The 569207-nt window shown below is 40.9% G+C and overlaps 31 protein-coding genes and 1 non-coding gene across 72 annotated transcripts; 18 read left to right on the top strand and 14 right to left on the bottom strand.

Annotated features, from left to right (window-relative positions):
- The first annotated feature begins 2936 nt into the window (after positions 1-2936).
- On the top strand, positions 2937-12028 carry gtf2h1 (general transcription factor IIH, polypeptide 1). The gene is made up of 15 exons (XM_033634300.2): positions 2937-3118; positions 3579-3747; positions 3830-4022; positions 6482-6647; positions 6772-6865; positions 8046-8195; positions 8334-8413; positions 8539-8672; positions 8752-8839; positions 8925-9013; positions 9730-9847; positions 10641-10731; positions 10852-10967; positions 11111-11203; positions 11285-12028. Exons 2-15 carry the CDS (start codon positions 3594-3596, stop codon positions 11369-11371), a joined length of 1653 nt encoding a protein of 550 aa, XP_033490191.1. The 5' UTR covers positions 2937-3118; positions 3579-3593; the 3' UTR covers positions 11372-12028.
- A 174-nt stretch (positions 12029-12202) lies between these two features.
- Positions 12203-25375, top strand: hps5 (HPS5 biogenesis of lysosomal organelles complex 2 subunit 2). 2 transcript variants are annotated; one of them, XM_033634271.2, is made up of 23 exons: positions 12203-12363; positions 14855-14984; positions 15140-15250; positions 15381-15445; positions 15606-15798; positions 15930-16060; positions 16582-16800; positions 16880-16951; positions 17120-17208; positions 17408-17586; positions 18093-18251; positions 18581-18740; positions 19995-20112; positions 20523-20663; positions 20854-20922; positions 21609-22186; positions 22448-22568; positions 22659-22808; positions 22894-23013; positions 23240-23353; positions 23447-23553; positions 24168-24459; positions 24847-25375. In XM_033634271.2, the coding sequence occupies exons 2-23, from the start codon at positions 14877-14879 to the stop codon at positions 24905-24907; spliced, it is 3357 nt and encodes a 1118-aa protein (XP_033490162.1). In that variant the 5' UTR covers positions 12203-12363; positions 14855-14876; the 3' UTR covers positions 24908-25375. The 2 variants fall into 2 exon arrangements, with proteins under 2 accessions (XP_033490162.1, XP_033490161.1); XM_033634270.2 differs by lacking the exon at positions 12203-12363 and adding an exon at positions 12382-12503.
- A 3154-nt stretch (positions 25376-28529) lies between these two features.
- Positions 28530-41771, top strand: epx (eosinophil peroxidase). The gene is made up of 17 exons (XM_033634284.2): positions 28530-28680; positions 28765-28852; positions 30416-30506; positions 30608-30783; positions 31422-31554; positions 31655-31784; positions 31870-32076; positions 32396-32762; positions 32834-32994; positions 33074-33332; positions 33406-33576; positions 35327-35564; positions 35636-35847; positions 36452-36616; positions 37459-37542; positions 37762-37858; positions 39647-41771. The coding sequence occupies exons 1-17, from the start codon at positions 28663-28665 to the stop codon at positions 39702-39704; spliced, it is 2655 nt and encodes an 884-aa protein (XP_033490175.2). The 5' UTR covers positions 28530-28662; the 3' UTR covers positions 39705-41771.
- On the bottom strand, positions 40446-56557 carry rab3il1 (RAB3A interacting protein (rabin3)-like 1). Of its 5 annotated transcripts, XM_033634303.2 has the most exons (13): positions 56434-56557; positions 55762-56092; positions 49367-49550; positions 49139-49234; positions 47666-47743; positions 47172-47408; positions 46874-46993; positions 43773-43901; positions 43569-43681; positions 43312-43335; positions 42319-42418; positions 42158-42224; positions 40446-42028 (listed from the first exon to the last, which is right to left on the bottom strand). In XM_033634303.2, the coding sequence occupies exons 2-13, from the start codon at positions 55977-55979 to the stop codon at positions 41943-41945; spliced, it is 1452 nt and encodes a 483-aa protein (XP_033490194.1). In that variant the 5' UTR covers positions 55980-56092; positions 56434-56557; the 3' UTR covers positions 40446-41942. The 5 variants fall into 5 exon arrangements, with proteins under 5 accessions (XP_033490194.1, XP_033490196.1, XP_033490195.1 ...); XM_033634305.2 differs by lacking the exon at positions 46874-46993; XM_033634304.2 differs by lacking the exon at positions 43312-43335.
- A 478-nt stretch (positions 56558-57035) lies between these two features.
- Positions 57036-61801, top strand: best1 (bestrophin 1). Its single transcript, XM_033635652.2, has 10 exons — positions 57036-57107; positions 57381-57668; positions 58433-58527; positions 58645-58878; positions 59178-59332; positions 59453-59530; positions 59862-60014; positions 60107-60187; positions 60276-60427; positions 60521-61801. Exons 2-10 carry the CDS (start codon positions 57517-57519, stop codon positions 61614-61616), a joined length of 2196 nt encoding a protein of 731 aa, XP_033491543.1. The 5' UTR covers positions 57036-57107; positions 57381-57516; the 3' UTR covers positions 61617-61801.
- Positions 61802-61897: 96 nt separating this feature from the next.
- On the bottom strand, positions 61898-66022 carry fth1b (ferritin, heavy polypeptide 1b). Its single transcript, XM_033635653.2, has 5 exons — positions 65869-66022; positions 64610-64713; positions 64338-64484; positions 64034-64159; positions 61898-63761 (listed from the first exon to the last, which is right to left on the bottom strand). Exons 2-5 carry the CDS (start codon positions 64709-64711, stop codon positions 63603-63605), a joined length of 534 nt encoding a protein of 177 aa, XP_033491544.2. The 5' UTR covers positions 64712-64713; positions 65869-66022; the 3' UTR covers positions 61898-63602.
- A 1754-nt stretch (positions 66023-67776) lies between these two features.
- Positions 67777-79425, bottom strand: incenp (inner centromere protein). 2 transcript variants are annotated; one of them, XM_033633977.2, is made up of 21 exons: positions 79227-79425; positions 78151-78299; positions 77897-78007; positions 77192-77811; positions 77036-77078; positions 76776-76836; positions 76573-76663; positions 76396-76432; positions 75947-76034; positions 75689-75829; positions 74309-74326; positions 72181-72290; positions 71966-72086; positions 71759-71869; positions 71257-71423; positions 70986-71106; positions 70655-70774; positions 70466-70501; positions 69740-69802; positions 69482-69632; positions 67777-68247 (listed from the first exon to the last, which is right to left on the bottom strand). In XM_033633977.2, the coding sequence occupies exons 2-21, from the start codon at positions 78288-78290 to the stop codon at positions 68072-68074; spliced, it is 2526 nt and encodes an 841-aa protein (XP_033489868.2). In that variant the 5' UTR covers positions 78291-78299; positions 79227-79425; the 3' UTR covers positions 67777-68071. The 2 variants fall into 2 exon arrangements, with proteins under 2 accessions (XP_033489868.2, XP_033489869.2); XM_033633978.2 differs by lacking the exon at positions 74309-74326.
- Positions 79426-80023: 598 nt separating this feature from the next.
- pgghg (protein-glucosylgalactosylhydroxylysine glucosidase) lies at positions 80024-87277 on the bottom strand. The gene is made up of 14 exons (XM_033634329.2): positions 87021-87277; positions 86151-86456; positions 85859-86069; positions 84350-84785; positions 84133-84252; positions 83605-83736; positions 83417-83528; positions 83121-83193; positions 82904-83040; positions 82681-82814; positions 82386-82481; positions 82201-82298; positions 81897-82114; positions 80024-80337 (listed from the first exon to the last, which is right to left on the bottom strand). Exons 2-14 carry the CDS (start codon positions 86392-86394, stop codon positions 80261-80263), a joined length of 2088 nt encoding a protein of 695 aa, XP_033490220.2. The 5' UTR covers positions 86395-86456; positions 87021-87277; the 3' UTR covers positions 80024-80260.
- A 6605-nt stretch (positions 87278-93882) lies between these two features.
- On the bottom strand, positions 93883-113913 carry LOC117262461 (protein phosphatase 1 regulatory subunit 12A). 8 transcript variants are annotated; one of them, XM_033635438.2, is made up of 26 exons: positions 113508-113913; positions 108970-109100; positions 108600-108718; positions 105352-105508; positions 105042-105186; positions 104866-104940; positions 104665-104744; positions 101873-102081; positions 101594-101703; positions 101307-101504; positions 101063-101145; positions 100875-100964; positions 100588-100689; positions 100407-100508; positions 100217-100307; positions 100001-100135; positions 99804-99906; positions 99589-99692; positions 99412-99471; positions 99293-99315; positions 99128-99182; positions 98926-99030; positions 97886-97936; positions 97618-97668; positions 97318-97333; positions 95072-95210 (listed from the first exon to the last, which is right to left on the bottom strand). In XM_033635438.2, the coding sequence occupies exons 1-25, from the start codon at positions 113781-113783 to the stop codon at positions 97325-97327; spliced, it is 2664 nt and encodes an 887-aa protein (XP_033491329.2). In that variant the 5' UTR covers positions 113784-113913; the 3' UTR covers positions 95072-95210; positions 97318-97324. The 8 variants fall into 8 exon arrangements, with proteins under 8 accessions (XP_033491326.2, XP_033491325.2, XP_033491324.2 ...); XM_033635435.2 differs by lacking the exon at positions 97318-97333 and having other exon boundaries at positions 93883-95210; positions 101873-102057; XM_033635434.2 differs by lacking the exon at positions 97318-97333 and having other exon boundaries at positions 93883-95210; positions 101307-101501.
- A 2268-nt stretch (positions 113914-116181) lies between these two features.
- On the bottom strand, positions 116182-126503 carry pnpla2 (patatin-like phospholipase domain containing 2). The gene is made up of 9 exons (XM_033635837.2): positions 126176-126503; positions 124591-124823; positions 123736-123801; positions 122414-122623; positions 122241-122301; positions 121663-121878; positions 120746-120878; positions 120405-120527; positions 116182-117535 (listed from the first exon to the last, which is right to left on the bottom strand). The coding sequence occupies exons 1-9, from the start codon at positions 126360-126362 to the stop codon at positions 117217-117219; spliced, it is 1548 nt and encodes a 515-aa protein (XP_033491728.2). The 5' UTR covers positions 126363-126503; the 3' UTR covers positions 116182-117216.
- Positions 126504-131118: 4615 nt separating this feature from the next.
- Positions 131119-145883, top strand: pidd1 (p53-induced death domain protein 1). Its single transcript, XM_033634957.2, has 15 exons — positions 131119-132238; positions 132631-133044; positions 133170-133322; positions 133442-133493; positions 133609-133810; positions 134286-134435; positions 135054-135227; positions 135310-135457; positions 135536-135671; positions 135758-135908; positions 136087-136210; positions 136370-136485; positions 139002-139109; positions 139363-139559; positions 143326-145883. The coding sequence occupies exons 1-15, from the start codon at positions 131581-131583 to the stop codon at positions 143558-143560; spliced, it is 3018 nt and encodes a 1005-aa protein (XP_033490848.1). The 5' UTR covers positions 131119-131580; the 3' UTR covers positions 143561-145883.
- Positions 145571-167538, top strand: slc25a22a (solute carrier family 25 member 22a). 3 transcript variants are annotated; one of them, XM_033634958.2, is made up of 11 exons: positions 145571-146367; positions 157365-157537; positions 157635-157760; positions 159151-159206; positions 159462-159552; positions 160170-160224; positions 160906-160966; positions 161197-161341; positions 161434-161588; positions 161673-161748; positions 163677-167538. In XM_033634958.2, exons 2-11 carry the CDS (start codon positions 157518-157520, stop codon positions 163828-163830), a joined length of 939 nt encoding a protein of 312 aa, XP_033490849.1. In that variant the 5' UTR covers positions 145571-146367; positions 157365-157517; the 3' UTR covers positions 163831-167538. The 3 variants fall into 3 exon arrangements, with proteins under 3 accessions (XP_033490849.1, XP_033490852.1, XP_033490851.1); XM_033634961.2 differs by lacking the exon at positions 145571-146367 and adding an exon at positions 149832-149986; XM_033634960.2 differs by lacking the exon at positions 145571-146367 and adding an exon at positions 150056-150193.
- Positions 167539-170977: 3439 nt separating this feature from the next.
- syt7a (synaptotagmin VIIa) lies at positions 170978-285649 on the top strand. Of its 8 annotated transcripts, XR_004502114.2 has the most exons (14): positions 170978-171215; positions 218737-218840; positions 232969-233048; positions 234443-234577; positions 239240-239407; positions 242951-243355; positions 249479-249622; positions 261035-261137; positions 264796-265063; positions 268010-268179; positions 268563-268677; positions 269317-269516; positions 271322-271545; positions 272315-272417. XR_004502114.2 is itself a non-coding variant. In XM_033635192.2 (13 exons), the coding sequence occupies exons 1-13, from the start codon at positions 171182-171184 to the stop codon at positions 271424-271426; spliced, it is 2031 nt and encodes a 676-aa protein (XP_033491083.1). In that variant the 5' UTR covers positions 170978-171181; the 3' UTR covers positions 271427-272417. The 8 variants fall into 8 exon arrangements, 4 of the variants coding, with proteins under 4 accessions (XP_033491083.1, XP_033491084.1, XP_033491085.1 ...); XR_013491616.1 differs by lacking the exon at positions 234443-234577; XM_033635192.2 differs by having other exon boundaries at positions 271322-272417.
- Positions 285650-292412: 6763 nt separating this feature from the next.
- saxo4 (stabilizer of axonemal microtubules 4) lies at positions 292413-301630 on the top strand. Of its 3 annotated transcripts, none has more exons than XM_033635196.2 (12): positions 292413-294509; positions 294739-294925; positions 295010-295145; positions 298057-298219; positions 298331-298376; positions 300237-300313; positions 300464-300529; positions 300646-300735; positions 300810-300875; positions 300980-301074; positions 301167-301271; positions 301352-301630. In XM_033635196.2, the coding sequence occupies exons 2-12, from the start codon at positions 294814-294816 to the stop codon at positions 301368-301370; spliced, it is 975 nt and encodes a 324-aa protein (XP_033491087.1). In that variant the 5' UTR covers positions 292413-294509; positions 294739-294813; the 3' UTR covers positions 301371-301630. The 3 variants fall into 3 exon arrangements, with proteins under 3 accessions (XP_033491087.1, XP_033491086.1, XP_078023974.1); XM_033635195.2 differs by having other exon boundaries at positions 292419-294509; positions 300213-300313; XM_078167848.1 differs by lacking the exon at positions 292413-294509 and having other exon boundaries at positions 294600-294925; positions 300213-300313.
- Positions 301631-306509: 4879 nt separating this feature from the next.
- On the bottom strand, positions 306510-310487 carry lrrc10b (leucine rich repeat containing 10B). The gene has a single exon (XM_033635951.2). The coding sequence runs from the start codon at positions 309941-309943 to the stop codon at positions 308756-308758; it is 1188 nt and encodes a 395-aa protein (XP_033491842.1). The 5' UTR covers positions 309944-310487; the 3' UTR covers positions 306510-308755.
- Positions 310488-317909: 7422 nt separating this feature from the next.
- fads2 (fatty acid desaturase 2) lies at positions 317910-327941 on the top strand. The gene is made up of 13 exons (XM_033635131.2): positions 317910-318098; positions 318678-318955; positions 321351-321461; positions 321824-322021; positions 322104-322205; positions 322279-322404; positions 324105-324165; positions 324240-324316; positions 324486-324583; positions 324841-324937; positions 325021-325100; positions 327175-327300; positions 327485-327941. Exons 2-13 carry the CDS (start codon positions 318746-318748, stop codon positions 327534-327536), a joined length of 1338 nt encoding a protein of 445 aa, XP_033491022.2. The 5' UTR covers positions 317910-318098; positions 318678-318745; the 3' UTR covers positions 327537-327941.
- A 51-nt stretch (positions 327942-327992) lies between these two features.
- Positions 327993-361205, bottom strand: eps8l2 (EPS8 signaling adaptor L2). 4 transcript variants are annotated; one of them, XM_033635125.2, is made up of 21 exons: positions 361069-361205; positions 354792-354842; positions 354290-354336; positions 345998-346062; positions 341838-341999; positions 341556-341705; positions 339746-339825; positions 339472-339581; positions 339313-339383; positions 339094-339220; positions 337045-337133; positions 336872-336946; positions 335649-335797; positions 335267-335435; positions 335137-335171; positions 334941-335046; positions 334076-334195; positions 332963-333038; positions 332600-332771; positions 332006-332138; positions 327993-328885 (listed from the first exon to the last, which is right to left on the bottom strand). In XM_033635125.2, exons 2-21 carry the CDS (start codon positions 354824-354826, stop codon positions 328808-328810), a joined length of 2049 nt encoding a protein of 682 aa, XP_033491016.1. In that variant the 5' UTR covers positions 354827-354842; positions 361069-361205; the 3' UTR covers positions 327993-328807. The 4 variants fall into 4 exon arrangements, with proteins under 4 accessions (XP_033491016.1, XP_033491015.1, XP_033491021.1 ...); XM_033635124.2 differs by lacking the exons at positions 354792-354842; positions 361069-361205 and having other exon boundaries at positions 354290-354524; XM_033635130.2 differs by lacking the exons at positions 354290-354336; positions 354792-354842; positions 361069-361205 and adding an exon at positions 351881-351998.
- Positions 361206-372129: 10924 nt separating this feature from the next.
- myrf (myelin regulatory factor) lies at positions 372130-402209 on the top strand. Of its 8 annotated transcripts, none has more exons than XM_078167849.1 (27): positions 372130-372781; positions 385119-385209; positions 385344-385649; positions 386196-386257; positions 387524-387746; positions 387863-387963; positions 388102-388216; positions 390453-390666; positions 390744-390820; positions 390919-391029; positions 391127-391232; positions 392462-392662; positions 392930-393038; positions 393222-393331; positions 393411-393571; positions 394097-394169; positions 394258-394340; positions 394461-394529; positions 394637-394720; positions 394938-395005; positions 395607-395681; positions 395766-395996; positions 396174-396267; positions 396751-396813; positions 397292-397397; positions 397486-397560; positions 399279-402209. In XM_078167849.1, exons 1-27 carry the CDS (start codon positions 372736-372738, stop codon positions 399357-399359), a joined length of 3135 nt encoding a protein of 1044 aa, XP_078023975.1. In that variant the 5' UTR covers positions 372130-372735; the 3' UTR covers positions 399360-402209. The 8 variants fall into 8 exon arrangements, with proteins under 8 accessions (XP_078023975.1, XP_078023978.1, XP_078023980.1 ...); XM_078167852.1 differs by having other exon boundaries at positions 387863-387942; XM_078167850.1 differs by having other exon boundaries at positions 372131-372781; positions 391127-391217.
- Positions 402210-402534: 325 nt separating this feature from the next.
- On the top strand, positions 402535-405674 carry tmem258 (transmembrane protein 258). Its single transcript, XM_033634202.2, has 4 exons — positions 402535-402648; positions 402973-403082; positions 404926-405054; positions 405520-405674. The coding sequence occupies exons 1-3, from the start codon at positions 402646-402648 to the stop codon at positions 405050-405052; spliced, it is 240 nt and encodes a 79-aa protein (XP_033490093.1). The 5' UTR covers positions 402535-402645; the 3' UTR covers positions 405053-405054; positions 405520-405674.
- Positions 405675-405980: 306 nt separating this feature from the next.
- Positions 405981-409237, bottom strand: tmem138 (transmembrane protein 138). 2 transcript variants are annotated; one of them, XM_033634201.2, is made up of 6 exons: positions 409102-409237; positions 408792-408904; positions 407975-408527; positions 407001-407172; positions 406766-406841; positions 405981-406673 (listed from the first exon to the last, which is right to left on the bottom strand). In XM_033634201.2, the coding sequence occupies exons 3-6, from the start codon at positions 408100-408102 to the stop codon at positions 406561-406563; spliced, it is 489 nt and encodes a 162-aa protein (XP_033490092.1). In that variant the 5' UTR covers positions 408103-408527; positions 408792-408904; positions 409102-409237; the 3' UTR covers positions 405981-406560. The 2 variants fall into 2 exon arrangements, with proteins under 2 accessions (XP_033490092.1, XP_033490091.1); XM_033634200.2 differs by lacking the exon at positions 408792-408904.
- Positions 409238-411083: 1846 nt separating this feature from the next.
- cracr2b (calcium release activated channel regulator 2B) lies at positions 411084-424197 on the top strand. 2 transcript variants are annotated; one of them, XM_033634402.1, is made up of 18 exons: positions 411084-411137; positions 413828-414087; positions 414166-414277; positions 414399-414546; positions 415780-415926; positions 416030-416120; positions 416212-416307; positions 416391-416578; positions 418252-418323; positions 418417-418471; positions 419385-419464; positions 419557-419680; positions 419902-420028; positions 420128-420209; positions 420882-420996; positions 422251-422358; positions 422464-422540; positions 423949-424197. In XM_033634402.1, exons 2-18 carry the CDS (start codon positions 413830-413832, stop codon positions 424031-424033), a joined length of 1965 nt encoding a protein of 654 aa, XP_033490293.1. In that variant the 5' UTR covers positions 411084-411137; positions 413828-413829; the 3' UTR covers positions 424034-424197. The 2 variants fall into 2 exon arrangements, with proteins under 2 accessions (XP_033490293.1, XP_033490292.1); XM_033634401.1 differs by having other exon boundaries at positions 411085-411141.
- A 139-nt stretch (positions 424198-424336) lies between these two features.
- cd151 (CD151 molecule) lies at positions 424337-430433 on the top strand. 2 transcript variants are annotated; one of them, XM_033635515.2, is made up of 9 exons: positions 424337-424519; positions 425493-425571; positions 427577-427768; positions 428386-428460; positions 428866-428886; positions 429203-429307; positions 429468-429623; positions 429706-429792; positions 429923-430433. In XM_033635515.2, exons 2-9 carry the CDS (start codon positions 425494-425496, stop codon positions 429980-429982), a joined length of 774 nt encoding a protein of 257 aa, XP_033491406.1. In that variant the 5' UTR covers positions 424337-424519; position 425493; the 3' UTR covers positions 429983-430433. The 2 variants fall into 2 exon arrangements, with proteins under 2 accessions (XP_033491406.1, XP_033491407.1); XM_033635516.2 differs by lacking the exon at positions 428866-428886 and having other exon boundaries at positions 424339-424519.
- Positions 430434-430526: 93 nt separating this feature from the next.
- Positions 430527-434997, top strand: gatd1 (glutamine amidotransferase class 1 domain containing 1). The gene is made up of 7 exons (XM_033635517.2): positions 430527-430700; positions 432560-432636; positions 432766-432871; positions 432962-433069; positions 433151-433242; positions 434183-434276; positions 434373-434997. Exons 1-7 carry the CDS (start codon positions 430652-430654, stop codon positions 434486-434488), a joined length of 642 nt encoding a protein of 213 aa, XP_033491408.2. The 5' UTR covers positions 430527-430651; the 3' UTR covers positions 434489-434997.
- On the bottom strand, positions 434522-441732 carry chid1 (chitinase domain containing 1). Its single transcript, XM_033635514.2, has 12 exons — positions 441332-441732; positions 441035-441178; positions 437827-437959; positions 437698-437742; positions 437483-437589; positions 437334-437395; positions 437135-437224; positions 436935-437036; positions 436319-436468; positions 435547-435627; positions 435415-435457; positions 434522-435324 (listed from the first exon to the last, which is right to left on the bottom strand). The coding sequence occupies exons 1-12, from the start codon at positions 441434-441436 to the stop codon at positions 435226-435228; spliced, it is 1161 nt and encodes a 386-aa protein (XP_033491405.1). The 5' UTR covers positions 441437-441732; the 3' UTR covers positions 434522-435225.
- Positions 441733-441832: 100 nt separating this feature from the next.
- ighmbp2 (immunoglobulin mu DNA binding protein 2) lies at positions 441833-452081 on the top strand. The gene is made up of 16 exons (XM_033635888.2): positions 441833-441992; positions 443685-443767; positions 444300-444469; positions 444564-444759; positions 444848-444945; positions 445106-445269; positions 446733-446933; positions 447015-447162; positions 447252-447426; positions 448137-448319; positions 448416-448534; positions 448621-448715; positions 449304-449427; positions 449521-450357; positions 450438-450637; positions 451808-452081. Exons 2-16 carry the CDS (start codon positions 443691-443693, stop codon positions 452006-452008), a joined length of 2988 nt encoding a protein of 995 aa, XP_033491779.1. The 5' UTR covers positions 441833-441992; positions 443685-443690; the 3' UTR covers positions 452009-452081.
- On the bottom strand, positions 452005-459346 carry LOC117262766 (zinc-binding protein A33-like). 2 transcript variants are annotated; one of them, XM_078167855.1, is made up of 6 exons: positions 458919-459346; positions 457779-457874; positions 457451-457657; positions 453082-453104; positions 452881-452999; positions 452005-452799 (listed from the first exon to the last, which is right to left on the bottom strand). In XM_078167855.1, exons 1-6 carry the CDS (start codon positions 459306-459308, stop codon positions 452249-452251), a joined length of 1386 nt encoding a protein of 461 aa, XP_078023981.1. In that variant the 5' UTR covers positions 459309-459346; the 3' UTR covers positions 452005-452248. The 2 variants fall into 2 exon arrangements, with proteins under 2 accessions (XP_078023981.1, XP_033491780.1); XM_033635889.2 differs by having other exon boundaries at positions 457427-457657.
- Positions 459347-459577: 231 nt separating this feature from the next.
- On the bottom strand, positions 459578-467392 carry rapsn (receptor-associated protein of the synapse, 43kD). Its single transcript, XM_033636009.2, has 8 exons — positions 466504-467392; positions 465575-465913; positions 464722-464880; positions 463872-463970; positions 463612-463734; positions 463440-463493; positions 462107-462306; positions 459578-462006 (listed from the first exon to the last, which is right to left on the bottom strand). The coding sequence occupies exons 1-8, from the start codon at positions 466726-466728 to the stop codon at positions 461934-461936; spliced, it is 1272 nt and encodes a 423-aa protein (XP_033491900.1). The 5' UTR covers positions 466729-467392; the 3' UTR covers positions 459578-461933.
- A 580-nt stretch (positions 467393-467972) lies between these two features.
- Positions 467973-472290, bottom strand: kbtbd4 (kelch repeat and BTB (POZ) domain containing 4). Its single transcript, XM_033634449.2, has 5 exons — positions 472229-472290; positions 470025-470499; positions 469812-469953; positions 469514-469620; positions 467973-469401 (listed from the first exon to the last, which is right to left on the bottom strand). Exons 2-5 carry the CDS (start codon positions 470484-470486, stop codon positions 468541-468543), a joined length of 1572 nt encoding a protein of 523 aa, XP_033490340.1. The 5' UTR covers positions 470487-470499; positions 472229-472290; the 3' UTR covers positions 467973-468540.
- Positions 472291-474214: 1924 nt separating this feature from the next.
- On the top strand, positions 474215-475132 carry LOC117262828 (protein FAM180B). Its single transcript, XM_033635981.2, has 3 exons — positions 474215-474373; positions 474551-474624; positions 474723-475132. Exons 1-3 carry the CDS (start codon positions 474301-474303, stop codon positions 475071-475073), a joined length of 498 nt encoding a protein of 165 aa, XP_033491872.1. The 5' UTR covers positions 474215-474300; the 3' UTR covers positions 475074-475132.
- A 63-nt stretch (positions 475133-475195) lies between these two features.
- ddb2 (damage-specific DNA binding protein 2) lies at positions 475196-483383 on the bottom strand. Of its 2 annotated transcripts, none has more exons than XM_033635979.2 (11): positions 483251-483383; positions 483015-483147; positions 482781-482890; positions 481274-481465; positions 479093-479259; positions 478599-478698; positions 478233-478410; positions 477995-478140; positions 476617-476772; positions 476489-476534; positions 475196-476381 (listed from the first exon to the last, which is right to left on the bottom strand). In XM_033635979.2, exons 2-11 carry the CDS (start codon positions 483136-483138, stop codon positions 476134-476136), a joined length of 1467 nt encoding a protein of 488 aa, XP_033491870.2. In that variant the 5' UTR covers positions 483139-483147; positions 483251-483383; the 3' UTR covers positions 475196-476133. The 2 variants fall into 2 exon arrangements, with proteins under 2 accessions (XP_033491870.2, XP_033491871.2); XM_033635980.2 differs by lacking the exon at positions 479093-479259 and adding an exon at positions 479433-479578.
- Positions 483384-485188: 1805 nt separating this feature from the next.
- kif23 (kinesin family member 23) lies at positions 485189-501301 on the top strand. 2 transcript variants are annotated; one of them, XM_033634249.2, is made up of 23 exons: positions 485189-485327; positions 485586-485652; positions 485859-485987; positions 487205-487310; positions 487445-487581; positions 487697-487809; positions 487887-488057; positions 488245-488289; positions 490296-490408; positions 490666-490787; positions 490891-490993; positions 491075-491154; positions 491239-491358; positions 491459-491618; positions 492414-492575; positions 492690-492856; positions 492954-493127; positions 493310-493513; positions 495946-496179; positions 497652-497740; positions 497847-497925; positions 500615-500685; positions 500778-501301. In XM_033634249.2, the coding sequence occupies exons 1-23, from the start codon at positions 485314-485316 to the stop codon at positions 500791-500793; spliced, it is 2676 nt and encodes an 891-aa protein (XP_033490140.1). In that variant the 5' UTR covers positions 485189-485313; the 3' UTR covers positions 500794-501301. The 2 variants fall into 2 exon arrangements, with proteins under 2 accessions (XP_033490140.1, XP_033490141.1); XM_033634250.2 differs by lacking the exon at positions 488245-488289.
- On the top strand, positions 490469-490562 carry LOC117262929 (Z30 small nucleolar RNA). The gene has a single exon (XR_004502153.1). It is a non-coding gene; the product is annotated as a Z30 small nucleolar RNA (small nucleolar RNA).
- Positions 501302-569207: the final 67906 nt, after the last annotated feature.

Here is a 569207-nt window from a genome sequence, read left to right on the forward strand (position 1 = left end):
GCAACCACTTATACTGTAACAGTTTGCATCTTGTATTAATAGTTTGAGTTTGGGCCAGAAGACAAGTCTCCTCCCAATCCTCTACAGAGAGGTCTATCTGAAGATCATTTTTCCATGCACATAAATATGAAAGAGAGTTTTCTTTAGATCCTCCTAACAATATCCCATAATACACTGACATCTGACCTCTGTCATGCAAGTGATTTACCGTGAACTGTTCAATGGTAGACAGTGAGGGTTCTGAGGTGGTTTTAATTTGGGAATATATGAAGCTCCTTAATTGCATGTATTTAAAGTGGTGCTTCCCAGGTATGTCAAATGTATCTCCCAATTGTTTGAATGACATTAGAGTACCTTCATTGTACAGATCTTTTATTTTGCACAATCCTCTCTCCATCCAGTGTTTGAATCCCATGTCGCGCCTTCCTGGACTAAAGTTTTCATTTCCCCAAATAGGTGCGAAACAACAAAGTTTAGGAGTGTAATTTAAAAAGCTGTGGGCTTCATGCCAGACTATAAGAGTGTTTTTAAGGAATGGATTTTGTGTGCACTTTCTAAGTATTTTAGGTTGCGACAAGTAAAGGTACATGCACAGTGGAAGATCTATCGCAGTATTTTCTATTGTTACCCAAGCTGGAACCTCTTTATTAAGTAGTACATGGCTGTTCGGAGTGCTTTTTCCATTTTCTACTTTATTCTTCTATGCCGTTATAGTTCAGAGGCAAATATTGTGCTTTTTACTCTACTACATTTTTTTAATAACTTTAGTTACTGGTTACTTTACAGAATTAGATTAATATTCTGCTCTTTTTACCATCTTTTCTTAAAAAAAAAGCTATAAAATCAACACGTCTTTGTCTTCTCTGGGCAGCACTTTGCATTGAGCACTTTCATTGGCTGTTAAACACGACAGGAAACAGTAATGTCACCGCTTAAATTAGAGAACACTTTACTCTCTGTCGCAGCTACACATATAAATAAAACTGAACGGAAAAGAAATAATATTCTTAGTATTATTATTATTATTATTAGTAGTAGTAGTAGTAGTATGTATTATTATAGATTAAGGTATGATGATTTTATTGATTCCTAGGAGAAATTCACAAACAGATAAAGTATAAACTTTGCCAGCTTCAGTATTAAAGAGATGTACACTTTCAATGCATTAATAATTATAATACAGCCCTATAATGTACATTATTCTGGAATAGGCCATTTTGCATAATGAGAACTTTTACCTTAGCAAAAGTAGCGAAAGTTATTATAAAATATGGTCCATTTTAGAAAAATGTATAAAAACTGTTGTATTGTAATTATTAATGCATTAATGTGTAGGCTACATCACTTTGTTGTTGAAGCTATCAAGTTAAACTATTTTATACTTCTGTCTGCTTGTAAATTTCCCCTGGGGATCAATACAATCTTATTTTATCTGAATATATAATAATGCATCATAATTTTTTGTAATATTTTGGATTATTAATCTGTATCTGCCACGTGGTATAGTTACAAGTAGCTAAAATTATCTAATAAATGTGGAGTAAAAAATACATTATTTGCCTATGAATTTTTTTTCCACTTAAATCTTTGTCAAAACAGGTTTTGTGACTTTGACATGTCCATTATAACAGCATAATAAAATACTGAAATAAAAACTGCTTGGGTAAATTCACATTTTTACAGCCTTAAGGATTAGTGTATCTATTAATTATCATTCCAGTCCAGTGTTGTCTTTTTGTGTCTTGTATAGAGTTCATTTTTCCCATTTTCACCCTAGTTGTGCTTCTTGTAGTCTCAGTATGTGTCAGTTTCTCCATTAAAAATATTTCTTCCACAATTGTTAGGCACTGGTCCTTTGTTGGTGGTGTTTCTTTACCCCAGTTCCTAGTGATAGCTTTCTTGCTTGCTACTAGCAATATTTTGATCAATATTGTTGATCAGCTAATTCAAAAAGATCTAAATTTAGGAACACTTATCCATCAATGAATTTAAGGGTATCATAAACAATGTGGTGACAGAGACATGTGCCTGTTTTACTTGAGAGGCCACTGTGTTTGAACAGGTGTTTTATTGTGGATTTTTTGTATTACATTGTATTTGCTGCATTGCAAATATGTTCTGATTGGCTGCTACTTTGGCCAGGTTTCTTTTAAAAGATATTCAAGCTCAATCTCAGTGGGACCTCCTGGTTAAATAAAGGTTAAATAAAAAATAAATAAATAAAAAATCACCAGCAATAACATTTTCTTCAGACAATTTACAAAGATAAAGCACAAAACAACTGTTAGGAACCTCACATCTTAGTATGTGCTTAAGCTCTTCTTACTCCATTTCCCAAAGTACAGTTATTTTCTCACATTTCCAAAAAACATGAGAGTGGTTTACATCAAAAGATCCAGGTGGAAAGAGTTGTTTTTTTTTGTTTTGTTTTTTACTACTATTATTATATTGATTTATTTCCTTGTTAATTTAATTTAATTTTAATTTTATTTAATTTTATTTATATGTGTATTTATTTATTATCTCATTTTCCTTCTACAGAGTGTTGTCCCCGTCATGTCATTCACTTGTTTTGTGCCTGCATCACCTAATAAAATAAAAAATAAAAATAAAAAATAAAAGATCCGCACTCCCGCCAACATTTCTGGCAACTATGGAGATGCTTACTTTTCAGTTTTGGTGCATTTAAGAAAATTTGCCTCTGAAGTTTAGTTTAGTGTAAATACGAAGAGGCATAAAATGGAAAAATTCAAAACTGTACGTCTGTAAACTGTATTAATTGTATCGCTGGTCATAATAAACATTTTTTAATAGATTTGATAATTAATATGGTTAAACTGTTCAATAAATAGCTGGATCTTGCTATATAAGATATAAGAGTTCAGCGGGCTCTGGCGGAACTGAATCTTTGTCGCGTTATCCAGCCGGAACGTTTTCAGTGCAACACACCGCCTGGCAGTCATGTCGGCGCTGAAGTCAGGACGCTCACTGTTAGAGTAGTCAAAATTCAGTTTAAAATAAGTCGCTCAGTTATTTTTTTATATGCTAGAATACATCAGTTTGAGACTATGTGCTGAAGGAAAGCGAGGTATCCGTTGCAGTATCGATTTATTTTGAGGTAAAGTAAGTTTATTGCCGACTTCTCCCTCAGGCTTTTTCTCTTCTTGATTGTTAACGTTAGCTAACGTAACGCTGGTTAGCTGAGTTAATGTGATAAAACCGTGAACACAGCGGTGGCTAACTCGTGTGTACATCGCCTTACCTAGCAGAGGTTAAACGCCTCGTAGGGAGCATGGCAGTCATTTAGGATGTAGTGAAATCCAGTGAAATAGTTCGTGCTTGTGTCTCATACAAAGTGCTCAAGTCCTGCTGACGTTACTCGCTTCATTCTCGCTAACTTACAGTTAATGGTGCTAACGTTAATTCTGAATGGTCAAGTAGCGACACCGACAAGGGGACTCTGTCATGGCGTTGAATATATTTTTATTAGATAATGCCGTGTTAATAATTTATAATAATTTTAGAATAATACTGCTGTGCAGGACATGATTATTAATGACACTTACGTGCTCTTCCAGTTTTCTATTAGAGTCATGGCATCACTGTCAGAGGAGGTGCTGCTGGTGGTGAAGAAGGTTCGCCAGAGGAAGCAGGATGGCACTCTCTATCTGATGGCGGAACGTATAGCCTGGGGTCCAGAAGGCAAAGACCGCTTCACAGTCAGCCACCTATACGCAGATATTCGCTGTGAGTACTTGCTGCCATCCATTTACTAACTAGTGCTGAGATATGATGTGTTGGTGGTGCTCTCAAGCTGTCTTCTGTACAGGTCAGAAGATCAGTCCAGATGGTAAAGCCAAAATTCAGCTCCAGCTGGTGCTTCACACCGGCGAGAGTACCACATTCCACTTTTCCAACGAGAGCAGTGCGCTCAAAGACAGAGATGCTGCCAAGGAGCTGCTGCAGCAGCTGCTGCCCAAGTTCAAGAAGAAAGCCAACAAGGAACTGGAGGAGAAGAACAGGTGAGACGCAGTTGCAACACAAGATAGTCCTTCAAGTTTTGTAATAGTCTCTGTTTTGGTAATTGTCATCAGGTCACATTAATGAGAAATAAACCAACAGTGAAATTATCCTTCCAATTAGTTTTTTGTGTCTTCAGGTCCTTAAAAAGTCTTAAGTTTTCTTAATATTAGGCCTTAGATTGTCTTAAATTGTCTTAAATTCAGATTCAGTGGGTCTTAAATATTTCCTGTCACATTGACGCAAACATTTCTTGAATCTGACAGACCCAATGACTGTTTACAATCATTAGACAGGCCAAAGAATTGCAATGATAAATAGCACTTATGACAGTGATGAGATTTTGTTTTCTATTTATATGTTAAACACGTTAAAAGGTCTTAAACGTCTTAAAATTTAACTTGGTTACATCTGTAGACACCCTGGTCTTCTACCCTGGAACTCTACGAGAGATCCGCTCTCAGAGTAACAATTTTTTTGTTTAGTTTTTGTTTCATTTTTCTTTGTTTTCTTTATTTTAGCCCCCTCTCTATCTTCTGTCTTTCCTTGCTAATATCTCTTTTTTGGCTTCCTTTTGTTAGTAAGTCCCTAAAGTTAGTATTGTCTCTCTCTTTCTCTCTCTCTCTCTCTCTCTCTCTCTCTCTCACACTCACACACACACACACACACACACACAAAATCTAAGCTAAACATCTATTGTTTCACTTTGTTAGAGTCTTGTTCCCCCACTTGTCTTGTGCTGTTTGTTTTCATGTCAGTCACTTGTCTTGCACTATCACTATTTGTTGATCACTTGTTTTGTCTTACATGTCTCCATGTCACTCACAACCAAAGAGCTCCATTGTGTTTAAAAACACACCAGTCACACTGTTGTGCTGTGTGACATGTGCTTTTATTAGATTTTTTTTGTGGGCTTTTTGCCTACAATTGATAGGACAGTATTAAGTGTGAAAGGGGATGACACGTGTCAAAGGGCTGCAGGATGTAATTGAACCCACGGCTCCTGCAGCAAGGACATTGCCTTTTTACGGTTGCCTCCTTTACCCACTGAGCTACTGGGTGCCCCACATATACTTTATTTTGACTCAATTTTACACACACTGTTCTGGTGTTTGTAAAACTCAAGAGGGCAACAAATCTGTCCGCAACAAACACACATTTAACTTTTGTTTGAGTAATGTAGAATTTCAAAGAAAAAAATACAGTGGCTAGTTGTTTTTTAATGTAAGTAAGTATTTGCGACCAATTTTTAAAGTTTTATATGCTTCCTGTTAGGGGTGTTGTGATATATATACCGATATTTATGATAACCGTGATATTTAAAATGAAGTATTTACATCATGTTAACAATACACAGATGATCATAGCATGTAAATAATCCAGCACCTTCTAAAATCAGCTGTGTTTCTTTCAGTTCATATTTTGTCTTCCTCCTCAAATGCCATGTGGTTGTCTTTTCACTTTCCATTAACTATAATTGTGGAAGTTTATCATGTTCAGTGTCAAGTAAAACTTGAGTATAGGAGTTCACTGTTGACTTTGGGGACAGTATTTGTGACTAAATGATCTCAACTCAAAAATCCATTTACTTGAAACTGTATTTTAGAGGTGATGATTAAACTTTTTAAGGGTTGCAGTCTGTGTTATATCGAGAGGTGTTTCTAATATTTACTCCAGCCTCATTGATTTAAATGTGATCGACAAAATACAGTTGAATCAACACTGAATGTTTTAAGCTTCATTGGTCAGGATTTATTGCAGGACGTTGTGTTAGACTGCATTCGTTTTAGCTAGGTGTACCTAATAAAATGACAGCTGAGTGTGTATTGATATGATATTGATTTAAATACATTGGATTAGCAACTGTCTAGGATTTAGTTTTTTGTGACATCATGGTCATGAGCTCGGGGTAGTGACAGAAATAATGAGATTGCAGATACAAGCGGCCTAAATAAGTTTCCTCCGCAGGGTGGCTGGGCTCAGCCTTAAAGATAGGGTCAGGAGCTCAGATATGAGGAGGGAATTTGGAGTAGAGCAGCTGCTCCTTCACGTCTAAAGGGGTCAGTTAAGGTGGGTAGAGGTGCCAGTTAGAGGTGTTCTGTGCATGTCCTACTGGTAGGAGGCCCTGAGGGCTTCAGAACACACTGGAGGGATTACATATCTCATCTGGCCTGGGAACGCCTTGGGGTCCCACAGGAGGAGCTGGAAAGTGTCGCTGGGGAGAGGGACGCCTGGGGTGCCTTGCTTAGCCTGCTGCCCCCACGACCCGTCCCTGGATAAGCGGATGAAAATGGAAAGTGGATTATGATTTAGTTTATATGAAGTCTTTTCCTGGTCTTAAAGGATGTGTTACAGTAAATCGATACTTAATAGAAAATAAACAGCAAATGTCTTCTTCTTAAAATAACTTATGAGGTTTTTGGTTGATCCATTCTTTCTCTTCTTTTATTTTCTCCTGTAGGATGCTTCAAGAAGATCCAGTGCTTTTCCAGTTGTATAAGGATCTCGTGGTGAGTCAGGTGATCAGTGCAGATGAATTCTGGGCCAACCGGTTAGGGGACATAAACAACGCGGACCCCGCTTTATCCAACAACAAACAGGAAGTCGGTATATCTGGAGCATTTCTGGTGAGTACATTATGTCTTTCATAATAAGACTGAATATTTCAAAACCTAATCTTAAATGTCATAAATGATTCAACCATTGACAACTTGGCACATAGTTAACAGCTGTCATCTTTGTGCACTGCAGGCAGACATTAGACCTCAGACAGATGGCTGCAATGGCTTGAGATATAATCTGACAGCGGACATTATTGAATCCATCTTCAGAACATACCCTGCAGGTAAACGATTACATCTTGACTTTGAAGTTAACTAATCGCTTGCAACAGTAATTATTGATCCGGAAAGGCTGCAACAAGCTCACATTGTCATTTAGCACACTGTCAGCTGTAGAGGAAGAACTGCTTTCTAAAATCAGCTTATATATCTGTAAATGTGAACATTTTAATTTTCATTCATCATTGTTGTTGCCCTAAAGTGATTCTTAAGCCCAGTACAGACCAAAGATTTGCAACAAGACAAAACTGTTTTAGAACGTTGCAGGGAAAAGTTGCAGCTGTGTGAACTGGCCGTCTGAGCTCGACTCAAGCTGGCTGATGGTGTCACCTGCAACTCCGCAAGTCAAATCGCCAGCAACTGATTTTAGGACAGACAGCTTGTCACCTGTTTTTACAGCTAGTCGGCTTGTAGTGAAGTCCACTGGTCAAGTCAAAATGAATGCAGATGGCGTGTTCGCTTGCTGCGACAGGATCTCTCTTTCTGTCCTCACGGTGTGCCGATGTCAGACGCTGGGTTGCTGCTACTGCTGGCTGAATGTCCTTATTCGCCCTCGCGCACACACGTTCTCATTGACTAACTAATTGGCACTGCTTACTTATATTATTGTGGTGCATTTATTATGAATAGAGTCCATCTGATGCTCTTTTTTTTGTTTTTTAGCTGTTTCATCACTACTACAAATGCAACTGTAGCCAGTATCTCACTATCACTATCCTCATTCATATATAAGAAGCTATAAACTATATTCCGCCACAGAATAAGCCTGAAAAGCTGGAAAACAGAGTGGAAGTACAGAGAGTTGTTGCATAGAGATGATACATCATCTCATCTAGTTGCATTGGTGTGAACTGGCAGATTTTTAGAACGTTGCAGAATGGTGCATTGCAAGTAGTTGTATGTTTCAGCTCGTTTCATCACGAATTTTGACCTATTAGTTACACTGATAAGCTAATTTAGACTTAATAAGGCTGTATTACCTTTATTATAAGGCTTAAATATATTTTGCAGCTTCAGGCAGATTTAATTAATTTTTTTGGACCAAAAATGGCTGTCCTGGTAGTAAAGGTTGCTGACCCCTGGTGTGGTGCAATTCCTGTTCACCTCAATAACGGATATTAAATCCTGGACACTGCAACTACATTGGACTAAATATATTTATACTGTCTTACGTTGTACTTGCAGTGAAGCAGAAGTACAGTGAAAACGTGCCTCATAACCTGACGGAGAAGGAGTTCTGGACCCGCTTTTTCCAGTCCCATTATTTTCACAGAGACCGCATCAATACAGGGACACAGGATATCTTCTCAGAGTGTGCCAAGCAGGATGAAAAGGGTAGGAGTTCCAAAAATATTTTCAGGTGCAAATATCTGATATGAATGCAAGGATTTTCTACAGATGTCAGTATATGTATTTCAACATTTGATTCAAGCCTCACATCTGTTTTCATGTTTTTAAATCTGGCTCCTGCAGGGTTAAAGTCTCTGGTGGTTCAAGGAGTGAAGAATCCTTTGGTGGACCTCCTGTCGTTAGAGGATAAAACATTAGACGAGGTGAGATTTTAACGGTTAGTCAATCACAGCCACATCATTCTGTTTTTAAAAAATAATTTACTTGTATAGCTTCCTTTTTCCTCTTCCTCCTGCGACCTCAAGACTTGGTATTTCCTGTGACACAGGGTTACGGAGTTAGCACAACGCTGCCCTCAACTTCCAACTCGAACAGGACGGTGAAGGAGAGCAGCAACTCTGCCATCATAAAGCGGTTCAACCACCACAGTGCCATGGTGCTGGCAGCAGGCTCACGCAAGGGGTAATGAAATGACTTGTGACAAAAACTATCACTCGCTCAGTCTCTTCATTTCTTCGCTAACAGTATCCTATATTTAAAGGGAGACTTCAGCTGACCAAGCAAGTGAGACGAGCAGCACAGATGGAAACTCAAGGGATTCTGACTTCTTCCAACCTCCTGTAAAGAAGGTATGATGGCTCTGCCACCCCAGTTTTCCCAAAATATGGTTCTTACTCTGTTACAGTCACTTTTTCTGTTTGAAAACTTCCTCAGGTTAAATTACAAGAAGCCATAGAATATGAAGATCTGCAAAGGGAAAACAGACCAAAAACAGTTGCGTTAAACCTCAAGAAGTCTGACAGGTACAGTTTGTCCACATTTTATTTTTAGTTTTTTATTCTTTGTTTCATACTGGGTAGCATAGTATTGCTAACTCCAAATGGCAGTGATTCATGAAACACTTTTTGTAGTTTAATATTTTCATCTAACACCTATCAGCATCATACAGGAGCAGGCAGGTGACCTTTTAAAACTGCTTATTTTGTTTGTCAAACTGTCACAAAACTCAGTATTAATTATTCAATTTCTAATATATGAAACAAAGTATGTAGATTTTTCTGCATTTCAGATTCTGTAACAACCAAAAATGTTGTATTCTTACCGCAACCAGACAGACTAAACAGTCGATTGATTAGTCGTGTCAGCCTAAGCAAAGTCTCTGTCACTAAAAGGAATTTGAGTTTTCAGTAGCCAGAAATCGACTGTGCAGAATTAAGGAAGAGGCTCACTTCCTCTAGACTGAGTGCTCATTGTGAGCTGTTTCGAAATAGATTTGGTATCCCATTTTATAGGTCAGATTTATTGCTTTCACTGTGTCAAAGTTCCTGCCCCGAGCCATGACAGCAGAATGTCACTAGTATATAAAGTGAATGTATGAAACCTCAGGTAGATTTGGGTCAGGATGCAGTTTTGCAGCCACGGCTTTATACTTTAAACTGATAAAACATGCATTGTATTCTTGGTTGGATCAGTGGTGACATGTTCTAATACAGTGCTTCTCATTCCCTTTTTTTGTAAGGTATGCTCACGGTCCTGTGCCACTTCAGTCCCAACAGTATACGACAAGCCAGGATATCATCAACTCTGTCAACTACATCCGTCATGAGATGGTCAATTACAAACCCAACCTCACTCAGGTTAGATCCTTCACACTATGGTCCTTTTTACACAGAGATCACGCCAAAGGGCGGCTACAAAGTCCCTTCTTTATATCTCCTTTGCATTCTTACACAGAACCAAACAACGGCAGCGTCATTCTGCTCCATATTGATGGATAGAGATAGATATATACTTCATTAATCCTGAGGGAATTAAGGTACCCGGTAGCTTTTTACACAACACGACATAAACAAAGACAAATATGGATAGAAAAAGAATTAAAAATACACAGCAGTGAAATGATCCCAGGACTAATACCAAGAGCTGTTACTACAGTAGATATGGTGCTTATGATTGTAGTGCAAATTTCAGGTGGTTGACAGTGCGGGTATTGCAATGGAAGGTGATTGAACTAAATGTAAGAGTGGTGCAGAAGTAATGGATGCTTTGTTATGGATGATAGGAATGCAGTTGGAGATAAATATATGTACAGATACCAGTGCACATGCAGATTTTTTTTGTGGTGCTTAAAAGTAATAAGCAATGCTGGAAAATACAAATACAAAGTTTGTCATGTCATAACTGCCTGAGATAAATCTAAATACTGTTTCAAGGTGTCTACAGGTCCCTGAAACGTCTTAAATTGTCTTAAATTCAGATTTGATGGGTCCAGGGCTAAAAACGTCTTTTGAGGTCATGTACTCCTGGTTGTGTTCAAATATTTATAAGTGACAATAAGAAATAATCACGAGTTTAGCTTTCCTGAAAAGTCAGAAATTGTAAGTATGAATGGTGCCTTCAGAGTATTAAACATAGTAGTATTTTTTGCAGGTTTTGTCCAGCACAACAGCTACTTCTGCCATTGCAGCACTTTCTCCAGGTGGTGTCCTCATGCAGGCAGCAACACAGCAAGCCATAAATCGTAAGTGTGTTGCACCATTACTAAATAACATGAATATTACTTATATTACTACCATGAAAGTTGGTGATCATTGGGTGCCTGGTGTGTGTTTTCTTATCAATCTTTGTTTATTTTTTTCAGAGATGGTACCTACTGAGGTTCAAGGAGAGTTGAAGCATCTTTATGCAGCTGCTGGAGAGTTGTTGAGACACTTCTGGTCCTGTTTCCCTGTAAACACACCGTTTTTGGAGGAGAAGGTGACTAATAATAATAACTGTATTAATTGAGGGTCATATTATTGTCACAGAGTAAGTTATTCTTGCCTTTATGCCCATGACTTCAGTCTCCACTTTTAATACTTGTTTAATCATCTTCTCATTATCTAATATTTTTTATGTAGGTGATGAAAATGAAGTCAAACCTCGAGAGATTTCAGATGACTAAGGTTCGTCCTTTCCAGGAGAAGATTCAGCGTCAGTACTTAAGCACTAATGTAAGTCTCTAAGCTATTAATAATAACACAATGTCTCACACCAGATGACACTTGTATTAAATGTCTTTGATGTCCCCACAGCTCACAGGGCATTTGGAGGAGATGTTTCAGACAGCCTACAGCAAGTTCCACATCTGGCAAACCCGTCGCATGATGAGGAAAACCTGAGGTCTGATGCTTTGTCAAAGAGAGGACAAGGAAGACGTTACAGTATATGGACAAATGACCCGAGAAGGTTCTCCAGACTGCTGTGAAGAGACCACAGATCACAGCCTGATGGGACGAGATTCACAGGGGCTTAACGAGCATATAGATGGACGCTGCTATACCCCCAACTGTTCAACAGAGACTAACTGCATCTCAGTCACAAATAACTGTAATTAGTTTCTTTCTCTTTTGTTTGTGTTTTCTCAATGGTTGAGAGATCGGTGCCGGTAATGGTTAAACGGGACTTTTAAAATGGTGTAATATGACCAAATTTGAAATGAAAAATCAGAAAGGCACTCAGGACAACAGGCTGGTGTGTGAAATGAAAGCAGAGGACTGTCAATGTGTGTATCATCGGTGCACAGGGCACAGAAAGAGAGCTTGGACATACGAGGAGCCCTTCTGAGCACTGGGTCGATTTGTGGAACAAAGTTCCCAAAAATCTAAAGCAAAAGTGAATATTAGCAATACTGTAAAGACATGTCACACTCGAGTGCATTAGTGTGTGTGTGTGGCTCAAATCACACTGTCACTGGTTTGTAATGTCTTGCACCTTCTGTCTGCACTGAAGACAAAAATGTCACTGAATTAAAGTGAGCTTTTGTTCATGCCACTGTCTATTGAAACTGCAGGATTTCATTCAGTCCAGGAATTCATTTTGCAAGAGAGGTTGTTCTAATGCTGTGATACTTTATAAACTAAAAGAGAGCTGCTGTTTTTAACTTTTGTAAATGCATAGCGGTGGTGCTTTGGAGAAAATGGGCAGTTTTGTTGTGACACAGCATCCAGGCAGGAAGTGCCCTTATATCAGCTGAGTGAAGCCGTGACAGGTCGGCAGGCTGCAGTCAGAATGGAGTGACACTGATCGCTGATTTTCTCCAAACCCAGTGATGTATCAGCGGTTGGGTGTGGATGTGTAGGCAGTAACGCTGGAGTGACACCCGGACTGTTTGGTGAGTTTTGGTTTCAAGTGACAAAACGACATGTGAATGGCAACATCAGTCTGAGCTAGCTAGCATGCTAACTTGTCACAAATGTAGTGCCACTGAGACGAGTTGACGCCCTGAACAGAGTCTTCATGTTGTTCCCGAAGGTATTAAACCGTCTCACATATTTAACATAGTCATGGCATGTTAATATTTGATTTTTAAGGCTGTCGGCGCTCCGTTTGTGTCGATAGAAACGTTAGCATCAGTGTCAGCAGACGGGTCTCGTGATGCAGGCTGCCGTAATCGGCCGATTGAATCGCCCCTTTTTAGTTGTTTGCTGCCAGCAGCTTAATCAATAATGGGCTAATTCGATTGTTTTTTTATTTTATTAACGTTAACTGTAACCAAAAAGAACCAGCCATTTAACGTTATTTTAGTGACTTAGTAGCAGGAACTGACATAAGCCGTAACGACTGAGCTACTCGACATTTTTACGTTTGTTAGCGGTTAACGGTTACTTTCATTAGAACATCTGTGCTAACATTACACTAGTGTCCAGTTTAGCTAGCGTTAGCATTTACATTTAGCATAGTACGTTTACCCACGTATGTGCTCTTGTAGGATACACGTTTAAGTTACCTGTATTGCCTTTAGGTGTTTCCGTAAGTCCTGAGGGACATATTACACTTTACTCCATTAACTTACATGTAACGTACCTGACAGCTCTAGTGACTTTACTGCTACAAGATTTTAGCTAACAAAAATCACACACACTAAGATTTTAAAATGTGATGCATTGTTTGTAAATTAGTTATAGTTGTCTCCACTTTGACCACAGAGTGTCTTAAAAGTCTTAAATTGTCTTAAATGTTACAACAATTAGGCCTTTAAAGTCTTGAAATAGTCTTAAATTTGAATTTGTGACGTCTTAACTACTACAAACATTTTATCTAAGCTATGTAAAAGTCCACATTTCTAATGTTACCAATCTTTTAAAACTACAATACTGTCATTTTACTTCATACTTGCACTTACCTGGAAAATGTAGATTGTCCAATCTCACTCTAGTACAAGACTACCTATATACGACTTGCCTGCAATGCTTACCTGTGATGTTCAAGTAAGTAAAACATGATTTGTCCAAAAATCTGTCCTAAATTTGGCTAAAACGGGTCTTGAACAGGTCTTAATAAACATTGAATTTAACTGTCATACCTGTAGACACCCTGTGACCAGCTTACACAATAAAATGATGTTTACATTTTCACTTTAAATATAATATGACATTGTGTGACACTCACATAAGTTATTTTTCTGAATACTTTTAATACTTAAAAAGCGAATATTTTTTCCAGGTAGTTAGTGAGGTGGTTGAAGTCTAGGTAGATGGGTAAGAGGAAGTAGAGTGTTTTTTTTTATCTCATTGGTGGGTATGCTGTAAACAACCAGAAAAAGATGTGAGTATACCTGTGTATACTCTCCACAACACCACTGACTTTTTCAATGCAGGACTTCCTCTTCATACAAGTTCAACTGTTTTTTACAATGTATTATTTGTTCAATTCAGCAAGGGATCTGAGTACTTCCTCTATCTGTGACCACAAGGCACAAGGCTGATGTCCAAATAGAAATCAGTGATAATCAGTAACAAGCATACATGCTGTCCTTTAGAGGAAAAAACCTGTTCAAAGCTGGTTACGATAATGTATAAAAAAGTAAACGGTGTTTGGCTAAGGCGCAAGGTTAGCCTTGGTGGCCTCAGTGCCTCTGAGGTTCAACAGGTCAGTTGTTATGTGATTAAGTGCAAATTTGTTTTGTCAGATTGCAACATTTAAGCACGGCCATTTGCGAAGATGGGGCTTTATGAGTGGCTCTGGATTATCTGGAGTAGATTTGGTACATTTATGCCACAGGTCTCTTTAGCAGGTCAACTCAGCTATGCTCAGATCTGTGCACGTCCTCTCCCCCCGATACAATTCTGTTGCAGTTGAGTGCTAACAAATACAGAGACAGAGGTCAGAGTTTACTGTTACTTCTCACCTCCTTTTGAGATACCAGTGTCAACTGCTTTAATGCTTAGGAGCAAATTATGTTCTGTGATTTTGTTTTAAAACATTTTTGTTGCATACACTGTAATGTTTTTTCCAACAGTATCTGACTTTTCTAATGATTTGCAGCTTCAGTCTTGCTTCTGCTTCCTTATAAATTCAGTTGAAACCACAACAAGTAAATAAAAGCCAAACTGCACTGTGTTAAGCAGCTGCATTTTGAGCTGAATGATCCCCTCTGGTCCTGTCTAAACAGTCTTTCTGGCAATATTAACTTTCAGCTCCAGACTAGATATGATTTTTTTTTTTTTTTTTTTTTTTTTTTACCAAGGTGGAGACAGTGTAAATTGGAGTCATGACTGGACAATTTGAGAGGATAAGTCCACTACTGAAAGTCATATGATGCCATGCAGCTGAGGGCCCTGGTATGCAGGAAGCAGAGTGGTGACTGTCTTGTTGTCTTTCAGTTGTAGAGGATCACCAGTGAAGATGCCTCTGGTGCCAGTAGTGCCAGAAAACCACAGTCATGTCCTGGCAGAGTTTGACTGCCTCGATCCACTCCTGTCCGCTCTCCGTTTAGACTCTGGCAGGCTCAAGGTATGCTTCACCATCGCATGTCTGAGTTAGCCTTATAATAAAATCACACATAGATCATTTATAGTAGCTTATATAATGTCCTTGAAATACTACAAACAATCTAACAATGTATTAGCATGAACAGATGAGTAAACTCTGTGTCCTCCGTGTTACAGTGTACATGTTTGGCAGTGTCAAGGAAGTGGCTTGCGTTGGGAACATCAGCAGGAGGGTTGCACCTGATCCAGAAGGAGGGCTGGAAACAAAGGCTCATCCTCACTCACAAGGTAATCTGTGACTGAGTGCCTATTCTGCAGAAATACAGAGTTGACTGTTGTTCTGCTGTTAGCTGATACAGCTGTATATAATAAGGAACACAGTATTTCTACTCCTAACCCATCGTGCACTCTTTTTCAGGAGGGTGCTATCACTCAGGTGGCGTGTTGCCCTCATGATGAAGACTTTATCGCTGTTGCAACAAGGTTAGAGTCTCTCCATGAAGTTTAGAAATGTTCATCTACCCCCAAACAAAATTCACCCCTTGTTATCCGGTGCCACCTTCCCTGTCTTCTCTCCATTTCCACATGCCTCTGTGTTTGGTTGCATTGCCTGTATTGTTCACAGTGTTTGTCTCTGCTGCAGTCAGGGTCTGGTGGTGGTGTGGGAGCTGCAGTTGGAGCGGCGTGGTCGTCCAGAGAGAGTCAGTGTGTCCTGGGAGCACAGAGGTCAGGCCATCACTGCACTCTGCTGGGACACCAGCACGCTCAGAGTTTTTGTCGGGGACACAGGAGGCAAGGTGTCCTTTCTCCGTGCTGGATCATCCAAGCTAGGCAAGGTAGTGACTGCTTATTCACAGTGACCAGTTTTTATTCCTTCAGTAGTAATGTATATGCATGTATATATGCATTTTTAAAAAACATATTCAAGTAACTGATGGTTTATTTGATATTGTTTCTTTGTGTCTAGGGGTCAGCATTCGTTATCTTCCCTGTTCAGACTGTTACCACTGTGGACTCCAGAGTGGTTCAGCTCGGGTACCAAGATGGCCGCCTGCTGGTGTCTTCCCTGTGCCGTTGCTACCTCTGTGACACAGAGAGGTGAGTACCAGCATGGAAAACTCTCTGAGAAACTCTCATAGGGCCCATGTTAATGTCCCATTATTGGTAAATATTGTACTTTAAGGGAAACTTTGCAGATTTTCAACCAGCTTTGTATCATAAAAATTTGGGTAGCATGTGTAAATGAACTGTGTTAAACTTCCCTCCATCTTGCCAGAGCCCAGATCTCCCTGCTTATGTGCCAGTGAAAAGTTTTGCTTTTTTTAATTTGAAAAACTGATCTTTGCATTTGTCAGTACTGAAGTAATTTATGTTTTCTTGTAGAAAGCAAGTAATTTCTCTGGTCATGTAAAATGTTTCTCTGTATCATTTGTCCTCATGACCCTGGCATTTTTATTTATTTTAACTATTCTCTTTAGAATAAAAATGCAGCTGAATGAATAAAATACTAAATAAATTGGGCTCTCTGTAAAAATGTTTTTTATGCTGATCATTTTGATCATACTGCTAAAAATGATCCCTGGACGTCTCTCAGTAGTGGTGTGTTTTTCTACCTTCAGGGAGAAGTTCTGGCGTGTCGGGAATAAGGAGCGCGACGGGGAGTATGGCGCTTGTTTCTTCCCTCAGAACAGGGGATTATTAGTTGGTCAGCCCCCTCTGCTGTACTCTGCCCGGCCGGGGTCTCGAATATGGGAGGCCAGTTTTAATGGCGAGGTTCTGAGCACCCATCAGTTCAAACAGTCACTGGCCTGTCCTCCTCTACCTCTCATCACTTACAGGTACTGATTGTCCCTGCTTTAAAAGTGGACTTCTTAAAAAGGTCAAACTCCCAATATGTCTTCTGTTTGTTACCTGCAGAGAGGAGCCTCATTACAACCCACTGCAGAAGAGCCCACAGTCAATCGCCTTCCCTAAACTGCTGTTTTTTGGGTAATATTAGATATAATGTAAATACTATCTGAGTTGTTAGGCTTGTCAGTCACTATTTTTAATCATATGTGCATTATTGATTAGGAGGCACCAGACAGTATGAGTCAGAAAACATCCCATCATTGTTAGCCTGTCACTTGACTAACTGTACACTTTATTCATGTGTAGAGACCAAAACTTGCTGACCTGGACTGACTCAGCCATTTATATCTTCACACCTCAGAACGGACAAGTGCTTCTGTGGACTGAAGTCAAAGGTGTGTTTGTGTTGCTTCCTCCCTAAAAACCACCACCGATCCTTTGGAGTATAAGCAAACATTTTATTCATAGACACACACAAGCTGAAAGTGTGTTGATACAGGACCAAGGATCATATTATTTAATCGTTTTAACATTGATCATTTAGACCTTTTAACTTACTGTAAATGAACCCAAACCCGTTTTCTGGTTTTGCAGACTTGGCTGATATCGCAGTCTACCGCAACGAGCTCTTCTGTCTCCATGGCAACGGACGTCTGTCCCACCTGTCCCTGTTGTCTGCTGAGCGCTGTGTTGAGCGTTTGCTGCGTAGGGAGTCCTGGCTTCTAGCTGCTGTGGTGTGCTGTATGTTCCAGCACACGGTCACCACCAGCAGGGTAAGATGGCACTGCCATGCTAACTGGCCCAAACCCTGTGTAAAGTGTAACCCAGATTCCAGTCTTGTCTAGGCTGTTTATATGAATTCTGACTTCCTGTACAGCACGGAACACACATGTTAACCTGAGGTGTTTCACCTTGAATGTTGTAAATATAAAAAGAAACAAAAATGTTAAGATGGTAGATATTAGTTCTTCCTAACAGTATTATTCTTAAAATAAGTGGTTCCCAACTGGTGGATTGGTCCAACATTATCTTGTTTTGTAGACACATTTTTGATAAAACGATCAGGCTCACCATACTGAAAAACACATTGTATTTCATTTGACATCTAAAATAAAATTCAGCTCGTGTTTCACCAGTTAAAGGCTTTTAATGTGAAGCTGTAGCAGTAGGAAATGCTCAGTTAGTATTTGAAGTTACTTAATACAGCTTTTTTTCACTTTCAACACTTGTATTGAGCTTTTAATAAATAGCAAAAGCCTCGCTTATCATCCCTGCTCAGGCCAGGAAATCGATTCCCATTGACCGCCTGGAACATCTCAAGTCCCAGCTGAGCTCCAGCACACACCTGGAGCTGAGTGGCCAGCTGGAGGAAGTCATCACTAAACTAGAGCCTCTGGACTCCGCCTCTAGCAGCCGTAGGAGTAGCATCTCCTCACATGTAAGTTCAAGTAACATTTCTTTGTTTAAACAGTTTGCCAGGTCGTGATCAAACATTAGTATCTGTAGGAGTTAATTTTCATTTAGTTTTTATGGGACGTGTTGAATCCTGTTGCTATGGATACCATTTAATTGACGAAGGACAAGTGTCTCTGTGGCACTGAATTGGTTGTTAGGTGAGGATTAGCAGATGTCAACAAGCAAATACATCACGCTTTGATCACTGTCCATTCAGTACATACATTCTATGAGCCTACTGTAACTGAAGCATAAAGCTTCTGTAAATTTGCCACTAATAAATGTACTGATTTCGGATATATCATTATCCAGGAGAGCTTCAATGTCCTGGACTGTGGAATCTATCGTGTGATTAGTCGCAGAGGGAGTCAGTCAGACGAGGAGACGAGCTCCCTCATGAATCAGTCCGCATCAGAGGAGGAGCGCCTCAAAGATTTCAGTTTTGTGCAGGAGGATGATCAGGCAGAGCAAGGTAAGAGACCGTCAGCTGCCAAATGTACAAACACTGCTGTTCTAAAATATACAAAATTATTATTCAAGGGAAGTCTTATTTTAATTTCATTAATAAACAGATAGTTTCAAATAGGTAATATAATTTTTTTTTAATCCGCTCTAGAGCTGCAATGATTATCGTTTAGTTGTGAACTATTGAATTAATTGCCAAGTAATTTGATAATCAATTAATTGGTTTAAGTAATATTTTAAAAAAAGGTCAAAACTCCAGCCTTAAATGCGATTATTTTCTGGTTTCTTTACTCCGCCATGACAATAAACTGAAAATCTTTGGGTCATGGACAAAACAAAAAGTTTGAGAATGCCATCTTGGGAGGGTAGAATTTTCAGGGATATTATATTTTGTACACTAAACAGCTTAGCAATTAATTGAGAGTATATCAACAAATTAATTGACAATGAAAATAATTGTAAAAATAATAATTGCAACCCTAATCTCACACATGAACAAATAAAACAAAAAGTTGTCTGCACTGATGCTAAAATAACCACAGCAAACAAGAAACTTACTCACACACACTTTCTACTGTTTCTGTCTTCACTCCTTTTTTCTCTCTCAGGAACAAACTCTTTTTCTGCCTCTTCTGAGTTCAGCGTGAAGAGAGAGTGAAGTTATTTTCAGTTTTATATCAACCGCTTTAGTAAAATACCTCAATTTAAACAAACAACAACAAAAAAAAAAAAACATGGAGGAAAAATACCAAATTAGATATTTGTAATTTGGAGCATCTCCAGCTGCTGAAAGATTTATCAGTATAAGCCTGACAATGATTTTACTCTTTGACGCTGACTCTTATCTCTGTTGTCATAATAATCATATATGTAGCAGTTTCTGTCTTTAATGTTTGCCACTAAAATTAATGTGTTTGATTTGAAAAATACATACAATCTTTAATCATTCGTGTTGCTGTGTATCACTGGATTTGCTGTGAGATCTGACTGATCTGTCCGAGAGCTGACATGCTTTATGAATACAGTCTTCACTTTGCCTCACTGTTAATATCAAGTTTCTTGTCTGTTCCATTGTATCAACATATATCACCATTTTTGGTTCTGTTTCAATTTGCATTGTGCAGCATTTAATTTTCTCTATAGTGGTGTCCAGCACCTTTGCTCCATCTGCTTGCATCATGTCCTCTGCCTTTCATCATTCCCCTCCAGTACTCCATCCATCTGTGTTTGTCCTGTGGCTCTTGCTCCCATCTTTATTCAGATCCACAGAGCAGTGAGCGTACGGAGGCTGAGCGATCTGAACAAGGCCTGCAGTTCCACCTCCCCCTTTCATTCCGCCCAAAACCCCCTCGCATCGCACTGCAGGCCGTCAAAGACAGGTGAACGTCAGAAATATAGAACAGACATGCCAACAGCTTTAAATATATAAATGTGACACACCTGCCATGTAGGCATGAAGTTATCATGTGAAGCTTTGAGTTATATTCAACATTTTCTTTTTTCTGAGGATTGAAACTCCTGCGGTAACTATAATTATTCAAGTGCAGCTGTGCTTTTTGACAGTTTACTTCCCCTTTCCACTGAAGACCCACATCTCCTTTTTTTAATTCACATTGTTCATCTGTGTAGGTGCATGTGGCAGGTTTCATTCCCAAACATCACACCCCAGTCATTTGAAATTGTCTGCTGTTTGTGGTCCTGTTTGCCTTTCTTGTGGTTAGATTGTAAATATCTAATGTAATCTTACTGGTGAAAGATTGTTTTATTATTTGATTTTTCTTTTTCACAGTGTTTCTAGTTTTGTTAAGAAGACAACAGAGAAGATCAACACCCTCCAGAACTCTGAGCTCTGGCAACGGCCTGAATTCAGAGAGGGCGGACAGGCTGAAATGTCAGCCACAGCTCCATACTCAGAGGAAATGGACAGTGAGTAAGTACAGACCTGTAAAAGCAGACTAAAACCACTTTCTACTGAGAAAAGATGTGTGTTGTACAGAAAGTAGTTCACTTTAATTTTTTCTTTTCATTGTCTTTAAGCAAATTTTCGGCTAATGACTTGTTTTAAATAGACTAATAAAAGTAAATCAGATAAAAACAGTGAATTGCATTCGTTGTCACAGAGTTTATGATGAAATGCCGAGCGCAGAGGCCGACATGCAGGAACTTCGATCAGCGACAGAGCAAGCTATGTAAGTGTCGTTTTGTTAGAATCCTGACTGCAAGTTGTTTTTGGAAATAAACACAGGGTATGAATTTAACAACTATATATTTCCTTATGGAGAAAGTATTAGTAAAAGTATTACTAATTTTCTCTTTTATCCTTTATTATTAATTTTTTACTTTAAATTGTTTTTTATCTTATTAATTTTGTAGTAATTAAATTAATTTGAATAATTAATTAGATTTTCTTGTATCACCATCTGTATTTTATTTCAGTTTGTTATCTTATTTTTTATTTTTATTTTTTTTATATTACATATTTGTATATTTTTATCATTTTTAGATTTAATTTTGTATTTTTATCATTATTAATTTATTTTAATTTTTATTATTTTTTATATTTACATATTTATGTATTTTTTATTTTCATTATTTTCTATATTTGTTGTTTGTTTTGATCAAGTCATGTTTATTAATTTTTATTATTCCTATTACCCTATCTGCACGTATAGTTATTTACCTATGTATATTTATAAACATAGGTTGTTGGGGAAATGGGCATTGAGACTTAGACACTTTACTGCTGATTCATGTATGCCCTAAAAATTTTAATAAACAATACTGCAGGGGAAAAATCCTGGCTGTACATTGTCACAGCCTTTTTGTAGAAACTAAAAACTAACTAAAAGTTATATTTACATTTTCCCAACATCAGCTCCCAGATCCAAGATCCTTTGGTTCTACTGGATCCAGTCTGCCTGGAAGAAACTCTGCTGGAGTGGCTGCCGGTGCTGGAGCAAGTACTGGGACCTGAAGAGCAGGAGTCGACTGCTGCGGACGATTCAAACATTGATGGACCAGGGGAGGAGAGGTGGGATTATCTACAGTCCTGCTCAGAGCAACACGATGAGTCTTCCCTCCCATCAAAAGAACCAGCAAAGAGCATCACAGAGGACAAGAAAGAAGAGTCTCCTGAGCTCGAAGAAAAAGAGGACCAGTGTGACTCCGCTGAGAAAGACTCTGAAGTGTCAAATGGGAGTCCTCTTTATCCTGTTCGAGTGATGTCTCCCAAACCTGTACCGCCGGATCTCCTGGCTAATCTCACCCAGCTGGCAACGCTGTACACAGAATTGAGCTGCTTTAGAAACCAGGAGAATGAACAAGCACTGGGGTGCACAAATTTCCTGCGCTGCTACTTCTTTCTGCTGGACCAAGAGCGTGTGAGGAGAATGTGTCTGCTGTGTCATCAGGAGCGGCCGGAGGTGCAGAGCTCCTTCACTGAGGCCATGCTAGGTCAGAAGCTTCTCCTCAGATCTCTGGTTTAATCTCTTTTTCCTGTATTTTATTTTCAGATTTCAAATTTTACAATTGCACAAAGGAAAAAACAAATAGACAAAAAAAGGTAGGACAAAATGGACAGATTTTCCTCAGTTTGGTTCTGAGGTAGTGACATGTTCAGACAACAAACTGTATTAATTTGTAGCTACAGTTTATTATCCACCTCTGTAATCCAGTCTCTCATGTCAGACCTCACCTTTCTGTTGTTCTCTGTAGGCCTCACTCAGTCCAGTAAGGTGGTGGAGGTTATTCAGAGAGGTGATTTGCTTCGATCACTTCGCAGTCTGAGAGAGCTGCAGCCCTGGAGTGCACCTCCTCTTCTCGCTCATTTACACAGGTCAGCACACGCATTTCTCTCTGATTAGCGCATGCTTATATCACAGTTGTGATGGACCTTGTAAACTAAGTTCACTATGTTATTATCTAGGCTGTATGAGAAGCACGGGGAGGTGGCTGTACGCTCGTTTACGCAGTTCTATCCTACGATCACTCCTGCTGATGTAATGACCATGGCTCAGCAAAGCCACTTCCTGGCATACCTGGATAATCTGGTCCAGTCACGAACTGAAGAGGACAGGTAAATCTAAAGTGTCACTTTTTTGTCAAAAAAGACTTTGAAATCTCCCCATCGATGAATTATACATTCATTTCTGCCTCTCCAGGTTGTCATTTTTGCAGTCCCTTCTTGAACCAGAGTCACTGAGACAGGATTGGTTGGAGCTGGCACTTACCCATGATGCCCCTCAGCACTGTGATACCCTGACCCCTGACGGACGGCCCAGGTCTGGTCGAGCTAGTGTGTGGAAAATGCAAAATAAGATCCTTTTATTATTAATGTTTAACTTTGACTTAAAGGCCCTGTGCCTTTTCACTTGGAACACTATTCCTAAATGGATGTAAACTATGCTACCATCATGGGTCCATTTCACTTCTGGATTCTGTCTAATAATAAAGTGAAAGCAAAGTATATGAATAAATGAAAGTGAATTCATGTGACTTCTGTTGCAGGTGGCGTTCTCATTGTTTTAGTTGGGGTTATGGACGCCTCCTGTCTCTCCTCATTCGTCTTCCTGCAGACCTGTCCTCCAAGCAGAAGATGGCAGAGGCTTGCCGCAGTCACGGGTAATTTTCTTTAACACAGCAGTATTTATTTTCTGTTCGTATTTGTGAGCTTACACTGTCATTTGTAACCTTCTGCATAATGTGTGTGCGCAGGTACTGGACCGGCTACATCTACCTCTGCTGTGAGCTGCAGCGTCGCACAGAAGCGTTCTCCACCATCTGTCAGCTAGACGACATCAGTCTGCTGGAGGAAGCTGATGGTAAAACTGTTCCTTTCACACTTTCAGACAGAAACAGAATTATAATATCTGAGCTTGGCTGAGAGGAGAGTTTGTAACAGTGATGTGTGAGACACATACCATACTGAGAACCATGTTTCGGCTGCATGAAAATCCAGTGTACTTACACATGATATATTGGTAGTGCAGCATGTAACTAACCATTGGAACGTCTGAAAACAGACCGAGTCACAGGCTTTAAACGCCATGTGGGTGTGAACCCTTACAGAGTCGTTGAGGTCACGTGAGCTCTGAGTTTCTGAGTCGTTAAGGTCACATGTGAGTTGAGTATGTAAATCATATTGTACTCATAAACTATATATTATTTATTTCATCCACCTGCAACCCATCAGCTCGTCCCTATGTGTGTAAGCGTGTTGTGGACCTCACTATATTTGCACATCCCGATATTTGAATAATGCGCTCTTTCAATAGCAGGAAAATACTGCACTATTGACTTTAGGCACGCAGAACCTCAAAATAAATCTTTTTTTTTTCTTTGAGTTATGTAGAGAACCAGTTTGGCTTTCAGAATTTCATTAGAAAAAAATCCCCTTCATGTCTAATATCTGTACGGTCTTTCTGTTATTCTCCAGGTGTTGAGCCTCAGTCACTGGAAGAGTGGAAGCTTTTGATCCAGTTATCTCAGCAGTGCAGCAGCGCAGCAGACTCAGAGCCGGTCACAGGTGTGAATGGGAGCAGCTGGTCCAACGGCTCGGCAGACTGCGGTGAAAAGATCAGCCCAGAGAGCCTGACCCTGATGCTGGCTCGGACAGCCGGGCCCGACCGCGCCATGGCCGTCCTGGAGGAGTGTGGAGTGCAGCCGGTCCTTTCGCCGCACTCCAAACTGGTCTGTGAGCTGCTGAGAGTCGCTGAAAAGAGGCAGAGGTGGGTCAGGGTGCAAATTTACAAACTTTAATAAGCACACAAGTGTGGGAGAGAGTTCCTGCGCTGTTACTGTTATGAAAATATGTTTTTAGTTGTAGACAACAATAAAAATCAACCAAACATCTGCAAGGCCTACATGTAGCTCCTCTGTTTATCATCTGATGGCTTGAAACTTTTGGGGAAAGCAGAATAAAATGTTTGAGGTTTCGCCGTAGTTATGAGCATGTGACAGTAATCTTAGTTATATGAAAATTACTTTTTATTAAGTAGACATTAAACTAAACTATGTGAATGGAGTCTGAAATGACAGCTCATTAACTGCTTTTCATCGTCTTAAAAATGAGGTGCTGTTGGTGTTACAGTTGTTTCTTTTGTTTCCTGTTTCAGAGCCATGATCCAGACGATGCTAGAGCGCTGCGATCGGTTCCTGTGGTCTCAGCACGCCTAACTAAAGATCACCCACAGATTGTCTACGCCAAACAACATAACTAACACTGTATGTAAATCTCCCCACTAACTGCTGCTGAAGCTGCAACTTAATTTTGCACTGTAATATTTGTCAGCTGTCCAGGTGCTTATCTTCCCAGTGAAAACAGTGTTATGTTTCTAACTTATTTGTCACATCTTTTTTTAATTATTAAGGTTAAATGTTTTTTGCATGTACAGGTAAACAAGTATCTTTATGAACAAAAATGACCTGTTAATATTTACAGTGAAATGTTCTAACCAGGTGATATCATGTGAATAAAAGCTGTCTGTATTTTATTTTAATTTTTTGTTTGTTTAAGAAAAAGGATTCTGTCAGCAATATCGTGGTTAATGTGTATTTTTCCCTATGTATGCACGTCAATAGCATGAGGAAAAGTTAATATAAATAGTAAAAGACATCTAATCCTTTGCACACCAAAGGCAAAAAGTTTTCAGTCTACTTTTCTTTACTTTAAAGGTGCAGGTCACCCAAAAATCTAAAATATACAGTACAGGCCAAAAGTTTGGACACACCTTCTCATTCAATGCGTTTTCTTTATTTTCATGACTATTTACATTGTAGATTCTCACTGAAGGCATCAACACTATGAATGAACACATGTGGAGTTATGTACTTAACAAAAAAAGGTGAAATAACTGAAAACATGTTTTATATTCTAGTTTCTTCAAAATAGCCACCCTTTGCTCTGATTACTGCTTTGCACACTCTTGGCATTCTCTCCATGAGCTTCAAGAGGTAGTCACCTGAAATGGTTTCCACTTCACAGGTGTGCCTTATCAGGGTTAATTAGTGGAATTTCTTGCTTTATCAATGGGGTTGGGACCATCAGTTGTGTTGTGCAGAAGTCAGGTTAATACACAGCCGACAGCCCTATTGGACAACTGTTAAAATTCATATTATGGCAAGAACCAATCAGCTAACTAAAGAAAAACGAGTGGCCATCATTACTTTAAGAAATGAAGGTCAGTCAGTCCGGAAAATTGCAAAAACTTTAAATGTGTCCCCAAGTGGAGTCGCAAAAACCATCAAGCGCTACAAGGAAACTGGCACACATGAGGACCGACCCAGGAAAGGAAGACCAAGAGTCACCTCTGCTTCTGAGGATAAGTTCATCCGAGTCACCAGCCTCAGAAATGGCAAGTTAACAGCAGCTCAGATCAGAGACCAGATGAATGCCACACAGAGTTCTAGCAGCAGACCCATCTCTAGAACAACTGTTAAGAGGAGACTGCGCCAATCAGGCCTTCATGGTCAAATAGCTGCTAGGAAACCACTGCTAAGGAGAGGCAACAAGCAGAAGAGATTTGTTTGGGCCAAGAAACACAAGGAACGGACATTAGACCAGTGGAAATCTGTGCTTTGGTCTGATGAGTCCAAATTTGAGATCTTTGGTTCCAACCGCCGTGTCTTTGTGAGACGCAGAAAAGGTGAACAGATGGATTCCACATGCCTGGTTCCCACTGTGAAGCATGGAGGAGGAGGTGTGATGGTGTGGGGGTGTTTTGCTGGTGACACTGTTGGGGATTTATTCAAAATTGAAGGCACACTGAACCAGCATGGCTACCACAGCATCCTGCAGCGACATGCCATCCCATCCGGTTTGCGTTTAGTTGGACGATCATTTATTTTTCAACAGGACAATGACCCCAAACACACCTCCAGGCTGTGTAAGGGCTATTTGACCAAGAAGGAGAGTGATGGAGTGCTGCGGCAGATGACCTGGCCTCCACAGTCACCGGACCTGAACCCAATCGAGATGGTTTGGGGTGAGCTGGACCGCAGAGTGAAGGCAAAGGGGCCAACAAGTGCTAAACACCTCTGGGAACTCCTTCAAGACTGTTGGAAAACCATTTCAGGTGACTACCTCTTGAAGCTCATGGAGAGAATGCCAAGAGTGTGCAAAGCAGTAATCAGAGCAAAGGGTGGCTATTTTGAAGAAACTAGAATATAAAACATGTTTTCAGTTATTTCACCTTTTTTTGTTAAGTACATAACTCCACGTGTTCATTCATAGTGTTGATGCCTTCAGTGAGAATCTACAATGTAAATAGTCATGAAAATAAAGAAAACGCATTGAATGAGAAGGTGTGTCCAAACTTTTGGCCTGTACTGTATATCTTTCCTCTTACCTGTAGTCTTATATATCTATATAGATTGTTATGGTGTGAGTTTCTAAGTGTTGGAGATATCAGTCGTAGAGATGTCGGCCTTCTCTCCAGTATAATTGAACTAGATGGTTCTCAGACAAGATTGACAAATAGAACGACAAACAAGAGTAAACATATGTATTTTTGATGTCTGGGCGAACTGTCCCTTTAAATGATAATTTTATCCCACATATTTCTAGTATCCAGCTGTGTATATAGTATTGGTTTATTTGTTTGAAAGAGTAAAATCAGAACAAACCACCTGAAAGAGTCCACAAAGAACCAGGGATCATTATGGATATAGGGGAGAAGCAGGTGAACTGGCCCTTTATCTACCTGCATGTCAAGTATTTGCTTGTATTTTCCTCAGTGGGACATTTTTGGGAACAAAAGATTTCTACAATTCCCATCTTGAATGTCACACAGTAAATGATGGGTAATATGGGTCAGCAGAGATAATATTAATAACATGGTAATGAAATGGGTGTGATGACTCATTTGATGGTATCACACACCTGGAGCATCAAAGGGAAGACGCGGGCAGCCTGGTGCTTCACATTTAAGCTCTGGAGGCTCTTACCGGACACAACCACGCTTTATGAGTCACATCCTCTACAGTGGTTTAAGTGAGACCTTTCTTTCTGATCCTTAATGCATTCTTATATTAATCCTCATCCCTGGTTCTTCAATCATTTCCCAGAATCCTCATCCTACAGCTCGCCCACCTGTCTGTATCACTGGCACAGGAACCATCAGATTGAAGGTTTCGGCATGTGGCAAAGACAGACACACAGAAATGTACTGAATGTGTCATTGCGAAATTCCATTTGGCTGCTTAAAGGGATAGTTTGGATTGTCTGAAGTGTCTTATGGCAAAGTAAAGCAGTGAAAATATTCTAAAAATAGCATTCACTTGACCTGATATTGATTATTTAGGTGACTAAAGTAGGTTTTGCAGCTGCCCTCGTCCACAGCAGTACATTGCTTAGCGTCCATGGTGGTATTCCTGCCTGCTTCTCCAAACTGGGGATGTCAACCATCATCTACTGTATGTAATACACTGACTATGCATGAGTACCTCATATAACCCTACTTCAAAATACCACACTATCCCTTTAGTAATAATTGATTGTGTCTTTTTCTGTTTTAAAAGTTGCTTCATTTGTTCAGTTGACCGTGTCCACTGCTACAAAGATATATTCTCTTGAGGGATGTGAAGATTTAATTTAATTGAAGTGATCCAAATGTGACAGAAGGTTTTCATCATGAGGACAGAAGTAAATTTGATTTGAAACGTTATTAGGTCGAGGCAGTGAGTCCAGTGTTTGATGTTGCGTTCCTGTCACCAGGAGGACAGATAAGGGGATTCTGCACATACCTGTTGGCTCTGCTGCCAGTGTATAAATGGCAACCTTGACACTCAAAGCCGAACACACACACACACGCACAGGTTGGCTCTCAAGATGAGTCACGGTCAGCGTAGTAGTAAGTCACTATGTGCGATATTAGTTTTCTGAAACTGAAGTGACTCCATTCTGCACGGACTGAACAGTTCTAACAATCTAGATGGATGCAGCACTCATGGTGAGCTCTGTTTTTTTACTTTCTTAATTAAAAATAAAGTAGCACATTTCTTGGGATATTCAGTGAGATGTGTTCTGGTTTCAGGTGTCCGTCTCTCTGCTTAGACTGGCTCTTGTGCTGCTCTCCTTCCCTGAGCACGCTTCACTGAACAGAGTATTTGACAACACCTCAGGTAGGATTTCTGGTTGATTATTACTGATGAGACCAGATACCAATGGTGAAAGGAGACCAAGCACATTTACTCATGTACTGTATTCATGTACACATTTGAGGTACTTAACTTGAGTTCTTCCTTTTCATGCCACTTTGGCACTTGGCACTCCGCTCCATTTCAGAGGGAAATATTGAACTTTAAACTCTGCTACATTTGACCGATAGCTTTAGTTCTTTCAAAAACTAAGACTTTAAGACTAAACATATAAAGAGTTTACAGAATATGTTTTCTTGTAAGTTAAACTACCCAACTCTTTATATCACTTAAGCTGAAATGATTAGTTGATTATTGAATCAGTCATTGAATCAAAAAATGAATTGACAGCTATTTACATGGTTAGTCATTTTTAATCAAAAACATTAATGGTTCCATCCAGTGGTGGATCTTCCTGTAGGAAAAAAACACAACTACTTTTTTGATTCAGAAAACCCCCCAAAATGAACAGAAATGAAAAATTATCCAAAAATCTAATGCTAATGGGGGTCTGTATTAGGGTACCACCCCTAGTCCAGTGAATGATCACCACAGTCAGAACATACTAGAGCAGTGGTTCCCAACTAGTGAGTTGCAGGTCCACTCTAGATGGACTCCAAGTGACTCGCAAACATTTCAAGTTTGTTAAAAACACTTTATTTTGAAATACAGTGAATTCCTGGCACAGAGCGTTTATTTTGAAGTGCTGTTTCCTACTGTAGCGTGAGTGACTAACAGACAGCTACTTAATAGAGACATCAAACTGGCTCAAGTAATGATAATGTTATGATGTCATATATAGTAGTATAACAATAACAAGGCATATTTTTCTGCATTGAATACTTGAACTTTTAATATTTTTTAAGTCAGTGTTGTAGTCAAGACAACCTTAACTAAGACTAAGAGTCATGACCAAGACCAGAGTGTATCGCGATCAAGTCAAGACCAGTGTGAATCCCACACTGCATGACAATAAAATGTAGTACATTCAAACTAGGCACTCCTCAAATTGATCTGAAGGATCCACATTTCGGTAAAAAAACAAACAAAAATAAGATTCCTCCTCACTCACCTAGTTTATTGCCATATACTGTATATACACGTGTTATGTATCAGTGTGTATCTTGACAATATAACCAAAAGACATTGCAGAGGTGAATTTTATGTGTATGCTAAAGTCAACTCAGCCATCTTTAACACTCCATTTATTTGCACAGGCACTTTTTACCAGTCTTGATATAAAATCCTGAGTCCTCTTTGTCCGAGACCGCGACAAGGCCGATTAAGAATGTGTCCGATTCCGAAACAAGACTAAGACCATAAAAAAGTGGTTTTGAGACCAAGCTTGATCTGGAGCACGGTCTGCTGATTGTACTTTAACACTTTAACTTAAGTAGTACTTTCAATGCAGGATTTTTAATTGTCACAGAGTATTTTACCATGTAGTATCAGTACTTTTACTTGAGTAAAGGACCAGAATACATCATCCACCACTGCCAGGTACTGAGGAGCTCTAACTGTGTCTGTTGTCCTTTGCTGTTATGTCAGGAACTGTGTATCCAGGATCAGTATTTGTGAAGGAGGCTCTTCAGCGGGCGATTGAGCTGACTGACGCTGCTTACGCCCGCACAAGTGAAAGGTACAAATGAAATATTTCAGACCCACTACAAGGAATTAATCATTTTACCCCTTTACAGCATTGTGTGTTAGCACTAAAAACAAAACTATTAATGTTTCCAGGGTGAAGAAGTCTCTGTCTGAAGGCGCTCTGAGACCCAGTGACCTTCTGGCTCAGTTTAAACAGACTGAAGCCAGAACCAGGACTCAGATCCGGGCTGCAGAACTGTTGGACAACACTGTGGAGCTGATCAGAGAGATGGTCTACACTCACACTATGGTGCAGCCCGACCCTCAGGGTACTGAACAGCAGCCTGACACAACACTCAGAGATGTTAATGCACCTGTATGACAACTAGTACTACAACTAGTACTGATCATACCCACCAGGCACTCCTCACATTGGCTGTCAATATGGTTTTGTCCCAGAATTTATCCTCATAAAATGCACCAAACATGTTCCCAGGTCCACCGAGGAAAACAAGAAGTGATCCTATGTACATCATGGAGTCACTTTTCCCTCAGTATTCAGCCAGAAGAGCCATGCAAAAGTAATCTCTTTAACTAGATGTTAGTTCTTCTAATTTGTTCCTCTGTCACCCCAGTGTATGCTTCCTTGCATTCATGTGGTGTCAGAGTAAGGAGTAAAATTAGTTCCAACCTGGGATAATTCACATGAGCGCTCCCTCAAGTTGGAATGACTCAGAAAGTCAGCAAAAATGTTGGTACATGAGTTGATGTCATATACACAGAAACATGGCAGACAGAAATAAATGTTCTGTTGATGGTAATAGATGTTTTATTAATTCACATAATGCATGTCAAATGATCTGATCAACCACTCTAAACAAGTTAAAGTCAGCTCTTTATACATCTCTAAATAATGAAGTTGTTATTTGTATGACTTGGGTGTTGTGTTTACTGTGTGTTCCCAAAGAGCTGCTGAGTGAAGGAGACATGGAGAATCTGCTGCAGGTGACTGGCTGCTCCGCTGAGCTGCAGAGACCCAGCTGTGACACTGACTGTCTGTCTGAGCGCTACAGATCCATCACAGGAGAGTGCAACAACAGGTTAGTGCTTACAAAAAAAATAAACACATAGTTACAGAGCAGAGCTGTCTGGAATAGATTTCTGATCGCTGTGTGTCTGTTGTGTTCCTGTCTTGTTCAGACAGAATCCCAGATGGGGGGCTGCAAACATCCCGTACTCCCGCTGGCTGCCTGCAGAGTACGAGGATGTGTGGGGGATGCCCAGAGGCTGGGACCCAGAGCACACCTACCATAACGCCTCTCTGCCTCCAGTAAGAGTCCCACAGAAGCGCTCAGTCGTCCTCTGTCCCGTCATCAGCTGTCACTCCAGCACTCCTGACTTTGTTTGTTGTCCAGGTGCGGCTGGTGTCCCAGGAAGTGCTGTTCACTCACAATGACAACATCTCTCTGGACTCCACCCTGTCCCACCTGATGGTGGAGTGGGGTCAGTGGATAGACCACGACGTGGTGCTGACACCTCAGAGCCCCAGTACAGCCGCCTTCAGGACAGGAGCTGACTGTACACGCACCTGCAGCCGGGACACGCCCTGCTTCCCCATACAGGTGCACGTCACTATCAGCTGCTTCTCAGGATACTTGGTTTTTGGCTTGATGATCACACATCTTTAAAGGTTCAGTGTGCAGTTCTAGAGAAAGATAGTTCATGTTTAGTCTCACTTACAATGTTGTAAATTACATAATGAATAACTAATACAACAAGATATCTATACCTGTTTTTTCCCCCTCATCATCGACTATAAACAGTTTAAAAATATAACCTCATACACACACGTCGCCAGTTTGAGCTTTTTTGCATGTAATGCTCCCCTCTCTCCACCATTTCCTCTTCAATGTCATGTCAATGTTTAACCTCTATCTTTAGATCCCTCTGTCAGATCCTCGCAATGGCGTCCAGACTTGTATGCCTTTCTTTCGCTCCGCTCCCAGCTGTGTTGCTGGAGTCCCATCTCATCACCACCGAGAGCAGCTCAACGCCATCACCTCCTTCGTAGATGCCAGCATGGTGTACGGCAGCTCCGCCAGTCTGGCCTCAGCTCTGAGAAACCACTCCTCCCAGCTGGGATCAATGGCCCTCAACTCCCAGCACTCAGACCAGGAGCTGGCCTTTATGCCCTTCCTGCCACGCCTGCAGGCTCACCTTGACCCCTGCGGCCCCCGAAACTCCACCACCTCAGGGGCATCGCACAGATCCATGCGCCAGGACAACACCACATCCTGCTTTCAGGCTGGTGAGTGAGTAAACATAGTGAGCTGTCTGCAGGATTCAGTGGAGCTGTTGTTTATGATTTATGTTTCTCAGGTGATTCCAGAGCGAATGAGCATCTGGGAATGATTGCGCTGCACACGCTCTTTCTGAGAGAGCACAACCGGCTGGTCAAAGAGCTGCACCTGCTCAACTCTCACTGGAGCCCTGATACACTCTATCAGGAGGCCCGCAAGATCATGGGAGCCATTCATCAGGTATATCAAGCCACTTCCATCCGTTCACCCCTATCCTGAGCATCCCTAGCACTCTGACCTGCATCTTTTGTCCTTCCAGATCCTAACATGGGACCACTATCTGCCGCGGGTCCTTGGTGAGACCACCATGTCTCGTCTGATGCCTCCCTATGAGGGTTATGATCCCGAGGTGGATCCCAGCATTGCTAACGTTTTTGCAGCTGCTGCTTTTCGTTTTGCCCACGTTACCGTGCAGCCAGTGGTGACCAGGCTGGGGCCAGGATACACCACGAACGCCCAGCATCCCCCGCTGCCTCTGCATCATTCACTGTTTGCCTCTTGGAGGGTCGTGCAGGAAGGTAAGACTACAGTGCTGTCATACATTCAGCTCAAATTACATGAAATGTAATAATCTTTTTTTTGTCCTGTCAGGAGGCATCGACCCTGTGCTGCGCGGTCTGCTGCTGTCTCCAGCCAAGCTGCAGACTCCAGGTCAGATGATGGTGGAGGAGCTGACAGAGAGGCTGTTCCAGGCTCAGGGTGGGATGCCTCTGGACCTCGGGGCCCTTAATCTGCAGAGGGGTCGCGATCACGGCCTGCCTGGTAACAGCTTTCTTATTGTATCACAAATTGTGTTTTAAACAGACCAATGCATCATCTACCTGTGTGTTAACTCTGAAGTACTGCTGTTCAGATTACCTTTAAATAAGACTAGCACTAAATTGAGGCACTTAACAGAAATTCTTTATTTCAGAGTGTGCTTTTGATGCATTGTCCCACCATGCAGTGCACACAGGATATAAAGGAGCTTCTCACAGCTACAAAATTTTAAAATAAGGTGGGGTAGGTAAGAGAGCAACAGAAAAATGTAGGGAAACATGATAGCCTTTAATCTTTTAAGACTCATTTCACTTTTACTTTGGAAAGTTTTGATTGGCAGTTAGATTTTCTCTAAATGGTGTGGTAAGTATATATTTGGGCTAACTGCAGGCATACTTATAAATTCATTTAGTGCATTCTGTTTACAATTACTGTAAACAGATGCTGAGAATGACTGTACTTGCAATTATTTTTTAATGCTGTTATCTCAAGATTACAAGTCCAATGGCTGATTTCGTGAGATAATGAGATAATTTAAAACAACTTTTGTTTTCTTTTTTTGGTGTCATTTAAGTTTTTCATTGATGTTTTTCTATTTTAATAACATCAACACAAACAGCGCAGACTAAACAAAAACACATCTCTGCAGTATTCATAACATTAATGATTCAAAAGTCAATCAGCACAGCACCAGTCCTGACCTATTCTACACATCAAGCCTGGAAACAAACATATAAACAAAAAGGTCCAGATGACACAGCCAAAGCAAAATCAATCAAACTTTATTTATATAGTACTTTTCATACAAAAAGAATGCAACACAAAGTGCTTCACACAATAAAAACAAAAACAATACTGATTCAGGGACAGGCACACCTAGCCACTCTATTGTTTTGATTATCTCTCTCCAGAAAGGTAGAACTAGAAGACTGGCCAACATTACATGGATGAAGGTGCCTGCTGGCCTTTTACATCTCCAGCATGGATTATTTTCTAGTGAACCCATTTTATGAAGCTGGTCAGGTGTAAAAAAAATATCAAGGAAGTATCTTATAATGTATAAAATTTCCTCAAGCTTCTCTTGTAAACCAACCTGCACAGGAGATTATCCATGACTTTTGTTTTCTGAAGATTGCAGAATTAACTCACTTGAACGCATTATAATTATTCCAAGTCACAGGAAAACAAAAGATGTTTTCCATGATAAATTATTTAAGAAATCGGTCATTTATTTTCTTGAGAGTCAACTTAAATCAACCCATTATTAAGACAAAACAAGCTTTGTTATATTTTAAATAATATCTTAAATCATTAAGTTCTGATCTGTCATGATGGTATTAAAAAATAATTGCGAGCATGAATGCTCTGTTCTGTTTAATTAGTATAAATGAGACATAGTAAGTCAACATGCACAACACCAGGCCGCTGGAACTTGAACATCAAACAAATGCAGCTGTCGTTCAGGGTGTTTGTTACATTGGTGTTTTTAAATGTCTGTTGTGAAAAAAGTGCGTTAATTTACCAGCTCCAGATGTAGGAATGTGTGTTACGTAACTGGCACTCCAGAGGCCCAGGAGTCTGCTAGTAGTTTTTTGAGTAAACATGACTTGTCGGTTGAGACAAAAGTTGATAGCAGTCAACAATAGAAATAGTTTTTAAATATACGTATATGCTGAAGAAGAATGTCTAGTCGTTGCTCCAAAGGTTAACGACCCCGTATTTAACGCTCTCTCCTCACTTCCTGTCCCATCAGGATACGGCTCGTGGAGAAGGTCCTGCAGCCTCTCTGTTCCCAACACTACATCCGAACTGGCTGAAATCCTGAGCAACTTCACTCTGGCTCACAAGTTCCAGCTCTTGTACGGGACGCCACACAACATCGATGTGTGGGTAGGAGCAATCGCTGAGCCCGCCCTGCCTGGAGGCCGAGTCGGACCGCTGCTGTCCTGCCTGCTGGCGAGACAGTTCAGAGCACTGAGAGACGGGGACAGGTGAGACTAAATCCTCTGGTGTTAGATTATGAGACAAGAAGAAGAAATCTAAATGTTTTTCGTCCCTGAAGGTTTTGGTGGGAGAGGGAAGGAGTGTTCACCAGCACCCAGAGGAGAAACCTCCGCACTGTCTCTCTGTCCCGCATCATTTGTGACAACAGCCGCATCACTCATGTCCCCGCTGACCCGTTCACACACACACAGAGGCCAGACGACATGCTGGCCTGTTCGCACCCACTCATCTCTCACCTCGACCTCCGCCCGTGGAAAGAACCAGACACAGGTGAGGAAGTGGAAAAGAAAACAGTCAGTACGTTTACATGCACAGTGAAGTCAAGCTACGGTTATAGCTCAACTAGGCCATTTAATTGGACTACTGTCCTTGTCCCAGTATACAAGCACAGGAGGGTAACTGATTCATTGACTGAAGTATGTCCAACTCTGCTACAACAGGTGGAAGTATGCCCCCTCTCAGCTTGTTAGTATTGGACCTTTTTCCAGTTGACCTATTCCATCACACAGACCAAACAGTCAACACTGGTTTGGATGTGGATTTCGCCTTGTTGTTACCGCCCTCTTCCTGTTTTGCATTTCATGCTTTCAACTTCTGGCTCAAATCCTGGGGTGGACACTGTAAAGCATGCGCCAAGCGCCTCTGCCAGTTTGGGTCCAATTGACTGTATACATGTAGAAGTAATTCGACTCCCAATGTCATTATCTAGCCTGACTTTGAGAAGTTCAATTTAGTACGATTTCAGTCAGACTAACATGTTTACATGCATTTTGAAAGTCCAGTTTTAGACGGACTGACATGATAAATGTCATGTAAACGCACTGAATGTGATATCTCATGTGTTTTGTTTGGACCTGCCCACCCTCTCTTCCAGATCCCAGCTGTGGTGCAATACCCAGGATTCAGTCTGGCTACTCCCTGCTCTGTGACTCTGTGATTCTGTATCAGTGTCACTCTGGCTTCAAGCTGCTGGGATCTTCGTCTGTCAGCTGTGATCCAAACAGCCAGCAGTGGAGCCCCACACCCCCCACATGTCAAGGTACAAAGCCTGAAATAGGGACTGGTGACGTGGCTGGAACAGATAAAAATATATGTCTAAACACCAGTGCATCACAACATTGTTTATGTTTACAAATCACATTCAAAGGGTAAGTCTGGTATTTTTCTTGAGTCCAAGTGACCAAAGAGAATTTTTGAGACAGACCTTTTTGTTTAACCCTTAATTCACGCAGTTAGATGTGAAAATATGTGGCTCTACACACACACACTAAAATTACTGTTTATGTAAATGGAGTCTGGTGAGTTTGGCTACAGCAATTTGGAGGCTGCCGGCTACAGTGCTCTCATTCAATACTGGACCAGTTTCAAAAATTGTTGTTCCCATTCGTCATTTAGACACAAAAACGTGGAAAAATACAGTCCAGGGTGGAAAATATCAAACCTACCCTTTAACAAAATCTTGTAATGATGTTTAGATTCAGATGTGAACCAAAACTCATTAGTTATTTCTAGATCTTTGAAACTGTAATAACCAAAACATGTCATGGAACTGTAAATGTTCAAATTACAATTAGCATATTAATGAATTCTTGTCCACTCTAGCTTGAAACTTGAGATATAAAGTTCATTCTTGACTATGGAAACAGTAGTCATCAAGTGAAGCTTCAGTCTCAACTAGCCTATATTTGTCAACTGTTCCCAAAATGTTACCTTTTTTCAGCTTGTAAATAAGTTTGTTTCGAAAACACCTGTCTATCATGATACTAAGATATCTTTATATCATGACGTCATTTCAGTGAAAAAAGAATAATTGTGAATAACCTGCCATAAGATAAAAAAGCATGTGTCACTGATAGTAGTGTTTTTGCCTGATTGTTGCAGATATCAATGAATGTGAGGAACAAACTTCTCTCTGTCCACAAAACCTGGAGTGTCTCAACATACCAGGTTCCTTTATTTGCTCAGGTTGGTTCAGATCATTTGATGATTCATGGTGTACCATTCTTTCAGGCACATTTTATTTGTATTTAGTGCCAAATGCTTTCACTGTGAGTTTGTGACTTTTGTTTTAAAATTGAGATGAATCTGTTCTTACATTGCTGAGACATTTAATTATGAACAACATAAAATCATCTCTCATTTCTGAATCTGAATGTTCCTTTGTGTTTGTGTGTATTTATCCAGAACCCCACTCGCTGTCCGTCGTCTCCATAGTCACTGCAGTGATAGTAGTGATTGGTGGTGTGGCTGCGCTGCTCATGATCATGTTCTGTTATCGAAGGTAGGTAACTGAAGGTCGAAATCTATTTTATAAACACAATATGGGTCCAGATTTACATATTTTATACAAATACTACAGGACTGTAGGTGGCTCAGATCCAGTCTTAAATAAATTATTTTTTGCATACTGTACTGTGACATTTATTTTTTTTTTGGACATACTATACAATGACTTTTTTGGCATACTTTCCTATGACTTTTTTTTGGCATACTGTCCTGTGACATTTTTTGGCATACTATACTATGACATTTTTTTGGCATACTTTCCTATGACATTTGTTTGACATTCTATACTATGACACTTTTTTGGGCATACTATACTATGACACTTTTTGGCATACTATACTATGACATTTGTTTGACATACTTTCCTATGACTTTTTTTTTGGGCATACTATACTATGACATTTTTTTGGCATACTATACTATGACATTTTTGGGCATACTTTCCTATGACTTTTTTTTGGGGCATACTATACTATGACACTTTTTTGGGCATAATATACTATGACATTTTTTTTTGGCATACTATACTATGACTTTTTTTAGGCATACTTTCCTATGACACTTTTTTGGGCATACTCTCCTATGACATTTTTTTGCATACTATACAATGTCTTTTTTGGCATACTATACTATGACTTTTTTTTGGCATACTATACTGTGATTTTTTTTGGCATACTATACTATGACTTTTTTTGGCGTACTATGACATTTTTTTTGCATACTTTCCTATGACATTTTTTTGGCGTACTATGACATTTTTTGGCATACTATACTATGACATTTTTTTGGCATACTTTCCTATGACTTTTTTTTGGCATACTGTCCTGTGACATTTTTTGGTATACTATACTATGACATTTTTTTTTTGGCATACTATACTATGACTATTTTTGACATACTATACTGTGACTTTTTTAGGCATACTATACTATGACTATTTTTTACATACTATACTGTGATTTTTTTGGCATACTATATTATGACTATTTTTGACATACTATACTGTGACTTTTTTTGGCATACTATACTATGACTATTTTTGACATACTATACTGTGACTTTTTTAGGCATACTATACTATGACTATTTTTGACATACTATACTGTGACTTTTTTAGGCATACTATACTATGACTATTTTTTTACATACTATACTGTGATTTTTTTTGGCATACTATATTATGACTATTTTTTACATACTATACTGTGACTTTTTTTGGCATACTATATTATGACTATTTTTTACATACTATACTGTGACTTTTTTTTGGCTTACTATGTATGACATTTTTTTGACATACTATATATGACATTTTTTTGACATACTATGACATCTTTTGGCATACTACACTACCATTTTACAGCTATAGTCACTAAAATATGTTTCTGAAAACATTTGAGGTGAGAAATAGGCAGTGTAGTAACAGAATTTTAGTTCATATTTGATCAGTGCAGCCTAGTTTGATCGCAGTTCATGAGCAGTGATTGACATGATTGACAGCTGCATTTGAGACTCCTCGGCTCTGATTGGTTGTTGCTGACCGTACCGCAATCTGATTCTATTGAATGTCATTAAAGGCAGTAGAAAGGACAAAGTTATTTTTTTGGAAAAGTTACCAGCTGTAGCTTTAAGGAGCCTGATGTCATTATCTACCACTGCTTAAGTCACATATTAAGTAAATTGAAATAAATGTTCTAGAAATTGTTCATTTGCCCCTGAAACATTATAAAACATAACAGTAGTTTTAAAGTGGCATGTGAATAACTAAATGTCTCTTTTGCAGATATTTTCCCAAGAAAGAAGAGTTGGTCAATGCTGGATGTTGCCAGGCAAAAAGTTAAAAAAAGACTTTGAATGTTCTTGTGTTTCTCGACAGTATGTATAATTATTTTAGGTTGCAAATGTATTTATGTGTGGAATTTTTGCCTATAATAGTAGAATATTTTGTTTTGTTAATTGATAATAGTCATAACACCATTACATTAATAGTATTCCTGTTGTAACAACAGAGTTTGTACCTATAAAACATGACTGGACCTGCTCATATGATCTTGTTTTGTCCTCTGACTACACACTGTGTCACTGACTAGTCTCAGTCATTCACTAGAAGTCAAACTGTTTATTAAAGTAGTAATCTGTATGATGAGGCCATGAACACTGAACAACAAGCTAACAAAAGTCCTTTAAATCCGGAAACTCAAATCTTACTGGAATGTCTGTTCCAAAAACAGATTTTCATACCATAAAACCCCTCTGAGCGGGATATCGTCTCAGTATCCCAGTGCCTGATTCCTGCTCACAAACCTGTTGGGTAACTGTGTCCCAGAGAGGGTAAACAGGCAGCTCCTGGCAACGACCTTAATCTAAAGCCAAATCAGCGTTGTGCCCTGAGAGAAATAGGTCTGTGTGTCATCTGGTTGTGTTAAAATAAATAAAAGTGATGAGTCATTGTCCCCAAACTTCAGTCTAATCTTCACAAAAGAACACAAAAAGACGACATCAAAGTCAAACCGGCTGATCCACTTACCTGCTATCAGGTTGTGTTCAGACAAAGCCTATAAATCACACACAGTACAAAGGTGGTGCAGTGAGGCTACAATGCCTTGTCTTTAATGGAGTGTTTTAATGATCAGTACACTGAGGGTAGGAACCTCAAAGGCCTACAGAAGGCTAGGAAGCAGTTATTGCACTTTCTGACACAATAGTCTTCATTTTTACCTTCAACAGACTGTTCTCTGTAAAAATTGTCCATTCATAATAATAAATCTATATTATGAGGTACAACCAATATACATTGTATAATATGGCTATGTACTGCATTCATGCAAAGTCATTTATGGCTTTAACTGTACGTACATACTCTTCACTGCAGACGTGCAAAACTACAGTTGTGCATATTGTAATCACTTGGGTTAAAGCTTGTTCGTCTTCTGACTATACTGTAAAACTGTCACTATTTTGAGCATGGAAGTGTCATAACTAAGTCATTAACAATATTTCTGATATGAAGTAGAGGTCAGGCTTACATGAAGCTTTTGCAACAGGCTGCAGCTGTTTCATTTGTGTGTTTATACAAGGCATCTAGAACAGGAAGTGCAAGAGTGCATCAACAAAATTAAGGCCATGCTGAGACAAAAAGTCTGTGATGTTTGAACCAAAAACTGAAAGTAACAAAGAATAATTTACCTGCAAACTGACCAGTTGTATATCAATTACTCGCCACGTGTTATCTTGAATTTGTGAAGACAACAAAATTCTTAGTCGGGGACAGCCCTAGCTTCGGAAGTACTGAGCATACAACTGGAGGAATGAGGCTTGGACTATACTGCACAGATTGTGTGAGAGTTTGTTAACAGATGTTTTTATATAGTTTGTTGGTGTTAAACACAGTCCCTGTTTGATTCAATTTATAAAGACTATTCACTTTTTTGGATTCTTCATTCACCACAGTGTCATTTCAGAAAAACAGTTTTCTTCATAAATTTCAAGGTTACACATGGCAAGTGAGCATTATGTCAAAATAATGAATATTGTCACTCTCACAGTAGAACTATAACATTACATAATTTATATAAGTATGTAATACTCGAGGTAAGAGACCAACTAAACTCTCTACACTGCTTTCATGCATTGTGCTCATCTTCAACAGACTAACACCTGAAACGTGACACGTAGAGTCTATTTGTATTAATGTTAGAAGTTGTGTGTTCTCCACCGGGGAGGTTCAGAAACGGAAACAAACACTTCTCCTCACCAGTGGAGAGAATTACTGAAGGCCTGCAGTATAACGGAAAAATATATATGTTACATATCTGTGGGAACAACACTATCTTTAAATCTGTGTTATTTTGACTTCTTTCTAGCTGTGCTGGTTGAATGTTTTGTCTTATTGCATAAAAGTGGAACATTTTCTGCTTCCCTTGTTGATCGACCTCTGCTGCAGCGCTACTGCTGTACGTCCTCTGCTACAAAAACAGATCGAGGATCTGTTTGTTACCACAGTTTAACCCTGACCTTAAATAATCAAGGTGCGGAGATCGTGCCGTCCTGCCGGGTGTTTCAGTGGACTGTCCGGTCCTCTAGCCCTGGTCAGTGAGGTAGAAACCTAACTTGGCCACAGTCATCTCTCTGCGGAGACGCATCACCTCCCAGAACATCTGCTCCGCTGGAAGAAAGACAACAACAAAAGATAAAACATGTCAGCTGCCTGGGAAAAAACTTGGCAAAGCAAGAAGCAGAAGAGGCAAACAGACTCATACTAAGCAAATAATATAATACATAAGACTTAACTTACCATCGTGTCTCACCAGGCCCTGCTGAATGTAGCGGATGTAAGTAAAAAAATTGCAAACAGCTGTAATCTAGAAAGGTGAAATAAGGACAAGGTCACATGAAGCAACACTTCAGGAGTAACAGAAGTGTGTCTAATTAAGGCAGAGATTCAGTCATAGTTACCCGTGCTCGGCTGGAAGGAGAGATGTAATAGTAGCTCCCCTTGTCGCCGAGTTTGATGCGATGTCGGCAGAGGCGAGACATGCCACTTAACGCACATTTTCTACAAATAGAAAGATCAGCTGTCAGACAGTTACAGCTACAAGACGTGGATACACAAGGTCACTGGTTTATCACAGGAAACACAAATAACATCCCATCAGGCGTTACTCACAACGAAATTTAAGACTTAAAGGGTCAGTGTGTAGGATTTAGGGGGATATATTGGCGGAAATGTAATACAGTAAGTTTCCTTGAGTGTATAATCACCTGAAAAGAAGAATCATGTTTTCATTACCAAAGAAATTAGTCGTTTACATCGACATAGGGAGCAGGTCCTTGTCCACAGAGATCACCATGTTGCACTGCCATGTTTCTACAGTAGCCCAAAATGAACAAATCGACACTGGCTCTAGTTAGGGCCATCCAATTTTTTGCGCCGGCCACCGTAGTTAGAATCTCCTCCACAAAGAGGGCACCACAAAAACACTGATTTGTTTCGTAAAACTGCTTTAATGAATGTTTTTACCGGCTTAAATCACCTGGTTTGTTTGTTTTGGAAAGGGAAGAAACCTCTGCAGATAACTTGGCTCCCAGTAAAAACCTCCTCAACGATAAACAATGAAGGAATTCTAACTGGGAGAAGTTTGAGCTGGTTGCAATCTGCAACCCTCACTGATAGATGCCTCTAAGTCCTGCACACTGTTCCTTTATAGAGTGAGATCACATTCCAGGTACAAATACATTTTAGTAAAGAAACGGCACAAAAAAAAAACAGTAGTGCACAATCAGAGAAAGTTAGTCACTGGAAGAGGAAAAGGTTCATTAATATAAATCCAAACACATGCAGAACATCAGATTTGTTTTCAGACGTCTGTATAGGCAGACTTCATTTCATGCCATAGTATTTTGAGTTAGTGAAAAGCTGAACAGGTGATTGTTCCCGAGAGGACTTACGTCTCTATTGCTGCCCTAAAGCCACTGGGAAAAAAAAGATTTTTAAATCAGACAGTGATTAGAAATGTGCCCGCTGATTAAACCCTTCTCAGATACGTGGTGAGACAATGAAAAACCTTCAGCTACACCCACTAATCATCAGGGGGGAATTCAAACCAAAGAAGAGTGGAGTTTCAGTGCTGACTAAGCTATTGTTTAGCAGTGAATGGTGAAAGAGAGGACAGGATGATAGTTAATGTGTAGACGTGATAACTCACTTCGGGCCGCCACACTCAATAGCTGAAGCTTTAACCATCGGTAACGCTGACATGGCCACAGGCTCAATAGTCAAAGAGTTGTTTTCCACTGCACTCTGCACCAGCTGCGACAGCTGTGGACAACAGTAATCAGTAATGTTAAGGTCACTTTAAATATTCAAATACAGAAAACACAGTTGTGTTTATGTGAAGTGAGATTCTGACCTCCGATCTTGTGAAGGAGAGGCAGGGTCCGATGTCTTCTCTGTAGATGCGACTCAGGAAGGCAGAGGAGCGCTCTACACTTGGATTCTCCTTCCACATCAAAAACTCTGCGTACAGAACAGAGTCCATCTGCAAAGAGAAAAATCATCACACACACGACAAACATGATGCATCAACCACAAGCAGCTACAGTCCCCCATCCTAAATAACCCAGTTAAATTACACTGGCTTAAAAATGACAAGATAAAAATCACATTTTCAAAATAGAGACAGAAGAACTGGCTAAAGCTGAGCTCAGACTACACAAGATTTAAAATCCTAACTGAGTTTGAAATCGGGCTGCATCACGAAAATAAGGAGTAACTTCACACATGTGCTTCTCTCTGATCTCAAACATACACACACTACTACAGGATATTATTACGATTATCGTTCAGAGGAAGCATGAATGCACCACCTCACATGATCTCACTGAGAAGCAAATGGAAAAAAAGCAGAGAGTGACGTGATGAGACAACCTGTGTTAATCGTAATCATGCTTTGCAGTAAGAAAAACAAAAGCAGAAGGCTTAACAAGGGCATGAGAAAATAGTTGGGGTGACATGGTCAACACAGGTTGTCTGGACCTCAGCAAGAACTGAAGGAGAGATTTAATTTTTGTCAGTTTATATTATCTGTCAACAGCGCTATGCTAACTAGACTTAGGGCTAGAATATTTTCCAGTGTTTTTTTAGTCTGTCGGCTGCTCTGGACTGACATAATCATAATCTTTATCATCCAGATTTTAAATCCTAAATATCAAACATGTTTGAAATTAACGAGCGGCCCTGATGAGCCTCCAATCAGTTTGAGAGGTTTAAGACTGGATCTGTAAACATCTCACATTCCAAGATTATCTGGGCCAAACATCAGTACTGACCAAGGCCCCAAACGAGATTTCTTACTATCAGGAGGGGTAAATCAGCCAAAAACTCGTGTAGTCTGAGCCTGTTTTAACTAATCCAACAAATATAGTGCAAAAAATACAAAAACGTTTGCTTTTTAGCTTGAGAATGATGAATTTTAACAACCTTCGACAGCTAAAAAGTCTTCTAACAAGAGAGCAAGACATCCCAGCACCTTTTTAAATTCTCATTAAAATCATTGGTACTGATCGATAATCCTTAAAACACCAGCTGAAATGTTAGTCATTTTAAAGGGACATTGTGTAACATTTTCAGTTGTTTATTGGCAAAAATTGATGTCTGCATTCATAAATATGTCATCACTGGTGTACTATTACCTCCACCAATAATCTGACTCGTATTCTCGTAAAAGGAGAATTTCGGATTTGTTTGTACATTGTGCGGGTAAGTCGTCTGTGGGGTTCCATTACGTTTCGCCATCTTGAGAATGCACCCGCCAGCAATGGACATACAGCACCGCCTTCTGCGTTTTCGTTGAGAGCCAGGCCAGCACTGCGTGACTGAGGAGCCGAAGGAGAAGAGCAAGAGGCGCTTCGCTACTACCCTGGCAAATTTTGAAACAAAGTCCCATCATGGGAGATGGAATCCTTGTCACCAAGAAAGCACAAAAGGGAATAGAAAAGGCAGTGTGACCGGCGAATTAAAAAAACGAAGGCCCATATCGGGGTAGCCTTTCCTAGGTAGAGAGAGCTGCTGAGGGAAAATGGTAATGCAATCACAGGCCAGCGCCGCTGTTGGCAGTTAGCCACTGTTAGCCGCTGTTAGCGGCCAGTCGCTAACAGCCTCATCCCTCTCCTCGCATCACTGTGCCGCTGTTAGCTGTTATCCGCTGTTAGCGCTGGCCTGTGATTATATTACCTTTCTCCTTCAGCAGCTCTCTCCACCTGGGAAAGGCAACCCCAGTGCTGACCCTTGTTTTTTTAATCTGCCGGTCACGCTGCCTTTTTGATTCCCTTTTGCACTTTCTTGGCGACGAGGATTCCGTCTCCTGTGATGCTGCATAATACATGATCCTGCATTATGCTCAAAGAATGTGACTTTGTTATGCGGCAGTAGTGCCGCTGGCCACTAACAGCTGTTAGCGGCGCAGTAATGCGAGGAGAGGGATGAGGTGCGTGAGGTTGAGCCACTTGTCAGTTGTCAAAGGACAAGACGTGATTGGTTTGTTTCAATTTACATCCGCCCCAACAGTCCTACGTTGTAGCCAGCATGGTGAGGAGGGGGTTTGTCAACTCGCGTCGCGTGTGTCTGTGTAGGAGCCTGAATGAATACTCCATGTAGTATCGGATGACATGGTTTCATCAGTGTTATCATAGCTTTTTGGTACACAGCGGCTACTGTTGTTGCAATACGTGTTTGAAACAGTGAGGCGCTAGAGTGCGGCATCTGTTTGAATGCAATATATGATTTCAACGTTAGATGGGAGAAATTCCTACACACTGTGGCTTTAAGTAAATATGCAGTATTTCTGATTTTTAAACATTATCGTCCAACATGTCCCTGGCTTCAACGCTCAATGCACATGCTAAAACAAAATCAATGCAAATGAAGAGAGGCAGACAACATGACTTTAAAAGACACAAGTGCAAGAACAAGACTGAGAGTCTACAGACATGCCACCGGCTTTGTGGGGGTGTACTCAGAGGCAGAGAGAGAGAAAGGTGTAAGGTTGTGATGTATTTACTTTTCTACCTGCACTTCCCTGAATCTTCAAAGTGTGGCTTCTTTCCCTGTTGCATCCTCACAACTGCCACTAGAGAGCCACCATCATGTTTTCACAGTCAAATGTTACAACCAACTTTTTCCCTAACTAGTCAGAAGCCAGTAACATTGAAAAGCTTGACACTGGCTTCTCAACCATATGTTCAAAAATTAACATCAAGTCTTAAAGCCACAGTGAAAACAGAAGCAACACATTTAGTTTATATCTTTCTGCCCAACAAGAGACTGATCCTCTCAGACCGACAATACTTTTCACCCAAGAGATACGGTGTATTATTGTCACTTTGTACTCTGGGGCAGAAATAATGCGTTCATTGTCCTGTAAAAGCATAAAAACAATTACAGAAAACAGATCCATCTGCCAGCAGCTAAATCTGGAAGACTTATGAGGCCCGATCGAAGGGATGCCGTTACCTGTCTGCTGTCAGTGCCCAGCCCCTCCCCCCGCTCCTGCCAGTAACGGTCAAAGGTCGCACTGACAGACTGGCCAGGAACCAGGCAGAGTATCAGAGAGAGGAGAGCAGGAACAGCAGGCTGAGAGAGGAAGAAACACCAGAGACAGAGAGGAAGAACAAGTCAAGGAGATGTTAGTACTGAGAGAAAGGACAAAGCAAAGAGAACTTGAGAAACAAGTGACTGAAAACGGGAAGGAAGAAACAGAGAAATGCACAAAGGAGAAGAGAGTAAAATCTACAAACTTCAGTCAGGTTACCTCTCGGTCTTCTTTGGCCGCAGGCTGAATGGAAACTGAAGAGGGTTCTGGTTTTCCAGGTGGGGATGGAAAGCCACCGCTTGCGCTCTTATTGCGAGAATGACCCCCAACATGTTTGTACGCTCCCCTGGTTCCTGAAGTCTGCAGCTGTGGATGCAGCTGGCGGTTTGGTGAAGAAGGTGTAGATGTCAACACCAGAGTCTTGAGCGCCGTCACCTCTGCTTGCAGAACATCAATCTGGGAGCCAGACACAGAAGAAGTAGAGAAAAAAATTGGCAAAGAGACAAAATCTCATGATGGAAGGAAAATCTGACATCAATAAAACCTTAGAATAGCAGCTACCGATTTTAAAGACAAATCAGCTCAGTTCAAAAATAGTTCAGCTGCTGTGAAGGAATTTTAAAGGGACAAAGGGTCATGAGAATCACTCAGCTCATGAAACATCACCTTATGATTTAACTGCAGCACAGAAACAGAGAAACAACATCACACACCTTTCCCTGAGCCTCCTTCAGTTGTTTCTCCGCTGCTGCTTGTTTGACGTTAGCTTCATGCACCATCTTGTGAGCTTCCTGTTGTGATGAAGATTGACACATTAACAAAAGGTCTATTGTCCGTCTAAATATGGTTTTGAGGTGTACGGTAAATCTGTTAAAAGGTTAAAGCAGTAATAAGTGATTTGTGACACTTGGGGCAGCAAAACAAGCTAACACACAACATCAACAATGTCACAACAACATAGAACAAGCCTGTGTTTACTTTAACATCATGTATCTGAGTATGTGCTGGTAAAAGTGTGCTTGTATATGAGTGAATGTCTTTGAGTACATATATATATGTATATGTTGTAATAGATATTTTGTAAGGTGCAAACAAATCAAATAAAACAAACATTAACTAGTTCCAGATTTCCAGAAGTAAGGATGTGGTGCTTTTTCAATATCATTTCATTGTAAATTGACGATATCTGGGTTGTAAAGCCCAGACATACTAAACAGACATCAAGGAACTAGTGGCAACGTAGGCAGACTGTCACATCTCCTCATGTCGCTTGAGTCTAGGCCAGAAAGTTGCACATGAACACACCACAAAGACTAGATCCAACAGCAAAGTAATACATATGTTCTGCACCTGCGTAAGAGGAAATAACTCTTAGCAGCAGTAGTTTGTATTCGTCAGTCAAAAAAGGAAACCAGAAGACCAACAGGACAGATTCAAAATGCTAGTTAGCCACTTAGCACGTTAACAATACAACGTGATGCTGAAAGAACAAATTGCATTTACTGTGGCCAGCGAACAATAAAACAAACAGTTATGAACTACATCTGCGGGGGCTAAAACTATCATCTTTCCTAATATAACAAGTTTGTTATGATCTCACACCCTCTTGACAGGGTGACAGACACTCAGCGACGCCCTGACATTGACCAACAGCCAGCCGTTGGCTTAGTGTGTCAGGGCCCTTTGACCATTAGACAACAGACATCTGAAAAGCCATGATGAATATTTTCACTATTTTCTGATGTTTTACTGATCGATTAAGTGGCAATAAAAACAATAATTGCAACTCTGGCGCCAGAAAACCAAAAATATGAGCTACAGGAGGCCAAAGCTCTCTGTAGAGCTGAGAGGAGCATAAATTCTCTGTGGGTTCATCACTTGAGCAACTCCTTTCACATCACACACAGTCATTTGATCTGATTTGATCCACTGATATCATCGTAAAATGTTTATACGTGCAGATTAAAGCTATTCCAGCTACAGGGGTTTAGTGAACCCTCATCCTAAAGTATGTTGTTTCCCTACAGTGGGAAAGCTGAAATATTACAGTGTCAAACTTGCAGTAAATGTTTTCTCTGCAAAGTAAATTGTGAAATTTAAGATTCATAATGCATCACTTCGCTCATCATCAAGGTCAAAAGTGTCAATGACAGTGCCATCAGCAGAGAGCAAAGATTAGTGCGTACCTCAAACAGACTGGCAGTGAGCTCCTCCAGCTCCTGCTCCAGCTGATTCCTGACCTGTGACAGACGCTCACACTCTTTGTCCTTCAGTTTCAGTTCCTGAAATGTGTAGGAGAAGAGGTCACAATTACATTCAACAAGGAAGGACATTTGCATTGTCAACTCTTTTTTTTCCAGGTCACACAATGCTTTGTGTGTCTGTGTGTGTTAGCATTAAGTAGGTTACAACACCCTCTTTGCAGCATCCAGCTGTTCCCTGAGGATCTCCGAGCCCTTCTCTCGGATTTCTTTCTCTCTGATCTCCAGCGAGGAGCTACGAAGCCGGGAGAGGTCGCCATGGTCTCTGCCTGACGTGGGCCCAGCCTGGCCTCCTCCCTCCACTCTGGACTTTGGCTCTGGATCCAGATCTACCAACCTTCACACAAGCAGAAGTATAAACAGTATTGTTAGTGAGGGAACAACAAGATTTTGTGCCTGCTCCTTAAACTGGGTTGTTATAAAAACACTTTAGGATATAGGGTTGATCAAAGGACAATGATGGATGACCCCACAATCTGCCTGTCCTGTTGACTGCAGACATTTATAAGTTTTTAAGATAACTTCAGCACAAAAACATTAAATTGCAGTTTTTATATTAAATACTGTACATTGTCCCTTACAATAGATTAATTTCAGTTTTGGAAACAGCAAGTAAGGAGCATAAAAACCACTGTCATCATTTTCATGTAGGACTGGGTGATATGGGTAAAATAGATATGATCATCATAAAACATCCAATACTAAAATACACTCCATTGTTTATTTGTTAGCCTATACGTGGCTAAAACTAATAAATCCTACCGACTATGGTTATATTCAGTTTTGCAGAGGCTGCAGTCTTGTATTATACTTTCAAGGGTATCTAATGTTTTTGTCTAGCCCCTTTATAGGTAATGTTTCAATGACAAATCTGATATCTGCAATATCGTAATAGACAATTCATCAACCCAGATAATTGATTCAAAGGATTTGTTGCAGGGCTGTTGAGACTGTATTATAATCAGAATTAAGGTTTATTACCGACTAGTTTTTCCACTTACAAGGATTTAGCCATGGTGTTTGGTAAGGCTTCAACTAGGGTTGCAGCGATTTACTGGTTTCAAGGTATACGGTGATATAAAAGTTGACGGTTGTCATGCTGTGTACATTTGCTTATCTAAGTTACTGAAGAAAAAAAAGCAACTGGATCTCCCCTTTATTTAAGTTATTTTCTAAGACGAGATTTTTAACACATACTTCCATTAACAAAATAGTTTCAAGATTCAATTATAGCAATAAAACATTTGTTAAACCAAAAAGTAACCCTTCTATTTTCATGCCTTTAAGAGTCATTCTGACTGATAATAATATAAATTCTGTAATACTGTGATTGAAACCGGGATATTTTCTGAGATGGTTATCGTACTCGGTTATTCTCATAGTCGATTATTCTGTTGATAACTGATTAGTTGTTTGGTCTATAAAACATCAGGATATAATAAAAAATGTCAATCAGTGTTTCCCAAAACCCAAAACAATATTCTCAAACGTCTTGTTTTGTCCACAACCCAAAAATATTTCGTTTATAGTCGTAGAGGAGCAAAGAAACCAGAAGATATTCACATTTAAGTAGCTGGACTGGAAATTTTTTTACCACTGAAACTAATTGCTAATCAAATTAGTTGGCAATTAATTTAATAGTTGACAATTAACCGATAAATCGTTGCAGCTTTTGTGTTATCAAGAGGACATAAAGAAAAGTCTAACATTTGGTATAGTCATAGCAAAATGAGTTATGTTGCAAGAATGTAAATCTGCCTCCCCTCCTTACGTTACAAAATGGTTAAATGACATCTACATCTTGAAGAAACTCCCTACACTCTGTCTAACTCTCTCATCACGTGTTCTAAAATTTGGGGGCCTTTTATTGAACACATCAAAAGGATGAGGAGTCAAGCTGACTAATCACATAGGACTACTTCCTTGCATTGGACTGCACACTGTGCTTCGATCTACCAGGACACTGCATTTCTGTTGGACTTTCCCTGACCACTCATGGTCTTTACTCCATGGATCCCAGCTCTCTGCCTGAACCTTCATGTGGACACATTACAAACTGGTGCACAATTGTACTGATTTTTCTCTATGTGGCAGTGTGTTTTTGGGGAGTTTTTCCTTATCCGCTGTGAGGGTTCAAAGGACAGAGTGTTGTTGTATGCTGTAAAGCCCTCTGAGGCAAATTTTGATAAATAAAATTAAATTGAACTGAATTTATCTTGTGCTTTTTAATCATCATTATTATTACTATTATTTTTATTTATTTATTTTTTGTTTTTGACGTCATCTTTTTCTGTTTTTCTTTTCCTTCTGTCCTGTATTTATTATGCCCCGGTTTGTGTATTGTTAGTGTTAAATACTACTATAAATTCTACTAAAAAAAAAGAGGACATATAGATAAAGGCAAAGTACCACAAACATTAAGAACATAAATAGGGAAAAAGAAAAATGATTAGAGAAATATGAAAAAGATACTATGACAACACTGTGCAATATAACTTTAAAAATTAGAGAGCTGTACAGTTCTGTGCAGGACATGCAAAATATTGATCTGGGATGTGCAAAAGTTAATTACAAGTTTGCATTACTTTTAGCTAGTTATACCTAATAAACTCATGTCTTATTTACTATATAAAGGATTAGGATGCATAATCTGTTCAACATTTAATTTATATGTTTAAAACATTAGGTTGTACTTAAGAGCAACTCTTTGGTTACATTTCAACATTAAGTTAGTTAAAATGGTTCCCATTTCAGTTTTGTGTCTGACAACATTAAAATAACCTCTAATGATGAATCATTGTCTCACTGAGGTACAGCTTCCTTTGGTCAGTGAAAACACCTGAGTTAACAAACAGACCTCCGAGGGACCACGGACCACAACTTTACACCCTCTACTACAGCATTACAGTCCCAAGTCAATGGAGATTAAATGTTGTGTCATTTTCCCACAGAGTCCATGCTCAAAACTCAAAGCTAACGTAACCCACAAACATTAACCGTACTTTTAGCTAGCTAGCTGTTAGCTAACATCTCCAACTTTTTAATACGGAGAGGTTTCCCCTCAGTATCCGCCCTTACCCTGTCAGTGTCCAGGACAGCAGCAAACCCCCCACCCTGTGTATGTGTCGGTCAGCTTCTCCCCTCCAGTGTCCTCCAGTTGTGGTTAAATCAACATTTACGGGACTATCCGAGCTAACGTTAGCTGGTTTCAGTTAAACTAATCTCAGCCGTTTTAAATCAGCGGAGGAATGCGGACGCTGACGTAGACAGCCCACAACAACAGCAGCAGCAGCAGCAGCCGTCTGACGGTGACAAAACAACGATTTAAAAGTGTAACGCCGACTTTAATATCACTTTTCCAGCCATATCCTTCACTGTTTTTCTTCTCATCCCCGTGTCGTGATTTCCAGGCAAAAAAAACGAGTGTCCCTGCTCCGTTTCTGACTCTTTCTCCTCACCGGTCACATGACAGCGCATCCACTCCCAACGCCCTGACCGACAAACCCGGTGTGGAGCCAGCAGAGCACACCGCCTTACTCAAGCTAACATCATTTACAGTCACACTGACAACTCATATGGTTAGCTGTTTATCTATGTGTGGATCTTTAACAGTTACCTCTAAAGAAAACTTGGGATTTGAAGCTCAAACATTGCTCAGTGAACTTCAAGGTGGAGTGTCATGGCCTGATTTTCCTGCAGGGAGGCCCAGGGCAATAATGGGGTGCTGGACCCCAATGAAGCCTCCATCTCTCCTACTCTCTGTGCAATGTGTACAGTTTTTCTTTACTTTTTTGCTCTATGATAATCTGATTAGACATAGTCATTGTGTGCAATATATATATACACAATACTGAAATAATTAAGGCCTTAAAACGTACAGGGGGACACTCCTGTTACGGGCTCACTCTTTATCCCCTGAAGGGTGGTGGCCTTGTGGGTAACCTGTGAGGGTGTGTGCTCCACTGTGTGTGTGCGTGTGTGTGTGTGTGGAGGGAAGCACCTCTCTCAGGATGTCATGGTGAAGACGCATGCAGCAAATTGTGATGAAAGTCAACAGAATCAAGCGTCTAGATAAGCTCTGGGTTATTGTTAGACTTCATGAGAGGGCCATGTTTGTTGTTTTGTGACAAAGACTGCAATAAAAACATTGTTGGAGAACGGCATTTGAACACCTCGCCATCCATCCTTCTGCAGGGTGGTCCAGACCGCTAGAAGCTAGTTACCAGCTAACAATGAGCCAAGCAAAAATTAATGTTAATTAGCCAGCATGTTCCCAACAATGCGTCGTAGCCTGTAAGCTGTCACTGAGAGAGGTAACATTCTCAAGACAGGGATGTTCATAGTAGGGCTCCACTATTAATCGAACAGTTATTGAAATCGCAACGTGATATGAGTGCATGAGTGCAATATCCAAATCGTAGGACCTGCCATTTTGGGACATGCTTTTTTGGTACAGTCCCCAGCAAAAATCACATCATCATCATTTATATATTTTTTTAGTAAAAATGAAATGCAAAAATTACCTCCTGTATCACAACTCATACCGCAATCGAAATATCTGTCAGAATAATTGCAATTTGATTTTTTTTTTAACATTGTGCAGCCCTACTAGATAGAGTAATAAAGCAGGACCAACCTTTAGTCTCTTATCATGTCAGTTGATAAAAGTTTCAATTGAAGCACAAGCCAAATAACACACATTGAAGCCTAATCTTAGTTTACACTTTTGCACAACTGGTAGCCCAGCCTTGCAGAGTATTAGCCATCACATAAATGTATTTGCTCTTTTTTTGTAACCTTTTCAAGCTAATTCCATGACAATGCATGTCAAAATCAAAAGCTGTAGTCCTATCATGCATGAAATAATCAAAACTAAATAAAGCATGTTGTGTGGATGTGAATTTAACAATAATCAAATATAAGCAAAGATTTATCCATTTACCATGAAATAAGATGTCTAAACACTCTATACTCTTTGTCCACCAAACTATGACAGAATTGTTTTACAGCTGTAAAATGTCCAGCACGATACATATCCTAGTTGAATTCTTTAAAACACAAAATATATGAGACACTAAAAAAATAATTTTAATTTAAAGGAGCAGTATGTAAGAGCAGTGTGACATCTAGCAGTGAGGATCACATACAAATTGCAACCAGCTGAAACTTTTCCTGGTTAGAATTCCTTCAGCGTTCTTTGTTCAGGAGGTTTTTACCAGGAGCTGAATTATCCACAGAGGTCTCTTCCTCTCCAAAACAAACAGACCTGGTGATTTAAACTGGTAAAAACACTGAATAAAGCAGTTTTATGTTTTAAAAAAAACATAGTTTTCTGACACGTTTGTTGCTTAGGGGCTGCTAACTACGGTGGCCGATGTGAAAATGCAAATGGCCTATCTAGTTTGTGCATTCTGGGCTACTGTAGGATTATAGTGATTATACAAAAATGAAAACATGCAAATTATAATATATTCCATTTCTGCCAATATATCCCCCCAAATCCTCCACACTGGACCTTTTGAAATTGGGCTGTACTCTTGTTTCAAGTGTCTTTGTTGTCTATGGGAAAAAGGGACAAGTGTTGGATGTGAGGTAATATCATGTCAACACGGATTACAAAATCTCGAATAGTCCCACCTCTAATCAAAACTGTCTGAGGTATGGCAAGTGTACAGACCTCCCTGACCGTAACACTGTATATGCCATCAGGCAGGAATAACTGTACACCTTCCTCACCGTGCTCTCTGCTTAACACACAAATGCAAATGCAAATTCCCCTCCCATGGTAATCCAGCTGCCCCCGCACTCTACAAATACACCTCAAACACCTAAGGAAGTTTGCAACTTGCTGGTGACTGAGGGGTTTAAGACTGACTGCATAAACTCAACGTCCCTTCAGTTCTCTGACTTCAGCGAGGGACTATTGTTTCATATCATCCTTCATTTCTCTCCCTTCCCTCATTTCCTGTCAGCTCTCTACTGCACCCACTAATAAAGGCAAAAATAAAATCAAAACATGTCCTAATCTGACCCCGCAGTCAGCCCCCAGACTGAGTGTGTGCGCTGTCTGTGAATGTGCTGCATGGATTCTCCTCACTACATTTGTCTGCTGGCTGTGATGCAGAATAAGACTTTACATGCAAAACAAGCCTCAGATTATAGCATGTATTAAAACTAGTGACTAAATATAGACGTCTGTTTGCTAGTTTGCATATGTAATCGTTTGACTTGACCGCCTGACTGCTACTTTAAAGTGATGGTCACACACATCACCTAAAGGGCTCAAACTTCATGATGGGTATAAATTGAGACTGACATTGTGTTTAATCAAAGCCGATATGAGAAGAGTTTTGTTGTTTGATAACTGTGCAACATTAACTGTCTCTTCTGTAGGTGATGGGGACACCAATATGCTAGAGAGTGAAGCATTTGTATCCTTTAAATACTGCCATTGTGACAGCATTTATGGAGTGAAATCATCCAACACTACACTTTGGGAAACGTCCTTAAAATCACCTTTGATCTAGCTCATCTTTTCTGACACTCACCGTCCAACAACACAGCCCTCCTCCTCAGGTTCCCTGCTGCACTTGTGTCTGGCAGCTGGCTGTCCTAGGACATCAGGCTTCCCAAAAAACACAGCAGAGGAATATACTGCTATTCCAGATCTCCCTGCTTTGAGGACTTCATATCCTGGGCTGGCTGATGCTGAAGATGGTGGAGAGGAGGAAATCTGGACGCTGTGAATCCCCTCAAAAGCATCCATGTCTCTCTCTCAGGCAGTGCAGAGACTCAACAGGAACTAGACGTCTGCACTGTTACATTCAGTTTGTTAAATGCTTTTATTTAATGGCCCTGATGCCTGTGGGTGTCACGCACCTACAAGGCAGAAAAGAAAGAGTTACATACTACAATTTAAAATCACATTTGATTAAAAGGAATCAAAGCTTTGCAGTAGCCAGTGGAGAAGCCATGACCTCTACAGTGTTTGAATAACTTACAGACGTCTTCCCTCTCTGAGCACTGCAGAGCCAGAGGAGCTCAGACGCTGTTATTTGCAGGTTGTCATGCTAAAGGAATTTGCTCCTTTGTGAGATATCCAGTGTAAACACAACTTCAACCTCAGTTAAGGATCATGCAAGTATTACACACACATGTGGAGTGCGAGAGACTTAATCCAGGATGACTTGAGGACAGAGAAATACATAGAAAATACTCACCAACGTGTTCAAAACTGATCCCCAGTTGTCAGAGCATCAGAAATCAGTAAAAACAGCTGAAATGGTGCTTTGATAATCTCAAGATTGAACTCTGTCCGCACTTCACCCTGCTGTTGGTCTCCTGGTTAGACAGGAAGGGTTAATCACTAACACCTTCTGGCCAGTTAGAGCCCGGTTGTACACATTTCTTCCAGCAGAGGGAGGAGGACACAGTCTCACCTGATCCATGAATCAATACTGACTGATGCTTCAAACTGAAAATAATCAATTTCCCCTCAAGGTGTTTACTGAGATCAAGAAATATGATAAAAGGTGTGTGTTCAACAGAAGGCAGAGAGAAATACCTGTGTGTTAAACTTTGAAGAAAATGGTTTCACAGAGGCATATTTCCAAAATCTGAACCCAACCAGTCAGTGCTCATGACTTTAACCAACCTATTTGTGGCAGTGTGGGCGCTCTGTAGTCCCCAGATTTGTTCAGATTAACAGGACCCAGCCTCACAATGCAGCTTTGTTGCTGGAACAGATTAACACATCAAGTGACCGGAGGTGTAGGAGTCCCTTGCTCTCCTTTTCTTTCCTGCTTCCCTTTCTCCAACATCATTCCAGCGGACGCTGCCGCCACACATCTCGGGCCACAGTGAGTACGATGGCCAAGCGTTTTCATATTGTGTGGTGAGTAAAAACAACCTCACAGCTGTGTGTTTGAGTGGATAAAGTAGACCTTTTTGGACCCTCGAATATTGTGTTGCCTGTTTTAGCCTTACAAATATCTCTTTAGATGTAGAGGTGTATTTTAGATTTATAATATGAGATAAAATGTTATTTTAAATGACTATTTAGACATGTAGGAAATGGAAAATCTATTCCAGCTGATTTAGTGAGACCAAACAGATGCATTGCAGACTAAGCACTAACCCTGCTGTTTTGTTTTTACGTTGTCATTAGATTTCTGACCACACTGGCCCTATGAGATCCAGGTTGATCGCTGACTTTGAGCTCAGGCGAAGCACAGTGAACACCGCCACACTGGTTTCCTTCATGTCACGCCACAGTCAGCCAGCAAGTTGGCAAGCAAGCAGCGATGACAGTAACGTACTCTCGCAGGGTTGCTGATGCAGGTCTGGGGACCTTCTTTCACCTGCTTCTGCGATGGAAGGGCAGCATCTATAAACTGCTCTACAGAGAGCTCATCATCTTCACTTTTCTCTACTACTTCTTCAGCATTGTTTATAGGTACTCTCTCACAGAAAACAAAGTCAACTCTAATTGTTATCTTTCACGTCCTCATTCTGCAGACAGAATGACTATAGCCTGACAAGTACAGTATTTTTTAAAGCTGATACAGATATTGGTGTTTTTAAAAATCTAATAACAATAAAGGCTATTTTCTGATAGTTATTTTTCCCCCTAAACATTCTGAAGTGGAGACAGACAACTTTTTCCCCACTAGTGTTTCCAAGTGGTATTATTGTTTGCACCATTATCGCAAAGACAATGATTGTTTTCCTTTTTCCTCAGAGCCTAGTAACTACCAACAACACAGGACACACTGCATTTTGTTTTCCACTGTTACTTCAGTTGTTCCACCATGTCATAACAAACAGAAACAGAAAAGTCTTGTTATATAAGAAGATCCATCATTTTCAGATGTGTAAATCAAAGTAGCTATGCATTGACAATTGCTTTTACATTGTGCCTTTCAGTGTTTGTAAATATTACTTTCTTTCTGTCTTCTTGTTTGTATTTCATGTCTTTTTTACATGTTTGAAGTAAATATCTAATCAAGATAATGTCATAACATTAGAATTCATTAATTCAATGTCATAATAACATGAAAAATATGTTATTACATAAAATATTTTTGTGTCACAGTTGGAGCAATAAGCCGCCATGTCTACCAAAACCTGCTTTGGACCAGAAAGAGTCATAGGGCTCACCTGCTCACCTGCCTGTGTTTTAGTTGTAATGTAGGATGTAACAGATGTTTCCTCCACCAGGTTTGTGTTAAACGATGACCAGAAGAGGCTGTTCGAGAAGCTGTCAATATACTGTGACCGCTATGCCGAACTCATCCCTGTGTCCTTTGTGCTGGGTGAGATGAAGCCGATTGTTGTTGTTTTTTTTACTACTTTTAGATTTCATGGCTAATCCAAAACTAACACAGGAGGTTAGGATCTTATTCTTTTTTTGTTTGTTTGCTTTTTGTCAGGTTTTTACGTCACCTTGGTCGTGTCCCGTTGGTGGGGCCAGTTTGAAAATGTCCCCTGGCCAGATCGCTTGGCAGCGTTAGTGGGTGGTCATGTTCGGGGAGCTGACGAGGCTTCCAGGCTGACCCGACGAACTCTGATGCGGTATGCCAACCTCTCTGGTGTGCTCATCTATCGCTCCGTCAGCACAGCCGTCTACAAGAGGTTTCCCACCATGGAGCATGTGGTGCAGGCAGGTACGACGTGGTGATGGAAAGACCCAAACTTAATGTGGTTGGTTGGTTGGTGCTGCCAGTCTTTTCACACACAGCATTAAAGCTGCTGGCTCTGTTTGCACTGTTTGAAAGTCCTGAAGAAACTGTGTGAAGTGGCCCAGCAGGACACAGGTTCAGACTCAGTGTATTTCCATCTGAGGTTTGCACATCACTACTTGGTGATACAACAGCTGAGAACTAAACACATACAAACAAAAATCTTAAATGTTCTTTATCTATTTGTGTCATACCTTCATTTCCATGCTGTTTGTGCCTCTCAGGTTTGATGACGTCAGAGGAGCTGAGGCACTTAGAGGACCTGCGCTCTCCTCACAACAAGTTCTGGGTTCCCTGCATGTGGTTCGTCAGCCTGGCTCTGAGGGCTCGGACTGAAGGTCGCATCAACAACGACGTAGCACTCACAGCCATTCTCACCGTAGGTCTTCATGTGCACCCATCTGCATGCCAAACAGTCTGAACATCTCTGTGGCAATTTTAGCTCTGAAACATTTTCTAAATGGCTTTTTTGCCTGTCCTGCTTTTTGTCCATGTTCAGGAGTTGAATACTTTACGGGCGAAGTGTATGAAGCTGTACGGTTACGACTGGATCAGCCTGCCACTTGTCTACACTCAGGTTGTCATAATACTGTGCTGTACCTTGGTGGTAGAACAGATAGATTGAATAGTTTTCATTGAAGCTGGGGTAAGCAGAAATCTGGGGGAAAAAAGAGAGTTTGCTGGGGCTTCGGTTTCATGCTGGCTAGATTCAGGTTGCTGCAGCGCCCCAGCTTTAAGTGATAAATGATTAGGTGTCAAAAAAAACATTGCTAATTATCATGTATTTTAAAATGACCAAGTCAGTTTGATCAAATTGAAACACACACACACACACACACACACACACACACAAAACTTTGTTCTCTGAGGTAGTTGTGGAACACACCTGACAAATCTCTTTCAACCAGGTGGCGACAGTGGCGGTCTACAGCTTCTTCCTGGCTTGTCTGATTGGTCGTCAGTTTTTGGATCCAGCTCAGGGTTATCCTGGACACGATGTGGACTTCTACCTGCCTGTTTTCACCATGCTGCAGTTTTTCTTCTACGTTGGTTGGCTGAAGGTGAAGAGCAAGTCACACTGATGATGCAAAAGACATGTTATTGATTTGTCAATATCTGAGCTGTATTCTGGTCTTTCCTTTCATGGTCTCAGGTGGCGGAGCAACTCATAAATCCTTTTGGTGAAGATGATGATGACTTTGAAACCAACTGGCTCGTCGATCGCAATTTACAGGTTTGGATTCAAACTCATTGCCACTTCTTTGCCAGCTGCAGACAGAGGCCGTCTTGTTTTACTTGCTGAGGTTTCTGTTGCCTCCCAGGTGTCCTTGTTGTCAGTGGATGAGATGTACGACAGCCTGCCACTGGTTGAGAGGGATATGTACTGGAATGAGTCCGAACCTCAGCCTCCCTACACTGCTGCCAGTGCTGAACACCGCAAACCCTCCTTCATGGGCTCAGCCCTGGATATCAGGTTCGGTATTGTTTTTATTTTCTGGAAGACAGTTTTAAATACAGAGAAATACTCCCCTAACCATCATATGACCATCTGTTTAATCTACACTAGTGTTCCTAAGGAGGAGATGGAGTTTCAGTCCAATCTGGAGCAAATCAAAGAAAACGAGGAAGCTAACTACTCCACCCCGCTGCTCGGAGGGCTGGGCCGTCTCCTCGGTGTCCAGTCCCCTAACTTTCCCCGCTCCTCCCGTGTCCCTCTGCTGCGTCGCCGCCCCGGAGCTCCACTAAGCCGCTTCCCTCTTTACCTGCACCCAGAGGCGCCCTCAACTCCAAGTCAAGGCTGCCAGCATTTGAACCACGAGCGAGATCCTGACTATGCCTTCTCCACCATGCCCATGTATGAGAGACCAGGTTTCTACAGCTGCCCACAAACACCCATCCACTGTGTCCCCCCTGCGGTCCCCCGCCCTCGACCTGCCCGAAGAGCTCAAAATGAATGGGACCGTAGCTGCAGTTCCCTCGCTCACCCAATGCTGGGCTCACAGCTGCTGCCTCCTGACACCCCCAACCACGTCCCTCCACCGCCATCCTCTGCTTTCCCGTGGCTGAGTGAAGGAAGTGACATGCCAAGTACCCCAACCTTTTCCTTCCCGGACCCTCCACCTGAACTCTGCCCAATATCGAAACTCAGACCTGGACACGGCCTTCTGTCCCGCCGCCCTCTACCTCCCCGCCTCACTCTGGAAACCCACCCCCCAGCTGACAGCCAGCCCGGACCCCCAAGTGCTCGGGCGGCAGGAAGCGGAGGAGAAAGGGTGTTCTCGTTCACTTCCCCATCTCGCACAGCAGCAACAGCAAATCCCAGTAATCCCAACAGCAGCTCTAGCAGCATTAATGCAACAAGCACCAACAGCGCTGGCACAACAGGAAGTCTCTGCAATGGTACAAGTCATACTAATTTTAGTAACCATGGGAACTTCAGCGCCAACATGAGGGCAAGCAACGGGGGCACCAACGGCAGTCTGAGCAATAACATGAACGCAGTTTCCACTTCAGCGGCATCACAGCAAGAAACCAATCAGCAAAACTCACCCAATGATTCAGGAATCTCATTGGCTGAGGGGGACCTGCTGGGAGTTCTGGTGGACGGCGGGGTTAACAAGGCGGCAGGAGGGAGGGAGCAGGACTGCGAAAACAAGGTGTGACAGTCTTTATATCACATGTGGCATTCAAAACATTTCACACAAACAGGAAGTGATCTATGTTACATTACAGTCATCTGGAGCCCTACACACAGCTGAGAAGTATTTGTCACAAACACTGAGTTAATCTCCTTTTTCCTGTTGAACTCTTATCGAACAATTAACCTACTTGTGACGGAAAAAGCACCTTATGAGATTTAACCATCAACATGTGGAGGAAAAATAAGGAACACTTCCCAGTTTCTTCAGGAACTCAACAAGAAGCCAAAATGAAGAAACTAGTCTTTTTAGAGTTGTTGCCATCAGTGTACTCTTTAATAAATGTCAAGTGTCATATGTTTGTTTTTTAATAAAAAATGACAACATGAAATTATTTAGCATTGTTTTATTATACAAGGAAGCTGTCTGTGCACATAAAGTTCAATTTACAACAACAAATTTTCTGGATTTCATTATGTAAAGCAACTGCAGAGAATCAGCCTGTCCCCCTAACAAATAGTTCAGGTAACATTTCATGGATTTCACCTGTTTATCCACATCAGTGCATTTAGATAACATCATTTTGAAGGCGTTACAGTCCCCATATGCAGCGAACCCGTAAATATGAGGGATGAAACTCAAAGCTGATGCATTTAAAAGGAAACGCTCAGTAAAATCATGGAAGGTTAAGTGTGTTATTCTAATTTCAAAGCCAGTAGTTGGTTATCAGTATTTGTTTTTGTCATTAAAAGGTGGACTAATCCATTTACTAACGTGTCTACCAATTCATTTGTCACTTGCTTCACTCTTTAAAGTTTTATTTCATTTACAAACTAAGTCAAAGATGCTTCTCTTTCAAGACTAAAAAAGAGGTTCAACGCAGGGAATCAGCAGCAGCCGTCAAGGACAGACACTTTAACTATGGCCAGTGTCGATTTCCAGGTTTGAGGTCTCTTGTCCTTTTAACTATCCTCAGTTACAATCTTTGCAGGAACAATATATTGTACAAAAATGATACAAGGTTATCTGAATGAGGTATCATTAGATTTAAGCCTGGATTAAAAAAAAGTAAAGATACAAATACTAAATCAGGAGACACATGCGGATTATACCTGAAAGAGTAGAAAGTAGAATTCAGTATCATGAGACTCATACGAAAAGCAATTAAGTAAAAATTTTAAAAATAATCATAATATATAAAGATATATGAACTGATTTGATTACTGAGTCATTGTTATTTTATTACAAAACACTTTAAAGGTCCAGTGTGTAGGATTTAGGGGGATATATTGGCAGAAATAAAATCTAATATTCACAACTATATTTCATTAGCATTTAAATAGCTGAAACAAGGAATCACTGTGTTTTCATTACCTTAGAATGAGCCATTTATATCTTCTACGGAGTACGCCATCTTGTTTCTACAGTAGCCCAGAACAAACAAACTGGCTCTAGATAGGGCCATTCAAGTTTTCATGTTGGCCACTGTGGTATTCCTACATGCTTGGCACAAGGGAAAAGTTTCAGCTGGTTGCAATCTGCAGTCTCACTGCTGGATGCCCCTAAATCCTACACACTAGACCTTTATTTGACACTGGCACAGTCAAGCCTCCTTACACTTATTGTTTATAGAGAAGCAAGTATTTTAAAAGATGTATTTCAAAGTTCAGACATTAAATTGTAGTGTTTAAGCCACACTTGTAAACACCAAAAACACTGAAACAGTCAGTGAAACATCAGGAAGTTTGAACACATAACTGGCATAAATTAAAGGTTTTCTCAGTCTTTATTTCTGTAAAGATCCACTGTTATCCGATATGTGATGTGAGGTGAGGTCTGCAGCAGTCCAGTTTTGAGAGCCATTGATGCTTTGTGCAAAATTTGCAGTTGACTGACAACTAACAAACATAAATAAAGCTGTGTTATCTGTATGACATGTTAAGGACAGGGGCAGGTGGGCAGGCGGGCATGCAGCGATGACCAGGATGATCATTAGTGTCACAGTGTTGTTTAACTGCCCTCGTCAGCCATGGTGTGTTTGTCAAAGAGGTACTCAGCCATGTTGTTCTGAGGGGCTCCCATGCTGCGCAAGTTGGATACCCAGTCAGCGAGCTGTTTGATAGATTTGACCTGCTCATCCAGATAATGTGTTTCTATGAAGTCGCACAACTGTGGGAAAAAAAGAGCAGAATGTTTTGTGTTATTAGACTGTCAGAGCCTCTGAATGTTCAAATGCTGTGTGTTCTTTGAAGCTGAATGTGTATAGCATAGCTTTGCTGTGCATGTGGATAGAGTCAGAAATAAATTAAATGCATCATTAAAATAAATTTTAAATTAAATGCCATTAAAGTCAGGAACTCTAGCACTGACTAAAACAGCAGCGAATCATCTACAGCAGCTGTGATGCAGCCAAATACTGTTTACATTCGTCTGCTGCTTACGTGAGGATCATTGTGTTCGGTCGCCATTTTCTGCAGGTCCAGCAGGGATTGGTTTACACTTTTCTCCAGCTGCAAGGAGCACTCCAAAGCCTCCAGGCCGCTTCCCCACTCATCTCTATCAGGTTTCTAAGATGGACATCAATAATGCAACACCGGTGTTAAACTGATTTTACAAAAATGAAAAGCATTTCCTTTGTGAATCTACACAAAAAACTGGTCTTTGTCCCGTCGAACACAAAAAGCAAAAGATGCTGTTAACACACTGTAACATTGTTAATTCAATAGAAGATGTATCAGTACATACCCTGATGTCCTGCAGAAAAATTTTGCCTCCCCTTTTGTTCTGCAGACTCATCAGCTTCTCTGCGTGCTCGCGCTCCTCTTTGGACTGTGCGTGAAAGAACTTCACAAAGTTTGGCAGGAATTTATCGTCCCTATCAAAGTAGTATGCCTAAAAGCAATAAAAAGAAAGAAGAGAATGCCTTTTTATGTCATTGAGCTTAACAGGACACAAACCAATGTCAGAAAAGAGTCACACTGTATTGCTTGTTGTTATTGTTTGAAAGCATTTCTCACCATGGAGAGATAAACATAAGAGGCATAGAGCTCCAGGTTTATCTGTCTGTTAATGGCAGCCTCACAGTCCTGGTGGAAGTTCTGTCGGATTTGCGAAGTCATTTCTGTATAAATTATACCAATGAATAAACAAGTGATCATATTTCCAGGACACTCTTTTGCAGGATTAATGCACACCATTACATTACTGGATGGGCACATTATGAAGTAGAACAAGAACTGTTCTTACGATACTTGACCTAGACAGGCACTTGGACCGAGCTAATGCAAATGCACAGCTGACACTGGCTGATGATACCTTGCCATCATTCCTGTCAATATCACCTGACTCTTTATTCTTCTCACTAAATATCAACTTAAAACAAAAGACATGTACACCAATGAATTAACAAAAACTGTTTTCCACCAGTCAAAGAGATGTTAGCATATATGTAAAGAGACATTATTTCCTAATTTTCCTCAGTTGCATCTATCCATGCAGTGCATTTTGGATTTCATTGCCCAAGTTTTGAGATGTCCTTGAGATTTCTCCCTTGACCCCGATACAATGGAGGTACAGAGAATTTCAAAATAATCTAAGTATTTAGTTTACATACAACAACATCTCTGGGGTGTTCACCACACTGTGAACAGTTTTTAGTGCAAACATACTCTTTTAGAAATAAATTAGCCCGATACAAACTTACTGCCATGTCTGCCATGATGGTGATTTGGGTGCATCGACCCCTTTAAGGATACAACGTTAACTTTAGCTGCATTCATATTGATCCAGATACAACTGACTTTCATTTGACAATAACTGACAAAGGTTGGGAAAATTACATGACGTGTTTTAAGTGCTAAATAAACACTCTTAACCCTCATCTGCGGTTTTCAGCTAGCTAGTTATCAATAAATCCTTAACAAAGCCATGCTAATAATGCTAAAAATATAACGTAACTGGGAACTACTAAGGCGGCTTGTTTTCTTGTTTATAAGAGGAAATTTCAGGTCAAGCTGTGCTGATAAATGACGACAAGTCTTGCTAACATGATTGCTGACACTAACTTAAGAGAAAAGTAGATCTGGTTGACGTTACTAGCAAGCTACCTAGCTAGCCAGCTAACTACAAGTTAACTTGCCCTGGATCCCTGGTTACCGTTGCTAGGCACTGTTAGCTAATAAAACTCCATCAGTTTATTAGCTAACGTTACAACACGACAGATGACAATTTACAAGCTAACCGGGAGGATGTGCATAAGTCTGGTATGTAAACGTACCTGGTTTGTTGGTTGACTTTTCCCCAAAGTAACTGGTTGTGTTGCAAAGATTTAATGTCCGACGAGAGACGACAGACGTTGGCAGACTGGCTAACGTTACCTGCTGCCTCAGTAAATACGCACTGCCGTTATAACGTGAAGAGCGTGTGAGGTGCTCCCTGCATTCAGGTGCTGTCAGAATAATCGGAAAAATTAGATTCCAACTGGGGAAATTCACGTGAACGCCCCATCACGTTGGAACAGCAAAGGAAACTATAAAATTTATATTTTTTCATTCAGAATTTCATGACAATAACTCTGAAAGTCAGCAAAAAATTTGTTACATTAGTTCCAAAGTTGGCGTCATATATGCACAAATATGGTGGACAAAAAAATGTTTGGTTGATAGTAATAAACTTTTTATTGAGAGACTGTTCATCACTTGTGAAGGGGAAGGGGTGGTGCAAAAAGGAGTAGGCATGTCAAATATTTTTTAAGCACTGGGGTAGGACTTATGTTTCTTACTTTGGCTCAGGGGAGGGGCATACAGATTTAAATGGTCGTGTTTTGTACTTATTTTATTGCAGATTTTTGAACAAGCCTCAATTTCTTTAAAATTTACATCATTTATCATAGCCGCAAACTGTGAAACTGCTCACATGTCATTTGTAATATGAGTGTATGTAATATTAAGTTATAATCATTAGTCATTGTCCATATACATTGACCTACATTAGTTTAGCAACATTATTCATTAGCATTTGTCAGATAAAGCAATATTTAAGTAGTTTTTAGAGGATGCACTGGGGCAGTGACAATTCTGGGACAAAATAACTGTAATATAGAGCTTGAAACTGGTATCAACGTTTTGTTTAAACGCTCTGAGCAGTAATAGAATACAACAAATCTAATTTGAAGTGTCAGATTTTTTTCACGTCAGGAGTTAGTTCATGAACACACCATAGTTGGAAAAAAAATTTCCCAACTCGGAAAAGGGGACCATCCGAGGAACAGTGAACGCAGCATAATATTAGCGATTTAAAGGGTCGGGTGGTTACAAAATTAACGATTTTTAATAGCGCCGTACAAAGTACAACAGGTGAAAATGACCTAAAGGCAGTTTGCAGTTTTTCTAAATGTTGAGATACAGCTGACGAAATAATTTTTTACTTTAGAGTCCATTTCGTTCTGATTCTAGAGCTTTAAATCATAGCAGCAGATGACATGTGCTTGGTTGTGCTTGATTTGTAATTTCCATCTTCATGACTTCATGTACATGCAATGCTACTAAATTACCTGATAATGGCTTTCAACAAAAGACCATTTATAGGGCAGTTTCATATACCATAGCAAGAAAAACAAAAATACAAATACATTATAAATTGTCACATTGAATCCAGATGTTCACTTCCAGGGATTCTGCCCGCTAAAAAAAACAAATCCTAGTTTGTTATCAAAAGGACCTTTATCAACACAAGTTAGCTGAAATAAATTACTTCCTGTCTAGTTTAATTTAAAGGCCCAGCACATGCGTACTACACCTATACAGGTGATCTTATTTGGACTGATTAGACCTCTGCTCAGGACTGTGGGTGTGTACAGATGGTATTTGACATCTCTCAGACAAACTTTTCAGCTTTTGGCTCTTAGTGCACAGGACAAATTACACTTGTTTTATTAGTCTCATTACTGCATGGAGTCCAGTGACCTGAGCAAAGGTCCAATCAGCTAAAATACGTAAAAACTGTAGGTGTGCAGGGCCTTTAAAGCCTCAGAAATGTTCAGCTGCATGAGCATATATTTTTCTAAGGTGTCACTTATTATAAAATCCAAGCTGAAACCTGCACAAGTATTTTTTTTCCCAACCATTTTAATACACCTGAATAAATTCATAAGAAACATAAGAATTCTACTATAATTTACAGTCGGTATAGATATCATACAAATGAAAGTTTTTAATGATTGAAAAACTTCCAAACATCCCACTGGGTTATAATACACACCCATTTTCAAGTCCAAGTCCAGCGTGAAGCATCATTTTCACTGTGTATCACTTAAATCCTTGATATTTTACATAGTAGTAAGAATATTCCTAAACTGTTTACCACTAAACCCTTAAACACATAAAAACATCCAGGAAAAAAAACACTTACTTTATTGGAAACACTTTAAAACAAAGATTAAACTTTATACAGCAACGTGAATCTGTATCAGCGTACAGATATTACTTGCTTCCAATTGGAGGAGAGTGCCATACTGCGGAGCTGGTGCGTTTAAAGTAGCGTGGCTTGCTCTTGTAAAAGATGTTTTCCAGTTTTGGTGGTTCAATTGTTCCGAAGAAAGAGTCTAAATCAGGAGGGTTGAAGTACTGCTTCATAATTATCTGCTGCAGATTGTGACCTGTGAGGGGAAACATTTAAGTACAGTTTTATTTAAGAAGACACAACATGAGGCTGAAATCACACTGTGATGCTGAAACCACAAACAGGCCTGGTAAAAAAATAAAAGGCTACAAGGCATCTAACATTTATTACGTATATAGGACAGACTGTATATAAAGATGGACGACATTACGTATATAGGACAGACTGTATATAAAGATGGACGACATTACGTATATAGGACAGACTGTATATAAAGATGGACGACATGACCGCTTCATAAAAGTGAAGCCAAAACATCTTAATTGACTGGTGGCTGGCTGCAGTTTAGGTCATAAAGCCGGCACCCTCCATGTTAGTTTGGTTATAACTAGTTATTTAATGCTATCAAAGGGAATTTGATGTCATTATTGACAGCCGTGTGTGCCAATTGATGTGCTTGTGATTAATGGCGTTGCTTGCCAGTGGTGGGACAGGTGTATGGGAGGCAAAGCGATACTGCACAGACTCTGGCTCCAAATGATGTCACCAGTGCCAGATGGCAGCGGCCACATCCAGGAAATTTTGGCTTCATTTTTTGTACAGAACATAAAGTTCACCTTTATGTAGTCTGTGATATAGGATTGACTCAATTTGGAATATGTCACAATATTACAATTGACTGTTTGCTAAGCCTTCTCAGTTACTGTTGTTACACCCATCAAGCTCTCCGTTCTCTCACAGCCATGAGGCTCAACTGCGAGGATTGGACTTTCAGACAGAAGTAGACAAGAGCAGCTTCTTGTTTCTAGTCAACAACCTTCAACTTTGCCATTAGAAAAAACTCTTGATGGAAGATTTTAAATCAGATAACCATCAACTAGCTGGCCAATTAGCTCCATAACTTAGTTGAAATTTTAATGTCGTGCTAGAGCAGATAAACTATGTCTTTAATACTCTGCTCACACCCTGTTCCTGTTAAAAGGTTCTAGAAATGTTCAAACACACCACCTGCACATTCTTAAAATGTGAATATTGCTCTTGCATTGCTTTTGCTTTGGGAGAAATCAAAGTATGACAGACCTGCCATGCCTGATTATGGTTGCTAACCTATGATTGGACAACAGGTGTGGAGGGTTTAGCAAACATTCAATTTAAGTCTTGTACATTATGAAACATTACTAAATTGATTCATAAACAACAAAACTATGGCAGTTCAGGTATATATGGAGTCTGATCATCATAATTAATGAGATACATTAGATTATGCCTACCTTCTGCCCAGGACGGAATAGGTTTCCTTGGGGCAGACTCATCATCAGTAGAGTCGTCACTGTTTTGGTCCATCCCGTAGTCTTCGGCACTTTTGGACATAATGGGTTTGTTGCCGCCCTTTGGAGTGATGGAGTATGACTGTGGTGATTGCTGCAGAGGAGAATAAAACATATTATGAGGCTTCACTCTGATGACAATTCATGATGCTTTAAGAAAGAAACTAATTCAATATTTGTGTAACAAATTAATTAATTTACCTCAACATCCACAGTCACATTGAGGCCACCACCTTTTCCTACAGGCGTGCTCATCACGGAGCGCTGCAAAGAATAAGAAGAAAAGTGGTAAATATGTTTTACATCACTGCTTACAGGTTCTTAGACCTTTTTAGACCTCTAGATGCAATATGAAGCTGTTTTTCACACTATTGTCATGCTGTTATGCTAACAGTTGGCAGTAAGGCGCCAGGATAGGCTGCAACGTGCCAACAAAAACAGGGACAAAGAAGAGGACAGCAAGCTAGTAAACATGAATGTAAACAATGTTGGAGTGACTGAAACTACTTTTTAAAAATCAGGTTAGAAAATGTTTAATGAGAAAGGAAGTGCACTGAACGTGTTTGTTAGACCTCATGGATGTACACAAAGTGTTTTGGTGCACAACACCGAGTATAAACATAAGTTATGTTTCATAAAGCTGGAGCATGAAACCTATGGCTCCCCTTCTGGCAGTGAGAGTAATTACACAAACAATATTGACAAAACGTTTGCCTGCAGTTGGGCTCGCCACATTTCCTGCTCCCAGCAGCGCTCTCTTCAAGTCTTTTTTGACTTTAATCTTTTCTCTGAACAAGTTTCTTTTTGTCTGCCTTACAAGCAGCACAGATGGGGAACATTGGGAAAAACGTTGAATTCCAAAATGTGTCATATTGATAAATTACAAAAACAAACTGATTTTCAGAGCGGCTATATTTAGATTCTTACCTCAATATCCACAGTAACATTCAGAGCAGCAGCAGCCTTCAGTACAGAGGAGAAAATAAAGAGAAGAACATTTAGCTCCAAAATGTACACTGGGGAAATAATTGATACAAGACTTTCAGTCAACTTGTTCTTCTGTTGAATTGTGCAGGTGTACAAAAACTAAAGTATCATTTCCACCTGCTGGTTTACCTTTGTATCAGCAGCCTTTTTAGCAGCAGCAGCTGCAGCAGCAGCAACAGCAGCTGCAGCAGCAGCGGCTTCTCTCTCTTTTGCAGCTTTCTCCTCAGCAGCCAATCTCTGCTGCTCCTCCTGGTGGGGGAAAAAAAAAAAATCACATGAACAACCAGACAGCTGAGCAGCCAGAATAATAAAACCTGAGCACAGAGTTAACTTTAAAATATGAGTGGACTGCTCATCAACAAGGTTTGTCATGAAGGTAAACATGGACACAGTAAGCACATTTCTTATGGACTACTCAGACGTGTTAAAAGAAATTTGGTTTCAAATTTCACTTCCTTACCAGTTTTCTTCTCTCCTCCAGCGCCCTTCTTTTCTCCTCCAGTTCTCTCCTCTCTTTTTCTCTCGCTGCTCTCTCCAGTTCCCGCTGCAGAGCGAGAGCTTTTTCTTTTTCCACTCGTTCTCTGAAAAACAGACAAAATTTTTTCTTACCGTTTTCCCCAATACAAGTCTCAGTTTAATACACCTTTACCATGTTCAAGAGTTTATTAGACTGCTTAGTTTATAATGATCTATTACGGTACTATTGTTCAGAGTAAAAGACAATAGATAACCTTTCAGCAGCAGCTAGCCGTTCTCTCTCCAGCTCTCTCTCCCTCTCACGCTCCTGCTCTCTCTTCAGCTCCAGCGCTCGGCGAGCTTCAGCCAGCTTACGAGCTCGCTGTTCCTCCTCCTCGACCTTCTTCTTGGCCAGTAACTCCTGCTGCCGCTTCTCTTCCTCCTTAAGTTTAAAAGAAAAACCATACATAACATAAGAAAATCCTGACTGTAATATGCAATGGGAGAGAAAATTAAGTTGAAGAGATGAGAAATGTGTACTCTGGATTCAAAAGAGGGTGAACTCAGCTGTGTTTGTTACAACTTTGAAGCAAAAGTAATCAACAAGGAAATGTGATTTGTCTTATCAGAGTGAAGTGGAGAGTGTTCTGCATACCTGTATTTAAAAGGGGCATTTTGCTCTATGCTACATGTAGTTTGTAATCAGTAGCACAATTCATTGCAGTGAATAGGCACACATCTATAGCAACAGAAATGAAAAAAAGAACATCGTCTCACTGCTTGCTGCTGCTTCTTCTTTTTAGCCTCTTCTTCCAGTTTCCTCTTCTGCTCCAGCTCCTCTTGACGTTTAAGGGCTGTTTTCTTCTTGGCCTTCTCCTCTGCCATACGCTGCACAAACAGGCACAATCACAAAGATTAGACAAAAGGGTTCAATCGGTTTTAATATGAATATACATATTCAGAGTCACCAAATTTGTTGCATACCTTGTCATTTTTCTCATCAATCTGAGCCATTTTTTGCTCAATCTTCTTTTTCTTTTCTTCCTCCCTCTGCTCTTCTTTTACTTTGGCCTCAAATACTCTTCTCAGCCTCTCATCCCGCTTCCTAAAACACAACATTTAAAAGTTAAATAAATAAAAACAAGAGGAATAAAATTCCTAAATTGTCCAGTCAGTGAGTAAAGAGACTGAATGTTAACCTTTTAAGTTCATCCTGTTTCCTTTTCTTCTCCTCCTCCATTTTTCTCATTCTCTCCTCCTCTTGTTCCTGCTTCTTCTTAAGTGCTTCCAGCTTGTGACGCTCTTTTGTCTGTGAAAAGAGAAAACAAGCATTTGTGTTGTCTGAAATCAGCTAATTCCAACACACTGTAATACATGTCAAATATCAAAGGGATCCAAAGTAGCAGGTGGAGTTCATTCATGCGGAAAGATCACCATACCAGTGAAGTCGAAGGATGAAGCAAAAATCCACCCTGACAGACTTTGTGTCATTTCCATTGTTCTAAAGAGTTAGATTAAGGTTTTGCTCACAAGGCCTAATTGCAGATATATTCCTGTGCTGTGATCATTAGTCTCCAAACTACTGTGTGGACAATTTTAACAGACTAAGAGTAGGGACAGATGTTGCTGGAAATTACTGTTAAAAAAACAAAAACAAACTTAGAGAGCCATCTTTAAAGCCTAAACCTTTGAACAAGCTACATCATGTTATCTGGTTACAGTCATCTCAGTGGTATCTAATGTAACTGCAGTTTAACAGACATGAAGCAGAGAAATAGGAAGTCACGCTAAGTGTGGCTGAATGCAATCTGATTACAAGAAAAATGTACTCTGAACTCTGAAAAATGACAATGACTTTAATACTGATCAGTGCGGTCTCCTCACCCAGTGAACAAATGAATCCACTGACACACAGACAGATCGTGACATGGCTTCTGGTTCAGATGGATTTTTCCTTCAATTTCTAACTCTGATGAATTCTGTTTCAAATTCAATCAACAGTGAGGTTATCAAAGCCATTTCAGGTGATTTAAATGATTGTTAGACTAAAAAACTGCCAAGTAAGAATATGAGTGACCCATGGGATAAGATACACCATTAACTAGTGCAGTTTGGGGAATTGTTAAAATATAATAGCCCCTTTCACAAAATATGGACCCTGCAAAAATGCAGGGCTCAATTACTCATTAACATACATGTCTGTAGCATAGAGTCTGACTCAACATTGTATTCAACTTTTGTTGTGAGTGATTTATCCAGGAATGTTGCTGCTTCTGCCCTCACTAAAGCCAAATTTCACAGAAACCTTTTAAGGGCGCTCTGATTGATCGGACACCAATCGTTATCTGCCAATATTCATTGTAATTAGTTTCATCAGTGGTCGCTATTACTGGCCAATCAGGTTAGCAAATATGAGTGAGTGAGTGAGTGAGTGTGTGTGTGTGTGTGTGTGTGTGTGTGTGTGTGTGTGTGTGTGTGAGATTCAACCTGTGTTTTTCATCAGCTCATGATAAGATAAAATCTTATTTGAAATCAGTTTGACTGCTTTAGGCTCGACTACATCAAGGAGAATGTTCAAATAATCTGATGACAACAAAAAAAGCCTAAAATGGTTTCAAAATATATGTCTTTAACCAAGATAAGACTAAAATGCCCAGAATTTTCAGTCAACTTAAACTTGATTTTAAAAAATACAGAATGCCGAGCTGAAAAAATGATCATGTGTTGCCGCGGTATAATTTACTGTTCTAACTTGGTTTGTGCATGTTTAGCTTTCGTTCTAAATCTTTTTTTTTTTTTTTTAAATGAAATGTTATTTATTTTTCCCACAGGACAGCTACATTCGTTTAGCACCAAGCTACTCGTGGTAACCGAGTGTTGGCTGCTATGGTTTAAGTTGTGTCTCTAAAAGAAAAAAGAGTGGAATATGTTGCACATTTTGTCTGCCAGTTGGCAATTCATTATATTTTCTTATTTCTTCATTTTAATACTTACTATACAACGTTACTAAGTACAGATAATGCTACACAATAAATAGAGGGCTTCAAACAAAGCCTGTTATCCGTATGGGCCAATACTCCATTGATTGGTACTTGGCCCCAAAAAATCCTGATCAAAGCACCCTTAAAATCTTTCTAAATCTTGAGCCATCAAACAGTCCGAGCCTTTATTTAAACTCTGATACAGACGAATGCCATTTATGCTTAAATGTAAACGTGTGAAAGGGGCTTATCTAAGGTGTGTGGTAAATGAGGAGCTTGCACAATGGGATGTTAGCCACCATAAAATGCCCACAAACAACATACAGTGCTTCCAGTTTACACTTACCACTATACCATCGCCCAACTGGGGAGGGGAGATAAAAACATCCAGATAAGAGGACCACATCATTTGATAGCTCAACAAAAATGCGAGCTACAGTATGTTCAAAATTTCAAGACACACTCATTGTAATGTCACAATCTCGGTAATCACTGTCTAATTTGTGACACTGAACGTGTACTAACTGAACATGTACTAAAATATACAAAAGATTCTGGTTTTATGGATGCGCCCAACTGACACTGTAATTCAGTTCTCATGAAGACTTATGCCAATATACAATTTATTTTTAATTTACTGTATCACCACGTCTGTTTTAAAGGGACATTGTGTAACATTTTCAGTTGTTTATTGGCAAAAATTGATGTCTGCATTCATAAATATGTCATCACTGGTGTACTATTACCTCCACCAATAATCTGACTTATTCTCGTAAAAGGAGAATTTCGGATTTGCTTATACATTGTGTGGGTAAGCCGTCTGTGGGGTTCCATAATGTTTCGCCATCTTGAGAATACATCCTCCAGCAAGGGACATACAGCACCGCCTTCGGCGTTTTCGTTGAGAGCCAGGCCAGCGCTGTGTGACTGAGGAGCTGAAGGAGAGGAGCAAGAGGCGCTTCGCTACTACCCCGGCAAATCTGAAACAAAGTCCCATTCTTTGAGCATAATGCAGGATCATGCATATGCAGCATCATGGGAGACGGAATCCTCGTCGCCAAGAAAGCACAAATGGGAATAGAAAAGGCAACGTGACCGGTGAATTAAAAAAATGAGGGTCCACATCGGGATAGCCTTTTCCAGGTGGAGAGAGCTGCAGAAGGAGAATGGTAATGCAATCGCCGGTCACGTTGCCTTTTTGACTCCCTTTTGCGCTTTCTTGGCGACGAGGATTCCGTCTCCCGTGATGCTCCATAATACATGATCCTGCATTATGCTCAAAGAGTGGGACTTTGTTATGCTGCAGTAGTGCCGGGGTAGTAGCGGCGCTGGCTACTACCCCGCGTGTGTGCCGCTACTACCCCGCGTGTGTCTGTGTAGGAGCCTGAATGAATACTCCATGAAGTATCGGATGACATGGTTTCATCAACGTTAGCTTTTTGGTACACAGCGACTACCGTTGTTGCAATACGCATTTGAAACAGTGAGGCACTAGAGTGCGCTATCCGTTTGAATGCAACATATGATTTCAACGTTAGACGGGAGAAATTCCTACACACTGTGGCTTTAAGCCAGTGGAGTGTGTCTGATCCAAGTTTGATCCTTTCTTTACCAAACTCTATTGTTAGGTTCACTTCGGCCTGCTAGTGATGCAGTCGGGCTTCACAGTGTGAGCATACCACTGCATGACCATGTTGCTTTGCAAAGACTTCGGTGTTTAACTTACCTTTGGATCAATCTTCAGAGGAGTGGTGTGTTTGATGAAGGATTTGATTACAGCAGTCCGGCCAAGAGAATTAGGAGTCATCATTAGCATCTGATTCTTCTGCACAGTGTGGAGGAAAGTTCTCATGTGGGGTCTCACTGCCTGTGTATTTAAAACAACAGAAGGTTCAAAAGATTACTATTTCGATCCACTCAAACATATATCCAGGTATTTTCAATTTTTTAGCCCTAACACTCAGCAAGATTCTTTTCATCTTACATTTTGACTTTTCTTGGGTGGTGAGTGCCTCTTTGAGGGACTTTCCTCTACAGTATCTGGTGCTTTGCGTTTGGTACTTTGGCGTGACCTGGAGACACAGAAATATGCATTTTAAAACACAATTCGAAATCTATTTAGTAGCCCGAACAAGCTGATATAGAAGCTCTATATGAGATTAAGATACACTACTATGCACGTGCGACTGAACCAGCTACCACGACAAAGAACAGAGAAGCTCAAATTACAACACACACACACACACACACACACACACACACACACACACACACACACACACACAGGCAGCAAGACTTCATTCTCTGTTCATGATGCGGTTCTCCACTTTGTCTTTACATAGCAAATAGCTGTTTGCTGCTATGTCAATGGTCTGAATGCGGTATAGAGCTCCTTTACACATCAAACAGCAAAGTCACACACACAGCACTCACCTGCGGCCTGAGTGAGGAGTCTGTTGCTTCTCGGCAACTGAAACACAAACATGTATTTTGCACATATGAGTTTGGTAAAACACCATTAGATACCAACTCAGGTTTATATCTAACCAGAATTAGCAACAAAAATTAAATTACACAAGAACCAATTTATATAAGGCCAAGTTCCCATACCCGATTTCTTGTTAGGAGTGCTCATAGCATTTGCAGCCACAGATCGAGTAATGCGTCCAACAGACGGCTGTACACGCTGGTTAACCTGGATCTACATTTGTTTGATACAAATAATGTAAAACAAAATCATCAGCTGATCAATGACCAAGGGATACATTCAATATCAGTTTTGACACTTTTAAAAGGTAAAAACATTTTCATACCTCTGGAGTTTCTTCAGCAGCAGCATTCTCCTCAGAGTCTGCACTTACAGCCTCTGACACACTACAGCAGTGAATACATGAATATGGGTAAGAAACACTTCAAAATAAATAAAGAGCACTGACTTCATGTCCACTCACATGTGACTAAGGGTTATTTACCAGTCATTATCAATAGTTTAAATTCTTGATTCAAACACTTGATTTTTTTTCCTACATTAAGGCATCAATATTTTCACCTTGCGAAGAAAAATATTACTTACAGCTCTCTATCCTCTTCCTCTGCAGAGTCCATGCAAGAATCCTCTACCAAAAAAAAAAAAAAAAAAAAGGCAAATACAATATTCAGATTAACACCAAAGAACTATTAATAATTTGCATTTTATGTAACTATGAACCAAATATCTGTTATTTCTCACCATCAACGTTGCTGCTACACGTGGAGTTGCCCGTGTGAGTTGCCTTCCTCTTGAGCATGGAGCGGCGTGAGGCCCGGCGAACAGACTCCTGTGTCATACTGTGACGCAGACCGGCCAGCGAGTGACGTAGTTTGAGGGAGCATCGCACAGAGCTCCGTCGCGAGCTTCGAGTTGTGCCAGCTATTGCAATCTTAGCAGCTGTACGGCCAGGAGAAGGCTGCAGCTGTTTAGCAGACTCAGCAGACAAGCGGTCTGATGCAGAGATGCTGACAATAACCTCAGGCGAGGGGATCTTAGGTGGGGACTGGGCGGTGCTAAAGATATGGTCCGGCTCGTCTTCTGCATTGTTCACCTGGTTGCTTTGGTGCATCTCTTTTTTCTCCTCTACCAGCTGCGGCTTCTTGTTCTGCACCTCCTGGGTTTCACAGCTGTCTTGTGACTTGCTAACATCCTCTGCCTCCTCTGACTTTGTTTGTTTGTTTCTGCGGGTGGTGCGTTTAGGCTGTGTGGTGGTGTTTGCTTCAGAGGAGGAAGCCTCAGGAATGGCCTCTTCTTCAGCAATGAAGTTCAGTGATTTGACAGAGGAGCCACGAAGGTTACTGCGCTTTCCCTTTGAAAATCTGATGAAGAAATGATACAACATGTTTAAAATTACGTCACAGTTAGAATTTTAGATTTTTTTTTACTAAAACAAAAGCAACAAACCTTCGTCTGGCTTGATTTTCTTCCTGATGCCCGACAGATACACGCTTCCTGCGACTATTCTTCTTCTGTGATGGTGTTTTTGGCATTAATTCTGGTTCAGCATTGAAATCTCTGAAATAATAAGAAATAGCTTCACTTGGAAAAACCTTATTGGAGATTCTACAAAAGACCAGGCTTTTGCAGATGGAAACTTGTGAATCAAAATAACAGAAAATTTTATTCAGTGGGTTTTTAAGACATTACTGTACACCTACCTTGAGAACATGCGGTTGGCCTCTTGTTGGATCTCCTCAAGCCAAACCATGTGGACATTATCAATGTCGCTCTTGAATTCTTGGACTTTGCCATCGAACATTTGCATGAGGGATCGTACAGATGTTAGTACAGAGTTCATGTTGATGGCCTGAGGGAAAGATTGCATTGTTAAATCAGGACAAGCTGGAACAGAATTGAGAAAGTAAAAATATATAAACTGAAGCATCACATTAGGTTTTTATGTGTGGTTAAACAGTCTTTATATTTCTTTCAGCATGACTATTTGAACTCACTTGTATAAAACCCTCTAAACAGCAACCTGGAAAAATCTAGCCACCCAAAAAAAGCCATTTACATTTTGTAATGCACCAATAACAAACTCTAAGCCAATACTGAATAAGATGCTGCCTATTAACTTTTTACAATATTCTGACTTTTCAAAGTTGGATTTGATGAAGTCACACTCTTTTTCATAATCACAAATAAAGTGACAAACACCACATATACAAGTAATTTCTGCAAATCTATTATTAATATTCTACATACTTTTGGTTGTCAAGATTCGCTTTGTTTTTTAGTATTGCACTGTCAGATCCATTTTGTCTTTGTAACTGTAATCGGTGCATGCGCAATGTCCTCTATTTTCGCGGACGGACGGTACGAGACTACAGATATTTAATAACAATATGGTCGACAGCAACATAACATTATTAGTTTTCATATTACAGCAGCACTAACACATTTTCTTACAAATACTGAGCACATTAAAATCAGTCAATCTGTCAGACACCCAAGCGGTTTATGCTATGAACAGAATTAGCTAACGTTTCCCAGGTAACATGTTAGCTTAGCTAACACGAAACTACGACCAACGAGCATGCAGCACCAAACAGTCAAATAATGTCATGTGCTAACCTAATACTGAGGTAACAGTTACAGTAAGGTACGTTGTGTTAATTTAACTGAGGTGGTGACAATGCTATTATTCATTACTGCTATGCAATGTTTAAAAGGCTAACGTTACGATGTTAGCCAAGCTAGCTAACATTGTCTTCGTCAAAATAAAAAACGTTACCTTTGCTATCCAAGTCTCTGAAAAAATGAAGACGATACTCGTTGCTCCGCGAATTTAAAAAGAAAAAAAGCTAAATCAATCGCATACTGACGTGAGAATTAAAGTGATAAAATATTCCCACTTGGCTTTACAGATCATGTGTTGACCATGAACAAACTGAATATCCCGGACGGTAACTGCAATCCTCCCACCGGCCCGCTGAAACCGTTTAACTTGTTCAAAACTTTGCCAGCCAATCACGAGGCGAAGCTCAGTGACGTTTGAGTGGGTATGTTCGATTTGTTGTTTCGGATTACCCGCAAGGGCGGCCCCGCCTTTCGGAACAATAGAAAGTAATGGCACGGGGAGGGGGAACCGTCGAAATACGGATTCAAATCGAGCAAACCTAACGGAAGTTTAGGGCGGAGTCGCAGCGTTGCACAGATTTAAATCAACCTATTGATACGTGGCAGGATACTCGCTCCGCCCCGCCCACCGCACTCAAACACATGTCTGACAGTGGCTTTTTATAGCCTGTTGTTTTGGTTATTAAGCCAGAAAACAAGCACAAATGTACTTTTAAAAATCCCAAAGTAAAACCAGGGTGGGCCGCTTTGAGAGGCACACACTGTTTTTAATATAAGTGAAGATAAATGTGATGAGCTCCTTCTGTCCTTTGTCACATCCTCTCCTGCAGACTGCTGCTGCCTCCCTCTGGTAAACAAAGCTCCAAGATATTTGAAATGTGGTGGTGAAGTAAACACTTTATAACTGTACTGTTTATCACAAGAGATGGAAAACAAAAGGGAAACTCCAGCTTTGCAAAAAATGTTAAGACTTTTATTTGAATGTATTTCATTACCATACGATTGGTTACTGGTTTTGTTACATGGCATATTACAGTACTAATACTATAAGAATATCCTACATTTTGTGAGTGATTGCTGAGCAACAGGCTACAGTACAACGTAACACTGGCTTAGGTATAAAATAACTGTGCTACATGTTATTAATTGTGGGTAAATGTAATGATTAGGAGGGTCGTGGTCGCTGCTTCAGAGAGGCCAACAGGAAAACATGGAAGCCACTTTACAAACATATCCAGGCTCTCGGGGAAAGGTTACCGGATTCCCTGAAAATATAGATATATACAAGTGAATTAATAATAATCTGTTACTCTATCAGTGCCTTTATTAAGAAATGTGCGATATGAAAATTCACAGAAAAAAAAAATACATGCACATAAATTCAAACAGGCTTGCAGGGTAATTGTCCAGTAACAGGTAGTTATTAGTCTTGGCATCCTTTAACCAAACTATTGATATCTCCTCTGGGTATCAGTTTGTTTTACAATCCAGCAGCTCCATATCCTCCAGTGTGCAACAACTGTCATCACAGTCCCCAGATTCACTCTCACAAATGGTTTCACTATTAAGTCACTGACAACCCCCAGAGCCTCCAGTTTTCTCTGATTTGTGGGAGTCATAATAGCACATTATACTGTATTAAAAAGGTCTGTCTGTCTTTTACCACTTTGCTGTCTGAATAGCCAGTTTTTATTGAATGGAGGGAGTGTGAGAGCTCTCCATTATTTTCTTCCCGCATAAGACAGATGGTGCCATTTCTGGAGTTGTAAAATATTTCACAAGCTCATTGTAGTACTTATTAATTTTTTATTAGGCTAATCATTTTGATATTAAAGGTTAAGAGTGTGGGATTTAGGGGGATATAGTGGTAGAAATGGAATATAATATAATAAGTATGTTTTCTTTAGTGCATAATTACATGAAAATAAGACCCATTGTACGTTTGTGACCTTAGTATGAGCTGTTTATATCTACATAGGGAGTGGGTCTTCGTCTACAGCCATCGTCACGTTCCACCGCCATGTTTCTACAGTAGCCCAGAACAGACAAACCAAACACTGGTTCTAGATAGGGATGCTCCATGCTCCTCAGGAAAGCAGCTCAGCCTTGCAGACAAATTTTTCCCGGTGGCCACTCGTGGTATTGCAGTGAAAATAATCAACTAAACCCCCAAAAGAATTTTCCCCATAGACCACCACTGTAAAAAAGACATCCGTAAAACTGTTGACGGGACACCTGAAACTGCATTTAAGGTCAATTTTGACTGATACTATTATGAAGTTTTGATCCATGAGGTTTTTATATTGTGGGAACTCATGGGCGGAGCCAGGGGCAAAAACACTACTGCGCATATTTAGTGGACCACATACTGCAGAAGTAAACCTGGAAGCCAAAAACTTTTTTGCTGTATACACCAGATCAGCAATCCCACTGGACTGAATTGGCCCCATCTTGGGGTCCGGTGTCTCGTTATTATACATCAATGAGCCTTTTGCATTTGCGTTGTTGCATCAGCCACCATAGTTAGCAGCCCCTCCTCAACAAGCAGGGTTGGAAAGTCACTGATTTTTTAATGTGAAACTGTTTAATTTAGTGTTTTTACTCATGTAATCCTCACCACTAGATGTAACTAAATCCCCCTAAATATGCCACACTGGACCTTTAAGTATTTTCTGAATGTATTATGTTTAGTGTAATTATAAAAAAAAAAATATTTAATTGTCATTTTTTTCAAGCTTTAGTTAGGGGGGTTAAGTGTGTTCTTTGTTATTTATGTACAAACTTAAACCTAAATGAGCTTCTTTGCTGTCTTTGCTTCTGTTACCTGGTGTGAGAGGGATTTTCGTCCCTGATGCCTTCAGGACAACCTGCAGATCTGAGGTGTTGCCAGCACTGTCTGCCTTTTCCCTGAGTATGATACAAACTTCCTCTTTCCTGAGCAGCCAGTCCATCTGACTGCCCAGGTAGTTCACACCACGGATGCAGAGCTCAGAAATGTTGTTGGGAAGAAGCGGAGAAAAGGCCAGACATTCCTTCTGAACTCTAGAAAAAAACACCACAGTCTATCACCTTTATTTCACTGCCTACATGCTGTGCACATATTGAGATGTTTTTCACCATTAACTAACCTGAAGCCAGTGTAACCAAACAGCACAGCTTGCAGGAATCCTCCCATCCCTGTGAGAAAGTTAACCGCACCAGAGCCATCTGATGATTCACTCCATACCTAAGACGAGAGGTAATCACACATTAAAGGATTTCCAGCAAAGAGGCATTTATTAGGATTGTGTGGCTGTATGAGTCAAAACAACACCTGGAACGGTCCTTGGATGTTTTTGAAGCACTTCTCGAGTAAAATTTGAGCTTTCTCAGCCTCTCCCAGCTCTAGCCAGCCGATCGCAAACATACCCTTTCAATGGAAAGTAAGGCGTTAGTACAGACGCAGACTAATTAATTAAGACGTAACATTCCAAAGAAGGCATGACTTTTACTTGTATCATATTTTTAACTTTGTGGTATTGCTATTTTCACTTCAGTGAAGGATGTGAACACTTCCTCCACCACTGACCGGTTTAATTTAGAGTCACATACAGCATGCTGTGTATTACCCATGTCATGGCCGGGCCATGAGGGTCTGTTACTGGCTCGTACGCTTCAAGGTCATTCCTCCTGACCTCTGGGGTCATTTGCAATCCGAGAGGATAGCTCAACATCACTGTGTCTGCCTGCTTCACTGGATTACCTGTGAGAGGTCAACAAGACATTCTGACATCATGTTACATCACACATGATTTTCTCATGCAGGTCTGAGTCAGAAAAATAATAAATAACCTTTGATGTAGCCGTCATACTCAGGATGGTACTGGGATTCTTGGTCAAAGGGTATTTTGAGGCTATCTGCCACTTCCTTCCATTCCTTTGGCGCAGGATGTTGGAGGCTTTCAGCCAATTCTACAGCGAACTGGAGACTGACAAATGAGAGACTTTTTGCATTCTCTGGGAATCATAAATTAATATGCACTGCAGGGAATTATTCAAATACAAGTACCTGGATTTAGCCACTGTGTTTGTGTACACAGAGTTGTTGACATTGTAATAGTACTCATCAGGTGGCATGACACCTAAATGACATAGATGGGAAATGTTTCATTATATTTGGATAAAAATAAGGTCTTAACATTTCAAAACTTCAATAACACTGAGAGCCAAGTTCTTCATTACAGATGTAGTTTTGTGGTGAAATGAGTGTTTGAGATGTCTTTAGTTTTGCTTTTATGAAAGTATTAGCCTGATAAACATGAATAAATTCAGTATAATAACCATCTTTCTTATAATGGCCTTCACCTAAGATATGATACTTCTGGTCCTCTGGGTTCCAGGATGCTCTGGAGACCCAGTAATCAGCCACACCGTATATCACCTCTCTGCCCCGGCCGTCTGTGAACATGGTCAGATCCTGCAACAAAGAGCCTAGTTAACATCGTTTCACAGGGTGAGACACAGTGGTGCTGAGTGAGGATAAAGGAACGTACCTCGGTGAGGTAGAGGTAGGTTTGGAAGGCCAGGGTGACGTCTCCATTTATGTGAATCTCTTGTTGTCCATAAATGTCCACTCCACACACTTCCCTCCCTGACACAGCGCTCTCCCAGGCAAACTTCAGTCCCTGTGAAGGTAACGTCTGTTCTTCAGAGGATTCAGCTTCGTGGTTATTGGGAAATACTTATTTGGGTAGCTGGGTTTAATCTCTTATGTGATAAGAAATTATCTCAAGCTTCTTTCTGAGTTTGCTCTGGAAATAGTTTTCTAGTAAACAACAAATACAACAACTTCTGACCAACCCATATCAATTTCACGCTTAACAACTTCAGATTAGGCCAAACCCACATTCAATTTCACCCCATCCCATGTCTGACCTAAACCCCGCCCATTCCAAGTACAGATATAGATACAGATAATTTTGTTGGTTAAACAGACACATACACAGATAGAGATAATCATGTACTCACTCATCCCTAGGAGCTATGATTTTGAGACCTGATTATCCCACTGATGATCGTACCTTGAAGCCCTGCTTTTGGGCGTTGTCTTTTGCACCATCTATAGTCCCCACCCTGTACTCCAGCACAGCTCGGGCTAGCTTGGGATAGAAAAGGGCTATGCCAGGGTACATCCAGATGTCCTGTCACAGGAAGGTAGGGTCATTGTGTGATACACTATACAAACCCAAACAAACAGCATGTAAATAACATAGCCGGTCATCAACTTTCACTGTTTACCTGGTCCCAGAAAACATGGCCCCAGTAGTCCTGACCATCCCCACCATTAGACAGCCCGCCTGGACTGACTCCACCAAAAGAGCTGGAGGTGTCATGTATGGAGGGGAAGGCACTAAGGAGGTAAAACATGCAGCCAATCACAGCCTTGCCGAGGTTCTCTAACCCCTGCACCTCCACCTTGCTCTGCAGCCAAAGTTCTTTCCAGGCATTCTCATGAGATGGACGCAGGTTACCACTCGACATCAGATTAAGGCCCTCATCAAAGCTGGCCTCAGCACTTTCCAAACTGTTGGCCGCAATCAGGATGAAGCCCCAGCGAGCCTGGCTCTGCTCTGGAAGCAGTGTCAGAGTGGAGGGTATGGGGGTCCAGATAAGGTGAACTGAGGGACACAAACCTCCTGGAAACTCAGCAGCAGTCACCTGTCCTTGGATGTGACTGAGAAAGAGAGGGATGGAAACTGTGTGAGACATCATATTTGTAATATATAGTAAACTGGATTTACCATAACATGTTTTGTTAGGTTACACTGACCTTGGCCTTTGACCATCAAATTCTAATAATTTCAGTCTTAAATCCAAGTGGACATTTGTGCAAAATCTGGAGGTATTCCCTCAAGATGTTCTTGAGATATCATGTTCACAAGAATGAGACAAATGCAAGGTCACGGTGACCTTTACCTTTGACCACCAAATTGTAATCATTCAAGTCTAAGTGGATGTTTGTCCCAAATTTGATGAAACTCCCTCAAGGTGTTTTTGAGATTTCAGGTTCACAAGAATTAGACAAACGCAAGGTTGCAGTGACCTTGACCTTTTAAAAACCAAATTCTAATCAGCTTATTGTTGAGTTTGAGTCCAAGCAAATGTTTGTGCCCAATTAGAAGAAATTCCCTCAAATCTCTCTTCAGCTAATGCATTCACGAAAATGAGATGGACACAAGATCACAGTGACCTTGACCTTTGACCACCAATTTCTAATCAGTTCATCCTTGACTCAAAGTAAATATATGAACTAAATCTGAAGAAATTCCCTCAAGGCTTTCTTTAGCTATGGCATTCACAAGAATGAGATGGACAATGACCTTGACCTTTGACCACCAATTTCTAATCAGTTTGTCCTTGACTCAAAGCGGATGTTCTGCCAAATTTGAATAATTTCCCCCCAAGGTGTTCTTGAGATATCGCATTCACAAGAATAAGATGAATGCAAGGTCACAATGAGCTTGACCTTTGACCACCAAAATCTAATCAGTTAATCCTTGAGTCCAAATTGACATTTGTGCCAAACTTGAAAAAAAAAACTCTCAAGGTGTTCTTGAGATATTGCATTCACAAGAATGAGACAGAAAGATCACAGTGACCTTTGACATATGACCACAAATTTCCTATCAGTTCATTGTTGAGTTCAAGTGGACCGACAGACAACCCAAACACATAATGCATCCAGCCACAGCAGTCGTCCACGTGGAAGCATAAAAATAAGATTTAACATGTTTCTGTTGACCATACCTTCCTCCTTTGTAATCAGGACCAGCCTCGAAAACAATATCTTTGCTCTCAGGCGTGAATGAACTGTCCAGCCTGACACTGATTGGCTCCTCTGAAGTCACCTGACGCACCAGCATTATCTCCATCACCATCAGGTTGGAGTAGTGTCGGTGTGAGTACAGAGACTGTGACACAGTGACACTGGCTGAGCTCAGAGTGTGGGTAAAGATGCCTGGAGGGAAGATGAGACGATTACCAGTAATAACTCGTCACAACACTGTTTCCTGATGCCAGACGGTCAAACAGACTCTACCTGTGTGAGTGTCCAGACTGTAGGTGTGCTGGCCTGCTTCGTCCATCTCAACTGTCACAGCGTGAGGACAGGGGACATCTGCCCGGTGACAACGTCCACCCTCCCCATTATACACACCACCCATGTGCATGATTCTGTTGTACACCCTCCATCCCAGAAGGCCATTGGCAAGTGGAGGGAGGAAGCGGCGGTCGCTGGGTAGAGTGTCAGTGGAGAAGATGTAGGGGTCTTCATCACAGGACATGATGACGAGGTGGTATGGTTTCCCAAATTCAGTCAGGGTTTGTTGAGAAGAAGATCCCAACTCTTCAACAATAATCAATAATTTTATTTACTACATGTTAGCATGGTTTGAAAACACCTATATTCTGACATCAGTTCTTTATTTGTCCATAAACTCCCTACTTTATCACTGGACAAAACAAAAATACCTCAAGTTGCATGAGACATTAGCTCACTCCTGGAAACTTTTACACACACGCACGCACGCATGCACGCATGCGCGCGAACACACACACACACACACACACACACACACACACACACACACACTTTTCACAGCTTCCTGCCAGTGAAGGCTATTTGTAGATTGTGTACTTTGGCACTTTGGTGTCACAAGATGTGTCATCCATCAAGCATATAGGTGAACACAAAGTTTAAATTCAAGCCACTCAACCAAAAATAGACACAAACTCAGTAATAAATCATGTCTGGAATCATTCAATGGCAAAAATAAATAAATAAACAAACATAAAATCTCAGAGATCAGGCTAAACTACTCTGGAAAAGTTAGTTGTTGAAGTCAGCTGCACAAACATCCAGCATAACTCCTTTCAAAATACTACTACAGAGGCAATGTTTTACTCTCACGTGAACAGGAAGAGGCATCTGTTTCTGCAACAAAGAGGAATGCTTGACGATTAAAGTGCAGATGAAAGTGAAGTGCAAAAGTTTCCCAAACTGCTTGTCCTGAACAGTTAAACCTACAAAAAACAGCTCACAGGACGTAATTCCTTTCACAGTTCATGCCTGCTGGAGCCATATAACTCAAAAGTTGTTGATAAAATGGGACCAAGTTAGTGTCCAGTATCACTACTGTAGGAGGAGGTCATGTAGCCTGCTGCTGCTGCTGCAGAGAAAACCTGGACATGTCTCTCGGTCAGCTGGAAAACATGGCATGGACTTCATGTGGAGGATAAAGTAGAGTAGCTGTGGATCAGTAACTGAACATGCTCATTAGATGTCAGTGAAATGTCATTAAAGTGCATTAATGTATAAGTCTCAGCTTCAAGAAACAGGTCCTCATAGTGTTAATATACTCTTTAGTTGGGACAGTTTGTTACAGGCTTTCTTACAAACAGTCTTGTTACAGGCTGTAATGGCCGCCACCTTATGTGTACATATTCCCAATTAAAACATCAGCACCACTTGGCTGAGACTGTAAAAATACTCGGCAGGTCACAGCAAGAGTGTTTACATTTTCATCCTATCTCTTCCAAGAAGTATCACGTCACTCTCTCCAAAATAAATCATGTCATCTCCGCTCTGCTCACCAGTCGCTCTCAGCTCCCTGTTTGCCTTTTTGCTGTTCACTCTTGTTTTAGTCAAATAAAACTTCAACAATCCACACAGAAATTTAGGACAAGACATTTGCAGTCAGGGCCCACAGCCTCTGGAACAACTTGAGGAAAGAAGGCTGCAGGAATCAGTGTTCTCGTTTAAATCTCTTCTTAAAACACACTTCTATAGAAGAGCTTATTCTGAATTTGATTTAACATTTCAACCATAAACAGCAGTATAATCCCTTTGCAGCCAGTAAAGGCATAAAATGTCCAAGAAACACTTTTTTAAAAATGTGGTAAAAGCTGTGGTAATGCCCTAGTAGGAGATGTGGGACCCTGGGTCCTACATCAGCTCAGGTGAAACTGTCATAAGGCCCCTATCAAGAGTCCCTGCAACACACACACCTCACTGAGTCTCACTGAGCCTCAAAAGCCAAATACTGTATCGGCTGAACACTACCTGGCCCACGTGTCTGTCTGTGACAGTGTGATTACATTTAAGTGTTAAAAGGAGAAATTACAGTTGATAATAACTACAGGGCGATTCTGCTTCCCTAACATGTCTTCTTTAGGACTAGTGGAAAGAAAACATCCAAAATAGACATTCAGGTGTTTATTTTAGTTCAGATTTCTGTTCTGGAAACGTGTGCAAAATATTTAAGATAATATTTAAGATAAGATAAATGCCTCATTTGTGTATTTAATGGAAAATGGTAAATGAACCTGTACTTGTATAGCACCTTTCTAGTCATTTGACCACTCAAAGAGTCACATTCACCCATTCACACACACATTCATACACTGGTGGCTGAGGCTACCATACAAGGTGTCACCTGCTACTCAGTTTTTAACACACTAACACACCAATGGAGCAGCCATCAGGAGCAATTTGGGGTTCAGAATCTTGCTCATGGATACTTCTACATGCAGACTGGAGGTGGACGACCCACTGTACCTCTGAGCCACAGCTGCCCTGTTTTAAACATAAAATTTTAGAAAAACTTGTCATATAAAAAACAGTTGTCTTAATGTAATTAATCAACTGGGGTTTGTTTCATGGTGATATTATCATTACTTGTTGATATTTTTCACCCTATTCACCTGTAGCGTTTTGGGGGTTTTTGTCTAAAAAATATATTCAGTTTTAGAACACGTATCTGTAAAGGCCATTTTCTTTTCTTTTTTTTTCTCATAGTCTGAGCCAGAAATCTCAACATCAGCAGCACTTACATGCGCCAGACTTGTAGGTTTTATTCCTGTCTGTATCCTTAAGGTTCTTACTGAAAAGTTTGTTCATATATCATGTATAGTCTGATTAAGGTTGTAGCAATATACCAGTTTCAAGGTATGTACATATATATATACAGTACAGGCCAAAAGTTTGGACACACCTTCTCATTCAATGCGTTTTCTTTATTTTCATGACTATTTACATTGTAGATTCTCACTGAAGGCATCAACACTATGAATGAACACATGTGGAGTTATGTACTTAACAAAAAAAGGTGAAATAACTGAAAACATGTTTTATATTCTAGTTTCTTCAAAATAGCCACCCTTTGCTCTGATTACTGCTTTGCACACTCTTGGCATTCTCTCCATGAGCTTCAAGAGGTAGTCACCTGAAATGGTTTCCACTTCACAGGTGTGCCTTATCAGGGTTAATTAGAGGAATTTCTTGCTTTATCAATGGGGTTGGGACCATCAGTTGTGTTGTGCAGAAGTCAGGTTAATACACAGCTGACAGCCCTATTGGACAACTGTTAAAATTCATATTATGGCAAGAACCAATCAGCTAACTAAAGAAAAACAAGTGGCCATCATTACTTTAAGAAATGAAGGTCAGTCAGTCCGGAAAATTGCAAAAACTTTAAATGTGTCCCCAAGTGGAGTCGCAAAAACCATCAAGCGCTACAAGGAAACTGGCACACATGAGGACCGACCCAGGAAAGGAAGACCAAGAGTCACCTCTGCTTCTGAGGATAAGTTCATCCGAGTCACCAGCCTCAGAAATGGCAAGTTAACAGCAGCTCAGATCAGAGACCAGATGAATGCCACACAGAGTTCTAGCAGCAGACCCATCTCTAGAACAACTGTTAAGAGGAGACTGCGTGAATCAGGCCTTCATGGTCAAATAGCTGCTAGGAAACCACTGCTAAGGAGAGGCAACAAGCAGAAGAGATTTGTTTGGGCCAAGAAACACAAGGAATGGACATTAGACCAGTGGAAATCTGTGCTTTGGTCTGATGAGTCCAAATTTGAGATCTTTGGTTCCAACCGCCGTGTCTTTGTGAGACGCAGAAAAGGTGAACGGATGGATTCCACATGCCTGGTTCCCATTGTGAAGCATGGAGGAGGAGGTGTGATGGTGTGGGGGTGTTTTGCTGGTGACACTGTTGGGGATGTATTCAAAATTGAAGGCACACTGAACCAGCATGGCTACCACAGCATCCTGTAGTGACATGCCATCCCATCCGGTTTGCGTTTAGTTGGACGATCATTTATTTTTCAACAGGACAATGACCCCAAACACACCTCCAGGCTGTGTAAGGGCTATTTGACCAAGAAGGAGAGTGATGGAATGCTGCGGCAGATGACCTGGCCTCCACAGTCACCGGACCTGAACCCAATCGAGATGGTTTGGGGTGAGCTGGACCGCAGAGTGAAGGCAAAGGGGCCAACAAGTGCTAAACACCTCTGGGAACTCCTTCAAGACTGTTGGAAAACCATTTCAGGTGACTACCTCTTGAAGCTCATGGAGAGAATGCCAAGAGTGTGCAAAGCAGTAATCAGAGCAAAGGGTGGCTATTTTGAAGAAACTAGAATATAAAACATGTTTTCAGTTATTTCACCTTTTTTTGTTAAGTACATAACTCCACATGTGTTCATTCATAGTTTTGATGCCTTCAGTGAGAATCTACAATGTAAATAGTCATGAAAATAAAGAAAACGCATTGAATGAGAAGGTGTGTCCAAACTTTTGGCCTGTACTGTATATATACAAAATGGTTTCAGGTTTCAATCATAGTAATAAAACGTGTTCAACAATAAGCGTTCCATTTTCATTCCTTTAAGGATCATCCTGACTAATAATAACATAAATTTTGTAATACAGTGGTACCGTGAATCAGTGATATTTTCTGAGAAATCTCATACCGTTGCAACCATAAGCCTGATTTATAGAACATTTTATCCATAAAAACATGGCAATTTATGTATGTATTTAGTTTGTATGGCTTTTGACAGTATTTTCCTATTTAGGGAATGATGAAAAGAGATATCCAAAATCCAACTCTAGTATGATGACAAAGTGGAACAAGACTTTTGAAACTGCCTTTATCAAATCTTCAGATTTTTGTGCGAGACATGGATGCAGATTAGTACATATTTAAGTAGACAATGCCTCATCTGCATATTTCAAGATTTAATTTCAGAAAACTTGTAATAATAAAAAAATATTTGTTTGGAAATTTGATGATGATATGTAGTAGTGAAGTTGTACCCTATTAACCTGTGTCTCCTCTTAAAGGGACACTCAGTTTTATTATCATGAACGTAACGATTGAAAAGCTGTATGGTGTCTTTCTGTTGTTCTGGATGAGCTCTCTAAAGTCTGGGGAGATAAACCTGGTTATGTCAGGCTTAAAAATCTTTTTAAAGGTGGCCTGCAACACAAAGTGGGAGTGTGGACTTTAAAAGATGTGGGCACTGGACAGGCAAGGAAGGTGTAATGACAGACTCTATTTAGTAGGGAATTGTAGGATACAGCAACACAACACTAAATTACTGGAGTATTCCTAAAAAAGGGAACCTTATAAGTGTAATATCAACTGATAAAACCAAATTTTGACATTAATCTTTTTTTTTGCAAGACAGGAGCCAAAGATCAGGTAAAAATAGAAAAACCACATTAAAGCTGATACTGCTTCATTTTTTGTTGTGCTATGGAGCACTGGTTCTCATCCAGGGAGACCACCACGGGTCCTTGAGGGAGTCCCAGGGGTCCCCAGACAAACAGGGAATAGTTTATTTTCACTTATTCACTGTAGAAGTGAGCCTGCTGTGAGTTAGCGTCATAAGAGAGACTATTCTTATTATAGGTTTCACTTCCCCCACAGTTATCTCCTTAACTGTAGATGACAACTACAGAATTCTGGTTTTAATCATATCTAACAACCAGAATCTTCTCAGATGGAGGTCCTTGAAGAGAAATGTCATCAAATGGGTCTAATTTGTATCAATTTAGGGGCCTTTGACATGAGAAATGTTGAGTATCCCTGCTACAGAGCACACTGCCAGCACATTTCCAATTAAGGGTAATCCACCGTTGGGTAGCCCTGATCACAGGAGTATTGTTTTACAGAGGTTTGTACAGACATGTAACTCCTCAGCCTGACTGTAGCATTTCATTAGAGGCACCACTTGGTGGAGCTGAGGAGCTGTTTGTGAGGTATCTGGCATCATGCCGGGGGTCAGAGCCACAAACCCTGGGAAAAGCAGTGCTTTGTCCATATAAGGCTGCAATCCATCCGCTTCCCTCTTCCTCCCCAGCTCCCTTCCTCTGTCTTTCTCAGACCTGAGGGATATTTACAGAGAGAGAGCCTCGGCCAGCCTGCCCTTCCTTATTAGGAGCTCAGCTTGTTGTCAGTGCCTCTACCCTGCAGGACAGTGGTCCATCTTTCTGCTCTGATGAGACAGATGGATGACTGGTGTTAACTGCTCTTGAGTGCAAACGGACGGGAGCTCAAAATGACAACAAGGCTCTCCTCACAGCTTTTCACCCAGTTGCTACTGAGCACTCGTGCAGCACATGTAACGACGCTCATTTCAGTCATGATGTACAGTCCACCTGGGAGCAGCAGCAGATTAATATAACAGTCCAAACATACTGTAAATACATCTGTGTTGCGCTGTTTCCTCTGTTATGCTCACTGTGTTGCAGCTGCTCTGGGTTTTTTTTCTCCCCAGTGATGAAGGACATCTGGCTACCAGAAAACAGAGCAACTGTACACAGGGATGATACAAGTGTTGTGTGGATGAGGCAGCAAAAATGCAAACAAACAAACAGGTGACCACAAACTGATGACTCTGTCAGTCACAACATGTTACTTAAGAGGCCAGGAATCCAAAGAGGATTCAGTGTTGTGGTCACAAAGGATCCATGTCAAAGGGTATATTAAAGGTCCACAGTGTGGGACTTAGAGGGATGTATTGACAGAAATGCAATACTATATAATAAGCATGTTTTCTGTAGAGAACCATTGTGTTTTCATTCCCTTAGAAAGAGCTGTTTATATCACAGGGTCCGCCATGTTTCTACAGTAGCCCACAACAGACAAACCAAACACTGGCACTAGATAGGGCCATTCATGTTTTCGCGCCGGCCACCAGTTATCAGCCTCTCTGCGACAAGCCTTGTCAGAAGATTTGTAACATGATGCTGCTTTTTTTTTTTTTTTTAAAGATGATTTTTTATGGGCTTTTTGCCTTTATTGACAGGACAGAGAGTGAAATGGGGAGACAGAGAGAGAGTGGGGACTGACATGCAGCAAAGGGCCGCGAGCCAGATTCAAACCCGCGGCCGCTGCAGCGAGGCGATGCCTCTGTACATGGGGTGCCAGCACTATCCACTACACTACCGATGCCCCAACATGATGCTGCTTTATTCAGTGTTTTACCAGTTTAAATCACCTGGTCCGTTTGTTTCGAAGAGGTAGAGACCTCTGCGGATAATTCGGCTCCTGGTAGAAACCTCCTGAATGTCTAGATCTTAAGTTACCAGAGAAAAAGAGGCGTGCATACATTAGCTGGTGCTGGGCTAGTAGCCTGTCTCTGTCATGCCAAATAGCCTTGAAGAAACACTGAATTGTAGAGTGAAACTACTTTATTTGGCGTTTTTGCTGGCTTAAATCACCTGGTCTGTTTGTTTTGGAGAGGAAGAGACCTCTGCAGATAATTCGGCTCCTGGTAAAAACCTCCCGAACAATGAAAACTCAAAAGAATTCTAACCAGGAGACGTCTCAGCTGGTTGCAATCTGCAATCCTCACTGCTAGATGCCGCTAAATCCCTCCAAATCGTACACACTCCTCCTTTAATATTTTACTTTAATCGCTTCGTTTGTGGATAGAAATTCTCAGTGTGCGTAATAACCAGGCAGTCGCTACAAACCTACAAACACTTTTTTTTATTAGGGTGCAGACATCCATTCAATATATTAGAAAACCAACGTGTGAAGAAAGGCTACATGGAATTTTACTTCAAAGGGGGGTATTATTCAAGACTAATATTTATACACATATAATATACATAACCATGCTCCCTTGTAAGAGAGGAATTGATGAAAAACTATGAAAATAATATCTTTATCGATGGCAATAATTAAACCATCCATAGCATGATAGGCTTCGACAGAATTTTATTTTCTTAATAACTGTGCAATGACCTTTGACCTTCAGCTATGACTTCGCCCTCTACTTACTAAGTGAGAGGGCGCTGCTCAGAAATAAGTTTGTCTGTCTGGAGGACGGGCAAAGCCTCGCTCATCTTTTATTGCTTTGCAGAGAGTAAAGTGCTGTGGTCGACTGACCGGGTCGTTTTTTTTTTTAAGAGCATGGAGTGTGTCTGTGGTCACAAAAATAAAAATGCATGTGGGGAAGTGCATAGGTGGAGAGGTAGGTGGGTTCAAACACTTGCATGTGGAAACAAAACAACCCAACAGAGCTTTGTGGACTTCCCCCCCGTCGTCAGGACGGTGCTGAATGTAAAGACAGGGCCAGAGCTGTTTTTATTTTTCAAAGAACTACACCAAAACCTTCATTTCTTGACAACACATTAGATTTGACTGTGAGCGGGGTAAATTCGTGAATGTGTGACGTGAGTGTGTCCACAAAAAAAAAAAAATTAATAATAATAAATACTAAGTGGGAGCTTTAAGGCCCAAGCTGCCTTGTGCGCTCGTGGAATGTGCATGGAGGAAGTATGTGATGCACGCATAGGAATGTGTGTGCATGTTAGTGTTCCCCTGATGCACAGTCGTAGAAGATGGTTCATGTGTTGCACCAGCCGTGGGCATTCTGGCTGTCGTTGAGTCTCATGTTGCAAGTGTGGTAGCTTCTGACCAAAGCCACAGGCCTTCGTGCCATGGGTCTTCCTGTGACAAACGGGCAGTAAGGCACACAAAAGCCTCTCCAGCTGTTCACGGAGAGGCATCACAATCCAACTCAAGCTGTGGTGTTCATGTACGTAGGACATTCTGCTGCTTCTCTCCCCCTCTCTCTCTCGCTCTCTTTGGCACTGGGAGGAATGTGTGGACGCAGGGAGGGAGGGAGAGAGGGAGGGATGGATGGATGGATGGATGGATGGTTGGATGGAAGGAGGAGGGGGTTCCCTGCTCTTCGTGTCTCTCTCTGTCTATTTGGAGAGTTTGCTGATGACACGGATCAGTGCTCCATTTTCATCTTTAAGACGCTGGTTGTCTGTTCTCAAGTCGACCAGAACCTGGTGGTAGAAATTTATTTCACATTAAAACAATATATTAATGGCTTAATGATTTTATTGCTCGCTTTTATGTATGTACTGGATTATAAGATACTGGACTTTAAAGGTATACTATGCAGGATTTTCCTTAATTACATTTTATAGTTTCACACAGAAGTAATCCCTCTCAATCCTCACTTATGACCCACTCTCAGTGTGGCAGTGTGAGAATCTGCCCTCTGCCTGTATTTTCCTATTTTCTTCTTGTTTTCTGTGTTTGGGATGTTTGTGGGCGTGTACCACCACAGCGCTCAGGTGAGGTCAGGACTTTATATAAAGGCAGTGACCAGGTGCCAGACTGTACGCAGCAGGCATCCAAGAGACAAATTGTAGGAAAAAACGCAAATGCAGTGTGGCCAAAAATGAAAGGAGAGTAAATTTGGCCCTGGCTTTTACTTTCACTTTTGCTGGAGAGCATGTTTACAAACAGTAACCAAAAGTCCTGCACAGTGTACCTTTAAAATGACATGTTACAGGCAGTTTTCACAGCAGATAGTTTGACAATTTATTCATATCAATGCTATAAATTTTTCTAACAAAGCTGATGCCCCAAATGTAAAGGAAGCAGGACACCTAACTCATATTAAACAGTTAAGAGGAAGACAGCAGGGGTCACTTTTAAATTTGCTAGGTTTTTGTAAACCATAAGGATAATGATCTTCTGCTGTTTTTGCTTTAGTGCAATGCAAATAAGTCATGTTTAAATCCTCTACGGGATACACTACAGTGTCAGAGGCCTCCAGAAGGAGCTAAAAAAGTAAAGAGGCAGAAAAAAACTAGAAATATCAGCACAGAAATGATTTTCAATCTTGTTTAAAAGAGGGTATTTTATTAAAAAATAAATCTGTATTAATCCAAAAATATTTTATAGCATGCAAATAAAGATAAAGAAATAGTTTGACATTTTAAGAAATGTATTTATCTGCTTTGTTACGAGATTTAGATGAAAAGATGAACACCACTCTAGTGCGTGTACGGTAAATATGTAGTGAATACAAATATTCAGGTATGACCAATTATTCCTGATTATTTACTAGGCCTGCTTAACATTTTTGCCAGTCGACCAGCGACACCACTCCTGAGACTGAGGTCACCTTTAGTCAGACTAGCTGTTTCCCCTTGTTAGCAGCCTTAAGCTAAGCTAACCAGCTGCTGGCAGTAGTTTTATAATCACCATAAAGCCATGAGAGTGGTATCAATCTTCTCATCTAATTCTCAGAACGATATTGAATCAGCATATTTCATCAAAATGTTGAATTATTCCTTTAACCCTTTGAAACCTGAGCAAAGTGGCTTGATTTATTTCAAAAACACATGAAGAAGGCAACAAGCAACAAATGAAGAAATGCCCAAAAATAGAAAGAAATGAGTAAACACAGAAAATTCAGAGTAAGAAAATTAGTCTGGGGGAAAAAAAGGTAAAAACAAACAAGGAAGTTATGTGGAAAAAGTGATTAAGGGTTTTTTTTGTTATTTGTGGAACATTTCTTATCAAGTTTCTCATTGCCTTTTTCCCTATGATTTAAAAAGGTATTGCACCGATTAGCTCAGGGCTCAAAGGTTTAAACTTGTGAAAGGTGTCTGAAAGCAGCACAAGAAAAATGAAGTCACTGTATGACTTGTCCGGACACAGTTCTCAACATGGAGGCAGCTGAGCTGGCAGCTGGCAGCTAGCAGCTAGTGATGCTAACTCCATAACCAGTGCTAATCAACTGCAACAGTGCTGACAGACCTAACTGTGTTACCCAGGGGAAGTGGAGGGTGTGTGCTACGCTTCCGCGCTGTTCTGATATCAGTGGTAACTGCCGTATGAGCACAGTGCAAAGTGGCTGTGATAAGATGTCAGTTGGATACACACATGCACTAAGATACACGTGAGACTGGACTGAATTTCCACAACATACCACAGAGAAGCTCAGATTACAACACTCGCAGATGGAGCATAACTTCATTCTCTGCTCCAGACGCCATCACTCCACCAAATCTTTACATAGCAAAGAGTGGTTTGCTGCTATATTAATGCGCTGAGTGTCACAAACAGGATGTTTAAAGAAAAGGATTTTAATACCTATCGTTCAGTATTGCTGGAGACATCAGACAGTTATGAGAGCGCAGAGATCAGATGGGTTTGAGGTAGTTGTTAGGTAGTCCAAAAGAAACATCCATTATGAGAAAAACCAAAGACCACATTAATCACAGCAGAAGACAATGACCAACCCCCCCTGAAAAACTGTTGTGAAAAGGTGTACTGTGTAAAACAACTCTTCAGTGTACCTTCACAACACCGCTGCCTGCACAAGCTAAAGCCAAGCTAATCAAGCAGAAGCATGCAAAGTGTCTGTGGCCATGACAAGACTCATGTCCTCACCTTTAGCTCCTCCTCCAGCTCTGCCATTCGCCGCTCCAACATCCTCCGGTCCTGACGCCGGGAAAACGGGAGGGAGTGAGGGGCGGAGAGGAGGTGGTGATGTAGAGTAACAGGAAAGACCACAGAGGGTGAGCGAAAACAGGTGAGAAAGTGGTTCAAGTGGAGAGAAGAGAGGAGAGAGTGTCAATAGAAAGCAATGGTGGCAGTAGTGAGGCAGTCGAAGCTACAAAAACAACAACGGTTAACACCATCGGCAGGGATGCATTACCTTTCTCTCCAGCTCCAGCAGGGCTGAACAGTCACTGAAGCGCTCCTGTCTCTGTTGGATACAACAGATCAAACACGTTAACATCATCATCACAACAGCAGGTTTACATGATCACTTCAAGGCCTGGGTGCAAAAATACATCATTAATATCAAAGCTACAACCTGCAACATCTTGATGTGGATGTCCATTTGCTACATTTGCTTGTTTGCTCACTTGAATTCTTCTGTATTTATTTACTGTATTAAACATAAACAAGCTTTTACGGCATGGACAATTTAACATGCAAATACACCAAGCATAACCATGATCCTGGGTGTAAAGCTTCCACTACAACCTATGTTATGTCGACGTCTGATGATTAAATGTTGCACTGTTTGCTAGCTAGCAAGCTAAAGCTAGCATTTGTATTATTGTTTGTGGTAACAATTTATCACTACAACCCAATAAACAAACTCTTGGCCCACTGAGAAGTGTCCTACGTTCCACACTAAAGGTTTCAACTGTCATGACTCATGAGTGCGCCATCTGGGTACTGAGTACTACGATACTACGATACTTCTCAGTGTGAACAAGTATCTGATTTGAGACACAGCACAAGTGAGGCTGTAGAGGCAGAATCCCTGAATGTACTGATGAGACAAAGGGTACATTGCATTGCTAATGAATCCAACTTTTCGTTTGTAAGAGGATGACTGAATTATTTCTTCTTTTAAAAATCCACATTTTGTGCTTTCATGTCACACAATACAGATTGAACTGAGATCAACATCTTGATCCAAAAAACACAGACACAGATGTGTTGTTTTCATCTTCAGAAGTAGATGGAATAAATACAGTAAGGTTTGAGTAGACGGCATGACAGGTGATAGCCACCACCTGGCACAGAATCAGGAATTCAAAGGAAAAAAGATGTCAGTACTGCTCACAATTACAGGACCTGTTGATTACCTGTTTTACCACTTTAAGATGTTTCCTTTTGCCTTTCTTCGAGGAATTTAACAATAACAGTTTGTGTTTAACTTCGTGAGTGTGTCATCACCTGTGTGGCCTTTTCCAGGTCCAACCTGGTCTGACTAATAATCCTCTGGGTGTCCTGCAGCTGAGACTGGAGCTGACTGTTTTCTCTGGAGACCTCCTCAAACAACTGACACACACACAGACAGACACACAGAGCAGTAAATAACTGGGACAAACAAGAAAAACACAGTTTCTGACCTCAAAATCACTTCAGTCTGTCTGACCTTCTTAAAATCCTTGGCGTCAGAGTCTCCTCCCTGGGTGCAGTCGTTAAAGGACCTGAGCAGACGAGCAGAGGTTAGAGGTCAGAGACACTGCTATCACTGAGACTGTGCTGACAGAGTGAAGAAAGAAGGAAAAATCGAACAGGTCAAAGGCTGAATACATACCTGGAACTTAAGTTTTGGTTTGTCTGTAAACAGAAAGGACAAGCAAACAAGTTATGTCTGGTGTCTAAGGTTACTGTCAGTCAGTCATACCACAAATAAAGACACACACATACACACACCTGTGGATCCAGCCCACTGCCTGAGAACTCTTCCTCTCCACTGGGATCATTGTCATCACTCTACAGAAAGCAAAGACAATGCATGTTCTTATGTAATACTAAAGTTACAACATGACTGCCTTTGTTTTTTCATTCCTGCCTCAGTTTTCCAGATAAAAAGATTTTAGAGGCGTTTACCTCCCCGGTTCTCTGTGCCTTCCTTTTGGCTCGAGCTTGTCTCCTCTCTCTGCGCTCCCTGGCCCATCTCTCCGTCTCGCTCTCCCCTGTGCTGGCCTCAACATCTGGAACAAAGCCAGACAGCAGTGGTTTAAGAGCTAATCAAATGTTTCAACAAACATCGCTGCATTGTCAAGCTTTCCTATTTGTGACAAAAGGGAAGTGGTGATGCGAACCTCTCCTGTCAGATGTCTGAGGGCGTGGAGTGCCAGCGGGCTGTGTGAGGCCCAGCAGGTCAGACTTCTGCAGGCTGGCAATACGAGACCTCCAGCTCACTTCCTGTAAACACAGCATCCCCCGCACTCTGTGACGTCACATGACATTATATAAGAGCAGCCAACATAGGCCTATAACTCTGATATATGGCTCTCACCCCCTCCTCTCCCTTCTTCGCTTTTGCCTCCTTCTCTTTCTCCTTCTCCTTCTCTTCCTCCTCCTTCTTTTCTCTCCCTTTGTTGTCCGTTTTCATCGTCTTCTCTGCCTCCTGCAGATCTGTTAGCGTCACCCCCTAGATGTGAGAAAGAGAAAACGTGTGCACTAGACTGACACACAGTACTTCTGTGAACACCTGGGTAGGTGATGTCTGTACCTGAGTGGAGCGGCGGGACTGCCGCGCGTGTCTGGAGCGAGCCTTCCTCTGTGCCTCTGCCTCCTCATCCCGCACTGGCGTCAGATATGATCTACACATGTCACACACTTTTAGGTTCAACAGCATCAGGCCCACAATTAACAGACATCAGCCCTTTGACATCCACACACACGCAATAGCCTTGACTCACTTGCGCCTCTGCTTGGCCTCCTGTTCACCAGTGGTTGTGCTCCGAGAGTTAGAAGTGGTGACGGCAAACTGATCCTTCTTTTCTGTCTGTTCCTGAGGCAGTCTTATGGAGAAATATTAAGCGGTGACTATCAGATCTTTTAGTTGAGTGAGGAAAATTAATTTGTATAAAAATGGATTACCTCTGAGCCAAGACACTATTAAGGCGGCTGAGTGGAGCGGGGCTTGTTCCTGTGCTAGCTGAGGTCACGGTGGGGTCATCCAGTCTCTTTCCATAAGATGAGCTAGAGAAAACACAAAGCCCGTTGGAAACACAAAGGCATCTTTCACAGTCTCACACACTCACACACACACAAATTAGTATTCACTGCTGGGGGATTGTAATAAGCTGTGACACAGCAAAAACAAAAATCACACACCAACAGGAGAGCAAACAAATACAAGTCGGGCAGTGAGCAGCGTGACTGACCTGTGAAGCAAAGAGGGGGTGGAACTAGTGAGATCATTCCCTGATTGACTATGAAGGCGCCGGGTGTAAGAGGAGCTACGACTTAGCCAACTGAGGGAGAGACAGGGTGACAAGGGCACATATGCAGTGACTCAGAAAAACAGATTCTGGTTTCACAAGCGCAGACACATATGAGAGCAGCGGCCCACCTGTTGGAGTTGTCAGGGCTGCTGTCTGGAATACTGAAGAGTCTCCGTGTTGGGATGGGCGGTACCCGAGCGAGCCTCGGCTCCTGAGAACAAAGGGTGAGAGTGGTTCATCAGTTTTTTTTATACTATGATTCAGCAAATGGAAGCTGTGAAAGAAGCCTTTATTTGAAGTCATGTTATAAAAAAATAACTGGTTTAATGGGCATATGAATCCTTGAATCATGTGAGCACCCGTGGTGCGTACCTTGGTGTCGGCTTCAGAGCTGAGGCGGGGACTGGAGGCAGAGCGAGTCATGCCCAGGACAGTCTCTGGAGGTCTGCTGGGGTCCTGCGTGGAGTCAGAAAGTCCAGCTGAGCCCAGAGTCACCGAGCTGCCTGCTTTCCTCAGAGACGTTCTCCAGGAGCCTGGGGCCTCTGTGGCCGGGGGCTTGCCTGGGTCCTGCTATGGAGCAAACAGAGGTCATCCACTGTATTGTTGTCATACAGCTGAAACACACATTCGATTCTCTATATAACATCTCTGAATATTACCTTTTTGACTTGGCTTGCAGCAGTACTCGTTGACATGGAGGTAGGAGGCAGGCTGGTGGCGTTGCGTTTGTTGTTCAAGTTGTTTATGATCTCTCGGTTTTTCGCTTTCTCTGCAACCGTGCAAAGGTCAGAAATGAATAACTCACTGAGAGAATCATAAAGAAGTCAGTCATAAAACCCATCTGATAAAACATGTCAGCTCTTTAATTCAGCTCCTATGTCAAATATTATTACTAATCACAACTCAGACTCCCTTCAGACATTAGCAGCTTCTCTCACCCGACTCAGCGTCACTCTCCGATTCGCTCTCCTCCTCTGAGCTGGAGCTGCTGGAGGCCTTCCCCTGGCCCTGAGGCTGGTTCTGTCCCATCTGGCCTCCTTCCTCCTCCTCGTCCTCAGCCGGGCTGCTCTGCAGGGCAGGGGGTGGGTGCTTCTCCCGCTCGTGGAGGCAGATCTTCTCCTTACTGCTCATACGAGAGATAGAAGTCCTGCAGGGGCGGGGCCAAGGTGGGGTGGAACAACAGGTGGCATGCAGGGAGCTGATCAGTGAGGGCAATCATTCCACGTGCAGCCAATTAGAGCAAGCATGCGCCGATCAACACTTCAGTGGGTGGAAAAGTGGGTCACTTTCTGTGATGTCGTGTGTGGCACTGCTGTCTTATCACTAGATCACCATTTAGTGATATGAAACTTCAATCTAGAGCGTTTTAATTGATCACTTATTTTTGATAATGTCTCCTCAATATATGATGATGCAAACGTCACACAAACCCACAAATGTGTGTCCCAACCACATACAGTATACTAGAGTAAGTATATGCTTTGTACTGTTTAGATTTTGAACTATTTTGGCTTTTAGTGTGTGAGAAATTTACCTATATTATTCTAAAAGGGCAACTCCATTTTTTTGTGGTGGTGACGGTGATGGGGTGAGGTTATATCATTCTGTCTTCAGTCTATAGCTTCCTAGTAGTGAACCTTTGTTTTAGCGGCAAAGTGCTTTTTTCCCAAGCCCTTCTAAAAACGTTTTCCCACGTGACCTGACATATATAGGTTTCTGCATGATGATGTTGCTACATAAAAACCGCTGAGCCCCCCTGATGTGCCTCTTCAAGGACTGAGCAAAGCCTTCTTTAAAAACTGTGTGTTACCAATCTTACGCTCCTAATTTGGAAGCAGAAGCAGAAGCAGACAGGAGTACCAGCTGGGAAGCTAAGCAAGGTAATGCTGTGAACGACACGTTTGTTGGTGTTATTGTGTGTCTTTCGGAGCTGAACTAACTAATCGAGGCAGCAGTAGACCAGCAACTACTGTATCCTGCAAGGTAAAATTACTGTGTTCTGCTAATGGAGTCTGGCTTCGGAGAGGGCATAGACAAGTTTCAGTTTCAGTTCAGTCGCCCATGAGAAAGGCCTGTCTGACAGCAAGGTAAAGCAGTGAAAATAAACTAAATATAGCATACCCTTGAAACTAGATTTTTTAAAGCTTGCTATAATATGTTTTGTTGCTGCCCCCATCAACAGCCACCAGACTCTTTTAACAGAAAAAAACGAGTTGCTGGATGACTTTCATAACCAAACTAATGTGGCGTCCACAGCAGTACATTACTTGGCTTCTATGGCGGTACTCCTGTCTGCTTCTCATGACTTGGAGCAAGTTGACTGCCATTTACTGTTGTAATACACTGACTATGGCTCTACTATGGATCTCCTTGTACACAAAGCCCTACATGGGCTGATACCGAGCTACAATGCTAACTCCCTTGTTAACTATTTGCCTCCAGGAACGCTGCGATCATCTGCTGCTGGTTCATTTGAGGTTCCCAGCAACAGCAGGAAGAAGATTTGGAACGCAACCTTTGTCAATTACGCCCCAAAGCTATGGAACACATGACCTATAGATATCAGGGAAGCTGGCTCACTAAATATCTTTATAAGAAAGCTAAGAACTAATATGTTCACTGTAGCCTTTAACTAGCTCTGACTTACTGATACAGGTCTGACACTCTTTTTTTTATGCTTTTACTTAATATTTACGCTTCACACTGCTGCAACCCTTTCAAAATCTTTGTTATACTGCCCTATTGTTATTATTATTATTATTATTATCATCTATGAACATGTTAAAATACAGGAATAGTATAATTAAATATTAGTTGAAATATACAGTATACATGTAGCATTATATCATACTGAATTTAAATAAAAGTTTAATAATAACAAATTAGCACCAGCTTCCACCTCCAAATACGCATGATACAGTCACATTAAGTCATATTGTCAGTGAACTGTGTGTGTGAGGGATGAGGACAGGGAGGGCGTCAGTGTTGTAATGCACATCACCACTTTTTGCTAACAGCTGAGGGCATTTCTATTTGAAAAACGCAGAAAAGAACGCAGATGAAGTCGACCTTTGAAGTTCACAATGTGAAAACTCAGCGGTATGTTGAGTTGCCAGTTATTTAATTAGCTAGATTAGCCAAAAACAGACATTACTGCCTTGTCATTTATGATATTATGATAAATATCGATACAGTGATAGAAAATTATCATGATGAAGGATTTTATCAATACTGCAAATCCCCCCCAAAAAATGCTCCTTTAAAAGACATATTATTCAATATTTTTCTTAAGTTATGCAATGTTAATTTTTTATTTTACTTACATTAGTTTTTGTGAAAGTATGCCTGGGCTGATTACCGTTCTCCCTCTCTGTTGCAGTGTAGGACAAAAGTATCCATTAAAACCAGGCTGAATTTGAGGAATTTTAGAGTGTTTATATTTTTCATTTATCCAGTGTGTTCACACTATAAAAACAGCATTCAGTATGAAACTGGGACACAGACTGCCGTTGCCCGCTACGTCTATCCAGTGTCATATCAGTGGATAGAAGCAACAAGGTTAAAAAAAAAAAAAAAAAAAAAAAAGAAAGAAAAATGCCGGGAGGTTTATCATACCTGCATGCAAACTACTGGAACTGGGATTACTGGGATTCAGCTGAGGAACAGCGTAGCGTGTGCCCACATACTCACACACAAACACATGCCTGCACACCAACACACTGGCACTGACCTGCGTGTGCGAACTGGTACCATGGAGATTGGCGGGCTGGTCTCAATAACAGGAGTCTGTTTCTCTTTCTCGCTGCGTAACTGAAGAGGAATATAAACACACATAAACATGGAGAACATTCGCTGCTGTAACACTATCAATCATATCAGGTTTATCTAACTGAGTGAGATAGTTGTGGAGCCTATGTGGAGGCGGACTCACGGCGTTCTGCTTCTTCTGCAGCTCCTCCAGAGTGTCCACGAGGTTCTCATCTGCAACATCTAGAGGTGTTTGGCCCTAGAAGGACATCGAGAGTGCACCATCAGTCAACGCACAAATAAAGGCTTCAACTTATATAACAGCTCATGCAGAGGAGAGGTTGTTTGTCTCGCACTCACCACGTTATTGACAGCACCCATATCGCACATGTGGTCAGCCAGCAGGGAGCAGGCCTCCTCCTGCCCCCAGTGAGCTCCTGCGTGCAGGGGCGTCCACCCATCGATGTCCCTGCTGTCCACGTCCACCCCGCACTGTAACAGCACCCTGAGGAGGGGAGTGAAGAGGGAGGAACGCAAATAAGCGGGGGAGAAGATGAGGAGTATTTAGGAGGAGAGGCTATGAATAAAAGCTGTTTGACTTTGTGTGATACCAAATTAAGACAAAGCTAACAAGCTGTCATCCCCCTCATGTGTAGAGACCGATTCTCACTTCAGAACTTCAATGTAGCCTTTGGCAGCAGCAACGTGCAGAGCGGTCGCCTTGGTGTTTGGGTGAGGTGTGAGGGTGCCACCTCCTGCCAGCACCGCCATGGCGTCCTGGAGCATGATCCTCTCCTCCTCCTTTCTGGCCTTGTCCACGTCTATGGCTGTGATGCACACGCGAACACACAGTGGTGAATGACAAAGCAGACACACACACACACAGACATCAGATTTTAGATCTTTTAAAGCCGAATAATCACTTGTTTTATCTATAACACACACAATAAGCTGCAGACAAAAGACAAAATACCCAATTTCACATTCATTTATCTTGTAGGCTCTTTATCATCTGTAACTTCAGTTGCATGATGGATCGCAGCGATGTCTGTATTTGTCAGTGATAAAGATGTAAGCCTGGAGGTTCGGCACACTCCAGTACTATGAAGGTCACAGAACATTTGGTACACAGCAACTCTGCCCTCATTTCTTTGCCTATTTTTGTGTCCTCTGAGCGAGACACGTGCTCTAAACGTGACCACTTGTAAAAAACAGGACAACAATGTAAAGCAGGTTTTTGGGGCTTTTATGAGAATAATTTTAGAGGGTTTTTTTCACCCCAAGTAGCCTGAGCTGTGTATGAGTTCCTAATTTATTCCACCCATTGAAAATTTTATGGGTGCCAAAGCTGTAGAAAACCGCTCATTCAAACCACATGGAATATGGAGCAAAGTACCTAAAAGCACCTAATCATCCACACTGTGCTCACATTGTTTCAAACATCAGCAGCCTTCAAGCAGCAGGTTGAAAATTATGATCTGATACTTCATGTACACACATACTGTAAGTGTTTGAAAAAGTTTTTCCAAAAGAAAGCCTGTACCCATCAGTGAAGCAGAAAGTTCTCGGATAATTTGGCACCATTATTTAACATACTGATACTTTTGTTTCCAAAATGAAAAGGCCTAAAATACTGGCCTAATAGCAACAATAACAACTTATTCATGGGGTATATTTCTGATAGAATGGCATGTTGTTGCTGTAAGTAGGACAAATGTTAGTTGGAAGTACCAGAATATAGCAAAATAAATGTTCTATGAATAGTAAGAGTAAATACTAGGAGTGCAACTCATGGGGTCCCGAAAAAAAGGCAGAAAAAGCTATCACAATTTAAAGGATTACTTCACCAATTACGTGATCATTTGTATAGAACTTATGCCCCTCATGTAGCACTGAATTCATGAAGAAAACATTCTTGCATATCCTCATGGTGAACGAAGAATCCAAAAACCACAAAAATTCTTGATGAATCTGTGTGAAAGGGGACCGCATATAACAACAGCAAAACTACATCAAGAACATCCAGTGCAGAAAATTTATCCAGTCATATGCTCACTGCTTCCCAAACACATGCATTTTTGCCAAAGCATTACTATTTAAAATATTCACATACGAGAAGCGTGCCCGGTTAAGCACGTGCATTTAAACTCTGCTCATGCACTCCACTGAGTAGAGTTTAGGGCTGTCCTGAGTACCTTTTTTTAACATTCGGACCTTAATTTGTCTTCTGATTAAATCGGAACCGTTGAGCAGTGCCGTGCACTGTAGAGCCGATGCGCTGCTGGTTCTGCATGCCTGAATAGAATATAATGTCTATAGCCTTACTGTTCTGTGCAGCCTTATAGACTCAGCTGAGTAGTGATGCACGGGTCGACCCGTAACCCGCGGGACCCGCAAATGGACCTGCGGGTCGGGCAGCAGTGATCGTCTGTTAAATCGGTCTGTAAATGATATTTTGACATTATTGGCTATTACTGTCATGGCATCCGAAGGTACTGATGCGTTGAGCAGGTGACAGTCCGCGGTCGTTTTCAAAACACACTTGTGTCACGCACTCCAAAATGAAACTTGTTGAAACTTTAAACAATAATTTATTGTACAAAACGGGGGAAACAAACGTTGACAAAAATGGTTCCATAATTCATATTAAATTCAAAAGATAACGAAAAAACAGCTACAAGTTAGAGGCAATAGTGATAAAGTGGTAAAACTTGGCATTGATCCACAGCCTCAGATGGATGCGCTCAAGCGTGCTGTGCGCACAAGCTCAGTTGGTAGGCTACACTATATTTTCACATTTTTAACAATGCAATTTTAAAGTTCTGATTTTTATTGATAACCTACATTTACCAACAACAGAAAGACTACATTTAGCACCAAAAAAATATGTTAAAAAAAAAAGTAAATAAAAAAACGAATATCGAATACCAAATTTTCATAACGAATACCTATCCGTAGAAACGAATATTCGAATATCTGAATATTTGGGTACAGCCCTAGTAGATTTCAAACGCACCTTCTATCTATCAATCTATCTGTCTATCTATCAGTCTATCTATCTATCTGTCTGTCCGTCCTTCCGTCCATCCATCCACCTACCTACCTACCTACCTACCTAAAATGCATAAAATACTGAGCATATGACTGGATAAATGAGACTTGGATAATACTGCATGAGTTGTGTGAGAGCTTTTAAACAGATGTTTTGGTATAGTTCTACTTTTGTTAGACATGGTCCCCTTTACTTTAATTCATTAAGTATTTTCTCTGCTCTTTAATCTTTCATTCAGCGTGGAGGATTGCGAGAAAAACAAAGTTTTCTTTACCAAATCAACATTACACGGGGTGAGTATCTGATATACAAATAACCATTTTGTGGGTGACGTATTCCTTTAACTGAATGCATCAAAGATAATACAGTTAAATAACTAAATTTAAGTGTAGAAAAAAATAGATCTTGATGGGAAAAATAAAGCAACTAAAGATAATTTATCTATTTATTTATTTTTTAAGAAAAAATACTTATTACATGTAAAAAGTGCATTACATAATCATGAAAAATGCCCATGATAATGTCCTAGAACCCAGGGTGGCATATTCAGCTGGCTTGTTTTGGTCAAAAAACACCTAAAGCTAAAAACCTAAAGATATTCAGTTTACAAAGATTAAAAACAGAAAAACCAAATCCTCACATCTGTGGAGCAAGAACCAGCTAATGTTTGGCAAATGTTTTTGTTTGAAAAATGACTTAATTAAACTATTAATTCTAATGATAACATAGATGGTTACATTTTGTAATAATCATGTATTTGAGATTATCTTATAGATCATGTGCACAGCCATGTCCCAACAGGAAAGACAAGATGCAGCATTGGACTTTAAGGTGGAATGGGGGTGTTAATGTGAGCGATTCCTCACCTTGTTTTTTGATTTCCCCTTTAAGAAGTCTCTCCATGGCGTCCTCTGTGGCTACGTCCAGAGGAAGCTCTCCTTCACTGTTCACTGCTCCAACGTGAGCACCATGCTCTATCAGGTATCTTCAAAAACAAAAAGTCAACATACAGTGTTGAGTTGAGAATGAAACAGTTAAACCAGAATATGATGATACATATTTCTTAATTGTATAATAAATATATAAACACTGACAGTGTTTATTCAACTGTAATATACATATTATTCACGACCATAGCATTTAAACAGTGACTCAGCTTCAGTGTCATCCTAGGACTTTAGGGTATCTGAGTTATAACAGCAGTGATGCGTCAGTGTGTTGATGATCAGCACTCACTTAGCAATCTGGATGAAGCCACAGGAGGCTGCAGCGTGCAGAGGAGTCCAGCCCTCGTTGTCCCCTCTGTTGACGTCACTCCCACTCTCCACCAGGAACTGCACCATCTCAGCATTTTCATCAATGCAGGCCTGCCAGAGGACACACAGCTACATGATGGATTGCTATACAAGTGTTTATTGTTGGTCGTTTGTTATGAGAATCCCCACTACGCCCATTTAAAAAAAAAAAAAAAAAGCACACGTCAGTCAGACTACAGTTTCAGTACAGTAGAGACGATCTTTGACCCACTTCGTTTTGGTTTGTTGTGAAAGTCAAAACTAAAGACACTTCCAAAATCTGTTAAATTCATCTAAAGCACTGGGGCTCAAACAATGACTACTGTGTCTACTTGTAATGACTTTCTGTTAAGTGGGCCGCTAAAGGCCCTCAAGTACTTTCCAAAACAGTCATTTTGTGGCGTGAGTCAAACAGCGAATCTATTTAGCTGCTTTTCCTGAAGCGAAGTCTAGCTGAGATCCCAGTGTGATCCGAGACAAGTCCCGAGATGAATCCCATGAGGATCTCATGGGATTATGTTATGATATGTTGCTTTAATGTTTATGAGAAAAACAAGTCAGAGGGTAGGATCTGTGAATGCCTCTTTTTCAAGACAACAGCTTTTATACTGCAAAAAAAATCTAAGGTTATTAAATTCATTCCTTTAAAAAACAAAAGTCATAAAATAGCCAGTGGGGTAAGATGATATCAGACTGTTTTAAATACAAACATATTTCAAGAATTTTATAGAAATAAGTGTGGCCTTAAAACACGACAGACTGAAGCAGATCTCTGCACCAGTATCAAAGGAAGTTGATTTGTACTAGGAAAAGAACGCAATAACTTTCCAACTTTGTTGTTTAAGTAAAATAAAATAAGAGTTTTGTGATTCAGTTATTGACAAAAATGACTTTAAAAGATCTGTTTTGCAGTGTACGTTAGAAACTACTGCTGAAAAAGATAATGAGCAGCCTAAATTGAGATAATCTTCGGTCTCTGGTTCTAATAAGGAATACCTCAAAGTAATTACTGATTACTGCAGAAACTAATATGGAGTGCCCATAAACAATCCCCAGGGCCTGAGGGAATATCCTCATATTGCTTGTTATGTCTGAAAACCAGAAGTTATACAAAAAACAGCCAAATGCAGCAAATCCTCACATTTGTGAAGCTGGAAACTGAAACATATGAGGCGCTTCTTTTTGATAAATTACTATAACAATTTATGTATTGCTAAAATAGTCAACAGATGAAATTATTTTTTTGTTGGTTGACTAATTGATGAGGTATTTCTTTATGTATTTAAGAAAATAAAGGCTTTAGATATAAATTATAGACAAAGACAAGACTTGTGAGGCTGTTAGGTATGTTCATTTGCATTTCCTAGGATAGCGAGGGAATGACCCACTCTTCTCTTCCTGGTTGGGTTGGTTAGGTTTAGGCAAGGCAAGTTAGATTGGTTAGTGTTAGGGTAAGCTAAGTGCTAACATGCCAACATGTTTCCACTGAAAATGCTGATGTTAAGCAGCTAAAATATTCACCATGTTTACCATTATAGCATAGTATGCTTGGCACTTAACACAGGTCCAGCTGAAACTGATAGCAATGTTTAATTTATTATTTAGTTCACCTTTATTTAACCAGAGAAACCTCTTGAGATTTAAAATCTCTTTTTCAAGAGTGTCCTGGCCAAGACAGGCAGCAACATAAGTTACAGACAGACAACATAGAACAAGTTAAAGCTCTAAAACAAGCAATATAAAACACAAAATAAGATTAGTATAAAGAAAACCCAAAAGTATGTTAGAGATTAACCATAAAATGCAAAAAACAGCAACTACACATGATTACAAAGACCAGCTAAGACACACCGTGACACTGTCATATAGAAGACTGTGTTCAAAAATCCTGCAACAGCGCTTTGAAACAGCCGAGAGGAACCAATGAGAGCAACCTGAAGTCCTTCTGCAGAAGTTCCACATATAAGGAGCTGCATACACAAATGCTCGTTTGCCAAACTCTGTCCGTACCCTTGGTACAGACAATAAAAACATGATTTGTGAGCGGAGAGCAGCCATTTTCAATTTGGCATTAGTTATGCACGTATTTGGTCATAAATCAAAGTACAGGACTGAGTGAAATTCTGACCTGCAGGCAGCAGTACATGAAACGTTGAGGGATCACCAAAGTCATTTCAATTCATCCTGAGGGGGCTTCAGTACCATATTCAACAATCCATCCAACAGCTGAGACATCTCATTCAAAACCGAAAATATCAAAGTCAGTAGGATTATCCTCTTAGAACCATAAATGTCTACACAAAATATCATGGTAATCCATCAAACGCTTGTTGAGATATTTCAGTCTGGACCAAAGTGATTCACTGACAGACTGACAGACATAACACTGCCACCCCTAGAGTCGTGCCGCTAACGTAGCTAAAACTGCAGTGTAAAACAGATAGAAATCAGCCTGAAATGAGTGTTAATAACAAATATATTAGTGATTGGTGTAAAAAAAAATAAGGGCAGCGACATAACTTCTTATTCATTTTGATTGGGCCAACCTTTATGTATTCTTATTTTCCCACTGTGATACTAATTTCATCACTAAGAGCTGATGAGATGACATCGGCTCAGAACAACACTGCACCCCCTAATGTGACAGCACTTCAAACCGTTCATTATCATCAGTTACTCTGCAAGACGTCGCAGAAGCAAGTGTCTGTAGTCACACAGAACCTTGTCCATCTTAAGCCACCTAAGAGGCTTTGCTTTTGGGCTAAATCAACTAATCACAAAGCTGCTAAGAGTCTCCACCCTTCTTCATAATATGAGATAATTAGTCAGGTAGTAGGGTGGGGGGGAAAAAAAGACGTGGTTGCCTTAAGAGCCAGAGATGAGGCTTGTTCGACAAAGCAGAGCCAGGAGTTTGGCGTTCACTGGCAGCAGAGGGGGATCCCTCTGAACAAGTGGGTGCTCCAAGCCGAATGAATGAACAGAGGGCACTTCTCGTGCCCTCTGCGTTACGAGGGTGCACACACACACTGCCTCCCAGCAGACTCCTTCACTGGGTCATCAAGTGACTCATTGTGGAAATCGCCTTTGACAACAGCAGCTTGTGCTGTTTGAGGAATGTTTTCCATTTCTTCATCCGAAATCCCTAAAGTCCCCACCATGGGGAATTGGCAAGGGGAAGGAGAAAGAGAGGCAGAGTGAAGAGGAGGAGGAGGAGGAGGGGGAGGGGAGCAAAGGAGAGAGAGGGAGCACAGTGGAGAAGACAGAAAGGCTTTGGATGGAGAGGATGGAAAGTTTGGAGAGTGTGAGCCTATATTTAATTCTGGTTGCCAGGCAGCCGATGAGCAACAGGGGAGAAAGGGATGGAGGGCAGGAGAGGGACCACACTGGGTGACGGTCCGACATGTGGATCGACCCAAAAGAGGGCACGTTCATCCAACATCGTGGCAGGAACGCACTCAGAGCCGGTCATGGGAAGGCAACTTTATCAAAAACACACAATTGGCTCAAATTAGGGGGAAAGCACCAATCATCTCGGAGCATGACATCACCGCCAGCACACAGCTGAACCATAATTCAGCTCCAGTGGGCAGGAAAATTAAAAGCACAACATCTTTTATGTTGACAAGCTCGCCTGAGATATCAAAGTTGAGTCCGTGTGACTGTGAGTTCAGTGTATGCAGAGAGGCAGGCAATGTGTTTATGACACGCGGCATCATAAAAGCAGAGGAAATACTGCATCACTGAGGGCTTGTGTGACAGTGATGTTGTCCAGGCTGCTCCACTGTGTTATGACTGAAGTCAAGGGGAGGAGGGACCTTAAGGCTGAACTGCATTAAGACTGGAACGTGCTCAGAAGAAGTGCAGCCAATTTGGGACATGCAGAAGCAACAATGCTCAAAAACTGAATGTATAATCCTCTTTGATTCTGCCATAGATGTCCTGCTGATAGTGGTAGCAGACATGCTTTTAGTTTGCTTTCCTCCCTAAGACCTGTTGATCAGATGATGAAAAAGACCTAGTATTTTACTTGACTCCACCAGGGACTGTGTGAGTCAGTGCCTTTTAATGTCTAAAATGATCCCACAGACTCTGAGGCGACCGGTTTTTACAGCTATCCCCATATATCAACATAGTATGCCAGAAAAAGAAGCCTATAACTCAGTGAGCACAGCAGAGAATGGCCCAGCCTCCCAACATGCTAATAAACTAACACACAGGCCAGATATACTGCTGCTGGAACTTTAAAACAAACCTACACATGATAAAGTGACGAGTTTAAGCTAATTTATACTTACAGCTTTGTTAAAAGTAAAGGAAATGTTTAGTTTACCGCCTCTAACTAACTCCGTGATGAGTGAATTCAACGCTTCTTCGCTGTAAAGGATAATTAACGGATAACCGTTGAGCGCCAGTTAGCATAAACTCAACGGTTATCTCGCGAGCACGCACTTTATAATTAACGGTTAAAGAGTAACCTACCTGATGAAGCGCTGTCAGTCCGTCTATGTTGGCGTGGTTGATGTCAGCTCCCTGCCGGAGCAGCGCTGCCACCTCCTCCCGGTCCCCGGCGGAGCAGGCGGCCATAAACACGGCTCCTTGGGCGAACCGGACTTTCGCCCGCCGCGTCCCGGAACCGCTCGAAGTTTCCCGGGCCTCGGATCCCGTCCGATCTGTCTCCGAGCCCAGCCATCGCTGCAGCTGATCCTGCCGTCGCTGTTTGGCAGCTTCGGACCGGGAATGGTCAGTGGCCGCCATCTTCCCTGGTCTGTCCGGACAGATTCAGCTCATGGTACGAGGAGAGGAGCGGAGTCGCTGGTTTGGATTGAGCCTGCCCCGGGCTGTGCCCCCTCTGGTGGAGACAACCGGGAACCGGATGGTGAACTTCACTGCGAACTTCTGACTGAGTGGCAGTCCTGTGCTGCCTTCATGGGGTACTCGGAAATCTCTCATACAGTGGGAGGGACTGTGTATTTTCTTCTCAACACTGCATTTACGTTGCCTTTTCTTTTCTTTTCTTTTCTACAACAGTCAGACAATGATGGATAACTTAAAGACAAGAAGAAAAATAAGTCTACACAAGTTAAAGTGCAGACAAATAACCACAATAAATGATAAATAAAAACGATTAAAATAAATAAATAAAATTAAAAGCCTGTTTTCCCTAACTGAGGAATGTTACATTTTAATATTTCAGTTTAGTAATAGATCATTTCAGGACCCAGATTCTTAATACCTTGAGATTTTAGATTTACTAAAAGATTTTACTCACAATTTAACTGAGTTTTAAGTTGTTTTAACTTATGTAAACTGTTTTTTCTTTAATTTTATTTATTGTACATGTGATCATGTGCTTTGTGTTTTAGTGTAGTGTTGTGTAACATTTGGAGACAAATAAAGTGATTGATGAAGTAACCATTGATTATGAAGACACTTGAAAAAAACAAACTTTATGATTCAGTGTAAATTCTCTACTGACACCAGTCCATTATGGACTTAGAGTGAGTCTGGGTGTGAATCACAATAAAGCATTGTACTTAGAGTGTCACAGAATTAGTGACAAATAAAAGTGGAATAATAGATATAATTTACAGATAGGCTATATACATGAAGGTCAACATAACTTTCAGATACGTATGTTTTACAATAAATCACAGACTGCATTCTTTCAGAGGCAAACTAAAAATAGTATCCCTAAAATACTATTTGAGTGAATATATATCAGAGTTGCTCCTCAGTTCCCATATTTCCGACACCACTTGAAGTCGCAGTCACGTAGACTAACTACGCAACAATAATAAAGGAGCATGTCGAGCGTAAAAGGTAAAAATCAGTGTAATCTAAAAATCTAGTTCAACAAATATTTAGTCTTTGTAGCTGACGCGTTTGATGCCAAGATTCCCCGAGCTTATCAAGGACACCCGGTTAAACAGCTTGCGCAACAGACCACAGCTGATAAGACGGTGTGTGATGATGAGTTAGTTATGATGTGTGAGCAGGATGAGGGGATTCCCGATATGCGCCTCTACTCCTGACAGTACGGCCACCGTTAACTGTCTCTAGTTAATCATTTTTATTTAGCAGCATTTATTACTATATCATGTATCTTGATTTATTAGTTGAGGTCAAAATTTATGCCCCTTAACGCTCATACCCTCATGTTTTTAATGTGATAATGACAATAAACTGAACCTTGAACCTTATTATAATATAAAAAAGTATGTATTTATGTATGTAACTTATGTATTGCTGCACAATTAGCCTATGTTACAGGTTACTGTATCACTACATTGCACTTTATACTTTACATTATACCCCATACTATATTATACTCTACTATACTACTCCATATCATGTTAATGTTACATTGTTTTATTACATTATATAATGTATTATATTTGTATTGTAATTCTTATTATTACTGAGAAACAGTGAGTATTATACTGCTGACTCTGTTGTTAATGCTCACATCACTGTCACTTTTACCCTGTAATTTTTGTCTTTAATTGTTCTTGTAACTTCTATTCATATTTTGTATATTTTTTTATTTTTTTGTGTTATATACCTTTATTTTTTGAATGTATTTGTTTATCTATGTTCATTTCTATCCTTGTGCTGCTGCAACTACTGACTTTGCCCTCTGAGTCTTTGAGTCAATAAAGGCAAATCTTATCTCATCTTTTATTTATACACCTTTCCAACATATTTTACTATATTCACAATACCAGAATAACTACTGTTATTATTATATTAGTGGATTTTATCATCACAGTTCCTAATTTTTCTAAGGAGGATTTAATTAATGAAATAACATAGCATAAAATTCAATTTTGGGTCATATAATGGCAAAATGAACCTGGGACTAATAAAAAAAATTAACCTGTCTTGCCAATTTTCAGATTACACACTTTCTGTTTCCCTTTTCCCTTTAGACTGTCATGCAGTGCATAAAAGATTATTGCTGTGATTATTTGTCATGTTGCTGGATGTCAGGTGCCTGATTCACTGTTTGGTTACTGTTACGGCGTGTGTACTGTTCCCTGGTCTGTGTACGCATTCATTGTAAGTCAGAGCTTTTCTGGGTAATGTGAGGATCACTGTTGTTCAACTCAACTCTGAGTATTCACAGCAATGACAAAACACTCATGGGGAGAAGTCAATGTCAAACAACACCAGTTATTTAATGATCACTTAAATAGTATTCCTTGTAACATTCTGACAATGTTTAATTCACTTGGCAATTATTTCATTAAAGTTTAAGGCACAACAGAATTTCTTGTTGTACACAGTACAAGAAAAGCATTCAGTCAAGTGGTATTAAATGAAAAAGTGCAATTTAGATTAAAGTGATTCTTTGATTAATTAAAAAAATACATTTTTGATTGTATGTGCAAAATGTAAAATTTGTAATATAAAATCAAAAGATTTTGATTTTGAGCAGAAATACAACATAGATTTAAATTAAATCTTAAAAAGCTGTAATTTACATGTAAGTAAATCAAGTTTCCATGATTGGTAAAACAGAGCAGAGAAGTGTTACACATTTTCATATAAATAATTATAAAGACATAAAACAAGGACATTCACACAAACCAAAGACAATGTTTTTTTTTTACAATACTGCATTGATACTTGCATCATGGAGTAACTACATGTAACAAACAGATCGATGCATCCACTGTTGGTCAGAGGCGACTTGGAGCTCATAACCGGACGCAGGAGGAACACTGTTGTGTTTAACTACTGGTCTGTCTACATTCCACTAAAGCATAAACAGTCTCTTATTTTAACAATGCTATTTCTAGTGTGCATTTTTGTTAGTAACGTCCTGTAATTCAAGCTTGTACATGTTTGAGCGCATGTGCTAAGTTTAAAGGCACTTCTGTAGACACAACAGACACACTGTGTCTACAGGTTGCCAGATTATACTGTAGCTAAAGACTCTTTAGTGTCACGAACGTATTTAATACACGTAAAATATTAACATGGTAAATTATTACCATTTTCAAACACTACACAAAGGGGCTGATTAGATTACAAATGGCTTTGGCATCTTAAAAGTATCTAAATATCAGCGTGTAAACAGATATTAAAATCTGATGCAAATACTGTTCAAATGTTTTGGACCTAGAGTTAGTAAGTCTGAACCTCAGTGCCACTTCCATCTTCACCAGAAACCCTCCAGGAGCTCTTATGAGCCGCTGATGGTTTTCTCAGAGTTGGCAGCAGGTGGAATATCAGCAGAATCTATGTTCATTACGAGACCTTCATCGAAGGGGAGGGCGGGAAGGCTCTTATCTGGCAACATCGGTCCAGTGTTGAAGGAGCTTTGCAGGTCCATGTTAACACAGAGCACTCCAGACAGCAGCTGTCTCTTGTAATGGTCGAGACGCATGAAGGCATCCAGGACCGAAGAGCTGCCTCCATTCACCCAGCTGGGAAACAGGTTGGCGGAGCTGAGCTGGGATGGGAGGGACTGGGAGTGGTGGAGCTCCAGCTGCCAGGAAAGCCTAGAATAAGAAGTGTTAAAGATGAGTTCTTTCTCACCCTGCAATTCACTCCTTGCACATATGCTCACTCACTGTCTCTCCATGTCATTATCTGGGTAGGTCAATTGAGTCATCAGCTGATACACAATCAACCAATAGCACTACGACACACCTTCTCTGTCAGCCTATCATCTCACTGCTCCTCATTCTAAATATGGTTCTTTTCTGCTGTAGTTCTTTCTTGCTGCTGTCATGCGCCCTCCACCTCCTCATCACCATCTAGTCTTTACAGATTCATCAGCCTCATACACTTTGGCAGTCAGCAGCCTCAGAGTCATCAGCCACCACCACCACCAGTGTCTGGACTGCATGGGGCGATTTCTTTTACTTGAGAAATCAGGATTTGTCGCACATGATGTATTGCTGCTCCCGTGCTTTATTCCCACACCAAACAAATAAGCAACGTTTCGCTTCATGTAGGAGGCTTCATCAGGCTTACAGAGTAAAGGGCAGTCCCTCTATTTTTTAGAGCATGTCCTCCAATAAGAGTGAGGCTATCTGGAGACCTACAAAATACATATAGGAATAATATTATTTCTCAATCAATCAATCACAGATGCATTTTATCATGTTTTTCACAGATTCAATTAATACACTTATGAAAAACCATTTATAAAAACCATTTATAAAAAGAAAAAATATATACATACGTATTATTTACAAAAATGGTCTAATATCAAAGTCCAAATGCATCCCATGGGGTTGGAGTGTCTTTAATTTATGGATCCAGAATGTTTCCCTTTGTTGTAGTAGTCTGGTCCGATCCCCCCCTCTTCGTGGATATTCCAATCTTTCAATACCAATGTACCTCAGCATAGAGACATTATGGCTCATTTGTTTAAAATGTGCTGCCACTGGCTTTCTCATATCTCCTGTCTGGATATCACTTCTGTGTTCACTTATTCTAGTTTTAAGTGCTCTTGTCGTCATACCAACATAGGCTAGAGAACATGGGCATTTAATCATGTACACCACATGTGTTGTTTTACATGTAATCGTGCCCCTGATCTTAAACTTTTGTCCAGTAGTAGGATGGTAGAAAGAGTCACATTTATTGGTGAAGTTACATTGTGCACAGGCTCCACATTTGAAATTGCCTGACAGTTGATTTAGGAATGTAGCAGATCTAATTGGGGGGAGATCTGATTGAGGGATTTCTTTTACTGCCACTCAGATGTCTCTTAATCACAAAATATCTCACTCTGGTGTCTAAGTGCCAAAGTTAAATCTTACTCAGCACAAATCATCTGTTAATCTGCACACTCATATTCTGTATTAAATATTATCTTTACTTCTTTCTTCTGTCTCTCCTGATTGAACTATATGTATCAAGTGATGATGAGAATCTGCAGCTCCCCTCGGCTTTCGAAAGCTTTATGGTTAGTTTGAGCTCATTGTTTAGCTGTCCGCCCACACACTACTGTTTTGATTCACTCTCATAGTGTTGTTTTCAGCCGCAGCAGGCAGCTGTTTCAGTGAAACCCACTCTACACTACCTGCTCAGCATCAAAAAGGCACACAGACAAAGTTAGCAACTAGCTGAACACAATGGAGCCTTAAGCAACCTAAGAACCAGTGGTCAGTTGCATCTTAAGTTTTCTACTAAATTATTACACTTAAGGCTAATTTCCTCCTAGCTGAGGGACTTACTTAAGGGTGTTGCACAGAATCCCTTTAAAGAGTTATCTGCAGCATTAAAAAAAATTACAACCTCAAAGTTATGCAATTTTCATGGAGATTGTTTGCTTGCACAAGCACTAGTGATACCTGTTAATGCCTCATCTGTTACTGTCTCACATATTCTATGAACAGTGAAGAAAAGAGGACAAGAAAAGAAAACTGTTTAGAGGAGGAAAATGTCTTACTTCTGGTCAAACAGTAAAAAGTAAATGTGATCCACAAATAACAGCAAACAGAAAACAATAAATGTGGGAGGATAATGCAATAAAATCTAATGATGTACGTAAGGCAGGTTTCTCTCTACTGTCTTACCATAAACTTACTAGTTACTGAATTAACTACCAAAGGGCTGTGGGTGAAGTAAGAGCACAGGGACGGCTTCTCTGTGTAACTTTAATGTCCGAAAAAGAACGCAGGACAACTGAACATCGACAACACTAGTGGCACCTCACATCTTATATTCATCACTCCATCAAACTTAATTATAAGTCTACCTGCATGTAAGGAGCGCCATATTAAATAATTCCAAATTTAACGTAAAGAGCATATAAAACATGTAAATAATGAACAGAGACAACTACTATAATCTACTGGATACTTCCTCACAAAGTTACATTAAGATAGAGTAAGAGGTACTGTAAGTTTATCCTTACTTTGGTTGCCAAGCTCTTTTGCACAAAGGTTTAACTAGCTTTAAGGGATCCCCTAAGTGTAAGACTAAGAGAAGGAGAAAATCTTAATGCTTAAGTGAACACTTTAAGGAAACAGAGAAGGAGAAGAATTAAGGGTGTTTTGTGCAACTGCTTTTATTTAAAGGAAACCTTAACTCAGACCTTAAGGAAAGTCTTAACTTAAGGTTTTTGGTACAACCTGCCACAGATATTTTGCTCTGGAGTTGGTAGAGACCAAAAACAGAGCCAAAAAAAGAGTTTAAATTGGACTGACATTCAATGGGTGGACAGAAATGAGTCTCCAAATGAATGATAATGTTGCTCTGTGTCTGCTTGCTTCAGTCGTAAAGGTGATAATACACCAATCAGCCCAAACATTAAAACTACTGACTAAGGGAGCCACTAAGGAAAATTAGCTATGGCACCAAAACCATGTACCAGGCTGTAAACAGGTTTATCTCTGCTGTAAAGTCACCTACCTGGCAGATACATGCTGGGAAATGCTTTTGGAGGCCTGGTTAAGAACATGCTGCGCAACTTTTAGTAACTGCTCCCGAATCCATCCCACATCTTCTTGCACATCTGGCAGCCACTCCAGAAGCCTACACACAAGATATGTCAGTGTTAATCGATTGGCACAACAGAGGGCTGGTCCTTCATTTTAATGTTTAACAGTGTTACTGTTACAAAAAATAAAATGACACACACGTAAGACCCCAGTAGACATACAGTAGTAGTTCTGTGGTGTGCTGTAGTATTACTCTGAGTGTGCATCAATTAATGAGGGAATGGGATCAGATGTAATTAAGTCCTACGGTACCTGAGAGTCAAGGACATAGCAGACTCCACGGGGAGCGTGTAGGGGAGCATCATGGCTGAGGCCATCCTGACAGGAAGGAGGTTGCTTAGCGACCGCCTCAGGCTCCTCCTCTCCATGCAGGCCTCCACTAGAGCTGCAGAGGGAGGCAAAGAGAACCACAATGGTAACCACAGAATATTCATAGCATTAACCTGCTTTATGTAGCACTAGTTATGAGCAAAACAGGAGACGTGCTGTGTGTTAAAATGTGTATATTTAACTAAAAATGTCAGTACAGTGAACATAATATAATATACAAGGTACTCTTGTCCAATCCATGTTTGAAAAGGGAACTATTAACCAATGGAAAGTCGCTCACAAAACACCCATTTGTGTGATCGTGCTGTTCTGATTACAGCTACTGTAAACTGAATGCATTGACTCAAAGGACTATACTTTATACTGGAACTGACCATTGTCCATTTCTGAATTTCTGTATGTATTTATCAAATCCCTAATGTCCAGGCAGCCACTGATTTGGTAACATTATCTTTGCATTTTAATACACTGACAACTTTTAAATCAGTTGGCTGTTTTACCTGCATTTCTTTGCAAACATGTGAACAAGCAGATATGGTGTTAAACTATGATGAATTATCTAACTCAAGCAAGACACTTCATGTCCGAAAAGGAGTAGAAATAAGTAAATACGTATCATTCCTACCACTTTTTTATACTTTATTAATGGCCTTATTATTAAACATGAGTATTATCTCCCTCCTCTAAAGATAAATACTCATTAAAACCCACTGGATTATGTGAAAGCCAAAGCAGGGCTGTTTTTCTTGACATTTTAAAGATACCTGATTTTCCCAGGAAAGTGACAATAGATGAGATATGACGCCATAACTTTCATTCATGCTTCCCTAATATGTTACCTTTGTGCAGGGTGGGTGGAAGGTGCTCAATGATATCCTCATCTGTTATGGAACTGCATGGAACCACCACTGCTGCCTCTTCCACTTGTAGCTGTTCCTCCTCCTCACCGCCTTTATTGTCCTCCTCCTCCTCCTCCTCATCATGATAATACTTATTTTCTTCCCCACTAGAAGGCAGGGGTCTGTGTCTGAGAGGTCCGTTGAAGTTAAGCAATCCTGAGGTAATTTTTCAGTTAGTTCAATTATTCAACTAGATTAGAATAATCAGCATATTTTTTAATGGTGATTTCTGTAATGCAGTGTTGATTATGTGCTTACAAACTGCCAGAAAACATAAACAAATAAGCAACTATAAGGAGTAACAATAGTTCAGTCACAAGCAGTCTATTGATTTGGTGACACGTGGTCACAGGAAGCTGATATCATATCAGCATGATACCGTTTCTGCATACAAATATGTTCAGGCTAGAGGGCAAAAATCAAATAGGCTTGTTTTACTGACCAATTACAATTCTTTTAAACAGAACATAACATGTGTAGGTGACAGGCTGGAAAAAAGATAAATCACCATTCCTTACCATTCCTCTTTAAAAACTGCAGAGCATCTTTATATCCCTGTTTACACATGGCCTTCATAACCTGCACTCAGAACAAACACATACATCAAGTCCATTGAGTTCACTCCCGTTCAATCACTTTATCTGTAGATGTGTGTGTTTATGATCAGCGAGGCTGTAATCAAGTGACCTACCATTGGGTCGGGAGGGAAGAGTGCCCTGGAGACTCTGTAGAGGTTAGTGAGAGTGAACTGGATGCTCGTGTTGGTGAATCGCAGCTCGTGTATGTTGGTGGAAGTGTCTCGGGGGCAGATGTCGCTCTCTCCGGAGAACGGGGACACGGTGATGGTGTTTTTCAGCTCGTACTGAGGCAGGTTGTCAGAGATTCCTCCGTCGACATATCGCTGAATGATACACAGTAAATATCAGCATCAGAAAAAAGAGAAACAGATCATGAATTGCACAATTTCTTCAAAAGGTTTGTCATCTGATGGCACAGTGTTATTTGGCCACAGAGTGATCATCCCATGTGATGTGATAATAGTGACATCATTACTGACTATTGTTTGTTTTTATGAAAGCTGGGGTATTTTTAAACTTTGAGGTGGGAGGCATGACAGATTAGACTGACATCAGTTTCTCGAATTGGAGCCACAACAATTTGGAGAGGACAAAAAACCCTTAAGGGGACAGTTCACCCTAAAATTGAAAATGCTTATTTTCCCTCTCACCTATCGGCCGTAAAGATGTCTCTTTGAGCACCACAAACCGAGTGCCATCTAGTTCCTTTATATTGGAGAGAAGGCAGACATCTCTACGGCTGAAATCTCCAACACTTGGCAGTTCATACTAAAACAATCTAGCCTGATGAACAGCACAACGGGTCAGCGGAAAAATATGTATTTCTGATTTCGGGTTGAACTGTCCCTTTAAAGCCTGAGTCACTGCGGTCACATCTGGCTCTGCCACTCTCACATTTTGGCCCTGCATGCACACACACATACACACACAGGCACATGTAAGCTCTTAAAACCCATCACAAAGGCCACAGAGGGAGGGTGGGAGCGCTGGTATTGCGCAATGATATTGCCCAGAAAACCTTTGCACTAGAAACATGTCCAAGTTGAAAAAAAAATACAAGTTCTGCTTTCCCCTTTTAGTTCAGAGATCGCTGACAAACACTAACTCCTGAGGAATTTTATAATTGTTGTTTCCACACGCATGCCATTCAGGGCAAACACATTCTTGAGGAAGGGAGGGCACCGATGGGGGCACTTACAGAAGAAAAAAGGTGCTAAATTTAACAACAACAAAACACAATGAGAGGAAATACAGCACAGGCTGCATGGTAGACTACACTGGTCATTACACCTCTGCAACAGCAAAAACGAATGTGCAATTCTTAATTTGAAATCCATGAAAGTAATTAAGGTGATTTATATTCATTAGAACAAATACAGGATATGGACTACACAAGGACAGAGAACACAGGCTGAATAATATTGAATCTACTCACCACTCCTTGCAGTGTCGGAGGAATAATGCCGCAATACACTGGGATGTAGGCACTGCAGACACATGCCTAGTTCACCAAAGAGATCACATAAGAAAAACATTTTTGACAAATTGTTGGAGGTGAAATTACAGCTGAATGATATATGACATTGGTATAAAAGTGTAAAAATATATATTACAAGTTATCACAGTGTCATGATACAACTTACAGCAAATGCTGTCTTCTTCTGGTCTTAAGAATGCATTACAGTTAAATTATATTACATTACTGTGGCTGAGTCAAACAAACAATCACTGCCTACCATTAGGGCTACAACTCACAACTATTTTAACTATCGATTAATCTGCAGATTATTTTTTCAGTTGATTGATTAATTGTTTTGTCAAAGAAGTGTGAGTAAATAGTTAAAATGTCATAATTTTCCAGAGCCCAAGGTGGCGACCAACAGTCCAAAACACAAAGACATTCAGTTTAAAATGATATAAAACTGAGAAAATTAGCAAATCCTCACATTTCAGAAGTTGAAAACAGAGCATTTGGCATTTTCTCTTGATAACTGACTTAATTGGTCAATTTGCTAATGAATTCAGCTCTAAAATCATACAATCATAACCAAATTACTGATAATTTCTCAAATTGTGGCTTCATGTAAATGGCCCCAAAACACCGTCACATTATCAGTGTTGAAATATTAAATCAACTTTTGTATGTACCGTACAATATTACTGCAAAACAATAAATACATTCCTGGAAAAATACATATTAAATCAACTGTATCCTGACATCTGATTCCAACAATATCAACCAACTTTACATTAAAATATTGAGAGAAATGTTCTCCAACTCGTTCCCCACCTGCACCACCTCCTCCTTGTTGTTGTAGTGCAACACCAGGACGTTTTCTCCATCTGACACTCGGGTCAGAGAGATTCCCAACCGCCCGCAGGCCCGATGGTGGCTATCCGCCGGGAGAGTGCGCCGCAGCATGTGACGCACAATCTTCACCAGGTTAAAGGAAGGATGCATGGGTCCCAGGAATCGCTTCCTCGCCTCTTTGGCAACATCGATGATACTTGCACCAGCCTCCCCTGAGAAAACATGAAGACATCGTTACTGTAAATGATTAGATAAAGATAATATAGCACTTTGTTCATCCTGTAGGAGGTTTTGAGATGAGTAAAGTTATTTATGCTTTGTCTACATTATAAATTAATCAACTGCAGCTTCAATTAAGTATATTTTTTGTTAGATATTGTACTCAACTATAATTGGAAAAGCAAGTTCACAGAAAAGCCAACAGTTATTTTCTTACAAAACAATCAGGAGGATGTTTCCCTTGAACATTTACCCCCTTGTAAGACAATTAAGAGTGAGTCTTCATAAGAAAATATGTTTATCATTTTGAATAGCACCATTAGAATGGAAAGGGCTTCATTGGTATGGCATATTCATTTTGACATTGTTATAATCAGAATACCATATTGGTCCATTGATAATGCTTAATGTAGATACCAGTGTTGGAAAGGAACTTCATTTTGAAGTGCTTTAAATAAGAGTATTTCGCCTACATTTTATGCAATGTTATCCTTTTACTTTACTCATTTACACAACTACTTTTGTCTGACAGCTGCAGCTACTTGTTGCTTTGCAAATAAACATGATAAAACATGACACTGTTAAATATTAAACTACTCAAGAGAAATGTTAGCTCCATAAAAAATAGCTCCACCTCCTCAAGCTACAACATTAAAATGTTGCCTATATGTTAATGAAATAAAAGTAATAATGCATTGTAGGGCTTGGCTATGTATCAATAATAAATTGATATCCTGGACTAGATGTCATCTTAACTTTGGATACCATAGTATGTGTTGTCTTTTGCTTTTTTTAATGGCTGCATTACAGTAAAGTGATGTAATTTTCTGAACCTACCAGTACGTTCTAGCTGTTCTATTATTTGCCTTTACCCACTTAGTCATAATATCCACATTACTGATGATTATTGATCAAAAATCTCATTGTGTTAACATTTTTGTAAAAGCCCTCATAACCAGTCTTTAATATTTAATATCAATATCCAGGTATTTGGTGAAAAATATTGTGTTATTTGTTTTTCTCCATATTTTCCAGCCCATATCCATTGCTGTAGTAGCTACAATCTATGACTTTATCACTGTAAAAGAGGTGATTCTGCAAAATGAGCACTACCAATACTTTACAATTTGGTGGCAATACCTCATATACGTTAATACTCTTTCTTGTAACAGACTATGTTTACAGTGTACCATGAGTACTTAACATATCTTTATCATCTGTAGGAAACTAAAGCAGTTTACAGCACAAGTGTTATACACTTGTTACTGGAGTTTTGCACTCTTATCGTCTATAACAGCATCCTTTCCATCTCCTGGAAATGAATATATATCTAAAAGACACCTACCAAGACAGACTCCAGTGACCAGTGCAGTGGCAGTGAGCGCTCCAGCTGATGCTCCATATATGTGCCTGGCATGTTGCACCAGGAAAGGCGCCTGCTCCAGCAGACAGCTGGCTACACCGACGTGGTAGATACCGAGGAAGCCGCAGCCCGCGAACGAGATGTTCCACGGGGAGTCGAGAGGAAACATGCCGGTGTCCGTCCGCTGCTGTCAAGTGAGCCGGAAGTCGCTGGCGAGCGGCGGGACAAAGTCCACACGCAGATTTATGAACTACAAAATAACTAAAAGCCTGCTATTAAAGCTGAACGTTCACATTTAGTTACTGATTGCTATTTACATGCTGTCTTCAGGTAAATGGAGTTTGTCTGCTAACTGTTTTTAGCCTTCTAGCTAACGGTAGGAGTCACTTTTGTCAATGTAGGTGACGTCGTTAAAGTTATATTATCTGAAAGTACCTCATGCTGTAGTTCAATCCAGGCAGTAAATGTGTCATTAACCCCAGCCCTGAGCTGGTTAAATAGGTGGTAACGTTGTATGGTGAGACACGGGGAGTTGTTGTTATTTCACTCACTCTGTCCGTGTGTACTGGGAGGAGTTAACCGGCTTGTCCAATCATAATCGACATCGCAGTGCACAACAACCAATCACAGTTGAAATAGTTGCGAAAGTGACCAATCACAATCCACACCGCTGGTGGCACGTGAAGTCAACGAGCGGGCACTCAGTTCGCTGTGACGTCTGTCAAATGTTTGTCCCCAGGCGGAACAACGCGTTTTGTTTTGTCCTCTCTAAATGTATCATCCTCAATGTGTTCGTATTTTTTGTCTGTTCATATCAACTGGGTCATATCGGTTCTTTCTTTTGTAACAGTTGTTATCATTAGGGATAATGTGTATGGATTTTGGACTGTGCATGAGCCTATTGTTTCGATCAATAAAGCAAACCTTTGACAGTGCGCACTTAGGTTGTTTGGTCTTGTTTATTTTTGATAATTTTGCAATACAAGAAACACTGCCAATGTTTTTTCAAGAAAGGACCCGCAGTAACTTCATCTCAGGTTTGAGACAGGGCCGGAATCACCCATTTATCAATGGGGGGCCATGTTCAAGCCACTCTCTGCAATCCAACCCTCCAGGGGGTTTTGGGGGGAATTCCCTCCAAGAGACATTTTTAGAAGCTAAACAGCAGCCATTTTAGAGTATTTTGAGACAAACATCTTCGATCAGGGGTTTTGAAAGTTTTGATGACTTAGTGCCATTTTAGGGAGCCAGCATATGACTAAAGCCCAGCACGCAGGAAAAATGTACACTCACACTTTTTTTATGACAAACTATACTATGATACTAACACTTTATAAAATTGGCAATGGACAGTGATATAGCCTACATAACACTCATATTACATCCTAGTTTTCCACTTTTTAACACATTTGAATGTAATGAAATAGAGAATCAGTACAGATATATTGATTATACCTACCCACAGCAGCTGAGTAATGGCTTCCACTGGGTCCACCACATGCACAACTGTGGAACCAATATTAATAATAATGGCAATCTGTTAAGTTTATTCATTGGAGTCTTGTGGGGGGTAGTGCAGGACTATGGGATACTGGGGTGCTGCTATGAGCCATCCGGTCCCTGTATGACCAAAGTGAGAGTTGCATCCACATACTCGGCGTAAGGTCAAACACATTCTCGGTGGGTGTTGGCCTCCGCCAGGGTTGCCCCTTGTCAGCAATCCTGTTTGCGATATTCATGGTCAGGATCTTGAGGCATAGCCGGGGGGAAGAGGTCTGGTTTGGGGACCTCAGAATTGCATCTCTACTTTTCACAGATGATGTGGTTCTGTTGGCTTCATCACACTGTGACCTCCTGCATGCACTGGGGCAGTTTGCAGCCGAGTATGAAGCGGTTGGAATGAGAGTCATCACCTCCAAATCTGAGTCCATGATTCTCTGGCAGAAACCGGTGGATTGCCCCCTACAGTTTGGGGAGAGTTACTGCCTCAAAGATTGAGATTGTGGATACAAGTGGCCAAAATGAGTTTCCTTTTTGGGGTGGTTGGGCTCAGCCTTAGAGATAGGGTAAGGAGCTCAGACATCCCAAGGGAGTTCGGAGTAGAACCCATCTCCTTTGTGTCGAAAGGGGTCAGCTGAGGTGGTTTGGGCATCCGATCAGGATGCCTCCTGGGCACCTCCCATTAGAGGTGTTTCAGGGCGCATCCCACTGGTAGGAGTTTCCGGGGCAGACCCAGAAGCTCATCTGGCCTGGAAACCCTTGGGGTCCCCCAGGAGGAGCTGGAAAGCATTGCTGGGGAGAGGGATGTCTGGGGTGCTTTGCTTGGCCTGCTGCCCCCGCGATCTGGCCCCGGATAAGCAGATGAGAATGGATGGACGGATAACTGTAGTTGCACTAATGATTATTTCAGACAGCAGTGCTTGTTTGCCTGTTGCAGCAGAGTAAATTTATATTTTTTTAATCTGTATATTGGGGTTGGGGTGTCCCCCCAAATATATATTATGATAACTGCCTTGGTTTGAGAAACGTGTACTAATAATAACAATGTACAATTTGTTTTGTTTGCGATGTCCTTCTTACAAAACAGAAAATGGTAGTAGGGTGTCCCAAGAAATAGTAATGAAATCCCAGATCACTTGCATTTTAAGTACTTTCAACAATAACAATGAAATGTTTTTCTGGAAAACGTCCTCCAACAAACTATTCGTAGAATCAGGCTGCCAACAGTTTATCTTGATGGGCAGTGATCCAGTTCTGTTTGGGGCATGATTCCTTCGAGAATATATCTTGTTGTGAAACCATCGTGAAACCATCGTCAGCTCGGGTTCTTCTTCTTAAAAAAATATTCCTACTCTATCAACTGTGACTACTACCAGTCAGAGCTTGGGGGGGCGCCTGACACAGGGCCCCAAAAGTCTCACGTTCACAGGGAAGGTTGGGTGGGCAGTTCTTCTGACCCCACCTGGTGCCATTGGTATCATTGGGGATCCTTTAAATTAATAAATAAATAGACTAAAAAATTAAAAAGAGAGTACATAAACTATTGAAAATAATAAACCATTCTGACCTGTTTTTAAATGTTATGTTAAAGTTAACACATTTGTAGAGTTACGATTTATTTAATAGGAACAAACAAACAAAAAGGATTCACATTGTGAACATGGACAAGGTGTCCCTTGGATGCACCAGAAGACAAGTCATTCTGGCTGAGCTCCAAGAAGAGTGATTCAAAATGCATATGTCTGAACAGATGATGACAGCCGCACTGGGAGGTTTGTGAACCACTGTCTCCCTTTGGCACCGCTTATCTGAATCTAACAAATTCTTTTCCACATAAGTAAATGTGACTTTTGACACAATTTATTTGCCAACATGCTGAGCAATTTGTACCTACTGATGGGTCACAGATGGGTCATTAGATAAAAACAACATGTGTAGCCCTGTGAAGAGAATGATAATTCAAACAAAATTATATAGCAGTAGGTCACTTTAAACTTACTTGAATACAGTTTACAAACTCAGTCTACCACAGCTGATATATATATTTTTAAAACAGACAAATGTGTTAAATCTTACTTCAGCCTACTCTGAGTTCTTTTAAATCAAGGTTGAAGATTTTTCTATTTGTCGCTGCCTTTTATTAAATTAAATAGTTATTAATTTCTTACACTGCGCTGTAAATTTTATTATTCAATTTTTTTTACTACAATGTAACTTTTATTAATCACATATTTTTATTGATTTTAATTGCACCATAACTTTTGTTATTCAGTTTTTTTATTGATTTTAATTTCACTATTACTGTTGTTATTCAGTTTTTTATTGATTTTAATTGCACTATAACTTTTGTTATTCAGTTTTGTTTATTGATTTTAATTGCACCGTAACTTTTATTCTTGTATTATATATTTTAACTTATTAATTTCTATTCTCTACTTCTTCTGAATTGTTTTTAAATGTCCTTTTATTTTTTGCAGTATGTCTTGATGATTTTGATGTTTCATGTAGAGCAATTTCAGTTGCCTTGTTGCTGAAATGTGCAATAAATAAATGTACCTTGCCTAAATTCCAATTAATCATAAGACTAAAGAAAACAAATAGAAAATAAAATAAAAATAAAAAATTGATTTCTTCATTTCTTTTGTGTCCCTACCCCTTCCCCCAAGAGGCTTTATCTTTTGCCAGGCAGCCATTGTAAATATATATTTTTTTCATAATGACTTGACTTGAATCCCATCTTAAATACATAAATAATAATTGAATATTTAATTATTCCAATGGATTTGCACAATTCGTTTTTAAGATGCTTTTGTATTTTTTGTATTATCATTATTATTATTATTATCATTATTATTATTATTATTATTATTATTATTATTATTATTATTATCATTATTATTGTTGTTGTTATTATTATTATTATCATTATTATTATTATTATTACTATCATTTTTTATTTTTATTATTTGATATTTAAAAAAATAATCATTTTTGTGTAGGATGAATTACTGGCTGTAAAACTCAACATATAACTCATGATAAATGGACCCATGCATCATCAAAGAAAACATATCAAACACTATTACCATAACTGCTTTTATCAGACGCTTTAAACATTTTAATTTAATATAATTAGAATTATTAGAACTTGAACCATGTGTCATGTGTTCATATATAATTTACTCACCTAACACATCAGACTAAGCAGCGCCGCCCGCTGGCCGAGCAGGAACCAACAGCGAGTGCACACGTTGTCAGCCTGTCCCGCCCTGAGTTGAAACTTTGGCGGTGCAAGCATCAAGGCGCTTGTTTTATACACAACAACAACTGGAAGGGCGGGGCTCCTTAAGTTTAGATCCATGCAGATGCCCCTGTCAACCGTCGGTAGACAATGTACAGTAAAACGAACGCGCGACTGTGACGACAGGCTTTTTCTTTAAAAACATTGTCGAACACAAGGAAGTGAAAGAAATCAGAGAGCTCGAGAGAGAAACAACTTAACACAGAGATTGATAATTCATATTATTTAGTAAATAACGCTACATTAGCTCGTGAGTAATATGAGAAACGGTACATAACGGTTATTAATGTCGCCACAGAGAGCATTAGATATGTGAATTTTAGCTAACATTCACGTGATGTGACGAGCTAACAGCTAACATTACTGTAACAGTTATAACTTACCACTCAGCAAACATGTCAGTTACATGTGCCTGGTCGTTTATTAATGGCAGTCGTTTAGCTATGTTTGACTTTAATGACTATATGTGATAGTGTAATGGGTGACATTACAGACACACCATGCAGAGAGACACCCTCGGACCAGTGTCGGACCTTTAGGACGTTTTTAGCCAATTAGTTGTCTGTAGTTATTAACAGTGTCTTCAATGGAGAGAAGCAGCGAGGAAGAGGCAGCTCCTGATGAAGAGGATGGAGAGCAGGCAGCCGGCTGGACTGTGATGCCAGGCAGGTCGGAGGATGAAGAAGTGGGAGTGGCACCTTCAATAACATCCACAGGTGGAGTACCAGACCCTTCCACGGACATGTTGGCTCTGAGGCTGTGCAGAGAGCTTGTGTACCAGGATCAGGAGAAGTCAGAGAGGGAGGCTGGACCGACGATGTCAAGCGGTGTGATGTCTGAGAGCCAAGCAGAAGTTCTTGAGCCAGAGAGGGATGCTCCCTCTGTGTCTCCCTCCAGCCTCATGGACACCTGTGCTCCCTCCATATCAAGCCTCTCCTCCTCTTACTTCCCCACCCATCACCATGCCAATTTTTCCTCATCCTCATCTTCTTCTTCCTCTGCTGTGTCTCTGACTCCACCTTTGCCTCCCTCTGTGGAGCTCCCAGCTGTGTTGACTGATACAAGGCTGACCCTGGATGTGTACCAGGGAGGAGCAGCTGCACTGCCTCTGCTTTGGGGGTCCGTCCCGGAGCAGCTGAGGGGGCTCCAGTACCTGAGACTGGGCTCTGAGGATAAGGCAGCCCTGGATGGTGCACTGGATGTCCTACACCATCTGACAGAGCTGCGTTCACTGGCTGTTCGGGGTACTTTTCTGATTAATTTCATGTGGTATCAACTGCTGCTTAGAATAGATGGTTAAATGGGTTAATTCAGCGGTTCCCAACTGGTGGGTCGCGATCCAAAAGTGGGTCGCAGGTCCATTCTGAATGGACCGCAAGTGACAGAGCAGTGAATTTCCAGCATAGAGTTTTGCTTTTTAAGTGATACGCTGAATATATTAAACTGTGTAGACCTTGAATTAATGACTCAGGAGAAATCTGGACCCCATGTCTGGACCAGTTGGGAACCACTGGCTTAATTCACCTTATTTCATTGGTTCTAACATACTAAAGTAGATACAGTAAATGCTATTTTAATGCAATGTAATATGGGTGTAATCCTCTGTCTGATTACCCCCTTTTCTTTCTATTTCAAGGACACTGTTTTTATTACTCGCAAGGTGACCCGCTGCCTGGCCTCCTCACCACTTTGCCCACATCTGTTTCCTCCCTCTCTCATCTGGTTCACCTGGATCTCTCCTTCAACCAGCTCTCCTGTCTGCCATCCTGCCTTCTCAGCTTGCCCGCTCTGTCCTCTTTGCTCCTCTGTCACAACCACCTCTCAGCTTTGCCTCCCGATATAGGCCAGCTGTCCTCCCTCACCTACCTCTCCCTCCTGGGGAACGAGCTGGTCTCTCTTCCCCCGAGCCTGGGTCAAATGAAAATGCTGCAGACACTGGATATTTCACACAACCTCCTTCAGCAGCTACCTGATGAAATTGGTTGTCTGGGGGAGCTTGTGAAGCTGGAATTGTCTCACAACAAGCTGAAACAGCTACCAGAAAGCATGGGTAAGGGTGTAAGGCTGAGTGGGAGTGTCAGTGAAAGACTGTTTCAAAAAACAAACAAGAATTCTCAAGCATGAAGGCAGCAGTAAAAAAAGAAAGGTGCAAATGATTTTTCCTGTGTTGCCCAGGCTCCCTTGTCGCCCTCAGGGAGCTTGTCATCTACAGCAACGACCTCCGCGTGATCCCACATTGTCTGAACAAACTGCCTCTGCTGAAAATAGATGTGCGTGACAATCCTTTGGGACGTCCTCCAACCCCTCCTCTTCTCCCTCCTACACCTGGTGAGCACAGGACAATAAGCTTCAAGTTGATTAGTTTTTAAATAATTTCGCCTGTACTAAAACAGCGTTACATTCACTGTCAACACATTCACTCTGTTGCATCACTGTTTTCTAACTAGATCGAGTAGAAACAAAAATTCAAGAGTTGCACCTTGGATATAATCAGCACAGGTACAGTGTCACTCTCAGTGTGGAAACATTTTCTCAATCTGTAGTAATACTGTCAGTTAAGGTGTCTCTGACCAGATTAAGATTAAAGATGTCATGCTCCTTTTTTGCTCCTTAGTTTCTGTGTTTCGTCTGCTGGGTGTCATGTGTTTCTCCCAGGGGGGGCTGAGCTGCTGTTCCCCCCGGGGTGCCTGGTGACAACCACAAGACTGGAGTGGGTTGAGATAAGGCCGGAGAGGAAGTGGGTGCGGCTGGAGGAGCATGACGTGTTGCTGAGTCGTCCACTGGAACTTCGTCCTCATGGAATTACATTTCTAAAGGTATTATACCACATCTGTTATAGGGACACTGCATGGATTTTACGCATTTATATTGGTTTCCTCATCATTTTTGGGACTACTCTGTAAAAGAGCTGTTGTATAATGTTGTCAGTGGCTTTGGAGGAGCCTTGTCTGAAAAAATAACCCTGATTAAGTCATAGTGATGTCATCAGGGCGACCTCAGTTTGGACTTAGAGAAGAATCTATAACAGGAAGTCTGCATTACACACTAAAGGTGTGGAGTTTAAGAGACATGGGCATTCACCAGGCATTGAGGAGCTAACGGAAAGTGTGGCATTATGGGAATTGTAGGATTCAATATTTGTGCTGGACCAGTTCTTAAAATTAGTATTGTGAAGACTTTTTTGAAAATAGTCGTTAGTGTTCACGGGTTATTCTCGTTCCATCTAGTCACAGTGTGCTCTTTCCTGCACTTATCTTACGTAAATGTGCTTCAACTTTGAACTCTGTATAGCCTGTGGAGGTGTGTGTGTCATATCATCGCACCAGAAGAAGGGAGGTGGTGGTGCAGAGGTTTGACGGACAGTCATGGAGCACTCTGCCCACTGTTCTGAGGAGGGGAAGCAAGAGCCACAGCAGCCACCCTGGTGGACGTCCAGCAAGGGTAATGTGTAAAAACCTCTTTTATTACAGTTGTGTTTAAAGGGCCAGTTCACCCCAATATTAAAAATACATGTTTTTGCTCTTACCTGTAGTGCTGTTTATCAATCGAGATTGTTTTGTTGTGAGTTGCCAAGTGTTGGAGGTATCAGCTGTAGAGATGTCTGCCTTCTTTTGAATATAATGGAGCTAGATGGCCCTGAAAAAATACACTTAAAAAACTCAACAGCAATGTCTCTTTCCAGAAATCATGACCCAGTTACTCAAGATAATCCACAGACCTTGTTGTGAGCAGTTTCATGTAGGAACTGTTTTCTGTCTAGTGAACTACATCCACCAACTGCATCACCATGTAGAAGGAAGTGTGCATCCACTGCTAGCTCACCTAGCTGCACTGAGCAAGCTAACATTACAGCTCAGCTAAGGAAGACACCATTAATGTTTACATGTCACATTGTCACAAGCAGGAGCCTCTTGTCAACTCACACCAAAACAATCTAGACTGATAAACAGCGCTACAGGTAAAAGGAAAAATATGTATATCTGATTTTGGAGTGAACTGTCCCTTTAAGCTTTTTTCCTTGGCAGTACAAAATTTTAATGAGTGTTGGTGTACCTGTAGCTGGCCTGCTGCTCGGTGAGACAGTTCTCCTGGTTTATGGCAGTGTCCCGTCCAGTAAAGGACAGTTGCTCTGTCACACCAGCTGGCACTCTGCTGGTATCCAGCGCCGACCCTGGAGTTAAGCTCCACTTTCCTCCAGACTCCACCGTGCAGACCCGCGTCATAACCTTACAGGTAACACTACATCATATGGATATGAGTGTGTCATTGTGATATCTGTGATTTGCAAGACTTTAGTTTGTCTCTCCTTCTGTAGGTGCTGCAGGTGTCTGTGTCAGAGGTCCAGACGCTGTGTGGTGATCCTCAGGCCACAGTTAGCCCTCTCCTCTGCCTCTCTCAGACTCCCAGCATAGATTTCCTGCAGCGTGTCAAAGTTCAGATCCCTCTGCCATCTGGAGTCACAGGTACAGTATGTCCTTGCTCTCAGACATGTTTATAACAGAATGTATAAGCATATATTAACATATCTGGCGCTGCTGCAGGCCATACAGTCGATATGTCCTGTTTGTATCTGCTACACGGAGACCCCACTGCCCAAACCTGGACTGACATTACATCGCAAGTGTCTCTCTACGTCACCCATTTGTATGCCATTTTCTACATCACACATTTCTCCTGGTAGGTATCTGTCATATGTTCTCATAATGTTTGTTTGATTAATAAATTTACATGGCACTAACACAGCTTTGTGTGCACCATCACAGGTACTGGCTGTGGTACACGACTCAGCGCTGTGTCAGTGGGGTGGTCAGGAAGGTTTATCAAAAGCTTAAACAGTTTAGAGTTCAGTTTCTCGTCCTCCAGAGGAAGACTGATCCTTCACAAGTTATGCTGCAGTGTTTACCTGCTAACAAGGTGTGTAATTCTGCTCTCTATGCTCTGAATGTGTAGTTAAAGAGATCTACTTAGACCAAAGACAGTCTGTATATCTGCTTTTTCTCTCAGCTTTGGCACTAATTTCATAATCAGTGTGAATTAAATCGTAACAGTTACGCATAAATGCTAAACGGTGATTGTGATGCTTCCTACCCAGGTGGACAGCAGAGTGCAGTCTTTGTCAGAGCAATATGATGGACCTCAGCCTTCAGACCTGTGTGAAATGCTGGAAGGAGAGCAGTTCTTCGCCGGCTTTGAGAGAGGCTTGGATATCAGCACAGGTCTGAAGTCCTCTTTGAAGCTGTATCTTAAATAAACACTTTGTCTCTTGCTTCCTTTCCTTCTGAGGTCTAATGATGTGCTGCTGTTAATGATTGTCCTGAAACTGCCATTTGTAAGAAGTGTCCTTGAGACATTTTATGCTTTCCTGTTTTCTCCAGAGAGACCAGACTGTGTGGCGGGAAGACTGTGTTTTGAGTTTTACTCCAGCCTGAAGAATCTGAAGGAAGTCTACATCTGTCCAGCTCAGGGTCAGAAGGTGCCAGTAAGGGGACAAGTAAGACAGACAAGATGGTGCAGTGACTGGAATAATGATTGCTGCTGATTTGTCTGTGCACAAAGTCACTTTATGAATCTTAAATTTCCACATTACATGGTGGTACACCTGGTGCAAAGACTGCATGATCTCATTTACATTATAGCAAACAATAAGTAACAAATTGTTCAAATCACTCATCTGCACATTGCACAATATATTCTACACTAAAGCCCCATCCGAATATGGCTTACATTACAGGGGGAGGTGACATTTTAATCACTGGGAAATTGCAGGCCATTCATTCTTGGAGTCATAACTTTGTCAAATCTTGACATACTGATATTATTTAGAGTGACTTACACCTTCCAAGGATATCATGATCTCCATTGCAAATACAGTAAATGGCCATAAATCAGCTTAAAGATCCTTCAGAGCTTGCCTAGGAATCCTAAATTTTTAAGTTTTCTTCAGTATCAAAGTATTCCACTGGTAGTTGTCTGTACATCTGTGGGTACATTATAAACAGGACCAGCTAATAGCTAATTTACCATACTTATAATGGTGCCAGTTTACCAAAATGTGGAGAAATACAGGCAAAAAAGAGGATACCAGTGTCAGCTTGTAGCTGCAGTGACAACAGCCCATTTAATAATTTAAATGTTTCTGTTATCATAGTGGTACCCAGTAAGGCCTATATGACGATGTCAGCATCATCAGATTACCAAACCCAGTTACCGATTCACATTTTCATATAAAAGTCTAAGCAATTAGAGCCCGATCCAATCTCAGAGATCAGTATCAGGGCCGATCAAGGCATTTTTTAAATGACAGGGATTTGCTATAGTGAATTATATAGAGGATCCAATCCTTTGTTTTACGTCAGCTGTCACATTGGTGTTTAAACTCACAAAGCTTTCATGCAGAGACAAAAGGGGAACAGCCGTCTTAAACTCTCTGTTCTCCTTTTGTCCTCCAATCCCTTGAGCTCCTGTGTGTGTGTGTGTGTGTGTGTGTGTGTGTGTGTGTGTGTGTGTGTGTGTAAAAGCCACCCACAGCAAAACATAACATGCCATAACTGACAGTAAAATGCAGTATGAGAATGTTTATATATGTTGTTTTTTTTACCAAAATTATGAGCCCTCGTTTCATTACAGCTCAGTGTGAGAATATCTTGCGTTTATGGCACACAGTGTTTCACAGCAGGCGGAGGACAGATAGGCAGCAGTGCAGAACCGAAGACAATCACACTCACCACAGCTACTGCAAAGTGCAACAAAAGCTACGGGAGCTTAAAGTCAATAAGAGTAATGCATTTATGTAGCATCATCCACGCAAAAAAAAGTCAGACGACGGTTCATTCAGGTAACTTGTACAAAAGCTGCACTAAGGCAACACACGCTGAAGAATAGTCTCTTAAAGGGACAGAGAAATTCCCTTGAGAGTGCAACAAGGCCAAAACAATAAAGAGAGGGTTTGTTATTTTATACCTATTTACTTATTTTGTTATAAATAAACAATAAGGAACAGGTTGGATGCAGGGATTTTTTTCCTAATGCATTGCAGAGCTATTCAGTTGTCTAGCATATACATTTGATTTGAATAATTAAATAACTTAAGTGTGCAATGTCCAGCTATATTATCTAGGAAGGTATCAGATCGGGACTCCATATTGGCAGTTATTCAGTATTAAATGACTTGGATCGAGATGGGGTGCAAGAAACTTGTTTGGGACGCCCCTAGATAAAAGGAAAAAAAGAGAAGTACCAGCAGCTCATCCTACTGTAAAAAATCAGAGGTTGACTCAAAAGACAAGGATGTCACCCCCTACGGGATTTAAATTACAGAAAGACCAGCGACATGGCAGAAAAAAAAGGATGGAATTGTGCCTTGTAATTATTACAGGGGTGGAGGGGAATTATTACCCACGAATGTGCTCGTGATGGGATCGAAATCACTGATTAGAATAATAATGTGATGTTAAAAACACCTCTCTCCTTAGAGAAATAAATCTCATCTGAATGAGCCTTTAAATGAGCCTTTAAATGACACTGTTATATGATCTAAGCCAATCCTATAATACATGCTACCTTTGTGAAACTGTCAGACGTATTGGTTTATATTATATAGAAAGGCGTTTCTAATATTTATGCTCATTCATATGCTATGTAGAAAAAAAAACAAAAGCTCTTAGCGTAAATCATCAAACCGAAAAGTACGACCTCCAAATGTACAAAAGAATTTATTTAAAACACAAACAATTTAAGTATTGGTCTCTAAGAAAACCAATATAATATTAACATGTTATGTAAAGTTATTATTTGGTAGTATTTATTGTGCTGCATTGTATGGATGTTTCTGTCTTCATGGTTACTCAATGTAAATTGTACCAGGTTACCACAGTCACCTGGCTCAGTGCCGGTTAGAAATGCAATTGTTATTTTGTCCCATCAATCAGTCTATATGGACAACACATTGAAAATATGTTTGTGTGTGTGTGTTTATTTTTATTTTTTTAATCCCTGAATCTTCTACAGGTATCTTTTTATAGAGGGGAGATTCCCAGCGATCTGCCAGAGGAAGTGGCGAGGAAGAGGAAAGGACTTGACAGCCAGTGGCTTGCAACTTTACCACTTAGACTTCCTGTCAGTTGATGCCATATTTTTTTTTATTTTTTTTTCATATAATAATGTAGTTATATCCATGTGAATATCCATTTATAGACATATTTTTTATGTTATATTATGTTAAATTGCTATATTGTTATGTAGAGTCTAAACTAGATGCTTATTTCTGTCAACTAAAGCAACAAAATAATGTCAGCTGCTACCTACAATATATTTTTAAAAGCTGAGGGAAGCACTGCACATATTTATTCCCTTTCTGGTTTTATCACAGGCTCTAAACTCAGACAATAACTACGTCATGGAGGAGATCCAGTATCCTCCTCTGAACCTGGGTGACCCTGAGAGCGGCTACCTGACAGAGGCCAACCTGCTGTCCATTTCTCTTCAGATCGGACAGGACTGGCGTGTTATTGGAATCAATCTTGGCTTAAGCTACCAGGAGCTGGACCGTATCCAGTTCAAGTACAGGTAGGAATGATGAACCGTGTCGTCTTCATAACTGAACTCAATATTTTCTGATTTGGTGATTGTTTTTACAAGCTAGAATATACTTATGTGGTTTTTAATATTTAACTTTAGTACACTACAGGTAAAATGGATTTTTGATTTTGAGTTGACCTCTCCCTTTTAGAGGTTAGTTTCACATTTATATAAAAGCAGCACTCAATTGTAATTGGAAAACAAGAATATTATTATGCCAGCCTAACCTGTTTAATCTAGATTGTTGTTAAAGATAAAAAAGGATGTGTAAACCTGACAGTGAGATTTAGCTAAAAATGTACATTTCCTGTTTAAAGCACCTCTCTCTACATGAGGGAATGACGTAACCAGTGCGTGCACACACATCTGTGTTAGCACAGCCAAAGCCTCTAAGGGATCAAGATGGAGTGAGATGTAATGTGAGTGAAGGAAAACCACAGTGGGAGAGAAATGGTAGAGAATTTTGATTGTTTTAATCTGCACTGTCAGCCATCACTGAGCCATCTGGGACACTGCAGGAGATTACACACAGACTGATGCTCATCTGTCCCTCCCCCCTACTCCTCATGCTCAGCAAACCTCTTGTGACGCATCCTGGAGGTGGAAGAAAAACGCATTATGTTAAATCATGCATACTATTGCGTAAATCGTTTTCTGTGTCAGGTTGTTATATAGGAGTTCTTTCACATGTCATTTTAAAGGGGACCCATTATGCTCATTTTCAGGTTCATACTTGTATCTTGGGTTTCTATTGGATCATGTGTACACGGTTTAATGTTCTGTAACAGCTTAGGGGCAGTAAAGTTTACTTTAAACTGACTCCACCAACGGACATAAAACAGCACATGGATAAGTTAACCCTCAGGGCTTTCTGACAGAAGACCTTTCTGGAAGAAAACCTTTCATCTTAACCCAAACCATCATCATCAGGGTGCCAAACCATCATATTCAAGGTTATCTTGCTTAAAGCCCTGAAAGCAAACTTCTCCAAACTGCCATAAAACAACAAGATCATTTAACACAAGTATCAAATTTGGCTCAATAATAATTGTCAAGATTTAGAGACAAAACAACTGTTTTTTGCCAGCTTCTCATCATTAGCCTAAGCATGTTTACGTTGCATAAATTAGCCTAGTGGCTAGCAGACTTTCTCCCTCTACTCATGGTTTAACAAATTACATGTAATGGTATTATATTTATTACTCACCACTGATTTTAAGTCACTGCATATCCCGCCAGTACAGCTCAGTTGAATTTCAGCCTGGCTGCTCTGCCTACCACCAGTTTGACAAGTGATACAGACTTTCAAAATAAAAGCATATGGATATCGATATGAATCGATGTTTTCATTTTGCATCAATGACATCGGATCGTTGATCGCTAAATCGATACACTGATCCAGATCGATGAATTGTTACACCCCTAGTAGCTACATGTAGCAGTGCACTTGCAGCAGGGGAATGACTGTGTAGCCACACATTCTCCCATTAGAAATCACCAATAAAAGCTTATAAACACAACTGGAGATGTTCCAGCAGGAATATGATCCGAAATCAGGGAGAAATTAATAGCAACGGCAGCCAAGACCACATATTTCCCTGACATTAGCATGTAGTTTCATTAAACAGTGTAGGCTATGTAATGTAAACACTTGCAGTAGCGTGCCTGGAGCAGATGACTATATAAAGAATCTGTCATGAGTTGACCTTGTTGCCAAAGTAAAAAAACAAACATTGGAAATATAATCAGAACGATCTGAAGCTTGAGATCTTTGCTCACAAGGGTAACTTTTACATACCTTTATATCTCATTATTTGAAATAAATTAAATGTAGTTGCCCCCTTTAATGATATGTGTATTTGATGGTTGATTTTTGTTCTTTGGAAACAGGAGATGCATATCCAGAATCTTATAATTTATACATGGTTTATCTTCCAACTGCATTGAGATCCTAATACCACGTATTAATAGAGGTTTAGTACATTTCATAGGTTAAGGTACAGTATCTAGCAAATTATTTTATCCTATGGTGGTACTAAAACATACAGCACTGCTCATGGCTATAGCTATACAGTACAGGCCAAAAGTTTGGACACACCTTCTCATTCAATGCGTTTTCTTTATTTTCATGACTATTCACATTGTAGATTCTCACTGAAGGCATCAAAACTATGAATGAACACATGTGGAGTTACGTACTTAACAAAAAAAGGTGAAATAACTGAAAACATGTTTTATATTCTAGTTTCTTCAAAATAGCCACCCTTTGCTCTGATTACTGCTTTGCACACTCTTGGCATTCTCTCCATGAGCTTCAAGAGGTAGTCACCTGAAATGGTTTCCACTTCACAGGTGTGCCTTATCAGGGTTAATTAGTGGAATTTCTTGCTTTATCAATGGGGTTGGGACCATCAGTTGTGTTGTGGAGAAGTCAGGTTAATACACAGCCGACAGCCCTATTGGACAACTGTTAAAATTCATATTATGGCAAGAACCAATCAGAAATGAAGGTCAGTCAGTCCGGAAAATTGCAAAAACTTTAAATGTGTCCCCAAGTGGAATCGCAAAAACCATCAAGCGCTACAAGGAAACTGGCACACATGAGGACCGACCCAGGAAAGGAAGACCAAGAGTCACCTCTGCTTCTGAGGATAAGTTCATCCGAGTCACCAGCCTCAGAAATGGCAAGTTAACAGCAGCTCAGATCAGAGACCAGATGAATGCCACACAGAGTTCTAGCAGCAGACCCATCTCTAGAACAACTGTTAAGAGGAGACTGTGCCAATCAGGCCTTCATGGTCAAATAGCTGCTAGGAAACCACTGCTAAGGAGAGGCAACAAGCAGAAGAGATTTGTTTGGGCCAAGAAACACAAGGAATGGACATTAGACCAGTGGAAATCTGTGCTTTGGTCTGATGAGTCCAAATTTGAGATCTTTGGTTCCAACCACCGTGTCTTTGTGAGACGCAGAAAAGGTGAACGGATGGATTCCACATGCCTGGTTCCCACTGTGAAGCATGGAGGAGGAGGTGTGATGGTGTGGGGGTGTTTTGCTGGTGACACTGTTGGGGATTTATTCAAAATTGAAGGCACACTGAACCAGCATGGCTACCACAGCATCCTGCAGCGACATGCCATCCCATCCAGTTTGCGTTTAGTTGGACGATCATTTATTTTTCAACAGGACAATGACCCCAAACACACCTCCAGGCTGTGTAAGGGCTATTTGACCAAGAAGGAGAGTGATGGAGTGCTGCGGCAGATGACCTGGCCTCCACAGTCACCGGACCTGAACCCAATCGAGATGGTTTGGGGTGAGCTGGACCGCAGAGTGAAGGCAAAGGGGCCAACAAGTGCTAAACACCTCTGGGAACTCCTTCAAGACTGTTGGAAAACCATTTCAGGTGACTACCTCTTGAAGCTCATGGAGAGAATGCCAAGAGTGTGCAAAGCAGTAATCAGAGCAAAGGGTGGCTATTTTGAAGAAACTAGAATATAAAACATGTTTTCAGTTATTTCACCTTTTTTTGTTAAGTACATAACTCCACATGTGTTCATTCATAGTTTTGATGCCTTCAGTGAGAATCTACAATGTAAATAGTCATGAAAATAAAGAAAACACATTGAATGAGAAGGTGTGTCCAAACTTTTGGCCTGTACTGTATATATATATACATCTGTTATCTTTTAAACCTTTGGTAAGTTACAGTAGCCGATGTAAATCTTCTTGTATATGTTCTGCTCTCCTCGCCAGGGACAATCTGGGAGCCTTGGTGCTAGACATGCTGTTCCACTGGGCCCGAGGACAGAAGAACGCAGGACCAGGAGCGGCGTCACGACTGGTGGCAGCTATGATCGAGAGCGGCAGGAGAGACCTGGCAGAGGAGATTGAGGACATCGTCAGTATAGGAAGGAGAAAGTACTCAGAGTCATTGAGGAGGGTGGGCCTGGAAGCAGAGAGCTCCTCTCTCTGTGACGCACAGCAGTAGATAAACCCATGCTGGGTGCAGATGGCTGACTTACACTTGAGTAACCTGTTTGTTTACAGTGTGCCCCCATCATCTCATCCTGCTGTCTAAACAAGTGTCCTGGAGTACAAAAAATCTATCTTAACACAATCATGATAGCCAGCTGGCAGCACCTTTAAGATGACCTACAGGAGACAGGTGAAATGGATGGGCTGCATAAAGATGATGGCCTCGGGCTTGTTTTTTGCCACTTCTACTTTTTAAAAACTGTTTCAGTATACAAGACAATCCTGTGGAAGCCAGGAAGAGATAAAAATGTATTAAGCTATACAGGATGAAAATAAAACTACTCATGTTAGTCAAAATGATGAGATACAAGGTCATAATTTTTTACATAATATCTATTTTTTTTACTTAGTATGTCAGAAATTGACTTTATACCTCAGTATTGTGAATTACAGCAGCATCATCAGTTGAATCAATTCGTTTGACAGTTACTCAAAGGTAGTATGTATTACACAATTGGCTTGGATCATACTACATGTACAGGGGTTTCCACTGTCTGGTCACTGAAAGGCCCAGTCTGGATTTCTTTAGGTGAGATGAGATGATTTTAACAATAACCCCTTTTAAGAAATTTTAAAAAGAAATTTAAGAAAGCCCCTTTCTCACTGTACAGAAAAAAAACACACACCAGCTCTCAGTTTTGTATCGAACAGGTTACAATCGGCATTCATTTCTGGAACAAATGACTGCAATAGTCATAGTATTGAATATTTATTGGTGCGATCAGATCTCATCGGCAGTGATCAAAAAACACAACACTCGAAGAAGCGCTAATTTTTGCCCCTTTTCCAGCCTGACTAATGACTTACCGCCACAAAATGTCTCTGCCTAAGCAGCACCTGAACATCTTCTAAAATGAGTTGACACCAAGTTTGAAAGAGAAACTGAGTTTGTATCAAACATAGGTGTAGATTTTGAGGGGGAAACAGGGTACATGTCCCCCTCAGTATTTTTCTGATGAAAACATCAAGTAGCAGAGGACTTTTATTTTGACAAAGACATTTACGCCATAAATTGATGCAGAAAAGGCACAAATTGGTGCATAAAATTCACCAGAATGTAGGTAATTAAGTGTTTGATGCTCTAAATTTTCTGGTAGAGGACCCCAAAACCCCTTTTTCATATGTGTCCCCCCAAATGTTGACACCTAGGCCCTTGGAAACAGACATAAGAAAGAAGTAACTATTGTTAACATTTTCACTGGGCTCCATACTGCATTCTACTGTTTACTCACTGTGTTATCCAGTGTGTTCGTGACACCAAATGTGACACACCAAAAAAACAAAAATAGAAAGACATTCTGGTCTAATTCAGAGCCCAGTATACAGTGGTTTAGTGAATGGTATACAGAGGTATCCAGGGTATACCCACCTCTTTTTCTGTCTGTTTACAGTATACCCACCTTCATTCATTTATTTATTCATTTTCTGTAACTGCTTACCCTGTTGGGGGTCGCGCCTATCCCAGCAGACATTGGGTGAGAGGTGGGGCACACCCTTGACAGCTCACCAGACCATCGCAGGCAAACAACCGTTCACACTCACATTCACACATACGGCCAATTTAGAGTCAACAAATTAACCTAACCTGCACGTCTTTAGACTGGGAGGAAGCCGGAGTACCTGAAGAAAACCCATCCCACATGCAAACTCCGCACAGAAGGTTTGAACCCACCACCCTGGGTTCGAATTGGGAACCCTCTTGCTGTAAGGCCACAATGCTAACCACTAGTAATAACAGCCAGTATACCCACCTATCAGCCAAAAAACCATTGGATTATACAGTAGAGTATACCCACTTTGTCCTTGGTCACCTGCCCATCTACCACCTCATCAACTACCACTACACCACTACCTGTACAGAAGTTGACTACCTATTTTTTAGCAGGTTTCCTTGAAATTAAAAAACCTGCATATACGTGTTGACTGTTATTTTGACTCAGTATCTCAATATTTTGACTTACCATGAGTATTTTTATTCTGGTTTGTTTTTTTTTGTTTTTTTTTCATTTCATGGCAGAAAGGTCAGTATTACCTGTTCAGGGCAGAGTTAAGAGGCAAAGCAAACACTGGGAGCTGCTGGACTAGACTACTTACTGAAAGTGCAAGAGGAGCCATTTTTCTGGTTGATTAAATTTCTTCCTTGTGTGCCTTTGGTCACCTAGAAACCAGCCTAACTGCAGCATATATCAGTGACATATCAGGACATTAGATCTTTTTTAAATGTATGTGTACATTTCCACTGTTTTCATCTCTAGTAAAACTGTTATGTAAAGAAATGTGTCAGCTGCATAATCCTCATGCAGAGAGCCCTGCAGTGAGTCATTGCTTGTTGTAGACCCTTCCATAGCTGCATGCTGCACATCATCCCCAATATTTCAGCTGTAGCCATTTTTCTATTTTAGTGCTCAAGGTCATGGGGTTGAGATGAATCGTCACGATGACGCTGGCCCCCCATCCCCCACCCTCTACACCTTTACTGCAAATAAAAAATAAATGTCTGTACTTCTACTACATACCACTAGAGGACCCCTTTTTAAATCCCTTTTCTATTTTTTTCCATCCTACTCCAATGCATCGCCTCCCTCCTCCCTCCCTCCCTGCTCTCATTCCCACCTCCTCTACCTCCCTCCTCTGGACTCAAATGCTAGTAACACCGGTAGGTTAGCTATTGTCGGTCTGTCAGCCAAAGATACAGACAGTAAAGGCTTTGATTTCACAGCACAGCTACACCGGGAGAGATAACGGAAACGGCTCTATGTGGTATGTAGATAACGGGATGCGGAGAAAGTCTTATTGTGAATCGTGGCGGGTGTCTTGTTCATGAAATGTGTCTTGAATTGGCTTGAAGCCGTTAAAATGTTACCTGGAAATAACGTGAAGGCGACATATTAAATGTCCAGTTGAAAAATGGAGATGGAAAGCTAGCTAGTTTTGGGATTTTGTGTGTTGCCGCTTCGTTGTGAGAGGCAGTAACGTTATATCATTTTCCGTTATGTGTGAGCCTAGCTTATTTCCTAACCGTTAACGTTCCATACGGTGGGTTTAAATAGGTAACGTTTACGGCGGGCCTATGAATCTGTTAAAATATAAGCTATAACGGTTGTTAATGTTATTGGTAGCGATTGAATAACGGCAATCGTTAATATGCCTTGTCATTTATTATCCATCAAACCGACGAGCCGTTGGTGACAGGTGTAACGGTTATTTATTATCACTGTCGGTTTGTATGTATATGTTAGCTTGCTTGGTTCTAGGATGTTACTGAATTTCCTCCAGACCTTTAAGGGGCCAGTGCGGCCGTCTCCAGCCGGCTTCCTGCTCCGTAGTGAGGGAGTAATTAACATGTGGGCTGGGATGTTGGTAGTGGAGGGTAAACCCACTTAAACCGTACCCACCTCCTTTTTCATTGGTAGAGCAGAGTGAAGCTGCTCACCTCTGGCAGGCAGGCAGGCAGGCTCTAGCTAAACATTAACACACTGTGACTTCTTGGGACAGGATGAAAGGAAGGTTGGATTTTTATCTAAATCATTTACCATTATCTATTGAGGGCCATTTCTATATCACCCACCTTGCTATTCTATTCACCCCCCTCCTCTCTGCTGAGGCCTCCAGCTCCTCACATGAGGGGACATTTAACTTCTGAGTAAGATGTCAAGAAGTAAGGCATGCTTCTTCCCAGTGTGTTGAGGTTATGATGAGGCCAAGTAGTGTAATAAAGCACTCCTGCAGCCTTGAAATAATTGATAAGGTGAGCCATTCTTGGGTGTAGGGTGACATCCTGTGTTTTCCAATGGAACTGTTGTACCTATATTGGCCAGTAGACACAAGGGTGTTGGTTATGTTTCAACATTTAGGGGATGCATATGCAATGAGGGGTTTGGGGTTCTCTTTCGGAACATTTGAGCGTCAAACACTTAATAATTCTATGCATCAATTTTTGCCTTTTCTGCATTAATTTATAGAGGAAACATTTAATTTTGTCACAATGAAAGTACTCTGCTACTTTAATGTTTTTATAGGTGTGGGGTGGGAGGCAGATGCACAAGTTCTTGTCTGTGAAAATACGAACTTTGCTACCTTGAAGTCATCCATTGGTTTGTGGACTTCACATTCTGTACCTCCGAGTTTGGCATTTTGCCCGTTGCCCTCTTGGTTGTTTGGAGCATGTTCTTGTCTGTGAAATTGATGGACATAGCTATTCTTACGTCACCCATTTGTTAGTGGACATTCTGAAGCCACAAGCTTGGCATTTTGGCCATTGCCCTCTCGGGTTTTTGGAGCATATTCATGTCTGTCAAAATGATGGACTTAGCTACTCTGATGTCACCCATTGGTTGGTAGACTTCACATTTTGAAGCCTTGAGGTTGGCATTTTCGCCATCACCCTCTTGGTTGTTTGGAGCATGTTCTTGTCTGTGAAAATGATGGACGTAGCTATTCTGACGTCACCCATTTGTTTGTGGACTTCACATTCTGAAGTCATGAGTTTGGCATTTTGGCCGTTGGCCTCTGGGTTTATTGGAGCATGTTCCTGTCTGAAAATATTGGACTTAGCCACCATGACTTCATCCATTGGTTTGTGGACTTGACATTGGCATTTTGCCATTGCCCTCTTGGGTTTTTTGGAGCCAGAGATGACAATATTTTGGCGAGAGGAGGATCAAGGGGTGGATCTGATTGAGAAGCCAAAGACGCTATTGGTAGACGGCCTGTTGTTGAAAGCAGCCCGCCCTTATTTATGCATAACTTGACCATAAGTGCTATATCGTAGGCAACTGGACTTGCTTGTTTTTCTTGAAAGTCCAGTAGTCCAGTTGCCTATGATATAGCACTTAAGATTACCATGACCTGGATGACAGAGAATCTTCACCGACATTTAAACCTTGATTAAATGTAAACAGATGAGTTATATAAAAATTAACCCCCATACAGTTGTCATGAAGAGGGAAATCAGCTATAAAGACTAAAACTGTTTTTGTGCCAGGCAGTAAATTTTTATTTCTGCTATAAAGCTGGGACTTGTGACATGGGTGTCCTTGGAGACTGACTGGCTTCTGGAGCCAGACTCAAGTGGCCTTTCAAAGAACTGCAGTTTTTTGCACTTTTGTCTTGGCTTCATTTTTCAGCTCTGGAGGTAGCCGTTTTGTCTCCCCCAAAATCTATGCCTGTGAGGCGACAACAACATTGTGTATGATATTCATTTGATCTGCATGCAGGAAAGTATTCCAAAATCCTAGAGGCAAGGACTGTTAAATGTCACTGGTTTATGTGCACTGAATGAAAGTGACGTATAGGCAGTGCTGTGGGAAGATGCTTTACCCCTGTGTGAAAGCTACAGTCCTTCATTCAAGGCCTTACTGTAATCTGCCAGCTGTAATCAGATGCTTCAATGGTGCATTTAGCTTTCTTTTAAAGGAAAGTCCATTCACAGTGGTATCATTATTTTCCTATCAAGGCTGGGGGAAAGCCGAGAGGGAGGCAAAACAGAGGAGATGCCCCAGGTGACTTTAGAAACTGGGCCACCAGAGATACCTGTGGTGCCAGAGGAGGGACTGAACACTACACCACCTCTCCGCACTGAAGGGGCATTTGTGCTTCCTGAAAGTGAAACCTGACTTGTTATTTCTGATCTGCAGCAGGTGATAACAGCAATGTGCATCAGTGCAGGTTTAATGGATGCAATGTGTAGAGCACATGTAGTGGCAATGCATCGCTGTGTGCCCAGATCATAACTCTCACTCCACTGGTTGTAAATGGAGATTGCGAGAGAGCTTTCAGAAATAGGAATTAGGTTTATAATCCTGATGCTGTGCGGAAGAGGGAATAGTAATCAGATTTATCTGTGACACCACAAATTTCATCCCTTGTTTCCGCAGTGCTGTAGATGTCCAAAAATAGATGGCATCTCATAAACAGTTATTTTAAAAAAGCACGATAACAGCAGCACAGCAGCTGTCAGGTCTATGGAGAAGAACAGTAGACATACAGCTGTCAGTGCAGAGAACTATTTAATATGCATTCCCACCCTCCAGGAGAATTTAACAATGCAATATATTCACAAGGACAATATTAAGCTGGATGTTAGCCATATAATATTAGCTCATAAGCTCAAATTCATACTTATAAAGAATGTAATGTCTGTAAATGGAATGTAAAGTGGACAGATTGAGTTGTGTATTCGACTTGGCCTTTGTACTCCTGCAGCTCAGAGAAGCACTTGACATCTGATAGAGGATTGCAGGAACACACTTGTGTCTGAAACAGATCCTCAGTGCAGCCTCTCTGGCGATGGCTTAGAGCTCGCAGCGCCTTAATCAAACCAGTACATGTGAGGCAGATGGGCTGGTAACAACAGCCTGCTCTCAGCTGACGAGGAAGGGTATGTGTGATTTTTCCTTTCTTTTGCTGTCTTTTCAACACGCCACAGTCACGTGAGCAAAGTGCTGACTACCACAGTGCACTGCAGGCCAGCCACTCAACTTCCTCCTATCTTTCAACAAACTAATTGTCATGTAGTCAGCAGGACCTTTACTCTGTTTGGCACTCGAGAGCACAGAGAGGTAACCAAAGAGCTGTGATGGATGAGGTAACTATTTCTCTGGTTGATTTGAATGAGAGGAGTAAATTTGCATTGAGTTTTGCATTGGAAATTAACTGGAATGGATTTGTCTCCAGACTTTTAGTATCTGCACGATTATATTTATCTTTTTGTAAGTCTTCTGTGATTGCGGCATGCCTTGGAGCAGATCAGTTGAAGCAGCTAGCTACATGTAAGCTTTGCACCCACCTCATTTTTTATTTATACCTGCACCAATCCAGTATTGTCAGCTATTTAATGCACCTCTAATGTACATACTGTTTGCATTTTTAGAAAGAAAATCTTCTTATCTCCATTTATAAACACAGTAGATACATGCCTCTGTCACTGCTTTTTTTAACTATGCTTATAATAGTTGAAAAGGTCAACATGAATAAATAATAAGACGTGGAAAAGCTATTACCCCAGTATCAATCTGAAATCGTAATTGTGCAGAAATGCACAGTGCTTCTTGTTAAGTTGTAATGAAAATAATTCCAGAAAGATTTAAGAGCATGTGTTATGAATATTTTATTTATCATATTTGTCTATATATTTATATAAAATCTTAATTACATAATAATCAGCTGACTTTTCAGGCAAGTCAAAAGACTGTAAAAATCAAGTATACCATTTATGACCCTTGTCCCTGTGTTTAATATAGGGCTGTAACTAATGATTATTTTTATTGTTGATTAATCTGTTGATTTTTTTCAAATAATTGATTTGTTGTTTTGTCAATAAAATGTCAGAAAATTATGAAAAATGTCGATCAGTGTTTTCTCAAAGCCCGGGCTGACGTCCTCAAATGTCAAATGTTATCCACAGCTCAAAGATATTCAGTTTACCATCATAAAAGAGTAAAGAAACCAGAAAATATTCACATTTAAGACGCTGTAATCAGAAAAATGTAACTTTTTTTCTTTAAAAAATTACTCTAGCTTAGAATCAGCTGTCACAGTAGTTGACAACGAATCAAATAATTTGTGGGATTACACAAACTAGACATTATTCACAAGCATTTAACTTTATACAAGCACTGGTCTGTGAACTTGTGATGAGGAAAAATTAAATGCCTGCACACTTACTCCATGCCACACAAGTTTAAAGAAGATCCTACTTGGATCTTCATCATGGCAAAATGTTTGAAAGGTTGAAACCACACCTCTATTTTTACATAATACACACTAATAGGGTGACAAGCTCTATGGTGGCAGGTGTGGTTAATAATCTAAACCACTCAGGGTGGTAAAACAATCAACAGCAGTCAATGAATTACATAGAAAAATTACATAGAGAAAAAAACAGTAATGCAAAGGCCCTACTACAAATACATCAGACATCTATCTCAGTTAATAAAAAATTCATCATCATTCACCTGTGTTTAAAATTTGATATGTTTAGCTTGAGGCTGAACAAAAGAAATCTCAAATACATGAACAGAAATTGGGTCTAAAACACCCTGCTGAAAATAGATCAAATTCTAATTTTTGGATTAAAGACAACCTTGGGCATTACCAAGCACCCAGTGTTTCATTGAACTTGCTGAGATTTCTAAAAATGTTTTCATGTTTGAGAAAATTTCCACTTAATACAGGCGATGCAAAGGGACTAGCATGTGTAGCAAAATGTCTGCAAATTTCAGTTCCCTATATGTGGCCTGTTCTGAAAAATATTACATCTACTTCTTTACTGCAGTTTATGAGTGTCTTAATCGCTGCCATGAGCATCTGAAATTTACCATGGATCATGGTGTGCAACAAATCAGTTTTTTGGACACTGTTGTAAAGTGTGAGGGCAGGACATTGGTGACTTATCTGTTGAGAAAAGAAACAGACAAAGTTCTTTCGTACATGGGCAATCTTTCCAAGCCTCCCCATCACCCAGTACAGTCGTATCAGGAGAATTGGCACAAAACAAACTGATTATGAGGAACAAGCAGATGAATTAGAATACAGATACAAGGAAAGAGGGCATAATGAAAGGAAGGAAAAGCTGCATGAAACAGATTTAGCACTGTAACACAGAAAGAGTGACTTGTCAAAAAAAAAACCTCTACCACATAATCATTCTAGGTACTATATAAAATAGTCAGCACTGTAATAGATTTTGAAAAAATTATTAAAACAAAACAAAAGCAAAACACTGGCACATTTTAAACTTTGATCCACATCTTATAAATGAATTTAAAGATCAGCCCAAAATAGTGTACAAATACCCCTAAAACATAACACAAATGCTGGTAAAATCTGATTTTATTCCCATTAAAGCTTCATTTCCAACAAAAACTTTAGGTATAGTATCTTTAGTACTGTACGTAACCCATACAGATATGTAATTAGACCCTAGATCTTTGCATTTCCACGGCAGACAGTACTCTAAAATGATGCTAGGGTTGTTGTAACTCTCAGCTCCGTCCACTAGAGAAACTTGTACATCTCATTTATCGTCAATAGAACTGACATTTTCAGAACAAAAAAAGAACAGTCTGCAGTGAGCGTCTCCCTTGATATAATATTTAAAAATTGTGGGTTTGCGCATTGAGTCCTTGTCAGACAAGAGCAGGGATGTAGTGTTGCCAGAGCGCACTGAAATGGAAATGCAAAAATAACCACTCTAATGTGTACTAAACTGAACTGAACTGAACTGCACTGTTAGGTGGAAACGAGGCTTAAAAATACCACTTCCCTTGATCCTCCGCAAAGAAATTATTGGTGTGGCTCATGTACTTTTTACATTTAAGTCTACTACATGTACTCTACTGATAACAGGAAAAACAGTGAAAGCAAGAGGCACTGTATCTTGCCCCACAAAGAATGTACTTTATCTTATCAAATGTCCATGTGGTTTAGCATGTAGGAAAGACACAAAGAGCTCTTAAACCAGGATAGCTGCAACCGGAACCGGGATCAGCGTAACCCAGTGTCAGTGCATGTCAGAGAGGCTAATCACCCTGTCGCCTCTCTGAGATACACTGGCGTCAAATTTGTTAGATCTCTGAGAAGAAGAGGTGATTAAAAAGCTCTCAAACTCCAAACAGAGTTTTTATATTTTCACTGTCCAGACTCTTACACCTACAGGTCTTTATTAAACTTGTGTGGCATGGAGTGAGTGCACAGGCGTTACTTTTTTCCTCAATGTACGCTGTTTTTTCATAGCCTTGCACCTACATGATGTACATATAATTATTCTCTCTCAACTCTGTGAATGTGTAATTTCAGATTTTTAAGTTAAAAAAAAACTTTTAGGGATGTCATGTCTGATCTTGTAGCAAAATAAGATTGCTTGCTGCTTTACTACCAAGGTTCAACATAACTTTTCAGTACCCACGTCAGTAAAACAGGGTTTATTGCCTCATTGTTCACTTTGAAATGATGAGCAAGGGTCAAAAACTGAACTGTTATCTGTGTCAGTCATCGCACGGACTCTCTATTAGCTCCCTTATCAAGTGCGTCCAATGACTGGCCGAGTTAAGTTGTTAAGTTCAAGGTTTTGCATAGCAGACAAGTTGCACAATCACCTTGTCTATTGTTTACACTTAAGTGCTTATCTGCTCTGGAGGTGAAAACTCAAAATATGACCTCTCTGTGAATGTGTGTGTGTGTGTGTGTGTGCGTGTGTTTAAGGGGGAGATGTTTCAAGTTGCTTGTGATTGGCTAGTTTGATAAAGAAGTCTAAGTAATGTTTTTGTCTTGAAGTAACTGAGTTTTGTAGTGGCGTGCTCACGTGGTGTCGTGAGAGAAGAAGCAGCAGTTCCTCTGCAGTTTCCTCACAGTTTGTTATTTCTCTCTCCTGCTGTGAGAATAAAAGGAATTCCTTGGAGATTTTTTTGATGAGTGATGCCACTGTGCTCTGGACTCTGCACACTGGGGCTGGTTGTTTTCATACAGACTCCAATTGTCATGACAAGACAGTGCAGCCAGGCTATGACTGTGGGTCACATAAATGTCCTGGTGCAGACACAGTGGTGTGGTGTGCATTAACTGAACTGAACAATAAAGCCGCAAGCATGATAGAGAAGGAGGGAGATGTCGGCTTGATGGGTGACTCATGTGAGACTGCAGTGTTCTTAAAAACCCATACATGATCTCCTCAGTCCTGTCACTAACAGACCATAATATTCTGTGCATTATTGTGTGAGGAGGATCAGAGTGCTGACTGTGGAGTTGGGTTCAGTTGGAAGTCAGTGACAAGAAATGGGAAAACAAAAGTAGCACTTAGAAGGGAAAGGTGTGCTTCGTGTCACAGCTGGATGAGAAAACGGTGCGGTCGATGAGCAACGAAGGAGGGCTGTGAAGCCGGCTGTGTTGAACCCCAGGGAGCAGACGAGAACACCGAGCCAACAGAGACCAGAGAGCAGAGAGGTGGCTTGCTGACCTGTTCTGAAAACCCCTCTCCTCCTCCCTCCTCCACCTCTGGAGCAGCCAGCGGGGGCCTCAAGTCCCCATCCAAACTAAACACACCAGACCGCAGCTGCATTCAAGCTCACATGCAGTTATCGGAAACCTAAACATCCATCTGTGCAGCCTCTCTGAAAGTGAATCTGAGGAATTGGTTATATTCGTGTCATACAAGCGCAGATGCACTTCACAAAGAAACCCACAAGTCAGCAAAGATCTGGAACGGAAAAGCTGTGTTTGTGAGTCGTGACTCGTGACTGAGGGAAATGATGGGGGAGGGCCGGTGAGGAGGAGAGAGGAGGAGGAGGCGGGTTGCACACGCAGAGGCAGGTTGTGATTGGTAGATGAAGGGGGTGGAGAGAATGAAAGGGGGAATGGGAAGCATCTTCTTACACTGAGGGCATTCTGCACCTAAAATATAGAGCATCTTGGCCACATCTGACGTACAGTATTTCATCTGTTTGCTCAGAAATGACTGTCTGAGCATACAGAGGACAGAGCCTCTCCTATACTGATTCAAGTCTCACAATGAGAGAGCTCATGCATTAAACATGAGTGTTCAAGGACACACACGACGCACAGATGTTGCAGTGATGATAGATTTGTTTTAACAAAGTAACCCTTCTACACTGATCAGTAACACTCTATTTTAAGAGGCTGTCAACAATGTGGCATAATTAAGCTGCACAGTGGTTAACTACTGAGATATATATCTTGTGCTATTGTCCCTAGTGAGGGATGAATAAGTGAGATACAGAGATTTTGATAATCAACTGCAGGCAGTAGTGTCGTAGTTGGTGATGAGGTGGACATACTTCTAGGTAGATAGGTACGTGGGTATACCCTCAACTACATCACTGACTGTAGGACTGATTCAATTAGTTGATTGACAAAAAATGAATAGATATTAAGCTCCATAATTGTGAGGATTTGCTGCTTGCTTGCTTTGATTTGATAGCGTTGACCTGCCACCCCACCTGTAACTGAGTGCTGTATTTGATTTGGTTGACAGTGGGCATGGGATGGTTAGAAAATTTTAATGTCACAGTTATCCTGGCTAAATAATTGCCATTCAGGATATTATGCAGATAATCATCAAAATGCGCTTAAAAGTCTTAAATAACCCTAAAATAGATTGGAATCATGTTACCTTACATTTTGTTAAGAGACATATTTTTATTGCATCACTGAGAGGAAGCATCTTTTTACTGAACATCCTCTTCAGTGAAAAACAATCTTAAAAAGCCAGGCAATCCATCCTGCCGCGATCAGGGTGGAGGTTTTGCCTCCCCAAATGTAGCACTAAGCGTTACAGATCGTCCATTGTCCCGCCTGCTATCGCTTATCTTAACCAGCAGTGACCACTAATTGTCCATGATACTCGTGAAAGTGTGTGTTACTGGATCTTCTGTGTTATGTATTGTACTATCTGTCTTGTTGTACTCATGACCATTATCTGTATCTTTATCATTATCATGATCACCACATTCTTTATGACGCTCTTAAATTTATCAGTAGATATAAAAGTTTCTCATTTTGGATCTTTTTGCAGAGTCTTCCATGCCCAAGTTGCCTTGTAGGAAAATGCAGTTTTCCTCAGATCTTTCAAAAGTCAGTGTACATTAAAAAGAAAACACCTGGAGGAGCATAGCTGGTAACTGCCAGAGCTATGAAATATCTTTTATCTTGAGCTACAATAAAATCGTATAGCGCCCCATCCCTAGTCCACAGCACACCGGGGAGCCATCAGTTTCTGTTCAGGATTCCTGGACTTGATATTGAGTAAAGAGAAGTATCTCTTTTCAAGTTTGTTCTACAGTGTACTGAGTAAAACAGTCAGAATGTTCTTCATACTGCAACACAGCCCCAAACCTCACTGGGGAGTCTGACATTTACTTCTTGCAAAACCTCTTTTCCACAAACATAGTGAAACACCAAGCTAGCGTGTGAGACCGTTTTTTGTGAGAAACAAATGCTGTGTTCATGAGGAGCACTGAAATGGATAGTAAAAGACACATTTTTATATCTAACCAGCTTAATTCATGTTACTGAGACACACACTCAGACACACAGTTTCTGTGAACGTGGAGGCCTTTCCTTGGCACATTGTGGGTTTCAAAGTGGGTGACTGCCTGTCTTTCACCATAGTTTCAGAATATTGATTTTTAGATATTGTGTATTTTAGGTCAGGGGTCTTAGACGTTTTTTAGATCAAGGACCCCTTAGCTGAAAGACAGACAGAGCCGGGCCCCCCGAGTACATATGTAAATATTGAGTTGCATTAACTGGGTATACAATTATATGTAGGGCGGCCTAATGTGCCACATAAAAACATATTTTTATATGGTGCATACAATGCTAAGCTATTAAAATAACCATCGACAGATTCACATATTTATACATCATGGATTCATTTGACAAAAAATCATGGGTAACAGATGTTTTTCTATTATTATCTAATAAGCCAATGGATCTTTGTTAATATGTTGGATTCATGTTAATGTGTATATACGGCCATATTTTTATTTTTAGGGGAAAAAATAATCAAACAATAATTTGGCAGCCCCCCTGCAGTAACTCTGATGACCCCCTAGGGGTCATGCACCCCCTGTTTAAGACTCATGTTTTAGGTGATCACTAAAAGCAAGTCTATGTTGTAGTGTTTGTGGCAACATTGCTTTAAATAGCTTTTGAAATGTACTGATCCTTTGTTTATGGAACTTGTTGTCAACAGCCACATCATGAGACTGTTTAATTTGACCTCTCCTCTTTCATTACAGATATCCCCTACATTGATCTAACAGCAACTGCAAGCAAGACGAGCGAACAAAGCACAATCAGACTACTGTAACAAACAACAGAAGACAAGAACAACCACCGCGTAACAGGCTGACAGACAGATTGACACTTTGACCAGCCAGGGCTTCAGATAAATGGCTGACAAGCAGATCAGGTAAGGCGGAATGTGGAACGACTACAAATACAGCCGCACTGTGGCCTTATTTTCGTCTATTGACCTCTCATATTTCCTATTTCTGTCTCTTGTCCAGTTTGCCTGCCAAATTGATCAATGGGGGGATCGCTGGCCTAATTGGAGTGACCTGTGTGTTTCCCATTGACCTGGCCAAGACTCGCTTGCAAAACCAGCAAAATGGATCTCGCCTTTACACCAGCATGTAAGACATTTCTGTATTTGACTATATTTGACTGTATTTGACATATTAACTTATGAACATATTGCTTGGTTATAGTCAGAACTGATCAGCAGCATCACTAAACTTGTCATCAGGGCCCAGTTGAAAAAAGTAATCTAGACCAGAATGATCTACATTTGGAAATCCTCAGATAATCCATCCTACTTTTGTGCCGTTTTTTCAAAGATTACAAAATCCAGATAGTGCTCTAAAAGGGACTTCATATCACAATGCAGGCAGTCTGCCAACAAACACACTGCAATTACCGCTTATTGCCATAGGTGCTGCCAAAGAGAATGAAGCAGAGATCATTGAGATTCTAACTTTAAGCCTTTTGGTACAGTAGGATAAAAATAAAAAAGAATGTTGTTCACATAAAATACTGCCCCAAATAGCTGTCAATATCAAACAAAAAGTATTTTATAGATAGCATAAAGTCTACTCAATCTATTTTATCACAGTAACTGTTCAACAAATCAAGTGCAAAATCTAAATAAATGTATATATATGTGACCAATTTGCAAGTTTTATTACATTTTGTTCCTGAAATCCACCCTGAATCTGCCCTTCTGCTGCAACCAGAATAATCCAGATTTTTTTAATCCAAAGTATCCCAATCCTACTAAAAAGTTTTGAACAACACATACTAAAGGTTTGATCCAGATCAAAATCAAGACTAGAATACACGATCAAATTCAATTCCAGAATCCCCTTTTTTCTTTCGAACAACCTTTTTTCAAGACTTGATCCAATCCAATAGCTGAAATCTGATCAGATTATTTCTGGACACCTGGGCCCTGACTCTCAGTGCCCCCCTCTCTTCCAATGCTCGCTTGCCTGTCGCTTGCTTGTCCACAGATGGCGTCCATGGTGTCAAACCACCGCCAGCTCTTTCTGTTTGCGCCACTCCGGCTGTTGTGGTCCTTTATTCTTCTATAATCACTTTTGAGTTTTTTACATTTTGCCCAACATTGTTCAGCCATCCGGTGGAAACTTAACGGCTCTGTCCAGTTCCCGCTGTAATTCCGCCTCTCCCATAACAGAGAGGAATTTCTGCACCTCGTTGACCAACCAAGAAACGCTGTTGTGCGCTGACATTTCGAGATAACAAATCCTTTGTTGAACAAAAGTGATGATTCGCTGTTGACCAATGAACGGACTGCAGTGTTTTAGCTCCACCTTTTAGTAACAGATCTGCTAGGTACCCCAATAGAATGGGTCCCAAAAATGGGGACAATACAGAACAGTTCATTGGTACCATCCACTACTTTTCACTTTGAAAAAAAAGGCACACTGAACTGAACTGTACCGTACTGCTGGGTGGAAAAGGGGCTTTAGGTAATTAACATACCACAACTGTTTTGTGTTTCAGGTCAGATTGCCTTATTAAGACCATCCGGTCAGAGGGGTATTTTGGGATGTACCGAGGTAAGTTTTTAGAGTTCTGTAATTTATGTCTGAGCTCGTTTAAGTGTAGATAATGAGAGCATCAAAGCTATTAGTTAGCATAGGCCTGTGATTACTTTCAACTTCAGAGAGAGGCTGCAGAGCTCAAATACAAGGATCTCACTGCTACAGGCAATTATCCCTCATTCTCTCTCTCCCTTGTCTGCTTTTTCTTCTTCTTCTTTGCTTCCTTACTTCTTCTGTCTGTCTTGCTCCCTGTCCTTTTTATCCTCCCAGGAGCGGCGGTGAACTTAACACTAGTCACACCAGAGAAAGCCATCAAATTGGCTGCCAACGACTTCTTCAGGCATCACCTCTCCAAGGATGGGTGAGGCATGAAAGTGCTGACAGGCTGACTGACACACACCCACTCCCCCCTCATTCACACTGTGATTAACTGGCGTGTTTACTAACATGTAACCTGACACATTAGCTGTCTGTTTTCCCACCAAGGCTCTAGTTAATCCTGCACCGTTCTGTCGTCTCCTCCGAGGCACCGGGCATTTCACAGCGGTTCGTGAACTGCCTGGTTTAAAAATACAGAATTACTCGTATCACGTTACCCAGTGAAATTAGCACACGATGGTATCGCATACCAAAGATTAGTAGCCATCGTCTGGTGTTGCTGAAATCCATCACCCACCCATTGTCCCCCATGATAAACCCGAAGGTTTCTGGAGCATCAATCTGCCTCTCTATGGTGACACACATGCGAGCTGATGAATGATTGACTTGTCTGGCCCTGCCGCTCACCTTGTGAATTATTAATCCGCCCTTGCTCTTGACATGTTGATATAGAAGATGAACATTATCATCACCAGCACAGATGGTGACAACTCCTGTTTTTTTTGAGGACTGCAGCAATAAAGTTATCTGACTCACACTGTCAGTCTGGTGCCTGCTCTAATGTGATCCTGCTTTTCATCGTCTTCTCCTCTCTTCCAGAAAACTAACTCTGTTCAAAGAGATGCTGGCTGGGTGCGGGGCAGGTACATGCCAGGTGAGTGAGTGAGGTGCTGCTTTAATTGCATCCTCCTGTTCTCCATCTGGAGCCGCTGCCTTTAGTAACGCCAGTGTCAGCTCACACACACACCACTGGTCACTGCCTGCAGCTAGAATTAACCACAATCACTTCCAAATGAGAGGAGTTAGTGGTTGCAGAAGCATGCTCGCCGTTTGTCTCTGTTATCTGTGATGGGAATGTGACCTGTAATGTTTCGCTTTCATTAATGATTTCTTTTTCTTTTTTTTTTTTCTTTTTCATTAATGATTTCTAATCACTGAAATGTTGTCCCGTTAGCAGGCGATACACTGGCAGCTAGATGTGAGTGATCAGATAAGACGTTGCGAGAGTGCTTGGCCATGTGCACAGAGTGAGTGAGTCAGAGGGAAATGCCTCTTGTCAATGAGGGCAAAGGCTTCAAACCCGGGGAACGTGATTAGATTAAGTGTAGCAGACCTTGGATTAAGATTGAGGCTGAGAACATGGCTATCTCACCCTTAATCCAGTTAACTAGTTACTACTGTGTGTGGATTACAGAGGAAAACAAGAGATGACACGTAGCTCATGCATGCCAGTGGATTTACACTGGACACACGTTTTGCCTGCACGAATCAATCCTTCCTCACAGCGTGCATATGTTGACACTGATCCTAATACCTTTGTTTCATTTTGTCGCAGGTTATTGTCACAACTCCTATGGAGATGCTGAAAATCCAGCTTCAAGATGCTGGACGACTTGGTGAGAGGAAATGAAATCCAGATGGAGTTTTTAGTAAAGAATGCAGTGTAGGGGGTAAACTGGAGAAACAGTGACCTCATGTGGTCATATCTGAGATTACAGCAGCTTAATTCTGGTTTCTTCTTACTGTTATGAATTCAAAATGTCTGCCCACATACCTGTTCTGCATGATTCTAATAACTAGCTATATATGAAGTTTTAATTGTTAATGTTTTTCTTATGCTCCACAGCGGCTCAGAGGAAGCTGATGCCAGAGACGGTGGCAGCAGGTACTGTGGAGACCAAGTCCCCAACAGCCATGCAGCTCACCAGAGAATTATTTAGGGAAAAGGGCATTGCTGGGCTGTACAAGGGCCTTGGTGCCACATTGCTCAGGTAAAACAGATCTGGCAACTCTTTTAACCAACACTGCAGTGAACTTCACATGACTTACTGTGATTGTCTCTCTGATGTCTCTCTTTTTGTAGGGATGTCCCATTCTCCATCATCTATTTCCCCCTATTTGCCAACCTGAACAACCTGGGCAAAAGAGACATAGATGGGCCTGCTCCGTTCTACGTGTCGTTCATATCAGGCTGTGTCGCCGGGAGCACAGCGGCTGTCGCTGTCAACCCCGTCGATGGTGAGCGATGTGACTGTGAGCGTTGTCGAAACGTGTGCACCGTTAGTTGATGTTACATATTCACCTGAGCTCTGTGTGTTGCAGTGATAAAGACTAGACTGCAGTCGCTGAACCGGGGAAGCACAGAAGACACGTACAGCGGAGTGACTGACTGCATCAGGTGACCTCATTATGTCTTTATTGCTGCAGGATGTGTGATGCTGTGTGTGTAGTCAAGTTAACATGGATTAGAAGTACATCATCACACAAGTGTGTCAAAACACTTTACACCAAAAAACTAACAATGACAGCAGAACCAACAAATACAACTGCCACTCAAATTACAAAATATAGAGATAAACACCTTACCTGTATGTTTCACTTTTAATAACTGTCTAGGTCCATTTTTAAATGCTGTTTTTACAAATAAATTACCATCAACCCTTAAAAAGGCACAAGTCACCATGTATGCTGATGATTTAACAGTACACAGGTGCACCTGCAGTTGTCTTGAATAAGGAACTGTAGTCAGTAGTTACATGGTTAACAAATAAGTCAAGTCCAAGTTTATTAAAATGACAAACTAGTTCTTAATGTCTCCAAAACAAAATGCATTGTATCTGAGACAAATCATTTGTTACGAAAAGAGCCTAAGTTAAAGTTGTATGTAAAAGATGTTACAGTTGCACAAGTTCAAGAGACCAAACTTGTAGGTATAACATTAGATAGTAAATTATCTTGATCTAAGCATAGTGATAATTTGGTAACTAAGACGGGGAGAGGTCTTTCAGTTATAAGGAGATGTTCTAAATATTTCAACACAAAATGTAATAGGACGGCTCATTAAGGCAGTAGTTTGATCTCATCTGGAGTGTTGCTCAGTGGTGTGGTCCAGCGCTTCTATGACCCAGTTAAAAAGCAGCATGTTGTTCTCTTTGATGCTCACACAGAAGTAATGTAAATACAATTCATAACTGTTTATCCTGCTTAACGTACTTACTTACTTAGTTATTCAATAAATATATAGTTTTATATAAACAGCTATGTTTGAGCTCAGATGTATATAACTATGAAACCACGTGTGCTACTGGAGGTAAATAAACACTACCCAAAGTGAAAACCAGTATATTGAAGAACAATGTACAGAGGCATGATTACATGCGACTCTCTGCCTTGAGCCTAGTATTCAGGAAAAAAGTAAATATCGCTTTAAAATATCATTAAAACAAGATCTTTTGGCTTAAAAGTGCTCCTCATTTAATGATATTTAGCTATTAAGTATGTGATTTTATATAGTTTAATACACAATCTAAGGGGGCTTACATAGTATATACTAGGGATGGGAGTCACTAGATGATCCACCATACAGTATCATTGCAATTTTTAATATGTTGCGATACACCGAGTATTGCGATAAAATATATTGTGGTTTATTGCCTTTTTTCAACTGTGAATTATCTCCCCAAAGGAAAACTCTGTCATCTGTTTTCAGTCTCTTCATCTCATCTCAGCCAAGTTTTTTGCTGCAGCAAAATGTATCTAGTGGCAAATGATTTTATTATTTTAGTAGGCTGTAATATGAATAATTTATATAATAAAAATATTGATATTTGGCACTGTGTGATAATATGATATTGCCACACAAAAATATCTTGATACTATGCTGTATGGATTTTTCTCCCGCCCCTAGTATAAACTACAGTGGGTATCAATGGTTAAATCATATGTTTTATTATTTGATATTAATGTATGTTACGATCATGATGATAATGCTGTTGAATGATGAAAGTACTATGATATTTTTGGAGCACCATGATGCTTTTTGTAGGCACTATTTTGACTTTGATGTATGATCGGGCATGGTCTGCTCAATAACTACAGCTCAATATTGTGACATCTTTAATTTTGTATCTCTTTAGAAGACCTTATTTTCAGTTTCCATGGACTAGAGATAGGTCTTGTGTTGTTGTTGTTGTTGTGGTGGGATGTTTTTTATAATTATCTACTATCATGTACAGAATATTATCTTTGTTGTGGAACCCAGAAAGAATAGCTACAGCTATTGAGGATCCCAATAAATAAAATAACAAGCTTTTATTTGCTCTCTAGGAAAATCATGCGTAATGAGGGTCCATCCGCCTTCCTGAAGGGAGCTTACTGTCGAGCCCTGGTCATTGCCCCTCTCTTCGGCATTGCCCAGGTGGTCTACTTCCTGGGTGTTGGTGAATTTATCCTCAGCTTCTTGCCTAAAAGAGACAACTAAGAAGCACCTCCTTTCTGCCTTTCCCTCCCATTACGCATCACACCAACTGCGTGGGGATTCATCTCATTCTGATGGGTCACAGCATGACCGATTAGTACATGTTTTAAATTTCTTGTGTTGAATGTTGAAGTAGTTTAGGAGGGAGCCTTTTTCCTTTGCCAAGCTGCCTGTGGTGGCACACACAAATCCAGTAGGCACGCTGAGCTAGCTCTCTGGAAATGAAGCCACAAATATCAGTTGAAGTTTTAAATGAACGTTGCTTTTTAATTACAGCATTTTATTGCATTGTTTTAAATAAGATTGTCAAATCCTCAGAGTAGATGTACTGCCCTTGGTTGCTGCAGTTCTGCACGCCCTCCACTACCTAGCGTTAGTCTCTGAGTGACAGATCTATTGAAAATGAGACACCATAACTAGCTAAATTAAATGCACCTACTTTACTTATAAAGATATGAGACCATTAGATGAATAGAGCATTTACTAAAAAATGCTAATCAAAGAATTCCCTCAGACCTTATGTCTTAAAAGATAGTATATTTAGAATCAGAGAAACAATATGCCTCTGTTTCAGACAAAGACACAGGGAATGTGTTGATGTGTTAGCGGCACACCCCCTATGATCTTTCCTGAGAAGCCACATCCCTTCCTGTAAGAGGTTGTAATGAACTCAGCCATTCAGCTCCGAGCAGACTTTGATTGCCTTGGCTTTAAGTAGATCAGGTTCCAGCTGATATTCAGTATTACCACAATGTTTTGCCTCCATGAAAAAGATATCTCATGAGACGGCGTACCACATTTGGGCATTATGCACTACCAAACTACACCAACACGTTCTTTTAAACTGCCTCTGTGCTTCTTTCTGTGGGTAGAAACTATCAAGCATGTTGTACTTGTGGTCACGCCCCCAATCAGTGATGTCACAGCAGGGGTTTTGCCTCAGAGGAATGATGGAAAACACCTGCTGTGACATCACTGATTGGATTGTGGCCAAAAGTGCTGCACGCTTTAAAACATTTCAGTCCACAGAGAGCAGAGCGGCGGCGCTTTCCTGCTCTGTGTGATTCATTGTGGGCTCAGATGAAAGCTGCGAACATCAAATGGGTTGAAAGTAATTTTAATAGAGGGGCAGATTATCAGTAGATATTTAGTAATTACGCAGACAAATCACATGCTGAGGCCTCCTGAGTGCACTCATCTGTTGTGGAGCCAGTGAGACCTCGGCTAGAGTAGCTCAACCCCAGTAGATCCAGACATAATTATTATTGTTTACAGATGAGTTCGCACTCAGTTTTAAATTCTTTGTCCGAACTTGAATTCAGTGGCAGGACCCAAAGAGCTAATGATAAACATTTCTTTATCAGAAACCAATTTGTTTTCAGTGTTCTATGATTTTTACCAAACTCATCTCATTTGCTTTAGAGGTTTCGTTTGCTTTAAGCTGCTCCGGAAAAAGCAGCCCCGCTGTATCTCGTTTATGCATCACACAACACTGAAGCCCTGCCATTGGTTTATCTCGCCGGAGATCAAGGTGACTTTGACGTGTATTATCCAATCACATTCCTCCCTCGCTCCCACCGTTCAAGCAGCTCATCAGTTGTGCTGTTGCACTGTAGATACGCGATGCAACTTTTCAGTGTGTGTTATCATTTGTGGGAGTGAGGTCTATTTATCAATATTCCTTTCTATCGGCAGTATAGCACTATATATTTGTATGTGTTGTTTTTTCTGTGTCAAAGTGTCCACCTTAACTATATTGTACAGAAGCAGATGATATGAACTTTATGTTTTAGGATTTATTGTTTGTTTTGTACATGATGGCTTATTTGCACACCTACCTCTCCAGCCCCCCCCACCCCTCAATCCATATTGTGATTTTTATGTTATGATGGTGTGGACATATCAAATGAAGGAATGTGTTTTAATGCATCATTTCAACTTAAATGCAGCATATTGATGAGGGTTTTTTACTGTATGCAAAGAGGAACACTGGTGTAGATCTAGGATGGCTTTTCGGGAGGTGCCGTTAAGTTGGATCGGCCTATTGTCCTGTTTCCTACAGTTTTATCAACTAGGACCAAACGCAGACATGTCTTTAGTTTTACGTGAATGACCTCTGGCACTACTTAAACAGTTCTGGAAGTGAAATACAGCCTGGACAAGGCCGATAGGGACCTGTTGACATCAGACTGTAAATCTGACATCTGTCCTTTTGAATGGTGCTTCTTTCATGAGGTAGCTGCAATATGACATCGATGGCACCAACGACCAAGGCTGTGCCGACTGAATCACATGCTAGCAAGCAAATCTCAGCGTTATCAATGTCTTAACTGAAAGCCATAGGTCAGGGAGGGACAACAGAGCTGCTAGACATGGACTGGCACCTCCAGCCATGTTGTCAGATGACAGCTGAGCCACAAGGGAACGGCGAAAAAAAAAAAAAAAGACCTGTCGACTCGTGTGAGCTTGTCTTTATGAATTACTGTCGTAGTTTTCCAACATTCCGATTGCCAGTTCATCTCATTTATGCTGTTAATGTGATTATAATGCCTATTTTTGTGTTGTTGAGATTATTGTTATGATTTTTGAGCCTCCCCTCCCCCACCCTCACACCTCCCTTGTTTTAAGATTTTTTTTTAATCTGTTCTTTGGTTGAATCTTGAAAAAAATGTTGTGCAAGTCATTTTGTTTTACTCAGCTGTGAATTTTCACACATTGTGCATTTGGTTATGTATGTGTGTGCGTGTCTGACCGTGTAGTGCTGTAGTTGATGTGTAGTTGTTAGTGTGACACTGCGGTATTTTTCTCTTTGATTGTCAGACCCGCGCTCTCTCCCCTCTTTCCTTCTATCTGTCACACTCCTCTGCCCTCAGCACCCACAGGTGCAGGTAAATGCAGAGGAGCTCTAAAAGACACCAAATGTATGACTTAGAGTGTATACAATCAAAGAAAGCACAAAGGATTATTAGGCACAAGAGACCACGCGACCCACTTTGAATACACTCAGACAAAGTCCTTGAAAAACAATGTGCTGCTTTTGCAGACACGGATTGAGGTCTGGTTTATTTCAGCGGAGGTGTCGATTGAGATTAACTTTTTTGTCTTGTGAGAAAGTTTATCTATGTCTGTAAAACTTGATCCATAGGGCTGAGACGACAGGTCGCTATAAGAGACTCGTATGATGGTGTCCACTATGTCACCCATCTGCAGTTAATCCACAAAATGTATATCGCCTACATATTAAATGAATCAGATATAAGAATGTATCTTAGATATTATGAGATGTATTATAATTATAGTGAAGAGTTTATTACATTTTAATCTAAAGATTTGTCCTTTACACATTCACTGAAAAAATATTCATGAACCAGCTCACTGATATGCAATAAGTAGAAGCCACACACAGACACACACTCTTTAAAAAAAAGAAACACAACACAATGTATGATGCAAGCGGGGACCTTGGAGGCCTTCTGGGGTCTGTTCACAGCCTCTGTTGTCTTCCTCCAAGAGGAATTGTGCATTATAGCACTTTAAAACGAGGACCCTCACCCTACTGTCCATCTACAAAGTCTCTCTGTGACGAAGAGGGTGTTTATGAATATGTGTGGTGAATGACACAGTTGTCCTAGACATTGTTGACAATGCAATTGAAAAAAAAATTGTGTTCCCTGTCACAATTTGCTGTTCAATAAACTGACTGTCCCTAAATCGCCTGATGTAGTTTGTGCTGTGGGGTTATACGCTGTTTTTATCACCGTGTCTGCTTTCAAGGTCCGGCAGTCATCTGACAGAACGCAAAAGAACAGACACTGCTGTTTTTGTCTGTAATAGTGCTGTGAAAAAACAAACAGCAGTGCAATGTTTTGAAGAACACGAGGATGATGTTGTGGCTCCTCGGGGCACTAGAGCAGCTGAGACTTGTGTAGTTGTGATGATTTGCTGCCTCGTGGAGCCACCAGGTGTCAGTGTGGGGTCGCAGAAGAGCTGTCAGTGCCGCTGTGTGGTGGGAGTGGGGGGGAGAGCGTGAGCACTGCTATGTACTACAGGTGTATGCTTAGCTTGGGCGGTGTGGCAGTAAATCACGCACTTCAATCTCACTCTCTGTCAGGCTATCTTATTCTCAGTCATGGTAGTTTCTATCTTGTGCAGCTGTGATGCTGCTTGTGCACAGATGTGCTTCGGCGACCTGTGTGGTTTCACCTGATAAACAAGGTGTTTCTGTGTGTCTATAAGTTGCATGATGGGAATATGGAAATGTGGATTTCACTGGATGTTTGAGGTTTATAAATCCCATATTATTCCTGCATGTTTGAGCAGAACTGATGTTATGACAGGGTTATTCATTATTAATCCCCTGCTGCTTGCTGTGTATTCAACACTGCTGTTTATAGCATTACTTTCCAGGATGCCATTTTGCAGCATAATTAAATCTTAGTACCTTCGTATGACCCTGCACACACACTCGCACACACGCGCACACATACACACTGCTGTCTTTCTTGTATCCAGGTCTTATTTCAGCCAGAGTCAGATTTCATATTGAATTTTGTGCCTCTTTGAGAGACTCCTTTCATCAGAATATCTACTCCAGTGTTTACACACACAGGAGAGATTAGCCGAGGGCTCAGTTTACCACAATGACAACACTTTGAAAAATAGAAATGAGCACCAGCCACTGTTCTTATGCTCATTCAAATCCCTTTCATGTGTCATGACTTGAGTCTCCACCATGAACTATTAATAGTCTTTAGGCTTTCTAGCAAGAGGAGAGAAGGTGGAGGAGAGGGTAGTCTAAGTTAAAGGGGGAGCACGATGGAGGGAAAGGGGGAAATGAAGAGGTGGAGACAGTAAAGGGCCGTCGATAGAAGGAGCAGAGAGCCGGAGGAAGGGAGGGGATGGTGTTGATGTGTATATAGGTCACTAAATCAATGGGAATCAGGTTTTTGAAGGGGAGAGAAGGGGGGTATTTATAGATACCAGTGGAGACAGACGCATCAGTGACAGGCACAATGATGCTGGGAGCACAGGAGGGGGAAAATCTGGGAACAGACTGTGGTCAAATTAGTCTGCAGAGAATTCTCCCTAACAAATGGCAAAAGATTCTCAATAGTGAGCAAATAGCACAGAGCGCAGTGCAAAACAAAATATAATCAAATGGAAATCACTGCAGGATGCTTTGAGCAAATGACCTTCCCAGCTTTATTGACAAAACGCAGGCAAACTGTTAGTTGTGGTATTGCTCGGAGCATTTGCATCCACAGAACGGCTCTACTCATATCCTATTGAATTGTAATCTGTGATATCAGTGAGCCACATGATTGAATGGAATATTAGCTTTCTATTTTGCAGCCTCGTAAGGAGAACCTGCATATTTATTACTTGAGAGCCGCTGAAAGGCTGCGAAGTACAATAAAAAAACATTACAGACCGCACTGTAAAGATTTCAGGTCAGAGGTTATTGGCTGATGAGCACATACTGCAATAATTTCCATTTTTAATATCGTGGAGTAATTACACAACTTCTGTTTCAACCACTCCCACTAAATGGCACAGCGGTGATGCTGGCCCCGTGCTGTACTTTTAATAACTGTCATGGCTTATCCCATTTATTTCATAATGTCCCACGTCTCCGTCTGCCAGCTGCATGTAACAAGAAGTTCCATCACAAATTGGAAATTTGCTCTGTGAACAGAAAGGAAAAGTAATTGAAGAAATTGTTTTAAATTGCCTCCAGAGTGGGTTTTTCTAGGACTAAGTCAAGGTCACGGACAAATTGTTCCTCCAGCACTTACATTGCGGCCTATGTGTGATGTAAGACAGCCTGAATACTGAATGTTAAAATAATCCACATCCCATTTCTGCATCTGATTCGGGGAGTATTTGCATAGCAGCCACATCACCTTGCATCATAAACCCGGCAGAGGACACACACAATTACTCCTCGACAGCTCTTAATCTCTGGCCTGTGCCTAATAATGTGGTCAATAAATTCGAACAGGCAAGTGTCGTGAATACAGGGCCATCTGAGAGCCATTTGTATAATGGATAAGGATATGGGTGTGCAGCAGGTGGGGCATGGTTGAAGTGACAGGGCCAGATGGGTTTGTCTTCTTCTCTCCTTATAGCAGTGTTAACTGACAAAGGATGTTGTAGCTCTAATGACTCATTTGTCACTGTGGTTAAGAAATATGGTCATGGAAAGTGTCTCAATATGTTTACTCAAGTACTGCACATATACAGTTGTGAAATATGTGCACTTACATGAGTATTCCCAGTTATTCTCTTTATAATATTGAATATTTTGTGCCACATTTAATTGACAGCTGCCAGTTACTTTATGCTTTTAGGGCTGCAATTATCACGTTGACGAATTGTCACACAAAAGTAACATCCCTATTTCCCAGAACTCAAGGTTGTGCCTTCAAATGTATTATTTTATCTGAGAAACATGTTCATTTTATAATTAAATAAAGTGAGAAAAAACAAATCCTCACAGTGGAGAAGCTGGAACTAGTCAACTGTTGGCACTCTTGCTCAATAAATGACTAATCAATTGAATAATAGCTGGAAATTAATTACAATTACAGCATACAAGGCAGCTAAAATTAGCTCCACATTGACCAGGTGCAACATTAAAATGCTAATGAATCAGTGGTAATAAACCAATAAAATATTACAGTATATTTTATGGCAGTTGTAAGGCTCTGTGGTTGAATTTTATGCCATTTTTGTGAAATCTTGGGGACGTTAGAATTACGTAAATGAATAAAAAAAAAAAAAAAGACTATATATAATGAGTTATTTTACTTTAAGAGGATCGATGTTGTAGTTAAGTATAATTTTGCATGTAATTGACTACTTTGGTACTTTTACTTCATTACAAATATCTGGATACTTCTCTCACCACTAATGAGATTCCCAATTAAACCATGCAACCCGGGTGCAAGCCCTGCCTGAATCTCACATGAATGCACAAACAGAATCAACAATGGCACGTGGCAGCAGAGCAAACAGACTTCCTAACAGCAGCTGCAAAAAGTCACTTTTTCCCATTTTGTCCTCTGAGCCACAGCGAACCAGTGGTTATTTGAGACAGAGGGAGGGAGAGACAGAGAGAGACGGAGGCTGGGAGAGAGAAAGAGGGAGAGGAGAGGGAGGGAGATAGTGAGAGTCTCAAACTGGTTAGCCCACCTATCCACTAGGAGGAGAGGAGAGGCTGTTGAGGAGCAACAAAACAATAAACAGCTACTACTACAAACCACATCGGCGGAGTTCACGATACACGCCAGAGGAGTACCAACAAATAATTGAGACAACGCCATCGTATTTGCCTCGGAGTGAAGTAACAGCCATGTATCTGAACAGGGAAGAGGACAATAGCAAAGGTAAGATCCTGTCAAGAATTGCCACTCTTTGCGAAGAGCATCCTGACAGTTTCAAGGTGTTTCATTTCTGACCCGCTGTTTCTCTTTGAGGTGACTGCCTGACATGAAAAGGTGGGGATGTACTGTCACATCACCACCACGTATATATATGTCATTTTTGTAAAGACAGCCTTATCCTGTGGCATGCACCGGTGATGTTAGTGGAAAGTGTGGGCTGTCATTATGTAATATCAGTGCAGTTAATTGCCTCCTAGGAGGATGCTTATCATTTGCCCAAATCCTGCATTTAATCCAATGCACCGTGGACGATTAATTGTGAACCTGTTGTAGACAGAGGCACTTTATCATATGCATAATTGTGCCGGCGTGCATTGCCTTGTGTTGCCAGTATTTTTGACATTTACAACACCTACTTAAGGGCAACAAAACACAAGGTCAAAGCCTCTAGCTACAATGAAACCCAAGTGTATATAGGTTATTTATGGAGCTCCACAGCTTCCGACATCCTGCAAAAAAAAAAAATACTCACGAAATGCAGCTTATTGCTTAACGGGGAGAGATAACCGTGCAGCAGCGAGAGGGGTAAAGAGGGTACAAAGGAGGCATATTTGAGTAATCTCTCCCACGTGTTTTTGAGGCGTGATTTCTTCTCTCATCGGGTGCCCAGGAACACACTCGACTCGTGTCCCCTGCTGTTACCATGAAGCACAAATAACTCTCTGGGGCTAAGAGGTAATGCTAATTACCACCTAAATCTTCAGGTTATAGGAGAATAACACCTGCTGCTACCGAGGACCGGGGAGGAGGGAGGGGAGGCAGGAGAGGAGAGGAGGGGGGTGTAAGAGAGCAAAAGGCAGAGTGGGAGGAGCCATTTTTGTTCATTTCCCTGTGATGTGAGATAATGTGAGCTCACCACACACGGACAACAACATGATACTGTACGGGGAGGTGTGCGAGCAGCAGCAGCAGCAGCATTCGTGGGTAGGAAGAGGATGGTGGCTGGCAATGACAGCAGCCCCTGTATGTGCTCACAGAAATACAGATGAAGCCACCCCTGAAGCTGCAATCATTACTATGTTTAGAGTATGATGTATACAGTGTAATAACGTCCAAAAAGTTCTTTAAATGGCTTTTTGTCCTTTTCAATAAAAAATCTCAGTAAGGTCACTTTAGTTTGACCTACACACAAGTCCCAGTAATGAAATTAAACGAATATGTAGTATAAAAAGTCTCCTCAGGCTCAGATTGACCAAACATTATTTCAGGCTGCTGTGGCTACAGATGACCTTGTTGGTTGCCTTGGTAACCGTTGTCACTAGCTAGCAGTAGCCAAGCTAATTAGCTTCCTACTACTCTCGTTTCACTCAGGATATTAAAGATGCCAACTTAACTTATTTCAGTTGTCATCCTCAAAAATCACACTGAAACTAATGTCAACAGAATTACATACTATATATTTCTTGGAAGTCACTATTTAGCATTAGCTGACAGTGTATGCTAGCTTGGCATATCATGATAGAAGTTGCGAGCTGTCACTAGCTAGCAGTAGCCCAGCTAAATAATTTGCTACTACTTACATTTCAGTGAGGATATTATAGATGCCGACTGAACTTATTATTTTCAGTTGTCACCCTGTTAAAATCGTTGACACTAAATTCAACAGAATTGCATACTGTAATTTTCTTGGCTGTAACTAATGAGCATTAGCTATCTTAGCTATCTTTGCATATTATCACAGTGGTTGTCAGTTGCTAGCAGTAAGTTAGCCCAACTAATTAATTTCCCTTTACTCATATTTCAGTGAGGATATTATAGATGCCAGCTTAACTCAATATTTTCTTTAGTTGTCACCCTTTTAAAATCTTACTGACACTAATGTCAACAGAATTACATTCCATAATTTTCTTGGAAGTATCCAATTAGTATTAGCTAGCAGTGTACCTGTTGATGCTAGCTTTGCATGTTGGACCAGTGGTTGCGAGTTGTCACAAGCTTGTGATAGCCTAGCTAATTAATTTGCCTCTTCTCAAGTTTCAGTCAGGATATTATAGAAGCCAACTGAACTTATTATTTTTCTAATTGTCACCCTTTTTACATTATACTGACACTAAGTCAACAGAAATACATACCATAGTTTTCTCAGAAGGAACTCATTAGCATTAGCTAACAGTGTACCTGTTGATGTTAGCTTGGCATATCATAGTGGTTGTGAGTTGTCACCAGCTAGCAACAGCCTAGCTAATGAATTTGCTACTACTTATATTTTGGTCAGGATATTATAGATGCCAACTTAAGTTATACTATTTTTGAAGTTGGCACTCTTTTAAAAATCATACTAAGACTAATTTCAACAGAATTACAAACCATACATTTCTTGAAAGTAACTAATTAGCATTAGCTAGCCATGTACCTGTTGATGCTAGCTTTGCATATTATCATAACGTTAGTGATTGCAAGTTGTCACAAACTAGCAATAGCCTGGCTAATTAATTTGCTACTACTCATGATTTAGTCAGGATAATAGATGTCAGCTTCTATTTTTAAAAAATTTTTAGTGGTCGCCCTTTTAAAAGTCATTCTGATGCTAATTTAAACAGAATTACACTCCCTAAGGTTTTCTTGGAAGTAACTAATTAGCATTAGCTAGCTGTGCACCCATTGATGCTAGCTTGGGGCGTTGTTTTTTACCGGGACAAGACAGGATATGCATCTTTGCCAAGTCCATTCACAGCTGAGGGAGGTGAGTTAACATCTAAATTTCCATATTATTAACCAAGGAAGCCATTACATTGACTGTCATTGAATTTTGTAATGTTACAGACATTATATTCCCCAGACAACATTTTTGGGCCTCATTTTACGAGCCTTAGCCGTCCCTTTATGTTTAATGCTAAGAAGCGAATACTAGCACACTAAACTAACTGACTTACTGACATTACTGACATTGTCATGCATACAATTATAATGCTAGTATGCTTATCAAGTATTACAGAGTGCTCCAGAGATGACATTTCTCTGTAGGCTGACGCTGAAGCTAGTGTCACCCTGGTTCCCTCATCAAAAACCCTAAGGGACTTTTCCATGGGATTTTGATAAGATAACATTGTAGAAAATAAGCTCTTTGGCAAACAAAGGTTTATAATACTTTCACATTTTATTCGGCAAAATAATCTTCACAAATGAACACCACTTTTATGATTTTTAAAGGCTAAATGCAGTTGCTAGAAGTAAAAAGCTGACATTACACTATAAACTTACACCGCAGTCACATGAAGCTGTGATGTCTCATTTAGCCACTTGTAAGCAACCACTTTTTTTAAAAGCACTTAAAAGCTTCAAAATTGATGAGTATGGTGTTTACTGACAAATTGTATGTTGTCTCTCAAGCTTGTGTTAACCACAAACCTTATTCCAGGCATCTAACCAAAAACCCATTAAAAAAACCACTGACTTTGAGACAAGGGAATTGGGAGTGGCAAAATGCTAACTCATTTCCGGGTTTACGGACTCATTTCTGTATTTACTGTCTGAATTTTAGTTGTTGTCACTTAGCTCAAAGCACCATTGTGCCTCTTTGGTACAGCCTCACAGAGCTGCGAGTGTGGCTAGCTCTTTTCTTTGTGAAGGTCAAAGGAAGATGCAAAGGGAAGTGTTCGCAACATAACACATTGTTTAGTGTGTGGGACTTCAGATCCAGGAGGTCATGTTGGTTTGTTGCAGGTGTTACAGTAGGTGAGGTTGGAGAATCGGGTGTGAGCATTACCGTGAGGTGGTGAAGTTATTGAAGGCAAGATGCTGCAAATAAATTGTACCAGAAAACCTGTTGTTCAGCTCAGGTGAAGACAAAAGGCTGTTGCTAGGGATTAATGGACTGCAATTATCATAGTAAAGTTATGAGTAGGCTGACTGCTAATGTGTCGGGGCTACACTTTTAAGTGAGGAGGACACTGCTTGATTGGCACGCCTTTAATTGATTTGTGTGAGTGGGTGTTCCTTTCCGGCGGGTGTTTCCCTCGCCGCACTGCTGTGGCCTTTAAATTCACACCGCGTCTCAAGGTGGAGTGCCAGGGAGATGGAGAAAGGTCTACCAGGGATATATCGATTATAGCCTCAGAGGATTAAAGGGGGGTGAGGACAAACAGGTTGATCATATGTGAGCCTGACAATCACACAAACTGCCGGCTACCGCCAAATAAACATCTGAAATAAGACTAGAAGGGGGCTCCAATCAATACTGAACCTAAAAAAGTAAATTGTAGAAAGTAGAAAGGGGTGAATTCTGGGGATAAGTGGCACCCTACTTTCGTTTCTTAAGTCTGACGGCTAAATGGCTCGTTATTTATACCCACGGGAAAACATTCAACAACTATTTAGACTACTTACTGATGTTCAAAATGCAGCAGTGTGGGCTCCTGCAGGGTTTGATTGTAGGCCATTAACAGACAACCTGCAGATGTTCAGACCATTCAGCCCACACACAGCCAGCATTTCTTTGACAATATTCCTTAAAAAACATTGTATCCTTTAATGTAGAGGGCAGTTTAAGAATTTATTTAGATTATGTTTACTCAGTGGATTAATGTGTGTGTTTTTTTTTTATTATTTAACCTTTATTTTACCAGGCAGATTGCTTGAGATCAAATGATCACTTACGAGCAAGGCCTGACCAAAATGGCAGCAGTTTACAAAACATAATAAGACACACATAAAGAAAAAGCACAGACATGAGAAAAAGAGAGAAAGGCCCAGAGTCCTATGGAGGGATTATGCCCTACAAATACAGTCCGGTGGGGGAAGGGGGAGGAGGAGAAAAATGAGGAATTTGAACAAAACAGTCACAAAACTAAATATAGGCAAACAGAAACAAATTTCTTGTTTGTGATGGGTGTGGCAGTCACCCACCTTGGGCAAAAAAAGTGAAGCTTTAGGAAATAGGCCATATAAATAGTATTTCAGATCACAGACACAATAAAGACATAGAAACTGTGACTATTTAAATGCATAAGCCTGTACAACAGTTAACAGATATTTAGAGGTGGTAGGTTATGGGGTTTATGATTAGGATACATCTTTGTTGGCTGGAAATAAAGATTATTGCAATTATCTATTAATATGCCCACTATTTTCTTAATTGATTGATAGCTTATAGTTTAAAATGCTTGAAGAAAGTAAAACAGACCATTTAAATTCCCACAGCCCAACATTTGATCTCCAAACTTATTTTTTATTTTTATTTTTTTTGTCCGAACAACCGTCCATAATCCAAAGATAAGTCTACTGTCATATTGGACAGTGAAAAACAACAAATCCTCACATCAAAGAAGCTGGATCCAGCACATATTTGACATTTTTGCCTTAAAAAATAACTGAAACAATGAAGAAATAAAGCAATATTTTCTTACAACAATACCTACTCTGCCTTAATTAATGATAATTATGCAAACTGACCACATTTTTCTTTTCTCAGTGAATTATTTATTGGGTTTGTATGGGGCATTACACATGATAGTGTGTGTTTCTCCTTTTTAACTATCACCAGCAAGTGTGAAAAATCTGTCAGGCAGGCGGCATCATCACCCCATGCACAAGTAGAAGACCGTCCCGACTTGAGAAATGTCTGTGACACACAGATTCACTTCTATTCCCACTTTAGCAGGAATTGAAGCCAGAAACTGGAGGGTTTCTTTCCAACTGAAACACAGTGCAGTTTTCAGCTTGTCAAACAGCAGGGGACCACTAAATGAAGAGCTTTCCAGTTTCATCTATTGATGACTGTTTTGATGAACTGACTGTAATAGATTGTTGGACGGGAGCTGATGCCTTTATCGATCAATTGCACTGAGGGAGAAAGGTTCAGGTACAGGTTAGGTCTGGGTAGACGTGTTCTGAGAGGGAACCTGTGGTTGACTGACTTCATGTATTATGCATGTAATCACCCTGATCTGTATAACTGACAACAAGAGGTGGATCAGTAATACCGCTTTATGGCCTCTCATGGTGCAGCAATGTCACCTCAGGACATTTTCCCCTGTTGTCTTATTGCAGAGTCCAGTTCAGTCCAGTGCAGAACAGTACAGTTATAATGTTATAAATCCAAAAATAATGAAGAAATCTGTACAGTGTGTCACTTGTTTGCTTTGGTGCATGAGGTATTATCCTACCGTGTGTCGACATTTTGTTATCTCCCTCCTTTTTGTGATGCTATGTCTGGAGACAGAGTTTGTGCATCAGGGACAAATTGCCCTAAATTTATTTGATGTGTGGTCCTGTACTCTGTCTGGCATCCCACACTATCTACCTCTTGAATATGATATAAAGTCAAACGTCAGGTTCGCTATTGATTTAGGTTGGTGCTGGCCTGGGATTTGGGCTGGACTCTAAATCTCTGGCCAGGGGTAACCAATCTAACTGACGTGACTCTGGCATCCAGGCCCGCAGTAAGAGACATCCTCAGGTAGACTTAATCTGTGTACTAGATCTGCAACCTTAAAAGGTTTGATATGGTCAAAGTAGGAGGAATACCAGGAATGTTTCAAAAGACAAATGTTTATAAGATAGCGTATGGACATTTCCTCTGTTTTTCTAAGACTGACTGACCTAATTCTGACCTAACTGCTCTTATTTAGCCATGCCAGTGACTCCAGAGATGGCAATGTTGGTCGGTCCAGACTGAATTATCTCAACGACTATTAGATGGATTATGATGAAAATTTGTACAGCCATTTATGATCCCCAGTGGATGAGTTAGAATAATTTCAGTAATCTTATAATGTTTAAATCAAGCATCATAATCTGGCCAACTGTTAACTTGTCCAGTACTTAAGTTTATGACCAAATACCCACAAAACTAATGACATCTCCATTAGCCTAATCTGTACTGTGTGTGAATTGCTGATTAGCAAATGTTAGCATGCTAATATGTAGGGCTGCCCCCTGAAAGTCTGAGATTCAAATCATCAGTTGAAGACCCCTCAGTAGACTGAGGTTGCTTCAAGTCGAGCTGTCGTCAGTGTGCGGTGTAGGCTATTTCTGGTGGCGTTTTGGTTCCCAGATTTAGCTGCAGAGTGAGCACTCTTCACTTACACGCTGCTCTTTGGTACAGACTGCTGCAGACACAGAGGTGGCTGCCTGGTGGAGGCGCTGTAAGGCTCCAAAATAACGTTATCTTTTGCCTGTTGCTTAGAAGTGGGAATTCCGCATCACAGCAACTTAATACGATACAGTCTCTGGCTTTTGTTTGATATCTAGTGCTGGCAAAAATGTTGTTGCACATTTCCAGTCCGTCGTTAGCATAATTATCTTGAAATTACCCGAATGTTACTGTCACACTTAACCTCCTGCTGAACCCTGTTTAAAGTTTCACACTCTGTATGGAAAAAAAGAACAAATAGTTGAATATTGAACAACTGAAGGTGGTTTGACTGGTATAATTCTGAGTCAGGTGCAGCCCTACTAATATGCTAAACTAAGATGGCAACATGGTAAACATCAGCATGTTACCATTGACAGGTGGAGCATATTAGCATGGCTGCAGGCTTTTACTGAAATAAAGTAATCAACTCTCTAGTTGTGGGCCTCTGACTTTGTTACCACTTCTTCAAAGGTGTGGACACAGCTTTTGTATAGGTTTGATTTGCTGTAATCACTTACGGCTAAATGAAAAGGCTTTCATTATGCCCTGGGTTTTTGCAGGTCTTGGTGTACTGGCTTGGTGTTGTATGGTGTCTCGGTATGCATCAAAGGGTTTTAACTGCTCAGGAAATGAAATGTGAAACTGAAGGAATTTGCGGGGAGTCTTTAACATGGTGTGAAGTATAAGTGTCAGCAGAAGACTGTGAGTTCCTAACCTCTTTGTTATTATTGCCCTGTAGAAATTGATGATGTCCCTCTACTTCATGGCTGTTTTACTAATGTGGGATGGGAAATTATTTGGGGGGATTGCTGTGGCAGTCTTGTAATGTCCATGCCTCTTAGAGCAAAATGAATTGAAAAAGAGACGGATGCTGGGAGAAAAGGTATCGCTATGGGCTTAACAGCGGCATTCAACAAGTCTATATTTCTGTGATCAAACTTAAAAGGAAGATGACTGGAGATATTCATTCATGATGCCCTCTATTTTCTCTCCTAATATTGTTTAAAGCATAAAGCCGCCGCAAGCTATTCTGTGGTCCTGTCAGCTTGCTGTGTTGATATCAGTTATAGAGTAGATGAAAATGTCATATTTCACAGCAACGCCTGAATTAAACGCAGTGGATTCAGTCTGCGAGCATCAGATTGTCGAACACAATTGCAGCGGAGACCTTTAGATATGTAAGGTACATAAATTGGCAAAGGGAATAGCATAATTGTAGAGAGCGCTTAATTAGCCTGTTTGACATTTAACAGATCACTCCATCACTTGAGCTCAACTTTATTTAGCTTTGAATGGATATTCAAACGGTTAACAACTCCAATTTATTATACAGATGTATGTTGTGAGCCGAGCCATTGGGAAAATCTCGAGGATCACGGGAGTCAGGGGATCAGGCTACAATGCTGCAATGGAGGCAATTAGATGCTTTTGTAGGAGCACCTGCAATGAAACATGGATTTGGACCTGCTGTTTCACTGTTCCGCTGAGAGAGCTCATCATCCTCCCTGGTGAAACAGGAAGCAGTATCAGCTGATTAGAGCAAAGCGTAATCACACTTTGAATCGTTGAGCAAAATACGCCGCAAAGAAATAAAATTGCATTTGTAAAGAATAGGAAAAAGAAATGACTCTTTATTGAATGCCCTGCAGAATGGTTGCAATACCTCACTTACATAATGTGAAGTTAGTCTTATGTAATGTAGGTTATGCTGGTTATAGAGCTGCAATGATTAATCAGCCTGTTGTTGACTATTTAATTAATTGATTTTGAGGTTTTTTTGTTGTTTTTTTACGGAGAAAAAAAAGTCTTAATTCTCAGATTTCAGCTTCATAAATGTGAATATTTTCTGATTTCTTTACTTTGCTGTGACAGTAAATTGAATAACTTTGGGTTGTGGACAAAGCAAGACATTTGAGGATGATCCCTTGGGCTTAGGGAAACACTTATTGACATTTTGTTTTACCATTTTCTGACATTTTACAGACCAAACAACCAATTACTTAACTGAGAAAATAAAGGACAGTTTAATCAACAGTGAATGTAATTGTTAGATCGGATGCAGCCCTAGCTGGATATCGCAATTATTTTGTCATTTAATTTGACCTATTTGACCTCCTTTTAATTGATTATGAAAGTCCTGTTTTTGAATATGACACATTATAAGATATAAGACCGGATCTATGTATGAGACTTGTTGATAGTTATTCTTAGGGTGGACTCGCTCTTAGCTGACTGGATCATTGTGGAGGAGGGTAGGTCTTTTACTTCTCCTCTCTCAGCCATGTTCTGTCCCTTTCTCCCTTTCTCCTCTGTGTCTTAGGGAGGAGGAAAAAGGACAGCGCCTGTTAAAATCAGCCGGACGGCGGGTTGGGGGGGAGTGATAGAAAGCAAGAGGTAGAGAGGCAGACAATAGAGTGAAGGCGAGCGTGAAAAGATGGAGAGAGCAAGAGAGACAGAGGGAGAGGGAGAAGCAAAGAACAAGCCCTGGAGTGCTAGCCAGTCAAGGTCACACAGAGGAGAGGAGGCCCTGTGTGGATGTGTCTATGTGTGTGTGTGTGTTAAGGGAAAAACAGTGGGGATGGGAGGCCTACATAGTAAAGAATGAAGGGTTGGTGACAGAGGATTGGTTTAGTCTGGAATCAGGGATTTTATGGGGGAGGGATGAAGAAAGGAAGCAGAGGAGGGAAAGAGAGATGAAAAGAGCTTGTAATATGGCCTCACAACACTCTTCTTATACTTAATATACTCTTCAGTTCTCCATTTGTGACAGGGATGGCTTAATAAACGTGTTACTTTTAACACTCAGGCAGCGGTGGTGCATTTGTAATGTTTATGATTACACCGCATCTGTGTGTAACGTGTCCATGTATGATGTTGCATAACCATCCCGTCCCGTCGTGTTGATCCATGTTCTCTTTGCAGTTGCTTTCTTTTATTCTCTCTGTTGCTTTCATCCCCCCCCTCGCCACTCGATGACCCTCGCTGTCTTGTTGCTGCTCCCACTCTCAGTAGGTGCCACGATGCATTCTGTTAAAAGTAAATAGCTCTGCTGGAGGTACATCCGACCACCTTTCTGTCCTCTGAAAGCAAAGAGACGAGAAAGAAACTGTTAATCCCATCCTGAGAACTTGCTCTAGTTTAGATTAGCGATGGAGAAAGGGGGGACTATTGCATAATGGATAGCCCGGTGCTTGTCATCTTAGGATCAAGTGTTTTGAAAGCGGGATTGTGGTTTGCTGAGAACATCCTTTATTCGGTTATCCCAGCAGGATGCAAGGAGTCACTTGGAAATGTGATCACTGCTGTCTCTTCAAACATATTAGCCCTGTTTGCATCTCACACCCAGGAGAGATTACGCTTGTGAACAGTTGCCATAGTGTTTCGAAGCACCAAGGTGCTGATGTGAAAGATCTGAGGTGGCTCGGGTGCTCTGTGACATTATCTCTGCAGAGCAATGGTGTGTGGAGTCGTGATAACGTATGATGACTTTGTTTGCAGAGGAGGTCAAGAGTTCACCCCGCGGTCGGCCCCCTGAGGTCACTCCCAGCTCTTACTGTCATTGTCGAACAAAGTCTCTTTTTTGATGTGTTCATGCTCCATTGATGTTATTTTGTTTTACTTTTTCAGACAGAAAATGTCCCTTTTCCCTCCCTGGCATCTTGAAATGCATTCACCACCACTAATCCTCACATTAAACCTCCAGTGGTCACACAATCGCATTCGGTTGAAGACTCCCAGCGAATTCTTGGCAAATTATCCTGTTGACAGACATCATTACCATTCCAAAGAGTAATTAATCTTTCCACACCATGATTTTACACAGATGAAGAGTAATCGCTTCTGCAATAATGGGTTCAAAGCATTCTGACAGCTATAGAGTGTAATTGCTCTCATCTTAAACAGACCCTGTGGAGCTGACCTGCAGTGCGTGCTCCAAATGACCCTTAAAGAACTATTTCACTACTGTAAAGATGGTCTTATTGTAAAACTAGGCAGTACAAAGATGCAAATACTTTTGAAATTGGTGTTACGTGACCAGAAAAAACAGAGAAGAAGGACCCTAGCATTTGCATTTGCTCAAGAGATATTGAATTTAGAGCTACTAGAATGCCCTGCGCTGTACGTGCACTGCATGTACTCAGTGCTCCAGCTGATGGGTAACGAAATGCAAGCTTGTATGTTCTGACACTAAAATATGTTTCTTACAAAGCATTTGAAGTGAAAAATAAGCAACACAGTAACAGAATCTTGGTTCAGATTTTATTAGCGCTGCTTACTTGTACCGTTTGATCTAATTTTTTAGAGCCTCTTTTTACAATTTAGGAAACAGCATGGCACTTCTTGCTCACAAATTCTCGTATTACAGCCAAACAATTCACTAAAGTAGGTTTTTAGGCAAAAAATAGACGATACAGTTAACAGAATCCTGGTTTATATTTAGTCAGTACTGCCTATATTTTACAGTTTGGTCTGAGTTTGAAAGAGATAGAGAGAGAGACGGGTCTCTTTCACAAGCTACTTCTGCTCTTGTAGTATCTGCTGTGGTGGCGGGCATTCACAAACGTAGAAGTACAATCTGTAGGTAGCAACAGTGCACAAGCCAGTGAAAATTGTATTTGAGCTGGGATATGAGCAGGGAGATCTGGGCACTGGTAAGATGGAGGGGAGTTTAACCAAATTACAAATATGTCAGTCAAATAGGTTTGTCTGTTTAATATGAGTATTAGACTGTTTTTTCCACGTAGACTTTTTTTCCATATCGAGTTTGAGAGTTTGAAGGGGTTCGACAGGACGATTTGGGTGACAGTGACGTTCACTTAATAATCTAAACCTAGCCCTCCAAGCTAATACATGCTAACTAAACTAACGACGGATCGGAAATGTGCAACAACGTTTGCGGACACAAGATATCATACAAAAGCCAGAGACTGTATCGTATCAGGTTGCTGTAAGCTATAAATTTATCACTCCTAAGCAGAAGGAAGAAGAAAATGTTATCTTGGAGCCTTAGGGTGCAAAGCCTCTCATTCTGTGGGCAGCTGCCGTGACACTGAGGAGCGCTCACTCTGCAGCTTATTCTGGGGACCGAAACGTCTTCAGAAGTACACTGCACACTCTGACAAAAAACAAACAAACAAACTCTGATTGCTTGACTTTAGGAATCTCAGTCAACTGAGGGGTCTCAAACTGATGAGATTTAGATCTTCAGCTTTCAGGAGGCAGCCTTATTCACCACAGTACATTTACACACACGTATCCCATTAACTTTTGCATCATTATACTGAAAGATAATTGGATAGAGACGGACAGGAAAACAAGAGGGGGGAGAAAGGAGCATGACGTGCAAAAAAGGTCCCCAGCTGGAATCAAATGCTGCTATATTGTATCTTCTTAACCATCATCTATCCACAGGGGTGTCCCAACACTTAGCTTGATTGAAATGAAACCGCCTTGGTCATTAAAGTATATGCTTAAGGAGCCAGAATACTTTGTCAGAGCTGCTTGTTGGATGGTCCAATACCTCCTGATCACCCCACAGCTTTCTGTCGTTGGCTTATTAGACAGAGCTCCTGTTTCCAGTTGTAATGCTAAGCTAGCTAAGCTAAGGCTGTTGGCTAGAGCTTTATATTTACCATACAGACATGAAAGTGTTATCGTTTCTCTCATCTAACTCTTGGCAAGAAAGCAAATATTGTATAACCCCAAAATTTAAATCATTCCTCTACTGGAAAGTCAAGCAGCCAGTTAGTTCAAATAAAAATATGTTTTAATAGTAAACAAAATATGTGGTAAAGAAAGAGAAGTATACAAGGGCAGAGACCTTTGCACACCTGTGTTGAGATGGGCGCGTAGGAGAAAAATTAAGGGAGATAAATAGGCCCACACAGTATCGACGCTTATGGTGGATTTATTTTTTAATTTAACACTTGTAGAAAAAAGTGTTGCTAGTGTGCAGGAGCAGATTTTTGTGAGGAAAAAAAGACAGGTGAGAAACTGAAAAGCAAGGTTTTTAAAGAAAATATAAAATGAATGTTATTACAGGAGATGTATGACGCCATTTGCTTCAGTACAGCATGTTCCACAAGTTTGTATGTGTGCTTGCTCGAGCATTAATTTCTGTTTTTGTGTGTGTAGCTGCACCGTCTCTTGGTATTTAGCAAAAAGTGTGTGATTTTGTGTGAGCCACCCTGTATCTGGCAAGGTAGTCAGACTGACAGATTGGGCTGTATGAGTGCCATCTCCTCAGCTTGGCTGCCTGAGCGTTTCTCCCTTGCTCCTCCTTCCTCCCTCCGTCTCATCTCCCTATTACCCTGCTTCAGTGGTGACCAGCAGGGCAGGGGATATTTTTCCTTCATTTGCCTTATCTGGCTTGCTGTATAGGTAGGCCCTCTCCCTGGATTAAGTCCACTCACTGTTCCATAACTGTAGCTACAATACCTGATGGATCAGCCGCCCAGGTCTGTCTCCCCCATGCACTCGAGCCAGGGAGGTAGCTCGTGACAGTGTGAGGTTAAAATGCCACAGACAGCAGCGAGCGCTCTGTGTGCATTACTCTCCTCCATTAGAGCTGTTCTCACTTTGGTGCCGCATCAGGACTAGTTAGAAAATTCACAAATACTGTAGATGAAGAAGAAGAAGAAGAGGGAGCTATTGTTCTGCAGGGGCTGGGTCATAAACAGGATTCAACAGAGTGATTGTGTGTCTCTGTGTGTGGGAGAGTTCACACAAACTGTTTTCACACTCATGCTTTTACTAGAACCATAGTGACAATGATAGAAAGATTTTCCACTCTCAGTATGTCCTCATTTTGCTCTTTTTTTGAATTTTGGTAAATTGAAAAAGATAACATTTCAGTGGACACGTTCACACAGTTATTATGTCTGCTTTAGTTGTGTATCTAGCCATTTGGGCAAATAAGGCATTTTAAAAATTGGCATCTTTTGTGCCTGCGGTGCCCCACTAGAGCTCCTTGTGGAGAATGGGATGGAAGTAGCATGGGGGAAGAGGAGGAGGAGCAGGCAGAGCAGGGAGTAATGAGCCCAGGCAGGAGGGACAGATGATGTGTGTGGGAAAACCTGACATAGACAAAAGAAATGCACAGTCCCACATCTCTAAACCCAAATATGGATTCATGTGACTGATTAGGAAATGGAAAAGCTGGGGAGGGGGGGCAGATTAGGGTGCTTGGGATTCATCAGCTGAACATTTCGCTAAAAAGAAAAGCGGCGCTCACCCCATTCATGGTGTAACTGAGTACCTGTTATGAACACAAAAAGATCAAATTACTGATACCAACAGCTGGGAGACTCTTGTTATTGTTCTCTCTCCTCCCACTCCATCTCCAAAACTGATCTGGATTACTGTTTTCCTTGCTCCTCGTGATTCCCCACCAGTCATCTAACTTTTTGCGCTCGCAGGCTTATCATTCTATGTTTGCCTTGGCAGCGGCGTGAATTGGTGCAGCTGGAAGAGCACAATGAATTGGATGCAAGCAATTGTGCATGCATGGGAGTGAGCTGAGAGAGCTCAGCCCCGGACTCAGTAGAGCTGAGACACACCAGATTGAGCTGGCTCGTCCAAGCAGTACATTTCTGATTGGTCTGGGCTACAAAGCTGAAATGTGCCTTTTGTGCCACTGGTCCTCAAATGTGACATGCTATAGAAATGTCTCTCACTCTTTTTCTCTCTCACGCTAATGAACAGCAGCACTTTTCTACATCCACAGATCATTTTTCATGCGCGCAACATTCATTGATTAATGCCAACTGCCCTGAGACCCTTCTTAGTGATTATAGCTCTCAGGCTTGGGAGGGGCCACTGATACTCTTAATGAGTCATAAAAGGCGAAAAATTATACACTCCAACAGTCTTGACATTGGGTGATATTTCAATATTTGGACACTCACTCTAGGAGTCTATTTGCCCACAGAGTTGGCACACGCTCAAATGCCCTCAGACACGCGTTTGCACAAGTAAACAGAGAAATCTTGACTTTGCAGTCCCATGGTGTGTTCCATGCGCTCAGGATATTTGGGTACAGGCAGGAGCCTGCTGCACACAGCCCGGAAAAACAAACACGCAGGTCAAACAGAGAGCTCCCAGAATGCACTGTGATTCAGCTCAGCTCACTCACCACAAAAATAAGCATGTTGATTACATAATCAAAACAAGAAGCCCGAATGCCAAAAACCACTATAAAATAATTGTCATGCTATCATCCAGAGTGCTGACTCTACAGTGCATCCTGCCCGTGGTGATGCTCCGTCCTGGGTGGTAATGTTTGTGAGCTGCTACATGAGACTGATTGTGCTAAATTATGTTGTCTTATATGTGATTATCCACTTGATAACGACAATGTATTGTTTGCCCACCAGTGACGGTCAGCACACACTTAACAAGATGATGGAGCTCTCCACTTGTTAATTGAGCTATCATAGAGAGGCATAATGCATGCACAGGACGTCATACTATCTGACTCTCATACCATCTTTCCCTGGGGTTTATCTGTTCCTCCCTTGTCTCTGAGTCCATTGCCCTCTAAAACACCCTGCTTAATTACAGAGCAACAGAGGGAGGAGGTGAGGACAAAGTGGGAGAAATGAGCAAAAGCCAAAAATACGCAAGAAGAGGTTTTCAGCATGTAGCTAGAGGAGGTAAAATGGGCGCACGAGAACAGCTGTGAGAAACCGATGCCAGATAGAGAGAATGTTCATAATTAGGATTGTTTTACAAGTAGCATTTCTCAAAAATTACAGTTAATATTTGATGATGGCTGCACTCTGAGATCCCCCACTGAACAGGCTCTGACTCTGAGGCAAACACACAATGACTGCACATCAGACATGGCTGAGGATTGACAGGCATGTGGCTCCCAGCTTCTTCCGATAGTCTTCCTCCTTCTTAAAGCGCCTGACAAACCTCATTAAGGACTGTTCACGCAGGCACTATTGACATGAGACATACCAAGAAAGGGTCATGTATAAAACATGAGTCGCCCAAGGTTGTGCACAAGAGCCTACGCGTGGATCTATAGCGCTTTGTGCTATATAATCTTTAACTGTAAGCACAGAGGCACACGTGATTCATGTGTGGTATTTACCGTTGGTGCCTCACACTGTATTACATGTTGGTGTAAAAGAAAAATGGTCTGCCCTGTTTTAATAACAGTGGGAATATTATCATTCAGCGCAGACAGATTCTGCACTCACCTCTGTTTCAGTCCAGCTCCCAGAGCCACGTTCACACCCTCTCCTTTACTCGTCTGAAATATTAATATAATGTAATAGGCTATTTGTATTAAATATTTAACTCTGTGTCATATTTGCATCTCATAAACGGCTGGTCAGTATTACTTTAGATTACCTTTGAAATTTAAAAACTTGCAGTACTGGGAGTGAATGAGAATGGCAGAGGAGCTGCAGATGGTTGGAAGAGGAGAGGAGGGGAATGTGTGAGCTGGGAACTGCTTCGGAAATTTCAATGAAAATGCTTCTTGTGTCCTTTTGGCTGCTCCAGTTTCCTCTTCTTCTTCTTTCCTCTTCTAAACACAGCGCTCTCGGCTCTGTTTCCCTCTGTTTATTACCCACTGTTTGCAGCAGTACTTTGTGTAATGTGCTCCAGACACATTTGACAGGCTGGACGTGGACCATAAAACACCTCCTCTTGGAGTACTATCTACTAAGAGATCACCAGCCCAGGTATGTGGAGTCTGGGACGTTTAAGAAGGAGAGCGAAGAAAAAACTGAGCACTCAAAGGCAGGTGAAGTCTGGTGCACGAGGAAACCAGGATTCCTCAACATAAATAAAGTTGAATTTCGGATTTAAGTCATATTAGTAATATTCCAGTGGGGCAAAAAATAAACCGTTTGATGCTCTGGTTTCCCGAATAACCTCTCACAAGCTTTAATGTGCTTTGAGTGGTTATATTGGAGCGTATGACCATCTTTATAGTGCTGACCTGAGGTTATTACTGCGTGCAGTGATGGAGAAGGAAATGGATTGCGTGCAGCCATTGTTGTGCTGTTTCACTGGTTTGAGGCACTGCTCCTGGACGTTAAGTTGTAATAACAGGCTTTTGTTATGCACCCGACGCTCCACCTGTTGGATGCTGCTGTGCAATCTGATTTGGGAATGGAGACCTGCATGTCTGATTAAGCCGCTTGTTGAGCCACTTGCATAGTTTTCATTTACAAATGTTGAACTTTGCTTTGTTCATTCTTACTCTACATAATATTTAGCTGTGCAGCTGAACAGCAAGCTGTTGTTTTAGCATGAAACGTAACAGGAAGAATTTTCTGCAGCTGAGCATTGTATCTCATTATCATACTGTAATAACTGCATTTCAAGGTCATAGTTATTATTAGTATTTGCCAACAGCAGTTCAGGCTATTCTCATGCACTGTTCATACGTATACCTATAAAAAGTAATGCACCAGAATTCATATATAAGATATGTAATCTTGAGCCAGTAATTGTGTATCACCTTTGTAATCAGGAAGCTGCGAGCATGACCAATGTGCTGACAGGAGTAAAGGAGGAAGTAGTATTAGAAGTGAAAGTCCATGTAATGAGTAGGAATGGGCATTTTAAGTAACTTCTATAATCAAGTACTCACATTAAATTATTCATATCGAGGGCTTTCAAAAAAAAGGAGGAACACCCAAGCGAAAAATGTGAATGGAGGTTAGAGTAGCCTACCTTTCTTCACTCCACAGACTGTCGAAATTAGCAATGATATGCAAGTTTAATGTTACATAGCTTGCACTGCACATTTAGTTTGTGTATTTTGTTGAAATACATCCAAACATCATTCTGGTCTGCCCTGGTCACCATTCTGCCTGTAACGTTAGATCAAGTGATGTCTGACTGAAAACTTTGAATGTTATCTGCAGTAGTGCTAATCTTTCATTTTCATTTACATTTTTGTATATGATTATGTTTTCATTTACAAAGCAAAAAAGGATTATTCTATACATTCAATGAATACTGATTTGTGTACTTGAGTATCTATGCCCATCCCTTGTAATAATCTAAGACTAGTATTAGGGACTAGGAGACCAAGTGAACTTTGCGTTATTATAATTTACTTGAAGGTTTTTTCTTTTTCTAAACCTAATCTATTTAACTTTACTAGCCTAATTCTAATCTACGCAACTTTACGTTAAGTACGTAATGTGACAACACCCAGCCATGTTTCTTTTCCTAAGCCTTATCTACATAGCTTAACTTGCCTAATCTACGTAATTTTACGATGAGTATGCAATGTGATGAAAATGTTACGTAAACCTAACCTACATAACTGTACTTGCCTAAACCTAACCTACGAAAATTTATGTTTTGTAGTATATGTAACAAGGGCTTACACGATTCCTCATGAAACTCGAATAACTCATTTACTGAAAATCATTGAATCATTAAATCCTTTAAATGCTGAAGACCTCATTTTTTCTTCAAGGCTCCATTATTAAGGTACATGTTAAGAAGAAGCCATTGTATTCTCCAGTATCCATATGAATATGTTCATTTGCACAGTTTTGCTCAGCCTGGATGAACAAGTTCTCACCAATAATTTTAAGATTGGAGACTGGAGTCCCACAGCAGAGAGGGCGAGTAATGATTCAAGGAGATAAAGATTTGTGACAGGTAACTGTGTGGTGACTGCTCTGCTGCAGTGTGTCAGTCCTGAATAGTCAACGGTTTTCTTTAAATCCCTTAGGTTGTGAAGAAGACCTTGTTTTTCTTCAAGCGTAATGTTCACTTAATTATTAAGATGGTGTTCATGTTAAGAGGGGATAAACTTTATTATACTTAAAATTCTGGCATTTACTTGTACTTTTACTTTCACTTTCAAACTTAAGTAATAGGTGACTTAAAGGTATACCAGAGTCATTTTCTGCTTAGATAATTTTACTTTTACTCAACTATGACTTTCAGGTACTTCATCCACCACTGGTTATACTGTATACTACACACTGTGTTTTGCATGGATAATTATTACTGTGGCACAACTTGCTTACGTTGTGGACATATTTGCCTTAAAATCATACATTCATACTCAAAATAGAAGACGTGATTTAATAGTGCGGATTGCAAAATGACAAAAGAGGGAGAAAATAGCGAGGGGCGAAGAGAAGAAGCAGGCCAGAGAACATGACAGAAAGTGTCCAAAGTTTGGGACACATCAATTCTTAAGCATCTTAACAGAAAGCATCTGGTGCACAGAGTGGACTCCACAGAAGGTAACGTTAACAATAGTGTTGACGTCAGCCTCCCTCCAGGCTGCCGGCACCCTGAGCTCCCCGGACACGCGGTATGACGCAAAACCCGGGGACCCCCGCCGGCGGATGAGTAAGATGTTCAGGGTAGCACATAGAGAAGCCAAACACTGCTCATCTGCACAAACTACCCACAGCTTTGTGCCACTGCGATGACACAAAGCAAAGCTGTTTGAAAATTTGCAGAGTTTCCCTTTTAAGACCGTAAATCAGTATGGTGACTGGTTAGACTGTCACAACTGCAGCAATTTATTTACTTATAATATGTGTATTTCCTTGAGCAAAACTTAACGTAAGCTAACTTAGGGACATGACCGCAGATAATAAAATGCTGAGTCAGTTTGTAAGAATCTGTTTCATTCCTGTTACTGTGATAGTCACACACACAGAGCTGCAGTACTGCCCTCACAGTGATGCATAAAATAACCCAAGTAGAAAAGCACTCGGAGAACGCAGACCTCCGCCAAGCAGCTCGGATTTCCTGCCATTTTATTATTTTTTCCACTTCGCTTCAACCGATCACCACCAAAATTTCATCATCTGTTCCTTGTCCCATTATCAACCTTTCCTGAAAATTTCATCAAAATCCGTTCAGAACTTTTTGAGTTATTTTGCAGACAAACAAACAGACCAACGCCTTTTTAGCGAAGGTAAAAATCAAAATATCAGGTAATGTAAGTAGCAGTTGGAGCCTAAATAATGTTTGCAATTTAAGCAATATAAATGTTGATTTCTCTCCAATTGGTACTTCATTTAAGAGACCTGGCTCTCACATTCATACATGCTGAACATCCCATATTCGTGCAAGGTCTTCCTGCCAAAAACGAGTGGACTTTGACAAGAGTTTCCGGATAATGCTGGGATCTCTGTGCTGAGTGCGTGCTTGTTATGACTAACCCTTCTTACTGAGGCTCTGTTTGCATTTAGAGCCAAAATGCATCTTATCTTATCACCAGTGAGTAGCTCTAAACACAGGTGTAATTGCACCCACACAGCTTTGAGGCTCCCCTGGGATTGAATCGCTCAAACAGCATTCAGAAGGGTCAGTGATGCATGTGACTGCATATCCAATGTAACGTGAAAGCAAGGGCCGTGGGGTCATTTTCAACTTTGTACAACACGCACACAGCACGACAAGTTGTTTGTTTGTGGCAGGGAGCACGGGCAGTGTTTTGAAGTGGATTCATGAGGGGAGGTCTGAACAGCGTTTCTTGTCTCTGTGGCTCAGCACAAATGTGTTTTTCCGTTCCGCAGCAGTTGTAGTTTCCCACAGACAAAATCAAATGTGAGCCAGGAAGCAATGTAGTCACTTTTAGACACATTCTGATGCCAAGTGTGATTTGCAGCTCAATCTAGACACATTCTGTATACAGTTCAACTGAACAGGGCATGAAACACATGTGGAAGGGCTGACGGGATTATGGGCCACAGCCACAAGGATAAGGCCGTGTAGGATTTGTCAGAATTGTGGGCAGCAAAAGGTAGAAATAATGTGTATTTATTGTAAAAATACTATTTGTTCTTATCAAACTATAACCCAGTTGGCAATCATTACTGTCAGCAATGAAGTGCAAAAAGATTCACAGTTTTAGGGAGGAAATTAGTGATATGAGGGATGAGTAAGCCCTGCTTTTTCCTTTTTGGCTTTGCAGTGGAAAGCAGGCTAATGAAAAGCTCTGAGCATCTGTAGGCCTGCGTGCCCATGCTCGCTCACTGTCCTCCTCCAGCCAGGCTACACGGGTACAGCCATACGCGTGGTCTCCTCTCCCCCTCCTCAGCCTCCAGTCTGCCAGCTACCCAACTAGCACAGCCTTGAGGTAGGGCATGCTGGCAGTCCTAACGTGCTATGGGCTCATTTTATTTTAGGTGCTTTTTCAGCAAAGGTCCGCACAGTCTCTGCAGGCCAGATGCAGGAAGGAGTGAAACTTCCGAGCCCTCCCCCTTTATATTATTGCATCATCTGTTTATGACTGCTCGACTGTACATAATGCAGGAACGCTGTGGAAGTGACACTTGTCATTTTACCGGTCCGTCGCTGGAGGCAAAAGGTCCCAAAGGGAAGCACACAATTTTGCACCTGTACCTTTTCCCCCATTCTCCCTCGTCCCAGTTTCGGTTCTCCGTGACTGTCAGCCCACTCAGGAATCCTCCAGAACAGCCTGGTGATTCACCCCGCATCCACAGGCTAAGCACGGCACATGTTCCAGCAATTACACAAACAGACACGTACCCACACACACACAGTCTCCCCCCCCCGAACCTTATATTTCATCTGTGCATCAATTAGTGTTTTGAAATGGTATAGTGCGAGCCACTTTACGCATACTCGTTAGATAACTGTCAGGGATGCGTGTAAAACCTTTCCATTAACTTGTGAATAGCCACTGATTTTCAAACAGAAGTGGTGTGTTAAGTCACCAAATGTCCACAAAGCACTTAAGTGCTTGATCCAATATTTATTTTACTTTTCTGCCTTAATTGCAATGTGTTTTATGTAACGCCGCCTGTGATATAATGTAGCATTATTTCTTAACTAGGAGTCTACAGCCTCGTTAGGGGCTCTGTGAGGCTGCACTCAGGCACACCAGTGCTTTGAGTTTAATGCTAATGTCAGCAGGCTAACATGCCCACAGTGACAATGCTAATATGCTGATTTGTAGCAGGTATGATGTTTACCGTGTTCACCTGAAGTTTAGGGTGTTTTTTAATACCATGGTCTGGATGAATACTCAATTCTGACAGGCTGCAGGGTGTCCATTTATTTCTGATATGGACCGAATTACCCCAATGTTGCGCTAAAAACAGCAATCACTTCTGGGTAGACAACTGGCAGTTGAGTTGCAGAAATATGTGAAATGTGCAAACTTGTTAATTTCTGGTGTCATTTTCAGTCGTAACTGTAATGTTTAAAGATAAATAGGTTGGTAACTAACCGTTTTTGTCAATTGAGTCTGGGGCCTAAAGATAACAGCTTCAGTTCCCCATCAAAAGGGTTGTGTGATGGCAAGGTAAAGAGGTGTAAATATTCTTAAATTAGGTGTACACTTAAACTAATACTGATTTTTTTTAGGTGGGCTGTGCCTGTCATTTGTTTGTGAAAATCTTGATATTGATTTTTGGACTAGGACATGGCTGGATAGCTAGCTAGTCTTGTTGTTAAACATACTGTCAAATTATATTTACTGTGTGTCAGCCACACTCAGTGTTATTGAGTTTGAGTCTTACTAGCACGATGTTAGCTTTCTGGTTCATAGCTGAGCCAAAGGGTTCTATGAGCTGAGTGGACTAGAAACATCTCCCTTTGCCAAGTGGTATTTAAGGTTTGTCCTGTTTACTGGAATAGTGATTAACTTTTCCATTGCATAAGAACCTTATTGGATGGTAATGACAGTTCCAGTTATTAGTCAAACCCTCTCCAGCATTCAGGCCAGCCATTAGGAAATATGGGCAGAGGGACAGCATTTTCAAAAGTAGACCCCTCATCCACACCCACTGAAGGGGAGAGGGGCAAAAAGACCTTGTTTTCTGATGTTGAAAAGCAGAAGTAGTCACGTGTGTCCTGGGCTGAAAAAATGGCCTCCAATCAATGATTACAGAACAGTAAAATGAAACATTGATTGGAGAAATTACTGCATGGTAATAAATCATAAGATCAAATCAGGAGTGAGCATACAAGCATATTTCTTCTTCATTTATTCATTCAATCCTGAGGGCTACTTTAATTAAATATTGGTCAAATTGTGTACAGAACTGAAATACTGTAGAGTATATAGCTGTCAACACTCAGTTTTCCAGTCATACCCAATTTGTGTAATTCCAAGACTGTTTAGGGACCCCAGTATGCAGAAATGTTTAAATACACTATTTTGAAAAATGGCAATGTTCCTTTTTTCCTCGCCACAATTTAGCTAAACTTTGGAGTGTTATTTGGCCCCCTTTCTGGGAAGATAGCTTAACATGGTTGGTGCCAGTGGATGTCTTATGTCCTCTAGTTTAATATGACTGTAGCTTTAAAACTTAGTGTGATACAGCAGATTTTCTTTTAGGAGCTCCTGATTGTTGGTGAGGCATTCTGACTTTGCTGAAAGTGTAAATACATATACATATAACTTGTAATGTCAGTGATGTAAGTTAGTAAGTAAATTATTCTACTTTCCCATTTAAAGGTGAACCATTAACCTTTTCATGGGCCCCTCTTGGCCTTGGGCCGGGGTCTTCTGTACCCTTTGATCCCCCCCTGTCAGCAGGCCTGCCAGGATTACCTTTGAAACCCAGCTATGGCCCGTAAAAAAGTAGATTTTGATTGCAAAATGCATGAAAATGTAAACAAATGGTCTTATTTTTTTATTTGGTAAGTGACCATGATGTAAGCAGGATAATGCCCTTTTAGGTGTCCATAGTCAGGACTGAATGGCTGCCCTGTCGTCCATTTATTCCTGATAACGGACACACGAAATACAGCTGAAGCTGATGCCATTATTTTTGTGGGTAGTAGTATTGTACTGAACGTTGTAAAGTATTGAACAAAGTAAAATTTTTATGGCACAAGATGAAACGGGATCACACTTCATGAATTGCATGTCATCCTTCCCCATCCTTTTTACAATTCATCCCTAGGCGAACAAGAACATGTGTACCAAATTTCATGGCAGTTCACTGAATACTTGTTGAGCGATAACAGTTTGAACTAAAGAAAGGGGCTAATTGACTGATGCCAGCAGCGTGGCTTAAAATGTCTTCTGAACAATCCTCACCAAACTGAATCAGTCCTGATTAAACTACTGAAGTAAATGTTTCTTATAAAGGAGCAGGAGCAATGATCTGTAATAACCTCTGTTTAATACAACCAGATCTTCTCTACCTATCTAACAGGAACCTCTGTTTGTTCCTGGAAAGCTTTGTGTTCTCAAGAGCCTCTCAATCGACTTAAAGGTCAGGTTGCATACAAATCACACAATCGCCCTGTTTGTCCTTTTAGTAATTTAACAGACCTCATAGAGACACGGGGCTGAGAGCCTGCCTCAACAGCATCCGTTATTCTTCGCCTACTCCATCTGGCCCATTACACATGACGAGAGTTATAGCTCTCTTGAAGAGAGTTAATAAATCAGCCAGGGATCAGGTTAGTTCTGCCTCTTTGTTTTTCATTCCAATCACAATAAATAATGCTCGTAATACCAGTTAGATTATTTGTGACAACTTAGTTTGCATGTGCCGAGGTCAGGCATTGCCTAGTGAGCACAGCACTCAGTGCTCTCGAGAGGGCACCGAGTAAATTGAGAAAGTGATGGAAAACAACGCTTCAACACGCTTTCCACAATTAATCATATATTTGTGGTAGAAATACTGTGCTTCTCGTTATTACCCTGCCAAAGAGACACTTAAGGTGATTTCCAGTAATAACTTAAATCTCCTCTCTTTCTCGCTCTCCAGCCTGAACTCACACTCCCTCCATTATTTCCCCCCCTCAGCTACGCCTGCAATAGTTAGCCAAATGACATCCTTGTCATGATGTAAGGGTGATAATGTCAAGTAGGTGTGAGAGCTGTGTGTGTGTGTGTCACTCTGCTTAATGGCAGCAGCCAAGCCTGCCATTTATTCTCTGCAGCCCTGCCAGCCAGATGGAATACATCGCCGTACTGGTGGATGTGATAAACAGTGACATACTGCACGGTACTGCAGGTATTGTGGCCACTCCTGAACTCGGCGGTGATATTGACTGCAGCAACAGCCGCTCGTACCGCTACAACAGCTACTATTAATATGCTTGTGAGTAAGAATTAAGACAAGTTATTACAGTATGGAGCAAGGCTAAAATGTCCTCAGGTGCTGTGTAATTGAGTTAACAGGGAAGGAAAATTACAGGCTGCTCCCAGCAGAAGTGAGGGCCACATGGACCGGTAGTTGTGGAAAACTATATTTCCCATGAGCCCTTGACTGTTTCCTGCTGCAAGTGAGCAGCTGCACGGCATCGTCAATATGTCTCAGTCTGCTGGGTACTACCCAGCTGTAAATTGTTGACAGTTATACAAGCAAACGCATCAATGGGCAGTCAAGCAACAGACAGCAGCGCTGAAGGCTCGTCCAAAATGACCCTGTGCTTATGAGGAGCAAATTATGTTTATACAGAGCTAGCTGTCTGCAAAAAGTAAAACTTAATTCTGGAACATGAGGCGCATTAAATTTTATTATTAATTATTAAATGTGCTTTTTGGAAGAAACCCATTCACGAGTCAGAGGAAGCATTTACATTAAAAAATACAGTTAATGTTATAGGATATACAGTACAGGCCAAAAGTTTGGACACACCTTCTCATTCAATGCGTTTTCTTTATTTTCATGACTATTTACATTGTAGATTCTCACTGAAGGCATCAAAACTATGAATGAACACATGTGGAGTTATGTACTTAACAAAAAAAGGTAAAATAACTGAAAACATGTTTTATATTTTAGTTCCTTCAAAATAGCCACCCTTTGCTCTGATTACTGCTTTGCACACTCTTGGCATTCTCTCAATGAGCTTCAAGAGGTAGTCACCTGAAATGGTTTCCACTTCACAGGTGTGCCTTATCAGGGTTAATTAGTGGAATTTCTTGCTTTATCAATGGGGTTGGGACCATCAGTTGTGTTGTGCAGAAGTCAGGTTAATACACAGCCGACAGCCCTATTGGACAACTGTTAAAATTCATATTATGGCAAGAACCAATCAGCTAACTAAAGAAAAACGAGTGGCCATCATTACTTTAAGAAATGAAGGTCAGTCAGTCCGAAAAATTGCAAAAACTTTAAATGTGTCCCCAAGTGGAGTCGCAAAAACCATCAAGCGCTACAACGAAACTGGCACACATGAGGACCGACCCAGGAAAGGAAGACCAAGAGTCACCTCTGCTTCTGAGGATAAGTTCATCCGAGTCACCAGCCTCAGAAATGGCAAGTTAACAGCAGCTCAGATCAGAGACCAGATGAATGCCACACAGAGTTCTAGCAGCAGACCCATCTCTAGAACAACTGTTAAGAGGAGACTGCGCCAATCAGGCCTTCATGGTCAAATAGCTGCTAGGAAACCACTGCTAAGGAGAGGCAACAAGCAGAAGAGATTTGTTTGGGCCAAGAAACACAAGGAATGGACATTAGACCAGTGGAAATCTGTGCTTTGGTCTGATGAGTCCAAATTTGAGATCTTTGGTTCCAACCGCCGTGTCTTTGTGAGACGCAGAAAAGGTGAACGGATGGATTCCACATGCCTGGTTCCCACTGTGAAGCATGGAGGAGGAGGTGTGATGGTGTGGGGGTGTTTTGCTGGTGACACTGTTGGGGATTTATTCAAAATTGAAGGCACACTGAACCAGCATGGCTACCACAGCATCCTGCAGCGACATGCCATCCCATCCAGTTTGCGTTTAGTTGGACGATCATTTATTTTTCAACAGGACAATGACCCCAAACACACCTCCAGGCTGTGTAAGGGCTATTTGACCAAGAAGGAGAGTGATGGAGTGCTGCGGCAGATGACCTGGCCTCCACAGTCACCGGACCTGAACCCAATCGAGATGGTTTGGGGTGAGCTGGACCACAGAGTGAAGGCAAAGGGGCCAACAAGTGCTAAACACCTCTGGGAACTCCTTCAAGACTGTTGGAAAACCATTTCAGGTGACTACCTCTTGAAGCTCATGGAGAGAATGCCAAGAGTGTGCAAAGCAGTAATCAGAGCAAAGGGTGGCTATTTTGAAGAAACTAGAATATAAAACATGTTTTCAGTTATTTCACCTTTTTTTGTTAAGTACATAACTCCACATGTGTTCATTCATAGTTTTGATGCCTTCAGTGAGAATCTACAATGTAAATAGTCATGAAAATAAAGAAAACGCATTGAATGAGAAGGTGTGTCCAAACTTTTGGCCTGTACTGTATTTCATTACTTTAATTCGTCCTTCCATTGACATTGGCTGATGCTAATGAGAGTTATTTTCTGTGGTGTCTGTCCAGCTGGAGTCTAAAAGCAGAGGGGTATTTAAATCTCCTCCTGACACTGAGCCAATGTAGTGTCTTCCCAGGGGCCTCTGCTCAGTCCACAGCACTAAAGAGGACAGGATCACCTCGACCATAGTGTGGCTTTACCGTTAATGCACAGCGGCTGACGAGAAAGGTCACCTGGGGAGGAAGGTGGTCACTGGAGGCATGGGATTCTCTTTTCCATCTGATGAAAACAGCGGCCACTGAACAAATATAATACACCCTGTAGAGTAGTTACTCTGTTCTCCCTCTGCACTCCTATGACAGTGTGAATTACAAGTTGGCTGCCTGTTGCACGTATAAAGACAACACCGGACCCATTATTTCTTCCCAAAGCAACCTTTTGGCGTCCCTCACTTAGCTGTCATACACTTGTACATCCTTCCCTTGTCAGCTCTCTTGACACCAGTTGTGAGAAGGTTGTGGTCAGAGGCGAGGCAGAGCGATCAGTCATCACACCAGCCGAGGGTACAAGTTAGTCAGTGTGAGATTTTGACTCCAGGGAAAAAGAGTGCCACTTGCAGAAAGACAAAGAAATTTAGGCAGAAATACAGATGAAGAAACAGGCACGCACGGGTGGCATTGTGTCACGTGAGGTCCGCCTTTTAGTGGCTTTTTTATGGAGTCTTAAGGGATACGACTTCGGCTGGGTTCGTGGCTGAGTACTCTAACCTCTAGCTAGAGGCAAGGGTTTGCCGTGTCCAGGGTTTTTACAGCCTGCTCCGTCCAGACAGGTAATAAAGTGCTTTTTTACAAGCCGCCTTTAATTGAATGAAGAAGGCAAAGGTAGAGGCCTCCAGGTAGTCATGAATCTGAATTATTTCATTTATGACAAATGAGGTCTGTCTGGCTTTTTCACGTGAACTTTGCTCGACAGATGTGTGTCTGTTTTGGTCGTGAATAATGATGCGAGAGTCTTAAACTAAGCTCATTGTGTAGTTGCGTGGTGTTTGATGAGATTTCATAAAAGCATAACGGAGATGCTGGGACTAGGCTGCCTCGCTGTCATTGGACTGTCATTTAGCTGTCATTCAATTACCGCTGCACTTGTCCTGCCAATACTTTAATTACACCCTCAATAATTGTTTTCCCGTTTTTTGATGGAGTGAGAATATTTAGGCTGATATTTTTATGTGACTCAAGGCACAGGAAATTGGACATGGATACAATAGCGCACAAGTATCCGCACACGTACACAAGCACACATACCATGAATGCATGCGACTCTGCCCTGTATCCTTAGGCAAATACAATTGACTTTGACTTGGATTAGATTTTATAATGCCACCCACATAATACATCTGGAGCATCCGAGACCTCTTTGTCTTGGTTGATGTCACCAGCAGTGAGCTGATGATGTGGGCAGATGGGGACTGTAGGCCTGTATGCATATGCACAAGCTTCACAAATTGCTCCTCAATAGCATTACAGTTGAGTCCCTCTTCCCTTTACTCCCACTCTGCTTTTTCCTGCACTGTTCTCTCTCCACTTTCTTGGTTCTTTCACATCCCTAAAGCGCATGTGTTCCCACTCATGTCACAGTGCTAAAGCTGTGTCAAGTGGAAGAGTGCGTGTGTATTAGTGTTTGCAATTTTGGAGCACATGCGATTGTGCTCCTTGTTTTAGAAAGGCTTTTTTTTTTTTCTTTTTTTTTTGGAAGGCAGTAACTAAAACACAACTTTTAATGCAGATGGTTGGCTGATTAGCCAATCTCCATACACTTAAATGCAAAATCATTTAAGAGCAAAAGTGTAAGTAATGGATTACACAATGTTTATCTATTCTTATATAAGCTGCAAGCTTTAGCATGTCTGCCAAACTAGCTAACTGCCAACAGTGATGGTGTTACTTTCAAGGCCAAGGAGCATCTAATTAACTGACAGCAGTGGGTTAGATTATTTTGTGGGGTTATAGGTTACGTGAAACAAAATAAAAAATCACAACAAGCACTCCACTGTGTAGTAATTTTCCTGACTGTGTGGACTCCAGTCCTGCATGCTCTGATCTGCTCCTTATTGGACTCTGTTGGGAAGTTTTCTCTCCAGCCAGTGTTATCGGAGCTACATTTGCCAGACTCGTCCTCCTCCCAAACGCCTTTTCTCTTCTAAGGTTAAAGGTGAAAACACAGAGTTTGAAAATATGAGCAAGCATGGAAGCTAGCCAAACAGGGTCATGTCAGAACTAAATGATGTGTGTGATTGTGTAATGAGTGTGATTTTACATTTTTCCTTTTTATATTTATAATACTACGGCCACTAACTCTACACTGCAGTACTAGAAGGTTTTTTTTTATTGAATTGTCTTCTACATGGAGTAGGGTGACCATCTTTATAAACCCCCAAACTGGGACCCTCAAATGTACCACACATTTATGCACACACCATAGCTGAAAAATTATGTTTTGTCTCCTAAATCCACTATAGTTTTTTGGAAAACTGAGTAATAACATTGTGACACTTTAGACCAGCTGTGCAGTCCCTGTATTGACAGCTCTGGTTGTATTTAACCAGATGGTCTGCAAAGGTCTCCTCCTGAGCTGCCCGTTTGGTTTCAGATGGCTGTCACCTGTGTTAGCACCACTCAAGTAGGTCAGTACAGTCTGCCTTATTTGGCTGTCATTTCCATGAAGCACTACCAGAAATGTACTCTTACAGTGTGTGTAGAACACAGCATTTTGTTGCTGAATACTCTACAAAGTAAAGAGTAAGCCTGCTATAGAGCTCTTAAAGGGAAATTTCGGTTTATTTCAACTTGTCTCCTATCGTCCTAAATTTGTTTCAAGTGACTAGTGACATAAAAATAATAGTTAGCATGTTAGCCGTTAGCCTAGATACAGCCGGGGCGCATAGTAGCGTCAGACCTGTTAAAACGTAAGTGAACGGGCATCCCTTCAAGTGCAAAGTTAGTCCACTAAACAAGCTTTTTTTTCCACAAAGACCGCCTCATATCGTTAGGATAAATGTCAGAGAACATATAGAAAACAACATGTAAACGTGTTGTCTTACCTTACCAGTGTGGTGCCATGTTTGTTTACATTTAGCTCCAACCAAGGTGCCTTGGTTGCTGACGTTCTGGGACGCTGTGTCAAGTTATGCCTGTTACATGCATTGTCTTCTTTGAAAACACACTGCCATTTACACAGGAAATGTACAGTTTTCATCCATCCATCCCTTTTCTAACGGCTTATTCTCTTGAGGGTCATGGGGGGCTGGAGCCTATCCCAGCTGACATTGGGCGAGAGGCAGGGTACACCCTGGACAGGTCGCCAGACTATCGCAGGGCTGACATGTAGAGACAGACAACCATTCACACTCACATTCACGCCTACGGACAATTTAGAGTCACCAATTAAGCTATCCCCAATCTGCATGTCTTTGGACAGTACCCGGAGAAAACCCACGCTGACACGGGGAGAACATGCAAACTCCACACAGAAGGGTTCCCACACCCGGGATCGAACCTGGAACCTTCTTGTCGTGAGGCGACAGTGCAAACTACAACACAACCATGCCGCCCCAAGCAAATTGATGTTTTTTCCTCCAACAACTAACGCACATGGTTGGGTTTAAGAAAAAGGAACAGTGTTTGGCTTTATAATCTTACGCAAAAGCCCTACTTGGACTTTCGCCATCTTAACGTTCACTCTTGTCCTGCCGTGTTTCCCCCAGACGCCACAGAGCACTGTTAAACTATACTGGCGACCAGTTGCATATAATGCTGACGTTAAAGACAGCTTTTTTTGTCAGTGTCTGACCCCGCAAGTCACTGCCCAAGCACCAAAGTTCGACAACTTCGGAGTGAGACCAGGCTCTGTATGTAGCCTTCAAGTGTATATTACAAATCAAGTCACAGGATTCTAATGTCAAAACAAGGCAGCTGGAAATATTAGTCCATCAAAGACAGTGTTTTCAACCAGCTCATTGAACTAACACTAGCTTAATTATTAACTATCTATAAAATAAAATCTGCCAGTGACAACTCTCACTTCATACAGTAAAATCAAAGGCCGCCAGCTATGAGTATCTAATAAAAAATTGCAAAGAATATGAGGTGCTAAATCTGAACAGAAAGCGTGACAGGCCTAGTAACAGTAACAAAGGGGGGCAGAGCTCAGCGAATGATCGATTGGAGTAATAATGAACATACTAAAAAGGTGGGAAAGGAGAAGACACAGGGGAAGAAGCGTAGTAAAACAGTTTAGTGAGGAACTGTTTTATTGCGGACCCTAACCTCGCTCACGACAAATGAAATAGGCTATATATAGGCAATCTAACGCCCCTGAACCTGGAATAATATTAGTCATGGTTGACTTAGTTTACAGCTCTGGAGCTCATTACTGAGATGGACACTAGTCTACCTCCAGAGTACAACAGCCACCATGTGGACTTAAGTCAATAAAGTCAAGGGCATCAGTGGGACTGGTGAGTAATAGGTTGTTTGTGACTGTGAGGGAGCCATAACATATTAAAGCTCTGAGGCCACTAAACAGGGGGAGCTCATTCAGCTTGATCAGGTTTCTGGAATATATAACAGCCATTTGTCCCTGTGTGACACTCAGGACAGGAGGTGAACATGGGAAGAGTACTTGGCAAAGATTGGAAAGGTGATGTCTGAGCGAAGCCAAGAGGTACGAGAGGATGAATCAACGATCATATTCCTGAATATTTTATTCACTACTGACAGATCTGGCACAATCAAAGTTACCTAAAAATGTAATTAGCCGGTAAACTGCATCGACAAATGTGCGGCACTAAAATAATAGCCATGCAGGCAGATGTGTTAGCCTCTTTTAACGTAGTGTTTTAGAATCATCCCATGATATATGGCCGTAATCCATTATTAATGTGTGTTTGATGCAAGGCAGGGGTACTTACAAATTGGAAAACAAGTGGGCCTGTGAGGCAGGGGAAGAGCGTCCTTGGTAAATGTGTTGAGTCCCTTCACGTGGCTTACATATGAAAGTCATCCATTTCAATCTGACTGGTTAATTCAGTCCATCTGAAGGCAGAGCTGGAGGAGAAAATTATTGCAGAGACACTGATAGATTATGTGATAGATCAAAACCTTGCATACTGTATAAAGTCCTGCTCAAAGACATCGGGAGAATTAGATGTAACTGAAATGTTATCTTTATCACTCATCAGTAATTTAATTAAAAATGGATAATATTCATTTTCCTCCCACTGCGATCACGATATTAAAAAAAAGTAGTTAAACTCCAACGTGTTAATTTCAGTGTCTGGGCTTTACAATTTTTAGCGATAGACTGTAGAACATAATGGATGTAGCTAGCCTGACGTCACCTATTGGTTTGTGTCTGCATGTCAGCTGTCACCATCTTGGGTTTTTTTTTTTGGAGCCAAAGGTGACCAAATTTGGACGAGAGGGTGGAGCTGTGGAGGAGTGAGGAATGGATCTGACTCACAGACTGTGGTGTAACCTCACAGACAGCCTATCAGTCCATGTTGCCAGCATTCAACCTCCGTGCAATTGTCATGAATGGGGAAATTAGCTATAGAAACCAAAATTTTTTCTTGTACCAGGCTGTAAACGTGCTTATTTCTGCTGTAGAGTTGGGCATTTTAACATGGATGTCTAAGACGATTTTCTGGAGTCGGCCTCAAGTGGCTGTTCAAAGAAGTACAGTTATTTGCACGCCCATGTTGGCTTTATTTTTCAGTCCTGAACATTGCTACTTGCTTTTACTGTATAATACAAAATAATATCTCACAGTTTCCAGCAGCTTGCAATTCTCCATGAAGGGATCCGGCTCTAACAAAGGGATTACCTGAGGAACAATAGGTGTCCAAACTGGTGTTGTAAAGAAGTATAAAAGTCATAAAAAGTCATGCCTCTTTAAACATGCTGCAAAGGAAAATATTCAGTAATCACACATTCACTTTTTATCATTACAATACAGTATGTAATTTTGACAGTGCTATAAAATAGGACTGCGCAATTAATCAGATTTCATTTGTACGCGTTTGGCCTCGAATGATTATAAAAACAACATAATCAACATGAAACGATTATCATGCCCTATTTCGTTTCGCAGAGATGCTCTTGTTCTGTCTTGTGTTTTAAATCCAGTGAACCGTTTTCCTTTACAGCGGTGCGCTCTGTGTTGAAAACCTTGTGACTTCCTTACTACAGTGAGCAACTTTTCAGACCCCTCTTAGTAACTTTATTTCTAAAAAGCAACTAGCCACAAATTTATTGAATTATTCAGACCATCATGGAAAAGGAGAGTTATATATTCAGATATATTCAGTGGTGTAGTGGTAGTTGACATGGTGGCTGTACTAGTTTACCAAGGAGGAAGTGTACTCTCCAATATATTTCAATGGCGTTTTGGCTGCTAGGTGGGTATAATGTAAACAGCCAGAAAAGAGGTGGGTATACCCCATACATCTGCATATACCCTCCACTACACCACTGATTATAATGTAATTCATTCTCATAGATTCTGATCTGAGTAACTGCAGTCCAACTCTCCCACAACAGAGTGGGGTCCCTCCCTTTTCTTTTGCATCGTGTTTATATTTATATATTATTTGTGTATATTTCTCATTTTTTACATTTGTTTTTCAGTTTTATTATATTTAAAGTTTGAGGAAAGTTATTCACACATCCAACTGTTTCAGATGCAGGTGTGTTGGAAAATATCACTTGAGTCTTTGAACAGAAAACCCTGCACACTGTGGGAAAGTTACTCTGCTCGAGAGAGGGGGTAACATTGAAGAAATACTTAGCAGAAGGGAAGCATTCTGGATATTTAATCTGCAAACTCTATCTCCCAAAGGATTAAATGATGAGACACCATGGCATGTCATGCTAAAATGGATTTGGGCATCTCAAAATACCAATTTATGACACACGGCATAAGAGTACACAGTGCTGAACATTTTAAATGATTCATGAATGCTGGAAGGCCAATGTGTGCATTCATAAGATCAGCATTTTTTGTAAATAATCTTCTAAATGGCCTTTATTGTGTGGGGAGCCTGAGGTTTCTAGGTTTTTCCTATGTTTTTCCTGTTTCCTTGTTCTTTTGCTTGAGGGTTATGTGACATATGGTGCACAGGCTGTTGTCAATTATTGAGAAACACACCCACACCTGATTAATTCCCTCACATATGTGCACACCTGTGAAGTGGGTGGAGCAGTTTCTATTTAAGCTCAATGTTGGAAATAATGGTGTTGAACACTCTTGACGAACGTTAGTGTTACTAATAAATTGTGAAACTGAGAAAAAGCAGTGTGTGGGAAATTCTGTTCAAAGACTCATATTTAAAGTTAAAAAATCCACTGTTAAATTGACATTTTTAAAAAGCTCAATAAGTGCATGATGTTCTAAAGTCAGTAAGTCATGTTAAATAATTGTGACCTCATCCACCAAAATAATTGTGATTAGAATTTTTAATCGAGCAGCTGTACTATACAGCCCGATTTACCTCATAGATGTCAAGTAACTCAGTCCACTCACTGAGCATCTAACTGTGAGCAGGCTGCTGGTTGTTTTTCACAGACATCCCTGAATATTTCCATTAGCATACAGTTGATAAGAGAACAAAGTATGTCTAAAATGTTTTATTAATGTGGGTATTATATTTGTTGACGCTTAAATAATTACATTAAAAATGGTCTATGCCAAAGGATATCTTTATTAATGACTCATGAATATACAGTATGAAATGTGGTGTTTGCCCAGGTCACAGAAGAAAATTAGTTCTAAAACAAATGGCATCTGCTGTATTTTAGTTATATTTCACACAGTATATACAGCAGTATATACCTCATGGAAGAGTCAGGAAAATACCACACTTGCTTTTGTTCCTTTGTAACTATATCAAAACATTATCCCAGCTTCAGTTCACTTACACCACGAGAGTCCAGATCTTGTTGGCTTTTATGGGTGATTCACCCATTCAGTGTCAGAGGTGCTAATAAGATGATGGTGCCATTATAGGTGACACCAGGCATGTGTCACATGACGTCTTACTGGTCCGACTCCAGCCCGGCTTGTCACTGGGCTGAGATGGATCTTATCCCTCATTCGAGAGCAGACAGAACGTGGGTGGCAGTCCTCTTACTCTCCCTGTGAAACAGCCTCTGTGACAGCACAGCAGTGCTGCAGCTGAGCCACAGGGAGCATATAGGGACAGAGGACAGGCAAAACTGCCTGTAGCCTACAGGGGATGCAAGAGACACTCATTCACACCACAGGTGCTCTCCACCTGTCAAAATTTCACTGGCTGCTCGACACAACCCTGTGATTTTCAGCACATGGGGCTTTGGTGTCCATTGTGGAGCGGGTCTGTAAAGTGGTTAAAGGACCATACCACAATGTCATTGCTGCAGATTGCATCAAGTCAGCAACACTACTATTAATTTTCCAAATTATACCAGAGCTTTTTAGATGAATAGATGTTTGCCATACCTTCCAGATTGATCTGCTTTTGACCTTTTCCTGCCAAGTTGCCTGAGATGGCTGATCCATCACAGAGAACATTAAGTTGTCTGTATTGTTTCTCAAAATTATTGTTGCATGGTAATGTAACATTAAGTGGTGACAGCAAGCACTGACATCCAAAAATTAGTGAGACTTCCGTGCCAAGATCAAACTGAGTAACACAAACAATAAACAGACTTAAATGTGTTGTCAAGGATCATTTAAATTTGTAGCTCCTTGCATTTTGAAAAAAGCTTTTTTTCTGTTTTCAAGTACAGTAATGGATGTTTTAACTCCCTATTAGCACTTGAAAGCACTAACATGAAAAACTTTGCTCAACAATTTCAGCTCTTTCATTCATAAAACAATAGAATGCAGCAGGTTTATTAAAATGAAAGATGACTGAATGTCACCAAAGTCTCTGGTGGGTTTTCTTATTCTACTGAAACAAATCGAAACCATGAAGTGTATAGAATTATGAATGAAGCCACTGTGATGTCACCCAGTTTTGAAGTTTGGCATTTTGGCTGTTGCTCTTTTGCTTTTTTGGAGCCAGAGGTGACCATATTTAGATGAGAGGGTGGAGCTAACCCTAATGCTAGCTGCTAGCTTGGTTAGCATGGTGCATTTACAGCTATGGAAAACTGTGGAAAACTACTGCTAATGCTAATTTTTATGAATGAAAAACAGGCTTAAACCATTAAGACAAAATGTACTTCCGTAAAAAACAGAATATCCAACTCCTTCGAGGGTCTTTTAGTACGACTAAATGCTGACCAGATGTTATAATTGACATCCATAAACTGAAAACACTGAAATAAGGACATTTACACCTCTACTCTGTGAATCTGCCATGGTTATTGTTACCGGCTTTTCCCCCTTTATGGGCAGTGGCCTTGTGGGTAACCTGTGAGGGTGTGACTTGTACTACATTGTGTGTGTGTGTGTGTGTGTGTGTGTGTGTGTGTGTGTGTGTGTGTGGAGGGAAGCAGCTCTCTCGGGATGTCATGGTGAAAATGCATGCATCAAGTAGTGATGATTGCAGTAGTCTGTTAAGCCCAACAACAGATGCTGGACCTACCAGTAAACTATAATTGAGAGAATTGCTTGATGCACTCTACAATCCCGAAATCTTGTGAATAACCATTTAAACTATGTATTTCAGAAAATGAAGCATGATTCTGCAACTGTAGAGCAGTTTAGAAGATATCTGACATTTTCAGAGAGCTGCAATGTTTTTTTTTTGGGCTGTAAATCAAAAGCAAATACCAATGCCCACCCACCAAGTGATACATTTGCTCAAATAGCAGTGGGAAGGTTTCACAATGATGTCTGCATGGAGGACAGAACTGTCAGTCATCTGTCATACATCCTACTTGAAATGACGTTCTGTCTCAAGCAAATGTCTGTTGAGCCTTGCCAGACTGGCTGGCTTTGCAACAACAGTAAAAGGGCTAAAAGATGCCAAAACAACAGCTCATCCTCTGAGCATACCACGGCACTGTTAGCAACCACCTCTAAGATCACTGTGTGAAATGTGACCTCATCAGTTTATTTGACAATGGCATTATTTACCTGGAACCACCATAATTATTCATTTTATCCACATCTCCTCACTTGAATCAATTTTACGCTCTTCCCACACAAATTATTTTGTGCGCCTGAGCAGGGGAGGAAGATATTTAGATAGAACGCCTTCAAATGCAAGTGCTGCTTACAACCACCCAGTCTTTTGTCTTGAGAAATAACTCCAAAACAAAAGCAATAAACTGCAGCGTAGAATTGAGCCAGAAGGTAGATGGAAGCAATTTGAAACACTCAGTATCACAGCATAACTGGAAGTAAGTAACATTTTGCTGTTGCACACAGATTGTGGCTCAGAGGGGACAGACTGTAAAGACATCTGAGTGACATCTGAGGATTACCCCAACAGCAGCTCAGTGGTTATAAAGAGGGCAGAACCCAGGCTCCAGTACAAGGAGGGGGCACTTTGAAGTGGCGATTAGGCTGTGAGCTTTGCACCCAGAGCTACTGAGGCACTGCCCTCTCCACCTCAGTCAGAGCATAAAGATGTGGTGTGGCAGCTCTGCTGACTGGACACTGCTCCAGTTCCGCCTGTCCAATTAGCAATTTCTTCTACCCCTGAGGACTGGTCCCTTTCTGCTTGGCTTAGCTCACTGCATGTGGGCCAGATCACCTACATGTACACTCCCACTCTTTGTAACCACAGTAATGCTTGTTGTACTCAATGCTGTTATACACTAAGAGCACTAGTGTTGTCAAAAATATCAATTTATCAGTACTGATTATGAATATTTTGAAAGGGGTTCACTGTTTTTTCCTCAGTATTGATACACTGCTGCCAGCTATGCTTTCTTGTTCTCTCTTATTGTTAATGTTTAACACAGTCATTCTGCTGTTCTCAAAGCCAAGCCCTAAATTAAACGCTAAGTCCCTCTTACAAGCTGGGTTTGGCTATACATTTTGACAAATAAATGCGAGTCTCAATCTGGCCCCCAAGGACACTGCGCAGCCAATTTTTCCCTAGTGGCCACTTGTGGTACTGCAGCAAAGAAATCCCCTGTGGTCTAAAAAGCATTTTCCCCACAGACCACCTTCGTAAATGAGATGTCTGTAAAACTGTTGACAGGACACCTCTAAATGCAAGGTCAATTATGAGTCATTCTATAATGACTTTTTGATCCATGGAGGTTTTAGATTTGTTATTTTTTCCTCAAGCCAAGACAAGAGATTTACAAACCTGTGACTTCATGACAATGTAAAGTCTATGAGTCGAGCTTGTGGGTGGAGCCAGCGGTAGAAACACTACTGTACATATTCAGTGGGCTGCATCCATCTTAAAGGGATAGTGCACCCAAAAATGAAAATTCAGTCATTATCTACTCACCCATATGCCGATGGAGGCCCTGGTGAAGTTTTAGAGTCTTCACATCCCTTGCGGAGATCGGCGGGGGGAGTGGCCAGCACACCTAATGGCAGACGGCGCCCCAGACTAACATCCAAGAACACAAAATTGAATCCACAAAGTATCTCCATACTGCTCATCCGTAGTGATCCAAGTGTGCTGCAGCCCTGACATAAAAAGTTGTTTCGAAAAACGTCATATGAACTCTGTTTTTAGCCTCACTGTAGCTTGTAGCTCTGACTGCTTCTCTGTACTTACTTAAAGCATTGGGTTGAGCTAACATTAGTTAGCTGCTTTGATCACACGTACAAACATACATGTCTCAAGTTGGGTCAATATGGACATACTACACATCGTTAGCTTGGTTAGATTCTCAATCATCAGTTGAGCACCAGAATATAATTGATTCGGATCTACAGGCATGGTAAACAAGAGAGATGAAAAAGTGGTGACACCCTACCTCTAAAATGATCATAAAGTCCAAATGAGTGTCTGTTTATCAATTATTCATGTTCCTTAAGACGGTAAGGAAACAGCGGTCAAATTAATCAGTTTTTCATAAAAAATAATTCAATTTATGAGTATTGTTTTAAGAGGGCATATAGAGGTGTTGTGTCAGCATACCTGGTGTCAAAATCCTCGGATGCCATAAAATGAGCATTGTGTTGTCATGAGCTAGCCAAATTTGTATACAACTAATATCCATACTAGTTTAAACAAACACTATGACAGTATTTCCCATCTTTTCCCATCTTGGCTGGCTTTTGTACAAAAGGAATTAAAAGCATTTAGATGCTTGTGGCAAATATAACCCAGTAGAGGTCAGTGATTGAAGCAAATAAAAGTCTGGGATATTAATTGAACTTTTACGGTATTTATCTCTTAATAAAAATTTTAACTTGGATGCCTTCAATGTCCATTTTTTCCTGTTGTATTGAAAATGGTGTCAAGGTGTTGTATCAAAGTTAGAAATTCCAGTGTGGAGACAACACTTAAGAGCACGCCATACTAAAGACTATACTTTTCTGCAAGTTCTGCCTCTGCATTTCCCTTGAACGTCCATATTTAACCTCAGCATGACTTCGTCTTTGTTGTGCTCTGCAGCGAGAGGGTTTACTGCAAGCTCATTTACACCATCATTGTCACCACTCACCCCAGTGCATAGTGCCATTTATTTTCTCTTTTATGTGCATATAAAAGAGATAGCCACTGAAATCTAAAACAAACAAGCGACTTTCAAGTTCAAGAGTGCTCTGACTTCTAAAGGCTGCTGATCAAAGGGTTCAATGGCTTGTTCAGCTCACTTGTCAGTTTTACCAAGTCGTGCCATTTTCGATGCGATTCATTGCCCTCCATTGGAAGTACTTTTCATTCCTTACCCAGTTAAATAGAGTGAAGACTGCTACATTACATTAGCGGTTCTTATTTAACATCAAGTGAAATTATCTCCTTATTCCAGTTTCAGCATCCAAACACTGTTTCATCTCTCACTTAACTAATGCGTCACCTGTTTGAGAATTTCAAGCTGAAAGTTTTGTTTCGTTCAAGAGGGAAGATAAATTGAATTTCCTGAGTGCTGTGATAGCTCTGTGTAGTGCAGGCTTCTCTTACTCTAATGACGCCTCTTTTTCTCTGCAACCATGGTGCTGAGGATTTGTATATCTCCCTAATACCTCAACACGGTGTATTTCCTACCTTTTATTCCCCTGCACTGCCTGCACACAGTGCTTCTCTGTAGCTTCTAAAAGGGAAGTTATATTCCATGAAGCAACAATCCAGCTGTCCGTTTACTGAGCGCGCTAACGTGGCCTCTGTGGATGCTGTATTTTATTTGGAGGCTTTTTACTCCCTCAGCTCTCGTGACTGACACAGATCATAAACCATACCACCCTTCACCCCACCCCGCGACCTTCAGAGAGAGCACAGGACGTGGAGCCCTACATCAGCTGCTGGCTCCACCTGACTCTCTAAGCCCTTCAGGAATCAGGACATCCATCACTGAGCCACTTAGCACTGATGCTACCATAGACGCCCTTAGCTGGAGACCAGTTCAGCTTCCCTGATCTAAGAGCCGTTGCTACCCTTGCTGATGTCGTGGTATCTAATGGACTTAACTTTATTGACCTCTCTATGAATATACAGTAACAGAGTATATTGCCTGTGTCTATTTCTGAACGTCTATGAATAATAATGTTCATCATTCAAGAGCTGGCTGTCTTTCACTGACCCTCTCATGCTCAGGAGCAGTCTCATAGCAGTCTCTTTGACTCTTTGACTGTAGACGGGGGGGTGTTACGACTGCTACGCTAATCTTAACCTTCACGATCAGAACAAGATCAGTCAAGTCGGATCAAGTGTTTTCCGGTCGAGAGCAGTTGCTGTTATCAATAGATAAACTCATGTATGATACTTAGGATGTATAAGATTCTTATCTCTTAGGCAGTATATACTAGGCTGACTTGTGTTTCTTATCCTGACACTAACTCCTTTTTGGATGGCAGCATACAGTAAAAGAGTTTGTTAATACTTTGTAGCTCGATGAAAACAAAAGATGATTCTCGAGAAAATGACACCTTTTGTTTCTATATTCTAAGAATCCACTAAGGTGCACTGTCACACACAGTTTGAAGACTTTGTGGCTCCACTTTGTACCCGCAAGCAACTAACTACTTAAGAGTGCCCATTAAAGGTACCCTGTGGAGATTTTATGAGCTGGTCCCCATTTTGTTTGCATGCAGGTAGTGCAATACACATTCCTACTAATCGTTTAACACTGTTCCTTGGATCTACAGGTGGCCGTAATACTAATAAAGAAATGAAGCGGTGTATTAAAAATGGCAGGGAATAATGAGATGAGTGGCAATTTAAAATGAATGTAAACGATGCACATTTTAAAGTTTTAGAAAAACTTGCTTTGCAATGTTTTATGAGAAAGGAAATGCATGTGTTCATAAAATCCATGGTAGGTCTTAAAGTGACATGAACTTATAGTTCTGAGAGGACCAGTAAAACATAGGGACTGCTCAGAATCCCATACTAACATATGACTCATACAAAGTATGATGTAAAATTGAGTATGTAGTGCATTCCAACTGCATAGTACATGGATTTTGTGTATGCAAGGAATGACTGGATGTAGATTAGTAAGAATTTCTGAGTATAAGGCCATAAACTTACTGGACATACTAAACTTCCCCAGTGGCAGATTGTGAGGTAGATGGTTACAATAATTAACCATTGAATAAAATAGCAAAGAATTATGGTAAGTGACGTTAAGATACAGTTAAGCTCACAGATTTTATGTACTGTAGAAAAGATGTTTAACACTAAAATATTTAGTAATTTGCCATAAATTAATAGTGGAAGATATTGAATTGAGTTCGAAGAAGCAACATTGATTTACATCTGTGATGAACAATTTTCATTCAACAATAGCTCAGACTTGTAACATTGTCATCAGTACAGTCATATGATGCAGAGAAGACTTACTGCTTCAGCAGACTTAAGTGTGAACCAGGTGTGAACACGCTGCTGGCAGTAGGCTTATTCGAGGTGAACTGCACCTGGAAAGTGAGCAAGAGGCAGTGCCGAAGACCAACATACAGGAAGTCACGCAAATATTTACATCCTGTTAGGTCCATGTGTAGGCTGCCTCTAGTTTGTAGACCATGTTATAACCTTTACTATTATTATTATCATTATTATTGATAATAATGATAATAATAATAACCACACAAGATTTGCTAACGGATTAAGTCTCCGCTGCACAACATGAGACATCTCTTCAGTTTAGCCTTAAATACTACAATCAGTGTCGGGCAGTAACGCGTTATAGTAATTACATTACTTTTTCCAGTAATTACATGACTTTTTTCTATCTAGTGTAACTAATTACAAATAAATTTCTGTAGTACTATTACAATTACTCCAAAACTAAAAAAAAACTCATTATAACGTTTCTTTTGATATCACATCACTACTGACTTGAGATAGGCTACAACAGTCACATCAGCGGACTCTTTATTGTAACCGTCGTGCAGCGCGTGCACGTCACGAAGCAGCAAGCTAGTTGGAAACGCTAACGTTCGCGGCTGGAAATATTCCCGTTACTTTGATTTTGTCAGGAGGAAAGATGACAAGAACACTGTTGCTGCAGGTAGTCGGACTCAAACTCTCCTCACTACGAAAAACACGTCCTTAAGCTTCCGGTCTGAAACCTCGGCTACTACGACAGACAGCACAATAACGTGAAGCTCCAGGAATTACACCTCACCGAAGGTAAGCCCTTCTCGACCGCGGAGGTCGGCTGTAGCCCTACACTGGATAAAACCTTAACTGCAAGCTACAAAGAAGTAATGAAACGTGTGGTTGGATATGTGGTGGGTGAAATGTTGCTCCATGAGTGACTCTCCGTCTTTTGGACACAGCCTTGGGAAAATACCGGTCACAGGCAACAGAAATCCCCAGGTAAATAGAGGCTAGCTAGCCTACTCTTAGCCGAGATTACCCTGACATTCACACAGAGGCGCACATCTCAATTTTGGGGAGAAACGCAAACACCAGTTTTATGGGGTGTGACAGAAAAGTAATATAACGAGTAGTGTAATGAGTTACTGTTGGCAGGGAGTAATAAGTAAGGTAATCTCATTACTTTTGATAAAAGGAACTACTAATTGATAATAAATTACATTTTAAAGTAACAAGCTCAACACTTACTACAATCACACAGAAAATTGGGACTTTATACAAAACATGGTGTTTGTGGTCATTACTAACAGCCAATTAGCTCTTCTATCAGGTGACCAGTGTTGCCAGATCTCACGAGACAAGTAAGCAACCAGGCCTGTGAAAACAAGCCCAAAACAAGCGACTTTTTCTACGGAGCCCCCCCCCCGGTTCCGGTGAGAGAAAATTAAATAAACTGTGTGCACGGTTTTACAATCCGTGGGGACGGATTTTAAACTGTGGGTACAGATTGTCAATTTACATCCATGTGGACAGATAAGTAAACTGTGCGCAGTTTTGCAAAACTGTACCCGTGGTACACAGTTTATTTATTTTTCTCCCCCCTGAGCTTCAGGACAATGACTACAAGAGGGAGTTAAACCACTTTTTAACATTATTTAACGTTAGAAAACAGAGGGGATATCAAATATAGACTGATGTACCAAGTACAACATATACACAGTAAACCTCTGATAATTAAAATTTGCACACACAAATAAATATCATCCTGAATTCACAAATTCTTTATTTATTATTGCTTTTTATGCACTCATCTAACTTTTTCTTTTAGTTACAGGACTGATGTTTTCCTAACCAGAAAAAAAAATACATTACCCTGCTCTGCCTCTGATTGGCTAGTACTCTTTGCCATCAGGGTCAGAGCAATTAGAAGCAGGATGCGGGTGGAAAAAAACTCTGCTGTCTCCTGTGTGTATTGGGAAAGGGGAGGGACAGAGGGAACAGGCAAGACAAACTATCCTACGTTTAAATAACATATCGAAAATATCTGCTTGACAACTTATTATGGAGCTGGGAACAAGCCCAAATAAGCAAATACGCTTTAGAAACAAGCCCCCCAAAAAAAACGCGACCCGTGACTACCAATATTTGTAAGCCACTTTACAGAAAAGTATAATAAGCGGACTTGGCAACACTGCAGGTGACAGCCGGGCGTTTCCCATGATGCTCTGGGTCTTGTAGTCAGTGGAGAGCACCTATGTGCCTTACTCTAAAACCTACAGCAGCTTGACCTCATGAGGTTATCGTTCTGCATAATGTCAGAGCAAGTTGTGATCAAGATACATTTACACAGCGATTGCCAATGGTTGATTCTGCGCAGGCCTAGCTTAATCACTAATTTAGTACACAGTATGCAGTACATATTGATTGAGTATGTAGTAAGCAGTTGCTAGTATGGAACTTTGAGCACAACCACATTAACACAACAGAAATGTAATCGCTCCAGCTAGATGTAGTAGAGTAGTGAACTAAAGAAGAATTTTACTGCGGGAAAAATGGTCTCTTAATAAAACTAGGCTATCTATGGAGTAGAAAGATGTAAGTACTTTTAAAATTGGTGTTATATGACCAAAGAAAACAGAGGAAAGGGGCACTGGCATTTGCTTTGCTCAAAAGGTACAAAAACCTACAACTACCAGAATGCACTGCATCCTATCAGACCAGTAAACACACTCGCTGGTAAGCTTGGCTCTTTTTCTACATAAAACAATATGGTAGCCAGCTGGTAACAAATGATCTGGAATTACAGTTAAATGGTGAAGTTAAATATGTTTCTGAAAACACTTTAAACCCTTTAAGGCCAGAAACAGGCAACGCAGTAACAAAGTCTTGGTTCATATTTGATCAGCACTGCCTAGTAAAGTGCCCACTTCCTGTTCACACATTATCGTATTAAAACCATACAGTGCACAAAAATATGTTTCTAAAGACATTGTAGGTGAGGAGTAGGCAATAATAATGCACTTTCTTTTAATGATTTGCTGCGCATGGGCTTTGTTTCTGTGATAACAATATCTTGACACTAACATTAGCCAGGTAGCTCACATAACACGACAGTAATATGGGGGTTGATACAGTCAACTTCAAGCTTACAAAGTGAACGATGGAAAAAGCACAAGACTTACATCCAGTGTCTGCCAGCCCATCTGCTCCCAATAATTGAGCTTTTCTGTCTTTGATGTGACAGTAGACAGTAACCCAGCTAAGACGCTTCAGTGACATCACTGGTGCCTTTCAGAAAAGTTCAGAGATTGGCTTGGAGCGGCCACACAAAAAAGGCAGAACACTGTGAAATTAGACACTGGGCGTGACGCTTTTTCTCTAGGTGGCTGCATATGGTTGCTCCTCATTAGGAGCATTTGAAAAAAGATGCCAGCGCTGAGAAAAAAAAAGCTATGTGTACACAGGCCCTAAGGAGGGAAGTTTACTTTAGTTAATGTTCACTTACGACCTACAATGTTTTAACAAAAGCAGGTTGAAAATCGGCATAGTATCCCTTTAAACATAACATAAGAAACATGGAAGCGTGACTGCTGCGTTAACATCAGAAACAATGAAGACAGCGTCGGAAACAGCTTGCTGTCTGAAACCACCTTAAAAAGCACAGAATGAGCAGGCCAGGTGAAAAGAAGCAGTTGGTAACACCATGTACACTATATAGACGGCCAGTTCTAGTCAGGACAAGTCAGGACAATGAACATAAGAACTGCACAGGGAAGTACAATTATGAAGAAGTTTTATCTTGGTTTTATTGAAGGCTCGCTGCAAAGCTGACATCAGCCATTCTGTAAAGTTCACTCACCTCCATCTCTCCTGGAAAAGTGAACAGTCTCTTCATCCACAGCCCAAGATATTCCTCCTTTCCAACATTTCCATACATACTTTTGTGCAAATGCACAAACTAAATGGTTTATTTGTTACAGTCACACCACAGAATTTGTGTTCTCCTGGGATTTTAAAGGACTGTCTAACAGTACTAGTCTAATCAGCTTTTCTGTACGCTCTCTCTCTTTTTTAAAACGGCAAGTGGCCTCAGGTGTCACGTCGACTTCAGTACAGCATTTGAGGCTGAGTGAAGACTGTGGAATACAGTGCTGCTGATCCCATTCTTATTTTCCATATGAAACAAGTTTACCCACCACTGTTCCTCCTTTTTGAGATGGTGCGTTCCCAGAGAACACGGCGGGGTGGAGAATAAAGCGGAGATCGGATGGAGGAGTGAGATGAAAAGGCCAGTTGTGACAAGTAAAGGAAGGGAAGGAGGCAGCAATTGGGGAGAAGACAAACCCAGTTATTGAAAGGAAAGCATGGGTGTTTGTCAGCGTTTGTCACTCAGCGGTGTGAAAATGCATCCTGACACCCATTTATCACTGTATATTTAGAAATCAGAATCGTTAGAAGGGAATCACAAATTTGAATACATTAGCATCCTTCCCCGCCACGCAAATATCAAAGCTCAATGAGGCTTTATATGCTTGTCCTCTAAAGTGAAGGCCGCTGGATTGTTTAAATGTTTGCAGCCTGAAACGCAAAGTGCTCACGAGTTTGGATCCACTTATTGTAGCAGTATCATAACAAGAATGTAAACAGACGCAGGCGCACAGGTGCAGGCGTGAATTGTCTCTCACACACACATACACACAAGCACACTCTCTCAGCAATAGATGATGTTTTTTTATGACTCTCTTCCAGAGCCACCTCTCTCACTGGGCATCTACTGATACCCATTAATCATGAGCTCTCTTGTATTGTCAGCCCAGCCTCCCCTCCCCTCCTCGCTCCTCTCCTCCGCCTCCCCCTCCTCCCTTCACTTTCAGCCTGTCAGTTAACAAGCTGTGACACCATGACAGTGATGTGTGTGCAACTGAGTGATGCCTGGCTGCAGCCCTTATTGGAAAGGTATTGAAATGCTCCGGCACGAAGAGGGTAGTGATGAGATTGTATTTCTCAGCTCCTTATGACAGAATGTAAAAATGGCAGCTCTGCCTGGCTATTCAATTAGATGACGTAGAGGGAGAGCTTTGTTTTGGGTTGCCCCCCTTTGACAACATGATTCACTGTGGCATGCAATCAGCTCTGTAGCAAAAATCCCATGTTTTTATTTTACACACGGTGGAGAAAATTCAACCATGTATGCAAAAAAGCATTCACTCATGTTTTTTTTCTCTCCCTTGTGTATGTGTTTGTGTGTACAGGCTCCGTGTCCCTCAGTGTGTTCCTGGTCTCCCTCGCAGTGACAGTGTGTGCTGTTTGGCTGGTGGCTCTTTGTGGCGTCTGTGGTTGGTGTCAACGCAAGCTGGTGAGTTTACACACACACACACACACATGTACGCACAAGCTTCACTAACAGATATACTGTAGCTTCCAGTCACATTTGTTGCCATCTTATCATGCTTTAATATTCAGAGAGCCTTAATAAACATTGTCTGCTGTGATTGTGCTTGAAAAAGACACGTTGGTGCTCTGGAGAAACAACAATGTGTGCAAATATTATGAAAATATGTGCAAATATTATGTGCAGTCTTGTTGAACTGAGAATTTTCAGTTACACGACAGTTATTAATGAAAACATATTACCAGTGGTGGAAGAAGTCAGATTTCTTACTTGTGTAAAAATGCCGAATACAGTGTGAAAATACTCCATTATGAGTAAAAGTTCTGCATCCAAGCCCCACTCAAGTGAAAATACACAAGTATAAGCAACAATATGCTTAAAGAACAATGAGTAAAAGTACTTGTTGACCCCTTGTAGCCACACCTGCAGGCAGCAGAGTAAAATGTCTGGTTTTGGAGGCACTGAGTAACTAATTATTATATCTCTGGATTAATGCATGACATATTCTGTCTGTTATGTATCATTATTCTACAGTTTAAGGTCAGTGGCTGGCTTTAATAGCTTTAAAATGGTATTTTAATTGTGCTTGGCTCTGGAGAACCACATGCCAAAACAACAATGTGCAAGGCCAGAGCTGATCGCCTGTTGCCCTGCTGCAATTTGATTGGCTGCTTGCCAAGTGCTGTTGTTGTCATTTGCTTGTAGACATTAGTATTTCTTTTAAATAAGATAGTAACTGCAGTTACAATGACTTATGTGGATAATCCTCTTCGGCATGAATTTGATATTCTGCTTTTTGAAGAAAAACTCGAGATTAAACACGTCAGTGCCCCAGGCCGTTGGATATTGTCATAAACCAAACTGCTGGTGAAAGTAATCAGATTCAAGGTGGAGTGTATCTCCAGGGAAATAATGGCAAAGCTAACTTGTCAGAGAAGACACTTTTTTTGCTTCCCATGTGTGTTATAATTTGAAGGGGATGGTACCGGGTCAAGAACAAATTTTCAGGAGCTCAGGCATCTTTCTGAGAGGATTACCAAACATTACCAAACATGAAAGCAGCAGGGAAACGTGGGAAAATTGCTGAAAGATAGCTACCCAAATTGACAGCGCATACAAATGGGGGATTGAGCAGTTTACAGTAGCAGCACGTTGAGGAGAACGGGGGCACATTCAGCCCTGACAAATCTTAGCAAAGTGCTTATTTAAACAGAAACACTGGTGCATTGAGCATCTTGTTGTTTATGTTGTGTTACACAAGTGTGCTGCCTTTTTAATATGACAGCATTTATACACATATCACTACTGATTGGGTAACACTTGGTACACACCCACCAGACAGGAGAAAATGAACCTCAAAGCCTGTTGCACAGTTTCACACTGTTTCTAGGAAAAATGATGTTCAACCTAGAAACTGTAGCAATCGGTGCGCAGGGTTTTCAGACAGATGGGCCCCAGGGAAAACCTTAGATAGCGCATCATGTCAAGTAACTATAAAGTGGTGTCATTTTCTGGGTTTGTATGCATGCAAAGTAGTTGTTGCCCCAACATTTTGTTCCATTTAAAAACTTCCTCTGTGGCATATATGTTTTACTGCTAGATCACCTAGCACCACTGAGCGAGGTAACATTACAGCTCAGCTGAGGTGGACATCATTAATGTTTACATCTCATACTGTCACAAGTACAAGCCTCTTGTCCATGAGGAGATGCATGTTTCCCTTGTAACAAAAGTGGGGTTTTTTTGCGCTTTGGGCACCCTAAGCCAAGTGCCGTCTTGTTCCATTAATCAAGAGAAGGCAGACATCTCTATGGCCAATACTTTCAACATTCAACAACTTGCACCAAAACAATTTTGGCATGATGTATTTTATGTCACAGAGCAAAACATGAAAGTCTCTTGAGCTTATGTAAACCACAGACCTTATTTCAGGCATCTAACAAACAGCCCATTAAGAAAACCCAGTGACTTCAGGACGAGGGAACTGGGAGTGCTAAAATGCAAACTCATTTCCAGGTTTTAGGACTCATTCCTGCACCACGCTTTTTATTACAATTCTGTGACATTGTATGATTTACAATGACATATCGTCTGGTGTTTCTGTGTGAAGTTAAAGCAGCTAGAGGGGGTAAAAGCATGACATGCACCATTTCTTGAATAAAATTACAGATTTCTCTAGGTTTGAACATTGTTGGAAACATTTGGGATAAATTAAGTACACAACTCAAGAAAATATATAACATAGCCTCAGTCGTTTTTGTACATTTTAATGTGGAAATGTGTAATATTATGTGTTTAACAACAGTACTGTAGAGAAGTAATGGCCACAGTTGCGTCAGTGTGCACGTGATCACAGCAGTACAGACTCAAACTAATTAAACCTTCAGATAGACGCCGCTCCAACATCAGTAAACTGTGCTGATACAGCATCAGTACCAGTCCACTCATTGAGGAGAAACAGAACACAGATCATGCAGACTGACCTCCAACAGAGGGCATGTCATTGTGATTATGTGGTATGAAATGTGATTGATTAAAGGGAGGCAACCACTCATTAGGCAGACAGAGCTGTACGGCTGAGTGCCACTTCACTTGGCTGATTTCTTTTAGATTTGCATGCCTTTAAACTTAATTGATTTCTGATTCATCCTGTGCTTGTACAACCCAGGAACACAGGTCACCTCTTTCAAGTTTAATGTTGGCCCCAACTTGTTTCAGCTCGCCATCGCACTGCTGTGAAACTTATTGGTCCACAGATGGCAGGATTTGGCATTGCAGCGGGCTCCACACAGCACATGCCTCTCTACATTATGTCATCAGCTTTGCTTAAATCCCCAGAAGGTGACTGTACCTAGGCAACTGGTCGATAACGTTATACCACACCAGGGAGGAAATGGTCTGTGCTGAAATGGGACAGTAGTACAGCATAGTCTTTGTATTGTTTGCTTCACTGGAACGTTGTGTTATATTTGATATTCCACTTTAAAGTAAATGGAGCAGTGAATGACTCCTGGGTTCCAGCTGTGGATGAAGTTAGTTCTGACTGCGCTGTGCCGTGCCCTCAGTCCTCTCTGCTGTAAATGGATCTTATTTCTATCCTGTGACGGTGTAGCGCAGCAGCCACAGAGCAGAGGAGACCTGGGATAAGTTGACAATATGTTGGACTTATGACCCTGTGAAGGCTACTATTAACTACATCCTCACACACAGCATGATGTGCTTCTATCTCAGGCTTCATCCACACTAACACATTTTTGTTTTATAAATGCATAACTATTGCTGCATTTACACCAAGCATCCACAGTATCTGTAACTGGAACCCATAAAAAAAAAAGATCTTTGAAAACACTGCTGACCCTGTTTTAGTTTGAAAATTTTGGGGTTGTGTTTTAGTGTGGTAGGCGAAACAAGAGGCTTGGAATCAATGACGCAGTCACCCACATTCCCCCTCAATTGGATCTTATACAGAGATCCACCGATGTGAAATTCTGGGCCGATATCGATGCTGAAGTTTAAAATAACGATTACAGATACCGATGATGTTTTTTTCTTCTTTTTTTTTGTTTTTATTTATTTCCCCTTTTGTGCCAGGGAAACATAGAAATCTTCATTATAAAAAATAACTGAACAATTTTAACGCCCTTCATTACGCTACCTTTAAATGAGCACAAATTTAATCACATACATACACATATATCAAACAACCTTTATAATAACCTCCTTTAACATAAAAACCATAAAAAAATAACTGCTTTAAAAGCCGTTTAACCATATATAATATATTACAATTCCCTTTCTAAGTTTCTCTAAACCCCCCCCACAGATTACATTGAACACATGAGAAAGTTATAATTTACTTTCACCCAATACTCATTTTTACCGAAGAGAACTTGAACGCTTTTTAATGTAACTCAGTGCAACCTCTGTCAGCAGTTAGTTCTGGCCACGGGCTGCTAACAGCTAACAACTAATGTTTAGTAGCTCTCCTCCTGCTCCTCAACATGGATTTGTTGTTCACAATGTAACATTATCAGGTGAATAACAGGGTGGATGGTGAGTTTAAGGCATCCTTTCGTCCTGACGGCATCCCGGTAAAGATCTCTGTTCATTTCAAACATGTTTTCTCGTATCCCCAGGGGACAGAACGCTGTGAGTTTGGAGCCCTGCTTCTTAGCCTGCACAAAATTGATGTGGCACAACAGAAAAACATTGGCCACTGCTATCCGTGTGTGTGTTTTATTTGCTGATAGGCCGATGGCAGTCAGCAAGGCAAATATCGTCTGATAACGATGTGCGTCCGATAAATTGGTGCATCCCTCGTCCTGTTAGTCACAATGTGTCAAGTCAAAACATAGATAAATCATCAAACCTTTTGTGATTTTATCATTCTTGCGTGGATACTTCTTTCCCATTGCCACGGCTTCCTCCAGCAATGGATAATGCTCCTGCCCGTTACCGCTCTAATATGTTGCTGTATTTACTTTGTAACGACTACCAATCTGTTTTCTGCCGCCTTGACCTACATAGTCGTGTTAATTTAAGTCCCCCCTCAGTGTTGGTCCAAGCAGAGAAATCTCTGGCCTTACTTTTCACCATCTCTGGAGAATTTTCTGGAACTGAGCAACAGACTGCTTAGTTAACAATCTGTTTACTGTTTACACTGGTACGTGCATGCCTAGTGTGCGTGAATGGTCGTGCAAAATGGTTTTCAGGTGTCTTAGTATGGACGCACATTTATTCTAAAAAAAGAGCTAAAACGCACATGTGTAGAGATCGTTTTTGTTTCAGCACATTTTAGGACTAACTATTAGTGTGGATGTGGCCTCAGTGGGCATGCTGTGCATGTCTTATTTTTCCTGCTTATCAGTACATCTTACCCTGGTTACGTCGGGCTGTGTGCTTGTGTTTGATGGCGGGGGTAACACAGAGTGGCATCAAGAAGTTAATTAAGCTCTTTTTTGTCTTCAGACCACTTACTTTTGGAAAAATGTCAGGCGCCCACTGATGTGTAAACACAGCTGCTTAATGTACAAAATAATAAAGTGTGACTGAGACAAACAGCAGTCATTTCTATGATGATAAACTTGTTATTGATGATGCTCTGCACTTTGACAAAGGATAAAAACTAGTAATCTTGTTCAAAATCTTTTTTCCCATATTAATATCTGTAGGTGCAATGTTCTCTATATGTGACTACCATGAAGGCGCCGCAGCTATACAATCTGTTCTTGTTACAGAAACTGTCTCCACTCCCTCACTTCCCTTGATCTCTTTATCTGTTATGTTCCATGGTAGCCCTATATTCCCTGAACACATGATTAGGATGCATGTACAGTATAATTTGCATTAACACGGTTACTTTCAAGTGAGTCCCCTTATTATAGATGCATACTGTATGCAGGCTGCACAAAATATCCTCGTTAGGTAAAAAGAGGTGCTCAGTGGTTAATGCTCTTTTCACATCAAGCCACCACAAGCCAGGCCACGTCTAAAACTTTCATTTTTGATGTTTCCGAGTGTACTCTTGACAGTGTCAGCTTTCATAAGAACAAATGTTTGCCTCAAGCTTCACGTGTCAGTTGCGAGTGGGCCCATGCCAGTTTTGGTTATGATTCATAGGTTAATAGACAAGACATTTTGGGTGAGTGTTGCTTTCAGTGTTTTAGCTTTGGCAACCAGTGCGATGGGTTTTATTTTAAAAGTCCTCATGTGCAGTCATCCTGAAGCCTCCCTCCTGCTTGGCTTTCTGTTATCTAAGCCCCCTGGAAAAACTGCGCATTGAATGCTATCGTCCCCTTCTGCTGCCTGCTAAGTCTGTTTCCTTATTGCTGTTTATAGATGCATCAGCATGAAATTTTTAGAATATATGCACTGAGCCAATAACGTTTTTTTACAAGCGACTTCACATTTTTTACTCAGCTTTCACAGCAAGTGCTCTTCTGTACTATACTGATTGATTTGTTTGTTTTAATGTCTGTCTTTATTAGGGGTTTTTATAATTAGAGACAAAGGTGGTGACAACAAAACAAAATATACGGTCACATGGATGGTAAGCTGCCACACTGTGGGGCTGATGATTGTCAGCAGGGGCTCATGTTGTAGGTGTTGGGTGGGATTTTTGGATATCAGAGGTGGTGCAGCTAACATCTGTTTGAGCAGCAGCAGCTGTTTGGCATTCAGAAACCCTCTGCTTGCTCCTGTGAGCCCTGTGCTGTTTGATCCGTGACATAGTTGTGTGTGGAGTTGAGATTGGACCTGACCAGATTCACAGACTGATTTGGTCCCTGTTGGGCTTGTATCAACAACCTTCAGTATTTTGGTTGCATTAAGTGGGAGTCAGGAGTTCACAGTTGTTAGGAGGATGATAGTAATTATGCCAATCAGAAGAGAGGGAGGATGTGGAAATCAATAATTACAGAATTTTGAGGAATTGTCAGCAATTTGGAAAATTATGATAAGAACATATTTGGATTTAAAGCCTTGACCAGTGACATTTAAGTGACAGATAGTGTTATGTAAATTGTATGTCTGCGATTTCTTGCTTTTGATACACACAAATATGCGGATATAAAAAAAGGCGAAAAAAAAGGCTGTTTTGACAGATGCTGTAAACGAATGATCGCCCGATGATTTATCAGCGGACGACCATTTTAATAGTGCACTCCTCTCTAATTATGGTGTGATGTGGGTAATATTGAGCGAGCATGTAGACTCTTGCTGTCTGCTAATTCACAGCAAACAAACACAGCTGGGTGTTGGAAGGCAGTGCACTGCCAACTGAGACAGAGAGAGTGGTAGTTTCACTCTGTCTCCTCTCATGTCTGGATTCTTCCAGAAAGCCCTCAGCATCCCCCTGGGCAGTCCAACGCCAAGTCTTTACTCACTCATCTGCAGTCCCATAGCAAAAAAAAAATCTGGGGCCCTTACAGATGGAGCCTCAGCGGGCCCCCCTGCTCCTTTTAAAACATCACTTCTACAAATACCTGAATCAGCAAATAAACACATGAAAATTAGTCATTAAGTGTTGATAACTCATTAAAGATAGTTGGCACAATCTGACATCTCAGCATATTTCAGCCCTTTTTATCAACATACTGTAATTACTGTATGAAGCTTTTTTTTTTATTGTATAAACTATTATTTTATGTACGATTTTCCAGTGTCTTGTGACCCTCCGCAGACTTTTTTGCTCTATAACGCCATCACCTGACTTACTCCTCTACTCCTGTCATAACGACTATTCCTTAGACTTTGTGTCCATGAATGCAAACATTTTTGGGGCCCTGGCTGAAACAACTGAAGCTGTCGTTCTTCTTGGTAGTACAGTGTCCTGGGAATGGAGTGCTGTGTCACTGTATTCTTTGGAATCATGTTTTTCTGCCCCGTTTCATCTGAAAACATTGGGGCTTATTACTTTTACTGCAGCCGGCCACCAGGGGGCGTCGAGGTGTTATGGCTTCACTTTGGGCAGCTGTCATTTAGTCCATCTTTATTATGAAGTCCATGGTTACAACATAGAAGTAGCATAATAAAACTGAAGTAACCTGAAGGCACAATCCATATATATATATGTATAGGTAGTCGCCGCAGTGATAAAACTGAAAACACAGGGTTACAACCTACTATTGATTGGAATCTAGGAAGTAATATTATATTATAACACAGTCTAAATTATTAAACCTCTCTGATGCTGCTGGAGATTTAATTGCATCATTAATGTTTGTAAGCACAATAGTAAAACTGATCAAGGCAGCTGAATGACTGTGAGAGAAGCTTTAAATTTGTTTGGCCAACAGTAATAGTTAACTTGTAATGCTAATAACTTTAACTAACAATTCATATTTCAAGATAAAGAAAAAGCCTTATTCTGTTGGCAGATTAAATATTGGCATTGCACATTTTAGATATGTAAGATTTGTACGTTATTATGTAGCATATATAATTCCTTTACGTTTCAACAACGCTGTGGTTAATGTTGGTTATGTGTAGGCACAAACACCAAATGGTTATGGTTAGGAAAAGATCATGTTTTGACTTAAAATGCCTGGATTTGGTGGCCCAGTCCTGGCTGGAAATGATGCAGTGTCTAAAAGACAATGTTTTGTTGTGTGTTGGTCTCGAATGGTGGTCTGCCATCCGCCATCTCCTCCTCCTCCTGATGAGAACGTCAGATAATATACATGTAATCCGAATTACGTCACTCTAGAAACGTTGATATAATAGGTATAAAACGACAGATCTATCATATCCTGGGTTTGCAGAGACAAACAATGCCAGTATTTTCTTCTGGCAACTGGGCTGGTGCTCCCTGTGTTGGGGGCCTCAGTACGATGCACCTGCTCATCGACTGCACTAGACTTCACAACACTCTCTGTTGGGGTTTGATTATTAAAAAGTGTTAGTGGATTGGAGGATTTGTTTGGTCCAAGTTAAGGCTTGCTGCGATGTGTCTCATAATTGGTTCATCATATCAGTTGGAGCTATTTTGAACTCATGGCTCAGAGCCAGACAGCACTGAATACTGTAATCGTGTGAAACCCTTTGTCGGTTAACAAAAAGACGGCTGGTTTAAATTAGACTTAAGTATTTTCAAGGGTATTTGAGTAGAGCATGAGGGGGGGAAATAGATCACTCTTCCATTGGTATGCTTTAACCCTCATTTGGGCTATTAAGCTGATTTCCATTATTGTTTCTTGTCTTCAGAGCTGGTGAGCTTTGTTATGTTCATCACTATGGATCCCTACAGTCTCCGCAACTCCCTTGAAGACAGAAGCAGCATGTTTGTTATCCACTCTCATGAATGAGCTGGAGGAGAGGTGGAGGAGATGGTTTTGAAGCTTGCGTGTCTGTATGGAAATGAGGATCGTGGGACTGGATGCCCGTCCATTTCTTGTTTTCACATCCAATCCACTCGGGACTTCCTGTCACTCATTGTTTCTCTCAGTTCACTCTCCGCACCTGTCTCTCCCTCACATCTTTTTGTCTCACATACCGTCCTGCACTGTCCTTATTTTAATCTCCTTTTGACTGCCTCTGTTTATTTATTTTTTTAAGTCTGATTTCTATTTTCAGCTCTCACCCCTCTTTCTGTACCGGACTCTAGGCTAGCTCATCCTCTGTGTCTTCCCACCTTCCTGAAAATTTTACGATAGCATTGAATGATACATGAGTTTCCTTTGATAGCTTGTCCTCGCCTGACAGAGATTCAGATGGTTTTGCCTCTCCAGAAATTGCCGTACACAAATACTGTATTTATTGTTGTGTGCTTATGTAATTTATTTTTTTGTATTGGTCTTCTTCTTGGGCATGCAGATGTGAAGCTTTAATGGTGGATTGTATGCATCCTTGTGTTTTCAAAATGGTGTACAAAATATGAGGTCATTTTATGTATTCAGCTAGCATGTCAAGCCAATGAGAGCAGCTATTAAATGCCTGAGGCAGACTATAGAGGATCATGAATGATCTTAATGCTGGCAGAGAACATGTGATGTGCTCAGTATATAGACTCCCATGATGGCTTATAAAGACACTGTTGATGTAGAAGTCAGTGTTTAAATTACAAACACACCTCTTGTATGCAGCTGTTTAACTAGTCGTTCCTGTCAGATCTATGTTTATTCATTTGGTGACCTTTTATTTCAGGTTGGAGCTGATTATACAACAGATGAGCGGTTTTGTTTCCTTGTGTGTGATGGATATCATTTTTGCTACCGAGTGCCATTGTGGGCTTTATCATTTTTGCTCAGCGGTGCTATTGTCAACTCTGGCTTTGTAACAGGTCCAACAATAATCCAAAGCCACAATATCCAAGGTGTGGACTGTAGTTTGAAATGATATCTATTATCCAGACCTTGTCGTGTCTACGTCACTGTGCCTGCTAGGTTCTGATGCTCAGCATATAAGCCTTGGCTCAATTTGCATTTCTATAAGCTTCTGCTATTTATGAGCATTGCATGCATCATACATAGATCTGAGTCAATTCAGTTTCTTTTAGAAACTCGTATATACCCTCCGGCTGATTGCCTCTCTGGGATTTTTTTCTCCAGTGTTTCGTGCTCAGTGGGTTTGTGTTATAAAGACAGGTTGAATATGGGCAGGTGTAAATGCTGGGCATATGCTGCCAAGCCTTATTGAATCTGTCTATATAGAGGAGACAGGTGGGCAGAAAATTTTTTGCAAACAACTCTTGCACTTGGTGCCAAGGTGCTGATCGTTCTGCTTCTGGAGGGGAAGGTATCTTACACTGATTGTGTAATACTAATCATGGTGCTCATTGATCACTGATAGGTGTCTAGAATTTTGAATGAGCCTAAGGCCCTGTCTACATGTATACAGATGTTTTTGAAAACAGATTGTTTTCTCCCCTTAGTTTGAAAAAATTAATCTGTCCACACAACCTGAGTTTTACAAAATATCTCCATCCAAACTAGAACGAAAAACAACTCCGAAAGCTTGCTGGTGTTCGCCATCTTCAGCAGTTTCATCTCATCACAAAGGTGGTTAAGTGTATAGGCTTTCTTCTTCAAGACCCCTAACAATACTGGAGATCTCATCACCGTTGATTCCCCTTCGATATAAGGACGGAGTAGGTCACTGAAAGATATGAGCAATGATCTAGACAGAAGTTCCCCCTCCACTCCTCATCAACAACAATCTCTATCTCAAAATTGTCCCACAATCTGCTGGTTCAACAGGGCCTGATCCCACAATGTTGTTTCAGGTAGACTTTAAACTGCTGATGCCAAGGTGGAGTAAATAAAATTGCACGTTGCTGACGCCTACGTTCATCCTTGAAGTGGTTGTCAATAGATCAAGCAATGCTAACAAAATAAAACTGCTAGTCCGCTATTGTTATTTTTTCTGGTGCACGCTCATTACATAGAGCGAAAACGGGCATGTGCGAATTGAGGAGATGACATCATCGTCTCCCAAACACTCCGTTTACATTCATACACAGACACTAAGTAATCAGAGTTCTGAAAAATCTACACCTTAGAGGGCATTTAAAACCAAAAATCTCTCTCTTCGTGCCCTGAAAAAAACAGGACTTCACCCTTATTGGTGCCTTTAAGACCCAAACTGAGTGATCCTGACTGATACTGCCACAACGTGAGGCAATAATGAGACCCAGTGCTTTATTCTTCTCAAAGACAAAGTAATCTGCTTGCTTTGGACAGACAACAAAGGTTTTTTCTCACCAATTAAAACAAAACTGCCAATGACAATAAAATACACACCAGGCCAACAAAGCCCATTGGCACGAAACACATGCAGCTTACATTGGCCAATAAGCCATTACTTTCTAGGTTGCATTTTTAATGATAATGACACAACACAAACTGCAAATAGCACCATAACCCGTTGTAATAATAGATGATGTGCCTTAAGGGTCAGGCTTTACCAGGATCAACTTTGACTCTACTCAGAATTAACCTGATGAATGTGGCTGGTATTTGGTGTCTTTTGGCAAAACTGTTAGATTATTTAGACATTTAAAATTCACTCCATTTGTTTAACAGACCCCAAAGGTTTTTGTTGTATTCCTCATCATTCCCTACATTTTATTTCTTTTACAATTGAACTTTTTTGTGCTATTTTTATATTGTGAAATCTATTTTCTACAACTGTAGTCCTCCATGTTTGACATCTGTTAGAACAAATCAATCATAAACAGAATTATATACAGCGTTAAAATCTCAGCCAGCCTGTGGGGCTTTTATCTGGTCATTATGTTTTCACATTGTCAAAGCCTCCCCTGAATCACTGAAGATTATGAGAAGCTTCTCCTTAGCATGTTTTGCCTGGTTCCAGTTTGTTCAGAAGTTTAAATGTCTGATGTTGTGTCCATTGGTTTTTGTTTCTGGTGGTTGGGGAAACAATGAAGAATGGGGATGTCATCTTCCTACATCTACATAGCTACATAATAAATAATAAACAGTGACAGAAAAATGGCAACAAAAGTGGGTACTTGATATTTCAAATGTGAAAAAAAGACATGAACATACAAACAAGCAGAAAGACAGAGAGAAAGTAGTATTTACAAATTATGAAAAGCATAATGTAAAGGCAATGGTCAATGTATAGTTACTTTGATTTAAATAACCGAAAAGGAGTGGGAGGAAGTAGACTTCCACTACTTAGACTGATGCAGCTGCAAGTCCACTTACAGAAATAACAACTCTGGAATCAGAATATTTCTATGATCAGTATGAAAAATGTAAAATTTTTCACATCCTGTGCTTTCCGTGTCACCTCAAAATGACACTGGCAGGACACATGCATTACTCAGTACTTATGGCAAAATGAAACAAAATAACCACATCTACCAAACAGGGAAATAGGTGCCATGAATGAATAACCAAAATGGTATTTCAAACCGTTTTCACATTGTCTGTAGTTTCCCTTTTACACATGTTGCACACAACAGGAGATTTTCCATGTCAGAAGTGTTCTCACCTACATGTAATACTCCGTTTGGTTTAAGTGAGGAGTGGTGCCTAGATAGAGCCTGCAGGAGGCAGGACATGATGCACATTACACTGCGGTCGTGTAGTCGGTTCATAATTTGGTCGTAAAACCACGTCTCTTGCTGCTCCTTGAATTTGTCTGACAGCACGGCGTCTGCTCTTATTGCCAGAAGTTTCCAAATCTTGTTGTCTCTCCACTTAGACCAGGGGTAGGCAGCCTGTTGCTCCTCATACGGCCCTCTCCAGTGGCTCCCCGTGGCTTTGGCAAAAAAAAAATGTGTAGCCTATACACAGAACAAAAAAAAAAGGTGTTTTTACATTTCATCAACTAAATGTGCGTCATACAGCCTATTGCCTTTTCCTACAATTTTTTTCTTAGCGATACCTTGTCTTGGATCTCCCTAGGCTAAGCTAGCGATGTACTTTGTATTGAGCTGGCAGGGTAAAGTCTGTTTAATGTGCAATCCCACTGATTCGGACATTTGTGTTCTCACGTACAGCTCCTCTGGGTAATGTCTAGATATTTTTGATTTGCAGTGCATGTGTGAAAAGGGCTTTAATTTGATCATCAGGCTGTTGTTAGCTTGCTAGGCTAATTAAGTACGTTGGCCATGTCATGTTGCCCTTCCCACTGAGCATTACATAAAAGAGGCATGGATGTAGACTGGCATACCCAGAGAGAGAAAAAAAAAAAAAATTTAATGATACACCATATGTGGTAATAAGCCAACCAGAGCCTGACATCTTCATGACAAAACACACAAACCTGATATGTCGTCAGTGTGGTTAGGGCCACATAGCAGAACGCTAGTGAGGTCTGGTAAGGCTTATCATGAAGGCTCATTACAAGAGAAAGGTGGAAGCAGGGAGGTTGCCCAGTCCAAGATCTCCTGTCTCAAGCTCCATGCTCAGCCTCCACGAAGCAAGCCTACTACAGGAAATTGCCCTTCAACTTAAAATCCAATTGTCCGAGCCAAGCCACAGTGGCAGCTCCGCGTGTTTTCCTCCCACTCATTTTCTGGGCCGGAGAATCCTCGCCTATCCTTGATGTGTATCAGTGCATCACTTTCAGGGAGGCATGTGTGGTATTTGGGGGGGGCAGCGCAGCTTTAGACTGATCCCCTCCCTGTCCCACTTGTGGCAAAGTGTCAATAGAGATTACTCGCATTGTGACACATGTGAAACACCTTTAACTGTAATGAGCTTTTCCAGTAGAATGCGCCCAGCAGACCTCACTTTTCGAGCCTTCAAATTGCCATTATTTCCATGGTTACAGCAGGTCATGCTCTAGCTATTTGAAATCAGGCTGGTGCGGGACTTTCTAGAGGCTTCTCTCCAGTACCCAGCGGATTACCTTAAAGAGGCAATTGCCATGTAAATTTCAGGGTGGTGCGAATGATAATCATAGTCAGAAATGGCTCTCCACAGCAGATTTGATTTGACTTTGATGAGTGTAATCAGGAGACCATCAGGTAAAGGACTGATGGCACAGTGTTCCTGAGATAATGGGCGAGGCATTTACACTTGAAATTAGTATAGCAAAAACACAGCTTCAGAGGACAAATCTAAGCTAACCTTTTGTTTCTCTGCTTTCTCTGTCATCTCCTCCCTCCGCTTGGCTCAAGGGGAAGAGGAATAAGCCAGGAGTGGAAACAGCAGACACTCCAGACTCGGCACGTGGGCGAGGGGAGAAGAAAGCCATCAAGTAAGCGCCTGGTAACTGGTTGGGGTAGAATAATCTGGTGATAATGAACTCCATTTGGTTCAGCTTTGTGTCCCGTGATGTATGCCACACAAACAAGGCAGAAAATGAGGCCTGTTGTTTTTATCTTGAAGGGCACAATCGCTACAAGAGCATGTTCGGGTAGACATTAAATGAAAGGTTAGTGATTTAATCAGTATAGATTAAATCTGCATTATCTTACCTGTGAGGCTTTTGGCTGGACGAGCCTGCTCCTGCACTTATCTTATGGGTTGTAAGATAGGTCTCCCTTAAGTGCAGGCCTTTAGCCACGCCTCTGCGTGGCTTAAAATGGTGCAGGTTTAAGTAAACGGAGCGGGGCTTGAGCGCTCCTTGTTAAATCGTTGGAGTTTAAATGTTTGGGAGGATTTTGATTTAACACTTCTTGCAGGGCTCAAACTAAGATTAAGGTATTTTCTGTTCTTGATGAAACAAGGCTAGAGGTCAATACTGGAAAATGTCAGCTTTGTAATGCTAAATAATATACTTTATTCCACAAAATGCCTCTATTAACCTGCTTCTCTTCTATAGCCTGCTGCTGTCTGAGCTATTTTTGAATGTCTTGTGTTTACTTTTTAATTTCTGTGCGGACGGTTTTGAGCACTAAAGATTGACTATGTGAATGTATTCTGACTTGAGTCCCTCGGTCTCTTAATTTTTGCATTTTCTTTCTCACTGGCTCCAGCAGCATTGGTGTGCTCAGTTGGTCATTTCAGCTTCAAACTCCTTCTCTTTGTGCACTGCCTTTCTCTCCCGCTCTGTCCCTGTGCTACAGCTCTGACCACTGCTGTGTGACTTGTATGACATCAGTGATTCTGCTCACCTTTTCCTCCTCTACTTTGACTGTCTGTGATTTATCTCTCTGCCTTGTGTCCCATGCGTTCATGCGCTCTCACCGCTCACGCCGAGGATGAGGGCCAGATTTCTTAATGTTTACTCAAGTGTGTTTCATCAGTGGTGCCATGCTAGATGAACAGAATGTAATCACATGCTGTATGTATTCATCAGATTATGACTTCCTCTTTTCTTGCTTCTCCCTCTCTATCTCTCTGTGTCTTTGCTACAGCACATTGCTTTATGAAAAGCTTTTGTGAATGCCTTTTCCCCCCCAGGCTGCCCCCTTGTTTCTTTATTTTTAAATCAGACCACTATGGTGATCTGTCAACCTCAGGTGGAAAAATAGACATTAATCTGGGCCTGCTTTGTTTCAAACTCCCATTCAGTGCGGCTGTAAGACCAACCCTCTTCCTCAAACCAAGCCAGTGCATCAAAGCAGGAGCACCTGTTGCGTATGGTTGGCTGGTGCCGAGGCTGTCCATAGTTGTGTTGCTCTGACCTGTCTCTCTCTTTGGCCGCAGTGATCTAGACAGAGATTTTTGGAATAACAATGACAGCAGCACAGTGCAGCAGAGGTGGAGCTCCTATCCGCCCAAGGAGTTCGTACTAAACATTTCTCCCTATGCCCCATATGGAGATCCTCGCCTCACACTCAAGTGAGTCTTGGTCCAAGGTTGGTAAGAGACTTCCCCCTGAGCAGGGCTGTAACGAGGCAGGGGCAGTGCCACTCTTCCCTTTCCCTGGCCCTCTCTTTTCCTTTAATGGCGGTCCTCACAAAGAACGATAACCAGTGTGACTGTTCCTACTGATGAAAGATAACATTCTGTAAACAGTAGCTCCAAACACGTGCTGCATGCGCCAGCTCTAGAAAATGGATATTGATGACCTATTACTGCTGTAGGCTACATCTCCTCAGCTCCATTAATACTAAAAAACACTTAACACTGATCCTGAGGGTGAGCCCGAGCATCATTAGAAAGAAAGAGTGTTTATCAAACAGGGGTACTTTTTTTTTTAATACTCAATGGGTACGTTTACATGCACACTAATATTCCACCATGATTCTGAATATGACAGTGTTCTGATATACAGCATATTCCGTTTGGATTTTCTGAATTAGGTGTTATTAGGATTGTAGCATTTTCCAATTAAGATATGTGGAATTATTCTGGTTTTAATAGCACTGTTTTGACATTTGCAATATGCGTCTCAGCTTGGGTTCTTCCCTGCTAATTTGCGACACATGGCTTCTTGCATGTTAACAGTAAGCTCTATGCGTTGTCACAGATATGTTGTACATAAACGGACTCGCCAAAAGTTTGCAAAGCTGCAGATGAATGCCCAAAAGAACAGCCAACATTTCTGGTCGGAAGAGGAAACACACCTACTTGTTAACATGAAAGACTTGGATATCAACAGGTTTTTGGACAAATATTGCAACACATAACTTTTCAAGAAGGTAGTTGAAGGAATAAAAGAGGGAAGCTGGAAGCTTTGTTAACAAGGTCCAACAACCTGCCACCGTTAAGAAAACTTTGAAAAAAAAACTATTTTGATGCAAAGACACAAAATGACAAGCGCCTCCAGCCGTTCCACTTCTCTGAATTGTGACGTGATAAACGACATGTTAGGGCACGTTAATTATAGTATGCACAGCTGCATGTAAACAGGAGTATTAATGGAATATTCATTCATTTTATTAGCCATGTAAACAGCTTAGTAGGAATGTTGTCTTTCTCAGAATAAGAGCAAAAAAAATGAATATTTTGTGCATGTAAACATAGTGAATGATGAATCTCTCTGCAATGTTATCTGCTATAACGAAAGTGAAGCCCTGTAAATTTGAATGGATTTTGATTGGCTGTCAGTGTTTCTGTCGTTCATCAAATCCCTCTGAAATTGATCCCAACAATACTGTTTGCTACTGACATTGCGGTTATAGTAGTGGTATGAATTCTTCCATCTATTTCAGTTAGAAATAGTATTAAAACTATATATTTATAGTTGTTGTTCTTGGTGTGGACGGCCCTTAAGTCCCTTCCTTGCATTCCTCCTCTCTCCCCTCCCACACCTTCCCATCTTCTACTCGTGCAGCCACCACCACTAGCCAGGCATCAAATTGGACCATAAGATTTGGACGTTATAATGCCTGACAGCTTATTAAATCCACCTAGTTTCGTAATCTCGATTATTTTTACCCTCCTGAAGACAAAAATTTTCTCATGAGTAACCGGGGATGTTTAGCCTAAGGGCTTGTGGAAAAAGCCAATTCTGTAAATGTCATAGTGTGGCAATATACACAAACTGCACATTTCTAGACTTATTATTGTTGTATAATACGATTTCCATCAACAATAGTAATAACGACAACAATAACAACCCACCCAATGTTAGACCACTGGAGGGCACAAATGGTTACTAATGATTAGTCATAATCTGCTCAGAAAATGTGAGTGTGGAAAATGTCATACACGCACATTACAGCATCCCCGCGACTGCCATTCGACTATTACTGCAGCGTCAAAGCAGCACAGCCCTGTAACCTCCCCGGGCTAATTTCTGCCGCTACTGCTCACATCCCGTCACCTTCTAATGAACACAGAGGCGCATGTTCAGATGCCCCCCCACTCCCTACAGCCCTGCCGGTCCCACTAACTCCTGACATCTAACCTCTCACCTCTCTCCCATGGGGCTGTAACCATGGAGACGGACAACCCTCGTAGCTTTCCTCTCCAAAAAGATGTGTATACTTTAACCCACCTTCTCTGAAATCTGTGTATCTCCCTGTGCTTTGCTTGTGTCAACTGAAACTCTTGTTGTTGTTGTTGTTGTTGTTGTTGTTGTTGTTGTTGTGGAGGGTTGACCGTTAGACCAGGTTGCAGTGTGGTGCCAGTGTTCACCTGTGGTTTACATCCATCTGTGGCTTCTCTCTGATTCCCATCAACCTAATATCTAATGTGTACTGCACTAACATTGTAGCACTTGAACTGTGTCTACTGTCTGTCATATTTGGAAAATAAGGCAACAGTGTTTTTACTTGATGCAATAAAAGTCATTTTTTCACTCACTAGGCACTTGAATCCAATAAAGCAGTAGCAAGGTCATACCTATCTCCCTCCGGGCACCGAGGAGGTTCTGAGCTTAGACATCCTGCTACCAGGCATCTGTCTGATAAACTGTCTAATAACTGGTCATCTTTAATAGACCTAGCTGTTGAGGACTGTGTGTTAAATTGCCTAGAGAGGGAAGGCAGCAGTGTGCTTATGAACATGGTGGATATATGGATTGCTGTCTGAAAACTCTGCCTGAAGATGATGGCTGCTGATCTTGGGAAACCAGCTTTAGACCCTAGTGTGTCACGTTTGAGGAGTTCATTTTTAAAAAACCCTCAAGGTTGTCATTTATTGTCCATAAAGCTGTTTTTCAGCGGGCCCTGTCTGTCTTTCCAGTGGTAAAAAAATAAATGAATTTTTCACTGCAGTAATGGTAAAATGAGCCGTTTTATCAGTCGTGTGTGAGCCATTACAAACACAGAAATTCAATTAAAATGAGAAAACATGAGGATAATTTTTTAACTAGAAGAGACAGGGGACGCCCTCCTGACTCCGACCAGTAATACAGGCAACAGACAGCTAGGAATTATTTCGTGTTTGAGATTCTCTCGAGATCAGCAGCTTTCAATCTCTGAAATGACGCTTGGCCTCATTTATCAAACGGGTAACCTACCCTGCACGATCAATCTCTGTGTTTAAGGATTTATTGGATTGACAGTTCAATACTATCATTTTTCAATATTGAACTTGTTATATGTTGGATGCCAGCAACAGTCATGACACAATCTTGAAAAAGTAGTCGTTTAACATAAACCATTTTTCAAATTTACGCATTATACTTTATTTGATCAGTCTGACAGCTTCAAGATGGAAAACTGTCAAAGATTTTGTGGCTATATTTTTTTTGTAAATCACTTTTACTGTCAGTGAAGTTCAGTCAGAAACAGGATTGATATCTGGTTGCTCTGATCCTGTAAATACTTGTAGTGATTCATTGGTCCCATTTATACTCGTTCCCAGCTTTAATAAAGAGTAAAGATGTTCACCTTGTGCTCGATAAATGAGGCCCACGTCCCCTGTGTTGACCATCCACAGTGTCATCCATGCTGTTGCTATGATTGATGACTTATCCACGTGCACTGTCAGGTCAGTTGGTCAGAATTGAATGTGAAAGGTGACCTTCAAAGGGACATGATGCAAGTGTAGCACCCCCCCCGACCCCATGCTTACACACCAGACGACAGTGTCTTCTGTGCTTCATATTTTGTGCCTCCTGGAGCAGGAGCACCATGCATATTAATGAAATGTAGTCATGTCACCAGAGGGCACTACTGTGCTTCATTTTTGATCATCACTGCTTTCAGAGTGGATATGACATTTTAAACCTAGAACCAGTTTTGAGAGGAAATCTGAGTTACCAAGTGCTCTTAAGTAAGAACACGGATTAATTTCTGTACCTTTTTAGGAGGTCGATACGATTACATTGCCCTTATGATCCTTTCTACTGTGTGGTGCAGGTATTTCACTACTTCCTGTTTACTCTTGTAGATGCTAAGTGGTGATCAGATGACAAGTAGATCTTTACAAAACAAACCAGTAGACATTAAATCTAAAAATAGAGTGTAATTGATGTTTTACAAGAACAAATGCATTTGTATTTAACTGAATGTCACTTGGATGACTTCCCGAATGAGTTGATTATTTGCTCATGAGGCACTTCAGTACAGGCCGTCCTCCAGTTGCTCTAAGTTCTTACCATTGAATGGCCTGGTATAGTAGCACATCTCAAGCCCCAAATGCCTAAATGAATGAGAGAATGAGACCTAAATGACCGGAGTCCACACACTGTTGCCACTAGTGAATGCTGGCAGCTGTAGTATTGGTCCTCCAGGCCCAGAGGAGTGACATCTTGCTGGTTTTCCATCCTCTACAGGCTCCCTGTAAATCCTCCTCCTCCTCTTCTTCCTCCCTGCTCTCCTCTCCCCCATCCCTCTCTTTCTCCACACTGGACTCCACACAGACCTTTTCATCCACCTGCCTCTCACTTGGCCTGGAAAACTAGACCTGCCCTCTCACACACTCTACTGATCTGTCTCACCTCCTTAGCCATGTGGTTACTCAATTCCTGTGTATGTGCGTGTGTGTTTTCTTGTCTGTCTTTCTCACGCTCTTTGGTCTTTTTTCTCCTCTGCCTGTCGTTATTCTCCCTCTTCTATACCTTCTGTCTGCCGTGGGACCTCGGCACCCTGTCTCTCTCTCTCTTAGTGGGGCAGTGTCAGGGGGTCAGAAGGGGGCAGCAACTGGGCATGGGGATGATGGGGGGGGTCCTTATCGCAGTGACAGCGTGAAGAGCATGGTGACAGAGGGAGTGAAGGCCGGGAGGTGGCAGACCGTCCAGGGCCACATGCAGTCCGGAGGATTGAGACCCAGCGAGTGAGTTCAGAACCGGGTAGAAAAAAGCAAACATCTAAGTCACTGTGCAGCAAAGTAAACACATCATTACAATGCACAAGTTATTCATACATTGTTTTCACCTCAACACATAGGCGTAGGGAGGGAGGGGGAACACAGGGGACACCATCCATCTGTTATCTGTAACTGCTAATCCTGTTCAGGGTTGCAGGGGGCTGGAGCCTATCCCAGTTGACACTGGGTGAGAGGCGGGTACACCCTGGACAGGTTGCCAGACTATCACAGGGCTGACACATAGAGACAGACAACTATGTATGCCTTTGAGCAATTTAGAGTCACCAGTTAACCTACCTGCACGTCTTTGGACTGGGGGAGGAAGCTAGAGACCCTGGAGACAACCCAGGCTGACACAAGGAGAACATGCAAATTCCTAATAAAAGGGCTGCAGGAGAGCGACAGGTTTGAAGTTTGTACCTTGGCACATATGTGTAAATTTTGGTCGCAGGGGTGCAAGGGGACACACCTTCCCCTCAATGTTTAGAGCTTGTGCATTTGTCAAAAATTTGTCAAAACATGGAAGTAGCAGAGGACTGTTATTTTATTTAAATGAACTGCTAGAACGCGACTCATAGAATAACAGCGCCTCATGGTAAAAAAGATGGTGGCTGTATAAAATCTCAAAAGCAATGGTTTCAATGTGCCATAAAGCAGAAAGAAGCAAGAAGCAGGAAGTACCGTCGCATTTCAACCATAAACCGACGCAGAAAAGGTGAAAGTTGCTGCATCAGAATAATGAGAATGCAGGAAATGAAGCAACTCCCAGGCCGCTGCTTAAAGTCCAGGTCAAGCAAAAATAAATATGAGTTTGTCAAACCACAGAAAAATGTGTCACTAACCACCCAGTCAAATTTGAATGATTGCAGAAATCTCCAAGTATGTAAAATTAGGCTCTAAAACACTGGAGATATGTACGCTGAAGGCACTGAAATAAAGAACAGGTCGTTGTGCAGCAACAGACTCACTTTAGCAGCTAACCCAGTAGCACAAATCACAACCCCCCCCCCCCCCCCCCCCCCCCCCCCCCCCCCACAGGAACATGTTAGCACAAAGCACACTCACTGCAGTGACCAGTAACTGCTGGCATGCAGGGAAACCTATTCAGGCTGAAAGGGATGTTAGTGATGGCTGTTTTGCTTTTAAATTGTTTAATCATGTAATTATTAGACTAATGGTGCTGTATAGTTCCCGGTCTTTTCATGTTTTCAACATGTATTTCCGACAAGAAATCTCAGATTTTACTTTACCTGGACTTTAATATGTGTTTCCCCCCCAAATGTTGAAACAAAACTTACACCCTCGCCTCAGCAGCAGCCATAATTAGATGAATGAATCAGTTCTGAGTAGAAACAAGGAGAGTCAGGTCGAGTTCAGCAGGGAGGAAAGAGCAGCTCAGGTGTCAAGGTGAGCGTGTGGGAACAGATCAAGGTGTGAGCACTGGGGAAATGTGTGCTCTCGTCATCACAACAACAATAGTTGCTCGAGCTGTATCACACTGACTCAAACCTTCGGCTGACACAGTCGGCCCAGCTGCAGAATGCAGCCCCGTATGTGAATCTGCAGGAGGGTATGATTTATTTATGTGGGGAACTGCACAGCCTGCAAGTGTACTCACAAAAATGCAATACAGAAATAGTCTTATTTTCACACTCCAAAATAATGCCTCATACGCGCCAGCCCACATTTTAATTAAGATTCAGGCAGGAATGTGAAACGCATGTTGGTCACTGACTGCATGTATCCCAGAGCCATGACGTATGACATAAGTTAGAGTCTATATTCAGCGTGTTGTAAATGAGGCAGTTAATTTTCAGTTTGTGATTTTTTTGCACCTTCCTTTGGCACCTCGTGCCTGTGATTTCTTCCTCCACAACACATTTACGCTCATCACTACCTCACTCCTCATTCCCTCCATCTCTCCTCTTCTCATCTTTCTTTTTGCCCCCTGTCTATAATTGGATTCTATTTTCAGGCTGCTATAAGTGTCTGTGTCTCTTGTGTTTGTGTCTCGCACCCCATTTTCTGTCTCTCCTCCATCGTCACCCTCTGCTCTTATCGCTCCCATCGCTCTCTCCATCTTTCTGTCGCTGTGTAAAGCCACTCCTTTTATTCTCCTCTGCTTCTGTTTTGCCCACAAACTGTTTTGCTTTCTGCAAAACCTTCCATTACCCTTTTTATCCTTTTATTTGTGACAGTTAAATATGATGGACACTAAAAGCCTTATGCGAAATTATGTTAGGTGAAGTAATGCAGAGCGGAGTAAACTGCACCCTAACTGATGTGAATAGCTCTCTCATGACCTAATTCTTGTAGTCTGGGTTACACAGTGATCTGAGAGAGAGGAGGATATATTTGGGTAGTAGAAAAAATATATAAAAAAGATGATAGAGGATACTGTAGAGCCAGTAAATTACAGAAATGATGTATGTGTAAGTAAGTGATGACATCTAGATAACGTGTCACACACCTACATGTTGATGTGGCTGCTGAAACATCAGTAAGAAAGGCAATGAGCCAATTAAACAGCATTTTTAAAGGGGAGGAGTGGAAAATGAGAGGCTGACAGAGGGAGGGAGTCGTACTGTAGGACTTGGTTGGCTGTTGGGATGTCTCTAGAGGTGCAGCATGTATTTAAAAGACGAAAAAGACTTAGAGACAGGAAGAGAGGCTATCAGAGATGGAAAAAGTTGACTGACGAGTAGAGGACATGGGGATCTCTCATCAGACCAAAAAACCCTCATCAAGAAGGCCTGGAACCTGCAAAGCCACAACCCACACGCCTCGACTTGGTCACGTGGCACAGAATCGGGCCACACCCGTGCGGACGGTGCATATCCGACCACTGCCCACGCGAAACACACCCTCACGCAAACAGCACGCTCAGACCACGCAGACTCGCAAGGTGCACACACATCTGACGCAGACGCACAGGGCGAGCTCACAGTCTGCACACTGCTGCCCGACGCAGCCCTATGAGCGGTACACGGCACACAGCGATCACTCAGGCTGCACCTTCTACTGCTATTTCTGCTACTGCTGTTACTGCTGCTGCCTCACGTTGCTCTCTTTCTCTCTCCTCCTCCTCCTGTCTCCACCTCCCAACGCTCCTCCCTCTGCCTCCTTCTCCACTTTGTCCTCAAATACCACTCTTCTTCCTTCTTCCTCCTCCTCCTCCTCCTCCTCCCCCTCACAACCATCAACTTCCTGTTTGGATGAACTTTCCTGTATCTATCCTGATGTCAACCTGACTTCTTCCGCTGTGTCTCCCTACTGCCCTGTGCCACCTTGTCTCATCTCTGATGATTCTTTCCCTCTCTTCTACATCCCATCCTCTGACCTCACCACTTCTCACAAACTCACCTCCTGTTGCCACGGCTCCTCTCCTACATCTACTTCTTCCTCCTCTTCCGTGACCTCTGACTCCGTCCTCCCTCCTCATCATCCTATCCTCTGCCGGCCGTGGCCCTCTTCGCGCTCTCTTTCCTCCCTGCTCCTCTGCCCTCCCAGCTTTGGGGATCCAGTCTTATCGTATGCATCCACTTTGGAGCACATCCCCACCCGGCCTCGGACGCTGCTGCGCCAGCAGAGCCTTCAGCAGCCTCTCATCCACCCACCAGGCCCTGGTCTCGGCCACCCCCCCACCACATCCCAGAGTTTGGGACAATTACACACAGCACCTGGACAGCCTGGGGGAGGCGGGGGTGCTGGGAGAGGAGAGGGAGGTGGCGGCAGGGGTGAGGGTGGGGGTGCAGGTACACGAGGCGGTCCCAGGGGTGCACGGGGCAGCACAGCAGGAGCAGGGGCCTCTCGCAATAGGGGAGTTGGAGCAGGGCGCTCACGTGCCAATCCTGGCAGCTGGGATTACATGATGGACCAGATGCGGAATCGCGGCCTGGACGTCAAGTCCTTCCTGTGAGTCTCAAGTCTTCCTTCATATCTGTATGGAGTCTTTTGTAGTGTCACCTGCTTAGGCCTCTGTTCCTATCTGTGTCTTACAGTACATGCTAAGCTATGCTATGCTATGTAGAGTTTTTTTTTATGCTTTTGTTTAAGTAGTTATTTGCTTTAATGTTCAATACGTTATGTCTTAGAATCAATTACTCAATAATGTTTCTATGTTTAAGCCATAACTAACCTGTTTTACCTTTAACCTTTGTAAAATACTGCTCTGTGCCTCTTCTTTCGGGTGTTTTCTTCCAGTTTGCATCTGATATCCAGGGAAGGATATTACCTCTATCTTTCAAAATACATACTGTGTGCATGTGTGCCTAATGTATATTGTACAGGTTTGTGTTTTTGTGGTTTGTGGCTATATGAGATTGTGTGTTTGCAGCATTTGCTGGATTTTCTTACACAAAGTTTCATCATCTCTTTCACTGTAACACTGGCAGTGAGATATTCTATATACAGTTATGAAGGCAATTTAGTCCATGTTATAGCTCATTATGTTGATGTAGGATGATTAGTTGAGTGTGGATGAGGAGGCCATAGGTTGTCTTATTTAATAAAACCACTATAAATGTTAATAAGGGTATTTATAAATGTAAATAAGCTGTTGCCTTTTGGCTCCAAGACCTGTGGTTGTGTAAGAGATGGCTCAACATCTCATTTTATTAGGGCGTTATGATCACACACTGATAATAACAATTATACGTATGTCTATCAGACTTTATTCTTAAAGGGGGGACTATATATAGTTACATGATATGTTTATGATCCTTTCAAATTTAAACTGATTACATCGTGAGCAATGATAGTTGTATGAATGCACAGTGCTGCATCGGTTGAGATGAATTATAAATCGTCTTGTTGAGCAATCTGTTGAAAAACGCATTTTTCCTAATTTTAGAATGAATAACATCATGTGCATGAAAAATGGCAGGGAAGTTGCGACATATTGTGGGCTATTTCTATCCCACTCTGTGAAAAATTGTTCAATGTTTACACTTTATGCTCTGCTAAACAGTAACATCTGTTTGGATGGCATTCAGCCTGTCTGCTGCAATTGTCTTTACAGGACAGAGCTGGTGGTGCTAGTTCATAATATTCATGAGATGGTGTCATAAAAAGTCACATTTTATATTCACACCGTCCCACTCAATTACATGATGTTATTTCTGAGCCATCCTTTGGAATGACTGTTAAATATCCTGCTTAGGAGACACACCAGTAGGACTCATCCATATTTCATGAGTATTTGCAACTAAACTGGCACCTCTTTTTCCGGTATAACTGTAACTTTTATGCTAATAGTAAATCTGTGTCTGTCGGTTGTGCTGCTAGCCTGCTGGCGTGTGTGTCAGCATGTGTACATCACACTGTCCACGTGTCAGTGTGCATCAGTAAAAGAACAAGGGTTAAGCAGCTGTGTGTAGATTTGTGTTAACCCTGAAGCATTGATCTTATGTCACCAGCACCATTACTTCTACAACATATTGTTACCTCAGGCCAGAAGTGGAGGGAGGGCAGATGATGGGGAGAGGGGGTGAAGGGATGAGGAAGGACACTGCCAAGGTACAACATGTGTTTAATGTCCCCTTGCACTGAATCCATTTTACAGCTTTCCACCATTAGTTTTTGTTTTCTTTTCTTTTTTTTTTTTTTTATTCGTGTTAAAGCTTCTTCAGGCATTTAAGTATGACACAGCTGAGCTAATGTCACCGGCCAACAGGGCATTAGCAATGTAGCACATGCCACCACCAAGGTCATTGAGAATATTGCCCATAATAGTCAACTAAACTAGTCAACTCATCATCGTGAGATTGAGGTCAATGTTGTATTTCTTCCTGTGCAACAGCAACACCTGGTGTGATTGATGACAGAGCGGTCCAGTAATAGACATGACCCATTGTTCGAGACAGTTAATTTCAATCTTGGCCAGATTCCCTATCTGGGTGAATCATTGCTCAATGAATGTGTTGATGTGATTGACACAGATATCTAGCCTTTGGAGCCATTTGACCAAATGGATCTCTTGGGTGATTGGTCTCTATGCTTTTTGGCTTAAAATCAATAACTTATCCTTGTGTCATTAATGTCTGCTCCCTCTCTCGCCTCCACTTCCTCAATGTTTGCTGCGTTAATTGAAGTGTGTCACCAATATTCTTGAGTGTAAAGGCTTGTACTTAAAAGGTAATGGTAAAAGAGGGATCCAATGACCAATAACCATTAACCATTAACCTATACCTATGGTATCAATAAAAGCACCATACCATTGAATTTGTTGTAGACCAGTTATTCTCAACTAGGGGTGCATGTTTGCTACAGAGTACTTCTGCAGTTGCCAGAAGATATGTGAAAAGACTGTGGAGTAGCTCAATTAATTATTTATTGATTAATTAAGAAATTAATATGATCCAATTTCTTTTAAATCCAAATACTGAGTCAGTTGTAACACATGACCACCACCTGCTGCTATAGCTGAGTGTGAAAACTAGTCAGTAAGCTAACAGAGAAGTTAAAACAGTTAGCTAAAAGACTTAAACAGTTGAAACAACAAGCTAAAAGTTAAAGATGAAACAGTTCAAATAGTTATTTAAAAGTAAAGGATACAATGTTATATAGTAGCTAAAATTAAAGGATAAACTACTTGAATTGTTAAAAGTAAATTTTAGACAGTGTAGATCATTTGATAACAGAAATGGAAAAAATAGATAAAATGAATCGATAAATGGTTAACGCTGTTAAATTTAGTGAATAAAACATATTTAGCTAAAAGTAAAGGGTAAACAGTTAATAATTAGCTTCAAGTAAAGAAATGGGTTAAATTGATAAGCGGTTAAAGTTGTTAGATATAAGTAGTGGATAAACAGATTAAATAGTTAGCTAAAGTAAAGGATTAACGATTTAAATAGTTAGCTGGATGCAATCGATTATAGGTTTTAATAGTTATATAGATAAAAGGTTAGATTTAACTGAAAGTAAAGAATAAACATTTTAAATGTTTGCTACAAGCAATGGATAAAAGGTTTTAATAGTTAGCTAAAAGTAGAGGATAAACGGTTTAACATGTTAGCTAAAAGTAAAGGATTAACAGTTTGAATAGTTATCTAAAAGTAAAGAATAAAGAGGTGAAGTAGTTTCTCAAAAGTAAAGCATAAACAGTTTGAATAGTTAGCTAAAAGTAAATGATTAGTAGTTAGTCAAAAGTAAAGGATTAACAGTTTGAATAGTTAGCTAAAAGTAAAGGATTAGTAGTTAGTCAAACGTAAAGGATTAACAGTTTGAATAGTAAGCTAAATGTAAAGGATTAACAGTTTGAATAGTAAACTAAATGTAAAGGATTAACAGTTTGAGTAGTTAGATAAATATAAAGGATTAACAGTTTGAATAGTTAGCTAAATATAAAGGATTAACAGTTTGAATAGTTAGCTAAAAGTAAAGGATTAGTAGTTAGTCAAAAGAAAAGGATTAACAGTTTGAGTAGTTAGCTAAATATAAAGGATTAACAGTTTGAATAGTTAGCTAAAAGTCAAGGATTAACAGATTGAATGTTAGCTAAAAGTAAAGGATTAGTAGTTAGTCAAAAGTAAAGGATTAACAGTTTGAACAGTTAGCTAAAAGTAAAGGATTAACAGTTTTAATAGTTAGCTAAAAGTAAAGGATTAGTAGTTAGTCAAAAGTAAAGGATTAACAGTTTGAGTAGTTAGCTAAATATAAAGGATTAACAGTTTGAATAGTTAGCTAAAAGTAAAGGATTAACAGTTTGAATGTTAGCTGAAAGTAAAGGATTAGTAGTTAGTCAAAAGTAAAGGATTAACAGTTTGAATAGTTAGCTAAATATAAAGGATTAACAGTTTGAATAGTTAGCTAAAAGTAAAGGATTAGTAGTTAGTCAAAAGTAAAGGATTAGTAGTTAGTCAAAAGTAAAGGATTAACAGTTTGAATAGTTAGCTAAATATAAAGGATTAACAGTTTGAATAGTTAGCTAAAAGTAAAGGATTAGTAGTTAGTCAAAAGTAAAGGATTAACAGTTTGAATAGTTAGCTAAATATAAAGGATTAACAGTTTGAATAGTTAGCTAAAAGTAAAGGATTAACAGTTTGAATGTTAGCTGAAAGTAAAGGATTAGTAGTTAGTCAAAAGTAAAGGATTAACAGTTTGAATGTTAGCTAAATATAAAGGATTAACAGTTTGAATAGTTAACTAAAAGTAAAGGATTAACAGTTTGAATAATTAGCTAAAAGTAAAGGATTAGTAGTTAGTCAAAAGTAAAGGATTAACAGTTTGAATAGTTAGCTAAATATAAAGGATTAACAGTTTGAATAGTTAGCTAAATATAAAAGATTAACAGTTTGAATAGTAAGCTAAAAGTAAAGAATAAACGGTTTGAATAGTTAGCTAAATGTAAAGGATTAACACTTTGAATAGTTAGCTAAATGTAAAAGATTGACAGTTTGAATAGTTAGCTGAATGTAAAAGATTGACAGTTTGAATAGTTAGCTGAATGTAAAGGATTAACAGTTTGAATAGTTAGCTAAATGTAAAGGATTAACAGTTTGAATAGTTAGATACATGTAAAGGATTAATTACTAAAAGTAAAGTTTAAACAGTTCAAAAAGTTAGAAAAAAGGAAAGGATAGAGAGTTTTAAATAGTTAGCTAAAAGTAAAGAATAAAAAGTAGTGGATAACCATTAAAAAAGGTAAAAGTAGTGGATTAACCATTTAAATAGATAAAAGTAATGAATAAATGGTTGAAAGAATAAGCTAAAAGTTATGGATAAACTTTTTATAGTTAGATAAGAGTAACGGATAAAAGGTTATAGTTAGCTAAAAGTAAAGGACAGACAAAGAGTTTTAAAAAAGTAATGGATAAATGGTTTAAATAGTGAGACAAAAGAAAGGATTTAACATCGTAATATACAATATAGATGAATCACTTCAAATGAACACATTTATGACGGGTGGTATCGGAGAAGTGGTACTTATCTGAGGGTGGTTGTGGGGCTAGGTCAGGCATAAAAGGTTGGGAAACCACTGGAATAGACGTATAACAGGGAGATTATTAAACAAGGCTTCATGGTGCTGCAAGAAAAACTTCTGGCAGCATGTAAGAAAGATGAAATTATGAAGTTTAGGGTGATATCTTTCCACAGCTTGGCAGCACCGTATTTTCTTAGCAGAGGTATTGTAACGCAGTCAGAGGCTTAAGCTATAGAACCGTGGGTGTGGGTGACAGGAAGGAGGGAAGGAGGCAGAGAATTAAGAGTAGAGGATAGCAATGAGGGGGAAAGGGGATTTGGAGAGCAAGTGTGGCATAATGGAGAAGATGAAATGAGAGGAGTGCAACACTGAGAGTGAGAGAGCAGTGACCCAGAAAACGGTGACATACACCGAGCACCTCAAGATACTGTGTCACTCAAATAGAAACAATTAGTCCAGATCTTCTTAATGAGGCTTAATTAAATCTTAACTCTGGAGAAAGACGACAGGCATGTTCGATAGGGAAAGGTGAGTCTGGAGGGAAAGCAGAAGGCAGGTTAAATAACTAGATAAATTACTGTGAGTGTGGGAGGTGTGAGTGTGTGTACAGGGCCTCTACATACCTTTTACATGTGTGGAAGCTGATGTGCGAGCAGCTGAATATCACATCCATTAACAATCATTAACTAATCACCAACAGTTCCCTTAATTATTTGTTGTCTGTATGATGTGAACACAGCCTGCACCTGTTGACAGCACCACTTCATTAGAATCATTACATTATTATTAATTTGGCCGTTATAGTTTAAGGTTTTGTCTTAATATCCTTCCCTGGACAAAGTGCTTATGGGCGTAGCAGATTTCCCTTTATGACCATTTTCTCTGTTACTGCTTCCTCTTGTTTACTCTCCTATGGTCTCTTATTGTCCTGCCGCCTCTCTGCTTTCTGTCCTCGCTGTCACCTGAAATGACCTCTCTTTTCTTCTCTCCCCCTGCACCACACCTTCTTTATGTCCGATTTCCCTATCCTTTGCATCTGTTCTCTTTTCTTGCCTCTCGTTCTTCGTTCTCTGTTTCTATCTCTTTATTGTATTTTTTGTATGGGGAACCAGTGAAGGGAAGATGGTGGTCCTGGCTTTGGCCATTGGTGTGGCTGAGCAAGATGACTTTGCCAATATCCCTGACCTGCAGGAAACAGCGCAGGCAGCACCACCACAACCACCACCAGCCAATCAGGAGCCCCCTCCTGAGAAGAGGTACCAGATAATGTATGAGAGTGCTTGTTGTGTGTGAGCAGATGATGCAGTGCAAATGAACGGATGTACAAGATATGATATCGAAGAAAAGCAGGAGATGATTTCAGAATCTAGGCAGAGGAGACGAGTATTGTTTTGTAGTGTTTTTCAGTGAGTCACTGCACTTAAGTGCATTGTGTCACAGACCTGCACCTGAAATAGCACCGGAGCTTGACACTCTGTTACAGAAATAAAAATGAGAGCTGACTATTAAACCATAAATGTAGGAAAAAAATGCCTGTAATTCTGAGATGAGTAAAGAGATAAAGCAATTTGGATGTTAGCTGTAAAGCGGTAATGAGCTCATAAATCACAGCAGTGAGTTGCTCACTGGTACTCCATTTCCTTTTTAGTGCTTTTAGGGGTAAAATTTCAGCTTCAATCAAATAAAAACAGTGTTTTCTCATGCCAGTGGTCTTTTTTTTTTTGACCATGATAATTATCTCCGCCATCGCAATGACATTCTCCTCCGCCATTTCATCTCTATTTGTTTCTCTTTTCACTCCTGCCTTACAGAGACCTCCCATTGGTAATTGTCGTATTTCCTTTGTATTTTCATGCTTTTTTTATCTCAGTCTTTTCTACTCTTGTGTTCGTTTTTTCCCTCCTGCTCATTAGCTTCCTTCAATCACCCTCTGCTGCTCTGAGAGTCCCGTCTCTGTAACTCCACCGAGGGCCCAGAGAGCCTCCTCATTATTCCACAACATGTTAGTCACTTACATAAACACGCTGCTAAAAATAAACCTATTCCTTGCCAGCCACCTTACACACTAGAAGCCAAAATATTTCCAGTCATCTATAAGGATGCACCACTCCAGCTCGCATCTCCCTATCTCCCAAAATAATTAGTTTTGCATTCTGTTCTGGAATTGGACCAATTTTTTCGTGGAACGGTTTAAGACTAACAAATGAGTACAGTGGCTGTGTCATGCAAAACCAACAGCTCAAACCGCACTGTGCTCCTGTTGTTCATCTTTTCGGCCATGGAGGGTGGTTTTGATTGTTTGCGCCAGCGTGTAACACCACAGAGCCAGAGTGAAATCCTACATTGGGTCCAGCTGTAGGCAGATGCGACACACTCGATTTCCTCAGCAGTCCAATTAGGTCGTTTTAACCTCACTTTGATTCTGTGACAAATTGGAGACAATTTGGAGATACATAATATGACACACACCTTAAAACAAAATGGCAGGGGAGGGCGAACAAATTCTGATTTACCTGTCACACCAATTATTCCTCATTCACAAGTGTTTCATCAATTTGACACATGATTTGAAACTAGGGCTCTATTATAATCCAGATGGTAACTGTTTTTTTATTGAGACTTCACAGCTGCAGCATGAAGCTACACATGTGGGCTGTGCAACTGGAGACACAGGGTCTCTTGTGTCTTCATGATAGAAATTGTCTGTGCTGAACTAATAAGCACCTTTTATTTATCACACAAAGTTAGCCTTTAGAGCTACTACGTCAGCAACTAGTGAAAGATATTTGTCTCTGGGTTTGTCTGCCTCATTTTAGTCTCTTGGCCTGAAGCATCCTGTGGCCTTTTCCTAGAGTCTGCACTGCACTGCATGGAGTTACAAACAGGCATGAAAATATTCTTGCAGTAACAATGTCGCTTTTGTGAACATCAAAACTATCTCCATTGTTCAGGATTAGTGTGAAACCCGCAGAGCCACAGAGGAGCACAATTTTCTGTGTAATTTGCTGTGCATATTACATCTGGCTTTCCCAGCTTTTGTGTTCACCTGGAAACCTCTTTAAATGGGTTGTGAAATCCACTAATAGACTAAAACAGCATCAGGAACTGCGGGCTGCTCCGTCCAGTTCGTGCACTCACCTTGACATAGCAATGATTGAGTGCATTGTGACATTTTCTAGATTAACCTGAGGTTCATTTAATTTCTTTCAGTCAAAACAGAATGACTGGCAGCTTACAGTCTGTGAACAATAGAGAACTCGAAAGTAAAAAAAAAAAGAAAAGATTTGAATATAATGAAAGCTTCAAATGTCTCAGCCCTTTATCAGGCTCCTGTGTATCCCTCCTCTGAGCTGTAAACTAATTCCACTTGAGCCACTCATTCTTTTGTTTGTTTCATGATAGATTACTAATTCAAATGTATAATAAATGATTTAGCCGCTCTTTAATTGCATGCTAAATTTAGAAACCTCAAATAAATGTTGCCAGTCCACAGTTTATTAGAAATGCAAGGTGTAAGCTTGCTGGGAGTATATCATTCCCCGTGGTGTTAGTGCTGACTTCACAGATGTCTGACCATGATTTAATCAATCATGCTCTTGGCATATTGCTCGTTCTTAACAGGGCTCTCGAGCCAGAGACAAAGCTGCGCCTTCATTCGTCTCCCACTCTCCACACCCCTTATATAGCCATATCATTGCAATCTGTGCACTTACATCAAACATGTCCTTCATGTGCCCATCACTCCATACCTGCATCACTCATGTTATTCCCCATGGATTTATTTAGCTAAATGGATCGTCTGAACACCATGTCACTGGCAAATTATCTCTGTCAAACATAAAGCCTTTGAAATTAATGTAAATAGTTCATGTGGCTCTCAAACATTAGCATCATCAGTGCTAACATGAAAGGGAAATCTCTCCACTGGTGATTAATATCAAAGAGCTGCTCTGCACAACTGATACATGGTGCCCTACATTAGGGGAACAATCAGTAGTGACTAAGTTAAGTTAGTTCACAGCTATAGTAAATAGCTACTGTTCAGATTCAGATTTGACAGAAAAAAAATTAAATTACAAAATACAGTGCATAATTAAAGATTAAACCAGTGGTTTCCAGCTTGTGACTCCCTACAAAAGAAGCAGTGTTTTGTATGGGCCCCATGTCCTATTCCTCACTCTATCTCTGAGAAATTATATTTGTATATTACCAAATTGTTTTCATAATCATATTATAGTAATGTAATTGTCACTTGGGTTATGTTCGGAAATGTTTCTTTGACTTAATGAAAGACTACATTTATCTACTGCACTGCATTCACAGGGAGATGGTTGGGGTGGGTGACCGACATACAAAATGCAGGACTATGACACTACACCTCGGGTTCACATCTCGACTCCTGTCTGTGGTTAGGTTTAGGCAACGAAAGCACTTTGGTAAAGGTTAGCAAAAGATTATTTCGGTTAAATGGTAATGAAACAAAGGTAATAAAGAAAAAATATAAGCAGATAGTGTATTGCAAGATTGCCTGTTTTGGCGGAAGACAAATAAATATATTGACAGTGGACATTTCAATACATTCCGTGCATTTTTGCGACTTGCCAGGTACGTTATATCCTTATTATGTTAAGTCGCTCAACATTACGTTTCATGCAAAAATGTATTTGCTGTTTCAACTTAGTTATATACAAACGTAAGATCCCCTTTCACACATGCACTGCAAACCTGAAATGATCAGTGGAGCTGTCCGAATCAGTTTGATCGGATATTAAGCAGACTTTTTCCTGCCTGCTCTTTAGTACAAAGTCTGTGTAATGTTTGATTGAGCCCATGTGTGAATAAAGCAGGTCATTGTCCGGAGAATTCACAGCAAGCGAGTGGATGGTGGATGATGTTTTTATCATGCTGCTTGTAGAAAAAAACTAAAGAAAAACATCCGGAGGTAAAGAGGAAGGATTATTAAAAGGAAGATGGCAACAAAAATGTCTAACAGTAGAGACGACGAGATTCAGGAACTTTTGTGAGTTAGGGCTGATGCTGGAATCACGGCATCATGCTGTGTATGATTAAATTACGAACCGGCTATGTGACCACAGTGTATTCAGCGCCTGTCCTGTCTCCTGCATGCTCTACCCAGGCACCACCCCTCGCCTAAACAAACCTAGTATTAGAATATTTCCAGTAGGTAAGGCACTTCTGACACAAACTCCAGCTGTGTGCTATATGTGTGAAAGGGAAACTCTGGATAATGTCTGGACCTGAAAACTGCCCAAGAGATAGGGCTGCACACTTCATGTCTGTGAATTGTTAGCAGTTCCACCTAAAGCCCAGTTCAGACCAGAGATTCAAGACGAGACGAGTTGAAACATGCAACTTCTTGCAATGTGCCGTTCTGCAACGTTATGAAAACCTGCTGGTTCACACCAATGCAACAAGATGAGACGGTGTATCATCTCTATGCAACATCTCTCTGTACTTCTGTTCTGATTTCCAGCTTTTCAGCCTCTTTTTGTTGCTACATATAATTTGTAGTTTCTTAAAAATATGAATGAGGATAGTGATAGTGAGATACTGGCTACAGTTGCATTTGTAGTAGTGATGAAATGGTGAAAAAGCAAACAAAATGAGCATCAGATGGAGCACATAACAGCGAGCGACCCAACGTCCGACACTGGCACACGTAAGGACGGTGTAGTAGGGCTCCACGGGGGCAGAGCAACTGACTGTGGTCATTTTGACTTGCCCAGCAGACTGCACTACAAGCCGATTGACTGTAGAAACAGGTGACGAGATTTACATTCTTTCTTATTTCTTTCTTTCTTATTACATTCTCTACATTCTTAAACCAGCCACCAGTGATTTGACCAGCGGAGTTGCAGGTGACACCATCAGCCGGCTTGAGTTGAGCTCAGATGGCCAGTTCACATTGCTGCAACTTTTCTCTGCAACATTCTAAGATGATTTTGCCTCGTCCCGAGTCATTGGTCTGAAGTGGGCTTAAGAGACATTTCCCCCCTAAACTTCTCAGATGCTAAATTTAAATGACAGTTTGAGGCCCAAATAAGTTAAATCATCCAGCATTTCACAAAAATACTATAAAAAGAATATTCCAGATAAACAACTACAAATGTAACTTCATCTCGCCACCCGTCAGATTTTATTGTGTGACCCCTTGGAGGGGGCCCGACCTCTAGCTTTGGAACCACTGGACTAAACTAAACAGTAAATTAAGTAGTTAAAACCAGTCCCACCTTGAGCAGCAACAACAGCATGCAACAGTAAAGCAACACTGCTGCTTACACATTGATGCATCAGTATTAGGACCTTATAATGTCATATATTAGATTTGATTTTAAAAATATATCTCGCTGATAATACTGCTGTCCTTTAACTGAAGCAGGACTTATAATGGAGTATTTAACATCGTTGGATTGTTACTTCTGTTTATGTAGAACATCTGAGTGCTTCTTCCACCACCAGAAACACTAATTGTCCTGTCTTTGCACTGCAATTAGCTAAATAATCTTGCTAATGGAACATGTATGTAAATTACTTAAGGCACAAATAATAACAGAGGGCCCTTTTGTTTGCCCTTCAGCCATGTGTTAACGCTTCATTATTGCTCGGCCGTAGTTGAAGGCACGCCAAATAAACACACTGCTATCCCCACTGGCCATGAGAAGGTGTTATAGAGCATGATATTCATTATGCTCCTTCGCTGACCTTGTGTATGTGTGTGGTCGCCAGATGAAAGTGATCTGCGCTGCCATTTGTTTATGAAGTGAGGCAGGAGCTGACTGACAGTTTGAACTGCAGCAGAGTTGGTGGTGGTGATTGAGACTTTAAAACCAAGGTTACATATTTTCAGGGGACATAGAGGGAGGGAGGGTTGCACGATAAAAGAGCAGAGCAGAGTTTGGCTGGATTAAAGAGGTTGTGTGTTGCTGTGATTCTGGGGCCACACATGCTGAGCTGTTTATATCCCAGGCATCCATAGATTGTGGATCTTAGAGAGCTTAATTAGGATGTCGGAGTGGCTTGATAATGGCTCATTGGTCTTCACTCATTCTGTTGTGATTCAGTGAACCTATACTGTAGGTTCTCCTCCAGTGTTGCTATAAAGAGAAGCCACAATCCCCGAGAGCTTTGAATCTAGATCTCTCTCTGAGCAATAAGCGAACAGCCCAATGAGGACGGAGGTTCAGGACAGAAGAGGCGGGGAATATCCTCGTGCTACATTAACATTCAATCCACTTGCCTGTGGTCTTTCAGTTATTCGTCCATGCATGTTACGTAATTTTGTGTAAGACAGTGGAGATTCTTCTTGTTTGAGAATACGTCTTGTTGATATTGATAAATATAGATGTGTACTTGGCCTCAAAGACGCGATGCACTCAGAAGGATTCTCTCTGAGTGTCTGCTAATTGCCAAGTGGGCTATAGAATAGTGCTTCATAATTTATGAGCTTATTACGTTGCTTAACTTGACATGAAAGGCAAACAGCGTATGGCGGCTGTGACCTTTAACCTAAATCGATAGAAATGTGTGTTTATTTAAAGGCACTGCATGTTTGTGCTTTAACAGCATTAGTCTTAGGAGTTTAATGTTTGTGTGGAGGAGGATGTGTGTTTGGCTAATGTAATGTCAGGTCATTTTGAGGTCACTTCTATGTGCAGAGCAACATTTAAGGTGGTAATTTAGGCCTTGTATTCTTAGATAATAGAAAAAGCTGCTGTTATAATGCTTCCAGATGATATAATCTGTTTGTACATAAACATGTAAATTGATTTCGCTATGCTCTACTACTCTGCTCCTCCTGTGACAGGGGCTTTATGGGCTCGGCTAATCAGTAGAGTCTTCAGGGGCTCTGCTTAAGACTGTCCCTGAGGCTTTGGCTCCCTGTGGCCACCACGCTCATCCAGACATCACAGGGGGAATGTTGAGATGCATTCAGCTTTGTGCTAAGAGAGGGGGAAGCAGATAGCACTAAGGCGGAAAAAAGGAGTCACAAAGAGAGGAGGCGGAGGTTAGTGCATTCGTACGTACATCCATCCATATGTCAGGGGAGGATGAGGGAATATTCAGGGTGTACATCCATCTTCCTTTTATGAGAGTTGTAGGAGGGAGTACTTATTGCACTCTGCACATCCATGCGTTATGTGCTGCTGAAGGCAGCACTCTTGCCAGCAGGTACACGCTGGTATACATGCTCATCTCATACATACAGATAGATGGATGGATGGGGAGATGAGCTATTTAGAGCATTAACCTAGTACCCTTGTGTCCTGCCTTAGAACAGGTGGCACATCTGCAGCAGCCTCTGCCCCAGAGGCAATCTTTTGAATCTAATCGGGATTCAAAACATTTGGTACACTCGTGTACAGAGTTTTAATGGACTTTAAGAATGTTTTGAAGATTTCATGTTGCTCAAACTCCCTGGAACGACGCTGTAGTTGTTTTAATTGAGCTCGTAGACATCATGAATGCTAAATTGCAGAGAGTATTGGGAGGCCATAAAGGGAGGTGGAGCTCAACTGTTATAGATAGGGTAGACTCTAAGCTCATCTTCGGATTCAGAAGTAATCATGTTTGCAATGCTTAACTGTATCGTACCAACAGGGCAATCGCCAGCCACCAAAGTTAAAAGTAGTGCATTTGAAATATGGCTTCTAATAAAATGAAAATAGACATAAAACAGTGCTTACAAAGATCAACGTTTGGCATCCGCTGAATTGTCTTGTGATTTTCTATTTCCATTTGAAGAAGCAGAGACACAGAAGGCAGCATTTAGCACCTCCCTTGTTGCTTCTTCCTGAAATGGGATTTCAGTAAACGATGCTATTTTAGACTCATTTCCAGTTCCAACATGCAGGAAGCAATTAGTTAACAGTGAAAGCATCCATATTTATACGCCGCAGCAGAATTTTTGGTCGTAGCCTGAGAAGTGAAGCAGCAGGAATGACTGGCTGACTCCAGTGTGAATGTACATGTGTTTCATGTGGATGACGAGTTATGTAAGCAGCGCCATGCTTCACTGCTGTGGTTTTGACTGTGTATGATCCTGGGAAGTGTGCTGTGGCCCCTGAAGAATGATAGATCTAGTGGGCGGCTATGAAATTGAGCATAGACATTGAAAATACATCACTTCATGGTCTCAGGCGAGCGTGTTTGTTTGAGTGTGACATGTTTGCAGAGGGGTGGGAGAAAAAAAAAGAGGGGCTGGGTTGGGCTTTCTTTCTCGCGTCTCTCTCCAGCCTAGAAGTGGAGTGTCTTTCCCCCCTCCCCCTCTCTTCGAGCTGCTGGCCCTCGGTCAGGTAACAAAACAGGATAGTATCACAGGACGGTGAAACCCAAAGTGGCCCCGCCTGCCTCCATATGTCTGTTCATGTGTGTGTCTGCGAGGTTCTCACCCGTACCTGTCATATATCCTATACCTTATCTTCTTTGTTCTCAGTGTGTTTGCCTGTTTGCTGCACCCCTCTAAACACACCCTTCCCCTGCGCCCATTCCCCACAACCTCTTGTCACACACACCCCAAACCCCCAAATGTATGGTCTGTGTTTCTAGAGCCGTTGCTATGCCAACAGCCCACTTTCTGTTCCTTAGCTGTTGGAGAATCTGATCTGAACTCGAGTCCATTCTGCCTCCCACTGGATACTGTAGACAATTGCAGGCTTTAAAGCGTCAATTTCCATATCAAACCCCCATGGGGTCGGACAGAAAAAGCATTGGCACCAAAATGTAGCAGTTGTAGTATTACCATCTGCCACAATTAATATTGCTTTTTTGGAAATTAAATAAATTGAAACCAATAGTCATTTTCAATTCATGATGTACTGTATGATCTGGAGGAAGTATCTTTATATTTTCTGCAATAAATCCGCAGCTCCAGCCGCTTTGTTTAAACAGCCTGGAGGCAGCGCTGGAGCAGAGGACCTCCTCAGGTGCTGTAGAGCAGGGCTGGTAGAAAGGCCATTCCCCTGGCTGCACTAGCTCTTACCTGAGAATGCACTGAACCCCTGAATGAAGCATGAAGGAGAATGAATAATTTAAGACGTTCACTCCCCCATCGATAGTTGGGAGGTGGAGGAGGAGGGAGGTGCCTTGCTGTACTTCAAACCCGAAGTCTCTCTTCGTGCTTTAGAGCTCTTTTGAGCTGATCCTCAGATCTTGGTTTAGTGTTTTACCCCAGCCTTTTCCTCGCCTCTCAAACTCATTGCCTGCAGTTTAGAGTCTGTGCAAAAGATAAACAGGCCCCTGCAAATGCAATTACCTCCCTTGGCGACTAATACGACTAACACCAATTGATGAATATTCCCTTCCCCTCTCGAAATGGTTAACATCCCTCCTTCCCCCCGTCTCGCTCTGGTTCCTTTGCTGGTTCAAGTGATTGTCTGTTTGCTTGTCTTGTTTGCTTGCTTTTTCTGTCTGTCTATTTGTCAGTATATTTTCCCCCGGTTCTGTCCTTGTCTTCAGCAAAAATGTACACATTATTGCATTCAACATCTATTCTCATCCAAATTTGCACTCCAGAGCGCCCAACGACGACGACGACAAAAAAAAAAGACATTCTCTCAGTGAAAAGCTCGACAGAGATTGCTGGCCAGACAGACAGACTTTTCTATGGGCTCCTTGTTTTCTGCCTGTCCAGGGCATTGCCTTCACTCTCTGAGTGACAACTACTTGCATATATTATATATGCACATGTAGCCAATGCCAGTTTGTGCTTTGGCCCCTGTGTCCCCACTCCACACTTTTAGAGTGTTGCTTAAAGGTTGGAAAATCAGGTTAGATTTAAAGTCAACTTCTATAATTTATACTCCATTTCTACCAACATCCTCTTTTGTGACACTCTAAATGTGCATTTCCTATGTTCTTATGTCCCTTTTCGTGTTTTCGATGATATATTTTTGTATGGTATTATCTACGCCTTATTTCTCTCTCATACTATACCTCATTTATCGTTTATTTTGAGCTCTTCGCGTAAAGAACAATGGTTCTAGCCCTCCTTTTCCTGGTGATCAATTGTATTTATTGTCTTTTTCTTTTCCTCTCTGTGCTCTTTCTCTCCCTTTAGCATGTTTGCCCCTTTGTCTTCTGTTAGAGATATTGTGTCTGCATAGCTCTTTATTTTTGTCTCTTATTCTTTGATACTTATCAGACTGACCAAACTAAGCCTCTCTTGTGTTTCCAGGCTTTCCCTCCTTCATTCCCTATCTTTTCTTGCAGCTCTGTTTTTCTCTCTAATGTGCTGGTGTTTGTAACAATCTCACTCTCTGTTTGGTTTTGGTTTTCGTAACCTCACTGTTCATGCTATTAATACTTTCTATCTCTTCTAATACAGATAAATAATTTTCAGCTTTGTTTTTCTATTTCTTACATTCCTTGTTGAACCTTTCTATCTTATCTACAGTCTTTATGATTTCTGTCCGGTGTCTCTGTGTGTGTGTGTCTGCAACTTCAGCATCCTCTCTCTGCTCATTTCTTTTCTCTTTCTCTGTGTGTCCGTTGTTGTTTTTCTTCTGTACTTACTGTTTGTTTATTGCCTAACAGTGTTTCAATGTTCAGCCTCTCCATGTGCCTTGACCAGTCATCTATGGAGTGCTGTGTGTCCAATGTGTCACATTACATTGGCCAGGACTTTCACATTTGGCTCTTTCTTCTTCTATCTATCCTCATTATTTCTTTAATCTCATAATATTTATTCTTCTTTTGATTTTTTTCTTCTTCTTTTGCTGATTTTTTTTCTTTACACTTTGTGATTCTTGTTGTTTTCATGATGTATGAACATAGAGGTTTTTCTCCCAGAATGTTTGTCCCACTTTAACGTTATGTTTCCAACAATCCTCATGTGAAGGAACTAAACTTAACATCTATTAACAATTGTACCTAAGTACCAGCTGTGCCATGGGAGATCTCTGTTCTCTCTTTCATGTTTTTTTTTATTAATATTTTGTGTTGTTGATGCAGATTCTTAATAACTGAGAGATTTAAACACGCAAACACTTTCCAAAACTGTTGTACATCTGTCCCGTTAAATGTCTGGTCCTCTACATGTTGCTATACATGTCTGTCTATTGTATATATGTATATATGTATATATATATATAGTGACGTCATGTTGCTATACATGTCAGTATACATGTGTGTCTCGTTAATGTCTGTAGAGGGAACACGGGTTGATCATGAACTCTGTGGGGATTGGAGATAATGAATTGGGTTCTATCAATTTTAAATTTAGTGGGTTTGTGCTGTGTCTGAAAATGTCTTTGTTTACTTGTCGGAGGTAACTTTCTTGTTAGAGATATGGATGTTTGCCACACTGGACATATGCATAGTCATCTCAGATTCCAAGTTTCATCAAACACAACTCACAGCATCAAATGTCCTCAGTTCTAGCGCCCGCTGTTAATCTGTCAAATCTTTGGCAGATTTTTATTTGGCTCGGCTGATGATAGCTAGAGAAAGCACAATCTACTTTGAAGTGACATCTATCCAAAGCAAACTTGGACTCAATTGGTCGTTTCAGATAGGTGGTTTTCAAGCACCAAACAGGTGGAGGTTGGACTCCCTGTGTGCTCAGACATTCTCTCTTTCTGGAGACGAGTTAGCTTCTCAGCACGTCCTTGCCATTTTCCCTCCGGGTCAACCTGTGTTTCTGCTTACAGGGGCAACAAGCCAGCTAACAGCCCCAAGGGCCAACCCCCTGATGCTGATGGCCACTCCTCCGTAACGGACCTGGCCAACTCTCTCACTGGAGACATGGTGATGGTAAGAGCCTCTATCCCAACACACATCCACCCCTGCTATACTGAGGATAAAGTGGGTGATATTCTATATTATTTTATCATCAATATATCCCATTGAAAGCCCAAAACTGAACTTTGTGATATTCTCTCTCTCAGTACTTTCAGGCTCCCTTACCCTATCTGTGACACCAAGCCGAGTACACTGATTCTTACCATAGACTGTATATAAATAATAGATGTAGCCACTGTAACATCAGCCATTGCTTTTTGGACTTCTGTATTGAGGCCTTGAGTTTGGCACTTTGGCCATTGCCATCTGGTATTTTTGGAGCCAGAATTGGACGAAAGAGTGGAGCAAACCCTAACACCAGCTGCTAGCTTGGTTAGCACTGTGCATTTACAATCTATGGTTAACTGCGATAATGCTAATTTTTGCTCGAGAAAAACAGGCTTACAACCATTAAATCAAATGTACTTACTGAAAGAACTGAACGTCTGTCTCCTGAGAGGGTCTTTTAAGTACAACCAAACACTGAACAAGATTTTTTTTTAGTCGACCACTGAAAGAACACTGAAATAGCAACAGCTTTGACTTAGCCCATACTCTGTGAATCTGGGGTTACACCATGGTTACTGGGGTGGGGGAAAAAATCGACACAGCATATTTTATACACGGTATTTTTGCGTGGCAGTATCATCGCACACTGCAAAGTATCAATTTTCTTATTATATATATCATTAATATTTCAAATACAAATTAAACTTTAGATAGTCTGAAAACTGAAAACTTATCTTATAAGATAATACAGATACAGACAAAGTTTTCCTTCAGGGATATAATTTACAGTTAAAAAAAGGTAGTAAATTGCAATATATTGCTATATATTATATCACAATACTCAGCATATCGCAACATGTTTAAAATCACAGTTATATTGTATTGTGACTTAAGTATCGTGATAATATGGTATTGTGTAGCCTCTGGTGATTCCCACTCCTCAGGGTTACGTTACCAAGTCGTCGCTGTGGTAGCGGCTTGTCAACTGACAGCAGCCACCTATCACTCAAGGCGGCCACGGTCTTAATTTTGCATAACTTTAAGCCTTAATAACATTTAAACGGTAAGCTATATTTAAATTCAACCCCCCTACAGTTGTCATGAAGGGGGGAATTAGCTACAGAGATGAAAACCTTTTCTTGTACCAGGCTGTAAACATGTTAAATTCTGCTTTAAATTTAGGCATTTTATCATGGGTGTCTATGAGGATTGACTCGCTCTTGTAGCCAGCCTCAAGTGGGTGGTCATTAGAGGAACTGCGGTTTTTGGCACTTCAGCGTTGGATTAATTTTTCAGCCCTGTTGAACATGTGAACCTTAAAAGAGTTATTTCCCAACTCAGCTGGGTGCTGTAGATCTTATTAAGTGTGAGTCAAATAGACAAAACAGTGACTTTGTTTGGGACGTTTTTTGGCTGCAAATAAATATGCGCTAGTTGGTATTATGGCAGTATGATGTGCGTGGGATTGGGAAGGAATATGTGACCCAGTACAACAGTGTGGTCTATTAATTGTGTATTTAATAGATTTCAGATAACAATTGAGCTCTATGGCATAGAGGTTTAAGCTATATGAAGCTTTAGCGACGGAGACAACCTTTAGTAGGATCAATTCATTGTCATTATTTGGCTTTTCATGGGATTTGTTGACAGCATGAAAAATTAAAGAAATGAAGGGCATTAAGTGAAATCTAATAAAGCCACACCAGCAATTTAACATAGCATAGAAAAACAGATAACTAGTTGCTCTGTGTTGTAGAGTGTAGATCCAAAAATGTATCGGGTGCTCTTGGAAAAAAGGAGGGAACTCCAAAATACTGCAAACAGGAAAAGAATCCAGGCACGCCAAACAAAAATGAGAATGAGGAAGGAAAGATAAGATTAAAAAGCCTTTAATATAATGGCCAACTCATTAAAAAGCCAACATGTTTCGACCACTGTTGGTCTTCATCAGGGCTGGAGAAACGAATTTAACATAGCACTTCCAAAAAATCAGAGACTCACAAGACATAGTTAAAAAAATGAAGAACAGGCCGGCAGGTTCAGATTTTTTTTGTCTCAAGTGTGTTTCAAATCCCCCAAAACACTGCATCCTACATCCTACATGCTTGTGTATTTTAAATTCTCTGCCTGCTTTAAAGTTTCAGTCTCCAAGTCTGGGCAACCCTGATGAAATCATTGTCTCAGATTTTAGAGAGCGCTGTCCAGAGCCACAGACGTCATTATGCAGCTGTTTTCACTGGCTGAGTAGTACTCCAGTCCTCATGATGAGTAAACTGACCTTGACATGACAGTTCCAGTTAGGTGTGGAAGAGCTCGACTAGCCTGCCCACCCCATCCAACATCTTTGGTGATGAATCAGGACGCCAACTGTGAGCCAGGCCTAATCAGCCAAAATCAGTGCCCGACATCATTAATGCTCTCATGGCTGAATGGAAGAAAACTCCCTCTAACCAAGTTCCAAAAATCATTTGGAAAGGCTGAAACCAGAAGAGCGTCAGAATCATATTGATGCCCGTGGTTTTGGAATGAAATGTGCAGTCATCATTTATGTCTGCAATATGCTGCCATCCATATACTTTTGGCCGCGTCACTCTTAGTCAGCAGGTAGGATAAGTGTTGCCGAGTCATCCTCCGGGTTGATTTAAAGCTGCACGTGGTAATAAGAGAGCCATAATAGGAAAAAAACACACAGGCAGTTCCTACAGTGGCAATCAAGCGAGACAGCCCATCCAAGGTGACTCACACTGTTTGATAAATTAGACTTGGAATATTTCACACTTGCTCTGCCTGTCAGTTCTAAAACCCATATTGACAAAAGCTGAGTGAGTGAGTCTTTTCAGCTTTGAAATAGAAGTTCTGACCTAAAGCACTGAAATCAACAATTTCAGGTGATGCTTCGAGGGAGAGAGTTTGCATGCAAACCAGACACCCAGGCTGGCCTTTTTCAAAGCGTCAGTGGAAGCACTTGCACAAAGTGGTCTTATGATCTGCTGGTTGTCTTATCTCCCTCAAAGTCCTCATTTCCAATCAGTGCCATTGTTGCAGTGAGAGGAAAAAAATAAAGGACAGAGACAGAAGGTGGAGCTGCGGGGAGAAAAGAAGTGACCACACAAACGGCTGCAAGTGCGAAATGCCAACCTTGAGCTATGCTTGTGTTCTCTCCATGCCCCTCATGCAGTGCTCTCTCTCTCTCTCCTGCTCTTGCTGTTTGTCTCTCGCTTTCTCTTTGCCCCTCTCTGTCCGCTGCTTTCTATCAGATAGTGGCCTTTTAGTGCACAGCAGTGATAAAGCAGTCGGAGTGGCTGTGAGAGAGAATGGGTGGTCTAAAGCTTGCCTATCTTCAATCTGAGCACCTCCTGCCTCTTAAGAACATTAGAAAGGAAATTAAACTCTCTCAGTCTTCTTAATGTCAGACCAATCTCTGCCTTTGAGCGGCTGCTTGAGCGCGCCGTGATAGAAACGCAGCTCTAAAATCTCCTCCCCTCGCAGCTTCACTCTGTCACGGTCTGTGTGCACGTGCTTGTGTCAGAGGAAGTGTGTGCCCTTGGACTGAACTTTTCATGAAAGTGGCTGCTGCTGCATGTATTTATATTTATTTGAGTGCATTTGTGGTCCCTCACAGCTGTCTCCAGGTTCGGAGGATGATGACGGTGAAGGGCCAATCAGTGAGAAGCTGGGCCGGATCCAGTTCAGCATAGGTTACAGCTTCCAGAACACGACCCTCACCGTCAAAGTTCTCAGGGGCCAGGAGCTCCCGGCCAAGGACTTCTCCGGCACTTCCGATCCCTTCGTCAAAATCTACCTGCTGCCTGACAAAAAGCACAAGCTGGAGACCAAGGTCAAGAGGAAGAACCTCAACCCCCACTGGAACGAAACCTTCCTGTTTGAGGGTCTGTGCTGTTTTCAGCTTCTTTTCAAAGAACTATTGCAATTGTTACTATTGTTATTACATATTTTCCTTCACATTTTGTTATGCTGCCAAAAAAGCGTTTTCATCAAAGCTTCATAAATCCTATGCATATCCCTGTAACAATAAATATTCATGACTAAATAAGCAGCACTTCAAATTATAAGTTCAAATTAAAGTAAAACAAATATATTTAGTATTTTTTTTATGAACAGTTGAACACTGAAAACTCTGTGAAATAACCAAACTGTTCAGACTCTGGCAGATAAGGCCACTTTTCTCAATACAAGAGGCTGATTGATAAAATTGGTTTTCAGGGCCTGTTTTCTCAATCAGCTTTTGCCAGCTTGAGGGGACTGGCTGCCAATATTAGTGCTGGCAAAGCTTTAAATCCTGTTCAAAGCTACAGTTGGTAACTTTTATGAAAATAAGTTTGAGTGATATTTGCTGAAACTGTCACTATATTCTGAAAGAAGAACAAGAGACAGATAATCTGTGGAAACATAATGTCCCTCCTTCTCTTGCTGCTGCTTCTAATGGTGTTTTCCAGAATCTATCATGGTACACCATAAACAACCAATCAGAGCTGAAGAGTATCTTAAGCAGCAGTCAGTCATGTCAGTTGTGCGTGTGTGTGGTCAAACTGTCAAATTAGGCATCTGGTCATATATGAGTCAAGATTTAGTTACTGCATTGCCTATGTCTTGCCTCAAATGTTGTTAGAAACACATTTTAGTGTACTGTTTAGCTGTAAAATGAGAAGGTTTGTGACCCGGCCACCATGTTGGATACAGTCAAAGTCAAACCAAGCACCACCAACTGGCTGGGTCACATGTTGAAAACATTTAAGGTGAGAGATAGGCAATACAGGAACAAAATTATGATTCAGTCTTGATCAGCGCTGCCTAGTTTGACAGTTTGACCGCAATTCACAAGCAGTGATTGACACGATTGACAGCTGCGTTAGATACTCCTCAGCTCTGACTGGCTGTTCTCATTTGAGTGTGATAAGGCTGCTAGAAGTGCTACAAGGCAATAGAGTCGGCAAAGGAGTATGATTTTTTTCTCAGATTATCTGTCTCATTTGGTGCTGTGTGGATTTAGTGACAGTTTAGTGACAGACAAAAGTTTCCAACTAGAGCTTTAATAAATAGTTTGACAGTTTGAGAAATACACTTATTACAGTATCTTTCTTGCTGAGAGTTAGATAAGATGATTGATACCATCATCTGTAGACTAAATATAAAGCTATAGCCTGAAGCTGCTTCACTTAGCAACAGCTAAAGCGCACTAATTAACATATTGTATCTTTTTATTTGCATCAATACAAAAAATGAAGTATTAAAGTGTAGCACCAGGCTAGCTGTTCATTGGTGGGTAGAGTACTAAAAATCTATAGTAAAGAAAAAGTATGATTACTCACATAAAAAATTAATGAAAGTAAAAGTGAAAAATACCATCTTCAAAAGCTACTCAAGAAAAAGTAAAAAAGTACCTAGTTGATAAATTATTTAAAGCACAAGTTACTTTTTCTTTTATTAGGGTGTGCGGCAGCACTCGTTGATAAAGCTTTTATAATGAAGTAGAGCAGGTAGGCTGATCAAACAAAGCCTATACAACTGAGATATGAACAATCTCCCACTCTCTCTCCTTTTCTTTATTATGATAACGTCAAAGATTGACATTACACATAAAAAAATTAACATAGCCAACATTAGCTAGCTAACTAAATTTTCACCTTCAGTATGTTCAACTTACTTGAAATTGCTTATGGATTTTAGAAGAGGAGTTTTTAAAAGCGGAGATCTTGATGTTTTTCGGGAGGCACAGCAGGCACCTCATCATGTAACTGTTGTCTTTATTAGATTTTGGTATAGAAAATGTGTGGCCAGATGTGGTCAGGGATTGTCGCTGGAAGCTCTTGTCTTGGGTTTTGCTCTGTCATCATTAAAACGTGGTCAAAAGACAGGTGGTGCTTCTTTTTGGCTGGTAACTTGGTATCTGCAGTAGAGGTGCTTGTGCCCTCTCCCCACCTTTGTCAATTCGAAGGTGTAAATGGCAAATGTAGCGAAGTAAAAGGTAGATTACTGGCTCAAATATACTTGAGTAAAAAGTAGAATTACAGTCTGAAGAAAGAACCATGAAAAGCACTTTTTCTCATATGCTTTACTTGTGTTACAAAGCTAAACCAACCTCTGATTATACTGTCGCATTACATTTAACAAACAAATATGACAGTGCCATTTATCTTTTCCTTTAACAATAGACTCACATAAATAAAATGTATCATAATTCTCTCTGTTACAGTCAAGTGTTGCTTAAGTGCATTCTAAACACTTATCAGAGATCTAAGTTTGTACCATTGTTCCATTAAGTGTTCATGGCAGTGACAAAGAGCATTGTGGGAGTTGTGTGAAAATTCGCAAACAAGGTGTGAAATTATAACATTTTTTTGCATATATTAAACCTTCAGCTCAAAAAATCTACAGACAGGTTTTGTTAAATAAAGTAATATTCTTGAGCACTGCAAACTGCAGGTGTTCAGCCGCAGCCCTGCAGAGAGCAGTGAAGTGTCTCACCTCTGTATGAACTGAAGTTGCTTCATTATGACCATTGTGCTTGAGTGACAGCACAATGGTAAAAAAGCCAAAATAATGTTCAAAAGGTTCCAAAATTAGAACAATAGCCAGCGCTCTTGAAAAATGAACGAGATAGTTCTTTGTGACTAGAGTATAATGATCCCTCTCAGTCATTTGAGAGAGCGCCGGCTGGTCCTGCCGTTTTCGAAATGCACTTTGGCCTTTGCCAAGTTCCTCCTTGTTAGCACGGTGCAGATTACACTGGCCTCTCTGTACTGTCAAGAATATGTTTTTCACTTTCTGTAACTAAGCTCTCCCCTCAATGTTATCTGTGTCTGTGTCTGTTTTAGGCTTCCCTTACGAGAAGGTGAGGGAGCGCACTCTCTACCTTCAGGTGTTGGACTACGACCGCTTCAGCAGGAATGACCCCATTGGAGAGGTGTCAATCCCCCTTAACAAGGTGGAACTGGGCCAGATAAAGACCTTCTGGAAGGAGCTCAAACCCTGCAGTGATGGCAGTGTAAGAGAAGGAGGGCTGGCCATCAGGCCGAATGATGACGAGTCCCATGTTGTCATTCATATGTTGTAATTACAGTTTTATTAACAGTGTGATGCAATTTGTTAACTGCTCTCAGCATGTGAAGCTTGATTGACGTAATTTCAGGGTGAGCAACGGGCTCAGCTAAGCCAGCCTGGTCACTGGACCATCTGTGTTTGGCAGAAGGGGTTAGAGCAGAAAGGGCAGTGATGTAAGATTTCACAACGAGCTAGTGAGTAATCTGGAGTTTGATATTCCTTGATGAAATCTGATATTAGACTGGGTGATTCACACGCCATTGTGTTCCTGTGTGTGTGTGTGTTTGTGTTTGTTTTTGTGTGTGTGTTTGTGTTTGTGTTCCTCAGGGGAGACGAGGAGACCTGCTGGTGTCTCTCTGCTATAATCCCACTGCCAACACCATCACTGTGAACATCATCAAAGCGCGTAATCTCAAAGCCATGGATATCGGGGGCACCTCAGGTATGTTTGCTGAGTCTTTTCCTCTTTCTAACCCTAGTTCACCCATCTGAAGCCCTTCTCATGACATTGGAAGCTCCGTCTACGTGTTCAAACATTTGCTGACCCGTCCGTGCAGAAGACGGTTGCCGTCTGGCTCCTCAGACGAGTTGCGCCGTAGATAGCTGCGGCAGCAAGGTGACATTACATCAAGCATCTCTCCCGTGCCCTCTATCTTTCCTGCTCTCTCTCTTCCTGTATATCTATGAGGATCTTCAGCCTCCCAGCCAAATCTGTGTCAGCTCAGTCTGGTGCTGGTTTTTTAAGTATCAGGTCTCTCTGTGGATTGATTATTTTTGTAGAATTACTTCCTCTTGCAGTAGTAGGAGTAGTTGTCTGTTAGTATTACAGATTATGATAATGCTCCAGAACTGGTTGTACAAATCCCAGGCCCTATTTCCATAAATACTTCCTCATTTGTATGTTTCCCGGCTCAGGGGATAAGTTGACCTTGAGCTCAAACTAGGTATCTGCTTCCCTGCTGCCTTCCCTGACTTTAACAATTAAGAGGGTAATTGCAAACCTGACACTAAAACTCACCCTCAGTGGGCATCTTCATGTTCCCTCTCATGTAAACTGCTGTTCTCTGCGTCCATGTTGCAGATCCATATGTGAAGGTGTGGCTGATGCACAAGGACAAGCGAGTAGAGAAGAAGAAGACGGTGACGATGAAGCGCTGTCTGAACCCTGTCTTCAACGAGTCCTTCCCCTTCGACGTGCCCGCCCATGTGCTGAGGGAGACCACCATCATCATCACCGTCATGGACAAGGACAGGCTCAGCCGCAACGACGTTATCGGCAAGGTAACGCTCCACAGTGCTCTTTGTGTTGTTGCCTTTGGTTACAACACAGAAGTCCCTTCAGCTCCTTGTTACATAAATGTGATGGCAAATGTCGGACTCTTGTCTGAAAATGCGACTAAATAAAGGGACTTTTAGTCAGCAAGCAGCCGCCACTAAGGTCAGACAACTTGTGGGGGCAGCTCACCCTGTGACCATGGCAACCACAGTGAGGAAAACTTTAAAGTAATTAATTACTGAATTATAGACATACATTATTCTCCAGCAGTGAACAAAGAAATCAGTGAAGAGAAACAGTCCAGGAGCAACATTAGCTTCAAAGTGTGATTATCTGGTCAGGGGCCAATAAACAACAGTCATTAGTTAGCAAAAGTTTCTGTATTAATCTTTTCATGCTTGTTTTGTGTCTTCTAATTTAAAGCAGTAGTTTGACATTTTAGGAAATACACTTTTTCACTTTCTGGCAAAGAGATAGATGAGAAGATTCATACCACTCTCGTGTCTGGCAATTAAATATAAGGCTGCAACCAGCAGACGGTTAGCTTAGCTTAGCATGGAGACTGAAAGCAGAGGGGAAACAGCTGACCTGGCTCTGTACAAAGGTAACAAAATTCGCTGACTAGCACCTCTAAGAGCTGTTTCTGACCAGTGCAGTACAAAAATATGTGGTAAGGAGATGCAGAAAGTCTGTATGCAAATTTTCCACGACAGCTACACATGCTGGTTCAGGTGCAAATTATCTGTGTTGCCATGTTCTATTTTCCTCAAACGAAAGACATAAATAAATTGCTTATTTTCCTCCTAAATAGTGCCCATGTCCACTACACACAAAAATCCTATCCAGACAGTGTCTAAGAGGCTTAGGTTACATTACCCCTGAAGTTGGTACTAATGCTAGCTGTTGGGGCTAACCCCTATCTGTAAACAACATGTAATGTTTGCAGGCATATCAGTGACTACCATCTTCATAGTCTCCCAGCTGCTGGGCGATCTCATGCCATATGTCGTCCTTTATATGGTTGTTGGGGTAGTTACTGCAGTGTTTGTAGTACAATATTGGGTGTTGAGGAACCAAATTGATATGACGCTCCTTCATTTTGGCAGCAAGTTGACCTCGAGGTATGAGCTAGAACAAAGGATTTCATCATACATACAGTATATTACCACAGGCTGAAATCCACTGAAATCGAGGTCTTACTGATGAAGAATAACTTGTATTCTCTCAGTCTTTATTTAGATGAAGATTGAACTGTTCTACGCGGACGTGGAAGAATTCATAAGAGTGCGCCAAATCTTTTCCTTGGTTGCTGTGAAACTGCTTTAAAACGGCTCACTAATTTACACCTTATATGTAGTTTGCTGGACCATAAAAAAAAAAAAAACAAAGTGTGAAAACTCTGTTTTACAGGAGGTAATGTGCCGGACTATTTCTTGGTTGGGAGCAGTTGCTAGGCAACCAGCAGAGACTCCAGGGAGTTACAGCCAAGAAATAGGCTTCATTGATTAAGGTTGCAACGGCAAAATCGGTTTCAAAATCCATAAGTGATGCAGCCTGTGAGAGACCTGAGACCACTCTTTCTCCTTCATTTCATTACCTTTTCAACTCATCGCTGCTCTCCGGCAGTGCCACTGCTCCAGATGCAAAATATCGCACAATAACATCGTGGCTCTTTCCAAAAAACTGCTGCCGGGTCTGAATAAAGACAAAACTAAGGCTGACAGAAAAAAAGCCATTTCTTTAACATGAAAAGGGATATAGATTATTTTACAAGTCTACATCGTCATCTCTTCTCTTCTCCCTCTCTCAGATCTACCTATCGTGGAAGAGTGGACCAGCGGAGGTGAAGCACTGGAAAGACATGCTCGCTCGGCCGCGTACTAACGTCGCCCAGTGGCACGCTCTCAAGGCCTGATCGCACTGCCCAGCTTCCTCCATGGCCCCTTCCCGTCTCCTACTCCCCCTCCTCCCTCCCCTCCTCCCACTCCCGTCCTTATGCACAAGACTGACTTGCTGCCAGGCTGCGAAACACGGGTACAATTAGCCATCTGCTCTCTTAAACCTTTAAACTCTTTTCTCTTTTATTTCAAAATCTCTATTCCTCTCTGGCTCTTCTCACCTCCTCTGTTCCCTCTCCTTCATGCGGCCGTGTCTTAGTTCCTGTGTCTCACCTACTTTGCCAATGGTCCCCCTGTTTCTGACTGTCTGTATGTCTGTCTGTCCTTATGCACTTTGCCTGTGGAGGTCTGATGTTCAGTTTCTTTGTCGACCCCTTGGTTCTGAACTGCACTGCAGCCCCTGACCCATTAATGGTGCCAGTCCCATGGGATCACAGAGAATCTTAAGTAACGATCTAATCTCATATAATCCTATTGTATGACTATTCCAGGTACACAATACTATACAGTATGTACAATATGTACATATACATATTAATATATTAGGCGAATAGATTGGCAGAACTCCCCCTATACACATGACTAATATACAGTATGTTATCCATAGCCTGTCTGCTGTTTCCCATCTCTCCTGTCTCTTCATTTGTCGCCTTGTCATCTGTCTCAAGTGTACAATATCCTCTCCCCATTTCAGTGCTCCCTCCTTTTACTCAAAAGTGGTTTAATGTTCAGCTCAAGTTGTGGAAAGCAATCAATACTCGGTGTTTGATGAATCCAGCTGAACTCAAGATGGAGTTGTTGATACTGCTGTCTCTTTTCTCCCTCCTCTTTTTTTTCCTCTCTATGCTCTTTATCTCCTTTTTTCCTTATTGTTCCCTCTTTCTCATCCTCTGGCACAATATTAGTGAATCCAACCCTCTCTGGACCCCCACCCTCTTGTCGTCTGTGTGCTGTGGGTGCTGTGCTGTAGCTCCAACAAAAATAGAGATTAAAAAAGAAAAAAATAAACTGAACTTTCCGGAAACTGGGAAAGCGGGAACACAATAAACTTACGAAACGGATCGCTCCTGATTTTTCCAGACAAAAAGCCCTGATGTGGAGAGAGAAAAAAGAAGATGAAAAAAAACAACAACAACAAATCCCCCGTGATATGATGATGTCATTTTTCACAGCATCACCAACTGAGGAAAACAATTTCAAATCTTCCAATTTTAAGGTGAAAACAGAAGCAAAAAGGTTGCGCTGTTTGTGCACACTTCTGTCTGTTTATTGATGCTATGAATTCTTTTTGCTGCCCTGTGCTGTTGTCTTCTGCTGATGGGGGTCAACCTCCAGTTTTGACTGTATGGTGTACTGCGTTAATGTGTGCCTGCCGCTGAGTGTGTGAGCGTGTGTGTGTGTGTGTGTTCACAGGAGCAACACAATTCAGACTCGGCAGAAATCTTCTTCTCTTTTCTCTTTCTCACCTTGTGCTTTTCTTGCTCTTCTTACTGCCATTGTTTCCCCCGTCCTCCTTTACTGCCCTGCCTTCTGAACGAGGGCTCAGTGAAGTTCTATCTGCACTTTTTGAAAATGTAATAACAATAATAATGATGATGACAGTTTTGATGATGATTATAGTACCGGTGAAAATTAAGGGAGGAGTATCTGAGAGGGTGAGCGGCAGCTGGGGAGAGGAGACGTCTGCTCTATGATTTCAGGGTTTGGAGATGAGGTGGAGGACACAGAGGATGGATGTAGGGCTCTCATCCTCCTCTTTTTGTTCCTCTGTTTTCCTCAGTGTACCTGTGTACAAGTGTGTGCGCGTGTGTGTTTGTGTGTCAGCTACCAGACTCCTGGTGGCAGGCTGCTAGTGTCTGAAATGTCAGGTGAGGATGGAGAGATCAGGCTTGTCACACGGAGGCCAGCCAACACAGTGGTGCTGTTACACAATGTGTTGAACAACAGGGAGCATGGTCAGAGCTCTAACCAAGAGTGTGGATGCTCCTGTGTGAGTCTATGATGCTCAATAATTGGTGTATATACATCAGACCGGCAATACAGCAAAATGTCAAGGCTGTGCTCCCTATTTGGGAGATAGAAAGCCGCAGATCCTGTAGATGTCAAAGCAGTTTGACGTGTGTTTTATTATGATTCAGACACGCCTGTATGCATTTATTTCTTGTTAGACAAACGCTTGTTTTGTAGACATATCTAATAATTGTTTTGTGACCGAGCCTGAACCTGAGCTTTCTCAGTATCTTAATAAATTCAGGTTGATCACTGTCGTGCCCCTTCAGCCTTCCCCCATCAAAGTAGATATATAACCAAACACAGTGGATGAATATTGCTTCAGGGGTGGAGGATGATTGCATCTGTTTGTCCTACAAAGACAACTGACAGCAGCAGAGAGGAGAACAGTGATAGCAGCAAAATGTTTGGCTAATTGTGGCAAAATCTGGTTGGATTAACATAGGTTGACGCCCATAGTCTGTTGATTTGTTAGAGGCTAGAGAGGAGCAGTGAGAATTGTGAATAATACAAGAGCGTAAAGAGAGTCTTCCTGGCTGAACATTCGCTAAACCTAATTAGATTGAATCACCAGGTATCATGAGCCTAAGTGTTTTCTGTGATAGCATTGACTGTATAAAATATTGGACTTAAGTACAGTGATGTCACCCACTGGCTTGTGGAGTTGTTTTGAAGCCTCGAGATTGACATTTTGTTCATCGCCATCTTGTTTTTTTGGAGCCAGAAGTAACCATATTTGGTGACAGGCTGGAGCTGTGGAGGAGCGAGGGGAGGATCTGACTGAGAAGCCAAGGAAACTATCAGCAGAAAGTTTGTCACTCAAAGCGGCCCACCTTTATGATGTGTAACTTTAAGCATTAATAAAATGTAAACTGGTGACTTGTATAGAAATTCGGTCCCCGTACAGTTGCGATGAACAGGGAAATTAGCTAAAAAGACCAAAACCAGGCTGTAAATGTTTATGTCTGCTGTGAAGTTGGAGGTCTGCAGGGATTGACTGGCTTCTGGAGCCAGCCTCAAGCAGCCATTCAAAGAACTGCAGTTTGTGGCTTCACTTTTTAGCCCTGGAGGTTGTCATTTGGTAAATACTCAACAGTTTGATCCAGGCTGAGATTTAGTTGGAGACCATACTGTATGACTATATTGCAGTAGCCTCCCATTCCAGCTTACATTACCTATCCATCAGTAGTAACTGTCCCTAACAAGCATTATTTAGCGGTTTACCACACTGACAATATTCAAGTCTTATTGTTCCTCCGATCTCAGCGTAAACATCTTGGTTAACTCCTTACACAACAGCTAATCCGCATTTCCTGTTTCTAACGAGGCCATCTTTAAGTTTCTGTCATTGTTCACAGAAACTATAAACGACAGTGTATCACAGACAGTTGTTGTGATATTAGATGATGGTCCGATCTGCTGCTGTGCGATACTGTAGAACCAGATTAGACATCTCTTCCCTGAGTGCTTGAGAGCACCACAGAGTGTACCGGTAGATGCTCTGCTTGTCGGGCACATTCAGCTCAGCTCGATGTTTCTGTAACGTAAATAAAACAAAGCAGCAACATGAATACTTCAGCCATTAAGAGCTGCTCACACAGACGTCTACTCTTCCTTAGTGTACACTCGACGGTAACAGTCTGTCTGTCTGTGTTTTCACATTCATGAAGTCCTCTGAAGCATAATCCTGTCAGCTATTCTGGATATGTTGTTAACTGGGGCAGCTTAGTTTTTATGTCTAAATGAGCATCCACCTTTCAATCATCGCTCGTGTTAGACTGACTTAGCAAGCAAATATAATCAGTTGTTTGTTTTGGAGCTGAGGCATCACTGCTTCCTTTGTAGTTCCTGCTAACTCTGGCCCCATTAAAATCCTTTCTTAAAACAGTGAGAGCCCTGCCATGGGTTTTATTTTCTGTTAGTATCTTGTGCTTTTGTGCTTGTTTTGATATGTCATAACAATAACCTGATCACCAGGAGAGAGATTGTGTAACTGTAGTCTAACGTGCACCAGGTTCGTCCTGGTCTTTTGTTTCTATAAGCCGGTCCGGGCAGCACACTGTGTGCTGTGAGTGTGTTCTGGACAGTGTGTCTTGTGAGGCTTGGTGCTGGCTGCTGCGATGCACTGATCCAGTCCAGCACCCTTCAGAACAATTGGCCAGCCGTGGAACAGGGCCCACTGTTTTGACAGCCACTGCCTGCAGTGTCACAGCACATTACACTCCCATTAGGTGGTCAGAAAGGAGCAATATCTGCTTTCTTGGACCTGTGGGACTCGCTATTTGCGAAGGTAATACTGGCCAAGAATAAAACCAAAACTATGGAGCGCTCTCATTAGTAAGCACGAAGAGGATGATGGACAGGGATAAAGGCTCGTCAGTCAAAACGAGGGAAATAATCAGTAGGCTGTGCGAAGCTGTGAAAACCAAACGTGGTTTGAATGTGCAGGTGTGCAGGTGATGAGTCAACACAATACCTCTGCTATTTCCTTTCACCAAGATTACAAGTAGCTGTGATAAATTGCCATGCTAGGAGGCTTTACAAAGCTTAGTCATCAGTGACCCTGTAAACTGGGGGATATGGCTTTATTTTTAGTAACATGAGGCACAGTGTGATGTCGCTGATCCTCGAAGGTAGACTGGAGGGCTGCAGGATTTTACTGAGTGCTTCGGAGTACAGACTTCTTGCTTGATAGTTCTACTTTTAAAAAGTTAAATAGGACGGTCATCAAATAATTAGCCTGTGACTGGGCAAAGACAAGAGGTTACTGAGCTAAATGGAACAGTGAAATGCTAGAAAATGTGTTTCTTTGTCATTTTATTACCCATTGTGTTTAGCTGACATTGGCCTCACCAGACCCCAATGCTGTGTATGTAAAAAGACTAATAACGGCAAAATTAACCATTTGTTCTCCTTTAAAGTGGCTAATTTATCTTTTAACAATACCAATGTATCAAATGACAATGGACGAATGTGAAAGTGGTCACACACACATAGAGAATTTAGCTGAATCTGCAGCTCTCCTCGGCTTTTTAGTGAGTTTCAGCTCATTGTTTAGCTATCCGGCCCACAGCTTCATTGTCTTGGCTCACTCTCACCGCTCTTATAACTTTATTTTCAGTGGCTTCAGGCAGCTGATTTAAGTGGAAAAGCTCTAAAGACCCACCACGCACTACCTGCTCAGCAGCAAACAGCAGACAGACACAGTTAGTGTCTAGCTGGTGAACATAGTGGAGCATTTAGCAGCTAAAGAGCCAGATATTTCCCTCAGGAGCTAGTAGAGACCAAAAACAAATAAAAGAGAGTGAATATTGGACTCACATTCATTGGGTGGACAGAAACGTAACTCCAAATGAATGACATCTACTTTCATAACTGCAGCTGTTTGCTGACAAGTTTGTCGTATCAAAAATGAAAATGTGATGATATGTCAGTTAGGCTTGGGCAGTATCGAGGTATTATGGTATACCAGGATATAAGTATAACCCCCAAGATATGATTTTCAATACCGTCAAAAGTTCAGATATTCCTTTGTCTATTAAACTGATACAGAGATGCTGTATTGAGGCGAGGTAGTGCACAGCACACGCCACCAGGGGTCAGTCTCTACCAGTGGAAAAGGCAGCTGAGCTGAGAAAGATGGCGAATGTAAGTGTTGGGGAGAATGTTACAGGACTAGTGAAAAAGAAAAATGCCTCTGCCTCTGTTTGGGAGTGTTGCCTCATGTAACTTTATCTTGAGATGACTTCTTCCCACTACAAAATGATTTTATTAAACACATCATCTTTGTTCAATCCACAGATGTATCAGTATCCGCCATGGCAACAAGTTCCATCAGGTCCTCCAGCAAAAAGGGTGCTTATTTCCTATGTATTCATTTTTTGGTGGGCTGTAGTATTCAAACTAGGGGTGTAACGGTACACAAAAATCTCGGTTCGGTATGTACCTCGGTACACAAGTCACGGTTCGTTTTTTTTCGGTTCAGTAATGGAAAAAAATAGACAACTATTAAATATCTTTTACTTATTGGTAACCTTATTAAAACATACCACCACAGCAGTTAACTCTTTTTACACAATTTTTGAATGAAACAAATATATAAAATCCTGCTTTTTCACATTGTTTGAATGAAAATAGAAATATAAAAGTGAAAAATAAAATCCTGCTGTTTTTTTAACACATTTTTTGAATGAAAAATATAAATATAAATTTCTGCTTAAACAGTTTTACTCAATTAAAATAAAAAGTATAGTGCAGCTGGTCAGCTTTAAAGCCTGCTCAGATTCAGTTTCACTAGGAGCTTACTTAGCTTTCCCACTTTGTTAAAGTGCAGTAAACAAAACATGCTTATATCTAAAGTGCAGCTTAAACAATTTTACTCAACTCCAATGGCGTTGGTTATTTCTTTAGCGTGATGGTCAGGGAAAGGCTCTCTCTTTTTAAACGACGACGATATCATAGTTTGCACCAGATTGCTTTTTCTAGTCGTGCCGTTTAACGTTCAAACTCGGGTGGTGTCGCTTTAGATGCGTTAGCATGTTAGACGTGTTTCCAAGTACATACCCGACCGCTGTTCTGCAGTGTCGGCACACTGCTTTTGTCTTGTCAACTTGTTTATTTCCATCTTCGTATCTTACCCTGAAACCAAAGTGTTCCCAAACGGAGGACTTAAGGTTTGCGGGTGGGTCTTCAGGTTCGTCAGGCTCACTTGCCATGTTGTCAAAATGCGAGAATGCGCTGCACAAAGTGAAAGCGGAGATTTACGGTCGGACTCGGTCCGTCACTCAATTATGTCCGTCGGGGAACTAGATATTTTAAATGGTTCGGCTTGCAAAAACGGAATTAAAATAAAACAAAATAAAATAATATCCTGCGCCCAATAATTCGGTACAGGGTCATGCCGAACCGAAAGTCGCGTACCGAACGGTTCAACACAAATACATGTACCGTTACGGCCCTAATTCAAACCCAACAGGACTTGTTGTTATAGACTGATGGCAAGAAGCACAGCATTGTGGGCTAGATTTTGACATATAACATACATGCTACAATGACTTTTGTCACAAGTAGCTCAGCTTTTACTTTACACAAATACCATCATATATCATATAACCTGGTGAAATATCAGGAAGGTAGGAAGGTATGAAAATACAGATAGCGCCCAAGCCTAATTGTAGGTGATGTGTAACTTAATTATTGCAATTTTAAATGTTATTCTTGTCTTCTAGCTTTATTAAAACCTAATATTTAGATAAGTATTTAAGTGCTAACCCTTCGCTTTGCCATAAACTGCATATTTGATAAAAGGTAAAAAAAAAAAAAACCTCAGTCATTTCCATAAAATTAGGAGAAGTCACAAAGTATCAAGCTGATAAAATAATGTTAAAGTTTTTAGGGTGAAAGGAAGAGCTGGCGACTTGTTCTGTTACCTCTAAAAAGTGGCAAAAACAAAGTCCTCCGGTGTGACTGTATTATTGCCTTTACGCTCATAAAATTCAGTTTCTGAAGTTATTTACTTTTGGAAACTGCGTGTATCACAGTGGCGTATGATTCATCACAGAGTCTCCAGAAAGTTGTACTTTCCACAAAATAACCAGAAGTCTCAAACAGAATGTTCTCTCATCCCCGGCAGTCAAACAGCAGCACCATTAAAATGGATGGTGAGCTCAGAGCCAAACAGTATAAAGGAGAAAGCTATTTCCAAATCCCTCTTTTATTATACTGCCACCTGTCTCACACCTCTAAACGTATTGCGTTGTGTTGGCACCAACACTGTCAGCAACGACCTTCAACAATCCTGAGCTCATGAATACAGCATGGCAGCATTGCAGATGCTACCAGTCAAGACTTTTCCTTTCAGACTAACTCCACTCTGTGTACTTGCTCTCCTTGTGTTCGGCCTCCGCTCTGTCTTTCATCAGTGTTTCATTCCCTGGCGAAGCCAACTGGTTGGTGCAGGTGTGGATAATTACTGGTTGATTACTGAGGTTTAATTCAAGGAGACAGGCACAGCCAACACTGCCCACAACTTTGCCACTGAATAAAGGCTCTTAAAATTGACTTTTCAGTTAAGTAAATGACATTTTTATTCAGTTTATTAGATTTCTCTCTTGTTAGCGTTCAATCTGTGGGGTTTTGGAACGCTTTCTGATCACTATTTCCAAGTTTTCTGCAAATGTATTCAGTTTTAAGCACAGACAGTTTGTCACAGCCATGTTAAACATTATGCCTGTTAAACACAACCCAATCGCCAGTAAAAATATCAACATTGTACATTTCTGCACACCATGGATATGTTACATTTGCATGTTATTGAGCAGCAGATACTTTAAAACTTTGAGTTTCACCAGTGCTGTGGTTAAGGTGTGGTTTGGTTTAGGCACAAAAACACTTGGTTATGGTTAAGACAAGATCATGTTTTGCTTAAAATACCTGGTTTTGGGGGCACAATCCTGGCAGGAATAGCAGGGACGTCTCTATAAATAACATCTGCTTTTCTTGCCGCTATCCCGGCTTTTCAGGCGCTATCCCTGCTTGAAAAACAGCGATGTTTCAGTAAAAAGCAACCACTATTCGTGCCACTATCCCCACTTAAAAAGCAGCAATGCCTCTGTAAAAAACAACCACTTTAATGCCACTATCCCAGCAGGAAATGCAGCGTTGATTAAGTAAAAAAAAACAACCACTTTTCATTTCACTATCCAGGTCAAAAACACAACAATATCTCTGGAAAAACAGCGTTGGTTGGCCACAAAACATCCACGTTAGTTGCCTAAAAAGCCGCTGGAAACACAGCAGTACCTCCCTAAATAACAACTGGTTTTGTTGTCTGTTGGTCTCAAACAGGGGTCTGCAGCTGGGCAGGTGCCTCGCCTAGGCAATACACCATCCACCATCCCCCCTAAAGTCAGCTCATACACCACATCACTTTAGAAACACTGATATGATGCATATGAAACATAGAAATGTAATCGTGGTTCGCAGAACCATACATTTCTTCTGCAAGACATCAGCATGCAGCCATTACCACTGTTAGCATGCTGACATTAGCATTTCACAGAGCTGTTAGCATGACTGTAGACAGCTGGATATAGTGAGGAAGAAGATTCATCTCCATCTTCACTCAGATATTTATTCAAGGGATGGGTGTGTCCACCCCAAATTTATCATTGTCACCTGCAGCCTCTTGTCTCTGTTTGCTTTCTAAATAACTGAAAGCTTTATTGGCTGAAGGGGTCACACCTGTTTGCCAAGGGATTAGCAAGATATTCTTCTGAGCCTGGTGATATTGTTTGTCCTTGTCATACTCTCAGCCCGTTCCTTATTCCGCAACACTAGTTTTCCTTGATGGATATGGCTTTCTTAAGATGAGTGTCAATGACTCACTGAATTGGAAAGGTGCCTGCTTTGCTGTAGTTTGTGTGATATTAAATTAAGGCTACACTGTGCTTTATGTCTTGTGTGTGTGTGTGTGTGTGTGTGTGTGTGTGTGTGTGTGTGTGGGTTAAAATCAGGCTGTAGTAATCTCATCCTGGAGGGATTGCAGTTGATGTTTTATTCTGCTGAATCATATTATGACGGCTGAGTCAGCCCAGAAGTCTTCTGGGTCACCTTTGTCATTTGTCAAGTCAGTGTGTGAGTGTGTGTGTGAGTGTGCGAGTCTCGCCCTGCGCAGACAGACCTCACCTCCCCTTACTCACCCTTTCAATTTTTTTAAGCATCTGGTGAAAACCAATGTGACTTCTCCCAATCAGGGTTCAAGTAAGCATTATTTGAATGGTAACAAACACGAATATGAAAAACAATAATGAGTAATAATATGTTTTTTTCTTTCTGTTCACATTTGACTGTTGGTCAGTGTGTATGTATGTGTGTGCTTGGTGTTCTTGTGTTTGGTTTCTTTCTTTATAAAAACGTGATAAGAAAATTCTTCTGTTTTTGAAAACTTTATGTAAATATCGTTGGTGAAAATTAACATTTGTTGTACGCCGAGTTTTCATTTGTCACTTGAACTGATGAAGAAAACAATGATATTGATGAATAACAGTGGTGATGTTGATGATGCTGAAGCTGATTATACCTGCCCTTCTTGAATAAGGGCTTTTGATGTCCGCTGTATTTTTGTTGGAGGTGTCGTGAGGTCGGGGCAAGAGAAACAAAAGGATGGAGTGATACCCGACACATCCCAGGCCCGCTGTAGCAACACTGCCACATACCTTTTTACCCCCTTTCTCATTTTCAGGAAACAGAAACTGTAGTCTGTGTTATTTACACCGAAAAAACATCTTTGTATTTTTATTACAAACATCAAAAATGGAGCGCTCCTTGGCTGCGTGAGGAGACTGTTCACCTCCCTGTGGAGTCAGTCTGCCCCGGTCGCTTGGCATCACATCTCGCCCTGTCTGATAGGCTTGGGGATTTACTGTAATGCCATTGTGTTAGACAGGATTGGCCCTGTACTGACACTGATGATGCCTTCCTCATTGAATTTGGAGTCATTATTGCTCTGCTGGAGGCCATACATGGGGATGGGCATGTATGGGAGAGGGAATAGACTCCAAGTGGAAGGACGTATACATCAGCCGTCTGACCCTGTAAAGACAATTTGCATGCTTGTGATTCAGCCTCTTATTTTGGGGTTAGACTCATGATTAAGCACAACTGACTGCCGTGAACTCGCCACATAATATGCTCGTCTCCTGCTTAGTCAGATATTTGTAAGAACGCTCAAACTCCAGCAAGAGAAACCTTGGATTAGCGCTATAAACTGCCATACGGCAGACGTAGTGGAAATAAGGGTCTTTAATAATTAAAAATAAATGAGGGAGATTGATCTTTCCAAATGTCCAAAATGTGCCCTGTGCCTTCTCTGTGCCCACTGCTGCATCTAAAAAAATGTAAAATGCCCAGGGCTGTCATCCAGTTATTTTCACTGCAGGTGTCTGTACGCCTACTTCCCTATTTTCCATATGCCACAGCCTTATGAATCTGGCAGGGCCTGCGTACAGTGCAGGGACGGAGCTTATCAGTTTGGTATTACTTTTAGGACTGTCTCCACCACAGATGTGATATGGTACAGCAGATACTCCCAGCAGCTGTCTGCAGGAAGGACAGGGGATACAGTCCTGCCTTCATTTGTAATACCATCCTTTAGAGGGAGTCCCACGGGGAGTTGGAAAACACACACACACACACACACACACACACAATCTGTCGTGTCTTGATGCACTGAAAATAAAATTCCCTTAAATCCAGATCCCTTAATAAACCTGTGTTTTTCCTTTCTCGCTGGTTGTAAATAGATTTTGTGATTCAGTTAGAGTGGCCTCTAACTCCTGCCATAACGTGGACATTTTTAATCAGGTAGATTATAAGCAATACACCTAATTAATCTTAACGCCATAAACCGAAATGCTACGTACCAAGTCTGATGGTGACTCCTTTTGCGTTGAGGGTGATGTCGCGGGTAACACTCCCTGTTTCTTCACCTCCTTTCTCAACTTGCCATGGCCCACCTCTTCAACAAAGAGTGCTCTAACTTAAAACACACAATTGTGATGTGTACAATCTAATTTAATGTATTTATTTATGTATTTTTGCCAACTTTGTATAGTGTATAAATATCTATAAATATATGAAAAATGACAGTACTGTATAGATTTTAGCTGCCTGGTAAGGTTAATAGTATATACTTGGTAGACTAAAAGAAAAAGCGTAGAGCTGTTCAAAAGCCAGTCATTGAGAAAATGCTTTCTGTAAAACCTGGTGCCACTGGCTCTTTTTATATCCTAGGTTTCGTTTCTGGTTTATTTTTTTATTATTGCCAGTGGGATCCAAAGTGTGTGTTGTTTCTTCTTTTTTCGTCCGTTCGTTTGTTAATGGGTTTGTTTCGTAGTTTTTTTTATTTCCTTGACGAGACACAGCGAGGTTCTGGCAGCCAGGAGAGTGCAGTGGAACGCAGACTGGGACCCTGTGCAGTAGTGTATGTGTGCGTGTGCGTGCGTGTGTGTGTTTTAGGTGTGCGTCCGTCCATGGTAGTGCTAGTGCTCTCTGTGCAGTGCCTCCCTCCTCCCTCCCTCTCTGATGTAGTTTGTCATGTGACGCAGTGTGTGTTAAGGTGCAGGATGACTGTTGGCTGAAGCTGGCAGATGCCCTCTCTTCCTCGTTCCTCTCTCTGTGTGTCTCCTCATGTCCACTCTGCTTCTTCATTACGCTTCATCTTAATCCTCCAGTATAGATTTCCACTTCCTCTGCTCAATTGCTCATTTACTCTCCCATTCAGCTGGTAATGCATACACCACCAGAGTCTAATTTCCCAGTAATCCATGCTTCCTCATCTATCTGCGATTCTTTGTCCATTAGCAGCTCCCATCCGTCACCCTCCACATCACCTTGTTTTTCCTGCAGAGCTCTGTGGACCAGAGAATGATTTAGCACAAAAAAAGAGAGCATCCTCATCCCACATCGCACCTTCGTGTTTCTTCTTTTCCTCAAGGTGTTGTACTTTTAGCCTCCTCTCTGAGGAGAGGGGCAGCTGCCGGCTCAGCACGCAGAAACACAAAGCAGCCATATTCAGATGTCAAGCACAGACCTGTGACTCAAATCTATGTTGTGGTGGCGCCACCGCCGCCCCGTTTGTAGCAAAGAGAAAGAGAATAGCCTTAAAGATTGGACCAACTACACAAAAAAAGAGTAGTGGGATATGTGCATTTATAGTGGACTATTATTACCTTCCCTTTCCCACACCAGATTTATTACTCAGTATTCTGATGTGTTGCTTGGTTGCTCTGTACATATCTGTGTAGTACTTCTGTTGATGTCCCTGTGTTAGGATATAGTAACGGGTTCTTACTGGGTGACCTCTGCAGACGTCCTCTCCCTCCTGTCTCGTCTCATTTCCTCAAAAACTTCAAACATTCCATATAAATCTCAAGTGAGAAACATTTTAAAGATGATTAGATTATCATGCAGGCTGGGAGTGACACAGCAGAGGGACCGAACCACAGACATTTCCACTGGAGCCATGATAATAACCAAGACGTCTTGTCTGTGCTCCTGTGTCTCTGAGAACTGGCGGCACGCTCAGCATAAAGACCGGCACACTCACCTCTCTGCTCCTCTGAAAACCCACTTTCACGCCAACCTCACCAGGCTCTGAGAGGTCAGTGGGTCACCGACTGGTTTGAGGAGCCGCTGATCTCCAGAGGGAGTCAGTAGGGTGAGGCAGGTGAGGAGGTGGGAGAGCCCTGGGAGGCAGCAGAGAGGCCCGTCCCTGCGGTCACATCCTGGGTCAGAAGGGAAGGGAGCGAGGGCGTCTCAAGGTCACACCCAGTAGCACTTTGGTTTTGCGTTCCATGTTTTTTTAGCCTCTCCTGTTTTTTGGCCGAGCGGACTGTGATCTTAATGGTTGATTTTCTCGTTCTCCTCCACCCATCAGTGTTACAGAGTGTGTTGGGTGGATGGAGCCATGGAGCTGAGCTCTGGTTTTGTTCCATATTAAAGAATCATTTTTACTACACCTGTGTGCAGAGATTCAATGGTCTTTCTTCCTGTGTTTTGTTTCTTTCAAGGTTATTTGAGGAGTGATAGCCAGTGACGGTGGAGATGCACTAAATGACCAAAAGTATGTGGACACTCAAACACTACACCCAACACAATGCTGCCATAGCTGAGTCCCTTTGAGTTATGTAGGTGTCATGACTCTAGGAGCGACACCACCTTGGTCCAGACTGAATTATGTCAACAACTATTGGATAGATGAAATTTTTGACAGTCATGATCCCCAGAGGATGTATCATTTTTTAACCTTCATTTAAAGGTATATTGTGTAGTATTTATTGGCATCTACTTGTGAGGTTGCAGAACTGAATCCTCTAGAATACAGTGGTCGATGCAAAAACTTAAATGGCCCTGTCTAGAGCCACTGTTTGATTTGTCCATCACAGGCCTCTGTAGAAACAACAGAGAACCCACTCCATATGTAGATGTTAACGGCTCATTATAAGGTAACAAAACACAATGACTTTTAGTTTAAGATGATTACAACCAACGAAAATATAACAAAGTTATGAATATTAAATATAAAATAAATCCCTAAATCCTACATACTGGACCTTTAACCAGGAGATGAAGTCCCATTGATATAAAGAATCTGTTTTTCAAGGGAGACCTGATCAAGACAAAAAGTAGCATAAATAAAACACATAGTTACAGATGGAAACAAATAAAAAGGAAGTAAAAATCAAGCAAAAGGAACTCATATCTCAAAAGAGAAATGTGAAGAAATTAGTTTTGTCACCAGATATTGACCTCTTTTTTCATCTGGATTTTAAAGAGTCTCCCTGACTTTTTCTGTAACGTCATCATGAGGTTGAAGTAAGTTAAATGTCTTGACTACTACTAGATGGACTGCTATGAAATTTGCTGCAAAACTATTGACAATTTAGACTGTAGCTTAGTGCTTACTAGCGAGTGTTAGCATGCTAACATGTTAAACTGAGGTGGAGGACATGGTACAGTGATATAGCTAAACATCAGCATTGTCATTGTGAGAACATCAGCAAGCTGACGTTAGCATGCTGACGTTAGCAATGGACCTTTTTCATCGCTGACATTTTGACTTGTCATTGTGGGGAAAAAGCACAGGTTAAAGTGATAACGTTAACAATGGTTTGCTTCCATTAAGTGTCCCAGTAAGATATTCCAGTGAACCAGCATGGACAATACCAGGGCCTCCTATAAGTGGGATCCAGCCATCTTTAATATTATTGAATACAGCTGTGCTCTCCTACTATGACACGTCAAATTGTCGGCTGTGGAAAAGGTCTGTCAAAACATCACTGTGTGGAAGTACAGCCTCGCAGAGCTGCTCTTAGACTCTTTGTGTCGTTAAAGACAGACAATATTACACAAAACGACAGACACAATATTACACAACAATCCCCCCCCCCCCCCCCCCCCCCCCCACCCTCCACACCAGTCCATATTAATTGGCCTTTGTAGATCAACTGATAAAGAAAAGGAAATTAAGAGAATAATAATAGAAAAAATCATAAATAAATAACATTAAATCAAAATGAAAGAAGAAAGAAAAATAAAGCAATAAATAGGCTATAAGGACTATGACCTAGTAGATGTGCACATAAAATCTTTCACTTTGTCGATAAGAGAAGCCCAGGCACCAATGGTTGACTGTTTGGCATTATGCATTTTAGCTACCGACATCTCCATATATGTTATATCTCATAGGGATTGTAGCCAATGATTCAAGAAGAGAGAATGAGGAGCCTGCCAACAAACTGCTAACAGCCTCTGATAAGACAGGAGATCTAAAGAGAACGTATCATTCAATAGGAGCAGCTTTGGACAACATGGCACATGAATATTAAGTAGATCGGTTAAGGTTCCAGCTTCTCAAATGTGTCAGTTTACTGTTTTTTTAGTCCTCTATGATAGTTATGAATATATTTGGGTTTTATGATGTTGGTAGAAAAAACAAAAAACACAGAAGATTTAAGTCAGGCTGCACAAAAAATCCTTGCTAACATGACCCCCCCTCCAGTAAAGCTGTACCCCCCTAGAATAATTTGAGACACAATTAGTAATTTTTGAACAATGCAGTAGTATTTATTGAAAGCATAATGTAAGTGGTGCTCATTGTAATCGCGCAATAATGTGCTATTTAAATCTTAAAAGATTTAGTCCCCCCCCTCCCATTCCTAGTAGTGGTATATCCCACACTCTTTCCAAGGGGCGGGGCTAGCAGCCATTAGTACTTCGCAGCAGTACAGTGTTGCCAACTTAGCGACTTTGTCGCTATATTTAGCGACTTTTCAGACCCCTCTAGTGACTCTTTTTCAAAAAAGCGACTAGCGACAAATCTAGCGACTTTTCTGATGTTATTGAAGACTTCTGGAGACTCTGTTGTGAGAGCACGTATCATTCTTAGTCTTCTCAACGGGCAGCGGATGCTGCCGTGAGCTCCTCTCTCGCCCCAAAGCACTCACAGACGGCCCAGTCCTCCCTCCCAGCAGCAGTCAGAGCAGGAGACGTTAACCCCTCCACGTCCAGACTCCAAGTGAATCGCACATGCGCGGAACTGCCGCTGGCTGATCTATCGCTCTGATCCCGACCTGGTTTACAGTCAGGGCGGGATGTAAATGTAAAATTTTCTTTGTCTAATATAAATCACTGAAAAAAGGTTCATTTGTAGTTCTAAACATATTCAGGGTGTTTTTTTACTCAGTTTTTGTCTCCCACGATGTTATTCCTCTCTCCTACAGCATCCATTACAATTACATGCATATGGACAATTATGCAAATTAGGCGATGACGTCATTTAGCGAGTTCTAGCGACTTTTAGGACAGCCAATAGCTACTTTTCTTACTGAGGAGTTGGCAACAGTGCAGCAGTAGCAGCATGTGGCTGGACCCGGCTGCCCACATCGTGCATCGTGGGGTAAGATGTACACTCACACAGACACAATTTCACTTACACAAGTTACAACACATCCTATTTACTGTTACAACAAGCCCCAGGCCCAGGCTGATAATATAAACTGTCTGCAACATTTCTCCTGCATTGTTCAAAACCCTACTCAATTACGAGTGCTGCTAAGCTAAAAGCTAATGATTAAGCTCAGAGTTTAGTGATAGAGAGGACAGGAGAGAAAGAAGAGGGAGAGGACAGGACAAGAGCAGTCAGTGGCGGAGCGGCTCGTAGCTAATGGGTACCTGTCTGTAGGCTCTCCACCTGTCAGTGAGACAAACATGAAAGACGTGCAGTCTAACCGAGGAGCGTCATTACGCGCGACTATTACGCACGGTTGTGAGGTGCGCAGCGGCAGATGTCACAGCACACTGTTTATGAACCAGTTTACCAGTTTAATTGCAGGAAATGTTTAGCTGTGAAGCCATTTCTCATAAGTAATTTGATTTCAATCAATCAAGGTCCTATGCCTGCCTGTTGGAGAGACAGAGAGAAGATTAAAGCTAATTGCGGTAAAAGATGCTGTATAAAAGACAGGCTACAACTTTTTTTCCTTGTCCCCCCCTGGAATTATTCTCTAAAATTTTACTGTTTATTGTCCCCCCAACTATGAAATGGGATTTTTGCCCCGGCTCCTGGGTCAAATGACCCTGCAGTAGTCATGGGTATTTATCAGCTCCGGCTCTGATCCACATGGATGAAAACACAACACCCAGGTGAACGCACAAATTTTAGCTCCTTTACCGGTCAGATGCCATGACGTGGCATCCCAAAATAATGTCTGTCTCCACCCAAGCCGTGCTCAAACATATTTCCAAATGCACTGAGTAAAGAAAGACTGAAAAAGTAACAGATATGTCAAAGGAGTAACCACTGTTACATTTTCGCTGGCCCCCATGCTCCTTCCTACTGTTTACTAACCTGTTTTCCGGTGACTTCCAACATGACACACCAAAAAAAAAAAAAAAAAGACCCACACAGAAAGGCATACTCGTTCCCTGCAGGGCAATGGGAAAGCAGTATATAGCCTATTTTTAGCAGGTTTACCTGTGTTTAAAAAAACAAACAAACGTGTACACACGTAATTTTGGTGGACGAGGGGTATAGGTCTAAGATATCATGATATGCTGTAACATTTCTCTTAATTGGAAGTAATGCTTCAAAAAATACAATACCAAAAAAAAATTCCACAACAAAATGTGAACAGGGGGCGTCCACATACTTGTCACCACATGGTGTATCTCTGTTTTTTATTTTTATTTATTTATTTTTTTAAATCCAACTCACCACACATACACAAATAGTGTAATTAAACTGCAATATAAATAATTAGAACCTGGAATGACACCATTCCAGTTTAACATGTTCCACCACGAGCTGATAGAGGCTGCAATTTGCAAAGGTTGTTTTTGCCTTTGAGTGCAATTAAAAATGTATAATGGAAAGCGTCTGCTCTGAGCAGCGCATTAGTCAGCATGAAGGTAAATGAATCGCACAGCTACATGTTACACTCTGAGGGAATCTTTCATCCCACTTTCAAGGATGACGACAGATTTTCTCATTAATTAGCGCTTGCATTGTTCATACAGTTTGCTTCACTTCTGACTTCAGTCCAACAGCTGTGTGTGTTTCAGCTTCAGTCCATCACACATCAAACATTCAAAGGCATATCTCGCAGCATCAACATGACAGTGGAATCGTTTGCCTTTAATTTAATCTGCTTCCCATCAGGTTACGGGATATCCTGTCTTGTACAGGTTTGGGCTTAAAATGTCTAATTTTATCCCTGAATCCCCCTCTGCTCATCTCAGCCTGCCTCCTTAGCATTACACGCACCAAAGCTGACTGAAACTCGAAATGGAAAAAGATGACAATGCAATTTACTCCAAACCGTCCGTGCCAGATTTGCCTATTAAGTACAGAAGTCAAAAAGGAAGCAGGAAGGAGATAAGACCCAGAACAGTGAGGCGGTGAAGCAGAGAGAGCACCTCTGAGACCTGACACACAAAGAGGGGTCTTAGCGCCTGAGCTGTCTCTTTATGTCCCTCTAAATATTAATTCCATGCTATTCTATGGCAGACACAGAAACAGGTTATTGAACCGACAGAGAAACCATCGAGATTCTCCTCCCGGTGCAGCAGAGTATCAGAGCTGGGCAGGAAACGCAGACGAGCAGCGAGCCAGCCGAGCTCCTGCAGACAGGGGCCGAGGTTTCGTCCCTCCCTGAACTACAACAGACGGCTGCAGGCGAGCCAAGTGCATCAACTCGACGGGAGACCCGTGCTTGCATCACCTCCATCTATTTTTAGACCCACTGCACCCACCTTTTTTCTCGTCTTTTAAGCTCCCTTTGTATTCAAAGTGTTGTCTCAAGTGTAAACTGTTGCAGAAGGTGCAGCATTTTATCTTTTTATTTCCCCAGTATTACTGTCAATTTGATGAAGAATCTGGCCTATATAACTGAGCCTGGCTACATCTCAGTCATGTAACGTGAATTATGCAGATGCAGAACAAACGCAGATTGCTGTACTGAAGAGATGAACAATCATGTGGAGAGTCTGCAGGTTTTTCATTTCAAACAGAGTACAGCAGGTGCTTCCACTGATCAGTTACTCCTCTCTGACTCTCTGGATGAAGTTGTTATAATAAGCGAAATCATCTGGTGTAATCTTTTGAGTGGAATGAAAATCGGCGCCCGGTCTATTGCTGCTGTATGCATCCTGTGAGTTTATAATTAGAAATGCCAATAATGTGCACATTGTGTTTAAGAGAAAAGAAGCAGGAAATGAGACTGTCAGTTCCAATGATGCAGGCGTTTCCCTGTAGTTATTTTTTGGAGAAGATAATGAACAGTCTCAGGCTTGGCACGACAGCACGTCAAGCAAGAGAGACTGTGCAACACAAGCAACAGCTTGGTAAAGATAGGTTCCTCCGACTGCCAGCGTTTGGACAGATGGAGGGAGCAAGAAGGGATGTGACAGAGGTGAAGATGCAGTGCGAGTCCAAGGAAATGAGATGGAAAGAGAAGGAATAGGAAGTGAGAATTAAAGGAGTGTGTGTGGAGATGATGTGACGACAATCCATTGTCAGATTTAGTGATCCACGGGGTGGTCAGGTTGTCATGGAAAAACCCCAGATAGATTTTATACTGTAATTCCCACCTAATAATGAAACAGGGAAGAAAATCACACTGTTTGAAGTGTTCACACTGATGTAATGCACAGGTTCTGTATAAATATCTCTTTTTTACACCTTTAATTGATGCAAAAATCCTCCTGTTTGTGCTTAATTAGTAAGAATATGTATCTGTATCTTAATCTGGAAAAATGACACTGATGTCCAGCTCAGACTGTTTCTCCAGATGTCCTAAATACACCAGGAGCTGAATATCCTCCAGATTAAATAGAGGCGCTCATGTAGATGCATGTGTACAGATGTATAGATGGTGTACGGACATTTTCTCCTGCTAACAGCGGTGGATGATAACTCCCTGTCTCGGATGGACATTTTTTATCAAGATGTCATGCAAATTTCAAGCCATCCATCTTTCCTTTTTTTTCTTTTTTTTTTTTTTTTACATAACCTTACATCTTTTCTGGGCTAGACAGAAACTACAGCCACTGTGGCATCACACTGCCATCCAATGGACACATGGAGAAACTGTCCAGTCTGCTGAGGATGTTTGGTAAGAAAGCTGCACGGCTAAAATTTAATGTAAGTCAGTTCTATTTACAAATCACAAATTTGACTCAAAAGGCTTTACAATATGTACCTCATAGGACAGATAAGGAACTATCAGATATGTATTATATACACTTATAACCCACAACATTAAAACCACTGACAGGTGAAGTGAATAACATTGATCATCTTGTTACAGGTCAGTGTTCCGCTGGTAAACCCTGGGTGTTAGCATTCATGTAGATGACACCTTGACATGCTCCACCTTTCCAAACACATCTACCACACCAAAAACTGATCAGGAACAGCCTGAGGAATGTGACAAAGAGCTCAAAGCATCGGCCTGGCCTCCAAATTTTCCAGATCCCAATCTGACTGAGCATCTGTAGGACTTGCAGGCACCCCAGAGTCAAGTCCAATCCACAGTGGGTCCTCCTTGGTTTGGATTTGGCTCTGACCTGTCAAGGCATGGACACAGGGCCTCTTAGGGCGTTGGCTGTGGAACATTTGAGTCCTGTGGCTTGCAAAATGGGGTACCGGAAGGTCCTGTATGCTCGATCGGATTGGGATCTGGGGAATCTGGAGGCCAGGTCGACACCTTGAGCTCTTTGTTATGTTCTTGGCTCATTGTTCTGCTGTGGGGGGGGGGGCAGTGTCATAGGGGAGTGCCGCTGCCATGAGGGGGAGGTACTTGGCCTGCAACGGTGTCTGGGTGGGAGGTGTCTTAAGTGGCATCCACATGAATGCCAAGACCTGAGGTTTCCCTGCAGAACAATGGCCTGTAACAAGATGATCAGTGTTAAATGCTTCACCTATCAGAGGTTTCAGTGTTGTGGCTGATTGTTGTAAAATACCTTACATAAATATATATATGGAGCTGTGCAAAAATATGCGTGCAGAAATAATTATTTTAAGGTAGTTCAGTGACACATTGGAGTAAAACAAGTCAGGGAAAACAGGCAGGTCATGTGGGTGTACCGTACATAACATAAATACAGGTATAAATATGAATAATAAATACAATATACATCAAATATATATCAAGGTATTTAGTTTGGATGTATGTACAAGACATATATAAAAACTATATTACATATATGTCTATCACAATACTCACACTATACCATAGTGTTGTGCACCACACTTTAGGCCCTTCTATTTAGCATTTCTAACCATTATATAAACATTTAATAAATGTATATAACACACTGTTATCTATATGTAAGTAAATACTTACTAATGTAGTTGTCAACAGCTTTAACTGTGATGCATCCATAACTGGTTTCTGGTATATAAACACATTGATTCATTCACTTGTTTATGTTTTTGAGAACAAGGTGTTCTGTCGTTGTAAAGTGCTCTTCTGAATTAGCAATATGTGGTCAAACAGTGGGTAGTCTGGTGATTCACAACCAGAGGTAGTGATACACAGTGTACCTCATGATGTACTTCTGCAGTCATTATTGTTTGTTTAAAAAAAGTTAACATAATTGAGTTTAGGACTAAAAACAAACACACAAGTAGATTAGAAATTACTGGAGGCTGATCGTTATTATCACATATAACACAACTGATACTGATACAGCAGGCCTGAGCTGAATAATCGGATGAAAAAAGTATCCTGTACAGATATTGTACTTTTGACAAGTACAAGTATCATGTGAGTAAAAATGTTTCATTATTCGTATTTATGACGAAGGGAAATCCTCATTTTGGGAGTTGGTTCAATCTCTCACTCCTGTAATCAAAAATGATCTAAAGCTCAATCCTGAGATTTTTCTGTGGATATTTTTCTGATAAACAATAAATATAGCAACGTTTGATCAACCCAATTTTCATTCCCATCCCAAGTTGTCACATATCACCTCTTTGTCAGTGGACTTTCAGATCTAAATATTACGCTCTAGGTATCCTCCTGCATCTGCTGTTGATGTTTCGGGATGCTGCAACCAATGCCAGGACAGCAACAAAAGCACCTGGTTACATTTAAGCAACTAAAGCTCATGGTTAGGTTTAGAAAAAGACATCATCGTTTGGCTCTAGATTCACATGGCAAGCGAACACCAGGCTCCCGGCTGAAAGTCCGAGGTTTGTTGAACCCTTCCTCCGTCCCTCCCACCCACCTTATAGGTACTTTCCAGCTCCTTATATTACACTGTTACTAGCAGCGTTTCACACTGGCGCTGTCCTGTGGCATATCATACAGCAACAACAGGTGCCCTCCAGCTGACCAGCAACATATGATACCACAGCGAAAGATGGCTTTTGGCATCGGTGTCTGATGCTGAAATCACAAACACAGCAGCTGTATTTAACGACTTTGGAATGAGGACAGGCTGCAATTTCAGGATTAAAAGAACAATCCTGAAATTGCAGCCTGGTTAGGTCCCACCCATCTCTGGATTAAGCTCCACCCACTGACAGTTTAAACCCTGCCGGAGGCACAGATACAGGTAATGATGTACTCATTCATCTCTACTAGAGACATTCAGTCATAAAGATAAAAGGGCTGAGTGGTTAAAAAACAGCTCCAAGTGGTATAAATACAAATATGAATAAAACAAACTTGTATGGAAAAACATTATTGCAACAGTAGGCTAACCACTTTTTAATAAAAATAACACATTTGGAACATGTTTGGTGTTTGGTCATAAAACGCTGCAACATTAAATAATCCAGAGGATTCAGTCTTATTTTGTCATGATCAAATAACTTGTATGGGGCAGGTGTGTAAGAAATAAAACACACCTGATGCAGTAGAAACATTATCTAACATTAACTGTAAGCAGTCAGTCTTTCACTCTAGTCACTCTGCAGCAGTAATGTTGCTGCCCTTGTGCTGAATCTCTTAGCAACAGAAACCTGTTTACCTACAAAACCAACACAAGACAGAGAGGTGGACAAACAGCCTGGAGTTGAAGGTATGTCTAAGTGAAGCTTTCTTTCTTTTTCTGGGGTCATTTATATCAAGTTTAAATAAATATATCTGTAGCTTCGCTCCTCACTCAAACAGCATTTGATAAAGGGAGCACTTATTGCATTACAGACTCTGTAATCACTTCTTCAGAGAGCTCTGACTTCTGTGGGATTCTGTCAAAGCCATAAAACAAAGGAGTTACACGCTGATGCTGCTTTTGTTTGTGGTTACAGCAGTGCGCACATGCCCTGAGGATTTTTGCCATCCATCACTGTTGTCAGTGAGGGTTTCCATTACAGCAGTCACAGATGGCTGAGCAGGGGAGGATAGTCATGCCGACTGTCGGAGCAACAGGCAGCAGGGGAGGACTGACCGACAACACAGTCAAACTCTGCAACACGTCTTATAGAACGTCATATGGTGAGAGAGTGGTGATGAGGGGGGAAACTTTATGTCACATGAAAGGATCAGCATAAACAGATTAACTTTTATCACACTGATTAGGATTCAAAACAGATCCAGGCAGGGCGAACTTCACTTCTTACCTCAGACCGCCCAGTGGATCAGGCTTCACATCAAACCAGAGACCTGCCATTTATTACAGGCCATGTTTGGATCACGTTGACAACCCTCAGTTTGGGTAAGTGTCAGAGCAGGTGAGGACTGTAACAATGCTAGAGGCCCCACACAGGTGTTTCCAATCACCCTGTCTGATCAGATCTCTAGTCAAATAGAAGCTGGGTGGAGTAAGGGTGCAGTCACAAATGAGTGATCATCACTGAGGCAATAATGTAGGCAGTGCTGGTTGTGACGAGCTTGTGAGCTAATTTTAGCCAGCTTGGTTATAAATACCACAAAAATGATGCCATCGATACACTTTCAATCTTCTTAAGTTCCATGCCTGTCTCCCGACGCACTGCCAGCCAGGCAGCATCTCTCATGTGGGACAGTTTGTATTTTTCATGGCCAACATCACACAGTATCGAGTGATTAAACACAGCAACAATCTGTCTCCTTCACACATAATCCTTTGCTGTTGGTTGAAGCTATGACTTTGCCAGTTCAATGTGTGACCATACTGTCACTATCATCATCAATGCTGCACTGATGATTTCAAGGGCTGAAATGTTTGCTGTTGTTTTTACTTAGTCTTCATCTTTTTTTTTACACTTTGAGCACTGTTTTTTGTGCACAGATGTCTTTAATAGATAATATTTAAATATTTTTGCATTGATCTCAGCCCGTGGACTTTTTTGTGGCTTTCTAGCCCAGTTACATTGGTGTGCGAGTATGTCCTCTGTCGTCCCTTCCTCCTTGTTTGTCTATTGCACCGACACACCTGAGACAAACTTTTTTGTTGCCCCAAGTAGATGCAGATTTACACCAACCCTATGACCATACTGTTACACATGAGCGAAACACTGAAGGCTAATGAAGGGGTATTAAAACATTTACTTAAAGTAGGCTAGCAAAGCAAATCCACATATTTGCAGTGTGTAGTTCAGCTTTGGTGAAATTTGACTGGCAAAATCACAGCCTCAACCAGCAGCAGAGGATTATGGGTAGGGGACACAGCGATTGTTGCCATATCAATTAAGCCGATACTATATTAGTGGCAAATACAAACTGCTCCACATGAGAGATGCAGCCTGGAGCATAAGAAAATGTATACCAATAACATCATATTTCATGGTATTATGAGCCAGCTAGCTAACATTAGCTAGCAAGATAGCTCTCTGTGTGCGTCACACATGGCACTGCCCACACTCAGCACAAATATTGCCTCGCCAGGCAACGGCCACTGGCGTGCATTTGCTAATGTGTAACTGCCCTTATGCTGGAGATTACATGAAATACCAAACGCTTTGTAAAAATAAGCAAGATGGAAGTGCAAAATGAGGAGGTTCACAGTTCAGCCAAATCACAACATGTCTCAGCAGGAAAAGCACAGGTGTAAACACTACCAGTGTTGACAGCCCAATTTCATTTAGCTGCTTTGATGTCAGGATCCCTGGCTGTACTGTGCATGCTGGCTCACTTTTTACACTCAGGGGAGGTGAAATAGTTGGTGTATTGAAAAAACATAAATGAGTCCAATGGAAACAGATTTAGTGAATAAATGATGACGCACAGTCATGACGTACCTCTGTGCGCACGCAGGGCTGCTACCAGAAGAGCAAAAAGCTGTAATCTTACTTGTTCAAAACTGTGTTTCTACAGTCAAGTGTTTGCTCTGTTATTATACATCTATTGTTCACCTTCATTTGAGATGGTATGAGCTATGTGACCCACCCACCATCATTAAACGATCAGACCCTTTCACTCCTTGGTCCAAAAGCGGAAGAAAATGCTAAGTTATTGTTTAGGTAGACGTGTTAGGGTACAGAGAGGCAGTTAAGGTAAGGGTGATGGGAATGGTTACATCTTGTTACTCATGAGGTGAATCACATCTTCATGTATAATGAATTATAAAGTTGATTACTGCTTCATTTGGCCTCATATTTGTTCACTACAATGTGGCATTGAAGCAGGGTTCATATAACTGTTGTGTTGGCGGGTTTGTCTTGCACTGGTGGTGGACACGGTTTGTAGAGGTGTGTCATGTAGACTTCAAACAGAATGTGGTTGCAGCTATACACATCTCTCTTTGTTTGAGGTTTGACTCCGCTCTTTTAATTATGCCATCTTGTGCACCCTTGTCTGCAGTCGCACCTGACTGGATAATTAGCTGCTTGTCTTGATGAACCAGCTCCCAATATTTGCATAATTGTGAAGGAAAATGTTAATACATCAATATTTTCTTTAGCAGATTATTTAATAATTTGGTTAAAATTTGCGCCACTTTTGGGTGGAAACTCATCCATTGCCATGGCTTACTGGGACACTTGAACAGAACAGAGCCATTGTTTGTGTTAATTGCAACACCTGTGCTTTTACCCCCCACTTTGGACAGGTTGCCACACTATCACAGGGCTGACACATAGAGACAGACAACCATTCACGCTCACGTTCACACCTACAGACAATTTAGAGTCACCAGTTAACCTCACCTGCAGGCCTAATCAATCAAAATAACTAAAATCACCTGTGTCCCTAATAACAATGTCCCTGTTAATCCAGTTAATGTACAGATTTTTCTGTGTTACTGTGATACTTTCTACCAAAGGAAAAGTCTCTGTTATATAGCTACTGTTACTGCTGCTGCTTCTTTTAATGAGCTCCACAAAGACAACCCTCTTGACCTCTTGTATTGGAGTGGAGACAGAAATCCCAGAGAGGGATGTCTTCACAGCCCTGCACACCCATAGTAAATATTCACAGGTGATTTTAATCAAATGAAACTAAAGCCAGAAACCCCCAGAGACAATAAAGCACATATATTTTTGTAAACTGGTTGAACTGATGCATACAAGAACACAAGTTCGTCTGTGTTTCTGTGTAAACCAACTTCCTGAACTGATTAAACTGACTGTGATAAATAAAATGAATGCTCCCCTCACGCTTCAAAAAGCCTGTTTCCTCAAACACAGGTGTGTTGTTTTTGTCTGCAGACTCCTGTTATCTGACAGCTTCGTGTCTCAAACTCAACGACACTACCAGCATCACATCCAGTCTGATTGTTCGGGGTCTTTGCCAAACCTCATTAACAAACCCAGAGACAGCGGCTTCCATCAGTTGAGGAGTCGTCCGAAGACAGCGGCTGTGGAGGAAAAGGTAGGACGCGGAAAGATAACAACACTCAAGAGATGTTGAGAAGCATCACATGTGCATAAATACTGAGTGGTAAAGTCCTAATTATCTGTCTCCATGAATATTTCTCCTCAGACAGAGTACCAGAGATTGTTTGTGCCACATCGGCTCACACCTACAGGTAAAATAATAGTTCATGTGGGTTTAAAGTTTAAAGCTGTAGTTAGTAACTTTTATGAAAATAACTTTTGTCATATTTACTGAACTAAATCCACACAGCATTACATGAGACATGTTTCTCTGCCTTTTCATATGCTTCTAATGGCATTTGCTGGATTATACTGCAGCTAATGGAAAAAAAAACAATCAGAGCCGAGGGGTCTTTAACAGCTGTCAATCATGTCTCATGAACTGCATTCACACTGTCAAACTAGGCAGCACTGATCAAATATGAACAAAGATTTTGCCACTGCATTGCCCATTTCTCACTTCAGGGTGCTTTCACACCTGCCTTGTTTGGTTCGAGTCAATCAAACTCAAGTTCGTTTGCCCTTTAAGTGTGGTTGTTTGGGCAGGTGTTAACACAGCAATCGCACTCAGGTGTGCACCAAAACAACCAGACCGAGACCTGCTTGAAGAGGTGGTCTCAGTCCGGTTAAAAACAAACTCTGGTGCAGTTTGTTTGTGGTGAGAACGTGTTCTGACCTCAATCCGAACCAACTGCAGTCACAAGACACATTGTTTGGGTTAAACATGAGCATGTTACAGTCCTGGAGGATTATTAATGTGCACCTCCTCCTGTACTGCCTTAATATGCACATTCAGCACGTCCAATGCATCAAAACATTGTTTTCTAGTTGGAGCCGCGCCTCGTTTTCAAACTGTATGTTTTGACTGTTTGACTAAAATGAACAATGACAGCAATATAGTCCACCATGACCAGCACTAATATCAAGTGTACTCTTCTTCAATGTTTTGTTTACTTCCTGGATTTTTCCCGCATGGAAATTCTGACCAATCAAGAGCAGCTTTCTCTCACAAGGCATTTTATCTGGTCCGCTTGTAAATGCTGCTGTGAGAACGCGAACCAACTCTAGGCAATTATGCAACTTTGTAACAAAATCCGTCCCTGATTCAGGCCAAAGCAAGACAACTCTAGGTCTGAAAGCACCCTCAGGTGATTTCAAAAACATATGTGTGTGTCTTTTGGACCTGTGCGTTAATGACAAAAAAAAAAAAGTGAAAAAATTGAATTTCCCCTCAGGGGGATTAATAAAGTATATAAAATTAAATTAATTAAAAATTAAAATTATTTTAGTGTACTGTTTAGCTGTAAAATGAGATAGTTTGCTCTGGCCAGTGAAAGATGCTTGATGCTTCACTCAGCTGTTTCCAACATGGCAACCAGGACACAAACTTTCTCATTTCACAGCTAAACAGTGCACTAAAATATGTGAGGGGAGAAATAGGCAATGCAATAACAGAGTCTTGATTCATATTTGATCAGCACTGCCTAGTTTGATGGCCGCAGATCACGGGCAGTGATTGACATGACTGACAGCTACATTGACTCCTTGACTCTGATTGGTTGTTTTTTGTAATTATAGCAAATGTCATTGGAAACATTACAAGAAGGAGAAACATGATTTTATTGATAAGCTTTTTAATTAATGATAACATTTACCAACTACAGCTTTAAAGACATGAAAAAAAGGAATCGATTAGGTAGGAGACAAACCACAGTGGGTTGTCCGCTATAAAGGTGCAGTCCATTATTTTGTATTTATATACTTTGCTGCTCTATTTTCTGTCTTGTTTCTAATTAGACTTCACGTACTTGATCTTTTTATACATATTTGTAGTGGCATTGTCAGAGAGATCCTGAGATCTAAGAATTTAATTACCAATGAAATGCTTCACTGTAATTATTCTGCAGGTGACAATAAAGAACTTAAACTTGATGACCTGTCGGGGTTTGTTTTTAAATGGTGCATTTACACTGTTGTGCTTCTTTCAGTCTCTGTGCATCATGTGACTGTAGGTCCAAAAGAAGAGAGTGGTTTCACTGAGGGAACAGACCTTCGACTAAACACATTTCAGGAGAAGATAAGCTGTTGGGTAGGTTTTGTGAAAAGTAATTCTTGTAAAATAAATCAGACATACAATACTATTACTACAGTTTGCATCACATGGTTACATGGCAGGTACACCACTTATTTCTGTGTGGTCTGTCTTCCCCCCTCTTCTGTCACTTTTTATTTCCTTCAGGTTGAACCTCTGCAGACTCACGGCTCAGTGATGAAAAATGACTTCATGCCGCCGTCATTTCTAAAGGTTGACCCACAGAACAGAATCCACTCTGAACTCTCTTTTCAAAGGATGCAGTTTGTAAAATTATTTTCCACCATCTTCCAGGTTTAACTGTGTCTTTTTGTACTTTGTGTTTGAAGGGCACTGAGGCGAGTCCGAGCCTGAGCTGCAGCCGTTTTTCCAGAGAAACAGGATTCACTCGAGGTGCCACCGCTCCCCCGGGCTGCCCAGTGAGTATCGACCCCCTTCCAGTCAAGTGCTTCAGATATTAATGATATCAACATCCTTCCCTCTGCTCTTCCAGACCTCCCCTCTGCCATCACCCCAGACTAAAAGTAGTGCACCAACTGAGAGGACAATTGGAAACAAGGTTATATATTTTTATCTTGTAGTTTGTTTTGTTTTTGCTTCAATCAATATTTCCTCTGTCTGTGTTTGGAGCTGCTGTTTTCAGTCTGTTGTTGTGTTTTCTAGGAGCCCACAGGGTTTCTTCTCAATGCTCCAAACATCCATGCTTTCCCTAACACACCTTTTGATTGTTCACACTTTACTACACAGTATAGGAGCACGTAAGTGTGTTTAATAATGTCCAATAATGTTAAGTATACAGGATATTCTTCGAGCGCCTGTGTGGTTGACAAATATCCACCTTATTTTCCAGGTTCTGTAAAAATGCTGGTTATGAAAAGTTGAAATCTGGACCCACTTGTGCAGGAATCATCCGCGCAGAAATGGACAGCGGATACAATCGGCGAGACATGGATAGGTACACGAACAAGCTGCACACATAAAGTCTCATCATGCATATGTTTCCTTTGACTGACATGACCTATTTTTATTTCACAGGTTCATCTTTAGGGGCTAAACCTTCACACACCTCAGATGGTACCTGCATGGCTTAAAACAAAATGTGTTAACACGTTAATCTGGGTCATTTGTGCAGAAATAGAAAAACTTGGATGTGCGAATAAGAACTGTTAAGCTATTGCCATGGATGGATTACTTAACAGGCCTACCAGGCACAGGGCCAGTGTCACGGCCCCTCTAGTCTTCACCTAAAAATGTCACTCAAATGAACATGTACCGACCCGGACGACTTAAACTGACCACAAAGAGACACAAAAATACCACAAAGAGATGAAAATAGACTGCAACAAGACACAAAATTATGTCATAGAGACACAAAATAACCAGAAAATCCGCCTCCTCAAGATCAATAAAGTCTGCTAAGCAAACATTTAAATGCAGCACTTTGTTTTCACAGGTTTAAGTTAAAGATCAAAGACTTTTTATACACTCAGTCGATTTATTTCCCTCAAATTTGGGTCACAAATTTGTTAAAATCAGTGTTAATGAGCACTTTTCCTTTCCCAAGATAATCCATCCACCTGGCAGGTGTGACCTATCAACATGCTGATTAAACAGCATCATTACTACACAGCTGTGCCTTGGGATGGTCACAATAAAAGGCGGCTCTAAAATGTGCAGTTTGATCACACAACACAATGCCACAGATGTCCCAAGTTTTGAGGGAGCGTGCCATTGGCATGCTGATTGCAGGAATGTGACCGGAGCTGTTGGCTGTGAACGGAATGTTCATTTTACTACCATAAGCCGTCTCCAATGTGTTTCATGTTTGTGAAAAATCAAAAGTGTCCGTATATTTCTGATTCTGAAAAGACACAAAATTACCTCAAAGTCAAAAACAACTGCAAAGAGACACAAAACCACAAAAATATGCATGACAACTACAAAGAGATGCCAAACAACAACAAAAACGAACGAAGAAAAAAAGAGGTGAAACCACCACAGTCTGTGTCTCGCTCCTGTGTAGTAGAGGTGGTGGGGCCTTAGCATGTCTGTGCCCGGGGGGCCTTTTGTCTCATAATCCTCCTATGAATATTACATATGCTTATAATCATATCCTGCAAACCTTCATCACTCCCCCGTCTGTGTTGTGTTTACAATAGTCCTGTCAAAGAACGTCTCATTTTCATCTCTTTGTGCAGCCCTTTTTGTGCGAGCTGAAGAGCTGCCAGTCAGACGGTTGTGTGAAGTGAAGTGGTGTGAGAGCCAAAGAGGGAGTGAAGGAGATGATGCATTGTCTTTGACTGCCTCGCTCTCACTGACCTACAGAGAATGAGAGGAGTGTAAACTAATGAGCAAAATAATTATACTCAGACTCAGAGTATGGCACCGATTCCCATCGACGTCTGCGCTGTGTCAAACTGTTTTGCCACCCACAGCTGTGGAGTGAGCTGCAGACCACAAAGCGAGAAGGAGGGTCGAGTTTCCGAATGCGTCACGTTATGTGTCGTATACTGTGGCACCGTACTCTACACCTACTGTGTGACAGCTCTCAGAATCTGCAGTAGTTTTACACTGTCAACACAAGTCAAATAAACACAGGGTTTCTGTGTCAAAATAAGAGATATATAAAACCACAGAGTGACTGCAAAGAACTGTTGGTGTCAGCAAAGCACAGACACTAGATCATGTTTAATTAGCTGCTTTCACATCTTCCTGAGCAGTGACATCATGTTCTTTCTGAACATTTTAGCCATGCTAGTGGCTCTAGGGATAGCAGTTGTGGTCGTTGCAATACTTTGGTCCAAACTATAGACTGTGTAGTAAAGATGGACGACATGACGGCTCCCCCAAGAGTGAAGTGAAAACAGTTAGATGCCCCCTGGTGGCTGGCTGCAGTATAGGCCATAAAGCCCGCCCCCTACATGTTAGCAGATACGACATGGGCCAAACTAGAAAATTTAGGTGGCTTCATGTCAATCCCCACCCCCCCCCCACCCCACCCCCCCAAGATGTTTTATTTTTCATTTGAGGTAACACTGGTGTATGTTCAACTGTTTTAATAAGGTGCTATAAGGTGCTTTATTTGGTGCTATAAAAAGGGGAAGTGACATCATTATTGACAGATGTGTGTGCTCAGGATCAACAGTTTAGGCGGGAACTCCATACCGCAACTCTACTTCCTGATCCCTACTGTGCAGCCCCTGGTGCTCTCTCTCAAATGATGTCACCAGCACAAGAAAGCAGCGCCCTTTTCGGGATATTTTGGCTTCGTCTTTGTACAATGGGAGGAAGTAAAGATGCATTGTCCATCTTTATATACAGTCATTGGTCCAGGCTAAAATATCTCATCAACTATCGGATGTATTGCCATGAAATTTAGTTCAGATATTCAGATAACTTTGGAGGTCCTTTAATGTTTCCTCTAGCGCCATCATCAGGTTAATGATATTTCATTGAATACTTCAGTTTATGACCAAAAACCTGCAAAACTAGTGACCCCCTCATCAGCCTCACCTGTATTTTGTGTTTAGTGCTAATTAAAAAAATTTAGCATGCTAGTAAGTTAACAAGCAAGATGGTAAACATCATACCTGTTAAATATCAGCATGATAGCATTGCCACTGTGAGCATGTTGCACCACTGTGCCGCTGTTAGGGCTAAAACTAGCCATTATTTTCATCATAAATAATCTGCTTATCTGTTGTGACAATTAATCAATTAATTGTTTATTCTATAAAATGTCAAAAAAATGTGAAAAATGTCCAATCAACAGTGCAAAACCCAAATTTATTCTGATAAATAAAAAAAGAAAAGCAGCAAATTTTCACATTTAAAGGACAACTTCGGTATTTTTCAACCTGGGCTCTATTTCCCCATGTGTATGTGTGCGTATGATTCATGGGTACCACTCGTTCTAAAATTGGTTCAGTATTGAGCCGCGAAACAAGCTAAAACGGTAATGGGGGCAAATGCGTCCCGTATAAAAGTGCTTTTTTTCGCCACTGACCGGTTCAGATCGCCAGTGCTATCTCTGTAAATAGCATATGGTAGCGGCCCTGGGGCAGTGGTGAGTGTGAATGAGTGTCAGCTGTCAGTCAGTGTTGGAGCAGAAAGGCGTAAGTTGTCCCCGCTCGGTATTGTAAATGATTAGGTGTGTGTGAAGTGTGTGTTACGCTGGAAGAGTCAGAGGACAGAGTCTTTTACGTGCTACTCCCTGGAGTGTTACCGGAGTTTTTGAAGTGCTCAAATAAACGGGCCTTTTTCCCGAACGCAAGAACAGGATGTCGCGCAACACCCCGTACAGCTTTCATAGGCTGCCTTTGTCGGACGGCGAGATGCTGAAGTTGTGGCTAGTTGTGCTACAAATGGATGCTAACACTCCTCTCCAGACACTGCGCCTTGCAGACCATCGGGTCTGCAGTGCTCACTTCTCCCAAGATGACGACTGCCAGCCGAAGAAGAGAAGACATCCAATCCCGAAACACCTCTTCCTCAAGAAAACGGCTGTCCCATGAGTAGAGAGAGCTACAGACACAGTGGAGCAAAGCTCGTGACATCACACGGCCCAGAGGTAAGGGAAAGGCTAAGTTAGCATGCTATTTACAGAGATAGCACTGGCGATCTGAACCGGTCAGTGGCGAAAAAACACACACTTCACACACACATACTCATTTACATTACCAAGCGGGGACAACTTCCGCCTTTCTGCTCCAACACTGACTGACAACTGACTCCACTCATTCACACTCACCACTGCCCCAGGGCTGCTACCATATGCTATTTACAGAGATAGCACTGGCGATCTGAACCGGTCAGTGGTGAAAAAAAAAACACTTTTATACGGGACGCATTTGCCCCCATTACCGTTTTAGCTCGTTTCGCCGCTCAATACTGAACCAATTTTAGAACGAGTGGTACCCATGAATCATACGCACACATACACATGGGGAAATAGAGCCCAGGTTGAAAAATACCAAAGTTGTCCTTTAAGAAGTTGGAATCAGCAAATATTTGACATTTGTGTTTGACAAACTGGAGTGATGAAAAAATGATCAAATAGTTGGCTTTGAATTTTCTTTTATTTGACTAATCGATTGATCGATTAATTGTTGCAGCTATAGTCACTGTAAAGTCTTGTTCAAGTTAAAGTATCAAATACTTTCTGGTTCCAGCTCCTCCAGTGTGAGGATTTGGTGCTTTTCTTTGTCTTTATGATAACTTAAGTATTTTGGTGTTTTTGTCAGACAAAACAAGACATTTGAAGATGTCACATTCGGCTCTGGCAATCTGAAATGAGCATTTATTTTTTTGCTGTTTTCTGTTTTCTTTAATGGATAAAACATCAGTCAAGAAAACAGTTGACAGATTAAATGATAATGAAAATAATGATTGTTGTACCTATAGAAACATCGGCAACTATTTAAAGTTGTTTGTTTTTTTTTTAAAAAAAAATGGAATGGTTTCAGCTTTTGAAATGTCAAGATTTGCTGCTTTTTTTGTTTTTTATGATCAAAAACTCTGATAGATTTCAGTGTTACACTGTTGGTCCAACAAGAAAAGATCCTCTGGGAAACTATGATGGGCTTTTTTCACTTTTTTTAATATTCTATCAATCAATCAATCAATCAATCAAATAACTGAAGAAATAATCAGCCGATTAAGAGATAACAAGATTAATCAGTTGCAGTCCCAGACACAACAAAGATACCCAGACATATGCGTATGTAAAATCAATGGTTTATATGTAAATAGGAGAATTCCTGCATTTAAAATATGAAATTTATGAAAAGCAATCATCAGTTTGAGTCTGTTCTCCAAATGTTTTCCTCTGCACAGACACAGGAGTGGAGACACACTGCCACACGAGTACGAGCATAAATATTTCAGCGTTGGGATAAATATTTCACTCTTTCAATGAGATGTGAGAGAAAGATACGTGGAGGGAAAGAGGATTGAATTACATACGAGCCCCACATCAATAATGAGTGTAGAGATGAGAGGAGAACAAGGGCCGGGTCTGCTTCATGTAAGAGACGGAGGTAGAAAAGGTGCAGTCACCGACAAAAAGGAGTACACAAAGGTCATGACCTGAGAATCTCTGACCTGTGGACCTCCTGCTTGATATTTTTGTGAGTCCATTTCATGTTTGGAGCCTCCCTATGGACTTACCTTTTATGGTGAGGCACCCCAGCTATTCATGGCTCTAATCATCCAGCTCGTCTCCCTCTCTTTCTTGGCAATGACACTCACAGGAGTGCTTACACAACACTGACAGGGACTGGGCGGGTTGTGTTTAACATGTCATAAATAAATCTAAATCCAATACACATATTTACATGCACACGCATGGTTTATAACAACAGCAATGAGCTGAGGTGCACTGGTAGGCACATAAAACAGACACTGACCATGATGAGTGGAAATACTACAGAGTGTCAGTGAAGTAAACACTAGCTGGTGCGTTCACTGGCTCCCAATTAAGACACATTTTCCAGTAAGTGATAGACACTGACTTCATCAGCTGAAATAATATTTAATAAGGGAAGACACTCAGAAAACAACCCTAATGTAAAACAGCCGTACACTCTGCACACTCTCATACACACACTTGAGTCCTGCTCTGGTTTGGTCATCTGCAGCTGATTGAGATGTCACAGGTGCTGTCAGTTCACAGTTTCTTAATGCCTCAATGCTCATTCAATTTCACAGTTAACAATATAGATTAGTAATTAGCAGCACAACTAGGGATGTCAGTTTCGGTTAATTTTGCTTTCAATGACCCAACACCCATTAACAGGTAAATAACTGGTTAATTTTGGAGGGGTAAAAAAAAACACAAAAGACATCAAACACAAGAGGGCTTCCCTTTTGGTCCGGCGCTGCATTGGCTCAGTGAGCTAATTAGCGCCACATTTCAAAGCACTATCTATTCAAAGTTAGTGAAATTTTAATGTTTTGTGATGTATATGTCTTGTTGTTTATTTTATATTTTGTTGGCTTTGCTGACAGACAGCCGGCTGCCCACGTCGCGAAAACACAGTGCCCACTGGCCACCCTCTGGCCTTAACTGCTCCTTAAATTGAGCAACTCACTTAAAGAGGCGACCTGAGGGGTAACCTGATGGTGGGCACAATGTTTCCACAGAAACATTGTTGGTTTGGGATGATGTTACAAAGAGTAATTGCTGAATGAGCAGCGCCCTTAGCTTGCTCCCACCTAACCTGACTGGTGCCACGGGTGCATTAGGAGAGCTGGATACAGCATTAAATTAGGAGTTGCTCAGTGGTGCATGAAGCCAAAATGGTTCAACTGCTGCACAAAGAAATACACAGTTGATCTGGCAGAACTTCTGCACTGTGCGGCCCGTAGAGCAAGTGCACTATAGACTTAAGACAGCCGAGCTCTGCCAAGTGCAACTGAGTGGCTAACTTCTGACAGCCAAATGGTGAACTTATGGTTTAACACGCTGCTAACTTCAATGAGGACAAAATGAATTAATCTTGCAGCTTTTCTAGACTTTCCAAATGTTACTGTCCTGATAATGAAACGACTCATTTCTCAGGGGTTGTGACGCCCCCAAAAAAGTATCTACTGATTTACAGACGTCTCTTTCGCCGTGCCAGTCTATAGGAAGAAGTCTTTTTGGGCTGTAGGCCATCATGTGACTGACCCCGGAGATTGCGGTAACCCTGTTTGGCCACTATGAAAATTGGCTTCAAAGCTAGTGGAGACCGGCAGGTGGGTTAAAATGTTAACGCAGCTAGCCGGCTGTAACCACAGATTGATAATAATAACTGCATACTGGACCCGAAGATGGTGCCTATTCAGTCCAATGGAATGGCTCTCCTGGTATATATGCCAGGGGTTTACTTTGCCGTATGTGGCCCACTGAATATGTGTTTCTCTTCTGCCCACAAGCTTCTGCTCAGCTCATAAACTTTACATAGTGATGACAGATCACAGATATTTAAATTGCTTTTCTCGGCCTGAGGAAAGTTTAATAAATATAAAACCTCCATGGTTAAAAAATTCATAATAAAAATAAGTCATAATTTACTTGTTCACAGTTCGAGGTGTCCTGCCAGCAGTTTTACTCTTTCATAATGGTGTTCTGTTGAGAAAATATTTTTAGGCTGTAGGGGAATTTTTTGTTGCAATACTGCGAGTGGCCACTGGGAAAAAGTGAAAGCCAGGCTGAGCTGCTTTCCTGGAGGCCTGCTCCCACCAGACCCAGGTGGTGTGCAGTGCAGTAAACTGAACAGTAGCAAAATTAACCTACACACTGACATGCCTTACAGGTCAAAAATATTCTCAGCAGTAAATCAATTAACAGTTTCACCGCTGACATCCCTAAGCACAGCTAATTTGTGTCAGCTTCTTCTTTGTTATCTACCTCCACCTGCCTGCAGATCATCTGAGTCTGGATGTATGAGGGGTTATTCATGCCCCTTCATCTTGTCTCCCTGGGTCCTCCAGCTCCTCGTACTCATAGTCCATCTGAGCCCTCTCGTACTCCAGCTCATCGCCCTCATACTCAAACCCCTCTCCCTCACATATCAGCTCCTCTGTCTCATACTCAACAAGCTCCTCGTCATATTCAAGCTCAGCTCCGTCGTACTCGGTGATGGGCAGCTCCACACCCTCCTCCTCCTCCTTTGCCTCTTCCTCTTTAATGTCTCCTTCCTCTACAGTCACCGCCGCTTGTTTTGAGTTGGAGTTGCTGTTCTTTAGGATACCGTGAATAACGGGCTCCTCTCCTGCCAGAGCCAGCTCCTCCGCCTCTTGCTCTGCGGCCTTTCGTCGTCTCTCCTTCCTGGCCTCACGAGCCTCCAAGAACTCCGCTGCGCCTTCCCCAACCACGAGCACCTCCTCGCCCACTTTAGGCGGGGCTTCCACTGGGTTGTGGTCGTAGGAGAAGAGGCGCAGGGCGTGGAGACGTTTCAGGCTGGGAAACTCTGAGATTTTGTTGCGATCCAGATCTAAAATCTCCAAACCCTCCATGCGTAGCAGGACTCTGGGGAAGGTTTCAAAGCGGTTCCCGTAGAGCCATAATCCCCTCAAAGCCTCCATACGCCAGAGGTCAGGGGGCAGCGTCTTCAGCCGGTTGTCCCCAATCTGCAGGGACTTGAGGTGAGGCAGGTCGTAGAGCTCCCGTGGAAACCTTTGAAAGTAGTTGCTCTCCACCCACAGGCAGCGCAGACTCTGCAGGTTCTTCACCTCGGGCGGGAGGGTCATGAGCCGGTTGCTGCCCAGGTAGAGGCGGGTGAGGTTAGTGAGCTGGAAGACAGCCGGTGGAACGTCTTCCATCTTGTTGAAGTCGAGGGCGAGGATTCGCAGGCCCTGCAGCTGAGAGATGCTGTCAGGCAGCGTGCGCAGGCTGTTCCCACAAACGTACAGCTTCTCCAGATGCAACAGTCCGCTCACACGCAAAGGCAACCGCTTAAATTTACGGTAGCTCAAGTCCAGCACGGGATCTCCACTCTCGAACAACTCCTCCACCCCTAGTGGAAGCTCTTCCTCCACCTCCACCTCTTCTTCTTTCTTCTTCTCTGTCATTTCTCCCTCCTCACCATCCTTCGCCCCCTCCTCTTCCTCTTCCCCCTCTCCCTTCCTGGAGGAGTTACCCATGCTGTGGCCTGCGGCCCCTGACTCCTATATGAGTCAGGACAGAGTCATTTGATGAGGCAGTGTCTGTGACAAGTTAACCCTCCGCCCGGGAGCTGCTGTTATCTTGTTTATGAAGCCCCCGGCTGCAAACGGCATCACAGTCCGGGCCAATTAACACTCTTGCAGCCATGCCACAGCACTTTGTCAGGTGTCTCTTCGTCCCTTCATCTATAAAATATCTAATAAATATCTAGCAAACTGTGGCGTAATAGTAATAGTAGTAGTAGTAGTAGTAATAGTAATAGTAATAGTAGTAGTAATAGTAGTAATAATAGTAATAGAGCTGATGCTGCTGGCTGGGCTCAACAAAGTACAGCAGGATTTTGAGCTGATATTAAATTCTTGCAGTTCTTACCCTTTCCTCCTCCTTTTTAACTTCCTCCAGGCTTTCGGGAGAAAGATAAGGTGCAGCTTTGAGGTCACCTGTCCACGTGACGCGGTCTCTCTTTCAGAGCGGGGAAAAAGTGCCACTTTAGGACTCTAAATAGTCAGGTTAATGTCCCTCTTCCTGCCGGGTGTCGGTGGATAAGCCCACAGTGCCGTGCGCAGCTCTGTGACCTGGCCGGCGGCAAAGAAAAACAGTTAATGGAAGTCAGAGCACTAGTTAATGCAGCTGCTCCCCATTAGAGGCCGAGGTCTCCCGGAGTTTTAATCCGCGCCCGCGAAGGAAAATGCACATTTTGGGAAATTGCAGCGCTGAGTGAGTGACTGGGTCCGCTCCTGATGTTGGCCGCTGCTCTCCATCAGCGTGAGGGTTTACATTGAACTGCTGCCGCCCTCCTCCCTCCCTCTGTAACCGGAACAGGGGGCATTCACATCACATGGTCAGTGTGTGTGTGTGTGTGTGTGTGTGTGTGTGCGCGCGCGCGCGTGTGTTTGCGCGTGTACTAAAAGTAGTCTATCAACAACAGAAAAAAAAGTTCTCCCCTATAACTCGTTTTTTAACACATGAATCACTTTCAGGGTTACACATAAATATATTTTATCCGTTTTGTTTTATGTTGTAGGTAAACCTTTTTTTTTTACACCTGTCCATATTGTCATATTGTCTACATCTTATTTCCAGTTGTGGGAGAAGTACTCAAATATTTTAAATAAGTAAAAGTAAAAGTAACAATACCACAGCACAGAAATACTCTGTTACAGGTAAAAGTCCTGCATCTAGAATGTTCTTTAAGTGAAAGTATCGGCACCAAAATATACTTAAGTGTAAAAAAAAGTAAACGTACTCATGCAGAATGGCCCATTTCAGAATAATGTAAATCATATTAATGGTACATCTGTTTAAAGGTGGCACTATACACTACTGGGTAGCTTGTGAATTTCACCAAGCGGTCAATAAAGTCTTACATTTATTCATAACGCGATCAATGTTATCTTCAGTGGTGGCTGCAGCAGCACGTCGGGACCTTGGGTCATCTTCAAGGCTCTCCCTACCCCTCTTGAATTCAGCTGCCCATTCTTGCACAGTTGATAAAGCTGGAGCATCGTCCCTTAATGTAGCAACAGTGTCAGCATGAATGTCCTTGGGGGGGGTATCTGCTTTTTCTGCAGATATTTGGTAACACCACAGAGCCAAATTTTGTCCGAACTGCTCTAGTGCTAATTTTCAAAGTCCTAAATTAGCTGTCAAATGTGGGTTTATCTAGAAGGAAACAAAGCAGTTAGTAATAGGAGAGATTGAATTTAAAGCACGCCAAGTTTCATTGCTCTGGTCTTACTCCATCTTAGTCAGCCGATGAACTTTTCAGCCCACCCTTGTACATCAACTTAAGTGCTGCCTCAGAGTACAATTCTGGGGTACTCCATGTTATGCCTCGTACTTCTACTTCACTACCGTTCAAAAGAAAATATTGAACTTCTAAATCTACTACATTTATTTAATAGTTATTAGTTACTTTGCAGATTTAAATATAGGCTACAGAGCATACTTTTCTAAAATATGATGCACTATTACAGATCATACACTGTAACTGTGAGTCAATTCAATGTCTGTATCTGAAAATCATAAAAAAGATCAAGAAAGTAATTCACTGACAATTAATACTTTTATTTTGAAACTTCAAGTATATTTTGCTGGTGATACTTGCTTATACTGAAGTAACATTTTGAATGCAGGATTTCTGCTTGTAATATAGTATTTTTCTGTTGTTGTACTATTACTTGTAGTAAAGTTAAGGATCTGTATACTTGTTCCTCTGTTAATACATAATGACACAAAATGCATTGTAGTAAAAGACCAGTACGCATCGCATAGTCTCCTTGACCTCCAAAGAAGGTAGCTTTAGTGCTGGTTTGTATCAAACACCACAAACATTAGCTGCAGCAGGTTTTACAGACCAATTAAAAAGCTGTGATAACAGACTTCATGTGACTCTCTGCTTTGACGCAGAACAGACACAAAAATAACAATAATAACCTGTAAACTGCTGCCAGCCCTCACAGTGTTTACTGATGCATTAACTATAGGATAAGCTGTATATTTTAACATCTTTTTATATTCTTAGTGTAGTATTTTATACTCAGATTCTGTAAGTTTATTGGTATCAATTTGTGGAGTAAAAGTCTCACTGCATGTCAATAACCAAGTGAAAGTTTTACCATCCACTACAATGCAGTTGTGTGACTGAATGTGACAGGACTAAAATATATTCATACACTGTAGCTCAGAATAGCTGCAAAATTTGGATGAGCCCAGAGCAAGTTTTAAATAAAAGAGCAACAGCACTTCCAGCACATCCTAACTTTATCCAGGGGAGGAATATTCACATCATCGTCGAGTTCAAACTGTGTAAAAATACTCCATTAAAACTGTATACTGAGAGTGTCGCACAAGGGGTTCACTGTAAATAAGTGCATTTACTCAAGTACAATTCTGAGGTACTTGTAATATACTTGGGGATTTCCATTTTACACTTCAATAGTTCAGAAGGACATATTGTACTTTTTACTCCACTGCATTAATTTGGCAGTTTTACAAACAAGTTATTTTGCAGATTAAGATTTTACAGACACAGTATATGATGTTTTATTATTGACCTTGACCACCTCAACCAGCTACAACAGAGTTGCTTACAAACTAGGCATAAGTTATATTCATCCAAAAATGCAGTAATACACATATGTAAATACTGCAACAATAATATAACACTGAGAGCAGCCATTCTGCTGACTAACCGTGACTTAAGTAAAACTACTTCTGCAGAAGTTCAAGTACTGCAGTTCTACACCTGAATGCAGGACTATTTACTGCAATACAGTGTTTTTATCATTTGATTGTTGCTAATTTTTACTTCTGAATACTACCACCAACACTGTATAGCACTGGCAGCAACATGTCTGATCAAAGTATTCATTGAGAATAAGCATCTCCTCTAAAATCATGAATGCATTCATGTGTTGTTAGTATTATTTCTCCAGGTGGTGCGTAACTGAAACTAGTTTATGTACTGCTGTAGCAATGCATCATATATCCTGAGGTCCTCACATACTTTGAATGTAAAATCTTAATCTTAAAAAAGGTAACTCTAAACTTTCAGCCATGAGATAGATATAATGCAGTAAAAAGTACATGTCTGTGTGAAATGCAGGAGAGGGAAAGTCTCTCAAATGTAAATACTCAAGAAAAGCTCCAAAACCTCATAAATGCAGTAAATATACTTATTTACTTTATTGAATCCCTGACAATAGCAGACATGTTTTGTGATTGACAGCCTGTTTTGTCGGTTGTGATACTGAAGAAAAGCCTAGAAAAGCTGCTGGGGTCAGATGTGCAGCTCTTCTGTCAGCCTGATGAGCTGTGGCAGAAGAAGCGGACAAACAGGGAGACAGGCCGCACGCTGCTTGAGGATAATCCTGTCTGATATGCCGAGGACCAAAAGAGCTGATTTGCAAATTTCTGCATCGCATTCAAACGACCCTGAAATGACACAATGGACTGTAAGCAGCAGACAGACAGACAGAGACCCAGGGCGGTGAATGGATGTGACTGCTGAGGTGAATGTGTTGAATGCAGATGAGGCAGTTGCATGACCCAGCCAGCATGGGAAACATATGGAAGGACAACAGTAAAAAACTGGAACAAATGTAAACTTGACGGGTTATTTTTCACCAGTCAAAAGCAGATTATGAATAATGAACCATCACATTTGGGTTGTATTTCATTGTTGCATGTTATTTCTGGATGACGACACATGAAACACAAGACTGAAATGATACCTGCTGTTGGATCCCCGGGGTTAAATCAGGCCAAGGAAGGTGTCTGCTTAAAGGAACACATCTGCACCATCTGCTGGTGGAAGAGGGAACTGCAACACATCTGTTTCATAACCATAAATACTTTTCTATTTCAAAATGACTGCTGACTGTGCTGGCTCTGTGTTTACTGATCACTATAGTCCTGTTGGAGGCAAATAGCATTTTAAGATGATGGTAATTGCTTTGAGACAGAAAAAATGTCAAGGCCCTGGCTGTGTCACCAGTTTGTGCTGCAGGTGTGGCAAGTCCCTTACTCTCCTGGGTTCCTGATCACATTCATTCAAATCACCTGCTCTCTGCTGCTCACCTGAGAACCATACAGTAATCAACCCTGCAGTATAAAACACCAGCTCTCCGCTCCAGTCCTCACCAAATCGATGAGTCTGCCACTGTGGTATAGTCATGCTTTAGGTTGCTGTTGAATTGCGAATTCAACCCAGACTTTTGCTTGCATACCTTTTTTCCTGGATACTTACCTCGTGTTTTCCTGTGACATAGGATCACAGCCTCCCTGCCCGCCTGTTTGTTCCTCTGCCACACTCCCAGCCAGCCAAACCCCTCCAACCTAGTCTGCTTCCCGTGCCATCAACCCACTCTCATCAGCCTCAAAAAACCCCTCGATTTCTCCCTACTGCCACATTCATTACCCTGGCAATAAAACCCTCTTTTTTTACCACTTTCTTCCTGAGTTTGTGTTCTGCTTTTGGGTTCACCTTGTTGATTGTAACAACAAATGCATTTAGGATTCTTATAAATATCTTTAAGGGCATGTTGTCCAAATGTATGTGGTAAAATTGACCAATATTTGCCTTTTTCTTGCAAAGTTTATACAGATATTTAGCAATTAGATGTGTCAAAAATGTGGGGACCACAAAATGTACTATGTTTATTACAGTAACACTTATTTGCACATTTATCAACTACCTATTTTCATGTTTTGTTGTCTTATAACATTTAATCAAAGAGATGAATTTAGATGTGTTTTCATCTTGACCGTGTTGGTCAATGTAAAAGGGGGAGAAAAAAGCCACATTAAATCTTCTCTGAACAAAAAAAGAGTGAATAAAAGTTTCAACTCTACATAGATAGATGGATAGATTTTCTGTACCAGGCTGTAAACATGTTTGTTTCTGCAGTACAGTTTGGCATTTTAACATAGGGGTCTATGATGATTGACTCACTTTTGGAGTTAGCACCAAGTGGCCATTTAAGGAACTGCACCTTTGTCACTTCCATGTTGACTTCATTTTCAGCCCTAGAGGTTGCTGCTTGGATGTACTACAGTGCATGCATTTTGTGTGTCCAAGTGGTGTTGCTTTTACCCCAGCAGAACACAGCCCACAGGCTCATATTTAATTAATGTTAATGCCTTTATTACATCATATTTTCCAGATAGCCCACAATAAGCTTAAGTAAAGTGTTAATCATTTATGTAATGCTGTATAATTTATATAGAGGGTAGTGGCTTTCATTTATTACATATTTGAAAAGTATACTGTATGACTGTACTTGCTTATGATAAATGATATGATATAGCAAGGAAAATATAAAAAAAGGAACAGTCACAAAGACAGTGAAGGGGTTTGAGGTGGCAACCTTTGGTGTCAGTTCTACGGGAGTCAGTGGGGCGGGAACTGCAAATCTCACTATAACCCATCAAATCTTTGTTATTTCAACTTTGACCGAAGAATCCTTCCACTAGATTAAAAAACACACATTATGTGATGCTAACTAATTTTTTGTCATTGTTAATGATAATAAAGTCCCAGTGTCCTCAAACGAGACGACAATAAAGTCCCAATGTCCTCAAACGAGACGATAATTAAGTCCCAGTGTCTTAAAACAAGTACTTCCTAACTAACAGTGTCTTAGCTTGTTACTGTTACTTCTTACTAAAATTGGTGAAATTTGCTGCCAAATCAAACTACAAACATTATTACTCATAAATAAACAAGTGTCAACCATAAAATGTGATGTTTTGGACCTTGTCCACTTTTGTCTTGGGATTGACTGCAGACTGACTTGGCAGAGATGGCTGCCATCTTGTTTTTACATGGATTAGTAGATATTGTGCTCTTGCTACCACTAGACTGCACGAAAAAGTGTCCACGAATGAGGACAACAGGTCTGAGTTAAGTACAAAGAAGTATAAGGTCAAGTAAACCCAAAATGTGATGTCCATATATGAGGACAGAGGGTCTCCGGAGGATATATATGCTTACACTGACCTTAATCAGTGACAAGATGTGTTGTCCTAGTCACCTAATTGGGGTCAGTTTACATAAAAAGGGTATGTCATGTCTTCTTGGAATATGATAGAAAATTCTATCCTCCTTAAATGGACAGGTAACATCTTCAATATTACACACATGTATCATTTGTTGTTGTTTTTTAAATTTATGGCAAGAAAGCTAACAGAGGGAGGAAATTCACCCTTAATTCACCCTACTAAAATAACCACTACGATCATATTTAATGTTGTAGGCTACAATGATAATGTGCAGTAACACTGTTATAACATTTATGTAACATACTGTATATAACATAATGGTGGCTAATATTCATGTAACATACTGTATATAACATAATGGTGGCTAATATTCATGTAACATACTGTATATAACATAATGGTGGCTAATATTCCTGTAACATACTGTATATAACATAATGGTGGCTAATATTCATGTAACATACTGTATATAACATAATGGTGGATAATATTCCTGTAACATACTGTATATAACATAATGGTGGCTAATATTCATGTAACATACTGTATATAACATAATGGTGGATAACATACTGTATATAACATAATGGTGGCTAATATTCATGTAACATACTGTATATAACATAATGGTGGATAATATTCATGTAACATACTGTATATAACATAATGCTGGATAACATACTGTATATAACATAATGGTGGCTAATATTCATGTAACATACTGTATATAACATAATGGTGGATAATATTCATGTAACATACTGTATATAACATAATGGTGGATAACATACTGTATATAACATAATGGTGGCTAATATTCCTGTAACATACTGTATATAACATAATGGTGGCTAATATTCATGTAACATACTGTATATAACATAATGGTGGATAATATTCCTGTAACATACTGTATATAACATAATGCTGGATAACATACTGTAACATACTGTATATAACATAATGCTGGATAACATACTGTATATAACATAATGGTGGCTAATATTCATGTAACATACTGTATATAACATAATGCTGGATAACATACTGTATATAACATAATGGTGGCTAATATTCATGTAACATACTGTATATAACATAATGCTGGATAACATACTGTATATAACATAATGCTGGATAACATACTGTATATAACATAATGGTGGCTAATATTCATGTAACATACTGTATATAACATAATGCTGGATAACATACTGTATATAACATAATGGTGGCTAATATTCATGTAACATACTGTATATAACATAATGGTGGCTAATATTCATGTAACATGGTGGCTGGTGTGTGAGCGGCTGTTTCCGTGTGAGCGCACTGACTGTGAGTGGACTGTGTGATATTCAGACGAGCTGCTTGTTGAGCCTATTGCACATCAGCCTGCGGTCCAGGATATACTGTACGCCGATTGGCCCAGAAACCCTCGAATGATCTGCTCGGAATTTGTACTGAATGAGTGGGTGAATGAGTCCGTGAACATATTAGACAAGACAAGAGGATGAATTTTGGGATGTTTACTATTGGAAATGACTGTGACCGGAGCGGGAGCAGATAAAATGAGTCGGTGTGTCAGTGTGACTGAAACCAAGGGAGAGTAGCCAAAATCTGGATACTGTAAGTGTGAAATATTTTTCATCTTTCCATGCAGCGGGCCTGCACAGCCCGCCAGCCGCTCTCTGCGATTACTGTCCAACTGATCAATACGCGGGTGATAAACGTTAATCGATAGGCAGTTTGTGGTTTCATGGGTCTGATTTGTGTCCTGTTTTTGCGCATCAACTGCTTTTTAGTGTGATGAAATGCGACTTATTGCATAAATGCGCTGCTATGGAAATGAACAGTCGCACAAAAACGCACCTACAGGCTAAATATAGATTATTTCCAGTGTTTCTATCATGCGGCATGTGTATCAAAGGTTAATGTTTATACAAACAAGTGATCCATATGCGAAAATGCGCCCTGCTTCACCAGCAGCCTCCTGTTAGTCGGATTTCATCATCAATTATTAGTGGGGATGTTGCTCTGCTCTTTGTCTGACTTCTCTTCTGTCACAATGAGTTGGGTGGTTAAAGCAAAGAGAGCAACAGGTTAAAACACTCTTCCTCATTGCTGCTCCCTCTGCACAATCTGTGACTGCACACTGCCAGACAGGGGCGTTAAACACTCCTTCTTCTTTCTGTCTGTAACATCCAGGTGTCAAACTTTGTGGCTGACTGGCCCTTTAGTGTTCAGGTGGACCCAGGCCAGAGACAGCAGTGAGGATGGGAGGTGGAGGCCAGCTGACGGAGCCAGGGGAGCAGGGCAGTGGGCGGGCTGGTGGTGTCTACACCTGGGAGGAGGTGCAGAGTCACTGCGACAGGAATGACCAGTGGCTGGTGATCGATCGGAAGGTTTACAACATCACACAGTGGGCTAAAAGGCACCCAGGAGGGATCCGGGTCATCAGTCACTATGCTGGAGAGGATGCCACGGTAACATGTTGTTTTAATCCCAGAAAGTTACAGTAAAATTTCAACAAACTTTTACTTAAGAAAAATGACAAAAGCATCAAAATATACTTAAAGTATCAAGTGTACTCATAATGCAGAATCATATCATATTAAATATTATTATAAAATGATTAATGTGTTTGTCATTTTAATGTTGCTGCTAAAGGTGGAGCTCATTTTAAAAACTTTATACATTGCTGGATAGTTTGATTATACATCATTATTTATTAGCTAATTTATATTTTGTATCAACAATCTAAGCCTAGTAAATCTGCAAAGTAACTAAAGCTGTCACATACATACTATAGTGAAGTAAAAAGAACAATGTTTGCTCCCAAAATGTAATGAAGCAGAAGAAGAAAGTAGCAGAAAATGGAAATACTCAAGTAGAGTAGTACCTCAAAATTGTATTTAAGTACAGTATTTGAGTAAATGTACTTACTTTACAACCCTAAATGAAATTCCTGAGAATATAACTGAGTCTTGTTGGTGTGGTGTTCATAAATGTCAATGGTGGAATGTAACTAAGTACGTGTAACCGGCTTTTTACTCCACCATATATATTTGACAACTTTAGTCACTTTGCAGATTTGGATTATTTATACAAAATATAATTAACAGAAATCCAACATGCTGAGCTAATATAATCCAGCTGTTGTTAATTAGTGGTTTCCAGCCTCTTGGCTTGTGACTCATCACAAAAAAGGACAACAAACAGTGTTTAGTTGGAGCCTCTTGTCACGTATTAGAGGTCTATGAGTTGTTAGCAGTTTCAGCTGTAACTGTTTTCTTTCCGCATCTGTGTGCCGCCAATCATCTCCTGACCCCTCTTGTGACCTTCTGAGGGGCCTGACCTCTTGGCTGGGAACCACTGCACTAAACTACGATATTGAAATGCTGCTTACACCTTGATGCATCAGTATTAACAATCTAAAACTGTCACATATAATAATATGTCATTGACAGGAGCCATGTTTCTGCAGAATGATTACTTTTACTTTTGATATGAGAACAATTTGCTGGCAACACTTAAGTATTTTCACTTGGGTATTTTTCTACAGCTTTTGAGACATGTAAAGCTGCAGACACATTTGGTGCCCACCATTAGTATAAGACAAACCCACCAACATGACAGCCATCTGAACCCTGTGACAACATGGTAGTGAATAAATGAGACCAAATGTAGCAATAATTCACTTTATAATTCATAATATATAAAGACCTGATTCACATTATAAGTAACGAGACGTAACCCTTCCCATTGCCCTTATCCTAACCTTAACCTTAAACCCTAATGCTAGCTAATCGCTAATGTAGCATTACCATAAGTAAAGACAATACCCTTACCTTAACCTTAATCTCCCCGTTTTTAATGTAATGCTACATAGATGGCTAATTGCTAACTTTGCAGTTTTGTTAGGAATACCACTTTTTAGCCAATTATGGGGTGAAGGGGGCCGACCATGGACTGAAGGGTAAGTGGCATATTTGCGAATCCTAGGATAGTGAAGGAATGACCTGCCCTAGCTCCCTACGACTTGCTTGTACTTGTTGTCTTCACTGGTTGGATTGGTTAGGTTAAGGCAAGAGCAGTTAGATTGGTTGGATTTAGGTTAAAATGCAGCGCCCTAAATGAGCACTATGGGGGCATGGGAACAAGGGGACCATGGGTAGAGTGTCAGGGTAGAATAAGAGGCAGAGTAGGGCATGGTAAGGTGGGCCATTCCTTTGCTATCCCAGGGTTTTTCCCAGGAAATTCCCATGTAGGTGTGGTGGGTGAGTCATGTAGCTAGAGGGTGGTTCATGCAGCTGCTCTAGCTGCAGTTTTACCTACTCGCAGTTTGTACCTTTCACTGATCTGATGTGTTTGTTACTGTGTCTAACCAGGTCTCGCTTGAGAAGAAGTCTCGTTCTGAATTCTCGCGAGTTGAGTTGTTGCAGAAAGACAAATACAAACAGGAGTGGACATACACTGATGTTGCACTTTTTTTTAAGATTATGTTTTGGGGATTTTTCCCTTTAATGACATGCAGCAAAGGGCCACAGGCTGGAATCAAACTGCTGCAAAGGTCTCAGCCTGTATGGGGTGCACACTTTACCTGGTGAGCTAGAGGTCGCCCCAATGGGTATAATTACATTGCAGCCTGTTTCGTGGCAGCTGGTTGCAGCCCTGTCACTCAATACTGGACCAATTTCAAAAACTGTTTTTCCCATTTCTCATTCAGACACAAAAACATGGGAGAATAGGGTTGAGGATGAAAAATATTGAAGTTTCCCTCTGACTAAACTGCCTGAGTGCTTCCTCCACCACTGATAAATGTAAGTACCTGTTTTATTTACTGAATCCCTGATAGGATTTCTCATTTCTGTTTTCCAGGAGGCGTTCACCGCTTTTCATCCTGATTTAAAGCTTGTGCAAAAGTTTCTGAAGCCCCTGCTCATCGGAGAGCTGGCAGCGACAGAGCCCAGCCAGGACCGAGACAAAAACGTGAGATCCGTCTCGGATTCTTCAAATAAAAAAACACCTCATTATTCATGTAGCAGCTTTAGTGTCAGAGGGACAACATGGCCGGATGGACACCATGTACAGAAACACCTGAGGAAGAGGAGTAGGTCAAACCATTCACAGATCTGTTTTGTTATTCATGAGTCTGACAGTGTTCGGGCACATCTGAGATTCTGGACACTCGGGTTTCATCAGCTGTTAAATAACTCAAACTGCTTTAATGCCTTTTTTTTTTACCTCTGTACTAAACCCCTGAAGCTGCACATCCTCAACTGCTATGAGAACCTACATTTCTCTCAGCTAGCTCAAAACTGGCAGATGTATCTCTTCTTCTCTGCTCTCAGGCAACAATCATACAAGATTTCCACACTTTACGGGTGCAGGCGGAGAGGGAGGGTTTGTTTCAAGCTCGGCCTTTGTTCTTCTGCCTCCACCTGGGTCACATCCTGCTGCTGGAGGCCCTCGCCTGGCTCATCATCTGGGTCTGGGGAACCAGCTGGACACTGACGTTTCTGATCTCCTTCATGCTGGCGACCGCTCAGGTGACTCAAACATCATTATCTCTTTGTCGAAATGTTGTTGATGAACTGTGAGTCAGTGCTTGTTGCTCTTCTTCGTCTGTAGTTGCAGGCTGGATGGCTGCAGCACGACTTTGGCCACCTGTCTGTCTTCAAGAAGTCCAGCTGGAATCACATATTGCACAAGTTTGCCATCGGCCATTTGAAGGTGATTGGTATTCTCAATTGTTTATTTGTCTCCTGAAGATTTTACACAGATGTTTAAGAGATTGTTTTCTCAGGGAGCATCTGCCAACTGGTGGAATCACCGGCATTTCCAGCATCACGCTAAACCCAACATCTTCAGTAAGGACCCTGATGTCAACATGTTGCACATCTTTGTAGTTGGAACCACTCAACCAGTGGAGGCAAGTTACAAATATGTCTGATGTCTTAAAAAGCTCTTAAAGGGGCACTTCGCCCCAAAATGAAAAATGCAAATTTTCCTCTTACCTGTAGTGCTTTTTATCACTCTAGATTGTTTTGGTGTGAGCTGCCGAGTGTTGGAGATATCAGCTGTAGAGATGTCTGCCTTCTCTCTAATATCATGGAACTAGATGGCACTTAGGTTGTGGTGGTCAAAGCGCCAAAAAAATACATTTGAAAAACCCAACAGCAATGTCTCTTTACAGACATCATGACCCAGTTACGCGAGATAATCCACAGACCTTGTTGTGAGCAGTTTCATGTAGGATCTATTTTCTTTCTACTGAACTACACCCACCAACCGTATCACCATGCAGAAGGAAACATCTACACATGAACGAGAGGCTTGTGTGAGGTTTTCACGTCGGCATGGTATGCAGCTGGGTGCCGTCAGTGTGTAACAGTGCCTGACAGCATTGGGGGAAATGCGGCCAGACAACAATGTAAGTTAAGCCGGCAAAAAGTCCGAGTAGGGCTGGCAGGAGGAGTGGTGGATCGGTCCAACAATCAACTTTCACCCAGGAGGCTGGTGTTCACTTCCCACATGAATGTAAAGCCAACCCTGTTATATTTTTCTAACCCTAACCACGTGCACGTATTGGCTAAACGTAACCATGTGCATTTGTTGTTGAAGAAAAAAAGGTAAATTTGGAGTGTTGCACTGACTTACAACATTTTTTTAAAGATGCTGTTTGCAAATTGTACATTTCCTGTGAAAACTGAAGTGTATTTTTTTTTTAAGATATTTTTTGGGCATTTTTAGCCTTTATTTGATAGGACAGACAAGCGTGAAAGGGGGAGAGTGAGAAAGGGAGTGACATGCAGCAAAGTGACAGGCACAGGCTGGAGTCGAACCCGGGCTGCTGCGGCAACAGCCTTGTACACAGGGCGCCTGCTCTACCACTAAACCACTGACGCCCCAACTGAAGTGTATTTTGAAAAGACACAATGCATGTAACAGGCTGAAGTTGACACGGCATCCCAGAACGTCAACAACAGACGCATCCAGGGTGCCTTGCACGTCATGTGTCGACATGGAAAGTCCACGGCCGAGTGGCGATACGTGACAAGGTCGGAGTGAGAATATGTTGCATGTAGAGTGAAATAAAGCATCTCTTAACTGCAATAAGGCCTGACTACTGGAACTGCTCTCTGTTAAGGCAAACCCAGAGTTCTGACAGGATTCTCCACAGTGATTTGACCTATCCAAACACCACCAAACACACTCACTCCTGTTCAAGCTCAATGGTGCTAGATGAACTAGGTAAGGATGCACATGTCCGTTTGTGCGCTGATACGGTTACAGGTGTAGGCCTGTAACCGTATGAAACTGCTCACAACAAGGTCTGTGAATTATCTTGAGTAACCGGGTCATGATTTCTGGAAAAAGACATTGCTGCTGAGTTTTTAAAATGTATTTTTTTGGCACTTTGAGCACCGCAAGCCGAGTGCCATCTAGTTCCATTATATTCAGACAGGAGGGCAGACATCTCTATGGCCAATATCTCCAGACTTGTCAACTCACACCAAAACAATCTGGGTTAATAAATAGTTTGACAGCACTACAGGTAAGAGTAAAAATATGTAGTATTTAATATTTCACCAGTTGTTCACTCTAACTCTGTTTTCCTCTTTGTTACAGTACGGCATAAAGAAGATTAAATATATGCCCTATCATCACCAACACCAGTACTTCTTTCTTGGTAAGTGTCTTCGAGTCATTTTAAAAAGTGAAACTATAAAACTTCACCGGAATAACTGTCTTTTTCTCTCATAGTTGGACCACCACTGCTCATTCCAGTCTACTTCCACATTCAGATAATACGCACCATGATTTCCCGCCATGACTGGGTGGTAAGATGCTGTCTTCTGTGTCGTACAGTGCTGTTTATATGAAGACTCTCTATTTCTAGGATATGTCAGGTTACGTGTGGGCTATGTAAAGATAAAAGATGAGTGTCAGAGATTCATGACTCTGGTTTATTACAAAGATCAATCATATTAACCTCCCTGTCTTGTAAAGGATCTGGCTTGGTCCATGTCTTACTACCTGCGCTACCTGTGCTGTTACATTCCCATGTATGGCCTGTTTGGCTCAGTGTTGCTCATCAGCTTTGTCAGGTAACCATCACAACCCTAACATACATGTACCATAATAGTATACTGCCATCAAACACTCATTGTCACTAATACTTACAGTAAAGAGCTGGATAGCAAAAACAGACTAAGTTATAATGGATCATCTAATATAAATAAAAATATAAATAAATGATGCATTAACTTAAATAAACCCATTAGTTTCAACTTACAAACCCTTTATAAGACTTCATAAACACCTTGATTGCATGTTGTGACTGTTGTGTTTTAATGAATGACAGGTTTTTGGAGAGTCATTGGTTTGTGTGGGTGACTCAGATGAATCATCTACCAATGGACATCGACCACGAGAAGCACCGGGACTGGCTGTCCATGCAGGTACCCGGTTTGTTCGGAAACACTTCAACAGCCTGTTGAAGGTGCTGCTGATGTATTCACTTTTGTCTCGTCTTCCTCTTTAGCTACAAGCCACCTGTAACATCAAACAATCCCCCTTCAATGACTGGTTCAGTGGACACCTCAACTTTCAAATCGAACACCAGTAAGTCAGTGATTGAGTCTAAGGAGAGCCTGCATTCACCAGTTTAAAGTTTTAAGGGAAAACAGACACTAAGCTCCTAAGAATAAATCAGAAACAATAATTCTGTAGACACAAAACGATTAACGGTCTATCAAACATCTCTGAACGCTCCTGCAGCACACAGAAATCATCATTAAACTACAATTTAACCCTTTAGTAAGCAGTGGTCAGCCATTACAAAGTCAAACTGTGCAGCCAAACACTTCTCCAACCTACTAAACTTTATTTTAAATTCCACTGGAATACACAACGTTTTCAAAGAAACGGTCTGACCTTTGGAGAAACGTGTACAAAATTATTTTATTGTATAAAATATAAATAAATTGTTTTACAGTATAAAAATTAGTTTAAGTTAGTTAAAGACCCTTAAAACTTGGTTTCAAATAAACCTAAGTACACAAGAATTTCATGACTAAATAACATTAAAAATTAACGTTTTTTGGAGAAAAGCTTGTTAGCTGACTCAGCTAATCTTCAGAAGGAAAAAAACAGAAAGTCTGGTAGAAAAACAAATATAGGCTAAAACAGATAGTTCTCACTTTGGCAGACAACAGTGTGTTCATGTCGGACACTTTTACTCAAAGTAAGAAGCTAACTATTTATTTTTAGAGCTTTTAAAAGGGAAACGGGATGTTAAAACTGTATGTCAAGGGGTGACATTTCAGGACCTTGAGTGCATTTGAAAACTACACAACACTACATGTATTGTGGTGTGGTACTGTATTTGATGAAATTAAGTCAACATCAGTGAGTTTTATTTCTTGTGAATTTACTGTGAATGAGAGTGAAATTATTAAATTGTCATTTCTGGGTGAACTGCAGCTGCATTGTCCAGCTAGCAGTGTATTGATTTGCACTCAGAGTAAATAAATAGTCTATTAAAGTTCCCCTCTCCTGCATTTTTATGTCTTTATAAAACAGAAGAGTAACAAGTACAAACGTTTCCTCGGTGTGCAGTATCATTTACAGAAGAGGAAGCATACAGCTAATGTGAACGTCAAACTTTTTATTGAGTGTGACCTGGTTTACCTCCAGTTGGGCATTGCAGAGTTTGCTGTTTTAACCCGTTCAGATCCCCCGTCCATTCCAATGGACATAACTTTTCTAGGATGTCTAGATCTATGATTACTGTTGTCTGCCTCCACCCAAATGCACAGACTTATTTAATGGGATAGCTATAATCCAATCACAGTGTTCCACACCATCTAAAGTGGACTACAGTAGAGCCACACTCCCTTTTTTAATAAGCCCAAGGCACATTTCAGTCCTTTAATCTTATTGTTGAAATACATAATTTGTGTTTAAACTGTGTTTTAACTAAACATGAGATGTTATATTATTTATACATGTCAAAATATCATATGAAAGATTCATGGTTTGTACTCAAAACAGTGAATCTGTGTCGCCGTTGATTTTCTAATGATACAATCAGCTTATAATGCATATTTATTAGGTATATGTACATTGAATATTATTCTCAAAAGGTTTTCAACATACTGTTTTCTGGAGATACTTCAGAAATTGAGGATATTTTGAGTCAGGATGACAAATACAATACAAAATAGATTTACAATGTGTTTTAAATAATCACTTTATTCAATAATATGAGTTAACCATTCGTAAAAAGAATAATATTAAAACCATGTTTTTTGTTATAAAAAGGTCTGATAAGACTATTTACTGTCATTTTTAGTATTAGGTGATTTCTGGGTTAAGATTATTTGTCCGTTGGAATAGACATAAAAAATAACACATAATAAATTATCCTAATAAAAAAACAATTCTATTGATTTATGGATGCACTGAGAGCAGAAATCCACCTGTACAATATATATTTTCTTTTTGTGTTTTAACATATTTGGGTTCTGAATGTGTTAAATGTGTTAAACAAGGGTGAACACAGCCATGTTTCACTACACTGAACAGTACTGTATAAATCTTTATTATTATTCATGTTAATTTAAACCCCACTTGTCGAGACATGCTGGATGCTGCGATGCCTGATAGACGCCTTCTGTTCCTTTTGTCTCTGAAGTTTGTTTCCCACGATGCCCCGCCACAACTACCACCTGGTGGCCCCGCTGGTCCGTGCACTGTGTGAGAAACATGGGATTCCATACCAGGTGAAAACACTGTGGCGAGGCATCACTGATGTTTTCATGTAAGTGTATTATTTTGTTATTTACTCTCAGGATGAGACATGTTGAGGTTGTACAAAGCAATAACAAAAACATGGTTTTAAGTCTAAAAAGGCCACAAAAGGAGTGTGTGTGTACAGAAGTCCTGAACAAAGGTCTGAACTGAAAGAGCAGCTCACAGAATAATGTTCTCATTTTCTTTTTCAGCTCATTGAAGAACTCAGGTGACCTCTGGCTCGACGCATATCTCCATAAATGACCAGTTTTATTCTCGACACGACAAGGAGTGATGTTGTTTCTCCTCTTCTGCATCATAAACTGATTGTATCTGTTTGGTTTTATAATTCAGTTGATAGTGTGGGAATGATCTTTTCTTAGCTCCGGTGTTATAGTTCAGTCTTTTTTAGATTCTGTGCTGGGTTTTTAGTGCTCACAGGATTTCTCTGGTTGCCTTACAGTGTCTTGAACAACTGTAGTATGGTGTTGTAGATGCAGCTGTGAAACTGATGTGAGGTATTTAAAGTGATGTTTTTTCATTATCTATGATGAACAATAAAATATGACAAATCCTGTATAACTGAGTATTAGTTATAGTTAATTTAACTTCTTTACTTGCAACTCTTGTTCTGCTCTGCTTCTGTTTAAATAAAGGAACTGTATTGACTGTTTGGTTTTATTAACACACTGATGAACACAAGAATTACCTGCAAAAAACTGATAGCAAATATTTACCAAGTTTATTTTGATTATATATTTTTAAAGTGTCCCATAATATTTACAACCCTCTTGAATGTCATCTAAATCTAATATTCATATCATAACATACTCTGACATATTCCTTATTATTCCTGTGTCTACAGTTTACTCTGCAAAATGTCATGCTGCATAAAAACACATTAATGACAGCATCTCACTGACAATAACTTCATGCAGGATTATTAACAATTTCTCTTGCCACAGTATTTATAATAATACCTAATGCTGATCTGCAGCCACCGACCAGGATGACGAGGCTGCTTTGATGTACACGGAGCATGATGAATTATTTATTATAACTGTAAACAGTAATATGAAAATAATTGGCTATTATCAGAAAATGTGTCAAACATTCTGGCACAGATTTAGATATGCGACAGCTACGATCTATTTTAGCCATTCAGTAAACAGCTGCAATATTGACAATGTGCATTAAAACACTGACCACACTGCTCGCACAAATACTGCATGTACGTTACATGCATGTTGTGCTCCCACACACTCCCACACACACTCTCACACACACAAAACTGTACATATATTTATATGTTCCTCTGTTCATACGGGTACGACAACAAAATTTACTGAAAACAAAAGCAACATAATTAGATACGAAAACACTGGAATGCATACACATTGGGTGATACAAAATAAATATACAATTAAAAATGCATACAACATTTCAGTATGATTTACTGTAGGTCAAAACTAACAGTAGAAGCTGCTGCAGTCACAGAGTGAAAGCGCCTGGATGGGTCGTGTTGGTCGGCAGGTTCAGTCTTTGCTGCCGGAGTCGATCCTCCTCTGCCGCTGCTTCATGACCTCCTGCAGCTCTGAGTCTCCCCTGGTCTTCTGCGAAGGAAACACAATAAAATCCATCTTTATAATCTTTTTCTCTCTTACAAATTCTCCTGTTACAAAGAAAGGCCGAGGGTTTGAGAGCGACAGGGGCTGCGAGCTGGAAAAGAAGCCCATCTAGAGCTTTTCATTGACTGTATTGTTAAGACAGAAATCTGCAAAAGCACTGGCAACAGATGTTTCGTGTCATAGGGCTCTAGTTTCCCGGCGCAGCGCAGGTGGCGCAGGGTGGCGAACCCCGCGCAGAGCTAGTTTCTGGAGATCCAGCTTGGCGCAGTGACAGTTTCGTGCCAAAAGGCTTCGCCGAAGGTGCGCTAAAAGCTCGCCATCTGAAACCAGGTCTACTGTCAGCGCAGGGGGAGCGCAGCCGGTGTAAGCCGAAGTTTGGCTGACCGGCGGACAGTGCGCACACGTCACCAAAACCTCAACCTTCCAGAATATCAGGCACATTAACGATGCAATAAATAGCCACAAAACCACTATTCAATGCAACTATCTGCAATCAGCACATAAATGTATCTCTATATCGACTGTCCCGTCACATCTGATGTCAGATCAAAGGGGATTGGCACCGTTTGGCACGCGTAATGGAAACCGAACCTGATTTGATTAACACAGCTGCAAACTAATGAGTTCACATCCCTCTCAGCCAACCACAAACAGCCACAGCATCAGATAGGGAGTATATATTCAGCATCTGTCATCTTAGAAAAGTCAAAAGAAAAGAAACAGAGTGAGACTGCGAGGACTCCCCGCGACACACGCGAACGAGCACGCGCGCGCGCGCACGAGAGAACCGCAACATTGATTTACAATTGTGGTGACCTCCTCCCAGGCTACCTTTGCATCATCAGCCCGTGGAGGTCTGCTCGTAAGTTTCCTCCTGGGAGGAGTTTGGCCGTCTGACGCTGCTGCTCTCTTCTGCAATGGCGAATTGAGTAAACTCTCATTACACCTTGGCGCAGCACATTTAAGGGCGAGGAGAGGGGCTCATTTGATTGGTGTGGTGTGTGTAAAACCCACTCCACACTTTCTCTCCTCCCTCTTTCCGACTTGGGCCGGAAGGAGGGGCGGAGGTGGGAAAGAGGAGTAGCTGCGCCAGGGCGCACGGTGTGCCAAACTTACAAAATCCGCCTGGCCACACCCAGTTGGCGAAGCGCAGGTGCGCTGCGCCTCCGCCGCGCCCGGTCTGCGAAACTAGAGCCCTAAGTCTTTATCAAACACTGGCTAGTTTTACAGTTTGATCTGAGTTTGGTCAGAGAGAGACACAGACGCCCATCTATCTTTTGATCAGCTTCGATACTCTTTGTGTCTGTGGTGTTGGACTTATGAAAATGCAGAAGTGCAATCTGTAGTGGGCAATATGGCCCTAAAATAATATCACGATATTTCAGGGTATTTTTGCGATTCTTGACAATAGAAAATATATTTTATTATCATAATTTAAGAACATAGAATTGCAACAAAATAAGTGATATAGTTTTACATGTCAACTGAACAGATTACCCTCAAATATTCAGTAAAAACTAAACAAAGATGATTTCTCATTTCTTTAGTTTGTAAACAACAACAGTAACTCAGAGTGAGATTCAGATTCTGTATACAATATAAATAGTTCTACAAAATAAAATATACCACAAAATACACATTTAAACAGCTCCCAAATACAAAAATGTACCCTGGGATCGATATATATTAAAAAACAGGAGATTTCCTTCTTTTAGCAAAATCCTAAATGATTTAGTTGTTTGTTTGTTGTTTGTTGTTGGACCTTTATGCTCTGCCATTTCTGCTACCATAACTACTGCAGATTCACATATTCGTAGATTTCTGTTGAGTTGCGAGCAGCACGTAGGACAACATTACCAAAGGTTTATGACAAAATGACTTGATGACACTGACTCCCATGTGCGCACGGAGAAGGAGAGGGAGAGACGCTGTGCTGCTGCCAGAGAAGCTGCTGAATCAGTTCCCTCTGCAGGGAACTTGTGGTAACTCACTAAAACAGTCTGAGAAGTCTGGGACTGTTCATAAAACATTCAGGACGCCACAGTTTACTTCACACTACTGAAGCTGCCCCTCCTTTAGGAACCGCCGCGGAGTCAGTAATAATTTTGCTTTCAGCTATGCTTGTTGTTGCCGTGGGTACAGTGACAGTATGACGTCAACATGTCAACAAGACAAAATATCACGACTATCACAATATGAATTCTTCATGTGGTATTTCAAATTATAATGCTATTATGGTGAACAAGATGATATGGCCCAGCCCTACCCTAGAGCCAGTGAAGTCCCACAGGATGAAGCGTTTCTGATTTGAGCTGAGAGATGAGCAGGGAGATGTGGGCCTCTACTATCAAGGGAATTTTATCATGAGTCACGTACACATACTTCCCACATTGTTGTGATATGAAGCTGGGTGAAAATTGGCAAAGTATCCCTTTAACTCCGGGACTTTCAGTAATCTTTGACTGAAAGATGCAAAATACTTCTCTTTGTGGCAGTTTCTTTGTCCCCTCCATATTTCACTATGTGACTCTGCTTTGACTTAGTACTCATCGCTTTGATCCCATATTACCCTGACAGAGACTAAGTTAATTTTACATTTCATGAATAATATCACAGGTAATGAATCACTTTACAGTTTAACATCAGAGTTACACACAGGTCTGCCACGTAGTTCACATTCACAGTACTTGCAGTGTAAGGAGATTCATCTACTGTATATTTTAATATGGTGTAATTGCTTTTTGTGTATTAATTTAATCTGCACAACTGCTTGTTATTATGTTATTGTCCTTGCAGGGAGTTGTCTTATAATCCTGCCTAGTTAGTTCTGACCTGATTACAGCGTGTTCACACCCACTTTTTGGTTTGCACCTGTATTATTTATAATGTGAATGTGACTCTCTGATAATCTGACAGCTGGCACCAGCTTTTATACAAGTATACTGACTTGTTCCAACATGCCCAGGTAACACTGAAAGCTAAGACAGGTGGATATTATTCAAATCTATTAACTGTTACATTACTTTGCACACAGGTTTGTTCATTTGTTTTGGTTTGTAATTTTTTTTTTACTGATTTTTTGGTGCAAGCGTGTGTGTGACTGACCTCCAGCTCTGCTTTCTGCACCATGACCTGAGAGGAGACACGGCTGCCTTCGTCTCCGCACACCGCCTTCAGTTCGTCTTTATTGAGGGAAAACAGCTGAGCTCCGGTCAGGATCCCCAAACATTCGACAGTCCTGCAGACAAACAGGCAATTCATTCACATATCATTATTATTATACATACATTTACTTTATTTCTTACTTTGCACATAGTTTCCAGTAGTGAGAACACCATTCAAAAAGACACAGATGTGATCAATAACATTAATAACGACCAGTTTCCTTTGGGTTGTGTCTTCACCGCTCATTTCATGAAACTCAGCCATCATTCATGTTATTAATTACACCTGCTCATTCCGGTTGATCCTAATTGAATGTCGAATTTCATGGCAATCCATTCAATTTTTGTTGAGACATTTTACTCAATCAACCCCATGGTGGCTCTGGAGGAAAATGAATGTCTGAACAAAGCATACAAATAACTACAATTCTATTGTGCTGAAGAAATACAATACTTCCTGATATTTCAGTGGGAACTTGAAGGTGTGTGGAGGTATTTTGATTTGCTGGATTGATGAGCGTCATGGATGACTTACGGTTTTGAAAAACCTTTCGAGCTGAGCCATGCGGTCACCTGCTCTGGATTTGAGTCATAGGTGAGCGGTACTTGGCTGCTGGGTGATCGCTCCACGCGGTACTTCCTGGTGGGCGGCTGGCTCTTGTTAGCAGTGATCTTAATTAATAGCTCATTGTTGACCTCATCCATCACTATAGCACAGACGCAGGGCAGAAGCAGACGTCAGAACGAGAACAACTCAACTCAACTTTATTTATAAAGCGCTTTAAAACAACCACAGCTGAAACAAAGTGCTGTACATAGGAGGTCATAAAAACAACAAAACAGCTCTTACATATCTGTAGTTCCTAGATTCCTGACTTTGTTTTTTGTGTTCACTCACTTTTGTCTTTGGGTCTGCCCTTGTTGAAGCTGTCTCCATGGCTCAGGGTGCCAGGAGGGGATGTCCTGTAGCCTTGCTGCAACCGCACACATAGACACAAACACACTTCATAAGAAAACAACCGCAGTCACTATTATTCCAAAAACAGGTTTGTCTTTCATCTCTCTGGCGGCTGATACATTTTTGCCCAGGAGCCAAAAGAGAAAATATGTGTGTGAAAGTATCTGACACCAGGAAGAGAAGCTGCATGCAGCACCTGCTGCAGGGCATTGGTGAACCTGCATGCAGCGTGAATGAGTGCAGTGTGTGTCTGTAGGAATGTAGGCCTTCAGTAAGGGTGGGAAAACACTGTTGCATGATCACCAGAGTTTGTACCTAAACCTGCACTGGTGTAGGACCTGTGTTCAGATGACACACAACTGCAAGTGTTCCTGTTATTTAGCTTTTATCTGTGATGTTTGATGCATTATCCTGTGTTAAACTTTGTATTAAATCAAAATGTTAAAAAAATTTCTACATACTACACATCGTTTATTATTTGTCTGCATTTTGTATTTGTCTGATTTCTTATTTATCTCTGGAGTCTCTTTATCATGACACTAATTCTGTTATCTGTTTGTATCCTAATCATCTTTCGTACTTTAAACCTGGATGAAACAATTTCCCAAAACAAATTACGCCACAAGCAGCAATAAAGAAACCTTGAGCTGTCTCATTAAATTAGACTTTCATTATGACTGCTTGCATTTCTCAGAATTCACTGTGACACTTCTTGACAACACGCCTAAGCTTGTGCAGTTCAGATAAGGATCACAACTGCAGGCAAAGTAACTTGAAGTGATACGGACGCATATACGAGGTACAAAACGCCGGAAAAAATCTATTCAAAACACAACATGTCCTGTGGCTGCAGGCTGGTATACCCAGTCAAATGCAGACAAACTGGACTCTTAAAACTGCTGCAAAACCTGAAGTCTAAAATGTTTTCTGTGCAGCTACTAACATAGAAATGTTTAAGTGAATCTCTTCTATCTCTGTGCTCCTCCAAACTACTGTGGGTGTTCATCAAAGACTATAATGTCAATGCAGTGCATGTGTAGTGCAGCAGGTCACCTGGTTATAGATGGCTTCTGGCTCCTCTATCTTCACAACATCCAGGATGTTAAACGGGACGTAGCCGGCCTGACCGCTGCGATTCCGTAGTTTCCACCACTGTTTGTCATCCTCTATCACCTGCGAGACACATTTCACATCTCACTCCACAGCACTGAAAACTGTAATTAAACTCAAGTCTTGTGTGACACACACACACACACACTTGACCTGGCAAAATTTCTTCAGTGGCACTGGACATCGGTTCATTTGTACAACGAGGTCACAAAAGACATAATCAAACTTAGCAATTGTTAAATGACACCGACAACTTTCGTCTGCGCCGCTGTCAGGCCACACTGCATTTTGTTTTCCGCAGTCACTTTGCTTGTTCCACCGTCTACCATTTTCTGTTAGTGGGGATAGCAACGGCAAAGAACTTACACTGATACTCTAGGTTAACAACTGAGAGCTACCGATGGCCATTGTGAGAATTAAAGCACCATCCTCTTCCTGTTTTGGTTGTGCAATTGTTGACAGACTTCCTTTGTGCTTTAAATCGAGCCTTCATTTTCCTGGCAGATTGTACCCCAGTGGCAGACAGAACTGCACAGTGAAAGCAAGGCTTATAGCGAACCAATCTAAACGCAGATGCTGTCATTATTCTTTAACCATTACATTGTGCAATCAACATTTGCTTTATGATGATAAGTTAAAGCAAAAACTTGTCTATTTCCACTTTAACATCACAGAAGGTCGGTTTATGTTTCACTAGGGTTTGCATCATCCCTGCCACATGATACAATGTACATCTGCATTTGGTTTAAATTCAGAAGTATGTGTCAACCTTCACATGAAGGACACGTTAATATGACTTTGTCTTTACCTCAAGGATTTCGTCCTGCAGCACTGACAGCTCGTTGGCATTCCGTGCTACAAAGTGGTAGCGAATTTTGGCATATTTGCGGGTGAGGGTCGTCCCATTATAAGACCTGTAAAGACACAGGGTTTCCTGTCATCACCGTCTGATGTGTCTTTGTGTGAAAGAGTCAACAAAGTGTATAAAGGATGTCATTACTTACCCATTCGACGAGTTTGAGGAGTGTGTTCCGTAATACTAAAAAAAAGCAGACAGATTGTTACATTTTCAGGAGTCGGGACCTGCTATTGTCACTACATTCACAGGTGGTGGATAATAAACAAAACTCTTACATCCTCAGCTGAGTGTTTTCTGTAATCGGGGCTGGTGGGAGACCCTAACGGCCCCATGGGCCCTTCTGTTTCCCATGAGGCCGCCCTGAAGATCTCTGCTGGTGGCTCCCAGCCATTACGAAACTTTGGGAGATAAAGAGGAGCGCACTGATCCCTGGGCCACTCCGCTCTGCAGAAGGAGGGATAGATTGGTCAAAAGGGGACCTTCAAGCTGCACATAGACACAGATGAAGCCAGCAGTAATAATGCACATACGTCTAAGTGTCCTGGGAAAAGACACTGAACCGATGGTCAAGCCAGCACTTTGGTAGATCATTGCTGTGTGTGTGAATGAGAGACAAAGTGTAAAGTGCTTTGGATAAAAGTGTGGACATTTACGTACCTGGGTTTGGTCCATCCGTCGCCCAGCAGCTCAAAGATGGTCATCTCTTTGGGGCTGAGGTGTCCTCGCAGGAAGTCAACAGTGTCTTTGGAAAGGTGGGGGGAGATTACTGTACGCACCAGTTCAGGACTCCCACAGCTCTGCAGCACCTGTGGACATATTCAGACATTTACTAATCAACTACAGACTAGGGACATATTTTCTGCATATAATATATATTAATGGTACCAAATCATTACTTTTTTGGATTATCTTGAGTAATCGGGTCATAATTTCTGGAAAGAGACATTGCTGTTGAGTTTTTCAAATCAATATTTTGGGCACTTTGAGCACCACAAGCCGAGTGCCATCTAGTTCCATTACATTGGAGAGAAGGCAGACATCTCTACGACTGATTTCTGCAACACTCAGCAACTCACACAAACAATCTACATTGATAAAAAAATATGTATTTTTTGTTTGAGGGTGAACTGTCCTTTTAATCTAAAGATGCTTTGTTACTTTCAAAAGGCAAAAAAATAATAAATATCAAGCAATAATCAACAGCACCATACAGGATAAAACATAAAACGTTAGCTGCATAACAAATCTCTGCATCTTATTTACATTGATAAACAATTTAAAACAGACCACACATGTGTCTAAAGCTGCTGCACACTGAGGCTGATTGTTGAGGACAGCTGGAGGCCGTGGGGCCACACTTTGAATATTACTGCGCCAGCGTTATCTCAACCTTATCAAGCAAATCCAAAGTGTCCGGAGGTTACTGCACCATATCAACTGGAAGAGCCTAATCACTGCGTTTCTATCCAGCAGTATCGAAGGTGTGGCACGAACACTGCAGCTTGGGAAACCAACATTATGTAAGTGTGGCTGCACCTGAGTCAGTGTTGAAAGCCACGTCGCTCCAGTCTGGTGAGAGTTTAGCAGAGTGGCAGTGGGTGTGGTGCCAGAAAAAATACAAACAACAGGAGAAATGTCTAATTGCGACAATGCAAACACTAAACTGCTTTGATTCTGTGCATTTAAAAAAGCTCAGAGTGATTTTGTCAGATATGCCTGTGGGCTCGGTCAACATTGAGAGCATTCACTGACATGGAGAACTTATTTAGTGTGACATGGATTTATACTGTTGAAAGAAACAAACAGTTTGTATTCAGGATGATCATCCATATAAACCTGTTTGACATCAGACACACTTTAAACAGATTTACAGCTCTTACCAGCTCCAGAGGGCCGAAGAGGAAATGAATCAGCTCCGACGCGCTGGGATTCTGTATGTGCTTCTTCAGTTTGGCCTGCAGGGGGCGCCATAATAGACACACACACAGTGAGAAGGTGATAAAGAGAGGACAGCTAACGAAGGAGGAGAGGTTAGGAGGCTGTGATATCTCACCAAGAGGTTGAGGGCCAGCTTCAGTTTCTGCAGACTATCAATGAACTCTGCTTCAGTGGGGGGCTTGGCTCGCAGGGTCAGCATGCCCTCTGTAAACAACCAGAGCAACAATGACCACACACAGACTCCAGAGTTACCGCCCGCCATACAGACACATTACACACAGGATGCAGGTTTCACTCTCTGGCAACGGTTCAAGGAAATCTTGCTATTTTATTTGCCATGGGTGGATTATGAGACTATGGGCCCCTGGGCAAAAACATGCAAAGGGTCCCACCTTCTCTCCTGCACAGGAGCAACAGCTTTGTGGTTTTGCCTCGTATTTTTTTTTCTTGTTTTGCATCTCTTTGTTGCCATTATTCATGTTTTTTTTTGGTTTTGTGTTTCTTTGCAGCTCCTTTGCATCTCGTTGTAGTCATTTTAAATCTTTTCCTGGTCGGTACATGTTACAGGGATTTGAGTGGGGTTTTCCCTGGTGACATGGTCAGTAATCCCTCTGTGAAATTAGCAATAATGATAAGATAGTTAATAAACAGCTTCACAGACAAATAGTCCACCATGGCCTGAGAGCAACAACCCAAGAAAAAATGTGCTGCATCATGGTTTCTCAACAAAGGTCCCAAAATTCTCACAACCCCAGAAATAAGAGTTATGTCATGTGAGTTTGAGTGTGATACTCCGTTAAATTGTATTTTCAGGGGTGAGTAGAGCTGAATTACATAAAGATTATGATATACTTACTGATTTAGTTTCAACTCAGAAATATTTTAGTTTGCCGAGATTCTAACCCCAAAGTTGAGAAACTGATTCTCTGGATAGAGAATACATTGTTTTCAGCACATCTGTTGGTGTAAAAGGGATGGGAAACCACTGAACTTGTTCCAAATTGTTCGATCCATCATAATCGAATGCATCCAAGCTCATTAATTCCTTTTATCAACGCTGATATGTTTTTCTGACAGCTGCACATTACAAAACAATGTCAAAGTCATGCCTCTACGTCACAGCAGAGAGGAGGAAGGAGCCCAAAGTGAGGCTTCATTTCATAAAGAAAGATGACTACAGTGCTGCTTCAGGGTCTGTACAGTGCAACTTACAGTATGCCGCACATGCTATGTAAATATTGGTCCAGGGATGAATGAAATTGCCTCAGTAACACCCGTGTGATTCAGCTCCGTGCTGCCTGTGTGTGAGACTGAGCTGCTTCTTTGTTTGAGGTGATGGTTTGTGTGTGAAGTGAATCGATAGTGTACAAACATTTTCTCACTTCAGATACACTGTGCTCAGACTCAGAGATAATAAACAACTGCATTGACACTGAAAGCCTGTGTAGACCTCCTTTCTTTCCACACAGAAAATTGATCAGGAATCAGTAAAAGCTATGGTATCAATAAATCAGGGAAAACACACATTTGTGTTACTTCTTATCAAATGATGTGGGAAGGTAACACAAACTGTATGCGTTCTCGAACTTCACCAGGCACACATACAACAACACATCATTTTGAGCCTCACATGTGTTACATGTACAACACGTCTCGCTGCACAGGGAACGAGATGTGTTGAAATACAAACACAGCATCACAGCACTGCCAGTGTTGGGTGGTTAAACATTACTCAGCAACATGTAATATCATCATTTTGCACAGTTATAATTATGGGAAACAGCTGCTATTACACTTTTAGTCCATAAATGAGATGACAGATGAAAATAGTTTGACTCATTTATAATCTGCATCTCATGCCAGCCTCCTTTTGGTAGTGCCAATTATTTGACTTTGTCAGGTGTACACTTAAATTCAGACAGCAGTACACCATCAGCGCTCCCAGGGAGTGACTAAGTATTATTATCTCAGTAATGACAACTGAGTAATGAGTATTGTTATGACTTAACAGAACCCCAAACTGGCCACTGCTACCACACATGAATCACTGGAGACGAGAGTCCCGGGCCACAGGACACAAAAAGACACAAACATGGCGACGTGAGCAATATGAACATATTGTCACTGCATTCGTGCCACCACAACAGAAGAAAGGGAGACAGACCTGCTGGTCCTTTCTTCTTATTCTTCTTACTCTTGTTGCGGTGGTTGAGCTGAGAAAAGGCCTCTGCCGCCTTTTGCAGCCGTGCCACAAAGATCTCTATGTCATCTAGGGCACAGTTGAGTATTTGCTGAGGGAGACAAACCCTGGGCTTTAGCACGAAGAATATACCATCATGAGACAGTGTAATGTAATGACAGGTGTGTGGATAAAAACACTCACCACATCCTTCTCAATGCGCTGGGCCAGCTTTTCATGTGACTCTGTGTCATTTTGTGCCGAGGCTCGTCGATCTACATGAAAAAAAGCTCATGTGAATGCAGCTATTGAATAAAATGTGAGCTTTGCATGTGCTTTCCTTTCCTGTACATGTATTCTCACCCTGTGTGTTCATGGCTGCCACTCGTCCCTTCGCAGCAGGTGGGGGTCCCTTCGGGGCTGAGGGGGGGAGGATGGTTTCTCTGTGACGCTTCATTTTCTCCTGGTTCACCCTGGAGGAAGAGGAGGAGGCATTGAGACCTTCAGCACCGCAGTTAGCATCTAACTACCAATTACAGGTCAGTGTCACCTCCTTCACACTGTTTAAGTGTGTGTGTGTGTGTGTGTGTGTGTGTGTGTGTGTGTGTGCATGTGTGTGCTGCAGCACTGTTCTCACTTCAGAGTCTGAAGCCTCATTTTCTTTCCGTGCTTGTTGTCTCCAATGGCACTGTCAATATCTGCATGAACCATCTCAGCCTGGAGGACGTGAGGAGAGGGTTTCTTTATTTATTTACAGACTCCAGGTCCAATGATAAAAACAGACAACAGGTTATTAACAAACAGACAAACAAACAATATATACAGCACTATGTCTGTCCACACACAGAGAGACACACAGAGCCAAGTTATAAGGTTGATGGCAGTTTCACAGGTTGCCATAGTTACAGATCTAGGGCCTATATAAAACTGCAATATTTTCATGTCAAACTGAGTGCTTTAAGTTTAATATCTCACTGCAAACTGACAATAATATCCACCTTATGTTGAATTCTACATGCTCTAAACAGGACAGATGCATCAATTAGATTCTATAAATAGGAATGCTTATTAGCATGCATGGTGAGAATTGGTTTATTTCCTGTTTCTGATTTTCTGTCATATGAATTTGAAGTGGACAACCAAAGGCACTGGAGTTACTTACAATACAATTCTTTTTATCTATGATCATCTGTGCCACAAAGCTCTGGCTGCTGCATAACGTTTGTTTTTCTCCTGAAACTACATCTGTAAGATTTTGAGAAACTATCCTAATCTTTCTCCACATTAAATTTGAGAAGCGTCAGAGTTTTGGTAAGTGAGAAACACCACTTTTAATTACACTGATCAGCCAAAACATGACAGCTACTGACAGGTGAAGTGAATAATATTGATCATCTTGATAAGGTGCAATGTTCTGCTAGGAAACCTTTGGTCCTGGCATTCCTGGACCAAATACTGTTGCAGTCCAAGCACCCCTCGTCATGGCAACGGCAATCTCCAATGGCAGTGGCCCCCTCCAGCAGAAAAATATACCATACCAAGCTGCAAAAATGTTCAAGAATGGCAGGAATGTGACAAAGAACTTAAACATTGACCTGGCCCCCAAATTTCCCAGATCCCAATCTGATCGAGTGTCTGGGGGACGTAGTCCAGAGGTACCCCAATCCATGGTGGAGTGTCTGGATCAGACTTGACTCTGACCTGTCGAGGCCTGAACACAGGACTTCAGGGAGGGGTCCTATGATGTCTGGCACCAGGGTGTTGGTGGCGGAACCTTCGAGTCATGTAGGTTGTGAGGTGGGGTAATGGCACACCCCACAGATGCTTGATCAGTTTGGGATCTGGTGAATTTGGAGGCCATATGACACCTTGACCTCTTTGTCAGGTTCCTCAGGTCAGTCCTATGTAAGTTTTTGCAGTGTGGCATGGTGCATTGTCTTGCTGGGTGGGTCACTGCCATTAGGGAGTGCTACTGCCATGAGGGGAAGGTACCACATGATTGCCAGGACCCAAGATTTCCCAGCAGAACGCTACATTATAACAAGACTGTCAGTGTTATTCACTTCACCTCGGTGATCGGTTTATATTCTTTCAATCACGACAAATGTAATGATCTAAAGGTTGTTATATTTACTGTGGATCCAATATGATTACCAACAGTTTCTTACTAGCAATGATTCAGATGATATTGTCTTTATAGTGAGTTATAGTATAATGTCCTTTCAGTGACAGATCCTCCCTTGAGCAAATATCTCTGAACAAAGCTGCAAAAATGTAAAAGGATACACACAAGCGCTCTGCCACCAACGGCACTGAAATCTGACCTGGCGCTGCAGCAAGAGCAGCTCCGATTTACAAATGACATAAAACACAAAGCCAGCCGACCGTGCACTGACAATAATGGATGCAAACTGAGCCAAGCCCGGAACATTTAAACTGAGACTCACCTCCACTTCATCACAGTGGAAGAAGTGAATGTCAGGTTTGTGCTGCTCCTTGTCCTGACACACCAGCAGCAGCACTGAGGGGTAACGAGTCTGATTCAGGACCGTCTGACACATGTGGATGGTGGGGAGGGGGAAGTTCTCCAACTCTTCCTGCAGGAGAACAACAAAGAAGTGGGCAGATTATGAGACAATTGGCCCCTAGGCACACATATGCAAAATCTGGGAACCTTTACTGCATGTTAACATAATATTCATGATGTGTGTACAGACGTGCAGCCATACCTGTGTGTCGCAGTCCAACAGCCTCACCGCCTTGTCGGTGACCTGCAGGAGCATCTCCTGGGTCCAGATTTTGTCTTTTGAGTCCAGAAGGACCAGTTTCTTGATGGCATCGTCCACTGTGACGATGGACTCTGTCTTGTCCATAATGAACGTGGAGAGATGCTGAGGAGAAAACAAGTTGAGTTGGAGATTGAAGGATACTATTTTTGGCTGTGAGGGGACAAAGACCTGGTGCAAATTAAAAGCTATGGCTGTATGGAAAAGTAGGACGCTTAGGAGAGTTGATAGACACAATCTTTAACACACATTATTTCTAGTTAACTGGATGTATTAAATTAATAGTTTGCCATTTTGGTAAAAAATCTCAATGTTTCTTGTATTTTATACCTTTCTTAGTCTTGTTTTAATTTCTGTTCTTTAGCTCTTTAATGGTGTTTTTATACGTATTTAAACGTCCTTTTATAATGTGTTTCGTTTGCACTTTGACTCAGTGCTTTTGATCTTTTATGTAGAGCACAATGAATTGCCTTATTGCTGTAAAGTGCTATCTTAATAAACCTGCCTTGCCTTTGCTTTCTTACAGCAAGTTAGATGATAAAATAATGGGAAGACCGGGGATGGTTGTAACAATGGGATGATTGTAACAGCAACACTTTCACCACAACGGAATGACCTATGAGTTATAATACATTTTTATTAGATGACCACTCCCTTCTTGACCTTGCATGTCACTCAGTTACTGGTTATATTAACCTTGGATAATTTTCATTTACATTTTATTTGGGTATCTACACCCTATTTGCATTTATTTAGATATCCGCCCGCTGCTTGCATTTTATATTTAACCTCCTGTGTTTTTTATATTTTTATACTCTCCAGCTTTTCTTATTTACTACAGTCTTTACTTTTAACTTCTTTTTTTAAAATCTATCTATCTATGTGATTTTCATAACTGTGTGAAGAAGTGTACAGATTTTTCAGCCAAAACACTGATTTTCAGATGTGAGAATATGTTCTGGGACCAAATCTATATTTTGATTAGTATTAAAACTGTTGAAATTAGAATTATAAAACTAGTATCAGATTAAAGAGAAGTCTCTTAGGTAAAATGTGAGGTATTGTATCTTTGCTTGTTTTAAACCACTATGCTGCTAAAGCTCACTAAACATTGGATGACTATCTTACTCATTTTTTCAGCAGGCCAGAAGAGTTGGAGAGAAAAACTGATAGAGGTGAGCTTGCACATGTACTAATTGGCATCAGATGAAGTGAGGCAGGGAAAGACAGTCCCCAAATAATACTCTTTCTGCCCTGTGACACTGAGCACACACTGCAAGAAATAACAAAACCCCAAAGAATCAACACAGAGGATCAACACAAGGAGGATCAACACAGCGGCCCTGTGTGGGGAGTCACAGCAGTCAAAAACTCTTCAATGCACAGCAAAAGGATGTTTGCCCAGTTACTTTACTGAGGCAGCAGGCTTGCATTTTGCACTCCATGTGAGTTACTAAGCATCTGACAGGTACAAGTTAGCGAGTCACACCTTAGCAGGAGTTGGTTATTACTGTATGTATCAGTGTTTTGTATTTGTGTTACTTTAATTATTGTTACCACCTCCCACAGATGGCCAGTTGTAACAATGGAACTCCTTGTATTTGACATCAATATATGAATTCTGTGATGTAGTTGTAAGTTGGAAGCATTGCTATTTGTAGTCGACAAATACGGGTACTTTGTGTCAAAATTTTAAAGCTTTTAAAACACAAAAATTCAGCAAGTTATAGTTGCTGAGACTAAAAGTGTTACAACCATCCCCGATCTCCTCCCCTTAGCAGCCAGTTAGCTTAGCTTTGCATAAAGACTGGAAAGTGGGGGAAACAGCTAGCCTGGCTTTGTTCACAGCTGACATAAAATCTGTATACTATCACATTTAAAGCTCAACAATTTGTTATACCTTGTCAACTGCTCCCAGCCATGAAATAGACTGGCACATAACCCCCCATAATACAACAACTTGTTGCTTTGAAAAGATTGGGGAAAATACTAAACAAACAAAAAGACCCACATAATAAAATATTAATCAGTAGCTTTAGGGATGCTGGACGGAAGATTTTGTTACCTTTTGACCAAGCAAAGCCAGCTGATCCCTCTGTTTACAGTCTTTATGCTTAGCCAGGGGTCTGCAACCTTTACTATCAAAAGAGCAATTTTTGGCCAAAACAAAAAGAAAAATAAAATGCCTGGAGCCTCAAAAAATATTTAAGCCAATAGGTCTAAATGATCTTTCAATAACATGTTTCAACACAATGTGGCCACTCTGAGGGGGGCTTTTTATGATTATCTGGTTCCTTAACTTTGTAGTGTTGGTGGTGAAAGCAAATTAACCTGACAATGCACTATTTAAGTCTCTTGTTTTTCTTTTTTGAAAAACCATTGCTATTGAGGTTTGGCAGAATTAAGAGGAAAAGACACCAGGCCGTAGACTGACGAAGCACATACTAGTTGACAAAATGTTAAAACATTTTTTATTCAGTGTATAGGCTACACATTTTTACAAGTGGAGAATTTAAGAATCACTTTAGGCCTACAACAGTGATGAATGAAAATTAAAATCTTAAAAAAATAACGCTTTTCATTTCCATATAATCTTTTGAAGTCACAGGGAGCCACTGGAGAGGGGCCAAAGAGCCACATGTGGCCCCGGAGCCACAGGTTGCCTCCTCCTGTGCTAGGCTAAGCTAACCAGCTGCTGGCTCCAGCTTCATATTATATATAGCGATATGAGAGTGGTATCAGTCTTCTCATCTAACTCTCAGCAAGAGAGCAAATAAGGATATTTCCTAAAATGTCAAACTACTTCTTAAACTGTATCTGTTAACTGCACTGTATATTTAGGCCTGTTTACTTCCAGCTATTACCTGTAAAAATATTTGACTTCAACATTTCTCACCGCCTTCAGCTGCCGGCAGCACTTAGCCTTGTGAACTACTTGTTTAATCTGCTATCAAAACTGCAATATTACCACTTCCCTGGTTCTCTCTGCATGCAGTTGCTGCCAGCGTGGCTGTTATCTGTGATTACTTGCCCATGTGTGATAATGGAGACGCATTAAGAGAAATCCTATCCGCACAGACACGGGACATAGTTCAACACCATCCCTGACCTAAAAGCACGTCTCTGACTCAGTGCTTCCTTGCATCAGCCACCCGCTGCTGCAATCAGAGGCGTGATTGCTATATTATGAAAGAGTCCCATAAATGAGATGTAATCAAGAGATTGTGTCAGCATTTATCTCCGGCCAAAAGAACAATACACCGTTACGTTTGTTTTATCCATCAGGGCCTTCTTTTAAATTATAAATCTGTACATTTGTAGACCTCAGGTATAAAATTCCTTTATTTCCTTTCTTAAAGCCTTTTTTGTATTGTGTCAATTTAGGTCAGTTTACAGTGAAGTGGGACAGGAAACGTTGCGACAAAGAGAGCGTAATGACTTAGGACAAAGGTCCACAGATCAATTAAATCTGAAGACGCAATGCTTATAGGGTTTAAACAACTGGGTTACTGGTACAAGAACAAGATTTTCCATCTGAGCTGCTAATTTACATATATATACATACATATTTAAACATTTGCTATCTATTCTATTTTTAATGAGTTCATTTTATGTTCCTGTCTCCATTGTCTTTATTTATCTACCCAGTCACAAGGCAGGTGAACAGGTACCATATGTACTAGCAACAAAATAATCATAACAATATAGTATATTATATGAAAAAAGTGTAAAGAACATTTAAATAATACAGACTGATGATGAACAGTGCAATATATGGGCAACTGCAAATGTCTGGGATCACTCATAGTGTGATTTTATATTAAAAAACTATAAATATTAACTTTTTATTTCACATTAATGAGCATTCAAGTTATTTTAAACCTTAATAATAGGTAATGACTGATCACACTGATCCTTTACCTCCCAACCTCAGCTATAATACCACAGAGTTATATGCACTGGAGTTTTAAATCTTTTGCCAAGCATTTATTTTAATATATAATTTGCTTTACTTCTAAAACTTTTTAAAATAAAGGACAGGCCAAAATTATAACACAAATTTTTTTTTTTTTTCAGATAAATACAAACAGAGCAGCTCTTACCTCGACATGATACTGCGACGTCTCATGCATGATATAATTGGAGTTGGAGTATTTTTTCCTCTGTTCTGTTGATGAGAAAACAAAGATATAGAAAGTGAAAAACTGAGAATCCACCAAGTCCTGCCTGCGATCTTACTGTAAATCCTACTATGTAAACAGCCAGCAGTGACAGTGACACTGACCTAAACCCCACATGTTGCACGGTTCAGCGCACTGAGCAGATGAAATGAAACGCTGTCGTGCGAGCTGAAGAGACTAGCAGAGCAATAAGGAAGTGACAGGGACACGTAATGTGTGTCTTTTTTCATGGTTCAACTTTAGACTTTCCAATCAATTATTCTGTTAGATGTTCACATAATACTGCAAGGACAGTAAGGTGATTGTTTTAAACACCCTATAGTGTATTTTCTTAAAAACTACAGTGGCTTTTCTCTGCAAGAGATGCAATACTTATATATACTTAAAATATGAAACTACACTTATGATATTTAATCTTTTAACACCATTTTGTGTCCAAAAGTGTCCTGCCAAAGGGCAAGTCAAATAAAAATAGACCTATCTGAGAAGTTAAATATTAAAGCTCATATCAAAGAGTCTGTGTGACTGGATTTGCCCGTCTGACATTATAGTTTGTTCGCCAGGCTGGCATTAAATCTGGCTCTATGTGGGGCATCAATTAAAAGCACAGATTTACTGCAGGGTCAAAGATCAGTGACACAACTTCTCCACAGCACCATGCTCGTTTCCTCATCCGTGGCATGGTATTGTGGACTGTCAGGCGTAACCCTGTAGTTGGTAATATGCTGTGAAGTTAGCCGGAAATGCTCAATTTTTTTTAACAAACCCGTTGAGTAGTAAGGCAGCCATAAATGATTACCGTAAATGTCACCATATAGCACAACACAACAGACACCAAAGTTGAAGAACCACTCCAGACATGTTTTAAGACATATAAAATTCACTGCCCTGAATAATAATTTGTGTCTGCTGACAAACTAAAAAATGTAATAAATATCTTATCCTTCCTCATTTTAAACTCCAGCATCTACACGATATTTATATTTCATCACATATTGAAGTAAATGGACCAGTTGGAGTTGTGTTTTTGTCTGCTTGATATATGTAAGACCAATATTCACTCTCTTTCAGCTCTGTGTTTGGTCTCCTGAGGGAACTGTCTGTCTCTTTAGCTGCTAAATGCTCCACTGCAGTCACCAGTTAGACACTTACTGTGTCTGTCTGCTGTTTGGTGCCGAGCAGCTCTGGGTTTTAAAGTTCCCACATGAAACCACTCACAACAAGGTCCGTGGACCACCCTGAGCAACCGAGTCATGATCCCTAGAAAAAGACATTGCTGCCAAGTCTTTCAAGTGTATCTTTCTGGCACTTTGAGCACCACAAGCCGAGTGCCATCCAGTTCCACCACCCAAAAGTGAAGGCAGACATCTCCACAGCCGACATCTCCAACACTCGGCAACTCACACCAAAACAATCTAGACCGATAAACAGCAGCACAGGCATGAGGAAAAACGTATTTTTTAATTTGGTTTTAACTGTCCCTTTAACAAGAGTGAAAATCAGTAATATTGAGAACAAACATTTGTAACAGCTGCCTGCTGCACACAAAAACAATGCGAGCGGTGAGAGTGAACTAAAACAAAGTTATGGGCTGGAAAGCTGAACAATGAGCTGAGGTAAAGTTGAGCTGAGGATTCATGTGGCAATTCTTTATAGGTTAATCACCATGAGTGACCCCTTTCATGTTGTTGATGAATGAAAAATCAAAAAACTAAGAATATTCTTGATGAACTGAAGTCATAGGTGACCATGTTAATTACAGCAAAACTATATCAACACATCAGTTTACAAACTCTCAAAGAATTTGTGCAGTATAATCCAAGTCTCATTTATCCAGTCACATTTCTATATTTCTATATTCTTATGTCCACATACTGTTTGATTGCTTGCTGCTGTAACATAAGAATTTCCCAGTTTGGGATCAATAAAGTATTATCTAATCTTATCTTAACTAATTTTATCTTATCTTATCTTATCTTATCTTATCTTATCTTATCTTATCTCATATGCACAGTCCCTCTCAAACAGACAGCCCTTTCCAACTGAGAACTGATGTAAGAGTGGAACTTCTCTGTGCTCTCTTTTCAAAGCCAGACTGACAAAAACAGTAATTTTACCTCACTGAATACAGGAGCTGCTGGTCTACCACTGCCTCCATCAGTTATAGTTTTTGTGTTATTTTGTGTCTTAAATGAATCTGAAAGAAGCATTTAAAACACCAAAGAACCCTTTTACCTCAATTCATCAAGAGTTTTCTACATTTGTGGATTCCTTAAGAATTCAATTTGACTCATGAGTAATTGATATATGAGTGGTCATTTGGGGGGTGTTTGAGATAAATTGAAAACAGCATTATAACGAGAGCTCCATATACAAGGGCAATGTCCTTGCTGCAGGGGCTGCAGGTTCAATTCCAGCCTGTGGCCCTTTGCTGCATGTCATCCCCTTTTCACGCTTAGACTGTCCTATCTAATAAAGCCAAAAAAATAATGTTTGACCAAAAATTGGAGACCATCTTGTGATGGGATCACTCCAGCTGGGATATAGTAATTTGTGACTTTAAACAAATGTGCGCCAGGGACATAAAATAGGGGAGCAATGAACTTCGCCTTCATTTTGATCATTTCTTTACCTATCTTGCATGGTTGACACTATTGCAGTGACAAAATCTGTCCACAGACAACCAGACAGACAAATAAACACCTGGCAAAATACTCTAAACCACTTTTGTAGTAGTTTCTGCTGCAACAAGTTTCTCCAGGACCACATTTTGCCATGATGATACACACATAGACGAAAACAATACCAGCTGTTGCAATGATGTCGTGGCTCATGATTAACTGCATTTTTTTAAAAAACCAGTGCAACATATCAAATAAAGGTCAAATGTGATGACCTGTGAACAATTTCAATGATGTTCAGAGCTCATTCCATTTTCAAGACGCCATTGTTTATAACACTGTGTGTACTGTTGGCTGGGCCATTGTCTTTAAACAGGCCAATGCTGAATGAGTGTGCCAGTGTGCTCATTGACCTATTTACCAGGTGAATAGTCTGCGGGTAACAATTACGGTTAAATGAGAGCATGTTCCTATCAACTCCACTGCCAGGTCTCATATCAGGTCTCTTTCTGTCCCCCACCCAACAGGGTCAACATTTTGATGTCACACAGGTTTTCTCTTCATACAGACGTTTAGCCACATTTCACTGTATGTGCTTTATGGCGACACAAAAGATCTGCTGTTTGTTCAACACTTATGAAAAAGTGTGTCAGCCCCTAAAGTACATTCCAGTATTTGATATCCATTTATTGATGATTCAGAGTGAAGTAAACATGCTTCACAGAGCTCCGACTCTTCGTTGTACCTTTTTATTAATCACTGTCAATGTCCAAATGACGCACGCATGTTCCTGCCATTTCCTCTCTGCTGATTCCTTCCTGCTTGGCTCTCCGCAGGTGAAACACAAGCGTCAGGTGTCGAACTGAAAGTCGAGCTCGCCCCATGTCTTATTAATGGCCTGACATTTATGCCAATCAATTCACAGTGCTGCAACAGCTTGCAATAAGAGCCACTTAGCAGGCAGATGGGCAGACCCTCAGGGCTCTCCAGAGTCAATGACCAGTGATAAACATGGCTGCTTGGCAGATCATCAAACCAATACATGGCCCAGATCAATCAGACAATCTGACCTCTGTAATAACCACCATTTAAAGGTCCTGTGTGCAGGATTTATGAGGATATTTGGCAGAGATGGAATATAATAAGTATGTTTTCTTTATCGTGTTTTTGTTACCAAATCTAATATATAGAAGTTGTTAATAGCTACATAGGGAACTATTTCTACAGTAGCCCAGAACAGACAAACTACACACTCTCTCTAAAGAGGACCGTTGGTGTTTTTTCATCAGCCACTGTAGTTAGCAGCCCCTTTGAAATGTGTCACAAATAAACTGATTTTTAATGTAAAAAACACTTTACTCAGTGTTTTTACAGGTTAAAATCTCTGGGTCATGGGCGTTGGTAGCGCAGTGGATAGTGCCAGCGCCCCATGTACAATGGCGATGCCTCGCTGCAGCGGTCACAGGTTCGACTCTGGCTTGCAATCATTTGCTGCATGTCACCCCCCACTCTCTCTCTCTCTCTGCCCCATTTCACTCTATCCTGAACGTTAAAGGCAAAAAGCCTGAAAAAAAAAATCTTAAAAAAAAAAAAAAAAATGACCCAGTAGAAGTGTGTGGTGGTGTATTTTCCTGCAGACACCCTGCCCTCTGTCTGTATTTTCTGGCAACCGTGTTTACAAACAGTAACCGACAATTCTGCATAGTATATCAGACACAAAGGTGAGCACACATTATCAGGTGCTGGGATAGTGGTCCGTACAACTTTAGAGAAACACTCATTTGTAATATGACACTGCTTTATTCAGAGTTTTTACTGTTTTTTTTAATCACCTGGTGCATTTATTTTGGAGAGGAAGAGACTTCTGTGGATACTTTAGCTTCTGGTAAAAACCCTCTGAACACTAAAGGAATTCTAACTGGAAGAAGTTACAGTTGGCTGCAATCTGCAATCATCACCTTTAGATGCCACTAAATCTCCCTAAATCTTGGGGTGCTTTCAGACCTAGAGTTGTTTTGCTTTGATCCGAATCAGGGACTAATTTTGTTACAAAGTTGCATAATTGCCTAGAGTTGGTTCATGACCACATGGCAGCATTTACTAGCGGACCAGTTAAAATGCCTTGTGCAAGAAAGCTGCTTTCGATTAGTTTCGATTAACTTCCATGTGGGAAAAATCCAGGAAGTAAACAAAGTGTTGAAGAAGAGTACACTTGCAAGATAAATGTGACACTTTCTAATGTCACAATGGAGGGACAACTACGCAGGTTGATTTTAGCGCTGCTCATCGTGGACTACATTGCTGTCATTGTTCATTTTAGTCAAACCATACAGCTTGAAAACGAGGCGCGGCTCCAACTAGAAAACAATGTTTTGATGCATTGGACGTGCTGAATGTGCATATTAAGGCAGTACAGGAGGAGGTGCACATTAATAATCCTCCAGGACTGTAACATGCTCATGTTTAACCCAAACAATGTGTCATGTGACTGCAGTTGGTTCAGATAGAGGTCAGAACACGTTCTCAACACAAATGAACCGCACCAGAGTTCGTCTGTAACCGGACTGAGACCACCTCTTCAAGAAGGTCTCGGTCCGGTTGTTTTAGTGCACGCCTGAGTGCGATTGCTGTGTTCACACCTGCCCAAATGAAACGAACTTGAGGCGTGAAAGCACCCTTACACACTGGACCTTTAAACAAAATGAGCTTTGATATTTAACGTGACTCGACACAAAAAAACAAGACAGTAACATATTTTCATACAATGTTATGAAACTGAAAATTTCTGGAAAATGTTTGCAAATGTAGAAGTCTGAAAGAGGCACCCAGGCAACTTAAACAATAACCACTGTGGAAGTGTGCTGCTGTGCCCACAAAGATTTGGCCATATGACCCCAGAAAGTATCACACTGCACATAAACACACCTCCGTGACTGACACATCATGGAGCTGTCCTCTCAAACTAACGCAAAACAAATGGATACAGATTGATATTGTACATTGTAAGAGGCCAGACACCATTATTTTGTAAAATACAACCACCGATAGCACTGCTTTAACAAAGACAAACTATCATTGACAGTTTCATACATACCCAAACATTACAGAGAAACAGTGAAGCAGATGAGATCAAAGTGTATATTTCCACCTGTTCATTCAAACTCCCAGCCCAAACACATTTTACCTGACAGAGACATGGTCCTCAACCACAACCCCAAAAATTCAAGAAAGCTGCCGGATGGTCGGAAGCACAGGGATGATGAATCTAATGTGGCACCTCTCTGCTCTGCCCTGCTGATAACAGATCAGTTGGGAGGACCTGAGCATCATTTGCATCAGTTGTCCACGCCCTGCACGGTGTGAATGACGGGGAGTTTTGCATACAGGAGATTGAGCTGGGACTTTGGTGTTGTTCCTCTACATGTTTATTCAGCAAAAGACCTTTATCTATCCAAATATCTCCCACTGTTATGGACGGCACACAATATCGTCCACTCTCCTGCCTCTGTGGTTCGGGAGGACAGGCATGCTGCTGTCATCCTGCAGTGAGAAGGTAGTGGTGACCATCTGCCACACAGGATGAGACGAGCCAATGAAAAACAGCACACATACAGTGGGATATTTCACAGAGATCACAAGAGTGGGTGCGTCCTGTGGATATTTGGATGACTTGCGGCATAAAAATATTTCACTGACATCAAGGTGCACAGTCAGATGCTTTGAGAACATCTTGCATCTCTACAATACTATCATCTGTCATACAAGGCTGGGCTATATTTGGAACAGTGCAGCCATGCACGAAAGCAGGTTGTCCTGTCATACCTCAGTTAAGATTTCTATCTGGGCATATGATATGCTGCACAATGTCCCTCTATGTTGGCAGTGTGAAAGGAGGTGCCGGCAGGAACCAGTGAGCTCATGTCTGAGAGAGCACGGGGAGGACCAGAGGTGAGTCCGCCTCTTCCTCTCCACTTTTCAATGCGTCTTTTATTCACCTGCAAAACATGGGCATCCCCACCCTGTTCCAACCACGCATTAAAAACAGGCACACCCTGCAATCCCTCCTACTGTACATAGCACCTTTCAGTCACACACACCCTAACGCAAGTATGTAACAGCTAAAATAAAAAGTGGTGTCATGCCATAACTGTATCACTGAGTTTCACCACAGTCGTGACAGATCAGTAATGCTGCCTGACAACGTAGATACAAATGGAGCCCTGAAATAACACAAACACATCCTTCAATTCAAAGTATGTGAAAAAGACTGACAGTCAGACACCGTGAAAATAAATCAGCACACAGCCTGACTACAAACTGTATGCAAACACCCAAAAGCCTGACGCATCTGACAACACAACCCAGCATGCTGCGCAGGCCTGGTACAGAGCTGGAAACTCATGTTCCCCTCAGGAGCCCTGCCTCCCACCCATGTCCCTCATTGTCTGACAGTGTCAGCAGCCTTAGCTCGACAGGGCCCCTCAGCAGGACCTTGGCCCCCTCTTATCACTGTGTGTTCTGGAGAGAAGACCGTGATAGACCAGCAAGGCTGCAGGGCTGCAGGAACACGATGTAGAGTGAAAGTGTTGGATTTCCTCATAAAGTCATTTGCATAGCAAATTAAATATTGTCGTGATTTGAGTCAGTTATAGTCAGCTGATCCATACGGCTTGACTACTGACAGTTTGGAAAGGTAAAGCTGGTGTTGTATATTATATTCCGTTTGCAATTTGTTCCTACTGAAGATGTAACAACAGGTCACAAATATGACTTCAGTTAAAAAAAGTAAACACAGCTGGACACTATGGTTTTTAGCAAATGTTACTCAAACTGGAATAAAAAGTGTTTTTGTTGTGGACTATTTCCAGCTGCGGATTAATACACATTTGCACTAGAGACTCTTCACTGCACCAGGATGTGGGTTTGACCCAAAATAAACCATATAATTTTCATTGTTTATTGTAATTAAGTAACATGTCTTATGCTTTGTTGAACTGCAATTTATTTTGCTTTTATTGCTGCTTACTTATGTCTGTCTTTGTTTTACTTTTACTAGAATTGATATGCTTTACATGATGATTATTGGTCTTAAACTTGCTCTTGATTTTAGGCTGACAAGCCTCTAATTCTGGCATGTTTACAGTAATGTTTATTCTATGTACTGTTCCTGAGAAATAAATACAATACAGTGTCACCCAGTGCAACAGCGTGACTCATTTATGTGTTTTTAATAGTGTATCAAAAACAATGGAGGTGGATAATCAGGTTTGACTACACAGGAAACATTTTGTTTTCAGATGATTTTTTTCACAACAGGAAGAATCTAGAATATTGTACATACTTAAAACCAGTGTGCATGCTTTTACAAAACTCATTTCATAAATTCCCTGACAGTTATGAGTGCACAAGCTCTTTCATTTTAAGCTATAAACTGTTAACAGCCTATAGTGACTCACGCCACAGAAATAAGGCCAGGTGTAATTACAGGTGAAGGGCATGTAAAGGCAGAGTCTTGAAAGCAGGCCAACAATATAATACTCCTTCTTCTGACAAGTAGAGCAACTTCCCTTCACACTTTCATGCTGTCACTTACCGTAGAGGGCCTTGGCGCTGATCTTGCTGTCCGATCTGGCCACTCCACTGCAATGACAAGAAGAGGAGAAGGGGTTACGCTGCATGCTCTTCATCTTCTCCCCTGCACCCTCTGGATGTCACAAACCCTCTCAAACTCCCACACTGTCACTTCTCATGAACGCAAGACCACAAAACAGGAGTGATATACGCTGAGCAGACTGGCCGGCACTGGATGAGATTAGCCTGAGATTCTGAGCATATGGACCAGCCAGGGAGAGAGAGGGAGAGTGGACACAGGAGAGGAGGGGGAGGGAAAGAGAGTGTGCGGGGGCATGGAGGGAGGCTAGAGCCAGGAGCCCAGGCAAAGCAAACAATTCTCAACAGAGCCGCTCTGTGCCCGAGGTCCCTGACCTAAACCACCTTCTACATACTGGGTTAGTGATTCTCTCGTGCCTGCGTGACAGTAACTGAGCAGAAAGGTAAACACATGAGGGGAAAGCAGGAATGTGTGCGACACTTACTTGGCTTGCCTCGAACGAGGTCCCGGGGCACTCATGATTTAAGACATCCACCTGAGGAAAGAAACAGTTGAGAATCAGACGAAGAAAGAGAAGGTGTTATTGAAAGACTGAAGGAGGGAGGTGGCTGGTGGAGGAGGGTAAACATTTAACACCAAAACAAACATGCATTATTTATCTGTTTAAATGCCTGTTGCGTCAGCCATCTTTTCATTTTCCTCTCTCATTCCACTTTGGTGAGCACTAGTACAGAGTCCATGGTGTTAAAGCTTATAAAGCAACAGGTACCTCATGGGTCATCTGGCAAATTTTAAACCAGCTTTGTATCATAACAGTTTAGGTAGTTGGTGTAAATTAACTGTGGTTAACGTGCCTCAATCTTGCCATCACCCAAATCTCCCTGCTCATCTCTCTGCTCAAATTTTCACAGGCTCAAGGGCTTTTGTTTGAACCATACATTGTATGTTTGGATTCTCGTATGCCCACCACCACAGATACGAAGAGTATAGAAGCAGATCAAGAAAGGGAGCTGCCCTCCCTTTACTCTCTCTGACAATGAGACCAAACTCATCTGACAATGAGACCAAACTCATCAAACTGATCAAATATAAACAGAGATTCTGTTACTGTATTGCCTCTTCCTTGCCTAAAATGTCTCCACAAATATAATTTAGTGCACTGTTTGGCTGTAATTTGAGAATTTGAGAACAAGGAGTGGGTGGCACACTTTTCCTCGGCTACAAACACTGAGATCAAACGCTCAAACGAGGCAGTGCTGATCAAATATGAACCAAGACTCTGTTAATGTGTTGCCTATTTCTCGTCTAAAATGTTTTCTGAAACATATTTTAGTGTGCTGTTTAACTGTAATTCAAGATAATTTGCTATCAGCTGGCCACCATATTGCGTCATGTGGAAAAACTGCCAAGCTTGTATCACGTCATCCACCAGATGGAGAGTTTTAGACTGAATCACTGTGACATTGCATTAACAACCATCACCTAGAAATTAATTTGAACTGCAGACATGTGAAATCTGCAAATTTGTTGACTTCTCTTGACAATTTCAGCCATAATTGTAACGTTGAAGATATATAATTAAACACAGTGGTCCGACCTGACACTTTAGCTGTGCTTATTTTCTGTACTGTGTTGCTTTGCTAGTGTCTTTGATAGAACAAATCTACCACCACAGGGCCACAGCAAAACATATTTTAGCCACCTTAATCAATCATTATCAGTTTAAGTGTGCGCTGAATTTGGAATATTTTTGCAGCTTTACCTTACACACTAATCAATCGTGGCAGCAGTAGATCAGCAACTCCTTTGTTCTGCTATGTAATATTACTGTTTTTGTCAGTGGAGTCTGGTGGCTTTGAGATAACAGCCTTGGTTTCTCGTGGGAAAGGGCTGTCTGATGGAAAGGTTAGCGGGGAAATTATTATAGATATAGTGTACACTTACGCTGACACAGATCTTTTAAAGTGGCAAAAAACAATTCAATTTAGGCAGCGTTTGCTCTGTGCCGTTTCATTTTATGTACATGATGCAGGGGTTTTACCAGTAAGTTACTGTATACAAACATTGGGATTTAGTTATAGACTGTAAAAAAAAATGGACCGAGCTACCATGACCTCACCCACTGGTTTGTAGACTGCCGTTTTGAGGCCTCGAGTTTGGCTTTTCAGCCGTTGCCATCTTGTTTTGTTTGGAGCCAGAGGTGACCACATTTGGATGAGAGGTTTGAACTACAGAGGAGTGAGGGGTGGATCTGATCGCAGTCTGTGGTGAGGCCTCACAGACAGCCAGCCCAGACAGTCAACAAAGTGGCCCCGCCCTTATATATGCGTAACTTTGGGCCTTAATAAAATGTAAATGGGTGAGTTATATAGAAAATTCACCCCCTGAATGATGAATTAGCTATAGAGATCAAAACCGTTTTTGTACCAGGCTGTAAACACGTTTACTTGTCTTGGAGCCAGCCTCAAGTGGTCATTCAAGGAAATGCAGTTTTTGGCACATATGCATTGGCTTCATTTCTCACTCTCTGAGAGGTTCCACCTCTTGAGCAAAAGCAAATGTCACAGTCACGTAGCACAAATTTCATACGTACGTGCATCCTTCCACTGCACAGACAGCCTATAAAAATACCATCTTTGCAGCACTGAAACACCTCTTTAAAGCTTATAAAGTAATAACTCATTAAGGGTGTAGAAATGGTATGCATGGTTGAGGCGTAGTCTGCTGAGCAGCCTGTTCTTCCACTGTGCAGAGCCAGGTGTTGGGCCTGTACTGCTGGTAGTCGGGGAACTGATCTGGGACAATGGCAGACAGCAGGCTGATATGCACTGTGTAATTAGATCCACTCTGTTGATGACTATATCTACATAGCTACAATTAATTAATTTGGTTTGGTTCTACACAAAGCCACACTAACTATCTGACAATTTGCATGGCGTGCTGCATCTAAATCTGGTTAACTGGGGTAGGAAATAGGAGAATGAAACTCTCCCACACCTTTCCCTCTGGGCCTGGAGACTCTGTCTTGTCTGTCAAGGCATGAAATGACGTGGTTATGTAATGTATATCAGGTCTACGCACACAATGTGGCTAAACACATACTGTATCAGTCTAACTGAGGACCCTAAAGAGCTGTTACACAACAGGGTGGGCTCTGCTCAGTTTCCTTTACGATTACCACTGATAAGTGCTCTCACATTAGTGGCTAAAGTGACTGCTGATAATCACTTTTACCTATGTGACTTTAAACTCCAAGGAGCCGTGTATCGCTTTAGAGAACCTGTTTCAGTTTGTATTATTAATTGGTGGCAGGATGTTTGGATCCTGTGTCAGCAGCGAGCACTTAAATGTTCTGCAGGTACAACTGACCTCATGTCAGTTTGTGACACCGATGATGCTTCCCACAACTGCTCTGAACATTTCAGTATCATTTTCTAACCACTTGTGCATGACAGTGTTATGAGACAGCCATTTCCTCATGCTGTGCCTTATCGCCTTCCTCAAGTATAAAACTGTTTTTTTGCATAACAAGCAGCGGTAAACTACACCAGGTAAATACTGTGTATGACAGTTTACAGGTTACAGGCGCGGTCACTCAAGCTTATCTCGCAGCGGATCATAAACCTAATCGCCCACAACAGATAATCTGCTCATATCTGCTGAAACAAAGTGAGACCAAATGATTACAACAGCTCTTACAGATAGAAAACAAAGTGACTGCAGACAAAGCATGACTCTGCTCAGATTCATAGCTCCATGCAGCCATCTTAAAGGATCATCTACGACAAAAACCAACTAAGAAATGCAAATGAGCAAAGAAAACTAATGCTATTTACTTTATCAAGCCTGCACAAAAGGTAGACTTCCTCTTTCTGTCCTTATCTTGCTGGTCATCATCCCTCTGCGCTATTGTTCCCAGCACTGGCCCGCCGCCAGGTTTCAGGAGGGAGGTGAAGCTGGAGCAGGACAGGCTGGGTGTCATGTGTTGTCAACCTCATGGCAAGAGGCCCTCCGCACACCTCCTCTCCACTCAGCCTAACGTTCTTATTGTTCAATAATGACGAGCCTTTATGCGAGCTAATTACATGGTATTAGAACAATAATTACACAAAAATGGAAGCAGAGTGTGCAGGATGCTTATCTAATAGGCTTACGCATACTGTAAAGAAGGAATGAAAGAATTCCTTTATCAGTCCCTTGAGGGGAAATTCAATTTTTCACTCATTACAAACACAGAGCCTGAAACACAGACACATGTGCAAACAGGACCTATACACACGCATTATTGGAGAGATGCCAGAGCAAGAGTGCTGTCCATGGACAGGCGCCCTGAGCAGTTGGGAGTTCGGTGCCTTGCTCAAGGGCACCCTTAGGAGCATGAACTGTCACCTCTCTAGCTACCAGTCCACATTCTGTGTTTGGTCCCTATGGGGACTTGAACCTGTGACCCTCCAGTTCCCAAGCCAAGTCCCCAGAAACAGAGCTACTGCCACTTCTGGCGGCAGGTGAAGGCAGGTAAGTCTCATATTCTGCTGTTTCTCAGAATTGGTGGCAATATTTACTTTACTTTGATTTTAATATTAAATTGGAATGATGTTAGACAAGACAAATCATTTTTAAGAATGATCAGAGTGACAATGATTACTTCAGAGTCCTGGTTCAGCCCCCCTCATATGGTCTCATATATTCTAAGCTTGTGGTATCAGTCATGTGGTGTGTGTTTTTGGTGTGCTGTTGTCATATGTTTAATCTCATTTTTTGATGGAAACTCATCATTTTATCATCTAACATGCCAAAAGCACACAAGACGCCTTGAAATCCCCCTAACAGGAGCAAAATCTTCTAATAGAAATCCATAACTATACTATAGATCAATGGCATGAATGTCTGATAAATAATGCATCATCATCAGTAATTGTACTGCACCTTCAAGTTAAGCAAGCCTCACCAAACAATTATTCAAGCATCTACACATTATTCATCATACGGTATGCCGACCCCACCCCACCCCTGTGAGACTCGCCAACACATTCTGATTGGAGAAAGAGAAAAAATATATCAATAATAATATAATAATAGTGACAAATATTAAAAGGTTTATAATAGAAACTAATGGAGCGAAACAACAAAAACTCACATACTAAAATAAAATTAAGCTATTCCAGTTACAGGCATTTTCTGTAGTATAGATACTAGTAAAGTAGTCCAGGAATGCCATACTTATATACTGGAATGTATTAACCAAGCCCTGAGTGGTGTATGTGAGCTTTTCCAACTTGTAATGAACCATTACCTGCTCAACCCAGCAGCTGTGCTTCCAGCTAGATTTCTAATTACATGAAATGAGACGTCAACGAAGAAGGCAGCAGTGTGGGCCTGAGGTTGAGACAGATTCAGATCTCTATGAGCAACACCTAAACACTGCCAGAGTTGGCTCTGGGTCTGTGACCTTTTAATAAACACAAGATAGTGTTTAAGAGACTTTAGTCCAAAATGTTCTTATATTTGGGTGAGCCTATAATGAATGAATAAGGGTTGTTGGGTCTTGATTGCACTGTTGACAAGTTGCATCAAATTCAGGATAGAGCTGGCGAAATAAACCGGCATTATAGCATGTATCAATGTTATTGGACATGGACGGAGTTGATGTTGTCAGCTGTTATGCATGACAACAATCTGACTTCATGCACCAAGTGTAAACTGCTCCAGTATAAATATCTACAGTAATATCTCTGAAGCTTCAACAGAGGATAGAAGAAAACAACGAGAAAGACCAACAACGAGAATCACTACTGACACGCATTCAATATTTTTTACATTATCATACTAAAAACCTAGAAAATATTGACAGTGGTAGCTTATGCAATGTGTCTGTAAAAATATGGGTTTGCACTGATATGAGCAATCTGGACTTTGCTCAATGCTCTTGTGTAAACATTTTTTAAGACTTGATTTTCTGTATGTCAAGTCATGCAGCCATCTGACTGAATCACACTACACTGTTATGATATCTGGTGATAATGTTACAGGTTTATTCTGGGTACACAGGTCTCTGAATCAGGGCACACACTCCAGCACAAGACAAATAAGGTCAAATTTCACAGATATGATCTCTATCTGTTCACGTTCATATAACGTTCCTAACACATGCAGAATCATGTGCCAGGGAAAAAAAATACACTAACAAGACTGTGAAATTAGCAATTAGTGTTTCTCATTTAGTTGTTAATGTGCAGTCATGATGAGGTTATTCTTAAACATGCTGAACCCAAATGAAATCACATTCCTCTCACCACAGAGCTAAATGCTGTAATTAAGGCTGAGGGTGACATCGGATTTAAATGTATGCTAGCAACATGTAGTTTTCTGCTCCATTGCAAAAAACAAAAGCAGACCCAATAGCAAATGTTACAGCATCTGAATTACTCCATTGAGGAATCACTGGGCAAATTCAGTGTATTAATATCACTTTAAACTGCAGCTTTGATCACAAAACATCTAGTTTAAGGGCTGACAGTTGATATAATAGGAAACATTTCCTAATAACACAATAATTCATCATCCCTATTAAGCAACTCAATTTATTAAAGCAGCATGAAGTCATAAAAGAGCTCAGGAAATAAAAGACCTAATAAGGAAGATCATATGATATGATAGAAAGCTCCAGAAGTGTCACTGAGTGGCCCTGCGGTGTGATTTGTCAAGTGGAAAGAAAGAAAGAAAGAAAGAAAGACTACATTTCACCCTTCAGAGGAACTCACAGTGCTGTTTTCCGGACGGGATGCTCAAGGTGACAAACGTGGGCGAGACAGCGCCTGAAGCATCAACCTGCCATCAGCCCGACCTGGTCAGGTAACTCCGCAGGAAACTGTCGATATTTGTGGCCGCTTGTTTAAAGTAGAACCGTTTAGAAATCCAAGACTGTATACTAAACCGTCCAACACAAAGCGTAGGAGTTTGTTTGCCGGTTCCCTCAGTGGTTGAGGAGGCAACGCGGGAGCAGGTGAGCGATAGGTGACTCTGCAGGTAACTCAATCTGAGAGGGGAGGAGCTGCACAGGCACTTTACTTTACTGGGGATGGGCCGATCAGTGTGAGCTTTTCTCTCACACAATTTTCTGAAAGTTTGAATGCATGCTTGTGATTCAACTCACCTGTCTGTTTTATAACCCTGCATCATATACAGCAATAATAACCCACACTGAGCAGAATTACTGTTGTCTTATTACCACGTGGTTGCTTTAACATCTAATGTATTTGATTCCAAATCTTCACCACCCATTTTAAATAAAGTTATATCTACTTGCAGTGGTGTAGTGGAGGGTATATGCAGGTATACCCACCCCTTGTTCCAGCTGTTTACAGTCTACCCACTTAACAACCAAAAAGCCACTGCAATATATAATGATAATTATCAACTTTATTTATAAAGCGCTTTTCAGAATAAAGTTACAAATTGCTTTACATGGTTGATCCCTGATTTAAAACAATGCAGAATACTAATAATAAAATAAAGATAAAATACCATCACTGAAACAGATAACCAAAGTTGGCAACTAATTGCCCTATAGATTGCACTGAGGAACAGGAAATCAAACATTTTCAGTAATACAGAATAAAAGATTACAATGACCACTGACAACACAAGATAAAAACAATAAAAATAATCAAATGAGACATATGTAAAATGAGCAGTGTGCCAAGATAACAGATAAGTTTTAAGAAGTGATTTAACTGATTCAGCAAGCCTCAGATTAGGAGATCTGGGAGAGTATACCCTCTTCTTCCTTGATAACCTATCTAGGTGGCTATTAGGCCCTAGTAGTACACTTAACTCATCACTACCACTACACCACTGTCTACTTGTGACCCCACATCACAAGCTAAGGTCAAAGTGTGTACTTCAACCAAAGTGTAATATGTATCCTCCTAAAACTGCTTTTTTTGTGTGCAAAAACTGCAGAAGAGTGAGAAAGTAAATATAGTTTTTGTAACAGAAATGGAGTGATGCCTGCGAGCTAATTCAGGCAGTCAACTCGAGCTGCACTGATTCATACACACACATCATACGTCACTCTCCATATGTCATCTACAAACACACCCTCTCAATTTGGCAGTCTATTTAAGCTGCAGAATCTTCCCAGCTCTTCCCTTTGCACTGTCTATTCCGCTGCTACCCTGCATCAGTGCTGGGGGGAGGGGAGGGGAGGGGAGGGGAGGGGGTGTGTTTAATCATCAGTCCCCAATATCTTGTCTAATTTCCACAGGTTTCATTTTGTGCAGCAAAGCAGTGACTGGTCCAAACAAGTTGGATTCAACGGGGTGAATGAAAGAGGAGCAACAGCATGGAACACTGCCCAGGTTTCAATGTCACTGCCTGGTAAGAATGACCACTCTTTGTCCAGCTGTAGTCAGCTGTCCCTTTGAGGAAAATCATTAAGATAATGCAACTGCCCTGTTCTATATCACTCTATGTGACCAGCCACCTGAATGATTGTGTTTCAACAAAAAAATAAATAAATAACCCTCTACATGAAGCCAAAAGTGAGAGATGACAAAAGGGTAAAATATGAAAGCGTGTACACAGGCTGGCTCAGCCCACAGACAGTGACATGCACTAGTGTTTTTTACAGTGTGCTGGGCTGTTGCTCAAGCGCAGGCACTCTGAAATGTGATTTGTTTTGAAACTGGTTACTTTGGAAACCTTGCCATTGGGTTTGATGATTAACTTAAGCTGTCAGTGCTGAGAAATCACCTGTGTGAAGAATGTGGGGTAAGAAATGACAAGTCTCAGAGCCCGTTGGCTATTGATCTGATGAAGATAAGCATATATATCTACATACATATGCAGATTAAGAAATGACTAATAGGTACAACAATAAAAAACTGAGATCTTCATCTGAATTAATAAAATGCAGAGGATCAGTACTGATCTGACATCAAATGTGCACAATGAAAGTTAAAGGAGCCAAACTAAACATTAATTCTTAACCCAGAGTAAGTGTCAGTGTCAGGTTATCTAAAATAGATTGTAGCACAACTAACAGCACTTTATAGATAATAGGGTGATTGGAGGGTTATTTGCATGTAACCTACAGCTGAATGTAACCACACTCCAGTTGACCTTAGTTATTGACTAAAGTCCTAGAAAAAGGAGACATGGCAAAGACAATGTTTCTTTTTTTAGTACTAAAATCAGTGTTGTTCCTATTCAAATCTTAATCAAAGCAATTCTGCCCCCTGCTGGAGAAAAGATGAACAAACATGAGACATTAAATTTAACATAAAGAATCAATAGTAACACAAATATAGATATTTATCTCCAACACATGTGAGAATATATATAGAGAGAAAAACAAAGGAAAACGTTAAAAGAAAAATCTGTGACTACGTCTCTATGGCAAACAGGCCTGACAGCTCCAAAGTGAAATCTCTGAGAGATCCTCACAGCAAAGATGAACCAAATGCTTAAAAATGCTTAAATATTCAAGCAATATCCCCACATCTAAGATATTATACAAATTCAGTTATAAAAATAACAGTCCAAACAAAACAATCTTCACCTTACAAATATTCAAACTGTCTTAAGGACATAGTGACTTAGATTTTTGGTTGTACCACAGTGCAGTCAGGCTGTAACATACAACATGAAGACAAATTAATCATGAATCCACACTGAAAGACAGAAAGAAGAGCAAACACAAATCTGTTATTCATCTGTACCTGTACCAACTTAAAGGGAATGTCTGTATTTTTCAACCTGAACCCCATTATTTCCATATTTTTGTGTCTACAAGACTACTGGAGACAATTTTTGAGATTGGTCCAGTATCAAAAGAGACCGCTGCAGCAGAACGGGCTGCAATGTTACCGCTATGGACATTATGAATTGTCAATTTACGTCCATTAAAAGTGCTTGTTTTGCCACTGGCAGGCCCAGATAATTAGAAGTGTGTGTGTCAGGGACCAAGCAGTGAGGCAATGAGGAAAACACGATTTGGTTGGAAAAAATAGGGTTTTATTTACCCAAAAGATGCCAAAAACAATACAGACCAAGATAACCGATAACTTAATAACTAGGCCTATTAAAGAGATAAAAAAAAAAATAGAACTATTCTCAGAATAACAGCCAACAAACATGGCAACTTAACTGAACAAACTGACCTAACCAAATGAAACACGAGGGGACATATGTGGTTAGGCCAAACCATCTAACAAAAAGGAGGAAAACAAAATGGACATTTACCTGGAACTTATACAAAGGAAAAACTACCTACACAAATCCCCCCCTGTGACATGGCAGCAGATGGTATTGTCTGATGAAGTGGTCAGAGTATTTAGTAGCTATCTGTCCTTGGTTACACCTTTTGCCTCTCCAGGAAGAAACCTCCCACCAGCACGGTAAATCACTTTGAGTTGGTCTCACACCCACTAACAAACATTTGACACTTTAAATAACAATCTGAGCCTGTCTGTGGCAGAAACAAGCACTTTTGTTGGACATAAACTGACGGTGCACAATTGCCTGTAGGGATCACATTGTCGCCTGTTTGACGCTGCAGCTGCCGCGGACTCTCTCAATACTGGACCAATTACAAAAATTGTTGTCTACCTTAGTCATGTAGACACAGAAATGTGGAAATAATAGGGTCCAGGTTGAAAAATACAGAGTTTTCCTTTAAAAGCATGTGAATCAATGTTTAGTTGTCCAAAAGCAATTGTAACTACTTCAGGTTAGAGTTTCTCACACGTTGATTTATAAATGTGTCAGCCATCAGCCTCCTGAATAAAAAATATCCATCTTTTCAGAATAAGACATTGGATTATTGTCCTTCGATCTACCTCGGGAGGAAAATTCGAGGATGTGACGACATTGTACGAGGTATACAGTATCACTTGAATGAATGCCACCCATATCAATAATTCAAACAAGTCCTAAAGAGGAACCAAGGGCTTATTTCATTCATGGACAAAGGCGTGAACAAAAGAAAAGCTCAGTGCAGTCAGGCATTTCAAAACACACGTATGAGATGCTAATTACGTCGACATATCTTGTCAATCAAAATAAATGGAGACTAAAATGTAGGCCAGTCTCTTCATGTGATAATGAAGTATGTTATTTATGTATGACACCAGATATTGTAATTCACCTACACATCTATAATTTATGCTGACATACAAAAAAGACTGTGATTTTGTTTGTCTTATAATCCAATAGAGCCATCTATCATGGCTGCTGAGGTTTAATATAAAATGTCTGTGAAGTCAGCTAATGAGTGGGAAAGACTTGGCCAGGCAGGTTAAAGTGAGCCAGAATATCACCCACACTCTTCGCCGGGTACATATCTGCAGACAGGGAAGGTGGAGGAGGATTGTCAGTTACCTCTGAATCTGTTGAGTTCTGTTGTTTAAGGAAAGACAAAAAATGTCTGCAGTACAAACTGGGGTCAGGCAGTTTGAAAACATGGGCATTTACTAGACAAGGAGGATCAAAAAGAAGAGATGCTCTCAATTGTATCATGAAAAAGGTTGGATCCTGGGTTTCCAGAGCTTGACCCATGCATGGATATGTCTTACTCAACCATTTTTTCAAAGCATATCAGGATTTTATACTAACAGACAAGTTTTTGTCATCCTACAGGCAGCTCTTGCTTTACACACTTTAATACGGTACAAAATCACACTTGCAGAGATCCTGAACTTTGTCAAAATAGGTCATATTACAGTGAAGAAATCATGATGTTGCAGAAATTATTCTGATTGCATTAAAAGGTTGCTCTGCAATCGTCTGAATGATGTTGCTCTATTGGAGACGTTTAAAAGAATACCTTATCCACAAAATTTCTGTATCAATTAGTCATGTAACCTTAAACTTGTGAGGAAAACCTTATTTTTCTCGCATGCCTCAATGGAAAACAGGAAAGACCACTGTATACCCATCTTCTGATGGCTACTTCCAGCAGGATAACGCGCCATGTCACAAAGCTCAAATCATCTCAAACTGGTTTCTTGAACATGACAATGAGTTCACTGTACTTCAGTGGCCTCCACAGTCACCAGATCTCAATCCAATAGAGCATATTTGGGATGTGGTGGAACGGGAGGGTCACATCATGGATGTGCAGCCGACAAATCTGCAGCAACTGTGTGATGCTATCATGTCAATATGGACCAAATTCTCTGAGGAATGTTTCCAGCACCTTGTTGAATCTATGCCACCAAGAATTAAGGCAAAAGGGAGTCCAACCCAGCCTCAGGACAATTCTTACACAATCCAGCTCAACCAAATTATAGCTACAGAAAAAGAAAACGAGCCTAGATCAACTATTGAACACCACAAAAACCCAAAACAAACTTAAATGCTATTTGGCCCTAAACAGACAGTACACAATGGCGAACTATCTGCCCACTGTGACAGATCAGAAACTGAGAAAGATACTGACTATGTACAAGCTCAGTGATCACAGCCTGGACATAGAGACTGGCAGACACAGGCAGACCTGACTGTCCAGAGAAGACAGGCTGTGCCAGCTCTGTTCTCAGAGACCGGTGGAGAGAGAGCAACATTTGCTCCTACAGTGAACTACATATGAAGACATCAGAACAAAGTTCTTTAGAAAAATTAAATGTAAACTCGAAGATTTTGATTCACTCTCTGACCAGACTAAATTGCAACGTGCTTGGCAAAAATGGTGTCAGTGTCATAGATGCAGCAAGATATGTCAATGCATGTCACAGCCGAGGAGAATAACAACACACCAACATAATCTCATCACAGATCACCCCTTCACTTAATTTTTGTTTTTTCTCCTTTAAAATGTATGTCTGTGCATTTGTGATAATACGCTGATAACTTTTTTTTTTTAATTTTCACTGTCTTATATTGTAATTATGCTTTGGCAACACATAAGAAAAGTCATGCCAATAAAGCTTATTGAACTGACAGACAGAGGCTTCTGTAGCCTAATGTTACTTGACGTTGGACATAATTAAAAGGCTGATCATCCTAAAGACACAGACATACAGGAATTAAAAAAGTTTGCTCACTTTCTTCATTGTCTTGAATCAACACAATGAACCAAAGTCAGAGTATTGATGCCCGTTCTCTTTGAAATAGCTGTAAATAATAAGAATACATTTTTTAACGGTTTAATGTAGCTAACGTTAGTTAGCTTACAAGCCTTTCTACAGCTACCATAGCAACGCGTTCTACTTGGTCCGCCATTTTGATTTTCTTCCTCAGCCTGTTCACTTCCAAACAAAGAGCTGAACGTCTCCACCTGCTGGCTGGAAGATGAATTACAACGCAAAAGAAGTGTATGGTAGAAATACTCTTACACAGGAGGTCCTGGTAACTTGTCAACAGTGCAGGCATGTAACGCCTTTTAACGTTATCTCTTTGCTGATAAGCTAGCAGGCTAATGTTTGAATCTCGTGAACTCCTCAAACACGACTCCATTAACGGCTGCAAGAGGTGTTTAAAACTGCAGGTAATTTACACAGCCTCAATTGCATTTAACCATTCATATCAACCGCAAGCAGCAGCAGCAGCAGCAGCAGAGAGCTGTTACAGCAAACCACTTTCAGACGTTCAGGAGGTTTTTATTATGTGCAGAGTTATCCGGTGGAGGTCTCTTTTTGTACAAAACAAACGGTTCCAGTGATTTAAACAAGTAAGAACACATAATAAAGCAGTTTGACGTTTAAAAAATTGGTGTAGGTCCTGTTTGGCATGTTGGAAACAGGCTGTTAGCCTAGCACATGCTAATGTATGCTCACCTTTTTTTTCTGATAACTGAGGATCCAGAGGTTCAAGGTTTGTTTTTTTGTTTTTTGTTTTTTTCAACAGGAGCTGAATTATCCACAGAGGTCTCTTTCTCTTCAAAACAAATGGACCCAGTGAGTTAAACCAGTAAAAATACATAATAAAGGAAGACCACATTAAAAAAATCTGTGATTTTCAGACTGTCTTCGCATGGGGGCTTCTACATGGAAGTTTTTATTGGTCTTTATTATTTGCAACCCACAGGAGACAATCTCCAAATGTGTACCAGGATCCACAAATAATTCATTATCTATATAATTCATTGCCTTTTTATATTTGTGTTTTGTAAAGTCATATCCACAAAAATACAGATTGATTTGCAAATACTCTGTAAACACGTGGTTAAATTTCACATAAAAGTGTTACAGGTTTTACAAATGTAAACAGTTTCACAACAGCAAATACACGTCAAGTCATATTTAGGCATTTGTGGATACATTTTTACACGTGAAAGGGGTCTTGCACATTTGTGTATTGCTTCCTGTCAGTTTGTGGGCCTTGTGACATTTGTGACTTCCCTCCTGCGTAATTTTGTCCAGTTCCTACTGCAGCAGTCTAACTATGGTGGCCAGTGTTTGGTTTGTCCATTCTGAGCTACTGTAGAAACATGGTGGTGCAACATGGTGATTAAGGTAGATGAGGAACCGCTCTCTATGTAGATAGATGGCTCATTCTAATGTAATGAAAACTCAACAACTCTAATTTTCAGGTTATTATACACTTAGGGAAAACACAGTTATTATATTCTATTTCTGCCAATATATCTGTTTAAATCATACATGCCAAAACTTTAATAGTAGCTAAAGAGGCAGAAAGTTTTCTCAGGAGTTGGTGGAGACCAGAGCAACAGAACAGGTGAATTAAATAAATGTAAATATTGCTCCACGTCTGCTGGATTTGTTAACATGTTTTTTTTTTTATAACTATAAGGTGATTTTAAGTTGATTTTTTTGTCTTTTCAACGTGTTCTGCTGCCCCCTTGTGGCCAAAAATCCAAACAAAGCATCTTCAAATAATGAATTACAATTGGAAGACAGAGTCTAAGGTAAGTGACCATGACATCAAGATTTTGCAAGAATACAGCACGCTATACACTGCACAGCACCTGGGGCCCTGACCCCCACTAGGGGTCGCTAAATCTTCACACGGGGGTCTTGACTTTAAGGGGTGTAAGAAAATTTTATAAACATATACTGCAGGCCTTTAACTCAGCAGTTCATCAATTTCTGTGAAGAAAACTAGATGAAATTGTTATTTTTAAAGCTTATAGTATTATTTATGATAAAAAAAACAAACATTAGCAGTATTAACATTCTTCACTCTCTGCTTAACTGTCTCGTCCTGCACCAGAAAAGTACACATTTAAAACAACCAAAGAGCTAACAGAACAATGGCCAAGTGTCAGGCAGAAGCCTATCAAGTATGACTGATGATACAGACAGAAAACTCTATTAAAAGTTACTAAAATGACAGGAAAACTCATCTCTGATGCAATATCCATAGGAAATAATCTGCTGCTATGTCACTTAGTCTGGGGAAGTCAGTTAGAAAAGGGTCCCTAGAGGAAAAACGTTGGAAACCACTGCTGTACAGAAAAGTTAATAATGATTGATCTACAGGCCACAACTTTTCATGTCACCTAAGTTACATATTCAGTATTTAAATGATGACTTCAGTGTTACACAAACAAACTTATTGTTGCCACGAAAGTGCTCATTTCTGGACTTCTCTACATACATTTCCCAGAGACTCACTCTAACTTAACATGTTGAACTTTAACCTAAACTTTAATCCTAACCCCCTAACCTTAGTGCTAAGATTTAATATTTGACCTTGTGGGGACGTGCTCTTTGTCCCTGACAGCAGGTAAGTCCTCTTAATATGACTGTGTTAACAGGGTTTATATCCACACAACATGTAAGACACGTGGGCTACACACTCGCACACACACAGATCCATACACATGCACTTAGAGAGCTATATGAGATAAGAAATATAGAATACCAAAATGAACTGCTTTAGCATAGCCAGCTGTTTCATTGTCCCCTGCAGCCTCTATCTGTTTCTCTTTCTTGCTTGTCCTCTGAAACAATCTGCATAGTGTGGCAGAAAGAACGGAGGCGTTGTTTGGGTTGAATGGAGGAAAAGCAGAGGGGTGGAGGGGGTGGAGAGGGAGATGCTCCAGCTGTGGGGGAACAAGACAACACAACAGCATCTCACATGTGGGTGAAGGGAGGGGTGGGCGTCAAGGCTGCGGGGGCTGCACACAGTGGCATTGTTATAAGGGGGGGTGGGATGCAGCTGATAAGGTTGAGAGAAATGGATCATTCCCTCAAATCCTCCCCTTGGGAAGCCTTGACACAAAACACTCCTGTTACTGTATGGCTGTTTAAAAAGGCTGCACACAAGTTCTTTAAATCACTAAAACAACCTGTGGATATTTTTTTTACACTGCAACATCAGTGAGAGAGAAAATATTATTTTATACCTTAGCGTTAAAACTGAACTTGGTAGCACGTTAGATCGAGTGTACTGGAAGACCAAATCATCCTCAAGCCCGAGCTAACTGCATGTTGTTTGCATTAAGTCAAAGTGTTTTCATAAAATTAAACTCATGTCAGTTTTATTTTTATAACTTCCATTAGCAAATTTGTGATACAAGGCTATAATTCTGTTTAATACCTTTCATTGTTAAAGCCTCTATTAGGATACAATTAAAAAAAAATCCTTTGAGGAAAAAAAGGGAGAAACCTCAGGGACTCATTAGGGAAAAAATACAAAATTATTGAGATTTTTACACACAAATTTGTGACTTTTTTTTGTTTTTTCATTAAAGGTGTATATTGTATAATTGCAATTAAAAGCCAAATCCCAATTAAACGCCAACTCCCTATTACTGGCTACACGTATCGACAAATGAATGCTAGTCTCAAGTAGAATATATGCATATGTATATATATATATATATATATATATATATATATATATATTATAAAACATGTTAAATTGTTAAAGATACTCAACAAAAGCAGATAAACTTAACAGTATATCATGCAGTTAGAATTAGCTCCACTTCACCAAGCTTCAGCATTAAAATGCTGCTTATGTTAGTGCAACAAAAGTAATAATCCATTGCATCCATAGTGCATAACATTGTTCCACTGCAAGGGTGTAGGTTTCAACATTGGGGGGGCCACATATGAAACAGGGGGTTTGGGAGTCCTCTGCTAGGTAATTTTGAGCACCACACTTAATATCCTGCATTCTGGTGAATATTTATGCACTAATTTGTGACTTTTTTTGCATCACTTTATGGTGTACATGTCTTTAATTTTGTCAATATCAATATCAGTGATTGTTATTATTACTTTTTTCTTCCAATAAAAGAATCGACTTATCATTGCAGCTCTTTATACGTAGTGTCAATAAGGTAAAAGACTATTGTTAAAAATTCAATTTCACCATTTCATGCCATAGGTTGCAAATTTTTGGGGGTCATTTATTTGACTTTAAGAAGGAGTTTCCCTCTGCCCCTTTAACCGCATGATTTGGGTGGTTGAGCCAGGTAGAGTGAAGGATAGGTATGAGGCTCAGGTCATCTCTCTGTCCACATTACTAAGAAAATTGCTGCTTCAACTTTGGAAAGCTGAGAAGCTTCCAACATTTGACATGTGGCTGAAGGAATTAGATCACGTTTTACATTTAGAGAAAATTAGATTCACCCTGTAAGAAAACCTGGCAGAAGAATTAAAGTGAATGGGTCATGGTTTAACTGGAAACTGTACCATGATGTCATGTGTCAGTACCCTGTAATGTGTAATCTTTTTTTCTCATTTTTGTCTGGCCACCAATGCTCCATTTTTGTTTCGTTTTTTCTTTTGCTGTTGGTATGTTTCTTTACTGCACTTACACTGTTCCGCAAAAACCAATAAACAGGCGTTTAAAAAAATGAAATATAAGTTGTGGTAAACCTTCTGTGGAGCAACACAGACACACTCGTCCTCACATTAACTCTTTTTGTCCGGGGATATTTGCAGCAGCAGCAGCCTGGCGCACATCCCTCACCTGCCTCAGCTCCTCTCCTCCGACTCTGCGCTGCTCACATCCTGTCTGAGAGGGAGAGGCGAAGGAGGAAGAGAATCAACAGAAACGACTCCAGAGCCAAGTTTGGCCAACCTTTACGCACACTTCTTACTTTGAAAGACTTATTTCCCTGTCCATTTTCCACGGGCTGATGGTATTTTTTATGAAGCCCATGGGAGCTGAAATGGAGGTGCGCCTGGGGCTGATTTTTTTAACACTATTCTCATGGATTTTTCTTGGCACCTTAATTTAAAACACACCTAAGACTTTAGTTTTCAAGTTATAGCCTGAAGCGTCATTGGAGGCGTTTGGCGCACGGACGTCAATCCAGTGCCAAGTAGCTGAACAGGAGAAAGAACTTCTCCGCATGAAGCGTTGGATTAATGTGAACTAAAAACAAGTCGTTACTAAGAATATAATCTGGATTCCGTGATGTGTATTTGAGAAGTTTCCCCGATCCGAATTGATTTCGTTCGGACAAGGGGAGACTTTAATGGATTTTTTATGTGGGACCCGCTAGGATGGACGTGGTAGATGAAACAGAAGCGTTACAGAGATTTTTTGAAGGTAAGAATATCTTATTATGATATTTATATATCAATACAGCTCATAGTTAAAAGTCATTGTACAGAAAATTAATAATATATCGGTTATTTACCACTTTGACTTCTAAATAATTTATTTATTTATTATTAGTGAAGGAAACTAAATATGTTTAAGTGCTTTTGTCAAATTTAGTTTCACCAGGTGTACTGCATAGTTTAACTTAAGTGGTTTAACTGTTCTGACGCACCACACATGGCAGGTGGTTTACATCACAATAATAATAGCTGTAATATTTGCAAGATATCATATAGTTTGGGGTTTTAAAAGTTTCCCAAACATATTGTGCACTGCACTCTGTTTTGCCACTTAAATTTTTCCACTTGGCTGTTCATCTCAAAAACCGAAAAATGCAAGAAGGCAGGAGGTGTGGGGAGCAAAAGTGGCTGTGATGGGTAACAGATCGAGTTAAACGGGGAATCCTAGGAAAAAACGAGGTGGAGGAGGGTGGAGTTGAGGGTTGGAAGGGTGTAGGAATTCAAGGCAAGATAAATGGTGTGTTTTGCAAGGGTGCTGTGGCACAACAGAGACATGAGAGATGTGATTTTAACCAGTGGTGTTGCTCATCAGAACGCAAACAACCATAAATAGAAGCAAAATCAGTTCAGAAAAGCTGTAATTTATGTTTATCCCCATATAATGAGTTTGATAAAGATACATCATTATATGCTATGACTTAAAATTATTGAAATTTTATTGTAGTGAACTTTTTCAACATACAAAAAGATTCTGTTGGTTCATCCCTAATTTAGTACATCCCTTTTTAGTACGTCTTAGCTGTGTGTTGATTTGAAGCTTGAAGATCTTAACTGTATTGCATTCAATTATTCAGTCACAGTTTTGGAATATTCATGACTTTATTCTATCCATTATATTCCTGCAGTACATTACATATTTCACAGGCAGCACTTAAATTTTGTCACATTTGTTTTCAGAGTTTTTCCCTGCACTCTGTGATTTACAGCTTGCCATAAGTCACATCTTACAAGTAGTCGTTTGTGTTTTTTTCAAGAAACTTAATGTCAAATGTGCTAGAAGTCAAGTGCACATAAAACACATAGCGTGGCTTATGTATAATAAGTTATCTGCAGAGAGACTTAACACTTGATTATAGTATACACAGAGTGTTGACTTAAATATACACAGCCATCCATGACTGTCAGAGGTTCCTTGCCACTCTGACAGGAATTTAATGTGTTTACATTCTTGCTTTGGGAGTAAGAGAGATGTTCTTACTTTGGCTTTATTTCAGCCACTTTTGCTTGGACTAAAATGTCAACTTGTCCATGAGAAGTTTACAGTAGGTGCTGTCTTAGATACTTATTTTCCTATTTAACTTGTTGTTTTTGTTAATGATATCAAACTCCTAATTATATCAGTCTCAGATTTTGGGCTCAGGCCTTTTGGTAATCAAACTCTGTGACAAAAACTAACACTATTAAGCCTTTATTTGATGTATTAGATAATTAGTATCTGTGTCCATGTTGCCCTTTATCTGAAAGAGACACACACTCACACAGAAGCGCGCACACACAGCACTATAATGGATTTCGGCAGTGGTAAACTGTGTTTTAATAGGATTAGTGATATATGTATACATTCACACTAATGCACAGTGTACATTCCTGGCATAGCCCCGGTGGCTGTTAAAACACAATGAGGTGAGACTGGTGTTTCTCCTCGAGTATTTGGCCTTCCCCAGGCACCCGCTCGCTCTCTCCAACTCCATTAAAGTGACAGTGAGCAGACAGGGTGAGGAGGTGAGATAGTGCAGACTCAGGGTGGAGAGAGACTGGCCTGTTGAGAGAAACACGGTTAAACCACCAACCTCCCCAAAACTTGACCTTCTCGTCTCTGAGTCACTTTGACAACAAATAGTCGCTCATGTTGGCGCATAAAAGGATCTTGACATTTATTGCTGTTGTGTTGTGTTGCTCCAGGTAATGCCCCATCCTAAGTCAACCAAACACTTGATTAAACGGTGACCCATAAATGACTGAAATGTTTTGGAGATAACCTCAGCAGCAACATAGGTTTTGCCACTGCGGTAAATTTGGATTGAGCAGACATCAGCCTACATGTATATAAACTAGAAAATATGTCTACAGCCATGGTAGCAGCTCAGTTAAGGCCCAGACGCACCAAACATCAAAGAACTAGTGGTGATGAAGGTCAACTGTTGCATCTTCTCACGTCGTCTTTGTCTAGGCCAAAAAGTTGCACTTGAACACACCGCAAAGACTAAAGCCAACAGCCAACTGGCATGTATGTTCTGCACCTGTGTGAAAGGAAATAATGCTCCATACCAGCAGGCGGCTGGGAAACCAGAAGACTGACAGAAAGGATTCAGGATTCATTAGCCAGTTAGCACTTTAACAACATTAACAACACGATGAGATGTTGAAAGAACAAGTTATAATTACCCTGTGCTGGCAAACAATAACACAAACAAGTAAGAAATGTTTCTGCTCAAGAGCTCAGTGGCTAAAAAAAGTCTGAACTATAATCTTAATTCATAGAACAAGTTTGCTTCACTCTCACGGCCTCTTAATTTAGTCATTTGTTTACTTTCCTCACTTCTATTTATCGTCTTGTGCACTGAGCTGAATTGCCAATCAGAGTGATTCTTCTCACCAGATTCAACATGCTGAATTCCACCCCCCCCCCTCAACCATGCGACTACTGTCAACGTTGTGGGAGACACCGCAAAAAGTAGGGCTACAGATGCTAACCGACGGCCCGACATTGACGAACAACTAAGAGTCAGCTTGGTGTGTCAGGGCCCCAAGGCTGCACTTATGGCCCTGATACACCAAACCAACATCAAACAACAAGTGGTGACAAAGGCCAACTATTGCGTCACCTCTCGTCTCCTTTGTCTCGGCCAAAAAGTTGCACTCAAACAAATCACAAAGACTAACAATAGACTTAAACTAGACATTAGACTACATGAATATAAACTAGAAAAAGCATCTTCAGCCATGGTAGCAACTCAGTAAAGGCCCAGACACACCAAACTGAAAGAACTAGTGGTGATGAAGGTCGACTGTTCATCTTCTCAAGACACCTTTGACTGGGCCAAAAAGTCTAAAGACTAAAGGCCAACCATGAAGTACAGTCTGCGCCTGTGTGAGAGGAAATTAGTCTCAGTACCAGCAGGTGTCTGTAGTCTGCATTTGACATTTAATACGGTAAAATGGAAGACCAACAGGGCAGATTTAAGATGCTAGTTAGCCAGTTAGCGCATCAGCAACACAACCTGATGTTGAAAGAAAAAATGATATTTATTGAGTGCTAGCAAACAACAACAACAACACAAACAATTACAAACTGTTTCTACAAAAGAGCACAATGTCTTAAAAAAAAAGTACCTACAGTGACTCGCTCTCACACCCTCTTTATTTTAGTTGTTTGTTTTCCTCACTTCCGTTTCTCTTCTTGTGAGCTGAACTGAACTGTAAATCAGAGTGATTTCCTTCAACGACGAACTCCCCTGTCTTTGATGCCAATTCAACATGGTGAAAGCCGACGAGACCAGGCTAGTGCCAATGGTGTGGGACAAAGAGAAAAAACTAGGGCGACAGGCACTCACTGACGGTGCGACGGCTGACCGTCAGCTTGGTGTGTCAGGGGTAAAGGCTGTACTGACACAGCTAATGTGGCTCAAAACCCTTCAATCAGAACTGTACTTGTTTAGTGGGAAGATACTGTCCTTGAATTGTATCTAAAAGAAACAAAACTTTGAGCATATTCTCCCCCTAACCGTCTGAGTCAGAAGGCGAATTAATCACATTCTTACTCCATATTGCCCTTAAAAGATGAACAGCTCATCACATGTTCCTCTAAATCAAAATTCCCATTAAGCCTGCTGCACTCCCACAGTAGTTGTGAATCATGGATGGGGAAGGCCGTCGTCCATCTTGGAAAACCTGTGTGAAACAGCAAAGTTTGGACGGTTCCTCTGATTTACAGGTTCAGCGGTGAATTGCAGTGAGAGGAATGTATTGTTTTTGAGCAGCCAGGCTTACAGTGCTTTATGAGTAGGTTTTATTTTTCATTGTTGTGGCTCACTCCCAGTGCCGACTGCCAACTGAGTAATCCTCAGCCGCTGAATGCTGTTTGTGGTTGAACTGGACTTCAAGAGATTAATTCACTTTTTTGTGTTCATGTGTGTGTGATGACTTAAAGAGAGGCTGCTTTGGAAAAATTTGGACTGCAGTATAAGAGTTTAAGGGGATGTATGGCTGCATCCTTAATGTCATCCTATATTAGTTTTTGTCACAAAAGCATGTAACCAAAGTACAGCCATGATGATTGCAGGTGTTTAGAGAGCTGCTGGGTCTAAAATTCAGTAGTTAAAAACAAAAAAACACAGTTTTTGTTCTCTTCTGAGGTGGTGGTTCTGAACATTATCAGTCTAATAAGCCAATTTCTCCTCCCTTTCTTTTTCATGTTATACTACATCTCCCGTCTTGAGTTCTTCTTTCTTTATACCTTCCTCTTCTTTTTCCTTCTTGACGTCTTCTTCATCTTCTTCCATCATCTGCTCTATCAAGTGCTGGCCCTCAAACTCTACCTGACATTTGCAGCGTTTCGTTTTTTTTTTTTTCCCTCCAGCCTCGCTCCGTGTCCCGGTCCCAGCCTTGTCATTCCTGTAATCTCCTGAGCCAGGTCCGCCGGTGCGACCAGTGCTTGTGTGCGACAAGGGCTGTGTGTGGTAGCCTGGTACAGCCCTTTCTCATGACTGGAGAATAATCCTCATTATAACACTCACCGAGCCTTTCTCACACACACACACGCACACATATGCTTTTGCACATAGGCATGCACGCGCAGACACACACACACACACACACACACACACACACACACACTCACACACACATTTGTTACCCTGATCTGCAACTCTCGGGTCTACAGAAGAAAGTCTTTCGGCCCGAGTAGGGAAACATGTGAAAAATTAGAGAGGAATTGTTCTTCTCATCTTCTGTTTCAGGTGCTTTCATCTCAAGGACGTCATCATGCTTTGGCTACGCGCAGGTACTCTGCCGCTCTGTCTGCTCTGCTTCTCTGTAGATGTGATTTATTAGTCCCTACCTGATGAGGGGCTTTCTGTCCGTATTCACGCCTTAATCAATATCTGTGTCATAGTGATGCTCTTTACTCTTTTACCAGTAACCCTGTCTTGTGAACAAATAGAGAAGGTCTGTAACTCTCAGGCTGGATGTTGGAGCTGTCTAACACTTCCTAGTGTAGATTTGACACATTTCCTTTCATTTACTTTCGTGTCTGTGTGTGTTACATTGTAGGCACAATCCCTGTGCTCGTAGGCTGTGCAGCATCTTGTAGAAGAACAACTGAGGGATTGTTTGCTTCTGTATGCTGATTAAATTGACATCACTAAGAGCTGTCAGGTTATTTTTAGTTGATTTTTGTGAAAATTATCTCCAAAAAAATGCTCTAAGATTCAAGACATAGTGGCAGTGGCACCTCTTAATTTACTGTAGATGTCTACCTGTTATGTAATACCTTGAATGATTCCACAAACATCAGTTTTAATGTTTGTTTAGCTTTTTAAATAATTAGTTCAGTATGTAATTTGATGTTAAATTTCTTAGAAAGTGTATTCACCGTCTGCACAATGTGTGTGTATATGTGTTGAGGGTGTGCAGCCATGTTCATTGTGGTCTAACTGTTTGATAATCAGATGGACTTTGTTCCTTCTTTGAAAGTGTTTAATTATTAACACACACATGTGAGGATATACAAATCTCATTTGGAGGCAAAACTCTGCGTAAAATGTAGCTTTTATGTTAGTTTAAATTAGTTTTCTCGCCCGTCGTTGGCCTTAATAATAGTTAACACAACTCTATATACTACCATTTTTGAAAGAAACATGTAAGGAAAAGGAAAAGCTGTGCATTTGATTGACTGATAGAAGTCGAATCATGTTTGATTGGCACCCACACACTCGGTCCTCTGTTTGTGTTCATTTTAGATTATTACTCTGCTGACAACCAAGGCATTGAAATGGTGGCATAACACACACACAAACAAACAAACACACACACATGCACGCAAATGCTTAGAGGCATACACACACACACAAACACACACACACACTCCCCTCTCAGCCCCTAATCTCTCAAAAGGCCAGTCTGTATCGAAGTTGGACTGACAATCATTTCACTGTTCCTTGTTGAACACAGCTGGACAGAGAAAAACATAGAGGGCGGGGAAATTTACACATCCAGTTCACAGCTATTTAAACTTAACTGATTCATTGATTTGGGGATTACAGTTACTTAATTTATGTTTCTAGCAGTCTTTACCCGCACAAGAATGGCAGTTTGACAGCGTTTCCCATAGCTGTCCTTTAATCATTGTAAATCAAGGTGGTGAAAGTATCTTAAAGAGGCAACAAACATGCTGAATCTGACCTCAGCGAACATGTTCATCCACTGCACAGTTATAAGAGACTTAGGACAAACTAATTTTTATTGCCTTGGCTTTGTAGGGTTGTTGTTTTCTGTTACACCTCTGTCCAGCATACCTGTAGCTCCTGTGATTTCATTTCACCAATGACATCTTCATTGTAGCAGGACATTCCTCCACCCTATGAACTGTACACCTGTTAACTTCCTGGTACCTCCTTTCAAGTTACCTAAATGTGCTTTTCTCAGTATAGTAGTCTTGCTGTACAGGCAAATTACAAATAAGATTATCATTATTTTTTGTGCCTCAATGTGCAATTTCATTATAGTCTCATCTGTGTCAGAAAGTGGTATCCCACAAGTGTTACGTTCACTTTACAAGCAATTGTGGCCCAAATCCGATTTTTTTTTTCTATCATGTGACAGATCTGATTTTTTCAGAGTAGTGTGGACACAAAAATCAGATTTTTTTTTCTGATCAGATTTGGGCCACTTTCATATGTGGTCCTAAATCCCATACATAAGCAATCACTGGCCATGTGACCACTTTGAAAACAGTTATATCGGAATTTGCGTTTTTCATACTTCACTGCACAGACGCAGATCACTCACCATACAGTGTCGGAACAGTCCGTAGAAACTGCAAATGGTGGAAACTACAGCTTTCTCATGGGGACAGTTTGCCAACATGCTGTGACAGTGTTGTCATGAGGCACTGCCAGACATATTGGAATGTAGCCTGGGACATCCTATAGGATTGGAGGAACTGCTCCTCAGTGAAACCCTCCACATGGCAACCCCACCTGTCCGGACTATTGTCCCATCCACACCTAAACTTCTCTAACCACAGAACTACCAGCAAAAGCTGCTAACAAAGCCAGTAAAGCGCGTTTGTACGACATCCCATTATCCTGAAAACAAACTCTCTTTGCTCCGAAGGGCCATTTCTCTGAAAATATGCTACACACTCTCCCAAACAGAAGCACAGTGCTAATTATTATGCAGAATTACTTATCGGACCTTCCTACTCTGGCGATCAATCAGCAGATAACAGTTGCACGGCTGTGTAATTCATTTTTTCCCCAAATTTCCGCCAAAAGTTTTGTAAATGTGTGATGTCAGATATGGTTGACTTCAAACATGAATATGAACAGTCTAGGCGGACACATCAGATCTGGGGGGAAAAAAATTGGAATTGAGCATTAAGCCCTGTAATGTGTAACGTAGCCTTATTCTCTCATGCCCCAGTCTTTAAAAGGTTAAGTGCAACCAATTAAAGCAGATATAATCTATATTTTTTACTGTAACAGTGTATCAGCTGACGATATGAAAACAATGTAACAGTGTGAAAGAGATCACTCTTAATGATTGTCAAAAATTATCACTCAAACCTAGAGCTCCCCTCAGTATTTCAAAGCTAAAGAGCAAGATATTTCCATAGGGAGTTGGTAGAGACCAAAAATGGAGTTAAAAGAGAGTGAATATTTGATTTAAATTCATCAGGTGGACAGGAACACAACTCCAAATGAATGATTATTTTGCTCCTTACCTGCTGGATATGCAAATAAGAAATGGTTTGTTCATAAGTTTGTCACTAAACTTGAAAGGATTCAATTTTGTGTTTACAACTTGTTTGCACTGCCCCCAAGTGACCAAAATCAAAACAGTTATTGCAGGTTTAAATGTGCTGTAAGTAAGTTTGGTGAAAGACAGTGGATGGTTGAATCTCATTCCCAAATCATCAAATAATGATGCTTTGGTGGACAGAACCACCAACCCAGGGCGTCCATATTTGTCATTTAGATTATTGTTTTGAATGTCTATCATTTTCAGTAGCATGCTCAAGTCAATCAATGTATGTGTATTGCCCCAGATAACAAATTTGCCTTAAAGGAGCTATATGTAAGAAATCTAAAGCAAACAGTCGTAAAATCCTCCTAATATGTCACAGAGACTAAGGAATAATGTTCATATAACATATGATCTCACCGACAACAATAGTACAGCCAGAATATTCGCATTTAAAAAAAATTTTTTACGGTCCGCAAATCATGTTTATGTTTTGAATTTGTGTTTTCGCCTGTTGCGCCACCCACTGCCGTCTACCAGTCACGCAGTCAGTAGAGTCTCAGCATCAGTTACAGTTACGACTGAGCTACAGCAGCACAGCAAGCAGCATTAGCAGTGTCCCGGTACATAGCATTAGCAGTCTCCTCAGCTGTATCCCGGCAGCAGCGTTAGCAGCAGAGAAGCCGGACTTGCTCGAACGGTCCGCTGGAAAACGGAAGATCAAAGACGCGGCGACGCGGCCCTGCCACGGCAGCCGCCCGTGGGCAAACAAATCAGTCTCCAGCGTGCCGCTGTCCAGCAACCTCGAATCTGTAGGGGAGGGGGGGCGGACACGACTCGCGGCAGTATTTTGAATTTGAGTGCAGTAACTGTTTTGGCCACATTCTTACATACAGCGCCTTTAAAAGAGCGCAGCCTCATAGTACGTCTCTATTTAGTTTCCAAATTTAGGTATGTCTCATTCTACCATATTTTCTGAAAGGGTTTAGAGCAGCTAACTCAGCACTAAGTACAAAAATATTTAATGCACACAGCTGGGTTTTAGGAGAGGATTGGATTTTTGATCAAGGTCTTGAACTCATGCCACTCTTGACTTGAACTCAACTGCACTCGGTCTTTGACCTCTCTTGGACACAACTTCATTACAGCCCTGTTTCATATTCTGCCCTCAGTCTTCCTCACAGGTTTTCCCCTCTATCATTCCATTCTTGGACATTAAACTTGTGTTCTGTCTTTCTTGCCCCCGCTCTCCTCAACCTCCATCTATCTACCCTCCCCTCTCCCTCCATCTCTCTATTTTTCGTTATCAGGCCTGCCAGCTTAAATTTACTGCCTATTTGGGTGGGGTGAACATCTGGATCTTATTTAAGGGGAACCATCCTGCTTTTCTCCCCTCGCACTGGCACGTATCAAGAGACATTAACCATCTGTTTCTGTCCAGAGAGAGAAATTCAGTCAGTGTAAATAGGCTAGTTTTCTCCAGAAACTTGGTAATGTGAGGAATTATAAAGGTAAACAACAGAATTTGGAGTGTTCTTGATTTGATTGGTTGGAGACAGGTAATTTGGTTTGTGGGTTTAATCACTGAAGGTTGTAAGATGTTGATATTTGTTCTGTAAACTGGGGACAACGCACATATTATTCCTTAGATAATATGGGCCATTAAATCATTTTTGGTGAACGGAAGCAAAATGTGAAGAGGGTTAGGAGGGAATCCGTGACAATAATACTGGTAGTAACATTGTAGCTGTGTTTCTGATGAAGAGTGAAGCGTTAGTAGAAGACAAAAAAGAGGGAAAAGGAGAATTTTTTCCAATGCTAACACAAAAATTCCTTGCATTCCCAACTGAGTAGCTGCTAATCTATCAGAGAAAGTGTGTGTGTGTGTGTGTGTGTGTGTGTGTGTGTGTGTGTGTGTCAGAGAAAGAGACAGTGAGAAAGACTGGGGTTGCCTGCCCACCCACTATATACCAGTTCCTTACCCTCTGCTTCACCCCCTCCATCCTGCTCCCCCTCTCCTCTCCTACATTCTCTTTGTTTCCAGCGTCTGCAGTCTGGGACAACTGGTGACAGTTTTAAAGAAAATGCATCACTCTCTCTCATCTAACATTTTTAATTGGGTGCTCTGGGTGCAACAGCAAAGGTCGGTTCATATAAAGTGATTTACTCTTTTCTAAATATATGCATAAGCAAGTGCTTGTTCTGCGTGTTGGTGTTTTAAAGATTAAGTGGGGTCATGTGTTTGGGATTTGTGCGGCTTTGGCTATCAAAGGGTGAAAATGACCCTGGGGTGAAGTAAGGCAAGCATAAGGGAATTATGAAATTACTAAAAAATACGCTATATCATTATGTAAAAGTATTTTAAATTATGCCACACACGACAAGAAGAAAAAACATTTTAGATTTATTTCACCTTTACGGTAGATGTCAATTGTAGTAAACAAAGAAAATGGAGAAAACACAACCTAGTGTAGTAACTCATTAGTCCTTTTGTAATTATTATTAAAGTGATACTCAACCAGCTTTGTATCATAACAATGTGGGTAGTATGTGGAAATGAACTGTGGTAAACTTCCCTCCATCTTACCAGCGCCCTGATCTTCCTGCTCATCTCTGACGTCATCCAGTGGATTTTTGCTGGCTCTTGGGCTGTTGCTCAAACTACAGATTGTACTTTTTCATATGCCGCCTCCACCACAGACACAAAGAGTGCAGAAGCAGATCGAGAGAGAGACCCGCCCCTCTCTGTCTCAGACAAACTTAGATCAAACTGTTAAACTAGGTAAATGGACAAAACTTTCTAGTCCTCTGACCACTCAAAGCGCTTTTTACACTATTTGTCACATTGACCCATTCACACAGAGGTGGCCGAGGCTACCATACAAAGTGCCACCTGCTACCCATACACTGATGGAACAGCCACCAGGAGCAAATTGGGGTTCAGTATCTTGCTCAAGGATACTTCAACAAGCGGACTGGAGAAGCCAGGGATCAAACTACTGATCCTCTGATTAGTGAACAACCCAGTCTACCCTCTGAGCCACAGCTGCCCAAGGCAGGGCACCCATCAAAAAAACAAAAACAAACAAGATTGTGTTACTATTTCCACCTACAATGATTACAGAAACATTTTAGTGCACAGTTTGCCTGTAATATGAGAATTTATGAACAGGAAGTGGGCACCATACTGTTTCCTGTATTGTAAAAACAGTCTGAAAAAAACTGACAATTACATTTATCAAATATAAACCAAGATTGTGTTACTGTATTGCCTATTTCCACCTACAATGATTACAGAAACATTTTAGTGCACAGTTTGCCTGTAATATGAGAATTTATGAACAGGAAGCGGACACCATGATGTTTTCTCTATTGCAAAAACAGAGTTTGGAAAAACTGATAATATTATTTATCAAATATGAACCAAGATTCTGTTACTGTGTTGCCTATATCTCACCTAAAATGTTTTCAGAAAACATATTTTAGCTTACTGTTTAACTATCATTTAAGATCGTTTGTTACCAGCTAACCGTCATATTACTTTGTGTCAAAATGGACAAGCTCATGTTACATCACCCACCAGTGGGAGTATTTATAGGTCCAGTGCTGTGCAGTGCATTCTGGTAGTTGTAGGTTTTCTAACTCTTGAGCAAAACCAAATGCAACAGCTCGTTTCCTCTGTTTTCTATGGTCATATAGCACCAATCTCAAAAGTATTTCTGTGTATTTGTTTTACTGTATAGACAGGCTAGTTTTATGGAAAGGCCGTCTTTTCAGCAGTGAAATACTTCTTTAATTATGTCAACTGTGATTCTTTTTTAATGCGGAAAGGCAGCGGGGGTACGTAATAGTAACCGTTAACTGGAGTGATTCCAGTCTATATATGTAAGCAGTTAGAGGCAGTGAATCATCAGTATGTAATCTGTAACGTCAATTACTAACACATTTTTAGACTGTTGGTCACTCCTGTAAGCGTAATCTTTAAATTCTCAGGAAGCAAATTAGAGCTCTGTATGATCTTGCTATGTGTTTGGCAAAAGATTTTTTTTCTGATACAAATGCAATGATTCGATGTAATCAGGTTGTTTGAAGTGTGCACAAAGAGCTTAAAATGATAAGCAGGGTTAATAGTGCATTATTAGACAGATAGATAGTCTTACAGGGAATTGTTACAACACAAGCTTGTGTCGAAACCAGAGCTTTAGTGGCAGTGTGTGGAGTTGCTGAAAGATTCCCGTTGCTAATTCCCAGATGCTCTCCATCTCCCCTCTGTGTTCCCGACCCTCCCTTCACTACAGGTCATGATATTATCAGTTCTCTGGAGCCAGCCAACATCGACACCAGTATCCTGGAAGAGTACATCAGCAAGGAGGACGATAGCACTGACATGTCAGTAGGGACTCCAAACCAACCCAGCAACGTCAAAACAACACGCACCAACCGAATCAGATCATGTCGTTACAAAGGAATTTGTTATTTCTGATAAGGCTAATCCTCTTTTTTCTTCTTTTTCTTTCTCCCAGCTGTTTCTCAGAGGTCCACAGTACCCCAGGACCAAATTACTCATCTCCCCAGGCAGGAGTGTCCTCCTCTGGGGGGTTGGTGTGTGGTGTGAGCCCCCCTATCCCACTGCGCCAAGGAGCCCCTCCGCCTGGGCCTCCTAACTGTCAGAACGCCTACCCCCCAGGTCCATCCCTGGGCCTCCGACACAACTACCTCTGCCTGGGACAGCAGCAGCAGCAGCAGCAGCAGCAGCAACACCAACACCAGCAGCAGCAGCAACAGCAGGCTCACGTCAAGCCCGAGCACAGGGGCCATTACGCTCCAGGGTGAGCACAATACCACGGAGGTGGATGGATAGAAGGACATGAAGTATAGCATGCATTGACACTTAGGAATGTTCAAAAAAAGGTTCAAGACATTCCCACAACTCACATCTTAAACATGAAATCAGGTGGAAGTTTCAGAAGATGACGCAGTATATATTTTTAAAGCATGCAGCGAAACCAGACACACACCCTGCTACAGGCCCATTATGCAATCAATACATGATTAAGCTTCATTTGTACAAATAAAACACTAGCTGGACCCGAGAGGGAGGGAGACTGATAACAGCCAGAGAGAGAGTCAAATTACATCCTGCAAAAAAAAAAAATCCTGACGCACAAAATCTTGTGTAAATAACGTCTTACACTTACTCTGATCCCAAAGGAAAGGTTCTCTCTTAAATATAATGGCAGTTTAGAAAATAAGAAGAATATAAGAGGAGGCACTTACCAACTTAAAGCATGGTATTTCTTTAAGGATTTCTGTGATTTGAAAGTGGAACGTTACTGTTTTTGTGACTATAACATCGTCTACCTTCTGTTTTTTAGGACACTACCTGAGTCCCCCCCAGACTCCAGCTCAGAGCCATACTCTCCTCAGCAGGTGAATGGTAAGTAATGTCTTTTTCCTCTCAGTGCTGAAGTGTGTAGAACGAATATGACAATGACATGTAACAAACAGAAATGGTGCTTTAATCTGTAGTCTGCTCTCAGACAGTCAGAGGAACCCACTGAAGTATTCACGGTGTATGTGGGTCTCAGTCAAATCAATATCTGTTACTCATCACTTTGTGTTTGAACAGAGCATAAAGAAAAAGGGAAGTTCATGTGCAAACCAATCAATAAACTGAATGTAGCGTCTGTCATTTATAAACCAACAGTTTATATAGTTTGTGTAGAAAATGGATTTTATCCACTAAATTAAATGATCTGAAATCAGCTTTTTAAGCTTTCATGTTAAGAATGAACCAGTGTATGGTTGGCTTGTTTTAACATTACGAACTGAACAAAAACAGCGCTCAAAGTCATTATGTACTTCTTGCCGCTTACACACCTGTGTTGGTCTTGCCCATTAGTAAAAAGGTGTGGAAGAGTGCTATCTGATGGGCAACCCTCTAGTTCTCCAGTTTGAAACAATGGAAAATACCTTCAGTTAAGGTTGTAGGGAAGTAGAATGAAGTGCAGTCTGAAATGCAGAACTGACAGATGAGTCTTAAGGAGAAAAAGCGGCCTTCTGTGTGTGATCAAATGTATTTGGAAAAAACAGTATGTATAATGGTGTAGACAAGGGGTGTCAAACTCACTTACGCCATTTGATCTCAGATGGGCTGGACCAATAAAACCATCGCATGATAACCTATGAGTACCATCAGCTCCAATATTTTCCCTTCTTTTGTGTAAAGAATTACAAGTACATTTTGTAGAGGCTCATCCTTTTACAAAACAGATGAACAGCCTGAGATGTCTCAAGAAAAATAAATGCAGTTTCAGCAGTATGTCTGAGTTTCTCCACATTCGGTCAGTCTTCCTCTCACTGTCATTACATGAGCATTTATCCAAATATTTCCTGATACAGATTCTTTTGAACTGAAGCTGCTGATTGACAATATTTTGCACAGTGTCCACTATCTTTAAACATGATCACAGCAAGTCTTCATGGTTATATCAGAGAACTGTATCCAGGTCAGGGTGGAAAAGGCTCTGAAGCAGAATTTTACACAAAGTAGGCAACGCATTGCTCCTAAAATCTGGCACCCCTTAGTAAAGTCATCTAGTGGGCCGGATCGGACCCTTTGGTGGGCTGGTTCTGGCCCATGGGTCGTATGTTTGACACCCTTGGGGTAGATGTTATGCTCCTTTCCTGTTGTGTCTTCCAGATCCTCATATGATTAGGACCATGACACCAGAGAACATGTGTCACATGACTCCAACACCACCCCTCCCACCACATGGGCACTATCCCAGCATGCACCGGGACATGTACTTGAAGCCTGAACCCATGATATCCCAGTATCCCATTGGTCCAGCCACTAGCGGAAGTGGAGACATGCAGCAGACTCAGATGCTCCATCAGCTACTGCAGCACCCTCAGGGGCAGGAGTGAGTCATGAGCATATGCAGGAGGGTGGAGGGAGGGTTTTGCTGTCCAGTTTGTATGGAGCAGAAGGAGTAGAAATGTGTGCAGTTTTTGACTGTGTTTCCCTTTCCTCCAACAGCGGCATTCCTGTTCACCAGGCCAAGAAGAGGAAGCACTCTGACTCCCCCAACAGCACCCTCAATTCCCAAATCCTCACAGGTATCATCAAACAAGAACCAGGTAGGCAGGCATCTTTCTTCTCTTCCTCGCCTCCTCTACCTCACTCTCACCTGCTCTTATCTACCCTTTAACTCATTCAACACATTCTTAGCATTCTTCTATCTTGATTTAATTGCTGCTCTCTTTTTTTTTTTACAGGTTTAATGCAGGATGCAGACAACGCCTACCTGGACCCAAACTATCAGTGCATTAAGTGGCAGCCTCACCAGCAGAACAAGTGGACACCACTGTATGACGCAAACTGCAAAGAGCTGTGGGTGGACTTTGTTTTGGCATATCTGTACATCTTGAGGTTTTTATTCTGGGGGAAAAAAGAGCTGAAAGCACTGTGCAGAGAGCCAAGACTGAAAAGATGTTATAATTGGTTCAATGAATAATTCAACAAAGTATACAGCAGGAGTGTCAAAGGAATAGCAGGGTTGCAGAGGTCTACAAATTCCTCAGAGGTGAGCTGTGTGGGGGAGTGAGCGAGAGCAGGGTTTCGGCTTAGAAAGACAACGCGAGGAGGGGGTAAAGGGAGAAATTAGTGTACACCTACTTTTGCTTTTGCAATGCCAAAATAGAAAAAAAGTATAGATAGGGAGGAAGGTTGAAATGAACTCACAAGACCTTTCAGATATGTTATCAAAACCACCTGGTTGCCCATCACAACATTTAGCTCACTACACCTACGTAAGGGCACGGAGGGTTTTCATTTGTTTTACATTTGATTTATTAAGTCTTTGAGATTATTTCAGTCCTCGGTGTCATAAAGTAATGGCAAGAAAATGGGAAAACCGAGGCCCAGGGGCATATGCAGGGGTGTCTAACAATGAGGAGACTTTTATTTCAGCGGTGGCGCCAGACGTTGTAAACATTCGGGGCTCAGCCCAAACCTAGGGTGGTCCAGGGGCATTGGGAGAGATTTTTTTTTCCAGTTTACATCACCTGTATATGCACTATTTGTCAAGCCATTTGAGATAATAAAATGCCTAAAATCTGTAGATCATATGGGAAAAACATGATGGTTGCCAAAGTAAAAAATTCATCTTATAGACTGAATCCCAATGTTTGTTTACAGTAACTGACTTGTAGAAAACCCCCCATGTAACATTCATGACAGAAAATGGTGCTTAAAAACTGCTGTCTTAGTTATTAAGTTTTTAGCGACCAAGGAAAAAAACAACATCAGTTTAAGTGTATGCTATATTCAGAGTATTTTACTGCTTTACCTTGCCGTCAGTGTCTAGTGTGTCAGATAAAGCATGAAAATATTCCAAATATATCCTACACTTGCACTGATATTGATTTTTTTTTAAGGTGGCTAAGATATACTTTGCTGCGACCCTGTCCACAGCAGTTCATTGCTCAGCTTCCGTGCCGGTTTATCAAAGACCGACACAGTATATAAAATTAGCACAACAGAAATATCTGATTGGCCAGACCATCATGTTTAACTATATATCCTTAAATGTTACAGTGAGGAATGAAAATGATGACAGAAATAACAAGTGTGACATCTTGGTGAATCTGTCTATTTTGTATCTAAGCTTTCTCAAACTGTCTTCATCATTCCAAAACCATGTCACAACAAACGCTGAGGTTGACTTATTTTAATTCCTGACACCTAAAAAGAGACAAAAATTGTCGAATCATAATATTCTTAAATTACATTACATTGATAGGGTCGGACTTTGGCATAAACAGCATTACAGATCTTGAAACCTACTTTTGTTACACTATGCTGGAGTCGAGTTTACAGAATGAATGTAACAAACCATCAAATCAAATCATTTACATTTGAATCCATACCATAATAATCTGCAGCGCTCCAATTACAAATCAAGGATCCCCAACAATACCAAGAAAATGTTAATAAAATTTTATTTGTGTAGCACCTTTCAAAACCAAGGTTAGGAAGTGCTTTGCAAAAGAAAAAATGTCTAATTCAAGTTCATTACAAACATTACAACAGGAGAAAAAAAGCACAACAAAAACAAAGGACTAAATGTGGGTTTCAGTACTCTGAATTGAATATGAGGCCAGATGTACATTTATTAATTATATTAGATGTCTTTAGGGAATATTATAGTAGGGTAACAGCATATCTGAATGACTAAAAGTTGTAGATATTTTAACAACCTAAAGGTCCCCTCTACTCCGCCTCTGGTTTATTTACAGAAAAAAAGTATTTTATGATGGTACTACAGGGAAATAAGAGAGTTGCCAGTCACATCTCCATGTCAGCTCCCCTTATAGATTATAAAATGTTGCCCATATCTTTGCCAAATCACATACATTACATATGCTCCGTCAACATGTGTCTCTGATGGCATGGACCTGAAAAACATGTAGAGGACTCCTGTTAATAGTCAAGAGTCTCCCCCTGGTGATAAAATGGCAAAAGTCAGCAGTATGCAGCAGCTTCTACACTTTCCACTTTTCTTAAACCCTATGTGCACTTCCTATTCACATTATCTATATGTCGCAATCTCTTTCCCTTTCTGTAGTCCAATGCCAACCTACCGTGTCGATGCTGACAAGGGCTTCAACTTCTCCTTGGCTGATGATGCCTTTGTCTGCCAGAAGAAGAATCATTTCCAGGTCACAGTATACATAGGCATGCTGGGAGAACCCAAGTACATCAAGACAAGTGAGGGCCTGCAGCCCATCGACTGCTTCTATCTCAAACTCAACGGAGTAAAGGTGCGCGGAGGCGAAATAGTGAGCATGACCTTAACTTGACAGATAATTAGCTCTACAGTGTTTAGTGTATATTTTATTTCTGTCTTGATTCCCAGGTGGAGGCCATGAATCAGTCTATCAGTGTGGAGCAGTCACAGTCTGATCGCAGCAAGAGACCCTTTAAGCCAGTGCTGTGAGTGTCAGATCTTTACTGGATAAGTTCATGACTCAGTATTTAGCTGTGGAAGGCAGATTGTTTGCATAATGTGTTTGTGATTCTGTTCCTTCCAGGGTCACCCTGCCCTCAGAGCAGGTCACAAAGGTCACAGTGGGGCGGCTCCACTTCAGCGAGACCACGGCAAATAACATGAGGAAGAAGGGCAAACCAAACCCTGACCAGAGGTGAAGGACATCCCATCACATGTAAACACAATGAGTCACCATGATCCTGTCAAAGCTTCAGCAGTCACATCTAGTCCTGATGTTTTTGTCCTCGCAGGTATTTCATGCTGGTGGTGGCTTTGCACGCTCAGTCCCACAGTCAGAGCTACACTGTGGCTGCCCAAGCGTCTGAGAGGATCATCGTCAGGGTAACGTCTGGCCATGTCTGTCTGCCTCCTACAACAATCATATCCCTTGTGAATGTGACACCTTTGGTCTCTTTTACATACCTTTCTGCACTAAAAATATCACTGAGTAGATCACATCTTTTCCATTGTCTGTCTTTCCATTCATTTAATCTGCGTGACTGTGATCCCCTGCACACTTATTGTACACTCTAATACACACAATAAGCTGTGCTGTGAAAACCATGTATCTTTAAGAACTTTAAGAAGTGTCTTCACTCATAATGAAACATTTGACCACACAGTTAATGAAAACATAAGGTGTAAATGCATGTTTTTCACTGGACAGCGTTGGCATTGTGCTTACTCTACGTGTAAAACATGGAATTACAGTGTATAGTTAAAGGTATACTGTGCAGTAATAATTGGCTGGTGTTTGTAAACACAAAAAGTAAAAGTGAAAGCCAACAATGTGGCATTTCGCCTCGCTATATCTGCAGTTTTTTCAGCGCTGTGTCCCACCCTGGGTTCGAACCAAGACCCCTGTTGAGGCAACAATGCTAACCACTGCCACCGTGCCTCCCACGGTGGTGCAGTGGACTTTATATCTGTAACACTGCACAGTGTGCCCTAACTGCATGAACTTAATAAGTTTTAGAGCTATTTGAAATCTGTACAATCACATTAAAATTATTTTCAGCTGATTAGGCTTACATGAGAACAGAATTTGGTGAATAAATTTGCTTTTTCAATAAGTTTTGAACACCGGCTAAGCTATAAGGTCTAATGTTGAGTCAACACTATTCATCTTAGGCTTGTGTTAAAGGAATAATTCCACATTTTGGGTAATACACCTATTTGCTTTCTTGCCTCATACCTGTACACTAAATATGTGGCTGGAGCCAGCAGCTGGTTACCTCAGCTTAGCATGAAGACTGGAAACAGAGGAAACAATTATCCTGTCAATGACTAACAAAACAAAATCAGTGAAATCTGCTAACCAGCACCTCTAAAGCTCACAACAGGAAAGAAAGTGTAGATACAAATTGTGGTTGTTTTACTGGTAGCAGAGCACTCCACTGGTTGTCTGAAAGTGGTACCTATCTTCTTATTTAACTCTTGGCAGGAAAGCAAATAAACATATTTTCCAAAACATAGATCTATTCCTTTAAAAATGTTGCCATTATTTGGATCTTTTTGGCACATCTTTTAGAAACATCTGAACTGCTGTTTGTCTATGCACCCTCTCCTTTGTCTCTCTGTTACAGGCATCCAACCCAGGCCAGTTTGAAAGTGACAATGAGGTGCTGTGGCAGCGTGGCCAACTGCCGGACTCAGTCTACCACCACGGGAGAGTCGGCATCAACACCGACCGGCCGGACGAGGCTCTTGTTGTCCATGGCAATTTGAAAGTCATGGGCTCCCTGGTTCATCCGTCTGACATCAGGGCCAAAGAAAATGTCCAGGAGGTCAGGATGACACTCAGTGTGTATGTATATGGGTGTGCGTTTGTGCATGTGCGTGTGTGTGTGTTTCCAAAGTGTCAGTGTGTCATTGTGTGCCTCGTCATCATGAATCATGTCATCCAAATGCTCACGCTCAACACAGCTGACTGTGCAGTTTAACTCTGAGTTTGTCTTTTCATTGTTCTTGATCCAAGCATTTTCATCTGCAACATGAACATTGTGTTTTCATACCATCTGCATGGACGTCACTGTCATTCTGTCTGTGTGTAGGTCGACACCACAGACAATTTGAAACGGATTTCTCAGATGAGGCTGGTCCATTATCAGTACAAGCCTGAGTTTGCTGCCACCGTGGGCATAGAGAACACTGCAGAGACTGGTAACAACTTCATGAATAACAAATTTAAATGTTTGCCTCCATCATCTCATATCTTTGTACACTGTATATCATGCTGTCATCTCTATGTCTTAATATTGGATCTGTCTTTTGCTCCATGTCCTGTGACTGTACACGCCATTGTGCTTGTGCTGCTCTTTTTTCACTTGTTATGTCCTCCTGCAGGCGTCATTGCTCAAGAGGTTCAGCAGATCCTGCCTGAAGCAGTGAAAGAGGGGGGTGATGTGGTGTGTGCCAATGGAGAAACTATCCCCAACCTGTTAGTGGTCAACAAGGTATTAAAAACACAAAAAACATACAGTGCACACAGACTCACTTCCAAACACACTAACAGCTCTCCCTTTTATTTTACAGGAGCGTATCTTCATGGAGAATGTGGGAGCGGTGAAGGAGCTGTGTAAGCTGACAGACAACCTGGAGACCCGTATAGACGAACTTGAGCGCTGGAGCCGCAAACTGGCCAAGCTGCGACGCCTTGACAGCATGAAGAGCACCGTGAGTGGAGGCACTGTCAGGTGAGAGCAATGAGCAGTAATGCCCTCAGATGTAGGCTTTGGGGAGGGTGGCACACACAGGATACCTTTACATGCACACTAAAAATCCACTGTTATACTGAATATGACAATATTCTGAATTTGATGTGGGTCATGTAAACAATTTATTCCGTTTGGATATTCTGAATTAGGCCTTATTCCAAATGTAGAATTTTCCAATTAAGACATGTAGGATATTCCGATATTATTCAAGTGTTTAGGAGCATTCTGTGCATCTCATTTGGGGTTTTTACCACTGTTTGCGACACACGGCATCTTGCCTGTTTACAACAGCTCTGTGCACTGTCATGGATACGTTGTGCACAAACCAACATGCCAACAGTTTGCAAGGCTACAGTAGAGATGCATGCCCAAGAGAAAAGCCCACATTTCGAGTCTGACGGAGGAGCACACCTTAAACATTATGTGTGCATGTAAACATAGTAACTGACAGAGACAATCTTGTATGATTAGAAAGAATTAACAGATCACTGTTTTTTCTTGTAGCCAATCAGGGAGTTATTTCAGCAGAACAGGAAGTGGCCCACTCAAGAAGAAGACAGTCAAACCTGGGAGCAAGGTCTGTGGCGATAATTATGCATTTAAACTGTGTTATGAGTGAACAACGGGGTTATAACTTTAATGTAATATGTGTTTTTTTGGTGCAGAATTTGCTTCCAGATCAAGGCTGCATCAGCCAGAGGTTCATGCAGGGAACCATCCTGGCACTGGTCATTGTCATGGCCTTCAGGTTAGACTGAGCCAAATGTGTTTGGGGAGGGAGTGGTGGGTAAAGAAAAATAAATCAGCTGCAGCTGTGTGCAGAAATGACATGAAGATGACGATTTGATCTTTCTTTGTCCCCCGACAGTGTCATTTCCATGTCCGTCCTTTATGTGTTGACTCTTCACCATAGAGGAGACGTCACAGAGAAAGATGGGTATGTGCTTTCGAGGGTGAAAGACACCTAAGCTTTATAGTGACAGAAATCAACTTCTCTCTTCTCCACTGATGTCTGTCTATATAATCTGTTCCTGCTTTCTGTAGTTATGTTCCTCCCTGTGTTCTCTACATCTCTTGGATGCCCATCTTCACTGCCACTGTCACTTTCTGTCCGCCTGTCTGCCCATGGTACGCTCTCAACACCTGCCTTTCTTGCTACTTGTTTCATTTACTGATCGACTCTTTCAGTCTTATCTTTGATTGCTTAGTTGGGTGTTTCTTTTTTTCTGAAAGGAAATCATGAGTCATGTATCTAAACAGCCTGAAATGAATTGGGTTTTACATGTTTCATTGTGCTACCTGAAGCATGCTCTTGACCTCCTGTACTGCTGTCTGACTGGTGCAGGTCCAGAGCTGCACTGGGATCCTCACGCAAGAGTCCATACACTCCTCTGTCCACCACCCCTGCACCAGGTGAGTGGAGTGACTGATCACTATGGCTGGGTATTGTTTAAAAAAATATGATACCAGCACCAATGAAGTGATACTGATATCTTTATTTTTCACTTCATTTGATACCTATCATGTTAATAAAAGCATTAGGTTGGGTAAAATGCCACCAGACCCCACGTGCCTGTGGTATAGCCATACTTTCAAACAGTTTGGTGGCATCTCGGCACACTACGCTGCCAACTCCGTCAAATACAGTGCATTGACTTCACTACACCACAGACTTTATGGACTATAGCTGCTGCAGTAGTGGGCCAGTCACATGTTGCATGAAACTGAAGAATGCTTACAGTGATTGGCTTCAAGCAAAACCATACAAATAGTAATTTTTTTCTAGATTTTGGCACAAAAAGGATCAAATGACGGTGTCATTTGACTGGAGAAGTTTCAATACTACTTAGTCCTGGGTTACTTTGTTGATACCTACACCCAGCCCCACTGACCACCTCACTAAGTTTGGTATTTTTGGAAAGCACAGCTATCGACAAGCTCACTAAGGGCATACAATTTCAGTATATTTTAGTGAGATCTGATCCTTTTCTCTGTTTTTTCATGAATCCTGCAGCTTGCTGTTCAACTTCAGCCATAAACAACCAATCAGCTACAGTTCTGACATTGAGTAACAACCAATCCACGGCAGGTAAGTAAACAAATATGCAATGTTTTCCCTGTAACTGTAGAGTACATTTGTCTTTAATACAGGTTAATTATCTTCCTCCTCTAGATTTAGGTGGCCCAGTTCCCACTCCAGGCTATATTAATCAGAAGGCCAAGTCCAGATCAATGGACAAGGAAGGCCGTAATAGAAATCGCCTGAGTCACACCTCAGCACCTTTGTACTTTGCCAAATCCAAAAAGCCGGCACCTACAGACCTGGGTGGAGTGGGAGCTGCCAACCGCCTGCCCCCAGGTCAGCCGCCACAGCCACGCAGACAACGCAGCCTACACACAAAGGGTAAATCCACAAACACAGCCCAGACACGGCACTGTTTTCACACATATAATATGCAGTATGCAAACATTGTAAAGCCGTGTGTTTGACAACAGCAAACAAAGCTTATCTACAGAATGTACAGTGGAATGCGTCAGCGTGGGTCCAGTGCTCACAGTGCAGCTTTTCTTACTTTTGCAGGAGGAAGGTCAGCTCCTTCTCTGACTAGTCTACATATCGTGGAGACAAACCAAGAGATTACAGCGCAAAGTTGCGCCACACCTGAAAGCTGCAGGTACATACTTAAAAGTCTTGAGTTGACATTGTACAGATGGGTGACAAATTAAAGGAAGAAGCGACATAAAATGTCCTAGTGAGGTGTTGGGCCAATAGCATCCGGATCAGCTGCAATGCTCCATAGATTCTACAAGTTTTGATCTCTAGTGGAGGGATGAGCATCATTTTTCCAAAAGATATTCCCTAATTTGGTGTTTGATGATGGTGTTGGACAGCACTGTATTACTCCTTGGTCCAAAGTTTCCAAAAGGGGCTCAGTCAGGTTGAAATGTTTCAACTTTGAAGGCCATCATTTTCAAAGTCATCGAAGTCATGAAACATCATGCCCTTTATGGAAGTATCTAAATTTATCATGTATCTCCAGTCATTCCTTGAAGTTTTTCCTTTGATTTGTCACCTCTCTGTATGTTTGCCCTTTACTCAGTTACAGTATGAATTCAGGTCTTGATGCTGATGCTGTTTTTCTCTGTGTTTACTCCAGCTACACAGTATCACTCCATGGAAACAGAAATTCCTCCTTGTCACAAATCACTTTGCACATGACGTGAGTACACAGACATCACACTTTCCTGTAAAAAACAAAACAAAACAAAACATGTAATTTGGTACAAAATAATTGTAAAACGGACCAGGTTTCAATTGTTAAACTTACAATTAGTTCACTTTCAATTAACTGCAAAACTAATGTTAAGGAGACTCTAGTAGTCAGTGCACAGCAGGTCAGCAAAAATTTGCATTTTTTTCCAGGGGCAAGCAATTAAGCAGTAATGTAAAGAATGTTGATAAATACATTATACACATACAAAACTGGTGTGCTCTTCTCTCTCCTACGCACCTGTTTTGAAATAGATGTGCAAAGTACTCTTTTTTTCTGACCCTATACTAAGTTCAAAATACATCAAATAACAACTTGGAAATTGTTAGGAAATAACAGAACCATAAAAGAAGTGTAATCTGTGCAACCAAAAACAATGTTTCAACTGTAGGCCACAGAGACTTGAAGCATATTTAATTCTTTACAGGTCCACGATCAGTGTGTGGGTTCGACAATGTGGAGCCACCAAGGGACGTTTATGCCCCAACCACACAGAGACAGAGCTCTATGGTGGACAGAGTACATCAACAAAGGTACATAATGATCATCATCACCTATCATATAAAATGACTACTACACTGAATTACTTGTTCACACTGACTCTTTATTTTTTCCACTAAGGGGACTCATCACCTGTGGTCAGTGCCTGTGCTGTCCTTCCAGGACGTCACCTATCACTTCCGTGTTTCCCTGTCTGTGAGTAAACTTGTCCTCCAAAATATGAGGGGCTTTAAGGCGTTGCGTGGCTCCTCTGTGTTGTTTGATCCAGTAACTGTAGTACTTTTGCCAGCCTTTAGATCTTTGCACAAGGAGTCTGTTTTTTGGATGCATTTTATTTAATCCATCATCCAAACCAACAAACATTACACACAGAAACCTTGCACACTGAATCCAATAAGTTGTTGTTATTGTTACATTTGTTGCGAAAATTTGCAATACAAGACAAGATGAAAACACACATTTCCTCCCCTGCCTCTCTTCACTGCAGTTACCTTTCTGGTTGTTCCTACACTTGCTCCCTGTCTTGCATGTGGCTAAAGGGGCTGAGCTGTCCTTCCTCTCTGTCTCCACACTTTCACTGTCTGTGTGTGGTCCACATCTTCCTCCTCCTCATCATTAGCCACCTAAATATTACCATCTGAGTAAACTATCTGAGTTATGAAAGAATACTGTGTGACCCATTCCTCTGTCTTGTCAGGGATGTGTCCTGTGGCTACATTGTCTTCACTGATTCCTGCTCAGACAACTCTCTAAATGCCTTTGATGCAATATTTAGAAAATTTCAACTGTTCCAAAAACTTTTATGACAGACAAAAATTCGGACTCATCGTGCAAACAGGATTGGCACAATGTGAGGTCGTATTTATTTTTAGATGTGCAATAATTCTGGACTCAGTGTGCAAAGGCCTTTACACCAAATGACTTTTCAAGTAAAACTGTCACAGAAAAATTTCCAATATCTGATTAAAATAAAGAGTTATAAAGAGTTTTACCTCAGTTGGTGTGCACTCCCTTGATCCTGATTGTTCATCGTAAGGTGGACATAAAACTCAGTCCGAGCTCAGTCAGAATTTTCTCATCATGAATTTCTGACAAAATCAAACATGTTTAATATTATCTTAAGCTTTTAGTCTTGGCTCACGCAAACATTGAAGTTTAATGATGTGAATATTGTCAACAACCAATAGCTGCACTCTCTCAAACACCAAACAGGAAACAGCAAACTGGGCAAACATTAAACATGGAGGAGACTCTAGGGAGGTGCCAGATTGTGAACAAGTCTCGGTTCTCTTGGGCTGTGGAAAAGGAGGAAAAAACTGTTGTAATTGTAATGAGCAAGAGTTGGTGTTTAAATTGGCGTGTGTCTGATTCACCAATCAGCACGTTTTAGTGAGAAATCCTACTTTTTAAAACAGTTTGCCTTTTGCCATTTCCATGGTCTGCTCCCTAAAAGATATTACAGCTAACTAACAGATGTTGGTAAAGAACTGAGGCGCCAAAGCCCAAAAATAGTTTGTACCCAAATAAAGTTTATCTTTATGGATTATATTGATGCTGAACTGACAGGAATTTCCATGTGACACCTTTTATCTTGTGTTTCTAGAGTTTTGTGTTTTTGCAGACACATAAGGAATTGTTAATGTGTCATATTTCTTAAAAGGAGTTTGGTGTAATAATTTCCACAAGGAGCAGGATGGGAAATAATCTTGAAAGGATCCCAAGTGTTTCTAAAATCTTATAGTGTGTGATGAAAAACTCACAATGTCTTTTGATGTGAGAGGGTGTTAGACTTTAGTCTTTTCACAGTATTTATAAAATCTTTTCAAAGTCTTCTAGTATGGTAGGCAGTAGTTTGAATAAAATCAATGACTGATTTATGACTTTTTTCATCTCCACATTGTTTTCCTTGACAGAGTGAAGTCAGCTGTGCCACTGAAGGAGAAGCCTCATCATACTCTGACTACCATTTTCTCATTCAAAGCAGCTGCGTGTGAGAAGGAAGACGACGTGTCCCAGTGCCTTTACGATACACTACGTATTTCCTGTATGGTTGCGTTTATACGCTGTTGTGATGGGATAGGGTTTTGTCTTGTTATTGTACATTATTTTTAAAGATATTCATACAGAACAAACTATATACCACTGTCCCCACTGTAATCTCCTTCATATGTATATGCATTAAGACATCTCTTTTTGCTGAGTTTGAAACACTGTTTTTTCTTCTGTCACTGAAAATATTTTAGATTACTGTAATATGACTGTTGTGTCACTGTTAACTGAGTCCATGAGTGTATCGCTCATTTGATTAATGATCGCCAAGTCTTCCATACTTACAAGCCATAATTACTTTTTCATCCGAATCCCACTTTTTAAATGAAGTCCAGGCAAAGATACTGTAGAAGACGCTGCGCACATTTTTGTTTCTGTATGTACACTGAAACCAGTGTTGACTGGAAACAAAAACACTTTTCAATAGTTTGATACACTGGAGAGAAGATAACTGGCCTCTGCTGAAGGCCTCAGTGAATAGTTGCAACTCGCACTGGAAATATACCTCAGTAGTGCACACTGGCAAATCCTGGGTCTCTACAGTGGAGCATTGTGTCTGAGGCTGCTGCAGCCGGCTAGACTGTCTGCTGTCTCCTCACGCAGAATCTGACTGAACACTGCACAGAGAGGGACGTACTGTGCAGTATTTCTGTCTCAGTTGTGACATTAAAGGTCCAGTGTGTAGGATTTAAGGGGGTATGTTGGCAGCAAATTGAGTATAATATAGTAAGTATGTTTTCTTTGGTGTAAAATCACCTGAAAATAAGAATTGTTTGTTTTCGTTACCTTAGAATGAGCCGTTTATATCTACATAGGAGGTGGGTCCTTGTCCATGGAGATCGCCATGCTGCACCACCATATTTCTACAGAAGCCTAGAACAGACAAACCAAACACTGGTTCCAGATAGGGCCAATCACTTTTTTGCATCAGCCAACGTAGTTAGCAGCCCCTCCATGATGAGAGCGTAGGAGAAACACTGATTTGTAACATGATACTGCTTTATTCTGTGTTTTTTTCTGGTTTAAACCACCAGGTCTATTTGTTTTGAAGAAGAAGAGACCTCTGCTGATAATTCTGCCTCCGGTAAAAACCTCCTGAATATCTGGTGAGCACACATTGGCTGGTGCTGGGTGGGTTGCCCGTCTCTGACATGCCAAATAGGCTCAAAGAAACAGATTTATAACACGAAACTGTTTTTTTTTTGGGGTGTTTTTACTGGTTTAAATCACCTAATCTGTTTGTTCTGGAGAGGAAGAGACCTCTGTTGATATTTTGGCTCCTGGATAAAAACCTCCTGAATGATGAACACTGAAGAAATTCTAACTTGGGGAAATTTCAGTTGGTTGCAGTTTGCAGTCCTCACCACTAGATGCCACTAAATACCCCAAAATCTTACACACTGAACCTTTAAATAAAACATCAAATTGTTACATTATGATTCTGCATGCCCAAAACCTTAGTATCCTTCCTTAAATGAAGGCATATAAGCCACACTTACTTCAGCAGATTCACTGGAAGACATGCGATAAGACTGGACAAGTAAACAAATCACTGGAAATGAGCATGTAGAAACACTGACTGCTTTTAGCATCTGATAGTGGAAATCCAACAAGTCCAACACTGACAATATTTCAACAAACACTGGAATAGCTTACACTGTATTTTGCTAACTGGACAGAATGCTGGCAAGGCAATAAATGGCATATATCATTTCAGGTGCATGCCCAATCATTTCTCTAAAATGATGCATCTCAGCTCAGAGGCGACTCAAATGCTGCCTCAGCTATGGAAATTCCATTTTAATGGCTTCATCATAAAGCTGAGAGGGAGTTGCATTTATTTATGCACACTGCAGAGATAAAAATTGGATATTATACACTGGACTGTTTGTGTATTTCTCTGGATGTTTCTGAATAATTATCCTGTGTTTATACAATTAAGAATATGCAGTGATAACACTTTGAGTATAACTGACTTGTATGATGTTTTCTTTTCTATTATCCTTTCTCATCTTAAAGCCATCCTCTATTCACTCTCACCACCATGCTCTTGTTGCTTTTGTCAAAATTTGTTTTTAAATCCATATTCCATATGTGTCTGTATTCATAAAGAAGAAATGCAATAGTGTATCTCACATGTAAAATCAATATTAAATAGGAAAAACAGCCATCAGACAAAGGTTTATGGAATTTATCATAATATTAAGACACTGTACAATGCTTTCAATATACTTATTATGACTTCAGTGGGTGTAGTGTACTATTTTAGCTTATTTATAATGCACCAGCTAGCATAATGAAAACCACTGTAGCACTTTTTGCACTGTATATATGGACTGCTTTTGCTCTTTCCAGTGCACCAGACTGTTTTCATATACTGTGGTAGAACTGCATTACATGTAACTGTATAGCCTCATTTGTTACTACCAATGCTCCTTTTTATCTCGTGTTTTATCATATTGTTTTTATAGTTAATATTTTTTTTGGGGGGGGGGTTGTTGTGTTATCAATAATGTATTAACTTTTAGCTAATGGAGCCCAGAGATAGTATGTAAACACACAACACACGCACACACACACACACACACACACACACACACACACACACACACACACACATTTCTAATTTTAGCACTATTTGTTAAGAGAAAATGCCATAACACTTAAACTCGTTGAGTACTTTAATATCACTACTTTACCTTTTTAGGCCATTTTATCATTACATTCAAAGCCTTTTGTCAAAAATATGCTGTAATACAATGTAAATGCATGTAGTAAATAAATTTGTGATTGAATTTTCTGTTGTGTTTGATTGTCAAGCTGCTTCATGAGCTGAAAACAAATTGCTGGTTCTGTCCATTAGATGGCAGCCGAGGATTTATTAACAGCTCAGCTCAGGTCACTGCTCAAGAAATGACAGCGTTTTTGCCCTGATATTTGCCTTTCAGGTAGCGGAGTACATACCGCTAATGTCACAATGTCCGTCGAGTATTAAACCTAAAAATTACTTAATCGCGGTGTATGTGTTATTAACATTGATGTGTGGGTGATTAACTGAGAGAGAAAACAGTTGTACGCAGCCAGCCTAAGATGACGAGAAGCCTGACAGACTAAACTGAGGATCAACAACCACTCTGATTCAACCGACGTCACGACAAACCAGGAAGTGACAGTCAGTACGTGGCCTTATCATTGCGTACCACAGAGGCAGGAGCTCCGCTTCACTGTAAAATGGTAGAATTACAAACCTTTTTCTTGTTTATATAAATTTAACTGTAATTTACAATTATATGCAGTTTATATTTACACATTATTCACAAATTCATTAGCAAAACAAAGCGTGAAATTACGCTGTTTGTAGCTAACGTTATAGATATGCAAACTAGCAGAGCAACGTTAGCTTCGCATGTCAAATTCATTGATTCAGACTCTCTTAAAACTAAAATAAATGCGTTTTTGATCCTAATTAAACGCCATAGTCTTGGTACATTGTGTGAAGAAGTTAAACTAACCTTGTCTAACCTGCTTGTACCTAAATTCTGTTTGCTGTGGCTGCAGGAACTCGAGGCTATGACCAGATACACCAGCCCGGTGAACCCGGCTGTGTTCCCCCACCTCACTGTCGTCCTGCTGGCCATCGGCATGTTCTTCACTGCCTGGTTCTTTGTGTATCCTTTCACCGCTTGTTTCACATAACACTGTGCATGTGGTTAACATGAAAGAAGGGGTCATACCAGACATCATGAGGCTATTGCAACTGTACAAGATTAAAGGTTTAGTTTGTTGGATTTAGTGGCATCTAGTGGTGAGGCTGCAGACTGCAATCATGGATGTACAAAGAGAGCTGGACACAGTGTTAGAGCTGCTCAGTGGTGTATGAAGCCAAAAAAAAAGTTAAGCTGCTGGGTATAAAATGATTGGCACTGCTTCTCGACTGTGTGGCCCAAAAAGCAGACACACTGGAGACTTCTGTGGCCAAGCCAGATACTTTTAGTTTAGCACCATGCTAACTTTAATGGGAGAAATTTATTCAACTGTACAGCCCCTGTAGACTTTCTAAATGTTATGGACAGAATGGATCAAAATCTGACTTTGGAACGAGTTCTTTTGCTGGGGTAGTGACACTCAGAAAAATTTGACCACAGATTTACAGGCATCTCTTTTCCCATTCAAGTCTATGGGAAGAAGTATTTATGGGCCACACAGCATCACGTGACATGATGTAATTACACTGTTTGGTCACTACGAAAACTGGCTTCAAAGACCAATGCACTTTCAGGGGTCAGATTGCAACCAACTGAAACTTCTCCCCTGTGCCAGATGTTAAAACTGCTGTGGCCAATGTGAAAACGTGAATGGCCCTATAGAGAGCTAGTGTTTGTGTCCATTCTGGGCTACTTTAGAAACAATATAGGGGACTCTGTGGAGGAGGTCCCGCTACGTTTGCAGATATAAATGGCTCATCCTAAGGTAATAAAAACGCATATTTTAATTTCAGGTGATTATTTAACTAACAAAAATATAGTTATGAATATTATTATGAACAGTATTTCTATCAATAGACGCCCCTAAATCCTACATACTGAACCTTTAAGACACTTGAGCAAGCTTTTCAAAGACAGGCTGTCTTTAATGTTAATGCACATTTGATAGGGTTTTCATATGTTTACATCAGGTATTGGCTGTTATTATATTAAAGGACCAGGGAGTACGATTCAGGGGGATTTAGTGGCACCTCGCAGAGATGATTGCAGATTTTAACCAGCTGCAACTTTTCCAGATTAGAATTCCTTCAGTGTCCATCTTTCAGGAGGTTTTTACTGGGAGCCGAATTATCCTCAGAGGTCTCTCTGGTAAAAACAATCAATAAGGCAGTTTCAGGTAAAATTTCTTTTTTTAAAAATCATTCCTATGTTCCTGTCACGGAGGGGCTGCTAACTGCAGTGGCCGACACGAAAACATGAATAGCCCTATCTAGAGCCAGTGTTTTGTGTTTGTACAATCTGGGCTACTGTAGAAACATGACGGTATACCATGCTGATCTCCCTGGATAAGGACCCACTCCTAGTGTTGATATAAACGGCTCATTATGAGAACACAAAAATGCAACAGCTCTTCTTTTCAGGTGATTATACATTAAAGAAAACACACTTTTTATATTTATATAATGTTCCATCTCTGCTAATGCATCCCTCTAAATCCTACACACCGGACCTTTAATGTTTATGCAAACATAAAGTGGTTTTCATTGTAAAACATAGTAAAAATGATTTCAGTGTGTTTGTACTTTCTGCACATTTGATCAATATCGTGATAATACAGATCACCGTGATCATCTGTAGTCACTATAATCATAATATGAAATTTTAACTCAGTTTTAATGTCCATCTATGATTTGAACTATGGACAATTGCATAATAAGCTATACAGGAGGCATTAGATTTGGCAAAGAGCTCAGAATTTGGCTGTTATTTGTATTTTTTATGAGCTGGCCCTTGACCCTCTAATCAGCTACGAGGTGACGTCAACAAAGTACACCAGGGATGTCTACAAAGAGCTGCTGATCTCCCTTGTGGCTTCACTTTTCATGGGCTTCGGTGTGCTGTTCTTACTACTCTGGGTTGGCATCTATGTATGAAGGTACATTTGAAATCTTCTCATGGACTAGAGCTGTTAAGAATAATCAATTAACCAGTTTTAAAATAACTAGTTTTAAAATATTAATTGCCATCTAGTTTGATGATCGATTGATCTGTTTGTAGTAATTAAAAAAAAAAAAAATCTGATTCCAGCTTCCTAAATGTTAATATATTTTCTGGTTTCTTAACTCCTCTATGACAGTAAACTGAATATTTTTGAGTTTTGGACAAAAAAAAAAAGACATTTTGAGGACGTTGTCTTCAGCTTTTAAGAAACACTGTTTGACATTTTTCACCATTTTAGACCAAACAACTATTAAATTAATCAAGAAAATACACTACAGATTAATCGACAGTGACAATAACTGTTAGTTGCAGTCCTATGACGGTCTCATAGTTTTATTTTTAATGATTGAAACAGTTTTGTAGTGGTTAACTTTGTTCCTCTCCCTCTTGTTTCCTGCAGTTTCGGGTGACTGACTTAAAAGAATATGACACATTCCAGTGGAACGAACGACATCACACACAATGAGGACTGGATTTAATTGGACTGCACTGACAACATTTTGGGATCATATGGACTCTGGGTTTCTTGTCACAAGTAAAGGGGGATTTGTACAACTTTTGGTGTCTGTTTTTTGTTTTGTTTAGCCTGATATCTGCAACAATCCACGGATCAATTATATAAAATGTTAACCAACAAGTTTATTTAGATGAGAACTGAAGTTCACTGGAACTTGACCTGCTGGGTTCTTTAGATTAGAAGGTTTATTTTGACACACTAAAGACTATTTATGGTGTGTTTCACTAGTGGCGCCTAAAACCCTCAATCCCCGATTAATCTTTGTGTTTAAAAATAGAGCAATCTGTTTCACCTTGTCTACAGGATAACACCGACTACCCTAGTGATGAAGGATTACACCGGGATTAGAGAAGGATTATTTAATAAAAACAGCGGGAACACGATTCAAAGATCCCCACTCAAAGACAACTGGTTTCACATGAAATTGGCTTATTGAAATGACATTGACCATGTAAATAGCACATGCTAACCTTACATAAGGCAAAATAAACCAACAGTTTTCCCTCATATGTGGAGGAACAACAGAACTTATCCAACAAGCTGTTACTATGTGTCCTACAAATGGTACAAATTGCCACCTGCATCATTCTTTCCTTGACAGTCTTTTAGTGTGTTGCATTCTGTCTGCAGTTTGATTTACGAAGGCCACATAGATTAACAGACACAATCCTGATTAATACAATACTACTAAAGTTGGCTTACCTGCCACTGTAAACCATTTAATCGACTGCCTGCTTGGCTACAAAGAGCCAGTAAACACACTGGTTCAGATTTAGCATCATCCTTAGTGTTTTTTTAATATGAAAATAGTATAAAATTCAGAATAGCTGATGATGATGCCCAGTGTTATAATGTCAGAAGGGCTTTCGTTGCAGCCTTTCATTGCAGCTCCTTTAAAAAGTCTCTCTCGGCAATGTCTCTTCTTCACTGACGAGCTCTGGCGAAGGCGTCCCGCAGCCACAGAGAGTCCTCATACAGCCTCGGGTCTCCCATATACTTTGCTGTCCGTTTGTACAAGTAGTAATACAACACTGCCGCTGTCAACAGAAAGAAGTACAGTTACTCAATGACCACAGAAATAGATACGCTGCGATGGAAAATGTACCTCTGCATTAATCCTCTGAATTACCTGTTCTCTGGAAAACGAAAAGAGCTTGAAGACCATCTGTCCAAACAAAACGGTTCGACTCGAGCCACCTAAGGTTCTGGGGGAAAAAAGGAAATCCTTTATCAGGAGTAGCTTGTTTGGATCAAAATTCCCCACAGTTACTCAGTTATAAGATGACACTGGTGACTTAGATGTTAAAATGTGAGAGTTCTGATGCACCGGGTTGACATGCAGGTGTCTGTGTGACGAAGCTTACCAGCACCCAGCAGTGGAAGCAGATGCTGAGCGTCAAATACAGAGCAGAGAATATCAGCAGAGCCCTGAACTTCTCCAGTAGCAGGGACATCAGGCCCACCTGGAACACGTAGGTGTTGAACATCATCAGCAGAATGATGATCAGGTTGAACAAGATGGCGATGTCCTGAATGCTGTCGACACAAGATTTTACTGGGTTAATTGTAATGCTGGTTTCTGATAGAGTGAGCAGTGTGTGAACAAAATACACATAACCATGTCAGAGAGAACACTGGTATGTGGTCAGTTTTATAAACAAAGGTCATAGAGTGAAAATACAAGAATATAGACCCCTGCATGGTACTGATAACTCACAAAGATGAGCTCTAGTTATGACTAAGGTTCATTAACTGAGTAGAATGTTTTGTAATGACACAAAAACTGGATCTATTAAAGACATCAGGGCAGTTAAAGCACTGCAAATAACTAAAGTGCAGCACACGGCTTTAGATGCTTCCACGTTACTGACAGAATAGGAGAGCAAATTGTTTCCACTTTCAACCTCAAGGACCGTGGAAAAGAACAAAGACTTTCCATAATTTAAGTTAAATTGCTTGTGAGCATCTGAATAATGTAATTCTCTATCAGCGACTCCAAATGCATAGTTGGCTGCTATTTTATTCAAATGATGTATTAGTTTATTAATCATCAATTACTGCTATTTACAGCCTTGAACATATTTAGTTTTAGCCTATCTCTTCCAAATGAGAGCCACAACCAATTATAAAAAGATTCAAATTTATAATGTGACATAGAATAAATAATAGTTTAATAAATGATAATGATATGAAGTTAATAAAAGACGTAACCAGACAGCGTTTGGTATCTTCACTTGATTATGATTTGAAGAAAGTGATATGACAAATGAAATAAATCAGCATTTTTGACTAACTGATAAATCATCTAGTCATTTCAGTGTGTAGCTCGGTGACTTACATGAACAGCACTAGCTGGATAACAGGCGCTCCTCTCAGGAGTTCACTGAAGGAGTTGACGAAGAGGTCATAGGCCAACAGTGTCAGCTGGATCAGCAGCACCAGTGAGTAGTTCCCAGTCTGGAGCATCTTCACGGGCTGATCCTGCAAACCACCAAAACCCTCACAATCTATTCACCTCCTTGCCTTGGGCTGTGTATCCTTTATGCTTACAAAACACAGGTACCGGATGGTGGCACAGGTCTGTTTGATCTACATACTTGAGTACAGAAACACTGCAGAGGTCATGAAGCAGGCACAGTGCTGACTTCACAACTTGTCCATTCACATAGTCAGACACTGGTGGCTTGTCCCTTAAATGCTGTGCTGCCTTAGGTGTCCTTCTCTTCAGTTTGTCCCTCTGTTCACACACATGCTGTTTGTTGTCCTCATGGAAGAAGTATCTTGGTGATGACTGCAGACAGTCCACGGTGTCACATTAGATGTGTGACATCTTTTCAGATGCTACATGTTGACATCTTTGGTGTGGAATCTCCCCTCTTCTGCTGCATTTCCTGCGAGGAAGAACAAATGAGCTGTAAATTACAAGACACTATTATATCGTTAGGAAGAAACAACATGGTGATTGTTGTCTCCTCCGCAGCGTCTTCACATCTCATGTCTTCGCCGTGCAGCAGCCATCTCCAGGGCGGATGAGGCTTGATGTAACGTGTCTGTAGCAGACAGCTAAACTAGCAGCAACACTAACCATGTAAGGTCAACATACTCAGGCTGTTACACAAAGGTCAAAGCTGGGATTACAGATTAATTTCACCTACGCGAAAACACCACTGTCCCTTGTTTTGTTGTCCCGGGGACACTCTTTCTTTTCACGCATCTAATCTGCCCATGACGGTGGCCCAGCGTTATTTAGTCCTGGCAGCAGATAATCCTGGAGACGGATAATAGAGTTACCAACTGTTTCACAATCTTATCTCCACAACAAATCACTCGGCTGGCGGTGGCACAGCTCGGACTGTAACTTCGAGGAACTCCCTCCAGACGCGTTTGCTAACGTTGACCATCACAACACTGTTTGTTCGCTGTTGTATAAATCGGTTGCACAAATACCGTTTAACAGCTACTTACCGGAAAAACGTTTAAGGGATGGAAACAAGTCACCCGGAGCCAAAAAGAACCATTAAATCGCTCACAATCCTACTTTTTTGCCAACAATGCCACCATTTGGCGCGACCACCGCTGCTTTACTGCATGTATTTCCGCAAGTTCCATGGTAACGGTACCCCTTACCGTAATGACACATGTGTAGGTTCAAGGAATATTCCTACACAATAACCAGTGATTTTGCCATATTTTGCTGTTGTATTTCTTGCAATGCCTCTTATTTTCTAAATGCTATGAAAACTTGCTGTTGCATTGTGAAACAATTATGAACATGTAGGAAGACAGGGGCGTTTCCTGGGTTTGAGGACATGTAGGAGAGATCTTCCCCTTGGAAAAAAATAGACTAATAAGCTCTATTTTGATGCTTTTTTAATGCACTCATTCCAAATACATGACTTAATCATTGAAAAACTGAAATATGTACCTCAAAAAATGTTGCTGAGCCTACTTTCCAGGTTAATTGTGAATTGTGATGTTAAAATATCAGTAGTTCTTGGTAATTTGCACCAGTATTGTATAGAAACAGAATACTTAACTATTATTAAACATTTATTGGCAAGAGTTGGAAAAAACAGTTAAATATATTTATGTTAACAGAGGTGGAATATAGCTAAGTACATTTACTCAAGTATTGTATTTATGTACAATTTTCTGCTCCATAATACCTTTACTCCATTACATTTCAGATGTAAATATGTACTTATTAGTCCACTACATTTATCTGACAGCTTTATTTACTTTGCAGATTTAGGTTATCAGTGCAAAAGTATAAAACAACTAATAATTTATAGGTTAAACTACCCAGCATTATATAAAATAATTCAAATGAGCTCCACTTTTTTCCAGTTGCAACATTAAAGTGATGAACACATTAATGCATCAATAAATATAATCCAGTAATACTTGATATATGTGGCATGCTCCAGGCATAGCACTGGACTCTGGGCCCCATTTTTGAAACCCAAATTTCAACAACAAGGGCCCATAGAGAGCTTCTACTATTTTTCACACAAAATTAAGTTTTTTTAACTAATTTATTCCCTACTTCTAATATAATTATGGTACTAGTAACCCTGGGTCCACACTGGACATGGCAGTACCCTGATTTCACACCAAAAGTACATTTTTCCACACTGCTTAGCAAGAGAATCTGCTTTCTGCTCTGTTTAAGTCGCATGTAGAGCTTTCTCTCTCTACTTGTGTCATGTGCTTGTAAATGAGTATCTGTGTGTGTGTGTGTGTGTGTGTGTGTGTGTGTGGCTCTGCTTGTCTCTCTTGCTCCCTGCTTAGACACAACTGACACATATGTGGGAGCATGAGGTGCATATTCTATTATTAATCATAGTGAGATCATTTATATCATATCTAATATATACTTAAAATAGATTGTGTTTCACTTACGGCAAAAATAGACCAGATGCTGAAACCATCACTGCAGATCGTGGGCTGGTGGCCGAGCTTGGGGCCACAGTGTGAACAGCTTAATCGGATAATACGGGCGCCGAAAAGCAAACGGGCAGTGTTCCACAGAAAATCAGCACTTCTGCATCCAGTGTGAACTGGGCGTTAAAAGTAAGAAATTTCAAACAAAACCTAACTTTTCAAGGGCCCCCCATTAAGACACACACTGACATGCTCTATTAAAATCAGTCTGCTCATTTCCAGATAATCATGGATTTAAGCCAACATCTTGATTGTTGGTCATTTGGTGTTTTGTTTAATTTTAGATTAATTAAGTCTTGGCTTTCAGAATATGAATTTCTTATAGTCAAACTGAGACGATAAACACAATCTTTAAAGCTTATAAGACATGATGACAAGCTGCAAACCACTCTGGCTCTATTTAGGATGGCAGATTATATGCCTTCGAACTACATCAATCATTACGGTAACCCTCCATCCCTCTCTGCGCTCACTGCCACCCAGCGGCTAACGTCAGTACGTCACTGCAGCACAGTGAGCTGATCAAGGGTAGAGACACCTGCCTTCAGCAGCACAGCGTGAGTGAGTAGCCAAAAGTTTCTACAACTTATTTTTGATACGTAATAAACTAATATAAGTCATTTACAGATATTAAGACGTTCATGTTCACTGTCTCCGCTGTGGTGCGTCTACAACCAACTAACTGTTGCGTGAGGTTATTTTCCTCTTTAATAATAAATGTGCATTACTCCACTCTGTTGGTTTTGGTTACCTCAGCTCGCGACAAGGCTCCAAAACTGTACGCATGTAAGCGATTTGTTTAACTGTAGGCTGCACAGCTGAGTTTTGGTCAAACTTTTAGCTACGATAATCTGACTTCAACAAGAGCTGTCACTGTGCTTACAACTAACATATGTTTAAATACTCAGACGGTGGGAAGTTAACACAGTACATGTTGGACCTTTTTGAGTGTGACTGACAGTTTTATAGCCTGCAACATGTTCTAAACTGACTTTCCCTGACTGTGGGAGAGACTCCACCTTGCTTCACACACCGACCTTGCTAAATAGTGTGTTAGGTGTGTGAGTTTATTTGACCTTTGGCATGGCTGTTGGCTGATTGACATACTAAAATCCTTAACATGTAATGTTTACATAGTCTCTTATCTTGGATCCCAGTATATCTCCTATCTTGTAGAGAAGTTTAGATCCTCAGCAAGATGCTTTACTAGCAATTATCAGTACAAACTGTTTTTTAAGCACTGGTTTTATACCTTCATAGATTACATGACTGCAGAGATAGGAAGGAGAGGCTATATTTCATTAAACACTGACACAGATTTCAATTTAGTGTTCACCTTCGCCTGAAGACAGAAATATCCGTGCTTCTATTTCTATTTTAATGAAACCATGTATGATTTATGCTGATACAAATGTCATCCAGTGTTTGCATCTGTCATAAATCAGTGTTTTATGAACGTTTATGGAGATACTGAGGCTTATTTTTCCACGCAGTTCTTAGGAGTCAAATTTGTTTGCAATTGTGGCATTTCTGAAAATGCAAACAACTGCAAATGATTCATTTGCATCTCTTCTCCCCTGGCTATCCTCCCTCCCCTTCGAGTACACAGAAACTCTTCTCACATGACACCATCCTGTTTTTTACCTTCCGCACATCCTGGTGCAAAGTCATCCGCGCTACAAACAGTGACAGCATCATATTTATTTAAGTTTTCCTCCTCTAAATAAACAGTGACGGCCACTGGTTGTGCTGCATGAAATATGTGTATTGCTCTGCTTAGGAACATTAACATTTTTTTTTATAGAAATGTGTAAAATAACATGCCACATTATGTTGGATAGTTCAAACAGCTATAAAATCTTACTGAGTGTAGAGACGTCTGACACATGATCACAGCAGCTGTAGATAATGTGCACAGTCACAGCTTAGTTTGCTCTGCACCTCATGTTTGACAAGGGAGGACCTGCAGGGCCAGCTTCTCACAATATCTTACAGCACTTAGAGAGAAGATCCAAAGTGTCTTTTAATTCATTTTAGTTCAACAAGAAAGTAAAAGTGAGTATCTCTAATTAAGCCTCAGACTGATAGTATCTAGAATTAAATAACTCAGTTAGAATACTGTGAGACGTCTAATGATTGTTTTTTTTTTATCATTGATTACACTCGCCTGTCATTCTTACAATTGGTTTGGTTTGTAAAATGACGAAACTGTTAAAATATCCACCAACTAATTTGATAATCGATTAATGAGTTTGTCATCAATCACTTTTTAAGTCTGATTCCAGCTTCTTAAATGTGAATATTTTCTGGTTTATTTACTTTTCTATGACAGTAAACTGAATATCTTTGGGTTGTGGACAAAACAAGACATCTGAGGACGTCATCTTGGACACTGACAAACACTGACTGACGTTACTCACCATTTTCTGTGTGTTTGTAGACCAAACCACTTATCAATTATTTATTCATTTTCCATAACCGCTCATCCTGTTAAGGGTCGTGGGGGGCTGGAGCCTATCCCAGCTGACATAGGGCGAGAGGCGGGTACACCCTGGACAGGTCGCCAGACTATCACAGGGCTAATGCAGAAGGGCTCCCCCACCCCGGGGTTCGAACCAGGAACCCTCTTGTTGTGAGGTGACAATGCTAACCATTGCATCACCGTGCTGCCCTACTAGCCCTCATGGGTTTCGGGTTTCTGATAACTGCGTGCATCCCCTGAGGTCAGCGCTTGTTGGCATGTATTAGCTCTAGAATTGCCAGTTATCCAAGTAATGTTGGAGAAATCAGAGGAACCACTAATCGATTAATTGAGAAAAATATCAACAGGTTAATGGACAATGAAAATAATCGTTAGTTGCAGCCCTAATCACAACCTCCACATTAACCCCGTCCACGTAAATATTTCCTTTTGTTCGACAATAAGTCCAAAATTCAAAGATACTCAGTTTACAGTGATACATGACAAAGAAGAGCAGGAAATCCTCACATGTGAGAGGCTGGAATCAGCAGCTGGTTGGGATTCTTTTCACTATTTATGGTTAAAAAATGACTGAAATGTTCAATCAGTTATCAAAACAGTTGCATATTATTTTTCTGTCAATCCACTAATCGCTTATTTTGCAAATTCTCATGACTCCCGGACAAACAGAGTAAAGCATTCCACACCAAATGACAACCCAAGAGATCAGCTTGTATATAATACAAAATGAAACGCACACTGACTCTACGCCCATGCTCTGTGCAGTAATGTCTAAGTGGCTGAATGATGGTGAGGTGCTGGTGGGTCAAGGCAGTGGGGAGGCAGTACCAGTGAGCCCCAGAACGCGGGGCCTACCAGCTGGGAGCCCCAGGCCAGGCCGGGGTGCACGTAGTCCACTGGCTTCACCCACCACCCGGGAGGCAGTGCCAGGAAGCCCGCAGGCAGAGACCATGGGCAAGGCCAAGGAGCTGTTTGTGCTGTGTGACAAAGAGGGGAAAGGGTTCATCACAAAGCGGGATATGCAGGTGAGCAGCCGATGTGGTAGAATAACAAGAATTTGGGTTGAATGTAGAGTCTTGAACTTTCCATTTTCTTCTGTCCAGAGGCTACAGGTGGAGTTGCCACTGTCCCCTGAACAGCTGGAGACGGTGTTTGAGAGTCTGGACCGAGAAAGCAATGGATTCCTTACTCCTGCTGAGTTCAACGCAGGACTGGGTGAGTGCTTTGAGAACTGTATCCAATATGATGTCTTTGTGGAAAGCTACTGTTCTTTCACAAGCATCCGCCACACACTTTAAACCCTTCTCCTCTGCGTCTCTCTCTGTCTGTGCTGCAGGTGAGTTTGTGGGACTGGATGACACGACTGAGCTGAGTCAAGACAAAGCAGAGGAGGACACAGACCAGGTGGACTGCTCCCAGGACCCCCCTGCAGTTAGATTTGCGAACATACTGATGGAGCTGGGCGCCGACAAACTCTTCAAAGAGTAAGATCACTGTCACAAAATCACTGCCTCTGAGATTTCCTCATGATTTCTTTCGTAGCAACAATACAGCACCATCTGTGATCAATTTAAAGGCACATTCAGCTCAAACTAATGCTAAATACAGTGGACAAAATAGTAGTCACACCTGTCAGAATACTGCAGTACAACAAAACTGAACATTATATCTTCATGAAGGCAGGATTCACTGCAGGACTGTTGTATTAGACTGCTTAGTTTTAGCCTGATGTACCTAACAAACTGGCCACTGAATGTAGGCTGTATCGTCAAAATATTTGTAGAGGGGAGGTTTAGGTGGTTCGCATACTACTTACAATTGAACTACTGAGATTTGGAACATTTAGCACACGTGTGAAGCATCCATTTGTTGTATTCATGTGATATATAGCAGTGTTTGCATATTTACTAGAAGCTGAAGGACAGTGCGGCGTTGTTTGGATTGATTTGAATATATCAGTATGCTTTGAATATATCTATATTATTCTCCCTTAAACAAACTAAAAAAAACAACTAAAAAATAGTTAAAAATTAGTTTCTTGGGCAAAAGATTCAAATCTTTGCTGCCCTACAAAGTTACTATCCTGACACTGAAACACTGAAACTGAGTTTTTTGACTGTTCAGCCAAATGTGTTACAGGTAGAAAAGTTAATGTTAAATGATAAAACATTTTTCAAGGAGTATGTGCAGGTTAACAAGCGCTTTGAATGGTCAGAAGACTAGAGGAGCAGTAAACAAGTGCAGTCCATTAACTATTTACCATCTACATCACTGACCTTACTATGGTCATTGTCTCATTATCAGAGATGTTGGCATCATCCTCATTCTCTTGTTCACTATTCGACGTAATATGCTCATTGCAGTTTTCATTGGCTCGATAGAATCACAAATCTCCTGGGAACCTGAGGTAGAGCGCAGTAACTACTTAAACTGCGGTTTGCCTTGGGTTTTGGTTGGATTTTGTTGTTACTGCAATTTTTACACCTGATTTTCTCTAGAACAGAACAACATTGAACCAGGAAGTGTTTCACAAGATAAAGCAGATAACCAAAGGTTTAATTTCAGTCATTACTGTGGTTAGCCTCTGTAGGGCAGCCTGAGCTCGGTGCACACATACTGTTTAAATACAGTTTGGGGTTAAAATTCAGAACCTTTTGTGATGTAAATGAGTCATGTTGTGCTGCGGTCACTTTAACAGCTGTGTGTTGTGGTGTCAGTCAGCAGGAGCTGTCTTCTCTGTGGTGTGAACTCCAGAGGGATAGACCAGAGCTGCTGAGCGTCCTGGACAACATCCTGATCCACGCAGTGTCCCAGTTACAGGACTCCATCAGAGAGAGAGACAGTCTGGAACAAGCTCTACGCAGGTCACAACTTCCTCCCACTGGCCTTTATGTGTGGAGCAACTCATTATACCCCATTCAAATGTGAGTTTTCTAAAATCGTTTAACTGTAGTTTTTCTGTTTTAGACGGGAGAGCGAACATGATCAGGTTGTTCGGTCCATATATGAAGAAATGGAAAACCAGATCAGAGAGGAGAGAGAGAAACGGCTGTCTCAGGTACAGACGTGTGCTACTTAGTAAAGCCTTTGTGCCATTTAACAAAAGTGATCCTCATAACAGCATTTCATGAATTTATTGTGAAATCAAGGACGGTGTTAGACAGAAGCAGAGAGAGCAACAACTTGGGGAGGAGCTGAAGATGAGGGAGCAAGAGCTGGAGAACACACTGGCCAAACAGAAGGAGGTAGGCCCACATGTAGCACTGCTGTTATTTATCAAGAGTTTTAGTTTAATGATCGAATCAACAGGACCTGTCTTCATCCTAAGCTGGAGATCAGATTCCGGCAGCTGAGCTTTGAACAGGCAAACATCAAGGAGCAGAATCAGCAGCTACGGAGCCTCAACATCCAGCTACAGGAGCAGGTGGAGAGCAGCAGAGAGCAGCTGCAGGCCACTCTGGGTCAGCTCAGCCTGCTGCAGCTCAGCGCCGCCCAGGAACAAGTGGACAGACAGAGGTGAGAGCACATACACTGTCTCTTCTTGTGGTAAATTATTTTTACTACTAATGATAATGGTTATCATTTTATTTCATTGGCACATCTCGAAACAGAGAGAAATGTTTGACTGCTTTGCTCCAAAACAAAATCTTCACACGTTGGAATCACGTTTTCTTCTCGCTGCCAGTTAAACGAGCTGCAGGCTGTTTTTCTGATCAAGACCAGAAAAAAGTTACTAAAGCCAATGTGAGATTAATTTAAAAACATGCAAAACTTTTTCAGGTCAGACAAGTTTAAAAATCCTCAAATGTGGAGAAAATATGAAACAATAATTCAGACTTGTTTTCTCAGTTGAGAGTAAATGACTTCTATGTCACTGGCAGCTGATCTGATCATATTTGCAAGAATACCAGGTGTTTTTTTTTTTTTTTTTTAAGGAGACAGCTGGCATAATTCTGTATTTTTTGTCAACCAGTCTCATGAAAAGACCAAAGCAACAGCAAGTTAGTCTGTCTCTCAGTTACTCACTGACTTCTTTGTCACGTATGTAGCGCTTAGACCAAAAAACGTTCATCCCTAAACACGAGGAAATAAATATCTACAAACAGCTCTCAACTGTATAGTTTCAGTTTTAAAAAAAGGTTGTTAAGCAGTAACATAAAACAGCTGGGCGCTATAATTTTAGCAAACATCACCCAAACAGAAGTAAATTGATGGAATGAATTAAGTATAAGTGTATTGTTGGGGACTATTTTCTGTCATGGATTAAAGCTGGGGTAGGCAAAAATCTGGAAAAGGCAAAATAAATTTACTCACTTACTTATCCTCTGTGTCCCGGCTGGGGCATAAGGCCCCTCCCGGGCTGCTACCTTGACGTGCTGGGGAGGCTTGCGTGTCTCAAAGATCCTGTGAGCCATACCGGCGGGGGCTTAAGGCCCCTGGCAGGTCTAACCAAGCCGGGCAGGTCATGGGGGAGGGTCCAGACAAAAAGCAGCACTGGTCCTCCAGGTTGGGGGTTGAGCGTGGGGCAAACAACCTCACCTCGGAAAACAGCAAGTGTTACAGAAACTGCAAGCAAAATAAATAAATAAATTAAAAAGCCAAAATTTGACAAAACACCCTCCTTCAGCAGCCCCACCCCCGCCCTCTCTGTCCTAAGCCCCTCCCACTGGACAACCAGGGGCAAATATATGCATGTGCTTAATACAGTAACCCAGTGTTTCCTATACATTCATTTATTTAATCTTATTTTATTGTACAGTTTCACGCAGCTCATTCGCTCAGTTCCTCCTTGCCCTGCACTCTTCTTCTGTTTATCAGACCACATATCAGACAAGACTTAGCAAATGTTAGCCACACCACGGTCCCTTCGCCTTGCTCCTGCCGCTGTGGACTGCTTCCCTGGCAGCAGCTTGGGACTCAGACCTTAAGCTGTAGCGGCTTGAATTTGGCCAGCCCAAACACCCCTGATGGTGGGTGTCAGAGTGCTCAGAGCAACAGTTTGGTCATGTTGCAGATGTGTTTTTAATAATCTGTAACACAAAGAAATAAGCTCTATCAGGCTTTGGCTACACAGGCAATACTGAGAAGGATCGATGAATAATTGCTGGTTTTGGTCTTTTCCTTGGATTTCTTGACAATAAAAGAAATATAGAACAAATTTTAACAATCTTTTGTTTGCTTCACTGTAGGAATGTGATGAAGGTGTCGAGGAACATGCAGAAAGAGAAGGACAGTCTCCTGAGACAACTGGAGCTGTTGAGGTGAGGCTTTACTGCTGCTGTTTCCACCTCTCACCTCTCTACACATCAGCCTGTGTGATGTTGTTTCTGAGTGATTTTCTCTCTTTGTGTCAGGGATATGAACAAGCGGCTGCGAGATGAGAAAGACGCCCAACAGTCTCAGAGGATGGTTAGTCACAGACGCACTGTCCGTCCTCCTCTGCCATTAACTTATTACCTCAGTGAAGACCTTTGTACCCCATGGACTCAGCCGATTTATCCAACCTAAGCTAAGTCTTGGATTGGCTTCATCTTTACTCCATCCTCTGGACAATGATTATTTATATGGGCAGCTGTTATTGTTGGTTATTGATTGAGCATGTGTTCATTGACCCCGTTTGGGATTTTTGCGACATCAGGGATGTTTTTTTTTTTCTCTTGTAGCTCAGTGAAGTGAAGGATTTTGTTGAAGAGACATTTATTCTGTCTGTGTCAGCTTGAAGAAAAGAGTGTTTTACATGTTTATAAATGATACTGTACATTGCACTATTATGCAGGTGAACTAAAGAGGGTCAGTATTTACCAAACTAATACAGATTTTTATTACTGTTTTATTACTTTTTATTACATTTATAAAATGCTAATCTATTAGCAGGTTCCCCTTCATCCCACCCATGTTCATATGTGCCAGTGGCTAAGTTTTGTATTTTATTTGAACTTCCAAGAATCACTCTTCATTTAAGTTTCTCAACAAAGAATACAAATATTTATTCAAGAAACCACATTGACCGTAACACAATGAACACGTTGTTTATTTCCTGTTTGTTTTTTTTTTGTCTTGCCATATAATTTATAATCAAACAAAGTGTATTGCTTACAAATAATTATGATGTTAAACATCTTTGCAGCAGAATAAATGTCACTACTGGACTGAATTCTTGCTTTTTAAACCTATTTAATCTGCCTGTGTGAAGCTATAAGTATTACTACGATGTTACATAATGTTCCTAGGAAACACATATATTTATAGTAGAAAAAACAGATATTAAAAAATCTTAATTCTATTCATTTCTTCTGCCTCACTTTCCACAAAAACCCTTTAGAGTCCAAATGTCACAAAGCCTTTGCAGAAGAAAGGGTCAATCATAGGTAACTACATACAGCAGGAGAAGCCGTTGAAAAGGTTTGTATGACTAAACACATCTGATAGCACATTTACCACGACACAAACTGCCTGAGGAAGCAACTAATTCTGTGTATTCGTTGATTCTGAAGACAGCTGAGCACATCCGATGAGTTGAAGCAGGACAAAGACACAGAGCTGACAAATTCATCCAAGCGACACCAACCGTCACGTAGAGTCAGGTGTGAAAATGTTGAACAGGTGCAAACAACTCAGGTAGGGAACATATTAAATTTACAAATACATGAATCCCAAATACATCCATTTTATAACAGCTGAAGCAGCTAGAGACATTTTTAATAATGGAAATATTTGAGGCTTTTGTTCTTTGCACACGCAAATGCAGCACTAGATTGTATGTGCATCCTCTTAAATGCAAAAAAACAAAAACAACTGATGTCAAAATGTTAAGTTTGGTGGCTTTACCTGAATTTTAGAGCACACTTGTCAGTCCTCAGCAAGTGTTCAAGGTGGTATTCCTGGGTAACTCAGGGGTGGGTAAGAGCTCCTTCATCCAGCACTACTGCACGGGACACTTCTCCAGTAAAATGAGCGCCACTGTGGGTAAGCTTTACTTTTGTTATCACTCTTTCACATTTATTAAAATGCTCCTGAGTGTTGTTATAAGTAGTGTCTGATACTCTAGGTCTCTGTTGCTTCCAGCTATAGACTTCCAGATGAAGACTTTAAGTCTGGGTGGCATCACCATCGCACTGCAGCTGTGGGACACTGCAGGACAGGAGAGGTCAGATGGAACACAGCGTATTCACGTTTACAATTCGTGCTCTTTTTCTGACCATACGTATTTTACGCCACACCATTTGAGCTGTAAAATCTCTTTTTTGCCACTTGATAACTCAGTTTAACATTTTTTTTAAGCATAGAATGCGATTTCTCAAGAACGCCCTGAAGGAGTTTCTTTAAATTTGGCACAAATGTCCCCTTGAACTCTGATTACACCTTGATGGTCAAAGGTCAAGGTTGCTGTGGCCTCACAAAACATTTTTTGGGCCATAACTCAGGAATCTACACGCTAATTATGACAGCATTTCTCACAAATGTCTAACAGGATAAGATGATGTCTTGATGACATTTTGTATCCAAAAGGTCAAAGTTCAACTTCATTGTGACATCATAATGTTCTGAAAATACACTTCTCTGGCCATTATTCAATGTCGTATCTCAGGAACAGAAGAAACAGATACTGAATTTGTATCTCTAATCTTTGGTGCCCTGCTTAAAACTGTGCTGATTGTATAGATCTTCAGTGCTGCACAGTTTAAGATGTGTGTTAAGCATCAGTGTTTCCACAGACATGATCGTAAACTGTAACTGCATCTTGGCTGATTTTCAAAGGCATACAACAGCGAAGCAGTAATTCTGATTTTTCTCATTCCTTTCACTCATGTCTGTTCAGATTTCGCAGCATCACTGAGCAGTACTACCGCAAAGCTGACGGCATCCTTGCGATGTATGACATCACTCAAGCCTCCTCCTTTGCCGCTGTGAGAGGGTGGATGGACTCTGTGAAGGTGAGCAGGTGGAGACGTCATGGAGGGTTGGATGGAAAAACATGCAAAACAGTTTGTCCTAATTTGATTACAGATGCAGGTCATTGACACTAATGCCACCTGGGTGACGAATCTCAACTCTGATTTGTCTTGTTGTTTTGGGGGGTTATTTTTGTCTGATGTCTGTTGAACATGTCGTAGCTTTCCTCCCCATTAATGTATTTTTTCTTCACACTAGTAAGAGCGTAAGAGCCATTTATCTGTTTGCCTCTGTTTATTTTTATTTTTTTTTATATAATATACTTTTTGTACACTGGGTGGCAGTTACCTGTAATGAAACTGCTTTTATAAAAGGAAGGTAATCGCAGCCAGCTGTGTTACATGCCAGAAGGACATAGTTTTTTGACCATGGCCTTGCATGGGTGGATTATGAGACAATGGGCCCCTGGGCAGAGACATGCAAAAGTGTCTCTGTGCAGTTCCTTTGCTTCTCATTGTGGTCTTGATGTGTCTGTGTGCGGTCATTTTGAGTCTTCCTGACTGATATGTGTTAATTTGAGTGACAGTTTGCAGGTGCAGACCGGGGAGGGGGGTTGACACTTGGGGCTCCTGGACATGTGCCCAGTAGGCACGTTCAGTAATCCATCCATGTGTCCATGGCATCTACAGGTTGCCTGCCAGTAACCTAAATTTAGTTAGGCTACCAAATTGTAGCTGTACCTAAGTCCAAGAAAGGTTGTAAATATTTGTGAGTGATAAATGGAGTGGCAAATAGCAAAGGTAAGAGCCTGCGGACATTTTGGTTTGTGTGTTACAGCTGATGCCTGTGGCACACGTCAGTTAAATTCACCAACACTGCAGAACCAGTGACTTAACGGTCCAGTGTGCAGGATTTAGCTCATAGCTATGTTTTTTCATTAGTGTATAATCAGGAGTGGGACTGGTTATGGTTAGGGTAAGAATATCAAGGTAAGCCAATCAGAGGCAGAGCAAGGTCATGCTTTCGCCATCCTGGGTAATGCAAATTCACAAACGGGTTCTCCTCATACAGATGTTGAACACATGTTGTTATACAGTAGCCCAGAGCAGACAATCTGAACACTGGCTCTAGATAGGGCTGTTCATGTTTTTGTGGCAGCTGCTGTAGTTCTCCTACACACTTTGCACACAGGAAGTTTTAGGTCTGCAGCCTCACTGCTAGATGCCACTAAACTCTACACACTGGACCTTTAATGAAAAGCCACTTTAAGGAAACCTGTTGAATGTGTGTCCCAGGAGAAGATGTGTGAGGGTGCGGTACTGATGCTGCTGGCCAACAAGCTGGACATGGCAGACAGGCATAGCAGAGAGGTGACAACAAGTGAGGGGCAGAGACTAGCAGAGGTGAGGCACATTTGAATATTCAAAGTACTTTTTGCAGAGATTTACTCACACTGCTAAGGAAGATCACCTGAAATAAATTAAATGTTTATTTTTTGGTTTCTACAGCAGCACCAAGCTTTGTTTTATGAGTGCAGTGCCAGAACTGGACGTAACGTGGAGGAGCTGATGACTTATCTGGCTGGGTATGGCATCTTATTTCTTTGTTTTATAACATTCACATTGGGATCCTGCAGTATTTTTGGCATTTTGTTGATGCACTGAATATGTCACTGTAGCCGAAATACACTCAGTTACCAGTTTGTGTGCAGTCTAATACAACCCCATGGCGGGGGGACTAATGTCTACTTTATCTACTTTAACACTGTGACTGTTAAACAAATTAAGTGCATAATATAATCCATTTGACCAATGTAATAGTTCTATTACATTTTGTTTCTGAAATCCACCCTTCTGCTGGGGTCAGGATAATCCTGATTTTTTGGATCAAAGGCATCCTGATCCTACTAAAAAGTTTGGAACAACACATTTTTAAGGTTTGATCCAGATCAAAACCAGAACTAGATAATGTGATCTAATCCAGTGGTTCTCAAATGGTGTTCTGTGGCACACTAATGTGCCGTAATACCAATCCAGGTGTGCCGTGGCCGTGGGATTTTGTGATAACCACACATTAGCCTATTGTTCCAATATTTAACTTGGCCTGTACAAAAGGTTATCAATGAATTTTTAAATGACTGTATCAGTGTGTTGTGCGCACCCATTTCCCAATAAAAAGGCAAACTCTAAATAAAAATATATATATATAATTTAATTCAATTTAAACATAAGAATGTTTGTGCATGGGAATTTCAAGTGTGTGACACATTTAAAGCCCTGATTGGCAGCCAGTGTGAGGAATGACAACAACTAAAAGGAGAAAGCCGTGAGTGGGACAATGGATCACTTTAATGTACGGAGCAAATTACAACAAAGCACCAGCAAAGATGACCTACCACCAAAAGAAAAGAAAGTAGAGTAGAAGTAGACAGTATCACGAAAGCTACTTGTCTTATTTTTTTTTATTTTTATTGTCTTATGTCATAATAAGAGTGATAACACACATAGAAGCTATTGTGGTGTGCCTTGAGATTTTGGCTTGCCCTTTGGTGTGCCCTTTGGCACAAAAAGCTTTAAAACCACTGATCTAATCCAATATCAGAATCCCAAACAACCCATTTCAAGATCTGATCCAATTTAAAAGCTGAAATCTAATCAGATTACTTCTGAACAACTGGGCCCAGGGTGACGTATTCAGCTTGTTTTGTCTGGCAAAAGCAGAAAAGTAGCAAATCATCATGACTGAGGCCCTGAAATTAAAAAATGTTTGTTGACCATTCATTCACGTGAGTTACTAATCGATTTATCAACTTATTGTTTCAGCACCATTTCTCATATTTAGTCTACTGTCATGGCTATAGAAGTGATGCACCTGATAAACTGGCATCTGAGTGTAATTCATCTCACAGCTAAGATGACACCAGGCAGCAGTTAACTGTTATTCTCAAATGTGGTTTGTGCTGCACAATGATTCAAACATCTTCTGCATCATAGGATGTTGGTCTCCCAGCATGATCGACAGCGTGAAGAAGCACTTTTACTGACTGAGGACATGCCAAAAAGAGGCTGCTGTGCATAAACAGACAACAGAAGGCTTTTGAAAAGACTTGAAAAGGCCGAAGTCATGAGGTCACTTAAATCATTTCATGACACAAACTGTGTTTTTTTTTCTCTGAACACGTTGACTGAACAGTATGTGCAATGTTTGTATATAATCCATACAATAAAATATATTTTTGATGACCACTTTGTTGTCATAGTCTTTTTTTTATTTGAACAACATCTTACAAGCTGCACGTTTCCTTTAGAGCTCATATGTGTGAGAAACCAGCTGGGGGCAGCCATGTCCTCCATATAGCCTGTGTGTGGAGGGGCGAGCTGCCTGTTGTGCCAAAAGAGGACAGACGCTCAGACGCTTGAGTAGGAGGCTCTGGTCTGAGTGTCAACTAACACTGTTGCAGTTAACCTTCAGAGAACAGCAGCACGTTGACACTGGGGTTGGTGCGATCTGGGAAGACGTTACCCCGATAATCTACATCCTTCACAGCCCACCATCTAAAATCAGGTAGGAGTATTTTAATCTCAGCGGAAAGGGAGAGCAGTTTTTCCATGACACAATGAGTTAAAAATAACTCAGATTATGACCATTGGGAGATGTTGTCATGCAGCTGGACAGTCACATTTACACATGGAGTATTTTGTCTTGTGCCTAGGAAACAACAAGGATATTTTAATGTTTTGTAGTTATTGTCCCTTCATTCTGCCTTGGTTTGTTTTTCATGTTTAAAGAGTGTTCACTGATCCCTAAAGTCACCATTTCTCGTGATGCTCCGGGGCACAACTTTTCCTAAAATAGAAGCAGAGTTAAGTTCAGTCTAGGTTAGGATAAAAACAGACTTTGAATTCATAAAGTGAAGAATTAAAAGTCAACAGTGTACCACTGCAGTGTGAGAAGACCAGGTTAAGTTACTGGGATGGTTGGACGTATATATATGTGTGCTGGATAATGTGACACAAGTTGTTAAGTATGTTTGTCCCACAGCATATTTGATTTCTCTGTGAGCTCTCTCCATTGCTCTGTCAAAACAAGTGTGAAATGCACCTTTTACTTTTGGTCTTGTGTAACATTACTCAAAAGTACCACATAGAAAATCTTAAAACATGTCAGAAAATGAAATGTACGCTTTTAGAACGTCAACCAGCAAATCACCTTTTCACACCAAACCTGGAACTAAACTAGACTGAAAGAGGAAATTCCTACATGTACACCACAACTGACTAGTCTCAATCAGATACAGCACTAATAGGATTTAGCTCGCCATCATGAGAGTGTATAGATAGTAAATTGTGTGATAATAATCTCCACTGTATGAAAGCAGTGTTGGAGGGTGTGACCTCCTCTCAGCATCTGGTATTCATTCCCTAGGTGAGCTGTGCTGTCTAATCTTCTCCAGAAAGTTTTCTATGTGGTAACGCTCTCCCTGTGTGCACATCAACCTGCAGTGTACTAACATATACATTATTTCTTTTTATTTCAGAATGGGTGGTGAAAAAACACACACCTGTGGGACTATTTGTCTGAAATATCTACTGTTTCTCTTCAACATTCTTTTTTGGGTAAGTAAAAAAGGACGTGTTCAGATTTTATCTGCATTTAAGACAACAAACCCCTCTGTTAGAAGCTCTATTGGATACTATTATAATTATTAATACCATTAGTGGTAAGAGTTAACTTTTACATATAGCATTAAAGGTATGCCTTTGTTCAAATGACACAGATTAATGTTTAATATACGACTAAACAGAGGTGTCAAGTCAAAAATCTAATGACTTTAGACTCGACTTGACAAAATCAAAAAAGACTTGCACCTCGACTTGGACCTGAACACCAATGACTCGTAACTTCACTTGAACTTGCCTTTTGACTTGAAAATACTTGACACCTTCCCTTAAGATCAAAAATTAAAATGTTATGCCAATTCAAATTTAAAAAGGTACTTAAAAAAGTTCTGGGGCGCTCAGTACTTCGCCTGGTAGAGTGGTCGCCCCACGTACAAAGGCTATGTCCTTACTGTAGCACCCGTGGGTGTGATTCTGACCTGTGGCCCTTTGCTGCATTTCGTCCCCTCTCTCCTATCCTTTTGCGCTCATCCTGTCCTTTCTAATAAAATCATTAAAGCCATAAATAGTGTGCCACAATCCATTCATTTCCTGTGTAAACTAAAGTTAACACTATTCATTCACAGCAAGTCCACACTTCATTCTCCAGACCCAATTCGACAGCATACTATCAAGTTGCAGGAGAGAACCATGAAGAACTAATGTTACGTTACTGAGCACCAGATGGAAAAAATGATACCATACCTTCATGTAAAAATAAAAACACGTGGTGGTCAACAAAAACCGAACTGCAAGTATGCAAAACATGCAGGTTGAAAATTACAGACATTGATGAAGCAACTTCCAACAAACTTGTTTTAACAAATAAATACAACATTTAAAATACATTTTTGATTTTTGTAAATGTATTTTTTTTTAATATTATGTTGTTAAAATGGCATTACATTAAGTCAAGAGCAAATTATGACCTGTTTAGGGCCTGAAACTCAAAGTATAGGACTCAGGACTTGACTTGGGACTTATCTTGAGACTTTAGTGCAAAAGCTTAAGACTTACTTGTGACTTGAAAAACAATGACTTGGTCCCATCTTTGCTGTTATAATTATAAACACTGCCAGCAGTAATAGTCAACTTTTACTTATAGCATTAAAGGCATGTGTTTGTTCAAATGCCACAGATTAATGTATATTATACAATGAAACAGAGGTGTGGACTCAAGTCACAAATCTAATGACTTTAGACTGGACTTGACAATTGGACCTGAATACCAGTGACTCATGATTTCTGTTAGACTTGAGCCTTTTGACTTGAAAATACGTGATACCTATTGTAAATGTAATATATTATTATTCTGTTGTTAAAATGGCATTACATTTAGTCAAGAGCACATAATGACTTGTTAAGGACTCAAAACTCAAAGTTTAGGACTTAGGACTTGACTTGGGACTTTAGTGCTAAGACTTGAGACTTACTTGTGGCTTGAGAAACAGTGACTTGGTCTCACCGCTGCTGTTATAATTATTAATACCATTAGTAGATTTTCGTTCTGTGCCACTGAATCAGTTTACAGTTCACACAATTTCTATTATTTCTCACAGATGAAAAAAACCCCAACTTCTTCCTAAAGTATATTTGAGAAAAAAGTGTAATTTGATGCTCCAAATTGTCATTTTGTGTCTGCAATGCACTAAAAGTTATAATATATGTCAGAGACAATCAAATATCATAACTTTTAATTTCTTTAAGTCTTTAATTTTCTTGCCTCTAGGTTTTAAGATTTAGTCAGGTCTTGCACTAAGACACAAGACTGTGATTTATGTCTAACACATATAAAAACAAATTTAGCTGACAGTCTCTTGAGGCTGACAATAAAACAATAAGGCGTTGTCTTGTTTACATCACTGTCACATTTTAGGAGCCTGGAAAAAGAAAAGAAAATAATGTGGTGCATTCTTGATGTGAGCATCTGGTTTGAGTTGTTCTGATAGCTGCGTTCTCTCAGCTGGCAGGAGGGGCCGTGCTGGCAGTGGGAGTGTGGACTCTGGTGGATAAGAGCGACTACATCAGTTTACTGAGCTCCAGCCTCTACTCGGCCTCGGCTTACATCCTGATAGCTGCCGGGGTCATTGTGATAGTGACCGGGATCATTGGATGCTGTGCGACTCTGAAGGAGATGAGGAGTCTGTTGATTGTGGTAAGATGAATCAGACACATGAAACACTGCCCTGTGACAGAGAAGTGTTAGTTTCACTCCAACACACTAAAGAATTAACCCCATTTGAATCAGACACTTCTAAGTTCCTGTTTATACACACACTACCTGGTGTGTTGAAAGATAATCCTCGGTGACCTTCTGTCTCGTCTGCCTGCGTTCAGCCCAGCTCATTATGTCAGACAGGCATGACTGTCAGATATAACAGACAAAGTCATGCACGGTGTGTCTTTAAGAGTTTAGATTTAGAGTGCAGCTCATGCCAGAGGAATGAAGGGCATCACAAGCAGCTGCTTCGACTGAAGAGTGCAAGAGAGAGACAGACAGTCACAAGTGAGAGGATATAATACAGAAGCAAAACTGCACGAGCTCTGTGACGTTATGTCTATTTTCATGTTCACCACGACCTTTGTGATGAGTTACTTCCTTTGCCGCAGTTTAATCAGTTATTCTGTTTTTTTAGTCATGCACAGGTACTTGGACTGCTCATGTATCATATTTTAGAACAAAAATAAACTGAAGCACCATCTGAATAATGCTTTTCATCTTCAGTTTATTCACAGCTGTGTTTTTGTTCATTTCATGTCCCTCCTCTGCAGTATTTGGTCTTGTTGCTGTGTGTTTTCCTCCTGGAAATCATTGCTGGTGTGCTGGCGTACATTACCTACCAAGAGGTGAATGTTTTACCTTCTGTTTGTGTGTGTTTGTACATATTTGAACAAAGAATAGCAACAGATATTAATATAATTTTAAATATAAAGTTCTTGTACAGCATGACCACCTGATTGTATTTTTTGTTTAAATCACTGCAGAAATTACAAATCTGGCCTTGTCTTTTACTTCTGTATGTACTTTCTGTGTTTTTCATCATTCTATAATCCCTTAATGTGATTTTAAACATCATTCCTTGTCCACAATCATCTTTATTTAAATCTATTTACCACCTATAAAATGCCCCAGTTGCTTCACTCTCCGTTGTGAGCTCTTCTCTGCATGCCTCTCTGTGTATGTTCTTCATTTGTGCTGTTTTTCCACCCTTCTCACACGTCTCTTTCTTCCCCCCCTTCTTCTTGCTCCAGTGTTTCCCTTTCTGCTACCAGGTAATCTGCTGCCACCTGTTTCCATTTTAATATCAAACTGTTTCTCCAACAGGCTGATATAAAATGGTTTGTTTGCACTTTGTCGGTCAAGCAACACACCTGTCTTTGTTTGCAAATTTATTTGGAGAATGCTCAGGGAGTGAGGTCAGAGGAGCTCATATATTTTGAGTTATGTGAGGGCATTGCTCAGATACAGAGGAATGTAACAGGGGAGGAAAGAAATTTGACCACAGGCTATTTTTATTGATGGGAGGGGATTTTCAGATAACAGATTTTCTCCTGAGTAACGACTGAAGTGCTGCTTTCTTTCTCGCAGCTGAATGAAGAGCTCAGGCAGAACCTGAAGGAGACCATGCAGCAAAAATACCAGCAGCCGGGGGAGGAGAGCGTCACACAGGCTGTGGATAAGCTTCAGCAGGAGGTGGGGAAGAGAGTCTGATTTAAGTGTCAGGCTGACAGAAAGTACCACCACTCAAATCAGTGACAGTTTGATCACATAACATTAAATGTGTCCCTTTATCCTGCATGTGAGTACAAGCCAATGTTAGTCAGCATTCATCTTTAATCTTTCTGTCTCTCAGTTCAAGTGTTGTGGCAGTTTCAACTCCTCAGACTGGGCCGACTGTGTGTGGATCCAGGCAGCACAGAACGAGCGGCTGGTTCCCGATAGCTGCTGTAAAAGTCCCAGTGAGCTCTGTGGCCGCAGGGATCATCCCTCCAACATCTACAAGGTGGAGGTAGGTAGAGCTGTCCATTTGGCTCTGGATAAATGTTAAATTAAAATGAGGTTTTCATTTATGTCCTCTCTCATGCTTCCAGGGAGGCTGCATTATGAAATTAGAGGAGTTCATCTTGAGTCAGTTGTATATTCTCGGTGCAGTGGGCATTGGGATTGCATTTCTACAGGTAAAGCACTAACCACTGAGAAAATCATGTGTTAATGTTGTGCAGACTCCCAGCAGCTGAACTGTGAACAGTGGTTTTTCTGTGTGCAGTGTGGAGCTAACAAGTTCCTTATGTCTTCTTTTTCTTTCAGCTTGTGGGGATGATGTTTACTTGCTGCCTTTATCAAAATTTAAAAGAGGACCCATACTGATTTTTGATGTTGTTTACTGTCGCAAAATGTGTCACATTGTGGATTGTAATGTTTGGTTAGGTATTTTAACGCCCCAGTTATTCCCACAGTTCTGGATGCTGTGAAGTTGCCAAGTCAAATTATGGCAAGATGATTTTTAAAATACAAACAGGAGAGATGCTGAAATGCTGCTGGGCAGCGATGTGTTTTTTCTGCAAAATGCTATTGCATGCTTTATATAGTTTCCTTTTTATGTTAAAATTATGATGAGTAGATGAACTTGTTACCACATCATACATTTTAAAGAGCAGAGAAATGTGAGCATGCTGTGGCTAGATTTGCAACCAGTGTTTGTCTTGATGTTTATCTATTTTTATAATACATCACACTGTTTAACAAAATTATGATGAAATAATGATTATATAAAATATATTTTTGCTTTTGAAATGCAAATAAAAATTCTTCCCATTTATCATTCTGCAATGACTTTTGTATTTTTAATTGTGTTTTTTTTCCCCATTGCCTTGAATAGTGAACCTTTATTTTGAAATCTCCTCACCGGATGTTGTTGTCAGGTGACTACTTCCTCCTCGCGGATTTCTCCTGTATGATTTCACCCACAGTTATTTTCTTTTTTGCTTCAGTTAAGCTAAAAATACTTCATGTGGAGGAAACACGGAGATAAGTGAAATGTCTGCGAAGCCGACTTGTTTGATTGTGGCGAGTGCGTCTCCTCAGGGTGGGTGACGTTAGCATGTAGCAGCGGATGTAGCTTTAAAGTGACGAATAACAGCGACCAACTGTAGTAACGGTTACTGAGTTTACTAAGATAGTTACGTATCAGTTAGAGTTTAGCGAGCGTTTATTTTTTAATCTCAACCTGTTAAAGGGATAGTTTAGTCTGTGTGAGGTGGGGCTGTATGGGGTACTTATATATATCAGTATATTACTTACAATAGATGTCAGTCAGCCCCAGTTTGGAGAAGCAGGCTGGAGTACGACAAGGAAGCTAAGCAATGTACTGCTGTGGAGGGGTCAGCAACATAACGTTTCTTTAAACACATACCACACCTCAATATCATTTTAGTGTATGCTATATTGAGTGTGTTTTCACTGCTTCACCTTTCCGTCAGACAGCCCTTTCCAACGTGAAAGCCCATATATGCACTCATCATATCCACCAAACTCCATTGACAAAAACAGTAATTTTTAACACGCTGTACACTGGAGCTGCTGGTCTTCCACTGCTTTGATCAGTTAGCTAGTTTATGTCATTGTGTGACTTTGGTCAATCCAAACTAACCCTGTTAAGCGCCAAAGTCACACAATAACACAAACAAAATAACTTGGATGCAGTGATAAAGCAGCAGCTCCTGTGTTCAGCAATGTTAAATCATTCATTTTCTCAATGGAGTCTGGCTTTGAAGAGAGTGATGTGATGACTTCATTTTCCCATTGGATACCAGTGTCTGGCATTAAGGTGAAGCAGTGAAAACACTCTCAATATAGCATACATAAATTAACTGACTGATCAAAGTAGTGGTGGCCAGCAGCTCCTGTGTTCAGGGTTTTAAAATGACTGTTTCTGACAATGGAGTTTGGTGGCTTTGAGGAGGGCATAGATGGGAAACGAGTCAACCGAAAAAAAACAAAAAACAATCAATATCAGTTTAAGTGTTCCCTATATTGGACGTTTTCTCAATGCTTTACCTTTCCATCACACAGTCCAAAGGCAAAGCTGTTGACTGCTTCAGTTTCCCATCTATGCCCTCCTCAAAGGCACCAGACTCCATTGACAGAAATGGTCATTTTAACATGCTGAACATGGGAGCTGCTGATCTCCGTCACTTTGATCAGTTAGTTAGTTTATGTATGCTATATTAAGAGTATTTTCACAGCTTCATCTTAATGTCTGATTAATGTCTGATTTCCAATGGGGCCATTATATCACTCTCTTCAGAGCCAGACTCCACTGAGAAAAGCAGTGATTTAACATCTCTGAACACAGGAGCTGCTGGTCTACCACTGCCTCCAACAGTTATTTTGTTTGTGTTATTGTGTGACTTTGGTGTTTAAAAGGGTTATTTTGGATTTCCCAATGGCACACAATAAGATAAACTAACTAACTGATCAAAGCAAGGGTAGACCAGCAGCCCCCGTGTTCAGCATGCTAAAATTACTGTTTTTGTCAATGGAGTTTGGTGGCTTTGAGGAGTGGGAACGGGCTGTCTGACGGAAAGGTAAAGCAGTGAAAATACTCTCAATATATCATACACTTAAACTGATAATGATTTTTTAGGGGGCTAAATTACATTTTGTTGCTGACCCATATCCACAACAGTACATTGCTTAGCTTCTGTGTCAGACTCCTGCCTGCTTCTCCAAACTGGGGGCATGCCAACTGACATTATGCTGACATTGACTGCAGATAAGTATCCCACCCATACGACTGCACCTCAAAAAATCCGAACTATCCCTTTAACTGTGGTCAGACATCACTTGCTAGGTAGCTTAGATAAAACAATAAAGCCATATTTTCTGTTGTACCTGTAAACTCTCTGCTACACTGAATTAAACTAGTGTGTTTTGTTTCTTCAGGGGTGTCAGCAGCGTCTTTCCATCAGTCCTTCAGCCTCTGTACCTCAGTGTTTAATCTCCAAACAGCCACACCCGGGGTAAGACTATTTATAACTGAATAATACTAAGTTAATATGTCTATTGTGTTTCAGCTGTTAAAATTATTTTTTAGCTTAAACATTCATTCTTGTTCTTCATTCTTCATTATTTATTTTTTTGAATTGCAGGGGAAGCCAATAGACTTTATTGGAGTCGATGAAAGCACTGCTAGATGGGTGCAGGACTTCAATGTAAAACCCTACGCAACACCTGCCAAACTTGAATCTATAGATGGTGAGAACATTCATTTCATGTTCATTTGGCTGTGTTTATCTTTGCTGTTGGTTGGACTCTACTCAGTTACATCACAATGACCCTCTCCAGGTGCTCGATACCAGGCGCTGCTCATCCCGGACTGCCCCGGAGCGCTGAATGACCTGGCACACAGCGGGTCTCTGCACCGCATTCTCACACACTTCATCTCTCACCAAAGTGAGTGTGGGGCTAATTTTAAAAAAGCAGTCAGTATGAAATCTATATGTCTGCCATAGAGGCTTGTTTCTTTGTGTGCAGAACCTGTTTGTGCGGTGGGGCAAGGAGTGTCGGCACTGTGCTGTGCCACCGAGGGACAGAGTTGGATCTTCAGTGGCTACAGCTTAACAGGGGTTAGTCTTCCTTAATTAAAAATGGAGCTAGTATACCAAAATGTCTTTTTGTGTTAATGTATTTAAAAGGCAACACAGGTATTTGTTAACCTGGACTGTATTTTCCCATGTTTTTTTTTGTCCAAGTGACTAATGGGAACAATTTTTGGAATTGGTTTAGTATTGAACAAGAACACTGCAGCATGTGCGCACCGCCAATTTACATCCATTTTAAGTGCTTGTTTTTGCCACTGACAGGCTCAGATTGTTATTTTATACATCTGACATCATTATGGGAAGGATCCCTACAGAGATAGACCTTTTGTTTAAGAGTAAGATCCATTTTGTTTGACAAGAAACCGCCCCAAAATCACTATCACCAAACCCGCCAGAAATAAATAGTGTTTTTAGCATGTAGAGAGACAGCATGTTTTCACATCTAACTGGGTAAATTACCGGTTTATTTCAACCAAACCAGAGTTGTTGATTGTTGGAACAGTGTACAGACAACCTAAGATGGTTTCTGTGAATTTTATTTTGTTTTTATCAAGTTAAGCTAAAATGTGTTTTACTAAGATAAAATTACTATTAATTTAAATGGAGTTTGGTGGCTTTGTCGTTAGCAATTTCTGGGCTGTTTCTGGTTCAACAAGGTTTTACTCGACCATAAGGTTCTATCTTTGTACGGATCCTTTCCATAATGATGTCAGACACTTATAATGACAATCTGAGCCTGTCAGTGGCAAAGACAAGCACTTAAAGTGGACGTACATTGATGGTGCACACATGCCCCAAGTTGTTATATTGCAGCATGTTTGGCTGCTGATCTCATTCAATACTGGACCAATCTAGAAAATTGTTGTTCCATAAGTCACTCAGACACAAAATATGGGAAAACAGGGTCCAGGCTGAAAAATACCACAGTTAACCCTTTAATAACAGTAACTGTTTATGCTTAAAGCCATCAGTATTTGAACTGGTGCGGAGGCCTGATTTTGCCAACCTGCCCTTGGTTGTGGAAGACTTTGTGAAAGACAGTGGTGGATCATACACAGGTGAGCCAACCTGCAGAGCACAGACACCAATTTGCTTGAGTAAATACTAAATCAGCATTCCTAAAACCATCTCATGTTTATCTTTTTGTTTTCCAGCAAGTCAAGAAGATGCTGTGCACGTAGTCATAGACAGACACCTGATTACTGGGCAGAATATGCAGTCAACCACACTCGCTGTAAATAATCTAATTCTGCTCTCTAGTGCCAAGTAAAAACAGGAAGTGTTAAAAACCAGAGAACTCAAATTCAACTGCTCACTTGTTCCACATTTATATTCATGTAATTAAACAAACATTCATCTCTGACAAATATTGGAAGATGCTGGTCAGAACAGATGTTTGGTGACTTGTCAATGTTGTTATTATAAACCCAATAAAAAGCCACACAATCAAATGTCTTGATTTGGAAATTTTAAAAAAAGAGAGAGAGAAAAAGCAGATGCAGATTTGAGGATGTTCAAAGCCAAAGAAGGATGCATCTTCACAGTGGACAATGGAGAGCAAAACAGAAGAAGATTTCTGTATTTGAACTGAGGAGAGGCTGCAGTTGTTTGTGGCACATGAACAAGAGAAGAACCCTTCACTTAAGCGTTACACATGTAGATGATCATGCACCCTCTGTTGTTGAATGGAGATGTGTCACTGTGCTCGTCACTAAACTGTACACGTTGAAATTCTTCCACAGTACCATCAATGAAATGGAATAAAAGAAACTGAAGTACCAGAATTGTACGTGTAGAGAAGATTTCTCAACACTTTCATGACCCTCAAACAGGTTTAGTATTAACTAAATCCTGTCAACAGCTCGTTCCAGAGTTCATGTAACCCAGAAACCAAAAACTGAAAAAAAAAAATACCTGCACACAGCGCTTGAATTTTGGTGCTCCATGTTCAAAGAACGAAAAATCCATGTGTTGATGGTCCACAGTCTTCACTATCAAGTCCAACTCTCATAGGAGATCATAGAAATAGTCCAGACCTTGTCCTAACTCCCACAAGGAAATTCCTGTCCCCAGTTCAGTAGCTAAAGAGATCCTCAGGTACATCGACTGTAAAAGAATTTAGATAACATTAATTTCCCCATGTAGCAGTAAACCTGATAAAAACACTTTGTTTAATAAAGTGAACTTAAAACTTACCTTCAGCGATGGATAGTACACCACATGCTTAACTGCGTTGTTCCTGAAATTAATGTAACAGATCTTGTTAAATGATGCTGCCGAAAGATTTAAGCCATAATTTGTTGACTTTAAGTGTCACTGAATCAGTACCTCTTGTAACTGAAGTAATGCTCTGCAGAATATTCGTCCCAGAGTAGTTTTGGTCTGTGTTCTCGCAAAATCTCGATGTACCTGCAGGAAATCAGCGACAAGTTTAACACAGTGTTGAATACTCTGAAAATATATTTTCTCAATCAGCCTTTTACTAAGACTTCTGTGTAATTGTTGCCATGGTGTGACACTAAACCTACAATTCTGCCATAGTTAAAAACATTCCATCCTCTCCCTTGTTTGACAACTTAGTTGGAAAAAGTTGATGTCACGTATTTTGGAGCATTAGTCAGTTTAAAGAGTTAAAAATCAGTTGTGTGGTTGTTGCCAGACCACTGTCAATCAAGTATGATCAAAACCCACCCACACAGGGATGTTTTCCACAAAAAACTTTTACTTTGGGTCCACAGGGAGCTTTGCAAAATCTGCTAAATTGCTTCAAGTGATGTCGCTTGAGGCAGCACTGGTTCGGGTATTAAAAAAATGTAAACGAGTTACAAACAAGCGAGTTTATCAGACCTGTGTAGCCTGCTCCTCATGTCTCCTCAAGGGAAGTGGCTCAAGGCTACATTAGTTGCTACTAGCATTACACACATGAATCTCCAGCTGAACTGTCCTCTGCCACGTTGCATTGTGGGTAATGTAGGCACCAGGTTTTGACAAGGAAGGACGTTCATAATGAGACTGAAACTGTTTAGCTCAATACTACATCAGTGTAGTACTTCGTATTTTGTATCATATTTAACTTTAATTGTTAAAATCATTATCTTACCTTCCTCCCAGGATTGGCTCTGTTCCCTGGCTTGCAAAATCAAGGCCATACAAATTGAGTCCAAGCAGGATCTTTTGCCTCCACTGAGTGTTGGGAGCAAGCTGGAGCACACAGTCTCGCACCCAGGGCAGGGGAGAGCTCGGGCCCGGTCTATTAAAAAAATAAAATAAAATAAAGCAGCATAACTCTGAATAGTGTCTGCATCAAAGTGTAAATAAACAAGGTTTTTGCTTTAACTTATCATTTCGAAGTAAAGGTTGATTGCACAATGTGAAAGTTCCCTATAAGGCTCACTTTCATTATGCAATTCTGGCTGCCAACAGGTGTGACCTCCAAAGAAAAAAAAGGCTTGATTTATATCGCAAAGGACGTGTGTTAACTATGTCACAGCCAACACAGAAAGAAGATAGTGTTTTTGGTTTCCCCCCAGTAGCTATTGGTAGCTTTCTCCAGTTGCTAAGAAGTATCAAGAAAAGTTCTTTGGAAACGCTCAGGGGGGTAAAAGTTAGAGTTGTCTGTCTCCACTTTAAAACTGTGAGTTACTCTAATCATGTCACCACCTGAAACATTTCCATATCTGCCACAATTAATCTACGGACTTGTCTGTGACTCTCACCTGGAACCGCTGGAGTAGTCGTACGTCATGAGGCTGAATCCATCGACTACAGGGGCCAACTGCTCAAACTCCTCCCTGCCAAACATACCTGGCTGCCCCACACTGATTGTGATGGCAAAGAAAAACAAAGGCAAAAGCAAAGTCAGCACCAATTTCACAGATTTTTTAGCATTTATATTTGTTGAAAGTAAACTGGTCACCTGGTCACAGCAGGCGGGATGACAAGAATGCAGTCTAATCTTTTAGCCTTCAGAGTCTCACATATGTGTTTCACCAAATGGACCAGCTCCCTGTATGAAGATGGTACATGTCTCGTTATTTGTGTTTCCCCCATCATCTCAGACAGAAGACAAATGATGGTCAGAGTAATAATACAGACGTGCCACCAGAATAACTCACTTCCTCTTGTTCCCTCCCAGCTGGCTCCACAGCTCCACGGTGAAACCATCGAAACCTTCAGTCTGCAAAGCCACAGCTTCATTAGACACACTCAGGACAAACACAACACTGCTGCGAGGGAGTTGAAGCTAAACACAACACTTAATTACCTTTGCAACATCCACCAGCTCGCTTCCCAGCTCTTCAATTTCATCTTCACTCCCCAGCACGCTCATGTAGTCCTGGTAAGACCAGCCATCAAATAACAGCCTGGGCACTGAGGGTAGAGGAAATGAAACAAACAAAACAATAAGAGTCTCATCTGCAGTCACTTGCACACATCAACAGATCTGAGCTGTGGTCAGGGGGGAGGACATCTACTTACCAATCCTGACTTTTTTGTTAGACTTGCGTACAGCTTTGACCCAGCCTGCAGAGACACAAAGACCCATTTATGTACATTAGTCACTACAAAACACTTTTAATCAGACTGCGAGAGATGCAGGTCATCTACCTGGATCATGATCGTGCAGTCCTGTGACATCAAAGGTTTCAGGTCCCCTTCGGCGGAGCTGAAGCCAAACTGGACACACTGAAGTTAGTTTAGAGCCAAATGTCTTGGCAACATCATAGCCGTGGGAGTTCCACTGGAGGGTGGGAGACATAAGACATGTAACTTAGAGATATACACAGGATAGGTCCATATTAAAGGATAGTTTAAAGTTTGCCCTAATACAACACGTGCACGTTCATATGTACATTGAGGGAGTTATCTGTTAATGCAATCATTCCTCTTCTCAATACTGTCCATTAAGTGACACCCTCCTTGTGCAACCAGTCTAAGAGATGATCACATTGGGTGAGTTTGAAAGTTTAAATAATTCTTCACCCCTCAATTAATCACCCAGTATTACTCTGAATTTGGGAAGAAAACTTTGCTTTTCTGGCATGCATCCAGTGGATGAAGAATCCAAAAACAGAAATAATTCTTGATTAATTGAAACAGCTAAACTTATCAAAACATCAGTTTACAAACTGTCACACAACTTGTGCAGTATAATCCAAGTCTCATTTATCCTGTCATATGCTCAGTACTTCCCAAACATGCATTTTTGCTAAAACCTCAGTATTTAAAACACCTCTGCATAAACAGTCTCATGCACTGATGAGTAGTGCGCCCACACTGTTTATGTGGAGGGGTTTGAAATATCACTGTTTTAGCAAAAATGCATGCGTTTAAATATAAATAAGACTTGGATTATACTGTGCGAGTTGTATGACAGTTTGGAAACAGATGTTTAGTTTTGCTGTTGTTAAACACGATCCTCTAGGTCTTGTATTCATCAAGTATGTTTGTCCTTTTTGGATTACTTGTTCAACATGGAGGCATGTGAATAAAAAGTAACATTTTCTTCACAAAGTCAACGTAACACAGGGCGAATAACTGATATACAAATGATCATTTGGGGGGTGAAGTATTCCTTTGAGGGCCATGAAGTAGGAGTTACTTTCATTGTTGATTAATCTTCTGATCATTTTCTTAATTTATCTATTAGTTGTTTCGTCTGTTAAGAAAGTTGAAAATGCCCATCATTATCCCTTGACCTTAAATCTACCATCATATAACACAGAGACACAAGAAACAAGCTTCATATCTCCACCGTAGAGAGCCTGGATTCAGCAAATGAACATTCTTGTGGGATGTGTTTGATTATGGGGGTGTATTATATATGAATGCATCCACCCAGTGTTTGCAGCCAGTGTTTCTTAACAATAAACTGGACTGGACTAACCACATAACAGCACTGTACAGGAAAGGCCAAAGCAGACTCTACCTGCTGAGGCGCCTCAGGTCTTTTGGAGTGCAGGGGGCACTCCTGAAGACCTTCTTTGACACTGTGGTGGCATCAGCCATCTTTTACGGAGTGGTCTGCTGGGGCAGCAGCGTCTCGGCTGCAGATAGGAAGAGACTGGACAAGCTGATCAAGAAGGCCAGCTCTGTCCTGGGATGCTCTCTGGACTCTGTGCAGGTGGTGGGAGAAAGGAGGATGACAGCCAAGCTGTCATCTCTGAGGACTAATGACTCCCATCCTCTGCAGGAGGAGATAAAAGCTCTGGAGAGCTCCTTAAGCGATAGACTGATTCACCCAAAGTGTGTGAAGGAACGCTATTGCAGGTCCTTCCTGCCTGCTGCTGTCAGGCTACATAACCAGCACTGCTCACAGTAAACTGCACCATGGACACTTTATAGATATATATATATTGTATATTGTATGTATATATTTATATATACACTATGGACACCACAGCAGTCTGCTGTTTTTGCACATACAATCACTTGCACCTTATCCACTGGTCATTTTCATTCACTGCTGCTCATTATTATCCACTTCCTATTATTTTTATTTTTATTATTATTATTATTATTGTTATTGTTATTGTTATTTATTGCTGTCTCTTGTATTTTTTGTACTTATTTGCATGCCTAGTTATTTAAGTTTTTTAAGTTTAAATTTGAAATCTTTAATCTGACTTTCTCCTTGACTGCTGTAACACTGGAATTTCTCAATTATGGGATCAATAAAGGTGTATCTTATCTTATCATGCTATGGACTCTGTGTACCATGGTGCAATGAGATTTATTACCAACTGTGAGCCACTAACTCATCACTGTATCCTGTGTGCTTGGGTCAGCTGCCTCTCCTTACAATTTCATATACTTTTTCATTGGCATTCTCTTGTTTACAAAGCAATTCTTTGCCTACTTCCAAAATACTTGATGTGTGTACATTAAGCAAAAAATTGAAAATGCTATGCTCTCCGTTCACAAAACATGTTTTTATTGTCTGTACTCAAGGTACATACAGAGTTTGGCAAGCGAGCATTTCTGAATGCAGCTCCTTATATGTGGGATCTTCTGCAAAAAGACTTAGAGTTGCTCTCATTGATTCCTCTCGGCTGTTTCAAAGCACTGTTGCAGGATTTTTGTACACAGTCTTCTATATGCCAACATCACAGTGTGTCTTAGCTGGTCTTTGTAATCATGTGTAGTTGCTGTTATTTGCGTTTTTATGGTTCTCTTCTAGTATATATAAACATACTCCTGTCTTTTCTCTGTAGTAATCTTATTTTGTGTTTTATATTGCTTGTTTTAGAGCTTTACATTGTTCTATGTTGTCTGTCTGTAACTTATGTTGCTGCCTGTCATGGTCAGGACACTCTTGAAAAAGAGATTTTTAATCTCTAGAGGTTTTATCTGGTTAATTAAAAAATAATACATCAGTTCCTGTTTTCTGTCAACTTACAGTTTCAGCTCCACCACTGTCAGTCTTCATGGCATGAAATTAACCATTTGTGCTACTTTGAGAACACAGTCTGATTCAACCAAACGGGGAATTTTGCAATAACAAGATTTACTCTGGAAAATACCCACATAATTTGATTAACTCAGTCTGAGGGTCATGGAGCCATGTTAGCTGCAGCTGAACTCTCTCATGCATTTATGCACAGAATGAGGGCTGTGGATTTCATCCCCCATCTCTCACGCTGTTGTCTGCAAAGTCAGAGCTCTGTTTACAACCAGTTTGACGAGGAAGACTAACTACAGCAAGAAACTTCCAATGTACATAAGGGCATGTGAGTGTTGCATTGAGAGTTTTTAGTTAATCTGACTGAACCTGTCCTTGTCAAATGCTGACCAGCAGCATGTGTCGGTGACTTACAGGTGTGACATATCCAAGCACTGGACCTTGAAATGTTCTCTTGATGTGAGCACAGTATCTCTTCTCCTCCTTCACTATGTCTTTCCAGGGCGGGTCTGACACAACGAGGCCTCTCTCCAATGCAGACAGCTCAGCTGGAGATGTCTAAACAGTAAGATCAGGTGAAAAACACAGTGTCAGTGACAGATATCCATCATCATGACTGGACATATGACAGGTGAGACAGAGGGCTTGCATGACCTGTCAGCACACACAGCTCAGATCCATTTCAAGGTAAAGCCCTGGAGTTAAACTCACCTCAGCCTCAGCTTTATGCGACTTCTTTGCATCAGTTTTGGAGAGAGTGGCACTAACCAAGCAGCAGCAGGAGATGGCGTGCAGCAGCAGTAATGTCGTTCTCATTTCCAAAAAACGCAGTGAGCAGGAGTGGTGAAGCAGTTAAATATAAAATGTGTTAGCTCAAAGTCTGCAGGTTTGCAATCCAAGTGCTTCCTTCCTGACTGAGATCTGGCAGATTAAAAACAGCATATCCTCCTGCGGTTTAAAGTCACACACATCAACGTGCCAAAATGGCCCCGTCTATACTGCTTAAATATAGAATTTATAACAAACAACCTGGTTTTGACTGTCGGTCGGTGAGTCCCAGTTTGATTGACAACTTAGCTCAACGTGTTTCTGAAGCGTCAACGAAGCTGGGTGACTTCCGCGTACTGGGCTTTTCAAAATAAAATGTGTGAGTGACGCGAGACGAGAAGTCATCCGCGCAGATAGGTGGCGGTATAGCTAGCATGCTAACAAGCTAGCACAGTAAAAGAAGACAGCATGAGCCAAACAAACACATTGGTGTCATGCCATAGAGGATAATACCAAACTATTTCCAAGTTATCCCGTGACATTTAACATTAGCTTCTCTGTCCTCTACTTTTCCGGTGTCTGTTCAGATAACGGATATTAACGGGTGAGTGTCATTCTTGCTAACTGTAGCTAACCTTAAGGTGTTTGAGTGCAGTGTGGTTAGCATGCTAACATGCTAACATGTCAGGGTTTCTAGAAATAAGACAACTGTCTTCATGAAACTTTAACATATAGCTCATTTAGAATACTAAGCTTTTCCTAACCAGTGTCTCCCCGTGTATTAACGTTACCTTTAATGTTAACTGCAATCAAATACAATGATAATGTATAACAGGCAAAACCTGGGGCTAGTGGTGCAGTGGTAGTTGATGAGGTAGGTTTACCACTAGATAGGTGTGTATCAGGGTGTCTACAGGTCCTTAAAAGGTCTTGAAATATCTTAAATTCAATGTTCAAGGCCTTAGAAGTCATTAAATAGTCTTAAATTTGAATTTGTGTGGCCTGAAGTTATACAAACATCCATTTTTAATTTATTTATGTGTAAATGAGTGAAGCCTTTTTATGTGAAAGGCCAAGTTTCTAATGTAACTAATCTTACAAAAAATCTATAATACTGTCATTTTACGTCATATTTGCTTGTTTCCTTGTTGGCAAAATATAGATTGACTTAACTCACTCAAATAACCACATTCCTACCTAACACCTACCTCCAGACAAGACTAAATATAGCCTACCAGACTCGCCTGCAATGCTTACATGTGATGCTTAAATAAGTAAAACATGGTTTGTCCAAAACTCTGACCTAATTCTGGTTAAAAGGTGCCTGAATGGGTCTTAAAAAACATTAAATAAATTAATTACCTGCAGACACCCTGGTGTAGGTTACTGAGGTTGAAGTGGGTATACTCTCCTTTATATGTCAGTTACTTTTTGGCTGGGCATACAGTGGACATGCACAAGTTTGGTCACCCCTAGTCAGTAATGGAGGAGATGCTAAACTGATTTTCAAAATACATTAAGTTAAAGATGAATCATGCATTTCAACATTTTAAGCAAGTATTGTGCTGTGCTGTAATAATTTTTGTTTAGTATGGTTTTAGATTGAAAAAAGGAAAGGAGCACTATGCAAAAGTTTTGGTACCCCAAGACATATGAAACACAGTTTTTTAAATACTCTGACAATCAGCAGCCATGGGCTCATCTAAACAGCTGCCTAACACTCTGAAAAGTAAGATAACTGATGCCTACAAAGCAGGAAGATAGTAAAACGTTTTCAGGTAGCTGTTTTCTCAGTTCATGATGTTGTTGTGAAGTGGTGGTTAACAGGAACTGTGGAGGGCAAGTTGAGGTCTGGATGACTAAAAACTTTCTGCTTAAAGGCTTGCAAGAAAGGCAAATCAAAACCACTGTTTGACCACAGAAGACCTGCATGAAGATTTCACAGATTCTGTAGTGGTGGTGCAATGTTCTACTGTGCAGTGACACCTGTACAAATATGACGTTCATGGAAGAGTCATCAGAAAAAAAAAACTTTCCTGTGTTTCCACCACAAAATTCAGCTTCAGAGGTTTGCAAAGGAACATCTAAATAAGCCTAGTGCTTTTTAGAAACAAGTCCTGGGAACTGATGAAGTTAAAATAGAATTACATGATTTATCTGTGAAATGTGGCCTGCCGTATATAGTATTAAAACTTGACAGCAGTTAGTAAGTAGGAGCTCTTCTAGTTTGTCATCTTAAGTGAAGTAATACTGACATGTAAAGGATTTGTGCTGATTATCTTTTGGATCTTTTCAGAGAGTGATGACAGTTGAACAGTTTGTGTCAAAGACTCTCGAGCTTCTGCAGGAGGAGAGGGAGGCTGAAATAGAGGAGACCAGGTATGTAAAATAATATTCATACTGTGATACTTAACCAAATAAAGGGATAAGTCAGTGATTTTGCATTGCACTTCCATGAAATTAGGAAATGTGAAAGAGGCAGATTAAAAAAGAGTAGTCAAAAATGAAGCAGCAGAGTCACCATGAGTTTTAGCACATTTCATAAACAGGGGGTCCTCCGTTTCCCTCTCAATTGCCAAAGCTACTGTATAGCCACAGAAGATATTATACAACTGTTTTATAGACAAGGCAGGTAAACTGACCTTTATGTGTAAAATTGGTAAATTTCCCCTTTTCTATAGAGAGATTACAGTATTATCTACAAGTGAGGCAAGACTTTGGCCTTTACCTACAAAGTTTTTCTCACCAAACAAACACCCAAAATCTTATTATTGATATCTGTTGCTATGAAATGACTTGTCTTTCATAGCAACAGATGTCAATAATAAGATTTTGGGTTTTTGTTTTTGAGAAAAGTCAAGTCATTTCATATCTGTTGCTATGAAATGACTTGTCTTGTTTGTGCCCTCAGGATATGGCAGGAGAACATCTCCCTCAAGGATCTTCAAAATAAAGGAGTTTGCCTGCTGAAACTGCAGATAGGAAGTCAGTCCACAGGCCTGTACGGGCGCACAGTCATCATCCTCGAGCCAAGAAAGCATCTTGGTTTCTCATCACTGCCAAGCAACAATTTTGGACCTGGTGAGATGGATGAATAAAACATCTGATCTGTGGGTTTCTTTGTGACTTAAGTTTCATATTTTGCTTGATGTGACGTTTATGTCTTTGGTTACAGGGGACATAGTTGGCTTGTATGACACTGGCGGATGCACTGCTGCCTCACAGATCGGCACAGGAATAGTGACGAGGGTCAGCCAAACTTCTATAAGTGTGGCGTTTGACGACTCAAAGGATGGCCTCAACTTTGACACAGATGCCCTTTACAACCTCTTAAAGTTGGCAAATGACGTCACCTACAAACGAATGAAAAAGTGAGTGACATCCGTAACGTAAGACGGATACAAGTGAGTTATGAGACCTTGAAACAACTTGTTTACGCTGTGTGTTTCATGCTTGCAGTGCCTTGAATGCATTAAATGGATACAGCAATGGACCAGCTGCCAATCTGATAAACGTTCTCTTTGGAGACACAAAACCTTCGACTCAGTCACAGCCGAGTAAGTCGCACTTAACAAAGCAAATATTATCAAATTATAGTTGCTTGTAGCTTTTAAGCAATTATACAGCATAATCTTACACTGATTTCCAAACCTTGCATATCATCATGAGTCATACAGTACATGGACTAATTCTGGCTATTCTATTATGTTTCATCAGATGAAGTTAAATTCTTTAACTCGAACCTGGATGATTCCCAGAGAGATGCTGTGTCATTTACTCTGTCTCAGAGAGAACTGGCTGTGATTCATGGACCACCAGGAACGGGGAAGACCACCACAGTGGTGGAGATCATCCTGCAAGCAGTTAAACAAGGCCAGAAGGTGCAAAACTTATTTTCTTAACTTATTTTTATGAAATTCTTTTTTTTTTTTTTTTTTTTTAAACAGAAGTTTATTCTACACATCCTGGACACCAGGACAGAAGCAGTTTAATTTTCCCTGATATTCACATTTTTGAACACATTTTACATTTTGGAAGAGATAAAGCGTTCACACAAGAGCAAAGAAAAATGTGTCAGGGGAGACATGATAGACCACCAGTCAGTGTGGTCTGCTAAAATACAACAATATAACAGGGTCATTTATCCACCTCCGCAATATCTGGCCATAAGGGTCTTACATATTTCACCCACTCAGTCCAGAATTCAATGAACACATTTTTCTGAAGATAAAGAGAAAAGATAATCTTTTCCATAACTTGAATATAATTTATAATAACTGTCCACCCACTGTTGTGGGGGGTTCAGGAAGTAACCTGCACCTTGTGAGGGCTTTTTGCAAGTGGATATTGAAATAACAAACATTTTTTCATCAGGACGCTTTGCCTGAAAATCAGCACATCCTAAAAACAATGAGGAAAATTACAAGGGCAGATTAATGTTAAGTACGCTTTTTGGTGGTTTATGAAATTCTGCTCTGAAAGGCCTAATCACTGGACATTCCCAGAATACATGCCAGTGATTGGCTTCCTGAAACCCATGCAGGAAGTTGATTTTATTAGTGAATATTATTTATTTACTCTGGTTTGGATGACTGTAACTCTCTCTACATGTCTGAGTCAACAACGTTAACACAAATTACAGCTTGTCCCTAATGCAGCAGCCAGACTTATAGCCTCTCTTCATTGGCTCCCAGTAAATTTCAGAATTAAATAAAATATATTATTGATCATTTTTAAGGCCCACTCTGGTCTCGCACCTATGTACATCTCAGACCTTCTAACTCCATATGTGCCTGGTTGTAGCCTGAGGTCCTCAGCTGAGGCTCTGCTCACCATTCCACAATCTAGGCTGAAGACCAGGGGTGACCACGACTTTTCTGTTGGAGCCCCCACTATCTGGAACAACCTCCCTGAGGAGATCTGACTCACAAACTCATCATCCTCTTTTAAATCCCTCTTAATCACACTTTTTTATAGATGTGCTTTCACAGGGTGTGTGGCCTGAACTCACTGTTATCTATAAGTCACCTTTTAAAACCTATTTATATACAGTCATTCTCTTAACTTTTATTTTATTGATTATTTTATTTTGTTCTGTTTTATTTTACTCTCTCATATGTAGCTCATGTTGCCTCATGTTGTATAACTTTTAAACCATTTATATGTTTTCATTTTTTATCAAAGTCTATCATATTTTATTTTAGTAAAGCACTTTGTCACTTTGCTTTAAAAAGCACTTTATACATAAGGTTTAGGTAGGTATTTCAGTTACACTTACTGCATCTGTCATTGTCATTCGTTGCTCTAGTTGTGGTTTTCATGTTTGGATTTTGTGTTTGTGCAGGTCCTGTGCTGTGCACCCTCTAATGTGGCCGTTGACAATTTAGTGGAGAGGTTAGCTCAGTGCAAGGCAAAGGTCCTGAGGCTGGGTCACCCCGCCAGACTGCTGGAGTCCATACAGAAACATTCACTGGATGCCATCCTCGCGCAGAGTGACAATGCAAACATCATCGCTGACATCCGTAAAGACATGGATAAAGCATTTGTAAGTATTTGAAGTGTGTGGTGCTAAAAGCATTTGTGCCACCTTGAATGATTTGTAATATTTAATTTTTGTTTTGTTAAGATGGGAATGAAGAAGATGCGAGAAAAAGGAGACCGGGTGAACTACAAAAGGGAAATAGGGGAGCTAAGAAAAGAGCTGAAAACAAGAGAAGCAACAGCCATCGCCCAGATCCTGAAAAGTGCTGACGTTGTATTATCAACCAACACAGGTCAGTAACGGCCGCGAGCAAAGAAAATGCAATTCAGTTGCTGCAGTGATGATGAAAGGCAATCAGAGAGCACTTGTTTGTGTCTGCAGGTGCTTGTCATGACGGCCCTCTGAAGTTTCTGCCAGCAGAGCATTTTGATTGGGTGGTGATAGACGAGTGCGCTCAGGCTCTGGAGAGCAGCTGCTGGATCGCCCTGCTCAGAGCGCGCAAGTGCATTCTGGCTGGAGACTACAAGCAGTTGCCACCTACCATCAAATCACAAACGTAAAACAACAGGTTTTCCTGTCTTTATGAATTCATAGATAAATAACATTCACGATTTTATGTTTGTCCTGTGACAACAATTGAAACATTTTCCATAAAGCCCCTGAAAACAAATCTAAAATCTCCAAAATGGCATCTCATGTTGTTATTGAAGAGCTTTACATACAGAAACTCAGCTAATCTGCCTCATCAGGGCTGTGTGGGTGTGGTTTGATTAGATTTTATTGACAGTGCTGGCAACATGCAAAATCTAAAAACATCTCTCATCACCTTCTGATTCGAATTCTAAATTCTGATTGGTGCACAGAAACATGTTAAAGGAGAGCAATCATCACACATCACGTAGCAAAAAGGCTGTCAGAAAACTGTAAATGAAGAATAAGTAGTGTCTGCACACATGCCACTAAAGTTTAACAAAGACAAATAAAGATATTTACTCGTGTTAAAAAAGATAATAAAGTTGTCTTTATTAAACTTTTGTGGCATTGAGTAAATGTGCAAGCACTGCTTTTACTTCATTTACACAGAAATATGTGACATCACTCTTTTCCAATTGAGCTCTGCCCACGTCAAACCAGCGAGAAGAGCACAGACAACAACACAAATACAGAAATTGCTCAAATGAAATTTAAAACTCTGGCAGAAAATGTCTTCTTTTCAGGACCACAGTGATCACAGTTAGAAGCTTACAGTCTCTCTCTGTGCTGCAGGGCTGCATCAAAAGGCTTGTCTCTCAGTCTCATGGAGAGACTCATCCAGATGTACGGGGACTCAGTGGTGCGAATGCTGACAGTTCAGTACCGCATGAACAGTGCCATCATGGATTGGGCCTCCAAAGAGATGTACCAGGGAAAACTAACAGCTCACGGCTCTGTAGAGAGACACTTGTTAAAGTGAGTGTGAGCTTGATAATGAAATGTGTCTCACTTGTGTATTTCAACGAGTAGCAACTCAATCAAGTGTTTAAAATGTTGTCTTTGATGCAAAAGAGATCTACCAGGAGTCGCCTGTGTCGAAGAGACCAGCACACCGCTTCTTCTTATCGACACTGCGGGATGCGGCCTGAGTGAGATGGAGGTCACAGATGAGCAGTCCAAAGGCAATCAAGGTTAGTCATTCTTATTGTAAAAGTATATATATGTAATGTTATCACAGTTGGTGTGTTGTGGGGTCTAACAGTGTGTTTCTCCTCAGGTGAGGTAGACATTGTTGAACTGCACATAAAGGCCTTGACTGAAGCTGGGGTGAAAGCTAAAGACATCGCCGTTATTGCTCCGTACAATCTACAGGTAAGTCACTGGCTCAGTCTGAAACTCCATACTAACATGCTATTTAGTACACTAAAAGAATATGTGAATTTTTTTTGTATGTCTCAAACCAGTATGCACCGGTATGAAACCAATAGTACATTTATTGCATTCAATTTCTAGTAAAATACTTCAGTATGCAGATACAACCGCTATGACTGTACCGTGTCATAGCAATAATGCAAACTTTATTTTCCATATTTCTTCAATCAAAGATTTACACTTTTGGGGTGTCCACTAGCTCACTTGGTAGGGCAGGCACCCCATGTGCAAAGGCTGTGTCCTTGTCGCAGTGGCCGAGGGCTCGACTCTTACCCACAGCCCTTTGCTGCACGTCGTTCCCCCTCTCTATCTCCTCCATTCATGCTATAGCTGTCCTATCAAATAAAGGAAAAAGCCCCAAAAAATGTCAAAAAAAAAATAAAAAAAAGATTTACACTTTCTTTAGTAATAAAGATAAAATCCCCAATATAGTACATGTAATATTAAGATACAAATTACATGAAAAGATCTAACAGTTGCATCTCAGTAACTCATTGATGGGGTTTTGATGTTTTTATCTCTTTAAAGGTCGATCTTCTGCGTCAGAAACTTTCTGCGGGGCATCCGGAGCTGGAGATAAAGTCAGTGGATGGATTTCAGGGCAGAGAAAAAGAGGCTGTGGTATTGTCGTTGGTTCGGTCCAACAGAAAGGGTAATTTATTTTGCTCCTAAGTCGTGAATGTTTCTGTCTTACCATGAACATTAGCAGCATTAACTTATGCATTTATTCATTGTTTTATCTTAGGGGAAGTTGGATTTCTGGCGGAGGACAGAAGGATTAATGTGGCCGTGACACGTGCAAGACGTCACATCGCTGTTGTGTGTGACACCCAAACTGTTCAGAATCATGCTTTCCTGAAGTCCCTGATCGACCATATGACCGAGTCTGGCGAGGTCAGAACGGCATTTGAGTACCTCCAAGACATCGTGCCCCAAAACTACACCCGCGACCACAAAGACACAAAGGCTAATACATCTGGCAGCAGCTCCACGTCTACCAAGCAGAAGGTTAAAGATCAACCGCTAAACAGGGCGAAGCAGCAGCAGAAGAAGTCAGCTAGTAGCAGCAGTAATGACAATACTGCTGTTACAGAGAAGAACACAAAGCCCTGCATAAACACACAAACAGAAGAGGAGAAAAAGAACAGATATGCCGAGATCAGAGCGCAGGTGGAAAACTTTCTAAAGGACTCAAATCAGAGTGAACTACAGTTCCCATCATCGTTTAACTCTCATGACCGCCTGCTGGTCCACCAGATCGCTGAGGAGCTGGGCCTCATGCATGAGAGTAAAGGTGAGGGGAAAGACCGGTGTATCACTGTCACAAGGCCCCTGGTGTCGACACCAGCTGAGGAGCCACCACAAGAAGAAGAAGGAGAAGAAGCAGCTCAGGAAAAAGAAACAGCCCCCAGTCCCCAAACAGAGCCTGTGTGTCAACCTCCATTAGACCTGAAAAGTTTACATCTGGAGCGAATGAAGAGGGAGCAGCAGAAGAGGGAAGAAATTGCTCAACAAAAGAAGCAGCAGAACAACATCCCACCAGTTCAGCCCCAGTTAGCAAAGAAGCCCAAGTCGGCTAAAGGTTTGTTGTCAATCATCTATTTTGAAGGGTCTGTCCCGACATGTTTGCAGCAACTCAACTCTTTAACATCTTTCTCCCAGGAAAGAGCCGAATGAAGACAGGCGCCTGTGGCATCGCCGCTGCCGCCACTCCAGATGATGACTTTGACACACTTATCAATGCTGTCGTGAAGGCTGACAGCGTGTGCAGTTTTGTCAAGTGTAAAGCGTCGGTGCTGACACTTGGACAGCTTTGCTTGTTCTGCAACAGGCAGTATTGTCTCAGTCATCATATACCAGAGGTAAGAAATGTCACCAGATAGTGTTTGTTTTGGTGTGTGTCTTTATTAGACTGTAGCTGTATTAATAATGCATGAATGGTGACAGGAAAGTATTCTACAAGTCTGTGCATTGAGATTTCACCACAAGTGACAGCTTAAATAGACAGTTAACCCTAAAATCAAAATATTTTTCCTCTTACCTGTAGTGCTATTAATCAGTCTAGATTGTTTTACTGTGAGTTGCCGAGTGTTGGGGATATCTGCTGTAGAGATGTCTGCCCTCCCTCCAATGTAATGGAACTAGATGGCACTCTGCATGTGTGGCTCAAAACAATTCATTTGAAAAACTCAACAGCAATGTCACTTTCCAGAAATCATGACCTGGTTACTCAAGATAATCCACAGACCTTTTTCTAAGCAGTTTCATGTGGGAACTATTTTCTTTCTACCAGACTAAACCCAGTAACCAGATCATTGGGCAGAAGGAATTGTGCATCTACTCATGGATGAGGGGCTCATGCTCATGACAGCACGAGATGTAATCATTAATGGCGTCCTCCTTGGCTGAGCTGTCAAGTTAGCTAGCTCTGTGCTGCTAGGTGAGCTAGCAGTAGATGCATGCTTGCTTCTGCGCAGTGATACATATGGTTGGCAAGTGTAGTTTGGTAGAAAGCATATAGTTCAGTTCAATTCAGTTCAATGCAGTAGAACTTTATTTATCCCCAAGGAAATTCTTGTGCCAAATTACAATAACACTAAGTACAGTAACCAAAATTTCATTCACAACCAGTACCAACTTGACAACCAGTGGGTTCCCTCAGGGTCACTCACTGGGCCCAATTTTAGAACAATATAGTATTAAATGTCTGGCAAAATACACAAATATACAAGATAGAGGTGTTTTCTAGGAGCAAAAGCAAAAAGCAGTGCCTGATAGAGTAACAATAGGAGTCCAATAAGTACAAGAGTTAATAAAAATGAACTAAAATGGTGGGACTGCTCCTGATAATCAATGTTATTTTGAATTTGATGTAACAACAAGAAGTGGTATTACACAAATAACTGAGAAAATGATATTGCAAGAGAAAAGGGGAAAAATATGTATTTTTGAATTTGGGGTGAACTGTCCCTTTAAAATGTAAGAGAATTGTGGTTTTCTGATCTAGCTGCCATGTTGTAAACCCTTTGTAGGTTCACGGCTGTGGAGATAAAGCCAAGTCTCATGCCCGGATGAGAATAAGCAAAGAAGGCATTCTTTACGCCGGGAGTGGGAAGAAAGACAAATCCGTGGACCCCAACAAGAAAGCCTATCTCCAAAGGAAACTGGACTCTAAACTGAAAGACATGGCCTCACAAAGAAAACCAAAAAAAGACAAAGACAGTAACAGTTAATGATACCAAATGCCCTTTATAAATTACTGTAACTGGAGACATTGTTCTGACTGAGATTAAACATTCAAATCTTTGTCCGTAGTCTGTTTTGATTAAATATATATATATGTTGCCTCTATGACCTTTTATCAGATACAGTGTCATGTAAACTAGCTGCTGAATTCATATTGAAACTATGCAACTTGTTGCCTGTTTTAATCAGTTGTATCAGCTACAACACACTTAACAAAGACTTCATCTCTACTCTACGTCCACTTTTATTTTCAGAGGACAGATTCTTAACGGGATAGAGTTTTTCCCCTCGTCCAACAATCCAGGGGAGAAGTAGGGGAAAATCCTCTCTGTAAACTTGTCTTTGAATGTATGTATTATTGTCGAATCAGCAGTGTTGAGGAAAACGACCTTTCCTTTGTCATAGTCCAGCTGTACAGTAATCTTTTCAGGTTTCTGCTTCAACGTGAGCTTGCTGCGAGGCGAGGTCTGAGCCCAGAACGAGTCTCCGTTGCACAGGCCGATCACCCAGAAACCCTCCGCCGGATTGAGGAAGACTGTACTCTTCCTTTTGATGGACTCCTGGGCCACTCCTATGTACCAGTCTTTGCCCTGGCCCACCTCCACGGTCCAGCTGTGCTTCCCAGATGTGAAGCCGGTTGCTCCCAGCACACACACTCGACTGGTGCAGCGTTCAGGGTTGTCAGGAAGGGGTTGCTTACTGCTGTATTGCACACAGGTCAACTCCTCAGAGAACTTTAAGTTGGCCTGTGCTGTGTTTGGGTCCAGAGTGATAGGAGCTGAAAGTAGAACCAAAATTTAGTGTAATGAAAATACTTTGTAGTAAACGCTACCTTTAAGACCACTGTCTGTTCACCCACCACACTCGACGATGTTGGCCATCTTATTCCAGATTCCGAACCTAAGTATTCCCACATGCTTTGCAGTGTTGATCAGGATATCTCTGATACACTCCGGCTCTCCAATGTTGCATTTTGCCCTGAAACATGTTGAAATAATTACTACATTGTCTTATGGAGACAGTCAGTGCTAAGTTTTTGCAGGTAGTGTGTTATGCATACCTTTTCTTTGTTTGCTTGTAGCCCTTAAGTCACAGAGAGAAGGGGAATAAATGCATCTCATTAACATGGCAGGAGTGTAGTTATATAAACACATGTGTGAGCAAGACTTTTGGATATCAGCATTAACAAAAAAGTAACACCTGCACAACTCCAAGCCACAAAACTATTTACATGGACTAAGTTTTGATCCTTCTTGGATTTTCTTCAGGTCAGTCAGAATAATACATCAAATATATAAAGTAAAAACATGAAAAGAAACATTAAAATAGTACATGACAAACAGTGTTTAAACATCCTTATAGTTTTTTAAATCTATTATTTTATTTTAGTTTTTTTATTTAATGACTTTTTAAATATTTTATGACATACTATACTGACATTGTTATGACTTTTTTATGACATACTATACTATGACATTTTTTTTTGTTTTTTTAATACCATACCATACTGTACTATGACATTTTTATGACTTTTTTATGACATACTATACTATGACATTTTTTCACATTTTCATGACATACTATGCTATGACATTTTTATGACATACTATACTAAGACATTTTTTCACATTTTTATGACATACTATGCTATGACATTTTTATGACATACTATACTAAGACATTTTTTCACATTTTTATGACATACTATGCTATGACATTTTTTCGCATTTACATGACATACTATACTACGACTATCCTATGACATACGATACTATGACATTTTTTCACATTTTTATGACATACTATACCATGACGTTTTGTCACATTTTCATGGCATACTATACTATGACTATCCTATGACATACTATACTATGACATTTTTTCACATTTTTATGACATACTATACTATGACATTTTTTCACATTTTCATGATATACTATACTATGACTATTTTATGACATAATATACCATAACGTTTTTTCACATTTTTATGACATACTATACTATGACGTTTTTTCACATTCTTATGACATCCTATACTATGACTATCCTATGACATACTATACTATGACGTTTTTTCACGTTTATGACATACTATACTGTGACTATTTTATGACATACTATACTATGAAGTTTTTTCACATTTTCATGACATACTTTACTATGACTATCTTTTGACATACTATACTATGACGTTTTTTCACATTTTTATTACATACTATACTATGACATTTTTTCACATTTTCATGACATACTATACTATGATTTTTTTTCACATTTTTATGACATACTATACTATGACGTTTTTTCACATTCTTATGACATCCTATACTATGACTATCCTATGACATACTATACTATGACGTTTTTTCACATTTATGACATACTATACTGTGACTATTTTATGATATACTATACTATGATGTTTTTTCACATTTTCATGACATACTTTACTATGACTATCTTATGACATACTATACTATGATGTTTTTTCATATTTTCATGACATACTATACTATGATGTTTTTCACATTTTCATGACATACTTTACTATGACTATCTTATGACATACTATACTATGACCTTTTTTTCATATTTTCATGACATACTATACTATGACTATCCTATAACATACTATACTATGACGTTTTTTCACATTTTTATGACATACTATACTATGACATTTTTTCGCATTTTCATGACACACTATACTATGACTATCCTATGACATACTACACTATAACGTTTTTTCACATTTTTATGACATACTATACTATGATGTTTTTTCACATTTTCATGACATACTATACTATGACTATCTTTTGACATACTATACTATGACATTTTTTTTGCATTTTCATGTCATACTATACTATGACTATCTTATGACATACTATCCTATGACGTTTTTTCACATTTTTATGACATACTATACTATGACGTTTTTTCACATTTTTATGACATACTATACCATGACATTTTTTTCGCATTTTCATGACATACTATACTATGACTATCTTATGACATACTATACTATGACATTTTTTTTGCATTTTCATGTCATACTATACTATGACTATCTTATGACATACTATCCTATGACGTTTTTTCACATTTTTATGACATACTATACTATGATGTTTTTTCATATTTTTATGACATACTACACTATGCCATTTTTTCACATTTTTATGACATACTATACTATGATGTTTTTTCACATATTTATGATATACTATACCATGACATTCTTATGATATACTATCCTCTGAGGTTTGAACCAAGAATCTGAAATGAAACTGAACTTACTTTTGTGTAATTTGTGTGTATGTTATTAAAGAATATGATGTAGGCTCAGGTATTTTAATGTTTTTTGTCAAGTACAAGTTGCAACTGTAAGTCTAACCTTGTTGGATTTTTTTTATATACAGTACAGGCCAAAAGTTTGGACACACCTTCTCATTCAATGCGTTTTCTTTATTTTCATGACTATTTACATTGTAGATTCTCACTGAAGGCATCAAAACTATGAATGAACACATGTGGAGTTATGTACTTAACAAAAAAAGGTGAAATCACTGAAAACATGTTTTATATTCTAGTTTCTTCAAAATAGCCACCCTTTGCTCTGATTACTGCTTTGCACACTCTTGGCATTCTCTCCATGAGCTTCAAGAGGTAGTCACCTGAAATGGTTTTCCAACAGTCTTGAAGGAGTTCCCAGAGGTGTTTAGCACTTGTTGGCCCCTTTGCCTTCACTCTGCGGTCCAGCTCACCCCAAACCATCTCGATTGGGTTCAGGTCCGGTGACTGTGGAGGCCAGGTCATCTGCCGCAGCACTCCATCACTCTCCTTCTTGGTCAAATAGCCCTTACACAGCCTGGAGGTGTGTTTGGGGTCATTGTCCTGTTGAAAAATAAATGATCGTCCAACTAAACGCAAACCGGATGGGATGGCATGTCGCTGCAGGATGCTGTGGTAGCCATGCTGGTTCAGTGTGCCTTCAAATTTGAATAAATCCCCAACAGTGTCACCAGCAAAACACCCCCACACCATCACACCTCCTCCTCCATGCTTCACAGTGGGAACCAGGCATGTGGAATCCATCCGTTCACCTTTTCTGCGTCTCACAAAGACACAGCGGTTGGAACCAAAGATCTCAAATTTGGACTCATCAGACCAAACCATTGATTTCCACTGGTCTAATGTCCATTCCTTGTGTTTCTTGGCCCAAACAAATCTCTTCTGCTTGTTGCCTCTCCTTAGCAGTGGTTTCCTAGCAGCTATTTGACCATGAAGGCCTGATTCGCGCAGTCTCCTCTTAACAGTTGTTCTAGAGATGGGTCTGCTGCTAGAACTCTGTGTGGCATTCATCTGGTCTCTGATCTGAGCTGCTGTTAACTTGCGATTTCTGAGGCTGGTGACTCGGATGAACTTATCCTCAGAAGCAGAGGTGACTCTTGGTCTTCCTTTCCTGGGTCGGTCCTCATGTGTGCCAGTTTCGTTGTAGCGCTTGATGGTTTTTGCGACTCCACTTGGGGACACATTTAAAGTTTTTGCAATTTTCCGGACTGACTGACCTTCATTTCTTAAAGTAATGATGGCCACTCGTTTTTCTTTAGTTAGCTGATTGGTTCTTGCCATAATATGAATTTTAACAGTTGTCCAATAGGGCTGTCGGCTGTGTATTAACCTGACTTCTGCACAACACAACTGATGGTCCCAACCCCACTGATAAAGCAAGAAATTCCACTAATTAACCCTGATAAGGCACACCTGTGAAGTGGAAACCATTTCAGGTGACTACCTCTTGAAGCTCATGGAGAGAATGCCAAGAGTGTGCAAAGCAGTAATCAGAGCAAAGGGTGGCTATTTTGAAGAAACTAGAATATAAAACATGTTTTCAGTTATTTCACCTTTTTTTGTTAAGTACATAACTCCATATGTGTTCATTCATAGTTTTGATGCCTTCAGTGAGAATCTACAATGTAAATAGTCATGAAAATAAAGAAAACGCATTGAATGAGAAGGTGTGTCCAAACTTTTGGCCTGTACTGTACTTGAAATTTTTTTGATATGATTCATATAAATTTGATGCATTATTTTCTCCAAATTAGACTTTGCTAAGAGTACATCAATCTTGAAGGAGTGTACAGTTTTCATTGCGTACAGCCTGGGCGTGTTGGATAGTCAACCATATCTGTCAGAGCCCATCAGCCTGTTGAGGCATATTTTAGGGTGTGGTGACCAGTTTTAAACATTTTTACTTGAAGAGGAAGATCCGGCCGGGATTGAAATGTTGTCCATTTGGACACATTTGTGGTTTGGGGTTAGCAGGCAGATAATACTCTTATCATCTTATGGCTTACATTAAATTATTGTGTAAATGATGGCTGTCATTGTACCTGTAGAAAGGGTAAGTCCCTCACTTTGAGAGCTGTCTCAATTTCACTGATGGTGAAAGAGAGGGTTTTGATCTGGTCCTTGATGTTTTCCAGCTTCTGACGCATCACCTGGGTCTTAATTTCCTCTTCCTGTTTGAGCACCTTCAGTCTTGTGTTTTCCTCCTCCTTGAGGAACAGGTGTAGCTTCTCAAACTCCTCCTTTATCGCTACCTCACTTTGATAAGCTTGGCTCTGAAATGTTTTGGGAGTTGGTTATTTTTGGCAGTAAACCAAGGAAATGTTTGTGTGCTAAACTGAGAGGGATTTTACTGTCTTGGGCCAGACTGTATGATTGAGTAATGATAAGTTTTACCTGTATATAGTTTTTGGTTTCCTCCCAGTGCTCCTTTGTATTATTCAGTATTTTGAGCTTTTTCTTCAGGGACTCCAGCGTGGCTGAAATATCTGCCTGAAATGTTAAATAGATAAATAAATAAATCAGTTTAAATGAGAATAATTAAAGGGACAGTTCACCCTTAAATCAGTTCTTACCTGTAGTGCTATTTAGTCTAGATTTGCATTTTCATTTTTTGGTAAGTTGCAGAGTGTTGCAGATATTGACCGTAGAGACGTCTTCCCTCTCTTGACTATTACGGAACTAGATGGCACTCAGCTTGTGGTGCTCGAAGCCCCAAGAAAACACATTGGAAAAACTCAACAGCAATGTCTCTTTCCAGAAATCATGACCCGGTTACTTAAAATAATCCACAGACCATGTTGTGGGCAGTTTCATGTAGGAACTATTTTCTTTCTACCAAACAACACCCACCAGTTGTATCACCACGCACAAGGAAACATGCATCTACTCATGGACATGACATCACGAGATGTAAACATTAATGGCGTCCTCGTTGGCTGAGCTGTCACGTTAGCTAGCTCAGTGGTGCAAGGTGAGGTAGCAGTAGATGTACGATTCCTGTATTTTTGGTATGAACTGTTCCTTTAACAGTAAAAATGTGGAGCTCACATTCATAGACAAAATATTCATTTGCAACTCTCCTGATAATCAAATTGCAGCTTTTAAGTGTTTTATATTATTGCAAATTCAATTTCTTTGAGTTTTGATCTGTCTGGTCTAGGAAAGTGTGATGAACACTTTTTGTAGACTGAATGATAAATCAGTTCGTACTCATACTCGTACTCGTACTCGTTGTCCTCCGCTTATCTGGGTCCAGGTCGCGCGGGCAGCAGCCTCAGCAAAGAAGCCCAGACAGTCTTCTCCCCAGCCACCTCTGTCAGCTCTTCCGAGGGAACCCCGAGGCGTTCCCAGGCCATCCGGGTCAGTCAATCAGTTCATTGAAAGTAATTGTTAGCTGTAGCTCAATGACATCCGCTTTAACGCCAAAAAAACTTACAACCACAGTAGCAAGACATCCAGACAACTCATTGTGTTTCTTTGTTAAATATGCAGTAAATCCCCCTGTCATTTTCCCAGTTTCTATTTTTACTCTACCTTCTTCTGTTGGGCCGCCTCCTCCACCGGGCAGCACTCATGAACTCTATGCTGTTTCGACGTTTGGCAGACAAGGCAGATGGGCTCTTCGTCATTGTGGCAAAAAAGCCTCAGCCTCTCTCTGTGAAGATGACAAACTTCTTGTTCCCTGCTGGTCTTGTGCACTTGATATTCATCCACAGCTATCTTTAGTGCCAAATTGATAGGAGGCCTCGCAGGGACAGACACTACATGACACACAGGACATACTCGAGATCCTTTCCATTCCCAGAATTTGTGTAAACAAACTCTGCAGATATTGTGGCCACAGTTGAGGAGAACTGGAAGGCAGTAGATGTCAGAGCATTGAGGACAATGCAAGTCCTCTTCAGAGAACACAATCGCTGCCATCAGGCTGAGGTGTTCCTGTAAAGTGAGGTTTCAGGAAAACTTCCTTCCTGTCATTTAGGTGTTGTGACAAGAGGCGGTTCAGCCTGGAACACTTGGCTAAAACTTCTGTCAATGCTGACAAACTAGTACGACTGGTTAAAATACACGTCACGTATTCCCCATACTACACGTTTAAACCTGTCAAGTCATGGTGGCAGACTGACATTCACTTTCAATTTGAAAACTTAGGCCATTTACATAGAGACAATGTAAAAAAACAAACCCAAACATTTACTTTCGATGCACTTTATTCTCCACAATGAAATGTTTCTATATTCGACACATTAACATGGTTTGACTCAATGCATAAATATATTAACAATGCATTCTAGTCAGACTCTAAATCATGGTTATATCAACATGATGCCTAGAAAAACATAACAATTCTACATGTACTTAAATGTGGTGTTATTACTGCATTAATCCTCTAAGGAGGGCAAAGCTTAGAGGCAAAAACAGAGGTAGTTTAAACTGTTAAATGATGAGTGGCTGTACTGTCAGAGAAGTCTTCTTTTACACCCCAGAACCAAGAATAACAAGTGTAGATGACATCTATGCTTTACAACATGTTTACAGTTTCTGTACTATGGGTAAACAGACAGTGAATCAACAGTATTTTGGATGCTGAGACCTAAAACAGGAAGCAGGTGATGTTCAGATGTAGTGATGTGTGGGAAAGGTAAGTGCTTGTGCAGTAAAAGTTATTGTGCTAGTCTTTCTCTCTTCATGCTGCCAACTAGTGTTGCCAAAATATACATTTATCTATATATATATATATATATCAATTCTGAATATCTGAAACAGCTTTAATACTTATTTTCCGCACTACTCATACATGGGTACCAACTGTGCTTTCTTGCTGCTGTTCTAAGAAAATTAATCATTGTCATGTTATAGCCTTGTTATATTTATCTTTTAATAAGCATTTTAAATTTCATGCCCTCAATGTCCATTTTTATTTCATATCAAAAACTCGTATTGAATATGGATATTTTCAAGGTATTGCATCAATGTTAGGAATTCAAGCACCGTGACAACACTGCTGTTTCCTGCTCACATGTATGAAGAGAGAAGACAAAATACTTAATATTTTAAAATTACAGTATTGTGTGTAGTCCTTAAATTTGATAAAAAATAAGTTCATGGCCTCTTTGCTTGAATTCTGAATGTTGAAAAAAAAGGGTTGACAGTATTTTTTTTTTAAATCATTTTGTCCTCACAGCAACAATTTATCTTGTTTTGACCATACAATTGAATTCCTGTGTCTCAAATCAATGTCTTAAAAGAATATTTTTGTAAACTACAGTCTCGCTAAAAAGAAATTTAGTAGGAGTTTTGGAGGAAAACCTACTGTAAATGAAAAACCTCGTTACAGCCACGATGACTTTAATTGACGTGGCTTTTTTTTTCATTAAAATGAACAAATATATAAGGAATATGAATCATAAAAGCCACTTAATATTAAGAAATACTATGATAAACAATTCCGAAATAAGTAAATACAGTTACAGATACATAATGTGATGTAATCCTTCGTTGCTGGGCATTGTAAATAAAACATGCAACATGTAATAGCTCCCTCGAAACCGCCTTAAAATTACAATACCTCTGCCTCCAGTTAATCAATATTTACATATGACTTCAAAACACTACATTAAAACATACTGCATTGATCTCCTGTAAATAATTATCTGACAAGTGTGTGATTGGTCAAATAAGATCCTTTCATAATAGGTTTCCTTCTCAGCAATATTTGTCCTTAAATCGCCACAGAATTATATTGATGTCAGACTTAAGAGTTAAACATCGATACATAAGGAATTTCTCTGAACACAGTTTGTGTTGATCCAGCTCTTTAGTCTCTGTGATAAGGAACAAAAAAAAAGAAACAGCTGCGTGAATCTGTTCTGTAAAGACATACTAGTTTTGAATGGTTAAGAGATTTTAGCTCGTCTTTAGGTTTTACAAAACACCTCAAATACAGTAACTCAAACGTTCAAAACAAATTAACATGAGAATAGTATGTACATGAATACAATAATAAATATACCATGTATGAAATCAGTTAAACTCTGATATGGCTCTGTGTTCTGATACAAAAAAAATCAGAGAACTGTTAAAGAAAAATTGGATGTTGTGTAAAAGGTAATATCAGAATTTGAACAACAAACCCTGTGACTAAGATCACCGACGATCATCTTGACTTCACGAAACAATTCTAATGCATAAAATAGCAAATAGAAGTTAGAAACGCTCTTTGGACGGTCGTTCTTCCTCAAGACTTAAAAGGCCAGTTGTCAGAGACAACGTAGGTTCTTTCTTCTTCAGTTTATGATAAAATGTAACACTGTCACTTAAACCTCCTCCGTCAGCTGTGACTCAGACGGGTGCCTTGATTGTGTCCTCAGAGCCGCACTCTGCGACACCCAGGGTTCAGTTCAGCGTCCTCTTCACAGAGCAGTGAATCATTTACTCCTCAAACATCTTCAGCACATCTCGAGGCCGCCTGCTTCTCTCAGATCAGTCAGGAGCCAGTGAGGCTTTGCGCTGTGTCTGCAGATCCAACGCACAAACGCAGTCTCACAATCACACAAATCCAGGCTTCATGGAGGACTTGAAACATTTAGGACAGCCTTTTGTCCCGTTTGTCTGCAGACACCTGAGAGGATGAAACAGCAGAGTGTCAACAGTTTTATCTGTCATTAAAATAAAGAAAAACACATATTAACTTCTGTCTTTTGTGTAATCAAAACACTCACTTGAGATGGAAAATGTGGGAACAGGGTAAGGCCTGCAGTTTTTGGTCCCTGTCCCCGATGGACTCTCCACACATGCCGCAGTAGAGCTCCAGCTCCTCGACACACTGCAGGAACTTCACCACCTGCTCTCTGAGCTCCTCCTGCTGCCCTCGGCTCCGATAAATCCCCTCACTCAGGCAGTGCACCTTCAGCGTACACAGCTTAACACACAAATCAGGCAAAAGACAATGAGACAAGTGTAACAATTACCATAAAACTTCAGTTAGTAGCCCAGGCTATTATTTGCTTAAATCCCTGAACTCAAGAGGCCTATATTTTGGACAGGCCTTTTATTCCTTTTACACAAAACTGTTGCTCAGCAAAGATCAGGAAATATGATGAAACTCTCTATCTGAACTAGTGTGAATATTACTTGTATGAAAATTAGGGTTTAAATAACATATCAATTATGTGTTATGTTACGACACTTGTTTCACGGCACCCAGCATACTGGCACAGCACTTCACTCTGGTAAAACAATACTCATTACTTGGATTAATTTTTATCAAACACACTTCTGCTACTTTTGATTGGTGGACAGCTTCAGACGAAGGAAGTCACCACTTATTTTTTTATCATGCAGGTAAATCTGAATGACTTATTGACAAAAGTTTAAACATTTATATTTTTATGTGCGATCTAAGCGGCTAACTAATGTTAGCTCAAGTGGGTAGTCAACAATCAGGTTTTACACACCCAAAGAACTTCTATAAAAATGAACTGCTTGGCAACCAGACCAGGCCTCTAAATGACACAAAATGTGTAGCTAGTCTACTAGCTACACATTTTAGAAAAATAAAGGCCTGTCTCAAGGCCAGTCCCTTCTAAGGGACGGGACGTTTAATTGAAGTTCTACAGTATTTAATTTTTGAAGTAGTTCCTGATTAATTCTGTCAACTAACTCAACAATTGAATGACTAATAGTTGCAATTACATCTGGGCGATACTGACAACATCTTTTGTAGAGTTAACTACTGGTGCTTTCACAAAATATTTACACACTGGGATCTGTGATAAATGATCATCAGTACTGTGGATATAATGACTGAGTGAGTGAAGGAAAATATTAGAACAGCTACAACAGTCTGGTAAGTTTGGAAAATTACATCACTTCACTGTAATGCAGCCTTTAAAACAAAAACATGACTTGTGACACTACGATCTAAGACGATATATAAAGTTTATTTATACGATATATTACAGTTTCATATCAAGATATTTGTATGATATCGATACATTGCCCTACTGTAGTTGCAGCTCTACTTGTACTTGTGTCCTGTGTATCATCAGTTACCTTGTTTCCCATCCCGTCCGCCAATTCCTGAGCTCGCTGCAAAGAATCAAGCGCCTGGAAAATAAGCAGTGAGGCAGGGCGTGTCATAGTTAACACAAAAGTATTTTCATGAGCAACAATAAAGTCAAAAAGACTGTGATGTCTGAAGTGACATTTATATAATGATAGGTACCTTGTCATATTCTTTCTGCAGAAGCCAACACTTTGCAACTCCCAGGTAGACGTGTGACTGTCCAAGACGGTTTCCAATCTCAGTCATGATAGCCAGTGCAGACTCGTAGCGAGGGAATGCTTTCTGCGTGCATGAAGAGAAATAACAAAATGAAGCTCCACATATAGATGCCACAGCAACAAGAAAAAAGTGACTAAGTATTTGAAAGGTTCTGTGTGAAAGACAAAATGGAGGAGCATGCACAAACAGTGGCACCTTACATCAACGTCACGCCTGCAGCGATGTATGTCTGCAAAGTTTAGTAAGCACAGAGCCTGCAGAGGACGGTCACCATGCTGCAAAGCGATCTTCATAGACTCCTGTTGAAGTGTAAGACGGAGGTTTTAGAGGAGAAAGGAATTCATCTGAGCGCCTCAACTGTGATGAAACCACCAAGTGCTGAAATGTACTGATGGGAAATCAGTGTGGATAAATTGGAAACTGGACTTTCATGCTAGTCAGGTTCATCATCACCAGATACATTTCAAACTGTATTTTATTAGACTACTTTTACAACTGACATTCAGTTATCTCATTTATCAGCTTCAGTATATTTTCAAATAAATCAGACCGAGACGTGATGAAGAACGTGAGACGTTGTTGTTTCACCTTTAGGACTCCTCTTGTACTCTGGTATTCTAAACACGACAACATGTGTAACTTGTTTGTCTAAATGTGTTTGGCGAATGTAATAAATCTGAAATGCATCCTGCTGTCTTGTTACTTTACTTTTGCACTCCAAGGCAATGACATCAAGTTATTTTTCACCCTCTGTACATAATTAGAACAGGGTGAAGACTAAAGCCACCCTCTTCATTAACACTTTAAACCAGCGCCTCTGTGAGCATATTTTTGTCGAGGTCTAAGGCCCCATACAACAGAACAACTGGGGCCTGCACCTGTCGGCTGCACAACATCTACTGTATGTGCAGCTCCGACGTCGGGGGGGACGGCGACTTGGTGAGGAAACAAAAACTGTGACATTCTCCACAAGTTATGCAGGTTTGTCTTTGTGGGGCTGAGTGACGTCTCAGGGGATTGTAATCGTGTTGGACGGTTATAAAACAATACCTCACAGCACTCCATGGCGTCTGGCAGGCGCTCCAGTTTCCTGTAGGCGACAGACATGTGGTACTGACTCATGGCTCGATACTTGAGGCTCCAACCCTTGCCATAGTCATTGACGAGCTCAGCTGCTTTGCAGGGGAAGAACAAGGCTTTCTCATAGTCCTGTTGGCAGAGGTTATTGATGAGTAAGACCTCCGATGTCCAATTATTGCCCACATATGGCAGCATCTTAGTCAAACGTCCCATTTAGATACTACTGACACGGACATTCTGGTTCGTAATCCCCTTTTTACGACGATTCAACGTTTGACAGCGCCCAAAAGACCATTTCAAAAAATTAGCAGTTTTGATAAATGTGACTCGGGTATTATTAGCAGACGTATTATGTTTTCTTCCATGAAATAATGTGACATACGAGTGCATTCTTCAAATGCCACTTCATCACAATCCCATTGAAACCTATCCTCCCCAGGAAGCCGAGGGATTACTCTTACAAATCTCTGATGTCAAGGGTACTACATACGCCCCCGCCAGCCAGCCTGCTCACTCTGCCATGGTTTCACAATGCCCAGTACCTCGTGAGCTAATCATTGATGATGTTAGTTTGGATGCTCTGCAGTGTTATCATACTCCACAAACACATAGGCAACATCAGTATTGATTGCATCATCAAGTCACACATGCAATCTAATCAACGGTTTACCCAAATGATCTGCGACTATCAGAAAGGGAAAGGTTCCTTTTCAGACCCCTTGTCTATAATTTGTCATATAATAAAGACATTTACTCAAAGGGTGATGCTGAGCAAAGACTACAAAGACAGAACAATCAAATCTCATTAACTTATAAAAACTACCTTAAGATGGATGTAGATGTTTCCCAGACTGCAGCAGACCCTGCACTCCAGCATCTTGTCGTCGTTGTTGTGTGCGTAGCGCAGGGCCTTCTCGTAGCTCTCCAAAGCTTTCTGGAAGACGCTGAGGCCCAGGAAGGCGTTGCCCATGCTAAGACATACCTGGCCGTTGAGCTGCAGGCTGACCGTGGTGCCCTGCATGTTTAAGCAGGTCTTACAGTAGGACACCGTTTTCTGGAAGTCGCACAGCTTCTCGTTGCTGCGCGCCAAGTTCAGGTAGCCCTCCGTCAGGTAGTCTGGGTCCTCCATTTCTCTGGCTGTGTCAATTTGATCGAGAGCGTACTGCGAAGAGAGAGTGAGAGTGAGGAGATGGAAAACTTATTGTAAATACATTCATATGAACAAGGAGAAATGATACGATATATTTATTCACAAACATGAGGCCTCTACTTTATCACGTCCTCATGAAAGCGGGGTGAAAGAGAGTAGGCGCTGCTTGAGTAAAGATGGTTATGTCAACAAGACACCCCACACTGATACTCGGGTTGCAGGGCACTTATTTACTCTGCATCGTGTGGAAGCCACAAATTAACCCATGCTTCTCAAGATCACTGTAAATGGAACCGAGAGGGCGACCTTTGACCTCTTCTTGTTCAATAGTCACTTGGACAGTGTAGAAATGTTAAAATGCAACTACAGCACAAACTCTGCCACTCCTGAGCGGACGTGATGACATAAAAAATTGATGGGATATTCAGTTACACACACACAGACATGCACATACAAAGTGCAGATTGCATAACTCAAGATATGATCACACTGTAGTAAAAATGAGAGAAATGTCTTGGATTATCTAAACCAAATGACACCACCGATATTTAGAGTAGAACACAGAGGTTGAGTTACTCTGTGCAGTTCTCCTGGAGGCTTACCTTGAGCATATCTTTGTATTTTCCCATCTCTGAGTGAGCCGTGATCAGGCACCCCAACACCCGAAACTTCCCCCCAGGATCTGAGGTCTTCTCCAGCACTTTTATCCAGACATGCAGGGCTTTGTCTGTCTGATTGGACTGATACAACCTCAGGCCCTTCTCTATCTGCTGCTTGGTTTGGTCCTGGCCCATCTCTGGTGCAAGGCGCCTCATAAAAATATTCATTCGTTTAGGCCATGCAATTTCAGTGAGGCAGCAAGAAAGTAGATCCTTGCCATGCACAGAACAACTCCAAAGAAGATCCCTTGAAGATGATCCTCCGTGAGGGTCGCTGCCAGAAGGCCTACCAGATCCCGCTCTCTCAGCTCCGGCTGTGCTGAGATGGAGAGGAAACTGGATCCACCAAAGTAAAACGGCAACACACCAAGACCATTATCACCAGTCGCTTTGTGGAGAGCCGGAGAGCCGGAAAAATACCTTCCCCATTTAACCCTGCAGTGATCCCCTCTCACCATCAAGTGTTCAGAAATTCTTCCACCGATTTCCGCTTGAAAAATGCCAAAGAAACACGTTTCCCGGCGGAGTGCTCGCAGTGATATCCCAGAATATCTACTCCCTCCACACCCCAGCGAAAGGAATTCTCAGCACCCCTGTGTCCAACCCCCTCCACCTTCCTCCTACTGCTGGCGCTACAGCAGATGGCCTTGTCACTCTAGACCATGTGTCCCTTCAGGAATTCTGTCCTGCCCTCAGCAAGCAGTCCCAAGGTCACTACAGCTCCTAGCAATCTACCTTCGCACTAAACCTCACTCGCTGACACTGGACTACACATTTTTACATCTCAACCCTGCGGAGCGTTAAACACACACTGACCTCACCAGAGTGTCACATGTGGGACTGTGAGCTGTGATACGGGGGCTATAAACAGGGCCATTGCCCAACATTAAGGGACTGCATGTCAGATGGTGCTCGTAGTGGCCGTCAGTTCCTATTGGGAGTTCTTATGGAGACGCATATTTCCCCCCAGAAACCCCCACCCCTCATCTTGGCGTCAGCAACTGATGCTTAGAATAGTTCACAAAGTCTGACATGTTACTGGGCTTGGGTTTCAGCTGCGCAGCCTCCTGCAACACATCAATGGGATCAAAGTTTTGGCCTCTCTGTAGTAGCTTTCTCTCCTTCGACTCCCCGTTTCCTCCCCCAAGGACAAAACAGGCACCTTTACCACCTTGCCATTCACAAGATGCATTACCAGTCCAAAGATAAATACTGTTAGGAGTTATGTCTTTGTTGTGGCAAAGCTTTCAACAGCGACGTGAAAACAAAACGTGCCATTTATAAATGCATCCCTGCACAACTGCAAGAATGAAAGATCCTAAACCTCTGGGAATAAGCATAGTATTAACAGTGAGAGATACTTAATGCATAAAGACTAAAGGGACGTAAATAAGAGATCAGACCGCGACAGATTTTAGCTACAGCGATATATATTTAACATTTCTCTTAACAGTTTAACATGTACATCAAAAAATACAATCTCAAGACAAGAAAGTGTGAAAAATTGAAAAGTTAGAAAACATCCTCCATTATCATGTTTATGCACTTCAAATTTGACATCTGAGGATATTCACCTACAACATCATGACACACGTGTTCACGTACAATATACCAAAGGATGTTTCATGTTCAGCAAAGTTCTTACACTGAAGTTGTTCATGCGTCTCAATAAAACAAGCGGTGCACAGGAAACAATGTCGTTTAGTTCATCACTGGTCACAGCATCACTACAATTTGTTTGACTTGTCAGCTAAAGGGATCCACAATGAGACACACTGGAATAATACAAGCAAGTGACGCACACTGCTGAACTGTTTGTACTGGTCTGAATGGAATGAGTGACACAGAAACCAGCTGAGTAAATACATTTAGAGCACAGCAGGTCTCCTCACAGGATGTCTGAATGGTGAAGTCATCGTAAGTTATCCAACAGTCTTCCCTGATTGTTTGTGGCGGCTGTGTGAACATCCAAAGGACAGTTTAGGCCAAAACAAACTGCCAGTTTGTGAGGAGGATTTTTATACCTCTGATAACGGAGACGACAGACGTGGCCGGGTTAAACTTTAACGTGTTTGCGTCCCCTTTCTTACATTTGTCCCTGAAGACGTATATGCAGCCGTTACAGCTGGCCACCTTCCACAGTGAAGGGACGCAGCTCCACACCTCAGGGAAGCGCAGGCGGGTGAAGCTCTCCAGCAGAGGGTTGTAGCACACCAGGGAGTCTCCCTCTGCTACGATGAAGATCACGTCCATGTGGACCGCAGCGTGCATGCAGCCTGCAAAAGGCAGCATGTAGGGTTTGATCTGGCACTTCTGGGAGGCGGTGTCAAAGCACTGAATCAGTCGTGATGGCTTAGTAAAAAAGTCCATGTCGTTCTCCTCCCCTCCGAGCAGGTAGATGGTACCGCCCAGGTTAACACCAGCAGCCCCGGACACTGCACTGTCCAGCTGGCTGGTTTCTGTCCACATGTTGTCCTTCACTGTGTAGTAGATGACGGCGTTAGAGAGCGTGTCCTGTAACGTCTTACCTCCTAGTGAGTAGATAGCGTCCTCTGTAGAGACAGAGACCATGGTGTGGTGGAGGCGGTCTCTGGGCAGTGGGGCGCAGCGTTCCCAGTCCATGGTGTGCATGTTGCACTTCCACATCCGGCGAGGGATGGACCCGCCCACCACATACAGGTCACCTCCGTGTTTACAGGCTGCGGTGATCTGATGGCATAAACTGTTCTGGCCGCTCACGCTGATTGCGTCATCCTCGTCACAGTGAAGTGACACGGCCAGGGAGTGAGTCCGTGTCTCCTCTTTACCAATCAGGTAAATGTGGACGTTCTCACCAATTTCCTGAACAAGATGAAGAAATATCAGACATCAGAGATACAAACAGTTACAACAACGGTAAAATGAGGGCGCCCTTTTTAAAAATATTTTTCAGCTCGAGATGAGAGAATGTCACCTTCAGATTTTCTTGGAGGATAGAAGAGAACTCCTCTCTCTCCACCTTGTTGTGGTTTATCCACGACTCAATGGCCACTGTTGGATTCTGGGAGCTCGGAACACCATCTGAACACAAACAAACCCTTAGAATATTACATAAACAACAAAGTAATATAAATAATAATACAGCACATGGCTTAAAGTAAACTGAAAAACTCTATTTCAGACATCATCACAGACAGATAGGACACCATGTGTCCATGTAGCACATGCTACCAGGAAGTCATGGCACATACTGATTGAGAGACAGATAATACCTTTGATAATGTCCAAGAGCAGACAGAGAGGCAGATTAAGAAATTCTTCCGCCTGATGCAGCTGGGCCAGGTGGATTTTAGCACAATGCTTGGCTGCAGTATACAACTCTTGGTCACTGTGTCTGTCTGCAAGCCACATCACCTGGACAGAAACAGATAATTATTAAACTGATACTACACATTTATGACTAAGTCACAAAAACAGCGAATCACCTGCAGGCAGTTCTTGATCTCTACCGTCCGCGAGAGGAAGCGGGAGCATTCCTCAAACAGTGCAGTCAGCTGGTACATATCTGCCATCTCATAGGTGTCCTGAAGCTCCTCAACCCTCAGTTTAATCGTGCCGTGATAGATGTAGTCAATCAGCAGCTGAAAGACAGTGGCGCTGACATCCTTCAGCTCTATAGAGCGGTTGTGGGACTCTTTGAGGTTGGAGGTGAACATGGAGCGGAAGAAACTGCTCTGTGCTGAGAGCACAAGCCGGTGCAGGTGAAACTCTTTGCTGTCCACGGTGATGGTGACATCAGCAAACAGGCCGTCCTCCAGACACAGGTCCATAATGCTTTTCACTACACGGCTGGAGTGGGAGCGGTCGGTGAAGGTGTATCCCAGGAAGTAGTTCTCCTCTCCAACAGAGCCCCCGACACTGAGGCCCCCATCCTCACTGGAATCCATCTTTGCTGCTCACCTGACAGAGTCAACAAAAAACATAGCATCATTTTACACCAATTTATATAATATGTCTGGCTAAAACTAATGCACTCTACTACAAAATCCTGCCTTCATTAAGTTATAATGTTCAGTAGAGAAGGGTTGATTGTAGCCTTACAATGGAGGCCAATACGGATGTTGATACTGTAGGGTTTACTACTATGATATACACCGATCCACCAAAACATTAAAGCCACTGGCGGGTGAAGAGAATAGCATTGCTGCAAAGTTGTGTTAGGGAAACTTAGGTCCTGGCATTCATGTAGATGCCGTCTGACACACTCCACCCACCCAAACACAGCTACAGTCCAAGCAATGCCCTCAGCACTCCCCAATGGCATTGCCGTCTGACACACTCCACCCACCCAAACACAGCTACAGTCCAAGCAATGCCCTCAGCACTCCCCAATGGCAGTGGCCCTCCCAGCCGACACGGTGCCATGCCACAACGCAAACACTGCTCAGGAATGGCCCAAGGAATGTCACAAAGAGCTCAAGGCATCAACCTGGCCTCCAAATTCCCCAGACCCCAATCTAAATGAGCATTTGTGGGATGTTGCAGTACCCCAGAGGTACCCCCGATCCAAAGTAGGGCCTCCTTGGATCAGACTTGGCTCTGATCTGTCAAGGGATGACACGGGGGGGTGTCCTGTGGTGTTTGGCATCGGGACGTTAGTGGCAGATGCTTTGAATCCTGTGCGATATGAGATGGGGTACCTGCACGTCACTCTGATGCCTGATCATATTGGGATCTGGGGAATTTAGAGGCCAGGTCGACACCTTGAGCTCTTTGTCATATTCCTCGGGCCATTCCTGGGCAGTTTTGCAGTGTAGCATGGCACATTTTATGCTGGGAGGACCACTGCCCTCAGGGAATGTCGTTGCCATGAGGGGGGGTACTTGGTCTACAATGGCATTTGGGTGGTTGGACCAAGTCAGGTGGCATCCACATGAGTGTTAGGATCCTGCAGAGCACTGCATTGTAACAGAATCATCAATGTTATTCACTTCACCTGAATGGGACATTTTGAAAGTGTGTCAGTGGTCTTTAGTAATGGCAACAGTCAAACACATTTAAGCATTTCTGTACTGCAATTTTTTGATACTCATCAGCTCAATATCCCTTTAACTTCGACATTGATTGAACTTTATGGTTGTTCTGGAGACTGTATTTTGTGGTGCTGTTAAATTGTACTGCGTTATACTGAATGGTGTTTCTAAACATAAGCCCACCTCATTTAGTTCAACTACGAGACACTAAATAAAGCCTCCAACAGCACCATACAGTTAAACACACCTCACCTATAACCCTCATAGAGGTTATAGGACTGTTACATTAACGTTAGACTGTATTAGTTTTAGCTAATCTTGTGAAATGAGTATATATTGTTATAATATCCAAAACACAGAGGCTGCTTCTTAACGGCTTGGTTATATTGCTATTAAAATGCACTTCTGAAACACGTTTTTAGGTGTTAATGTCACCGGTTCATACACAGATGAGGGTGCAGTGCCTGAGAAGCTAACGCTAGCTCTGTTGTTATGATTAGCTAGCGTTAGCAACCACAGCAGCTAGCTGGCTGGCTAACTTTCCCTCGACTGACAGTTCAACAGTGATATCCTGGAGGCAGAGTTATAATTAGGACTGTAAACGAGACAAGAGCGTCGTAACGCTTTGAAAGTGACAAGTAAACAGTCGTGTTTACCTTTATCGCCACTACTTTATCATGCAGGAGCAGCTGAACTCTTCACCGGAAGTAAATAAACCTTTTCATGACACGAGTCTCTGGTATGAACTGATGGTGCTGCCTCCTGGTGGTGGAGCTGTGGTACTGCAGGTACTCTTTTTTTCTGCTGATGTAAATAAAGCTGTACAACACTCAGCTCACAAGGTACAGTTTGTCAAAAATATTAAATATGTATTTTGAAGAGAGAGAAGTCACTTAAGTAGATTGGACAGTTTGCTAATTACTTAATATCTTACATAGTAATTTACTCCAGGGGATGTTGTAATACACACTGTCACAGCGTGCAGCAACTGCATGAGGTAAGGCTATATTCATGGGCGTACATTTAAAGGCAGACGAAGGGGAAACATCCCCCTCAACATCTAGAGCATGTGCATTTATCCCACCCAATAAAAACCTGAAAGTTGCAGAGGTCTTTTATTTTCACGAAATTAACAGATTTTTCTCCCATATTGATGCAGAAAAGGCACAAGCCGATGCACAAAAAAATCACCAGAATGGTAAAAGCCAAAGAGAGGAGCTTTGAAATCTCAAATAACATCTAAAGGGGAAGCTTTACAATGGACTGGCAAGCTCCAGATGCTCCTCTGAAATTCACCTTATGAATGATTCTCATGTAAACAATAATGCATTAGGAACATAGTGTACATGTGTGTAAAATGTATCTTATTATGAATAATGTGGGTCTATATGACTATAAAAGCATTGTTACATCTTCCCCCATTATTAATTAATTTTTTAAAATTTATTTTTCCCCCATGTTTTGTTTTAATTGAATTTTCTTTGTTGTTGTTGGTATTAATTTACTTACAGTTATACTTGCCTGTGTTTCATTTTTATCAAGCTCAGGCTTAATACAAAAGTAATGATGAAAAAAATATATATATTATTAAAAAAAAAAATCTAATGAATTCTTGTATAAAATGTTTAATTAGGCCCTTGGAAAAAAACTACATATACTATCAGGGATAATAAATCACTGTATCACACCACCTGGGGTCCCTTCATGTGTTACATAGAGAGGACAGACCTTTTTTTCTTGTTAAGTGTAGTCAAAATGTATACAATATAATGTGTACTCAAACTGAAGTGTATTGTATTGCACTAAAACAATCCTCAACCTGTAATTTATGATTTTCTTGCCCCTCTTATTTTTATTTTTTCCTCCCTCATTAATTTAATTTAATTTAATCTAATTTAATTTGTTTTTGTTTGTTTGTTTTTATTTTATTATTATTTTTTATTTATTTATTTTATCTTTAGATCCATACTTTTGAGGTGGGGGTGGATTAAATGTGTGTTAAATACTCAGTGGTTGTACCAACATTTTGTCCTGGTGTCCTTTTCTTGTCCTTCTGTGTTTGTGGATCAATATACACACACATAATGGATGTGTGTATGTGTATGACTTTGTTTGTTATATTGTTTATTGTTGTTAAAGTCAGTAAAGATACTGGTGGGAAAAGAAGGTTTAATTAGGACAATAATACTCAGACTGCAGAGCATATTTGTTTTCTAGTATGAATTAGTGCAGGAGTTCTGGGTATCTTTCCACAGCTGGTGTCACTGACTGAATGTGACGTCTGCTGGAGCAGCTATGAAGGAGAAACAGCTGGATTTGTGGTAAATAATTAGATTTCATTGGGTTAACGTTTATTTATAGTTGTAAATACTCCTGAATGAACAAATATAAGAATGAACTCAACTATAACTACTTTCATAAAGGTCAAACCTCTTCTTTTACTGGACTCATTAATGTTTAATGAGTCTTTTTGTTGTTGTTGCCAGTGTGAACTTTCAGCCCCACTAACTCAAAGTTCTGCACGCAGTGGAAATGAAGGACCAGAATAAAAAAATATTGCTCTCTGCTTTGCATCACAGCCATCTGGCTTTTGGTCCCTTTTTCCAAGGTGGAAAAATGAATGGTATTCAGGCTGAGCTGCTTCTGCCTGAATTCACAACAGTGGGCAAGGGAGCGGAGAGGTGAGAAGGATGCTGTGTTTTATCTGTCGGAGATAATCAAAGGAAGAATGACCATGAAAACACACCTTAATATCTGCCTTCAGGTCGTTTTATTGCTTTCGTTTGAGCAAGTGCTGCAAGGTAAGTAGAAACAGAAGATCTTCTAACAGGACAGACGTTTTTAGGGTTGTTATATAATGATACTCCATGTTCTGATCAATAAGCAGTTAGCAGCAAAAGTGTCAGTGTATGCAGGCACTGATAGTTTCTCTGCATTTTAAGTATTCTACAGTTAAACTGGAGCATTTTCTTCTTTAGATGTGGCTGCAGGCAGAAGTCCAACTTCTCTTAAGCCTGGCCCATCAGTCTCTGATGCAAACCTGATGTTTGAGGTACTTGTTTCATTTTTCGAGTTAAAAGAAGTCGACACGCAGCTAAATCAAACATCTAGAGTAAGTGATGCATATTTATTTTTCTGCCCTGTGCACAGATCTTGCTGGGCGGAGTGGAGCTCGACCAGGACAACAACATCGTCCTGCTCGACAAGGAAATAGCATCGATGAAGCAAGGGCGGACGTTTCTGTCTCAGATCAACGACAACATTCCCAGAAGTGTGAGCTCCATGGTGCAGATGGTGACCATACTGAAAGGTCAGAGAAGGGGGAGGCCACTGACTCCAGATCAGTTTGACAGCCTTGTTCTGAGCATGGTGTACTCTGCCCAGCAGGCCTGGCATCAGGAGACAGACGAAGAACAGGAGCCCTGGAGTGAAGTGCTCCTCCAGCTGGCAAACGTCACAGTCTATGATTTACGCGGAAGTTATCTCTTCAATTATGCATGATACACAACCTGCTATTCTGAATGAGATTAAGGCGTCTGCAATAAATCCTTTGCCTTAAATCTTCCTCTAACGTGTGCTTATCGTAACACATGTGGTCAAAGATTTGTAAGATAAGAACTAAATCATGTATGAAACATAATTTTTTATTATAGTACAGTGGAAAAAGACTTGTGAGAACGTACAAGAGTTCCAGTTTTTAACTGGTTTATAAAACAACATCAGAAACATTTTTTAAACATTCAAACAATCCCTGAAGTTAAAGACAGAACGAACACTAATAAAGGAATATATGCATGGATTTTTAACATCCATGCTTTTATACAGTTTGGTGATTTGCAAACATATCTCTGGGGAGAGGAGTTCCAGGAGGTCCCCAGAAAACTGGAGATTAGTGTATTTTTTACTAATTACTTTACTATAGAATTGAGCCCAATGTGAGAAAGGCTGTGTTCACACTACCAGCGATGCAGCAACAGGCCACAAGTCATTTTCAGTGGAAGCTGCCGACAAGAAGCTACAAACTGACTGGCAGCACTTGTCGCTAAAAGCTGAGCTGGCCTCAACTTCTTTTAAGCGCTCCAATAACGCGGTGAAGCGCCAACCAGTCATATGTGGCTGTTTTCTAGCAGTGACACTATGCTAACTTTATATGCATCGCTGTGCACACAGGGACACAACGGGCAGCGAAATGTGATGTCTAACAGGCTCTGACATTTATCAAATGTATAGATTGTTTTGACCAAATACAAACTTTAGATGGCGTTCAGTCAAATTGCTTTGTGGCAAGTAGCAGACACACACAAGCTCATCATAACTGTAATAAGGAGCATTTGCGCAGCACTTTAACAGCGACTGTAGCTGCTCATGCTGTTGCCATGTTGCTCATAGTGTGAACACAGCATCAGAGGCATAAGACTGATCATAGCTTTTACTTCCTCCTCGGTCATCACCTCAACTGTGACAACTACAGAATTTTAGTCTTAACCAAACTCTTTTCAGATGGAGAACCCTGCAGCGAAATCTTACCAAATGGGGAACGCTCATATAGTTTACATCTTCCTCATCTCTGCTTGTTTTTTTTAGTACTACTCGTCTTTGTCTTGGTTTGGGTCTCTGGTTCCTCCAGAGAAGCCAGTTTCTTCTTGAGCTTTGCATCCAAAGCAGGACCTCTCTTGTCCCTGCTGGGGCGCTGCTGCCGATTCCTCCTCTGGCCTTGTAAACTGTCCACTGAGGTCGAGGCTTTCTCCGACTCTTTGTGCCCATCGTTTATCAACCACTCGTTTCTATCCCACACCAGCACTGTCACACCTGTGAGTGAACATTAAGCAGCTTTAGTGACTCACTTTTACCACCTCTCACAGAACTGCCTTGATCTGACATCACATCCATTAATAACATGCTTTTAAAAAACTCACCCATTCCAGATCCAATCACATCACCCAATGGACTGAATTTGTTGACCTGTAAATAAATATATCTCTGCTTTAATAACTACAGTTTCCTGTCTTTGTGGTTTTTACAGTGTTGTTAGAAACATACTTACAGATTTAATCCCTGACACGGTGGGATCCTGCAGCTGACACACAAGCTCTGCTGTGTTGGAATCAAAGATGTCGATGGTCCTCTGATCTCCGGGGCAAACTCGGTCATCAGGGTAGCGGCCCGCCATGATGAGGTCATAGACAGGGTGCCATGTGGCCTGCAGATAAATAACAACAGTATTCTGTTATCAAAATTACAAATGACAAGATATTGCTTACCCCTGGTATGTCTCTTTAAATGCTACCTGGTCCATTATTACAACAGGTCAAACTGATCACTATAAAGTGGACGATTATCATAACCAAATATTTTTACTTTTTCTTTATTCCTTGTGCAGATTATCATCTCACTGACATTTATACATTTACTGCATGGATAGGTCTTTAAAGTAATGGTGGGTATCACATGGGAGCATTATGTGACTGCGCATTATCAATCCACTTGACAAGGGCTGCCTCACCCACAGGTGCTGTCACATTTGTTTTCTGTCTCCATCAGCACTCATGTTTCTTGTTGTTAGAGCAGAATACACAAGGTAACCCAAGGAACGCCAAGTTCCACTGCTGCATCTCGTTGGCTTGTTTTTGACATTTGTCACAAGCTTTTAGGAGACTTCAATTTCATTGAGAGAAAATTATTATCGGTTCTAGGCAAAGAATCACGGGAGTGAACCGTAGTTTTAGATGTTTTTCCATACATGATCAACCCACAATGAACACTTTAAGCAGTCTAATTACTATAAGCAAATTATTTAAACAGCATTTGTGGAGGAATGATTCTGTCCCAAGATTTTTGATCCACATATGCAGTTGATCACTGTAGGTGGGCTCCACTGTATCTACAAATGACCTAAATATTAATATTATTTCTCCAACTGACTCTTAAACCCATTTTGATACCAATGACATGGTGTAATATGCATTTAGCTTCTGTCCTAAAGCCCCGTCCAGCTACACTTAGACTTTTTCCAGACATCTCTCTTAAACTTGTACTGAATGCCGAAGGGATGGAATGTGTTTTAGTCACAAGAAGCTGTAGTTTCACTGTACGTCTTCCTTTAAGCATTGATGCCTTGATGGCTGTCAAGCAACGAGAAAATCAGGTTTAACATGTTTCTCTTTAACAAACAACATTAAAAAACTTAGTGATGCAGTCTTAATTGTGCTTTACGGTCCACAACAACATTTTGAATATAAAAATAATCCATAGCACAGAAAAGGCTGAAAATCCATATCTTTAACTTAATTTTAGTCCCATGTAGTGAAGTCTTTCATGTTCGTTTATGCAATTAAACTATGTTTGTTAGTTTTGTTTTTGAAGTCATGATCCCTCAGGATGAGTTACAGAAGGAGAGATACATATCTGGAGAAGAAACAAACCTTGATGGGTGTGAGATGCTGAAACTGTCTGTGTGGATGCTGGATGATATGTTGAGGCTTTGACCAATCAGAGGACGAGTAGACGCGGATCTGGTCATACTGATCTGTGGTGAGCAGCTTGGAGCAGTCCAGTGGGTTGAAATAGGCTGCGAGGAAACGACAGTAACAGCTTTACCAAGATAATCTAGATTTTCAACCTTATGACAACCATATTGCACAAATGTTGAGTGAGTGTTACCTGAGTTGACGGCTTTCTCATGAGGCATCTCGTGGAGGAAGCTCTTCTTGTCTTTGATGTTTCTCAGGTCCCAAAGTTTCACCGTGTGGTCGACCGAGGCCGTCGCCAACAACCAGTCACAGCGGGGGTTGAACTCTGCGTGGGTCACTTTGGCTTTGTGCAACTTGTCACTGAAAATCTGCAACATACAAACAACAAAAGGCATTTACAATCAAAATGAGCAGCTTTTAAAGTCATTGCAGTACTTGCTTGCTTGAGTAATACTGATCCTCTTTAGTGGCTTCAAGACAACATGAGCTCTTTTCTCATTATAACACAGTAGAATTACTAAAATTATCTTCTTCACTGGGCAGTGGACACACGTACCTTTTGGCCATCCAAACCCAGGAGTACGAGCTGTCCCACATTGTCTCCTGTTACAAGCATCTGTCGACTCACAGACACGTCGAGACAGCAGTACCAGTAGCTGAAGGAAACAAAGAACAAAGTGAGTTTACTGGAGATAACTAAAATTAAACAGAGATGAAGCTTTAGATTTCATACTGCAACAATTACTTAATGATCCAACAGAGAAAATTTAGCAGAATTAGAAAATGTCTGAAATAATGATCAACATTTTTAATATATTTAACAGAATGTGTATTAAAACATTTGAAACTGACACTAATGAACATAATATTCCTTACTTCATTACTCTCCAGTCAAAGCTATTTATTTCTATCATCTTTCAAATCCTTAAACACAGCTTTTGTATTTCCTGAAAAGCTGGACTGTTTGAGACGTAAATATACATGCATATACTACAACATATGATAATCACATCTTTATTCTGAGCGTCAGTCTTCTGCCAGTTTCCTCACCAAACATTGTGGTGATCGTGGCCACAGTCTTGTGTTCTGGACACAACGGTGGGTGTGCGGCCCTCAAAGCTCTGCATGGTCAATGTGCCCTCGCCAGAAGCCACATAGACTCTGGAAAGATCCGTCGGGCAGAACTTCATCCCTCCGATAAAGTCTCCTGCTCCGCTCTGTCCACAGAAACACAAATGCAGGCTTGTCACAGGGCAGTTATCAGCACCACACAAATGTTCACCACTAAACCAGTGAGGGTCACCTGATGAGAAGACTGATGCTCAGATTTAAAAGCTGCAATCCTTTTTGATTGTAGCTAACAGAAAACAAAAGGGACACAGTCTCTTACTTCAGTTCATCTGTGTGGGCAAACACCGTTAGAGTTGTCCCATTAAAATCTCGAAGTGCTGTCATACCCCCCATAGACGAGATGAACAGCTGAGTGGGATTTAACTGGTTAAACTTCATGTCTGTAACTGAGTCTCCAGCCCCCATCTAAGCACAGAACCAATGACAGTGTATCGTCATGTCAATTTAATGTGCACACGTATGAAATTAATCACAGCCTCAAAATGTATTTGTTCTTGGCCACTAATAGCTGTATTATGGACCCCAATTTCTGATTGTGTGATGAAAAAATAAGATCCTGTAAGTCATTACAATGGGAAACTTTCTCAAAAATATGAGAACAGGTTTTCAAAACTAGAAAAGTGAAATCAGTAGAGTGCAAATCTCTGCCAGGCAGCCATCCGGGATGATCGTGGCCACTCTAGACAATTCTTGTAATTCCAGTAGAAGCACCGCAGCGTGTTTCAGAAGCATCTCAGAAACTTTAAAAAACACAGGCCTCTTCTTTTTTTTAAGCAGCTGCAGTTCATTACATGGAGCAGATCAGGTTTTCCTGCTAAGAGGCACTATATGCGAAATATAGATGTGATAAAATAATCAGGATGAATGTATTTTAAATAGCTAAAACACAGCCACAAATCTTTGATCCATGTTGTTCATAACCGGACTTCAACTTTATCTGTAGGCTACAGCACTACAAATTAGGAAATAACACAATTAAAACAGACATTTTTTTAAACTACATACCCTGGTTACTTATAATAGAAGGACAAATATAAAGGAAAAATGACAAATTCAACAAAATCTGCAACAGCTACAAAATCAGGCAGGCTAAATGTTTGGCTTCTGAAACGCTCCCGCTCTGGTATGGTGCCATGTAGCTGATGGGAAAAAACGGGGTCACAGCTGCGCCTGGTGGAACTTTCACTTTTTTACAGTCAAGATGGCAGCAAAGAAAACAAAAATGGGTACTAACATAATCCATCTTGCAACGGGCCCAACATTGGTGGATCATAATATATCAGATATGGAATTAATCCACAAATGTTACCGTTCAAAATTGGACCAAAATTTTCTTTGGATGTCAGTTTTTGAGCTACGATGAAGGCCAACATGTGTCTTGCAACAGATGGTAAGGTTGTTGTTTTTACTTAAGCCAGTTTCTGGAAAATTTGTGGACCTAACAGCCAGCTAAGAGGAGCATGGAGTCAGCAGGTAATGATGGTATAAAAAAAGTCAATAAAACAGGTTTCTCAAAAATTATGGACCACCGCAACCACGGGAGATTCTTGAACATATCAACATTAATGTGCACACAAAATACTAGGCTGATTGGTCCAGTAGTTTGCAAGACAAACACACTCACGCACACAAATGTGGTGGAGATAACAATGATTTAGTGTCTGAAATTAATGATAAGCAATACTAAGTGATTATAATGAAAAAGTTTCCTGTTATAATGACTCAAAGGATCTTTTTTTTTTCGCACTGGCAGAAATAGGCTTCCATAATGCAGCTACTTACACTCTACCAAGTGCACGTTTGTTGCTAGTTTTGAAAACTTTTTCTCAATATTTGAGCAAGTCGTTCATCATTTAGAGATTCTGAGACATTATTTTGAGAAAGTTTTTCTCAAAGATTGTAACTCATTAATTTAAGAAAGCTTCTCATAATAGTGACTAAGATGATCTTTTTTTCATCATAATGGTAGAAATAGGCTTTAATATTTTGCATTATCTAAAAAGCAGTGTTTTAAGAAAATATATAATTTGCTGAACGCCTCATATTGTTGGTCAGTGACATTTCTGGTACAACAAACCAGACCATAGTGCAGGAACCCACCCCTTCAATAAAGGTTTTCTTCTCAGGCACCTCATAGTCCCACAGAAATATGTCACCACCCTTTGAGCCCACGGCCATAGTAGTGGGATGAGTGGGATGCCACTCCAGACAGGTAATTCTGCGGTTGAAGGGGCTGCTGGCAGAGTGGAAATGATACGATGATAACGAGCGGACAAAAGGCTCCTGAAGACACTGGAAGAGAAAACAGAGTTAGATGAACAACTGCAACCTGAGGAGTTAACACGACCATGAATATACACTCACCGGCCACTTTATTAGGTACACCGCTTCAAATGCTAGCTATCACAAATAACTAATCAGCTAATTTTGTGGCAGCAACTTAATGCGTTTAGGCATGTAGACATGTTGAAGTTCAAACTGAGCATCAGAATGGAGAAGAAAGGTGATTTAAGTGACTCTGAACGTGGCATGGTTGTTGGTGCCAGACGAGCTGGTCTGAGTATTTCAGAAACTGCTGATCTACTGGGATTTTCACACACAACCATCTCTAGGGTTTACAGAGGATGGTCTGAAAAAGAAACTATCCAGTGAGCAGCAGTTCTCTGGGTGACATTGGCTTGTTGATGCCAGAGGTCAGAGGAGAATGGCCAGACTGGTTCAAGATGATAGAAAGGCAACAGTAACTCAAATAACCACTGGTTACAACCAAGGTCTGCAGAAGACCATCTCTGAACCAACAGCATGTTGAACCTTGAAGTAGATGGGCTACAGCAGCTGAAGACCACACCAGTTACCACTCCTGTCAGCTAACAACAGGAAACTGAGGCTACAATTCACTGGTGTAAATTTGGCGTAAACAACATGAAAGCATGGATCCATCCTGCCTTGTGTCAGCGGTTCAGGCTGGTGGTGGTGGTGTAATGGTGTGGGGGATATTTTCTTGGCACACTTTGGGCCCCTTAGTACCAACTGAGCATGGTTTAAACACCACAGCCTACCTGAGTATTGTTGCTGACCGTGTCCATATCTTTATGACCACAGTGTACCCATCTTCTGATGGCTACTTCCAGCAGGATAAGGCGCTATGTCACAAACCTCAAATCATCTCAAACTGGTTTCTTGAACAGTGAGTTCACTGTACTCCAATGGCCTCCACATTCACCACATCTCAATCCAATAGAGCACCTTTGGGATGTGATGGAACGGGAGATTCACTTCATGGATGTGCAGCTGACAAATCTGCAGCAACTGTGTGATGCTATCATGTCAATATGGACCAAAAACTCTGAGGAATGTTTCCAGCACCTTGTTGAATCTATGCTGCGAAGAATTAAGGCAGTTCTGACGGCAAAAGGGGTCCAACCTGGTACTAGCAAGGTGTGCCTAATAAAATGGCCAGTAGGTGTATGTTTCTACATATCAGAAAATGATGCACACATGCACAGTCAGTAAACTGCAGTAGAACTACATCCATATACAGCCATGATGACCCTATAAGTTGATGTACACTGTTAGTTTCTGTATTTGTGCAGTCTAACAGTCTCACCTGTCTCATCTGTGAGTGAAGACTTTGTCCCAGAGTGCTCTTGTAAATGTAGTGCAGGATGCTCCCATACCCTCCTCTCTTCCGGATTCCTGCAGACTTGGGGGGAGACTCTGCAAAACACGCAAATCAAATCATGACAAGAACATTTCATGTCCAATGTGCTGAAGCTGTCCTGTCCTGGGAGGGCTGCACATAGACATATATACATGTACATATGTCTATGGGGCGGCACACCTTGTTTGGATGTTTCTCCATCTTTTTTGTCTCGTAGTTTTTTGGCGAGACTTGGACCAGAGTTCTTCTTCACTTTATTCTTTGATTCAGATGCATCCACTGACTTCGTCAGTTTGGCTTTCATTTCTCCACCCTAAAAAACAACAAGACAGTTACTCAAGTACAACACAACACGGAGGACTAACTCGGCATGTGCTCAGCTAGCTGACATAACAAGGTTAAAACAGACTGCTCACCTGTGATGTTCAGCGTTTGTTCAGCGTTTAACGCAGCGGTGCAGGAAGTCCAGTGTTTGCATAACGCAGCACTACACGTGAAGGCTAATGGCTGCACGGCTGTGTTTTGTAACTCGTGTGTCTTTACAGCTGGTGGACGGTGGGTGTCACTGTTTGTCCACTGAGTGGACGCCATGTTTGTAGTTCTAATCGGACTCCAAACGGACATTATGTCAGCTTTCAGTAAAGGGGCTTTATTTATGAGAAAAAAACCCATGATAATAACAATAATAAGAGAAATAAGAATATGTTTTGTTGTTTTCTCATTGTATATATTATAGAATATATCATTATTTGCACAGCTAAAAAACACAAAGAAAAAAACTCATATTTTCTTTACATGACCCTATAAAAAGCATATGCAATAGATATTTTTGAAATATCTGCTTGTCTTTTTTTAAATATATATTTTAATTTTTTTTAATATATATTTTTTTGAAAATATATTGTTTGAAAAACCTTTTCCACTGTGGTATAGACCAGGGTAAAACGTGCTAGTAAAACATAGTGGCTGCTGGATTTGTTTCACTTACCAGCCAGTGAAATAATGATACTGAATTGAATGGCTGGTAGAGTTTTAAATCCATCAGCTACAGTGGTAGGTAGACAAAACAGTTCATTTCCAACCTAGACTACAGCATATTATCAGGCATTATTATTGTATATATTTAGAGTTATATGTCTATCTGTCTATGACAAGCAGCACCTGTGGCAACTGTACATTTCTTTCTTCTTTATTTGGATTACAATTAGTTTCCACAAAGTGGTGTTTTGTCATGTATTTATTAATAACCTATAAATCTATATGCACCATTCACATTTTACAGATAGGCCTACTGTATGTCCATGATTTACAGTTGCACACAGTATAATTGTAAAATACACATGGTGTGTAGTGTTATTTTTTTTACTGGAAAAATTAAGTCACCCTTCTACCTCACTCCTTTTTTAAAAATCCAATACATTTCCCATCATGATTTTTTTTAACTCTTGAAACTTCTCAGATCAGTACTGAGCTTGGTAAATTACCTTTTAGTTTTTCTGCACCAAATGGAACAAGTTACAAATGGTATTTAAATTAGACAGGTATGTGTCTATAGATCATTTTAAATGTATGCTAGATGTGTATTATGTACAGTGCTCCTGTTTTGATAAATTCACAGACATAAGTATTGTTTTTATCTGTATTGTATTGCTTTTATTGCTGTTGTTGTGATTTATCTATCATCTGTTACCTTTTTGTAAAACCATTTTACAGTTTGTATTGCTGTTTATCATTCTTGACAGACATCACTGCCAGTAATTTATTTAATTGATTTTTTTTCACCATTTTATTGCAGTTGTTATCATATATTATGTATCCTTCTAGACTGTATGAATGTGAATGTAGGGCATTGCTGTAAAATAGTTCAGTTTTCCCTGAATAAACAGTGGTTGATGATGAAATTGCACAGGAATGTTACACAGTATAAATAAAAAGAATAAGGTTTTGTATATGATGTATATGTATATGGGCCAATCATTATTATATGATAACATACAATATATAATATGATTATATAATATCATATATCATGTCTGGTATAGAAACATACTAAATGACTTTATGTTGGCAATATTTCAATACAATAATCTGAAATAAATCCCTCTCCTACAATAAGAATGATGAAGTCATATATTGTCTCTTTACGAACAATAAAAATAAATAAAGTCTGTCACTGTGAGAGTTCCACTTCTTGTTGCTGTTTATTTTCGTTTGCCTGGTTTCTTAGGTGACTTTATATGTGTCTGGTATCAGTTTATCTGATGACTGTTACATACTTCACATTTCTCATGTTCCCTACAAGGCTCGGAGCTGAAGCCGGAAACACGTGTCAGCTTGTTGTGAAATCTGATTGGCTGCTGCCGTCTCGTTTTGAAAAAGTCCTCTGGTTACAGGAGGCGGAGGGAAAGTTCAAAATTGGAGGAACAGGAACGGTAAAAAAAAAAAAAAAAAAAAAAACCTCGAGAGGACGCGAGTCACAATGAACAGACAAGCGTAAGTAGACTGTAATATTTATTTTCAACTTAACTCACTTTAACGCACACTACCTACAAGTGCTATGCTAATGCTAATTGTCGTGTTATAGTTTACGGTCCTGTCGACGGAATCCAAACAACGAATGATTAGCTAGCTTAGCCGTAACGTTAGCCGGGGGCTAATACGCCGTCTAGCCAGCGGCTTTGTTAGCGCATCCTCGCTGTAATGAAACACTAACGCTACACTGTGCTGATGAAATGTGATTTTCTTTTTCAGGAAGGGTAGGACACCCCGCAGGCCTCCTCATAAAAAGCCCTCCAACAACCAGAAAGACCCGGTTGGGGTGAGTGTCATTAAGTTTGTTCAATAATTAACGTTAACAAACAACGCAAACTGTTTCGTTCATGTACTTCTGGGATGTGGTGTATGAATGTCTGATAAATTGTAGTTATAAAGTAAGGCTCCATACTATGTTTGTTTTCCCAAAGGTACAATGAAGTAAAAGTAGTACTTAATAAAACACGTCCTCCTCCTCCTGTGTGTACTCAGGTGTACTGCCGTGTACGACCTCTGGGTGTGGAGGACGAGGAGTGTTGCATCGAGGTCATCAGCGGCACCACCATCCAGCTGCACGCCCCTGAAGGCTTCAAAACAAACCGCAATGGAGAATACAAAGAGGTAACACGTTTAATGAACCACAAGTATTTTTGTTGTTTTCCCTCCTTTTGTTGTACTGCTGAAGGGTTAAAGCAGAGGTCTTCTTTTACACAATGATCATGTGCTTAAAGGAATAGTTTAGTTCTTTTTCAAGACGATTTGTTTGGGGTATTTATCCATAGTGAGTATATTACAAACAGTAGAAAGTAGTTAATTGACATGCTCCAGTTTGGAGAAACAGGCTGGAGCCCGACATGAAAGCTACATGAAAACATATTTTAGCCACCTAAAAAAGTCCTAGTCAATATCAGATTAAGTGTATGCTATATTGAGAGTATTTTCATTGCCTTACGTTAATGTCCGACAGTGGTTTCCAGCAGTAAAATGAATCAGTTGCATTCCTCTCTTCACAGCCAGACTCCATTAAGAAAAACGGTGATTTAACATTGCTTAACACAGGAGCTGCAGGTCTGTCACTACCTCCATCAGTTAGTTTGTTTGTAACTTTGGTGTTTAAAGGGGTTAGTTGGGTACACCAAAGTTGTACAATAACACTAATTAACTAACTAACTTAAGCAGTGGTAGACCAGCAGCTCCCGTGTACAGCGGGGTCTGGTGGCTTTGAGCAGTGCATAGATTGGGGACTGAAACTGTTAACGGCTCCCCTGCTGCCAACAGGCTGTCTGATGGAAAGGTACAGTTCTGAGAATACTCTCAATATGCTGTACACTTAAATTGGTATTGATTTTTGTAAGTGACTAAAATACATTTTGTTACTGACCCCATTCACAGCGGGACATTGCTTGGCTTCCATGGCGGGCTCCAGCCTGCTTCTCCAAAATGGGGGCATGCTGTCTACATCTAATTTATGTCATACTACATTGAATATGGAAACGTATCCCATACAATCCCACTTCAAACATATATGATATAATATTCCTTTAACTGTCATATTTAATGTAAAGGATACATTTAGTGATATTCTGCATTCTTCTAATTGTAAACAAATCCAATGAAAAGACCAAAACCAACAATATATTATTCGCATTAATAAGTATTGCCCATGTTGCCAAAGTCTGATACATCTTAGCTGTTACAAAAAAATGAAAAAACAAAAAAATCTTAAAAACACATCTGTGGAACATGGGGACTGTTGTTTCGAGTCAGTCCCACATACACAATCCTGCTACCATGAATACTCAGTAGTGTACCAAATTCCATTCTCTTTTGCTTCTCAGACACAGTATTCCTTCAAAAAAGTATTCGGAGTGTCAACATCTCAGATGGAGCTGTTTGAGTTTGTGGCCAAACCTCTTGTCGATGACCTCATCCATGGAAAAAATGGTAAGAGCTCCAGAAAGAAGACACTTATTTTTCGAAACAATATGCGTCTAACTTCAGCCAGCTGCCTAATTTGCAAACTAAATTTTAGTACATCTGCTGTGTTTCCTGCCACTGATTTTCCTGCGTTGTTGCAGGTCTGCTCTTCACGTACGGGGTCACAGGAAGTGGAAAGACGTTCACCATGACTGGCTCTCCAGGCCAGGGTGGACTTCTACCTCGCTCTCTTGACATGATCTTCAACAGTATTGGACCCTACCAGGCCAAACGATATGTACGAGAGTTAACATTCAAAAATTGTGTTGATAATCACTTGTACCCACACATCTTAGTAATATTTTGTTAAGTCTGTGTTTATCTATTTTAATACCTCCTGTGTTTTTCCTCAGGTTTTCAAGACTGATGACAAAAATGGCATGGAGGTCCAGAATGAAGTCGATGCCTTGTTGGAGCGTCAAAGGCGGGAAAACAACTTGCCTATTCCTAAGACACCCTCCTCTAGGTAAGTCTGAGTCCTGTTAAACACCAGAGTTCTGCTACACTGTGACCGATACATAACATGCGCTACTATGATTTCAGACAAAAGCTTGATCCTGAAATTGCTGACATGATTAAGCCAGAGGATGCTTATAAAGCTGATGATGTGGATGAGGACAGCAGCTACAGCGTCTTCGTCTCCTACATAGAAATCTACAACAACTACATCTATGACCTCCTGGAGGAAAATCAGGAGGATGCAATCAAACCAAAGTAAGTCCTAGAAATGTAAAGTGAAAGAATAATAACCCAGAGAAAGACTCATGAATAGTAAATCAGCATTAGCATGTTTAATTTGTTCACAGACATTAAAATGTTTTAAGTATAGTAGCTTGTCGAGATGATAATTTTATGTCAGAGTAGCTGGTAGACAAAAATTATTGTCTGTTCTTTTTACTAGGTGGAATGGTGGAGGCACACCTGTGCGCCAGAACACTGAGTTCATGTATGTGACCAGTGAATACTCGTACATCATCAGACTAGTAGCCTGATTCAGATGAACTCTCCCTGTTACACACAAATCTGCAGTCTAGACTTTAAACAGAACCTCGTCAAGGCTGGAGACATTTACAGACTTGTTATGGAAACTTCTTACTCTAGAAAATTGAGTACAGTTGTCACAACAAGTAAGAAGTTACCCTGAAGTAGGGCTGGGTTTCAGGACCGACACCAAAACAAAACTTTTATCTATACAATTTAATTTATTTAGGGATCTATAAAAATTACACCAGTCCGAGGGATAACATGTTAAAATGCGACTAAAATGAGACTTTATTGCTGACATGATCCCAGTTAATACCTTACTTTTATAAACAAGAAATTTTAACATATTTTTGGCAAAAAGCCAAATACAGCTGAAATGATTAAACAATTAGTAAACTGACAGAATTGTTTCAACAACTTTTAATAACAAATTATGGCTTAGGGTTTTTTTCTCTATAGCAACAATGGCAAATATTCTCTGGCTCAAACATGTCCATTGTGAGCGTTTGCTAAAAGTACAGTTGAAAACTTTTCTGAAGATTACTTTTTGTCATATTTGCTGAAACTGTCACTGCGTCCACACAGTACTGTGTGAGACAGACATATTCTTTTAGCTCCTCACAGTGCTTCTAATGGTATTTGCTAGAATCTACCACACCGCACTGAAAACAGCCAGTCAGATCTGAAGAGTTTCTATCGCAGCTGTAAATCCTGTCAATCACTTTTATGAACTGTGGTCAAACTTGGCAGCACCGATCAAATATGAGTCAAGATTCTGTTACTCCATTGCCCATTTCTGTATTTTTCTGCTAATGGATGGTACTTGGGTTTCGCTAGACTGTTTTCAACATGGCGGCTGGGTCAGAAACTCTTATTTTACAGCTGAACAGCACACTTAAATATGTTTCTGAAAACATTTGAGGTGAGAAATAGGCAATGCAGTAACAGAATCTTAATTCATATTTGATCAGCAGTTTGAATGCAGTTCACAAGCAGTAATTGACATGATTGACAGCTACAGTGGAGACTCCTCAGCTCTGATTGGTTGTTGTGATGATTTTTTCAGTAAAGACATGTTGCCTTTGAGTTTTTCAAATGTATGCATTGTGTGTTTGTCCACGTTCAATAAGGCCATTAGAAACACTAAGAGGAGACAGAGGAGCATTATTTTTTTCACAGATTATCTTTCTCATGTACCACTGTGTCAGTTTGAGCAAAAATGACAAAATATTTCTAAAAGTTACCGACTATTGCTTTGATGGTTCGGACTGTTGGTCAGAGAAAACAAGCAATTTGAAAATTCCACCAAGGACTTTGTAAATGGCATTTAAAAAATCCTTTTGTGACATTTTATACGTCAAAAGATTAATTAAAAAAAAACACAAAATAATGACCTAATTAATCAATAATGAAAATAATAATTAGTTGCAGCTGTAAAGCCAAAGTTCTGAAATGTTAAAACACAAACATCTGTACAAGAACAGTGCCTGAATGACATGATATCATATTGGCATGAGTATAATTTAAATCAAACATTTATAATACTTTAGGCAAAGTCTTGATCTAAGCAAGTATTCATGCCAAATTTTGGATTGCTACAGACAAATTTGGTCAGTGCCCATAAAACATTGAGGTTTGTTACTCAGTCCTACCCTAAGTGACAGAGCCACTGATTGCGGGCTTCAGCACGTAATGTCTCCAGCGTTGATGAGTGTTCATTTAGTCCTGAAAATCATTACGCCACCCTCCTCCTGCTTGTAGTCTTTGTTATGGCAAACCTCCTGAATGTCCTTAAATCTGCTGTATGTTGCTTTGTTTGGCACCCTGTGATTGTCACTGATGATTTAACCATGGCTGGAATTAAGCACCATTAATATCCCACGCCAAATGTTTGACACTCCACATCTGCTGCATGAAAAATGAAATTCCATGTTGTCAGTGACTAACACTGTTATTTTCTCAATATAGACCACCTCAGTCTAAAATCCTCAGGGAGGATCAGAATCACAACATGTATGTGGCTGGCTGTATGGAGGTCGAAGTCAAGTCTGCTGAGGAGGCGTTTCAAGTGTTCTGGAAAGGTGAGTTTATGTAACATCGTCACATTTAAAGGAATAAAGGGAAAAGAATAATGGAAAATGCTGCAGTGATGATTGATAGGACTGACCTGGCATTGATGGCCTCCGGGTCAGCTCTGGCCAGGAAATGATCTCAATTAATCTTCTCTCTGAGCAGGTCACGTAAGAGTTTTGACAAAAGAAGGTTAGAGTAGTTGAAACTATGTGAAGATGCAATCTGTTAATGAACATGCTTGAAAAGTTGGCTGACAATGTTCCAGGTCAGAAGAAGAGGAAAGTTGCGAACACCCGCCTGAACAGAGAGTCCAGCCGCTCCCACAGCGTGCTCATCATTAAACTGGCTCAGGCTCCTCTTGACGCAGATGGAGACAACATCCTCCAGGTTAGTCGAACCTTAAACCACACCTCTAGTCCTAGAATCATATGTGGATGAATTATAAGCATACCGAGGAGATACTGAGGTGTTTTCTGATTGTGTTCATCAGGATAAAAACCAGGTGAGTGTTAGTCAGCTGTGCCTGGTGGATTTGGCAGGAAGTGAGCGCACCGGAAGGACGGGGGCAGAAGGCACCCGTATACGTGAAGCAGGTTTGTTGCCCCAGTCGTCAAAATTCGGTTTTATTTGTAGCTGAAGTTTGTGTGAGATTAAACAACATTCTTACCATGCAGGTAACATTAATCAGTCCCTGCTGAATCTGCGGACATGCATTGAGATACTTCGAGAGAACCAGATGTGTGGCACAAATCGGGTACAAACTAAAGCCGACTAAATCCAAACACTGTCGTTATATTTACTGACGAACCACGTAGGTAATGTAAGTTTTCTCTGACAGATGGTCCCCTACAGAGACTCTAAAGTAACCCATCTGTTCAAGAACTACTTTGACGGAGAGGGCAAAGTCAGAATGGTTGTCTGTGTCAATCCCAAAGGCGACGACTACGAGGAAACCTTAGTAAGTTCACCCTGCACCTTCACTGTGTCCCGTCTGTTATTAGAATGAGCATGTAAGCTTCTCTCCGCTGTCACATTAAAGACTCGTTCTGTTTGTCCAGCTGGTGATGCGGTTTGCAGAGATGACCCAGGAGGTGGAAGTGGCTCGTCCAGTGGACAGGCCCATCTGTGGCTTCACCCCGGGCCGTCGCCATAGAAACCAGGCCTTCAAAGAGGAACTGTCTCGCAAGCTGGAGGAGCGAGGCGGCCCGACAGACAGAGGTAAGATATGCACTGTGTGTAAGTCAAATCTGCCAAATAAGACTGTGATTTATTAAGATGCTTTACTAAAGTAACATGTTAACAAATGTTAAATGAGCGTGATAAAAGGAAAAATAACAATTTTATTTTAACTGTTAAATGTATTGTCAATCAATAAATACAAAAAAAGATAAATAAAGTGACTGCATAAAGTTAAACCTTTAAAGAGGGTTCCTACAGTTCAAGGCAAGTTAGATTTAAGACTTTCTAAATGCCATTTAGAATTAAATTTAAGACCAATTTTGCAATAACCAAAGTAGGTGGGAAAAATCATAAACCGACATTAATAAATTAGGGTTTGGGACAATTTTGGTAAATCATATTAAAAAAAAAAGATGTTACCAATTATTTTGACATTTTACAACCCAACCTCAGAAAAATTCCATACCCTTTAAGACTTTATAAGGATCCATGGCAACCAATTTAAGTTCAGCTATTTTAATGTAACTGCAAACTGGTCAAACCATAGCCCATTAACATTTCTAATTTTAATTGGACCATCTCAAAGAGAATCAGTGTGAAGCAGTGGATTCAGGTCTTTGTCTCTTTTTAAGATGAATAACTGCTGTGATAATGTTCATTATGTCAAACTTCAAACTTATACACACACCCTATGCTTATATCACTGCATTAGTCATCAAATTTAAGTGCAAGCTAATCCCCCAAACCCATAATCTTTACATTTTAGACGTTACTGTATTTGTACATTTCACACATGGAAAAAGCTTTTAAAGTCACATCCTCTGTGTTCCTTAGACCTGCCCTCTGTTATAAACCACCTGGTGCACAGCCTCCCACCTCTACCATCCTCTGAGCTGACCGACCCCCATGATGACATCACCCTGCCAAGGCTCATCGAAGCTCTGCAGAACAGACACAGGATTAGACAGATGATGATCGACGAATACAACAAAGCAGGTGCCTGCTCACACTCTAGCTCAACTCACACCTCTTGGCTTTGACTGTTCAGGTTATATAAAGAGTTGCATGTCATATGTGTGCTCACATGTTCTCTCTTTTGTGTTATTTTAGCCAACATGATGAAGTCCATGCTTCAGGAACTGGACAACAACCTCATTACTAAAGACAATTTCATTCATGAACAAAACGGCAAACTGGCGGAGAAGGACAAAATCATCCAGAACAACAAGGCAGAGTTGGAACGCTTGGAGAAGAAAAACAAGATGCAAGAACACAAGGTGAGAGACAAAAACATTCAAACCACCCACAGACTGCTTTTTCATTTGGTAGACATGTTGCTCAGTTTGCTAAGTGTTGCACATGGTTCTGCTCCAGATTGACATCCTGCAGAAAACTACTAAAATCTATGAGGACGACAAGCGCTCACTGATGCATGAACTGGAAACCAGAGACCAGAGGCTGCAGAGGGAGCTGTCTGACAAGAGACGCATGGAGCAGCGCATGCATGGCGTCGTCACAGATACACAGTACAAATGGGAGAAAGAATGTGTAAGTTACTCCTCTTATTACACAGAGAGCAATAAAGTAGGGAGCCTTCTGTGTACTATAGCCTGCTAAAGTAGCAGTTTGTTTACCGCCATGGATTATTTTTTTGTCATGCCTCAATTTTCCCAAAGATTGTTTTAGAATCAGTGGTGTTAAACTTTAACATTATGCCTCTTGCATTGCAGGACCGGCGCGTTAACGCGATGCAGCTGGAGATGCAAAACAAACTTTGGGTGAAAGACGAGAAACTGAAGCAGCTCAAGGCTATCGTGACGGAGAGCAAGACTCCAGGTCGTCCTGAGCCTCCACCGCGTCAGACTCAGCCTAAGAGGCCTTCCAGAGAGGAACGCCTCCCTGCGAAAAGATCAGCCTCGCCCTCACCTGTCCCTGTATGTTGGGTTGACGATGCACATCTAGAGCTCCTCTAGCTCCTGATTAATTTATCTGACACTAGATATTCTTCAATGAAATGACAGCGGGGCAGTTTAACAGAATTCTGTCCCCTCAAAGTTAACAGCTACTGTGCTCCCCTCCCTGACACTAATACTCTCCTGACCAGACTAACATTACTGATCCCAATGTGATGACAAGAGATGCATTAACACCTGCACAAAGTACAGTGCATTAGTCCTGCAGCAGTTAACTACAGTTGTGAAACGTGTTAACCTTTAAAAGCTGTGTCTGTGATGTTGCTTTGGAGTAGAGCTGAAATTAACTCTTACTTAAAGTAATAATTACTGAATAATGATTAAAGCCTGGGTTTGGTTGAAGGTGGCAGTGCTGTTTGGGCTGAGAAAGCCATGTATAAGTAAGGAGGAAATCCAGGAAGAGGAAGGTTATTTAAGTGTGGGAGTGGCCTATTTGAATCCCTTTTGTTTGAGACCATGCTGCAAGGTGAGTGTGTTTGCTGATCCTGTAAGTTTATTTATCTCCTTTAACTTCAGCTTATATTGTAGTTATGCTATGTAGCATGTGAAATAGAGTATGGTGAATGTGCTAGGAAAGGTAGTATCAGCATTGCTTCTACCTGGAGCTCGCATGTACGGAGCCTGGGTTTGGTTGAAGGTGGCAGTGCTGTTTGGGCTGAGAAAGCCATGTGTAAGTAAGGTAAAGGAGGTTATTGGGTTCTTGCGGGGAGCAGTGAGACCTGGCATTAGGGGAGTGTCTCTGGGACGCCAGAGATCACTGTCTAGCCTCCTGGAGGTGTCGTGGGACCAACTAGACGAAACACTGGTGAAAGGAGGTTCCTACCCGATGACCCCAAAGAAATGTTAGTTATCACTGCTCACTGGTCTGTATAGTTAAGCCTCGCTATAATAGCTTATCATAGGGCTTAGGAGGTTATTCACTGAGTGCTGATCCTTTCTCTAGAGCACAAACTTCTTGTGTTTATTTGAATTTAGTCTCAGAAAATGGTGAAAAGGAACCATAACAACTTACCAAAGTCCAAGGTGTCCTCTTCAAATGTATTTTCCAAAACCCAAAGAGATTTAGTTTACAATGATAAGCAGAGAAAAGCAACAAATCCTTAAATTAAAGAAGTGAAAAAACAGCGAATGATTGGAATTAACTGGTAACAAATTAGGCTGTTTATCAGGCAAAAATGTCAATTGATGTTTTCAGCTCTAAATTGCAATATATTAAGGTGTTATTATTATTTTGTAACTATATTTACATACAATAGGGATGCGGTTAATGATGATTTCTGCTATAGATTAATCTACCCATTATTTATTCACTCATTTAATCATTTGATCTACACATTAAACTGTAAAAAATACCCTTCACAATTTTCTTCAGCCCATAGGTACATCATAGTGATGTCTCATTTTGTCTGAACAGCAGTCCAACATACTCACTTTAATCTTATGTAGGCTATGACAAGGAAAAGCAAGTAACTTTACCATCTGAGAAGCTGCAGTCATCACAACCTAAATGATTAACTGATTATCAAAGTAATTGAAGATTCAATTTACAAAACATTGATCAACTAATTGCTGCAACTTTAAAAATTGACGACTCTTTCAAACAGCTAACAAAAACTGTAATAATCTTCACAAGGGCTGACTGTATTTTAGGGCTGTTGTAGTGTGTCTGCTGCTGCTTCATTGCACCAGCTACTGGAACATTTACTTCGTATGTGATATCTTTGTACTAACCCTATCTAACCATGCATGTATGTAATTCTGCTTCGTCTTTCCCCTTCTGCCCCAGTGCCCTGTTGATTCTCCCTGTGTCAGGCCAGTGCCAGGGCCAGTCAGTGCCACTAGAGTTGAGGAGGTTGAGATGAACCCAAGGCCCGTCTGCCCCATCCCCAGCACCAGTAGCTCTTTGTCTGTGTCTAGCTGCGTCTCTGCATGGGAGCAGCGCATGGCCCAGAACAGCAGGCAGGGTCACCAGTCCCCTAGTACGCCCACAAGAACCCAGTCCCCAGCAGGCCCTGTGGCCAGCCGGGGAAGGAGGAGAGCTCTGTGTTGGGTTAGAGAGGAGGAGGAAGAAGAGGAAGAAGCAGCAGCCAGCTCCCCTCCAGTTGATCTAGACCTAATTGAGAGAAGCTACAGGGTCAGTGAGTCGGCTACAGGCAGCAGCATGAGGTTATAGTGAAACTGGTGTCTCTGATCAATGAGGTTTATTTTATTCCTCCACTAAACAGGCCAAATACTTGAGTTTTCCCAAAATTTAGACTCCTAGAACTGCAGATATCCCCAGCTATCCCAACAGCATCATGATGGATATCTTTGTCAGGATTTTATGTTATTTTTTGTCCTGGTTGTATGTATGTTTGTTTTTCTTTTATTTTAATTGCATCCTCGCTCTGTAGACAACGACACCGGTGCGGCCGCTGCACCGTCGCTCCCGCTCTGCTGGTGGGGAGAAGTGGGTGGACCACAAGCCCTCCTCCAGTGTGGACTTGGGGACAGTCTTACAGCCTGTCATCCCCAACGCTATCCAGGTGTCTGCACCCAGTGAGAAGGCCCTGTCAAAGTGTGACAGATATGTGTTAACGCACCAGGAGGTCGCCTCTGATGGCGAGATACAGACCAAACTTATTAAGGTGGGTACACTGCAACAGGATATTTGACAAATGTTTGAAAATGTCTGCATCTTATAGAATATAATCAGAATACTATTTATTTATCTATTTATTACTCAGTCTACGAGAATGTTCATGTTGGTTGTTTTTCCTTTTAATCAATAGAAAGTGAGGTATCCACTGCTATTATATAGAAGCTGCTATAGCTGGTGCTAGAATCGGTTAATATTTTTAACACAATCAATGGAATATGTTAATTTTAAGACTTTATTTCTGTTACTGTACTCACAACCAGGGTGTCTGCAGGTCCTTAAAAATATCTGTATAAATATAAGGCCTTAGAAGTCTTTAAATAAGTCTTAAATTTGAATTTAATCTCCACCAACATTTTATTTTATTTCACTGATGCATCCTTCTATCTTCTGTTTGTCAAAATGAGTCAAGCTTCAAAGTCCAAATTTCTGATGTTACAAATATTTAAACCTACCACTGAACCTTATACTTTTCCTTGTACCTGCACTTAACTGTTGATAAAATGTGGATTAACCTAATTTACCACGACTTTTACACTTGCCTGCAATGATTTAGAATGAAAAAGACAATTTGTCCAAAAAAAATCGGTCTTAAATTTGTTTAAAAATTAAATTGAAAAGGTCTCAAGATGCATTAAATTTAAGTGTCTGATACCCCACTTTTAATCTGTCCAGTAAAGTCTGCAGATAATTCTAAAAATGTTCAGGACAGAGTCAAATTTTTGTACAGTGGATAAACATTGAAAAGGAAACCTCAGTTATTATTCTGCATTACTTTAGGGTTTTGTTTTCCATAAAACAGTCAGTGGGTACATATCCATGGTCTTTTTTCAAAATTGGTTATGAATAACTATGAGCATGACACTTTTCTTCGCAAATCTTTTCGTTGATTTTCAACAAAGAGGCATTCAACAATATAAATGTTCTCACAATGGCAGGTGGTGACGTTTTTTACATTAATCAGGAACTACTTGAGAATGTCGGTCCTTGTGTTGCTAAAAGCTGCTTTTATTTGGGTTAAAGGGGCACATCTTTAGGCCTGATATTAAGAACACATACTGATCCTGTGGTTACTGCACTGAAGCAGAGCACCACATCAATAAATCTGGTGTCAGGTGCCTTCAGGGAAGCAGGATATTTGAGATCGCACATCGTGTCTGATCTGTAAATATCTAAAGAAGTGGGCTTTTGGCAAGTTAAGAGACAGTTAAAGGACTGAGGCAAAGCTGTCTCTGTGAATGGGCATGTAATGCCTTTTCTGTGCCAGTCCTGGTATATTATATCTTGCATGGAGGGGATAAAATGGTGGTTTGAGGCAAGAATGTAACACACAGTATAACTACACAATATTAGGGTGTGCTGCATTTGCTAACTCGCTATGTTTTATGTTTAAAAAAACAAACTTGGATGAACTGCTAATTAAAATTGGATATTTCCAAACACGTATTCTTCATTTTTCAGGGTGAGGTAATTAAGACCAGAGGAGGAGGACAGGCTGTCCAGTTCACTGACATCGAGACTCTCAAACAGGAGCTCACCGCAGTCCCAAGGTAACAGCCGACAGATATGAGCTGCAGAGTAGCTGGAGGTCATAATAATTTCCTAAACAGTTTGTGTTTTGTTTTGTTTTTTGTCCTTTCACATTCATGCCTGCAGGCGCAAAAGAAAATCCTCAGAAGGTGCACCTGCCAACGAAAATGCATCAGATGGAGCTTGGACTGATGTGGAGACAAGGGTAGGATGATAGTGATTAGTCTCCAACAAACTATCGCTGCATGTGTGTAGAAGTTAGGTGGCCGGCCTAAAAACACATCCAAATGTATGTCTTTCATTCTTTTAGTTAGAAAAACTTGTGATCAGACTAAAACTGTGATATCATCAAACTGCGTCTTATAACTCACCAATAATCCAATAGATATTCAAATTGCAGTGCTAATAAATAAATAAATAGATAGATAGATAGATAGATAGATAGATAGATAGATAGATAGATAGATGGATAGATAGATAGATAGATAGATGGTACTTTATTGAGGCCAAACTGGGAAATTCTGATGTTACAGCAGCAATTAATCAAACAGTATGTGGACATTAGAATATAGAAATATAAAATATATACAAAAATGAGTAGTACTAAAATTTAAAATAGAAATATACAGGAATAAAATAAAAATATCAAATTGCAGTATGACAAAGAAAAGTAGTTACACTTTATAATATCCATCATTAATAAATGGCAAATTGAAAATGAAACTTAAGTTAGTAGTTTTTTTACTGTTAAACAATGAAATGATAATGTTTACTAATTATTAGTAATGTTATAATTTGTTATGTTAACAGTTTATTGTTGCACACAAAACATTTTATTTACCATATTAAGCATTTGTAAATGGTTAATAACTGGTTTGTAAACTGTCTATATGCATTAAGTCGATGGACATTGAAAATTTGCAATGTTAAATATTCACTACACAGTATTTATAATAACAATTTAACAAGTTTTTAGTCTATAATCATCAGTTGCAACTTTATAATAGTCATCTGGTTTCCGAACCAAGTATTAAAAATTAACAAATACTAAATCTAGTATATAAAATGTTGTGTATGTACCAATAAACTGTTGAAATAACACATTGTAGCATTACTAATAATTACTAATTATTATCAGTTAATTGTTTTACAAGTAAGATAACTTAATTAAGATTTTAAATAACCATCAATTTACCTTTCAGGGCTCAACAATAAGGATTGCCCGATTGCCCGGGGCAAGTAAAACTCACGGTCGGGCATGTAAACTAACAACTCACTTGCCCGATCGGGCAAGTTGCTAAAAATAGTAAAAGTTAATAACTAATTGATAAAATAAATGTATTTTAAAACGTGCTCTTCTGCTCTGATGCAGCGGTCTCTCTGCCTTAAGTCACAGGCACAGCTGTGTAACAATGTCCTGCCCACAGCCCCCATTGATGTTATTTTGCGCGACGGATGCTTCATATAATAACATAACAATATACTATTTATGGTGTTAAGCCATCGTGTCATTTCTGTCTCTACATGGTCACGCGTTAACAATTCTCCTCTGCTCTCTGTATCGCGCACGGCGGAGTTGCGCCACACACACAGGTGAGCACGCTAGAGCGGCTCGGGCCGCATTTTCCTGACCAAACCTGACCCCGAGCCTGGTGCAGTTTGTCAGCTGACAAAGTTATTGAAATGGACAGTGTGTAAATAACCAACAGACTGCTGTTACGCACAGCAGCGTGTTTGTCTGTGCGCGTAGCACGGCACTCATGCTAAGCTTGTGTTGCGTTCAGGCGTTGTCACGTAAATAACAACTTCCAACACTTAAATAGGTCATAGCACAAAACAGCAGCATGTCATGTGACTTTTTACTTTATTATATTCAATAAAATTTTATGTTCCTAAATCTTGAGACACCTCATATGTAAGCTAGACAGACATTTCACCTGCTCATACTGTGCACACATGTACTGTATGTACTTAGTCCTGAAGAGCCCTTCTGGTGCCAGTAGATACATAGAAACATCCCAGCAGGCTGTGCTTTGCAAGCATACAAAAAAGTTTCACACATGTGAAAATTATTTTTTATGCGTGTGCTTCACCTCCGCTGCTACAACTCCATCCTAGGGGAAACACTGCTGTGTGCGTTTTGTGCAACAGGTGGATGTGGTAGTCTACTGGTAGAGTAGAGAGAGAGCTAAGTAGCGTTGAAGTAGAGTAGAGCAGGGCAGAGAGATGGAAGCAAAATATATTAAACCCGGTGTTAATACAGCAGAACTGGAGAGAGGGGTGAAAAATAAATAGAGGTGGGCATGGCTCAAGTAGGGCACAAAATTATAGACGGAGAACAATTGACAAATTTTTCACTTTAAGCCCTGACACTGTCATTTTTGTGTAGGAATTAAGCTACAATACATGACATGTTGTTTTAATTAATAAATACAGTGTAAATAAAGATTACATAACATAAAAATAACTGCAGTCTCTTTTATTTGATAGCCGCTTAAACAATTTTTATAGGGCAAGTAAAAACTGACTTCGGGCAAGTAGATCTCTGACCAACTTGCCCGACCAGGCAAGTGAAAAAAAAACCTTAGCGTTGAACCTTTTCAAGTATTTAATCATAAAAATAGTTGACGATTAATTTTGTGTCAGATAGCAAATTGTTTTAACTCCAAATACAAAGCAGCCCAATACAACACCCTCGAACTACACAGACTCAAACATCATTGTTGGGCTAAATCAGTACATCTCTGAACTGTGTCAGAGCCAAACATAAGCTTCATGAGATTTTATCAGGATTTATTGCAGGTCTCTTGTTTTTAGTTGCAGTAGAGATGCATGTTTCAGTATAATTTAAATACTTCGTAGTAAATTTGGGTCCTAATTTCTTTTGTTTGCAGTGTTCTGTGGCAATGGAGATGAGGGCTAGATCCAACATGGGTCCTGGCTATGAGCATCATGGGATCACCAAGTAAGCTGTCACCGTTACAAATCACATACGTGAATAGCATTTCCTTTGCAAGACACAAACAATATTTGTTTAACTTGCTTTTTCTGTTACAGGCGCAGAAAACCCTGAAAGCAGTTGACCACTGCTCCAGTCATCACTCCCCTCTGCCCTCACCTGGCTCTTGTGCAATAGTCTAAACTTTTTTATATATATTTAGCTGTAGTGATATTTAAACATTTTCCACACTTTTTTATATATATGCAGAAGTGTATATACATGTGTCACCAAAGCTGTTTTCTGAAAATATTTTATACATTGTATTTGAACCAATAGAAAACAAGTGTTATCTGATTCAGTCAAGGATGGTGGCAAATATCTACTGTGGCGCTGCTGCTGAAAAGAGTCTGTTTGCATGTTTACGTGTTGACAGTCACGTTTGTTAGTTGGCACATGAAGACAAGTTGTGAAGCTGCCACACTATTGATTTTGTCTGTTTCTGTCTCTTGATTGGTGAATCATACTGAGTTTTAAGTAGAGTTTGAATAATACAGTTCTTTATAAAATTTGCTTCTGCCACTAATGAAACTGAACTCTCCTGCCTTCACTGTACACTCAGGAATAAAATTCCTTTGAAGCACCAGCTTGTTGTGTATATTCACACAGGGTTCCCACAGTCAGGGAAAACCTTGAAAACTCATCGGTTCAAAATCTTGTTTTCAAGGCCTGGGAATGTCATGGAATTAGTAAAAATTCTTAAAAGTTTTGAAAAAGTCGGGCGCCCAGTAGCTCAATTTCCTGACATAATCAAGATATCAAAGTATGGAGTTTAGTGAGTAGAGTGGGCATCCTATGTACATAGGCAATGTCCTTGCTGCAGCGGCAGCTCACAACCCCTTGCTGCATGTCATACCCCTTCTCTCCTCCTTTCATACTTAACCTGCCCTGTCCAATATAGGCAAAAATGCTCCAAAAATAATTTAAAAAATCATGGAATTTTGTTGTGTGGAATGAAACTGTTACAGTAACCTTCAGTGCATAACTTTCCACATGATGTCACATAACGGCAAATTTATTTTCTGCAGCCGTTACTGTAACGTAGCTATTAGAGCTCTATTGAGTGAAAACATTTTGTCTACCATCTCACACCTTTGTCCATTATCGTCTTCTTTTTTCTCCTCCATGTTTGCCAGCCAGTTGAAGTTATATTTGAATATAGTTTGAATCTGATATGTACACTAGGAAAATAATGTGACATTGTGATTTAAGTTGTAGGGGCAAGGGACACTCAACTTGCTTTGCCCAGGGGCCATTTTGCAAAACAACAGGAGGCCAAGGGCCAGTCGCAGCAGCCCCGAACAGGTATGATGTATGCAGGGGCATTTAAGGATTTGAGGATATTAGTGGCTTAGCTTGGACCTCTGTTGGGTTGTCTAGGGGGTTGTTCCCTAGCAGCATTTTTTTATAAACCAGCTCTATTTTGATACTTTTTAATGCACTCTGGCACCATATATCTTAAAAAATATTGCCAGTGTGAATAATTTGTTTTTACTGTGAATTAGAAAATGGTTTGGGGGCCACCTGGCGCCCTATCCTGGGCCAGATTTGGCCCACAGACTGTAAGCTGAGTATCACTGATGTATGGTCACGAATCCCAAAGTTTCCATACCTATGCTATGCTCCACTACATCTTTCAAATAATAGGCTACTGCATTTTTGAAATGGAACAATGTTTAGATAACAATCCTTTCCTCGTCTCCCAGTAGGAAAATTTGCAACATTACAGCAGCAAAAGGATAGTGCAAAACAGGAAGCATCAGTAAAAAAAAAAAAGAAGTACACAGCAATATGTAAGTATGTATGTAAAATGAGTAAACTGTACAAAGCTAGAATAGTAAAAGTAGTTTGTTATAAACTGTAAATGGTCATGGGAATTTTATAATAGGTCCTTAAAGAAGTCATGGAAAAGTTCTGAAATGTCAATGCATATGTGTGGGAACCCTGTTAACAGTAAAGTAAATACAATGTAAATGAGACAGTTACTCCAAGAAACTAACGCCAGTATGATTTCTGAACACTAGATGGCAGCACAGGACAGCAGCACATTACAAATGTTGCACACACAGGTTCAGCTGCACTGAAGGAATACTCCAGAGGCCTGACGGCTATGAGGAGGAATCCTTCATACTGCAGCACGTTAACAATATGGCAAGAAATGCTAACTTAATGAACATCACTGAGGAGAAGCACATATTTTCAGTTAGTGATGAATTGTAGCGTCTTTGCTGTTGCGAGGGCCAATTCTGTGCCACTTTAAGACAACAGATTAGCAGTCAGCAGAACTGTTGATAGGCTAATAAGGAGAGACTGCTTGTTTATTTCAAAATTATGCTCGAGAAGAGATTTAACGTCCCGTTAGCGCTCTGGGCGATCCTGTGCCAAGAGTGTAGCAATATTCTCTGTCATATAAACAAAGTCTGCTTTCAATTACTTTGCAGAAATTGCTTTCCTGTGCTCGTGCTTGATTAGATATTCATTATGTTAAACAAGACACCTTGTATATAAATCCACATTAAATTAGTCTGGTTGGCTGCCTTCAGGTAAAGTCAGCTGGGTCTCCGGTAATAAAAAGCCTGAGTGTGTCCCAGTCATAACTTGGTCATAATATACAAGTATTTTTTCTGACTATTGTCTGCAAAGAAGGGACAAGGCCTCATGTTGGCACCTGTAGAGACAGTATAAAGGTTCTTAATTTAAGTGAAAGTAGTAATACCACATCATAAAAATACTTGATAAGTAAAAGTACTCATTAGTTAACAAAATAGCCTCGGTGTTATATTAGGTTATTTAATTCTTTTTAATGACACTTTACTGTTTAAGCAGCATTTAAAAATTTTAATTTCTTTTTACACTGTTGAGGATAACTTAACCTTTAATAATGCATCACATTTTATATGCAGATCATATATTGCTATGTAAAATAGTGATCTTTCAGCTAACAACTACATCTGTCAGATAAATGTAGAGGAGTAAAACAGAAGTACTTGAGTAAGGTACAAGTATCTCAAAGCTGTTTCTAATCACAGTCAGTGGTGGAATGAAACTAAGTACATTTACTCAAGTACTGTACTTAAGTGCAATTTTGGGGTACTTGTACTTTACTTGGGTATTTCTAATTTATGCTATTTTCTACTTAACTACATCTCAGACGGAAATAATGTACTTTTTAATCCACTACATCGATGTGAGAGTTTTAGTTATTGGTTACTTTACAGATTTATATAATCTATATGAAAAATACACCAACTAATATCGCCTCACCTGTACCAGCTGCAACGTTAAAGTGATGAACACATTAATGCATCAAAAATTTAATACCAGTCATATGTATTATTCTGAAATGACCCGATCCGCATGATGAGTACTTTTACTTTTGGTACTTTAACTTTATTTTGATGCTGATATTTTGGCGCTTCCACTTAAGACAGATTTTGAATGCGGGTGGCACGGGGATGCAGTGGTTAGCATTGTTGCTTCACAGCAAAGGGGTTCCTGGTTCTAACCTGGGGTTGGGGGTTTGATCCTGGGGAGGGGGTTAATTGGTGACTCTAAATTGGTCGTAGGTGTGAATGTGAATGTGAATGGTTGTCTGTCTCTATGTGTCAGCCCTGTGATAGTCTGGTGACCTGTCCAGGGTGTACCCTGCCTCTGGCCCAATGTCAGCTGGGATAGGCTTCAGCCCCCTTGTGACCCCCAACAGCATAAGCGGTTGCTGAAAATTAATGAATGAAAATTTTGAATGCAGGACTTTTAATTGTAATTAAGTACCTCTACATTGCAGTACTGCTACTTTAACTTAAGTAAAAGACCTTAATATTTCCTCAATTACTGATTACAGTACTAAAGTAATTCACTTTCCACCACCGTATTTATAGTTTTGCAATTTACAACATATTTCAAACCACTATAAGCAACAGGAGAGTGAGAAAACCCTCAACTTGAAAACTGCAGCAAAACTCCAACGTACTAAAATGTCAGCGTCCAGTTTCACTATCTCTTATCAACTGAGCATCACCAGTGTAATAACCAGCTGAAGTTAGTGGTACAGTCATCCAGGCTTTGAGTAGACAGTTGAAATCTCATCTACTACCAGTCTGGCTGGGTTTCAATTGGAAAGCACTGGAGAGTGACTAACATGGAGCCTCTTGGAGAGGGTCAAGAGCCCAGAGCAACCAGTGGCCATTAAATTCACTCCTATGAGATATCGAGTGCTTTGCTTTTTGACCAGGCTCTGTTTGGTGTGCTGCACCACACTATTATCCCCAGCTCCTCACTGCGAGCCCTCCATAACCAAGTGGCGCGAGCATTATAAAGATGTTATTATGAAACTCCTGTTGAGCCCCATCACCAGTTTCAAAGAGACACTTGAGGAAAATAAATGAAAAACTGCACACAAAGGCCTCCAATAAGCATAAACCAAGTCTTAAAGACAACAGCGTTCATCCGACGGTATGGAAAGAATACATCATTCTGCATTTCAGAGGCTTCGGGCTTATGGTTGTGCATTATGCTTATCAATGTTATTAAACTTGCTGGAGGGAATTCTGATGTTCTACTTGAATACACACAGTCAATTAGACCATCTCAGATTTTAAAAGAGCAAGCCTAATTGCAATGTTTTATTGACTCTTTGCTTGAATGACTCTGATAAAGAGGTCTTAAGCTGCCTTTTGGCACAGGCAGGATGAAATCATTTTCACACCAATCTATGATGCTGATGAGGGCCATTCATGATTCACTGGTTCAAAAATAACTCTGTCCACTATTCTCACCTGTCATATAATCATTGCCTCAAACCTTATCCAACTAAAACTATATTTTCTACTTCCATAACACGTCTTCTTACTCACTGACAGCTCAACTGCTCGCCCTTTAATTTAATTTAAACATGCTTTAACCAGTTATTGGTCACTTTGAGGCAAAAACAAGCTGTAAACACAACAATGAAATAAGCACCTTTTATACAACCTCTTCAAGAAAGGAATGATGCAGCGTTACTCCACCTCACTGTGCTGTATAAAACCTACAAACATGGGATCAGGGGGACTATTGTTCAGCTGTCAAGCCAGTAGTGGAGGTAGTAAGGGCCCTGAAACGCCAAGCCGACAGTCGGCCGTCGGTCAATGTTGAAACATTGGTGAGTGCTCCACACCGTTGGCACGAGTCAGCTCTTGTCGGCTGTTTTTAAGCCGATGCAGCATGGTGAATCGATATCAAACCTGGCTTTCCAAGTAAGGAAAGCAAACAAACAACACAGGCGACGTGAGGAAATGCAACACTCGGCCTTTGTCGCCACAAGTTCATTAATGTCTGTTTGGTGTGTCTGTGCCTTAAATGAGCCGAATCGACGTCTGTAAAATGACACGAGATGCCGACGCTGTTGTGTTACACATCACGCTTCTTTTGCTTTCAGAATGACAACATGCTATCTAAAATCAAACACTGTGGGAGCATTATGCTGGTGTGGTAATGGCAGATCTTTACAGCAGTGTTGCAGAATCTCTATTTATCAAGGGCTAATAGTATCAGCTTTTAAGTTGATTTGGTAAACTTGCTGGCAAACATCCATCAGGCAGTGAATTAACATTCATCTGGAGTCACGTTTGTGTCCACGTCTTGAATGTTAGTCTAATAATCCCCACTTACTCTGCTACGTTCATCAGATATTTGCTAACTCTGACTGTCTGCTGTTTGGTGCTGAGCAGGTACAGTAGAAGGAGTTTTTAAATATTCAGTCGCCTGATGCAGCTAAAAACAACAGTATGAGAGCCATGAGAGTGAACCACAACTGTAAAATTGCAGACCCAAAAATCAGAAGAGAGATGAAAGATGCTGAAGGTCTCTGTCACAGCAAACGGCGCACGTTAAGAGGGCGTGGGATCGAAACAAACTTCTCACACAAGGGAAGCTTTTTAAGCCGTTGAGCTCTATAGCAGAAACGGTTCGTAATTGTTTGTATTATTTTTCGCTAGCGCACGATAAATATCCTTTGTCTTTCAGCATGGGATTGTGTTGTTAATGTTCTAACTGGCTAACTAGCTCATTTTTAAAAAAAAAATTTCAATTTGTAGATTTTCAGATCTGAACACAAACAACACAAATACAAATCAACCGCCGCCCAACCGAGGAAGTATGACCAGCAAGAAGTTCAGCACCAACTTCAGAATAGATGTCTGCACATATGCATATAGTATGAGTACACAAATTCTGTTTGTCCAGCCCATTATAAACACGTATCTATACATACATGCAAACACTTCAGGCCATTCTCGATAAGTAGGACATGAATGGTTGCCATGTTTGATCAAAGATTTCAGATCTGAGGGAGACACTGTATCTAACTCTCTAAATGTGTAACAAATTAGTGACTTCTGCCAACCAGGTCTTAAAAGAAGGCACATCCCCAGTTTTCCAAAGAGTTCCTTTTTGCCACCACCATGCCATACTGTATTGTCTTTTGGTGCAAGTGGGACAGAGCTAATAGACGTTGGGTTCAACCCAGGATGGCAGTGCGTGGGTCTGACCAGAACTTTTTTAGTTTAGGGCAAGTCCATGGCTAAGTAGACCTTGACTCCGTCCTGTCCTGTCTGTCGTCTGGTTTTCCTTTTTGAATGACGAATACAGACTACCGTAGCCTGCTGGTACGGAGAATTATTTCGTCTCATGCAGGCGCTGAATGTATGTTCTAGTTGGCTGCTGGCCATTGTCGTTACGGTGTGTTCAAATGCAACTTTCTGGCCGAGATCCAGGCGACTCAACAGTCGGCCTTTGACGGCACTAGTTGTTTGATGTGGGTTTGGTGTGTCTGGACCTTACAGCTCTGTAGGGTTCTAGGTTTGTCACCATAACTGACATGTTTCACATCACACAGTCATTTGATCTATTATTAATATCAAATATTGATTATAGCAGCTTTAATGTCGCTATTTTGTTTTGGTACATTTGACTTGAGCAGCAGGTTCATGACCTCCTTCTGCTCACATGATTAACACGCTGTACTGAATCAGGCTGTGAAAAGTGGGCATGAGTTTAAATAGGTGTGATGAAAGTGTAACCCTATCCGGTAGCACTCTAAACTTGGCTGTACTGAGCATCTGAGGTATGATGGCAGTCTCAGTTGCTTCCAAAGCTGTATCATAACAACTGAATGGTTGCTGATTTGAAGGGCATGTCGAAGCAAGTGCCTAAATCACAGCCACAGCTGTCCGTTAAACCAGAGCCCATTACAAGGTTTTCTGCCTGCTTTTAGTGGCGGGGATAACAATTCCCTGACAATGAAAGCCAATTAGTGGGAAACACAAGTAAATACTGCATGAGAGCGGAGCTTTGCGAACCAAAGCTCTGAGCCGGGTCTGTACACTACGTCTTCATATGTCAAGGCCGTGGCTGCCTGCCAGCTAAATGTGTCGGGCCAGAAAGATATGCGAATGCAGATGAGTGTTGACAGCCAGTCAATTGTCATTCAGCCCATCTCCCAGCCTCTCGGGACTCATCTGGCTTTTTTTTTTTTTCTTTTTTTCGTGGGGCTCCTCTTCACTGCTTGCTCACCTCACGCTCCTCTGCCTTAATGCATACTAAAACGCACAGTGGAGGCATGAGGCAGCGTGTTCAGTGTTAATAAGAGGTAAAAGCTCCCACGCTCTCTTTTCTGCTGGTGCGGCTGTGACGAGCAGATGGGTCAAAGAGTGACAAACTCGCAGAGACTCCCGGAGGTAAAGTTTGGTTTTTCAGCTGTTTAGGAGCACATTGGATGAGAATTGCTCTGACCCTTAAGCGCATGTGGTTAGTGGTTCAGAACACCTCATCCCATCTGCTGCCTCCTCCTGCTGCTCTGCTTTTTAGTCCGATATGTCACTTAGCCCCTCCACGCAGACTCTGTGAGATCTCGCCGATCTGATTTCTTACTTAATGCTGTCGGTGACTTACAACATATGTTAAGTCAGTCACTGTCCATTTTATTTCCTGACTTTATCATAGTTTAGGCTGTAATGAAGAATCCATTTGTCCTCATGCTTGTTGTTGTGGTTACATATCAACACAGTGAGGTGACCTCTGACAAACATAATTCAAGACATGACTGATTTCTTATTGAAAATTTTGGAAGCCATTGTTGTGTAGGCTCATTATAGCCAAATTGGGCTGAATAGTGTTTTTTCCTCCCTGTCTTTGCTCTTGGCAGCCGACTAAGTGCTTGCAGCTGTCAGTTGAGTGTATTCTCCTTGCCCAGTGTATGTGGCTTGGCTGCACTTTTAGCTGGCTGTGTCCTTACTGTGGTGACAGTATGCCATGACTGATTTCCGTTGACTCACTTTCATTGTAACCACAACGTTTCCCTCACAGAAAAATCCGACTGCGTTTTTTTACAAGTGGTTGATCTCATCTAGTTAACGCTGCGGCGTAACCGGGCTTTGCGTGCAGTTGGCTGATTATTTAAGCAGCGCTCTGAGCAGTTTGCTGATGAAATGAAAGCAGAGGAGATGCCAGAAATGACTGTACTGACAATGGCACAATGCAGGATGATGTATGATGACTAAATGTTATTTGGGATGTGGTGGAGATTGACTCAACTTTCTCACATCACATGAATCTTTCTAGCTGCAGTTCTGCAAGAATAAATGAGCGTTATAAACACCTCACATTAGCCCGCTAAACTGATATCTGTGAGTTTGCTACAGTGAGAAGGAGAATGGTATTTCAAACCTTTGTCCTGCCAAAGCTTTCATGCAAATTACTCACACTGGAACCATCTTATCTGTGAACAATCATAGGTGGCATTTGGAAGAGGGTGAAATAGCACCGCATGATTTTCATATCTGTATAGAGCTCAGTCAGGTCCCTACACACAAAATCCCACGCAGAAGCAAACACAAAAGCCTCTTTGAACGCACACATCAGCTGTTTATCTTAAAATAGTCTGCCAAACTGCTGCTCTTATCCAGCACCTTACACGTTGCACTTTGTAAATGGTAGGCAATTACGAATGGCGCATTAAGGAGTTGTTACTTAATTCATTAGATACGGATAAGTTGCAAAGTTCATTCATTCTAATAAAGCGGCAACTTTTTATCACACAGGCCAGGTATGAGTATAAAGGCTGAGATTACAGCATCCATGTGCACAAATAAGATTAGAGCTCTGGCTGCGACTGCTGTTGACAAGGTGAACGGGACGGTCGTTCCAAAAAGCAAAAGCGCCGGATGACTGTGGGTTCATATAATTCACAGAGCATGCTATTTTCATGGTGCATTTATCCGCGTGATTAATGGCCGTTCGGGTTTGCATTTGAACATTACCTGAGGAACACATCTGCATGGGCCTTACTGGATAGTAATGATCCAGCGCATGCCTAATAAACTGAAGTGAGAATTCAAATGAGGCTCAACCTGCCTGCGAGGCTAGCTTAAGCAAACACCAGGACAGCTGGCAGAGAAATCATTGTGACTAATGGTCTCAGTGTGAGACAGGAGCAGGGCTGTGGGTGGTTGTTTTACCATGCTATGAAGAACAGACTTTGTTTGTCTTTCTATAGCGTACAGCGTGACTGTGTGATTCTGGAAGTGTTGGCTTTGTTTTTGTTTGCCACTGTAGTGCGACACCGGGAACTAGAAGAAAGTGTGTCCATGTTTTCCCTCCTGAGAATGAGGTGACCTTATAAAATGGGAATGTATTCATGGTTTTAGAAGTGGGTGGACAAATCTCAGACTGTTTATACTGTCACCCGGAGGTGTGTCTGTCAACTCATGTTTTGACTTCATTTGAATTCTGCTCGGGCTCCTCTGCTGCGGTAAACATAATGCGCTGTGACCTGTCCTCGGGGCAAATGATCTGATTTGCTCTTCCCTTGTCTTTACCTCCTAATCGCATCTACCTCAGAGCCAGAAAATGGTTGTGCAGCTGTCATAACTGAAGCACAGGGCGGCATGATGGGAGTGCATGTTTTTGCTATTATCTATTCTATCTGAGCCAGAACACAATATTAAACCTCCACTGCATCCCTCTTTCTCACAGACCGCTGCATGATCAATACCCACATCAAAGGCTCTGCGGAGATAGCAGGATTCTTTGAAGCATGTTTGTGGAGCTGGATTTGCTGAGCTAACACGGTCCACACAGAACCCCCTTGAATAAGCTTGTTTGGCTAGCATCCTCTCTGTTTGTAGAGGAACTGAGTGGAATCTAATGGAGAACAGACAAGGCCTCTCCCTTGTCTTTTTCCTCCCTTTGAGCGGCTAAATGCATCCATAGTGCCAGTGCTTTTTGCTCAAATGACATACGCTTCATTGCATGCCAGCTCAAATATTTATCTAATATCAAATTGGCTGTAACACTTTTGGAGGCAGTGAAATGCCAGGAAATATTTCTCATCGAGGACACAAAATAACTTGCATCATGTTTCGCAGTGCCAAGTGCAAATATGCCGGGTAATTACTGATTGAAATGAGATGGAGTGCAGACAGCAGCAGTGTTGTTGTGTGGTTACCTTGTGTTGGGACTTGAACAGGCAGACAAAAAAAATTCCGGCAGTGATTATTCTGCACTCAAAACACGACCTGTGTCCCTGGAAAGCTAATAACTATTTAAAAATGCGCTTTCCATCTCCTAAATGGGAAAACAGTGCATTTGGGACTTTGTGTGCTAAGTGGGTAAAGCAGGAGTGGCGGTGGAGGTTCAACCACAATAAACACTAGAGCACATAACTCCTGCCAGCCTTCAGAAAGAGTCAGCAACTCTGTAATGATGGTGCTGGGACTGTTGAATCATCTCTCTACATGCAAATCCAAGACAAAGATGAGAAGCTTTTTGTACAAATTAGAGAATGAATCACATTTGTGATGCTTTTGACTTTTTAAATTCACATATTGTTGAATCTTTTGGTAAGTAATTGTACTATTTGGTATATGCAGAGCAAAAGGTTTGACTCTCCAGTCAGCTGTGGCTCATTTGAAAGTGAAATATGGGAAAATGCTGACATCTCTTTCTCTTCCCTCCCAACACCAGAGGCACCACTGCATTAGCATCCCTGTCTCTCTCTCAATCTCTCTTTCTTTCTCATTTACATTATGGATGGTTCATTTAGCTTACATGACCGAGTGAATACATAACCCAGGGCAATTCAAAATACCAAGAGGGCCTGGAGGGATAAAATGAAACCACATAAGCAGAAAAAATTGCTGCACTGCCATCTGCAGCAGCCTGTTATTCAGCTCTTCCTCTTTCATGTGGTCGACCAACATGGCCTGCCCCTCTCCCGGATGTGTGGGACCAACAAGGTGTATCATTTAAAAACACTGAGTGATAAATTACAGATACATGAAGATTCATTGCAGAGTTGACCACTTGTTCAACAGCCCCTGCCAGATTTGCATATCTCCACATGTTGATGCTGAAGAAGGAGACATACTTCGTTATTAAAGAGTTTAAATGAAACATAAGGAAAACACAGTTTATCTGCGTAAAGACTGAGCATTACTTCCAAGGCCAAGAAGCATATTATTAACTAAGTGCATTAGTTTGTGGGTTTACAGGTTAAATAAAAACAACAAGAACAACCTAATAACAACTACCACATCCATTGTGTAGAGTTCAGACCATCGTTAGCAGCTCTGTAACGCTCTTTAATGGATGTGGCAAAGTTATACTACATTAAAGTTCCCATGAAATGAGTAGCAGAGTATTTGCTTCTCTATATTTGTATACGGGAAGGACTTGTCACGGATATTGATTAGCGTTTACAGGAGCCAATATGGCGTCACAAACAAACCCATGCTGGCTAAGCTGCTAATGGTGCTAACAGTTCTAACAAGGGTAACAGTGCTAACGGAGCTAACAGTGTTAATGGGGGCAACCTGAGGGGAACCAAAAGGTGGGCATCATGCTTCCACAACAATGACGTCCTGACCCACGGTGGCAAGACAGTGTTGGCAGTAATCGCCACTTCATAACTGCTAGTTGGCTCATAGGTCCTGCAAGCCAGTCAGTAAGTGACAGAATTTATAGTCATGGGGGAGGGACATAATAATTTGAGAAAACATTTTATTGGACACAAATTAATACATCCCTGAGTGCAGAATGAGCGATTAACTTTTTGTAATCTTTTCCCAGTAAATGATAAAAAATCTAAAATACCATTAAGAATATCTACAAAATGGCTTTCTTGACATTGTTGGGCCAGATCTGACGATCAGATCAAGACCTAGGTGATAAAGTAACTATCTATTTTGATTTCATGTGAACTTTAACCCCAGCCAACTGTTCCAAAATAATCCTCATCTAAAAAGCCTTTTCTCCTCTAGTGTTAAAAGTAGCAACATGTACGGAAGCTAAGAAGCTAAACAGAAATATGCTAAATTGATTTTTCCCCATCATATTTTTAATCCTTGGACTAACTAGCTTTACACCACAATACAAGATAAATGCTATTTACATACTGATTATCAACTGTTGAGGACTTTTAACACATCATCATGCATGAAGCCATCAAGTGCAAAATAAAGATTTCTACAAGATTCTCATTTTAAAATTAATCATCTGGCAAGATTAAAAAGTCAGCCAGCAACAGCAATTTTAACCAACTCATTAAAAACACATTAGCTTAATTAGCTAGCTACCCACACCTGATAAAATCTGCCACAACAGTTGCCATTTAAGATGCAGAATGGACGGTCGCCAGCCAGTGTTGTCTCCCTCAGTGTGAAATCAATGACACACTGTTTCAAAACTTAAAATGATTGAAATTACAAAAAAAAAATCTTCAATGGTAAATCTGCCACTGTTGTCTTTGTAAACTGCTTCAGTGCTGTGTGAGAACAAACAGCTTGACAGGAATGGCAACAGTAACTGATGGGGAGTGGAGCTTAGCTAACAGTCAATTTATCAGCAGACTAAATTAAGAAATAGTTTGTCCAAAATCACGTCCTTGTAATAGACTGTCAGATTTATCTTCAGTGAGCAGGGAATTGAAATTTTGGACATTTATCAATGATTGTCATTTTGCATCATCACTAGCCATGTTTCCATGAACTTATTTTTTACTGCATTAGAAAAACAGCATGGAAACTGCAAAATTTGAGATTACCTTAATTGCACAATAAAAGCTTTTCCACCTGCTTGTGGTGGTTTTTGCCTTTGTCAAAAAAGTAATGCGCTAAAGGGGATGTGGAAATGTCTTTGTTGAATAAACCCTGACCAATGACTGTATATAAACATGGACAACGTGTCTCCACAAAGATGAAGGCAAAATATCCCGGATACGGCTGCTGCCATTTTGCACTGGTGATGTCATTTGGAGCCAAAGTCTTTGCAATAGTGATCTCTAGAGTCTCGAGTTCCCACTGTCCAACTAATCGCGAGAAACACCGATCCTGACCGCTCAATTGGCAAACGTAGCTGTCGATCATGACGTCAAACCTTCTTTTATAGCATCAAATAACTCAATAAAACCAAACCTAAGAAAAAAATGAACACTTAAACACATGACGCAGTGATAAGACCTGGGAAAAATTCATGTGATGTGTTCTTTGATTTTTTAATTTGGCTCATGTCCCACTTGCTAACATGGAGAGGGCGGATTTTATGACTCTTTACTACAGCCAGCCACCAGGGGGCGATTAAGATGGAGATGTTTTGGCTTCACTTTTGGGGAGCTGTCACATCATCCATCTTCATTATACAGTCTAAAATTTTGTCATAGCAAACATTTAACTCACATGGCTGATTAGCTGCTTCCACTGTCGGTGTCTTCCTTCGCATTAGAATCATGCGTTAATCTTTGTCACCCTACGACATGAAACATGGCCAATGCTAGCTGACATGAAAGATGGCCAAAATGACTTGTTTTGTATCCAGTTTGCAACAGCCATGTGTATAGCGTGGCCTATACCACCAACAACTAACAAAACACTTTGCAGAGCTTAGTTTATTTGCTCCAAACCAGTTGACAGAAATGTGTCTAATTCGCATTTCATTCTTGCAACATTTCAAGTTTGCTTAAAATTTTCCTGACAATTGAATAGACAGTTGTGGGTGCAGAAAATGGTCATTTTTGCATCTTTAAAGAGTGACACAATGTGATTTGGAATTGTTTAAATTAAGAATTGTAAATGCCATGGATGCTACTTTTTTTTTTTTTTTTTTTTTTTTTTTTTAAATTGTGAACAGTTTTCAGGGCATATATAAACTACACGCTTAAATAAAAGGCAGAGGGTTAATATGAAGGAGTATAGTAAATAGGAAGTGATTTCAGTCAGCCTGAGCCTGGGAAATGTATATGTCACAGAGATAAAGTGATAAAGTGAGTTAAGTAGGCCTGTGAGTGGTGAGTAGTCGGGTAGGTTTGCTTATCTGTGTGTTCTTTGTGTGTGTGTGTTTTATGGTTGGGTAGAGCTGTTAACATTATAGCTGCAATGTGTAACCGAAGATAAGAATTTAATACCTGCATTCAGATTAAAAACGTGCTTTGGCACACAACGCGAGCTTTTATTCCTGCTGCCAACAAGTTTGACGGCACTTTGTTTTCATCGCAGAGGCCCAAACGACACAATGGCCCCAGTGACAAGCCAGTTTTACAACCTCTTGGACTCAATGAGCTTAATGACATAAAAACCGCACACACATAAACACAGCTCGAGTCCACACGGAACAAGAACGCCGTGTGTGTGATTTCACAAGAAGAGATTTCACAAGTGGCTGTTATTGTGCGTCGGTGATAAAAGTCGCGCAGTGAGAAAACATTTGTGTAGGGACCAGATTGTGAGCTCCACCTCTGCACCTTCAGCTCGCTCGCTGACAATCATGAGCTGCGGTTCTCCTGCTCTGCTTTACATTAGCACCACAGCTCCAGCTCGGACAGGTCCACGTCTGTTATCTCAATGATGTTCTAATTCTAGTCAAACAGTTCTGTGTTTGACTCAATAGAGGCAGTGTTAGTCAGGAGAGTCAATATTAGCAGAGCACACAGAGCAGGACTGGTGTTAGGAGAGAGACAGAGAGTTATGTGTGTGTGTGTATGTATGTGTGGTGGGTGTGTGTGTGACAGGATACATGGTTAAGTGTGCTCTGTTAGTGAACCTTGACCGTCCGTTGCAGTAATAATAATAAAGATAATAAGAAAAAGGAAGAAAGCAACCTACTGCTTACTTTTGCCTCAGTGGCTTCCGTGTTTGACGGGAGTGACATTTCTTTTATTGCCCATCTTTTATGTGGATGTTGTTGTTAGACGCCAGAGTTCCTCACTTTGCTGGCCAAGGGCGCTGCTCTGTGCAGTCGAGCTTGGACTTGCTGACAGTCCTACACGAACAGCTCAACACTTCAGATGGTTTCACTCTTGAAGGAGAGGCCTTTTTTTTAATATAGTTTATTCAAGGTCAAACAGCTGCCAATATCAACAGCCTGATTATGATAGTCACTATCAGATTGCTCAACTACTAAATTAATTCTTCCATTCAATAAATGTGCTGTGGATGAATAAACTCAAAGTGAAGTCGGTACTAAAGGCCATTAACTGTGATTTCTCCACATAAAACACACAATGGCATAAAGCATATTTGTGGCTGAATAAAGCTTTAATTACAGAGGGCAGCTGAATAATGTTTGAGTTTTGCCTCATTTGCAATTATAAAGTAAGAGGAAATTATAAACCCATCAGCTAGCAGCACCTTCTGTTTGCCCAGGATTCATCCACCAGCACAGTTTAATCTACAGGAGATTCTGGAAAACAAACATAAATATTGAGCTTCTGCATCTGCCAATCTCACTAAAATGACAAGAATAGAGAAGTGGACAAACAATATTCTGTTATTGATCAGCATGCTGGTGTGCTGATTATTCCTGTCATTTATACTTTAAGTGTGAGGATGTACTGAAGGCTCAGATAACCAATTTTCTCACTGGTTTCTAAGCTGTGGCTCTGGACCCCCGATAGACTGCAAAATAAATCTAAAGGGTCCCAATATCTTCGTGAAGATCATGAGGTTGTTTTTGTTTTTTTAATTTGTTTTGTCATTTTTAAAAAAAATCTTTTTAATACTGTTCTTAATTTTAAATACTGCTCAGTTTCACCTCTGTAAGCCTGTAACAATTACTGAAATTAGTTACCCTTAAAATGAATGATCACTTTGGTTAGCCTGCTCACAACTTGTAGACAAATATAATATGAGACAGGGGGTCATTACTAGAATTGCTTCGCTATAAAGGGTCACAAGCCATGCAGTTATTACTAACCCAGTTGCCAGAAAAAATGTTGGTATTGTGTGTTTCTGCAAACCACAGGTACGTTACGATGCACATTATCATGTAGCGGATATGTTGAAACTTAACCTTTTTACTGTGGTTAACATGTGGCTAGGTTAAGGCACTAACACCATTTGGTTATGGTTAGAAAAAGATCATGTTTTAGCCTAAAATACCTAGTTTTGGGGCAAGGAAGAGAAGCAATCTCTCAACAAAAAACGACAGCTTTCCGTGGCACTATCCCCACCAACAGGTGGCTACAAAACACCTAAAAAGCCTCTGGTATCACAGCAATGACTCGCTAAAATACAACCAGTTTTGTTGTTTATTGGTCTCCAACAGTGGCCTACATCTTGGCAGGCATCTCCACTAGGTGACAAGCCATCCACATCCCCTCCACTTCCTGATGACAAAAGTCAGCTCATATACTATGTCACTTTAGAAAGGTATGATACGTATGAAACGTGCAAATCAGCATATTCTTTGTTTGTGTAAATGTACAATGGCAGCATTTTCCTCTGGCGACTAGCCTGTGTTTAAACCAGCACTCAATGTGATGGGAACCCACATGAACAAGAAGTCAGAATAATAGTGGTAACTGTCTGTGATCTTTTCACTGGTTCCAAGTTGGCAGGACACTTTAATAGGTGATGTCATATAAAACCAACTTTTCACTGGCAATAACCCAATAAACACATACATTCATTCATTTTCGGTAACTGCTTGTCCTGTTGGGGGTCGCGGGGGGCTGGAGCCTATCCCAGCTGACATTGGGTGAGAGGCAGGTTACACCCTGGACAGGTCACCAGACTATCACAGGGCTGACACATAGAGACAGACAACCATTCACACTCACATTCACACCTATGGACAATTTAGAGTCACCAGGTCGACAGACTATTGTAGGGCCAGTTAACCTAATCTGCATGTCTTTGGACTGTGGGGGGAAGCCGGAGTACCCGGAGAAAACCCACGATGACACAGGGAGAACATGCAAACTCGGAAAACACAGAAGGACTCCCCCACCCCAGGGTCCGAACCAGGAACCCTCTTGCTGTGAGGCGACAATGCAAACCACTGCACCACCGTGCCGCTTCTCATAGTAATAGTAGTGGAGAATTTTGCAGCTATAAAGCCACATATTTCCCTCAGGAAACTGAACACCAAAAGACAGCCTAAAGGAGCTTGAATATCAATGCATATATACATTTATAAAAAGGGTACTAAACACAACTCCACCTTGACATGTAAATAAGCCACTGTTTGCAAATATATTTACCGTATCAACTTTATAAGGTGATAATGTAACAATTTTTATGCTAGTTGAGCTGCCTCCAGTGGCACAAGAATAAATGAATAAATAAAATAAAATAAAAACCAATAAATACATTTTCTGGTGCTTCAACAACCTGGATGCAGTTCTTGTTTGCCAGGTATATTTGTGTGAGAGAGTGGAAGTGTCATACAAAAAAAGTTTTTGATAATTAAACTGAAGTGCCATTTCACGTCACCTCATTACTGACTGTTTAAATGTGAGATGTGATCAGTGATTTAGAGGTGTAGAATCAGGTTTATAGAACACACAAGTTACATTTCCTCCATTATCTGTCAAGCAAGTGTGTAAAGCAGCGACATAAAAACAGTGTGATGGCTGTCACACATTCAGCTAAGCCTCTGCAGCAGCTGTGATGGTAGCAAGCAGTCAGTCATGTTTGACTGAGCCTGTGGCCTTGTTAGCAGTAATAACTAGTGTAAACAAACAGCAGCAGTGTATTTTAAGGTCATCACAAACATCAACCAAAACCTCCCAGTCAGCACAAAGCAGCGGCTCTGATGTGGCAGCACACTCCTCCCTATCTAAATCTGCTGACATGAGAAAAAGCAACATTAGCTAATGCACTACTTAAAGACCATAATCGCTCTTTCCCCTACTGTTAATGAATGCTAATTAGAAGTCTGGAGCAGTTTCTGGCATGTGCTGGCTGCTCCTCTAATGTGCCGTATTGTTCCTCTCCTCGCTCCAGCTCAGCACTAATGCTGCTGTGCCAGCTATTAAAGTCAGATAAGCTATCCATCTTTAGCATTGCCAGCCAAAAAGCCACTAATAGCTTAGCCACAAAATTGTTAATTTCCATGGTTCCCCTTCCTTGTTTTGAGTGTTCTCTGGCAGTGTATAAAATGGACAGATACTCAGCATCACTCTGTCAGCCTTGTGTGTTTCACATGATCCATTTTCTTACCCACATTTTACAGCCCTGTCACCCCAAAACGCTCTGTCAGGGAAACAGGCTGCTATATTTGTGGGTGCCTCTTTACAAAGCCTGTTTCAGCACGACACTCCATCATGGACACTGTCATGAAAAGCCTACAGGCAGTGCACACAGTGCTCCCTCGATGATAAATGTGTCCGTGACTCTTAAAACTAACACAGGAGTGCATTTTCGAAGCCCGCCTTAAAAGGTGGGCTGTAATAATGTGATCTAAACCATGAAACGACTTGGCTACAATAAGGTTAATCACAACCACACTTTTAACGAGGATTAGGAGACATATTAGCTGCCGTATTATCCTCATTCCAGATTCCTGTTAATTTTACAACTGATTTTAAGATCTGGCAGAAATCCATTAGCCAATTTAGGCTACATAGGCCACGGGGGATTTGAAGTGAAAGTTGAGTACACGTCGACAATGGGAGTATCACGAAAATGATACACTGTCTTGTGCGTACAGGCTTTAGTGGTGCACATTTTTAATATTTGTAGTTAATAAATTAATTTAATTAATTGCTTATTTTAAAAGTGGGATAGACAGCCAAGGGCTAAGGCATGGAGACAACTTTTAAATTATATCTTCACTGGATAAGTTTTATGGCACATTTAGTTCTACCCTCGAATTTCTTTAACTCTTTATGAGCCTAAACACAGGGAGAGATCCTGCCTTAAAGGGACAGTTCACCCCAAAAACAAAAATACATATTTTTCCTCTTTCCTGTTGTGTTATTCATCAGTCTGGGTTGTTTTTGTGTGAGTTGCGGAGTACTGGAGATATCGGCTGTAGAGTCTGCCTTCTTTCCAATATAATGGAACTAGATGGTACTCGGCTTGTGGTGCTCAAAGTGCCAAAAAATAAAATCAAAAAAACTCAACGGCAATGTCTCTTTCTGTAAATCCCAACCTGGTTACACAAGATAAGCCATGGACCTTGTTGTGAGCAGTTTCAAGGCAAACTACACCCATCAACTGGATCACCACTAAAGGAAAGAGGAGTTCAAGAGTTTCACTGAGCTAGCTAACGTTACAGCTCAACCATTAATGTTTACATCTTGCGCTGTCACGGGCATGAGCCTCTCGTCCATGAGTAGATGCACGATTCCTTCTGCGTAATGATACACTTGACAGATGTAGTTTGGTTAAAAGAAACTACATGAAACTGCTCATAACAAAGTCTGCCGATTATTGTGAGTAACCAGGCAGTGACGTTGATAGATAATATGTAGTGCTAAACTCGTGACTGATGTTATATGGTTATAAATCATGTATATTGAAAATGTATGTGAAAATTATACAGGAAATCATAAACCTGAAAACTTTACAATTTACAAATATAATTTATAAAACCACAGACAGTATATATGTATCATTACGTGCAGTCAATGTGCAAGATAATATACAAATGTCACATAGCTGAAATGGAGTATAGAGTTTGTTGTTCAGTTTTTCAGATGTATTTTTTGCCACTTTGAGCACCACATGCCGAGTGCCATCTACTTCCATTATATTGGAGAGAAGGCAGACCTCTCTACGGCCGATATCTCTAACACTCTGCAACTCACACCAAAACAATCTAAATTGAGAGGTAAAATATGCATTTTTGATTCTGGGGTGAATTGTCCATTTTAACTCATTTTGCTTTATACAGTACTTTACTCTGCTTTTATACTGCCTTTTTCTAATGGGTCATGTTTCGTGCCTACTTGTATGACCTTTTCTAACTGAAAGGCACATTGTAACTTTGACAAGACAGTCTTACATTATGATTTATTAAGTAGCTGTTTTGGAGCTTTCAATTATATCACAAGATCTTCGTCAGCAGACAGAGTTTGCAAAGTTAACATGAAAGTGTAGATTCTGGGCCTTTTACAGGCTTCATCCATGAAGGCTTTAAAGCTTCAACATGATGTGATCGACAGCTCCAGAGGAGCTACTACATGGACCTTAAGGTGAAATTTTGTCAAAAGTTGTTAAACTATTTACATGGTACATCAACATGGTTATCATTTAGTGTGGGCCTTTTGATAAATTCGCTGTGACCCACATGATGCTCCACTGTTCACATCATGTGGAGAGTGTGAACAATCCGGTGTGTCATTGAATAAATCGATGACCTACATTTTTCTCTGGTGAATGAATCACTGTGACACTCATTCTAAAGTGACACCTTGTAGTGTTTCTAGAGGCCGGTCTGTAAGGTCACAAACATCCACCTCAATAAATAACGTCCTCAGTGGAAACAATCTTATGAGGCCTGGGTGCAATTTATAAGCTATTCATCCATCGTGATCCAAAAAACATGAATTTAACTGTGAGCGTATGGAAGCGTGGAATCCACTGAGGACTGAAGTCATTGTTACTCAGACCAGCCTTTTTAGAGAAAGCGCCCTTTAACTGCTGCTTTTCCTCCTGAGACCTGAGCTAAAACAACTTCCCAGCCACACAGATGTTCAATTTGACACCTACAGACACCTCTGTCTAGGTCTTACCCAGACAGAGGAATCTTATTTCATGGATCTGAAACTAGATCCATAAAAGTGCACAGAAGAACAGCGACTCTGCGAATATAACAGCTCCCTTATGAAATAGTTTTTGCACTTTTTTTTGCCCGCCGAGTATTCAAGAATAAGCAGCTGATACATGAGTGAGTGTAAATTTCACAACCCAGATTTTTCATCTGCACAGAGATGAAACAGTCTCGCCTCAGTGTGAGGAAACCCAGGAAGTGATTAGTTTATAGAGCGTGCATGAGTTATGGTCTTGTGGTTCTGCAGACGTGCCCTGCTCTGTGGCAGCGCGACGTGGGAAAAGTCAAGTTTAATGCCGTGCGACTTTATGGCTGTTCATCATGTTATGTTTGACATGTACAATAGTGAGGTTTACCATTTCCCCTGACAGTCTGGTGTTACACTCGCAAAGGCTGATGGATTTAGCAGATCCTAACGTCACTTATATTTGCTCTGGAGAGAATTCTGTCGGTCAATTAACAAAGAAATACATCTCCTGCCTACAGTATGCATGTGAAATATTTATTGTTTATTTTATCAAACAATATAGCAGCTAATTTCATCCATAATAACAAAAAAATATGTTACCGAGTCCTGAAATAATTTAGCCTTCATGTTACAATTAGAGACTAACTATTATTGGTAGGGCTGCAGCAGACATGTATTTTCATTACTGAAATCAATCAAATGAATGTATTCAAGTTCCTTGTTTTGTCTAAAACCCCAAGTATTCAGTTTACTGTCACACAAGACAAAGAAAAGCAGCAAAATCCCAAATTTAAAAAGCTGGAACCAGGAAATATTTGGCATTTTTGATTGATATTGGACTGAAACAATAAACCAATTCTTAAAATAATTCACAGTTAGTTTTCTGTTGATCCTGAGTGCTATATCGTAGACAAATGGACTTGCTGAGTTTCTCTCAATCAAGTCCAGTTGTCTACGATATAGCACTTAGGATTACCATGACCAGGGACCTCATTTATAAACACACAGAAGGAGGCATACGCCACTTTCTATGCAAACTTTGGGATTTATAAAAATCAAACTTGATGGGAAAATGTGCCAACAGAAATCAACATTTCTATTGATCAACTCATCAACTCATTTTTTCAGCTGTAATTATTCAATAATAACTTAAAAGGAGAGAACAGAAACTTGTTTGTGTAAAAATGAATATGGAAATATTTGAGGTTAGAAAATCCTATGTACTGATTAGAAGAGTTTGGATTGATTCATAGATACTGTTTTTTTTTTCATATCACAAAACTATTGCTGACGGCTGAAATAAATGCCTCAGATAACGCTTGCTGTAAGCTTCACATTTATGTAGGTGGAATCTGTCTGTTTAATCTTGTTTTTAGACTGACTGAAAATAATCAAATCCAGTCAAATCTAATCAAATAAAGGGGAGACTTTATGATGTACTGAATCTTTGCTGAGAGCAAATCAAATCATTTCTGGATTAAATTATTACCATCAAAGACTTTTGTGTGAACAGTTTTTCAACCTGCCACTTTTTATTTTAGAACATTATATATCTTTATTGAGCATTACGTTCAGAGGAAGCCAGAAACTTTTATGTGTCGTGTTTAGATGGTAACCTAAGATTCGCGAAAACTTCAAGATTTCATGCTCCATATTTCAAGTAATCACTTAACCCACACCATTACCTTTCCCTAATCATAACTAAGTGCGTTTTGTGCCTAAACCTATCCAGATCTTAACCTCATCGTTGTCAGACAATAAAACAGCGAGACCAGAATATTTTGAAGCGGCTCGCAAATGTTTTGCAGATATCTGGTAACCATCTAGTCATGACCACTTTTCTGTGATTCAGTTATTTTTGTTTCGTTTTGTTTGTGGTGGCACCGTGGTGCAGTCAAGGTTCCTGGTTCAAACCCAGGGTGGGTGGTCCGAACGTTGGGGTGGAGGAGTCATTCTGTATGGATGTTGCATGTTCTCCCCGTGTCAGCGTGGGTTTTCTCCAGGTACTCCAGCTTCCTCCCACAGTCCAAATACATGCCGGTTAGGTTAATTGGTGACTCTAAATTGTCCGTAGGTGTGAATGTGAGCGTGAATGGTTGTCTGTCTCTATGTGTCAGCCCTGTGATAGTCTGGCGACCTGTCCAGGGTGTATCCCACCTCTCACCCAATGTCAGCTGGGATAGGCTCCAGCCCCCCTGCGACCCCTGTCATGATAAGCAATTACGGAAAATGAATGAATGATTTTTGTTATTGGCCATGCTGGCGGAGTGGTTTTAGAAATGGAAATGCTAGCTGCTAGGTTCACCACTCTGGTCCAGACTGAAATGTCCCAACAACCGTTGGTTATGTTGCCATCTGGTACAGATGTTCATGTCCCCAAGTGGATGAATCTAAATAACTTTGGTGACTCTCCCTCCTTCACTACACTGACAGTGACATTTTAGCTTTTGAGCAAAATATCTCAGTAATTATCAGATGCACTCTTTTGAACTTTGGCAGAGACATTCATGTTCATGCATGTGTTGACTTGATCTATAAATTTCTCTACAAAATGCCAATATTCAATTATCAGTGGGTAATAATTACATAGATACACTGCAAAGACATATAGCAGTGATTTACCTATCAGTCTGGTTACAACACATGCTAGAGGAAAACTGGAGGCAAGAAAACAAACAGAAAGAAAAAAATAATGGAACTGGTTTTGCTGTCTAAGAGTGTGAAGCGTCACACATGCCTCCACCACCACTTATTCTCAGCACTGCCTCAGGCTCTGTGACCCTCTGTCACATCACTCTCTCCTTTCATCTCTTCAGACGTGTGATCGAGTTACAGGTTCAACTGTGATTTCACCACAAACGAGACGGAAGAAGAAACCAGCAAACTTCACACACTTATATTTGTTACATATGAACAATTAGTCAAACTGATTGACAACGGATGACAACTATGCATCAGCTGAACTGGCATGTGAAACTAGACCTAACGCTTGAAGGCGAGTGCGCCTTCGGGCTCCTGTATTCTTTTGTTTGGCTGTTCTGCCTCTGCTTGTCTTGAGCAAACGTGACGGGCGTTAATAACCCCAAGCTGTTGCAATATTTTCTTGAAGAAAATCTATCAGATCTGGAGTTATTCTGCCACCCTGTCACTCTCCAGCTGAGGGGAGATGAATCCACAGAGGAGCATCAGCCTGATGCAACAGCACTTAAATCATAAAGCTGACACTGCAGGTCAAATACCACAGAATACTTGAAGAAGTGTTCGCTCCTCCTCTAAGAGAAACACTATCTACAGCATCCTGTAATTGTCAGCTGTTTCCCAGTGATGTGCCTACAGGGCAGGGTGGTAACAGTGTGTGCGGACTGACAGGTGGTTGAGTGGTTAGCTACACAGCTCTTTCTTCAATCCCAGATCAGTGGAGCTGTTGACTTGCACACACATCCCTTTCTCCACCCTCCAGTGCACCGACACAGCCACTAACAAACAACTTAACACACTGTGGAATGTGACCCAACACTAAAGCAAAGGAAGAACAGGTCTTAATGAACGGCAACCAGCCGCAGGACTCTGGGGCGCCAGCACCTCATATAACCATGACTATTATTATTATTATTATTATTATTATTATTATCATTGTAACAACTATCATCCCCTCTTTTGCTCTATCATTTCTCAGGTAGTCTGGTTGTTGCCAAAACAACAGCTTGTTATCTGAGGAGTGATCAGCATGTGCTAGCAGAGGAAGGTTTGCCCTGCTGGATTCTCACAACAGGCTTCACATTTGGGTGAAGTGCTACAGGTGTGAGCATTCCTTTGCAGACTGCGCAGGGATGGAAAGATCATCCTGTGAATGAGGGTAGGAAACAGCCGCACCTTAGAGCTCAAGATTCCTGAGATAAAGATTACCTGTGAACCAAAGGTCATGCAAAAAAAAATCCCAGAGCAGTCTCTACTCTATCTACTCACAAATAGCAGACATGCTGTTCTTTGATATGACCTCTGACAAGGATAATCCAGGACCTTGTTATACCTCTTTAACACTTAATTGCTACCTGTCACAGGACAGGAATCTTCCCTCTTTTACAAGGCTCATAATAGCCAAGAGTGTCAATCTTCTTTGTGGTGTAACTTATCAACCTAAAAGGGTGGATAAGTAATCTGGCAGATGAAAGATAAGAGGGGAAATCACGTGAGTCAATGCAACCACGTAGTGAAGTAGCTTGTGGTAAAATTCTTTGTGTTTTTCTGGGTGGTGCTGCACCACATCGTTTTGCCTCAAGCACAAAAGGAGGCCAGGGTGCAGCGAACTTAAGCAGTGAGGAACCTGATGAAAAGTGTCCAGTGTGTTCTCTGCTGCCTTGCCTGCCAGGCAGATGGGAGGTGGTGTCACGTCCCCGGTGTCAGCCGCTCCCCACCCTGAATGGCTCCTCTGTTCACCCGTAGAGTGACGGTGAGGGCGGCGAGCTCATCGCAGCATTTCAAAGGTGAGTGATTTATATGGCAGCTGTTCCCCAGTGTGCCATTCTGAATGCCCGTGGCCCATGTTTAACAGCTGACAAACACATGCTTTTTCTGTCACGGTCGCATTTATGGCCTCACACACAATTCTATTAGTGCAACCTCTACCATACAAGGGTATAAAGAAGTTTTTATGATGCAGTTATCTCAGTCAATCAAGCAGGGCGGCTACTTCAGCCATGCACACCGTGACATGACGACACATGCATCAGCATGGTAACAATGACTCAAAGAGCAAACTGTTCCAACAGCTGAACCATTCTCAAGGACAAAACTTTTATTTGTCAGTTTTATTATTTGTTTACATTCCACGACAACAAAACTTTTTCTTTATATGATGCATGAGCTCCTTAAAATGAGAGAAGGCTCAGAAGTAGTTTTTAGTGTTGTTTGATATTCAAGACCTCTCCATTAACCCACAGCAGCACACTGGGAGAGTGTAACCTTATTTCACGCTGGCTCTCAAATAGTGCCGAGAATTTGTGAGGCAGTTAGTGGCCGTCATTAATAACGGCCTAGGCTGGGTTGACAGCTGCTGATTGGAATGAAGAGCTGCGCTACGGCAGACAGCTACAAATTTCCCTGACAGCCAGGTCTCCATTACTGGGCGTCAGCTGCCAAAACAGCAGTAATCAGAGAAGGAGAGAGGAGAGAAAACACGCCTTCTCGCAACAGACACCTTCCTTTTCCCTCTACTGTTAGAAAACATAAACACGCAAACACACACGTACACATAAGATATACTGCTCAAACAAGTGCTGAACATCTGACGGGTTCCTCTGTTTCTGGAAGCCATTATTTAAGGACCAGACTGGTGCAATTCTGAATTCTTTCTTTTTTTTTGAGATTGTCCTGTTGGCTAAATACTATTCAGGGAAGTTTGTGAAGTTTTGAGCTATTCATACTCACGAAACGGCAACCCTGTCCCTGTGTTTATACTACTAATTAGCAGCAGTAAATATGGTTTGAGAGAAGCGTAATGTCACCCTAATTACAGTTTTTAACAACATAAGGACAAATAAAGTGCTGGAGAAACAACGTTCATTTGTAGGCCAACCTGGAAGTTACCGTTGCCCTGGTTCCTCCCAAAAAAATTTTTCCATTGGATTATGGATAATTACAGAAAATAAGCTCTGTGGCTAACAACAATTTATGATACTTTTACATTTTGTTCAGCAAGATAATCTCCACAAACGAACACCACTTTCATAATTTTTATAGCATAAATGCAATCTCCAAATGTAAAAATCTAATGTTAGGCAATATATGAACTACACTAACGTTGAATGACTTTATGTCAGCACCAAAACAAGGCTGTAAAGCCGTTTGCGGCGTGCTGATGTTTTGTCGTCTCATTTAGCCCCTTCTTTGCAAGTGCCTTTTTAAGACACATACAAAGGCTTCAAAATTCAAAAATTACTGATGTATTTTGTGTCGTAGAACAAAACGTAAAAGTTTCTTTAGCTTGTTTTAACCACAGACCTTATTTCAGGCATATGACCAAATACCTACTGACTCTGAAATAAGGGATCCAGTGGTGCTAACATGCTAACTCAGTTGCAGGTTTTAGGTCTCATTCCTGCAGCACTGTGTCATTCTTAAACATATCTGTATCTAAAAAAAAATATATATATACAACATTTTCAGTCATGTTAGCACTGTGGCTCTTGGGATGGCACTTTGGTCTAGACAGAAACAACGACTGAATGGATTAACATGAAATTTTGCACACACATGCAGGTTCCTCAGAGGATGCATCCTACTGATTCTGGTGATACCTTAACATTTCATCCACCATCGGGTCAAATTTTCACTTTGTCCAACATGTTTGTTTATGACTAAATACCAGCAAAACTGGTGAACATTACCTGCTTATCATCAGCATGTTAGCATTGTCATAGTGAGCATGCTAGTGTGCAGATGTTAGCATTTGTTTAAAGTACTGCTGTGCCTAAGAACAGACTCACAGAGCCTCTGTCACTGCTGCAGACTCTTAATCTTGTTTATGGTTATGTTTAGGCACTCAAAGCTCTTGGTTAATGTCAGGAAAAGCTTGTGGTCCGCGGTTAAATATAGCAAAAAAAAATCAACACTGACATGTAAGACTTGACATGTCTAATTTTACAGTATTCAACCAAAACCACAATCTTTCACTATCCTGAACCAAAGTGTTTCAGCGGCCTAAACTTAACCACAGGACAGGATGTGAACCCCGGTCTCCCTGTGTGAAGCGACCGCTTCCCTATGACTTCTGTGCGGTACAAAAACTGAGCACTTCCTTGACTGGAAAAAACATTGCCAGTGTCCTTAAACCAGCCAGCAATTATGCTTCCTTCTAAACATATTTGGCAAAACCAATCTGTAGTATATAAAAATAATTTATGTGACACAGGGTAGGAAACTGATATCAGGTCTTTGCTGTTTTGGAGGACTTGCTTTGTTCCCATCTGTCTTTATTTTCCCCGCACAGAAAGCCCAATGAGAGCAGGCCAGAGATGGTTTGGCCAAAGGCGATGCAGCATAGGAAAAACATTCATTTCTTAGAAGCATAAAAGTTGAAGAGATTTAATATCTATGTGCAAAACTTCAACGGGTTGTTGCAAAGTAATACAGTCATTTCATCAAAAATAAACATCTGCATAATTTTCACGAGGGTGAAATTATGAATGCTGGGCAACTTTCAAGCCTCACAGAGTGTTTTCCACATGAATGGCAGTCAGGCTGAGATCTACTAAAGCATGCATCGTGTACACTTATGCACACACAATTTGCTAAAGACAGAGACCATTAACAGTAATGTCGAGAGGCCAGAGTTACACCGATGTGGTCCTTGAACTGTCTGATCATGTAACTGTACTTGTGTGAGTGAGGAGGGCAGGAGCTGCATTTTTTCAGTGGGAGGAGTAAAAGTGAGAGTCTGTGGCCTTGAACAGTTTGATCCCTATAATGACAGAGGGCTTTGGAACGGGACAACCTGTCAACGCTGTGCTTCCACTGATCCCTGCTGCTCCCCACTGCAAAGCATGTGAACATGGTCATCCGCACGCTGGAAAAATGTCCCTGGGTGTGTCCCACTGTCCACCAGGGAAGATCCAACTATTGATCCTGATGTTTTGGACTAATTGAGACATGAAGTGAAAAGTAAACACAATGATATACAGCACTGTTCAAATGTTGTTTTATGGATGGGGCCATCAGCTCATTGTGAGTTCTGGAAAAAATATTTGGGACACTTAATTTTAGCCAAAACTCTGTCAGCCCGAAAAACAGATGTGGCAGCACATTAAAATGAATCATTTCTCAAACTTCCTACTGATGCTGTTCTACACATAGACCCCTGTTTGCATTCTGGGCTTGGAGTACAGGACAGATTAGGTATCAGAGCCACATAGATTACGGTGACACATGAGTAATCGCTGATGCCTTATTTATTCTCGAGCCTCATCTTATACCAACTGTACAAACAAACAAGCCCACAATGCACATCAATCCCCTGTATGCACATACAGTACACATGAACATGCGTACAGACTGCAGAGCTTTCACAGGAGGTGGCAGACGACCAAGAATGGGAGGCTTCATTTTATAGCTGCCTCTTCCTTGTCAGCTTTACTCCTGGCAGCAATAAAACACCCCATAATAAAAGGCACTATCCAAGAGAAGCAGCAGGACTGCAGCTATAGATAATCCACTCAGCTCACGCGGCTCGCATAGCGTTTGCATTTCTTGCCCCAGAATTCATTTTGTAGGTTTACTTCAGCGTTCTCCGGTTTTAAGCATAATGGAAAGCCGAGAGCTACGGCTTAGCTGCTGGATCAACATGAACAAAGCAATATCGTGACCTTAGCTACAAGTGGGAGAGCAAGCTGGTTAATTAGCACCTACTACATTATCTAAACAAGACCTTTGGAGAGAAGACATAATTAAACCTCCAGATAAAAACGAAAAGCTGTCGGGTAGTAAATTAATATGTGCATTTTTGTTTCTTGTAGACACTACTTATTACACTTGCTTTGTAGGATAATGAGACAAAGCTTGCATCTGCTTTTATATACCATATGATTAGAGAGGAAAACTTGGATTAAAAATAATATGTCACTCACAGGGCATAACTCTAAACATTGTCCACGTGTTTCACCGAACACTCTCGCTGCCTCTAAATCATTCACCGCAATTTATGTCCGTACTTGTAAATCCGTGGTCAAGGTTACTCGGTAGCATAGCAGAAGTAGGCATGTGCCATTATAGGCACTACAATTCACACAATATTTATGACACAGGATGTCCCATCTGGAGCTGCTTCCTGTCTGCCGGCCCCCCGAGGACGGGCTGCCTGGAGCTCTAGTAGCACTTCTCTAGGACATCTGCTCTTCTCCTCTGGGTGTAATGCAATACAGTCGCCCACAGCGGCAGAGCTTCAGCTCACACAAAACAATTTGTCTACGGACACTCTGAAATGATTTTTAGGGCAGTGACTACTGATTATTATCATAGCTGATCATTTGATCCACAGGTGAAACAACAGGTCAATGAAATGATAACTTGATCAACAAAAAAATATTAAGCAACTAATCAATTAATCACTGAAGTACTGAGTAACAATACTGACTGTAGGTCAGTAGAATGGTGTGAGGCCATTGGTAGGAACATGCATCACATTACCCGTGAGCGCGCGTCCTCTTACTGCTGCAGCTAACAAGTATTTTTATGACTGATTCATCTTCAGTCACTTTCTTGATCAATTTGTTAGTCTATAAGATATCAGATAATAGTAAAAAAAAAAAAATGTCCATAACAAGTTCGCAAAGCCAGGGTGACATCTTCAAAGATATTCAGTTAACTATCAACCAGCAAAAAGTCACATTAGAAAGCTGTGAATAGAGAATGTTTGGCATGATGAATCAGTTATTAAAACTGTTGCAGATTATATTTCTGACCTTCGCCAAATCAATTAATAGATTAATCCTGATTGCAACGCTGACAGATGTATGATACTTATCACATTTGTTCCATATTGCTGCCCTCTGTACATGGTACGATGAATATTGCCAAAAATTGCCATAACGTACGATAATTTGACCATTTTGTGACGCTTACAATTAGTACATGCTTTTGGTCTACGTCACATTTTTACTAATTTCTAGACATGATCAGGATAGCAAAATATGGATCCTATATGCCTGTGTTTACACATCTCTTTTCACGTCACCTCCTTTCAGCTAGTCATGTTTGGTGTAGGCCATCATGAACGTGACTCACGAGCATGACTGGAGCTTGAACTTTCCCACTAAGGTATGCTATGTTCAAGTCAAGTTGTTTTGAATGCACCAGTAAGCCCAGTTATTTATTTAATTCGCTTAGCTTATGGCCTTAACTGTTTTCATTCAGAATATGAACAGGATTTTAGTCGTGCTGTCTTGTAATTTAATTTTGTGTTGACGTGCTATAACAAGAATTGTCAAACTGGCACACTTGTGGACTCATACCCTCCACAGTGTATCATATACATCAGCTTGCTTTAAAAACAGTGTGGGCAGTTCTACATGTGTGTCAAAGGCATTTAAATCCGTTTTGCAAAATTACACATTTCCGCCTTTTTGTTCTTGTGGTTATGACGCATGTACGACAATGTTCTTCAAAACACAATAATTTTGAGCCTCTGGTGCCATAGTTTAACATTTCCCATCTGGCAGCCTTACAGTAATGTTTAGTCCGCTGTATATTTAACCAGTGCACAGAGTTCACAGCAGCAGAATTGGCAGGTGTCACGCTGGATCACTGCAGTGAAACATCAGAGGACGGTGGATTATTTGTGCTATTGTGAGGGTGCGTGCAGATAACGCCGTCGGTAAAAATATCTGTACATTTGTCACCTTATGATAGCCATCTTTTTATATCCTAATTCGTGGGATTTGGAGGCCTCGTTATCAGATGGTACAGGTAGGTGTGGCCTGAGGGAGCAGACTCTAACAAGGCAGCGGCCCTGATTTAACACAGCGTGAAACTGCTGTTAGTCATAGATCGCCATGACAGCAGCACTCATTATCACTACCTGGATATGCATGGCATGGTTGTCAGAGCGACGCAGGCACAGGGGACAGCCACACATGATCGCCACAAATCAGCCGAGAAATGGGATGTCTGATCACTCTCACCAAAATCTGATAGAAGAACAGAAATTCAGCTCTGGCTGCTCGACTTTATGGATGTTACACATGGAAAAGCAGATGCCTTATTAAGGTGCAAATTGAGAGGCAGAAACGTTCAATTCATTTTATTTTCATGTTTTTGTTTTAAACACGAAGAAATAAGGTGAGATAATACCCTAATTTCAACATGACACTAAAAACAGGGAGCGTGTGATGGACAATGTCCTTACTTTTGGCACCTTCCAGCCACTCAAATCAGACCAGCCTCTCATCCCTGTGTCCTTCTGTCAAGTGTTGCTGGGTTGCCAGTTCCTCTCTCCCCCTCCGCTCTGTGTGCTGAGGGCTTCAGGACTGCAGGTGCACAGCCTGTCTGCCCACTACAGGTGGGCCCAAGAGAGAGAGCTCACATCTCACCCACCCTCCTCTTGGCTCATTAAAACCTTCAGCTGTTCCTCGCCCTCCTCCCCCTCCTCGCTCCTCCAGCCTCATACGGCTGCTCACACCACGCTGATCACACCAATCAAGCTTTGATTTACAGTATTTACACCATCCTCCTGTCCCCATTGTGGCTACGGGGAATCTAAGGAATGCCCCTCCCCTCGCTGCCCTCAGTGCAGCCAGCATCCTGCTAAATGTGAGCCAATCAGTGGTGGTGGGTGGAGTGCCAAGCCACAGAGCACTTCTTCCCGTTGGCAGCCTTCCCTGTGGTGGCTCTGATCACAGCGCAGTGTTAACAACACGTGACCTGGCCCCGCAGCCCACAGTAATTGAGGTTACATCCCAGGCAATACCTTGATGAATAATTAAAAGGCCAGAAACAGAACTCAGAGTGACTTAGCCAGCGCCCTGGGGTCTAATAACGTGCTTGGACTGTATTAGGTAATCTATCCACTGGTGCCAGTTAGTGTCGCACACACACACTCATGCATAAGCACACAATTGGGCCCAGATAAAGGCGACTCAACAGTATCAGTCATTGTCAGGGCAGAGTGCTGGTTATGGCTCTGCAGGAACAACATGAGGAATTATTTCAGGGTGAGCAGTGGGCACTTAACTTGCCAGCTACGAGGAGCAAAATTGAAGATGCAGCAAAAATGCTGGCTGGTATCATGTTATGTACAAGGACACAAACTGTGTAATTATGAGATGCTTTAAATCAGATTACAGACAAATAAAACTCCTGGGGTACATTATTTTTTTCCCTCATAAAAAACCCCATCAAAATAAAGAAACTTTAACCGTGCATGTGTGCACTATATGTGTGTGTCAGTGTTGGGCATGTGCGTGAGTGTTTTTGGATGTGTAACAGGAACTTGGTGACCTTGACCACACTGAAACCTGAGTGTGGAAACACTAGCCCCATTTATAAGTTGCCATTAAGCCTGCAAAGGTGATAAAGATGTACCTCCATACCAGTACGAGCCGTTAAAGCCGCTAGCGTCATTGGCAGGGTAAGAGAGGTCATTCACACTATGCTAAAATATGACTTGTTTTATGGACTGCAACCCTGAGTATAAGATTAGAAACTGCACATCTAACTGAATCATTTCTGTAGTGACATGTAGACACAAACGCAGCCAAAAAAAAAAAAGAGCTTGCGAGAGTAAATAAAACAGGTGTAATCATAAGCAATGGGTGTATACAAATAAATAGAGGAGGAGCGGAGAATATGAAAATTAAATATCACAGACAAACTGAAGTTACAGAGCCACTGAAGTAATTGTGGGCCAAAAGATGACAAATTCTGTGTGTCAGCACACAGTCTCAGGAGTAAGTACAAAATAATCGCAGGATAAATGGCATCAGGCTTATGTGCTGGAGTGCGCAAGGGCATACTAATTTAAAACCTAAGTGACAGATTTGTATAGGGACTACTGTGCTCATACACCGAACCAAACTGCTGTTTACATGTTCTGTGGGTGCAGTATGTTAGAGAGAACAGCGTGGCCCTTTCCTCTGACAGGCCCCTGTGTGTCACAGATTCAGCAGTGAGCAGAGGGGAGCTGCCAGTGCAGAATAATTAAGACCTCTGTGGAAGTGACAGGGTCACTAGGAGGTATGCAGCATAGCAAAGCTCCTCTCCTCAGCTGCTTCCTCTGTGAGCTGTCACGGCCGCTGCGTATTTATAGCAGCATGGCGCAGCACTCTCCTCTCCTCTCCCCTCTACCTCCCAGACAGATGTCACCTTCAAGCCACCATCTCTGGGGCTAAACACAATGCTTTCAGCAGCCTAACAAGCCGCACACACAGGCAATCAGTAGAACAACAGGAGTCTGAGGACAACATCAACGACGCCTCATTCACGCTGACTTTACCAGGCGGGCAGGCAGCAGTCCGCCTCTCCCATTGGGCCGGGCTTCTTTACATAACAGCATAAGCCAGAGCTAGTCAGATACTGTTAGTCTGCGGCATGAGGGCCCGAGGCTGGTGACACAATAACACACTCAGTCAGGAAGGGAAGTTACAATGTCTGCCACTCCAGAGCAACACTCCAGCCAGCACACACACATAATTCCGATGCTGCTGCTTTTGGTTACGAGTATGAGACTTTTAATTTGATTCCATCAATAAATAATATCGCTCAGTGCTTTCTAATCTTTGTGCATTGTAAACAAGGCAAACATGTCCTCACAGCAGACAATAGAAAGATTTCCAAACCCATTTAAATTTCAACACAGAAATATATTTAGAGAATAAACACTGGGAGCTGTGGAATATCTTGTGTGTGTGTGCGTGTGTGAGTTTATGTGTGTGCAATGTAGCTGACTGTATGTCTGTGCCTCAGATAAGAGACGAATGGGGGCCTCTGTCATGTAAGCCTGGCTGACTGAATGTGTTGACATAGCTTTAATTCAGCTTGATACCAGACACCAGTAGTCTGTCTGAGCCTCTGAGCACATGGGGTGTTAACCTCTCAGAGATTCTCAAAATACACAAACACCAAGCACGACTGGCCAGAAGGGATTAAAATAACTTTTCTGAGTGCCATGCTCATATACTGTCGTTTCCACATTCGCCTTCGGTCAGCAATATAACTTATTCAAACATAGCAAAGCACCGTTTTAATGATGAGTCAACCCTTTGGTTTAATCATCAACTAGACGTGGTTTTGTAGATTTGATCAGAATCACATTTTGCCCGGCGCGATCGCTCCACTGTGTATCAAAGAAGCAATAAAGTTCAATTACAGCGTACAAACACATAAACATCTTGTACGGGTAACAGATGCAATTTATGAGCACGGCTATGATTTGATCCTTTAACCTTAAACAGATTGCTAATGTGTCAGACTATCTGCCCAGTAGTGTGTTCTCAAGGCTAGGGTAACACAGCCTGAGCCTCTGGATGAAGTGCTGGTTACTCAATATGAGCATGTCTTGCAGGTCATAAGCCTGTCACTGCCAAAGTGGGTTTCTTTTACTGCCACAGTGGCGATAATCAGCTGATGCTGGCTGTCAGTCGACGTGGCTACGGGACAGACAGGGGACAGACTCAGAGGACACACGATCGCCCTGCTGACAAGTATCCCTAACCCCAGCTGCTCCGGCGGCTCCTCTGTCATGTGGGAGGAGCAGGCGGGGGAAACAGGCTGAGGGGGAGGTGGCAACAGGGCCCCGCTGAGAAGGGGAGAGGGAGAGAGTCTTATGAGAGCACAAATTTCAGCACCCCTGCATTGCTGTGCACTCCACCCCTCTCAGCAGGCAATTCCCCTTTTCATTTCCCAGCAGCAGTGCTTCACTAAAGCCCCAAGAGAGCGGGGCACCGGCTGGACGACAGGCCTCAGTAACCACAGGCCCCGGGATAAACAGACAATCAGGTGCTACATTGTTTAAGAGCGTTAGCTCAGATTAGATTGCTATTGTGAAATGTCACAGTATCCTTCCATATTTGTGTCCTCCCTTTCAAACATATATATACACACACACCATACACATACATATATGTATATACAGTGGTGGAAAATAACTAGGTATATTTACTGAAGTACTGTACTTTAGGGACAAACAATTCCCTTTGTTTCACCAAAATAAGTCCATCAATGCAAGTTTTTCAATGGCTCTGGTTTACAGTGAGTGGGAGAGCAGTCTATCGCCTGTTTTTAACAGGTTTTCCCGCATTTAAAAAAAACAAAAACAGCATAAGACACATAAGACTTGCCAAATCTGAAAAATAAACAAACGCAATTATAAAACCATGGATAAAATGTCACACAAAACACTGATTCATAGACACAACTTTAAGACAACCTGTCTAAAACCAGTTGTTACTAATGGGCCAACATATGTGCTACTATCAATAACTCTGTGATAAGCTAATTTGAGTTGATGATATCAGCCAGCCAGTTTATCAGTCAGATTATACTCCTAACTTTACAGATCAAAAATTTACATAAAAACAAACATATAATCAGCTCATGAAATATTAAACTACCCCCATGTATATAGAGCACTTCAAATATCACCTTGACAAACTATGCTGCTTGTAAGTTAATACATTAATGATGACAATAATAATATACATACTAGTGTCACACTGAAAGTAACTCCTCTGCTGCTCCTCACATTATTCTGCTGATATTACTGCACTTTTACTAAAGTAAAATTCTGTATATATATTTATAAAAGGAAGAAACCAGCATCCCTCATGTCTCCCAATCTGTGCACTCAGGTGGCAGTTTTCATTTGGATTCAGCAAAATGAGGTGTTGGATAATGTTCCCAGCTGTAAATAACCCTGCTGCATGTAAGATTTAAATATAGAATTGTGGTCCTGCTGCTTGGAAAGCTATGCATTGCCTTGAAAAGTTCAGCCCCATTAATTAGTGTAAACTTAACTGTGGCCCCTTATAGACGTGGTGTGCTGGCCTACACACTGCTGACATGCTCAAATGATCCTACATCAACACACATGCGACAGGGTTCGTCTAGAGACCCACAGTGCATGACGAGCTGAGGCTGTGAGAGCATGCTATCCCCCGAGGGGGGGGTTGACCCCTTCAGTTTTGATTGGCAGGTAAATGGCTCAACCAGAATCTTCTTTCCAAGGAATGTGCTCGTGTCTGTCAGAGCAAAGAGCAGCTGGCAGGAGTAAAGACAGAAGATCAAGTCAGCTTTAAGTGTTAGAATAAGATCCTCACAGCTCTCCCTGCCATTTAACAGCACACCAGACTGTCTCACTCATTAGCAAACCAAGGACTTGTTATTGCAGTGCGGAGGGAATGCCGGCTCATGAAGACATTATTCACTACAACCTAATGCTTTGATTACACTGATAGACCTGCTGCTTAAAGGAGGCACAAAACACGTTTTCATAAACACAAGTAATTGCAATCTTGATTTCTCAACATCAGCTATCATTCACATAGTGAGGAACTGAAATGATATTTTGATGGCTCCTTGTGCACATTCAATGCCAATGTTCTGCTGAGCTGCAGAAAAAGACACACACACTCACACTCACACATTCCCCCAGTCCCCGCCAATCGTAAGTGTTGAGGTGTTGAGTGTTGATGTATGCATATCCTCTCACATACTGCAGTTAAATTACCAGTGAAGAGGCCTGAAGAGCACTGCTCTCAGGCTCTCGCCGCCTCACTTCCTCATCAGAATGAATTAACACTCACATCACCTCTGATTTGAAAAAAAAAAAAAAAAAAAAAAAAGAAATCATTTAAGGAAGGTTAACATCTTTTCTTCACAATGAATACGAAAAGGGCACTCCCCGTATCAACACCTCTGCATTACCACCTGCAGTATCATTACCATTTTACTGAGAAAGTGAGGTAACTTAAGCGCATTCTGTGGCCTGTGACCTTGACCCGCCTGTTTATGGACGAACAGCACGGACACAGCTCACTATGTCAAAATATCACATTACTAACGATGACTGAAGAGAATTTGTCTCACTGATAGATACATAAACTCTTTGCATGAAAAGCTCCTGATACCCTGATTGCAGCCTCTTGGTCAGATGACTGTTGGCTGCAGTGCCAGACTAACCCTGAATAAACTCTTTTATCTTCAAATCCCCAAAACTTTCCTTTAACCCTAATCTATCACCTCAGTTATCCTGCGTGATTAATCGGGGGCCTTAAATAACCAAGGCAGGCTTGATTAATCGAAAGGGGTGAGGTGTTGAGATCTGGCCCTACAGTGAATGTGCAGAGCCAGCACACGCCTCGTACTTCTGTGGCCACTGCCATCTGTCTCCCAGTGGGACTTGTTCCTCCACAGCGCCCCTTGCGACAACTACATTTCTAACACATTTCTGACACATATAACACAGATGTCCTTCTGCTACAGGAAGTCCGGCATCCCAGAGACTTAGCAGACTGTTTGGAGGAGCAATTTGAAGGCTGAAATGACAACATGATGCCTCTCACGCAGTTCATTTTCTTACACCATCAAAATGTTTGTGCAGCACTGCAGCATATAAACACATATCTGACTTCATATGACTTTTAAAAAAAAAGTAGATGATGTCCTGCCCAGTGAGCGCTGAGACAGTGACAGAGAGGTCTAGTAATGGTTCCTCTTGGGCAGCAGCTCTGGTGGCAGACAGACAGGGCAGACAGGTGGTACACATTTGGCTGTGGTAAATCTCTGCTCTCCTGGCAGTGAGCACGCTTCTCTCCAAGCCGCAGTAAATGTGAACTAATACTGTACGCCTTTCACTCTGAAGGTGAGACGAGAAATTGCTCCCTGGAGGAGCTCAGAGGGGTTTGTTCAAAAGAGGAGTCACGTCTGCGGTGTGTGTGTGTCTGAGCCTATGTGTGTGAGTGTGTTTGTCTGTACAGTATGCTATATGCACATGCATGAGCACATTTCAGGGACAATGCAAACTCCAGTCAGTCACAAGCCCCTTTTACACTGCCTGTTCAAGGTGGGGATGTGTTGTTATTCTACCTCGCCGTTCTGTATAAAAGGTATAAACATGGAAAAGGGGGACAGAGTTGTCCTGCCTTTAAGGCCACATCAGACAGTAGAATAACCAAATCAATGTCTAGCAGTTAGGAGCTAACTCAAAGAAAGAAAATAGCAACTGAAAATGCCCAGGAATTGGGGAGACAATAAACGCCAAGAGCATTCCTCAAAGCAGAAGCCCAGGTTTACCGCAATACTACAGGAATGGTAAATGATTGTTGTTTCCCTGTTATGCCATTGTTATTGTTTAGAAAGTGTTGTTCAACATGTATGTTATATATCACACAGATACCAACACCGTAGTGTTACATGTCACATACTTCACGCCTCTTTTGTTTCTTGAAAACTGGCATGCTATCTAAAATCACACCCGTGCAGCATTACACCGGCATTGCTTGGTTCTATATATAAAAGCAAAGCTGGTGTAACAAAGGAACTTTTTGTAAAAAGGCATACAGAGGCAGACCCTGGCTGATCCTACAGAGATCTCAGTTTACTGTCTCCTGATTCTGTTGTACATCGCTGGGCTAAGAAGCTAGCAGTGATGGTTCTGGGTTTTAGGTTGACCTCTACATGTCATATGATGGTCAGGACGTATCATGGTACCTATATCGTAGGTCTCTTTTGCCTCTGACCTATTACTGTGACACCGAATCTACATGCAACTCCTTGTCATAGGTTGCATGTCTGAGTTGTGAGCAGTTCAATCTCAGACTAAGCTTATTATAGTGAACTAAAACTAGCCCAAAAAAATAATTAAAATTAGGTATGGAAAACGTTTTAGTTAACTGAAATGAAAGTAAAAACTTACAATACAAATTACAACAATAGTGTATTTAGACAACTAGCTGAAATAAAATATACAGGAAATGTCTTATGTTTTGGTCTTTGTTAGTTTGGTCAGATTTTTCAACACAAGCACAGGAAGGATATGACCAGATGTTTATTGAGACTGGGATGTCTACATGACTGTGAGTCAACTGCCTTCAGAGAGGATGTGTTCTTATAGTAGTACCTATTCTAAACTTCTTAAATCTTGCCCCTGACCAATGCCCCCTAAAAACAACCTAAAACTATTACTGAATCTTATAGAAACTAAAGTTAAACTAAACAGTTTTGAACATTAAAAAAGAACTGAAACTAGCAAACTCACTCTGAAAACTAACTAAAAACTTATCTGGACTGAAAACAAAAATTAAAAACAAAATAAAAATAAAAAACAGGAAAAATCCCAAACTAACTTTGTTGCAGACTGACTGTCCTTTCTCACATACGTGCATGCATCTGCGAGTCAGTTTGGAAGGTATGCGCCTTTTTGTGATAGGCATCTTTAATTACCATGCCCCCTTTTAGCCAACAGGCATGAACACAAACACACACCTTCACACCTACACAATCGACTCCCATACCAAATTTCAGCCTCCTAGGGCAAGAACTGTCATTGCTGAAGGGTGGGGAAATACTTGTGGACTGACCAACCGACCTACAAGCTAAATGACAGAGCGAGCTACAGAGCTGCCGGTTACAGCTAATAAAAGATCTTAGAGAAAGATCAGAAACACAGTTTTTATTATTATTTTCTAGAGCGGGAATGATCTTGTGACATCTTAGATTCCTCTCACAACTTGTGTAGGTTGCAACCCTGAGGCTGGCACCCACTACTGTAGATGACATGCACCTTGACTTGCATCTCTTTTGAACTAACATACATAGCCTTCACCGTCACCACTACACATTGACTGGTTTGCTTGAGCCTGACGCTCGAACTGCTAATACTGTTTGTCGTTAAAGAAGAGTCATGAGGCAAGATGAAGAAGGCTTTTAATCTTCTTACGATGCTCCTAAACAGTGCATGGGGGAAGTGCAAAGCTATGATTATTCTTCACATCATTGGGATCTGACATAAATATTACTGTAACCTCCTCATGCTTGTCACATTTGGCCAAGTTTCCAAACAGTTCTGAATATGGTCAATAATTGTGCCAAGTGTGTTAATGTGTAAACTTCCCAGTTAATGAAAAATGCATAACACAGTAGCATAAAGTTTTTGTCTGTACTGAATGTGGTCAAGGACTTTGAGATTTGAGGATCCTGTAACAAGCATTTTACACTCAACATTAACCAAGAAATCAAACATTTATTCATTTTACCTTGGGAAATTCTCGCATTGATTTACCACTTCTGGAAAATGTTGAGGAGATCAGTTTGCCAATATAAGGTCAGAATGAATATAACAGTCTGTAGCACTGTGTCAGTGTTTTCTGTTTCTCCTGACTGTCAACTACACTGCAAGATAAAATAATAAACACATATGAATGGACAGCCTTTCTGCACCTGCTGGTGTCACGGCTCTGTGTGGACACGGGGACTTTTGATCTATGACTGTAAACCCATAATATTGAGGTGACTGTCGCTGTAAAATTTATGATGACCATCGGATACCCAGTTATCAATTCACATGACCGTGACCCTTGTTCTACTATAAATATCTGCCCTGTCACTTTTTTTTCCACATAGGTTATGTGAGCAGTAAAACTGGAGATATGGACGTTTAATCACTGGACTGGACTCACACTGTTTTGGTGCCAATGTTAGATCCATTTCTTATATCTGTAACTGGCTAACCAGAGTGGACGACATGGGGTGAAGGTCTGTGTTGCTGATGTACTCGCATAAGCCAGGAAACAACAATTTAATTAATTTCATGGACAAAACAACTAAGAATAGCTCATTGGGTCTGTGATGAAATTCATGTAATAAGTATAGCTTGTTTCACACTAGACTTAAACCTCTCTGTATTTTTGTAGTGCTACATTTTCCACCCATCTGATAATGACACCACATACTGGCCTAATGATATCATAAACACTGCAGTTTAACGCGGCTATTAATACGAGACGAGCTTTTTCAGCCTCTCTTATTAATTACGCTCTGATGAAACCTGACAGAGAGGCTCCTGGGCTGGACAGCAGCACATTATTACCGCTGCCTTTCACATTTCAACAAGTAAACACAAGCTATTATAATGTAGTGAGACTTTCTCCCTCTCTCTCGACAGTTGCCATTTTGTCTTTTCTACATGACTAGCCATGTAAGGTAGGCTGACGCAGACGTACTTTTTGTCTTCCTCACAGGCTAGGACAAGGTCAATTTCATTTTCTGTCTAATCTTCGGTCTCTCCCAACGCCAATTATGAGATGAGCTTGAGTAGATACATAACTTAAGGCTCATACCGCAGAGAACAGCTCAATTACTGTCAGAGAAAAAGCAGATATGAACTGTTGATTTATGAGAAGTCATACAGAAGTGATTAAGATGCTATTTTCATTCACATGCCGCCTCTGTTAAGTCAAGGTATATATATATTATGGAGTCCCTGATCTGTAATTTTAATTATGATGCAAACAGAACAAGAATGGTGCTAATAACTTCCCACTCGTGAAAGCAACAAAATGTCTCTATCAAGAAATAATTATACAATCTTAGTGCTCTCTTCCTTGCTTAGACATAATAACATCTAAATATTCCCACTGCTATTATCTTATCATTACAGCGATAAAGAGTGCTGCAGCTTAACACAGTTTTAGTAGTCGGTGTCTTATTTTCGACTGCGGGGGGAGGGGAGGAAGTGAGAGGAACATTCTGTTAATTGGACATCGAGTGAGGCTAACAATAAGCTATGCATGGTGAGATTTGCCTTGGAGAGCTCGGGTAAGGATTTGGAAGAAGAGGAGTTATAATTGGCCGTAAGATGAGGAGCTCAAGCCAGCTGTACACGTTCAAACTGTGACAGTGGACTCTTATTCCCCTCTTCTCCGTGAAAATGAGCTCAAGATTCGGAGCCTCAGGAGACATAATACATGTCACAGCCTACAATAATGGTTAATTTGAAATCATGTAGCACCCCTCTCTCTTGCCGTCTCCCTCGTCTCCCCTTTTCTATTCCACTTCCTCTCCCTCCCTCTCTTTGCTCGCTCTCTCCCTGAAATAACCCATTCATCCTAAAAATGGTTTTCATCGTTTTTTTGCCTCCACCCCCAGCCCACCCCCGTGCGCCATTAGTCCCATCCCTCCATGCTCTAACGACCAAATGCATTTCCTAGATTTTCTCTATAGCAACCCTTATTATCCTGGAGCTAATGTTTTAAATTCAATTGCAACAATCCATATCCAGGCCAATTTACTGTCTCCTTTTTAAAGGCGGCCCTCCCAACACAAGCTTTAGAGAGCACGTCTGTGGAGCGAAGATAAAAGCGGCTGGCTCGCCATATATACAAGCATCCCATCCCAAAACAACACCGCGTTTGTTGGTAATATATTCACACAGAATGTCTCGACAATACACAACCATCCTCCTCCACATTTATAAAACACTAAAGCAAATGGGCTCCAAACATGCATGCACACCCTGACGCATATACATTCACAAATGCGCTCACACACCCCCACGCACACACTCACATGACCTGCATTGCTCTCTTTCCAGCTGTAGGCAAACTGCAGCAGTGGCTATTAATGTTTCACAACATAGTGTATCTGTGTCTCTGTCTCGGTTTTTTTTCAAGGGCACACTGCCAGAGGGAAAGCGTGGGAGGGGTTTGGTGGAGGGTTGGGTGTTCAGACACAGACAATATTTCCCCCATCTCTCGTGCCTCAATGCTTCACTGCTCGCCAGACTCAATCACATGTGCAGTGTGCTTTCATGAATTAATAACGGGCACTTTGGAGGCCTGGCAGGAACATGGTGACCACACGCTGATGGAAGTTTAATGAGCAGCACGGGGACCGCGCCGCCATGGCATTGGCGGGTCTCTCAGCGCGCTAGGCCATGTCCCCGGCCCTCCCCACTGAGCCACAGTGTTTGGGCTCTCATTACCTAGATAAATATATCTGCCCTCTGGATCAGCCCACAGGCCCTGCTTCCTCCTCCTCCCCCCCAAGAGATGCTATCACGGCCCTGATTACACTGCCCTGCCCTTGGGACAATGGCTGGGCTGGAATCACAAGAACACAAACATCAGTCTCAATTTACTCCTCTGCTAAATATCAGGCCTTAGCACAGCGGCAGCTCGGCCGCAGCATGACAGAGGTTCAGGATTGTCCAGGCAGAGAGCAGCGAGAGCTGTGACTGGAGTGAGGTTCAATGGTGTTTCCAATAGGCAATTATCTCAATCGGATCACATTTGGATTCAGGCAGTAGCACAGGGTAATTACGGAGGTCAGTAGCTAAGAGTGTACACCCTCCCTGCCTCCCTCCCTCCCTCCTCTTTCTCTATGTCTATCTCCCTCTCCTTCCTCCTTGCTATCCAAGCTCTCTGGGGACTGCCCACTGATGAGTCTCTGAGATGCAACACGCTCATTGATTTAAGACCCGCCACAGGCATTGATTCGAAATGGCTGAGGTACCAGGGCGCAGAGCACCCTGCCCGTCTTAATGACTAGATCAAATGCATCACACCTCCTCAACTGGCCTGTCCAATACCGACTACATTCCAGACCAAATACAATCACACAACTAATTCCCTTTTAGATTCTTGAATTTATTCTTTGCGCCTTCTTTACTTCAATCCATAGGAAGTGAATCGATCATTGATATTCCCTGTGAATTAAATGTCAGTGAGACTGCTACAAGAAAACAGCTCACAACCAGCAGTGTAAGTACAGTAACTAAGTACTGCACTTAAGCAGAAATTTTAAGTATTTGCACCTTGTTTGTACACTTGAGGATCTCCATTGTCAGGATCGAGCAACAGAACCAGAAATATCTTATTTTTTTCCCATGGATTCTTACAGGGTTTTGCCAAGTCAAACCATGCCACATTAATTTGCATTTCCATTACCAGTGCAAACAAGCCGAGGTGTGTCGAGTCAAGCGCGAGATGGTTCATCCCAGGAACGGGTCAAAGAACACCTGACCACCTATTGCGATTATTCTGACAGATTTTGCTATTGTAATATGAGCTGCGATTTCAGTGGTAATGGTAATTTATCAGATTTATTTTTCACTGAAAAAATATACGAAAATGATGATGTGATTTTTGCTGGGGTCTGTACCAAACAAGCATGTTCCCTTGCATCTGGAATATGATTTGTAGCCCTGGGCCTCTGTGTAGCATGGTATTATGTGACGTAATTTACCTTTATCAAAAAATTGCAGCTCCTTTAATTTGGATATTGCACTTGGCCATATTGCAATTTTGATAATATTTCAAATAACTGCACAGCCCTGGTTGCAGTGACGTCAGACGGGCTTTGTCATCATTCAGCTACAATTCAGCAACATGATCAAATAGGCTCCGCTGCTATTGCCAGACACAGCAGATACTTTATCAGTTACAACTGCTGAGCAAAATCATAACACAGCCTTTAAATCAATGATGAAAAGTAGCCACCAACACTTGCTGCACAGTACAATAGTCAACAGCGCTGAAGAGGGCACTGATTTTAAAGGTCATGGACTCAAGATAAGCGCCTCATTATCTGTTTAAGACACCTTTCAGCAGGTAGCCCTTTTGTATAGAGATGCAATTCCCCGCCGTGGTGGGTTGATGTGTTGAGTCAAACTGAGTCAAGCCAGCGCATGTGTATGGTAAAAGGTTACTATTCCTTGTCAAAACCTGTCTATATTACCCACAATACAAGGCAACCACTCGCATGTCGGTCAGAAATTTGGGTGTGTTATAGTAGAAGCGATATAATGTAGCCTCAAGTCGCTAGCATTCAGCAGAGATGAGTAGCGTGCTACAGAGGTCTGGTAAGTTTTGACCCCATTTTTTAAAGCGTCATGTCCCCTTTAAAGTGCTGTTTTTAACAAATCAATACCATAATCATTTTAACACTAAGAGAAACCATTCTTCATTATGAGCACTTTAACGTTTGACATTTTAAGTACATTTTGTTGCCAATACTTGCATATTTAAATCATGTTTTACATACAGGACTACACTTGTACTGAGTATATTCACAGCGGGGTACTGCTACTTTTACTTATGTAAAGCATCTGAATACGTCTCCCACCGCTGCTTACAACAGGACATGCACAATGCACATTAATACATCACAGTGGTCTGTTGGTGCAATTTGTATTCAAAGAGTAACTGATGGCTTTGGAGGCAGATGTAATATGCACTTGTAATGAAATGGAAGGGCCTCCTTGAATTCCCCGGTGTGAGGGGTCTCTTGGTTTTCTTGCCTCTTGCACCTCTTGCTCTCATGTTTATATAACAGTATAGTCTCAATCATTCTCTCCAGCTGGTTGAAGGTTACCAGGGGCAAGAGGGGTAACAAATGGGCTCTGCGCACCATCTGAGAGCTAGCAGGCTGAAGGCTGGATAATGGCCTGTCATAATGGACAATATAGGCAGAACCCTCCTGAGACCAGGAAACCAAAGAACAAGTAGGCTGAATTATTCATGGTTACCATGGCGGCCCGCACAGCTGCATTACATTAGGCTCTTCATTAGCCGTGCCGTATTCTACAAAAAGCTTGAAACTAAAATATGACCAATATTTCCCATTGAGGGAAGACATTATCATAAGCTCTCAAGGGGGTTTATTCCTGCTTAAATGTGCCTGAGTGCTGACCTTCCTCACCACAGTAATAATGTGGTGGGGATTAAAATGTGATTCCATCCACGACAAGAGCTTCTCATGCTTATTCTAATGACGGCTGCACTGTGACAGCTTGGGCTCGTCTGACACTGCAGTCATTTCCCACTAATAAGACACTTAACACAGGGCCTCTCGCTCCTCTCCTCTCTCTGAATACTGCAATGAGGTAGACACAAGTGGGGAAGGGAAATTGCACTCTGGGTTATATTTGCTTTTCACCTATATGTACAAATCCGTCTGTCACTCAGGTTACATTTAAAAGATAATATGGAGAGTGGTATAACACTTTCTATATTCCAAAAGGTTGTATGCTTTCTGCATGCGCACACGGAGGGAATGATTTTAGTTTTTCAGAGGGAAAATGTTCAGGAAAGAGCACTCTCAAAATTTGCAAGTGAGATTAGGCAGTTATTTTCAATCCTACGCAGAAATTTATGCCATTTAGTTTATATGTTGAGAAATTTCAGAGCTTCTCAGCCAAATGCCTGCTTTAGTTGTTGTCCCATTAAAATCTGAGGACTCATCGCTGCCCAAACTTATATGAATTCTGCTCTATCGTTGTGCCAACCTTCAAAGCTAAGACAAACAGTGTAAGTGACAGGTGGACAGCTCTAAAGCTAATGGAGCAGCATTACCAGTGTACCTCATTCAAAAATTAAGTTATTTGATTTTCATGCAAATCCAGCAGCACTGCCTCAGGACACAAGCTCTCCTCCCACAATGATGAAGAACACAGTGTTCGGAATTTATGCAATCTAGTAATTTCTCTTCCTTTCCCTCTTCAATCATGGCCACATAATGAAGTCACAGCTTTCAATAACAACTTATATGTTTATGAATTGTGGATTTAAAATGTAAAAATCCACAGAGAGATCCAAAAATAACAAATGCAGATTCTGACCTTTCAATAAATAAGAAATCCAACGCCGCTATGTGTAGAATTTTTTTGTTATTATAGCATCTTTGAAAGTTTTTGTTTGCAGAAAAACTATTCCCACTGTCAATTTGTGCAGTGTCCCTAATAATAAAAATCAAATCAAGTTTGTGTGCAAACTCTGTTTAACTATATAGTGCAGACTGAAAACATCTCTACAGATTTATTAAGGCCAAATTCAAAGCTATGCACTGAGCAACAAAACCAGGATTCTACAGATATGCTAGCTGATATATGAGAATGTTCTTAGCATAGATGTACAATAATAACAAAATACCTGACACAAAGATGGCACCTATTTAGTCCAATAGTGCTACTCGCCTGGCGCATATGCTGAAAAAACTTTCAAGCTTCCTGGATTTACTTCCACAGTATGTGGCCCACTGAATATGAGCAATAGTGTATCTTCCGCTGGCCCCGCTCACAAGTTCCCGCTTGGCTCGTAGACTTTACATTGTAATGACATCATGGGTTTTAAAATTGCCTTTCTCAACTCAAGTACAGTTCTACAAATATAAAACCTTCATTGATAAAAAAATAATGATATACAGTTGTAGTTTGAGGTGTCCTGTCAACAGTTTTACAGACAACTCTTTTTTGCAGGGCGACAGTGGCTCAGTCCATAGGGACTTGGCTTGAGAACCGCCAGTTCAAGTCCCCATACGGACTAAGTATGGAGTGTGGATTGGTAGCTGGAGAGGTGCCAGTTCGCCTCCTGGGGGAAGGTGCCCTTGAGCAAAGCACCATACCCCCATTAGCCCCTTCGCTCTGACATCTCTCCATTTAATGCATGTGTGCGTGTATTTCAGGCCTGTGTGTATGGAACATGTAAATAACAACAGATTGAAAAGAGTGAATTTCCCCTTGGGGATTAATAATGTATGTTGTCTTCTTCTTCAATGGCGGTCTAACAGGAAAATGCTTTTGGGCCATTGGGGATATTTTTGCTGCAATACCACAAGAGACCACTGGGAAAAACTGAACTACGTTTCTTTTTAGGAAAGCACACCGGTGCTTTGAGGTAAACGTTAACATCAATATGCTAACGTGCTCATAATAACAATGTTAGCACTCTGATACTAACAAAGTACAGCTGAGGCTGACAGAAAAGTCATTAGTTTTGCAGATATTTGGTGTTGGACAAATTAAAATCCTGACCTGATGACGCACTTAATAAAAAGTGAAGGAATGATCCTCAATCCATCAAATACTTGTCAAGACATTTCACTCAAAGTCACAAAGTTCAACCTTATGGTGGCGCAAGAGGAAAAGTCAGGGGATCACTAAAGTCATTGGGATTGCTCCTCTGGGGACCATAAACGCAAGTTCAAAATGTCATGACAATCCATTTTGTTAATGTTGAGATGTTTCAGTCAGAACCAAAGTGGTGCACCCTCCAACCAGCTGACTCACAGGACATTCTTGTCCCTGGAGCGATGCTGTTAGCAGGGCTCAAAATGACTTGAATTTCAGCCAAAAAAGATGCCATGCTTTAAAAATATATGTACATTTTTTAACATGTAAAACAGGTTTTCATAACATACGTCATACAGCACCCTACTCAAATAAGGTACACACTGTTGTATCGATTGTGAACTTCTAACAAAAGATCTTGTTTAGGTGAAATTGTGTAAGCAGCATGCACCTCCCAGCTGTTGAAACAAGGGAGATGAAAGCAGCAGCACGTCAGCAGTGCTGCTATTTCAGTCATTGACCGTTGCACACACAGTCCATCATTTATTCATAGGGGGCAGTCTGTCAGAACAGGATGGTTCATGTTGGCCACTGTACCTCCAAACCTGCAGCTCAGCACCAGCAAACAGTCGGGCGGGCGGTTCAAGGATCGTAACACCTGGACAGTCAAGTGACCTGTCAGGTGGCTCTAAATTACCAGAAGCATCTCGTTTTACAGAGGAAAAAAAAAAAGCTGGTGAGATATGCGACAGCAAGGCTGGGGTCGTCTTACGTTAGACTTAATTCCATAAATGGGACCCGGACACATGTTGACACACACGTGTACTTAAACATTCAGCCTCAGACAGATGCCACACACAGCACACACATGCTACATGCAGCAAGTAATGCATGCATGGCACACACACACGCACGCACGCACACACACACACACACACACACACACACACACACACACACACACACACACACACACACACACACACAGAGTTAAGGATCCATTTTCAGGGGAAGCAAAATGATTAGCACTGCTGAAACATGAGCGGTTATTAAAAAGTCAATACATTGTCATTATAAGTGAAGATTGTTCCCTCAGAGTGAAGATATTGATCCATTCATGTGCTTACTGGTCATCGACCCAGCCAGTAATTTGCTCCCAAACAGATTTGAGATATGAGGTTTCCATTCCAGTGATGGCCTGTATCACTGTTACGCTCACCTAGAGCCGAGGCTTTCACACTGAAACAGTTTCACTGATTTAATATGATTTAAATACGTCTGAGGCCACGATCGCACATCGAATCACGCAGGCACGTAAGGGCACATTTTTATTTTATGTAATTATTCACTAGTTGCTGTGAGAAAATCTCATTGTGAGGTCAATTTAATAGCTGGAGCCATTCTGGAGCTTTCAATCATATACCATGATTTTAATTAGCAGATGGAGTCTACACAATTGTCACAGAAATGTAGAGGATACAATATACATTTAAATTAGCAAATTCACAGTTCCATCAACCGCTTTACTCCATCTGTTGATGAAGATCATGTGTTGTATGATTAAAAGCTCCAGAACAGCCACTGACACTGTTTTTCAACTGGTGTTTCCAAAGTCAGCTCAGATCAGATATTTACTTGTTACCTTCTCAAGCTTACATTTGCTTAATTTAACCTTCCTTTCAAAATGTTAATTTGTTTTAGTAACCACACTTTAAAAAGAGCCAAAATAATGTAAGTATTAGTTTTAATAACCTTAAATGAGCCACTCAATAGAGAGGCAAAGTCCCTCTATGGGACCTAATTTTGGAAAAGTAGGTACAGTAGTTAATGGCGAGAGACCTTTTTTTGATCCCATTTTAATTGTGCCATAAATTACACATTTGATGTCTGTCATTTTAAAAGATCATTTTGCAAGTCAAGGAAGTAGCAGTTCATCCTTGTAAACCGCTCAGTCCATCATTTATTCATAGGGGGCAGTCTGAACTACATCCCTTGTCTTGCCTAGTATACATAACCAATGTCAATATCACAATACCAATATGGTGTACTTTAGACTTTGGCATATTTCACTTCCTTTTCCAGAATAATGGAAAAAGTATTAAGGAGGTGAAATTCACTACAGGGCTGGCCATGTTGAGAGCTACAGCTATGCTTGTGTGAGTACACTCCAGTACGAAACACACAGGCATTGTAGCCTCAGCAAGATAGAAAGTTATGACGTCACTTACACGACTTTTGAGTGTGCAGTCTTTCTAATTATGTATATTCACATTCTTATTCTTCAACAGTTTTACAATGAACTGCGACTTTCTAGACTTGCAAAACTGTCTTTTAAATTTAAAAACCTCATATGTGTAATCCATGACACAATTTAAACAGTATCAAAAATTGTCTCTCGCAATTAACTACAGCACAAATTTTTTTCTCAAACAAGATCCCATGGTGGTCCACAACAAGGGAAGGGACCTCCCCTCTCTATGCTTAGCTTACAGTAAAAAAAAAAAAAAAAGGTCAGCAAACTAAGTAAAAAATACAGTAAAGTAAAAAGTGAGGTAACAATTCAAATCAGTAAAGTGATTTCCACCTCTAGTTAGTGGCACTTGTGACAAAAGTAAAGAAAATTAGATCATGACTTACAGCCATTCATATTTTTTTCCGAAATAAGGTCCCATGGTCATCCGCATTTTGGGAAATATGCTAAATATAAAGCTGAAGCCAGCAGATGATTAGCTTAGCTTAGCTTAGCATAAAGACTGGAAACAAGGGGAGACAACTAGCATGGCTGTCTGCAAAGCTAAAAAACAAAGCTTACCAGCACCTCATAGATTTACTAATTAATTTTATATGCTGTTTCTTTGATTAATACAAATACTGGAATTTAAAAAAGACTAGTTGTGATTTTACATGGAGTTATGCACTCCATCTATGAAGCTAATGGTTATGTGAGTGGTTATTGATTAATGTTATCAATCACACATTAATGCTTCTCCAGTTACAAAATGTCTGCCATGGAAAAGATGTGAATCAAGAGACCTTGTCAAATTAAAAGTCCCTCATTCAGTTACCACTTAATCTTTCATACCAAGTCTCTACCAGAGTGCAATGATTTACAATGTTTAATGAAAGAAAAATATCTTAACTGTGCACATTACTCTTGTTTTGTTTTATACTAAGAAGATACAATAAGGAAATATCTTGTTACTAGCTAGAGCAATTAATGAAATAACAGTAACATTTTTCCCACAGTGACGCATGATCAGAAAAGTAAAGTGTGCTGTTTTAGGAAAAGAGGCTTTAGTTCAACAGTTGTGCCGTCTTTCAAAACTCAGAAAAGAGCAAAAAGCTCCTGAGCTGTTTGATCAAATGAAGCCCTCTGCAAATCAAAGCAAACCGATTATCTGTGGACTTCACCTCCGGTGCTTTCACTCAGCCTCTGTGACAGGCCTGTTTGTCTTAGGAACAATGAATTATTTAATTGGATATTATTCAGAGGTAATTCAAATGCAGACCTAGTCATAAGAGAGACCTTGAAGATTTATGTTTGCTTAATCCTTTGAATTTGTGTATGCTGTGTGATTCAGCAATGCACTGGAGCAAAACCCAATCATTTGAAAAGAAAAAAAAAATGCCCTCTTTAATATTTATAATCCCTTTTGAACTGTAAACTCCATCTGTAGTTTAAAGTGATGACTCGTTCAAAGCATAATCTTAATCCTTTTTTACGCAGCTTAGTTCTGAAACCAAAGGGAACTGGGGGAAATTGAAAGCTGCCATCAATGCAATAAACCAGAATCAAATACAAGCAGAAGGGCACAAACTAATTCTCATACAAGGGCACTAATGTTGTTCATCTGTGTCCCTTACTGCAGAGCAATGTACTGTTACACAAGCTGAGAGAAAAAAAAATCCAAAATACATTAGAAAACTACAAGAGTTGTGAATAATATACGACTCCAACAGACACAAAGCATAACAAGTTTCCAGCAGTAGGTCATTACATTTTCACTTTCCCTTAGTTTGGGTTTTCCTCACATTGCTTCACTGAGTTCACTGTTCCATGTGGTGTCTTAAATTTAGACCGCTGTGCTGTTTAATTTGGCCCAAAGGAGACATTGCATCATTCAGTGAGTTAACACGCACGTTAATACTGTAATCCAATTAGCATGAGAGGAAGGTGATGGTAAGAGTAGCTATGATTTGATTAAGATAGCTGGGCTAACTGAATTTAATGTGATGAGGCAAAATGGCCTGTGTTAAAGCCTCCCTCAAGTGTAATTTGGTATTTTTATGACATTTCATAATTTTCTGAGTCATTTCCTGACAATGTTGATTAGCCAAACTGTTAGCCAAATAACTTAATTTTGTGCTTAAAGTTTAAAAAACAAAGAACGAGTTGTTCCCAAAAAGGGGAAAATTACGTATGATTATAATAGAAGCTGCAGGTCATGCATTTGATAATCGTAACAGTACAGCCTTCATTATGTCCCTCTAGGTGTGTCTTCTTATCCGTCTGTCAGATAGACTTTCTTGTTAGTTTTCTAACTTTGAGTGAGTCTCAAATCGCATACCTCTGTCAGTACACTTCAATGTATACACTATGTAAACTATGTACTTCTTTCGTGGTACACTAATTAACAGGGTAGCATTGTCACCAATCAAGCATTGCAATTTTGCCCTCTTTTTTTTAAATAAACGCCCCTTTTTCTTTGTCTTCTTTTTAAACGGCAAATTGCAAACAGACGGTGGCACAATATCATCAACATTTGAGCGCTATATCCACCCACACCACACGTAAACCAAACTTATGTCACAACGTACCCTGATTGAAATGTCCTGCCATAGCTAGGAGCAAGTTAGCTAGCTAGCAAACATCCCCTTACTAGCTAACGTTAGCTTGCTTGCTAATTAGTTAGCAAGCTAACATTAGCACTCGAATTACTGTTCGCGGTACCAAATCATTACAGACTCTACAAACATTTCTGACGACTTCTCATCGACAACAGTTTTTTGTTAGTGCAAAACACATGTATAACTAACAGGCTCCTTGTTGTCCCCAGCCGCCATGTCAGAAGTTGAGGTGTTTGCTATATCACAAAAGGTGTGGACTGTTGAGGGTGAGAAATGTCCATCATTCCACACTCAACTTTTGGACCATATACATAGTAATGTCATTACTATGTATATGGTCTAAAAGTTGAGTTAACACTCATTATGACTGATAGTCCTCTGTCTCTACTTCTGCCCTTTTTATTAGGACAGAAAGCCTCAATTTGTGTCGTTTAGATTTGTTAACATCATAAGTACATCCTTTCATCTCATTCTGTAGTCCTTGCTTTAAATAGTGTCTCCTCTGGGGCGTCGTTGGCTTGATGGTGGGGCAGGCACCCCATGTGCAGGGCTGTTGCCGCGGCGGCCCAGGTTCGGCTCCGGCCTGTGGCCCTTGCGGCGTGTCACTCCCTCTCTCTCTCCCCCTTTCACACTCGTCTGTCCTATCAAGTACAGGCTAAGATTGCCCCAAAAAACATCTTAAAAAATAAATAAATAAATAAATAAATAGTGTTTAATAAAAACTACAGTATCTGGCTAAGTGGAATCGGCATCGGCATGTGGGGGTGAGAGTTAGCATTAGTCAGTTGAAATAATAAGATAAGCTCACTATCTGGCTCATGATGATGTTTATGACGTTTATAACAGACGATAGCCTGCAGCCCCTACTATAGTCATACCTCTTCTATCCATTTTGGCACCAGTGTTCTTTAATTGTTGGTTTTTGTTTTTTTTTTACCTTAAGAACAAAATTATTTGTCAAAAAATATCTGACGAACAGTGTGGCGAAGCAACATTGTCAGGAAATGACACAAAAATGCCAAAATACACTGGAGGGGGGCTTAAAGAAGTTTTTTCATATAATTGAAAAAGTGAAAAATAATGAACATCAGCGTTTCTTGGAATCACATTAATACTGGACGATTCTGCACCTCACAATTTACTTTTACTGCTAATGCAGGAAGTAGTGTGCTCTTTGTATGCCGCAGTTTGCCTCCTGTCGCAGTTACTGTAACCACAATCTTTCCCTTCCCATAGCCAAGTGTTTTTGCAGCAACCATAACCATACTTTATTTGCCATAACCATAATCCTTTGCTAAGCGTAACCACAGTGTAGTTGCCAGGTGCAGATATGGTGCCAAGTTAGATTTTTTATTTTTTAGCAATGTTGACAATAGATGTTAACTACTAACACATAATCTTCCTGTCACTGATCTTATTAAATAATGTTTATGATCTCACACTGTCAGGGAAGTCTGGTTTCTATAAATGATTTAATGCCACGACCACTTTAATCTTAAATGAGTCGTTTGTGTGTATGTAAATGTACTAATCAACATGAGTGTTCAATGCACTGGCCATGCTAAAGCTGGTGTTAACAACAGTCATACATATTATTATTGTTGCTAACCCACAGACAACAGAATATCAGTCGCTCAGGATCCAGCAACATGCAGAGGTTTTTCTTTTGTGGCAATATGAGGACTGTGAGTAGGCTCAGTAAACCTGAGAAAGTCCCAGAGAGACAAAACACAGAGAGTTCACAGGTGAGGACACATAAAACTCAGGTGTCAGGTTTTACTAACTGGATTATTGAGTGAAAGTTAAAGCGATCAAACAGATTAATGTAAGTCAACACAAGGTCTGACCAGTTACTTCTTCTCATATACAGTAAGACAAAGTGATTTAGTGTCCACATAAATGCAAAGCTGTGATGGTATTCAAACCTTGGCCCTCTGCAGACACAGTGTCTTGTGTCCAGATATCACTAAGCAGACTGCAGTTTACACAACGCATCAACAATGTGTCTCGATTAGCCAGTTGAATGACAACTTCCCTTCTAAACATGCAAATAGAGTTACGCAATTTCTTTTCCAGGGACCGGAACCAACACTTAACATCATCACTGCAGGGCTGCTGTACTGGATCGCATCACAGGTATATACATTATGTACATACACTGTATGTAGGCGATATTGTACCCGTTAGTGGATCTGTGACTTGTAACAACTTCCAGATGTGATTTAAGCAAATTGAACCTTTGTTTTGGAATCAATTGCTCATTTATGTGATCAGAAAATCCTAAACTAGTTTTTGTGCCAAGTAGGAACTGACTTTAACAAATGACTCATCTTTTTAAAAGCAATCTCGATGTAACTAATTTCAAATGTGCTCCGAATCTCTGCCGAGACATTAAGTAGGTCTGAACATTTTGTTGTCCTTATCTGTCTCTGTTTTCACTTAGCTTTGTGCGATGATGAATGGAGCACTGGGAGTTATGGATGGGTTAATTAGCAGTGAGAGCTCATCTCATTAGACAGTGAATGGCATCAATGCTGAGTCGAACATGCTGTCAGAGCTCTGATGACACATTCCTCCACAGATCTGCAGCAGCGGCTCTCCGTGTTTATCGGTCTGTTTATAGACGGTGACCATCACCAATACATCTCTGTCTCTACATCACAAAACACTATTCCAAATCTAAACTCACAAAATGACTTGATGTGTGATTTGCGACAATTAATATTCATATATTCCTGAACGTTTTATCAGCTTACTTCAACAGTGATCATGCTGAGTCAGCAGGATTCTAGTTACGGCTCTCAAAGACTTTCTGGAAAAAAATCATAATGCATTAATAACATGTATAGAACAGGATCAGAAAATATCCCAAACACACTGAAGTGAGAGAAGAAAAAAGATGCAGACGGGCATATGGTTTTAAAGCCCAATTGGGTGGAAAAAAAAGTATCTGGAAATGTGGTTTGGTTCATCAGTAACTCAAAGTAAAACTATATTATTAAATATACCCGACAAAGTCATACTTTTTGTCATAAAGTACCCATTAAAATCAAATCAAACTCGTTAAAACATAAAGCAAATAAGTGGGCAAGTCGCCCTATATATTGAAAAATCATTTCACAAAATGAGTGTTAGAGGCAAATTATGGAGTATCCTTAAATCCTTTCAGATTATGTAAATCATACCCTCTGTTGATAACAGATAAATCACCAGAGAGAATTTTTCCAGAAAAGCAAAACTGAATTAGAAGTGCACAAGATGCACAAGTAATGACTCACTAGCAAGACATGAAAAGACATCCAAGCCACATCATCATACCTATGCAAGAACACAATAGTCAAAGCTTTGAATATTTTTGTTCCTCAAGAGAAGGCATGCCTGAAATTTTTGGTACACAGTGAATAGCTCAAATCTGAGTATGAATGTGTGGATCTCCACTCCATGTTCTTTTAGTTAGACAAGGAGAATCAACAGGATGAAATGTAGTGGCTTTAAATAAACGTATAAAATGATGCACCTTTGTTTGGTAATGGTGCGTTGCCTAATATATGCCCATATAACAACATGTGTTTTTTTTGTTCACTGCTGACTCCAGTAACAGTCTAAAGGAAATATGAAGATTTCTTTGTCACTCTTCATGTTTGTTATATTACACACTTTAGACCCGTTTCCACCCAACACTTTTGGTATGGTACCTTTGGAACCAAAAGTAACTCTTCAGACATGGTACCCAGACCCTAGCATTTCCACTGCAAACAGTATTCTTAAATGTGGGCAGGGTTGTTGTCACTCACTGCTCCGTCCAGCACTCACTGTATTTCCTCATTACCGGTGACACGGGGAAGTCTGCACCTTGTTTATCATCCAAAGAATGAGGTTATACGCCGACATTTTCAGAACAAAGTATAACAGCCTGCAGTGAGAGTCTCTCTACATGGGATATTTAAAAATAGTGGGTTTGTGAATTTAATCCTTCTAAGGCAAGCTCAGGGGTTTAGTGTTGCCATAGCCCACAGGAACGACGCTCCACAACAATTTTTTTTTTTTCTCTGAGTGAGGATTGGGATATATGCAGTTCACATAACCAGGTCAAACTTAATTTATATATATTTAAACGCTTGAAGGTCCACTCATTACTAAAGTGTATGTCACATAAAAACTGAAGCAATGGTCAAAGTTGTCACAGTGAAATTTAAGGTGTGTTGATTAATTCACTTTGTTACAAGTTAACGCTCCACCTTAAAAGTCGCCGGCAGTCGGCCTGGTGAATTAAGTTATTTTTTACTCCGACTCCAGCTGCTGCGAGACGCAGCAAATCATCCTTTCATTTTACAGTTACAGTTTACTAATAAAACTCTCCAAGGTATGAACAGTGGTTACATGAGCCTCAAAACCAGCCACAGCTCAGCCTTGAGCAGAGTGACCGTCCTGTATCAACAGACCGCAGTGTCCACAGCTCCTTTTAGCACCAGATCTGTGTGCTAGGTACCCCAACAGAGGGGTGAACAAAACGGGGGACAGTACGGAACGGTTCCATTGGTATCATCCACAACTTTTCACAGTGGAAATGGAAAAAAAAGCATACTGAAATGAACTGTGCCGTACCATATTGCACTTATTTGTGCTGGGACCTGACAACAACTAAAATATTGTAAGTTTAATCTTTAAAAAAAGACAAGGAAATTGAATCAAACAGGTGTGTCGATTCTTGTTATTTTACTAAAAAATTGTCTCTTTTCATTAGATATGACTACAAAAATCGTGTTTTTCAGAGGATATAACAAATAAAATTGCCAAGATTAATGTTTCATTTACTAATCTAATGACCGCATGTATTTTCACCCAAACCGCCTGTTCATTCTGACTGATCTTATTTCCACAGATAGATTCTTGCATAAATGGTCTGATATCAGATGCAAAGTGTCTCCAATTTAGAATCTAATTAAGTTTGATCTGAGTCATGGAGCAGGTGTGAATCCCTCTCCTGCCACACTGTCTGCTTATCTCTGACACGGGAAGCAATCCAGCACCACGCTACAGTCACATTTCCATAGCACCTCGCTAACCATTTATATGTCTTAATAATTTAATGATTCTGGCATTTCAACATTAAAATTCTTATTTTCTAATCAGAAAAAAACCACAGGAGCTTTCTCCATATTGGTCAAATACAGATCATTTGACAAATCATCCCCCCTAGCAGGCTTAATGTCTCGTGCATATTCATAGCTTTTTCAGATTTCCAATCAAAGTGGCTGGCAGGTCTCTGGTGTGAGCTGTGCCTCTCACTCCTCTATGAATCATTCATGCTGTTTAGCTCACAGTTGTTTGGGTGCATCTGGCTCGGGGAGGTATGGGGTTGGCCAAATGGAGAGGCCACATGGCGGCTCCAGATGTTTTGCTTTTGTATATGCACAGCTCATCAAAAACAACAAGCAGTGCCACCCTAGAGTCTCTGCCATCTGGGAGACACCAGACAACAGCTTCTCATGCTCCCTGGTGAATTATTGGAGGGCTCTTTTGAAAAGATATGAGTTATTTTCAGGCAACCCCTTAACGCTATACATTCAGCAACTCTGAGCACTCAAGCACCGGGTCTACTGTTGTTAAATCTTGTGCAGCAGGCTGCTAATTTGTAGTCAGTTCTTCAGCTGGAGGGCTTGGATTCAAAAAGCATCCGGCCAGCTGAAGTGTCCTTGAGCAAGACAGCAAATCCCTGCAGCTCGTAAAGATGTTTTGTAGCTACTATGAGTCTGACCTGCCTGTGTAAAATAGGGTAAAGCAAACTGACTTTGCTCTTAAGGGATCAATACAGAAAATGATTAACAATGCTGTTCCAACACTAACTTGTCTTTCAGTTTGTATTGAACTGCATCACAACACAAATCAATCAAAGTAATGAGAGAAACATTTGAAAGCTGAAGTTCACTTTTCACACAAAGTTTTTGAATATCTGTCAGGTCACATTATTCTGAGCACCGTGTGCCGCGTTCTCTGCAGGCTCTTTGTGTCCAGCCCCCTGTGCACATCACACCCATCCCCAGATCCCTGCCACTCTCAGTAAAATCATTATTTAGTCCTTTTGTAAGCAAGCAGTGTCCCAGATCACAAATTAATCTTTCATATGTTTCCAAGATCTAGCCTTCTGTAATCCCATCTGTATGAGACACAACAAAGCACAGCGAGAGAGCGCCCATGAATTATTCATTCATTTCTCATGAAAGGCTTTCGTTATGTCTGTCATGTTTCACTCTTGCAAGGAAAATCCATTGATCCTTGCCTTTTCTCTGACAACAAGAACAAACAAGCGACATCACATGGCTGTACATTTTCTCACACTCCGACAAACAGATCTGAGAGAAACGCATGGGCAATAAAGCAATGTATGATATGCATATGTGCATAAAGTGTACACACATTACAACTGCTCACTCACACGTACTGTACGCGCACCACATTAAACACATCTCCGTGCTCTTAACTAATAGCTGCAAGTGCAACCTCAGGGAACATGTTTGAGCTAGAACACAGCGAGGCACAGTGGATTAAGTCACATGTGCCTTGCCAGTAATCATTTATCTCCAGTAGTATTATAATCTAATGGGCATGTCTTCTTTCTGACAAGTTGCCTTCATAATTCAGTGCAACAGAATAGAGAAAACAGCATTGTTAACAAGAAAAGGCTTTAAATCACAAGCACAGAGTACATTTCCTGTGAAATATTAATGTGGAAAGTGTGTTTGTGTACAAGGAACAAAGGGCAGAGTGTTGTACATCAATGGGCTGACAGTGCTGCAGGCTCCACAGACCGGGCTCAGCTTATTCCAGCTATGGCACGCTGTGTATGTATAGGGGGTTGGTGCATGGGGGAAAGAGAGAGGGTCATTTATAATGTATAGGCCTGCTGGAGCGTGAGGTGTTGGGTCTGCTTAGGTTAGTGTGCATAGCTCTGTGCGGCTGGTCTTCACCTCCCTCTGAGCACTTGCCTTATTTACTTTAAAAGCTTTCCTCTGGAGCCTTGTTTAGGAACTTGGGGAAGCTGGATGGATAAGACAGATCCAATTCACTAATACCTCCATTTTTACAATGATGAGCCTATCGCCTTACAAGATTGGGAGTAGGCACAACTCTCCCTTTGAAAGTCACACAGCCTTGTAAGTCCACATTAGTGTCTTGTTACCTGCAATGTAATGAGGTTAGTTGGGCGGTTGTCTGCAGGGTGCTCCAGTAATGCTCTCGGCTCCCAGGTTGGAGGAATCTGACTGGATCCTATTAAGAACAACACAGTGGCTTTATCTCCATTCACAGCAATAAAAAACCCACATCAAACACATTTAAAACACTAACTGTACCATACTATTAATCCTAGTGCACCTGTAGCTTGTTCTATTCTTGTCACTCATGCTTATTTCATAGTACACTGCAGCTCTGATATGACAAGTTGCTTGTGCTGATTGTGTGTACTTGACTATGTAGATTATACAGCAGCTTGCAGGATAAGAGTGCTGTTGTTGGCCCAGGCTGCCTCCTCCCTGCCTGTCAGCGCCAAGCGGAGATGAGCTTGTGGCCCGTTCTGTCTGCTGTTAATCCTGCCTGTTCTGCTTTGTCAAAGCTGCTGTTTGAACAATGGAGCTGTCTTCTTGTCTGCTAATTTAGGAACAAACATTTGCCTGCGTAGCAAACAAGCTCTCCCAGGAAGTGCTATTAATAGGATAATTAAGCAGACGGTAATGAGCAGGATTACTGCTAATTATGACAAGATTTGTTTTGGCATTTGCCTGAGAGGCAGCGGAGTGTTAAAGTCTGCACAGGAGTTCATCACTGCACCGAGCGAGCAGGCACCTGAGTAAACAGACTGGGACTCACTGGGGGTATGGGTGTGCTGCGTGCACATGTGCATGTGTGTGTTTATGGGTGGATGGGTAGGGGTGGTGGTGAGGGGAGGAGAGGGGGGTGAGATAAACAGAGGGAAGATAATAGCAAAAGCACAACAATGCCAGAGGTACTGCTAGGCCAGGATATCTCTTTAAAACAAGGTCAATCCAACCTGCCTCTACATGACCCTGTGGCTGTGAGGGGCAGCCAGCTGACCCTGCACACAGTATCCGTATCCTGGAGCTAGTTAGAAACGCCCATCACAATTTCCCACACCGACACGATGTCTTCAGATGTCTTGTTTTGTCTGACACAGACAGCATAGTAGTTGCACACATCCAAAAATCGTTAGTGGCAGGTGCTGGACCAATAAAAGACACCAATATAAACACAAAGAAAGGTCTGCACACTGTAGCTCCCTTAAGTGCTGTTTATTAGCACTTCCACAAATGACGTTTGGAGCTCTTCTTCAGACTTAATCGTATATATAAAGACGCCACCTTAAAATACACATGCTCTGGTCACAGGACAGACACATGATGATCTTGGTGAACCCATCTCCCCACGCCCCCCATAAAAACATCAGGCTATAAGCTGTGTACTTGGTTGACTTCCATTTTATATGTTGTGCCCCCCTTTGTGAATATTTGTGGTCTGGATATTGCAAATTCCTGTCTTGCATATAATCCTAAGGGATATCCTATTTTAATATACAGGTGCCTCTATTTAGATCTAGCCATAAAGAAAGTATGCATCTGTATATAACATAACTTATCTGTGGGGGGTTTGTGTTTCACCAGATCATCATGTGTGTCATGTGACGTTAGCATGTGTATATAAAGATGGCTTTACAGTGATTGTTCACATACAACCTTTTCCTCTACATAAGGAATGGTGATCATGAAAGTTGATGAATAAATACAGACTTATAGACTTCCCAGAGTAAGACAGGCAGTGGATGAACTCATTAGACACTTGTGAAATATCTGTTTAATGTTTCCTGCTCTGTCAGGACAACATCTGACATCAAAGGATGCTTCTAATTAAAAACAATCTTTACTGTGTACATTTTCTCATACAGTTTCCCATATCTTAACCTTTCAGTTTTCATCCATATCACACTCTCCCCGACTTCTCAAATAGTCTAAATCAGGCGTATGTGTGACACGAGTTAATTCAGTTCTGGCTTTATAAACATTTTGTTTAACTTGTGCGAGGCTTAGTTTTTCTTCAGAATAAAATGTCTCGCTTGCAGGTGACAGGAAAAAAAATGTGAGTGAAGAAGCAAATGCTTTTTTTTGTACCACTCAAACAACCGCACAGTATTGTTTTCAAAGAGCTTTGTTAATGAGCCATTTTTCTGTCATTAGATGCTAAAAGAAGATGTGTTTTGTTGGAAGTAAAACTTGAATTCATTTCATGTGCATAAAAAAAAGTGATATTTTTTTTGTACTAAAGGTTTTCTTCTCTTCTGCTAACAAAGAGGGCAAAAAGGCACATCTGTTTTACATCGCATTCAAAGTTTGATTATTTTTCTGGGTATTAGTGTGTTATTAGTTGTAGAATTATTGTCATTCTCTCACATGATAAGAGATTAAATTAGACTGTTCCTTCCTGGGAACACAGAAGAATTAAACCGTGGGGCGACTTTAACTGAGATGAAACCTTAATTCACAAGATTCAATCAAAAAACTGACAACAAACAAGCCTAGTTGAGGTGAAGGGGAATCTTAATGCGATTGTAGCTAAAGCTCAGACAGTGAGCCGCCTCCATTAAAGCATGCCACACGGCCCAGCAGCTCCAGATAAGACAGCTGAGTCTGGGATTTAGAGCTTTGGCTTATCGTCATCTTCACACCACTGTCTCACCAAGAGCAGAGAACATGGCACCCAAATCCTCTCCGACTGGGAACCGAGTTTGTCTTTGTCTATAGGTGCAGTCAAAGTCGGACACAGGTACATTAATGGGTTCTAACTCTCAATTAGGACCTTGATCTCTTGGCCTCCTCAAAACACACAGCAGCTTTGGCACGCCAACAGGACTTTTCATTCTGTAGCAGAAGCAGGGATAAGATTATAGAGAGGGAGTGCTGTGTGGAGCACTGTTTCAGAAATAAAATTGCTTTTATTCCACCCAACATGTGTTCAGTGAGATTAAGGCATAATCTTACAACGTTTAATAAGAGCCCGTTTGTGGCCTTCCGGCTGAGGCAGAAAAGTGGAGCATGCTTGCTCTACTTTAAATCCTGTTTATTGAATTATAAAGAACCTTAAAGGATCAGGAATGTGACTCATACATTTAAATGTTTTACAGTATTTCCACGTCAAAGCACATCAGCAAGTAAAGTATGCTGTGTTTAGAAAACTTTTTGTATCCCACAATTTATTTTTCAAAATATAAATGAAGTGCATTTACAAAAGCAGGACTGTATGTGGAATATTTTGGGGTATAAAATGATTTATTGTATGTAAATTCATACTAAAGGTACAATATCAATTACCAAAGGATATTGGGTACAACATGAGTAATGATCCCTTTATTAAAGATTCAACATTAAAGAGAAAAAGTGATAAAATGCAGGAGATTTGCCACGACAACCTACATCCAAATCCTGCTCTATTCTCAAACATAAGGCCATATTGGAAATCCCTAACCTCAATTTATGTAATCCAAAGCCCTTGCATGAACTTCAGCTTGAGCTCTGGCTTTCAAGAGGTATTTGGAAGTTAAAGTCTCAGATCAGATTTGGACAGATTAGAATTAAGAGTTGGAAGTCTGGGAGGGGTGGATATGAGGATTTGCACTGCTCCACGAGACGGCCTTGTCAGTGATAAGTTATACTGAGCCACGGGTAAGAGGATTGCCCAGACTAATCCGAATCAAAAGACATACCATGTGAATTACATCCCGAAACAGGTTCGCTTACAGAGATTAGAAACCTGCATGTAAATCCTGTCATACTCTACTTGGCGCTGGAAGATGAGCCTGAAAGAACAAATACAAACATGCGCTTTGTACCCTGCTGCAACTGCTGGCACCAGGTCGGCTACCAAAATCGTCGGTTTCCTTGATTACAGCTTTATTCTTTCTTATTTTTTTTAGAAGATTAGATGCTCATTGATGAGACTATCTAGGCCAGGCACACTAATTATTCACACCACATCTAAGAAAGTGCTTATACTAAGGGCTGAGAACAACCCTCCGCTAGTGTACTGACACCCACAGACACCCACACAGAAGCCTGCTCGCCCCTCCCTTTCTCTTTCTCGCCATCCCTCCCTCCCACCATCACTAAGCTAAGCTCTAGTTCAATGAAGCATTTATTTCTCTTCCTGTTTGACATGGGTGATTCTATCAAGGCATCTGGCAGCAAGTGCTGTAATACAAGGCTTTCTGTTGAGACGTCAAAGAATGTTACTCTCTGCCATAGTGAAAGAAAAAATAGCTTACATTTTTCTCTCTTTTTTTCCCTCCTGAAGTACTGAACAAACAAGACTTGTATCCCTGGCCCAGAAATGCTTCAAAGAGCACATGTCTGCTGGGACTGGATGTGAAATGTAGAGCAGTGTTGGCTGCTTAGCTTTGCATTTCAGCCAGAGCAAGCTCATAAGAGCACTGCAGAAATCTGGGCAGATCTGTAAACCAGGCAGAGTGGAGTACGAGGCGCAACCTCTCTCACTGCAACATCTACAGAAGGTGGAAACATGTTACTGCAATAAAAAAAAAACAACAACAACTGCAGTTTCATAACTTATCCGCTGCTCACATATTTCATACTGTCTGAACCACACGCTCATTGCTGTGGGTAATAAGACACAGTGATCCCAGAAGCCTCAGCGTTACACCGGGCCATAGGTACACGCTACTGATAAAAACTGATGAATAATATCACAGCTTAAAGACGGAATGAATCTGTTGGGCCCTCATGTGTACAAGGGAGATATACTATGGTAATTACCCTACACATCAAGCCTTGTGAAAAATGCAGCAAAGCAAAGCAATTTTGTTGTAGATTGAATGGATGTAAATGCTTTAGGGCACAGTGTAAATGGAGAGCACTGAGACGAAAGCAGTAGGAGCCGGCATAAGAAAAACCATCAAGCGGTGGTGCAAAACTCTCGGCAGCGCTATGAAGCATGCCGAATAGAGGTCTCTCGCTGCAGTATAACGGCTCATAAAGCCGCAAATGGTATTTCCACTTCATTCAGTCTCAGGGCCAGGTTCCAAGCAGCTCCTCAACGATGGAATTGAACCCATTAGCAATCGATTAAAGAACCAGCAGGCAGTCACCACTCTGCCTGCAGGCAGGACGGGGCATGGCGGGGGTGGGGGCCTGTCGGCCAGCTGAGGCTCCTGGGGATTGAGGTTCAAGTCTTTGTTTATGTAGAAATAGTGGCGAGCACTTTAACATCGGATCCCACCCCTGCGGAGCAGATTATGATGGTCAGATTGCAAGCGGGTAGTGCTCTGAGATGCAGAGCGCGGCGGTTTTTGATTGACACATCGCATCACAGATGCACAAGGTACAACACCTCAGTGAGATAAGACAGCACCCACAGGACACCTGTGACTCCTCAAGAGACGGCAGGGTACCAAATTTGATGAGCATATTCATAAGTCCTATCGAGTGCCTGAGCCGTGGATGTTTACCGAGACCATGAGATATGAATGATGAACAATTTGACCTTTGGAGACAGATTAGAATTTCAATCAAGTGACCACAAACCAATCCATAAAACTTTATGAAAATGGAGAGTGAAGTCATGTAATTACCTCCAGCTTAAAATGTTCTCTCTGTTTTTACTAGTCCTTTTAGCACATACTGAACACACAAGTAGTAAGACATAAAGGTAGACAAGAGTGTAAATCAGAATTTAATTTACTGTGCTCCTCCTCTACTTCATCCCTACACTATATATGCTCCATACATAGCAGCCTGTCAGCTTTTGTTCTTGGGGCCGACCTTTGTCTGCATGGGCCTCATAACTGACATTTTCAATTACACTGCAAACAACTTATCAATATGCATGGATTTCCAAGCCAATATCAGAGCAAACAGAGTCGTTTGGAGAGCTGAGTCTGTCAGGGGAGAGAAATAGGGCAGACATGTCAAGGTCAGGATTTTGTTAATGAGGGACGGGCCGCTGAATAATTGAATGGGCTGAGCAGTATCGACTGTTGAAGCAGAAGCGTTTAAAGCGTTGGCGATCGTTAAGGAAAATCCTCCCAGCACTTTATGTTCCATGGCAGTAATTTATGCACGGGCATCCAAGCGGGTGCCCTATGGTTCACAGCACTGAATGCACAAAGCAATGAGTGGATTAGCCAAGCACACTCTAGAAACAGCAGCCAAGCGTGCAAGTCATTCCTGTGGATGAAGTAATGGCTCTGGCAGTGCAATTATTCAGCTGTGCATTTTAAATACACAGACAAATGGCAGCGAGAGAAGCGTTGAATATTTGCTCAGTGAACCTAGCAGAAACATGGAAAAATAGCTAATCGTGAACAGAATGCCAAGGCTGAAAGTGATCAATCTGCAAATGATGTCACACACACTCAGATACTGAGCAGCTGCAGCAGTGACAGAGGGCGATCCAGAGAAAGGAAGACGTAACATGTGATTTTATGCCGTGTACTTTGTAAACAAGTTCCTGGAGAAAAAAAAACAACGTGATGAACGACTAAACTGATGACATCAGCTGGTACCGCCGGATTCCCTTGCAAACACAACTGTGATATTTGGCTACAGAAAACAAATTCTAATAATTACGGGATCAAAGCAGCAGATGTAAATGCGTGTAAACAAGCTAAGTAATACTACTTTAGCCAAATGCCCCCTTTTATTTGAGCGCAATCTCAGCCATTTTTAATCTGCACCAAGAACTGCTCAAGCTGTTGTTGTTGCAGCAACATACTCGAGCAGTTCTCCGGCCTTTAAAGCCTCCACCCCTCTCTCCTCTCTGTAGGTTGGGAGCTTTGGGGGGCTTCTAATCCCTCTATGTAATTACTGCTCCCTGCAATGGCCAGACCATCTCTGTGTAAATCAGATTAGCTGACCTAAATCGCTCTCGTTTCTCTCTACCCCATCAAACAATTCCTTATCTACACCCAGAGAGCTAAACAACACACAGACACCACTCCTCCAACCTCCCGCCCCCAAAGACATGGCCTGTTTATTTGATCAGCGCAGGAAAGCAAACAGTTTCTCCATGATACACAAACAGGCTGGGCTGGGCCGGCCCTGCTGGGTGGCCACAGAGCAAGGGCAGGGCCGAGTCGCTGAAGACAGGCAGATAACCGCCTCCATCACGTCCGCAACTTCCATACTGGGGCATTAAAAGCAAAGGAAGTGAGGCAGACACATAACACGGACAACGATGTTGCTCAACGCGTGGTAAATAAAGGTCACCGAACATGATAGAGATGTATTACTCCTCTCTGTGCTGCCTCCTCGGCTCCTTCCCATCCAATTTATTCCTCAGGTCATACATTTACAACTTTGAGAGGAGGGGGGAGGAGGAGGGGGGGGGGTTATAGAGAGGAAATGCTGCTCTTCAGTGGGAATAGAGACAGGCTAAAGTAAAGAGGGGGAACAAATGAGGTCTGTGATCCTGCCTGTCCCCTCCTCTCCCCACTCCCTCCCTCCTGAGCCCCAATCAGGCTGAACCACTGCTCTCAGCGCGACAGCCAGGCCTTTGTTGCTGTCTGAATGGAGGTTAAATATCCCTCGAAATCAGAGCTCTTTGGCTTTCTGGACGCATAGTCAGAGACCCAGTGCCTTTCACATGCTAATGCCGGTGTTTTTTATTTCCTTTGTAACCATGGTTAGACAGCGGTATCATGCTAAAGGGCGATGAATAAAGCCAGTGAATTTGTTTTTTTCTCAGCTTTTTTTTCCTCCTCTCCCTCTCTCGCTCCCTCTCTCCTCTTTTCTCCCATCCCTCCCCCCGTTTCCCCTCTCTCCCTCTTTTATCACCATCTCTTCGAGCCAGCCCACATTCCATCCCCCTCCTGCAGGGGTTTAAAAAAGCACAGATGGTCTCTCCTGACCTGCTATTCATCATTGTGTCAAAAGCTTTGTCAGAATAATGCTCCACAACAACAAGCTGAAGGATTTTATTTGTTTCTATTGATGAGGCCCGTTAATTTCACAGACGTCTCATTAGGCTTAAACCACCAATTAATTTCTTTTGTTCTCATTAAATGGCTAATTCTAAACATGAACTGCACTGACAATGAGTGCCGCTCAGAGCCAAAGCCAGACAGCGCTGCTCCCGCCACAGAGCTACTGGGGCGTGAAGCAGGCAGGTAGAGGGAGAAAATTGAAGAGCAGGAGGGAGCGCAATATGGGGGAGGAGGGCTGGGGGTGGAGGGGGGACAGTCGAATGAGAGAGAAAGTGGTGGCAAGAGCAGGAAAGAGCGAGAGAGCCCTGACAAAAGCC

This window comes from Epinephelus lanceolatus, chromosome 5 (genome assembly GCF_041903045.1).
Source record: "Epinephelus lanceolatus isolate andai-2023 chromosome 5, ASM4190304v1, whole genome shotgun sequence".
NCBI classification, from domain to species: Eukaryota; Metazoa; Chordata; class Actinopteri; order Perciformes; family Serranidae; genus Epinephelus; species Epinephelus lanceolatus.

Bases quoted from the DNA above. Each gene is read 5' to 3' on its own strand.
- gtf2h1 (XM_033634300.2), top strand. From the start codon at position 3,594: ATGGCATCACTGTCAGAGGAGGTGCTGCTGGTGGTGAAGAAGGTTCGC. The intron at 6,866-8,045 runs GTAAACGATTAC...TTGTACTTGCAG, and splicing joins CTTCAGAACATACCCTGCAG to TGAAGCAGAAGTACAGTGAA. The intron at 11,204-11,284 runs GTAAGTCTCTAA...ATGTCCCCACAG, and splicing joins GTCAGTACTTAAGCACTAAT to CTCACAGGGCATTTGGAGGA.
- hps5 (XM_033634271.2), top strand. From the start codon at position 14,877: ATGCCTCTGGTGCCAGTAGTGCCAGAAAACCACAGTCATGTCCTGGCA. The intron at 16,801-16,879 runs GTACTGATTGTC...TGTTACCTGCAG, and splicing joins CTACCTCTCATCACTTACAG to AGAGGAGCCTCATTACAACC. The intron at 23,014-23,239 runs GTCTGGTCGAGC...CTTCTGTTGCAG, and splicing joins ACCCCTGACGGACGGCCCAG to GTGGCGTTCTCATTGTTTTA.
- epx (XM_033634284.2), top strand. The intron at 35,565-35,635 runs GTGAGACTAAAT...TCGTCCCTGAAG, and splicing joins GCACTGAGAGACGGGGACAG to GTTTTGGTGGGAGAGGGAAG. The intron at 36,617-37,458 runs GTACAAAGCCTG...TGATTGTTGCAG, and splicing joins CACACCCCCCACATGTCAAG to ATATCAATGAATGTGAGGAA.
- rab3il1 (XM_033634303.2), bottom strand. From the start codon at position 55,979: ATGGATGCTTTTGAGGGGATTCACAGCGTCCAGATTTCCTCCTCTCCA. The intron at 49,235-49,366 runs GTGTTGTAACCT...TACACATTTCAG, and splicing joins AGCTGGATGCTGCAAAGAGG to GAACTGAAACTGAAGGACAA. The intron at 47,409-47,665 runs GTGTGTGATGTT...TCTGGCTCCCAG, and splicing joins TGAAGGAGGCTCAGGGAAAG to ATTGATGTTCTGCAAGCAGA.
- best1 (XM_033635652.2), top strand. From the start codon at position 57,517: ATGACAGTAACGTACTCTCGCAGGGTTGCTGATGCAGGTCTGGGGACC. The intron at 58,879-59,177 runs GTACGACGTGGT...TGTGCCTCTCAG, and splicing joins GGAGCATGTGGTGCAGGCAG to GTTTGATGACGTCAGAGGAG. The intron at 60,188-60,275 runs GTTTGGATTCAA...GTTGCCTCCCAG, and splicing joins TCGTCGATCGCAATTTACAG to GTGTCCTTGTTGTCAGTGGA.
- fth1b (XM_033635653.2), bottom strand. From the start codon at position 64,711: ATGACTTCGCAAATCCGACAGAACTTCCACCAGGACTGTGAGGCTGCC. The intron at 64,485-64,609 runs GTGAGAAATGCT...TATTGCTTTTAG, and splicing joins CTTATGTTTATCTCTCCATG to GCATACTACTTTGATAGGGA. The intron at 63,762-64,033 runs GTAAGCAGCAGA...TTTTTCCCACAG, and splicing joins CCGAACACAATGATCCTCAC to TTGTGCGACTTCATAGAAAC.
- incenp (XM_033633977.2), bottom strand. From the start codon at position 78,290: ATGAACTCTGTACTAACATCTGTACGATCCCTCATGCAAATGTTCGAT. The intron at 76,837-77,035 runs GTAAGTAATATT...TCACTGCTGTAG, and splicing joins GAGGAAGAGGATAGAGAGCT to TGTGTCAGAGGCTGTAAGTG. The intron at 71,107-71,256 runs GTTATCTATTGT...TCTGTTTTTCAG, and splicing joins CGGCTAGCTGCTGCTGAAAG to AGAACGAGTGGAAAAAGAAA.
- pgghg (XM_033634329.2), bottom strand. From the start codon at position 86,394: ATGTCCTGTGATGAAGACCCCTACATCTTCTCCACTGACACTCTACCC. The intron at 83,194-83,416 runs GTGAAGGCCATT...TATGTCATTTAG, and splicing joins CCAGAAGTATCATATCTTAG to GTGTCATGCCACCTGATGAG. The intron at 82,299-82,385 runs GTGTTGTTTTGA...CTCTCGTCTTAG, and splicing joins ACATCCAAGGACCGTTCCAG to GTATGGAGTGAATCATCAGA.
- LOC117262461 (XM_033635433.2), bottom strand. From the start codon at position 113,783: ATGGCGGCCACTGACCATTCCCGGTCCGAAGCTGCCAAACAGCGACGG. The intron at 100,965-101,062 runs GTGGGCCGCTGC...TCTCTCCCTCAG, and splicing joins AGCCCTGACAACTCCAACAG to TTGGCTAAGTCGTAGCTCCT. The intron at 99,031-99,127 runs GTCAGACAGACT...TGTGTGTGTCAG, and splicing joins ACGCCAAGGATTTTAAGAAG to TTGTTTGAGGAGGTCTCCAG.
- pnpla2 (XM_033635837.2), bottom strand. From the start codon at position 126,362: ATGTTTCCTCTCGACTCCCCGTGGAACATCTCGTTCGCGGGCTGCGGC. The intron at 123,802-124,590 runs GTGGGGAACGAG...TTGGTGAACTAG, and splicing joins ACAAGGAGGAGGTGGTGCAG to GCATGTGTCTGCAGTGCCTA. The intron at 122,302-122,413 runs GTAGGTCACTTG...TTCTGAGTGCAG, and splicing joins TCTTCCCTCCCGACCCAATG to GTTATGAAGGCCATGTGTAA.
- pidd1 (XM_033634957.2), top strand. From the start codon at position 131,581: ATGGAGAGAAGCAGCGAGGAAGAGGCAGCTCCTGATGAAGAGGATGGA. The intron at 133,811-134,285 runs GTATTATACCAC...AACTCTGTATAG, and splicing joins ATGGAATTACATTTCTAAAG to CCTGTGGAGGTGTGTGTGTC. The intron at 135,909-136,086 runs GTGTGTAATTCT...CTTCCTACCCAG, and splicing joins AGTGTTTACCTGCTAACAAG to GTGGACAGCAGAGTGCAGTC.
- slc25a22a (XM_033634958.2), top strand. From the start codon at position 157,518: ATGGCTGACAAGCAGATCAG. The intron at 157,761-159,150 runs GTAAGACATTTC...TTTGTGTTTCAG, and splicing joins TCTCGCCTTTACACCAGCAT to GTCAGATTGCCTTATTAAGA. The intron at 160,225-160,905 runs GTGAGTGAGTGA...ATTTTGTCGCAG, and splicing joins GCGGGGCAGGTACATGCCAG to GTTATTGTCACAACTCCTAT.
- syt7a (XM_078167847.1), top strand. From the start codon at position 242,151: ATGGGGATCTCTCATCAGACCAAAAAACCCTCATCAAGAAGGCCTGGA. The intron at 243,356-249,478 runs GTGAGTCTCAAG...ATGGGGAACCAG, and splicing joins CTGGACGTCAAGTCCTTCCT to TGAAGGGAAGATGGTGGTCC. The intron at 268,678-269,316 runs GTATGTTTGCTG...TCCATGTTGCAG, and splicing joins GGATATCGGGGGCACCTCAG to ATCCATATGTGAAGGTGTGG.
- saxo4 (XM_033635195.2), top strand. From the start codon at position 294,814: ATGGCTGAGCAGGGGAGGATAGTCATGCCGACTGTCGGAGCAACAGGC. The intron at 294,926-295,009 runs GTGAGAGAGTGG...CACACTGATTAG, and splicing joins GTCTTATAGAACGTCATATG to GATTCAAAACAGATCCAGGC. The intron at 301,075-301,166 runs GTAAGTGTGTTT...CTTATTTTCCAG, and splicing joins ACTACACAGTATAGGAGCAC to GTTCTGTAAAAATGCTGGTT.
- lrrc10b (XM_033635951.2), bottom strand. From the start codon at position 309,943: ATGGGTAACTCCTCCAGGAAGGGAGAGGGGGAAGAGGAAGAGGAGGGG.
- fads2 (XM_033635131.2), top strand. From the start codon at position 318,746: ATGGGAGGTGGAGGCCAGCTGACGGAGCCAGGGGAGCAGGGCAGTGGG. The intron at 322,405-324,104 runs GCAAGTTACAAA...TCTTTGTTACAG, and splicing joins GAACCACTCAACCAGTGGAG to TACGGCATAAAGAAGATTAA. The intron at 325,101-327,174 runs GTAAGTCAGTGA...TTGTCTCTGAAG, and splicing joins AACTTTCAAATCGAACACCA to TTTGTTTCCCACGATGCCCC.
- eps8l2 (XM_033635124.2), bottom strand. From the start codon at position 354,383: ATGAAGAGCATGCAGCGTAACCCCTTCTCCTCTTCTTGTCATTGCAGT. The intron at 341,706-341,837 runs GTATGGCTGCAC...GTTCTCCTGCAG, and splicing joins TGTTGGACTGCGACACACAG to GAAGAGTTGGAGAACTTCCC. The intron at 339,384-339,471 runs GTGAGAATACAT...TTTTTCATGTAG, and splicing joins GGCAGCCATGAACACACAGG to ATCGACGAGCCTCGGCACAA.
- myrf (XM_078167849.1), top strand. From the start codon at position 372,736: ATGGACGTGGTAGATGAAACAGAAGCGTTACAGAGATTTTTTGAAG. The intron at 395,006-395,606 runs GTGAGTGGAGTG...TGAATCCTGCAG, and splicing joins GTCCACCACCCCTGCACCAG to CTTGCTGTTCAACTTCAGCC. The intron at 395,682-395,765 runs GTAAGTAAACAA...TTCCTCCTCTAG, and splicing joins TAACAACCAATCCACGGCAG to ATTTAGGTGGCCCAGTTCCC.
- tmem258 (XM_033634202.2), top strand. The intron at 403,083-404,925 runs GTATCCTTTCAC...CCCTCTAATCAG, and splicing joins TTCACTGCCTGGTTCTTTGT to CTACGAGGTGACGTCAACAA.
- tmem138 (XM_033634200.2), bottom strand. From the start codon at position 408,102: ATGCTCCAGACTGGGAACTACTCACTGGTGCTGCTGATCCAGCTGACA. The intron at 407,173-407,974 runs GTAAGTCACCGA...TTGTGTCGACAG, and splicing joins ATCCAGCTAGTGCTGTTCAT to CATTCAGGACATCGCCATCT. The intron at 406,674-406,765 runs GTAATTCAGAGG...TTCTGTTGACAG, and splicing joins TTTCGTTTTCCAGAGAACAG to CGGCAGTGTTGTATTACTAC.
- cracr2b (XM_033634402.1), top strand. From the start codon at position 413,830: ATGTCTAAGTGGCTGAATGATGGTGAGGTGCTGGTGGGTCAAGGCAGT. The intron at 415,927-416,029 runs GTCACAACTTCC...TTTCTGTTTTAG, and splicing joins CTGGAACAAGCTCTACGCAG to ACGGGAGAGCGAACATGATC. The intron at 422,359-422,463 runs GTGAGGCACATT...TGGTTTCTACAG, and splicing joins AGGGGCAGAGACTAGCAGAG to CAGCACCAAGCTTTGTTTTA.
- cd151 (XM_033635515.2), top strand. From the start codon at position 425,494: ATGGGTGGTGAAAAAACACACACCTGTGGGACTATTTGTCTGAAATAT. The intron at 428,887-429,202 runs GTAATCTGCTGC...TCTTTCTCGCAG, and splicing joins GTTTCCCTTTCTGCTACCAG to CTGAATGAAGAGCTCAGGCA. The intron at 429,793-429,922 runs GTAAAGCACTAA...TTTTTCTTTCAG, and splicing joins TTGGGATTGCATTTCTACAG to CTTGTGGGGATGATGTTTAC.
- gatd1 (XM_033635517.2), top strand. From the start codon at position 430,652: ATGTCTGCGAAGCCGACTTGTTTGATTGTGGCGAGTGCGTCTCCTCAG. The intron at 432,637-432,765 runs GTAAGACTATTT...TTTGAATTGCAG, and splicing joins TCCAAACAGCCACACCCGGG to GGGAAGCCAATAGACTTTAT. The intron at 432,872-432,961 runs GTGAGAACATTC...GACCCTCTCCAG, and splicing joins CAAACTTGAATCTATAGATG to GTGCTCGATACCAGGCGCTG.
- chid1 (XM_033635514.2), bottom strand. From the start codon at position 441,436: ATGAGAACGACATTACTGCTGCTGCACGCCATCTCCTGCTGCTGCTTG. The intron at 437,590-437,697 runs GTAAGTAGATGT...CTCTACCCTCAG, and splicing joins TAACAAAAAAGTCAGGATTG to TGCCCAGGCTGTTATTTGAT. The intron at 437,396-437,482 runs GTAATTAAGTGT...GTGGCTTTGCAG, and splicing joins AGCTGGTGGATGTTGCAAAG to ACTGAAGGTTTCGATGGTTT.
- ighmbp2 (XM_033635888.2), top strand. From the start codon at position 443,691: ATGACAGTTGAACAGTTTGTGTCAAAGACTCTCGAGCTTCTGCAGGAG. The intron at 447,163-447,251 runs GTCAGTAACGGC...TTGTGTCTGCAG, and splicing joins TGTATTATCAACCAACACAG to GTGCTTGTCATGACGGCCCT. The intron at 449,428-449,520 runs GTAATTTATTTT...GTTTTATCTTAG, and splicing joins GGTTCGGTCCAACAGAAAGG to GGGAAGTTGGATTTCTGGCG.
- LOC117262766 (XM_033635889.2), bottom strand. From the start codon at position 459,308: ATGGCAGCGATTGTGTTCTCTGAAGAGGACTTGCATTGTCCTCAATGC. The intron at 453,105-457,426 runs GTACAATGACAG...CTGTGACTTAAG, and splicing joins GGGACTTACCCTTTCTACAG to GGCTACAAGCAAACAAAGAA. The intron at 452,800-452,880 runs GTGGGTGAACAG...TTCTACTTTCAG, and splicing joins GGCCAACATCGTCGAGTGTG to CTCCTATCACTCTGGACCCA.
- rapsn (XM_033636009.2), bottom strand. From the start codon at position 466,728: ATGAATATTTTTATGAGGCGCCTTGCACCAGAGATGGGCCAGGACCAA. The intron at 463,971-464,721 runs GTATTGTTTTAT...ACACTTCAACAG, and splicing joins ACGCCATGGAGTGCTGTGAG to GAGTCTATGAAGATCGCTTT. The intron at 463,494-463,611 runs GTACCTATCATT...CTTATTTTCCAG, and splicing joins TGCAGAAAGAATATGACAAG to GCGCTTGATTCTTTGCAGCG.
- kbtbd4 (XM_033634449.2), bottom strand. From the start codon at position 470,486: ATGGATTCCAGTGAGGATGGGGGCCTCAGTGTCGGGGGCTCTGTTGGA. The intron at 469,954-470,024 runs GTGATTCGCTGT...GTTTCTGTCCAG, and splicing joins AGATCAAGAACTGCCTGCAG to GTGATGTGGCTTGCAGACAG. The intron at 469,402-469,513 runs GTGACATTCTCT...CATCTTGTTCAG, and splicing joins TCCTCCAAGAAAATCTGAAG to GAAATTGGTGAGAACGTCCA.
- LOC117262828 (XM_033635981.2), top strand. From the start codon at position 474,301: ATGACCATGAAAACACACCTTAATATCTGCCTTCAGGTCGTTTTATTG. The intron at 474,374-474,550 runs GTAAGTAGAAAC...TTTCTTCTTTAG, and splicing joins GTTTGAGCAAGTGCTGCAAG to ATGTGGCTGCAGGCAGAAGT. The intron at 474,625-474,722 runs GTACTTGTTTCA...CCCTGTGCACAG, and splicing joins ATGCAAACCTGATGTTTGAG to ATCTTGCTGGGCGGAGTGGA.
- ddb2 (XM_033635979.2), bottom strand. From the start codon at position 483,138: ATGAAAGCCAAACTGACGAAGTCAGTGGATGCATCTGAATCAAAGAAT. The intron at 478,141-478,232 runs GTAACACTCACT...GTTTCCTCGCAG, and splicing joins TGAGAAAGCCGTCAACTCAG to CCTATTTCAACCCACTGGAC. The intron at 476,382-476,488 runs GTGAGTTTTTTA...GTTCACTCACAG, and splicing joins TGTGATTGGATCTGGAATGG to GTGTGACAGTGCTGGTGTGG.
- kif23 (XM_033634249.2), top strand. The intron at 490,409-490,665 runs GTGAGTTTATGT...ACAATGTTCCAG, and splicing joins GTTTCAAGTGTTCTGGAAAG to GTCAGAAGAAGAGGAAAGTT. The intron at 493,128-493,309 runs GTAAGTTACTCC...CTTGCATTGCAG, and splicing joins ACAAATGGGAGAAAGAATGT to GACCGGCGCGTTAACGCGAT.